Genomic DNA, 576,716 nt, shown 5'->3' with positions numbered 1-576,716 from the left:
TTCAGTCTTTTATGAGTTGCAAAGCCTACACGGGAAGAAAGAACAGACTAATCTTATTTATTTACTGGTTTCCATTCATTATATTATGCTGGAAATGTGTGATTTCCGGAAGAATTTTCATTCACATGAAGAAGACTAGCTATAATAGGCCTGTTTTTTTTATTTCTATTCTGTTTCCTTATAGATCAAGCAGTGTTCGTGGATTATTTACGTACACTTTAGATTTGACATGTCCCTAAAGAAAATGATCGCAGGATGTAGAATCGGGTGACCCGTCTGGCCAGTTATTGTTTCCGGTACTGATAAGTTTAATTCTCTCCCCAAAGTCTTTCCATTTCTTATTAGGGTCTATCCTCGACTCCACCCCTGTGGAGTAACGGCTAGCGCGTCTGGCCGCGAAACCAGATGGCCCGGGTTCGATTCCCGGTTGAGGTTTTTCCGGGGTTTTCCCTCAACCCAATATGAGCAAATGCTGAGTAACTTTCGGTGTTGGACCCCGGACTCATTTCACCGGCATTATCACCATCTCATTCAGACGCTAAATAACCTAGATGTTGATAAAGCGTCGTAAAATAACCTACTACTATCCTCGATATGAGCAGGTTATGAAACCAGGCGGAAAGAGTGTGAAAATCAAAGTACCCACTATATAGGAACGACTTGAAGGGAGATATGCAGGGATAACCAGTACGCTGCAGCTGAGAAGTGATGTTGCGGGTTGCATCAGCACACGTTTCTTCATTTGGTTCTTTTACGACCCTGTATCAATATATCAAGTTATTTAGCGTCTGAATGAAAAGAAGGTGATAATGCCGGTGAAATGAGTCCGGCACCGAAAGTTGCCCAGCATTTGCTAGTATTGGGTTGAGGGAAAACCCAGGAAGAAACCTCAACCAGATAACTTTCCCCGACCGGGATTCGAACCCGGGTCACCTGGTTTCGCGTCAGATGCGCTAATCGTTACTCCACAGGTATGGACATCAGCACACTTCTGCTAAGGAGCAAGGTGCGTATAGAGTATTACAGAAATGTAACGGACATTTTTCCCAAATAAGTTCTCATTTAAAATATTCCACATTAAATTTCTTACGAGATTATAGAATGAAAGCATTATCGATAAAATAATCTTGCAAGTGCCTTTATTTTCACATTAATTGTGGAGAAAGTAGAAATGTTGTAAACTTTTCTTTTCTTAGAACTCTCGAAATGTATTTTTTGTAGCACCACAGTAGGCTACTAACATGACATCAAACATAAAATCTTTCCTTCACTAACAAAATTCTTTGCACGGTTCTCAATCCCACACCACATGCTTCTGCAGTCGTTTCTTGCACGTTGGCAACGTTGCAGCCAGCATCAAGATGGCCGGCAGCGTTCTGCTCGTAAAGATTTTTAAAATAATTACGGACACCCCCAAGATACGGACACTCCTCACATACGGACAGATTTTTATGTCCCAACTGTAATAATATATAAATAATGATAAATTTAACTCTCGTTTACGGACACTCTCAAACACGGACACGGACAGCTGTTTCACAGTCCTAAAGCTTCCTTTACCTCCTGGCTGCGGACAGGACTTGAATTTCAAGACCTAATATGTTACAAAAATGGAAAATTTAGTACAGAAATGGCACCTGAACGTAAAGGTTAAGTTTAAAACTGTAAATTACAATACTGCATAACTGTAGACGTAGAATAAAATTGCATGGCACAGTACTGTATTTTTCTTTTTCGGTCTTATCTACTGCAGTTCGAAGTTGAAAAGAATTTACTGTAGTATACTGTATGTAGAATTAAACTACAGTAATACATTTCATTTAAAGCGTGAAGGGATACATAATGCATATTATAAATTTACTGTTAGATTGGGGAGCCTCCCTTCCAATAAAGAACACCTCCCAGATGCGGACAGATTGTTACGTCTCTTCGATGTCCGTAAATGAGAGGTTTCACTGTATACACCTTAAACAATATTTTCCGCGTCTGCCTGTGCAATATTTGTCATTTTACAGTCTCTTCTTCCATTTATTTATCTTACATACACGCAGTAAGTGTTAGTTTTACTTATTCAATGTATTGAAACACTCACACATAAACAAACGAACTCAGGAAGTACTTGTTATAGACTGATTCCGATTGGTTTTACTGTACAAGCTTGTGACGTCATATACTAGAAATGCTACGGCGCATATAGCAGCCGACCGCCTTCCGAACTGCCGTTTAGTCTAACAAGACAGTAAGGCACACACAGAAACATTTCGAGCTCACGGCACAGAAACGGCTATGGATTCCTTTCCAAAACCTCTTTCATTCTGACACTTTTACACGCTCTACAAGTCTGTAAAAAGTGTTCATTTACACTCTGTATAGCAATGTGTACATGATTTGATGCTGCTTCAAACAAAGAAAACAGGACCATGACCCATGACTTCCATCATAATATATAACTTTTCATTAAGAAGAGTGTTTTTGTATGTGAAAATCCATGTCATCATCGTTTTAAATGCCTCTGTTGGTTAAAGTGTAATTAATTTATTTAGTATCGCGAAGTCACTTAAGTTAATGAAGTTTTAGGAAAGTATTATTCTGTATACTTTTTATTTATTTTTTTTTTAACTTCTGCATGTGTGCAGTGACGGTTCATAGAGTTTAGTCATGATGGGATTCAGTTGCGGAGAATAAAATCGTAATTTTAAAATGGCATATTAAGTTATACGTAGTGAGAACATGCACTTCTTGAGGCGCTACATCATCTAGATGTTTTTGTCTTCTTATGGACTAACACCAGATATTCACATGGTGGACCTCTCAGACCGCATAGTCAGTGTGATGCAGAACCAACAGGGAGACGTCACAGCACAAGTACAAGAGAAGGGACAGACACACAGTTCTATAGAATGGAGATAAGTCTCCGCTCACATCGCAAATCGAAACATAATCTGCTTCATTGGGAAGCTTACACGCTACTTACTGAGCCATTGTTTCGGACGAAACATTCACTAACCTTAACTTATTTGATTGCGATTCTTTTCATTTCCGTCGAGTGATTACTAGGGAGTGGATTTTTATGTGCTAAAAAGTACGAAAATATTTGCTAAAAATAAAAAAATATTTTTTTTAATATGACAAAATTACCTTACTTAGCTTGAAAAAAAAATGTTACTAGGTACTCACCAACCACACTTGAGTGCTAGTAGTTGGCCGAGAATTGTGAACAACAAAGGTCATCTCCAAATTCTCCATCACAAATGCATGCCCATTAACTTTGAACAATGACTTATACTGTGAAAACGATCTTTCCACATCACAGGACGTCAGACGTGCATATTTAAAGAGATGAATGTCACAAACACATACACCATCAATTTCACCTACTGGCACATCCTCCAATTCTTGAGCAACTTTACACATTTTTTTTATATCCACTATTTTTCCCAAACACATTCTGGAATTTGTTCCTCAGTACTTGTACTTCTGAACCTGGTAGTGAGTCTAGTTTAATTTCCACGGCACGCACCTCCCTGTTTCAGACAACAGGTTTTTCGATGTTTCGAGTTTTTTTATGGTGTCACACAAAAGCTTAAATTTGCTAATAGCAAAGCCAAATCGTTTTTTAAATAACCATCTTTCAGTATATCTTGAAGGATATCGATTGACGAAGCCCGATAACAGGGAATCACAACAAGACGTATTGCCTTACTTGATGGACATGAGCGAGAGATTTGTTTAAATTAAATAATGTTCATACCCGAGCTCTTATCTGTTGTGTTTCACAAACAAAGCATGGAATGAAATCATCTTCAGCAACAATAAACATTCCTAATTATGTGTTGCAAGATCTCTCCTCCTTGTCCACGTTAATTTATTCTCTAATAATAACACTGATATGCTGCCTAGCAGTTCTCAGAACTTGAGGCGATACTATTACAAAAATGGATCACGGATACACCACACAGCGCTTAGAAACACGAAGAACCAAGAATTCTTAAAAAGATAATGTTCTTCTGAGTGACATAATTGATTTAGTTTTAAAATGTTTAAAAGTTCTTGTAAAAATTACTTAAGTAAAAAAAACTCCAATATTTATGTGTTTATAATAGATTTCCTGAAAATATGTATTTGCATAATTTTTTTGTGAAAATATGTGTTTTTATGTGAAATAAAATTCGGGTTTTAAACTTGAAACTTCATGTTCGGAATTTTTAACTTTGTTAATTGTGTTTTATCACACGCAAAAATAATATTTAATTACATGGAAATCCGCTCCTTAGTGATTAGAGTGATTACATATTCGCTCCCAAAGGAACTACATTCATACCCTTGAAACGGAGATTTCTATAGTGCACGTGTGCCTCTAGAGAAACCGTGAATATTTATTTGAATTGACATGCCATGCGTATCTATTGAGTGAATTCTAAACACCCACGTGCACGTGCAATATAGGTATACCACCACTACTATTGGAAGCTGAAGACAATAAATACATCATCATCATCATCATCATCATCATCATCATCATCATCATCATCATCATGTAGCTTCCAAGGAGTTGGGCCACGATTGGCCCGTTCCAGTCTCATTTACAGAGTGCGTAAAAAATATGGAACAATGCTTGTAACTTTCTTATTTATAATTTTATGAAGAAACTATTTATACTAAAGTTGTAGGGTATCAAAGAAGGAATATTTTGAACATGTTTTCAAATAGTATGCTTTTCATTTATAAATAGTGTGCCAATGAGTTTTTTTAAAAGCATCATGTACTTATTTTTGGATTCTTCAGGTCTCAGTTCGTATAAAATCATATTTTTTTGCCATTTATAAACTATTGTCTTGTAAAAATTATCTCTTTTGATGACAATGTATGTGTACTGAATAAAGGTTAATTTTAATGCTTCAGTATATCAATTTGACGAGGCCTTGGATTCAACAATTGCAGACAAAGCTAAATTAGTGTAATATGTAGCTAGTCAGCGATGTATGCAATGGAGGGGGAAAGAACTAGCCACCCTACCCCATTATCTCCTGGCCTAGTTGCCTCATAAGTGGTGCCTTCTTGGTATCACTTTAGAGGTTCAGACCTATATTCGGACAGTTGACTAACCAACAACAACAACTTATAATAATAATAATACTTACCGGTACTTACTTACTGGCTTTTAAGGAACCCGGAGGTTCATTGCCGCCCTCACATAAGCCCGCCATTGGTCCCTATCCTGAGCAAGATTTTAATCCAGTCTCTATCATCATATCCCACCTCCCTCAAATCCATTTTAATATTATCTTCCCATCTACGTCTCGGCCTCCCCAAAGGTCTTTTTCCCTCCGGCCTCCCAACTAACACTCTATATCATACCTGCACAAACAGCGCTCAACGAGCGCGCGCGCTCCTTCGGAGCGGGAGAGCCGTGTTTACCGCTCGCCGAAACGGAGAGGAAGATACGTCAGAATGACATAGACTTGCTATAGGTAGAGGAGAGGGAAACGACCACTCAGTTATCTAGTGGAGTGCAGTGTGTAAGCCTATTCTCAGTAACTGTTTCACTTTGCTTATCTACTGCTACAGTACAGTATGGAGGAATCTAAATGACGGAACATATCATTTAACATTTAACGATTTACAGCTCTAACTTATTGATCTTCAATGTGATCTAAGGGCTAAAGATCGTTTGAATAATACTACTAGCCTGGTTGAGTTTTACAAGACTAACCATTAGCAATAATATCCACGACTACACAGGCTGGCTGTGAAAATGATTGCTATGTTTGGCTCAACATTTATATTTGTGAGCAACTGTTTTCTATAATCAACTTTAATAAAGGCAGACATCGAACATCTGTAACTGATGTTTCATTACGATCAGTAGGCTACTGTTCCTTTCAGCTGCCAACAGCATAAAACCTCGTTTTGATGTACTGATAAATAAAAATATAACAAAATGATAATGTACATTTAAGTATCTATAGAATTTATATTATTTCTGTAAAATAAATATTTCTTTATTAATTAATAATAGTTAAAGATAGTTTTGCAAACACCGAATGGGAATTCATTTCATAAACACTCGTAACAGTACTTCCTTTTGTGTAAATTTTGTACGAGATCACCCCTTCTTCCAGTCCACCCTTATACAGAGCGCAGCTAATATCTGCATTCCGCTCATGAGCTGTGAGCCGGCTCGGAGAGCGCAAATCTTGTGCAGGCCTGCTCTATATGCATTTTTGGATTTGCCCATACGTGCTACATGCCCTGCCCATCTCAAACGTCTGGATTTAATGTTCCTAATTATGTCAGGTGAAGAATACAATGCGTGCAGTTCTGTATTGTGTAACTTTCTCCATTCTCCTGTAACTTCATCCCTTTTAGCCCCAAATAATAATAATAATAATAATAATAATAATAATAATAATAATAATAATAATAATAATAATAATAATGTATGAAAAGGATTTCGACGATCGATGGATATAATGTTCTTCTGGCTGACCCATACTCAGCCAAGCAATGCACTTCTTCGTAAACCGCCCACTTTGCCTTCCGAAGAAGCTTCTGTTTTAGGGCAATGATCCAAAACATACCCAAGAGTTTCTACTTCGCTGCATCCCGGATGGCGACAATATTGATTTTGGAAGAAAAGACCTGATACAAATAGTACTGCTGAGATGTCTATGGACATCTTCATGGCATGGTCCACTCTGAGGATGATAACCCTTTTTTATTATTAATCTCTGCCGTAACTCAGATCTTAAACTTCGTCCTGTCATCGAATGTGATTCTGAATTGTTGGGAATATTTTAATTGTGAGAGAGCATCTTGTTTTTCAGTTTCAAGATTCCTGCAGAAATGAAGATGTTCGTCATTTATTTATAGGAGATTTTTGACAATGTTATGTTGTAGATGTACTTCCCATTCAGCATTAAATAAACCAACGCCATGAAGATTCTTCGGAGCACATACTGTAGCATGTCATTCGGACAATCATGCGGTAGACCCACAATTTTCTTAGCTCCTGTTCGGATAATTTTGTCAATATCATGTAAGAAAGATTTTGGAATCTTATTCAATGGTGTACTTTGGAGTGAATAAATGATCTTACTGATTCATAATATTCCGTTTTTGATCAGGTTTGAATAAATTAGTGATTCCTGGGTTATTTCAGGTTCAGTTAATTCTTTAAGAATATTAGGAATAGTAAGTTAAAGAGAACTGGGGATGAAGGAGAACCCTGTGCTACTCCTTTTTAAAGGTGTATGTCATCACTTTTATTTAAGTCTGTTTCCATTTTGATAATGTTATATGATGTGTAACGAACATTTTTCTGAATAGATGTCTACTTAAACGTTACATGTTAATACAGAAAACTAAAATTACTGTATATGCCTAAATTTAATTAAGATATTAATAAGAAACATTAAGAATGCTTATTATGAAAATAATGAAAATATTATACTGCATTTAGATAACCCAGTAAAAAACTATATTTGTAACTTTTAAATTAAGGAATTTCATTTATACGTTTGGATGGATACTCTAATGGAAAAGCTATTTATTACTCGTACATAATAATTGAAAATAAAATACGTGTATTTAACGTTTAAACAAACCATTTAAAATAATACACAACATTATAAACGATAAGGTAAGACTGCTAGCAGAATATTAGGCCTATTTTATTTATTCAAACAGCTATGATTCTTAATTACAGACGTATAATTATAGCCTTACTTTTAATTAATTTTAAGAATAAATTATTATTATTAAATTAATCATGATTGCTTCCTCTGTTTCGGAAGTCACGCTACGCTACTGCATTTAGACGTCCTGTTACTGTCCAAGGACAGTTCAAAGTAACGACACAATGTCCTTGAACTAGGACACAATCATTTGTGAATGGGTTATGTTATGTATCACTCGGTGCCGTCTAGACAGATACGAACCGAATCAATGTATTCACGGAGCGCCTGCAATCTTGCGCCGTGTCGGTTCGGATCCTATCCTGTACCTGAGCCAGAAGCGGACAGCGCGTGCGCCTCGCACTCGTCAATGTGCAGGACGCTGATCATCTCGATATTCGAAAATGGACCGCAAGTGTAGGTGGAAGCTATATAAGTTGCATTGACTCCTGCAAGCGTCGGGAGTGGTGCGATGTGGGTGTCGAGGCTGGGACCCTGGGTGTCGGGCACTAGCCTTCAACTGTCATCCACCAAGTTGGCCCAGATAACCCGGGCCAGAGGACGGAAGAATGTGGCCGCCATACACACATCGCTGGTGAGTGTGTTGAACTACGTTAAGAAAAACACGTGTTGGGCTCGTAGATACATTTACAGTGCAACCGGCTAATCCTAATTTTGTAAATATATGCTAGCAAAGAAGTTTTTCGCGACTTCAGTAAGACAGTAAATGGAAATTCTCTTTGATAGTTGCTAGTCGGATAAATTCTATAAATAACAAGTGACCTACACAAATTTAGAGACCAAAATATACAATACGATTGACGCGTTTGAAATACAACGTAAAATATTCCGTTCTACAATTGGGTGCTTGAATGATATTACTACGTACTGGCGAAGTGAAGTCAGATGTGCCACACATGACACAGGACTGCCTATAGGAATTGTGCCCTCTCCCTTCACAAACATAATATTTTGTCAGGACCCTCCCCCACGCCAATATTTTAATGAATGTTGAAATTCTACAATTTAAAGATAATACTAAGACAACAAGTCATGGAAATTGTGTGTTTGGCAACCTTGTTTGTTACTTACTGAAATTGAAATATTAGTTGGGGAAAAGAAATAAAAAAAATCTCAGTTTATAAATTTGTTTAACAACTGGTCTTACAATTAGTAAAAAAAATGTAGGTAATCTTAAAAATAAATTCAGGTATACTTTAGTGAGAATATTAAGAAAAAGTAATAGTTATAATTAAGTCATTGTAGTGTAACCTAATTAATTGTTGTACAGTAGTGTCGCACATCAAGGATCAAGAATTTAAAGAATATAAAATAGGAAGCTCATAGTTTGGTCTCAGCAACCGATAGCGTCCTTAAATAAACATAGAACAAATCCATAATTTCTCATTCACTGAAACTGTCAAATACAAACACTTGTCTTCTGCTTTCTGTACCGGTATCACACTCGACTGTTATTGGCAGAGAAGTTGAGGATTTCCTCACAAGTATTCGTATACAAGACACCGACGTAGCTTATGGGTTAGCGAGCTCCGGGACCATCATCCGTCGCTCCATGCATTTCTCACTCGAAAACCGTGCAGCTGATGATCTGCCGTTCCCTCCGAGATCTGCCTAAAAGTGCATCTACACGGTTTAACTTTTCTTTCAACTTAGGCATTCAAGCAATGCATGCAAGATTGATATTTTATTTATTTTATTTTAGTAAGGTTCTTAGGAAAATATTTGGGGCTAAGAGAGATGAAGTTACAGGAGAATTGAGAAAGTTACACAACGCAGAGCTGCACGCATTGTATTCTTCACCTGACATAATTAGGAACGTTAAATCCAGACGCTTGAGATGGGCAGGGCATGTAGCACGTATGGGCGAATCCAGAAATGCATATAGAGTGTTAGTTGGGAGGCCGGCGGGAAAAAGCCCTTTGGGGAGGCCGAGACTTAGATAGGAAGATAATATTAAAATGGATTTGAGGGAGGTGGGATATGATGGTAGAGAATGGATTAATCTTGCTCAGGATAGGGATCAATGGCGGGCTTATGTGAGGGGGGCAATGAACCTCCGGGTTCCTTAAAAGCCAATAAGTAAGTAAGTAAAGTTATTTTACGATGCTTTATCAACAGCTTAGGTTACTTAGCGTCTGAATGAGATGAAGGTGATAATGCTGGTGAAATGAGTCCGGGGTCCAGCACCGAAAGTTACCCAGCATTTGCTCATATTGGGTTGAGGGAAAACCCCGGAAAAAACCACAACCAGGTAAATTGCCCCGACCGGGAATCGAACCCGGGCCACTTGGTTTCGCGGCCAGACACGCTGTTACTCCACAGGTGTGGAAAAGATTGATATTTAATAATAATAATAATAATAATAATAATAATAACAATAATAATAATAAAATATATACGTAGTGAAGATGATGGTCAAAAAGGCACACCATGTAGACACAAAATCTCCATGCATCTTAATTATACGAGCGTTTTAATCTTGATTCTTTCAATGTTCTTCCCAAATTGCATACGTACGCGCATGGAAAATTGAACCGTGTAGATGCAGCTTATGTCGTCTAGTTACCCGTTCTGTAAATTCTGAGTCGTTTAGAATTCACCATCACTGTCATCTACCAATGTTTAGACAAATCAGGAAAACACTTGTCATGGCGGACGGTAAATACGACATCAACCAAACATAAGCAGTTGCCCAGTTTTTCTAAACGGAGATGATAATGAAAGGGGAATTGTGGAGAGTGTTGATGGAATGGAGAATTTGGAGTAAAACCCTCTCAATGTTGGCTTTGTGCATTAGAAACTCAAGAATCGAGAAGTTAAAGAAATTCATTTAATATAGTATAGTGATTTTTCCCTTTGTACAAAATTTAAATTATGCCTGTCTGCACACTTTCAAAATTGAAAATTGGTATCAGAAGTGGTAGTTGCATACATTTATATCAGCATCGTATTATCAATAAAATTGAATTATGATATAATAATGCTGCTTTTCTCTAATAACATTTGCACTTTATCGAAAGTCAGAATATGGATGTGGAGTCAGAAATATTGCAGAGAACCATGTGATTAAGATTCCATTCCATCTTCATTTCACCAACATTTCTTCGATCACCGTTTGGCGATGTGCGGAGGGGTTGGTCCAAAGCGAATATGGAATTGTCTGCATAGAATCATGAATACACGACGAACCTTAGCGCAGTCGGCAGTTGCGAGTGAAGATATGCCTAGCTGGGGGTTAGCACAATAGATCCCCAATGGGCATAGTCCTGAACCATAATGACAATTCAATGACACATAATATATTAAATTACGTTTATTTTTAAAGTAATTCGTGTCGACATCTTTCAGCCCTAAAATAGTTATCGAAAAAGTTTACGATTTAAGACATAATTATTATGGAAATATTCATTAAAAACACTTTAGGAACAACATCTATAATATCATTTAATTTACCTTGTGATCTCATTTAAAAAACAAAACTGTATGCTATTTGGAATCTTTGGAACTGATTACAATATGAATATACGAATGAATCACCATTTTGTGTTTCTTTTATTAATGTTGTTTATAAAGTTATTGCATTTCAACTCCAAATAGCTTCAACACAAAACTGAACATTAATAGCAGCTTGTCGTGACTTCATTGTAAACTTTACAAACAAAACATACTACTCGTAATACTGTAGTTAAAATAATATTATATACCAAATTAAATATTTAAATCTCTCTACATTTCTCTGGCGACTTCTGTAATCTTTTAGTGAAAATAACCTCACATGAGTTGAGTGTAAACACGAGTAACAATCATCGTCTTGCGAAAACAAGTTAAAATTAGTGTGAAGACAGTCGCCGTGACTCATTATGTTATTAGTGTTATGACATTTCTCACCGCTTTCTTTGAGAAACGTCCGAATGTTATGGAAAAAAAAAACAGTCAACTTAAATTTATGGAAGTCTTGCTGCTGTCACTCCTTTCATGGGAATAGTCCTGAGCTTCATGAATTATAGGTCTAGGTCATAGGCGGAGTTATGAGGGGGGGGGGCAGTGCCCCCCCCCCAAACTTGGCCAAACTCTTTTTTTTTTTTCTATTAACGTTAGAAAATATTGAATTCAAAAGATTTTTCTTGCTTTTTTATGATTAAGTTTCTGTGCTTAAATTGACGAATTAATGTCCTGAGACCATGTGTCTGGACTATAATATTTATTTTAAATTTTTGAATGTATAAGAATTTCTATACCTCATTTAAGGAACACCGTAATGTTTTTGTAACAGCCTGTACTGATGTGTTAGAACTCTGCAGGTGTTCAAGCAGCCACTTGGAGAAATATGAATAACATAAGTCACTGCACAAAAATGCAGAAAAAAGAAATGTGATCCTGGTGTAATGTGTAAACTTAAAGACGAGATTAAATAAAATAATTAGAATTTACATTTCATATAATATCTTGCTGTTTTAAATAAACAGATAAAGTAAATGTAAAATTGGTCCACTGCTGTGGAGTAATGGTTAGCAGGTCTGGCCAGGAAATGAGCAGGCCCAGGTTCAAGTCCTGGTAGAGACAGCTTCCTTGGTTGGGGTTTTTCCTCAACCAATTGAAGCAGAATTGCTAAGTAATTTTCGGCGTTGAACCTCGGACTCATTTCACCATCATTAATTCACATATCATCCATACAATAGCCCGGGTTAAGTTCACGGTGCGGCGTGCTGTACTTGTACAAGAGCGCGGCCATTCGGCTACCCAATTATTCACAGAATAGGAGTGATAAGCACAATAAGCCTCAGGCTGCAGTGCAAGCCTTCAGATCCTTCCTTCGTACAAGAGGGAAAAAAAAGTAAAATTGTCTGTAACCTATATTTTGTTACAATTTTACTTTATTTTACAATACCTTTATTAAATTATCATATTCCGATATACTGTACCAAGGTCAAGCTGTAACGGGGGAGGAGATAAATGATGTTCCCTATAATCTCGTTATATCGGAATTCCATGGTTTTGCTTTGTCCCCCTTCCCAAGGAAACTGTTCTCTCTCCGCCTATGGTCTAGGTGTTGTAATATCAAGCTTTAAAACACATCAATTCATATAGGCAAAGTTTATTATTATTATTATTATTATTATTATTATTATTATTATTATTATTATTATTTCATGTAGGCATATGGTATAAATTTAACAACGAATATGTTTATTAAATTTACATGTCAAATTGGCAGTAGTTTTAACCATAGCGATAAGTCTCTAGTTTGTAAGAAGATAAAAGGGGTTATTTAAAAATCAGGAAACCTCTTAAACCGCATAAACTTTATTAAAAGTTAAAAAAAAAATAATGAATGAAAACACTGATTTAAAAACAACGAGGTTTGCTTGTGTAAAAATTATTAATATGACGATCATTTTGATGTGCAGTAATTGTCTTCCCCTACACTCTTTATGACATTCATAGAAAGACATGTGGAATAGCCTGTAGTTTTTTTAACAATTGATAGTTTTAATCTTTCAGTATTTTAGAAGTGCTATGACTTTTTTGTTTTTGAAAAATTGAGAAATCGGAGAGGCAAGGTCTGATGCTAGAAAAACGGTGGTTCATAACCCGAGTCCCATTGCATATTCCATAATTATTGGAATGTTTACAAATTTCCTGGATGTTTTGTTGAAACATTGCTGCATTTACATCTCGTTCTCCAGATTTCGGCCTAACAAAACATTTTTTTACGTCACGAATCTAGTATTTTTAGTATTTCTAATCTTCTGAAATGAATAGAATAATTTACAAGACATAGATTCATTTTACTCGTACTTTACAACTGAATTTATGTTACCTCCCACCGAAAGGAAAATGTCATCTACGCTATGTTGAAAGGCTCATTATAAATTCAAAATAATTAGTACCGGTATATATTTTAATTTTGATAACGTAGAGTGAAATGTTTATCTTCTATATAAATTTTCTACGCGAATTTTAATCAAATATATAAACAGCTGATATATTTTTAGAGAACTTACCTCAAAATCGATTACTGGATCACTAAATGAAAGAGATAAAAAATAAATATATACAACATAGCAGGTATATAAATGTATCTAAAAATAGAAAAGAATAGAAATATAAAGAATAGAAGAAACACTAAATTACAAATCAATTGGAAAGTGAAGCAGGTATTATCGAAAAATGATAAGAGAAGCGTGCTAATATAGCCATAGTGTATACTTCACAGAAACGAAACCTATAGTTCAAGAAGTTACGCTAAAATATGTTCAGTAATATTAAGAATATAGCTGTCGTTATGGATGTAATTACTCAGACTAATTACATTAATTTTCTAACATATTTTATTCATGGTGGCCACGAGCATATCCAATGTAATTATCTAGATTCATTACGTAATTCCCTCGGGCCAAATAGGCTTCCTCCGTAACAACAGTGTATGTATGTATGGTGAAAATATTCTATTCTCTTTCAACTTAAAATTGTGCTATATTTAGCCACAAAATACGATGTTAATCTCAGGCTAACTTTAGATCGATATACTAAACATGTTATTGACATCCAGTGCACTTTTTCGCGGAAAGTTCCTAATCTGCTAATATAGACGCAAATTGATGCAAGATGTTACCGAGATCAATAACAAACAAGTGACAATTGTAGGAACGTAAACAGCTGAACCTCACGTAAACAGTCACGAATGTGACTACGTGCTAAATATACCACAGCGCTTTCATTTGCTCTTTCAATTAGAACTCTTCCCTGTTGTTGTTCATTGAGACAGGAATGTTTTTGAGTACCACTTTCATCCATGCTCCGTTACAGACCACGTGGTGTATCAGTATGGTGACACAGATATTATAGTCTTAACAATTTTTATTCCGAAGTACTGTAATTTTTAATAAGGTTTATTTTCTCCCCTTTGTCCATTTCATACATGTAATTTTCCACCTCGTCACACTATTAAAGTTCAGTACGATTTTAGTGGACTATGTTTGGAAACAGACACACGAAGCCGATATTAAAACTTTAAAATTTGAAACATCTAAATTGAATCGATTTTGTTTCTTCGTTCTTGCTTGCCCTGTCATTTATGACAGTAAAAGCTTCCTGTATAAATAGACGATACATTAGCCTACTAGCCCTGTTTTTATTCTTCCTTACGAGATCGATACTGTGTACTCAGCATTAGAAGCGTGCCACAGTTAACTACAACTCACAACCCGAACCTTGAAATTGGCGTGAACGCTGCAGCCACAAATGCACCGGAGATTGATGCATTTATAGTAGTCTTGTCATATCATAATAAAAACAATTGTATTCTATTTAAACAAATTGAATTTCATTACAATAACCATGTCAACAGATGTTCATTCTTAAACCCTGAGTTTCATGTGATATCATTATCGTAATTACCGAATTTCATAGTTGTTTGAGAAAATTATTAAAGCATGAAGAAAAAATTTAAGATGAAAGAGTAATCAAAAAGGATTAAAAAATATGCTTACATTTGATCTGAATAGAATTTTAATTTATATTTAATTTGAGTTGCCAAAATATTTTTTTTTTTTAAGTTGTGCAACAGTGAGGCTGCTACATCTCAAAAAGTCGAAGCAATTTCCTAGAACCAATTTACTACTTTTGATAACTTCAAAATATAATGATAATGATGATGATAATAATAATAATAATAATAGTAGTTATTATTATTGCTATTATTATTTGTTCCACCTTGTTATAAAAATATTCGCTGTCCTGAACCCCTACCCCTTAATGTTCTGTGATTTTATCACAGATCTTGCGATTAGTTTTTGATATGAAATAAAACGAAGTTTGTTACGTCATGGTTGCTTATCTCATGTTTGAACATTGCAAGACACTAATAGGTACATCCAATTCTGTTTTCAGGGACAGATCTCCGAGACTTGAGTATGTAGTTACTTACATAACGCAGTGAGGATAGTGTGAACAAGAACTTCAAAATCAAAATATACAAATTCTAGTAGGGCTGTGTATACCTAACATGAAATTTTCAGGTCTCATATTTTCTTCCCAAAACATAAATCGTAAAAGAATTTAATAATGTTCTTTTTGTTACATCTAGCGTCAAGACCACCCCACTTTGTATGCGTGTGTGGCCTAACTCTGGAGAATACTTCTTAATGGATTCAATGGACAGGTTCCGATTTTCTTGTCTTATCTAATAATGAAGCTCGTACGTAGCTTCGAAACATGTCATGTGTTTTCAACTATTACACATACAAAAACAAAAAAATTGCGCACTTTAGTAGAAAATATGACGTAGAATTATGCATTAATATTAATAATTTTGTTATTTTACGCGAATCCAGTGTTAAAATCTATAGAAATGTTTTCATATATGGATTAAAACTAATATAATAAATTACTAAATAGTCTAACTATAACAGGTAGCTAAAATCAGATTTGATGGTAATATTTTGTGTTTGTGCATGTCCAGAAGTGTTTTGAATAGGACCGCCTTTGTGGCCACTGTAATCTATATACAACTGACGGGAGACATGTAGGTCTATGCAATTTTATTTTCAAGAACAGACTCCAGACAATGGGTCTGCAGTTACTTCCTTAACATCATGCTGGCAGTATGTACAAAAACTAAATATACATTTTAGAACATGAATAATAAATAATAGTTAATAAAGCGTCGTAAAATAATCGATAAAAAAGAAATAATTTAATATATAATCACCATTAAATCTGGAAAAATTCGTTCCGGCACCGGGAATCGAACCCGAGACCTCGCAGCTCTTCGCGCTGAAGGCGCTTTCCAACTGAGCTATGCCGGGACACGATCCACGGTGCCGGTCGAACTCCTCTTATTGTACTGTTTCAGTTGGAAAGAGCCCTCAACCCGCAGAGCTGAGAGGTCCCGGGTTCGATTCCCGGTGCCGGAACGAATTTTTCTCGATTTAATGGTGATAGTACACATTGACTACTTCATAGTAGTAGTGTAATATGCAATGAGGATGGCGAGACATAATGAATATGTGATGTATTAATATATAATGTACTTTCTCTCATTACAGCGAGGATCACGACCACCTCCCATCATCGCGAGGTTGTTTGCTCCATCAGACGAATACAGTAGAATACCCAGCGAAGTACTCAAAGGGCAAAGAAGGTATGAATATAATGACACAATTCCCATTAGACACAATTGTACAATATTTTAAAGCTATGCAATAGGTTACAAGCAGGTGTGTACCGGCCAAGACCATTGGTTCTCTCGGCAAACATGACGACGTAGAAAAGATTGTATTTTTTACATTAATACATTAATAACATTATTTACTTCATAGCAATTGTTGGTCATGTTTTCTCTCTACACAAGTCGTAACTGGTAGGCTACCTCAAAAAGTTAGAATTCACATGAAAAAACTTTGAAAACTTAAGAAGAAATTTATTTCTAATATTGTATTTTAGTTGTTTTGAATTGTGGGCATTGTTCTTCAACACCTGATTCTTTAGATTTCCTTATTGGTACAAATCAAGAATTGAGGGGTCGGAAGAGGGATTTTCAATTTCATCTAACTTGTCATCTATTGGCACATAGAGTAAATGTTTCCATTTTCTTGTTTAAAACAGGCCAGCTACTTTTTGTTTTATTTACAATTTTATATATGGTGGTGTTTGGAATTACAATACCAGAAGACTTCTTCTCAAATATTATTTCTCAATGATTTAATTTTCACGTAATTATTGTACTACTTAGAAGTGACTCAGAACATTCTCCTGAATTTGAAGTAGGCTAACTTAAAGTACGCACATTTTCATTTAGAAGTACTATTTCGATGCGTTTTACTACTGAAAAATATACCGCATGTTTACCGGGTGGAGAAATGGTCTAAACCGCTATGCAGCTTGCTATTCAGACAAAATTTTCTTCACATTTGATTAGAAGCGACAAGACATTGTATATCTGATTTGTGAATAGTGCCAAAAGGAATCTCTACTAGAATATATGCAATCGTTATATTTAGGCTACTCTTGGATATTTTTAACGCCTTATAACTCTAAAGCATTTTAAGTACCGTACTACAGCGCTGTGAATAGAAGCTTGGTCTTAGGAAGAGAATATAGACTATTCCGACTATTGTATTGTACTAAGTTTGTTCATGTAGGAAATGGGACACACAAATTTATTTCATGTTATGAAATGCTCGAGCTGGGGAAAAATACAACGAACTTGATTTATTAATGACCAAGTAATAATTTGCCGTATAAAATCCAAACAGAATTGACTTAAACAGAGGTTTATCATATTGTTATTATTATTATTATTATTATTATTATTATTATTATTATTATTATTATTATTATTATTATTATTTACTGTTTAACTTTGTAACACCTTTACTGTGTTAATATGAGGAATTTTACCTGGCAGGGCTTCGTACAATGAAGAATACCATTTCGAAACTAGTCAGTCAGGTAAAATTCCTCATATTAACACAATAAAGAAGTTACAAAGTTAAACAGTGATTATATGTGTTAAAAGTGTATATAGAACAATGAAGTATTATTATTTCCCAATATGAAAGTATCTGTTGAAATATTTAAGTTAAAATTTAAATGTCAAAGCCTTCACACAGTAATAAGAAGATAATACAAATAGAATAATGTACAAATTATCATGTTGTAAAATAATAATAATAATAATAATAATAATAATAATAATAATAATAATAATAATAATAATAATAACAGACCTGAATACAGTATGAAGCGACTAGTTGTTTTCAACATAAATAAAAAATATATGGTGGGGAAGTAATGAAGGCTTTGAAACCTGTTAGTAAAAATGATTAAATCTCGGATGAACAAGAGAAATACGAGTTTAATCGGAACAATAAATTTCCAAAGCAAACGGATGACATTATACGTATATGAAATTATTAAACAAGTAGGCCTATTCATTGTACTTCTATGTATATAATTTAAGCGTGATAAACAATATGTATAAATATTTCTAAGAAAATGAAGCAATGCAGAAGGATGTATGTTTAGCTGTTATTTCAACACTAAAAGTTCAAATTCTGCAATTTTGTGGCTAAATTTACAACGCAAACTTAAACGTGATTATAATAGTTCGATGTAATCTGAAATATCAAAGAGAAAATTTAAGCAATTAGGAATAAATCGTATAACTGATATTAAAGTTATTATCAATTGGTATTGTCAGTTTCATCCGTTGTGGTTATAGTAGTCTCGCTTATAGCTTTTTCATTTGCTTGCAAAAACGATGCCGCCACGATCATTGGGTCTTTGTTGAGGTATTGGCCGACTTCCATTAAATTTTATGTAATGTATTTTTCACACATCAAAGATTAATTTAAAAGGATTTTTTTTTTTTCAATTTACTGGTCTTTAACCAGATTTAACTATCTTCTCCCCTTAAGACAACAGTCGGAATTCAGTTCATAAATGTACCGTATGTAGTATGTGTGTATCAAATTCTCTCATTTAATAGTGAAATTATTTTTTTTTTCTTCCTAGTATCTTGATATTAGATCATATTGTGCTTAAGAGCTTCACAGATTTATATGTGATTCATAGAGTATCCATTATGAGTATACTGTAATCATTATGCTAAATGAACACCATATTTTTATGAATTGGCAATTATATTGAGTTAATTAATTGGAAAGTGTTTGTTTCTGTAACGTTTTAGAGATTGGAGATAATAGGATATCAATTCGTCTCGCCTGGAGGAAAACTTAAAATATTGTTATTTAAACGAAAATTGTATTTCTAAGAATGTATAGGGTGTCTACACCGAAATGCCCTATTCTTATTTTTCTCTCATTACCAAAGAAATAAAAACAAAGGAATTTTATTTCCAAATATAAGTCGTATGAGGTATTACGTTTGTAACAAAAAAAAACACTGCCATGTTAGCCCCTGCGTTGACGAAAAGGATATCTAAGGATAGTACCAATGACTTCACAATCCGGACACGGAGGAACATGATCAGAGAAGACTGTCCCAAGAACGACCTACTTGGATATGCTGCAGCTGTAAGCCTTTCCCCAGGTTGTAGTTTCAACAAGATGGTGCTCCACCCCACTGGTCGCTGGATGTGAGGAGCGCATTTCCAGGGCGTTGGATAGGACGAGATGGACTTCTGAATTGGACTCCATGTTCTCCTGACATCAGGCCGCTGGATTTTTGTTGGTGTTGTATGAAGGACAGGGTGTACACCACTGAAGTGAGGGACCTTCGAGACCTCCGTGCCCGGATTGTGGAAGCCATTGGTACCATCTCTCCGAGCATGTTGGAGCGGACCTGAACGGAAATCGAATACAGACTAGACATCCATCGTGCCATCAACGGAACTCAATGGAAGTTTGTGATTTTTTGTTACAAACTTAATCCCTCATACGACTTATTTTTGTGAATAATATTCCCTTATCTTCATTTCTTTGGTATTGGGAGCAAGATAAAAATAGGGAATTTCGGTGTAGACATTCTATATTTTTACTGTAAGATCAGTTACAGCGCTGTAATTTTTTTAATATGTCCTTTATTATCAAGTCTTTATGTGATGTCTGCGTGTTGATATTGATGCTTTGTAGTTTATACTCATCGTAATTTTATTTTCTCTCTCTACCTCTCAGAGGATATGCATTCGTGCACGATGCGAGCTACGCCTACGTGTAAGTGAAATTACTGTAATCCTGTGTGTTATATGTTAACTAAGTCTGTCCCTTAAAACTATGGCATGCAGAATAATTTTATACTTCACTATACCAAGACCACAGTTATCGAAGTACTCAATGGATAGACGACTGGTTACGCATTCATTTCTTTATTATCTTTTGGTATTGGAAGATTAGTACGACTCAGTCTCATCTGTGATTCAAGCTCTAGCGCGCTGGTCTTGCATCCAGGCGGTCAAGATTCGATTCCCGATCAGATCGTCACACAATTTGTGGTGGACAAAGCAGATGTTGCGTAGGGTTTTATGGGGTACTCCCGTTTCCCTCTATCTTTCCATCAGCATACTTTACCTTCTTCTACTTTCATCTGTCATCTGTAATAGTTAAAAATAGACTGAGGTGAAATCTTGGGGGTAGTATAAGTTTCCGCTGCTGATATAGGAAGGGCTTAGGGCTTCTGACCCTGGCCTATCAATACTGGTCTGGGATGGGACCTGAATTCTGTCAGAGCTGAGAAATAGTGATACACCTGTCAGCGTCGAATTCGCCAATGTCACCCAGGCACCTGTCAGACTTAGACAACCATTGCAAATATAGTGTGCACAGTGGGCTAAAGCAAGCCTAAATGCGTTGACCGTCTCAGGCTTACTCTCGAAAAGCCAAGTCAAAGACACAATGGTCTGTACGTTAAAGGAAACGTTCTACAAATGGTTTATAATACCTACAGTATGTGGTAAGAATGAATTTTGGATCCACCTTTTACATTATCGTAAAAATAATGATGTTGCATTTTTAAGTTGGTATTTAACTACGTTTTATCAAGTGCGAGATTATTTAGCATCTGTGGAATTGGTGATAGCGAGATGATATTTTGGCGAGACGTGCCCGAGAATTCACCATAGAACTTACAGTTATAGAAAACCTCGGAAAAACCAAACCCGGAGATCATCTCCATCGACAAATGAACCCAAGCCCGACTCACTTCCGATTCAGTTACGCCGCTGTCACGATGTTGTCGATGACAATGATGGTGGTGATCAAGACGACGATGATGATCATGTTGATGAACATGTTGATGATTATATTGTGGTCAATAATACGATGTTTTTCTTTGTTGTAAGTTAGTCGGTTAAAATGTAATTGAATCCTATAGATTTTGAGAATGACTAAAATATTTAGTATGACTTTAATCGGAAGAAAAAACGTCGGGTTTAGAAGATTTGTGACAATATAAGAATCCTGTATACTTAATGAAGCGTTCGGAGTTTAGAAAATACCATTAGATATATATACGTCTTTATAGCGGATGTCTCTTTGTAATATAATTAAAATCAGTTATTTACGTATTTTCTAACGTGTATAAAATGACATTCTGTTATTGGAAATACGAAAAACTAATATAAGCCTATAAATCTATTTATGAGCAATATAAAGCGTTTATATTTTAAACAATGCTTAGTTACAGTATTAAGATTTACTTCTGTTACTTTATATACCGTTACAAATATATAAATAATTTATATTATATTACAAAGAGGGAAGATATAAACTCCGAACGCTCTATAACAAAGACCGATAATTATTCCTTTTATATTTTTTTTATTTATGTCAGAACTCGCTTCCATTAACTTACTACTAGTAAAATACTTAATGTACAAGTCAACAGTCGCAGTTGAATCATGGCGATATTTACAAATATCAAACGAACCACACAGAATAAAATCGTGTCTTTTTTGTGTTCGTCATATAAGTTACTAAATTACGGCTGCTTTTTATGACATGAAGACCTAAACATCGTAGACTTACGTATGTTATTGTTCTTCTATGGTTTCCTAATTATTCAGATATCGGCGCCAATAACAAATTACTTTCTCTGAGAAATTACACGTCTAAAAATCCAATTGACGGGCATTTTCTCCTGGAAATGACGATATGGCAAAGTAGTTTTCCGTTGGTTTAATAAGACACTTGTAAAAACGGGAGCACCTCGATAAAACCTGCCGGATTGCTGCTCCCATGGAATGAAATTTCGGAAGGGAACACTATGACCCAGCACTGCGACCTTTTACGATCGATTGTGCTAACTCTTAAGCTAGGCGCATTCCCAAACCCACACCGGCTGACAACACTGCATACTCAGGTTTCGAGCAGGCAACCCCCCTCGACCCTAGGCCAACCTCCTTCGTGCTCGCCAGCCGGCGTTCGGGGAATGCTATGGAATTATGATGAAATTGAGAAATGCTGACGGAGTGATATGGATGCCTAATATGGGGAAACGGGAGAACTCAGAAAAACCCTAACTACGGCCTTGTCCGCCACAAGTATCATACGGGTTTTTCAATTAAAAATCCCAGGCCTGACCGGGACTCGAAACCGGATCATTTGCGTGACAGGTTGAATATCTGATCACTCAGCCACCGCAGGGGACTCCTGCACCCATTAATTGTGCTGTTTTTATTTTTATTTGTATGAAAGTGGTTTTACACTTTACGACTTGCTATGCAATGGCCGTGCAATGTGGTTTGAATAGAACGGGCTGCCGAACGGATGTATCATGATCACGTGGCGATGTACACAGTTTCTGACGTAAAATATAGAAGCAGAATGCCCTATGTACCTCACAATAGATAGCCACTGAAGAGAATCTGAATTCAACGTCGGCTATTTAATCGGTCTGAATTGTCTCGTAACAATCTTATAAACGAATTACGAACTACGAATCCAGATGGAGGTAAAAATTGAACTTCTTTGGATAATAGCAAATGTCGAAACGACGTTGTATCAACTACTAGATTAACTAGCGTCGATGGAATTTGTGATAGTGAGATGGTATTTGGCGAGATGAGGCGGAGGATCGCCATAGATTATCTAACATTCGCCTTACGGTTGGGAAAAACCTCGGGAAAAATCCACCAGTAACAGCCCAAGCGGATTAGTTCTGTTCAATAGTATGTTCTGAGGTTGTTAATATTTTGACGTGAATACGTCTTCATTCGAGGAACAATATTTTAGCGTAACAGAATCGTATTCTCGAAACCGAAGCTAGTGTAAACGCTGGTATGACAAAAAATCCCAAGAAGAGTCTTGAGGCGATTATCCGCAGAGCTGTGTCATACAGAATTTCTCAACGTTTTCTCAAACTTTATCTCTACCCCATCCCATGTTTTCAGACATTACACGATGTGTATCTTCAGAAACGAATCGCATTTTTTTATATCACAGCTGCAACAGGAAAACATGAACATGGTGTTCTCACTGATGGTGAGGACGGTGCATCGTCTCACTGAAGAAGTAAAGAAGTCTGTGAATAACATTCCATATAAAGTGGTGAAATCGTGGCGGCCAATTACATGGCGTCCAAATTCTCCAGACTTGACGTCACCCGTTGTTCTAGTTTGGGGTTTTGTGAAGATTTATATACAGGTATATACAGGGTGTAACGAAAATAGTGGGCAAAACTTCAGGTATGGATTCCTCATATATAGAGAAGGAAAAAAGGTTATATAAACATGGATCCGGAAATTCCTGGTTGCCGCGCTATAGGGGTTACAAGGAGGATCATTGTGCACTACAAAACTTAGGTATTAGTTGATTAATGTTTCAGTCTGTGTACATTTGTTTACAGGAACTGTTCAAAATGTCCACCTCCTGCCTGAATACAGGCCGCAGTTCGTCGCATTGATGTTCGGACCTGCTCCCAAATTTCTGGCATAGCACGTAGGCTATTATCCGACAATTTTGCTCAATTCGCAAACATTTCAGTCTGGATGTACGTAGACATCTTAATGCAACATTCCCTGGCCGATGGATAGGGCGAGGTGGAACAACTGCTTGGCCTCCACGCTCACCAGATCTCAACCCACTGGACTTCTACTTGTGGAAACACTTGAAGTCGCTTGTGTATTCGATTCCTGTGAACGATGTGGAAACTCTCCGCCTGCGAACTGAGCAACACTGTCGGACAATACGTGTTACGCCAGGAATTTGGGAGCAGGTCCGGACGTCAATGCGACGAACTGCGGCCTGTATTTAGGTAGGAGATGGACATTTTGTCATTTTGAAAGTTCCTGTAAACAAATATACACAGATTGAAACATTAATCAACTAATACCTAAGTTTTGTAGTGCACAATGATTCTCTTTGTAACCCCTATAGCGCGGCAACCAGGCATTTCCGGATCCATGTGCATATAAGCTTTTTTCCTTCTCTACATATGAGGAATCCATACCTGAAGTTTTGCTCATTATTTTCGTTACACCTTGTATATGCACAACTACCTCTGGGATGTTCCTTCACGATATGAATTGTGTTGTGTACGCATTGCACATTGAGGTGCAATGTGAGAAAAACTCCTACCCTTCTAGAATGTAGACTATTTATTGATTACTGATAAATAAACAACAGTTCTCATGTTACAGCGTTTTAATTTTACTTCTTTTCAAACGGATGATTCTGCATATAAAAGTAAAGTGATCTATAGTTTCGACATGTTATCCTAGAGAGGGATGATTGAATCAAGGAGGACAAAGAAAGAAAATTTAGCATACATTTTACAATGTGTGTGGACTCTTATTCATACGAAGTGTTCCGTATCTGCACTATACTGCATTGAGCTCCAGAACAGTTGCTTGCAATTCAATTACTGTTACATAGGCTATATATCGAAGATTTGAGGGGCTTGCAACTGTACTGTTACTCCGACCTTCAATTGTTAAGGAGACATTATTAATTGGACCACAACCACAAAGATGACCCCGACTCTGACATTACGTGAAACCAGTTATAAGCAACACACTTCTTAATTTAAAGGAGTCGTAAAAAAGTAATTTTTAACTATTATAAATTAGGCATGTTACGGTATTAATAGTGACATGAATGTTATACAGTATGTCCAAAGAACACTGCCAAATCATGACACATTCAGCCTTATTATCTGTTAGCTATAAATCTATTAGTCTCCTTTAGGGTAGGGCACGGACTGGAACTGTCCTTGCACGCAGGCCGCTCGGGTAGGCCCATTGTACTACCCGGGATGGATCCCCCGTGCTACACATCCCCCCACAGGCCACCTCCAAACTCCCTCCCTACAGTCTACATGGTCTCTTTACCTTTTCACATTGGCCTCACCGCGGTACCTCAGACTCGCCCAGCGGAGTGCCCACAGTGCATAGCACTACCACCAACAACGAATGTCCACATATCCACACGATCCAAGTTCGGCGACGGTCCGCTACATCGAAGCAAGCCCGAAACTTACAATTCGATAGTGTATTCACTTGATCCTAGTACAGGTATATCAATATGTTCATATTTACTTATCCAGTGAAAATGTAAGTCTATATAAACACACACACATAAAATATAAACATATATACACCCATACATACAGGAAAAATACATAGTGACAGTTGTGGCGGACAAGGTCGAAGTTTGGATTTTCCTCGGGATTTTCCCGTTTCCCCATATTAGGCATCCATATCATTCCGTCAAGATTCCTCCTAATCTCCCCATATGATCCATATACAGTAGGCCTACCTTAGTGTTGTTTATGATGTGATATCTTCTGCCCCGAACTCTACTCCCGTTCACCATTCCTTATATGTATATATATTATATTCCTATTCACTAATCCCCTACAAATATCGCAAATTAACAAATTAGGCCTACACCGAAATAAATGGAATCAATTCCTGTACTCACTGGCACTTATGCCAGAAATAGTAACGTGTGCATATACAGGGTGTTAAAAAAATTATCTAATATTTTAGGAGATGATAGTATGCATCAAAACAAAAAAAGTCTAATAAACATGGGTCCTAAAACACATACTTTCTGAAATCTGAACACTTGTTCATAGGAAGTGCTCAATGTGACGTCCATTCATGGCAATGAATTTTTTGCCCTACAATACAGCAGGCTACCAGATAATCATACCGTAGTTGACACCCCTGGCATAGAATACTGAAAACATAAGTTTGGTTGCGGATATAAGCGGGGTTCAGTAGAGACGGTGTTGTAAAGTTTTGTAATCAGCATGTGTGAGCTGATGAAAATTCCCATGCAGTTGAAGAAATAAGGCATCAGCACCGATTCTCAATCAACGTATGAGCAGGCGTTCTTGGCGATAGATTAAGGGCCATACGTGCTACCACAGAGATTAACTGGGGCTCGTTATCAGGACTTTCTTATTAACGTATTTTCTATCTTGCTGGAGTATGTGCCATGTCAGCAAAGACTACACATGTGGTTCATGCATGATGGCACACCAGCACATTTTTTTCCGCAATGAGCGTGAACACCTGACGCTGACATTTCAGGACCGCTGGATTGATTGGGGAGACCCCACACCTTGGCCTGCTCGTTCCTTAAACCTAAATTCCCTAGACGTTTGGTTATCAAGAACAACCAGATCAATTTCAAAGAGTGCGTGATTCCTTACGTCGAAGGGCAGAGGAATGTATTGCCATGAATGGACCTCACATTGACCACCTCCTATGAACAAGTGTTCAGATCTCAGAAAGTATGTATTGTATGACCCATGTTTATTAGACATTATTTTCTTGTTTCGATGCATACTAGCACCTCCTAGAATATTGGATACTTTTTAACACACTGTATATTTTTATTATTTATGTACAACGGCTGGAGAGGGCGACCTGAGCGTGTAAGATCCTAAAACGGCCTCTAACTCAAAGCCAGAAATATCAATAAACAATAATATTTCGTCATTATTCCATAGCATTCTCCGAACGCCGCGCCGGCTGGCAATGCACAAAACGGGCTGGCCAAGGGACGAGTGGGGTTGCCTGCTCGAAACTGGATATGCAGCGAACCTTAGTGTAGTCAGCCGGTGTGGGTTTGGGAATTCGCCTAGCTTGAGGGTTAAAAGCAATAGATCATGGGAGGTTGCAGTGTTGGTTGTAGTGTCCTCCTCTCGAAATTCCATTCCATTCGATTCCAACACAACACGACCAAGAAAATAGTCATCCGCCATTGTTTATTGAATTTAATTGCTGATGTTTGTGCTACAAGATAGCCTGCAAGCAATACTCCGAAACAACTTCCTCTAATAAAAAAAAAGCAGTCGGTTCTATCCATTGAGTTACTCAATATAATGAAATGGAATATTAGACCTGCCAACTACGGAACTTCTGTGACACTTGTTATTTTCCACATCAGAGGGTCAACACAGAGTGTGTTAGTTGATGTACGAAGTTTTGTTATACAATTGCCTTGTTAGTTGACACACGACATGCCAATAAATCTTATTGTCAATTATTAGAACCAATAAACTCGCTGTAGCGATCCCCGACAAGGACAATGCAGATTTTTAAAACAACTTGTAGCGTTATGAGTTAGACATTTGTCTCTCTTAGCTCTAATAGTTAACAGTTGACTGTAGTGCATGTTATGTTTCGAATGTAATTCATAAGGTAACAATGTTGGACTGGACAGAATACGAGACCTGGTTGTTTTTCTGGTAAATGTAACTGTGACCCGCCTGTAGTTTAGATCCCGATCTCTGTGCTACATGGAGCCGAGACGCGCGTCACATTTCTTTTTCAGCACTCGGGATCAGGAATCTTCCCAACAGCCCAGTAGCACGGAAGATGTCCTCTTCGATATGTTCAGGAACGAGGAGACGGACCTTCTGCCCATCGGCATGTTCTTGGCAGTAAGTATCGATTAAATGTAATGATTAGAGGCTTTAGAAATATGATAAATTCTAAGGAAATATTATAAAGAATAAAATTGTTGCGTCAGTTTCGTTAGAGTCAGAGACGTTAAAAAGGATCAAAAATAAAATTTTAAATTTGTATAATGTTACGTTAAACATTCGATTCTGAACGAATTTGTAGATAGCTTGTACAAATGTTATCATTTGGAAGATTCTGTTTAGCTTCTAAACGAACGCTTGCATACTTAAAAGGCTGCCAGTGCCATCATTTTCAGTTTGAGGGAGAGCATTTCTTATTTAATGTTTTACTTAAATACAATTACATTTGACCGCCTCCTTACTACAGCCAATACTAATGAACAATTGGCTTGGTCTCCTAAAAATAGACCACTCATCCTGCCTGTGGTTTTCCCTCTCATCTACATATCGGCCTCCCCAAAGGTCTTTTTCCCTCAGGTCTTCCAACTAACATTCGATATGCATTTCTGGATTCACCCATAACGTGCCGCATGCTCTGCCCATCTTAAACATCTGGATTTAATGTTTCTAATTATGTTAAGTGAAGAATACAATGCTACAGTTCTGCGTTGTTTAACTTTCTCCATTCTCTTTCATTCCTCCCAGCCCCTTATTCTCGAACACCCTGAACCTCTGTTCAAAGTGAGAGTCCAAGTTTCACAAATCTTTAATTTTTTTTTCAAATTTCAAATTTATTTATTTAATACACAAGGTTTACATTACATTAGGCATTGCAGCCCGAAAGAGCAGAAGCTCGTGTTCGGACTCAGTTCAGTCTACTTATATAAAATTGAAGTGTGTTAATTCAGCACAATAATATTAATATTTAGTAAAATACAGACCCTGTAATGACATATACAAATATAGAAAATACAAATTACACGTGTATTAGATTACAATTTTAAACTCAATAATTTCGTTTATTGTTTTTAGATTTATTTTATCTCGATGAAACTACATTTCGATAGGACCTGAAGTTAATTTCGAAGTTCTTGGAGGTAGCTACCACCATTGTATTGTACGAATTGTTATAATAAATTTTGCAGGCTCTGCGCAGCACGGGACTTAGAAAAACGGACCCACGCTTGGCGGAGATGATGGAAAACTTGCGGGATGTCCACAGGAAGAGTGGACACGAAGGAGGATCTCCCGAGACACAGAAGCTCGACAGGGAAACATTCAAAAGGTATATTAACTATGTCAATCTCTCTCCGAATTGAGTAGGCCTATATTTTGCTATTAAATTATTCATGAGATGTTACAATAGCCTATGCGTGTATTTAAAAAATGCGTATAAATAATCGATGAACAGCTAATAATCTTTTGTCCCGTGAGACAAGTATCTGGACAGAGATTGGGGCTGTTTAGTCCATTGTAATTCTATTTTTCGAAACTTAAATGTAATTATTTGACATCCAATATTAGGAAAATGCCAAACTTTCAATATGCAGGTAGGACCATATGTCACGTTACCCCTGTAATATTTTAATATTTTGCAGTTAATCAATGAGGAAAGTGAGTGCTGTGCAATTAATCGTGGTATTAAGGAATATAACAGAAATTTTCTTTGCTAAACTCTTCGTTGAACATGGCGTCGTATTCAGTTATGTGTTTTCTTATTGGGTTATTTTACGACGCTGTATCATCAACTCAGGTTATTTAGCGTCTGAATGAAATGAAGGTGATAATGCCGGTGAAATGAGTCCAGTGTCCAGCACCGAAAGTTGCCCAGCATTTCCTCATGTTGGGTTGAGAGAAAACCCTGGGAAAAATCTCAACCAGGTAACTTGCCACGACCGGAATTCGAACCCGGGCCACCTGGTTTCGCGGCCAGACGCGCTGACCGTTACTCCACAGGTGTGGACTTCAGTTATGTCATGATAACGATTGTGCATACACAGATTTTCTGGATTATGTGTATGTATATGAATCAGTCAGTTAGTTAGTTGTAAAATAAACAATTTTGGGGATAACGTGACTTATCCCGTACAAGAAGCAATCAATAAGTTTCCAGACTGCCCTGAATGTAGGCAACACACAGTACAAAGGAAACGGAGAAGTTATCTAGAACCAGTAAAACGCCTGGAATGTATACCAAATGCATCACTTGAAAGGCATAGAAGAAGACTAGCCATTAGGCGTACATGGAGATATTCCAGGAAAAATCGCCATAGATCCTTGACATATTTGCACAAAATCACGTGTAGAAGATCAGTTCTGACACTGTTTGATAGACTGTCTCAACAGACATGGAAGCAATGATTTTCAGTGACACACGCATGTATGTTTATCGGTACAATATACATACATGCATGTGTCACTGAAGATCATTGCTCCCATGCCAGTTGAGTCAGTCCATCAAACAGTGTCAGAACTGAGCACCTTGTATTTTATATTGTGTTCTTCGTATTCTTATTCTTTCATAGACTTATTGGGCTAGGTCCACTAGCAATTTATTTAATATTAAAATTAATTATTATTGTTAGGGTATTGCAAAATCAAATCTTCGCGGGTAGACAGAGGCTTTTGTAAGCTCATTTTTGCTCTCTTGTTTTCTTTTTTATATTAATGTCCTTTTATATTTTGACTCATTTATAATTCCTTTTATGCACACATTTATTAGTGTGTTAACATCCGATGTTCAGTAATTAGGTAAATAAATCTAAGTCTAATATTGAGCAGTAAAATTAAAGAAATACTTTACAGTATATTTTAATTTCGGTAAATCAATGTAAATTTTTATATTTTATTGCATATATATATATATATATATATATATATATATATATAATATATTATGTATATTATGTTTACAGCGTGGTGTCTGCTAATGTGGTTCTAATTTCTCGAGCATTCCGGCACCAGTTCGTAATTCCCGACTTTCAGGGATTCGCAAAACACATCGAGGATTTCTACTGGAAGTGCAAATCCAATACAGAGGGAAAGGTAAGAATTTCAGCAGGACATTAGTGCCTCCTATTTGGTTCATTGTTGTTACCAGCGAAGAATAGAGTTTCCATTCTCCCTTGAAATTTACGAACTGAACGGATCATAATAATTTTCTCCATTTAGTGAATAAGTGCTTGCAAAAATGTCCAATTTATTCAGTGATTATTTTAGCGGTTAAGCCAGACAGTCCAGACCCACTCAAAAATGTGAAGAAGAAGAAGAAGAAGAAGAAGAAGAAGAAGAAGAAGAAGAAGAAGAAGAAGAAGAAGAAGAAGAAGAAGCCCTCTTCCTGTGCTAAAAATAAATATTTGTAATGAGAAAACGAAAATTTAAGCCATGCTCGCATAATTTTTCATCCTTATTTATGACTTAAATTTCCAATCCGGCATTATTTTGCCTGTGTGACTGAGGAAAACCATGAAAACTCCAGTCAAAATGGTCGGCAACGGGGTTTAAACCCGGGACCTCGCGAATATGAGTCGCAAACACTACCGTCTGAGCCAACTCGCTCGGTTATGATAGTTTTGTAGTATTGATATTCTGTATGTTACAAAATAAGTACCGGTAGCCGAAAATACAAGACTTTTTCAACTTTCAGTCTGTCTGTAATATTTTCCCAGAACTATCATTGGGTTCAGCGCTCCTTTACCTTCGCCCTCTACAAGTCCTTTAATCTCTTTACATGTCTTCATTTTTCGTCTTCTTTCTTTTGCTTCTTTTTTACGTCTTTAATATTTTCTCCTATTTTTTATCTTCATTTCACCATTATCATCATCCCCTTCTTCTCTCAGTTTCTTCTTGTTCTTTTCCATATTTTAAACTACAGTGAATCTGTTATGGTACCTATATCAATTACAGTAATTACAAATGCCTTTTAGAAAACCCAGAGATTCATTGTTGCCCTCATATAAGCCCGCCATCAGTCCCTACACCGAGCAAGATTAATCCAGTCTCTACCATCATATCCCACCTCCCTGAAATCCATTTTAATATTATCCTCCCATCTACGTCTCGGCCTCCCCAAAGGCCTTCTTCCCTCAGATCTCCTAATTAACACTCTATACCCATTTCTGGATTCGCCCATACGTACTACATGCCCATTTCAAACATTTGGATTTAATGTTCCTAATTACATCAGGTGAAGGATACAATGCGTGCAGGTGTGCGTTGTGCAACTTCCTCCATTCTCCTGTAACTTCATCCCTCTTAGCCCCAAATATTTTCCTAAGCACCTTATTCTCGAACACTCTTAACCTCTGTTCCTCTCTCGAAGTGAGAGTCCAAGTTTCACAACAACCGGTAATATAACTGTTTTATAAATTCTAACTTTCATGTTTTTTTAAAGCAGACTAGATGACAAAAGCTTCTCAACCGAATAACCAAATAATAGCAGGCATTTCCCATATTTATTTTGTGTTTAATTTCCTCCCAAGTGTCATTCATATTGTACCAAGATATTTTAATTTTTTCACCTCTTCAAAGGATAAATTTCCAGATTTTATATTTCCATTTCGTACTTTGTTCCGGTCACGAGACATAATCATATACTTTGTTTTTTTTCAGGATTTACTTCAAAACCTATCTCCTTACTTGCTTCAAGTAAACTTCCCGTGTTTTTCCTAATAGTTTGTGAATTTTCTTCTAACATATTCACATCATCAGCATAAACAAGCAGCTGATGTAACCCATTCATTTCCAAACTCTCTCTGCTTTCCTGGATTTTCCTAATGGCATACTCTAGAGCAAAGTTACGGGAACTGGCCTATATGGACTCTGCTGTATGTTTCTGAGACATGTTTTAATTAATGGAACTAGTTTCTTCGGAATATCGAACTCAATAAGAATATTATTTAAAACTTCTCCCTTAACTGAGTCAAATGTCTTTTTGAATCTATGAATAACTGATGTACTGTGCCCTTATACTCCCATTTTTTTCTTCAATTTTGTCGAGTAAAAGAAAATCTTATCAATATTCGATCTATTACGCCTAAATCCAAATTGATGATCCTTGATCCCCAACAATTTCATCTACATGTATATACGGAGTTAATCTTCTCAAAAGAATATTGGACAATATGTTGTACAATGTCAATAAAAGTGATATTCCTCGAAAGCAGTGGCGAAACTCTTACTAGACTTTTGAGTCTTAGCCTACCTAAAAAATTTGAGTTATATCTAGTATCAGTTTACCATGACTCAAAAGATCTTGAGCCATGTATCGATACAGTATTTGTTTTCCACATGTACAAAGTAGGTTTGGATGCACCTGACTTGGACAACTTAGTGAAAAACTATGACTAATGAATATCGGACTACAATTTTCGGGAAGTTGTAACAAGATAAGCCTATGCATGTTTTACATTAATATATATATATATATATATATATATATATATATATATATATATCACATTTTCAGTTCATATAGCAATACTTGTATGTCAATAAACATTCTTAAAAATAATAAACAGAAGTAACAAAAAGTAAATAACATTTTTTCATGTTACTATTGTATCATTTATCATTCCTTGCTGCTTCCTTTAGTTCATTAAATTTTAAGCCAACTACTGGTACCCATCACAATGATAAGACTTGTTGCATTGAAAATTGCACATGACAAAATTCTTACTCTCTCACACAAATCACATTGTGCGCCTCTGCTGCTGCTGTTACTACTACTACTACTACTACTACTACTACTACTACTACTACTACTACTACTACTACTACTACTACTACTACTACTGCATACTATATACATAACAGTGGTGTGCGGTAGTGTGACGTGAAGGGAAGAGATGCCTGTATGTATGCCATTACTCGACTGGGCTTCGATGCCTGTTGCCTACATACAGTGTTTCTATGGAATTGCTTCCCCGAAAACGTCATCACTGCATGCCGCTGATACATAATGTTTACATCACATCTGTATGTTTAATCTTGGTTAATTGTGAATATTAGGCCTACATTGTTCTTTTGTTTCTAAATAAATAAATTATTTGGTACAGCATGTTTCTGCACCAAAATTATACTTTAACTTCTTTTCTTTACTTTTCTCAACCTTCATATCTTATTTCCTTCTGTTATGTTGCGATAATGTTTTGTATTACGTAGAATTTTAGCATTCACAGAGGAAAAGACGAAGTTATACCCACGTCCTACTTAATGCAGGTGGCAGCCTACATTCCTCAGCTGGCCCGCATGAACCCTGACTACTGGGGCATCAGTGTGTGCACAATCGATGGACAGAGGTTTTCAATAGGCGATGTCAACATTCCCTTTACTCTACAATCATGCAGGTAAGGGCAGGCTATTCTTGAAATAGGTACGGTACATGGAATTTCAATTCTATGCAAATAACCTTCAATTCTGTTGACATAACATACTCAATACCAGCCACAAGGATAAAATAACAGAATTTACATAGTGCTGCTTTTGGGATTTTGCAGCTCAAAGGCATAAGCCTAAATATATTTGTCGCCCCAGACCCCCCCCCCGCCATTTTCGCGAAATTTGTTTTTTGTTTCCTTCGTTCTCTGATTTTGTCTCATTCAACTTCGATTTTTCTTGCCATTAATTATGTCTTGTAAATTGATAGAAGTAAAAGAAAAACCCTTCATACACGAGATATGAACAGTTACCTTAACACAATAAATTACCGGTACGGTACTTACAATTAATTACTCTAATGTCATAATAAAGTTTATTTCACTTAACCCTAGCAATACCAAGTTATTTTAAATAACATGTTTTACCATTGAAGGGGGAGGGTTATTTTGTGACCACTACAAAAATGTTTAGGCCTAATTTTGAACAATTTTTTTATACTTGTAATCAGCAAATAATGTATACTATAATAAAAGGGAAAAATTGAAATGTCATTGAATATTTTCGAAAAATTACTTCAGCATAACAGTCTGGACAATATCAGGCATCACTTTCTTCACATCTGTCCTTACATATTGAACATACCACAGTTTTACTATAAAAATGTTTACCGTAATTTTGAAAAAAAAAATTAACATTATGTAATCAACAAACAGTATGTATTGTAATAAAATAGAAATCATTCCACAAACACCTCGTAAAATGGCAGTAGCAAAATTTAGACTAATTACGGAATATGATTATTTAGCAAAACATCTAAATAAAGTAGGTATCTATAGAAATCCAAATTGTCCTCTGTGCAACAAAGAAGAGGAAATGGCTGAAGAACATCTTCAAACCTGTGAAAAACTACAGTACCTGCTGGATCCATCACAGAGAGATACTGAAGAGTGAGAGAGCTAATGGCTTCATTGCCAGAGCCAAGCATTTGATAACAACAACAATATAATAAAAGAGAAAAATTGAAATGTCATTGTATATTTTCGAACAATTACTTCAACATAACAGTCTGGAAAATGTTACACATCACTATCTTCATATCCATCCTCACATATTCAACAGACCACAGTTTTACTACCGGTACAAAAATGTTTAATTTTGAAAAAAAAAAATTAACATTTGTAATCAGCAAATAATACCATAGTAATTTCTCCGACTCTGAATAATCTTTCTCCTTTCAGACAGTAAGTTACATAAAATCTGTCAATTCACTGATGTGTTACCTTGAGTATTTCGCACTGCATACAATTTCATATGTGTCATTTCTTTCAGTAAACCTCTCACATATGCAATAGCTTTGGATCAGCTAGGCAGTGATGTGGTCCATCAGTATGTGGGCCAAGAACCAAGTGGTCGAAACTTCAATGAGCTTGTCCTGGACTACAATAGTGAGTTTAATCTGTATTTTCTCTCGTATTCATCATATTGTAAAGAACAGTCGCTCGAGTGTTTGCATTATGTACTTGGACCTTTTTTATAATCTAGGAATTGCTGTAAAATTCCAAATGTTAACTCTAGCTTATGTAGGTTTACACATCAAAAAATAATAATTACACTTATTACTGTATAAAATATTCGTCATTTTAAGTGTCTATTTCTTGAAACAATAACATCTATAATAACAATATGTTATTATCTATATTCTCATGTACAGGAAATTAAAGAATAATCGAGGATTTGTTACTGGTGAGAGATTTTTTCTTCACTCATTTTCAACAACATTTCTAATGGTCGCTCACATTTATGTCCGATGAATATCAGGATTATTTGCAAGAAAGTAATATAACATAGAACATCTTTTACATTAATTTTCAGGTGATATAGCTTATGTATATAATTTACTTGGAGTTATAATAATTGTATCTGGAACATTTGCTTAAATTTACAGAGAAGCCGCACAACCCAATGATCAATGCAGGAGCCATTCTTATTTGCACTCTGCTTAAGACACTAGTTCTACCAGAGATGACTCTTGCAGAAAAATTTGACTTCACAATGAACTACTTCAAGGTATGAGGAAAATAACTCTCCCATAGAAGGATTTCAGAATTAATCAGAAAGCTTGAAGTTTATAATAACATGTGAAATAACTTTAAACAAATCTATATATCAAAATCAGACTTTGCGTACTCCACCATATCCTGGAACTTGATATTTTCAACGTTTCGGAACTACAGTACATATAGGTTCCATCACCAGGGCAAAAGATAAGACGTGTACTAGGGTGAGTGTATGTGTAAGTGTTCGTGAAAGAAATGGGTGAGGATGATGATGAAGGTGAGGAAGGGAGAAGGGGAAACCTGGTGCCGGCATGTAGCTTACTCCTGTCGAATAGCACCAATAGCTTAATGTCCCCATCCAACAGATGAACCACTGTCAACAGTGACATATGCCTTCTCTTCATATGCATTGCAGAGAGATTTGGGGTTTAACACAGGCATATTGGTGCACAATTAATGATTAGAAGTTGTGCCCCACCATCTCTTCCTAGTCCCGAGGTAGAAATTTCTGACTCCGCCAGGAATCAAACCCGGCTGGCTAGTTTGGAGACAGATGCGCTACCGCAGAGACAATTAAAAATTAAAGAAGTAATACATCTCAATTTTCATGTTCTCACTGGCCCCAAATATTTCGTCTCCAAGTGCTTCCAATAATTCTGTAAATATTATCTTCCCTTTAAGCTCGCATACTTGTGACCGTAATATATTTTACTTCTTTTTTTTTTCAGTAGTATATAATGTCTAAGAAGTTGAAAACTATTCACCCACATTATTAGTTGCATGTATTTCTATTCTATTTGTAGTACGAATCGATTATTCTTGAGAACCAGTACTAAGAATTCAATGCTCTTTCAGAGATTGGCTGGCGGAGAGCATTTGGGATTCAACAATTCTGTATTTCTGTCAGAGCGAGAGTCTGCAGACAGAAACTATGCACTAGGCTTCTTTATGCGCGAATACAAATGTTATCCTGATAAAACTAACCTTCGAGAGTGCATGGATTTTTATTTCCAGGTAAGATTTGTAAATATTGTACGAATTTCTTTTAAAGAGAAAAAGCAATAGTGATATATTACAGACATACATGTACTTCGAACATTGAAGTATACAGGCTTATTTTTCAAAGAAATGTTGTTGAATTATTGTTATTAGCTACGGAATTACTAACAACATAAGCATATTTTGGATAAGAGAAGAAGCAATAGTGGATTATTTGAAAAAGTTTGGGTTGGATTTTTTTCCATTACTGATGAAAGAAAGTAAAATTGTAAACAATAAAGTTCACATTTTGGAGGTTGGGCCTATTTTCGGCTGCAGGTGTAAAATGAAGGTGAGAGAAAAATTCGTATTGCTAGTAAGATATTTCACCTGATGATCAAGATAGCTCCGTCCTTCGAAATGTTGTAAGATGTTTCAATACATTTTTACACTGTTCACAAATTGTAAATATTACTAAAAGAAAACTCAGTTCTGAACTCTTCTTTGTTTTTATTCAGTGTTGCAGCATGGAGGCTACATGTGACACAATGTCTGTAATTGCAGCCACATTAGCAAATGGAGGAATATGTCCTATAACTGAAGAGAAAGTACTGAAACCAGAAGCCATCCGGGATGTGCTATCCCTCATGCATAGTTGTGGCATGTATGATTACTCTGGCCAGTTTGCCTTCAAGGTATAGTAGCCTAGATTACAATTCTTCTGTTTTTAGAGTGTTAACTATTTAGAGAACTTAACTATAGTACAGTATAAGCCCGTTAATACTCTCTTCAAGGAATTGTGGTCTTCGAGTGTAATAGGTGAGAAAGCACTATAGATGGGAAATGATTTATGAAATGGGGAAATAATTTAGACACCACTTCATAGGAAACATATTTTATTGTGAATTAGTTACAGTGCAAGATGCAAATAAGAGCTCATTTCACATGAAAAAAGTTTTTGATTGTTGTTTGCCTTGTGTTTGTATTGTTATTATAAATGATAACTTTTTCTATATGGTTCAAGAAACAACAGGTAATTTCACTACCTGCAACACTAATGCATTTCCGAAGCGTATTTACTGCTCCAAGGTCTTTGTTTGGTAAGGGGACACTTTCCTCTGCAGTCGCCCTCAGTAGTCCAGTTAGTATAGCATTGGCCTTCTATGCTCGAGCTTGCAGGTTCGATTCCGGCCGAGGTCGATGGCATTTAAATGTGTTTAAATGTGACAGGCTCATGTCAGTAGATTTACTGGCATGTAAAAGAACTCCTGTGGGACAAAAATTCCAACACACCGGCGATGCTGATATAACCTCTGCAGTTGCGAGCGTTGTTAAATAAACCATAATTTTTAACTTTCCTCTGCAGATTCAGTTTCCTCAACACTGTCGTCCACACCTGTGGAGTAACGGTCACCGCGTCTGGCTGCGAAACCAGGTGGCCTGGGTTCGAATCCCGGTCGGGACAAGTTACCTGGTTGAGGTTTTTTCTGGGGTTTTCCCTCAACCCAATACGACCAAATACTGGGTAACTTTCGGTGCTGGACCCCGGACTCATTTCACCGGCATTATCACCTTCATATCATTCAGATGCTAAATAACCTAGATGTTGATACAGCGTCGTAAAATAACCCAATTAAAAAAAAAATCAACACTGTCTTCATCTTGGGCGGTAGTGGCAGCATGATCTGCAATCATGTCATCAACACCGCGATTTCTGAGGTCACTAGACCATTGTCAACAGACACAAAATCCCCCATGTTAACTTCCACCGACTTCTCTTGACCAGGAGCCTAATCCTCATCATCATCGATTATGAAAGGGGCATTCGTTTCACAGGTTGTTATGCCAATTTGCACTGCAAACTTACTGTACACTCCATAGAATTCAAAGAATGACTAAATTTTACAGAAATGACAGGAATGTATTGACAGGGAGACTTTTGGATGTTAAAATCCTTTGTTACAAAGGAAAGTAATGGTAAGTGCAACTTCGACAGTGCTCACCAGAGGTTGCTGGTTTTTTTCAGGTAGAGGATGAAATTTCTTTCTTGCACTCGTGGTGCAGTGACCCTCAGTATAGTCACAGCAACATATTTTTTCACTATGCTTTTAAAACATTATAAGTTCTGCAATTTGTACGAAATTTTTTACTTATTTCCGATCCGAAAAAAAAAGTGCTACACGCGGGATTTGGAAGCATTACAAGAGGGTAAAATTATACAGGATTATATATTAAATGTCCAGGGGCCGTGTAAAAAGAGCGTAATGAACAGAAGGATAGCATTATAAGCAGGAGCGCATTAACGAGGTTTTACTGTAGAATGGTGGACAAAACAGTAGTGTACATATATATATATATATATATATATATATATATATATATATATATCAACCTCAAGAGTGGAGGTTAATACCTAAATATATTCTGTAGTAATCATTATGCTTAGAAATTGAGCTCTCAGACCTGCTGGAGTACCGGTATATTGAATGTAAACAATATAAACTGCCAAAATTATATACGCAGTAGGCCTACATATCAATCTACTGAACAACATATCTCACGAAATTTAATTATATCTTATAATTTTATTTTCAATTTGTAAAATACCAGTACCATGTTTTTAAGATTGATAGTAGTTTCATTATTTTGTTTACATTTCGACTGAACGTAAATCTTACTGCCAAATATCTTGCACCCAACAACCAACACATACCAATACACAACAGAGTGACAACAACTGCTTCAATGTACATACCTACATGCTAAATAAAGTAGCCTAAGTAATAACTGTCTATTCTCTTTTCAAAAAAGTTAGACTCACAAAACACTTCTCTTTTCTAGGAAAACCATGATAGTTTACAGAAAAAGATTTGACTTTTTTTCAGTTATTTATGCTCTACAAGCAATATTTTTTGGCAGTTTATATTGTTTACACTCTATATAAGTATCCTGTAAATCTTATTGCCAAGCTTTAGTAAAATATTCTTCGTTTCTGGATAAGGTTAAATTCTTTTTCGTCCTACACTCCTCTTTCTCTCCGTTTCTCACAGTGTTCTTGTTATTCGTCTTCTGCTGCTTCATTTATCCTTCAGTACCCCTACTTACAGTTTTCGTCTGAGGTATGTGATGCAGGTAATTTCTTGTTGCTTTCTGCGTAAGTGTTTTGATATGATAGTGAAATATGGAATAACTGGGGAATGATGCGAGAATGATAAAAAAGCTATCACACCGTCTTTGACCACTTCAAATTCTATCTACAATTATTAGGATTTACACGTGAGTATAAAGAAAAATAGAAATTCCAGAGAGAGAGAAAATTTACTTAAAAATATAAAATTAAAAAAGAAGTCCCTCTTCCTATTAAGTTGTAAGCGGTTCTATAAAAAAAATAGAAAGCTAAATGATATAATGAACATGGTTATTATCAGGTAATATTAAAAACTTGTCCTTTTTCTTTTTACTAATGGTGGGTACAGTACTTGACTTACGTCATTCACCTATGTGGAGCCAGTTATGTAGACCAATTTTTCAACATAGTCGTTGCTCAGGTTTGCAGAACTACAGAACTATAAAGTTAATTTTATTTATTTTAATATAGATGTCATGAATGTCATTTGGCATTAAATCTATTGTTACTTAAATTGTCTATCGACAATAATGACCACTATGTTTGTACTCGTACATTATACTGTTTTATGTTCATCCAACCATCAAATCTCTGTGCAGGTAGGCCTGCCTGCCAAATCAGGAGTGTGTGGTGGTATTGTGCTTGTTATTCCTAATGTAATGGGCATCTTCGCTTGGTCTCCACCACTTGACCCTCTTGGAAATAGTTGCAGAGGACTTCAGTTTTGCGAGGTAACATCCACAAACTTAAAGACATTGTTTTAATAAACATTTACTTTTACGAAGAATATATGAATCGAGCAAATCGATGTTTATTCAAATGTATAATATGTATCTTATTGAGTAATTTTAAACTTTGTCCAGACTTGGTGTTTAGTCAATATTTTATTTTTTTTAAAGAGCTGACTGTTACAATTTGTTGCAAGATGTGAACGCATTCGACTTACTCTTATTAAATATTGATACAAAAGTACTGTATTTAAAATAAAAACTGTAACTTAAATATTATATAACAAAAGTATATTTAAAATAAAAAATAAATGATATAGGGTATAGCTAAGTTTTGAAATCTATATGAAATAGCATCTCTTTTAGAGATGATGACACTATTTCAACATATACTGGTATGTAGATGTAGAGTTTACCATTTTGAGATTTTCATATCCAAATTCATGTTACAGGAATTAGTACGTGTATTCAACTTTCATCGTTATGACAATCTGAAGCATGCTTCAAACAAGAAAGACCCACGGCGGCATAAATACGAGACAAAGGGCCTTAGTATCGTGAACCTACTCTTTTCAGCAGCCAGTGGGGATGTTACAGCTATGAGGAGGTTAGTATTGCATTACATACACGCATACATGGTGAAATTTGTCCTTTATAGTAAATAGTAGATAGATTAAACTGAAATAATCAAAGTACAGATATGTAGGAGAGAGAATAGCTGACTCATCCTAGAAGATCTCTAGTCCTGAGAACTAAATAATGGCGGATCGTACATAATGCACTTTTCCACATTTTACTCTCACCAGATTACCATGAACACAGCCATAAATGTCAGATTGGATTTTCACTGTGTCCCTAAGTCAAATGTTCACGAAGGTACCTTGCAGTTAAAGTGATCATTTTTGAAGGCACTTTATTAGAGTATAATGTGAAACAAAATATAGGCCGAAGTAGAATTGTCCAGAGTAGAATACTAATAGGGGGTCAAGGGACTAGGACTCCCCAAACTTCGCATTCCATTTCATAGAGTATTTATTATCTTTAGCCCTGTATTTCTGCTCTTGTGGAACATTTCGAACATTTTATGTTAGTCCCCTTTTAGACCACTCTACCTTCCTGTATTCTTGCTTTCATCTTTCAGCTACATGTGAAATAGAAATGAAAAATGAATTTTTGTAGATAACAGCACATAATAAAATAGTACTTATGTGAAATATTTATGGTTTACAATAGGGTAATAGAGCTTCAGTTTGTGCCGAATATGACTTGCCTGTCATTGTCAGAAGATTTAATTTCTTCAAGCACACATTCAGTGGACTTCAACTGCATTGAACTGTGATAATATGACAAATACCAGTACCTAATTAAGGTATAATCTGCGTTCCATTCTCTTCCTTTCTCATAAAAGATAGAAGCAACTTTAAGATTGGCAGTATTCCCATGATTCATTTTACGCAATATTCTCATCATTAATTTTATAGATAATCTGAAAACACAATTTTTGCTCTTATTTTTGTTATTGTTGTATTCCATTGGTGTGCTTCCACTAACCAATAAAAAGGATCGAGAGCCAAAATAGCGTAAGTGGAATATTATTAGAGCAAATAGCAGTAAGTGGACCAGCTTTAACAGGTACAGCTTTAAAGTGGCTGTAATAAAAAAAAATCATTTTGCGAAATTATGCCAAAAATACATGGTAATGCAAGCAAAAGGAAGTGTGTTGTGAGAATGTAAAATGTACCTAATGGAAGAATATTAAACAACTAATTACAGATATACTTGTATCAAGTTTTAAAATATCAATCTTTATGACTTACCACACCGGTACAATAAACATAAAAAACAAGTTAATTATATTTTATAACATCTGTTCTAAATTTATTTATAGATATTTATTGTATCTATAAATAAATTTAGAACAAATGTTATAAAATATAACTTGTTTTTTTTTATATTTATTGTATGGTAAGTCATAAAGATTGATATTTTAAAACTTGACACAAGTATAGGCCTATATGTATATTGGCTTATCTGAAAATCATAAATAAATTTAGAACAAATGTTATGAAATATAACTTGTTTTTTATATTTATTGTACAGTAAGTCATAAAGATTGATATTTTTAAAACTTGATACAAGTACCGGTATATATACTGTATTTTCTCTTATCTGAAAATCACCATGAATTATGAACTACCGTAATTAAAGGGTTTTTAATAAAGTTGTATGTAATACACAAGGATTTATATGGAATTCTTGTTCATATATATTCTCAATAGGCACAAATTATCAGGCATGGACATGACATTGTGTGACTATGATGGTCGTACTGCACTTCATTTGGCAGCAGCAGAGGGTCACCTTGAGTGCGTCTCTTTCCTTCTGGAACACTGCAATGTGCCACACAATCCAAAGGACAGGTTAGTATTTCTATAGATCATAATGATTTCTTATTGTTTAATTGATACCTTGTTACAAAATATACAAGTACCTCTATAAAGAATGCATAAAAATTCCTAAAAGCATTTCAACAATTATAATAGTCACTGATAATAGGACATGTGATAAACCTTAGTTTAGAGCTGTGGGCCGAAGTTACCTGGCCATGAGGTTACTTTGACCCACCTATGTTTTCTCATGTGTAACCATAGTAAAATTAAACTGGGACAATGTAATACAGCATCTGGGAAATTAAACTACAAACTGGCGACAGTATTCTTAAAAATAAGTCTGTCTGAAGCATAAAAGGTACCGGTATTTATTTTGAGACAAATATTTAAACCTTTCCAATGTTTTATACTACAAATTCTTCTTTACAAGTAATGTTTATAATACAGTGTCTAAAATGGTATGGCACGAGATACACAAAGATAAATTATATTGATAAGTCTGCAAAACAAAATAAACAAAATAAAACTACAGATCTTTTACATTCAGTTGATGCCTTGAACACTGAAAAAACCCCTTTTCAGTTGTTTTGAGGGGGATTTATATTCTTTTCCACTGGTAAAATAAAATGTTTTTTTGTTGGGGCCATACCCAATACCAACAGCGAGCATAAATTCCATTTTCTTCCATTTTAGTGATAACAGCTGGATATAATTGGTTTTTCCAAGTTACACAAAGTTTCCAGCAGCCAATGATTGGGTATTTTAATTTCAATGGTCTGACATGGCCTGCAAACAGTTACGACGAAAGAAAATTTAGCACTAGAGATTACTTTGGCCTGGGCTAATGTAGTCCCCATCCACGTGAATAGATGCTATTTATTTTTAGATAGACAATACTGTCAAGGGATTTTACAATAATCAAATATTGTTTACATATCGTGTATCCCAATACTTTCAGCTTACAAAAAATACACTTACTTGATTTTTTCAATCATCAGTATCAACTGGAAAGAAGGAAGTTTACACAATATTAATTTACTACTTCTACAACAACAAATGCCATGAACAGCACAGGTGTCCAACAAAGACCATTATAGACAATCCTGATAGCGGGAGTTATTCTTAAAATATGTGATTATCGTATGGCATGTAGAAATGGATGATGTGGATAAAACTCGCAGTGCGAAAATTTTTTTAAACTTTTTATCATGTGTGGGCCAAAGTAACATGCACTGGGCCAATCTAACCCCAGTTTATCGTACGCGTTTTTTTTTCAAACTCCCATAAAAACGAATAAATGAAGTTTTACCACAGTATAGTATATACAGTCTCGAAGCTCAATACGTAGCAAATATGCAAACATTACATAGTTGCTCACCACTAGGATCGCTAATATCGCCTCATTACAGGCAATGCAAAATAGAACCGTCACAGTCTATTGTTTCTAGCACCCTCAAAACTCAAGCTTCGTGACTGTATATAGTAGACTGTGGTTTTACTGTGTAGGCCTATGTACTGTATGTAATATATTGTTTCTGCTTCATCATGCCATAGATACAGAAATGTTCATAATTTTTTTGTTCATCCAAACATGCATTTCCATCATATTCTAACTTACCATTTCAGTTCTTCGAATGATGATTTTGCTGCTACTGCTGTTATTTTTGTTGATTTAGTACATAAACTTTATTTGTAGGTGGGGTAACATGCCAATATCAGAAGCAAGAACCTTTGGACATCAAAAAGTAGTTGAATACTTGGATAATTGGGATGCCACTCATCAAGAAAAAGTCGTAGAAACTGAAGAACCTTTAATAAGAAAACCTCCTACTGAGGAGAGAGTGCCACTTCCACAATGAAAGGCGAACCTATGTTCTAAAGGCTGATGAAGTCCTTCCAAGGAAAAGATGACTTCTTGTTGTTTACAATGAAAACATGCACATTGACTGCTGCTATGCATGAAAGAATGTTAACAATATTTTTGAGATCGACAACAAAAATCACGGAAATTGTTTACTTTATATCTTCCTTGTGTCCAATATTCAAAAGTCTGTTATTTAAGAAAATAGTATCATGCATTCCATATCTTCCTATTTTCTGTGTTTTATGTGAAATTACATTACACAAACGCCATTACTATCATTAGGTGTTCATTATTTACTAATGAAAATGACAGGAAGATTGTCTTCGAGCAAATGTTTTGACTCCTGTATGTTATTTATTCTCAATAAACAATAATTTATTATCATCATTATTGGTCACTGATCTCATATGTAAATTTTGTTACATTACGTTCTTCATAAACTGCTTGGAAGTGTTGAACTATGAACTGTAAAGTACAGGATGAGAAACTAAGAGCCTTATTCAGGAAAGGGAATATTTGAGTATAGCTGTAGATTTTTATTAAGTTTCCTCAGTTTTGCTCTCTATCTCGATACACTCAAAATTATAAATTTTAATTTATGTTAACTTATCTTTTTGCAATTAACTCGTGTAAAGAGATTTACATAATAATAATTCTGAAGAAAAACTTTGAATTCTGTCACACATAATAATTTCAGAACGCAATTACTGTACACCATACCTACTTTTCCAAAAATTTCTTTCAGATTTAGTAAATGATCAGAACATTTCACACAATTCATATGAGAAAGATAAAATGTAGATATATAAATGTTGCTATTATAGAACAGAATTATTCCAGAGGAGATTTAAAAATAAAGTGGAATACAGAAAATGGAGTCAAATATTATATATTTTGATTATGTGTACTGTATTTGTATATATATGTGTCTGTACCTGTAAAATTTCAAGCATTTCCATCTGGTTCAATCAATACAGAGAATCTATGTAAAGTCATCCTTACAAGTTATCAAATGTAAGACATCCAGGCAATAACATTGTCAATTGGACTAATTGTTGAGAAGTATCACTTCAAGATGGACATTATTTTGTATGTATTAATATATTTAAATATACACATGTTTAAAATGTTTTAGATATTAAAATGAGGTGTTATGTAGTTAGTTACAGTACTTACGAGATAAAATCATAGTACTAGGCACAGTTCAGCTACACTTATGGATAAGAAAAGAATACCATAATTTATAGTGATGTAAGATTAATGTAATCATGTAACCAGGAGTAATCCATCTGCATTAGCTCTCTAATGATGGATTCTGCCTTAAACTATTATTTATTGGAAATAAGTACGTATTGTTATAACGTATTATAAGGCGTACATGAAGATACAATATGATCTCAAAAAATATTACCGTCAGAAATAATTTAATAATTGCTAGATACTGTTGAGTAACTACATATGTACTTGTGAAGTGTATAAATATGTATCTATTGCAGTTCTCTGCTTTCCTGAGCTTTGGTGAGGCCATATTGCTGCGACTATTCTGTCAACTCTCTTCTCTATAGCTTCTCTAGTAAACAAGAGCAGCACTTAGAAAGAATAAATTGGAAGTGTTATAATGCAATTGTATGAGGGGATTATAGAAGTCAGCAAAGTTGATTCTCCATGTTACAAAGAATCTCTATAACTGTTTAGGCCTATTGCTTCACAGAATATAACCAATTAAATATACTTATACAAACAAGCATAAAAATAACTGCCAATTTCAACATTGCAGTCATGCATTATCAGAATGCCTCTTCTGAACAAATTTGAATTAGGTATTGGACTGTCTTGTGCAATCGTTTTACTAACCTGCAAGTACTTTACTGATTGTAAGAGTCCTATAGTACGCAACTAATATCAACGTACGAAGGTAATATAGATTAATTTATACACACTGCACATAGACTGTGTTTGTGCTGACTCCATTAATTCATGTTGCAATATTGATTTTAGCAACTAAAAAATTTAACAAAATTCATTCAAGAAATACTTCTAGATTAATTAAATTTATTTCTAGGATAATTCGTCTGAAGACATTCTGATACCTAGTTATTCCGTTCAATTACATACCGGTACTCTATCTAATAATATGTTATTCTGAAATTATGTATCAATATTGATAAATCAGTTCAATTAATAGTTTATATAATTATCTCTTGTCAGCAGTATATTACCAAACAGACAGAATATAATGAAATGAGATACTCGTGTTAGGTTTGTTGAACAAATATAATAGGCCTATATATTCATGAAAATTGCACCTAAGACAAACTATATGGCTGGAAGATCTGCTGATAAAATGTCATTGAACAAAATATTACCAGTATGTTAAAAAATTGTACCATTAGTAACTTCTTCCTAATTTTGTAAATTATTTGAGTTTAATTTATTATTGCTTACTTTATTAAAGAATAGAGCTGACACAAACCTACGCTTGTCAGGAATAACAGCAACGAAAATAAAGAAATTTAAATATTAGAGACATTCGGAACGTATAGCAATGTGGAATGTAGAAAAGCAAGAAGACAAACTTATTCTTCATTTTTCTATATGCACTTTTAACACTTATATATCACTGATTAAATTTGTAACTTCTTTACCGTATTAATATTTAGGATTTACCTTAAGGTACCAAGCAAGATAAATCCTAAATATTAACACAGTAAAGAAGTTGCAAATTTAATCACAAAGTTATTCTTTCTTACAGTTAATGGAACATCTCTAAATAAGCATAATGTTGAAATGCACAGCAGTTATGTAATTATACAAATAATGTAATTTTAATTTGTGTTAAAAGGGGTGTGAAAAATGAATATATCGACCTATCAAATAATATGTACCGTATGTCTATCATAACAAACAAATATGCTATTTCATTTCCAAGCCCAATAAATTAAGTACCTGGCTTACAAATTGAAAAAAATGTTTTACATCAACAAATAAATTACACTGAAAGACACAAATAAAACTGAAAACACTGCATTTCGGAAAAGAAACAATTAATTTTATTTTCATTTTTATATTACATCTTTTAATTCCACATCGATAATATCATCGACTGAAGTAACTTCTATATCATGAATAACATTAATGATTATATATATTCTTTCCTGAAACCATTCTTGTTGCAAACGGTACTTTCAAAATGCAAAGCTATTCAGGAAGAGAAATATTAATTCACATTATACATAGCCTGCACATGTTGCATTTCATTATACAGTGCCCCACACAGCCTTCGATGGCCAGATTCTATTAGTAATAGTAGCAATAGCATTAGCAGTGATATTTTATTTAACAATGCTTTCGACTACAGAGATTATTCAGTGTCGAAATTCAAAGCTCAATGTTGAATTAAAATTACAGTCAAACAAGCATATGTCCTGAATGAAAATGACGTAAATATATATACGCAGTAAGACACATTTACCACCAAAATATTAAATCAATATTATTATATCAACTGTATAAATAATCGGCATTGGAAGGGAAAGCAAGAAAAAAAAATGTACTTCACTAACTAGAAAACAACTATTTTTTTAGCTTAGCAGTACAAAATATGCACCAATCACTCCATAACAGTTATTGACGAGAAGAGTAGGAGAAGTTCTACAGGCATATCATGTTCATACAATAGCTGAATCATAATTTAGAATGGTGCACTATACCCCTTCCTCCCCTATTGTTATCGGTATTAATTTATTCAGAAGAAAGTAATATGCTACATTTTAGTAAAAGTTTAATTTGATATATGAAAGAAACGCAGTACAGTATTAGATGATAGTAATTAGATATTCGGTATGAATTATAAGGTTCCTAAAATAACTCTCAGATAATGAGGGTTGTGGACTTTGTGTGGTGTCACGATGCTCACTCACAAGGTTTGTGTGCTTGAAAATTGCTGGTGTATATTTTGTAAGATATAGTGAATATGTAATTGCTTTTAATTTTCTTTGTGTAAAAGTAGATAATCTAATAATTTTTATAATTGTTGAGCTTGCTAGTTGTTCTCATAGTTATCGTCATTTTTGTAAACAAATAATCGAAATATATTGCTCTACAACACCAAGAATAGAGTAAAAGGGAGCGCCATCTCCAACTCTTACGATAAAATTACATCTTCAACTTGATGCTCACTGAAATTTTATTATATATATTTGAAAATCTGATTCATATTATAATTTGCAAATTTTACACAGAATAACAAAAATACACTCAGATTATACAATATATAAGTTATATAATATGAATATATGGATTCAGAAGAAAATTTCCGTAATAACATAAATTTCAATAATACCGGTACGTAAAAGAAATTATAAAATTATGCCATGCCTTGTAAATTAGTAATTTGCAAACAAAATTATAAAAAGAAATCGACAAAGAACAGTAATAACATAATATATTGATATACAATTAATTGTTGTGTTTATATGAAAATAATACTATACAAATGGTTTCTGAAAATTTCCACAGAGTATTTAAGAAATAACGCAACTAAAAATACATTAAGCCTAAATAAAAATGTGGTTTCGAATTTTGTATTTTATTTTCACCTTTTTGTTTTTTAGAAGGACTCAAGGTAGCATTTTGGTTATGGCGTTCTGTTACAAACTGGAAGGTCGCAGGTTTGATTCCCAATGGAATCATGGATACTCTTCATTGATCTAATCTTTCGACTGCACTATGGTCCTTAGTTCACTTAGCCTCTAAGGCTCTTTATTCACGAAGAGATCTGTATAAATATTTCTATTGGTTAAAATGTCGATAGAAATATAAGAAATTTGTGTCTAGTATCACTACACATTAAAACGAAATCATGACACTGCCATTTGATTTCAAAACGCGAAACTGCAATGCTTCTTCCGAAATATCATTTTTGTGATTCTTAAAGAAAGAAAGAAACGCAGAAAAAATACAGAGCAATGGTTATGATCTGGAGCATGGGAGGAACTTTAAGCAATGTGTCCCATGTCAGAGTTTTCCGGCACGTTAAAGACCCCTTAGTCTAAATTAAGACCCTCTGAATCAAATTTCGCCTCTCTTACGTCCTAATAATACCTTAATTGCATACTAGATGGCGTTTGAGATGATGAGCTTACAACTTGTCCCTGTCGGGAAATAAGTGTAACTAAATTCCTTGTAGGTGCTGAAACCTCCACCAGGGTATACCTATGTATGTTCCAGCATCAAAACGATGTGTTAAATACATAGGCCTACAATGGTTACATTATAGAAACAAGTATACTGTTTTACTTTTACTCCGAGAACTAAAAGCAAATGAATCATGAGACATAAAAAATTATTTATGAATAAATGGCACCCTTTTAAAGTATCTATTGGAAATAAAATCAAGAATTGAATACCCGAATACAGTCGTGAGAGAGGTAGACAGTTCATTACTAGAAATAGGTATGAAGATTTATCTATAGCCATTTCTCTACAATTAAAAGAAAGAAAACCACAAGCTTGGCATACATTATCTCTAATTTTCAATGATGTTACAACTTTAAGTTCTATTTGGAAATCACAACAGAAGCATTGTTTTTAATGGTCCGAATTGTATTTTTCCTTATACTTGACTTATCAACCAGATATGTTGTTGCCATTCCACGAAGTTCTCTATTTGAGTAATATTTCCACTTTGAATTGAATTGAATTTAAGGGAAGGGGTCACTGCGACCTATTGCACTGATCTTCGAACTAGGCGTATTCCCAACCCACACCATGGGATACCAGTAATTAATAGAAATGAGTACTAGAGGTATTTCCTTGGAGGTGAAGGCTGCAAGCATGTAGTACTGACATCCTTACTGCTAATAATGCCGATTATCTAGGAAAGGTAGAAGCCTTAAGCCCCCTTTACGTTGTGAGCCTCCATGGCCTATAATAGCAATATCATTACCTTTTACTCCTTTTGTATTGCGCCCTCTACTTTCTCTTGACATTTTTACAGTACCAGTATAAAAAGTTTCAAATCTACACGCTCCTTAGTTAATACCTATAGTTTCCTAACAAAAATATCTCACTGCTTACAAATGAAAACATATATCAGATTAAGTGTAAATCAAAATAAACGTTCTGTATCATTCATTCACCACTGTGGATAGCCAACCATAAGAATTGAGGATGAGATAAATAGAATAATATCCAACAATATGACAAAACAACATGCCGGTAACAATCTTGTACAGCTTGTCAAGCTTAATTCAACCATCACACATTTACAAATAAAATAGAAAGTTACTATTTTGATAGTACCGGTACTAATTTAACTCCTGTGTCATTTAAATTTTCAGGCAAGAGCAAGTTTAGCAACCTTTTTTGATTAGTCCCTTGTATGATATTTGTCTGCAGTTATAAGATAAGAGTGCTCTGTGCACACACCAGTGTTTGTAATATGTACCTTAACACACGATTTAAGGCCAAACTTTGTTGATAAATTTTTATCAATATAAAAATTGAAATTAATGTTCAATATAATGTGATCAAGTTTAGAAATATCTTAAATGTGATTAATGATGTGATGTTTTAAAACCCACGGAACTCCTAAATGGATCTATAATGTACCAGTTTTCCCTAGATACTGTAGTTAATATTAATAATAATGTTTTTGTATTGGGTAACAAATTGTTCCCAGACTTTGACTGTTTAAAAAATGTGTACCTATATAATAAGTAGAACAATTCAATGGTGTTCGGGTAAAGGGTAAGTCATTTTTTATGCAAATGAAGTGTTGTTCTCCTGGTGAAAACAAAAGTTAAATTTTACAAGTGGGTGTGCAAAAAAACAAAATAATACTTACATTTGATGTGTTTTATTTATGTAGAAAATTATTTACAATAAGGGTCCCAAGTTTAATTTTCATGCATATCAAAACTCATTTTTCATTTTTATGACTTATTTCCCTTTACCCAAACACCATCGAATTTAAAGACTGCGAATTTAAGGCAATGTTGTTTGTTCCATGGAGGCCTATATGTAATGTCAAAATCATAAAGAGATAGTACTTTGCAACAACATTCAACGGTAGGAAACTGTATTGTATTTAGGGACATTTTTATTTTACAATTCTTTTGACTGAAGCCTCAAAACTTTCTTAATTATATAACTCTTCGCAGTATTTACCTACACAAATAACCACCTTTTCTGGTTCATCTTTTCACTAACAATTACCAAGTTTCACGCAGCCTCTAGTGCCACTGGGTTTAAAGGGATGTTGTAACTAGGGAAAGAATATATTATACTTTGCGACATTTGAGTGTATCTAGGGAAAAACTCGACTATGTACAAATGTCGATATAAAAATTATTTTAAAATAAAAAGCAAAATATATGTAGTAGGCATACTAAATAAATGATAATGCGAAGGTAAGGGGGAAGTAGGCCTAATCATAGAAAGTGAAAATTTGTCAACTACCCTACTCTAGCAGATATCCTGCGAGTGGGAAGAAATTGATTTCTCTAAAACTAGAATCTTTAATTAGTTTAGATTGATATAGCTTCAGGATAATTTCTACTGCGTACAAACTAAAAATTGTGGAATTTTCATAATAAAGAAAAAGAAACATCACTAGAGTGCATTTTTATTCATTTAATATCAATTACTCTGAGTCAAAATTTTCAACCGTTATTTATTTAGTCAACAGTCCAAAGACTGGTTAGAACCTCATGACACCAATAAGGCATCACTCATGAGACAACTATCAGGAGATAATGGGTAGGATGACCAGTCCCTTTCCCCCCCTCCATTACATACAATGCCGACTAGTAACATAGTTCATTAATCAGACAATATTTCAACAGTTTTCGCAATAAATATTCTTTTAATTATAGTTTGATTCATAATTGAATTCTTCTCAGATTCATTAGGCCTACATTTATCACGAGTCACTGTAAGTAACATTTTTACACTTTTAACAATACTGTTTTTTGCAGCTTCTCTATTTGAATTTGATTTTTTATCTTATAAATACTTCTCAGCATATTTAAAATCTGAAGCAGTACCTAAAATTTGTAAGAACATGTTGTGCTCAGGAATACTATTGAATCTAAAAATACATTCACACATAGGCCTATACTGTCCTCACGCATCAACACAAAAACACAAGAAAAAACCGAAGAGGTTAGGCATTAAGAATTGTCAGCCACCACGGGTATAAAACTGATATATCCTCAATTAACTTCTAAATTTTTAACTATTAATGAGTTACTATGATGTACTGAAGTACATATGATATTTACGTGCAGGAATTCTCCATTACCATATGCTGAAGAATGGGTAGAACGGAGAAAAATTCTCTATGGCACCGGGACTCGAACCTGGGTTTTCAGCTCTATGTGCTGACGCTTTACTCACTAAGCCACACCAAATACAAGTTCCGATTCGGGTTGAATCCTTCTCAGTTTAAGTCCTACCGCTCTACTCCCCTTAGGTGGCCTACTCTCATGCATTGTGTCACAGAATATGTGACAGTGGTACAATGTCTAACATGATTCAAGATGGCACCTTCTTCTGTTGGACCCCGACCACTTAGTCACTCGTAACGAATGTGCTTCTGTACATAATGTTCGACATTGTACTATTGTCACATATTTTGTGACACAGTACACCAAAGGGGAACAGAGAGGTAGAACTAAACTGAGAAGGATTCAATCCAGCATCGGAACTCGAATCCATTATGGCTTAATGGATAAAGCATCAGCACGTAGAGCTGAAAAACTGGGTTCAAGTCCCAGTGCCAGAGAGAATTTTTCTCCGTTCTACCCATTCTTCACCATATTAATTAGTTGCTAATAAGATCCAAAAATCAATTGTTCCACATAAATGCTGATCAAAGAAAGATACACACATCGCTCAAGCTTTGTATTCAAATGGCAGACAGAGCACTATTATATGATATATCTCCACCAGTATACAAAAATAAATGGCATGTCCCTATGTTCAACACTTTCCAGTCCAGTACTTGTTAGATGTAGGCCTAGTGTTCTCGATAGAACATATTCCTACTTGTTGAATGTTTATTTATATATAAAAGTAAATACTTTCAGGTCCTAAAATGAAGATGGTAATCAAATTTGGATTTAATTCCAAATTTAACCACAAGAGTACTACTATCAGATTTAATAACAATTTAGTCATCTATTGAAACCTACGAAAACTTACTATTAGCAATATAAATCACATGTATGCAAGGTGCCTATTATCAGGCTGACCTTTAATAGGGTTTACTTTTTGTGAATAAAACTATCTGCTCCAATTACACAGTAATACAGAAAAAAAAAAAATTTATTATAATATGAATTACATACCGTACTGAATATTTCTAATCATTAATAAACATAAAATTAAAACTACATAATTATTCTAGTATATCAATGAGAGCACCAAAATAAAACATTGATAAAGAGTAAAATCAGTATATCCAGAATATAATTTAAAATCAATTGTCCCACTAAATATGTAACGATATATGGAAAAATTGCACAAATCGTGTAAAAAGAATTCGTTGTAAGCATATGGAAGGGTGAATAAATACTGCTACTATATCACGTCATGTACATTAAGTTCTGTATAAAGTATTTTAATGGACATAAAAGTTTCATTCAGAAACAAATATTGAATCAAAGCAATTATGCAAAGACTAGTGTTGCATTGCTTCTGTTTCATTAGCAAATGCTGAACATCATGTTCTTACTGCTGGCGAGGACTTAAAACTTTGGACAATAATTATTATCAGGTTGAAATGATTTTGATGTGTATTGTAAGCTATTATTGATAGTTTCATGAGAACATAAATGTCAGAATAATGTAGCCTATCTGTGTCAACAAATTGTATTGTAGTTGGCAGTTGTTTTGTTGCAATTGTAACAATAAAATCAAGCACCTCTGATCTGTTTTGGTTACCAGTACTCCTAATTTTCCTATAAATGTCATGAACATAATCTGCCTTCTAAATGCCTAACATAAAAATAACAACTTTTTAGCCATTTAAATGTGATTAAATATGTGTGTGCACGTGCTTGAGCTTGTATGTGTGTGTGCGTGCAGTTTGTGTGGGTGTATGTATACAATAATAATAATAATAATAATAATAATAATAATAATAATAATAATAATAACAATAATAATAATGATGATGATGATGATGATGATGATGATGATGATGATGGTTAAGTAACAATAGTGAACACCTAACTCTTATAAACTGTTAAGATATTAAAGCTCTTTCATAAAATCTTCGAAATATAAGGGGTATGGGGACATATTAGGCAGCTCATTTAATTTCTCTCTTTATCTTATGCTAAAAACAAATTTAAAAAATAGTCATAATCATTTCCTCATCTAGAATCGTTTCTATGGTCCTCATATTGTGTTTGTTGCAATAATAGTGACGTATTTGTAAGTATTTTGATATCCTGCTTAGGACTGCGCCACCCAATTTTGTGTTTATTTTAAATAAAGATCTATTTTACATTCCATTTTCATCAATCTCGGATAAATTGACTTGTATCGTACAGTACATGAAGATTAAGAACAAAGGTTAATTATACATGTAAGTGGACATTGATTTGATGATTTGTTTTTGCACTACATTCTAGCAGGTAACAGTGAGCAGAGTCATCAATTTACCCTTTTTCTGGCTAAATCTTCGGAACTGCTTCTAGGTTTGAAAAGCAAAAAACCTAGAGTTTGAAATCTAACATATTTCCGAGAAGACTAGACAATATCCAGCCTTTTTAAGATTCCCTACTTTTATATCGAAATACATAAAAACTGTTTAACTCAGTCTTGAATAAAGTATAGTATAGTATAGTACTTATTAGCTGTCGTTATAGCAAAAGCTAATGACATTGTAGTAGCCAGATAGACAGTACGAACATATTATTGAACTTATATGGAAAATACATTTACAGCCCTTCAATCTAATTACCAGTGTGTTCCTGCATCTTTTGCCAAATCCATGGTAACTGTTGAATGCCGTTAGTGAGGTTGTTTCTGTGATGGACTGCCCTACTGTATAAAGCACTTATGTCACATGTGCCATCTCATTCCAACCCATATGAAATGCAGAGACCCATCTTGCAACTGTCCGATACAGTAGTGCATCATTGCCACAAGTTTCAAGTAACCCTTGATGACATTGGCGTGCATTTCTACCATGGGCTACCTCAATGTTTATCCACGATCGCTGCTCAAATTTAGTAAACGTGCTTTAGAGCAGTTAAAAATAATGCTCTACATTTAACCACGCACAATAACGCTATCTGTTGTCATAACAACCGGTTTTATCATTCAATACATCAACAATATCTCCAACTACGATCACCAGTTGTCTCATATGGCATGTGAATGCATATGACCCATTCCTGGCAGTGTTGCCACTACTTTATTTACAACCTATGCATAAAGAGTGTTAGTTGGGAGACCAGAGGGAAAAACACCTTTGGGGAGGCCGAGACGTAGATGGGAGGATAATATTAAAATGGATTTGAGGGAGGTGGGATATGATGATAGAGAATGGATTAATCTTGCACAGGATATGGACTGATGGCGAGCTTATGTGACGGTGGCAATGGACCTTCGGGTTCTGGTTATACATTAAACATTTTATTCCAAGAGCTGCTGAAGAAAGCCTTGATTATTAATCTGTTTACTTACTTACGGCTTTTAATGAACCCAGAGGTTCATTGCTGCCCTCACATAAGCCTGCCATCGGTCCCTATCCTGAACAAGATTAATCCAGTCCCTACCATCATATCCCACCTCCCTCAAATCCATTTTAATATTATCCTCCCATCTACGTCTTGGCCTCCCCAAAGGTCTTTTTCCCTCCGGCCTCCCAACTAACACTCTATATGCATTTCTGAATTTGCCCATATGTGCTACATGCCCTGATTATTAATCTATTAAAAACAAGAAATGGTTAAGAACATGAAATGAAAATTTAAACAATCAAAGAAAAAACGGATTTATAAATTGTTTATTACAAACAAAAGATCAACATAAATACTACATACAACACAACAAATTGAGAGTCGAAGTCAGAAAATTAAGAAGAAATATCCGACAAAATGACTGGGATAAATTTGTAAAATTTCTAGAACATGTTATTACAGGTCCACAGAGAAGAGGTTTTAAAAATAATAAAAAAGCTACAGTTAGAAACAAATCATCAGATAACTACTGAAGCTTTCCTGGCGACGTGATAATTCGAAATTTTCTCGGGCTTCCAGCCAGGTCATAAGTTGGTGATCCACCGACGTTTCGAGGATGTTCATCTTCCTCATCTTCAGGGTTAAGTGATATCTGAGGGTACCTAGCTCCTCGGCTGACTCCCTCTGGCACTATTAATTAAGGAGCTAGGTACCCTCAGATATCACTTAACCCTGAAGATGAGGAAGATGAACATCCTCGAAACGTCGGTGAATCACCAACTTATGACCTGGCTGGAAGCCCGAGAAAATTTCGAAAATCATCAGATATAAACAATAGTAATTTATAGTGTAGGAGACTCAAATTAGATTTTATCTGTGAATGGAAAGTTTAGCATCCAAGGTGCAATACAGTATTTAATTCATTACTGATATCTAAATTTAATTTTAAATTAAAGGCCTTTCTTTGTACTGTGTTGCTTGTGAAGAAGTTACAAATGAATGAATGTATAGACTTCATTGTTGTTAAGGTGTTGGTTGTCATGGAGAGAGTGATTTAAAACATTTTACTTCAGTGCTTCAGTTACTTCACTACTGTGAATAGAGTCATTGTTTAGGTTGCTAAGGATGGTGAAATAAAGACAGTTTAGATATCAGTCACGCATAAATTTAATTTTACGAAACACTATGCTATAGTCCCAAAATTAAACATTAATAAACAATTGAATGATAATATACCAATGGCGTATGCAGAATTTTGTCAAGGGAGGGGTTCATTATTAAATGTTTACAATTCACAGTTTAAATTTTGTGTATTATTATTATTATTATTATTATTATTATTATTATTATTATCATCATCATCATCATCACCAGTCATCATCAGTTGAGTTTTCACAGGGGGATATGAAACTAGTTCCAGGAAGAACATTCACGACATCATCACGATGTGAAGAAACATTTGCCATTGTGAAATTTTGACTAACCTCGTGAGAATCACCATGCGACTTTTTGCTAAAAAAGATTGTAAAACTGAGCTTTGTGGTCGCTTAGACATAAATCATAGAATCCAGAGCGATAATGTGAAGTTTATATTAAAAATATGAACTGTCAAATGCACAAAACGTTAAACGAACATTTCACAATAAAGTCAGAACTAAAACTAATGAACAGGTGAATATCGCTCTTAAAATTAATTTAAAATAGGTAATGCACAATATTTAAAATCTGCACTGCAGAACTGTCAAAACAACCTTTTCAATATGTTTTGCAAGTTAAATTTCATATTGTGTCGGCTTCATTTTATTACAGGTCGGTACTAGGCGGTAGGTCTCTCTATAATAAAGATAGCATCAAGCACAGAAATTATATTGTAGAAGGACTACACCTTATGTCGATGTAGATTTTGTTACTCTGACAGTGAAAAATTAGAGAAGGGAAAACGATTATGGATAAAAAAAAAAAGATACTCAAATCTAAATATGTCATTTTTCAAAAAGTTCAAGGGGGAGTTCAAATTCGGTAACTCCCTCCCCTTTGCGTACGCCCCTGTAATATACAGCAACATCTCTTTTCGTCATTGCCTTTATACCGTGTTCCAGAAAACAATGTTTTCATGCTTAAAGTGTACATATTTGTTAAAATTACCAAGGAACACACCTAATTGTTTATAAACACCACATGTCTGTAATACTTATACCAGCTATAACCCACATTTTGTAACGTCATACAAGCCGAACCAATAACATAATTTTGTAAAGAGCGGAATGGAATCGGGTAGTTCGGTAGTTCAGCACCTCACCACAGCTGCTGTCACTCAAAAATCACTGTGTTGGCGCCTCTGTGTGTGATTGGCGCTGTCCCGGCTGAACGCGACCATTGAAGCCGAACTGTCAAAGAAATTAGGCCGGAACTTTACGAAACCCCACGGATCAACCCGAATCGTGTTTGATATGCTTCTGCGGTGAATGTATTATTCGTTGCTTACGGTATTATTTATAGGTTAAGTTGTAGTGTTGATGCCGGTTTTTGATGACAATCGTCCAACTTGTCCAAGCTGTTGCATGAACTGCACTCCCTACCAAAGCTGTGTTTTGCAATTATATGATTCGTAAAAAAAAAAAAAAAGAGATGAAACTAGTAAGTAACAGTCGTAAGTAAAAGTAAAAAGTAGGAATATAGAAGTGGAAATAGTTGTGCCAGTATATCGTTTTGCCAGATAATGGTCTTTTCTTATCTCAGTATTTGAACCATTTCACGTTAGAAGCATTTACAAATTGGTGATGATTACTTTGGTTTGTTTCAGTATTGCCTTAGCAGTGATCCGAACAGGCCATGTTACGTTCTTCGATTTAAAGAAATAACGTTAATGTTAGACTGTGGATTGTCAACACAAACAGTACTCAATTTTTTACCCCTGCCCTTAGTTCCAAGTGCCAGATTAAATAATCTACCAGGATGGATGCCACGTGACGTGTCTGACCCACAATTGGAAGGAGTAAGTACCTTTTGGAGAAACTAGCGTACTGAAGTTCAGGTGATTGTATTGTATTTGTGGTCCAGGGAAAATATTCTTCCATTACGAAAATGCTGCTGTACTGTGGCTCACTGAAGTAGGTATATCGCCTTAAGGGTCCACCGCCCTAAGTATTAAACTTCATTTCCTTAAAAGAAAAATAGGCCTACCTTATAAATTCAACGATTTTCAATTTCTTTTTTAATCTACTGTTATGATTGTTATGCATGTAGATTTCGGTTATGGTAAAACGGGAAACAAGTCAAAGCTAGAAGCAAGAAATTTGTTGCTATTGTGCTATTCCATTGAACTTAACTTCTTTTTCAGGGCATAAATGTAATTCTAGATATAATTAGTTTAAGTAGGCCTAAATAATAATCGGGAGCTACAAACGATGAGACCTGCCTGTCCTACAGGTCTCAGAGACAAATCTCACCATGTGTAGGCTTGCCTCTTTAAGTGTCTGATACTACGGAGACAGTCTCACTTGAGACAGCGCAGGTTGGGAGACAGAAACAGGCCTCTAATATTGGATGCGTTTAAAAATTAATTTTACTTTCTCTACAGGAGTTAAAGGAATGTTGTGGTCGGGTGTTTGTTGACTCTGCTCCTGAATTTTTCCCACCTCAACCCAAAATAATCGACTTCTCCGAAGTAGACGTCATCCTTATTTCCAATTACTTGTGTATGCTGGCTCTACCCTTCATCACAGAAGGAACTGGATTTGCTGGTGTTGTATATGCTACAGAACCGACACTTCAGATAGGAAGGTAGGCCTGTAATTAGTTTTTAATGCCTTTTACCAGTGTCATAGTCGTAGAAATTATGAAAGGAAAACAGAATTTGAGTACCTACTTTCTTCCATATCTGCTTTTATGCAGAAAGTGAAGAATAATGACAGAGAAGAACAGATTCAGAATACAGATTTTCATTCTATGGTATGTTGTTTTCATTTCATTTTTTGTATTCTATATAGGTCTTACATCAGCATTGTACCTTTGAGATGTGGAATAATAAAAAAAAAATTCACAGAATTCATTGAATATTCTAGCATATATAGTAAGCAATTAACTCAGCTTAGTCTAAAAACATAGATAGGCCTAGCCCTAATTCATCAGTTGATTAGGATAGGGACCACAGTAAAGTATGCGAACTAGCCATAACAGCGAATAGGGATTATAAAGAATGGACACTGAGCGAATTTTCCTGTGTTTTGTTTCTCTGTGCGCAGCGTTTAGTCCCACTTTCAAGTGCTAGAGGTTAGTGTAATCGAGCATACGCTAAGATAATAATTGAGAATAGAATTAAGACACAGGATCCAAACATCACCTACCTTATTGCATAATCCAGTAACGTTTTGCTTCAAATAAATTCAAGTTAACAGCTTTTCCTTATTTCTCAGTGACAAACTAGTTGTAATAATAATATTTTATATTTCAGATATCATAAATTATATTATAAAATAATATAATACATTATAAAATTAAGTATCGAATTCGTTTAATATTTGTATATAATGTAATATAGGTATATGGTTTTCCATTTTCAGCGCTTTCAAATCATTACATATTTTAATTGTTGTTGGAGTCAATGTCTCAACTCTCATTATAAAGGAACTCCAGAATCTAGACATTACAGTTAATGACGGATTTATTATTTTATGGAACCAATTCATTTTATTTGAGTACATAATGTACCTAGATGTATTCATTATGTGTGTTATATTTCCGCTGTGTCGAGTGCTAGCTGGTGTGATGTCAGCGCCAACTCTAGGGAGAAAGCAGAATCTCATGCTTTAGCTGGCTTGAAGGTCATTGAAATCAGCCCGGCTACATCAAAGGTACCGACGCGAAGTGTCCATTCTTTATAATCCCTATTCGCTGGCCATAACAGCCAACAATCTGTGAAGGTGAGATTCACAATCAGACAGCTATCTCTTGCAACTAAACACTAAAGATGTCTGTTCGACTGTTCTCACGAGTTCATCTCTCCTTATCTTCATGGCAGGTTATTCCCGTAATGCTTAGCTTATTTCATCACTCCTGACTGGTGTTTATGTTATCCTGCAGGCATCAGCTTTTTTTGAGTACATGCCAAGAGAGAGGGAATGAGGGAAAAAGAGATAGAGAACACAACAAAGCTGCATGGCTGGTGAATCCACTTCCCCACAATTATCTGTAACAATCTGTAGTCTGTCTTTCACAGCACACAGTGACTCAGCTAAGAATAAGTGCAATTTATTATGTTGTGTTGTTTTGCAATTGTTACATATAGTCATTGCGTGAACGTGTACACATTTTGAACATGTACCTACCTATGAAAAAACAAATCATATGGCAGAACAAAGAGAAACTTTAGATATAAATTAATATGAGTATGTAAGTTTTAATCTGGCGAAAGACCTCCCATGGCTATTATATTATATATATTGTGGCATCCGTCTGGAATATTCTGGTCGCGTCGGGGAGTTTCACTCGCGTCTGGCGAGAAGAAAGGCATGGGGAAGCAGAACTCGGGATTCTGTAGGCGCTGTAGCACGGTATGGGGCGAGGGGAAGGAAAACTGCGGTCGCGGAGCGGAGAGAGCAGAAGTAAGGAAGCACCTAGAAGTGGATTGTTGTGGAGGCCCAGAGGCTTTGCAACGCAGAACATTCTAGACGATCGTGGTAAATAAATAACACTGTGAGTTGCCAACGAAAGTCAGTCAGCTGCGAGAGAGTTAGTTAGTCTTCAGTCAGCCTTCAAGTCTTGGACAGCAGCGAGGTGGACTGAGTTCGATGTGCAGTGAACTTGAGTGAGTCTGTAACTGTGGCAGCATCCAGGCAAGTGCGACGTATCCGGAGGCTTGGGTTCGATGTGTAGTGAACTGTATCTGGAAGGTTGGGTTCGATGAACAGTGAACTTGAGTGAGTGAGCTAGAAGAACTAGCCAAGGCGAACGAACTGTGATCTGAAAACTGACAGTTTTGTTTTGCACATAGTGCTTGTGAACATTAGTTGAAATTAGGAGTACATTGTTGTTGTTCTCAATAACACACGTGTATTGTCATTGTCGCTGTGTGGAGTGCAATAACGACTACTGTGTTGAGTGGAATACACATTGTTGACAGGTGTGTGGTTAAAGGTAGAAATAAAAGTCACATTGTTGTATAAAAGTTACAATATTTAAATGATCTTCTAGTGCATCCAAAGATTCTTGTTTTTCTTTATCCGTACAGCCAATTTGTGGTGATTGATGTAATCTACTATGTATAACTTTCTGAAACACTTTTGAGAACAATGTTAATCATGATAATGGAGCTGTGATTTGCAATAGTAAGTTTATTTTCTTTTTTATGTTGGTTTTACTATTGAGTATTCGAGTCCTTTTGGGAAAATGCCATAATGAATTAACATAAATTACATAAGTAGCTTAAAGGTAGAGAAATTATTTCAGAACAGGCATTGAGAAATAAATACACTTTGTATTTCATAATGTCCAAATTAATTTTTCTGCTCCAGTAGTGAGAATAAAATTGAGACATGGGAATTCAGTATTAAATACATCTATTAAAATAGCCAATTGCAGTGTTTTTCGCACAATCTTAAATAAGTTGTTGTTTAGTCAACTGTCCGAAGACAGGTCTGAACCTCACAAGTGATACCAACAAGGCACCACTTATGAGACAACTAGGCCAGGAGATAGTGGGGTAGGATGGCCAGTTCCCTTCTCCCTCCATTGTATACATTGCTGATTAGCTACATATATACCTTATTTTATTTCAAGGAGTGCAGTTCGGTGGCTCCTTTGAACACCCACTTACAGATTTATGACTTCCTACACAAACAACTCTGACAATTCCATCCTGTCCCCTCGTTCCAACATTGCACAGTTGCCACAATCCTGGTGACCTTCGAAATTATGCAGTTAAACTGACGGGATTCTTGAAATTCGGAAAGGATGCGGCAACTCTGCCTCCACGTGGATTTGACGGGCACCTGTCAATTCTTCTGAACGAGGGTTGTGATTGGTTACTAACAAAAGAAGACAAGATTTCCGTCACAGTAAGGAAGACATTTATTTATGACAATCAATTAGTAGGGGGCAGTAGAAGGTCTGTCGGCAAAGTTCTTTCTATGAAACTGCACTCCATGAAAAAAAATAAAGTATACATTAATCAGACTTCATATGCATACAAACATTTGTTCTTCCTCTGACACATATCGACAACTAAGATATACTGCCTGATAATAGATGTACATACTGTACAGGACTGTAACTGTGTCCGCGGTCTTGTTGGTGAGGAAAAGGTTTTCTGAGGGAAGCGAAGAGGGAGGGGGGAGTTGAGCTTATTGGTAAACGTACTATTATGCGTGCAAGAAACATTTCCTCTTACCTTGTCTTCGCCTAGGCTTGCAGTGGGATGCAGACGGAGTCGCGTTTCACTCGGATTCTTCAGAAGATGAACTGCCATTTTCACTATCGCTGCCCCCGGCTTCACTATCACTATCAGTGTTCAAGTTGATTGATATTTGGTCAATTACATCTGGAACTACTCCGTCCTTTTCCCAGTATTCTGCTTCTAAATTGGCGACGTGGTGGCAGAAACGTGCCCAATCTTGTCGTGTTACCTCCTGTATTGCGTTCTTCGTAGTTTCGCGCAGCTTTGTTAAAGACAAATCTCCTGTAACATTCGTGTCCCTTACAATTCTCTTGATTTTCGACCATGCGAGTTCGATGGCATTTAGATCACACATATATGGAGGAAGACGTATCACAACATGTTATCTATTCTGTATGTCTTCTCCTTTGGTTTCAGTGGAAGAATCAGTTTATAAAGGTCGTTCTTACGCATTGTCTCATTGCACTCGACTCCTTTCTTTCTCAGCCACTCTATCATGTCCCCTTTGAGGGCATAGGGTGATGGCGCTTTATCAACCTGAATACAATGGTATGGTGCATTGTCTAAAACGACAACAGAATTTGGCTGAAGATTTGGCATAAGTTGATTAACTACCCACTTTTGAAAATTGCCGCTATTCATTTGCCCATGGTAGTCTCCTGTTGTAGAGCCAGCTTTGTATATTAGTTCTGCACCGGCAAGAAAACCACTTGCGCCTCCGGCATGTAGTATTATCAGTCTGTTCCCCGAATTCATATTGTCCTGAACTCCCATTACGTCATCACTTTGCCAACATCTTCGGTGAGTTAGATTGCTATCGACCCACGTCTCGTCTACGTACACAATTTCACGTCCTTCTTCTCGATACTTCTTCATTTTACGCAGATAGTTTGCCCTCCAATCTATAATATCCGGTCTTTCTACCAAGATTTTTCGTTTTGACTGGCATTTCCTCCATCTAAACCCCATGCTTTTCACGACTCTGTTTAGTGATTTTCTGCCCCAAGGAAAATTGATTTTTTCTTTAATTACCGTCAAAAGTTTAGGTATTGTCGGCACTCTCTTTTCTTGAATATAAAAGTCTTGTATTGTATTTCTTATAACACACTTGTCGAAGTCGTCTACATGCAGTATATTACGAGATATTATTCGTCTCTTCTTTCCTGGCGATTTCAGGAGTCTATCCGGACTGTTTTCTTTTCTTATCTTATGTTCCTTCCTAATCTTCTTTATTGTACTATACCCTACTCCAGTGTATTCGGCCGCTCTTTCAGTTGATTTATTTAAAGGAATCCTCAAATGTTTTTGCACTCTTTCCTCATCGCACTTCTCTATGATGTTAGCTATTATTTCTCTTGCTTCACTATGAATAGTTGTGTTTGCCTTTCTATTAGCCATACTAAACGAAAGTGTTTAAGACTATCGTTCTTGCTAATATCACTGCTCTATAATCTCGCACTATTATTCCTATACTATAGCTATACACATCCTATACTATTTTATCACTACACTACACTATACTAATCCTATACTAGATATACGCACTACACTGAATTACACAGATTTACTGTAATTACTGTATAAGGAAGTTCTGAATTGAACAATGTAAAGAATACTGTAAACTCAAGTTGACTGCACTCTCGCAATATATATTCAGAACTGGTAGTTGTCTGTCAATGTCATAGAAAGGCCACCCCCATCCCGAACCTTTAGTACCTACCCTCTTCCCCGCGGTTGCGGCAGACCCCTCTCACACGGACACAGTTACTAGTCCTCCACAGTATCAGCTAGAATCTCAATCAGAAGCAAATACTTAAGTTGTGATATTTATATAAGAGTTATTAAAGGAATTTGAATGTTCTATTTTATGAGATTGATTTTAATAAAATAAATATTTTCATTCTTTGTATATCTACTGGTTTAATTTTTAATATTATCCTAAATAGTTTTATTTTATTGTATGAATTTGTACTTTTTTCTATTTAAATGCATTCTTTTTGCAGACTTTTCTTAGAAGAGCTTGTCCAGCACATAGAACAGACTCCAAAGGCTACACTAGCGAGTCATTGGAAAGAACACCTTCATGTTCTGCCACCACCCTTGTGTGACAGTCAAAAACCTCGTAGTTGGAAGCATATATACAATATGAGAGCTGTAAACAGTAGTCTTTCCAGAATTCAGGTAATCTTACACAGTTTTAAATGGTACAACCTATTCATAACAGGACGTTTTGTCTGTAGCATACATTGCCCAGTGGGACATTTTGTCCAACTGGCTTCGTCCATAGCTCATATTATGAAGGATCGATGGAGCGAAGAAAAATTCTCTCTGGCACCGGGATTCGAACCCGATTTTTCAGCTCTGTGTGCTGATGCTCTATCCACCAAGCCACACCGGATTCCATTTCTGATGCCGGATTGAATCCTCTCAGTTTAAGCTCCACCTCTTAGTTTCCCTTTAGTGGCCAACCCTCATGCACTGTCTCACAGATGTGTGACAGTGGTACAATATCCAACACACTAATGTGCAGAGATGCACTCATTAGAAGTGACTAAGTGGCCGGGATCCGATGGAATGGGCGCCATCTTAAATCACTAAGTGATTATATACGCATATCATGTTATTGAGATATGCCGAAGTACGTATGATATTTCCGTGCAGGAATTCTGCGTTATCATATGAGCTGAAAACCTGGGTTCGAATCCCGGTGAAGATGAACAGAACATGAATGAACAAACCATTATTCAACTTCTTGGTGACCACATATAGGTGCGTCTATCTTGCAATAGAAAATATACTCAAAATAAAGGAATGTTTAGGTCTATCTGAGAGGTATATGCAACTCCATAACCTAAGAATTTATAAAACGAGAAAAGTGGACATATAATACCAGCACCTGCTCTATTTTGGTTGGACAGTAGGTATTCATAAAAAAAATATGAAGCCATTCTTTGTTCGGGAATCTGCTATGAATGCTTTCCAATTTTAGGATATCTTTTGGAGTGTTACTCTTCTTGTATCTTCAACCAGGTCCAAGTAAAGGTACGGTCACACATCGCTACTTTTGCAGTGCAAATTTTGTACTGCAGGTGCAAAAGTTGCATGTTGTGTTCACACGTAAGCCAAAAGTAGCGTGCTGCATGCTACTTTTCGTGCTGCGCAACCCGAGTGCTGCAAAAGTTGCAACTGGAGGTTGCGAGTCTGTTCACACACAAGGCACTACTTTTGCAGCCGCAGTCATGCTGCAGGTTTCCATCTCCGTGTTGACTTCTCAATATACATTTTGTGGTTATGTTTGCATTATTAAGAAACTCATGTGAAAGCTTCCTTATCTATTATTTGTTTTTCTGTCGTATCTAGTATTCAGAAATTGAAATTATTTTTACTATAAAGGTTTTAAAAACGCCTATATACTGAAACGATAACCAACAGTATATTCACGTAATCAATGTTGGCAACCCTCCTGTTTGGAACTACGCTACGGAAAATTTAAAAAATGAATTATATCGTCAGAAATTATGCTCAGACTGTGTTGTGTATTTAATAACTATTACAAATAATTTATTTTCATCACATTTAACATTAAAATATATCCAAACAATAAAAGTATCATTGCCACATTTGGGTGGCAACACTGGTTGCAACCGCAGCAAAAGTTTCAACAAAACCGATATCAAAAATGCTGCGGCTGCAACCCTGAGAACCCTGTTCACATGTCGCTACTTTTAAGCTGCGCGCAGCATGGAAAAGTAGCGGGCAGCAGGTTCGGCAGCCGCTACTTTTTGGGTTGCACCGTTGTTCACACGTCACAGTACAAGAGTTGTGCAGTTTTTTGTACTGCAGCACTGCAAAAGTAGCGACGTGTGACCGTACCTTAATACTCTATATTGCTATTGCTTGTGTAGGGTTAATTTTATGAAGCATAAAGCTTGTGCTAGGTATTGGCACATGGAATTTATTTCATGTTTCCAAGTGACTGTCATGTAGTACTTTATTAAGAACACACTCTAAGCTCCTCTCTCCCATCCTTTTAAATCTCACTTATATACATTAAGGTGTGCATTGTGTTGTGTCTGCAAGTTATTTTGTGCTCTGCTTCCAGATGGTCGGCTACAATGAGAAGCTGGATGTATATGGTGCTGTGGGTGTAATGGCAGTGAGCTCTGGCTACTGTTTGGGTTCCAGCAACTGGGTCATCTCTTCACACTATGAGAAGATCACCTATGTTAGTGGATCCTCCACACTGACAACACATCCTCGACCGATGGATCAAACTGCCCTCAAGAATGCCAATGTCTTAATTCTGACAGGTCTCACTCAAACTCCAACTGCAAATCCTGATTCAATGTTGGGAGAGTTATGTATGACAGTAGCCACAACACTGAGGTGTGGTGGTAGTGTTCTCATTCCGTGCTATCCCTCTGGAGTGGTATATGATTTATTTGAATGCCTCTCAAGTCATCTGGATAACTCAGGGATGACAACAGTCCCCATGTTCTTTATATCTCCTGTCGCAGACACTTCTCTGGCATATTCAAATATCCTGGCAGAGTGGTTGTCGACAGCAAAACAGAACAAAGTGTACTTGCCTGAAGAACCATTTCCTCATGCCTTTTTAGTACGCAATGGTCGTCTGAAACACTTCAAGCATATCTACACTGAAGGATTCAGCACAGACTATCGTCAGCCGTGTGTAGTTTTCTGTGGACATCCTAGTCTTCGGTTTGGAGATGCTGTCCATTTTGTAGAGCTCTGGGGTTCCAGTGCACTCAATACAGTTGTGTTCACAGGTGAGTGAAATGAAATTATACCAAATTACATATATTTATGAAATGATACACTTTTGTAAGCAGTTTTTAGTTAGGTTTCTTTTGACATATCGCCATATTGGTCACTTTTCCAGTTATTCCATTATCACAAACTGGAGTTCTGTATAGATGGAATAGAGCATTATTTTGTTTCTTAAGCTGTATACCATAAACTGGACTCTGTGATCAGTTCACGTCTTCTCTTCTTCCAATGATGATCTCAAAACTCAAGGGTGTTAGAATAGAGAAGTGTAGAGCAGTCATAGAATTTTTGTCAATTTAGAATGCAGAAAAAATGCCACGATGTTGTACATAATATGTATATTATATTACATGTTGTTGTTGTTTTCTAATGCCAGGCATTTGACAATAAAGTGATTTGACCTCTTGCACTCCAATATTTTTCAAAGATATTATCATGGGCAGCCACTGAAGCACAGATTTTGAGGTGTTCCGAATCCATTTCTTGGTTTGAGTTGCACAATGGGCAGTTAGGGGACTGATATATATTATATTATATGGATTTTATACAAAGCAAAGTTTCTGAAGAAAACACTGCTTCATTTCAATTGTAATTTTTTTAAATTATTTATATTATACCGGATGATTTAAGGGTAATAGAGGTGATCAAAATGAACAATTTCCATATAGAAACCCTCATCCAGAAATGATCCGTTTGATAGTTACAAGCCTTAATATATGTTGTCAGTGTAGCCAGCTAGCTTCGAACTCAAGACCATCTTTCCGAAGTTTGGTTACAGACTACCTTTTCCTGCAAATGTTGTTGAATTCTCATAAACATAGTATGGGGCTAGCTGACATTGTGTATTTTATTTTGACTTTTCAATTGCCCTTTCATAAATGAAATGCATATCAGCGAGTTCTGTGTGAATCTTCCCGTGACAACAAGAAACCAAAATAATTATTGTCTGTACCTAATGCTTGGAACACAGGCTCAGGGGATGCATCAATGTAGGAGGATGCCACTTTGAGCAATTGTTATAAGATTTTTTTTTTTTCAATAAGTTGCTTAATAGTATCACTTGTACTATGAGCTTGTTTGTTAGTAATAAAGTAGCGTAACTCTGAAACTAAGCAATTCCAGAATCTTGTTTATATGAAAGCTTTTTTAATGTTTTGTTAGGAATACATCCCCAAAATATTTGACACCAGTTTGCATACACCCTCTATATTACATCACCAGAAATGAAGAAATCCAATCTACACTTCTTCTGTATTGTTGCTATTACTTTTTCTATTGAATTTAGTATTTTATAAACAAGTTAGTACAAATTATACAGGTATTATTAATTTAATAACTATAAAGATCTGAATTCTGTATTTCGTTGTTTAAACTGAAAGTAGCTTAATCCTCGACACTTACCTGGGGTCTTTTCTGACCCCACACCATCTTTTATTTTGATATCTACATCCATATACTCCAAAACGTTCCAGTAACTAGATATGCTGTCCTTGGTTATTTTAGTTTTCTTTACAATTAAAATGATTATTTCATAATTATATATTGATTTTTTTTCGTGGATGGTCCCAGCTATAGAACACGTCTTTATTTTCTAGTTAGAATTATTTTGCAGTGTTAGTGTTTTGTTGTAAGCGAAGTAAACGTGTTCTTTGAAAAGTAACAAATGAAACAAATATAGCATAATCTGCCATGTAGGCTATGGGTAAAATGTTGTAGGTTCAAGAGTAATTATTTGTATTTGTAAAATTAGTTTCTTGTTCTTTCTACTGCAGCAAGCGATGAGATTTAATTAATTGTCTAAACATAATAATCAACACTTGATGCAATAACAATTTCCTTTTTATGTTTTATTTCAAGGAGACTGAATGTGTTCTCTGATGACTGAAAAAAATAAGAACACAGATACAGAATAGTTTGCCATTAAACTAATTAATTGTTTAAACATAGTGAGTAAATCTAGGTGCAATTTGCTTATACTGTATGTAAAAATCCAGAAAGCTGTAAAATATCATAATTATTAACAACAAATATTCCTAGGATCAAAAAAAAAAAACATAAGTAGCATGAAATTCTAGAGCAGCGAAGCTTCGAGGGTTAATGAAGACAATGACACAAGACATAATATGTATAATTGTAACAGCATATTTTTTTTTCAGAGCCAGATTTTCCTTATCTCGAAGCATTGGCCCCATTTCAACCTCTGGCGATGAAAGCAGTGCATTGCCCTATTGATACCAGTCTCAACTTCACACAAGCAAACAAGCTAATACGAGATCTCAAACCTGGAACACTGGTTTTGCCAGAGTCCTACACACAACCTCCTGTTACTGCTCCACATCGCATTGACTTGGTTGTGGAAACAGACAGACCTGTTATTTCATTCAAACGTGACGAAGTCCTAACATTGCCACTTAAGAGAAAGCAAGGAAGAGTGGAGCTGAGTCCAGAACTGGCAGAATTTCTGCTGCCTAATGAAGTGCGAACTGGTATCTCTCTGTCAACACTGACTGGAGGACTTCAAGTTAAAGACAACAAACACATTCTGAAGGTGAAGTTCTGTGTTTAACAAAAGTACATAGAACTTTATTTAAGTATTTTATTGAGTAAAAGTAATTATTGTATGTGTACTGACATTTACTGAATTAAGATAATATGTTTTGCTTTGAACTGACTTTCCACTGAAATAATTTTTCAAAGCTGTTAATGCAGTTTATGTTGGATCTGTTTAATTTCTTATAAATAAGTTAATGATATTTAGGAATAACAAACTCAAGAAAATGTAAAACGAGGGTTGCTCAAGAATAATACAACTTTTATTTGGTGCAGGTTTTGGAGGAAGGAGAATCAAAACCTATAACATCCGTGGGTAAGAAAAGAATTCGTGTTGTGGAAGATATCCTCAACAAGAAACCTACCAATTATACTTGGGGATCACTGGATATTGACGAATTTATTCAGAAAATAACTCAGGAAGGGATTACTGACGCCAAGGTGGAACAAGTTGCCAGTGGATACATCATTCATCTGGTAATTAGTGAAGAAATTTATAGGTTGAGCAAAAGTCACTTCTCATTATTTTCCAAATTGTTTTCCTTCTGTGTTGATACATTGTTGACGCCAACCTTGGACACTTAAACATACTTTTCTGCACAGTATCTGATTCGAATCTGTTTCAAGTTCTCAACTCTTTTTGGCTCCTCTTGTTTATCATTCATTTATCATCATCATCCACTCATGTTCTCTTCATGTAGAGAGTCAATGATTGATCTACCTCCATATATCGTCGGTGAAGAAACAATACCGCGTAACTGACTTTTTGACGATTTTTTGTTTTTTGGTGCATTGGCATCCCTGACACTGCGAGCACCATTTGACAGCGCGGGAAAGTGTAATTTCACCATGTAAATGTGAGAAAAAGGAGTTGAAACAATATCGCATATCTGAATTCCTGAAAATATTACTGAAATTCCGCGTAACTACACTGCATGCAATACCGCCTAACTGCATTCAGGGTACATTTGTTGGAAATACCGCGTAACTGAATAAGAAAAATTTCAACACGGAAGAATAAAAGAATGCTGTAGGCTATTTTATGGACAAAGTGTGCGAGCTGTGTACCTCCAATTAAATATCTTCTTACAGTAATGTGTACGGCGGAAAATAGTTTAATATAACCAAACTGAATTAAAGGAGTTTTACATTTCTTTCAGTAACAAATTGAAATGTAATACATGCTCATTTAATATGGATGAGTTGATATGGGTCATCGAAGGAAAAGACTGAATTTAATATTTCTCAACAATGCTACGGAAACACGCACGTCAATATGTGTGCTGCAAAGCATCGTTTTTCCCGACAATTCGAGCTGTATGCACTTATCTGACACATCAATACTTCTGTACTATTAGTTACTGAGTTTCGTTGTAATAAGTGTACACAATATTCTGTGAAAACTGCAAGAAAGGGAGAGCCTACGTTGGGTATAAAAGGCTGAAAACTGGAAAAGTAACGCATGACACATACAGGGATGCAAGGAAACTAGGGGCATCGTGTAATTCCAAAATGTGTCAAAAATAAAAATTCAGACAATGCAATGTAATTGGGAATGCTGAAAGAAAAGAGATTTTTTTATATATCTTGGAATAAAATGACCTGGGATCAGAAAAAACAATACGTGAACGGTCGTGTGGATGTAATCCCGACAAAACGTCCTGGAAAGAATACTAGTGAGTCAAGAAGAAAGGTACTTTGTTGTATCATTTCCATGTGGGCAATGAAAAGTTTCAAGTGTGCAAGAAACTGTTCTTGAATACTCTTGCAATAAAAGATTGGAGTATCAGGTATTGGTTAGAAAATTCAAAGCATGGGTTGTCCTCTTTTTCTACTGTTTTCCACACTCATGCCAAAAAGGACAAAAAGGAAGAATGTACATAATTTCTCTGGACATTTTTTGATAGTCTCCCTAAACTACCTTCCCATTATTGTCGACAGTCATCAAGCAAACTTTATTTAGAGCCCATAGTTCATTCCAAAATTCAGTACATGATTTGTATAAACAGAGATGTGCACATGAAAATACTGACTCTCTGAGCAGAGATATTTCAACCTGCTTTTCCAGGAAAGTAACATCAGCATTTATAGCCCGAAGAAAGATCAATGTGACATCTGTTGTAGTTACAAAACCGGGAAAAAAAAGTGAAGATGTATGGCTGCAACATGATGGAAAGAAGAAGGAACCTCGAAAAGAAAAAGAAAAGGATAAAGAGGATGCTGAAATGGAATTGGGCAATGTATTCACCATGGATCTCCAGGCAGTCAAAATAGTTCATACATGCAGGCAAGTTCTGTGTATTATAAGACTAAGTTATGTGTGCATAACTTTACAATTTACAACTTGAAAAATCATGATGTCGTATGTTACTGGTTCGACGAAATGCAGGCAGAACTGGTGGCATTGGTTTTCGCCTGTTGTGTCATAGATGCATTGACTGACTGCATAAAAGAAAATCCTCTGCCAGTAATTTTGTACTCTGATGGATGTACATACCAAAATAGAAATGCAGTCATGTTTAATGCCCTCCTTGGTCTAGCAATTTCTGTGTTGATTACCCAAAAATATCTAGAGAAGGGTCGCACTCAGATGGAGTGTGACTCAGTTCACAGTGCAATTGAATGCAAGTTAAAATGTTTCAATAACAAGAGAAGCAAGAAAGAAACCCACACCTTACTATGTTAAGCATTTAGATTATTCTTTCTTCAGAAATTATGCTGACAAAATATTTTGGATTTATTATTCAATTCGCCCAGGAAGAGGAACTAATGAACCCACTGTAACTGATCCGAGGGCAATACAATGTCGTCCTGATGGTACAATTTTTTTTTTTTTTTCAAGTTTCGTTTCACTTTAGACTGGAAAGTAATGCCAAGGCGTCCCAGAAAACAAAGTACCTAAGTGACTACAAAAAATTATATTCTCAACCACTGAGAATAAAAAAAGTCAAATTGAAATCACTTGCAGCAACTAAAAAGTGTTTTGCCAAAGTACTGTCATGCATTCTATGATAACATTGGTTATGTGTAATTTTGTTTATAAGTAAGGTGTATTTCCTTATGTCATAAATGACAATCTTAAAAGCAACACTATAATTCATTAACACGTCTCATAAAATAATAAACATAATTATAATTACATCATATTGATCTTTTTCAAGGTGATTGTTTTACAGGAAACCTCTCCAAATATTGTTTAACAATTACAATATTTTTCTGTAAAAAACTTAAGTAATATCAAAAATAAAATTAAGAGTACCAAAACATTGCTTACTTCTTTTAATTATAACACTTCTTCACTTTAAAAATGTTCTATCATTGAAAATTAAGTGAAAACTAATTTAGTGCAATACCACGTAACTAACATAAATAACTTAAAATTGGAATATAATTTCATTTTCGGATACCGTACACATTTCTAGCATTATTTACTAATGCCATGCCGAATTTCACATTGCGGAAGTGATTATTTTTTTTTAAATTACGTTTTTTGTTTGCCCTGTAAAATTTGCATTTTGTTACTTACACAGTATTGTTTCTTCACCGACGATATGTCTCTTCTCTCAATATTATCATTGTGATTGATTTTTAAACCAAATTCCTCTACTGTATGTTTCCAGTTTTTTTTTTTAATTTTGGTCTACATCATTCTTACTGGATCCCCATAACATTATATTATTTGCATAAGTGAAAGACTTTAGGCTTGGTTTATTTCTCTTGCCTACTACCGTATTTATAATCTCATTCATCATTTTATTTTAATTTTTTTTTTTACTGATGATAGGTAGGCCTACTTGACTGTTCGTCATTCACTCATATCAAGCCAGTTTAACTCGTCGTAACACGGAAACTAGTAAAGATTTTGAATAGCAACCACTTTTAAAACTAATTTTCATTCTTTCTAAATATTTCTCTCAACTTCGACTCCCTATCCAAAGTGAAAAATAAAAAAGTTTTCCGCTTACCAACTTTTGAGGATGTCAATTTCTATTTTGCACAGGTCACTTCGAAGTTAGTATTTTTATTTCTCACTTTCCAAAAAGAATTTTGATTTCGAATTTTTTTCTATGCTTTCCTTAGACATTTATTTATGAATCCTAAAAATTACAGCACAATTGATTGACTATCATAGGAGCTACGACGTAATTATGTTTAACGGTGTGGGAAATAGCAATCTCATCTACAGCTACTGACTACTCTCCACTGATAAGCTGCGGCAGCTTTCTTCCTCTTCTTTCTGCACCACATGCAATTCCGATACACTCCTTACCTGATACCCATTTCACCGAGTGCTCATGACCACTGAATTAAATGATTACATTCTCAGCACTAGTGACCTCTATGAGTCGTTCATAGTCAAGGTGTATAATGACAAGGTAAGGGCTCTTTCATTTGATAAAAAATATATATATGAATATTAATGTTTGAGAATTCTTTAAAAATTATAGGGATTCAGTGAATCCCCTATCACCATTTCACTAAAAATTATTATATTTGATTTGCGTAATTTTTGTACATTGACTTGTAGATATTGAATATTATCAAAATCTGACCAATTATTTAGGAGGAACACTGTATACAACAAACAAACAGGTGTAATGTCAATAACAATGTTGTCATTATCAGGGATGCTAAAAACGCGTATTTCCGTAAAAATTTCGAAATCGATTTTTTTTGTCTCACTACTATCTTATTATACTTACACTACATAGCCTATAAGGAGAGAGTAAAAATACGTAAAATTATTTATTATGTATACACATTTTTCTTTCAGCAAAATGAAGATACATTGATTCAAGTAGAAGACTCTTCAACACACATTTTCTGCGAAGGAGATGAACAACTGAGACTTCGACTGCGTAACATTCTTCTCCAGTGCCTCAATAAATTTTAAGATATTAATTTATTTGTATTTTTATCTCTTGTAAATAAATTATTTCTACTAACTTAAACCAGAAGTTATATATGACGTGTATGAGTAGGGTTTGCACTTATTTCCCATTATCCTACCTATATAATATCAAGCAATATAAATATACATTTTTAAAAACTCTTTCTTCATACACTTAAAATTAGGAAATGTCGACATATTTCAACTTCCTAAGAATTTCCAGTATGCCAAACAGCCTTCATGAGAGATTACTGTTACATTCAGTTTCCACAAATGACTAGACTCAGGTCCAGTAGGCATATGTGTTCTGACACTGTAATTACGATATTATCATTAGCCTAACTCTCATACTATCTTGGGGAAACTATAGGTTATATTTTTAATTAGTTGAGTAATGTCATTAATTTATTTCACTTGTTTTACTCATTTTGTTTATTGTAGTAATTGTACTTTATTTTATTCAGAATATGTAGAAAACCTACATAGTTATTTGATTTCAAAATAATCCAAGGTTTTACTGTATAAGTATTTTTCCACAAATAGTCAGTAAAATCACAATGAATTCATGAATTATTATGATATATCCCACAGTAAAGAAGCACCTACATTAAATATGAATGTGGCAGGTGACATTAAATTGTAAATTTAAAGAATAACAAATTTTGGCAACTGACACTTCGATATTAATTGCTATGTTATCGAGAGTCTGTTACATATTAATAATGTAGATAGCATAATATTTATTTGCTTATTAATTATTTATATGTAAATGGAACAGTAAGTTGAAATATTACATGATTATACAGGAAGTGGTTTACATAAGAAGTGTAAATAATGATCTGCTAAACGAGACAAAATCAAAAAAGATGATTAAAAACAGAAGAATAAAGGAAAAGAAGCTCTAGTTTCCCTCCATTGAACAACTGCGCCGACAGATGCCTTACTGGTTTGTCTTACATACTTTTCGAAAATATAGAAAGAAAGCATGTGTGTTACCGAAAGAAGTGTGTAAATAATCTTTCATTAACATTAAATTGAGAGAATGAAATTGTTAAAATTAATACCACTTTGCACTCTGGATTGTAACTGTTTTGCGTCTTTAACTTTTTACAGAGCCTACCTCTGTGGAGTAATGATTATCATGTCTCACTGTTAAACAAGTGGACTTTTGGTTCAAATCCTGGTTCTGATTTTTTCCTGGGTTTTCCCTCAACCAATTGAAGCGGAATTGCTGGATAACTTTCGCCATTGGACATTGGTTTCATTTCGTCATATTTTATTGACATATTATCATTACCATAGCCCGAGTTAAGTTTGTGATGCAGCGTGCTGTTTAAATACAAGAGTGTGACTGTTTGGCGACTCAGACTGCAGTGCTAGCCTTCGGGCCCCTCCTCCATATATATATATATATATATATATATATATATATAAATTTTGTATGGGTGACAAGAAATTGTTCCCTATTTCCTATGAAATTAGGTATTTTCCATACCGTAAATTGGGCTAAACTTGATCATAAAAAGAAAATTAAACCATGATATCAGATGCACCGAACATATTTTTAAAGTTAATTATTTTTTTCTTCATTTTTTTTTAGTATTTTCTGTCACTAACAGGGCTGATATAACTTTTTTCTTGTTTTATGAATTTATGGTAAAGTTTACTCCACTTTACAGACATACTTCCAGTTTCCACGCATAGGCCTAATTTTAACTTCTTATCCTATTTATACGATGTGTACCAGTAATTTACATACTCTTATTAATATGACGTAGGTGCGAACAAATGGACACACAATTTTACTGATAAAGAAATTTAAATTTCAGTTAAAATAAAATTGTACTTTATTTACTATAGGTAACAAACACTAATGTGTAGTAAAGGGATGCCTTGGTTTCATTTGGGTAAAGTCATTAATTAGCTCGTCTTTTATTCCACAAGCTTTTATAAAAGTTTATAACATTTTAATATTAATAGATAGCCTACAGTTCTCACATTTGATATTTATGTCGTAAGCACTGGACAGGCAAGAGAGATCAGAACACATATACTTCCCATTAGAATGTAAAGACGCTGACAATGTATGTCACTCAAGACAAAACGCTGAAAATGTGATTAAAATAAATGTGTTCATTCTTACTTTTATGCCCAAGATCATATCCTTCACTGCAAATCCAGCATTCTCCAATCTTTTCTATTTTCCGCCTTTCTCTTGGTCTCCCTACATGATCTATATATTTAGTCGTCTGGCATCCGATATCGTCTTCTGCCCCGAATTTTTCTCCCATTTACCATTTCTTCCGGTGGATATAGCCATTTGTTGTTTAGTCAACTGTCCAAAGCCAGGTCTGAACCTCACAAGTGATACCAACAAGGCACCACTTATGAGGCAACATAGCCCATGTATGTGCCCTGGACCTTCGTTGCGGGAAGAATACCTGGCCGTTGCTTGCTACATAATTAGGTACTACTTTTTCTCTTCAGTAGTAGTACTACTCAATTATTCTTTTTTTAAATCGAGGGGGAGGCATATCCCCCTCCCCTCCTAAATGACTCTTCTGATCAATCCGTGTCACAATATAAAAATCGAAAAAATCGAAAAATCGAAGGAGAATTGGGAGGAAAATTTAAAAGGTACGCAAAACGCGTCCTTGCAAGGGGTTGGGGGCTGTACAAAACTAAATATGTGAGCTCCAAGCCTGTTGGCCACTAGTCTCACTCCGGGTTACGCTGCTCCCCTGAAGGAGCTCTAGAAAATTTTGAAGGGGAAGCCGAAATTGGACGTAACCTCTTAGGTACCACATACTCGAGGGGGGCTGAGACTGATCAATTGATCACGGAACGGGGCGAGGAGGAGTTGGCTGGTGTGTGCCGTTAGGATGGCAAGACGCCGTCATCTGTTGTTCGATGACAAAGCAGGTGAAGGCTTTCGGAAGAAGCGCCGTGAAATCTAAACTGCAATTTGAGGGGTCCCTGTCCTTTCAATTTGCGTCTTATTGAGTGACCTCGTATGTTTAATATACTATTAATATTATCTGAAATAGGGCATACATAATTTATAAGGAAGGTGGAATATATATGGGGAAGGGCATATAGGTCCGTGGCCCATTTCTTATAGGGCTCATCCCGACATTTGTCTTACGCCTGAGGAAAACCACGGAATACCTTAGGCAGGATGAGTTGTCTCATATAAGAGACTAGCCAATTTGGCTATTCTGTTGGAGTCACAATATATGGCGGGTGGTTATTTAAATGCTACTCGAGATGATAACTTCTTTGTCCTTACAGTAGCCAATCAGGTGCTCTGTTGAGCACTGTAGCTTACGAATGTCAGAAAACATGTTGACCAATATAATATGCACATTTATGAAATGAACAATTGAAGAAAAATATGTAACTGTATTATTTAGTGACATATATATTTCACTGTGGTTATTAGATTTTATAAGTGTACTGTATGTGATCTTTAAATGGTACATTATTTTTATTAATATAAATGTGTAACTAGCTAATTTCAATTATAATATTGGTATCATTGAAGGCGCGTGTCCTATCACACGTGTTAGGAGAGAAGAGTTGCGAAGGAAGTGGTATAATTGTATGTGAAGGTATATTTCATTTATATCAGTATTACCGAAGTGTTTATTCATTCGAATGTTTTTCTGTGTTTTATATTGACTATTTGTAATATTTTTTATAACTTTTATATTTGAGAAGTGTGGAAATACGTATATTTGTGTGTTGTTGCTCAAGATGGCCGCCTGTCTGATTTCGTTGGCCGCGATCGCGGCTGTAGTAGCCGGCAACCATGTTCCGCTCATTGCGATGGCGTATTTTCCGATATTGACAAATATTCCTTTGACTTGCAGATTTGATAGATGTATTGTAATAATCCATGATCATTCGTTATTATTCTATTGTGCCTGTTTTGCCAAATTACTTTGTAATTATTAAAATAAAAGTGAAAGATGTGTTGCGTGTAGGTCGACTGAGTGGAAACGGAATGCGGGCGAGGCTTGCTCTCGATTCCGGCGGGTGATGGGGGGATCGCCGCCATGTCGTGAGGGACCGGTCTCGGTGACGTGCGAGGCAGGCCATCGGATGTGGGTCGGTAACTTCGGCTGGCCTCGGACTCTATACCCCGGGCTTCGCTAGCCTCCAAGACCGGGGATGATGCGGTTGCTTGGGCGGGTGGCACGGAGGCTGAGCGCCGGTCGTGAAAGCGTATGATTGCGATGGACAGTGGCGGCTTCGCTGCAAATATTATCTAAACCGAGGCTTTCAGTTCATACAGTTATGGATATGAATTTCACGCAGTGCATAGCATGAAAAATATTTATTTCATATACGATTTCCAAATATTGTTTGTATGTATACATTGGTGAACTACAACACTCATGTTTTAAACTGCGTTGCATAGAAGTGTGGGTTGTCTTATATTTTAAATTTGTGTAATATATAAAAACTAATTCCGGTAATAAGTTAAAATGATTTATTGAAGCCACCGGTAATATCTTCGTATTACCATACTCTTAACCATTATAGTCAGACGTCATATGGTTCATATCAGAGAAATAACTTACTGAGATTTGCTCTTACTTTTTCGATTTATTTGAATTCATTATTGTACACTTCGTTAAAGATAGACAAAATTTGTTTTTAGCTGAATACCAAATAGTTCATATTGTGGGGAAATGTCGAAACTATATTTGGAAGTGAAAAACTTGTGTGAACAGCAACTGGTGTAAATTATGTGAGAAAAAATGCATAACATAACTTAATTCTTTTCTTAATTTTCATCATTATTTTGAACATTACAACGAAAAAATTATTATACCTTTACATAATATTGAGATCTGTGGAAAGGGTTAAGTTAATATTTTAAGTCTGAAATATATGTTTCAAGTTTATCATAATTATGGTACCGACTTTCATCTAGTTAGGTTAATTCTCCTATGAAAGTAAGGTACCGTATGAGCGATTAATTAAATGATCGCATTAACTAAAAACTTATTGCCATAAATGTTTATAGTTGTTTTTTAGTTTGTATTCAAAATATGTCTTAGAAACTGCATGAACTGTCATATAGCATGGCTTACTGATATACAGTACGACAAGCCCACGATTGCTTAGGCACTAATGGGGTTTATTGTACTATCTCTATCAGTGACAGGGAATTTCCAGGTTTACTTTCCTTTCGACACCATCCAGAATTTTGATACCGGTAATTAATGTTTTGTTAATTTCACAGAATTTGACTCGTTTATTTTGAAGTCAACCTGTTAGTGGAATTCTAATACGTATATATTCTGACGTTTCATCATAATAAATTATTTTTATCATCTTGACCCACGAAACTACTACTATGATGCAAGATTTATTTTGTGTGTCTTATCAGGATATGTCATGAGTTGAGGAAATGTACTATATGGAATTATAATTGCTATATTTTGCTACAGTTTCCACTTCTGAACATTGTAACTTTAATTTCAAATTTGTCAGTTTGACTCCAACAACCAATACAACATGTTGCCAGAACTTGGATTCTTCTCACTAGTTAATAACTTCATTTCTTCAATGTAATTATCATATCACTTAAAATCACATATAAATATTAATAATTCCGACACGTTATTCAGTACATGTCTGGAAGGTTATGCAACAAGAAGACATATCATAGTACCAGTAGTAGCAAAATACTAAAAAGGAGTAATGCACAGCTTCTCTCCCTCTCTTCTCCTTGCTCCAAAAATCTGTAGTCCTACTCTGCCAAATAAGTAACACGGACGTAAGTGCTTAGATGCTATGTTGATATAAATACAGGGTTAATACAAAGAAATGACACTTGGTGTTGTATAAAACAAAACCATCTCTGGTATCACTATGCTTTTCGCTGACGCAAACATAATAGCTAATAGCTCAGATGATTGTCTGTGATATTGATATGCATTTTGCGCTGTTAAGTTGAACTGCCTCAGCTGCATGAGGACAGAGGGAACTTCATCATCCAACAGGATGACTGGCACCGGGGTGTTAGAAATTATCTGAACGAAACACTTCCACAGTGCTGATTTGCTGTGTATTGGACAACAACTGCACTCTTGCATGGTGGCCATCAAGGAGCCCCAATCTCACGCTGTGCGATTTTTTTTTCTTTGGGAATTTGTGAAAGACAAGGTTTACGCCCTCCCACTTTCTAATGATTTAGATGAACTGATTTTTATGTGAAATTTTTAGATTTATAGGTGAAATGATTTAGATTGGAATGAACTAAACTATCGTCTTGATGTGTGCCTTGTGACACGAACACATATCGAACATTTGTAAGTTACAAAAGTAAACTTGAAGAATTACTTTATAAATTAGTGTAAACTAATTTGGTATTTATAAACATTAAACATACCTGTTTCGTTATAGTAACCATGTATAGGTAAATTAAATAATTCTTAATACACTCAAATACGAAGTTATTGTACTCCAGTTATACATTTTGTGGCTTGAGTATGTGCGTGTAATTCATTTGTACTACATATATCTGGTTGTATATTATAATCACTTCTGATACTTTTTTTATTTATGAAAATCTGTATTTTTTAAATGAAATAAGCAGCTGTACTGTGAAATTACCCACCTGAGGGGGAAAATTATGAAACTAATGAAATTGCTTTTGTGTACGTTTGCCCACACACATTTCAGCTATGAATAGGTTTTGTCATTTATGTGTATTTAATGTTGAATTATTAATTTGCATGAGTCTGATTTTCCCTGCGTGGCATTTTTATTCGCTCTGTTGTTTCCTTATGCCATTACTACAGCAGCACTCCAGGATTAAATGAGAATGTCATAAGCATAAATTAGAATACAATATACAGCTTATTGCTTATTTAAGAGGACAACATAGTGTGGAATTTGACGCATCTGGTAACGAAGGATGAAATTTCTGAACATGGGTGTATCATTAAAAATAATTTTCCTTGACTCCATCTATTGTGACACGAAGTTTGTACAATTTTTCTATGCCGTGCATAAACACTCATTTTGATTTTGTGTGAGTACAGAGAGAGGGAGGGGGACACGCGCATATTCTCTCTCCCTCTCTCCCCCTCCCTCCCTCTCCCCTCACCATACACTCACTTTAGAGTGGGGATTTGTTGCATGTGTAGACGTACTGTAATATATTACAGGAGCAACTAGATCTAAAAAAAGTAGCACTTCATAGATTCATTGGCTTCACAAGTAAATACTAGCTATATTTAGAAAATTCCAAGTTAGCAACATTTTCATTAAAATATTTTTACACACATGTGAAATTTCTTTTAGGGTAATCTAAAATATATGCTTTGGAATACAGTCTCATTATAAAAGAAAAATATGTAAACATTAACGTAACACTCGTGAAAAAAATATGTATTATGTTTAGTTGCCTGACTTGTGAAATGTAATTTAAGACCTTATGAAAGACTTTAATGAACAGAATGAATCATACATTGAATTTATATTTATATTTACAGATATTGACTGAATAACAAATAATTACTTTGCTATGTACAGTACGATTATTTAGTCATGACAGTCACCGACAATGTGCGCCTGGGTCAGGCGAGTCCATTAAGTTATGCCAAGGAGTGTTCGGGTTAGTCGCATTCAGAACGATCGGATGTCACACATGAGGTAGAACTGTGTGTTTCCAGTACAGTTAAGCTGTACTGCATTTCTTTACTGACCACTCGACCTTATCTCTACTCCAAAACTCTCCCCACTACTCCTATTACTTTCTCTCTTTCGCGTCGCCGAGCTGTCAGGACTAAATAATTGGTCTGTAACATATTAACAACAGACAATCTAAATGATATATCAAATCATATTACAACTTGTAAATAGATTACAGTGTGTAATGTTGTTTTATTGTATTGTAATCTATTTTGTCCTATTGCACTCTGTTACCGAATTTTCATATTGGATCATAATCAGTAAGCTACATGACAAGCTCAAAATTTCGCAGTTTGAATGTTTTTATAACTTTCGAGCTGTTTATTAAATTCATTCATTCATAGTGTTCTGCCCAAGAGCAGGGCTTTCACTGCAAACCCAGCATTCTCCAGTCTTTCATATTTTCTGCCTTCCTCTTTTTCTCTGCATATGATTCACATATCTTAATGTCGTCCATCATCTGATATCTTCTTCTGCCCCGAACTCTTCTCCTGTTCACCATTCCTTCATCTGCTTTTTATAACTTTTAAACTAACCATACACTTGTTGAATTGGTTTTACAGGCGTGATTTACACAATAGTCTGACAATGGTGTCTAAGAAAAAGCGGCCTCCGCCCCTTGCTGTGGATGCCACCACAGAGTCCATAGCGAAGAAGATCCGCCCTAGTGATGGTGCTAGCACCAGTCATAGTTTTACCTCTGTAGCTAGCAAAGGAAATGGAGGGAGTTCTCGAAGCAAGAAGTCTAAAGAAGGAAAGAGTGTTCTAGTAAAAACTGAAGATGAGGAAGACATAGTTCCCCACCATAGCACACACCCATCCAATGATGGTGAGATAGTAGTTGCATACAGGTTGTTTTAAAAATTAGATACTTTAAGTTTGATTTATTACCTTAGTTCTATGTTAGGTATATACTTTAATTTATATTCTAAGTTCTATATTAGGTGTTAGGTGACCTACATATTTTAATTTATAATGTGAGTTCTGTGTTAGGTATTTTAAAAATTAAGCTTAAGATAAAATTATTGTAGATATGGAGGAGAAAAAGATAGTGAAAAAGTAATTCCTTATATTTGTTTCAGATTTATTTTCTTTGATATTGTTTAATAAGTTTTCTGTTACAGATATTCCTGACTGGCCAGAAGCTGACCTTATGGAACTGATGAGACGAATGGAAAAGGAAATTCCCCAGAAAGATAGTTTGCGGTTTGATTCACGTGCAGACAAGCTTAATTGGGAAAATGTGAGAATATTTCATAGTACACTGAATTATAAGTTTTGATGCTGATTCCTTGTTTGCATTGTCATATGCAGCAATAGGTTCCAATGTTTAATATTGCATTGTACTACAAACAGTAGGAAATGCAATATGTATGAAGTTGTGTAGCATGCTTGCGATATTTCGATACCTGTTTCTAGGAAATTTTAATGCAAGGTTAGATATGAAATATCTATACCTCCAGGGTGTGTAATTCTTTAACTGAGAATAAGCAAATCTGCATTTTATTTGGTTACCAAGGAAAGCTAGCACCAGTTGATATTAAGATACTTTCTCCATTTTAAAATGTTAATGAAGTAAGCACCTACGATAGGTTAGGTTCAACTGTACTGATGGCCTCGTTTTGCTCTACATTTACGACACTACTGGCATAGAATCGATGAGGAGAAATGTGTGGAATATTCCGGGGTTCCCACATTAAAACAAGAGCATTAATTAACATACATATACTTCGTTCCATAATGTCTGACAAGGGATGTAAACATTGCTGGCAGAGGAGGAGACAAGTGTAAAGTTTGGCATCTAAAGCATTCTATATCCGTCCAACTTAAAGACAAGCATGAAATGAGACCTCTGCCATTGGTTGAATAGCGATTATACTTCTCTCCTCTTCTGTCAGCAATGTTTACTTCTCATGTCAGACATTATGGAATGAAGTATAGTGTAAGACTGGAATCTGCAAACCATTAAGGTGCAGGTGATTCATCTGGTGTGTGTGTTTGTGCATGCACTTGCGAAAATAGTTGCTGAATTATTATTCTGTTATCTCATCAGTATTCCACAGCCTTTTAAATAAAAAAATTCCTAAAATAAAAGGCTGAATATATTGTCTTTTTTTTTTAATCATATTTCAAGAGGAGATATAGATTTATTTTGTTGCTTTCTTGGTGTTTATTTTCCAAATGTTCAATTTATACCAATGATGTCATGCTTAGACCAATAGGAGAAATTCGTTCTCTAGATATATGCACAAATTTGGAAATAATCCATTTTCATTATATCGTCCCTCCTCTGGCAAACTAGCGAAAGTGACAAATAAGCGCCCCTGCTCTTAAGGTCTTAAGATCTATATTGTACTTAGTACAATATAGACCTTAAGTGCAGGGGCGCTTATTTGTCACTTTCGCTATTTTGCCAGAGGAGGGACGATATTTTATATGATATTTAAAAATCACATTTTATTTCAGAAAGTAATACCGGTATTATGAACATTGCTCACATTTTGTTGTAAGAAATATATGAAATGGTTGCTTACAGATCAGCTTCAGTGACTATTCAGCAGAGCAATGCAGGGAGATGTGGGGAAAGATACAGAAAAGACTAAGAAGATTCAGATTGCTCAGAGAGGTTCTAGAAGATGCAAAGGCCTGGGTTTCTAAACCATGGACAAACTTCTATCGTAGCCAGAAACAGGTAAAATTTCATATTTCATTATCCATTGAATTTTATTTTTTCATAATCAGCATTGTGTAGTTTTGATGAGATTCCTAAGAGTATTTCGTAAGATACCTAGTGATATAATATTTTATATGAGTGTTTGCTTTTCTGGTACTACATGCAGAATCGACATCCTGATTTACCAAGGCGGCCCCTTTCAACATACATGCTGTTTTATTTAGAGAAGAAAGACAGGGTTGCTAGAGAAAATCCTGGATTGGAAATGGTGAGTGTTAATAACTTCGAAACAAGTCATGTAAATATTTTAAATTATGACAGTTCTGTGCAAAGAATTTAAGGATATGTCTCTTCAGTGTAAATACTATTTTATTGCTACTTTTATTACATCACATATGCGGCATATTTCTCTCAATCCTTCTTTCTGTGTTTATAGCCTAGGAATATATAATTGAGTTATTTCTTATTGTTCTCTGCATTATTTAAGAAATTGCAGTTGTGTAATGCCATGTAATTGGTCACATTATGGGTAGGTTGTAAAGGATCAACCAAGTAAGCTATTTATTTCTAGTAATTATAATGAGAAAATAACATTGAAGGGAAAATTAAAACATTTGGCTTAATTTTAAAGAATCACAAATAATGACATACTTTGCATTCCATGGGAATGAATGATTAATAGAAAACTGATATTAGGAACTGAAGTAAATATAATTACCTTCCTCATTAAACTCTCTCTAAACATCTCTATACTCAAGACTATTTAAGACCAATAATTATACCGGGGTGTTATTTGCCAGGTGGATGGTGTATTGGATGATTGGGATATGCGCAGTGGAAGACTTAATAAATAGTGTGAATTTTCAGTAACAAATATAAGTAACAAATAATGAATAACAAATACATGAACGATTGAATGGAAGTAACATCTAAGTATGAAGTTAAATGAATGAAAGGAAAAGATATTACAAATTAATCTCAAATATGCAATAAACAAATCACGAACCATCGAGACTTTAGGCAAACTGGGCCAATATAGCTGGCAGTCATGATACAATCTACTTAACAAATTCCAAATAGTAGGTTCCTGACCTATTAGATCATTTAGCCGCTGGAACATTCTCGCAATATATACTCAACAACATATGAGACTTTAACATCAATGCCCAACCGGTATCATAACTCTTAATACGTGTCCCATTAGATTACAATCACCATGAAAATGCAGCTAACAAGTTCAATATATATTGACTCAGTATTCGATAAAGAAATAACCCAATATAAAGCGGTCACACAGCTGATCAATGTACACATAACCAATTAAACATTAATCTTACATACCTCCTTCATAATAATAATAATCTCTGTACTACTATAAACAACCTGATGCCCAAAAGAGAGAGAGAGAGAGAGAGAGAGAGAGAAATGGTAAATGATATACAACCGACGATAACTTCGAATACGTGTACTCGTTTAAATACCAACTGAAGCTCAATACACTTGGATTCATAAATACCACCGTGTAGAAAGTAATGATAACCAATTTGGAATAGTAAGTACTAGAATAATCACAAGACCCATACGATTCTAGTTTCATTACACGCACTATTACGATGTAAGCAATAAAGATCTTTAATCATCGCGATTTCACCAAACTGTCTCGGAATCTCAATTTGAGGTAACTCATCACAACTATATAACCTCACACAATCCCAAATACATAAACCAAGACCTATCATCAGCGAGTGATTTCCATACACGATCCACCAATATATCGCAAACACATACAACCAAATATCAAAATAATATCACAAGTTTAATTTAACTATTCCGATGATAAATCTAATACAACCTCATCACACAGCACTGAATCCCAAGATAGATTCCAAACAACTTTTCATGACGCCCGTAGATTCCTAAGTATAGTTAATAACACACTATTCTCGGAACAACCTTACACATCGAACTTAAGTTGCAAAGTGTAGTTTCAAGACAGACGCAAATTCTAAGTGAAGTTTACTAGACAGTTCCTGAATGTACATGTCTATGCGAGTCCTGGTTCCTGAGTGAAGTCAAATATAACTGAGCGTAACCATGAAACCTCGCTTCCCTCTCTCTTTTGTTTAACAAAACCAACCGGCCAATGGGAAAATTAGGTACAAAAATGAAAGGATAATTGGCGCTATCTATAATATGCTGTCGGAGTGAACTCTGTTAGGCGAGATGGTATACTAGCTGGATGACTGACGCGTCAAGCTCAGCTCAGAACTTAATGTACAGTTTTTATTAAGAGGACTAATGAGGATACATTACGATGGAAAACTCTTCATTGCTTTTCATAATGTTGTTTGACAGACTGGTGTATCCAAGTGCATAGCAGAGATGTACAAAAACTTACCTGCCAAGAAGAAGCAAAAGTATGTTGACATGGCAGCTGCTCAAAGAAGGGAATATGAACTAAAACTCGAGGAATTCTAGTAAGTATTTTTATACTACTGTAAAAATATTTTCCTTTCCACATGTTTTCAGGTACAGCATTATTTAAAAGCTAAGGTTCCCTGTGAAATAATTTTATACCTGGCTTAGTAAAAATTAGTTTTACTGTATATACACATTGCTGGTAACTCATTGTGTTCTGATAGTATGAACAAAGTTGCTGACATGAGCCTGTCTACAGTTCTGGTGTAATGGGAGTGAACCTTCCGCCAAAATTTATGGGAAAATGACAGAGATAAATGGTGCAATAGATGAAATGCCAGTGGAGGAATCTATTCTGCTGTATGTGATACACTGAAATGTTGACCTTATCTGATTAAGGTCATGAATTCATGCATGTACAATACTCATGGCGGCCGGTAGCTCAGTTGGTAGAGCAGCTGGCTACGGACTGGAAGGTCTGGGGTTCGATCCTAGGTGGTGACAGGATTTTTTCTCGTTGCCGAACTTTCAGAACGGCCCCGAGGTTCACTCAGCCTCCTATAAAATTGAGTACCAGGTCTTTCCCGGGTGTAAAAGGCGGTCAGAGCGTGGTGCTGACCACACCACCTTGCTCTAGTGCCGAGGTCATGGAAAGCATGGGGCTCTACCTCCATGCCCCCCAAGTGCCTTCATGGCATGTTACGGAGATACATTTATATTTTACAATACTTATACAAAATATATTTGGCATACATCTTCACTGAAAGCAACTGAAATGTAGCAGAACCATTGTTCCCCCCCCCCCACATTTAAAGGTGCGGTCGTACATCACTACTTTAGCAGCACTGCAGTACAAAATACTGTGCAACTCAAATGTTTGTAATGGCTACAAAACCAGCTGTTATGCCCAAGCTGTGACGCAGTCCAGAGCTTCATATTATCTTGCATTTACTTTACCTATAAGTTGTAAAATTTGTTTGTTGTATAAGTTATCAATAACAGTTTACAGTTACTGCAGCATTTTCCTTCTCATTTAGGATAAAATTAGTTTAAAAAAAGAAGCCCAAAAGTCACGTTCAGGAGTATTCACTTCAAACAAATCTTTATATTTATTTGTTATTGTTTAGTCAACTGTTCGAGATCTGAGTCTCACATGTAATATCAAGACGGCATCACTTACGAGGCAACTAGGCCAAGAGATAATGGAGTAGGGTGGCCAGTTCCTTTCCCCCTCCATTGCATACATCACCGATTAGCTACATATGAGCCGTTCAAAGCAAAATTGGGTAATGAGGTTTAAAGTAAAAATTCTATAAAATACAGCGCAAAGTAGCAATTAATATGGCCTTCTTGCTATCCACTGACTACTAATAGTTTAAATAAATTGAATATTAATTGCTCCTTTGCGCTATATTTTACAGAATGTTTACTTTAACCCTCATTACCCATTTTTGACTTACACCACTTCTGCTCTGAATGGCTCATATTACACTAATCAGACTTCAAATGCATACAAACAATTGTTCTTCCTCTGACACATATCATCAAGTGAGATATTTTTGGGTCTAGTTGGTAACGATAAAGTTAAAGTTAGTTACCATGTGTGTGTGATGGGAATCTAGCATGTTCAGATTTCTCTCCCGTCACATATGCTTTGCTTGCAGCAACTGTGCAGGGGAAATAATGGCAAACCCACTGATAGATTGTTGTTTAGCCAACTGTCCGAAGACAGGTCTAAATCTTACAAGTGTTATGAGGCAACTAGGCCAGGAGATAATGGGGTGGGGTAGGGTAGACAGTTCCATTCCCCCTTCATTGCATGAATCACGGACTAGTTACATATTATACTAGTCAGACTTCAGATGCATATAAATTGTATTCATATTGTAAATAATGTAATTTCTTGTAATCATATTGAATAATTGTTTTCATTTACTTATTTTCATTTTTACTATTACAGTTTACCTCATTGTTAACTAAACAAACATGAGAATATGATCTGATCGTGACTTTTGGGACATTCTGTACAGAGAATTAAACATACACATGTTGGATCAGTAACAAATATTTTGTTAAATTATTTCTTTGCAGTCGTGAACATCCAGATTTAGTTCCAAAGCCAGTGCCTTCCAAGGATCATAAAGCAGGAACAGCTGTAGAAATGGGACCACGTAAGCCAACAACACCATTTAAGGTAATTTGTGTAAGAATTGCTTGCATTCATTCAAGAAATATTCGCTTTAATGAATTTCCAGCTTTATTGTCTTATCTCACACAAACCTTCATCTGAGTGTCCTTTTTCATCTTAAAAATGTTGATCTTACAGTGACGAAATGAACATGTGGCACTAAATATAAAATCACTCTGAATTCATTGGATAGCTCTGTGGCGTCAATGTCTCTATTTTATTGGTGGTATTAAAATTTTTATAATTTTTTTAAAAACATAAATTGTTGTCATAGGTTTTAATTTAGGGATATTGTATTAAAAAATTAATTAAAATGTGTCTCAGTGAAACATACTGCAGAGTCCGTATAGGTCAGTTTCTATCTGATGCTTTTCCAATTCACTGCGGGCTAAAGCAGGGAGATGCACTATCACCTTCACTTTTTAACTTCGCTCTGGAATATGCCATTAGGAAAGTTCAGGATAACGGGCAGGGTTTGGAATTGAACGGGTTACATCAGCTTCTTGTCTATGCAGATGACGTGAATATGTTAGGAGAAAATACACAAATGGTTAGGGAAAACACGGAAATTTTACTTGAAGCAAGTAAAGCGATCGGTTTGGAAGTAAATCCCGAAAAGACAAAGTTTATGATTATGTCTCATGACCAGAATATTGTACGAAATGGAAATATAAAAATTGGAGATTTATCCTTCGAAGAGGTGGAAAAATTCAAATATCTTGGAGCAACAGTAACAAATATAAATGACACTCGGGAGGAAATTAAACGCAGAATAAATATGGGAAATGCGTGTTATTATTCTGTTGAGAAGCTCTTATCATCCATCTGCTGTCCAAAAATCTGAAAGTTAGAATTTATAAAACAGTTCTATTACCGGTTCTTCTGTATGGGTGTGAAACTTGGACTCTCACTCTGAGAGAGGAACATAGGTTAAGGGTGTTTGAGAATAAGGTGCTTAGGAAAATATTTGGGGCTAAGCGGGATGAAGTTACAGGAGAATGGAGAAAGTTACACAACACAGAACTGCACGCATTGTATTCTTCACCTGACATAATTAGGAACTTAAAATCCAGACGTTTGAGATGGGCAGGGCATGTAGCACGTATGGGCGAATCCAGAAATGCATATAGAGTGTTAGTTGGGAGACCGGAGGGAAAAAGACCTTTAGGGAGGCCGAGACGTTGATGGGAGGATAATATTAAAATGGATTTGAGGGAGGTGGGGTATGATGATAGAGACTGGATTAATCTTGCACAGGATAGGGACCGATGGCGGGCTTATGTGAGGGCGGCAATGGACCTTCGGGTTCCTTAAAAGCCATTTGTAAGTAAGTAAGTATTAAAAAAACGTGATCTGTGACATTCCAATTGTTCAAGTCTTTCTTGATTGCAGCTGGTTGTGACATCAGTAATAACGAAAAGTCTACTGTATTTTAAGTTTTTTTTCTATTGAAAATGGCTTCAACCCATGTTTCATAGTCGTATTCTTTTTTTATTCAAATTTTGGTTCCAAATTAGGATCAGCTTAAACTTTCCAGCTAATATGTTGTTGTTGTTATCTAATGCCGGGCTTTCGCAACGAAGCCATTAGCGTTCTTGCTCTCCAATATTTCTCTGTGGTGGATCCATCAGGTAAAACTTCACAGATTATGAGATGATCTTCAGTCATTTCTTCTTCTTTGTTGCATAGAGGGCAATTTGGATTTGTGTAAATTCCTATTTTATTCAAGTGTTTGGCCAAATAATCATGTTCTGTAAGCAGTCTGAATTTTGCTACTGCAGATTTACGTGGGATTTCTGGAATAATTTCTGGTTTTTTTATTAAAATGCTCCATTTTTTATCTTTGGCTTTGGTACATAGTGCTTGGTTTTGCTTGATTTTATATTTATTTTTAATTAGTCTTTTGACGGATGTAAAAGGTAGGCTTGTATTTGTATTCTGAATTAAATTGGATCCTTTTTTGGCAAGAAAGTCAGCAGTTTCATTTCCAGCAATTCTGCAATGTGCAGGTATCCATTGCAATTGAATTCTTTTCTGTAGTTTTTGAAGTTGTTGGATCATTTTGTGACATTCTTTAATTTGGATTGACATCATCCAGCTAATATTACATCAACAAAAAAACATTTAAATGATTTAACTTTTCTGAGATTCGTAAAACTTTAAAAAACATTTCCGAAAGTTGATTTGGTAGCAGACAATCCCATTTTTGTTCTTTACAGTAGCTTACTAACAACATTAATATTTCATTTAAAAGATAATGTCACTTAGTTTATATCGTCGTTTATTTTATGAAACCTCCTATGTACAGAAGAATATTAGTTAATTCAGTAGAAAACGTTGGTGATTATGGTGACAATATCGAGGATTAGTGTAGGCCTATTGACATTTAATTAATTTTTTCTTTCTCCTGAAAAATTATGATCTGTACTGTCAAATAGGCGATTTCATAAAATCAATGATGATATGTTAAACATGACAAATATAATATCTATCCATTTTAAACTCAAAGAAACTGAATAGGAACACACACACACATTTTCCAAATTATTTCGTCTTCATTATTTTTTTTTTTTTTTTTGTATTGTAGTTTAGAAACACATACTGTGACAAAATTATTTGGGGGGACACATTTCACCTGTAAGCCCCTCCCCTCCAATGATGTCTGTTAACAGATTTATAGACTGTGTCTGAATGACGTGAACGAAAAATTACCTGTGTTAATATGTGTACTTCTCTTGTAGTTGTTCTACGCAGATAAGGAGAATAGACACAAAAATGATCCAGATTTTGATAGGACAGAATTGCTTGAAAGGTGTAGAGAACAATGGCGGAGCATGAGTGATAAGAAGAAAGTTGTTTGGATCAATTGGGCCTTGGAAGAGGAAGCAAAGTACCAAGTATGTATTTGTTCTCTTGGTATTGTCTCCCCCCCCCCCCCAAAGGCTTCATTCTGACTCTTTTTCATATTAAATTAAGCGGTATAATGCACCAAATGCAGACTTAATTATATATATATATATATATATATATATATATAAGTTAGTAGTTGGCCAGCCAGCTCTCTTGTGTGTTCTCTGTAAACACATGCACTTATCCATATTCGAAACATTTTGTGAAATAAGTGAATAAAAAGTGGTGCATTTAATACCATTCTGTATAGTATAATATAGATATAGTTTTGTCCTGTTATAAAGAAGGTACAGAATGGCAACTCTCAATACCGATGGGAAAAAAGGTGTTTGGATGTTATTATAAAGAGGATATAATAATACCTCAATATTTTTCCGCAGGTATACGAAAATTTAAGCAGACTGTCATTTGTAGATTTCACAATGTAGACATTAATAAATCCAGTTCATTTCGTTATTTTATCTATGTTGCTGTGACAATTTTATTCATCTACAAACTTTCAATCATGGTTTACAGGAAGAACTGAAAGCTTATATGTCAGAGAATCCTAACTTCGTACCATCAAATGTGAAGGCTATTCTCACCAAGGAAGAGAAGAACCTAAAGGAAAGGTGAGATGATTGTACATCGGTTTTTACATTACCTGCAATGTAGGTTGAATATTTTCAGTGCATATAAAATGTATGTTAACTTAATTGCCTGCATGTCTGTAATTCGAAAAATACAGAAGGAAATTATTTATTATACCCTACTTGATGTATATGCACTCTATTACTTGGGGATAGAATAATAGAGATCTTATTTACATGATATTGCACAGAACACATTTATATTTACTGTTATGAGCGAATCCAGAAATGCATATAGATTATTAGTTGGGAGACCAGAGGGAAAAAGACCTTTGGGGAGACCGAGACGTAGATGGGAGGATAATATTAAAAAGAATTTGAGGGAGGTGGGTATGATTATAGAGACTGGATTAATCTGGGTCAGGATAGTGACTGATGGTGGGCTTATGTGAGGGCGGCAGTGAACCTCTGGGTTCTTTAAAAGCCATAAGTAAGTTAAATTTAAAAACAGGTGTTAAGACTGCTTTCTATTCCATATTTAACAAATACTAGAATCATTCTTTTGCATAATTGAAGTTCATTGTGGTAGTCAGCCCATAAATATATCAGATATGAAATTTGGGTAATTATTGTACATTTAGTTTCTTCCAGTTTTTACTTTCTTGATTCTAGTATAAAAAGAAAACTAAGAAAATAGTAAGCTCTAGTTTGATCTAAATGAGAGGTTGGAAAGCAATGGTGGATCATTAATGTTTAGGTGAGAGGTTTGGACTTTTTCCATTGCTGGTTGTCACAATCAAAAAATTAAGACACAACGTTTCGAAGGGTGGTTCTCCCTTCGTCTTCAGGTGGAAGGAAGGAGAGAAAGGAAAAAACCTACTGTTGGGATCGTTATGTGGTTCAGGTTTTTCTTAATTAGAATCTCCACCGAAGCCAGGAATCAATCGATCAGTCATACAGAATAGCTGTACGTAACGATCCCAACAGTAGGTTTTTTCCTTTCTCTCCTTCCTTCCACCTGAAGACGAAGGAAGAACCACCCTTCGAAACGTTGTGTCTTAATTTTTTGATTGTGACAACCAGCAATAGAAAAAGTCCAAACCCCTCACCTAAACAAGCTCTAGTTTGACAGTAGTAATACATATTTTGAAGTTTCCTGAACCTATTTTCACAATGGTGTGTCTGCGTGCATGCATTTACATTTTGGAATTTACCAAAGCCTACTGTTTGGAGTAGTTGGCAGTTATACCAGGTGTTACAGAAATTTGTAGCAATGCAAAGTGATATTTTTTTTTTTAATGGGACATCCTATATTTCGTTGCATAAATTTTTGCGCTCTTCATCCTGATTCAAATCGTATAAGCATGAAATACCATACCTTTTATTAACAAAACAAAATATTATCTAAAAAAATATGTGTATCTTTTTAGTTATTTCGTGGGAAAGTAACTTTGAAAAGGTAAATTTCAGTATACATATTAAGTAGGCTATGATTTTTCTCTGGGCACAACATAATTGTTTTCATGGCATTTAATTGTTTGTTACTAAAAGACACTGCATCATGAAAATGTGGATATAATCCTTATTTATGAAAAGTGCAGGAAAAATTCTTGAGATATTTGCAGACTGTATCTTAAACGTCATCCAGAACGAAGACAGCCGTATTTTGTTCAAAGCCCACAGGTGTCCATAAGGGATATTACAAAAGAATCTGACATATCCAAAAGTTCGTTACAAAGTAATGGTTAAAATAGATGATGATCCCACTTTCCTATAGGAAATCTTGCTAACATGATATGGAACTGAACCATACATATGATCCCAATTTCCTTCAAGAAATTTTGCTAACCTGATATGGAACTGAGCTTTTAAGAAATATACTGTATATAGAGAAAATGACTTATGGTATCTTAATTATTTTGTTTATAGGGTGGCAGGAAAACCAGAGAAACCACCAAATTCAGGGTACAGTTTATTCTCACGCATAATGCTAGTGAGCCCTCAGATAAAACAGGTGGCACCAAAGGAACGAATGAGTCAGATCTCAAAACTATGGAAATCAATGAGTGAAAATGAAAAGAAAAAGTACCAGGAGCAAGTAAACCATGTAAGTTCATTGCCTCTTTTAAAACTTAAAAGGCAAATTATTATTTTTGGAGTCCTGTTACCCAGAGCGGTTTTTTATTCTGGATCCAGTAGTTAGATTCACCTTCTCTTCCCTTCCCTTCCCTGATGGAGTCAATACGTAGTTCTGAGACGTGAAATGTTTTTTCATCTATGACACTGTGCAGAATGTAAAAATTGTTTTTCCTCATCTGTAATCATATATAAATTTTTACCAGTAATAGCAGTATTTATAATGAAAGGACTAAGTTCTCTTAAGTCTTAAATATATTTATTTTTTCTCGTCTCTTCTACAGTTTAATGATTGGTGTAACAATATGAGGGTCCCCGCAAAAGTAAAAGTCTCCTTTAATTGTGCAACCTTGCTATCTTGACAGTGTATCTCTAAATCCTGTAAGAACAAACCATCATTTTCCCACATACTTTTGTTGTTTTTAGTACCCTTACACAACTGCAACCAGGACAATCAAACTCTGAGTCACTGTTTAGCAACTGTCGTAAGGGAGTTACCTTCTTCAGACTTTGTTCTGGAGGGAGCCTTTCAGTTATAAATCAGGTGATTGATCACATGCTTTCTGTGCTGACATGCAGCCATGTATTGTCATGCAGCAACAAAATATCTTTCTTCTATCAATATGGTTGAACACAATACACCTGGGAATGAAATTTTTTCAGGGTACTCACTGTGCATTGAAATTAATGGTAGTTGCTTTTGGAAAGATAATTTGACAAGTACCAGTAGTTGTACCAAGTCTCAGAAAATAGTGCCACAGTTTTTCTGTAAATTCACGTGAATCTCAGTCTGTTTGATTCCCGCTTGGTTTCTAGTTCAAAATGGTGAAGTCATGTTTCATCTCTTCATGATTCTTTCTTCTTTTCATATTGCTCCAACAGTTCGCCACAAATGGCTTTATAGCTTATGCTTGTGCGTATCTGTTAGCTGCCTCATGACTCACTTCAAACATACCTTTGAATACACACACAGCCACCGGCGTAGCTAGTCGGTTAAGGCGCTTGGGTGCGGGTTCGATCCCCACTTGGGCTGATTACCTGGTTGGGTTTTTTCCGAGGTTTTTCCCAACCATAAGATGAATGTCAGGTAATCTGTGGCGAATCCTGGGTCTCATTTCGCCATCTCACTATTACCAATCTCATCGACGCTAAATAACCTAGTAGTTGATACAGTGTCGTTAAATAACCAACAAAAAAAATACACACACACACACACTTGCTTTACCAATTGGAGAGACAATGCAGACTGCAGACTTTGCCAGATGTCCTCTTTGGTCAGTAATTGATTGTGCTGCAATTGATAGTATTATTTCTGTAGTTTACTATGGATGATTTCCACTCTCATTGTCATACACCAGGAATTTTATTTTTATAATCTTCCACTGGATGGAGGTTGCCTATAAGACAAAGAATACATTACAGCAATACATAGTTACATTTGGAATTTGGTTGAAAAATGTTGTTGTTTTCTAATGCCAGGTGTTTGACAATAAAGTCATTTGACCTCTTGCACTCCAATATTTTTCAAAGATATTGTCATGGTCAACCACTGAAGCACAGATTTTGAGGTGTTCCAAATCCATTTCTTGTAGTTGAAAAATGTATGTTGCTTCTAACATCGAGAACAGCAGCCATCTTGAATGAGTGATACAATTACATCACTTGTGGAAACTGAGCAAACTTAATTTGAATAGAGGTGGGAAGTTTAGGTCCTACCTCTGTGCATTGAGCATTAAGATGCATTGAAACAAAATGTGGTGCATTATTTTTTGATTGGTACTTGTACATTACATTTTTTTTAGTAGGTTGTTTTAAATACATTACATTTCATTAGCTACAAACATATAGAGTATTTTGTTTTTATTTGTTATTCATATTAACTGCTCATTAACCGTTCAAGACATTTCAGTTAATTTAATGAGAAATAATATTCTGGTCATATGCATCATTGAACTACAGCCATCATTAAAAAAAATTATCTCCATCATTACAAGTTAATACATTTGTGAATTCATGAAATGCATATTATATTGTAGGCATTAATTCTAGAACCTAGAAATCTTACATGATGAAATTGGTCTTTGTTTCAAGTTTTTTTTTTCTCAGGTCTAAAGAGAGAAGAATTGTGTACGAAAGGTTTTAATTTTACATATGTCAGGTGAAGTGCCATGGTTGTAATAATCAATGTTTCTTTCTAATTGCAAAGTTTATTGAGAATATGTGAGACGATGATAAGAAAAATTATAAAGAAAGTTGGTATGAGAATGTCGAAAGGAAATGAAACATACCTCACAACAATCTCATTCATCATAAACATCACAAGATCTACTAGAAATTAAACTGTTCTTGTTGTAAATATTCTTGATTTATGTTTCTTTATTAATTTGTTATTTTATTACTGACCAGATGCTTGATCAATATAAGCTGGAGTATGCAACATACCTCGAATCTCTACCAGAGGATAAACGCCAAGAAGAATTACAAAATAACCAGCCCAAACGCAAGGCAACCTCATCAAGGGTAATTACAAGCAAACCAGTAACAGATACTGTTAAGGTAAGAAATGCAACTGTGAGATATTACCTAAAACTCACCAGTTACCAAGTCCTTGTTTATTTAACACCTGTAGGAGAATTCTAGAGCATAGTTTTTTTTTTTTTTTTTGTGCTATACATGTAAACATAATGCTAAATGAATTCAGTTTTCGAAAATACATATCTTTTGAATACAGTGGCATAGGCAATGGAGGCTCTTCGGGCAGAAACCGCTACCCCTTTTTTCAAGACATATTTTAAAATTATATTAGATTTAGAGCATGAAGAAACAATCCACCATTGATGTTGCAAGTGCGACACTGAAAGAAAATTATCATTTGACTGTTCTGTTGAAAGTGACCAATATTTAGAATAACAAATCCTTTATATTTCTGCTGACAGGTTATTTTAAATTGACTGATGAGTTTCAAAGAAATTATGAAGCTACCTTTCTCAACACATAACTAGTTTAAGTAATTTATTTAGGATCAGTGTTTATTGATTCACTCTGCAATGATGGAAAATGGATTCAGTTTTATAACAACATTTGGGGAGTCTAAATTGATTTTAAATTTCGGGTATTAAAGAGTAATTGTATTTTAAATATGTTGCATGTAAGTTATGGATAAATTTGCCAAGTGATGTTTCCAAAACTTGGCCTCTCCATCTTAAATTCCTTGCTACGCTGCTGCTTGAATAATTTCACTTTAATGTCTGTAACATTTTAGTCGTGTCTCAGTATTAAACTGGTTTTATGTACCCTTGAGTTCAGATGATTTTTGCATAGCCAAGTCTTCATTCCCATATTTCGTGGTCTGTTTTGTATTTAATACCAATTTTATTGTTATTGAAATACCACGAATGCTCATCCAACCTGGTGTTTTATTACAATAAAATAATGAATGCAAAAGCACAAACTTATTTAGTTTTCTTTTTTATAGGAACCAAAGAAAAAGAATAGGGAAATAACTGAAGAGAAAACATTATATAAAGGGGAACCAGAGCCTCCACCTGTGTAAGTAATACTTTTACTACTGTTACAGCTGCTGCTATGTAATAACTATACTGCAGAAGTTTATGCAGTTAAACTTGCTTAAATATGCACTAAAGCATAATTTTACAAGCTGAACTAAAGGGAGGGGCTACTCATCAATTAGCACTGGTCAGCTTGATGAGTTAATGACTGAATTTGGTATAATTTTCCTCTAACCAATACCTAATTTCCTCTTTACCCTTTCCTATCCAGTCCTCTGACTGAACTCTTATTTTCTTCGACCCCGACGGCATTAGAGCATTCGAGGCCTAGGGGTTCATTTCCCTTTCCTTCCTCCTCTTTCTACTTTTCTGCTCCTAGTGCTGACCTGCTATGGCACTAAAATCGTCCTCCAGTGGCTTAAGGAGGGAAAGCTGGTGATCAACAAGATCTCCCAGCTAGGTCCAATGGACCCGTCGACCAACAGCAGGTGTGGTCCTCCAGACATTCTGGGGGTTGTGTGTGAATGAAGTAGCCACCAAAATGTTAAAATATGGTGTTCACTTAAATCGGCTACAACTTGCCATATTTTCCTCAAAATCTGTGCTTCAGTGGCTGGTCATGATAATATCTTTGAAAAATATTGGAGTGCAAGAGGTCAAATGACTTTATTGTCAAACGCCTGGTATTAGAAAACAACAACAACATATGCACTAAAAAGAAATCACAGGCAGTAAGAATTACTACTTAGTCGAGTATTTCTTGAGTCGGTGCTTTATTCTGGCCAAGTATAAAATAGTTTTATAATATCAATAAATAATATAATAATGGCAATAATGAAATAACAATAATAATAAGTGCTTTTCTTCTGGAGGAGAAGGTTGTGGAACTCTGTGTGGAATATACAGTGCTTTTCTTTCACACTGCGGCCAGCGCACGGCATCTTGCACTCCGACTGCAGCATCTCGGACTTCTGCTGAAACAGTTATAATGACCCCTGCAGCTGGGACTCCCACCACCCACGTGTAAGATTTGCGCGTGTTTGTGGCAACAGCAGGTTGTGTGAGTGAACAGCAGTCGCACTGAAGCCATTATCTAGTTTGTTTTGTTCCTGTTTCATGCATATAAATGTACGAGTTATAAGTGCTAATTAAGTTACGAGTGTTACATGTGCTTGCGCAGTTTTCCATATGCTTCGACACGATTACACATTATCACAAAGGATTTTTATCTGTGACACATATGTGGTAACAAACTCTTGTAGGGAAGTTAGAAGGCGATTTGAAACACAATTTCCTGGTTTACCTATCCCACACAGAGAAACTGTGCAAAGACTTGTGAATAAATTTAGGGAAACATGGTTGATTCACAATGGAAAGCGAAGAGTAACACTGTGCCCTGATTTAACTGTATGCGATTTTTATCTATGGGGGAACTTGAGAGATAAAGTGTATTCAAGAAACCCCCATACATTGGAAGAACTAAAAGAAAACATCAGGCGAGAAATTGACTCAATTTCGGATATTGAACTCTTGAGTGTAAATGAAAATTTCCTGAGAAGATTTTAAACATTCAGAAAATACGTTAGCATCATGTGATTGTCCCTAAATGGCGTCTATGACTTGGCATCGGATAAAGGAACTCAGCGTGCATGTACAAAATCGTGATCATAGCTCAGCAGCAGCAATATTTGCAATTGGAACTCTCGTTGTGAACATGCTTTGTATATTTACAGTTGTGTACAGGTGGGAGCGGAGACTGTGCAGTGAAAGAAAGTAACTAGTAGGTCAAAGCATTCAGTAGTGCTGTCAGGCTAACTACAGAACTAAAATTAGAGACTTACATTCCTTAATCTCATCATGGTCACTCTCCGCTGGTATTACTGCTGTTACTTGAACTTTATCTGTCTATATTTACTGTATATTTAAGTTTTACACGTAGAACAATGTTAAATGCTTTAAGTAGACATTAAATTATTAAGTATAATTTAATATGAATTTACCAGTAATGATTGGAATTCTATCTCTCACTTTGAAGATGCTGAACAAGTAAGGACTACATAGTGATATGAAATTTTGTATTTGTGTTTCAGAAATGCTTATCAACTATTTTTGAAGACTTTTATGACAGATGCATCACACATTGATCCAAAGAACAGAGAAAAGGAGGCTCCGAGATATTGGCAAATGCTTCCTGATGCAGACAAAGCAAAACATCGCAAACGTCTAAATGATATTAAGCAGAAATATATCAGGGATTATGAGAAGTTCTTGAAGGTAAACAATGAAGATCTGTATAACTAAAGAAGTTAGCCATAGGATTATTACCATATTTTATTGTGTAGTGCCTTCTCTTTTTTCTTCTTCTGAAATTTATATCTGAAAAGCACTATGGGAGCTGGAATTAAGAGAATGTTTCTTCTGAGATGAATTTATAAAACAGTCGTTAATGTTTAGATACTGTATTTGGCCATTGTGACTTAATTGTGACCATCAAACACGGTATGCTTAATAAAAAATGGAAATATTTTAGACAGAGCAGATAAGTATCTGTTGTTGAAAGTGATTTCACTGACTCTGGGCCTTTTTGCACGGGAAAACATAATGGGATACAAAACAAATAGGAAACTTGTCACCACAAAGTGCTTGAAGAGAAATTTCAGAGTTCTTTGAATGATATGTTACTAGGAGAGAGAATATGCACTATTTAATTTAATTATCTTTTTTTCAGAGAATTAAGCAAGAGAGTGGCTTATGTTATAAAATATGGTCTGTTTCATTTTAGTAAAATTTGCGTGTTTTTTCTTACTAATGACTTTTATCGTTTTCTTCAGTTTCTGAAAGAAAATATGGATTACTGTTTTCAAATATGCCAAATTTGAATCTTTCCAAAATCCTATCTCTTCACCAAGTTGCATTCAAATAGCTACTGTTCTTGTCTTATGTCTCTTATCTTTTCTCGAATTGAAATATGCTTTAGGCAAGTGCGACTTCAAAATCCGACATGAGAATATAATTTTATGCAGAAGTCATTTTGATTTATGTGATATGACGAAGTATTATCGCATATGTGAATGTACAGAAACACAGTGAAATCTCAGTATAACGTACATCAGAAAATAATATTATTTTATACGTTATTTTAAAAAGTATGTTATAATGAAAAAAAGAAGTTTTATCCAAACAAAGTTGTTTTGATTTTACATTAGATAATGCGTAATTATTCCACAACATCGAAATGTCGAAAAGACAACATAGTGGCATTGGATAAAAAAAAATATTACTTTTCATTTACTGCAGCTATGTTTAGAGTCCATGTAAGATTCAGCATACTGAAGAAATCCACAACGTCTAGATACAAAAATACCAATAATATTCAGATCTCTCAATTTTTAAATTACATAACACAAAGAAATTATTTAAGTTAAAAAAATACCACTTTCAAATAATTTATACATGGTACCACAGTACAGTCATCAAAATTTTAAATAGTTCTTAACTGTGGTTTGTTTGTCTCAATAATTCATCTTCTACAAACTATTAAGTTTCACCCAATGACATGAGAATCGAGTCACGTTTGCTAGGAACAATGTAGGACAAATATATCCATGCAGATGCTACACTTTATGTAGAACACTAGGTTTCCAGTCAACATGTTCAAATAAAAAGAGATAAACATAATACATAAAATCTGCAACCAACAATTGATAAAATACAGATGTTGTTATTGTTGTTGTTTAATCATTTGTCCGAAGACAGGTTTGAACCTCATAACTGGCATTAATAACACAAGTGACACACATTAGGCAATTAAGCCAGGAGATAATGGGGTTGGGTGGCCAGTTCCTTTCCTCCTCCATTGCATACATCGTTGACTAGTTAACATATTACACTTATCAGACTTTATATGTATACAACCAATAATAAGGATGTATGTGTGTGTATTTAATGCCTACCCACTTCACTTGCGTGATTCGGGTTCAGCATACTGCGATAGGTGGCAGGACTGTGACCCATTTTCAAGTTGCACACCACTTCGGTGGGCCATGCTATGCATGATGTGTATCTGTCAAGAATTATGTCGTGTACTAGGGTGAGTGTATGTGTAAGTATAGTGTAGGGAATGGGTGAGGATGATGATGAAGTTGAGGAAGGGAGAAGAGAAACCCGGTGCCGGCATGTAGCCTACTCCTGTCGAATAGCACCAGGGAGGCTGCCAGGCTTAACATCCCCATCTGACAGACGAATCACTATCAACAGTGGCATATGTCTTCCTTCATATACACTGCAGAGAGATTTGGGATTTAACCCAGGCATATTAATGCACAATTTAGTAATTAGAAGTTGTGCACCATCATCACCCTTAGTTTGAGGTATAAATTTTACATGAAAATCTCTGACCCTGCTGAGAATCGAACCCGAGCCAGCTAATCTGGAGGCAGACGCGCTACCACAGAGCTAACTTAGTGGACCTAATAAGTATGTAAGAGTTAAAAGAAAATTATCAACTTTCAAGTTTAACAATATTTGTCCATAATAATGAAATGATCAGAAGTAATGATGATGTAAAAATTAAATATCTCCGTATATATTATTTAAAATATGTACACAAAACTGAAAAGTGCGCTAAACTGAAGTCCGCTGCACTGAGATAATACTGTGTGTACATTGGAGATTATTTATTGCATTGAATGTATCTATAAAGTGTTTACTAAATGTTATTGCATATGCGGTCTTGTTTGTAGAGCTTATCCCAGGAGCAGCTCAAAGATTATTCTCTTCAGAAAGCTAGCTTGAAAAAGGAAGAAGAGGATAGTTCTGATGATTCAGATTCTGAAGATGATAATGAGGAAGATGACGACGATGATGATGATGAAGAAAGCAGTGCAGAAAGTAAAGAAGGCAACTCAGATAACCAGCAGGTGAAATTCTTTCTTTGGCTGAATTTAGACAAAGTCTTTACTGATTTTAATGGGAAGGATGCATGTGTAGACTTCCATGATTTATGTCCATTCTATGTGAATTTGTTTATCTACCTAAGTGTTTACAAATGCTGGATATGGCATTACAAGTTAATTGAAGTTGCAATTACAATAGGGTTACTTATGATAATAACTCTAAATACAGTTAGGTCAAACATGCAGGTTCATTATGTTACTACTACTATAATTTAATTTTTACGTGGATGAGAAATGACCTTTAAATTTTGCTTGGAGCCCTCATGTTGAAGAGTAGGATTCATTTACGTGCAGAAAATTTACGATATAGACCTCCCAGCTTTATTTTTCTTCTGAAGGAAACCATTTTTATTTGTCATAAAAAGCCATTGTCTTCATCCAAGTTTGAAACCATGAATCTCAGATCCTATGGTAAGTATGGTAGTCATGGACCACTTAGGGCAACATATTGACGTTCTCTCAGATCTTTAATTGTTCCTTTTTAATCTGAGTTTAATGCATTCTAATCACAGTTACATATCAAAAGTGGCCTTTATAATAATAATAATTGTGTGAATGTATGTTAAAGGAAAATTTGTTCTGTTCCTTACAGGAATCAGGTTCTGATGATGAATCGTCATCAGATAGTGGTAGTGACTCAAATGACTCCAGTGATTCAAGTGACTCAGAAGCAGACAACAATGAGAATAATTCGGGCGAATCATCCTCAAGTGGCTCTGATTCTGATTAAGTGCTTTGAGTGATGGAGGATAGATCGATTGAACAAATTTAATTTGCTTCAGTAGGGAAGACAAAAACACAATAATGATTATAATGTTGCATTTCTGAGAAAAAAAATGACTCAGTCACATGTTGGTTACTGTGCATCAGGTTTTACAGTGGTTATCGTAAAGTTCTGTTCATTTCATGGTCTTCAGTTGCCATTGTGATTTGGTTTGGGTAATCCTCATGAGGGGATAAACCAATCTGAAACAATACACAAACATACTATGGTTTGTGGTCAGTGATCTGGTTTGGTTTGAATCTTTGCTGCCTTTCAGTAACTTCCGAGTATGTACTGTTTTTAATATAGAAGGGTTCTGAAATGCACTTTTTGTAATATTTTATTATATTGTACATTTACATCTTGCTTTGTCTAAAAACAGAATGCAGCATGGGTTTGTTGAAACTATAAATTGAAATTCATTTCAATGTTTAGATCAATATGTGCCTAATGTTGACTATCCTCAACACTTCTGTTAACAATACAGTATGTCCTCAGTTATCATTGTTTCTTCACGATTTTTATTTTTATATACTCAACTCTAAGCTTCATTTCTGGTTCCCAAAAATCGTTATTGTGATACTGCCTGTTCCCATTTTCCAATACTTGTTAACATAATATGATACTTTCATAACTCAGGAATCACAAACGTGTTCCCCTTGTTGCATTGTTCTCTAACCATAGCATGCTCACTCATTTGGTAATATTATACCAATGCTGAACATTATTTAGTGTACATTTTACTTCAAATTATATTTAGTATTTAAATGTATGTAAATATGTTGTTATTAGTGAAATAAGGGAAATTTTGAGGTAACAGTTTAACTTAATTTCAGTTATTCTCAGTTTGAAAAATAATGTATGTTTATTACTTATTCATTCAACATCACAGTTTCTCATAATGTAGCTATAATGATAAGCTAGGACTTACTGTATGCATTTTTTTATGTAATTCTAATTTTACAGTTTTTCACATAGAACTTTAATTCTGTTAACTATTGAAATTGTATGGTATATTTTGACTCTGAAGATGAATTGGATTGAAAAGTCCAAGCCATGAAGTTAGCTGAGGTTATTGACGATAAGTTTCGAAAGAATTATACTCTTGGATTGCGTTGGTCATCGAGGATAGCAATGTAGTTTGCGCTTGCAACACAGTTTAAGAATGTAGAAAATATTTCTGAACTTGTAGGAATTTAAGTTACACATAATGTGTTACATTGCGAAATTTTAAGATCACTTTTTAAAACTGTTTCAGTTTACATAACGTTTGAGATAATGTTGTAAGAAAGATAAGATATTATTGATATTATGTTTAGTGTCAAATTTCTGATCTTTCTAAGATGATTAGATATGTAAAATTGAGTTTGAAGAGGAGAACATTGATTTACTGATGTCTCAGGCTTCACTTTGGAATGCTGTTTTGAGAAGTTTTTACAAGGTATTTAAGATCAAAATTTATTTTCAGAATGCTTGTTACCATAATGCTATTTGTAAATTTGTTTTGTAGAATGACATCTTTATATGGTTTTAAGTTACCTCAGAAATAATTTTATGAAGTCTTTGTTCTTTATCTGTTTTAATAATAAAACACTACTGTATTATGCTTCGAAAGAAAGATAGCCTATACTTTCACAGACACAAGTAAGTGAGAATAAGCAGAGGATTCCAACAAACATTTTTGTGGCTGCAAATTTCTTATAATCATATACAATAAGGAAAACTTATGCGAGATATTTTCAACACGAATAAAAGACTTAAATGGAAGAATATATTTGTATCGAATGCAAAAATGGAAGTAACAAGAGCTTGTAATGTGCTGTACTAGAAAAAGAATGAGTTAGAGACATCCTTTTAATCTACTCATGACATCTTTAAAATAAGTCATTGTTTCAGTTATCTTTACTGTATCTTGTTATTTTGTGTCAGAAGTAAAGTGTTTGGATTTTTGGTAGATGGTTCAGAATGGTTGTATTGTCTGCTGATTTGTATTCCAATTTGTTACTTCTTACAAAATGAAATCTATGAATATGAGTATTACGTGTCACTGCATTTATATTAAAGTAAAAATCCATTGCCAATATTTAAATATGATAACGTCAGAAGCAAAAGTATTTGCTCTACAAGAAGTAACTCAATGCAGAAGTCTTTTCTTCTTTATATAATATTGAGAATATCTCACGCAATAAATGCTATAATTTGAAAATTGAATGTTTGTTATTAAATTTCGTGAAATCCTAATTGAAGACTCCACCTGACAGTGATTTTACTGTGTTCTAGGTTCGATCAGAAGATTAATTTAAATATAGGTTACAGTTATTCAGAAACGAATTCACAAAATAGTACCATTGAAAAGAGCTTATGTAATGTTTTTACCAATATTTCATTGTTCAGCAATGACTGTTTGTAAGTACATTTAATTTAATCTTTTTTTCAATTGTTTCTAAATATTTTCTTCTCTATCTCCATGCATATATATATATCTGCAGTGCTCGGGAAAAGTGACACAAGTCAGTTTCCACAAACCTTTTTTGATAATTTATTGACAACTTACGGAACATCTGCTCGCTTGGAAAAAAATACATAAGTATTCCTCCCATTACAATAATTCATACAAAAAAAATCAAATCGACATAAACCAGTGTAAGTTGTCAATAAATTATCAAAAAAGGTTTGTGGAAACTGACCTATGTCACTTTTCCCGAGCACTGCAGGTATATAATTCTGAAGCTTTTATTTTCCGTCAAAAGAATATGTTCTTTTAGTGGAAAAATTATATCTCATAATAAATATTCGAAATCTTAAGAAATTTTGTCTTTCTTGATAAGAATGAAAATAAAATGCGTTAAAATGTAAATATCACATGATTCGAAAATGCCATTTCATTGTTGTGATGTTACAGCATGAGATTTAAGAACTGTTTCTGAGTTAGATGCAGCGACTTTATTTTGCACTTACTGGTAGTTTCTTCATTCCTTCCTGTTGTGTTTTCGTCATCTCTAGGAAAGATATTATATTAAGACATCTATCTATTATGGCTGAAAAGTTGCACATGAATTTTTGTGTAGTGTATTGTGCTACTGTGTGCACATCACATGAGTTTAGGACAGATTGACAGATTTTGCTCTTCAAATTGCACTTGTCATTTTTTGCCCTTGACTCGGACGTAATTTCCTGTACCAGCACTGATTACAATTAGGAGAAAAAAATATGTAAGTAAATGTCGTCGTGTTTATCAACAACGTAAATTTTCGGTTCAAGAGAATCCTAAACCAGAAATTAAATTGCAGCCTTAGCACCTTAAATTTCAGTGGACACAAAGCAGTCTCTTTCTTTCTTCTCCCCTTCCCCCCATTCCCAGAAAAATAGTGGGTATTTGACTCTACATCATTCACCAAAGCATCTTCTTCTAGGAACGATGTACTAAAGCTGTAGCTTTCTTGCCACTGGTTTTAGCATTGCCCTTGGTGCACCATGGGAGACAAACTACATAACACCACAGATGATGATTAACAGAGCAGTTGTAGAATGCTGGTAGGGGAAAAAGGGAATAATCTGAAAAAAGCTACCACCAAGAACTGTCTTTGTTCACAACAAATTCCACTTCGATCTGCTGAGTTTCCATTGCATGTTACCAGCAGCTGATACACTAGTTGTTCAGCTAACAATGCATCACTTTTATAAATATAGTTACTATAAATAAAGCTACACGTGAAAGATTATGAGATTGTTACATCCTGACGCCTTAACTCAACCATTGCTTTAGTTCCAAACCTTAAAAAGAATTAACAATCACCATCCAGCAACATTGCAATGATAAACTGAACCACGGCTAACTAGTAGCTATGCCTGCACACACACACACACACACACACACGTCTGCATACTATTGTGTTACGGTTTCAGATATCCCACAGAAAGAAGAATAAAATTAAAATACATAATTTTTGCAATAAAGACATTTTGATTGAACAATATATCCTACCTTCTTAATTAAGATCCTTTCCCCTTTCCCTCAATGTTACCAGGTTTTCTTTCGAAATTTCTGATCCTCTCTCCTGGTAGTGGCTTATGTGTAATCAACTTCTGAGGTTGGGGTGCCTAAAAGGTGGAATTATTTTGCCTGTTGATAGGATAGGATGACCGTGTATAATATGTAGCACCAGGAGAGTCTTAAATTTAGATTTAACCTAAATTCCAGACTATGGACGAACACAAGAACAGTTTTCGTTGAGGAAAAATCCTTGTGCTGTGAGACCATGAAGCTAGTCAATTAAGGTCATAGAATCTATTCAAAGAACAAAGAAATATATGGTGCTTATTCCCCCAATATAAAACTTTACAGGTAACTCCAGGTCTTTGAGATATTTACATATCTTATTTCAAGATCTGTAATTTTATAGAATTGAGCTGTATTTTAACATTAAACCTACATATCTTAAAATTGTATAGAATTCATAATGTTTTTAAATCCCCTGTAACACGTGCATTATCTTTTGAAACTACAATTCTTTCTTGACCAACTCTTAAAATAATATGTTTATAATTGAATGTCCTCCTCTGATGGCCTACATGTTACCACCATGCATGCATTTCGTTTCTTCAATATGTTCATTCTAAATTATATGACTTCATTATTTCAAAATAAAGACTGAAATTTGTAAGATTAACTTCCCATTGATCTAATGTGGAGATATGCTTGTCTAATTACCTATGTTTTTTAATGTGCACAAAATAAATATCCAAACAATTCCACTTATTTACTGTCTATACTACAACAGTATGGGTGCTTGTACGATTTTGAAAGATCTTCCAGAACAGTGGAAGCAGTTTCATGTGTATGATGTCAGGAAGAAGAGCATTCCAATAGCCTCTTCTGAAGTACCAGTAATTGATTTAACTGTGTTTTTCGTCTCGTATGAATACTGTTTAGCGTTAAAATGATATTATGGATATACTCATTTATAAAGTATTGAATGTCAAATCTTGCAAAATCGAATTTCTTCTTTTATATGAAAAATTTCCTCTCTTAAAATATGGTAGATCCATGAACACATTTTCCTGTAAGATTCGCATGCTTGAACACCATTAGCTCAACTGATAGAGGAATTGGACACGTATTTAAACAGTATAGCTTCAATCCGAGAAAAAAGCAAGCAAGGGATTTTTCTCTCTATCATAACATCCAGAATGGTTCTACATTCCATTCAGCCTCTTACGAATTCACTAGCAAAGCTTTTTTCTGAGTTGAAAGTGGTCATAGTATGTTGTTAACCATTTACTTTCTTCTTCTGCAAAGTTGAAGTTAGCATGGACTGACCTGCACACAACTTTATTACTTGTATGCAGGGAACTTTACCTATGGAAATACTGTTTTCAGGTAAATTATACATTCCACATGAATACCAAAACAGACTTGAAAGCACTTCAACTTGTTTCTTGTTAGTAATGTTGCTATATATCATAAGCTCATGTTACTTCCTTACCTCCATGTACACACACTGCTCCTGGTGCTGAACTCCTTCAGGATTAAAAAAAAAATAGAAAAACTTTCCAGATTTTCTTTCAAAAGTGAAATTATATTATATAAATGGTTTTTTATAGTGGGAAGGAACGCTTGGCAATCAAGAGCCAGCATTGGTACTGATAGGAGTTTCAGAATTCAGGAGAAATTTGGAATACAGTAACAATTATAGTAAACGATTAATGTAGATTTGAAATGTGAGAATTGCCACTTGAAAAATTAGAAATAAGGAGCAAGTGCTTCAAAGAAAGGAAAGGATGGGGATAAACTTGTTTAATTTCCTCCATACATTTTAAATTTAATTTGTATTTATTATACCAAGTGTGTCAAATTCATTTGGGCCATGAGCCACATTGTACCTCTCGTGGACTGCATTCAACCTATAGCTTTTGCCTTTACTAAGCATAAAAATGTTTCTTAATGGCTGAATTGTTATTGATTCATTCTTTTGTTTCTTCATGGATGCAGGATGGGCCACAAAATAAAACGTGAAGGGCTGCCAGTTTGACATACCTGAAATCTTTCAGATTAAGTGTACAGAAAAATCGCATGTTACTGAATAGACATGTATCAGAACTATCAGATTTTGGAATGTAATAATACTTGCACTTGAAGTGATTTTTGGATCCCAATGACATTTTTATTATGATTATCTTTGTACATTTTCGAAATGAAAACATCTTAGTTTAAAAATTAAGAATAACATAGAGACATGTGCTTTTTTAAAGATGGGTAGAGTTCCACACTTTAACCTATGTCTCAATTCAATGACTCTTCGGTTTATTGCTACTAGAAATCTCTTATATCTTAAAGCAAGAAACCAATATTTGATATAAAAATACTGAAAACATTACAACTAGTTCAGCAACTGATATGAATCCCAGACTCTTTTCCTCGTCTGTGGAGCACTTACTGAAGAATCAATGGCAGAAGAGTTGCTTGTAGAGTATGGTACTTAAAAACTTGCTTTCTTTTCAAGGATAATGACAAAAACAAGATTCTACTAAATATGGCAACAGACTATAGAGACCTAATTGCAGATATTTATGTAGTTTTCATGTGTTTCTATGTAAACTAAATAAAATTAATATTTCTAAAAAAAAAAATAGTTATGTGAACAGTCACAAATAATTATTTTGTTCTTCCTGAAATGATAATTTAATATCAATTAATTTTCATTATTTACAAACTTATACTATTTTGGTGCATTCATGATTATAGTAAAAAAAAAATGTTATTCTTTCTTCCACTTCATGCAATGTAGTTTTATGACTGTGATAGGTATATGTTGGGAAGGTATTGTAGCAAAGAAGACACACAGATATTCAAAATAAAGAGTGCGGCAAAACATCCTCCCTAATTTAACGTTTAAATAAAAAACGGACCAAAATAAGGAAACTGTATTAATATGAATGGTATATAAACAGTGGGAAATTTAGGTTTACATGCGTTGCCATAGCGATATCAACTGACATGCGCAAAACAACAAGAATTGAATAGGAAACTTTATTAATATGAATGGTATCTTAACAATGGGAATTTTTCATTTTTTGAATAACGTGTCTCTCAAGTGGTGTTCTTCACTATCAATTTATTGTTGAATGCGACTTCGGAAATACTGCATCACTCTAACTAGCATTTCTTGAGGAATAAGACCAATTTCTTCCTGTATTGCATTTCTTAGGTCTGGCAAAGACTTCGGCCGATGTTTGAACACCTCAGCCTTAAGATGTCCCCATAGAAAAAAATCGCAGGGTGCAAGATCTGGTAATCATGCTGGCCAGGAGGCGTCGCCACGTGAAGAAATTAAGCGTCCGGGAAACATCTGTCTCAGGACTTGGAGAGGAATCTGAGCTGTGTGAGAGGTGGCTCCGTCCTGCTGAAACCATACCTAGTCAATCTGCAGCGCATTGAGTCTTGGTGCCAAAGAATTGTTGATCATAAAAGAGTACCGCTGAGAGTTCACTGTCACAGTAGCACCAGCCTCTTCAAAAAAGTGACCAAGTTTCCTGACTCTTTCAACCGCGCACCATACAGTAACACGGTCATTATGTAGAGGTTTTTCATGAAGTTCACGAGGGTTCTGTCCACTCCAATATCGGAAATTTTGATGATTCACGCATGTAAACCTAAATTTCCCACTGTTTAGATACCATTCATATTAATACAGTTTCCTTATTTTGATCCATATGTTTTTTATTTAAATTTTAAATTAGGGAGGATGTTTTGCCGCATCCTTTATAATAGGTCAAATATTTGTTTACTATTGTAATATTGCACTATGCTCACGTATATCAGTTTAACCATTATGATTCTGATAATTATCTCAAGATTTTTACGGAATTACACGTTTCTTGGAGTGTTTATTTGAGAAAACTGCCAATGGTGGGATAACTCTGTTCATTTTGGAGGGAGCTCTATAGCATAGATTCAAAGATAGAGCTGCACAGAGTGTGAACTCTATACTTGGTCCAGCGAAAAAATAGTCATGTAAACCACAGAACATCAATAATACTTAACTTACATCCATACAAGTTTACAGTGGTTCATGAATTAAAAGAGTCTGATCATGAAAAGAGAGTGCTATTCTGTGGTGCTATATCAGAGATTCATCGATTGGCACAGACTTGAAGTTTTAAACAGAACTTTTTATAAGGGATGAGGTATGGTTTAAACGCTCTGGTTACATAGATTCTCAAAATTCATGTATTTTGTCATCAGACAATAAATTAATCGAGAAACATTAGGTTGCAAACCATAGAACACCAATCTGTTCACTTGACAACAAACAAAAGAGTCACTGCCAACCTTTCCCAAGGTAAGTACGTGGTCAGATCGTGGTGCTAACCATACTACCTCATTTTAGTAGTTTGCCCTCTCAACAAGCATGGGGATACAAAATATACACCGTAAGAAATAAGATATTTCGTGAATTCCATAAAAGATAGAACAGAATTATCATAACAGTTATCTAACACATTCTATATGCCATCCAGAATTTGATAACGAGTTTGGTGGTAGCAATGATGATAATTACTGATTACAGTCATTGCTATATTATCTCTTGTAAGCTGAGAGAAAATTTCTAAATTAAATATGTTAGACCTTTCATTTTTTTCTTTTCACTGCCTGTTGTGGTATAAAGAAATGGAATTATCATGTATAATGTTATTGTGATATTTGGTGACGACTTCCTCCCCTCCAGGAAAAGGTGGCGTCGAAGGACATACAAGAATATGCCTCTGCCGGGTTTAATTGTGTGTTCGATATGGACAGTTAAAATACAAAATAATACAGACAACATAGCTTTAAAATTGGATTATTAAATATTTATTATAGAAATAATTCAATACATGTAATGAAGGCTTTATTTTCAAGTTGTTTCGAAGAGAAATGTTACATTTTAGTAAATTTAAATTAATTGTCATATCTCAGTGTAATACGGAATTAATCTCATTTTCAAAAGTATGAAAATTTTAAGTAATATTAAGGAAAGGCATGTTGGCTTCACAGAATGCCTCTCACCAATTACATAGTATCCAAGCTTGTAATCGATTTAATTCACATTTCCACTTAGAAACTTGTGTGACCATATACAATATTCGTAACAAGACAACATACAATATCTACTCTATATACAATGAGTATACTAGAAGTATGGAAGCTGGCAATCACAATCGTATCACAATCGTGACCTCACAATGAAAATGTATTGTCGAGACTAAGTGCTACAGTAACGAATTAACTTCAAGTCTTGCCTCCCCCTCCCCCCACGCAGGATATGGTAACCAAGAATTTTTCACTTCCAGCACAAGTTGAAATATTAATCAAACTTAGAGTGACCAGATAACAAGACGAGTGGTAGCTTCCTTTTAAAAATTAAAAATTGCCATTGCATATGTGAATTAATAATAGATAATTTAAGAATATACGGCCCCAAGGTTCACTCAGCCTTCTATAAAATTGAGTACTGGGTCTTTCCCGGGGGTAAAAGTCGGTCAGAGCGTGGTGCCGACCACACCACCTCATTCTAGTGCCGAGGTCATGGAAAGCATGGGGCTCTACCTCCATGCCCCCCAAGTGCCTTCATGGCATGTTACGGGGATACCTTTACCTTTACCTTTTTTAAATCTTTAAATACAAAATACAGAAATTTTTATAATACAATTGCGTGAAGTACGCAAAGACAAAAACTGAATTAAAAATAGACATGAGAAGGACTATGGACACAAATTGGACATCTAATCCACTTAAAAACACACACACACACACATGCATGCACACACACAACACACAAATGCACATTTTAAGTGGATAAATATGGAATAAATTTACGTAGCAACAAACTGAAAATCAGTACTTAATCTAGGTTTGTTTGACTTTACACATACATCTTTACTTCGTATATTACAACATTATATTATCCGAATTTGGAATTATGTAAACAATACTTTTTTTTATTTAAACTTTGAAATATAATTACATTCATACGATTTTGAGATAATCTATAAATGTTTCAGATACTGGTACATAATTTCCTTTTCATACAGAATTGTTTGTGTTTAATATAGGATTTGATATCTCCATGCGACATTAATTTATACCCTTACTACATCTCATGTCAGTTCTCTCACTGGTTACATTAATAGGTACTATAAATGTTGAACATTACAGATGGAACTCGCCATATCTACTGGTATAAGTAAATATATTGTATTTAAAGAAGAGTTTTCGCTTGAACAGAATGCCAAGAACATTCGTATATTGCACCAGTTTCTCACTTGAATCAATCTGGTCACTTAAAGCTAATAAAAAAAACATACTTTCACAGTTGAAATTGTTACTGTCTCAATATGACAACCATTACATATGTGATCATTGCTATAAACACTTATCTCCCAAATTTGCTTCCATTAGACTAAAGTTACTACAGTTAAACTTAATGTATCAGTCTATAGGTATCCTTTGCCAACTAAGTGAAGACTACAACACAAATTTTCATACCCAATGATCTTAATAAATCAAATATATTAGTTTTAACTGTGATTCTGCAACTATAATTTTTACAATAGTTGCGTCACTCAATGTGCAGGTGATGGGTCTGAAAATGTATTTGTATTATCTCACTGACTAGCAGCAACCTACTAATTCTATAAGTTAAGAAGAAACTACATAAAGCTAAATTATCCTGCATTTAATTTGATGTAAGTTACCCATATAAGTAGCTAACAATGCCAATGGGTAATATGAGAAGTAGTTACATGGCATCTGTGCTTCATCTGCTTCAAAGCTTTTCACAGATAATTGTTTTCAATCAAGTTGCTGAATTTTAGCAATATCTCAGTTTTTTACAAAATTGTCATTCTGCTGGATTGGTGTGTAGTACATATCACTATTAGGTAAAAATGAATCATATAATTATAATATTAAATTTAATACAGAGTAGGTTTTATCGTAATCTATATTACCAGAAATAATGTTTCTTTTTATTTCTATATAAAGTTAGGTTATATTCCTCTTTATAAAATTGCACACAATGCAATTCTTAATCTTGTTTCTGACACTGCTACCTAATAGTGATGTGTGCGTGTATGTCAGTGCCTTTTAAGCATTCTTGCCGTAAATTAAATATTAATAGCTTACATGTTTCAGTCTTTTTTATTCCCACTGTTTTATTTAATTTGCTGAGACAGAGATGACATACTTTAATATAGCCTTAATTATTTCAGTATAGTTAACTATGTAATAAGGAAAAAGTTCCAAAATTTGGAAAATTACAAATAAACATTACATCCGATTTCCGTAACTGTTCTCATAACTGAACATTATATATATTTATAATCTCATGAGAGCAGTTTTCCTCTACAAGAGATGTATGATGTAAGCTTCGTGACAAGTGGAATAGATTTCAATAATAGTAAGGTAAAGTTTTTCCTTATTAGATACATAATAAACATCCCATTCACAACAATGACATAAGTAGGGAAATGACTATTAAATTCTCCTTCACTATACAAACATTAATTTAAAAATCTATATACAGCTAAATAATTAAGACAATATCTTAACAGCATCTTCACCTTCAGTCATTACAATAAGTGGTACGTCTCAAGTGTCTCTCACTAATGTGTATAATCTTGATTAGTTCTAGTTACTTTGTTAACAAATTAGAATGGGAATCACATATACTGAGATTCAGATGGGTACTACACTGGATGCTATATAATTCGCGGGTGGTTGGTTCATTGCCCAGAAATGATACCAATTGCCACTCCAGCAGCAAATGCCGCCAGAAAAATATGGATCTCTTTGATCTGGTAAGGTTCCTCGCCATTGATGAAAGTGTGATACCAGCGTCTTACATTGCGTTCTCGCCGTTTCAGGACATCTTCTGCTTTGTCCACCTTGCGGTCGACATAGCGCTCCACCTAAAAAAACATTTCAGTTAGAACATACTGTTGTAAATTTTTGTATCTATACCTACACTTCAATATAGCATAAGTGTAACAAATTTATTTTGTATCATACATTTCCATTCACTTACACTTTAAATATATTACCAATATATATCATTAAAATCAGTATTTAAATATCGTTACATGACGAAAAAATTTTCTCGAGATGTTCAGAATGAGTAAAAAATCAAAACATCTTCACAACTATTAATTTTGCTTCCGTTGTTACGACATGTTTATGGATGCACATGATAATAGTATATGTAATGTATCCAATTGTTGAGATTTTCCCTGATACAGACAGTATTCTTTAACTCCACAGTTTCTATTAATATTTCTGAAAGTACTGTGAATCTAACAAAGTTTTATATTACCGTACAGTTAAGTTTCTTCTTTTCAAAGAATTTCAGAATAACATTCTATACCTTGTTCTCCTGAATAACACTAAATTGGGGCCTGATCTTAGTTTTAATGTAGAGGTGTCTATTTGGACTTTCACTTTGAGAGAGGAACAGAGGTTAAGGCTGTTCGAGAATAAGGTGCTTAGGAAAATATGAGAGGGATGAAGTTACAAGAGAATGGAGAAAGTTACACAATGCAGAACTGCACGCATTGTATTCTTCACCTGACATAATTAGGAACATTAAAACCAGACGTTTGAGATGGGTTATTTTACGACGCTGTATCAACATCTCAGGTTATTTAGCGTCTGAATGAAATGAAGGTGATAATGCCGGTGAAATGAGTCCGGGGTCCAGCACCGAAAGTTACCCAGCATTTGCTCGTATTGGGTTGAGGGAAAACCCCGGAAAAAAACCCGTTTGAGATGGGCAGGGCATGTAGCACGTATGGGCGAATCCAGAAATGTATATAGTGTGTTAGTTGGGAGGCCGGAGGGAAAAAGACCTTTGGGGAGGCCGAGACGTAGATGGGAGGATAATAATAAAATGGATTTCAGGGAGGTGGGATGTGATTGTAGAGACTGGATTAATCTTGCTCAGGATAGGGATCGATGGCGGGCTTATGTGAGGGTGGCAATGAACCTTTGGGTTCCTTAAAAGCTGTAAGTAGGTTACAGAGGTACCTATCGGGCAAGTTATGAAGCATCCCTAAGCACTTCAGCCCAAAGAGACTTTTTGTGTATCCATGATGGAATGAGTTGCATGCCAACTGTGCTGCCTGGCTCAGCCGGCCCTACCATCCACCACACTATGCATTCCTCACCAGCCTTCAAATCTGTATACCATATCACTAGTGATGATCTGCCATTCCTCATGGATCTATGTATGTATAGAGAGTTCCTATGTAGACTGGTTCCACTCCAACCTCTATCTAACAAAAACTGTGGCGGGTGGCAAGTGGTCATATATACCAGATACAGACAAATTCATACATGCTTCCCTATGCAGACTGATCCCACTCCACTTCATTCTGCTTAGCTTCCTCGGGACAGGCGCTCTGCACTACCGTCATTAAGCTGATGAAACATTACTACTTGGGACCAGTCTGTATAGGAAAGTGAAATAACCTTGCAGATTGAAAAGGACAATAGGGTATGCTCAAATGAATAGAAAACCTATATTACGTTTTGTGATTAAATGCATGGTTAATTAGAAAATTGAGTTGAAAGTTCCAGCATTCTGGCAACCTCACTGCTAAAAGTCTCCCTTCATATCACAATGGATGTAAGAGGTCAACGAACTCAGCAACCTTCTCTAGCTAGTAGCTACAATGTTGCAATGTGGATTGCATCGTTCAATGGTTGAAATTAGTGGTTTTTAAATTAAATTTACACCAAAACCACCCATGTTATTGAAATACAACAGGAGGGTAAATGATTCTCTATTAGATTTTCTATCGATATGGACAAAAATCACAATCCAATTCACAATAGCTATCGAATAAGAGGGTGTTAAATATTTGGGAAAAAACTTTTTTTCTGAGAAAACTATGAACTTTCCACCAGTATGGTATTACAGTTTTTTGTTGCATACAACATGAGCTATTCGCTCTAAAAATCTGCAGGGTTATTTCACTTCCACCATATACATATACATATATATATATATATATATATATATATATATATATAGTCATATCCCCGTCAGGCAACCAAGTCTAGTTTGTGAAAGTCTAACACTTATATTAACTTATTTCAGAAAAATATAATTTTGTGTAAATTTACATTTGCCACAAATAAAGATTTTAAAAAATCTTTATATACTGACATAGTTTTCCCTCTCCCAATTTTCCAACTTAAATTACTTTTTAAAAGCATTCTGTTTTTTCTTGTAATCATTTTTAAAATATAGACTAAATTTATTTCATTTAACTTTGCTGGGATTATGTTAAATAATTTTATCGTTTTGTAATTTGTAAATAGCCTTTATTCTTTTACAAATAGCCAACACTGCATTTCCGATTTCGAAATAGGAACCAAAAATATGACATGGAAAATAGAATATTAAAAAGCTATCTTAAATGCATATCATAGTAGAATGTGATTTCGTTCGAATTCATAGGTATAGTTATCAAGATTTTACTTAAATTGTTTTATGTGTTTCCTTCATTTTCTTGCAGAGAAAACAGTCAGTGAATGAGATTTCGTAACTTCATAATCTGTAATAAACACTGGTTAAATAAATACTTACATAAAGATCTGGTATTAAAATGGATACTACATTGTTTTGCATTTTTATTAAAATCTAACCAATGATCTGTGTTGTGATAGAAAAAGTCAATTCAAATTCTATTTGACAAGCTAGAATAAATATTTAATTTAATTTTTCACCTTTCCATGAAGTATACACGTGAATCTCCTGAGAATACTCCATTCTTCCTGTACCACAGCAAGTTTTTCCACCATATTTGCTTTTCATTCTTTATTCTAAATGAATTTTAAGTGTTGTGTGATCTTTTAATAATAAATGTATTCCATACAAAACTCTCAGCACTTCTACAAATCTCACGAAATTCTAATGTGTTCTAACTAAAGCATAACCGAGTATCCAGATAGATGTATAATTAAAAATCAAATGTTCTGAATACACAATTTGCTCTTACCCTTTTCTTAGCCTTCTTTAACTGCAGCATCAACATATAGAGAACAGAAGTTAATATAAATAATTGATTAAATGGCGATCTTACTCGTGTTAATTGTGTAAGCATGTGCAGCTTACAGCTGTTCGGTGCTTCTTCACACCATCCTTAGAGCCTACTAGATCTCGGCGTCATCTCGAACTTCGCTGCCTGTTGTGTGGGTGCGTTCGATTGTTATTGAAATGTGGTGTCAAATAGTGTGTGTTCTGAAATTAATCTGTGTGTTGAGAATTTGATCAGGGTGTGTTTTAGTGTGTCTGTATATTTCATATTGTTCTAGTGTGTTGAGTTTTTGGTTTTTGGGTTGTATGTGTAGGATTTCCATGTCTGTATTTATGTTATTGTATGTGTGGTTTGCATTATTTATGTGTTCGGCATATGTGGATGTATTGTGTCCTCTGGTTATTGCTTTAATGTGTTCTTTGTATCGAGTTTAGAATGATCTGCCTGTCTGTCCAATGTAGAAACTGTCGCAACTATTGCATGTGAGTTTGTATACACCTATGTGGTTGTATTTATTTGTTTGTGTGTTGAGATGTCTTTGTAGTGTGTTTTCTGTTCTGTATGCTATGTTCTTGTAATGCTTACACAATTAACACGAGTAAGATCGCCATTTAATCAATTATTTATATTCAAGTGTTAAAAGCAGTGTACGAAAGATTCAACATGGAGAAGTTAATACTGTAATAGTTCGTAATTGTGAAGTTTAAAGGTTATTTTAATCCTTTTAACTTCACAAATTGAGATAACACCAATACAAATATAATTCTAATTCTACACTTCTGCTATATTTATTTACATACTGAAATATACTACTTCCTTTATCTTTACATAAAATATAAAACGAAAATTTTGATGCTGCAAAAATAGTTTTTTTTTTTTTTTTTTTGGCATGCTACCTGTGTACAACGATTTCTTTGAAACTAGTAACATATTTTGTTCATATTCAATATCTGCGAGTCAAATCTCTAGAAAAAAATGCACTTGAAATACTGGTGTCTTAGTCTCACGTGGGCTGTGCACAGGTTTCTCGGTACCAGCTGGTTCCTAATGCAAGAAGATTTTTTATTTTGCTAGGTTATTTTACGACGCTTTATCAACATCTCAGGTTATTTAGTGTCTGAATGAGATGAAGGTGATAATGCCAGTGAAATGAGTCCGGGGTCCAGCACCGAAAGTTACCAAGCATTTGCTCACATTGGGTTGAGGGAAAACCCCGGAAAAAACCTCAACCAGGTAACTTGCCCTGACCGGGAATCGAACCCAGGCCACCCGGTTTCGCGGCTAGACGCGCTAACTGTTACTCCACAGGTGTGGACTGCAAGAAGATCAAACTACATCACACACATGTGATATGTTCTCAGTCTGAGTCTCTCAACAGTTGTAACAAGACTTGTGTATATTCTGAGTGCAGTATTTCTTTAAAAAATGTATACTATGGCTGAGTTTAGTTTTTCTTATCATGTGTTCAAATACAATTTTTACATAATGATGTAAAGAATCCATCAGTCGAGTTCAAAGACATTAGCAAAAAGATTTCTTGATGTGAAGCTCAAACTCGTGAAACAATTACTAATAAATTAATATGTAAAATTCAGCAGACAAAAATCATTACATTACAGACGAGAAGCACAGGAAGATAAGACGGGTTTTAACAGAAGAAACGTTGTTGACATTGGTTATCACTTCAAAAAATTCCCTAAAAATACATTAGGCAGCTTTCTCAACAATCGGGAATTTCTCGCCTTTCACGCAGACAACTAAAAAGCTGTTGAAAATTAAACCGTATAAAATCCATGTGTGTTCAGAGCTGCAATCAGGTGATCCTAGACAAAGGAGTACACTTTGTGAGTTATGAATAACGTACATGATGGAGAAACAGGCCAGTAGTCCACCACTGTGGGGTAACGGTTAGCATGCCTGACCATGAAATGAGTGGGCCCGGGTTCAAATTCTGGTTGGGACAAGTTTCCTAGTTGAGGTTTTTCCGGGGTTTTCCATCAATCCATTAAGACCAAATGCTGAGTAACTTTTGGCGCTGAACCCTGTACTCATTTCACTGGCATTATCACCATCTCATTCAGATGCTAGATGAACATAGCAGTTGATAAAGCATCGTAAAATAACCGATTATGAAAAAATAGGCCAGTAGATTATTTTCTTTTCTGATGCTTTTTTTTAGTTGGTTATTTAATGACGCTATATCTACTAAATTATTTAGCGTCAATGGGTTTGGTGATAGTGAGATGAGGCCGAGGACTCGCCACGGAGTAACTGACAATCGCCTTAGGGTTGAGAAAACCCTCGGAAAAAACTCAACCAGGTAATCAGCCCATGTGGGAATAGAACCCACACCTGATGCAACTCTGGATCAGCAGACAAGCACCTTAGCCGACTGAGCTACTCTGGTGGTCTGATGAGGCTTAATTCCAACCCCACGGCTAAGTAAATTCACAAAATTACCAGTACTGATTCACCGAAAAATCTGACATAATCCAAGGGGTTCCTCTGCATGACCAGAAAGGTGGTGTATGGTGTGCAATGTGTGGAAAGAACTGTTGGACCACCTTTTTTGAAGAAAAAGTTGATGTTGATAGGTATTTGGATCTGATTTTACACCCCTTGTTGACTGAGATGGAAGAAATTACGCATTATTTAAAGAGGATTCCATCATCACTCATACATGAATTAATACATAGTTCCAGGTCAGAGTCATTAGAGTTAATCTGTAGCTTCCTTGATCCCCTGACCTGACACCCTGTGAGTTTTATCTTGGGTGTTCATTGAAAGATAAAGTGTACAGGACAAACTCAAGCATAATATCCATCAGGAGATTGCCTCTATTTCTCCACGGGAACTTGAAGAGTGACTGAGAACATGTTACCAGGTGCCAAAAATGTAGAGAAAAATTATGGTAGGCAGTTTCAGAATGTTTATGGTTAAATTGGGTGTATACATATTACTAACGTAACATCAGTAGTCCCTGTGGCTGATAGATATACTGTTGCTACACTTTAAAATCACCACTTAGGCAGACCACATTAGATTTAACACTTTAACTAAAACATGAATGGGGCTTTATTTTGAAATGAGAAACACAGAAGGTTGTTCACTAAAAATTGGTTTACATGATTTTTCTTCTTTTACGTGAAAATAATATGATTTAAACCATATATTGCTAAAAATTATTTTGCAGAAATTAAAAAAATGTTACCTATCTAGAAATTACAACAAGCAGAGGCATATTACAAATTCAGAAAGTGTTTTAATGGTTGCATTCGAGTATACATGCTATCAGTAAGAAGATAAGCTACAAATGTTATGAAGATCTTTTAAGATACAGCCTCTTTGCACTCACTCGTTAGGCACAATACTATTTTACAACTTTCTCTTCCACAATTTAAATGGAAAAATGTGTTTTTTTTTTCATAGATCTATTGTTGGTTACGGTACTTGTGAAAGAAGATATAAAAATGTCATTACAAATTACTAGGAATTTTATACCAATTTAGAACTGATCGCAATATACAAACAGCTATTTGTGAATTGTGTAAAATTAATTATATATACAGTATTTACTCAAACCAAATTATTTATAAATGTCTTTTGCTTTTTTATATTATAAAAAGGAATACACAAAGTGCAGCGAAAGAGACTTTACCCTGGTAATGTGCTCACTAGCTCCCTCACTCACTACTGGAAACTGATAAGTAGAGCCTGGATTCTTATGTAATTACATATTGCATTCCTTTACTTGTAGACTACTGAAAATGACAAATGTCGGCGATTTGTGGTTCTGATATGGTTATAGTTCAGTTTCATTTTACATATTCTTAGCAATATTACATATTTTAGATATTATGTAAAGAATGTAACATTTTTGTATATATCTAGGCAATTATTGAGTTTTCAATTTTTTATTATATTCGTTTTATTTTTCACAGTAAATTATTGATTTTTTTTCATATATATCTGGACATATATCTTAACATCCCTGTCCCATTACTCCGCCTGGAGGGTCGTCTTTTGTTCTCACTATAGAAAATACTTCAATTTCTAAAGATGGCTTAAGAGAATAGTTCTTTCATAAATAAAAAAACAAACATAAAACTAGGGATTCCGACTCTTTGTCTGTAAAACATAGTAGTTCGGAGTGCCTGAACTCCATACATTTGCACTAATGCTTTCTCAGAATCTGGGATGGTCAGGTGCGCCAGTCATTTAACTATGTTATAAATTGAAAGTAGGTTATTAGCAAGGGGTTTGGTCGGGTGTTAGGTAAATCAAAATACCATTATGTAAATCTCATCATCACATTGAACACCATAAAAATCTTAAATCGTAGTCCGAAATACAACTAATAATATGATAAAGAACTGAATTGTTACGAAATGCGTACAACATATGAGAAGGAGCCAGTACCTATGCACCTGTTTCATGACTCCATTTTATTTTTTGAAAGTCAAAGTATCCAAATACTAAACACTAAGAGATACTGATCCCTAATTTTACTTTCTCTCCACATTTTTATACATGCAGTAGTTTGTGTCCAAAAGAGAAGAACATTTGTTTAAATGTTTAATCTGTTTGTTTACAATGTTCATTTTATTTTGTTATTTTTTCTGTTCTTAATCTCATTTTTTTTTTGTTCATTTCCTATGTTTCTCTCTTTTGTGATCTTTCCTGTTCTCTTTCTTTAATTTCACTTTTTCTTTATGTTTGAGCTATGCTTTGTTTAAAAAGAGGCAGTCCCACAGTTGGGAAAGCTGAAAGTGTTCATTTCAGAATAAACTGCGAATACACGGAGGGCATTACATACAGCTGACATGAAGAGACATATCTCAAGAACTGAAACAAACTTCAAATATGTAACATATGTAACTCCATTTTTACTAAAGTCAATCAGTATATCTTTATAACGCATTCTGAAATGATGTGTAGTCAGTTACTTGATCCATTTATCCCCCATTTCCAACAACACAAAAACCTTTATCCATGTTGTATACATATTTAAAAAACTGAAAATGTTGCATACATGAAAGAACTATTAAAAATTCGTGTACAAAAATGTTATAAAACTAAATTGCAGGCCATTTATGTTTTATTTATTACTAATGATTTCTGGGACTATACTTTGTATTAAACTATGAATACAGCATACAGAAAAGACTTTGAATGATCCCTAGAAGTAAATCCAAACTGTGATTAAAATAGGAAAAGAAATGCTGTACTACTGATACTTCATTTTTAAAAGTTTGGGAATTACTTTTATAACAAATTCTCTATGTAAGACGACTGAAAATTAAGAAATTTAATGTACGAAAATTTCTTCCCAAGAGCTTTTCGAATGCAATACAGCAAGAACAAATATGTCTATTCATTAGCAACAATTATCAGAGCTTTCTAATTAAGTAATTGTGCAGACTATGTACTAATGAAATAATACATAAAAGCATAAAATTCAGCAAAGTAATAAAAAACAAACACGAAAGAACATCACAGATGTTCGATAATGCCATCTACTAAGACAATCTCATAATTCAGTTTAAAGATATAACATGGGTCAATTCACACAAGATAGAGCATTTCTATACAACTATACCCCTTTCATGCAACTTAGTTCATGAAGGTCGCTGCTTTTTTAGCTGCCCAGAACAACATGAGTCACTTAAACTTAAGCAACATTGTCTAGTTGTCATGTTACAACTCAGTCACTGTTAGTTATGGTAAGTTAAATATTATATGCACCCAGACAAATTATTGTAGCCATGAAGAAGGTCGCGTGAAAAGTATTATAAATATTTCAGTTTCAGGTTGAGCAATGGATAAGGGTGTAAGTGGACCATAATTGCAGCTAGAGACAACTGAAAGTGTCAAGTCCATAAGTCCATGTATAGAAAAAAACTAAAAGATACACCAACATGTCTCTTCATGATGAATTCTTTAAAGTTAAGATTAGTAATGAAATATACTGTATATGTCTTATAATAGCACCAGAGTCCGTGTAGTCATGTGATGTATCATAGAAATTGCTTTCTTCAGTCAGTATATGTTTAAAGACATTGTACACACATGTAACACATGCTTAGTTAAAAAAAAAATTATTAAACCACGACAAAAAGCACTTATAACTGGTATACTTCCCAGACTGCACTGTATTAAAGTAAACATCAAGCAAACAAAGGGAAACATTCAATAAACAAAACACAGCAAATAGATGTCTTTATTTGCATTCTTTACCACAATGCACTGTTAATTACTACACACCAAGCAAAGGAAATGTGATGGGAAGAAATAAATCAAAGGAACAAGTGGGGTGCATTACACCAATTGTTTTATTTGTACATTCTTTACCATATTTCTTATGCTTAAATGTTGGTGGGATTAAATTTGTGTAAAAACAAATTAATTTTTGCGATCTTCCAAACGATCATCAATCTAGTCTAACTAGAATACAGACTATTAATGTATAACTTTAGTGTACAAAGACTGCTTTCCATAGCCGGAAGCAATGCTTGAAATTACATATCTTTATTGGCTTAGTCTGGAAGACAATTTTAACGAGAGTCTTACCTAATCTAGGGATAAAAGGAAAACATCTAACAGAAGACCACTATTAGTAACGATTTAGGACGAGGCCAGGCCCAAGAAAAACCCCCCTACAAACCCAGCAGCGGCGTAAGTATTCTTGCGGGCAAAATCGCCCACCTGCAACAACCAAACAGAATGCAAGCAAAGGGAGTCAGAACCAGAAGACAACACCAGTGTGTTCATAAATTATCAATACCAGACCTGCTTATTCTGTATGAATGAATGTTAGTGTTCCCAAGACAAAGAATTTCCATTAGAAGTTTCTTTCATATGGAAAAACAGATAATTTCACTTGATATATTGTATATACTAAATCTCAATTTCTAGCAAAAGAAAAAAAAAATGGAAAGTGAAAATATTACGCCATTAAGCATTAGGTCTTGTATTGTTAATTTATAAGAGATCATTCAATAAAATTAAATTTAGATAATACAATATTTGTGACTACTGTAGCAGGAAATTCTAGAGTCTGAAGAGATAACATCCAATATTTTGTTTAATTTCAAGAGTGCTCTTTGGGAGAGATGATTAATTATAAGGAAATTACAATGCACAAAAAGCAAAAAGGAACAACAACAATCACTATCTCCATTGAAGCAACACACCAGACCGAAATTTTTATAATTACACATTTCATAAGATATTAGCATTCATGCAGTGTCCCCATTAATACGACTGCATTACACACATCCAGTTCTGTGTGATAAAATCTATGTCCGTAATATATGAAGAAATTCCAGATTCAACGACTGAACCACAAGTGTGTACACATTCTGGCCACTGTACAGTTTATGAATTTTGACATGAGATATGTTTTTAAAGTTTTTCTTAGATAAAAAGTTCTATCCGATTTGAATTGTTTAAAAGAAATTAAAATAAGCAAATATCACATTTCAAGCATCTAACATTGAAGTTGGACCAACTGTATAACCTTGTTCGTCTCACTTTATACCGTAAGGGTGAAATCTAATTATTTTCTCACCATTAGCCTACTACTTACATAATTATGCTAATGGATTATAGTGATTTTGTAGTTGTCAGATTGAATTTTCTTTTGCAAACTCTGTTTCGAATTTCGATACTGACAAATACTACAACTGGCAGTTACTTTTTAACTGTTATGTTGAGAGCATCATTTGTCTTGGTTGAGATCTACCATGACTGAGAACAGGCTAGATGATCTTTGTATACTGAATGTAGGCCTACACAGAGACCTAATCATCAATAATAAAACAGCTTACCATGAATTCTGTCAAAAAGTTGCAGAGTGATATAGATTGAAAAAGAGAAGTAGCTTAGTGAATTATAATGAATAATGATTTCTTATTAAAGTCACAGTTGTTTCAAAGTCTAGATTACATCAATAAAGTTCTTAGAGAAAAAGAGAGGACTGCATTTGTAACATAGCTAATTCATTTTTATTATATGTGAATACAATTACTATTAGTATATTGCCTAATGAACAATATGTTCAGCAACTTCTAATACATATTTCTTGTATTACCAATTCATAACCTGTTTGTATATAAATTAATAAAATTAATGTTCAGTAAATTTAGAATATGTTCCATGCCGTGGCATCGTGGTTTAATAAACCATGCCTGCATTTATTGAATGAGCACTGGTTCGAATCCTCATGGAAAGGAATTTTAGCCAGTGTATGGTATCGGTGACCACCCAGCATCATGATGAATTTGGAGAGCTATGCCAGGTAGCGAAATCCAGTTTGAAAAACCAGTAATAATGACTGGGAGGATCATCATGCTCACCACATGTTACCCCTGTACTTGTTGGATGATTGTTCACCTCTGCTGAGGCATTTGGACGTGAAGCCAGTAGTCGGCTAGTCATGGACTGCCATGACATAGATTACAAATTTAGAATACACATTTAGATTCTGTCTCATTTCGTGACATTAATAATTAAAAAACTATGCCCACAGGTTTTCCAGTTAATGGACAATGTTTAAACAATGGATAGTTATTGTTATATGCAATTTTGCAGTAATTGTTACTCTTTGTTGACTCTGTGTAATATCAGGAACGGTTATAATTTCATGTATAACATGAAAACAGTTAGGTTCAACCCAATGGGAAAATCCAGCAAGTATCTGCTTATCACACGTGAGGTTCAATATGCTATCCCAAGTCACCACACAGATATGATAACGCAGTTACATGTATGAACGAGATGAAATTTTTACATTTGGTGGCTTATCATGCACACAATTTAAATCCATGTTGAATCTTTCGTACATTACTTTTAACATTTGAATATAAATAATTGATTAAATGGCGATCTTACTCGTGTTAATTGTGTAAGCCGCACATGCTTACACAATTAACACGAGTAAGATCGCCATTTAATCAATTATTCACAATTTAAACTTTGTATAAAGCATTTTTCAACAAAGTTTAAAATCGTTTATTGCATAACAACTTCGAGTAGGATTAAGAAGGAAATAGCTATAAAAAAAGCAGTACGGCACTAAAATTAAACTCTCTCAAAACATGATTTATATTTAACTACATATTACATGCACGCAACATAATATGGGTTGTTCTCCTCAAAATATTACATTTTGAACTAGGCCTATGTCAAAAAAAGAAAATGACAAAATCTGCCTGTTTATATCGAACATTGTATATGTACGCTTCATGTCAACAATTACATTAGTGTACTGTGGACCTCACAATTTGTTTATATCAAACATTATTTTACTTCTACTATACTCACTACAATCTTGTGCTTTTGACGGATACTATTTAGCATACCATTAATTACTCTGTCTGTAATAGCGCACGCATGAAACATTAGACTTTTAGAGAATAAGAAAATATTATGGTGAATATTCATATTAATATTAACTATTAATTACCGTTTTAAATGTGGTATTTTAAATAATATAGATCAAATAGATTTAAAAATTTTAAACTCCCTCATTCTCGAACTTCGTATTCGATAGGTGGGCCTACGGTACATTGGATTATTAAATTCAATCAGCAATTATCTACGGAGAAGAGCTTCTCAAATAAAATGATATTAAAACAATCATTAAATGTTATGCACATCACCGCCACTTTGTAGTAATGCCAGATTGAATTTTTGGTGCAGGAAAAAAATAATTTTTTACAAAAACTCTTAAAAAAATGCAAGTAGTTCCCCTGAACCAAAATTACAATATATTGTTGCTACGAAATGGGTGGGGTGAATGTTCTCGTAAAAGAAGAGTTTTTCCTAGACCAAAAAATACCGGGCGATTCAGTAAAAGCTTGCAAAAATTAAACATGAAATAGATGCCCTACTGAACATTTTGAGATAAGAGAACTTGGGGTCTGGGAAGCCTGATTAAAGTGGTATTGCTCCACTGTACTGCACGTACTGTGATTAACTCTTCGAATAGTATGAAAAGTCTGTTGTTGACGGTTGACTCACACCATGTTTTGTCATGTGGCAATGTAAATACGACAGCTACACAGAACCACCTTGTGAACGATAGGTTAACAAAACATGGATTGCCAACATGCGAATAACAAATGTTGTAAATAAGAATTATGTTCATACGAATTTGCCTTTCTCTAGTAGCGCTCTTGTACAGAATTACCATGTAATAGAAATTAAATTGAATTTGAGTGTATGCTATGGCAAAAAGAAATTTCGAAGAGAAGGACCCATAATATCTGAAAATAAGATTAATGTCAAGTAAATTCCACACCTTTTCCATCCACTTTGGGCCTTGACCAGTAGCCTTTTCTTCCACTTTGTCTGCAACCTTATCAATCTTCTTGTAAACTTTGTCCCAGTTCACATTAATATATCCTTGGTGGTTTGCAACTTGTAAGAGAATGATGCCTCCTCCAACAGCAATTGCAGCAACTTTTCCAACTTTCATAGTAATGAAACCTGTGCACCTGGAGAAAGTAACAATTCAACGTCAAATTGTGGTCTTCTCCTCACAATCTCGTTACTAAATAATACTCATTATTTTACAAAAGCCAAAATCATAATATTTAGGTTATGTTGAATGACATTTACCATCCGGATATGCTTCCAATTACAAGCTGTTTCGTTGCAGAAGATTTCCCTACATCTCCCAGAACTCTGTCAATGAACCCCTTCGTTTCTTTCGCTACTTCATCTATACTTATTAATTCATTTTCTTCCTCTTCTTTGTTAGATTTTCTGACTGCTGGCGACGCCATTATTCTCGTCTCGTTGAAGTAACGTTCTGAAATAAATTTAGAAATTACATAAAGTGACTCCCATGTCACGTGCTTGAATACTGCACTACCTATTTTCAAAACGTACTAGAATGACACGCCCAAGTTCTAAAATTAACAACTGATGGATTGTTTTCGGCTTCTGTGACAGATTGACAACGTATTTTAATATCGTTGAATTCTAATGGAACTTGCCTTCTTAACGTGCTATAGATAATTCACAAATGCATCATTAAATCGAAGTAACTTCGTGTGCGTATTAACAGAAGTTTCTCTCACTACAAGCAAAAATAATATATACTTTTTTAACGGATATCACCTATACCTCGATTCCGCACCTATACAACAGCTGATTGTTCTACAATGCACTCGTACACTTCAACTTTGAAACTTCGTACTTCAATCTTGAACTGTGACGAGGGGTCATTTGAGACCTATAGGACTTCCGAAACCAACGTCGAATGACCTTCGAATTTCCATTGTTTTATGTTTTTAATGCGAAGAAATACAGTTCTTTCTCAGACATGTTCTTAAAGATGTTAATTTACAAAACTATTAAGAATTCTTGTGTAGTAATATTAATAAATGTGGCATTTGAAAGATTAATTAAATATCCAGAAGGCATTTAAAATCCTATTTCCGAACTCCCCTCTACACTTCTGTCTGGGAATAGTAGGCGCGTGGATATTCTTCTCAAATAGTTTGTGGTTATTGATGGTTATTAGTGAAAGTGTTTGTTATTTTGAGTGAAAGTGAAGTTTGAAGTTGTGTAAATAGTGTAGTGCCAATGATAAAACTGTAGAGAATTGATTCAGTGCCTTAAAAATGGCGCAAGAACAGGACGATATCAATTTAACAAATCAAGAATTGCAGGTGCTGTCGGAACTTGACAGGTAAACAACATGGCCACTAATCATCTGCTTCATTAGAAGTTGGCCTAAAATGTTGGTATGAATCATTGCCCTCATTTATAATAATGTTACGGATTCCTTGTGGTTGGTGGATATTGCCTAGTGGCTTTGTGACAACACGAATTACACACCCCCTTCCTTGGAAATCCGTAGTGTTATTCTAACCTAATTTCCTTCATACTTATTAAACATGACCCATTTCTGTTCCATTTATGTTTATAATCAAGACATTTCAATATGTATTACTTCTTAATATATATCAGGCTAGTATTTGATCATGTCTGATAGTTTTTTTTTTCTCTTGCAGGAGTGTTAGGTAGTTATATATGATAAACTTTGTAGGTTGATGACTTCATGTTTGTAATGACAGTATGATTGCCTGATTTTTTCTATATATGTTAAATATTAGACTATTAAGATGTCACTTGATATATTTGTGGTGAAAACTATGGAGTGGAAGTCTTTAGTTACATTTTATGACACTTTTCCTTCGAAAAACAGAATTATTGCATGAACAAATTTGTGATCTTTAGTTTCTTTGATTTTCAGCCGCCAGTTCGGATTTCTGAAATTAAACACTCCAGAACAAGCGAAAAAGAAGGAATTAGTGCTTAAGGTTTGTATTTTTATTTTGTATTGACTTATATATATCGGAAATATCACATGTTGTTGTGCTGATTGGTGTTTATACACAATTTCTAAATAAAGACCGCTCTCCCTCACCAAACCAAACATAACCTAGTTTAGTTTAGGTTTGATGAGAAAGGGAATGCGATCTTTCTTTACAAATTCTCCCCTAGAGTAATATATGTAACATTTCCCGTCTCTTTAATGTAATTGCAGTACTTATGACTTAATCTTAGATGTTGATGCGATTAATTTATTACTATACATTTTTTAAATGCGCCTATAATTTATCCAGAAAATATTTGTATATAATGGATATTAAGATAATCTGGATTATGTAGCTTGGTACAGTCGACGTATGGTTAATGATGTCAGGAATAATCGAGATTACATGGAATTGTTTAATAATACCGCGGTAATTAGCTTTGGTTTGTTTGTGTGTGCGTTTAAAATGGGTAGAACTCTGAAGATTTATTCTGTAAATTGATCTGCCATATTAAGCTACGCATTCTAAATAATTACTTCAGCTTTTGTAATTCTTCACAGTCTTTCAGGCAATTTCGTTTCATAATGGCCAAAACGTGAACTTTCTGACTCAACTTTGATAGTGAGGTCGTAAACGTCTTCATATTCCCGCTTCACTGTCTACATAAAATAGTGATTAAAGAATTATGTCGAAATTTGATATTTTAGTACCGGTAAATAAAAATATTTCGAACGTGACCAAATTATGTGAAATTTGTTTACTTTTATAGATCATTATCTAAAATAGAGTTATTTTAATATCGATAGTTTCCAAGAGAGTAAAACTTTTCTATATGCTGCAGCTTTGTTGTACACATGTTTTTTTTTTTTTACGTATGTTATTATTTACTTGATGTATAGGCTGTCAAATACCTGGAGCGAATGCTGGTGCAAGCTCAAAACCAGAAAGAGCGAAATAAACACCTTGCAACAGAAGAATCTGCAGTGTCAGCCGGTAAAGAGATCAGTATAGATCCCAAAACATACTGCAAACTTGGACACTTCCATCTCCTACTCGAAGATTATGCTAAAGGTATTAACATCTTTATAATATTATTGCTATGTAGTCTTTTTCGCAATGTTCTGATTATAAGGGAAGCATGTTATTTGCTTTTCAGATACAGGTTTTAAATTATAAGATTTCTTTGTATTTATGACCCTTTTTAAATTTATTCAGTAGACTACTTCCATATAGTTCAGCATATCATAACATTTTCATTAGCTTGTAAGTTTCATGACTGGGCAAAGTGAATGATAGCGTGAGCAATAATCTTACACATAGTTGACTATAGTATCAAGTTATATAGTGATGAATAAAAAAAAAATAGAAGTTCAGATTCTTTTAGATTCTAGTAATCAGTATTAAAATACATTATTGTCATAAAGCAATAGTAGATTTTGTCATGCTTAGATTTTGAAATGAAAGGCCTCTATTAAAGTGAGGAAATGTTTCAAAATTGTTATATCAAAAATAATTTATAGTCACTGTCTTCAAATTCCATGATCATTCACTTCATTTTAATCAGTGTTAAAAGAAAACATGTCCTTTAAGATATTAATAACTTCAGCCAATCCACTGCTGTGGAGTAACGGTTAGCATGTCTGGGCCTGGGTTTAGATCCTGGTTGAGACAAGTTACCTTGTTCAGTTTTTTTCTGGGGGTTTTCCTCAATCCATTAAGAGTAAATGCTGAGTAACTTTCGACTCTGGACTCATTTTGCTTGCTTTATTACCTTAATTTCACTCAAATGCTAGATAACGACCACAGTAGATAAAGCATCGTAAAATGAACCAATTTAAAAAATAATAGCTTAAGCCCTGAAGTTACAGAAACTTAACAGCATTATTATGAAATGTAATATAACAGTTTCTCAAAATAGTAAGCAGCAAACCATCTCCTTCTTGCCATTGCTACATTCAGTAGTAGGGGATGTAATAACAATAATTATTTTAAGATACCATATCAAGAATTGTTTAAGAATTTCATGACATTGCAACCAATTACATGTAACATTATTTTCAATGCAAAACATTGTCTAGCGCTATTCAATAAATAAATTTTAATTTTTGAACAAACTATTTGTTTTGTAAATTAACTATATAGCCTAGACATAAATTAAGACATGAAATATTCATATTGTAGTAACAATTAAGATATACACGGCATTAATATTATAATAATGCAATTGAAGACCTCTCTCAAATAAGGGTGTAGCCAACAAATCTGTAATACGCTTCTAAGGAAAAAAGAAAATAATTTCAGGGGCATATTTCGTTAGGCCTATATTTACTAGCAGAACCATTTGATTAATCAAGGATTCAAGTTTATTCAGTTATTTAATGGATTCATTTATTGTTATAAATAAATGCTTCAAAATTACTTTTTCCTCCGAAGTCGTATTATTTCATTAATTTTATGTTACACCCTTTTTCTAGGGAGGTCTTCAATTATATTCAGTTTTTGTTTTATTCTCGTAATGACGCTTAAGTTTATGGTTTAATTAAAATATATTGTTCTCCTTTTAGTGGAGTAAATCTCTGTGTTGGAATGTTTGAAAATCCTTCAATTATTTATAATTCCCAGCAATTATATCTGTCAGTTTAAAACTTAACCTGCAGTAACTATGACAAACTGTGACATAACTTCCTCTCATTGATCTTTATTACGCTTATAGAACTAAACCAAACAGCTTTTAATTATTATAATAAATTGATCACATTTTGTATATATTACCGGTATTTAGATTTTAAATTAAAAAAAAAGGACAGAAAAAAGTGTACCAGTAATCCACAGTTTAATTGAATCAATTAAATATAGGAAACATTTATTTTTGTTTGGTTTAATGGTTTAAAGGTGTATGAAATGAACTGAAGAATTTGCAAACGTATTGCATTTTTGCAGCAATGTCAGCATACCAGAAATTTTTTGGACTTAAATCAGACTATTGGAAGGATGCAAACTTCTTGTATGGACAAGGACTCGTCTACTTCCATTTCAACGCATTCCAGTGGTAAGTGCTTTGGTTGTAATATAATTTTAGATATACTTAGACTTTTTATCCACTTAAAACTTGGTAAAATTAAGGTTCAGTCGTTAATGTGAATGTTTTTATTTATTTGGTATATTTCAGATGTACTTGTTCATATTTCACTTCACTAATATTGTTGTTTTTCTTCTTAAAGCTAATTCGTTTGATATAATACTTCGTGGTTACTCATAGGCATACTGCTGTAACTAAACTTAGGCACATTTTCATCAGCAACTCTTTTGGTTAGCAGTCTCAAACGAAATGAATGTAGTGGATAAGGCAATTTGGCGTCTATTGACTGATGTGTTGTATTCTGATAGAATAATTGTATCAAATATATATTTGAAGCTGTTTGGCCAGTACAGTATTATTTTTGTTCAAATATTTTTATTTCATAATAGAATTAGAATATTGTGAGCAATATTTATAAGTTTTCTCAAATTATTTTTATTATTTATTTATTTAAGCTGTAGAGATAGGCCATCAGGCCTTCTCTTCCCCTCTACCAAGGGATTACAACTACAATATTAAGAATACAATTACAATTATAATTACATTATAGACTTAAAATAAATTGAGTAATATAGTCAACACAATCATAGTCGCAATTGCGATGCGTGACTGTCACGCAATGCATAAGTTTAAATTTAATCAGTATCTGTTCATTTCATGTTTGGCGAAATATTTTATGGATACTAAGTACAGTATGCACGTGCATGTGTGTGTGTGTACATGACCATGCATGTTCTTTCACTCTGTGTTGAAGCAATATTTTGTAACATGAAAGAGTAGCAAAATTATTGAAAGAATGAAGATGAAATTAATCGGTTACAAAAATGGTATAAATGTAATTAATTTATATATATATATATATAAAACATAAGGACGTAACTGAAAATTACACGTAAGCATTTCTTTTAATCCTTTGCAAACTCAATAAAATTCGTTGGTTGTGTAAATGATCGAATTATGTTAAAACATACTAATTTATTTCGATTTACTTCCTCTCCCCCCGCCATACTTTTGGTCATTACTAGAGCGCTGACGTGTTATAGATGCAAAAGTATATTATTGAAATGTTAAAAAGAATCATTATTCGTTCACATTTTCCACAGTGAATAATGTTGAATCTTTTTTTTTTGTTCATATTTCCTTACATTTTCGTGTTAAAAGTCATTGTCTAATTGAAATGTGTATTTTTCTTTCATGATTTTGTACTTTTATGTGGGAAGACTTATATTACGAACAGTAGACGAGTGAAAGAGATAGAGAGCAAAGCAATTGGATCACCTTCCCCTCCATTCCATAGATAACTATAGTGAAGAAGGTGTTATACATGCAAGGTGTAGGCTATTTAATTATTAAAGAGGTATTTATTTATTATGTGGAAGCGACCTTCGTTATTTCATTTCAGTTATTTAACAAATACTGAACTATTTTATTAAAGAAAGGAAAATAATAAAAAAAACAAGATTGCCTTGGAAAGGGGCGTACCAACACAAAAACCTGTCATTTCACCCTACCAGACAGGTCTATGACCCTTCCAGGTTGTTGGCACGTGTTGCTGTTGTACCCAGTGGTTGAGGTAATTGCCAGCAGATGGCATGTTTGTATCTCACTGTACTGCGGACGTTTCAATTTTCCACAAGAGATGGCAGTGTTGTATTCACTCATGAAGCGAAATGACTGGTAGCGCGAATTGTATTCGTCCAATTTCACGATAGATGTCACGAATACAATGTCAACTTCGCCAGAATGAACATGATGCGCGCTAAGTTGAAGTTCAGTTAGGAAATTACAATATAGTTTCTGGGTCATTCTGTTGTCTCAAAGAAAATATTCTAAGACATAAATATTGTTGAAATAAATTCTAAGATACTGCACCAGCAGATTTTTTCCCGGTCTATCCTTGTTGCCAAATGTATGTCGCGTAGGGGTCATTCACATGTTGGTCGAGGAGGCGTTGGAGAAGGTAGACGGACCCACCGACCAGAGCCAGACAGAATTGAAAATAAAACATGTTGAAAAACAAAACGGGGAACTGGAGCCAAGGTCGGCCAAAAACCTTCTTTCTGCAGTTCTCACTTTCATTCCATTCAAATCTCCAGTTACGGAAGCAAAGATTCATTTGTCATAGATGGAAAATAGTATTGGTCTCATGAGATCTGTCATTTTTCATTGGGAGAAAGTATATACAGTATAACATAGCATTAAATAAATAAATAAATAAATATATATATATATATATATATATATATATTGCACGCCCCCCCCCCACACACACACACGTTTTTGTCTTTATCGTATCAACCCGCGTGATATTAACTTTGCTTATTTCGGCAGATTTTTGCGAAATATTATGTTCAACGGTTTATAAAGCTTAAATTATATAGAACCATTTTGATTGAAATAATTTCGCATGCTTATCTTTGAGAAGATACAAGAAGTTTAAATTGAGTAGGTTTAGTGTTTATCTTCGTGTTTATTAGCCAGGTTAGCACATTTTTGCTTATTTAATAATGTTAGTAATCATGTCTCTTTAGACAGTAATCCTTCAGTTACGGATTTTCAGAACTTCGAAATCGTCATGAGTCATGGAAGTTTTGTTAAAAATTATTACTAATAAATAATCGTATTTTCTTATTTTATCTTTTTAAAAAATTATAACAATGAAGTTTCAACTACATTGTAAGAAATTGGCCTATGGGTTAACGGCCTGTAGTTTCAGAATTATTTTTCGAGTGTAAAGGAAGACTTCCATATCTTAGGTAAATGCATAGCATCTATGTTGGACGTTTTCATGTTCCTTTTACTTGCCTGACGTTTTCTTTTTAAACGATTTGAAATGCATCCTTATATCTCTTGAGATTTGTGATAGGAAAAGTGGTTGTAGAAGCAAAATTTGAGGAAGCAAAGAGTAAACAATGGTTAGTCCATTGTTTCAGAACAGCCAAATCAGCGTTTTTCAAACTTTATAAAAATAAGGGTCACTAAGGACGAGGCACGGACGAGGTATTAAAGAAGTAATTTCAGGCATGCCGTTTGTCTGCCTGCCTGCCCGCTCGTCTGTTAGACAGCGATTTCTCGTAAACAGTCGGATTCCTTTCATATTCAGTATCGACGTTTCAGTGTATCCCGAAATGATACACATAAAATGTTATAATTTTAGTAAACGAATTAAGAAAATGACGAACTCTAAATCTAACCAGATAATGCTATTTAATTTTGTTTCTTGCGTCAAATGAAGAAACAAATAATGAAATGAGTGGCCTGTTATGTCACCGGACGTCTATATTCCCGGAAATTAATTGTTATTACATAATTATATAATGATTTGTACTTGTGGTTGGGAATTATTTTAAAGTGAGCAGTGATCTATTCATCTACGGAAGACATAGACTCATTGTTAAGATAAATTTTCGCCCTATTGTGAAAGCATGCTATATGTTAGGTGGTGGTGATTTATTTAACGACGATTTAAACTGCAGAGGCTAGTCAGCGTGGAAATTCAATATGAACGAGAAATGGTGGACAAGTTTTACCAGGAGCCCTCTATCAGAGATATTTATTAACGTGTCGTAAATCTACAACACGTATCTCTCACCTTTACTTTCCTCTCGAAGCGAAGGAAACAATGCTATGGATTTTATCGCCATCTAATATCCATCTCGCTGGTGAGGTTTGACTCTGCAAACCTCGAATTCGCTGGCCAACATGGTAACTGTAGGACCACCGACGACGACATAGACGTCGATGAACCATTTGAAAGAACATCTGAAAGATTAGAATGGTTTGAATTTGTTCGGGATGTTATAATAAACCACTGATATGTTTCTGTAATTTAAATTCTATTTTTGCAAATAGAAATAAAGATAATTTGAAAAGATTACAGTATACAAATATGGCTTTCTTGTGTAAATTTATGAAAAATTAATTAGTTTTATCTACTGTGGGTCCTAGCGAGCATTCCTGATGTTTCTGTCAGCCGGCCAGCAGCTGGTTCCTTCACCACCACTACTGCTTGCATCCGTACTTCGCCAGTAAATCTTACTGTATGTAATATGTTATATTAATAAATTTAATAAATTCTTAAATTGGATATCCCTGTGTTATGTTATGATTAATCACTAAATATGCCGATTCGACTCTATTCTCAGGAGTTCGTCTCGATTTATTTGCATGGCTGGTGAATCTCTCAATGTTTAACATATTTTATCACTCGTGACTGTTGTTTATATTATCCTTTAGGTATCAGATTTATGTGTAGTACGAAAAAAAAAAAGAGGGAGTAGGGGAAAGGGAAGTAGACATTACCACGTGAAAGCTGCATAGTTGGTGAATCCCCGTTTCCCGAAATTAGCTGTATTAGTATTTACTCTATCCTTAACAAGAGGCAGTAAGCTCATACAGTGGCTGAGCGAAGAATAAGTGCAGTTTATTACGTTGTTTTGTGTTTTATAATAGTTAAACATTCAATCCGAGAACGTGTACACATTTTAAAAACGTACTGTACGTACGGAAAAAGAAATCATATGGCAGAACAAGATAAAAATTTAGACGCAAATTTCCTGCCCCCTCCCCACCCCTCCTCCAGTTTCGTTTAGAAGAGTAATAAGTTTAATGAGTAGATTTAATGAAACAGGTTCTGTGAATGATGTGATTTGAAGTAATTATTACAGAAGATGAGCAACATTTCCAGCAGCTACTGAGTGGAAGATAATACCGAACACACTGTAGTACGTAAATTTTAATCTGACAAAGTGCCGTGAGTTCGCGGGTGCAAGTATCTGTGGTGCCGCTGGTCGGCCGACAGAAACACGGGAACGTTGGCTGAGACTCACTGTATTAAATCATAAAATGTGCAGGGTCTTCCGTTAGGAACGCGACTGGACTCCCGCATCCCGTACGGCCTTTAGCGCGGCTTTCTTTCATCGGTAATTTGAGTCCAGTCGCGTTCGTAACAGAAAATATTGCTATAAATTAAGTCTAATATCTTCGGTGTTATAGAAAATGTATTTTATGTATAACCTAGAAATAAACGTCCATTTTCTAATATGAGTCCACATTAAATGATTTCGTTCAGGTTTATATGTGTTCTGCGTACACCTTTAAGATGGTGGTAAACTAAAAACAACTGTAATATAATTCGCAACATGCTAAAGAAAATGCTTGAAACTCATTTTATTTAGCGTTATTCTAGAGTCTGTCCAGTTCTAATGTTTCATCCAGTAGCTATCGTAAGAGTTGGCCAAAATTGCCTTGGTGCGAAATATAAGTAGTTATACAACTAATAATATATGAATTTTTAGATCTAGTAAAATAAATGACAGCTTTTGAAAATGTATCGTTCTATGTGTTATTTTCATATTTATATTTCTAATTACGTGTATTTTTTTATTTAAATGATAGGTTTGAAAAATACGTCAATTTATGTGTTAGTTTCATATTTATATTTCCACTAATTATGTGTACTTTTAGAGCTTTAAAATGCTTCGCATCCCACATTAACAGTACGATCACACAGTGGCATTCTGTGATATGATGTCACACATCTGCTTCAGGATACCCCTTAAGAACAGGGATCATCAGCTTGGAGCATTCAGAATTCGGAGCAAGCTTGCTCGACAGTTTGAAGTGGGAAGGAGAAGCGTTCAGAGCAGTGAAGGGGAAAGTGGCGACATACGCAGTTAACTTCAGTTGGAATAACGTTTCATGTGCATCCTACTCGGGAAAGTGTTTGCATTGGAGGACGACGTAATAAGATAAAAGCATATTCAATTATTGAATATAATAAAGCAAAATACATTAAATCTCGTTAAAATATTTAATTAACTTACAGCGACATTAATCGACTCTTTTATGCTAACTAGTACGCAAAATATTTCGCCAAAAAAAAAAAGAAAAGGATAGCGATACTTGAAGAGCTTAAAAAGTAATGTTTGAGGACATAAGTACCATCGTATCTAATTACTCCAAAAATATGTAATAAAATGTCATCAGCACTATAGTCTCGTCGCTCTAATTTCCGGCAGCCAACCACGTTGCAGGTCGGCTACATTTAAACGTGTGCGTCTTGTGATTCGCTGATGAAGATGCAAAGCATTTCCTAAGGGTGGATAAATACCTACAGTCTTACTAATAAACCGTGTATAGTTTTTATACGAGACTTATGCAGAGTTGAGACAGAAAACGTTACTAATAAACCGTGAATAAGCTATGGACGTATAAACAGGCTGTAACTATACAATGGGAATTGCTTTGCTGAAGTTATATACACGAAACCCCTTGTTTAAGCGTTGTATATAGGGAAAAAATGGCCGCCCCTTTAACAGCTATTCGTATCGACTGTCATTTTATGATGATGTTTACCTTGTAACCACAGAAGAACAAACCAAAGACCATAGAATTATTAGAATAATATTGCTGTAGCTTGTACTCTTTGACCAAAATGTAGTGGGGTAATCGATTAGAGCCAGTTGTACTATCGATATTTAACACGCCACACTAGAGCGCTCTACCGGATCCAGTAGAGAACCTCAGATATTCTATTACCTTTCGTAACGAAGTAATGACGAAACTGTGACGTAGCTGTGTAACAGTTATACTGTTATATACGATGTCATGTAGTGATTATTAGTAAGGAATTTACACACGACTTATAAACGAGCTACTCATTGTATAAGTATAAGACAGTTAAACGTATGTATATAGAGTTTTTATTAGTAAGACTGCTAATATATAATCGCCTGCCATTTTGGCTCTTTCGTTGGTGTTCGCAGAAAGCACACGAGGACGTTATTTGCCGCTCAATTATTTGTTGAATTACAGTGAGTTTGATTTATTATCATAGGAGGTACGACATGATAATGTTTAACGGTGTGGCAAATAGATCCCTCGTCTGGTAGCTCAAAAACAAAAATGGCGAACGATACTATCTACCTAGACTTTATAGAGCCTTGACTTCATAAGACGTAAGCAAAGAGGAGGAGTCACGCCGGAAATAACAGCGTCGCGACTATAGTACTACCACAGTCTACACTGTAGAGATGAGCTTAAACGATATTTTCAAGTATCTGTGACAACTGTGACTGTGACAATTAAATATCTGTGACTTTTACCTGTGATTTTGTCACACAGATATTTTATATCGATAAGTAAGCACAATATGCATGAATTATACCGATATTTTGTCACACAGATAAAAATTAACAGGAAATATGATATTAAAAATAATTTTTTATTTATGATTATTATTAATTGTTACTGTTTTGGCAGATAAGTGCAATACGATTTCTCTATACACGCCACACGTCAGTGATTTATATGGGAAAACCCAACAAATAAATTATGTACATGTACCATTAACAAATAAATACAAACTTAACTGAACAGTAACATGTCGAAAATTAACCTCATGTACCAAGCAAGATGTTCTATTGTAGATATTGAATCAGTTGATAATTATTAAATGTAGTTGGGTATGGAGAAATTGAGGTTATGTGATTATTCTAATCGTTTTAAAAATGGATCCTTTTTATTATATATAGGTAATATAATGGATAAATTATTTTAAGTCGTGCATTAACATCATAATATTGAGTCATAGAATAAAAATTAACGAATCATAGGCATTCGGAAAAACATTGGAAAATAATTACAAAACAAAACAGTTGTTCAGACAGGATTTTAAAACAAAATAAAGTACTGGTAACAATGGTGTTATTATTTAAATCGTGTAAACACTACATCATTTATAGAAAGATGGCGAAACTAGCGCTGAAGTAGTTTCGGCGATTTCGGAAGTGAAAATCGTTGAATTTATAAGGATAGGATTTTTTTTTTTTTTTTTTTTTTTTTTTTTTTTTTTGTGGAGAGTAGTTGATCGGGTTAAACTAGCGCTGAGGTAGTTTCGGTGATTTCGGAAGTGAAAATCGTTGAATTTGATTTCTTGTGGAGATGCAGTTGATCGTACGAGTATATGCAAGGCATAACAAAGCCTAAAGTAACCAAATCTAACCTGTCACAGATTCGTATATGCAAGATGTATACGCAGAGTAGGAAGATAACTACCTCAACGCTAGTTTAGTCGTTGATCGTGTATGTCTAGGCATAAAACCTTAAACTAACCAAACCTGACCTGTCGCAGATTCGTATATGCAAGGGGTATAAGAAGAAAACTACCTTAAGGTTAGTTTAGCCAAATAAATTGCCCACCATATTAGCCAGTTTTGTTTCGTTCGGTTTTAATACTATAGGTACTGTTGTCGGCTTGTGAGAAATGCTTCGAAAATTGAGAAGAGCATAACTTTCAGTGACACAGAGTGAATTAACATGATTTACGTTTGATACCCCTTATTTTCAAATGTAATTAATTATCCCGTTTATGTGTAAGTGTAGCCCTCTGGCCTATTTTAAAAGTGTGCAAGGGCAATGAGAATGATTTGATGGAGCAGCGTCTGCTAGATGTCAGATCTTTTTGTAATTTATAAAATTGCCAATTTTTGCTAACTACTCCATATTGTTATATTTAAAAGTTGAAAATTACTTACAAGTTGATGATTTTAACAATAACTAGACAAATATCACTAAATATCAAGTTTAGAACATTGATTAGGCCTATTAATTGGGCTGAAATAACACTCCACATGAGTACCAATGTTAGGAAGCACTGTGCTATTTTCTAAGAGTTAATAACCATAAACAACATAATGAACATATTACAAATAATTTTATTTTAAGTTTAATTATTTTAATTAATATTAAGATGCACTGTTCGTGTTAGAGCTATCCATTATTCGTGTTAGAGCTATACATTAAAACTGGATCATACATAAATGACAGAAGTACAGGTAAAGTTATTAAAATAATGTTGTAGGCTCATTTAACTATTCTGTTTGTAATTAAAAGTATAACTGAAAAAATATTGTTACTACGTAAAAATTGAGTTGGAAATACATATAAGTTAATAGAAATTCACAGTTATATGAAAATGTAAAGATCTAGTGAAATACATAAAACGTTTATAAAACATATATACAGACTATGAAAACAAAATGTCAGACTCATTATTATATCATTATAATGCCGCTAATAACTTTGCAACAAAGCATCACTTTGCAAAAAATAACATTGAACAAAATGTCACGAAAAAGTAATCATATCACCGCCAGATTGCTGTTATTGTATCATGCGCATGCGCAAACCCACGACGTAGAGGAGAAAAAATCAGTCACAGAGTACTGAATCAACACCATCTACTGAATACGGAGTAGATTTCGATAGCGATATTTTGTCACAGATATTTCGCGTCATCTGTCACAGGTTTATCTGTGACAAAAAAATACCTGTGACAAAATATCGGTTTGCGAAGTATCGGCCATCTCTAGTCTACAGTAGTATCTACAGTCACGAAGCTTGAGTTGTTGAGGGTGCTAGGAACAATAGAATGTGCCGGTACTATTTCGCATTGTCTGTGATGAGGCGATAGTAGCGATCCAAGGGGTTAGCAACTGTCTATGGATACATATTCCCTACGTATTGAACTTCGTGACTGTATATACTAGACCGTGGTACTGTTTTGATTACAACAATATTAACAATAAATCTGTATAATAATAATAATAATAATAATAATAATAATAATAATAATAATAATAATGATAATAATAATAATTTCTACAAAACAATTCGTGTTATAAAATATACGTTTGTACTGGTACTGGCACTGTAGAAATGATTGTGTAATTACATTAAAAATGTGTAATAAAATATCATCAAAACTAACACAAGTCTACTATAATGATAATAATAGGAATTTTAATAATATTATCAATAATAATAATAATAATAATAATAATAATAATAATAATAGGTATACAAAATCAGTTTGTGCTGCCATCGTCATATTTTATGAGTGTCAAATTACGACACGGCATTGGTGAAACCACTTCTCCGCTCTCTAAACCGCGCGGCAGCGAAGCAAGTAGTCCGCACCCCATAGAACTTCGAGCTGATGACCCCTGCCTTTGACAACAAATAAACATTTACGCTTTAGGCGGGATTTGAATCAACGAATTTCGCCTCCACGCATCGTTTAAAATGCGCCTTAGCCGTAGAGTACACTTTCTTTCATATAGGCGTATGCTGTTGGATGTTCTATTTAAATAAACAAAATAAAAGGAATGTTGAGTAAGTTACTTAGTGCTGTAATTTTGTAAGCGTGAGGAAATAATTCGTTGTAGCCCTATTATGTTTCTATACAGACAAACGGCACAACGCAGAACTTCAGCAAAGTCGTGCGTGCGCAACTGAAACGTTCATGTGGTATAAGAAGAATTATTTATATCACTTTTGTTCCGCCTCACAGGAATACATATTTAGATTCAAAAGGAACCAAATTCCTGTAAAAGCGCCTTGATGCAGTAGTATACGGCCCTCTGCTAATTTTACCCCCGGTTTATATTCTGCGAGGAATCTAGGTCACGCGCGCAAGTGTTTTCCTTCAGTTGGCTGGAACACAGAATTCTTCATCAGGCAAGTCAACATTGCCTGTCCGTTCATTTTCTCCCTACGTCGACTCTTGACTTCATTTCAACATAGACGCTTCTTTATGCTAGGAAGCAAGAGGAGTCCGGCCTCAAAAGATAACAGGAAGATCGGGGTGGACCTGTCGTACGAAACATTTGCTTATGTTGTAATATCCGACATGGAATGATGTTTGTTCCTTTTCTGCGACACTGTATCTCAAACATTTCTGTGAAACAGCTTCAGCGTTGTTAGGAATTTCATTCACTTACAAAGAGAGAACTTGCTTTTGGGATCATGATTTAATGGTACTGTTTCTGGTGGAAGTTAATGATTTAAAATGAAGTATACGTACTTACTTATTTACTTACTGGCTTTTAAGGAACCCGGAGGTTCATTGCCACCCTCACATAAGCCCGCCATTGGTCCCTGTCCTGATCAAGATTAATCCAGTCTCTATCATTATATCCCACCTCCCTCAAATCCATTTTAATATTATCTTCCCATCTACGTCTCGGCCTTCCCAAAGATCTTTTTCCCTCCAGCCTCCCAACTAACACACTGTATGCAGTTCTGGATTCGCCCATGCGTGCTACATGCCCTACCCACCTCAAACGTCCGGATTTAATGTTCCTAATTATGTCAGGTGAAGAATACAATGCGTGCAGTTCTGTGTTGTGTAACTTTCTCCATTCTCCTGTAACTTCATCCCTCTTAGCCTCAAATATTTTCCTAAGCACCTTATTCTCAAACACCCTTAACCTATGTTCCTCTCTCAAAGTGAGAGTCCAAGTTTCACAATCATAAAGAACAATCGGTAATATAACTGTTTTATAAATTCTAACTTTCAGATTTTTTGACAGCAGACTGGATGATAAAAGCTTCTCAACCGAATAATAACAGGCATTTTCCATATTTATTCTGTGTTTAATTTCCTCCCGATTATCATTTATATTTGTTACTGTTCCTCCCAGGTATTTGAATTTTTCCACCTCTTCAAAGGATAAATTTCTAATTTTTATATTTCCCTTTCGTACAATATTCTGGTCACGAGACATAATCATATAGTTTGTCTTTTCGGGATTTACTTCCAAACCTGCCTCTTTACTTGCTTCAAGTAAAATTCTCGTATTTTCCCTAATCGTTTGTGGAGTCTCTCCTAACATATTCATGTCATCTGCATAGACAAGCAACTGATGTAACCCGTTCAATTCCAAACCCTCTCTGTTATCCTGGATAAAATTAAGTATTGCAAAACCAAATTATTCAACTCTTGACAATCAAAGCTGAGGACTCCCGTCCCTTTCATTAAGCTCCGATTTCTTTACGTCGCTGATCGCTGTATGAAAATCGTGATTCCTATCGACGCAATTTCCGTTTTGACTTGTTTTAATTTTAACCGTATTCTCGATTATGAAAGCTGCTGGTATATTAGTCATTCGGCCATAACTGCGTCAACTATGTAACAAAGTAATTAAATACCCTTAATTCATATGCAAATATCCCTACTTCAAAAATAAAATACTGGACTTTCATTTCGTTTCATACATTTAATTTTACGCTGATTTATTACTTTTGTTTCGATGGTCTGGTGGTCGCATCTCTATTGCAGGATATGAAATTCACAAATACAAACAGAGCGGGAATGTAAGTCGTTTTATTATATATTATTTCCTCTTTTATTTAATAATTCCAGCAACTGCAAACGTTATTTCACGCTTGTAGTATGTTTAATGAATATATGGGAAATATTTTTGGCTAAAATCCGTTTCGAAGTAAATAAGAGGCAAGGTGCAGATATGACTAGTACGCGGTGATTGGCCATTGCTGTGGCCAGCTGGTTTTCTGTCATTCTTATGAAATTATACGACATACGAACACACCATTTTACGTAGGCTACGGTACGTTCTAATACTTTTGTAAGTCTTGAAAGTGACAATCGAATTTCCTCTTTTTTTTCTGTTGTATTTCGTATATTATATTTTTCTGTAATTATTAGTGTAAAAATCACCCATCACCCATTAACACAATGTTTTTTAAACATTGGCAATCCCAAAATTGATGTATATAGCAGCGAAACATGGATGTGTATATATTTATATATATATATATATATATATATAGATGAGAAGAAAATTCAAGCAGGGAAAATGAAATTCCTGAGAAGAACTTCAGGATAAACAAGACTAGATAAGAAAATATAGATATACGTAAGGAGTTGAATGGTCAAAAATTAATTGAAAAAAAAAGTAGAATGAAATGGAGTGAACATCTAGAAAGAATACCAGGCCAAAGACTACCAGTTCTGGCCAAGAAAAATTATTCAATAGGTAAAACAGAGGAAGATGGAAAAGAAAATGGGCATCGGAACAGGTTTAACCAAACGTAACATATCTCCAGTTGAACGTGTGCAGTGCCGTAGCTTCTTCGAACACCCAGCTGCACTCGAGGAAATTGAACAGACTCTTCAGGGACAGAGCTAAGCCGAGCACCTGCCCTCTAGTAGTAAACTGCTCAACTAACAGACAGTAGGTGAGCTGCGTTGTCAGTGCCAAAAGTCCCCACAGGTGTTATTTATTTATTGGCTTTCTTTGACAGTGCCGTTAGCACTGCTTTCTCTATATACGATGTGTTTAGATAGGATTCTTAGAAATCAATTTCTAGTCTAAGACTTAAATACATGTTTTCAGATGTTCCTCATATTATAGGTCTATGTCTCTACTATGCCTTTTTTCTATCCGGTAGATGTTTTTACGCAAGAATTGACTTTCCATAGGCCTAATGTAATGCAATGCGTTGTGTATTTGCCTTCGTGGCTCAGTGAATATGACTTGCGCTTTGCACCAAGCGGCTCGTAGTTCGATTCTCAAAGTAGACGGAGCTTTATCTCCATTCTTTGGGGCTGAGTGTTTGTCCTTTGTCTTGTGCTTGCCCCTGATCTATGACGTCTTTGCGGTGGCCGTGCATCGTGTTGACCACACAATCAGAGAGTGTGAGAGTGTCTAGTGCTGGTTCGATGAAAGGCGGCCAAAACATCTAAGATGCTGATGATATAGCGCTTTAAGAAGAATGCGTTATGTTCTCAAAATTTTTAATTAAGAGGACTAATTATTTTTAGGACAGTTATTTGTATTAAGTAGATTGTTTTTAAATAAAATTACATCTTGACAAATTTGATACAGTATTTTATTAAAGACAAATTTATAAAAAGTAAATTTTAAGAGACTCCTTTGCTTCTTTCAGTAAATACTTTGTAAATATTAATTAAGTCTCCATTATGTGCTGCAGACTTAACATAAGAATGGTGTAACAAAGTGTGTGTATATTACATTGCACCGTTTATTGTTTTAATAATGAACGGGCGCCAGTCTGACACGCCGGTGTACTGCCTTGCAGAATGACATGTTTGTTTTATTTGCAACTTGGCTCAGTTCCTGGCTTGGCGTGTGTGTCCTTTACGGTACAGCTCATTACATCATTTCGTTCATCCGTTTTTGCGGGTTGACAAGATCAGAGCGCAGGGGTCTCGCTACCTGAGCGGTTAGTGTAAGCTTATGCTCACCCATATTTTCCGCGGGATTAGGCTTTATTTAATTTCCGAGTCCTATGCCGTGCGTTAGCGTTTGAGGTAGTCCTCCTCCATCATTCCCCTCTTTCCGGCTGTTAGCTGTTAGGTTTTGCTCACGCAGGATTTGCTATACATACGAGTCTACATTGGCCGTGTGTGATCAGCAGAGCTAAGAACTTCGTACCTATGCAGGGTACGACAAGCCATGTGTGACGTCATCAACGCATCAAATCAGCTACTCATAGAAATAGGAAGTTACAGTGGAAAGGAGAACAAACTCGTCGTCAAGGCAATATTTCCATTTCCGGAAAAGAAAGACCTATGGAACATTTGTACCCTAAATGCACAGCTAGTTACATGATTATGTTTATGTACAACTATACAAATTGTTACACGTACATATAGATTGACATTGATGTAATACAATAAGATGTGAGTAAAATAATCTTGCATTTTCAATTGTACCAACAGTTGAAAAGCAGCAATATTAACACCTTGGATACATTGCGATTCGATTCGTTTTCAGTGATGGACAAATCGCAGTTCGTTGTGGATGTTACTATTGTGACTAGTTTTCCAAGGGGATATAATATTCCGAATTGAAGTATTTTGATAGTGCAGACTTGTAGAGGAGGCAGAAAACTATAGCAAACCACATAAAACTCATTTTGTACCGGAGATGGACATATTACGATTCGATTAGTTGCTCAACATATGTATTTATCATAAATATTAAAAACACTTAATTTAAAATTTATCGTATAATCACAGAATTATATACTTGTCATTCCATACTGTAGTGCAAAGCTGTCTGGAATAACTTATACCCAAAGTGATATCCGTTCTTCAGTCTGTTCAACCGTTCGTGAGTCCTGTGGTAGCACCACAGTCTAGTATATACAGTCACGAAGGTCAATACGTAGTAAATATGCATCCATAGATAGTTGCTAACCACTAGGATCGCTACTATCGCCTCATTACAGACAATGCGAAATAGTACCTGCACAGTCTATTGTTCCTAGTACCCTCATAAACTCAAGCTTCGTGACTGTGGTAGCACCATAGCTTTTAAGTACTATCTTCCACTGCTGGGATTTATTATCCCTCCACCGCTTTTTACAACCTATTCACAACGTCCGCTTCGCCCTCTCAAATCGCCGAAAACGTTATTGCTTCTTGAATTGTTAGACAAACTGCCTAACTTTGTATAGACCCAAGTTCTGTTGGTATGCAGGAGTGGACGAAGTTGACTGAAGCTGCTGTTATGTAAATGGAGACGGGAAGAAAGGAAACTTGTAGTTACACTCCTTATTGGGTCTCTCTATTTGTTGGGCGGACAGTATAATATATCCCATTAAGGTGCCAACATATTCACTGATAATGCCAGTAAAGTCAGTAATCCCAAGTTACGAGCAAGTCTGCTCGACATAATGTGAAATACTGGAATTAAAATGCTAGACCTTAAAAAATGATGTCAGTGTTAGTACTTAATTCATTATTCCAATTAGAACCAGATCTAAAATGAAATCCCTTAGGGCCGTATTCATAGACATTCTTAGCGCGGGCTTCTGGTGGATGATCAGCGAACTAACGTTTTTCGTATTCATAAACCAGTGTTAGCGATATGATATGATATGATATGATATGATATGATATGATATGATATGATATGATATGATATGATATGATATGATATGAATCCTGTACAAGTAACCAGTCGATAGCCGGGGCTAGTTTAGCACGCTCGTAGTACGGGCTAGCGAAATGTCTATGAATTAGTGAATAAGTTTACATGCAGTGTAACGTGTAAAAGTAATAAAACGAGAAGAGAATAAAGTTCTATTGAGAAATACTATCATCCTTTATTATAAAGTGTTCTAGTGGGAATTGGCGTGTGCTAGCTTTGTAAGATCGAACTACTTGCCATGGTCATGTGCGTAGAAAGTGAAGTGCACTTCATAGAGGGATGCACAAGAGCGGACAGATACCTCTCTGTTAGGGTGGCTAACTTAATTTAGTTATCCACGCTCGTGTGAGCTTTTTAGGCTCTGCATGAAGTAAAGCTATGATCGAGTATTTAACGGCGCATTATCAACAATTTTAAAGAAGAATATTTTTGAATGTCAGAAGGGAAGCAATCATACGAATTTTTGTGGTTGGAGAAAATAACGAGCAGTCCAGTTCTTGATTCTCGGGGGAGGGGGAGAGGATTCCGAGTTACGGTGATTTAGCATAATTAGACTTATTTCCATGTATTAAAATGGAGTGGTTGTCATACATGAAGCGCTTGTGTAACGAGAGAAATTATTTCATGGATGACACACAGTAGGCCTAACTTCCGTCAGAAGACAAAAAGAACTTAAGCGCCAAAACGTGGATTTTCAGGTTATGGTTGATTCATTTATAGTATCTTATGCTTGTTATGATGTTTTTTTTTAATTTTAGTTGGTTATTTAACGACGCTGTATCAACTACTAGGTTATTTAGCGTCGATGAAATTGGTGATAGTGTTGTTAAATAACCAATTGAAAATAATATTCTGTTACGAGTTTCTTTGTCAAGTATCGAATCACTTATCACTCATTATAAATATTAATGGGTAAGATTGTTTTTACTACTAGTTTCTTTGTAAAGCTTCGAGTCACTTACCATCTTGTAAATATTAATAAGTTATGTAATTAACTAATTATGCTACGATATGAGTTCTTTGTCAAGCACCGAATCACTTACAAGAATGATTATTTCACAATGCATATTCAATAAATTGTAATTTATAAACATAGGCTATTTATTGTTGATTAAAGCTGTAATGTTAATATCATAGTGCCCACATCTGTGGAGTAACGGTTAGCGCGTCTGGCCGCGAAACCAGATGTTCGATTCACGGTTAGGGCAAGTTATCTGGTTGAGGTTTTTTCCAGGGTTTTCCCTCAACCCAATATGAGCAAATGCTGGGTAACTTTCGGTGTTGGATCCCGGATTCATTTCACCGGCATTATCACCATCTCATTTAGACGCTAAATAACCTAAGATGTTGATAAAGCGTCGTAAAATAAACTACTAAAATAAAAAAAAATAGCGTAGTTTAAATATTTTGTACAAAACACACTTTTAAAAGTATTTTTATACGAACTACTTTTACTCTAGCATTTACATTGACAAAAATGTTTTATTCTACACGTTATATGATAAATAGAGTTTGATGTGAAGAAATAATAACACTAAATAAGCATAATACAATGATCTATTACTCTAAAAGAGCTTAGCGTTAAAGAATAGATGTTATTATATACGAAACACATATTATCTTGACTCGTGTAGACTGCCACAACTGTATCAGATACTGTACTTCGTAGTTAAACTGCAGTAGAGTGCAAGACTCTCTTACTTCCGCGTAAAAGAACTATACCGGCTGCATAACATGACCTCATGCTTATCTGCAATTCTAAAGACCATACTGTCACGTCTTCACTGTGGCCTTGCAGTAAGTCACAATGAATTCTTTTGTGGCATGACGTTTGCGAGTATTGTATCGATTCCGGATGCGCAGTAAGTCACTTGCTTATAATAATACGTAGGTACAATTTCCCGACTTGCGCATTTGTCACCGTTCATATTTAGCTTTCTGACTTTATTGAATCCTTACTATTGTAATGGAGATCACTGAGGACATTGACCCTAAATTTGAAGTGATATTGACTGTCAATAAATGCAATTCCGTACTGCTCACAAAGGAATATACTGTTCACGTGCATTTCTTTGTTTAACCTCTTTTTAACCACAAAACTTATATAGAGATGAGGTGTCGATAAGTGGTTAAATAATAATAATAATAATAATAATAATAATAATAATAATAATAATAATAATGATGATGATGATGATGATGATGATGATGATGATGATCATCATCATCATCCATTGAATGACAGCCCATGAAGGGCCAAGGCCGACCAGCCGGCTGTTCGCCTCATCTACATGCGTTAGCAGAGGTGAACGATCATCCAACGAGAACGGAGGTATCATGTGATTAGTACGATGAATCTCTCAGCCGTTATAGCTAGTTTTCATTACCGAATTTCGCAACCTATCGTATCTCTCCAAATTCTCCACGATGCTCGGTGTACATCGGTCCCATACACTGGCCGAAATTTTATGAGAAAAAACTTTCACCATGAGGACTCGAACCAACGCGCATTTCGTAACACGAGCCCTAAGCACGATACCTTGGACCACGACGCTACAGTGAACCGGTAAATGGTTAATGTACCAAATATAAAATTGTGGCCTACTAATTAATATCTACGTGAGAGGTATCCATTTATCATTATAAAGAGGCACATAGATAAAAGATTTTTTTACGCGTAATGTCAGTATTCCACCTACAGCTCACTAATAAAAAAAAAATGAAAGGATTTTGTGTAACTGAAGTTAGGGTGCACTTTCGTTGCCTTGGAAATGTTTCCGTCATATCTGATAAAATGACAGTGAGAACGAATCCGTCCATTCTTATACACAAGAGGAGTCCACACACACACACACACACACACACACACACACACACACTACTGTATACATAACGACTTACAAGAGTTTATTATAAGCTGTTGGGGGATTGCAATATATTAAAAAAATAATATCATTCAGTGGAAAATGGAAATATGACACAGTACATCGATTATTCATAGACTTCAAAAAGGCATATGACTCTGCTAAGAGATAAGTTTTATATAATATTCTTATTGAATTTGGTATTCCCAAGAAGCTACTTAGATTATTTAAAATTTGTCTCGGTGAAACATACAGCAGAGTCCGTATAGGCCAGTTTCTGTCTGATGCTTTTCCAATTCACTGCGGGATAAGCAAGGAGATGCACTATCACCTTTACTTTTTTAACTTTTCTCTATAATAATATGCCACCAGTTAAGACCAGGAAAACAAGAGTTTGGAATTGAACGGGTTACTTCAGATGCTTGTTTATGTAGATGACGTGAATATGTTAGGAGAAAAACCACAACTACAATATTAGGGAAAACACGGGAATTTTACTAGAAGCAAGTAATGTGATAGGTTTGAAAGTAAATTCCGAAAAGACAAAGTATATGATTATGTCTCGTGACCAGAACATAGTACCACCGGCGTAGCTCAGTCGCCTAAGACGCTTGCCTGCCGATCCGGAGTTGTGTTCGGGCGCGGGTTCTATTCCCACTTAGGCTGATTACCTGGTTAGGTTTTTTCCGAGGTTTTCCTCAACCGTAAGGCAAATGTTAGCTAATCTATGACGAATCCTCACCCTCATCTCGCTCTCACCAAACCTATCGAATGTAAATAATCTCACAGTTGATACAGCGTCGTTAAATAACCAAGTAAAAAAAAAACAGAACGTAGTACGAAATGAAAGGTAAAAATTTGAAATTTATCCTTTTTTTTAACTAATGACGGGTACTTGACTGACGTCATTCACCAGTAGTGTGAAATCAGTTATGTAGACCAATAATTTATTGACAGAGTCATTGCCCAGGGTGCGTCATAGAAGGCTGGTCTACGCTACACCCGCGATGAAATGAGATGGTTATGGAGATTTGTTGGGATGCCACAGAGGAACCGGAGCTTCCCGAAGAATACCCCAGTGTTACCTGGACCAGGGGCTTGTCCAACACAAGTTATAATCGGCGGTACAGCGGGGATCGGAGCCGGGTCCATAAGGATTATAAAGCCAACGCTCTAGTCACCAGACCACCGTGGCGGCAGAATTTATCCTTTAAAGAAGTGAACAATTTCAAATATCTTGGATAACAATTATAAATTACACTTGAGGGGAAATTAAACGCAGAATAAATATGGGAAATGCCTGCTATTATTCGGTTGATAAGCTTTTGTCATCTAGTCTGCCTTAAAAAAAAAAACTGAAAGAATTTATAAAACAGTTATATTACCGGTTGTTCTGTATGGTTGCGAAACTTGTACTCTCACTTTGAGCGAGAAACAGAGGTTAAGGCTGTTCGAAAATAAGGTGCTTAGAAAAATATTTGGGGCTAAGAGGGATGAAGTTATAGGAGAAAGTTAACGCAACGCAGAACTGCACACATTGTATTCTTCATCTAACATAATTAGGAAGATTAAATTCAAACTTTTGAGATGGGCAGGACATGTAGCACTTATTAATCTAGAAATACATATAGAGTGTTAGTTGGAAGATCTGAGGGAAAAAGATCTTTGGGGAGGCCGAAATGTAGATGGGAGGCTAATATTAAAATAGGTTTGAGGGAGATGGGATTGGATTAATCTTGCTCAGGCTAGGGTCTGATGACGAGCTTATGTGAGGGCGGCAATAAACCTCCGGGTTCTCCAAAAGCCATTTGTAAGTAAGTAAATATTATTCAGTGGGCCTAGTCTTCGACATGCATACGAAACAGACGCGAGGACAATAGCCTATTTTATGCGTAACTAGGAAAGTCAGCACATGCTTGGCATTACATACAGATAAATAATAACAATACTTACGGGGTCCACACCTGTGGAATAACGGTTAGCGCGTCTGGCCGCGAAACCGGATGGCCCGGGTTCGAATCCCGGTCGGGGCAAGTTAACCTGGTTGAGGTAAATAACTGAACAGCTTAAAGCAAGTAAAAGAACCACAAATGAAATAAATGACTAGAAACAACTAAATAGTGGCAGAAAGTTTGACCTAAAAACCGAATCCAAAATGACTGAAAGTAACGTATAAAATGTAATTAATTGTAGAACAGTGAACATAGTTCGTAATATGCAACGAGCGTTGTATAGGCCTACTAACAAAAATTAACATCAAAATGCGAGCTTGGGGATGAGGGTAACTGTTTACATAACTTCATGTGTATTATTAGGTTCTTACCAGTAATAACATTGTTAGAAAAGGAGCGTTCAAATGTAGATATTTCTTTGTTGTAAAATATAAATTAATTACATTTGCATTATTATTTAAAAATAATGACACTGTTAATTTTCTTACTTTCATTAACTGAACACATTTCCTATTACACGGATTGTCAATGCGCAAAATAAAAACAATTCATAAGTGTTATCAGAGTGTTGACGCTAACAAGTAGGCTATTTTTTAGGTTGCGTGGCGCCCGCTGCCCTCCGTTGTAGTCGGTACAACTACAAGCATTCGAGGCTTGATAAGAGAAACACCGAAGTTGCAGCAAGCGTCCTATACAGCCTTTGAATAAGGCTTTGTTTTCTTTGAGAACAAGCGTAACAGACCTAACATTGTCCTAGGAATAATGCAGAGCGTGAAGTTTCAATTCCTCCGTCCTTCTCACTTAGAAGCAAATGCCGTCATTTATTATATAACACACGCAGTTGTTAGTGTTGGTTACAACACAATGTCGTTCTTCTCAGTATAGAACTTAGTGCATACTTCCTTATTCCAAAATATGGCCCATCCAGTAAACAAGGTCCCTGGAATACTGCTGGCCTAGTTTTGGCCATCTGGCAACTCTGCGAACTCTAATCAATACAGCTGAGCTGCGACAATGTTGCCGAACTGATAACAGAAACAAGACGGATTTGTTTTAATATTTTTGACAAGTGAATTGCTATCAAATGCATAAAATTATCTATAATAGATATTGTTACAGCACTTCATGTAGGCCTATTAAATTGAAAGAGGTATGAACGTCAAGTTAAAAGAATTTACTCGTGACCATAAAGCTTAAGACTGGTAATACAGTGTACAAGTACGGGGAAAACTTTGACGTTTGCTTTTCTGTGAATAAAAATGTAGGTGCAGTGAGAAATACACATGCTGGAAAAATAATGTTCGACGAAAATGAACACAACAAAAAATGGGAATTTCTCGTATGCTAGAAAAATCAGAGTATTTCTTGAACTGTTGAGCTTTGTCATCTAAAAGGGTATGGTAAGGGTAAACCTTGTTTTGTATTTCAACAGTTTTAATGAAAATAAAATACCGTTATCGATAGTACATATTTTTCTTAGTAAAGACATGATTAAATTTCATTCATTGCTGGTGACTAACCGAAATTATTGAACAAAGCAATGATACTCCACTCGGTCTGCGGGCCATATGCGGTTCACTACATAATTTTCAGATGTCCATGAGTTAAACTTCTCTTCAGTAGAATAATGTTTAGAAATAAATGTGACTTATTTCGTAAAGCACGACCACGTTTGGTTCAGTTGTGTAATTTTGAGGATATATTGCTAGTCCACTGCAGGTGTATGAACAGTGGTGGAATGAAATTAACAAGGAGAATCGAAGTATTCTGAAAAAAAAAAAGTCCAAAAGTAGTTTTTTCACTAAAAGTATACTTCGCAGGATTAATGGTCGGTTCTTTTAAAGAAAGTCGTGATAAACTATTTTATTCTATTTTGATAGCGGTACATAAACTGTTTCATTATGTTAAGATAATTTCTTGTAAACTTCTGTTTTGTTTAAATCGGATGTCCGCCGATTAGATTGTTCGGAAACAGCTGAAACTGATCGAATTGTATAACCGGTTTCGTACCCATTCAGTTGAGTATGGTGCTAGTTGACATGTTTATTGCTGTGTGAGTGATTTGTGTGTAATATAATAAGACTTAGGTATAATTTAGAAAAAAAGAATATTCATTTATGACAGTTATATGAAAAAAATATTCTTACAAATTCTGAAATAGGAAATATGGTAACTATCCCGGGACACACTTTCCATCAATAGAAACAATTTTTAAGTTAGTGAAAAATGCGACACATTGCATTATTATAGACAAAAAGTATAGGCCTACGAGACACAGGGAAAAAACTTGACGATCGATCTAGGGTAGCGATTATAAAATGAACTTCACGCAGTTTCGCGCAATATTTTCAACAGGATTGACGCATGTTTAATAGCAGAAGGTAAACACTTTGATCATCTGATGTAATGGCGAGTATCACTTGATTATTTTTAATAACTAATTAAAGTAAGTGCATCAGTAGACTAAAGTAAGTTATTAAGAGCAGCGTAGCGCTTTGCTGACGGGAAAACAATGCCGGATCAACCTGATTGGTGACTCCCCCCCTCTTTTTTTTTACATATACCATTTGGTCATGTTTTTAAATCACTGATAAACTCCATTGATGACATCGTCAAAGAACCTATTGCGAACCATTCTAAAAACCGTAGAAGAAACTCATCGATGCTAATCGAACTTATCGATCAGTAACACTTGGAGTGTTCTGCATAATGATGTACGAGTAATATCGACATGTATGGACCATGCTGATGGATTGACAATATGGAAAATTCATACTGATGACTGATGAGGAAATCGAATGTCAAGCGTCAGTATTCTCGATACTGATGGCATTATTGATTATGCGGAGCGTACACGAGGTCTATTTTGTTACTGAGTGTGACAGCGAAACTGAAGTTCAGGCCGCGAAACTTCAGAAAGATTTATTGCCATATATTATAAAGAGCTGTAGGAATTGCGAGGTTTGGGGTACAAAGAGTACTTGAAAAAGATAAACGCAGTTTTGCATGTGACAAACCAATGGACGTTTTGTAAACATACCAGTTATCTCTATAGATTAAAAAAAAAATGCTTGAAATAATTTTTGAAATTAATTTAAAAAATAGGACTAAAAAGTAGCAGACTTCAAGTATGTAAATTAAATTATTCCCTTGCTAGAATAAATGTTTTTTTCAGTTACAATTATTTTACTTACTACTTTTATGTAAGTAAGCTTATACTGAAAATTTTAGATTGTCGAATATCTTTCGTATCACTAGCCTAAATATCGAAGTATAAAGGCTCGTCTTTCACTTTCTCGAAATTCATCCACTCATGAATGCGTATTATACAGTGTAGAATTAATATACCGTTAACTATGTAGATTTTAACAGTTTATTTCTTGGATATAATACAACAAAAAATTCTAATACGATATAAGTCCCAAATGAATACTTTTCTCAGAAAGAAATATTTTTTATCTAGATGTTAACACTGTTTTACTCGGTAAGTGCTATCCGTATGATTTTGATTTTTACTTTTATTATTAGAGAAACTGATGAGGCATGATTTATCCCTTTACAGTTTTTCAATTAAATGGACGCTTTTCTTGCAAATTAAATAAAAAGATTAACATGTATCGTTATTTCCTGTTATTAGGAAGTCTGGCAACCCTACTGCAGTGACTAAGGGACGGAATGCTGCTATTCAGACCGAGTTCGTGTATATTCGTAGGTGAGCCGGCGATACACTGTTGCCAAACTTCGCAGACTTTTAGCCTAATTTTCTAATTAACCATACACTTAATTACAAAACGCATAGTAGGTTTTTTATGTATTTTAATATATTCTATTGCCCCTTCAATCTGTACAGTTATATTACTTCTATTTCCTATTAAAATAGTGTCAGATATTATTCGTTTCAGCTTTATTTTTACAGTATCAAAAAAGTGATAAACATTTGAGTAACTTATACTGAGATCTTCTTTCTATACATTTCTTGACTCATCTCATCACTAAAATGATAGCAACACAAACTTATTGTCATAACCACAGTGCTTATAGATTCATGATCTTCTTATGTGCATATAGGCAACCAGCTTGCTTATTATCCATGGAAAGACGCAGATTGAGAGAAAATAGTGAAAGAGTGAGAGAAAAACTTTGGTGATGAAAATGTCTGTATAAAAATGCAGTTCCGACTTAACTATAATAAATGTTTACTATCTAGAGATTTATTTCGCGAACCTCTATAACCAAGGTTACGTTGATCAGATACAATGATGGGCAACCAACGCAACTCATGACTCGGAGCTGCTTTCGGGCGTGGGTTCGAGTCCGTTTGGGCCGATTATCTATTTGGGGTTTTCCGAGATTTTATCAAACTATATGGCGAATGTTAGGTAATCTCATGGCGAATCCTGTGCCTAATCTCGCTGTGATCAATTCCTGGAAAGGCAGGAACAGGCTGACAATAGTTGAAATGGCATTTTGAGTAAAGAACAGGCTACACATATTTTGATCAGAATAAAAATGAGCAAATTGTAGGACTAAACAATAGGCCCTATGGAAATGTAGTCTGTACTCTCATAAAGATAACAGATTGAAAACTGTTTTTCATAATACGAACAGGATATATATATACATTTGGACCAGAAGAAATATAAGACAATTTTATAGGCACTGGCAAAATCGAAAAAATACAGAAGTAATTGGTTTTGGCACGTTTTGAGAATTTACGGAAACAGAATAGCTGAATAATGAGAGATCACAGGAGATATGAGCAGGGCTTTTGAGTCCAGTTCCGACTACAAATCTCATGAAAGCTCAGTATATATTAATAATGCCAGACCTGTTGTAACTATAATTTACACCGTAAGACATTTAATCAAGTCCGTCGAGTTAGCTCTATGGTAGCGCGTCTGCCTCTAGACTAGCCGTTCCGGGTTCGATTCCCGGTGGGGTCAGAAATTTTCATGTAAAATTCCTACTTTTTCTAATCAGTATGCCTGGGTTAAATCCCAAATCTCTCCGCAGTGCATATGAAGAGAATACATATGTTACTGTTTAATGATTCGTCCGTTGGATGGGGACGTTAAGCCGGCGCGGCCCCCTTGGTGCCATTCGACAGGAGTAGGCTACGTGTCGGCGCCGGGTTTTCCCTTCTCCCTTCCTCACCATCATCATCCTCACCCATTCCCTACAGTACACTTACACATATTACCCTAGTACACGAGATCACTCGTCACAGATACACATCATGCATAACGTGGCCCGCCGAAGTGGTGTGCAATTTGAAAATGGGTCACAGTTCTGCCATCTATCCGCAGTATTCGGAACCCGAATCACGCAAGTCAAGTGGGTAGGCATTAGATACACATAAATACACATTTATTCAATGCTACTTAAATGATTAAATATATAACAGATATTTTAGAATAAATTTAATAGGCATTGTAGGGGAAGCATGAACCTTTAAATATTACGGGATACAAAGTTACTAATCATTATTTCCACACCATGTGGCTTAACGCGTAGACTGCCAGCGATTTAGAAGGTAGGGAAATGTGTGGTCGAAATATATATGTTTTTACCAATTCAGACCTCAACCGGAATTGCATCCAGCTTCATCGTGTTAAGATTTCTAGATGAGACTAGGACAGACCTACTTACTGATCTTGATGATTTACATCACACTTTTTTAAAACTAATTTTTGATTAGATAGGAAGACACAGTTATCGTGCATGGACGCTTGCAGAAGAGACTGGAATTAAATTGATTCTAAAGCAAGTATGCCAGCGGAAGTAACTCCGTACGCTGTAGAATATAAATGCATTAGCCACAGCAAAAGGAATGAAGTGTTGCAAGACAGGCATCTAGGCATCTACAGGGAAAGCCTCCTCATTTTCTTGCTCCCAATATCTTTTGTTCCACTTGATCAATATTAATTAAGCTTGGTGGGGAGATTCACCTATTTGATAGCTAACTCCAAGCCAAAGGCATCACAAAACTAAGCAGTGTATTTTTAGCATAACATCTTTATGCTGCAGTTCAAATTTTTGAAGCGTGTGCTCGAAGTTTATCAAATAATTCACTGTACAGTTTTCAGAACAGTTGTGGGTCTCCAACTTTATTCCCGCACAAGGACTTCAAAATGCTTCATCACTTCTATGTCTACCAACTGACATAAACCGCACCTTACGGTTAGATAGACATTTTTCCCTTTCCGTTGTGTCTTCATACATTTAAAAATACATGTTAAGTAGGATTTTTGTTGCCTTAAGGGGGAAGATACATCTTATAATTGTGACATCGAATCCTCTGTTGTAATATCCGGTCTATTGTGAAAATATTTGTCAAAATGAATTCTATTGTGCTTCGTCTGTGCTTCCGGGTAGAATGCACTTTGCCAGTTTTGTAATAATGATGATGATGATGATGATAATAATAATAATAATAATAATAATAATAATAATAATAATAATAATGATAATAATAATAATACCGTTTCATATTATAAAAAGAGATGTGTGGTATTCACATATTGAAGTTGTACTCGTATTTTGTAGAACATGTGCATTGTAAAGCGGAATTGATACGTCATTGTAGTATGAACAATGTGTCCGCAATAAAAATGACCCATTTCCTCGGTACACCCACACAGCGTAGTTGCCGGAATTTGCTCATCTCATGATATGTACAATAACACTCATTAACCACATTTGCACATCTCTATTTCCTGGGTCACATACTCACTGTAAAGATAGATGTATAACTTTTTTTTTTATTGAAGAAAGACAACTGCAATGATGTACAGTACGAAAGTCATACTATGTGCAGTTAGGTTCATAGGGAAATGAGTAATAAATGTTTGCTTAAAATCATATTGATAGATCGATCGTTTTCTCACAGTGTAATACAATACAGAGATGGCTACCAATGTAGCTTAGTCGGCAATCGCGTTTGCCTACTGATATAGAGTTGCACTCGGCCGTGGGTTCGATTCTCGCTTGGCGTGATTACTTGATTGAGATTTTTTGAGGTTGTCTTCAACCTCAAGGCGATTGTCACGTAATTTATGTCTCATTTCTCCAAATACTAGCTTGCTATCACAAATTCCATCGATACTAAATGAGTAGCTTAATATCAAAAGCGGACATCTGACCTTCAGATGAAATCTAGATAATGTGAATTCTTATACATTTTTTCATGCTTTTTTCAGTTATGGTGAAACTATATATAAATGCTAACACTACAATTTATAAAAATAAATTGTTTTAAAATACTACAAAGAACACTGTGAAACAAAAAAGTGCCTCTAGATCAAAACTATGGAGACGACAGATGTCCGTCTTTGATATTAAACTACTCAAATAGCCTAGTAGTTGATACAGAGTCATTAAATACCGGTAGCCAATTAAAAAAATAATAAAAAACACACATGACAAACACTAATTTCTGTTACTCATTGCCTTTGTTTTTAATATGTTATTTAACGATGCCGTACCAACTGCTGGATTGTCTAGCGTCGATGGAATTGCTGATATGAGATGGTACTCTAGCGAGAAGAGTTCCATCATTCATTAGTGCGATTAACTGTTACTCGCCTTACAGTTGGGAAACGTCTAAGAAAAAAACGCAAGTAATAACTCCAAGCGGCATTCGAACCCACGCCGAGCGAACAGAGCTCGGAGCACGATTCCCGTTCATTATCCCTACCATGCTGGTAGCCTACGGTAATGACGTGTGAATGGTATGTTGAGATTGTAGAGGATATAGGAACCAGAGTCTCGAAATTATTACAACTCAAGAATCCTGCTAAATTTTATTCTGAATAATTCGACGTCTTTTACTAAACATAGGACCTATAGAATACATAGCATATCGGTGAATTGGTGCCTTCAACGAACTTTAAATCATTCCGAATTATCAGTGCAGACAGACCTGCCTCATTCTAAAAGCCGGTTTGTGTTTCACTTACTATATATTGTCTAACCTTGGTTTGAACTGTCGCATGTGAACATTTGAGAATCGTAATTTTTCCTTAGTTGTGTCACTGTTATCTAATAGTCTAAGTTATGTAACTGTTACTTCACAGAAAATTACAACAAACGAATTCTGTAAAGGACATTCTGGGTTCTAAGAGCTACACGAACTGCTGTTTCTGTAAAACATCTGCTAACCTTTTTTAAGAGCGAAAGAAAGAAAATCTGCTAAAAATGGATATAATAATATAGGCTAAGTCTTATCCTGCTAAAGTCATAAACGGCTAACATTATCTTAATTTTGTGTCTATAATGTTTTAGATCCTGAAGTTTTGTTCATGAAAACTTTTGCTTTAGACTAATGTATTCTATATGTTAGCAGTTAATTGAGTTGCGTAGTAAGAACGCATCCTAAGGACATACAGTTAGCATTCAAGCAGAACAAATGGGGAAAAAGCTGGAATGAGATCAAGGCGTTGGCTAATAACAGAATTCGCTGGCGAGCTTTTATACAGGCTTCCCGGAGGAGGGAAAGGATGGTATTTTTTATACTACTGCAACTGCTACTGTTACTGCCACCGCCGCCGCCGCCGCCTTCACCAACAAATATTTATTAGTTATTTTTGTTCTTTTCGTCAGTTATAATCATGCATACAATTTATATCAAATCTGTCTTTGATTATTGAAATTTTCAGAGCCTTTTAGTTCCAGCACCAATTTTCTCAGATTTAATCGTAGTGAAGTTGACTTGGGAGTATCACAATTGAGTCTTCAGCCGGAAAAAAGTAATGTTTCGACAAAACAATGATTGAAAGATTTATTTTTATGTAATTGCGATTTGAATGCACTTTTATCAAAATAACAATTTGCATACTGTTACAATAATATTTATATACAAGTTTTTGTTAAATAGTGCATTCCAACTTTAATAATGGCATAAATATATACTGTACATATTTTATTGGAGCTTTTTATAGGCCCTTTTTCCAGAGAACAAGTTTATTTTATCAAAATACTTTCAATATGATTATATTATAGCAGAAATTAAATATCAGCTTTGAACAGCGCACATTACAGAGGTTTACAAGTTCATAATCATTGTAGGTAGTAAAATTATATTCTTACATATAATCTCATAGTTACGTCATAAATTGTAACGGATATGAAAAAATCAAGAATACCTGTTGGGTACAGAATACAGATTACAGGTTATTTAGTATTAATCTAGAATGGATTCACACTCACTTCAAAGTTTATCTTTAAAGCGCAGTTTACACTTTAGTGCACTTACTGGATGATTCTCACTCACTTTGAGGATCATCACTGATGTTCGTTCGCTAAATTCCACAACTACGCAGGGGTGCATGGGTTCATTCAATTTGCTACCCTGCCCTCTGTTTACAAGATGCTGGAACGAAACTATGTAAGAAAGTAGATTTTAAAACTGAGAATCGAACTAAACATTCTCCCGAAAAAGAGCCTATAGACCTCAATTATTACTCTGATATAAATGTGTTTGGAAATAAGAGGACCGATCCACTGGTGTGATCTAGGGTTAGCGAGCGAGACCTGTGTTCCGAACCCGTCTAGGGCGTTGGTTCGAATCTCGTCTGGGCTAATTACGTTGTTGGGTTTTTCCGAGATTTTTTCAATTGTAAGGCGAAGTCAGATAAGCCATCGACTCTAGGTAAACGCACAATTGATACACACCGTTGGATAACCGATAAAAATAGACGGTGTAACTTTATATCTAGTGTTAATTTTCTGTCTGAAAATTAGAACAGATTTTGAATGACTCAAATTTCGTGTGCCACATTTTACTAGGGATTAAAAGAAACTATCATTTATTTATTTTTATTTATTCATTAATTTATAAAGTGATTCATTGATTCATTCATTTGCAGATATACTGGTTCACGGAATGAGATGCGAACAGTCCGCTTTAAATCAGATATGTTGAAAATGCGTATTTGTCAGTTCGGGCGTACTCTTACTTTACAGTAGTACTGTCTCTGCATGTCCTGTAATAGAAAAGTAGACTTGCGTCAGAGTTATTGGTGTTGAAATTGGCTAGTGTCGAATAAGACTATTCTTTGCAAATTCAAAATAGATGGCATCGAGATTCGATGTGCTTACCTTCGCTCGGAGTTGGCAACTTGCCCGAGTTATGACGTCGTTACGGATGGGCATTAGTCACCGCATTGAAATGCTATTAGATCCTGACTCAGTGAAAGTCGCTTTTACAGTTACCCTTGGAGGAATTAACTGCCACGTCCATACTCTTCTGTGAATGTTTTCCATGTTCCTGAAAGTAATTTAGATTACAACGCTGCTCATCTGCTATCTCCCTTCTCGCATTGCAAGTCGTTAAACAGTTCTTATTATCTTTATAAAATTGCTCTTGGTCGTCCTCTGTGGTCGAGTGGGTACAGTGCTCACTGACAAATGTAAAGTCTGCAAATTCAGACTCAGCCGGTGACTATAGATTTTCAAGGGTAATAAACGTATGGAACGTAAAAGAACCTCTTCTCTGAATGAGAGAGCTCCAGACAGCGTAATAATTGTACAGGGAGGGCGAAAAATCCCAGTGCACCTGTTCATTTTTCCTGCAAAACAAATCTGTGCATGAACATTATGTCGGTGTTATTAGTATGACAATGGTAAACGTATTTCGAGGTGTGATTATGGTGGGAGACATCTGGCGTACTTGAGGGAAACTGAAACACAAGGAAATTCCCAGCCATTCCAAGAGTGCAAGATGGCGAGGTGAATACGAGAGTTTCTAGTGTGGAGAAGAGAATTGTGGCTTCTGTGTGGGTCCACGACGGCCACATATCGGAAAAGCTATGAGTGACAATATGCAGCCGTATATCATACGCAGCCACCGGCGTGGCTCATTCGGTTAAGGCGCTTGCCTGCCGTCTGAAGTTGCGCTCGGGCGCGGGTTCGATTCCTGCTTGGTTTTTTCCGAGGTTTTCCCCAACCGTAAGGTAAATGCCAAGTAATCTTTGGCGAATTCTCGGCCTCCTCTCTCCAAATACCATTTCGCTATCACCAATCTCATCGACGCTAAATAACCTCGTAGTTGATACAACGTCGTTAAATAACCAACTAATATATATATATATATATATATATATATATATATATCATACGCCTGTCCAATCCCTGCCTGTTAATTCATTGACAATCACAGGGCGAAAAGATTTCATTCTCTCCCACTTTAGTAAGTTACCTCTGCTCTGTGGAGCATTACCAGTACTAGCTCTGAAACCCTGCATGATGTTATTCATGTCTTAAAATTCTCCTGTAATTTAATTAATGTTTACTGCATTTATCATTGTAACTAACAAGCAAAAAATGTTAAGTAATGAATAAACGATGATTTATTACGAAGTTATGAAGGAGTAATAATATTCTGTAGTACAGAAATAATTCCTATATTGTAGAAAGGTAATGAAAATAAAATAAACGAGGGAGGTAGTTTGAACTATGGACGTTTAGTTAGCTTGAGCTACTATCACAAGTGTAACATTTAGTCTATTTTCAAATTACAGTATTGCCACATTGTGTACTTAAAAACTCTTCGGACGAAATTTTGTCATTGACATTTACATCGTCATTTTCATCCAGAATGCGGTCCGTTTGCGTGAATGTGGAACACTCTGTGTAATAGGTAATTTTAGATCTTCCTTGTGTTTAGACTTAATTGAATCGTGAATTTCAGAAACCTCACACATCCAGTGCTAGGTGTACATTTTACTGCGGCAATAACTTAATGAATTGCAGAATCACAAGTCCAGGACATGTGTAATTTTTTTTAGAAACTAAAGAAATGTTCAGTTTACTTTCCTTTGTTTTTTTTTTATTGGTTTAAAGGAATTTGGGGAATTAAATATACGATACCTATAATATAATTTTCCATTGTTTTATATTTTAACTGGGAACAGTACGTTAATGATGTGGTGAGGAGAAGAGGGAAGGAAATCCGGGAAATAAGAAGATTGGCATTGAACCGGGAGAGATATAAGAAATGGGTGGAGGACCCGACGCTGCAAGGCATAAGGGATAGATGAAGAAGAAGAAGAAGAAGAAGAAGAAGAAGTATATTTTTACCCTTTTTTCACTTTCTTGGCTGAAATATGCATGGAAAGTGATATAGAAAGTAACACAAATTGTTCTTCTCCTCCTTCAAGTAGACATCATTTTAAAGGAATGAAATAATTGTTACTAGTCATAAATTGCATAAACCCCACATGTCTAAGCAATTCAGATTTTTTCCAGAGAATACGAAAGATAAACATTCAAGTTCATGTATGTCAAACACTACATACTATTATGCTTTAATAATAAAAAAGTAGTAATTTTGAATATAATCATTTTTTTTGTCTTCTGAGAAATTTACTCAAATGGACTTAAGGGGTTTCTGCAATAAATTCACGATGCAGTTATTGTATAATGTAGTTTCAGTATTAAGGGGAAGCCGAATTGAAAAAATATATGGCCTAAAAATGCGATTTTTTTATTTTTACATTAAAAAATTCTAAATATTGTTTTGAATCATTTCACCAATTTTCATATGCATATTCCTCTTCCAACAAGGTGTTTCTGCCGTCATTTTTAAAGTCGTGCGCTACCTATTTAAATATCACGATGACGCCTATTCCCTCTGCAAGGTTTCTCCTCTCTTTATTTCAAAATTACTGTGGTTTACCTCACTTTTCTAAGTGATTGTTTGCACATTGAGACAGAGTCCGTTTCAGATAGTACATATGTGTCCAACTGATAGCAGAGTTTCAGGATTTATGTAGAATGTATTTAAACTTTGATGTCTATTTTCTCGGTTTAATTTTTTTTCTACACATTCACTTCTTCAAAAATCTATCTACTCCCACATTTATTGACGTATTGCTGTGAAATTTTTTCTCCTTTTCAGTGTATTCCAATATTTGATAATTGACATTCAAATTTGTGTAGTGTGAAGTATTATTAGGACTAACAAATTTTAATTCCCTAATATGCATGATTTTTTTTAATTTGAAATGATTAAATTTAATCATTTTTAATTAAAAACTTAATTAGAGCGTGAGCAAACTAAATGCCAGTTATGTTTTACCATGCCATAAGCTACCTTAAGAAAAATAATTATTAAAAAATTTGTGAAATTGTAGCACAAGACAGGAATTACATAGGTATCAAATTATTAACATAAAATTAATATGAATCAATAAGCTAATAATCATTACACTACAGCTTTGAAATTTTGCATTTATGTACCATGTAATGCCAGAACTAGTATGCAAAAAATAATTTATGTGTCTTTTATAGTTCAGAAATTACAAAAACTTCAGTTCTTTTTTCTTTTTTATAATTTACGGATCACTTCGAATTTTTGTGTTCCATTACGTCTCCATTATTCCACCGCAACTCTACGTAACAATACGAAAACACTTGAATATAAATATACGAAGAATCAACATTTTATATTTTAAAACATAGCTGCAGAAGACTGTAGTATTCAAAGCTAAATCTCACTACTGCCTCGGTCGGATTTGAACCCGCTAGCCTCAGACCACAACATCACCCAGAACACTATAAACAGAGACGTGAAAACAAATTTGCATTTACATCTTAATGTTTAATATATATGAAGCTTTTTGCCATGTAGTTAAAAACAAGTAGTGGATGTAATACATTTACATGATAATAAATTTCATAATAACAGAGGACAATAATATTATGATGACGATTAGGTTATAGTTTCTTTTACATGCATAAATATTAGATGTTAAAATCATAAATGTTGCTCAACATAATATAGTTCTTTCATTACATGTAGCTGGTGTATTCTCCAGTCTTGGTTACTGTTAAGTTTATTTGAACAACCATCATAATCATAGTCATTTGTTTGCGTAATGTCATTATTACACTTGCAGCGCGAAAAGACAGTAAAAGCCGGAGTTTTATGAAAGCGGGTATTAATTAGTTTATAGGGAGATGTCAATTACAGTATCTTCAAAATTGCTCATACAGTCCTTTGCCCTTTCTTTGTGAGTAAATCAGCTGTAGCATCAAGATGACCACTCACCTCTGTAATTCCTCTTTGTGTTTCCATGGTGTGGTTTCAGTGATCAAAGTCACTTTTACTCTTCATGAACATAACCTTCCCGTTTGAATTTTCTGTCTCACCTTTCACATGTTGTAACACTTTTGAAAGGCAGCATGATACACATTATAACAAAGGGTATTCACACTAGTGAACACATTTACAAAATACTGAACTTTCTCATATATTATATATATTTAATACTTACATCATTAAATGGCATATTTATTTAAGCATATAGCGTAGCGTAGTCGGTATGGCGCTGGCCTTCTGTGCTCGAGGTTGCGGGTTCGATCTCTGACCAGGTCAATGGCGTTTAAGTATGCTTAAATGCTACAGGCGCATGTCAGTAGATTTACTGGCATGTAAAAGAACTTCTGCGGAACAAAGTTCCGGCACATCGACGACGCTAATATAACCTCGGGAATTACGAGCGTCGTTAAATAAACCATAATTAAAAAAAATGTTTATAGCATGGTTCTACTTTCTGATTTTACGAAGTATGGAGATAAACTGAGCAATTATTGTGATGCAATAGGGAAATTATTAGGAGATTTTCATGTATTTACATGATTTCAGCACCCCTGGTACCAGAAAACTGACTGGACTTGCGCCTCAGTCTGTGTACAGCGATTTCTTCTCAACTGTTGGACGGTTTTTGTTACATTCAGTATGTGTGAATGAATTTAGTCGGAAATGATGCATATGAAATGTAATAATTTTAGTAGAGAAATATTTTTTAAACACAATGTAGCATATTTTACGTGTAACGTCTGTATTCGACTTACAGTAATAGAAGAAATGAAAGGATTTTATGGAACGGAAATTATACTGACATTGCCTTGGAAATACTTACGTCATGTCCGATAAAATGACAGAAGGGGAGTCCGCATATATAGGGTGTAACAAAACGATATATCAAAACTTTGGGGAAGTGTTTCTCACATCTATAGGATAGAAATATTGTATGCTATATGAATATAGGTCCGGAAACTTACTATTTCCTTGTTAGAGCACGTTTTCTGCTTTGTTTACATTGTATGATGCACAAGATAGGTTCTTTTGTGTGGACTGCCTCTTGAACTGTCACGTGCAAGTGCAAACAACCCCATATCAGAACAGAAGTATTATTTTCTTGCTGGGTCTCGTTTTCTACTGCTCTGTCACTTGTCTCCAATTTTAAGTGACAGACCTGAAGAAAACGAGCCCTAACAAGAAAATAATGCGCCCGACTGTTGTGGTCTGGGGTGGTTGTGCACTTACACACAACAGTTCTGGCGACACTTCACACAAAACAAACTAGCTTTCACATCATACGACTAAATAAAGTAGAAAAAGAGTTCTAACAAGGAAATAATGAGTTTTTTTAGTTGATTATTTTACGACGCTCTTATCAACCGCTATGGTTATCTAGCTTCTGAGTGAGATAGAGGTGATAATACTAGCGAGCTAAGTCCAGGGTCCAGCGCCGAAATTTACCCAGCATGTGCGCTTAATGGGTTGAGGGAAAATCCCGGAAAAAACCTCAATCAGGTAACTTGTCCCAACCAGGATTTGAACCCGGGCCCGCTCGTTTCACGGTCAGATGTGCTAACCGTTACTCCACAGCGCTGGACATAATGAGTTTCTGGACCTATATTCATATAACATATTTCCATTCTATGGATGTGAGGAACGTTTCCCCTTAAGTTCTGATGTAGTGCATATTTTTGTTACTCTCTGCATACATAATCTACTTGAAAGAGTTTATTATTATTCACACTATATTAAAAACAGATTGCAGTATATTTGCAGTGTATTAAAAAATGTTTTCAGTTGTGTTTTGACTTGGACGCGTGCACAATACATGCGTAAGTATAGAAAGTTAATACAATCGCAACCGATCAATAAAGCGGTTGAAACAATGTCAGGCCTACTTTGAAGAAAAATTGTTTTTGGTTATGAAACGTACACAAATTAAATACTCGTAAATTGCTTCAAGAATTAATTTTTTGATAACTGTGGTAGCCTATATGAAACAATTGAGAATTGAATCGAATAATTATACGAAAAAATACGACGCACACGGGCTTGAACAGGGGACTCACGGTTTGCAGTTCAATACTCTACCACTGAACTACACACTGCTTGCTTTTATTGTGATAAGGTTTGAGTATTAGAATTAGAGAGAATATAGAGAGAAAGTCGCGGAAATGTGTCTATACTAGCACGGATGAACGACTGTATAAAAAATACTAGTAGTGTACGACACGCACGTTAATAATTTTGTTTTGTTGTAGGATTTGTTCCACTCGGCCTGCGTCCTCATTTCGCAAACTTCCCTACTCGCAAAATAAAATGCCATTTTTAACACTTGTATTTCTACAGTTGTGGAGTAACGTTTAACGTGTCTCTGTGTAAATCCTGGTTGGAACAGGTTACCTGATTGGGTTTTTTTCAAAGGTTTTTTTCCCATCAACTAATTGGAGCACAATATTGCTGAATAACTTCCGGCGTTGGACCTCGGACTCATGTCGATCGAGGATGCAGCAGGATGTAATACAGTGACTTGCTTACATATGATCTGAAGAAGCTGCAGAAGTTCCAGGGGGACGGAGAGGCTTTCGTAGCGGACTCCGTCGGAACTGGATATGTAGCTGAATTAATAGATGACACCAAATTGTGAGTCACGATACCTACAGAAACACGGTCTTTAGGACAGTATAGGATGCAGCAGAATGTAGTACCGTCATTTATATATGCCGTCGTTTTGAGGAGGCTGCAGAACCCGAGGGGGAGTGGCCGGGGGGACGAAGGAGAGTTCGAGGGTTTTGTCGCGAATTCGTTGAAACTGAATGTTGTGTGGTTGAATTGATAGAATGATGATATAAATAACGCTACTTACAAAAAAAAAAAACGGTCATATGGATTTAAAGCAATTATCCCTATAGACTAAGCGCTGCAAGCCTTCAAGTCCTCCTCTGAAAAAAAAAAACACTTGTATTGTAAACAACTATTATATAAATTTGTGAAAAATCAATCACTTGTATTAATTTAAGGGGTTAAAAATTATTTACTTCCCCCCCCCCCCAAATTTAGTTCACTACACAGTGATGAAGCGTTTCCCACATAACTCAAAAACTATCCAACATTCTGTGATTAATTTTTTAATATGTATTTATGCATGTCATATCTACAATATGATGCAAGATCACTTCTCTACCTTTGATAGATTGTTTTATAAAAAATAAATTCATTTTAAAAATGGTCAGATATCAGTATTTTCTTCTAACACAAAATAAAAAAAATATTATTTATTAAGGAATGTAGTTGAAAGAGCATGATATTGTAAATATGAGTTTCAACAATAAAATAAAAGAGAGAGAACTTCAAAAAGTTAAGAAGTTTAAGAGTTATGTGGGAAACGCTTCATCACTGCACAGTGAACTGCCAACATTTTGAATTTTGGAACATATATATATATATATATATATATATATATATATATATTTTTTTTTTTTAATCGTAAAAATATATTTTTTTTTTCATATAGGAGAAGGACAGTATTTTACACTTACCAATTTTCATTATTGTAAGAGATACTGTAATGGAGGAAAAAAAAAAGTTGAATATTTCCAAAAATTTTACTGCTGTAAGCTGTACCTAACTCCTTAAATCGTACGGTTTATAAATAAAGTAAGATATTTTACTCTTTCGGATTATACAGAAGTTTTTTTATTCAAAAGACGAAAGTTCATCTTCTAATTTGGGTGCATATGAAATGATTTAATTTGTGATATATTTATCTTTCGAATAATAGTTCCACAAATGAAGTATAAACTGTAATGTCTTTGACGACACTGTCAAAGAACTGAATTGTTCCGAAAGTCGTGAAACGTATCTTGAGAAATATGTGCCAACTTCATGACACTATTTTTTTAGATTAAAAAGAGTTTCTTTCGTGTGTAGTTAAGAAAACTAAATTTTATTTTATATTATTATTTGTTCATGTATGCCTTTGAATGAGAGTTGAAAAAATAAACAATATTATTTTCGACATGATAAAGGAACTGAATGATCGCGAAACACACAAAACCTATAATGAGATGGTCTCTCTCTCTTCTTCACGGCATTTTTTTTTCTCTGACAAGTAGCCGGCGCAGGTTGAACAGCATTTGTGCAGGTGCGTGCCTTATTAACACATAATAATTTGTATTGTTGCTGTTTCCCTCCCCTTACTGCGAGTTTTTTTAATGCCCACTCAACAAGTACTGCACTATACTCGTTCCTGTTCCAGTTATTGCAGTTTTAGGGGTCATGTTGTTACCAGGCCACGAGAGGGGGGAGGGAGGTCAAGGCCGCAAGCAGCTGCTGGACCACTCTCCCCCTCTCTTTCACTATTCCCATGCATTTTTTAAACTTTATTTTATTAAAGACCCCAAGGCCGTGATAATTGCACGCAAACAATGTGCGTAGGAAGGCGAATGAACCTTACTTTGTGAAGTTCATTACGTGTATGTGAGGTGTAACGTAAATTATGGTAGGAATAAGTTATTTGGTTATTATATGACAGTGCTGCAAACTTGTGAAAAATTGTCTGCTTCCGCTGTGTGTGAGAGAATATTTCCGTACTCGAGGAACTATAGTTCATTTATGAGATGTCAAACATGAACAGATTGATTATGCTGTTTCTGTTATTAAAGATAATCTGGCTGTACGAAGACTTGAAATGTTATGCCATTTTAATAAATTAATGCGATAAACTGTGAGAAACACCTAACTAGAAAAATCGTGATTTGCTACAGATTTGTTTAAGTTGTGACTTTTTTGTTGTCTTTTTATTTTGCTGTTTTTAGAAAGAATCTGGCTATTCAAAGGCACTTGAAAGTTATGTTATTGTAACAAATGCGATAACCCCGCAGAAATACGCAGAAGAACACTGATTGGTTTGGAACAGATTTATTTATAATTTTTCTTCCTCATCTTCCGTTTATATTTTGATATATTTAGAAACAATTCATTCAAGGGCATAAAACACGATAAACGGCAACACATATAAAAGTTGCACTGATAATTATTTGGAAGAGATATATGTGAAGTGTTAAAAATGTAATTCTTTCTCCTTTCCTTTTCCATGTTTGTAAAAAGTTCTGGTGATGCTTTAACACAATGCGAAAAATCGTAGTAGGTATACCCTACAAAGCGTCGCCGCTAATTTTCTAAGATTTTACTGAAATTGTTAGAGTTTTTTCTTTTCTTCTTTTGCTATTTTTTTATAGAGATTTAGCTGTTATAACATTCGAAATTGTATGCTTGTATGTATTGTAATTTTAACAAATGAGACAAATGTATGTGTAGGAAGACACATCTAAATGTCTTAAGTTTGTTTATATCTTCCACGTCTTCTTCTAATCATCTTCATCTTGCTACCTTTAAATACAGATTCTGGTTATTTGAAAAAATAAATATTATAATGTTTTAGCAAATGTAAAGTAAAGTAAGGAGTGTAAAACTGTTGTGCTTAATTTGGTAGAAATTATTTTAATCATAATAGGCCTATTTTTCATCCCTAGTTAGAAATTTCAGTCCACATTTTAAAGGAAAGTGTAGTTTATTGTGGAAGATTAGAATGATTCTCTGTCAGCCTTGTTTATTTGGTATTTATTTATTTAACCTGGTAGAGATAAGGCCTTGTTCAATTATTACATTTATGACGCTGTAACAGCTTCTTATTAGAAGATTATAAATAGCAGAATATTTATTTCAAGGTTCATGAAGATTTATCATGTGAGCCGCAAGAAATGGGATTTGTGTTGTTAGAATTTTAATTCTTATACTGTGTCTCTTTATATTATTTTTAATAGCTGTTTCCTCGATTTATATTATGTAAGTTATATAGATAGAAGTTTGTTGTTTAGCCGGTTTTCATTCTCTCCCCAATGAAAATTTAATAAAAGTGAAATTATAATTGTTTACATTGAATTCTAACGTCTGTCTGGAGTCGTGAGCACCTGTTATGTAAAATAGATCTTAACCGGAACTCTCACCGCCATAATTTTCAAACTGAAAACTAGTTAATATTGTGTCTTGTGTACCATGTGTACACATAGAAGTAGAGAGTGCGGCAATTTAGTTGCTTTATTTGGGAAGATTGTTTAGAATATAAAAAGTGGCATTTTAATCACTACTATTAACAGTTTCATCATCTTTTTTTACTACCTGGCGTAATTTTATACCTTGCATTTATCTACAGGTTGTGTTATTTTGATTAATGTATGTGAGAACGATGATGAATTTCTGGTTCCATAAAAGCAGGAATTCCTTGATCTGTCGAAGTATTACCTGCGCCAATTAGTTACTCTGTAATTCTTTTACATATTATAATTTAAGAAATAGGTTTTAGTCGTACAATTTGATTTTTAGAGTACTTGATTATAAGATTAGTCCGTTGCACCGTAGATGTGTTCTGATGGGAAGGTATTCGTAATTTTGCGGTTTTTCCGCATCATGGAAACAACTTTGGTTCAATTAACTGCTGGTAGTGTTTTGTTTTTCAATTTAAAAGCTTACTTGTGCACACTGTGCGTGACGTCACATGTCGGTTATTGAACTCGAGTTCATGAACTGTTTGCCCGTGTGGCAACATTGCATTCATCAAATGATGACGCAATGCTTGCAGCGTGTACTCATTGGTTGCTGCTTTGTTGACGTTGTTGCCGCGGTCAATTTGTGTATGTATGTGTGTGATGGGAATTGATTTTGAGGGATTGCCTAGGCTCATGAAGAAAGTGGAGTCCCACACAACTGTCAGACACGCGAGGTCCCTGCACAAGAATAAAATTCTCTATAGCTATTCCGTCGCCACGTAGAGGACAATGACGCTGTGATTAAGGCAAGACATTCGTCGGTATGCATAGAAGATAAAAGAAAGAAATATAAACTTTAATACGTATTTTGCTGTTTCCATTTCGTAAAATTTTCTAAATTATCGCTCTTAATAAAATGATCACGTCCCATATTACGAAGAGTCTGATGTTAAATAATTTATATTTCATTATTTTAAAGATAATTTTTTTATTCAGTATTTCTTTCCTTTTCCGAATGTTTTAGGCGTTAAAATGAGTTTTATTTCGCTTATTAAAACTATTAGTTCAGAATGACGTGGATATTAAAATCAAGCTTTAGTGCTTCACAATTTAGCTGAAGAATAATGTCGATTGTTCATAGTTTTCCCCATGAAAATTTACGAGACCTTGGCTGAGTATTCTATTGGTAGGACTGCTTCCTTAAAATGTCTGTAGACAGACTCAAACACGTCAACTTTTAATTTTTTTTACAGGCATATTATATGGGTTCCGATAAGCTAAGATATATTAGATAATTTTGACTGACTGACAATTATAAATTTTACAGGCATATTATATGGGTTCCGATAAGCTAATTTTCAATTATGCTAATTTCGTTAATAAATTTCACTTAGCATTTGATAAGCTATCTTAGACAGCAAATACAAAATAATTTAATTCTGTACGCCAACTTTTAGTTCTTGTAATGTTTTTAAATTTCTCGTCTAGTACAAAATAAGCGAAATAGGGATAAAAGTATTCATTTCACTGAACTCTTTATATTGATGAAAATGAATCAGAATAGCGCGATATTTTTATTACAGACACAGTCAGGTCCCCAACTGTACGCAGATATTGAAAGTGCAGCTTAAAACATGTTTCATGACACTTTAAAGCCAATTTAATCATTAATTTAATTGTTGTTCGACTATGTTTTAGATGAGATTTGCACTGAAACATTTGCCCATGAAGACTTACGAGCTATGGCTATTGGTATGGTAGGGTAGGGTATACAGACTAAATAAACACTACGTTGAGAGTTTACAAAATTCTAGTTCGACTTGCCCTATCCAGTGGAATGAATTATCGACTCTAAAACAGTCGAAAGATGACTTACAATAACCGAAATAAGGTTTATGAGAAGGACCATCGTAAATATAAAAACGTAACTTGCTAGGGTAACTTAAGTTGAACCTATCTAGAAATATATCCATAATCACAGAAGTCAATGACAACTTCTAAACAGAATGAACCCAATAGAATGCCAAAACTTATATTATAGAGTAATATAACCCCAAAAATCATAGAAACTAGGGCAGATCCCCCTCCTCCAAAGGAATTAATAGAGACCGTAAGAGGTCACTAAAATTTAATACTTTGTCGGTTGATGATGATGATGATTATTATTATTAGTCTATTATTATTATTATTATTATTATTATTATTATTATTATTATTATTATTGTCTGTTTAGCCAACAGTCCGAAGACAGGTCTGAACCTCATAAATGTGATACCAACAAGGCACCACTTATGGAGTAACTAGGCCAGGAGATAATGGGGTAGGGTGGCCAGTTCCTTTCCCCTTCCGTTGTATAGGCGTGCATCGCCGATTAGCTACATATTACATTAATCAGTATTATTATTATTATTATTATTATTATTATTATTATTATTATTAGTGCTACTATTACAAGTCTATACTACTACTAAAATGTTACAGACCTATATTGTTTACAACGTTAGCATAACAATTCAGAGTTTTCGTTTATTTGTATAGCTGTAATACATAGGCCTACGATAATATGGTACTTATATCATAAGTTGTTTAATATTCATTTTATTCATTTTTATTTCGCTCTAGACGTGCGGAAAATTGAAAGTGACTCTATGCTAGTTAATATTAAAAGTTATTATTATTAAAAGCATTTGCGTTGATTAATAATTACTTCCACAACAATTTTATTTGAGTGGTATATTATACAAGGAAGAATGGTTGCTCCCGTTGATTTTTACCTAACCCCTCAAAAGTAGGCTACTAGCGCTGCCACAGGTACATTTCAAACTTAAGTTATCTTGCGCAGATAACATACTTTGTAACAAACAACATAATAATGAAGTTCTATTTCTTTTGTACCGAACTTTCAATAGGCATAGATTAGATGCAGTATGAATATCATGTTGTATTGTGGAAAAGTGTTAGATAATGATCAAACGTTAAATAACAATTATCTTTATTTTGTGGTGCTTAACGGCAGTGTTACTGCACATTGTCATGGAAGTGCTCAAAGAAATTGTTGTACCTGTATTGTTTTGTTGCAGACTTATTTATATATATATATATATATATATATATATATATATATATATGCTCAAAAATTGTTCCATATTGACTGTTGTAAACTTGCGAAGAAATGTGCACTATTTTTTTTGGACACAAAATTAAATTTATAAATTTTCCTTCCCCCCCCCCCCCCGCATAAGTGTTGAACCGGCCGAAAGAAGAATAATATTTAATTCGAACGTGGTTTCCGTTTTGGTTATTCATTTCGAGAAAACTTCTATTCTTTATCGACAGAAAAAAAAAGTTAGGCCTATGTTAGATTTTTTGGTGCGCCCGGGTTCACCCAGCCTCACCACAGTCGGAACTGTTCTAATTTTGAAACGACGCCCTATTTTACTGATTGGAGCTTATGACGTTATGAGCAGTTGACGTCTCTCGCTTCGTTTTTAATATACTGGTAATGCTGAAGATTGAAGATAATTTGGAACAGAATGCGATAGTGTTAATGACATAAGCAAAAGAGAATTATGTTAGTGTGCGTAGAACGCTTAAATGTAAAAGCTTCAACTGCATTGTCCGGTAGAGGCGAGTCCTTGGACCGGCCGGCGTTACTGTTTATGGGACCCCTTCCGGACATGCGTGAAACTGGCCCCGCAATAAATATCTCAAGTGTTGCGCGCAGGTACATACACCCATTGACTTTTCGAACGAGTCGCGCAAGTTTTCATTCTTTATGGGCGACTGTAAACACACGCAGACAGCAGAACTTTCGTACTCAATGGAACCATTTTTCTAAATGTGGTAGTTTGCACCATGTCATGGAGATAGCTTCTTTTCGCTGTGTTCGTAATTTAAGAAGAGGAGTTTGTTAAAATGACGGAATAATATTTAATCTAGTAAACAGCTTTATATTCATGCGTTAACTTCTATGTATAGGTCTTTATAATGAAAATTGTTGTAGGGTTAGTAATTTTTTAATTTCTTTTTAAATATTATTTCTAGTGGCGGGAGCTCATGAAATTTGGAGATCCCTTTAAATAAAGTTGTTGTTGGCGGTTTGAATGATTGTAATATTTACCATCAGATCCAAGTTTTGCTTTCAAAATCGGTAGTAATGCATTTTTAATTGTTGAAAATTCTTACTCTGTCGTTCTTCGGAAAAGAAATGAAACCAGGAAGCTCCATGTTGTAAATTTTACGGCGCGTGGAATAACCCCAACGCCTTTTCTCGTTATTGTTAAAATTCAACTCGTCTTATAGTGTTTCACTCGACGTTTGCAATTGAAAACAAACTAATAATAATAATAATAATAATAATAATAATAATAATAATAATAATAATAATAATAATATGAGTAATAATAATTAATACGAATAATAATAATCATCATCATAATATGAGTAATAATAATAATAATAATAATAATAATAATAATAATAATAATAATAATAATAATAATAATTTGATCAAACTCGTACTTAAAAGACATTACCATTTATAAATATGTTCAGATTTGTAACAGACCTAACAAGTTAATGTGATTTTGGTGTATTACTGATGAATGTTGTGCACTTGTGTTAAGCTTTGGCATGCGTACAATTAAATGCGCCATTAGCAATCACCTGCTTTAATTCAGGTAGAGAATTAGACTTAGGGAGGGAAATGACCAACACTTGTGACCTTACAAAATTCCAGCTTAAGAGTGTAATGCATAATAAATCCCTCTGGGGAAAATAATTTTTATCCGAGGGGGAATGTAGTTCCCCTCAAAGCTACCCTGTCAGTGACGATCATGGTTAATTCTTTAATAACAAAGAACGTAAAACAATTGTAAATTTCTTGTTCATGCCTAACGGGCTAGTTTTTTAGAGTGTAATATTATATCTACGCCCAAGACTCGTCGTAATTGAGTTAAAAAGGAGCATCGTGAAATTGCATTTCAGTTTTCTACAAACGAAGGGAAATCGTGCCATTCTTAAGTGGACAAATTTAATCTGTGGATTTTATGAAGTCCTGATGCGCAATATTTAAGATTCAAATTACGTAGCATGAATTAATTAGAAAGGACGCGTGTGAGTTAACTTGTGCATAGTTATCATTCCTGATTGTTGTACGCCAGTTTATTAATTATTAGAATATGCTGTTCTAATTCGTCTATGACGATTTTGCAGAAATATAGACTAATGTACTAAAATATGTCAATGTTCTGTAAATAAACTGTCTTCAAATAATTATATGGCAATATTTATTTTATAATAATTTTAGTTTAATTATTAGGCAGTACATCTCACTTGACGATATGTGTCAGAGGAAGAGCAATTACTTATATACATCTAAAGTTTGATTAGTGTCATAATATGTAGCTAGTCAGCGATGTATGGAGGGGGAGGGGGAAAGGAACTATCAACTCTACCCCAGTATCGCCTGGCTTAGTTGCCTCAAGTGGTGCCTTGTTACCATCACTTGTGAGGTTCAGACCTGTCTTCGGACAGTTGACCAAACAACCCATATTTCAAAAGTAAATGCACGTGTGCCGTAAGTTATTTATTTTTCTCCTTCACAAAACTAAATACAATGCAAGTTTTTCCTAAAAAGATAGACATAGAATGAAGAAAATAATTTTCTTTAATTTTCGTGAATGAGAACAGTAATTCTAACAATATATATTGTAACTTTTTATAATCTGATGTAAAATTTTGAAGTTAAGAGTAGTGTTTCTAGATGTATTTTTGTAGTTTTCCTCCTGAACGTCTACAACTGCTAGAATGATTATCTTTAGAGGTTTCCAGTTCTTTAATTTAATACGCTCATATTAAACATTTGTTTATTATTGCAATGCAACAATCTGATGTAAAATCCTGAAGTTAAGCGTAGTGTTTCTAGATGTATTTTTGTAGTTTTCCTCCTGAACGTCTACAACTTCTAGAATGATTATCTTTAAATGTTTCCAGTTCTTTAATTTAATACGCTCATATTAAACATTTGTTTATTATTGCAATGCAACAATCTGATATAAAATCCTGAAGTTAAGCGTAGTGTTTCTAGATGTATTTTTGTAGTTTTCCTCCTGAACGTCTACAACTGCTAGAATGATTATCTTTAGAGGTTTCCAGTTCTTTAATTTAATACGCTCATATTAAACATTTGTTTATTATTGCAATGCAACAATCTGATGTAAAATCCTGAAGTTAAGCGTAGTGTTTCTAGATGTATTTTTGTAGTTTTCCTCCTGAACGTCTACAACTGCTAGAATGATTATCTTTAGAGGTTTCAGTTATTTTATTTAATACGCTGATATTAAACATTTGTTTATTATTGCAGTGTTTATCATTAGCGTTATTTATTCCGCTGATAGCTTGTTTCCACTTACAAATCCAATGGACCCGCTTTTGATTCCCGGCGTGGAAAAATAAATGTATCTCCATCTCATTAGGCTTAACATGTCTTGTGTTTGTACTGTATTGTCTTGAGCTATGACTTATTTCCACGCTGAACCCATGACCAGCATGTTACACTACCATTTGTAAAAGTTTGATCATAGTCGTTGCAAAGTTAGAACGGAACAACTGATGGAATCTTCTATCGATGTTGTTGTTGATAAGATAGTCATATAGGCTGTTTGTTAGCACTGTGAAATGAGAAGTAACAAATGAAATTACTTCGTTTCTTGGATATACCGAAACTCCATTGCCGGGTATTTTTAGTGTAGCATTGCATTATTCTTCCGATCTGTGGACACTGTATGAGTATGGATAACTACTGTTTGTATATTGCATAGTGCAATGCTGTGGGAAGAAGAGGTGTGATACAGAAAGATAATTATAAAAGGCGTTTTGTTTTTTTCTTGACGCGTGCTGTTTTGTAATTTGCTTGGTTTATTTGTCTATGTTTTATGAACATGTCTTAGTTTGCTTATCTGCCTCTGTTTTACTATGCCTCTTAACCTCGGTCTCTATAAGGTACATATACACTACCCATGGTAGGAGTGTTTACACTTTTGTAATGACACTACCACATTGGCCTTGGTCAGTAGGGCAGGGATTAAAATAAACACAGACAGCAGAAATGATATACAATGCATATAGAATGTTGCGTATGTGTGACTACTGATTAGGATTACTTGGTGCGACTATCTAGGGATGTCGACGTGTACTATAGTATAGTATTAGCGGTATAATTTTTGTTTTAGAAGATACTTATGATGTAGGAATGATATAATGATGATCTTTCATCAGTCATCACTGTTAATGACTACTATGCCTGTTATTGAATCTGACGCTTGCGTGTTTACACCCGACTAACGACGGTCAATTTTTAATGGTAACATTACTTTTTTTGAAAGGCATGTACAGGGCGTAAGAGAACTTCGTTCCAGAATAAGAGAGCTCTCCAGGAAAAATTTATCGGCTGTATCTCGCCCATGTTAATATTTGGAGGTAGTATAATTGATCCGTATCAGTGGTCTAAATGCACACCTTCCTTCATGTGCAGTCCATACCATACCAATGCTTATACATGTACGTATGTATGTATGTATGTATGTATGTATGTATGTATGTATGTATGTATGTATGCATGCATGCATGCATGTATATATGTATGTATGTATGTATGTATGTATGTATGTATGTATGTATGTATGCATGCATGCATGCATGTATATATGTATGTATGTATGTATGTATGTATGTATGTATGTATGTATGTATGCATGCATGCATGCATGCATGCATGTATATATGTATGTATGTATGTATGTATGTATGTATGTATGTATGTATGTATGCATGCATGCATGCATGCATGTATGTATGTATGTATGTATGTATGTATGTATGTATGTATGTATAATTGCTTACTTATGGCTTTTAAGGAACCTAGAGGTTCATTGCCGCCCTCACATAAGCTCGCCATCTCTCCTTGTCCTGAGTAAGATTGATCTAGTCTCTAGAATTATATACCACCTCCCTCAAATCCATTTTAATGTTATTCTCCCATCTGCGTTTCGGCCTCCCCAAAGGTTTTTTTCCTTCCGGTCTCCCAACCAACACTCCATATGCATTTCTGGATTCGCCCATACGAGCTATAATCATGCCCTGCCCATCTCAACGTCTGAATTTGATGTTCCTAATTATGTTAGGTGAAGAATGCAATGTGTGCAGTTCTGTATTATGTAACTTTCTCCATTCGAGTGTAATTTCATCCCTCTTAGCCTCAAATATTTTCGTAAGCACCTTGTACTCAAACATCCTCCTTAGCCTCTGTTCCTTTCTAAGTGAGAGTCCAAGTTTCACAACCATAAAGAACAACCGGTAATATAACTGTTTTATAAATTCTAACTTTCAGCTTTTTTGAGAGCAGACTGGATGACAAAAGCTTCTGAACCGAATAGTAACAGGCGTTTTACATATTTATTCTGCGTGTAATTTCCTTCCGAGTGTCATTTATATTTGTTACTGTTGCTCCAAGATATTTTAATTTTTCCACCGTTAATTATATTGTTTTATTCATTTTCTATAAATAGAAATCGCTGATGACAGAATAGTTTTCGAGACCTGTGAAGTAATAAATAATTAGGCTATTATTTTCGCAAAATGATATTCGTTTGCAGAATCTTGTTGTGGAATCCTGTGGTCACTATAACTCATATGTATTATTTTTTAAATTTGTTATCAATATTTTTATTAAACCAAGTAGCCTATACTAAGCACCAAAAGTGAGAAGACGAGTAAGGCAGGGATGGCCCTTGTCGCATTATTACTTTATATGTACATGAAGATGCTATAAAAAGTTTTGAAAGAAAAACAAAGGGTAGTCATATACAAATTAATGGCAGGAGAATATTAGTATTAGATTTGCGGTTGAAATTTCGACTTTATCATGTTCTGAGAAGGACGTTAAAAGAATGTTACAGATAGGCCCCACTCTTACGAATTTTAAAGTAATATAACCTAAACATTAAATAAATCACAAGAAAACCAAATTACAAGTGGCGAGAGAAACTTCGGACCTTCCTGCCACCATTAAAACTGCTAGTATCAATATAAAATAAATCAGTTCTGTTACCTCGGAAGTTTCATCACAAATGCAAATAAAAGTATAGTCGAATTCTACATTTTTAGTTGAATATTGAAGGGAAAAATACTTTGCAAGAAAGGAAGAGAAAGACGAGAAGAAAATACATGGTAGACATGTTCAGTAGAGTGAAGTTCAACTGCTATAAAGAATTTAAAAGAACAGCAGAGGAAAGAGAAACATGGCTGAAGTGATAAGGCGAATGATTGATGATAGATATTTAAGGAGGAGACCGAAGTTTTTGTGGACACATTGATTTCAATACTAAATCTGCGATTTAATTCTGCAGTGCTCGGGAAAAGTGACATAAGTCAGTTTCCACAAACCTTTTTTGATATTTTATTGACAACTTACACTGGTTTATGTCGATTTGATTTTTTTCTGTATGAATTATTGTAATGGGAGGAATACTTATGTATTTTTTTCCAAGCGAGCAGATGTTCCGTAAGTTGTCAATAAATTATCAAAAACGGTTTGTGGAAACTGACTTGTGTCACTTTTCCCAAGCACTGCAGAATTGAAAATTGCAATTTTAGACTTTAATAACAATATTCAGAACTGATCAACTTTAGTGCATGTGTAGCCTACCTAATTACGATACTGTACTTAACTGATCAAGACGACGTTGGAGATTTAAGTTACAGAAACTGGTGGCCATGGTGATATTATTTATTTATTTATTTATTTATTTATTTATTTATTTATTTTGTTGTATAATAGTAGCAGTAGCAGCAGCAGCAATTTGCATCAGTACGTTAATTTCTGTTATGTAAAGTAAGCCTACGTTAAAAGTAAATAAGATTATTCGTTTTCGTTGCATTCATATGAATTTGTTGTTATTTTAGGAAGAGTTTACAGCAGTTGGTGGTGGTATGGGAGCGAGCTTAATGTGGAACGTGTGCTGTAATGTTTGTTTTGTTTGTTTACTCGATAAATACAGCCGTGCTATGGATACCGGGTTCGATGCGCAGGAGTGCGGTATACGACCGAAACGACTTAGGCGTGAGTCAGACATCTCATATGGCAGATTGTTTAACCTCCGTTTTTACTTCCTGACTGTGAATTCTGAGACTGTCAAAGTGTGTATAGGCTACTGTATTTGCGGTACATATGGCTTTATTACCATTAGAGTGTTGAATGTTGAGCGAAAACACTGTGTTGTGGACCGTTACCATTCAGTCTGAAGTAAAATATTTGTCTCAGATTAAGATGGAAATGAACTTCGGGATTCTTAAACAGCTCATATTTAATATTTTAACCGGTAATTAATTCACAGTCTCGTATGTTTATTATTATTATTATTATTATTATTATTATTATTATTATTATTATTATTATTATTATTATTATATTTGAACTTCGGCAAAATTTTTAACTAACAATCATTCACAAAATATAGTGCGATTCCTTGAACATAATAGTCAGCATTGCGTAAGACAGTTAAAATAATGCAAAGGACGAACACCGAATCCTTAATTAGTGAGGAGAGAGAGTTTTCCACTTCCTATCGGGAACCGAATCCAGACCTGCTGAACTCGTATCCTCCCACAGCGGAGGACTCTGTTTTATTAAATTAACATGAAATATATCTGCTGATAAACTTTTATTCAAGCGAACTTCACACAATAAGAGTTTGGTGTTGCTATTAATTAATTTGTATTCACGCTTCGCGGATTTTGATATGTCTGTAGCATGGTGGAAACATAGTAAAGGTGTGGGACTGCGCATGCTGTTGCGATAGCGGCCGAGGCGTGTGACGTCATCTTTACTGCAGACAGCGATCGCAGCTCATTGCGTTGAGTACATTTTCTTTAATAAACCTAACTAGACATTAATTACAATACATAATTTGAACTGATTGTTGCCAATGTTATTCATATCCTTTTCATTGTGCGTTTAAGTTCATGTACTCTTTAAAGAGTTATGAATAAAATTTAAAAAACATATAAAAAATTAACAATAATAGCTTAAAAGTCGCTCCCTCAAATCTGCCGTCCTAGACAGCTGCTTAGTCTGCCGAGGCCTAAATACGCCCCTGATTGCATGTAGGCTACTGTACCTATTAACTTTCTTTCACTTCAGCGCAACAGGAGCATCCAGCACTAATGTAACAATGGAAAATCGCGGAGCCACTGAGTCTACTGTCACAGAGGAATGCCAAATACTAAGAATTAGAAGAGAAGAATTAGAAGAGAAGAATTAGAAGAGAAGAATTAGAAGAGAAGAATTACTCTCTAGAAACGAGGATTAAGGAATTGACAGCTGCCAACAGGAAACATGAAGAAGAAAAAAGAAAATTACATGAGGATGTAATTTCATTGAAAAACATTAGACAAACAGAAGTTAAATCTAAAGTGGCTGAAATTTTGAAACCATTTTTCACTATTGGGCAAATTGATGCTCTTTTGAATAAAAAGCATAGGGTGAAATGGTCTGTAGAAGATTACGGTACTGCAATAACACTTCGAAACCTAAGTCTAAAAACATACCGATACTTAAGAACAAAATTAAATTACCCGTTACCTGATTTGTCAACTCTGAGAAAATGGGCAGTAAAACAATTATCGCTTGAGGAAGGGGTACTTCATGATGTCTTAAAATTAATGAAGGCGAGAGTTACAAATATGTCGGAGTTATATCGTGTAACAGTATTAGCATTTGATGAAATGTATTTAAATGAGGAGGTTTCTTTTGACAGTAGGGAAGAACAAATAATTGGACCTCATAAAGTAGTGCAGGTTGTTTTTGCACGTGGTTTGTTTGCAAGGTGGAAGCAGCCCGTATACTATAAATATGATCAGACAATGACAAAAGAAATCTTAACAGACATAATTTGCCAGTTAGAAGGCAGTGGTTTTCAAGTTGTGGCCACAGTTAGCGATTTAGGTGGAAGTAACAGAAAATTGTGGCGTGATTTGAAAATTTCTACCAAACTAAATTGCAGTTTTCCTAATCCAAATGATTCAACTCTAGAAATATTTGTTTTTTCAGACGCTCCACATTTATTGAAATTACACAGGAATCACTTTCTAGATCATGGTTTCAACTTGAACGGATTGAACATTTCATCAGAACCAATTTATGAACTTTTACGTGCATCCTCGTCCTCTGATACAAAATTAGCTTACAAGTTAACTCCGTTACACTTAAGTGTCCGTGGTACCCAAAGACAAAAAGTTAGTTTGGCAGCACAATTATTTTCCAACAGAGTTGCAAAGGCTTTGAAATGGTGTGGTGAAAACGAGCTGTTGAGATCAAATGAATGGAAAGAAACTTCAAAGGCAATAAAATTAACTAATGATTGGTTTGATTTATTTAATACCGTTTCTAAATTCGGTACCCACCGTGGGCTGCATAGTTACGGAATAAACCTTCAAGATCAGAATATTATACTCTCAGAAATGAATGACGTCATGACCACAGTTAAAGTAGGAGAAGCAAACAGGGAATTACCTTATCAGGAGGGGATTATAATAAATAATAAATCATTAACATTGTTGTATGAGGCAATGAGGTACAAGTACAAAATTGAATACATCATCACAAGAAAACTTAACCAAGATCTGGTAGAAAACTTTTTTTCGGAAATTAGAAGCATGGGTAGAACAAACGATCATCCCTCTGCTTTAGATTTTAAACATAGACTGAAGTGGTACATACTAGGTCGAAATCCATTATCTCAGTTTTGTGAGAACAAAAACACCTCCGATTTGCTTTCGGAAGAAGAGGCATTAATAGTGGGTCCTAGTACAAGCCAATCAGAAGTCAATGATAATCTGCAGAAAGAACTATGTGCAACGGCAGAATTTCTTAAAGGCATTCTGAAACCGGTTAAATTTACCAACGATCGAGATCCTGAAGAAAATATAGGCCTCCCAGAAAAAATATATGAAATCTCTGCAAGACAGCGGATATCCCAGGAAGGATTAAAATATATTGCAGGATATGCTGCATCAAACCATATGGAGCAATACCCGAATCTTGGAATTCCCACAAAATTGTCAACTTCTGCTAATCAAAAAGACTAGATTACTACAGTGTCCCGTGGAAACTTAATTCTCCCTTCTAAGGATCTACAATTGGTTGCCATGCTTATTGAAGTATATTCTCAGATGTGCACGGAGATTCTGTTTCTCATGAGAAATTTATAATAAAAAAGACTGTAAATTTGGTTAATTCTGCCATGAAAAACGAAGCAGAAATCAGTTCTCCTCTTCCGCCAGAAGTAATTACGACATTGGTTAGAACAAGAACATTTATTAGAATTAAAGAAATTAATAAAATAATAAAAATGTCTGGAATTTCAAAGAGAAATATTATAAAGAAAATGAAAAAGATTGCATAAGAATAAGTATTTACTTAACAGAGTGGGATTTATAATGGTGAAATTATATTATGTCGTGTGTGGAATAATAAGGTAAATAATGTAGTAGACTATATTATGTCTCCAATAGCCTGAATATATAAAAATATTTGTTTACTATAATGACAAATTATTCCAAGAAATTCATATACATATGTTAATGAAGGTTTCAAAAGTATTTGATTTCATATACAAAATAATGTACGTTATAAATAACTGTATAGATCTAAGTATGTATATATTTATTACACATTGTATTGTAATTATTATAAAACCACGTGTAGGCCTATATTACAGAAGTCAATATTATTAATGACACACTGCCATATCACATTGTTTCTTGAAACTTGAGTTTAATATGTAATAGATCATAATTTTATTACGTTATCATTTCAAGGTAGTTCCTATTGTACTTGAATTCATGTGTAATATAATTTGTGTGATATATGGGCCTAATTTTGTGCATATTTGTAGCATAATGTATTATAATTATTATAAAAGTACGTGTATATTACAGAAGGCAATTATTAACGTTGCACTACCATATTACATTATTCCTTGACTCTTGAATTTAATTTATTGTTCACTATTTTATAATGTTATCACTTCAAGATAGACCCTGTTATAGCCTATACTGTCAATATTTACTGAATACACAAACCGTGAGTTTTATTTATTCATTTAAATCTATGGACGCAGATCTAACCATCAACAATCTGTTATGTTGACTGTGTCATTCGAGTGGTGCCTGCAGTAAAGGTGACGTCATGCGCAGACTGAACGAAAACACGCACAGCTTGTCCCACACCTCTACTATGTTTCCACCATGGTCTGTAGGAGAGCTGGATGTTTATATCGTGTTCAGGGGACTGGGAACCCATCTCCCCTCCTTATCGGCTTCAACATGGACTCGTCCACTTCCATCCACCCCACTGCTGCTGTATTTGCGGGCAGACAAAGGAAACGCGACGCACGCAGGCAGGCAGGCACGCACCGGTCGGGTCGGGTTGGTTGGGGTCGAGACTTAGTTAAGTAAGGGGTTCGAGTTAGATTGGAATGAGGTGCAACAGTGGATGGTAGTGTCGATTGCGTGTGGTGTGCGTAAAAATGTTGGCCTAAGACGTTTTTCTATCAAATATATATACTAGTCCGTCAGGGATAAATGTTTGTCATTTTACACTCAACAATGTGAGATGTGTTTCTTTTTTTTATTTTTTTGTTATGTGATGAAACAAAGAAGTAGCATCACTAATCTGCGAAAATCACTGCCTTCTACAATGGAAACATAATACAATTAAAACAGACTCTAGTAACTCTTCACTGCCTTCAAAGTTACCTCAGTGTGTAGTTAAGATTTTTTATTGATGAGACTTGTGTGAACTGACAACATTGTGTTCATCTGCAACAATCACTGCCTTATTGTTGAGTTTTATCTAGTCCATATTGAAATATCTACCAACAATTTTGCTCAACAATCGAAAATATGTGTTCGTCGACCCTCCTGCCAGCCATTTAACTCTGACGTCACTGGTAAGTCAGTCACCTCGGCGATTGTGCTGTTTTTAGCGCGACTGGGCATTCTGCCAAAATCATCTTCTTTTTTTATGTTGTGTAGCGGAACTAGTATTCATGTAATTTTAAGAAGTGTTTAAATGATTATATTTATAATGTATGTTATGACAGTTTGCCTTCTGTGATGTAGATAGTGTTTTCGAACTGAATCGCATGTGACATTCTCAGTATTTTGATAGAACAAATGTATTGTTTTTTTTATAGCATTCTTAGATTAACATGTAGGAAACTCGTTTAGAATAATAATTTTCCAATTAAATAAGAAAATCTCTGGGATCATTATTTGAGAATAATATCTGGATAGTAGAATATGAGAGCTCCTGGACCACATGGTTAGTCCCCACCTTCATGTCTAGTTTACCAAAATGTTTTTCTCTTTATCTACAGGTAAAGAAGGAGTTATAAGGTCACGTAATCGATAATTTATTAGATTTCTTGGCTTCCCAATTTATTTTCTTTCAAACTTTTTGGTTTGTAGTATCTCATAGTGAGATTTACATGCCTTATTTTAGGATTTGGTCAGTATCCACTATCATTAACGCAAATTTTCTTTTGTCATGTTTCCGGTTAAGGGAGTACACGTACAAGCATTCAAAATGAGCGACAACGAAGGGTTTTAGTACTGTATATAATGGAAAGGTTCAGGTAGTCTGTTGCACATTGTTTCTTTATTCGTTTAAGTCGGGATGAAATGAACCCTCAACTTTGAAAAGAATTTTTTTTTCATAATGGAAGTATATACAATTAAAATTAGCTCATTACTCAAGCTGTGGTGTTTATTTTTAGTACATCCCGAACTGTGCAAAGCGCATGAAAGGAAGAGCCACTGCTCTGTCGTCGTGTCCGCCATCTTCCTAGTGACATATTGCACGTCAACCAGAACACCTAAACTTGCAATGTTGCCAATTGTAATGTATCTATTTCCCCTCCCCCTCATTCTCACATGCGATATTTCATGGTTTTTGCTTCAAGTGTATAACAGCCTTGTGATTTACACAACAGAGATTATTTTCAAACATACTAATTATGACCAAGGTTGTTATGTATCTGCAAATGGTGGTACAGGTATATTGTACGTACTAATGAAGTATAACAGTCTCTACTTGTTTAAATAATTTGGAGGTTGTGCATTTGTTACACTAAAAACAGCTGGAGCAACGAACCCAGTTTTCACATGGACATGCCACGATTTCTTACAAATATAGTAAAACAGGCAGGTGTGGTTTTATGAACTTAAAATAGAGATACAAATAGTTACAAGATTTGGGTTAAATAAAAATATATGATACAAAATCAACCGAAAATTTAATAATTTAAATATGAGGCTACCCATGCTAGGAGCTACCGATGCGCGGTGGCATAAATCAGCTGGGGAAAAAATTATTCTACTGTAAAAAGACGTGCCGATAAAAATTATCAATTGTATGATAACATTATCTACGTCGTTGATATTTCTTACTGCTAGAAGTTGTGCAAGACATTCTTTAAGCATTTGATCACTTTATGAATGCATTTTAGATGTATACTTAATTTGCAACCATACTAGCTCTTGAGATGTAGATATAGGCCTAAACGCGCATACTAATAATTTTCTTATAGGTGTAGGTCCTAAATCCAGCTTTGTTAATTGGATAGAACTAATGTATACTGATTGAGAATACTGTACGTAAGGAGAAGTGAATACAATTGCTTATTACTAGACTCCACAAGGATATCTCTGTGCACTGAACCATAATCGATATCATAGTAGTTCGCAGGTGCATGCTCAATTACTCCCTAATAGCGTCGAGAGTCATGATATTTAATTTTGATTAAAAGTTGTGTAATGAAAATACTACATTCTAACGTCACCACCTAGAACAGTAAGAGTGCTGTTTGCTGTTCTTGTTCATTTATTTGGTTTCTAAGTACTCTGTTTTTGTTAACGTTTAACCCGTTGAGATTTCTTTTCCTATTCCTGATCAGTTTCAGCATCATTCTCTTTTCACTCACCCTTTCCAACAAGTTTAATTTCTTATTCTATCTGTCCATTTCACACGTTCCATTCTTTCCATTTCCACATTTCAAATGCTTCTATTCGCTTCCCTTCACTTCGTCGTAAGTCCATGTTTCTGTCTCATACAATGCCACACTCCATACAAAGCACTTCACTAATATCTTCCTTAATTCTTTTTTCCAGAGGTTCACAGAAGATGCTCCTCTTTCTATTAAAAGCTTCCTTCTTTATTGCTATCCCTTTTTTGACTTCCTGGCAGCAACGCATGTTACTACTTATAGTACACCCAACTTCGGTAATACATGTAATGCATTGCTCATGAATAATAATTCATGTGAATGTGAAATTTGGGACTGTATGGTACAGTTTCTTTATTTCGCACACCATGAGTTAATAATATGGTGCTATAGCCTGATTAAGCAAATAAATAATTTAAATACAGTTTGTGTAACAAATAATTCAAATCATTCTGTGGAACTAATTCCTTTCATGCTAAACTTCACTCCGTGCTAACGCGAACGTTTCTACACAAGATAGTAAACACTTAAAATTATCTCTGCTGATGAGTGTTTGGTTGCGTAAATGTAATTTGTTTTTATACTGATAAATGTGTTTACAAATAAATCTTATTATATTTCTTTTGTTATGAAGTACAGTGGCATGCATAAATTGCGGAGCATATCAAATTTTTAATGACGAGGTGGAAATTTTCAGGGATTTTCCCATTGGTGACTTTGTAGTGAATTAGTAATGAAAGTAAATAACTATTCATTAGAAACACGTTTATTCATATGGAAATATACTGGCTTACAAGTTTTCAGAACTTGTTTACAATGAGCATGAATACGTACTATTTCTCTAATTTGTGTGCGAACGTGTTGCCGCTTGCTTACACGTTGTAGGGGAATGTGGCACACACGTAGGGGAGGCCTTGTTGTGAGGGGTGGCAGAACAGCTGACATGACTTGCATGCGAGGAGATATTGCTTGAAAGAATCTCATTTATGTCTTAATGTCGACATGTGTTTTGTTTTATAATGTGAAGGGTGAAAAGATACGTGAAAATCGCAGTATAAAAGTTGATGTAATCCGTTATCCTTTTCTGCAGTACATGTTTTTAGTTGTTTTGGTTCGTTTCCCTATTGTGATGGTAGTATGAGTGTGTAGTGTACATGCTTTATAGAGCAGCAATAAAACAATAATAGCCTCAGCAGTGCAGCATAAAACTCAACTGTGTTCGATTCGTAGCTGGAACAGGTGTTTTTATAGTAGACTAGAGGTCATGTCTTCTACTTAGAAGTGTATGATCAGTTCCGTGCTTTCATTTATTGGCGGTTTTCACTTTCCCGTATGCGAACAAAGACAAAATATAATAGCATAATTATAATTGTGTACTGATTTCGTGATGATTGTAAGAACTTTGTTATTTTGATCGATTATTTAACTATGCAGTATCGACTGCATTATTATTTAGCGACGGATAGCGAGATGAGGCCGAGAATTTGCAATGTATTACCTGATACTCACCTTACAATTGGAATAAATCTCGGGGAAGAAACCCAACCAGTCTAATCACCCCAACCGGAGTTCAAACCGAAGCAGCGCCGAATGAGACCATTTCCTTACTCCTGAGCTACTCCGATGGCTTGTAATGATGTCACTACACAGAAGTGATTTCTCCTGGGGATAGTTTTTCCGAACAAAGAAAATTACATGTTTTGAGAGGTATCCAGACTACAGTCTCTCGGATTAAAATCACAGTAAAGATATATTATTACATATTATGCTATTTTTAGATAAATAAGTCCACACCTGTGGAGTAACGGTCAGCGCGTCTGGCTGCGAAACCAGGTGGCTCGGGTTCGAATCCCGGTCGGGGCAAGTTACCTGGTTGAGGTTTTTCCCGGGATTTTCCCTCAACCCAATACGAGCAAATGCTGGGTAACTTTCGGTGCTGGACCCCGGACTCATTTCACCGGCATTATCACCTTCATCTCATTCAGACGCTAAATAACCTAGATGTTGATACAGCGTCGTAAAATAACCCAATAAAATAGATAAATAAAACTATTGGATCAACAGAAAATTCGTTGTTGATGAAATGGAGGAAAATCAAATTGCAATACAGCTTATTATAGAACTAGACAACTAGAGGAAGAGATCTTGTTGATAGTTTAAAGACGCGTAGACCATTTTTGAAATGTAAGATTTCGTCGTGTCTGTAAGTTAGTCACAATAAAAATTAAAATGTTGGCTATATTTTAAACAATTCCATAAAATAAAATAATCTTTAATATTATGTAAGTCATGATATTGGAAGAAGTATCTAGGGCCTAGGTTGACATGATTTTACTGTTAGTGGTATTCAGCAAGAAAGCTGGGAGAAGGCACAGCAAACTTCACCAAAGTTTGGGACCTGTGTCATATCTTGTAGAGCAGGAACGATGCGTGGTGGAACGACTTTGTTTACATAAGGGCTTGTTCGAGGAAGTTGCCGTATTTCCGCTCGTACAGGGGTTATCTTACTTAACCGGTAATAGTCTGGCAAGTTCCTGTGTCCTGTGTGGAAGTAAGTAGTTTTGACTCGCCTTTAAGGTGTCGAATATGACAGTTCTCTAGACAGTTAAGCTCTTATGTATAAGATGTTAAAATGTTATGTTTTATTTAACGACGCTCGCACTGCCGAGGTTATATCAGCATCGCCGGTGTGCCGGAATTTTGTCCCGCAGGAGTTCTTTTACATGCCAGTAAATTTACTGACATGACCCTATCGCATTTAAGCACACTTAAATACCATCGACCTGGCCCGGGATCGAACCCGCAACTTCGGGCATAGAAGGCCAGCGCTATACCAGCTGTGCCAATCATGTCGACTCTTATGTATAAATATAATGCGCATTTTATAGGCCTACCGCTATTCATAGGCTCACAGAAGAACCTTCCACAACGAAGTCGAAACTCGTCTTTAAAAGTTTGTACAGACGTAAATAATATAAAGGAAAAATGACCAACAAAATGTGGCCGAAATATAGTACAAATTGCAATACAAAAACAAAGGTTAGAAAGGCTTAAAATGTTCCGTTCTTCTAAGGCAAACACTTCAGAATTAATAACCATCCTCCATGTTGCTAGCGAAGCCAAGCCAGATGCGTCATATTCTACACCACAGAAGAGGGAGCTTGGTGTAACTTGCAAGTCTGTTTACCAGTACTAAGATTTGTGTTTGTCATAAACTGAAGGCAGCTAGCTAGCTGCTTATATCGGAGAAAATGGAAGAGCTGGTTCATTGACCAAGGATTTACCATTTCTTCCAACAAAAAAAATCACGAGTGTTGTGCTCTTGTTGAACATACGAGGAATTCTTCATCCTACCTATCGCTGTTTTCTATAAACCCAGTGCGATGCAGAAGGTCAAAGAGAGAATGTTTGTATTTGATCTATAGGCCCAGGCATTGCTGATTAGGAAAAATGCACCGTGTCAAGCACATGTTTAATTTGTGACAAAAGTCTACTCAGATGCAAGTTGTAAGCTGTTTTTAGAAATATTCATATGCCTTACTGTTCGCTTCATCTGTGGATCAAGCGCTGATTTTCCATCCAAGGTACCCGGGTTCGATCACCGTCCAAGTCTTGATGGCAGACGTTGCAGATGGCTTTTCTCGAGATACTCCCGTTTCTCTCTGTCATTCCCCCCAACACACTCCACCTTCCCCTCATTTCATCTGTCATTTGCAGTAGTTAATACCTTTTCATAATGATTTCTAATATTCTGTATTTCCATTAAAACTAGGCCTATTACCGATTTTAGCTAACCCGTCGATTTTGAACAAGGAAGTATAAGACATAATATTGGCAAATGAAAGCCACCCCATGCCATAGGTGATTATTCTTATTGACTACTACAGTGATTTTTAAACTGTTTGGGTGTATTTTGTTCCCTTGATTTCTGTATAAATGACTTTATCAAAGTTTCATAGCGGAATGTAATAGGCCTGTTTTACACTTTCATATGCCAATTTTTTTTAATTAACACTTGGTGGGCAAAAAAGTAAGAACATATGTCTTTGTATGCCTAAAATAAACTGAAAATAGCCTATCTACTGTAAACATTAATTAAAGGTCACTACCGCACAACTCGTCATGATTGTAAGCCTGCCAAAATTCTTGGACGGTACCCATTGACCGAAGGCCGTGTTGCACCAGGAAGTCGCGCCCACACACTTTCAAAACCATTGCCTTAGGCCGTGGTTTTGCACCGTGCTGACCACATTGTCAGTTGGAACGATTTGTAATGTCTATTGTTGCTTTTGTGATCGTCATAGAAATGAGAACAGAGGGACCAAAAGATCTGGGCCTTGAATGTGACAGATAGCTATTAATGATTTCGCTCAATTTTCATACGATTTAAAGGTGATACTGAAAGAATATAAAGAATCTTCTTAGATGTCTTTACTTCTCTATGTGGTCCTTCACCTTCTCTACCGACCTCTTCCATTCTTTCCCCCTATCTTTAAATCTTGCCTCCCAGTTAACAATATGATTCTGGATTTCCTTACATCTCTATACATGCATTGTGATGAATGTTAATAGTCTATTAATTTTTATGAACGAGAGAATATCTAAATATCCATATATAGACCTATGCATTGTTTCCTTGTTTCTTTTCTTCCAGTTATAGACTTTTATGGCACTCAATTTTTCCCTCAGTGCTAGCCGTTTACAAATTTCTGCACTAAAGTGCCATGTGTCTGCTCCGTATGTTTTCATATCCTAAGCATTATTACTAGCTCACCTTATGATGGTCAATGTTGATCTTTGTTCCGAAATCTTAAAATACTTAACTGTTATTATTCAGTAGGCCTATATACTAGTATAATTGTATGATATTTACGAAGATGAATTTAAGTAACTTTGATTTACAATGCATATTTTACTGCACTAAGTATAACTATTTAATAGTCACTCCTACTGTAAGGTCGACTAAAAGAATGCAACGGGTCAACGTTATTGCGATTGATATGTTTAATAGATGGCCGAGAGGTGTCCATTTTACTAACTTACTTGTTAGATTCAAAACTGTTTTAAAAAACGCCTAACATTGTGTTCTAATGTGTTATCTAGGCTATGTGTATTTTGACTTGGACTTTGTCTATGACTCCAGAAAACTGTAGTTTTTTTGACAATAAAATTGATTGATTAGCACTACTGTTGTCTTGTAGATTCTTATTTTACAATCTCTGTGTACTGATTGGCTTTTTGATTTTTGGATTAACTTAGACATACTTTATTTTACCTGCAAGAGATCTAATGTTTTCTGAATAGCAATTGTTTGAATAGACACAGCAATAAAATGTACATTACGTCAACGACAAGACTAACGATACATTCATTCATTTAAAAGTTTAGCGTTTCAACTGACGGACATGACCTCCCCTACGTGCTTTCACTTTGCGACTTGGGCACGCATTAGGCATGTAAGGCGGGGTTGAGCAATTATGTTGGTTGGCAGTTCACACGTTTACGCTTTGCGTTCACACGTCTTAATATTTGTAAAGCCATTTATTCTATACGAATAAACAACAGCTGTCTTAATATTGAATGGTTAGGTCAAGTGTAAATCAATTAAATTATACTTGAACTTTTAAAGTGCATATTGTAGACTTTGTATTTTGCAACATCTGAATCCATGAATTTGCCTTGCGTCTTCTCCGAAAGTCAACTAAACAGTGACACGGAGTTTTAAATTGGACAAACGTAAAATAGGTTGAGTTTCACTGACGGCTATCCGAGTAAGACTTCTGGGCCCGGTTTCATAAAAGCTAATAGGCCTAGTCTTGTAATAGACCTACTAGTGTTTGACTTATCTTGTCTAGTTTCACAAGGTGTGTTTCATAAAACTACTACTGGATGTTACAAGTAACAAGTTACATCAGCTAATGTTAGTCTACAAATATTTTCAGGCCAGTGTACAAGTGTCTTGTTTCATAAATAACGACTACTACGAGGCTGAGTCAGAAAGTAACCTTAATATATAAATAAAAAATCAGACTCACATAGTACATCGTAGTACTATACACACAGAGATACAACATCTGTGTAACAGGAACACTTGTATTGAATGTAGTGGGGACTATGTTGAGAAGTGAAGTGTTTGTAGTCTTATTGTACAGTAACGGCAAAAAAACCGGACCGACCCTTGTACCTGATTTCAGAGCCTTGTTCACTCCAGAGCACGATAGAGTAGTAACTGAGACTTTCGTGGTTCGAATCCTGTCTGGGAAGGAAACTTTTTTTTTTTTGTTCCTTATTCAAATTTATTCCCAATACTTTTCGATTGCTGGTAAAATTCATGTTCTGGAAATAATAAGTTAATCAAGTAGTAAAATATCGCTGCAATCGAAAAGTATTGGGAATAAATTTGAATAAGGAACAAAAAAAGTTTCCTTCCCAGGCAGGATTCGAACCACGAAAGTCTTAGTTACCAGTCTATCGTGCTCTGGAGTGAACAAGGCTCTGAAATCAGCTACAAGGGTCGTTCCGGTTATTTTGCCACTACTGTACATATTCAATTAATAAAACAATTATTAAGGTTACTTTTTTACTCTCCCTCGCAGTAAGAAGCAGTAATAATAGTGAAAGCGTACTGGTCCGAAGTTGGTTGTCATAGTAGATACAAGTTACTTTAAGTTTTCAGAACCTGGTCTAGTGATTCAGAAAATGATCATGAGTTTGATGTTATTCAAGTGCGACGTGTAAGAGTGTAGGTTAGACTAAGAATAAACTTTGAATTCGATACACATGAATTTAATGAACAAAAGATTTGTCGTGTTTTGTAATAAATTGTGACTTCAGGTGTTTTCTACAACTCATCTTCATTAATTTACTGACATTTGTTTATAAAATAATAATAGAATAATAATAATAATAATCATCATCATCATTGGCGCTACAGCCCTTGGTGGACCTGGGCCTCCCTTAGTAATTGTCGCCATCCGTCTCTATCTTGTGTAGCAGCCTTCCAATTCTTGCACCTCAACTTTCTGGTATCCTCTTCCACTCCAATAATAATAATAATAATAATAATAATGACTATAACAATACATTTACAACAAATCTCTCAATGTGATAATTATCGAAGCTTAAATGTAATATATTAATATATGTATATTAACCATAGCGTCTAATGTTGGTATAAAATTAATTTAGACGTATATAGAATAAAACGTAGCCTGCTGCTTGAGTGAGATATTGAAGTAACTTCTGTATCTTGAACGTCAACATTAGTTTTATCATCAGTAATTTCTTCCAAGCTACTAGGTATCTTCAACCCTTTGAATTGATGGTGAACCTTTCCCAAAAGTGTCCAAAACCAAATTTTAAATTTCATTCAACGCTGCAACAGTTTCTTACTTCGTTTATGTTCATACATTTCTTGTTGTAAGGTTATGTTTAACTAACACTGTACTTGAAGCCGGTTCATGGACTTCTTTCCACTTCTCGGCTTTAACTTGTTTCGCTTTGGCTATGGTAAAGGCCTAAAATAGAATGTCTTTATTTTCATTTATTTTTTGTAGTAATATGACATTTGCTTGCTCTTTTGCAGCCATGTTAATTCGCGTACTTTGAACTGCAGTTTACTTATCAAATTATGTCACGGAAGTTGTAAGGCGACTCTAGTCATACAAGTGTACGGTGAATTTTTATGAAACAGAAATTACAAGAACTTGTTGCTTGTATCCATTACACTATTAACTTGTTGCTTGTAGCTTTGTAACGTTTATGAAGCAGGCCCAAGATGGTTCAGACAGTTATTGACATTTTCCAGTACAGTGTTTCTCAAACTTTTAATAGCAACTTAATGGCCACTTAAAAAAAATGGAAGTTTAATAAGTTTTACAGATGATTAGAATGATGATTAACATGCTTCAGAATTTATTAAAAATACATTTCCTTTTCAAGGTTTCAGTTGTACGTAACTGCCTATCTTGTCAAACAAGATATATAGTTTATTTGCTGTAACGGAGGGGAAGCAGTAAGCTGTAAACTGTTCCGGTATCACCGAAATTGATTTACTGTTTTGTCTCTTGGCGTGGTGTGCTGAACTATTGTCCATCCCTTGTAAAACCCGGGCATGTGTATACTATATTGGTGGTGTTGGTGCCATAAATCAATGTCTGGATTTGTTCGTTGTTACAGGACTTCTCTCTCTATTTACAATTTTACAACCTCATCCTGATTGTGTCCAGCCGCTGAGTAGTTCCCAGCTTTTAAAACTTACCCCGGAAAAATGTGGTTCGCAAGCATATGGCGTAGCATGGCGAATTGAATTGTCTCTCAATCTTCCCACGCCGTCAGAGTAAATTTCCTTTAAATGAATCTTGAAATTTGTATGCATCCCGCAGTACAACCGTCTGCTTTCGTTCTCGTGTTCGCATCCGGTTCGCAATCTGATAAGGTTCATACAATCCTGTGTCAACTCTTAATTCAGTCCAGTTCTCTTCCCAGAAGACCGTGTGTTCCAGTTTCGACTAAGTCCTGTCCTGTATTTGTTTTATAGCTTTGGATACTTCATTTAAATTGAGGGAAATTGTTTGATAGTAGCATTTAACATAAATCTAAGATTTTCACACAAAATTGTGAAGAAAGATTTTCTTTCGAAGTTCGAAACTTTTCTTCAAAACTCGAGTTCATATTCATGGTTAAAAGTGAGGGACGGCTATAAAAATCGTCATGGAGAGGCAATTAACAGTGCACAGCATAAAGAGCAGCAGCGATGTTTATTTTATGTTCGTTGCAAAAAATTGTCATTCATAAAATACGGGATTTTGATCATAGAGAGATTTAGTAAGGATCAATCATGCCCATAATCGCTCTGCCGTGTCATTCCCACAAGTGAATGAATACATGTTGGTAAAGTATCACAAATTTAAAATTACAGGCAAGAATAAGAGAACAAACAGTACTATAGACTGCTTTAAATTTTTTCCTGCCTAAATCTGCATTGTACATTATTTTTATGATATGATGCTTTTGTTAATTGTGCGTTTAATAAAAGGATATTGTACAGGGCGATACCTATTTTTCTACATTTTTCACCAGTGCGTCTACATTCATTAAATTCCTTCCTAGATTCAGTTTGAAAGTTACTGGAATACTGTAAATGAAACATCCACAGTGTACGTGCTTTTCTGACATTGCAGAGTACTCAAGTTTCCTGTGTAAATCCTATATTTAGCGTGGACGTCAATCGTACTTTAAAACACTATTTTGCTGTTTCTCAGACTTAGCCTGCTGTTATTTTTATAATTATGTATACTCTAGGAAGCTTAAAATGTATTAGGTTACAGTTTCTTTAAAAATATCTCGGTATTCTTTAAATTGCGTATTTATTTTTTACTTTCACTTGTCGGATAGACTACGGTCTTGAAGGAATTACATTGAGAATTGTGAAAGATCATGGGGTTTCTGTTCTTTTCTCGGGCTGAACAGATAATAGGGTGAAATAACTTGGTGCGGAATTTTGTTGGAGAAGGATTGCTGCCACTGAGGGAAACGTTTCGATGATGGACTGGTTGGAGCTGTTCCAGTATTCGATTTGGATTTTTTTTTCGTGTTGAGCCCTCGGGTGGCTTTACAATGCAGAGCGCGGGAGAGGGGAGGAGCAGATTTACCTGTAGTAAAGTGAGAGAAAGAGAGAGACTTGGAGTCTGAAGTAATGGCTCGGCGTCGTCTTTTTGTCTTGGACTCGTGTAATCCTTATGAGAGAATACGGAAAGAGTATCTTCTCCCTCCAGTTCATCTCCGCTTTACGCCCAGTTTCGTTATTACGGGGTTTGAAGTAAGCAATTATTATTGTTGATGCTTCTAGCCCATCTAACTTCACCTGGCTCCTTCGAAATGAGGGGAATAAACTTGGCAACACGGGATCGCAGTCCCTCCTGTAGAATTATCAAGGTCCGAATAGTATTGTCTGAAGTGGGTTCCTAGAAAGGTCTTTTATATTCCCCAGAGGAAGGAATATATATGTGCAGGTTATCTGGGCTGCCTGCCTGCCTGCTCCTTTGTTACGAAGACTGAAGCCATCTGTACCCATATGCAGCCTACACGGCATCCGGAACACATTTCAGACTTGAACTCGAAGCACAAATTTAATGTGTTGATGACTTCTTCCTTTCAATTGGATGACCATAAGTTGCATTGTTACATTATAGAATAAATATTACAGGACTTGAACATCATCTTCGAAGAGCGTTGATGATTTTTGTCACTGTTCTTTTCCTAACAAAATTGTTTAAAAGCGCTTCATGATGTTTTAAATGTAATAGTCATTATTTTACAATTAATTTCTTTGTTTCGTTGAAATACGATTATAAAAGTTATAAGTAAGTGCATTGTGGCAACGAAATTTTTTCGGTAGATAGTTGTCAATAGCATTGACTTGATCTAATAATAAGACAATTGTGTTTCGCTTTTGTACCAAAGGAACTCGCATGTCAGTTTTTCTTGTATAGTATTCTTATTTTTTGATGCTGTCAATTTATATCTATTACTTTTAATGTACGTGGTAACGTTTTCTATTTTAAGCGTTCATTAACTGCAGTATTGAAAAGTTGCGTGGCTAGCTGTCGTTTTAATTTCCGTATAACTTGAGAAGAGCTGTCGTGTTTCCATGACAACGGATCTCATCTCCGGTTTTCTATAATCGACTGCACATTTGCTTCGGTTTTCAAGCCCTAGTTGTGATTGTGGGTTCTCTTCAATGGATTGATAGACCGGTCTCGACCCAATAATGAGCACTAAATTTGGTATGAGCAGTTTGATATTCATTCATTTAGATGAAAAATGTGAATAGTAAAATTGATACGTATTCTGCCAGTGGTTCATAGAGTTATAAACGTGCCTTCACGTTGGAATGATTGAGGTAAAATTTGTAATGGATTATAAATCTAGTAAGAGGATATAAATCTTTCGTCCACACCTGTGGAGCAACGGTCAGCGCGTCTGGCTGCGAAACCAGGTGGCCCGGGTTCGAATCTCGGTCGGGGCAAGTTAGCTGGTTGAGGTTTTTTCCGGGGTTTTCCCTCAACCCAATACGAGCAAATGCTAGGTAACTTTCGGTGTTGGAACCCGGACTCATTTCACCGGCATTATCACCTTCATTTCATGCAGACGCTGAATAACATAGATGTTGATACAGAATCGTAAAATAACCCATATATATATATATATATATATATATATATATATATATATATATATATAACACGTCCTGTTTCGTAAAGAAATGATATTGATTTTATGACACCCATAAGGAATACTGTCTTTATTCATATATTGGCTGTTAAGTTCTGGTTGCAGTATCATGCTAGAAGCTCAGAACAGTTGTAATGTTTAAAATGGCATTTGCTCAGATTGGTTTCCTTCATTCCCTCAGAATATCTACGTACAAGCAGTTTTTTACTTAAGAAGTCTGGATGAGTATCTCCATTTGAAGTGTCCCTTTTACATGTTTGGAAACTCATCTTTTCTTTTCTTTTCCATCACGCATATCTTGACGGTTGACAGATTTCGAAATTTTACCTGTTGGTAAACAGGTCTCCATTTGGTAGTTGAATGCTGTAGCTGATCCGACCTTCATCCGTCAATAGTCGTGAGGTGTTCCACCCCCCTGGTGGGTCCTGTATTCATTGTTGAAAATTTTGAAAGCTCTTACAAAAGATCCTGGAAGTAATTGTCTGTCTTCACGGTAGATTTCCTGTTCAGTCAGAAAGGGTCTTGTAGGTCCTAGAAGCTTTTGTTGTTTTATGAAAGAGGATCTGGTTTTTGTAGAAAATATTCTTTCTAAACCCTTAGATATTTTGTCCCCGCGGGTGATGTCCGATTCAAAGTAGAATAATGGGGTCTCGGTTATGTACGCTCTTTAACTTCAGAAATTATTGCACTCCTTGTTCTTTTTATACTAGCTTCGTGGTGCGCAAACCTTATGGTCCAGCCTCTGTACGTGGACCAGGTATTTCGAATACAAGATTTGTTCAATAATCTGTTGGCATTTGTGAAACAAAGTGGGATTTGGAATTATATTTGGAATAGTTGAAACTACTTCTGCACCATAAATTCTGAATGTTTTTTATCAGGCCATCTGTTTATAGACAAAATAGGCTTACCGTAAATTTATTTCGTTGCATTGTGTAAAATAGTAGATAATTTTCTTTGCTTTGTTAAAAACTAAAATTGTTCATGCTGTTTCGTCATACGTGATATGTATCCTAAACAAAATCAGCCTATGTTGTAATTTCGGGTATTGTTGATAATACTTTTATAGTAATTGAGGCGGTCAGAAGCAAAGGAGTGTAATGCACTTAAGTTACTTTCGAGAAAATGTGATTAAAAGTTACTAAGGTTTCGTAAATTCCGCGAAGCTCTAATTTTAAATGTTAATGTGTATGTGGTGGCCGGGTAGCTCAGTTGGTAGAGCAGCTGGCTACGGACTGGAAGGTCCGGGGTTCGATCCCAGGTGGTGACAGGATTTTTTCTCGTTGCCAAACTTTCAAAACGGCCCCGAGGTTCACTCAGCCTCCTATAAAATTGAGTACCGGGTCTTTCCCGGGGGTAAAAGGCGGTCAGAGCGTGGTGCCGACCACACCACCTCATTCTAGTGCCGAGGTCATGGAAAGCATGGGGCTCTACCTCCATGCCCCCAAATGCCTTCATGGCATGTTACGGGGATACCTTTACCTTTACCTTAATGTGTATCTGGTTAAAAGATGTAGGTTATCCCTTTACCACTTAAATTTTAAATGCTTCAGTTTACCCTATATGCATTTAAATCATTTTTTTAGAAATGTCACTTACACCCCTTTGCTTTTAACCGCCTCAGTTGAGATGACGTGTCAATTTTCATTTAGTCAGTTTCAACGTGATTTTAATTCTGCTTTTTTTGTACAAATCTATTTTTGTTGAATTTAGTATTCATTATTTCATGTAGTTCTAAATCTATAGGCATGTCATATGTTGATTCCAAGCCCGTCTTTTGTTTTGTTTATAATCTAATACTTGCTGCAATTATAGATCATTTGGGGTATTGAAATATTTCTCTTTTGGGATATATTTTCGTTATGAGTGGAAGTGGCATGCATCTAATTGGCTTTTAAATTTAACATTCTCTAGTTTCCAAAACATAGGCCTATTAATTGTTCACTTCAACTATGTTTTCCATTGAGGCATAACGAACGATTTTATTGACCCATGTGCTGAACGCTTATTTTGCGGTCTGACTTATTGAAGTCTATATCTATTGTCGCACAATTGCAGATTTGACCGTCATACAAGAAGACAGTACTATTTGTTAGTCGTAATGCATATTAATACGATAACATACATAATTTCGTAAGTAGAATATAAGTAACAAAAGGATTAGTAATACCAAAGATACAAGTTATGAGAAAGTTAAGTGCGTATTTTCCCTTTTATGACGGGGCTGTTACAACTCTACTAGTATATGGAGGGCATAAATATTCTTGGTTTTTGGGAAGTGAGAAATTCAGCCGTAGCTAATTCTTGAAGGATTTGTCGTAAACGTTCAGTCAATAGGAGGTGTTGGGGATGTAAAGACGTCGTAAATTTTGTATCCTGAGTGAACCATTTTGTGAGATTTTAGAGCAATAAAACTTGTCGTAAATTTAGAAAACAAACTACAAATAAAACTGTCAAAATTATTTCAGCTTTTTATTTATTATACCTGAAAATTATATAAGGCTTGTCGAGTGACCATGGCAGTTTGAAATATGAGGTCCTTTTGGTAGGTGCGTTTGTATGATGTAATTTCTGAGCGGAATTCCATTTTGAAGAGCAGATGACCCAGCCTTGAATTTTAGTCTAGACCCCGAATCCATTGTTCGAAAATACAGTACTGTATATATATTGGAACATAGGAGAGATGTAAATGTTGTAGGTTATTTGAACAAGTTTAAAATGTGTCTTACTCAGAATGCTCTTTGAGTGTTATTTAGGGCTACCGGAACTTACAGCAGAACTCTTTTACATAATAGATATTATTGTTTATTGAAAACATTTTAATATGAGTAGTTTATTTAGTTTTAAGGATAGAAGAAACGTTGAGTGGAAGTTCAGTGAGAGGAATTGATACAGTAGCGTTTATGTGACTTCAGGAGTTTGATGAAATAACAGTAAAATTTACCGTTGAACTTCTACGTGGAATTTGAAGTTGGAATAATATTGTATTCATGGGTCATTTGTAACACACTAAGATATTTGGTTTGTGTTTGATGTAATTATACGTAGATGCTAAAATGCTAAAAAAAAATTTATTCAAGTGTTGGTTTGTGTTTTGTAATATAGCGTGTATATTAGACTGTTAGTGTTGAGCTAACATGACAGAACACGTGTGCAGGACCCAAATATTCACAAACAGGCAGGGGACTTCATTTATAAAGAGCACACCTATTTCAAGCGGGTATCAGAAGCCAATCGACATTTCTGTGATGTTGCCAAAGCCTACAAATGCACAGCTAAAGCTTGCTTTGAGATAGGTGTGAGTAGATTACAATCTGAATAACATCACTAAGTATAACCTTCATCTCTTTCTTTAACTCTCCATATTATATGGCTATGGTGCATCGTTCGGACAACTGCTGTAGTTTGTCGCCAAGTGATTTTTGTCTTCTTTCACTGTAATATAGCCTACAACACAGCCTACATTGCAGGTAGCATGATGTAATTATCCTTTATAGAAAGCATTACAAGAAATTTTTATTGGATGGAATCTCAATATACAATATTTCATCTTGCAGCGACGAATAATTTTATTGTTCAATTTATAATTACTCATTTATTATGAAAAATCCTTTTCCTACTTCTTTAACGAATTTGGTCATTATCCTTCTACTTACATCATCTAGTAGGCCTGCTAAAGGAATGCCTTTGGTCCTTACCGTCCTTCCTTTGTGAGGATTATGAAATAGTTTGACATTCACTAGTGGACCTTTTCATGTCATCAACTTATCATAGCCTAACATCGCTGAAGGTAAAAGAGGACGTCACGGGCGTAGTTTTGGATTAGCGAGCAGTACTCGTGCTGCTCTAGAACTGCACTCTGGTGTGGGTTCGAATCCCGCTTGTTTTTTTTTTTCGAGGCATTCCCAAATTGTGAGACGAATGTCAGGTTATTATTATTATTATTATTATTATTATTATTATTATTATTATTGGAAGATTTATTGTTATTCATAGCTTATTTCATTCCGTTCATTAGACTCGCTTAAATCTTGTAGCAAATTGTATTTATTTATTTATTCTAATTTTATTATCCTAATTTCTGTAAAGACGTTATAGGCCTATGTAATTATAGGGATTTACTCAAATCCCCTGTCCTTTTCCTTCCTTCCTTCCTTCCTTTCTTTCTTTTTCCGTTGTAGACCTCGCGTAAAGGGTGTTGAATTCTCAAACTATGAAGTAATTTTATTAGGACTTGCAAATGGGAAAGGTTCACTATACTAACTAACCAAGGAGGTGTTACAAAAAATAATTGAAAACTTCGACACTAATAGATTTCATTATGCTTACTTTGCTTTCTGGAATTCCGAAAATGATAGAAGTTGATAGAAGAATAAACTAATAGAATAGAAAACTAATAACAGTAACAACTCTTGATATCACGTTGAATATATAACTTTGGGGTTACGTTATCGAATCCCGTAATCTATCGAATCTATCGTAAGAACGTCACATATGAAAGGTTAGAACTGTTAAACGAAAACCGGATTAAATTTTTGTACTTTCTACTCCGTCTGCACCAAGTGACCTCTCCACACATTGCTGCCAAGTATACCCAGTGTAACCAGTTCCTCTCGTAAGACTTTACTTCTATAATCTTTGTTTTTGAAGAGAATCTGTTGCATATTGTTATGAGTTTACCTTTAATAACAAGTAAACTGAGCTATTTACATAGTAATACAGTATTACTTAATATTTGTCTTGAGTTTCGAGTAGAATGTTAAGTTTTGTACTAATCAATTGAGATATACGTTTAATTTTGCTTGAAGACAATTGTTTGTGGGTTCATCCACCTCAGATATGTTTGTCCGTTCTGAATGTGATGTCTTGTTAGGTGGTGGCCTAACATCGTGCTGCTCCTACAAACTACATTACGAGTTACACCACACGCACGCACACATACATACATGTATATTTTGTAAGACCTATTTACGTTTATACTGAGCAGGGGCCCGATGGCTTGCACTGCGGTCTGAGGCTTAATTGTGCTTATAGGCTATTCAGTATCTCGTGAAACCTACCTGCGCGTGAGGGGAAGGAAAAAGTGAACTGAGAATCTTCCCTCCCTCTCTTAACCCCACCATAAATTCTTACTACGGGCCACGGCGCACGAATGCATTTGGTTTCACGAGATAACGAATGACCTATACCACTCCCGTTTTTGTGAATGGTATTTGTCGCCGGTCGCTCTCTTGTACGTATAGATTATAGCGCGCTGCGTCGTGAACTTAACTCGAGCTATGCTAATGATGATAATGGCATCTGAAGAAATAATGGCAAAATGAGTCCAAGGTTTACGCTAAAGGTTGCCCAGCAATTTTACTTCGGTTGGTTGAGGGGAAAATCTCGCAAAAAAAAATTCCAACCTGGGCTCGTTTGTTTCACAATCAGACATGCTAACCGTTACTTCACCACGTATTTGTCTAGATTGAAATAGGCCTAGAACATGTCACATCATGTTAGAATGAAGTAAACGACGGACGCATGTGTAGGTGACTGCTAAAATGGGTGTATGGGTAAGTTGTTAACTCAGGCAGAAGAAATTATATAAAAAGGAATAATGTTGCCCTCGTTTGATAAGTTTTCAGTCATATCACTTCACCCCGGCTTCGTGTTCATTCCACGACACAGGTCTAATTCCAGGTAAAAAAAAAAAAGACTAGATAAACCCTGACATGTGCCTGACAAACCCTCGATAGAAACATTATTTCTTCATATTGTATTAAAAATAATTGCATTCCTAAGATCTATGTTATTCCTTTAATGTAAATTGTGACGAAAATGATTCGTAGAAAGTGACGATCATGAACCCTTTGAAGTCCGAAACATCTCTGAGCGTTTGCGGCTGTCAGGAAGTTTCTGTACGAAGGAGTTGTCTCAAGTTTTGTGCGTGTGTCATGCTCCGGTGCTGCTGGATGAAGGTACTGTAACAAAGGTCAATCAAGTTCATGGCCAATTTGTGGTGGAATTGCACGGAAGTACGGACCGGAAGCCTCTCATCCTGCCAGAAATCCCAAGCAGTAGCGTGGCATAGTGCCATACTGTCACCTTCCCTGTCGGACCACCTGGGGGTCTCCTACCTCTGATTCGTAGGCTGTCGCGTAACTAAGTTCACAGCATGATGGTCCTCCACTCTGTCACTCTCTCTGGCTTGTTTAACCAGTCAAGATGCCTACGCTTGCTCCATAAAGTGCCTTCACTTTTACTTTCTCATGCAGCTTTGATGTTCTGTAATAGCGAATATTCCATCACGAATTACGTGATTCTTGTAGTGCAGTATGCATTTTTATAGCAAGTGTTGGCGCTATTAAGGAGGAAACAGAGCCATTTACGTTGTAATTTTAGCTGATTTCAGAGTTGTTCGTCAGATTTTGCTCCAGAAACATCAAATCAAAATTTATTGTCATTAGAATAATTAATGTTGCATCAACATCAATTAACAAATATAAGTCTGTCGCTGTGGAGTAACGGTTAGTCTGCCTGACCGTGAAACAAGCCGGCCCGGGTTCAAATTCTGGTTGGGGCAGTTATCTGGTTGAAGTTTTTTCGGGGTTTTCCCTCTACCCATTAAGGACAAATGCTGGTAACTTTCGGCGCTGGACCCTGGATTCATTTCGCCGGCATTATCACCTTCATATCATTCAGATGGTAAATAACCATAGCCGTTGATAAAGCGTCGTAAAATAACCCACTAAAAAAAAGACAAAGATTAGACGATCCATCAATTTGACTATACCCTAGACCGTACATTGAAATTAAAATTATAATTCACATTCAGAAGGAGCAAAGATTATACAGGTATTCCGTTGGTCAGTGATGTCTAATGAGTCACCGGCGTGGTGTAGGTGTTAGGTAGCGAGACTCGAACTCCAAGGCTGCCCTCGGGCGTGACTTGAATCGCGCTCGCTCTTATTGCCTGGTTGGGTTTTTTTTCTGTGAGCTTTTTCAACTGTAAAGTGAATGCGGGTAATCCCATATGGAATCCTTAACACTTCTCGTAAAAAATTCCATTTCATCACGGAATATTACCGCGCACAGTGTGCAAAAACACAAATCTAGATGGACAAAATTAATAACTTCTGGATTTCAACGGATTCTTATGAGACTTTGTACAGATCTTATAGGTAGCTCATATTTTTTTGTGTACAAAGTCTGATTACGTTCGAGTGAGAGGAACTACCCCTTTATAGGGGGTGAATTCGCGGGTAAATTTTGCCTGGAATTTTTTATTTAGGGTTTCTTTACTTACCGTAAATCTAAGACACAGACACCTAGCCAATTGCCCACCTTTAGCCTACTTACTTCATGAAGGAAGCTATGGGATGCATTATTATTGCCTTCAGAAATCCATCTTCCTCGGATAATGGCAAATGTGGACAATTTCACCGAAGAGGACAATTTCGCTTAATTAGTTTTTAATGGACCAGTTAATAATAATAATAATAATAATAATAATAATAATAATAATAATTTATTCAAATAAAAATATACACATTAAAATACAGTGGATTCCGAAAGAGCACTGCTCGTGTTCGGGAGTTAGTTCAAAAGATGCAAACATTTACGATGTCTACAAAAAATAACAATTTTTGCCTTAAAAACAAAAACGAAAATATAGTAACGACAAATGTAGAACCATTTAGTAAGTGTTGTTTAGTCAACTGTCCGAAGGCAGGTCTGAACCTCTCAAGTGATACCACCAATGCACCACTCATGAGGCAACTAAGCCAGGAGATAACGGGGTAGAATGACCAGTTCTTTTCCCCATCCATTGCATTCATCGCCTACTAGCTACATATTACACTAATCAGACTTCAGATGTATACCGTCAAGTGAGTTGTACTGTCTGATAATATAGTACGTATCAGCCAGAATCTCAATCAGAGGTAGGCTATATATAGTAATTATTACTTAGTTATAAATAGTAAAGAATAATAATAATAAAAAACAAGATGCAGTAAAAACAAATTGTGGAACCATTTAATTATTCATTGTAATTTGTAAAGACTAAAAATAAGAAACAAAATGCAATAAAAACAGTGGAACCCTTTGGTAATTATTAATAGGCTATTTATAATTAGTAAAGAATAAACATACAAATAAATTAGAAAACTATTCTATAAAAGACTATTATTTCTTTCAATAAACTTATATTGCAGTTGGCTACAAATAACTTGAAGATATGTGTAAGAGGAAGAACAGTTATTTTATTGTTTGCAATATCGGTAGGCCTACATCTGAAATCTGATTAGTGTAATATGTTACTAGTCAGCGATGTATGCAATGGAGTGGGAAAGGAACTGGCCACGCTATCCTATTATCTTTTGAATTAGTTGCCTCATGCGTGAATGCCTTATTGGTGTCACGAGGTTCCAACAGTTCGGACAGTTGACTAAACAACAAAAAGAAAAACCTATATTCAGTTTACAAATATCAGGAAATCTGTAGTAAAATTCTGTAACTATAGTCTTGTACCATCACAAAAACTATGATTTGACCGAGATGTATACCATTTTGTTTCTTGTAAAGGGGGAAGGCATTTCCTCTTGTTATAAAAGTGAGAATGACCTTTGTAAATAAGTTGGTGTTTTGTGAAAGAAAATAAGTAAATTTCTTTTAGCCTATACAATTGCGTAAGTTTTAATACATTAAAATCCGGGTGAGGGGGAAGTTAAGTTGGTTAATCCGTAGGTTTCTTTAAGCAAATCATAATACGTTTTTGAATTAAACATAATGAGTGAAATGAGGCTTTGAAATGTCTGCACAACTGAATTACATGTTGTATCAAGTTTTTGTAAACCTGCAAAATATTGTGTTGACCACGATGTAGGGATGTATATGGAAAATTAGATTTAGTTCATGCTCATGTCGGTTGATTTTAGGAAGTTTGTAGCGCAGAATTATGTATTTTTGAAGTTGATCAAGCATCATATTGTCCATGCTTGCAGTGCTAGCCTTTAATATTCGTATTGGCTTGTGTACTACTGTAGGGATTCTAGGAAGTCACGGGGGGAAGGGAACTACAAGGCTAAAGCGGACGTCACTTGGGCCATTACGCTCTTTTCGTTATGTGACTGCACTCTATAGGCTACATACTGCATCTCCTCTCCTACACGTGTAGCGTACAGCCTTGAAAAAATTCCGTAAGCTCGCCAACACAGCAACGAGGAGAAAATAAAATTATTGCCGTGTAGGTAAAAATGTGGTTTATGGATAAGTGGGTATAAATAAATTGATTGTACAATCTACGGACATGCACGCCTTGTAAAACAATCCTGTCACTAGCAGTTACTGAGAAATTAAAAGTAGTTCGTTAAAGATTATATGAATGTATACTGAAATACTGTGACAGGAACTGTTTCATATACAGTACAATCTTCGCATTAAAAATAAGTTAATAGTTACTTTTAGTGTACTGATACATTAATGTCTCTAACCTACAATAAAACTGTATTAAGGATAATTCTTCTGATATTGGAAATACTTGCAAGCAACCTCTGCTGCCCAGCTCCGCTCATTTCTTACCAATGCAATGTCGAGTTAGCTTTGTGTCTACAAAATTTGTTAGCTTTAGTACAGATAAGAATGAGAAATTTCTCAACTCATGGTCAAAGAGATGTCTTTTTATAACAAACCAGGTAAAAAAATACCTACCCATCATTCGTAATCATAATTTACTGCATTGTTGCTGATCAAGTTCTATAATAACTGGTTAACCACATGTAGACATAAGTGTTCAAGTTAACATTAATACTCTATAACAGTGGTTTGAACATTTATATACTGTAATGAATTAAATATAATTAATAGATTGACAGCGATATTACATTTCAGTTTTAGCTTTTGAGTATAATCTGAAAATACTTAAATACAAAGTGATTTTACGTTATAGACCTATAATATATTCTCTGAAAAATTAAACCATAAACTTACCGTAAGATTATCAGTGGAATTGTTGATATTACTTTGCGGAGTCTGGCTCAATTGTATAGAAAATCTACTCTCATAAAGTATGCTGATGCAAATGGCATTAAGAGATATATTGCAATTCGGGAAACATCAGTAGGTCCATATATGGGAGGTGCATGCAACCAAGACTGGAACAGGGACATTATAGAAAACGCTATTATCATGTATCAAGCTCGAATGAGAAGATAGTTTTAATAATAATCTAACAATCCCTCTTCTTTTTGACGAGCAAATTAATTATTTTCCGGCAAGAAGGGATTTTTCATACAATTGGTTTTTCCATTGCAGAAAAAGTAGGCTAGTATTCCCTTCATTTTATTGTCAGGCAGTGAAGATGTTTTATGTACTTCCAGAAATATTGAACAAGAATTCATAATCACGTGTTGCTAGAAAGTCACTTAGAGTGGGAATGAAATGGAATTCTCAGTTGATAACTCGGCGAGACTACAAGTTCAACTTTTTTATTGTTGCTTCAGTCTTCTGAACGGGGAGCACAGAGTTGAACCCTGAAGATTAGAATAAAAAGAAAACTAAAAATACCGGGTAGATACGCAAGACCTACAAGCCAAGAGAAGTCCCTCGAGCGAATTCATTTGTGTTAATTTCTTTCTCAGACGTCTGAGGTAGAGAAAGAATATTCCAACAAGCTGATAAAAATCAGAGAATGTGATAAAGTTACCGGTAAGCTTTCTTGAAATACCGTTTCAAACGCACCTTGGATCCGCGGACCTCAAATCCCTCGCGGACCACAGGTTTGGGAACAGTTTCGATTTTGTTTTCATAAATCTGTATTGACGCTCTCATAATTTCGAATATATTGGAGAGTCACGCATTAATAGCTAAATATCAGTGGGTCATATTTATTAAAGGATCTAACGACATGTGCAGTGCAGTATTCAAAGTAGGCCTATATTATGTCCTTCCAGCCTACATGACGCCTCTGTGCAGTATGCGGGAACCTGGGCTGTTAACTTCATTTGTGGCAAAGAAGTGCAGCCCACATATCAAAACTTAAGAGGATACAAAGAACACGTCCTGTACTGGGCATCAGTATTAATATGTCGAACAGGACGAGCTCACAAGTGGAACTATAGAACACTTGTTCAGTAGCGGAAGTAGATGGAGGATGTAGTATCTATCAGATCCTTCTGGCAAATCGTATAGCAAATGTTAAAGGTGCGGATCTGTATTTGCAATAATTTCCATATTCATATTAAATACGAATTGTCATCTGTATACATAATGAAACCAACATTATGTAAATTACGCAAGAAAATGGATGTTAAGTGCCATCAAAGAGAAAATTACCATAATGCTAATGTTTTTATCTGTTTAATTTTTACGGTTTTCAAACTTTCTTCATCGGAACGGCGAGACGTCAGTTGGAGGACAGTAGACCCTACGTATAAACAGCAATTTTGTAGACAGGCAACACAGACCATGTCTTTAGCATTAGCTCTTGTTATCGCCATTTTGCGCTTTAAGAATGCGGTCACGGCTTCTTGTTTAAATTTAATTGTCACACTACTCTTACCAGTATAAACGATCCACGATAATTTAATTTGCACTATTGAATCTTAATAAAATTGCATAACATCTACAATAAATTAAATTAATTATTTTGAAAATCAACGGAGATTTGCAAAATAATACTATGTCGACATTAAGCGTTGGAGCTATTTTATGAAATGAAAAAACAGGGGAATTCTCCCATGATAGCTAAAAAGGCCAATATAATCTCTCTTATAAATTGAATTAATTTTGCCGAGATTTTCGACGGGCCTCAGTGTCCCCCTCATTTATTTTTCCCGACGAACAGCCTCGTTATCTCGCCGTCGTTTTCGTTCACGTTCATGTATTGCCTACTCTAAACGCTTCCGCTGTAGACTTTCTTTTTGGTGGCCTACCTGGCATGATTGACTCGAGCACATTTCCAGCATCGAAATGTTCTTACACCTAGTATAAGATTCTGATAGGTTGGAATTTCACTTCAGTAATCAGAAAGAAGTTTCCAAAGGATAAAAACATGAACATTCGAGAAGATAATTAACACACAAACTTGTATCCAACTACTCAAGCAAATCACTGAAACGAAGATTATAGAAGATTGTTCAACTGTTCGTAATTGTAACATAAAAGAAATTCTATCCTCCTTATAGATTCTTGAGCAGCCGGATGTGAATTATACACAAAAACTGTTATAGTCATAGTGCCGGGTTCCATAATAATTTAGTCGGACTGCCCAGGGCCAATATAGGATGAACTTAGATAAGGCAAGTTCATGTAGGAGAGATAAAAATTAGGTCTTTTAGAAAATACGAAACTATTATACGAACATTTACTTCCGTTTTGTTGACAGGGTTGTACAAAGTAAATCCAGTAATGTCAGTCTTAGTTTTTTAATATCCTGAGAAAAGAGAACGCTAAAGTTGTTGCAGCCCCCATGGTTGTAAATGGATAGACTACTATAAAACATCACCGAAGAGCCGGCCGTGTTGTGTGGTTGCGAGACTGAATAGTTGCAATTTATTGGTGTATAAATATAAAATTCATTCAAGGTTCGGAACTGTTAAGGCAGATATTGTCGATGTTTATTTTTCTTGTTTTGTTGCATCCAGATTTAAAATCCCTCCTTGTTACGTAGTTTTTGCACCACGGTGTCACTTGCAAGTGCACAACCGACCTTGAGGCGTGACGTCATGCAACTTGTTTTTCTTGTCAGGCGACTCCGCTCGTGTCAGGGACACCGTGACGTCATAAGATTTAAGAAAAACTATGATCGTAAACACTGAAAACGGAATTCCACCATTGTTCAGCACCACGTTGCAGCATTTAACACTGCGTACGTATATGCTTAAGCAATATATTCTCGTATTGCGTTGCGAAAGCGATGACATTAAATCTGAACTTTATAAAATATTCATCAGACGAATCTGGAATTTCAATTTATTTTCCGAAATTATTTGTAGGTTTGTGAACAGTAATATGTTAGTATATCCTATATTCTTATGCTACAATAAATTTTTCTATATTTAATATTCCACCAACTCGCGTTTCGCTTTACCTTTCTCCTTATTTCATTCTCTCATAAAAAAATGTACAGCATGGCACACGAGCTGCTGTGATACTAAATGGAAATTGCAAGTCGATGTACTGCTCTCTTTAAGTGCTGTCTTTCTATTAAGGGAAAGCCTATACCCTATTGGTATCTTGATCTAACCCTTGAACCGAAAAACGCAGATTCACTTCGGAATAATTCTGAGAACGTGATACAATGTTCAGATTCTATTATCAAAAGGAGTGAAGCCGGATTGTTTCTTAAAAATTAACGGCGAACTTAGTGTACACAATTTCTTATATAAACTACTTTCTACAGACTTAAGGGGACACTCAATTTAAAAATTGGAGAAAAAGTGTCATAGAAATGAAAAATTAAATTTGTACACTAATTTACATGACAGAACTAAATCAATACGCAGAATTCTTCCCCTATTCATTGAGAAGTCACAGTCAAATGCACAAAGCCAAAAAATAAAAAATGATAATTAAAAGTGATATTTCAATTAATGATTGATTAGAAATTGAAATATTTTTTATTTTGAAAAGTATTGGATCTAATGAGCTGAGATTTTGCATGTTACTTTCCATGTGTATATTAAACTTTTTCTCCAAATTTGAAAAAAGATTGGTCAAATAGGAAAAAAGTTCCAAAATATAGTTGAGTGTCCCCTTAAGACTATTATAAATTTATATAAAGCTTATTGTTGTTGTTTAGTCAACTGTCCGAAGACAGGTTTGAACCTCATAAATATAAGTAACACCAATAAGGCATCACTCATGAGGCAACTAGGCCAGGAGATAATGAGATAGGGTGACCAGTTCCTTTCCCCCTGTAAAGCTTATAATAATATAAAATAACAATGAGAACATAAAAAATGCTCGTGGCCAAATTTGGTCATTTTCTTAATTTTTTAAATACGGTGCCAAAAAGTTGCAATTTCATTCATATACACTTATTATTATTACAAAAAAAACTGATTTTTATGCCTTAAAATGAAGTTGAAAAACAAAAAGTAAGTGAAGTGTTCAAAGTTAATTTATTTTTACTAATGTAGTGAGTTGACCAGGAAAAAACGATGAACTGCTTAAATCAAACTGATATAATATTTTCAAGAAGATAGGCTACATTGAAGGTGTAGACATTACAAAATCTCAATAGCGTTTCACCTTTAAAGCACTAAGTGAATATCATTTTGTAAAGAGTTTCTTTTCCTGCCAGTCGTGAAAAAATTACAAACTTACTAAAAATATGTTTTGTTTTGAAGTCTCTTGTAGGATATAGCGCTGTAATAGGCTTATTTGAAATTATTATTTTACCTTCAGGAGTCTTTGAAATCTAGGCTGCAGAAAACTTGTGTGATGTGAGCTAGTTCATCAGATTTATAATTAATTTTAATTTTGAGTCAGTTTAAATCTTCTTACAGATAGATAGTCTATCTATAAAAATGAAAACGGTTGGTGCTAAAAAATTTGAACAGTATTGAAATTTTTTCACATATGATAGCATTTTTGGGCCCACATATCGAAGGGGAAAACGGCGTCGTTAATAAAGTATCTATTGGATACTCCCAGAATTTGATTTTTTTTTTGTATGGCAGTTAATCGGGATGTTTATTTTACTGTTTTCTTATCAGAGGAGGTAGATCGTCTGAGACACGTCTTGTTAGGAAGGAATTCAGAGTTACCGTAGAGAAACACCTTGGGTCAATCTTTGTAGTATTTATGAGGCTGTATATTGACTAATCGAATTCTCTTACTTTATCTCATTCCTTCCTTTCTTTGATCACAATACTGAAGGATCTCCTTCCGTTTCCTCCATTAAGAGGAAATATTGTACCGCGTATTACAACGCCAAAATAAAAGGTAAAAGTAGCCCCTTCGCATGCCATGAAGGCACGTGGGGGGGGGGGGTATGGAGGTAGAGCTTCATGCTTTCTCGTTCTCGATACTAGAATGAGGTGGTGTGGTCGGCACCACGCTCCGATCGCCTTTTACACCCGGCACTCAATTTGATATGAAGCTGAGTGAACCTCGGGGCCGTTCTGGAAGCTTGGCAACGAAAAAATCGCGTCACCACCCGGGATCGAACCCCGTACGGACCTTCCAGTCCGTAGCTAGCTGCTCTACCAATTGAGCTACACGGCCGCCACAGCCAAATTACGTACGAACATTCACACCGTAGGCGAGATAGGAACCGACGACAGTGGCTTCCATGCAGCGGTTCGAGTTGCACCTTAATCATAGCATATGACGTGCAGCAGAATTCATGTGTTGTAGGAAGAAATAATATAATCAGCACTCATGATAGTGTACGAGGTCATTATGTTTTTAAATACATTCATGGCGCTGGTGCTCGATAATGGACCTTGGCCTGAAAGTCTATTTCTGAACCTTACATTTGTAGACTTGACTTTTGTTTAGATGGACATACGATTTTCCTTTATAACAGGGGCCAGTATGACACCAAGTCAGCAGAATGTAGGACAAGATATCTTACGACGGATAAGCATCCATGCCATAGGCGAGGTTCGAATCCATATCCATGAATTCCACTTACAGATGAAGCAGCATCTTCGTCATTGTAGTGTTGGAAATGTTATGGATGTGACCTGTAGTTACAATTACTGCACTAGACTTTTCTCTTTAATTCTATGGAAACTATGGGCTGTTAAATATACGGACGAGTTTATTACATTACACTTTCATTCATGCATTCATTTAGAGTCGGCCTGCGTAGAGTAGTCGGTGTAGCCCTGGCCTTCTGTGCTCGAGGTTGCGGGTTCGATCCCGGCCCAGGTCGATGGCGTTTAAGTGTGTTTAAATGCGACAGGCTCATGTCAGTAGATTTACTGGCATGTAAAAGAACTGCGGGACAGAATTCCGGCACACCGGCGACGCTGATATAACCTCTGCAGTTACGAGCGTCATTAAATAAACCATAATTTAATTTTTAAAAATTTTTAATTCATTTAATGTTCTGCTCAAAGGCAGGTCTTTCACTGCAAACCCAATTTTCTCCAATATTTTCTATTTTCTGCTTTTCTCTTAGTTTCCTCATATCCATTTAATGTCGTCTACCAACTGATACCTTCTACTCCGAACTCTTCCTCCGTTCATCATACCTTTCATTGCATCCTTCAGTAGACAGTTTCTTCTCAGCCAGTGACCCACCAATTCCTTTTTCTTTTCCTAATCAGTTTCAACATCATTGTTTCTTCACCATTTCTTTCCAACACAGCTTCGTTTCTTATTCTGTCTGTCCATTTCACACGCTCCATTCTTCTCCATATCCACATTCAAAATGCTTCTATTCGCTTCTCTTCACTTCGTCGTATTGTTAATGTTTCTGCCCCATACAATGCCACACTCCACACAAAGAACTTCACTAGTCTCTTCCTTAGTTCTTTTTCCAGAGGTCCGCAGAAGATGCTCCTTTTTCTGTTAAAAGCATCCTTGCCATTGCTATCCTTTTTTTTTTTGACTTCCTGGCTGCAGCTCATGTTACTGCTTACAGTACATCCCAGGAATATGAAGCTGTCCATTTGCTCTACTGCAGGGATTCTCAGCCATGAAATGGAATAGGTTTAATAGGCCTATATGAATACATAAAATAAAATAAATAAACAAAGAAATGAATTTTTGAAACACCAGGATAATGATATCCTTGAACTTGAATGTTACTCATAGTTTCAGTAATGTCCAAGGAGAAGTCGCTTATGGCTACATGTAAACACTCCTGCAGATGTGAATTGGTTAAATCGTAATATGGGTTTGTTCTTGAGATATTTCATAAGTGAGAAAGTTTTTTTTTTTTTTTTCCAAAGGTAGGTTGTCTCAAACATAGCGAAACATTTGAGAGAAACACTCCGCCTTTTTGTATCTTCTGTCTTCTGCTCCCCAAAGACTATGATTTCTCATTTTAAAACAAATATTTCTGAACTGAAAGAGACTGAAGATCTATCAATTCAAGTTCCTCACGTTCAGTCTTATTCTCTTGAATAATCTTGATTTCTCTGTTTTGAAAGGGATTATACACCAAGAAATACGAGACGCCATATCAGGTCTGTAAGATATTATAATGGATGCACAGGAACACTTTTGTTCCGGATTGTACATGGAGGATAAGTTAAAAACTTAAGTATTATATTATTAAGATTTTGTTCGTACAACAAAGTTTGAATTAAAAAAAAAAAGAACCTCAGGAATGTTAGTGCTCGCGAACACTTTTTTACTTGCGTGATGAGAGCACGAAATGTCATTAAAAGAGCACTATGGTGCTCGCGAGCACGAGGTTGAGAACTTCTGCTCTACTGTCTCATTTAGAATTCTTTAATTATCTTCCGACAACCATGGTCTCCGTTTTGTTTGCATTTATGTATCTTCATCCCATACTGCTCACAGCTAGCTGTCATTTAGCTCCAGTAGCATATCCCTTAGTATCGTTTCCTCTTCTGCGAACACCACATATATACGGAGAGTATTATTACATTATACACTTTAATGTGAAATATTTTGAACTTAGTTCAATTTTTTAACTTTAATTGATAAGGAAAAGCAGTTGCACGTACCATTTTGATTTATTCGTTGCATGCAGCAGTGAGACTCAAGAGTGAAATTATAAACGTAACTGGTTGGAGGTTCTTGACCTGCGGTCTACGAACGCCCCCGTGGACTTCTGAGGCAGTGAGAACGTGTGCAGATGCCAAGGAAAATTATATACCTGCATAAGTTGCAGGCGAAACTGTAGAAATGGACATTTCTGTTTTGAGTACGTGTATTTAAATGATGTGAGGTCAGCAGTCAATGTTTCTGAAGTTGAAAACAACCGTTGGTATCGTTTCTACTGTGCAAGGTTTGTATTTACTCATTAAAAAAACGAAAACAATAGAGTTGCAGAATTTACGTAAGCCTCAGTTATTAAAATGATTACCATACGTCTTGAAATGGGGAGCCCGAATACAAATGTATGGTTGCGACCTATGACTAAATAAGTGTTGTAGATACGAGAAAAATTCTTATCGGCACTGGGAATCGAACCCAGGACCTCTCAGCTCTGCTCGCTGAGCTCTTACCAACTGAGCCATGCCGGGACACGATTCACGGCGCCGGCCGAACCCCTCTCGTAATGTTATTTTACGGCCTTACTGCCTGCACTTGAGACGATACACGTCATATATGCAGGAGCGCATATTTTAAATGACTTTGTGGCCATATTGAACATCAGTTTCATGACATCTGCTAACCGTTTAATACATCAAATATTCATATGTATGAGGTCTCGCCCACCTCATTGAATATTACATGACTAATATGAATTAGTCTATTGTATTATTACTATTAAATACGAGAGCTGAGAAGTCCTGGGTTCGATTCCCGGTGTCGGTACGAATTTTTCTCGTATTTAATAGTAATAATACAATAGACTAATTCATATTAGTCATGTAATATTCAATGAGGTGGGCGAGACGTCATACATATGAATTTTTGATGTAAGTGCTGTAGAAATATATATCATATAGGTCTTGAAATAGCCATTATAATAAAACAGAAGTCTGCTTTCTTCATAAATCTTGACTTGAAAGGGGCACACGCTTGTTTAAAAAAAGAAAATACAGAGCGTTCAAAAAGTCACTATGCACTTGACTCTCTAGAGAAATTTTGTTACCACATTTTTCAACAATAGGCTAATTGTCGCAGTTGCTGCGTTCTATCGAGAAGACGCTTTGGTCCTTTCCTAATAAGAACGTGTTTTTCTTGTCCAATTTGTGTTTCGGGAAGGCGATAGTTAAATGGAATTAGTGCAGTAAAATTTGTCTTACAAATTCCCAGAAACACCAGTTGTATACAATTTCACTGGCCAACTTGAATAAAATGAAATCAAGTATGTATGGTTCCAACAAGACAGTGCCACTGTACACACGGCTGACATATCTCTACAATCTTTGCGATTTTTGGAGAAATCATTTCTAAAAATCTATGGCCCCTACGCTCCCCAGATCTGACACTACCAGCAAAATATGCATTGTATCATCATCGATCACGCACACTTGAACTGCAAGCTGGCAGTAATCGGGGTAGGGTGCAGTTCACAACAAGAATTGGTCAAAGTTTTCAAAATAAAATAAAACGAGTCTAGATCGTGGATGCTCGTGGACATCACTTTCAACATCTATTTTCATTCACAGTGACTTTCCGAACCCCTGTATACAGTATATGCAGAGTATTTCTAACATTGATTAACGCCGTTATTCGAGGGTTAGTATAATGAAACGGACACATTTTCGTGTAACAATGACGCAGTTTCGTCTTTGGTTAATAGCTTAATACCTATGGTGTATTTATAGGTATACGAAAGAATGAAGACTGATCTTTCAGAACTTATGTTTATTTTATTCTCAAAATAAAATTGTAAATTATTTAAGCAGTAAACCAAAAACATATACTTTCCTACCTAATTTTACAGACTTTCAACCGTGTTCTGCGGCTAAACCGTAAAAGATGGATCAGGTCGTGTTGCGATTGAAATAGGTTAACAAATGTGATCTTTCCAAAACACAATCCGTTTTAACTCATCTCTCACGGTTTAGAGGTTAGAGCCGCTTTTGTATGACTTACGTAACTGTTATGCTGAAAGCTTGACGCAATAGCCTTAGTATCTGCAAGCGTATGATGTTACGGAACTTAATATTATTCAACGTTAATCCTAGAACCAATGTCCCCTAGTAAATTTTTTTATCGAAATACGTAATTTATAATCCGTGATATGCATGTAAAATCTCTGACCGAGCCTTAATTATTATCAGAGGATATCAGTTTTCATAATGTTCCAGAATTTTAACGTGTAGAGAAATATTCTAAACACTTACTTAATATGCATGCCGTTACAACTTTATTTAGAAAAAATATGCCAATTAATATGTACAAATAATGCAACAAAATTACGTATCATGTAACAACACGAATACTTAGTAAGCGATGATTTGTAAGCCACGTCGCACCATCGCTTCACAGACACATAATAATTTTTTTAGTATCATTGAGGATGTGCCTTACAGAACGTTTCAAATCTGTAACATCCGTTGATATATTGTACAGTGTTGTACAAAGTGACTAACAAACTATCGATGGAAAACAGAGGCTAATTGCAGACTTCATTTTACGCGTGGTGTTCCGAGTGTTGGTTTCGTAATAAAATGAGGATTCACATTCTCCATCTTTCATCTGTGTAGTTGTTTACACTCACGTGATGATATAGAGCAGTGTTTCTCAATCTTTTGGTAATGAGGCCCCCGTTTTTTCTAATATTACTTCAGTGCAGTCCCCTGGCCTTATATGTAGAGTAGAATGTAGGCCTAGAACAGCGGTCGTCAGCACAGAGCACCATGGTGCACTCGTAGCTGCTAGCGTGTATGCTTTCTACCTCTTCCTGCTGCACGATGGGGCACACGGGACGGCTCCGCTTACCCTTTGCACATTTCAGCGAGTGCTGACGACCACTGGCCTAGAACATACAATTAAATGTGAAATTTGGTACCAGTTTAAAAAGAAAGCAATTTAGGCCTAATTACGTTTTTATTCAATGCAAAATAGTCTTATTTTCTAATTTTATAGATCAACTCTTAAAATAATAATAGTAATAAATAATAATAATAATAATAATAATAATAATAATAAAAATATAGTCAATGTACTTAATAGGCTCTTTAGGCATTAAGATATTGCAAATGTTAAAATAATTACTGTACATGAGATCAGATTAATAGAAAGTGGTAGTTCCATAGATAATTTGCTATCCATATGATGGAATGAAGTGTCAATGGCGCTGTGATGTGTTTACAGAGTTGATAATTGACGGAATACGGAACACATACACTTAAAAGTTCAATAAGTTCACCTGTTACCCTTTTCATTTTTGTTTTATTTGTGCCCTTCAAAATCTGACTTTGAATGACACAAGAGTTACAGAAGTCAGTTGCTTAATAAGAGTTTGTATATGGTCATTTACTCGTATTATATAGAGAGATTGATTTTATTTTTGTCCCACACTCAGTATTTATCTTGCTGTCGGAAGATCGAGCTACTACTTTCCAGAGAATGCTGGTCGGGAAAGGTAGACTTTTAGGGCTAGATAGTGTTAAATAGATCACTTCCAAGTTTGTTTTCGTAATTGGTATTCATAGGTTGATAAATTGCGCTTTGTTCAGCATCATTGTGTTTGTGACCCATATTTAGATATCATTGTACTCGTGTTAATTTGTTAAATGTTACTTTTGTAAAAATGATGAAGTAGCCTAGGTACACATTAGAGAAATGGAGAAATGACTGTGCTTGAAGATACAAATTATTTTGGGCTACAGTCATTGCCCTTTCCTTATTTAACCGCTTTCAACATTTATTTGTATTGAAACCTGAAAGACAGGATTTACGGGAGCCGTTCCTACACGTTGAAAATTTGAAATACATTGTCCAGAGGGAGATAGCATCACTTTTAAACTATGAACTTCGCCATGTGAACAACTTTTTACGAAGGTGTTAGGAATGTGTACGTGCAATTTGGTGGCATTGACAGCAGTATCTGGATAGTTAAGATACATAGGCTTAAGACAGACATCGTTGTCGATGTGAGACTATCCGCCACTCGGGAACTGTTGGCTGTGCTTAACTAAGATTGTCGTTATTGCTATTCTAATTCATAATATTGAAAGTTGCTGTTGAGTTGGAATAGGACATTGTATTGGCAATCAGGTAGCTTCTTTTGTAATAAGAATATCGCAGCCGTCTTTATCCATATTGTTATTGTCCTTGTCAGTCTTGCAACGTTATGTTATTTCAGTGTGGAAAGTAATTATAATAATAACAATTTATTGTTATTAGGATTTTTCTAAATACAGTAGTTATTCTTCACCCAAAGAAATGTTCCTCCTCCACAAATCTCTGTCCTCAGCATCTTCTTCAGTAAGATGTCTTCTAGTCATACTTCTTCTGTTGGAACGTATAAGGTATATCGAATAAAATTAACGTAATATCTTTAGCATTAGAAAAATACAAAATGAATATTAAAGTTCTGTCGGATACTAAGAAGAAAGGTTGTGGAGAAGAGCCTTTAGGGAAATGTGTACATTTCTGGAGCGATGTGGATAAAGGGACACAATAATAATAATAATAATAATAATAATAATAATAATAATAATAATAATAGTAATAATAATAATAATAATAAATATTTATTTACAAATGACTTTTAGAGAACTCGGAGGTTCATTGCCGACCTTACATAAGCTCGCTGTCAGTACCTATCCTGAGCAAGATTAATCCAGTCCCTATCGTCATATCCCACCTCCCTCAAATCCATTTTAATATCCTCCCATCTAGTCTAATAATTAATAGTAATAGGCATAATAGTAGTAATAGTAGTAATAATAATTTAAGTTTGAATGAAGGAAAACCATTATAACCATTATTTATGAAAAATTTGTTATAATAATAATAATAATAATAATACCAGTTATAGAGCCCTTAACAAAAAGAGAAAATTTTTATTTACTTACCTGTTGTTCCTTCATATAAGTGGAAAAATTCATCTAGTTTGAATGAACATTAAACGGGCAGAATTGAGAAATATTTTGTCTTGGTGTATCATTCCTAAAATTCTCATATGCTAAGGTTGTAGACACGTAATAGCGTGATATCATTGACATTATTATTTGGCCGCAGAGGTGAATGAAAGTAAAATTCATTGCGTTTGGGTAGAAGCACTCCCACTGTTATGGCACCACAGTTTTATTATTCGGGTAGTATTCGCTACTCTTTCCCCACACGTCAATAGAATTTGCAGAACAGAAATGGCTAGCTGCTTGCGGAACTGTAATGAAGGTTGCATGTTAGTGCAAACGTTTTCATGGCCACCTTTACAGCAAGATTGATTGAATTATGTAATGGCGGCTGTGCGGTTGTGTGACGTGGGTTGCGAGAGGTGAAGGGGATACAGCTGATAACATTAACAGCGTGTCACGACACTCGCAAATGCATTTAACACGAGGGAATTCTCTGCAGTGTTAGTGGACCATTGCATTATGCAGAATGGGTTAATTTTAGAACTCTACCAGTCACTGCAGGATTTTATTATCCATTGAAATGTCCTTTGTTTCTTTTGAAGAACAGCCACATTGCTCAGTATGTGTACCTTGTGCAGTTAAATTATCGTATTTAAACCTTCGTAAGAGGCGGATATGTTTTTAGATCCGTCTATTAAAAATATTTTCGAGGTTGAGTTCTTTCTTACCAGCGACTCCATCCGCAAAGTCTCTCTTTATTACAGATTGCTTACACGGGACAAGAAACAGAAGATTTTATAGAACGAAGGCTTCGCGTATGACAACACATTTACAAGACGAAAGGCACACTGAATTCTTATGTTATTATTACTGTTATATTACTCTTACAGCGCGTTGACGCGTATGGGTTACGGATTACGGGTGGGAGACTCCCACGTGCACCTAGGAGGATGTTAATAGCCCGTGTGCTACCTCCAAATTTTGACTTTGGCGAAAAATGGTCTGAAAATTTTACCTGGAGCCCTCCACGGGAACGGATTTATTTTTCATATTGTAAATCTATGACATTTCATCGCGAGCTTGGATGCCACGTTAAGGATTTGTATGGCCCATAATAATTGCCCTCGACCGGGTTCGAACCTGGGAACTTCAGATCCAGTGACAAGCATTAAAAATTTTAGACTAGTCGAGGATGAATTACTGCTCCTGCTGCTACTACTACGACTAACACTGATGAAATCTGTTGTCTTCAAACAAAGGACATAACTTGAGGAGTCGACCTGGTTGGCGAGTTGGTATAGCGCTGGCCTTCTATGCCCAAGATTGCGGGTTCGATCCCGGACCAGGTCGATGGCATTTAAGATGAGGGGTCTAGTATCAAAACCTACCACATCCACTTTGCTATATTTTGAGAAAAATGAGAAAAACGTGCAGTTACTTCGTTGAATGTGGTAGGTTTTGAAAATAACTTCAATTTTTACTATGCATTATATATGGGTTGTAGTTCAAATTTGAAAAAGCCAGCCAGTGCATGTGGTAGGTGTTAGAAAGTACTCAACAATAATGAGGAAACTCAATTTAAAAAAAAAGTGGATATGGCAGGTTTTGATACTAGACCCCTCAAGTGTGCTTAAATGCGACAGGCTCATGTCAGTAGATTTACTGGCATGTAAAAGAACTCCTGCGGGACAAAATTCCGGCACATCCGGCGACGCTGATATAACCTCTGCAGTTGCGAGCGTCGTTAAATAAAACATAACATTTTTAACACAACTTGAGGCAAGGCTCGAATCCGGTTCCTGAGAAAGGACTGTAGATTTCCAGTTTCGTGGTCGGAAATTGAACCGTGTCTGTCAAGGTTATATCAAAATCTGATGTTTTTTTTAGCCTTCAGTTCTGGAGTCTCGTCTGTTAGATAATTTTGACGGTGAAAAAAAAAAAATTTTTGTATCCGGGCATTGTCAGCTGTGGGACAGATAGACTGCATTAAGTCATGCCTTCATGCCCTGGCTCATAAGAAGCTGCCTTTGCCCTTTGTTAAGAGACCTGCTCTAATGGCATAATTTATCAGCTTCTCCGTGCAGCATATGCTTTCCCATCTGTTGTGATGCTTATTTTAGCGCTGTAGCCTTGGTGATGTGGACAGATGTGTAATATCGTGGCTCGCAAACCGGGGTTAGCGGTGAGAAGAAAATGTGAGTCGTTAACGATTTCGTTCAGGGATTTCTATTTCAGTACGTAATATATTATCGATTTCCATTGCAGATTGCAGCAGTTCTGAATTTACGCGCTCTTGGTTTATATGTTTCTAGCTTCATTTCGTAATTTATAACGATGCTAAGTCGTTATTTAGTCATAATTCATAAATATAGGACGCGATATGAAACATCTTTGCACTCGAATTGCTGCGAACAATGCATCCACGATATCGTTATTGCTGCGTGTAGTTTTTAGTACCGTCGCTTATAGCACGATAATCGTAATGCTTCCGAAGAAATGTATCAGACAGTAAATTCCGTAACTTACAATACATAATTATACTGTATTACTTAACTTATGACAACACATAATTACGCTCAGTTTAAGGCATAGTTGATAAAAGTACATGACTGAAGGGAAAAAAAAAATATTTTTGAGACCTAAAGACTTAACGGTTTTCTTTTTGGTACGAATGTAAAGTTTGCGAAACGAGACGAACCGGAGTTTCCACAAACACACGAGGGCCAAAAAGATGACTTTACGAATGTGTGTCATGCATTGGTTTTTTTTTTTACGATGGAACAAATTTACATTAAATAAGGTTATAAGATCACAATGTCATGGCCGTCTAAACTCAGAACCATGGAATGGCAGCCTGTTTTATTCATGTTCACGATTTCATGGCTGTCTAAACTGGCCATATTATCAACAAACCGGTTAGGAACAGTTAAATGATAAATCTTATTACAATGAGTATACCTTATTTTATTTCAAGGAGTGCAGTTCGGTATTCAAAGGAGCCACCGAACTGCACTTCTTGAAATAAAATAAGGTATACTACATGTAACTTCGGAATAATAAGGGATGGAGGTAATGCATTAATTTCTTACTGAATGAAGTTTGTACATTGAATATTACATTTTCTTTGGTAGTATGTAAAGTGATTAGCAATGCCTAAAGTGATTACGTACTTATTTTTTTTACGCACTACTGTTTTAAATACCCACTTTAGGCACTGATAACAGTGGGTAAATTACAACTTTCCGCACTATCGTAGAAAAAGTGTTTTGTCTCTCTTCCGAAGGTGACATCTTTTTGTTTCCGTTATAAGTTTTAAAATACTGATGTCAGTGGGATTTTTTTATTATTTAACGACGTTGTATCAACTACAGGATTATTTACATCGATGAAATTGGTGATAGCGAGATGGTATTTGACAAGATGAGGCCGAGAATTCGCCATAGATTACTTAACATTCGCCTTACGGTTGAGGAAATCCTCGGAAAAAACCTAACCAGATAATCAGCCCACGTCCGAGCGCAACTCTGGATCAGCAGGCAAACGCGCTACCGCCTGAGCTACGCAGGTGGCGACAATGGGATTAATGTGCGACATTTCGAAGACTACTTACTTGACCTCCCAATTCGCCCATGCAGAAATATAAAGTTAGTCGCCGTTGGTGATGAGCGCAACGGTTAAGGTGCAGCTCTGCCGTTGCATGGAGGTTACGGTCATTGGTTCGCATCCCTTCCAGGGCACGGATGTTTGTACATTGTCTTACTCCGTACTGTCTTTTACGGAGGCGTGGCGTCATGCTGATCGCACTTCACCAATTTTCTACAGAATTACCTTCACCCTTGCTTGCAAATTCACATCGCCGCCTCCGGCACAGAAGAATCATAACGAAAGACCATGCGATAGGGTCTAGTGCCATAAAGAGTCATCGTTATTAAAGGATTAGCTGTGACTAGTTCTAAGCTTACCTTGTTCTGCGGGGGCGAATATTCAGGGAATCAATATTGGTGTTATAATTTTCCCTTTAGCGATATGATTTAACAATAATCTACTGCTATTTAAAAAGGAAGCTGGTTTTTAAGATTAACATAACTTTTAAAAGAGAGTTGCCTAAAAAAATATAACAAACATTTTATATTAATTTGTGCAAATATAATTAGGTCTACATGCATCTATGTGTTATTTATTTGACATAAACAGAGTGTACTCGAGCTTGCTATGAACTTCATGCTGTTAAGTAATTATGACAAAGGAAACTTATGCAGGGAGGAATGTGTTAGCTAGTGCAGTTGGCTATAACAATCCTGTAACATTTATGCAGATAATTGCCGAGTACAGAGAAGTATTTATATCTGCTTATGGGTTTTCCGTTATTTTTCGTCCATGAGGGTTTAACTCGAGCCTTTTTTTATTTTACAGAATATTCACAGCGATAAAACTAGGCACTGACTTTTGTGATTGAGGTCAGGACAACGCATACTCTTCAGCTAAGATAGTCTATATTTCACTAATATCCTTGTTGTGAGCGGCGTTCGAAACTAGTAAATTAAATACCACAAGGCTACCGGTACTGTCCTATTTAATGACCGTGACCACAACAAGTCATCTTGCTTTCTTCCTTCCAAGCATTAGGCTCCGAACAAATTTATTTCATCTTTTATTATCTCTTAGTATAGTGTTTTTATCGTGTAGTGAATAAAACGGGGGGAACAATATGTTAGGAGCTGATATATAGGTTACATAACCAATGGTCCACACCTGTGGAGTAACGGTCAGCGCGTCTGGCCGCGAAACCAGGTGGCCCGGGTTCGAATCCCGGTCGGGGCAAGTTACCTGGTTCAGGTTTTTTCCGGGGTTTTCCCTCAACCCAATACGAGCAAATGCTGGGTAACTTTCGGTGCTGGACCCCGGACTCATTTCACCGGCATTATCACCTTCATTTCATTCAGACACTAAATAACCTAGATGTTGATACAGCGTCGTAAAATAACCATAACCAATGTAATCTAATTATTTTGTAGTGATGCGAATTATATTACTATACATACTTGTTCATAACCTATTATTCAATGTAAACTTAGGCTTACACATAATTTACTAAGAATCCAAATGAGAAGATACTTTTTTTCTGTGTAAAGTCTATATTAGACCTACACTAATAAAAAAAATGGAGAGTTTTGTGGAACGGAAATTACACTGACGTTGCCATGGAAATTCTTACGTCATCCGATAAGCATGAATATTGTGAATGAGTCCATTCCTATATACTAGGGGACTCCGCATATGTACATAGTCTACTTGGAAGAGTGTGTTATTCATGGGTGGGAGAAGGGGTCAATATATTTGAAAAAGGAATAATGTTATTCAGTTGTACTTTGATATAGACGCGAAGCAGAGGCGTGCACAATACATGCATAACTATAGAAAATTAATACAAGGTTATCATTATTCACATATAGATGGATAAATAAACTTGATACGTATTTACGGGATAGGCCGATTCTCATGTGCTTACGTAGGCTACTGCTAATTATTAATTATATGTGACTCGAAAACAGTTCACTGCTTGTTCTCTTAATAGTACATTCTGTTTTAATGTATTATTATTATTATTATTATTATTATTATTATCATTATCATTATCATCATCATCATCATCATCATCATTATTGGAGGATTCACTCTTATTGACGGTTCACTTCATTCCGCCATTCATTAGACACACCTAAATCTTACAGCAAATTGTATTTATTTATCCAATTTATTTACTTTAATTCCTGCATAGCCTATACGTTAGACCTACATGCAAACATGGAGACTTCCTCAGTTCCTCTGTTACTTTTTCTTCTGCGTAAAACGCACCAGAACACTTAACTTCTCAGTTTAATCTACTTGATACAGGAAATTACGAAAAAGAATGAATACGTTTTGACTTGATCATTGTGTGGTTTTGACTTCCAAATTAAGATCCATTACTCTCTTAAAATTATTTTACATGATGCGTATTATTCCTGGATAAATTGAGTCGTAGATACTGAATGTGAACACAATACGTCCATTAGTTAAAGAGAAATCGCTGCACATAGACAACCTGACCAATTTGCCTCTCCCCCGGTATCAGGGCTGTTAAAAAGCCTCGAAATATATTTTTGCAGAATCAGAATACTTTTTTTTACTAGACTATATAATGATTGAAGTTGCAGGAAGCAAGACATTTGGGTGTATATTGTAGTCGTAACGATTTTACAGCGGATGTTAAGTTCGCATGATAGTATTGCAACCGTTGTGTTGGCAGTCTAATCATGAGCGAAAACCAAGAATATTTCGACGTGCGGTGTTGTGGCGGTTCGACGGTTAGAAATCAGTCTTTGTGTACAGTGCAGAATGTTCATGCGATGTTTGAATGCACAGAATGTGTCGTTTCCAGACGTAGACAAGAATTGCCACTTACTGGACGTGGCAGTGATTGCTATGGGCGCGTGTCGGAAGTCATCAGACCAAATAGGGAGACCCGACGACGCTGCAAGGCGCAGATAACTTCGACTTGGCCTGTCCTTGAGTTCAAGTGAAGCTATTGTGGAGGACATGCTTATTATCTGAATTACACATACGGTATGTGAAACGAAGGGGCCAGCAGCGTTTTAAAACGTGTTCTCTGCTGCGTGTAATACTATCATTTAATGTTTTTGTGTTCCGCCGCTCCCGAAGGACCAAAACATGACTGGTCAGTTAACCCCTTAAGCGAATATTTTGTTGAGCTCGTACAGTAATCCAGGGGTGTGGCGTGTATCGGCCAACCCTCCCGAAGGCGGTAATAGGTACCGATATTACTGTATTCGGTTTCTCGTTTACGCTGAAATGTCGCAGGTGAAGCCTCCGGTAATCACAACATTTTTAAAACGCCATCTCGTTTCTCTCGTCTTGATTCGTTTCCTGTGAAGCTTGTGGGGAATAAATCTGGTTAAGTTTGGAGTAAGATCACTAACCTCTCTTGTGATCAGGAAGAGTTGGATTATGTTGTATGTTCATATGATTTAATATCGGAATGGTTTTAGATGATTGCCTTTTATTATCCATTAATTTAATTGGATAATGTATTGAGCTAAAAGAAACCTGATCAAATTAAACGATTTTGGAATTTAAATCTGTTAAAATATGCATACACTGTTAATTTATGTTCTACACCAGTGGTATTCATCTTTTTGGTAGCGTACCCCCAAAATACATTTCTTTTATGTCTGTAGGCTACCCCAAACTGCATTACAGTATAGTTTATAAGAAATAACAAGACTATGACTAATTCTGTATGGAAAATAAGTTATTATTATTATTATTATTATTATTATTATTATTATTATTATACATAAGTTTCTGATGCAATAATATTATTAATGAATTATGTAAAATATTACTGAAGCATGGAAAAACAAGAATTGATATTATAAAATAAAATATGTAAACTGCAATAATTATCAACAAGTGTAATAAAATAAATATGTCAGAATTTTTATATAGGCCTACCTAGTCAGTGGAAGGCGTGCCCCTTGAGACAAACTCGCGTACCATAGGTTGAATACCACTGTTCTACACAACTCCCTATGCCGACGTCGTAAGGAACTCGTATGTATGTTTAGTCAACAGTCCGAAAACTAATTGGAATATCATGACACCAATAAAGACACCGAAATGTAAGAATGAAAAATTTACTTAATACAGTGCGCATAAAAGTTCTGGATAAACTTTTTGGGGATAATAGATGGGGCCGTTACAAACATATTTTGTTCAGTAACTGTGGGTGGAAAGTGCTTCCTCACGAAGTTCCATGTTGTTATTTGGATCTGGGTTTTGGCCTCCAAAGCCACCGGATCTGACAATGTTGGATAGGATCTTGGGATTCATATTGCAGACGTAGCAACAGTTATCAGAAAACATGTCCGCATTTTTTAGCATACAGGACAATTCCTGCTACGTCGTTATGACTTTGTACATAATTGGTGATCGTGCTTCTCAACATTCCACGTCTGCCATAAAATAAGAGAAAACAATACTGGTAAGTGACATGTGTTTATCATAAACCATACTCTAACGTACCTACAAGCCTCTCCGTTCTCGTAAGAACGTGCTTCAGAGCCACGATTACTTACCAATACTCTTTTGATCGAGTCTATTAGCCACCGATGATAGACGACATTAAGATAGCCTATGTGGATCATATGCGGATACTAAGAGGAAGACAGAAAATAAGAAACTGGATTTGCAGTGAAAGACTTGCAGTTTGGCAGAACACTGTATGTATATTAGCCACCGGCGTAGCTCAGGCGGTAGCGCGTTTATCTGCGTTGAGACGTAGATTCGTTTTCCACTTGGGGTGGTTGAGTTTTTTTTTTTTTTTTTTTTTTGAGATGTTCCCCAACTTTACAGCAAAAATATCAGGTAATATATGGCGAATCTTCCGCCTCATCTCGCTGGCATCAATTCCATCAACGCTAAATAACGTATTAGTTGATACTGCGTCATCAAACACGTACTAAAGAAAAAACCGCCTGTTATCCCAATAAATTTGCCCAGATAAGTTCTCGGCATTCCATACATGAGGCATAAATTGTAATAGGAACGGAAATCGTTTTTGGCCCTCGAATCATGTTTGACTCATGAGGAGTTGGCGTTGTACATTAATCCTATGCGTGAAATGAAATTCAGGCTACAGCGTCCCGCGTATTGACTTACACCAAGAGGTTTGCGAGATGAGGCATACGGACAGACGGACGGAGCGACTGCTCTGCTGTCAGCTTCTCCCCTCGCAGTGGTGGTTTATTGCTCCCACATATCGATTTGCAATTTCAAGTTCTAGCTACTGAAGCCCTTCCGGTGCACCCACTGCACGATTGCCAACTTGATAACTTCGTGCTCGTACGTATTATTCCCCTGCAGTATCTGTTTGCGTTTTTGTCTTAACTCTACTGTCTTACGACTTATACTCCCTGTCCACGCATCCTTAGTTGGTATGGTAGACATCTGAACTACTGTATTTTTTCACTGTTTTATTGTAAGAACAAAATTTAAAATCAGAAAATTAGTGGTATAACAATGTACGTATGGACTGTTCCCTGCAAAAATTGGGAAACGTTTTAGTAAACTAGTCTCCTGGAGGCTAGAGCCCGCCTCCATTGAAGGTCTAGTGTTCTCGAAGTTTATAGAATTTAAGTGATTGATCATGTTGAAAATTTTGTAATAGGACTAATTAATTGCAGTAGTGTGAAATATATTGAAAAAGAAATACAAAAGTTAAGGCCTTCTGCCATTTTGAAACATGATTGCAGTGTTATTCGAAGTTCATCATCATCATCATCATCATCATCATCATCATCATCATCGAATATTGGGCCCATTTCCTTGTTCTGTCTTCACTCTGGTAATATTTATGAAACCAATGTCCAATAAGTGTTAGCAGGGCTCCTTGGTGATAATAGACAGTATGGTGCAATTTCACCGTGTAAAAAGCTCAAAGAGATGAGATTTTGTAATCTGCCGGGAAAGAACATGGATCCACTGGATTTGTAACTTAAAGAATTACCTTTCTAGTCACGACAGAAATTTTTTTTTATATTGAGTGTTATTAATCATAATCAGTTTTATAACTTACTATTTCCAAGGAACTAGTGAAACAATAACATGAATACAACTCTAGACAATGGTATCGTAAATTTTCTCAAAATCATTTGTGTGCTGTAAACTTGAAACGATCGATATACTGTATATACATGTGAGCTAAATTTAGTATTTATGTGCTTGTTAACTTACACCAAATCAATAAAACAATGCGTTCTTACGTGTTATTGACTATGACAATAACTGTTCTTGCCTTTTACGATTGTGAACCACTCTTGTGAAATCCTGCATACTCTGTTCAATAAACATGTTCTTATTTTCGTTTGAAACTGAAACTATACTTTCTTGCACGTTGTCGAGCCATTGTTGTAAGAATATATGTATTTCCCATGCTAGTGCCTTTCGCATTTCCGGTTAGCTAGAGGAAGAATCTGTATCTCGTTAAATTTGCGTGGACGTAGGAGTACAGGAAATTGGAAGAAAGTGGCTCTTTCTGATATTTGCCAGATTCGTTGTGTATGCACTTTTTGTTAAGTGTTACAGACATCCGGTGTATTTTGACCTAGATAACTTAATCCCTGCACTGTTAGTAATGTCGATTTTACCTTATGTGTTTTAAGAAAGTGAGAATTGGTATTTCCTTCTTTCACAGGAAAGAGCCTGGAACTGAGTTTTCCGGAGTTTGGTAAGAAAATAATAAAAACCTGCCTTCATCCGACGCGTCAAAATTTTCCATATGGGTTCGTAGGGATCAGATTCTACTATTAGACCTACTTTTCTGTTAGGAAAGTAGGAATCTAATGCTGATCATGTATCAGAGTACGAGGATTTCACATTTGGCAGTGGATCAAACTGATGCAGCGGGAGTCCAATTAAATTAACAGAGGACTTCTAATTAGAGTTTTAAGTACCGTACATTCATTCAGCTGAGGGCTTTCTAATTCTTTGCTGTGGATATTGCTGTTGTTTAATCAACTGTCCGAAGACAGGTTTGAACCTCTTAAGTAACACCAATAAGGCATCACTCATGCCAGGAGATAATGGGGTAGGGTGGTCAGTTTCTTTCCCCCTTCAATGCATATATCACCGATTAGCTACATATTCCACTAATCGGACTTCAGATGCATACAAACAATTGTTCTTCCTCTGATACATATCGTCAAGTGAGATATACTGCCTGTTAATAGATATACATAACAGCCAGAACCTCAATCAGAGATAGCTGTTGTATTAATAGGAAAAAGGTGAACATCATCTGGTTTATTTTCAACATTTCTAGCCCATTTTCCTGTTATTATGTTTCCAGATTCCACTGGATTCTCGAGCCCACGCATAAACAAGGCACGGAGAATGGCTTTACGAGGAGTATTACACCTTGAATTTAAATAAATTATGATCACTGAACGGGATATTATTACCCTGTTGTAGACGATACTTGTTCAAGTCGTGGATTTTAATACGCAGTCCAGTTGTTAAAATATTAATGCTTGTATCTGGGAATGGAATGCGGATAAAATATCTTTTTTTCTCTTTGGTCCATTACAGTAATGTCTGTCATTTTTTTTACTTGTTCTTGGACAAAGCATAAACGTTTACTTAGTGGACACATGTTGGCAAAGATATTGATTCGAATAGGAACGTAGGTGATAAGTTCGCCTTAGTGTTATTCTTTCCTTTATTTACCGACATAAGATTCCAGGGATCCTTACTGTGTATCACAATTATTATGTGTGTAACCGAGACAACAACAACAATAATAATAATAATAATAATAATAATAATAATAATAATAATCTGCCTATTCTCATAATGGTCAACATGATGTAAGAAGGCCACCAACACAAAACACGGGACAGGCACCCACTGTCTAAGATAAAGGAAGTTAATCCCTTTCGTGAAGGAAATCAAAATAGTGACCTCCTGAATTTGTAACTAGACGAAGAATAGCTGAGTTGTATAATAAATAACTGATTCAAATAGACGAATTGCTTTTCTATGGAATGTCAAATAGTCACGCCAAACGACGCTGCGGCAGCTGGAGAAGGGAGGTCAGCTAATCTTACTGCAAATGTTTATATTTATGTAGGTGGTACTGTATTAATGGCTGTAGAATTTTAAATACGATGTTGCCACAACTCTCTTATATAGTCTATTATGATACTGAGTCTTTAGGATCAGTGGAGGGAGAGGTCGAGGTCAATGCTCAGGTCTTATTTATTTATCTTCAAGTTAGAAAAGTGTGTCTCACATTGCCACATAAACAAAACAATCAGCCAGTGTTGAAAGGGAGATAAGCGCGTGTTTGTTTGCGGTGCAACTGACAGAACTCTTCGACTTGCCGATTTGAATGGGACGATACTGTCCGATGTGTTGTAATGTGATGATGTAATAACAATGACTGAAAAACACTCAGATTGCAAGAGAACTGCATAACTGCTGTAATAAAAAAGTGACAAAGCTGAAATGTACCGAATGATTTATTATGTTTTGGGTCAGGCACAAGTCTAAAGAGTGGGCCATGTAAGCTTGGTGAGAGTTTTGTTGAACAGCAAAGTCGTTATTTTACTGTAGACTATATAAATTAAATTACTACTTTAACTCGTTAAATGTATCACAGGGCACCATAGTGGTAATAATATTCCTATTCGTTACTGCTAAAGTAGCAGTGAATGTGATCATAAAATATAAAGGTGATGGTGGTGGCCGGTAATGTTGGTTGTATTTTGTTTATCGACACTTTAACCGTAGAACTTATTCAATTTCGTGATTCACCATGGCCATGGGCGAGAAATTGCTGAAGAATCTGCGTGGAGCCTTATATATCAGTGACAGGATTCTTCTCCGCTCCATTACTTTACCACTCGGGACCCATTATTTTCTTTTCGGAGGAAACCATGCTAAGGATTTTGTATCCTGTTGTATTTGGAAAGAGGGCACTGCGCCCCAGCACTGACCTAGTGGATATATTACGCTCTCTCTCTCTCTTTTGTACGGAGAAGACACCCGAAGACTTACACTGCAGCCTGAGGCTTATTGTGCTTATCACTCCTATTCTCTGAATGATTGGATAGCCGAACGGCCGCTCTCTTGTACAAGTACAGCATGCTGCACCGTGAACTTAACCCGGGCTATTGTACGGATGATGATATGTGAATTAATGATGGCGAAATGAGTCCGGAGTCCAACGCCGAAAGTTACCCAGCAATTCTGCTTCAATTGGTTGAGGGAAAACCCCGGAAAAACCCCAACTAGGTAACTTGTCCCAACCAGGATTTGAACCCGCGCCCGCTCGTTTCATAACGAGACGTACTGACCATTACTCCACAGCGGTGGACTTATACAGGGACATCATTTTATTTTTACTTCAATTTTTATTGTACCTGAGTTTTTGAATGTACTTCACTCCCACCCCTTCTACTAAGGAAGTTCCAACTCCACACAGAACCAAGACCGCAGATAGTAAGCAGTACTGAGTTACTGAGTATAGTACGTTCCAGAAATATGTTCGCGTTTTCCAGTGACGAAAGAGCTTTCAATATTTAATCATATTTTCGCACAGGTACTGTCCGTTTGCCTACGTCGCATCCCGATTTCCCCCACCTGCTTCTGCTCGCCCCTCTGTAATAGCTGGGCTGTCTTAGCTTTTTTCTGAAAACATTAATTTCTCTTAGGAATTGGAAGTTTACGTAATATTATACAGCTGTTTAATTTAACTTAAATAAAAGAGCCTCGTTAAGTAATTAACTGTCACGTGATTTCCTCCCTTTCTACAATCCTGCGGCATAACCACTTGGACGGACAGTAGATAGCATGTCTGAGTAATTTTATCTTTTCGGGTCGGGCAGAAGTGAAGATTGAATTTACGGTACGTAGAGTAGGTACAGAATTATTTCAACATGCGTTACTAGTACGAAGGACGAAACTGGCAATTGGAATTAGATGCAATAGTCTGTAGTGCGATAATATGCACAAAAGAACTGAAGCCTGTATCGAAATGAACGGCCACCATTTTCAAAATTGTGTTTAAATATTCATATTATGATTATTTTTCAATTTAACTTCTTTCTCTATATTGTACGCTAATGTGCTGTAGACAGTATAATATACACTGCATAATGAATACGTTCGCTTGGATAACTCACTTCGTGAGTAAAAAACTTATTCTTAATACAGTACTGTACTTTGATTAAAGAAAAACCTAATGAAAATTATCAAACTCAAAATCGCGATATTTCCTAGTTTACGTAAATGGATGAACTACTTTTCTGCCTTCCTATACCTAGTAGAGTGATTTGTGTTTTACGCCAGTATCATCGAACTCCAGTCTTGGAGGGGGGAGCAAGCGGTGTTTCCGGTTCTCTAAAGGTATAGACAGGTTAATATTAAAAATGTTAGTAAAAATAAAATGATGTCCCTGTATTACGCTTACTCTCGAGTAAGCCGCATTCCCAACCCACATCGGCTGACTGTACTAAAGTTTGCTGTATATCTAGGTTTCGAGCAGACAACCCCCCCATTCGTCCCCAGACCAACTCTCTCCGTGCGTCGCCAGCGGCGTTCGGTGAGTGTTATATGAAGGTAACGAAATATTATCTGCCATTCTAAGCAAAAAACACAGTATCTGCAGGAAAATTGAATATCGAGTTATGCATATCAAATTTCTCAGATCGGAGAGCTCTAACTGATTCGCTTGCTGAGAATGCAGAATTTTCTTTACAAAAAGGGAAAGCTCAGCTGTGAAATGCAGCATATAGGCCTACAAATATTTTCTTCCTATCCTTAGCATAAACGCATTATCTGCATGAAGGTAAGCAACTTCACTGAAGATATTGCACTCTTGCTAAGCATGAAGTATACTACTGCAATTTTGCTAAGGATTGCATTGTAAAGATTAACCCTTATAAATTAGATAGTTACTACATTTTTATGAGTATTTTAGCAATATATTTAATGTAATGCTTAACAAGAACCAGTATCTGATTTATTACCGATGGGAAATGAAATATACAAATGTTGAGGTACTGTATACAATATTTTTTAGAGCCTTCTAATTATACGGTATCTTAGATCAAAGACAATCAATATGATTTATTGTTGGCAATGCTTCAAAATTTGAACTCGTTTATCTCCATTCCACCATTTTTGTAGATACTGCGTTCCTGCTTAGGATTGTTATCTCATTTGGGGAAAAGGGAGAGCCCCTATAACACTGCTACTGCGACATTGTGTGCCATTTGTCAAATATGATTTTTATTAATTGAAATACCCCTGGCTTGCCGGAACTTGAATCCGAATCACCAGTGTGATAGATCGATGGTTTGAACACTTCGCCCTCGCAGGGGTTCATTAAAGATTTTATTATTATTATTATTATTATTATTATTATTATTATTATTATTATTATTATTATTATTCAAAATCCATCGCTCTAGATCGGGTTTCAATCTGCTAACCTTTAATCCAACGGCTGGCATGGTAACCGCTAGACTACTGTCACGAGTCTGATTTGCGACTGACCATAATGTTAACTGTTTTTTTTTTTATAATAATTAGACCTCTGCTAAATGTCTGTTTTTTTTATCTGTAGGGATGAACTAAATGTAGTAAAATACCGATGGTGTTTTGGTAAAGGGAGATAAGTCATAAGAACGAGTTTTAAGATAACTTAAAATTTGACTAGTACCCTTATTGCAGATAATTTTCTACATAAATAAAACATCAAATACTAATGTTCTTTTGTTTTTTGCACACCCACTTCTAGAATTTAATTTGTGTATTCACCTGGAGAACAAAACTCCATTTGCTCAAAAAATGACAACCCCTTTTACCCGAAGACCATCGATTTATTTCACGTTTTATCTAATATAAAATATGAAAGTTTGGAAGGAGTTTTATGGTGCTTAAAATTCCTATTTTGTCCATTGTGACCTATATTGTTTTAAAAAATGCCCATTTATATTTTGTTAATATAAGTTATAAAATTTTTAGTGTAACGGTGAAAGAGAAAGTTTTGAATATCATGAGGTCGATTTGGTTTAAAGATCTTGTAATAGTTTGGTTGTAGAAATGAAGAAATTCCTGGAAAGTGATTTTGTTGAGCAGACGTAGCAGTGTGAAGAATGGGGAGAATGTACTTCTCCCTAAAGAAAGAAGCGTGGCAAACGTTGCCAAATTTAAAATGTACCCGTTATCGGTATCACTGGAAAGATCTTTTTTCGTTATAAAATGTTTCTGTTTAAAGAAGTTTCACAATAGAAAATTTAGAGAACAATCTTGTTACGTATTGAAATGCCAATTAGGATATTGTGTAAATTATAATTTCATTAGTCATGCCATTAATTTAATAGTAATGTTGGCCTTAACTTCTCCAGAATAAATAAACAAATAAATAAACAAGTATTCCAGGCTAAAAAAAATTAGGTGTATAAAATTGCATTTTTAGCTGTCTCAAATTGTATTTTCAGTGCCTGAAACTGTATTTTAGCGCTATTTTGATCATTTTAGAGCCTGTTTTAGGTACGTGAAGGTTTATTTTTAACGGCCTAAAAATCCGAGGTGCCTATAGTTGTAATTACTTGCTTTGTTTGTAATTGTCTAGTAACTAGTACTGAAACATACGTCATTACAACAAAAACGGAAAATAATTTATTATTATTATTATTATTATTATTATTATTATTACTATTATTATTATTATTACAGGCAATATTTGCAGGGGATTTATTGCTTTGTAGTGAAACTGGAGCGTGCAGGCAGGCAGACAACAGAACCTGTTGAGTGGGGCGGGTAACTGGCCAGCAGGACTTGATATGCCTGACTGACTGTGTGGAGGAAGCGGATATGTGTATGGACTGGTCTTTGTATTGTCCCTCCCCTCTATGATTCATCTCAGCTACATAATATTATTGTTGTACATTTTAATAATATGTTTAAAATAACACAGGTGTATTTGCCATTCTGAATGAACAAGGTCAGTGGTGTGGCTTCCGTACAGCCCTGTAGCAACGGTGATAATTGTTTCCTCGCAATGTGCTGTAGGATTACTGTTTTTTTAAAGCTTACTGTATAAGAGCTTAAAATTTTCTTTTGGGCCGTTATAGTTTGAAGTACGTACTTCCATTTGCGTGATTGCACCTTAATAATGCATAAACATTCAGTTTCAAAATGCGGATTTATATGAGATGGACTTTTTCTTTCTTTTTTTTTTTTTCATGCTACGAGGAAAAAAACATGAAATGCATTATCATACCATGTTATTTGCTTTTGTCGTTACTAGGTTAAATGTTGCTAGTAAGCTAGGTATCTAAGCTTTAATCTTGAACTTACAAATGATTACGATCGGACTCAATGGGTTGACACGACGCTAATCCTACGCAAACTTAACACAGGGCATTACATTGACAAGAGATATATAATTTATTAGGCCTATCTATAAAAGTTCGAACTGATAGACGTCGAGTGTATGTTCTTTGCCTTTATCATTAGTGGTTTTATTAGTAGACTAATTATTATTCCTTGCTGTAGTTTTGGTAGTTTCAGAATGTTTTCTTTGGTAACGTTAAAACTAGTCATCCTCAGTGCCTAGTGGTTGCAAACTCGATTATCTGGAAGTCCTCTATAAAATAGTGAAAAGTCGCTCTATTGACATATCATCAATGTAAAAGGAGCTTATTTTGCCGCTCTGAGAGTTAAAAACCGCTAAAATGCTTACAGGCCCTATTAATACAAATATGATAAATTTTACCCGTTAAACTAACAAGAAAATAACTTACACCAATCTCTGTATTGGCACTGCTGTTATAGGTTGCTATGATTATTATCGTAGTGTTCGTTTTCAAAGCAGGCCGATAGTATTGACTTTTTTTTTTAAGAGTGAAAAAAATCTAAGTATGTGTTCGAAAGGGAAGTAAAAAGCTGAGAGCCTATGTCGTAAATTTGTTCACTTTAAAATTACGATTACCGCGTTTCTTTTTTACTTGTTTAACGACGCTGTATCAACTACAGGGTTATTTAGCGTCGAAGGAATTGATGATAGCGAGATGGTACTTGGCGAGATGAGGCCAAGGATTCGCAATAAATTACCCGATCTTTGCCTTACGGTTGGAGGAAACCTTGGGGAAAAAACCCAACCAGGTAATCATCTCAAGCGGGAATTGAACCCGCGCCCGAGCTCAACTCCTGATCGGCAGATAAGCGCCTTAGCCAACTGAGCCACGCCGGTGTCTGCCCCCGTTTTTCCCACGCCACATGTGATCCATACAATCTTTGGGGAACCTGAAATGTACACAGCAAGTATGTAACTAATGGATAATTACGTATCTATTGTTTTGTCTAGGCTATTTTACCCTTGCGGAGGCTGAGTGACTAGACCTCCGGCCTGTCATGCAGGCGGCCCGGGTTCGAGTCCCGGTGAGGTCTGGAATTTTTTATTGACACTTGTGGCAGTGAGGGTTTTTCTCGGGGTTATCCCGTTTTTCCCCATATTAGGAATCTACATCATTCCGTCACCATTTCTCCATTTCGTCATAATTCCATAGCATTCCCCGATCGCCGGCTGACGACGCACGGAGGGGGTTGGCCTAGGAACGAGGTCAGCTGTCTGTTCGAATCTAGATACAGGCAGGGAACATTAGTGTAGTCAGCCGGTGTGGGTTTGAGAATGCGCCTGTCTTTGAGAGTTAGTGCAATAGATCGTAACAGATCGCAGTGCTGGGCTATAGTGCACCCCTTCCGTAAATTCAATTCCATTTCATTCCAGACTATTTTAATCTGACGGTGGCGAGTCACTCGAATCGTGATTTCATATACTGTAATTCAATGCAATAAATATGTATATAAGTAATGCTGCGGATTATTTTAATAGCATTGCAACCTATTACATTTGTGAATTATTTTAATAAGCAGCAAGAGATTTAATAATTCAGTGCCTGTTTTAAGTACTATTTTGAAATGAAACATATAATTATATAGAGGAAATGATATGTGAGTAAGCTAGGGTACAAACATTTGCGCAGAACATTCCGTAAATTCTCGTGCCAGTCTTATTTAATAAAATTAACCTATGCGATAGCTTATCTTTGGGGAGTAAGAACCACTGGTAGGCCTACGGGCATTATTGTGAATGTTTCATGACGATATTCGAACTGTTCTTTACTTAAAGGTACCACTAAAATTATAATTTTTGCGATGCTTATATTTTTTTCTGTTTAAGCATAAAATTATAATTTGAAAATATACAGGTGTGGCCTTACTCGTAAAGAATATGTTTAACATTTCATAAAGAAAATGGTGATATATATATATATATATATATATATATATATATATATACACACAGAGTAGTTAATTCCACTACAAAGCATGAACTTCTTAATATCAGTATTTTGTATAATACAATCCTTGTAGTTAGTACAATAAATTATTTTTATAGCATATTGTCATTGAGAGTTTTGCATATATATATATATATATTTTTTTTTTGTTTAAGTATGGTTTCTCATATGGAAATTGTTCATATTGATTAACCTACCGTCTGTAAAAGTTTGTATCAGCCAGGGTATAATTCGTTACTATTTTAAAATATTAAACAATGTCAGTTTGCTGTTAGACCTTGAAGATTATTTGGTGTAGAATATTATAGTTAGAGTTAGTATTATCTACTTGTTAGTTTAGTCTTACTATGTTTTTATATTCATGTTTATATTGTTTACTATATTGCCTTAGTTATTCGGTTTGTATTGCTTCTTTAAAATAAGCTTATGCTCCTGGAAGTCTTGTTTAAATAAATAAATACATTTTTTCTTCTAAACATTCGGAACTAAGAACTTCTTCTTAAAAGAACATGTGAATTTAAGTAGAAGTCTCGAAGTCTTCCATTGTGGAACGTGGTGCAGTATCTAGATACAAGCGTAGCGGGTCTGGGTTCGAATTCAGACGATGCAGTAGAGATTTCTCATTCTTTAATAGATGTCAGATGAGTTTCTCAAGAATCCTCACAAGAAGATGGAACATTGTACAATGATGGTGACGGTTTATAAGTTTAACATATTAAAAAATGTAACTAAAATTATTGATAACCCTATTGATACTGTTTTACATTAGTGTACCAGTTAGACTTATACGTTAATTTGATACTAGTCGTATTAGGATAGCTTCATTTGGGTTCTGTCTGCGACGAAGAGGATTTCTGAAAGCTGTTTTTTAAAACAGAATTGACCAGAGATGCTTGAATATGGTCAAGTAAATGTTTTTTTTATTCCAGCCGTGAAGGCATGCGTGCTTAGGATGGGAGTGGTTTGCTTTGCTAGAGGATGAAGTGAAACAAACGACATGGAAAATCTCTTAAAGGCCAGGAAGGATATTGGTCTAAAGATAATAGTGTTTGGTTGAAAAAACACACAGTGCCCAGAAGAATATATGCATTAGAAGAGATGACCTGACGGATGAATGACGAAAATAAAATTACACTACAGAGGGGCTGTATGGGCTGTATTTTATTCACAAAAAATGTTATTAGGGACACTCAACCAGGGAGGGTTGAGATGATTCCAACATGAGCGACGGATGACTGAACTGATGCAGATAACGTATGGCTGTAAGAATGTACCAGGACATGGGATGTAAAGGCATAGTTGCTCACTAGGGGGCTAGAAATGTCATTTCCTTCCCCCTAAGTGCACGCACATAGTCAAGAGAGATGTAAGAGTATGGCATAGGAAGACTTTAAATAAGGAATATAGGGATTCATGTTCGTGTGAGTAATTTTGGATGCTTTACTTTTTATTCCCAATATTTTACGTTAAATACTTTACATTGGCTTGAGCGCATCGTTTCTGACTTGAAATTTGAGCAGCCTCGAGTTTGATTCACAGGAAGAAAGTGCAGGATAATCTTTCTCCTGAAAGTACTGAGTGTGTTCTCATGTCTTGTGCGATTTTTTTTATTGTGAGAATTGGAAAGAGTATTGTTTTGCGAAAAATCTGTGTCAAGATTTGCAGTACTCCTGATACCGAATGCTTTTTATTGTCTCTGTCCATGTGCAACGACTTTTTCTTAACTATCGGTCAGATTTTGTTCATGTTATTCGGGAATGTATGTTCATTTTAGCCTAATCATTTTAATAAAACTTCGCGTATTGGAAATGACACAGATGGTCGAATCAAAACCAATTTAGACTCAAGTCGTATACAGATTGTCTCATATACAGAGTAGTTAATTGGGTGATCTACCCATATTATTACAGGCTTATAAGTTTGTCTACGACTTACAGTATGCAGAATCACAGGGTAGCTGTTGTGAACATTTAAATTATATATCTTTTCCAGTGGTGCTTCTAGTAAATAACGAATACGTTATACTCTTAACAGCAGTAGAACGGAATTGGGACGCCAGCCTTGTGTGTGCAAATTTACATCAGGTGTCCACAATAGCTCCTTTCTGCTCTGGACACAATGTAACTCTTCTCATTAGCCATTTTCGCAACTTAGCAACATTTGAGGTGTTATATTGACATAACTCGCGGTAAACAGGATCTCGCAAGTACCCTATAGAAAATAGTCCATGGTAGTTACGTCCGGGGACCTTGTAGGCCATTCTTTCAGTGGGCTATGCAATCCTATCCATCTGCCGGATTATTGTCTACTCAATATAGCGCGGGTTGTTAATTCCATGTGAACGGGATGACAATTTTGTTGAAACAGCATGTCTCGAAAAATGGCCACTGGCACATCCTCTTAACAGATTATCCAACTGTCCCTCAAGAAATGCATAGTAGATTGCAGCATCGACATTCCCTTCGATTATATGGGGGCCAATGATCTGGTTGCCAAATGTCAGTTCTTTCTGGCAGTGAGGTTTGAAATCGATATAGGCTAGTGGTGTCCGTATGGCGGTTGATGCTGCCATCACTTCCAAACACACATTCATAGGTCCCTAAAATTCTCCTTAAAAGAACCCATCATTGCCAATATTTTCTACTTCAACCCAAACATGTTTGCGTGCAATAACCTGAATAGGCCACCCAAATAACTGCTGTGTACGTATCTGAGACTACCTGCAGGTACATCATGTCATTTAACAAGAGAGCTGCAAATATAATTTTATATGTGAAAAATTTAAATCGATTTTAAATGAAAGAGTTGTTGTTTTGTTTCAAATGCTGTTTACGTAATAAAATCTTCAGGTATAATCCAGTACTATCGTTAATGGTAACTTTAGTTTCTGTGTTACGGCCGAAAATCTGAGCCTGTTATTAACAATAGTTGTTTACTAACTGTCGCATTTTTCAAGATCATACCAATATAACGAAAGTTTAGATAAAGAGTAGATATTTTTAATGCAGATTTCAGAGCAGGAAACGTTTTGTAAGTAGAAAATGTTGAACTTGATTATCACGAGTGAGATAGAGCAGTACAATCTGTTGCTTTGTACTATAATGTCGCTGACCCTTCTCCGTCAGTGCTTCACTCTTGTCCGAGAAATCCCGTCACTGAATCACTACGACCGAGGATACGGCTCCGTGTCCGACGCTAGAAGTTAATGGCTCTGGGGTGGGATGTTTGGGAAGAAGCTCTGGTTTGTGGAACCAGATCACTTCTCCCCACATTGAAGATGCTACAGCCAGAACTGTTGCCACAACATTTCTTTGTTTAAAACAAGGAGTTCTTTGTGTCGAGGAGGTTGGCATTTCTGAGGTTCAGTAACCCCTACCTTGTGGCGGCGAGCAGATCTTGACCTTGAGTCCAGACAACAGCTGACACACACACGTTGGGACTCCATCTGCTGGGGAAGTGGAGATCATTGTCTGGCAACCCTGCACAGCTGGCGAGGGTGGAAGAGAAATTTCTGGGAACTAAGGCATCCTCTGTCTAGAGATACCCCGGGTGCATGCGGTGCGTAGTTTTTGTTCACCGGATATTCCTACTTTTTCTAACTCCAACATCCAAGCTCCTGGATATACGTATTGTCTGTCTTTCGTCTCACATTGGGCTTCTGAAAGGAACGGGACTTACCAGATAGTGCGTTACCGTCATCCCTGCCATCTCTGATTTCCAAACGGTTGCATCGATTTGAACTAATTTGTTTGTAACAAAGACACTTGTGTAAGAGAAAAGGAGTGTGTGTGTTCTTGATTTGTTTTCTAAAGCCCCATCAATGACCTTTTTGTTTCACATAAAATACAATTGAAATTTCCCTCTTGTTTTCAGCTTTGGATGTAGTGTGATTTCATAAACTATCGCAAGGCACAAGTTTTGTTCTCAGTTCTTTTCTCCATCCAATTGTCATATGTTGCAAATTGTACTGTGTTTCTGATGTAAGCGAAATCTTCCATGTACACTAACAGTGCTGTGTTAATTCTCAATCCACCTCTGTGAACAGTGATAAGAGACGTAGGCTATAAGCTATAATATGTGAAAAGCAAATGAAGTGCAGATTTAATCTTTTCCGTAAGCAGAATCTCTCCCCCCCCCCTTTTTTTCTTTCTTCATCTTTCTTCTTCATCACTGAGGGCATTAGGTTTGAACAGACACTGTTTGCTTCCCTGTACTTGAATAATCTGCTAGCTTTTCAAAATCTGCTTCTTAATTCATTGAACATCGTTAGAAAATTTTATATTTGTTGCCTAATTCGGAATCTCACTGCAGGAATACTCCTATTATAAACTGTAATAAATCCATTATGTTAAAGTTCCGGGGCCGGCCTATCTGATCAAGGCTATTAGTGTTTTTCTTCATCATAAAAGTAGGAATCTAGTTATTCTCATTTCCACTCCAAAGATACAGGTAATGTTTCGCAAGATCTCTCCATCACCATATTAATAAAATTGTACTTGGTGGACATATTTGTTGATATGGCCAATAGATGGCATTGGGGTAAGTGGACTGGCCGATAGATGGCAGCAGTTTAGTATGTTAGCAACGTTTCACTTCTGACAGCCGATAGCGGTGAAATGATGTTACAGCTAACACTATAAATGTAAAATTTAAACAAAAAAATCCATCAGGTGACGTTACGAAGTTGTAATAAATAAATAAATAAATAAATTTATTAATTCATTCGTTTTCTGCACAAGGGCAGGTCTTTCACTGCAAACCCAGCATTCTCCATTTGTTCCCTATTTTCCGCCTTCTTCTTAGTTACTTAGTTGTAAATAGAATATCAATTGTTAAATAAATTTTTATGAAAGTGTTCATATAGTGACGTATTTTTATAATTTTTTAAGTTGGTTATTTAACGGCGCTGTATCAACTACTAGATTATTTAGCGTCATTGGGATTGTTGATAGGGAGATGGTATTTGGCTAGATGAAGTTGACGATAGATTACATCGCATTTTCCTTACCGTTGGAAACCCAATCAGGTAATCAGCTCAACCGAGAATCTAACCCACGCCCGAGCGCAACTCCAGATCAGCGTCTCAGCCAACTGAACTATGCCAGTGACATTTATTTTCAAAATCTATAAACTAATGTAATGACCGCCTTATTCGTTCGTGATTAAAATTTTGACGGGAAAGCTTTGAAAGAGCTATCTTGCCATTCATTTTTTTGAAACTTACTTTAAATTTCTAGAAAAGTATGAGAGTTCAGTAAAGTTTTATAAACTTCTGTAGTGAGAAGTTTACTCGTATCTTCTACGATGACCGCATTATTGAGTTAACTCATCAGTAAAATATCAAGATAGTTTTAACCAAGTATTTCTGCAGTATCGGCACGTAACAAGAATACGGAACAATTTCATCAATTATTTCTAATACCTACTTTTTCATTTCTGTATATTTTGTTGGCAGGTATTGTTTTCTAATGTGCTACTTTTCGCCTCGTTTGCCCTGCTTTGAAAAATTTAGTAACGACAAATCTTTCTAATCGCTTGCAAAAAAAAGGTCCATGTGATTGTCCAGTAGGAGCGAAGAGAATTCAACAAACAGACTTTTCTTGAAGAGAAATAACATACTCATTAGCTTCTTACGCAAAGATGCAGTTAATGTGCCATCTCAACCCGAAGACTTTTGAAGAAATAGGATATCGAATCATTGCTACGACTGCATCCACAAACAGAGATATGCCTGTGTTGGAGAGACTGTGGTAAGAGTTCGACTGTCGTGTTGATATATGCGGTGAAACAAGAGGTTTTGACACTGAGTGTTCATAAGTGCCATTAAAAACTGTAAAAGTTTCTTAAACAAATTAAATGGACCAAGTTATTGTAGGTAGGCTATTTATTAATACGTAATATTGTCCACATCTGTGGAGTAACGGTCAGCGCGTCTGGCCTCGAAACCAGGTGGCCCGAGTTCGATTCCCGGTCGGGGCAAGTTGCCTGGTTGAGGTTTTTTCCGGGGTTTTCCCTCAACCCAATATGAGCAAATGCTGGGTAACTTTCGGTGCTGGACCCCGGACTCATTTCACCGGCATTATCACCTTCATCTCATTCAGACGCTAAATAACCTAAGATAAAGCGTCGTAAAATAACCTAAAAAAATAAGTAATATTCATCATGTTAAAGTGTTGCAATAATTTTGAAACACGGTATATAAGGACACTTTTCTTAATTGGTTATTTGGTAATTTCGTGATAGATTAGTTACAGGACTCGCTGGGTACCTAACATTCGCTTTATAATTGAGTAGCTCAGTGCCAGAGTTGCCTAATCCAGAAATGTTTAAGCCTCTGATTTCTGCTTAGAATGATTGTATGTGTGCCAAAGTGTGTGTGATAAATAGACTAACAGGGCCCTATTCATAGACATTCTTAGCGCGGGCTTTCGGTGGATGATCAGCGAACTAACGTTTTTCGTATTCATAAACCAGTGTTAGCGATATGATATGAATCCTGTTTAGCACGCTCGTAGCGCGGGCTAGCGAAATGTCTATGAATAGCACCCTTAGATTATAATGAAGGATTAATAACTTGCAATTGAGAGCATATAATTAAAAAAAAAGACTTGTAAGTTTAGATTTCAATAACTTTTTTCAGTGTAATTGTGGTTTAGGCAACTCTGGCACTGAGCCACTCATTTGGAGAAAAACTTTGAAAAACCCCAACTAGACAGTAAGCCCAAGCGGGTTTCAAACATATCTGAACGCAGTCTCGGAGCACGAAGTTCCTGTACCACATCGGTTTTGCAAGACCCTATTAGAAGCACAGACTTCGTGAAGGATAAAGATGATTTTATTTTGTCGGAAATAAAAAATCGAATCCGCTTCGTGGGTCATCAACAATCTTTGTCTACGTTGAGCATTAGCGGAGAACCCCAGTTGTTTAATGTACGATATAAACCGAAAGCCGGGACGTAAGGGAGTCGAGTAAAAAGAGACGTACCCACCTTCTTGACGTTGGGGCAAACAGAGGGAAAGTAATTGCCGCGAGAGGCGCAGCTGTGCGCAGACATCTGTCCCTCAGTGACAGTGTATGTGTGTATTGACCACATAGCACAACCATTAATTTTCTCTGTATACTTTGTATTAATTAGGATTTAATGCCTCAGCTGTCGGTGATTGTAGGCTTCCTAACCTCAAGCACGTCTCGTTCCCTCTCTCCGATTGCAGGAGGTGAACAGCGATAATCGTTGTCCTCTCTTCAAAGGGACCTGGACTGCTACCTTTCATTTGCAAATATCTCTGCCATTTTTAATCTATTTTAAATGCATACAATTCAAGGTTGTTAAATAAAATCTTTCATGTTCCATTCCAGCCAGTACTAGAGCCATTGTTTTAATTTGTAATGTAATATTTTATCTACCGAAGTGACACATTTCGGGAATATTTTAATTATTTTGTTATATTATCGTCTTCATGATTGACTACAGAATTGGTCACTCCAGTTTTTCGTAAGGCGTCCATTAGACTACATAAAATCTCTTATCAGCTCGAGTTCTAAACGTTAGCATTTATAACTATATATCAAGCGAAGCAGTGTTCGATCTTCGAAAGGGAAGTGTAATTTAATCTTTCTTTCAAACAGATTTCTGCTTATGGATGTCATAACTTGGGTCTGCAGTCAATAAGAGTGAAGATAGAACGGGGCTAAGGATCAGTTCTTGAGGCAAGACGATGATTATAAATCTGCTGTATAAGTTACGGCTTCTTCCACTGTCTCATATTTGATACTGTACAAAACCACACAAATTTCGTACCTTGTGTAACACTGTGAAAATGTTAAATTCTACTTGATGTTATTCTGAGACAATGGATTTTGGATCCCGATGCTGATCGTTAGGTGTACGTCAGCTGCAGAGAGGTCATTGAACTCATTGCTACGCTCCCCCCCCCCCCGTAAGCCAAGAGACGTGACGTTTTGTCGCTGTGTAGGGACCGAAAATCCGCTGTCTTGTTATTATAAACATAGGGTAATAGAGATTAGTTATGTCCAGTCTTGGTAGCGGATCCTACTTGCCTCTCTTGCCGATGGAATGAATACATAGTCCATAGGCGCCGATTTTTTTTTTTTTTTTTGCAAGGGCAGAAAGAGATGCATGAATTATTGGTGTATATGTATTCCTGCTCGTGTCACTGAGTTACTACACTTTGTTTTGAATTTGTATTAATTTTTACTCATTTCCGCTCATATTTATGTTAGCGCTGTCTCATAAAAGCATACATAATATTATTAAACTGAGCCCAAAGTCGTTATCATACACTTACCTAATAATTTATTCATCTCAGCTCACTTCCCAGTAATAATTAAGATGAAGATATGTTCTCTTCTCCTTCCGTGTATTTCACATAACGTGATCGGACATTGTTAAAAAATCACCGGGACAGAAGGACTTGTTCGCTCCCGTACCAAAATTAGGCAATACTCCCCGCTGCCGCCCCCTGGAGTCGGCGCCTGTGTTATGGACTGTGTAAGTTCCGAAATATAAATGTTTGTACAATTGTAACACGATGCAAAAACCCACAAATATCACACCATGAGAAACGTTGTAAAAGTCTTGCATAGTATTACAAAGTGCACGTATTTAAACGTTTGTCCTTTACAAATAAAGCGTTTTTTCTGCGTAATCTCTTTTTCTGGTACAAAAACCGGCATTAATAGTGTATAAAGTATTCTTCCTTGTTGGAGATAGTTCTGAAGAACCAAAAGCTAAGACCGGCCATAACCGGACTTTTTTTATATTTTTACATTTGACGGACTGGTAAGTATTACACTGTACTCCATTTAACAACAGAGGACATGGAAGGTACACTCCTGGCCTGAGTATAAACACGCTCCTTCAAACAAGTGTATTTGTGGTACCGAGTTGAAATAAAAAAAAAAACATCTGGAATAACCGAAACTTCGGCGTTATTGTAACATTAAATTAGTCTTTCTTCAATGGTTTCTTGTGGCGATCGAAATAAATTCAGCTGATATAAAATCTAATATCTTCAGGTTGAGATATTCTGTAAGATAAGGTATTATTAGTAAATTATACCGTGTAAGTTCCAATATTCTGCTGCATTGCTTAATTGATATTTCAAAACTCATAAATTGTGATCCCACCTAAGGCACTGACTATCTATCATTTTATAAAATTAGCATGCAGTTCATAGACATTATAATATGGTTTTACATCGGTTTTTATTTTTATTCATGTTGGTCGAGGTAGAGAAATTTGAAGTTCTCCGAAGCCAGGGTTTTGTGTGGAATTTTTATGAAGTCCGACTCCCAACTCCATCAATATAGGTTCTGACTATTATTATTACCGGGTGTTTTCTGAAGACGGATTGATTAACCCCATTCTCCCCTTCAGCGACAGGGGACCGTGAATTATGAGGGACCGATTTACACTGTTGCCGATGGTCTCTCTGGAAACCATCCCCCCTTCCTCCACTGAAAATAAGCTCTAGAGGGTAGCTGGCTGATTCATTCGAAGCCGTGCTTCATAATGAAATATTACATCATCTCGGGTGTGTATTGCAGGATGTACCAGCTTAATTGCTATGTGATTGAATTTAGGGCAGACTTCTACCCTTGTAAATTGTCACTTGTGGGGCACCGTTAATGTACTTGATGCATGACCTTGTTCCAAAAGGAAATAATGTTCTCGAATATCCCCTCGTTTTAACAAGCATTTGACTGATTTTTACATCTCGGCCGTTTTGCAGAGAGAAACTAATTTTCTTCTCCCCTTTTTAAATTAGGGGTCGACCTCAGTCTAAATGAAATCAGTTGATTGTCGACAGTCACATGAATGATTTTAATCCTTCGAAATTTAGGATACTTCAAAGAAATTTCTTGAATAAGCCCTTAAATGGTAATTTACAGTGATGGTTAATAATGTCGTTAAAGCAAGTAATTCTGTCATTTGTTTCCTAACTCCGGTATTCAAATATGACGAGATCTTATATTTCCATAGTTGACGGAATTACAGCCTGCTCTGTTCAGAAGATGCTCGTATACGTCCTGCACCTTGGGACGTGGTAGTGTGCGAAGTATTTTGACAGAATTAACTAAATTAATGTCTTTTTCAAACTTCAGAGTCTTCAATACATTTACATATAATGAATGCTATTTTTGTAGCATTTTAGGCCAACCAGTGCAAGAAATGTTCATTAAAATTCACACGCACAAATATAAAAAATAATTTTTCATTGTGAAATACTTTCCGGTACAGAGACGCCTCGAGAATGTAGGGGTTGAGAGACTTGTTGGTTAAAACATTTGGACAATCGCTGATATTGTTGGAATTGATTCCCTATTTCGTCCCCCGAGGATGGTTTTCTAAAAATAGGTACTATTTTATGCAGCTGAAATCTAATTTCTATCCACACAAACTACAGGAACTATAAAAATGCAATTAATTAGTAGGCATTAACATTACGGTATACAGTGATAAAAACAGTAGGCCTAAACAAATATTGCGGTTAGAAATTTTATTTTTCTTAAGTCCTAAATTATTATGAATATCGGTAGGCCTACATAATTTTTTGTGAATTGATCAGCCTCATTGCTGTAAGGTTGCTAATACATGAGTGCTCATATTAAAATTAAATTAATTACTTTACCAATGAATTTACAATTAACACATTATTCTTAATTGGCATTGCCATACAACGTTTTTTCTGTAATTTTCTATTGTGAAACTTTGCCTTTTCTTTAGACAGGACCATTTTATAATCGAAAAAAATTCTTCTCAATGATACCGAAGCAATGAATGCATATTTAAATCTAGCAATATTTGCCATGCTGATTTTTTTTAAGGAGAACTACTCCTCCCGATTCATCAAATTCCTACTGAAGTGCTCAACAAAACCATATACCTTCCAGAAATTTCTTTATTTCTATAACCAAACTATTACAGGATATTTGAACCAAACCCATCCTATGACATTCAAAACTTTCTCTTTCACTGCTACACGAAAATTTAAAAATATATACGTAACAAATAGGAATAGGCAATTTTGGACACTTAAAACCGCTTTGAAACTTTCATATTTTATATAAAATGTGAAGATATTTAATTAGTTTTAGTTTATCTCTACATTTTATCCCCTATCATTTAACTTAAAATCCAAGGTCTAGCTATTACATTGAGATAAGCAAAGTTTTATTTCAGGTATCTTTCTATTGACATGTTATGTTAATCATTCATTAGCCATCATAATGAAATGATTATTATGTACAACAATAATAAATTGGCAGATTCGACGTACAGGTCGCGTAGCTTAACTCTGAGCTAAAGCCTTAATGATCGTAATAATTAGACTTCGTGGAATTGCCACGAGAATCGCAAGGTTTACTACGCACGTGGTATAGACTGTATGACAAGGGAGCGTGCAACGGATGGAGTATGTCTCTGATGTAAACACTGAGCAGTATACTGCGGTTACAATACAACCTGTATCCTGCATTCAAGAAATATAATGAATGATCATTGAAGTAGGAAATGTCTAAACATGTAAATACACAATTATTTTGTAGTGAGATATATTAACTCTTAAAATTTAATGTAATATACTCACATCATTCTTAAATATGTGCATAGCAGTGAAGAGTTACGTCCATTTTGAGCGACTGCAAAGTAACCTCCTCCGATGGTCACTTAAACAGTTTTTATATTGGAAAAATGTACGTTCAACAATCACACGATGTAATACGTACATATTTGAAGAACGGAAAGTCACTACTTTTTAGTACACCAACTTCAGATGTCTTGTCGTGACCTGATAGTACATCATTTATAATACGAAGTTGTGAATAGGCAGAATTTTAGCAATAATGTTTCGCAACTTACATTACGCTTTTTCTGAAATTAGTGAATTGTTATTTTGGATAACGATTTGTGATACTTTATCCACTATATTAAGTGCTTCTGAGAGTTGTAGTTTAGACGATTCTAACAGGATGATGCTTTTGGACACGATTTTAAAATTAGAATCAATGGACAGAATATCTTCCAATAGCTGTTCAGAAGGCAATGATTTTACAGCTGCAACAGCGGAACTGTCTGTGCTATCCAATGCATCAATTACCTCCATTATTTTGCCGTAATGTTCTGCATAATAATTAACAGCATCCAACCACGTTCCCCAACGGGTTAAGACTGGCTGCGGGGGTAAGGGTATTCCAGGGGCAATTATTTGGAACTCTCATTGTAGTATGTTTGATTGAATTCTTGTCTGGACTGAACAAATGTTAAGCTTTGACTATTCCAACCACAGTAATGCAAAAACAAGTGCTTACATAGGTATACATTAGCTGTCGGTGCTCTATCTATTTGGACCGGTCACATCTCTTAACATGAATTGCTTATACTACGAAACTGGGCGGTCGCCCACCTCCTCTATATTACCGTACATCGGCAACCTGATTGCATGCTGCGTGTGGCAATTCAACGAAGTCTAGTAATAATACTACATACCTAATACTGCTAAATTTAGTTACTTTCAACAAAATTTAAAAACCCTTTAAAACATCCAGAACCTTCCAAATGAAAGGATAGGCTACGTACATGTACTTAATTTTTCCCGACGCATAGCTTGCAAGCAAATTTGTCCGCGAAGTATTGTAGTTTCCTGGGATGAGAGAAAGTCGGTTGGAACCCTCTCATTTGGAGAAAATTGTTTTATGTGGTGTAGATTTACATTACTTAACTTCCCTTACGGAGGACGCCATAGTAATGATTTTTATAGCCTTTAAAAATTCGTTGTCCTCGGTCTCGATCGGATTTTAATCAAAAAGGAACCAGAGTCAAGCATATTGGCTATTATATCGTCGAGAATAAAAATAATAGAAAATATTATTCTGAATTGCCGGTAAATATATGATATTTTAATATGTGTATGCAATGTTGAAATTACCACGGAAATACATAAGCGTACAGTTCTTGGGAATTCGGTGTTAGACTTCGCGCCTCACTGAAATTTGAGAGACATGCAATTTGAAATGTGAGTAGTGTAATTACAAGAAATGTTTCTATGGGATGATGGTAGTGATAATAATAATTATATAATACGCAAATCTAAAGAATAGAACAATTTAGAGGACGCACAATGAAGTTCATTGTCACGTTTCGTTGTGAATGACGTCTAGGATTACAATTGAGGAACTGCAAGCAACATGCGAGCAAGCAGCTGTTCTGGCCAGGATCGAGGTCAAGGTTGCCCATTAAAATTCAGTTTTCAGGTAATTTTAATAACACTTTCACCGACGAGTTCACTCGCGCGGGGACATTGTCGTCGGGCCATCTGTCGGGGCAGGAGATTATGCTGCGTCATCCCTCATAAACCCTACCCCAACACTTTTTCTTCCACCTCCCCTAGTCACTTCAACTCCGCGTTTAATTCGAGTCGCGTTCTCTTTATGATCCTTTGTTCGAATTCGCTTCCCATGTATTGGCCATTGTAGCGTGTGTTGTCAGCAAGTACGGCGTGTTCTTTCCATAATGAAACTCGGTCAGGCGGCGAAGCGAGTTGGGCAAGCCTGCTCCACCTCTTCACGTCCAAGTGGCTGATGAAGCACTTGGTCCAACATTCTTGTAAACAAAACACACTGTATTTGAGTTTGAAGAATAGCCTGAACGATGATGTATGACGAATATCAATAGCTCTTATTTGTTCTTCCATACGTAGTTTGGATTGCTCCCAGTGTGCCGATACTACGTTTAGCAGTGGTTTATTCATTTCCTGTATTGCCGGTGAGCAGCCTCTTTCACGTTATCAGTTCAGTGAACGAAAGTGCTTCTTTGGTCTTAACAAAGAGGTAATGGAATGTTTACTTGACATTTCGGACGAAAATAAACAGGAGAAATTACTCATTCTGCTCATTCAGATCTTAGTTCTCAGAGCTGTACGAGACGGCCGGGAGGAAGATGGAAAATCTGAGTGTCTTTTGTAGATATCTGTTATAAAAAAAATATTTCTTTTGATATGAGTATCCACGAACTCATCTCTTTTCTTTTTATTATTTTATGTAAACATTGTAAATTGTTTTATTTAACGATACTCGCGCCTGCCGAGATTATATCAGCGTCGCCGGTGTGCTGAAATTTTGTCCCGCAGGAGTTCTTCTACATGCCAGTAAATCTACTTACATGAGCGTCGATCTGGGCGGGATCGAACCCGCAACCTCGGACACAGAAGATCAGAACTCTACCGGCTGCGCCACCGACGAGTATTCTTATGTATTTATATTCTTACAAAGACTTTTATTATATGTACAAAGAAAGCAAAAAGTCACAGTGCTCCTAAGATATATGCCATGCAATTAATGTTCATTAAATACCTTGTGGCAAAGAGTGGCATTTGTGTGGGGAGAGGGTAAAAACGAAAGGGAGCTGTTGTTGACCTGTCTAGAGTCACATAGACCACGATTAGTAATATAAACACCAAGAAAAGGAAGTTCTATCTTGCGCGGTGTAGGTGCACAGTGTCATTTTGTTCTCTGTAGTTCTTTCAGGTTTCATTTTGGTAGTCATAAGGGGACACTAATTTGAGATCATCAATTTTGATGATTCTGTTTCGGATGGAGGTTGATGTGAAACTAAATGCAGCGAAACCAAATTATACAGCGCTCAATGGTTGCTAAGTTATTTATTTAAATCGAAAGCTGCGGAAAGCCGCATCATTAGTAAATAAGCCTATATTCTCTCCACTTCTGATTATTGTCAGCAGCACCTCCAAGAATTAAACGCCGGTATGATAATGTAAAGGTTCAGAGATTCGTCTAGTTTGTATTCTCCCCCACTTCTCCCTTTTTCCAGTGTTCTATCTTTAGAGCTACCATATTCGTGTAATTTATTTTTGGACGAATTTGTCGTGTATTTAAAATAATAAACGGAAGTGTTAATCGATTGATTAGTGCAGTGCCCTTTGTTTTGCATCCATAACGACCATATCACAAATACTATAACATTGTCTTTTTTTTTTCTAAACTTCATTTTTTTTTTCGTTTGAAAATATGTTTGTAAGCACTAATCTTATTTTTAAAGTAATTGTCAGAATTAAATATTTTCTGTATGAGTAACACAAGTGGTACAAAATGACGCTCAGGATCTCAGTTAAATCCTCTGGCAAAAGTGATTAATTTTCAGAGGTGAAAATGGGGCACAGTCTCCAGTTTATGGAAAAGTTACTATCAATGTTACAAAATTAAATTTAGAGCACCATTATAAACACACATTAGTCAGTATGAAAATGTTGGAGTGGATCGTGAAGCTCTTCTGAATGATCTTCGTACAGATAAGTTAATTCTGTTGTATACCAAGGTTATGTTGTGAATTATTAGAGATATTGTAGAAAAAGATATAAGATTCGTTTTTATTTTAATTTCTTTTTGAAATAAACATTTAATTACTAAGTGTTTTTTTAAGTCTGCTGACATTTTTAGGTTCAGTTGAGATTAAAATAAAAAAATACCTACAGTATAAATAAGTTCATTGTTTAAACTATTAAAGTTGCTTATTAATTTATTATACAGGGTGGCCCATTTAACTCTTTCACCTTCGATAGCGTGTGAAATATTTCAGATATACACAAACCTACAATTACAAGTTAAATTACATCGAAGGGGACATCTGATACACGTAGACTAATGCATTTTTTGTACATGAAATAATTTTCAAGATATTTGAGTCAACTTTCTGTTTTAAATGGGAACGAACTATGTTTTATGTTGCAAATGATGCATTAGGTCCGTCTAATAACAACTGACTACTTTACTGACTGTTTGAATGTCACTAGTAAGAGTAAACATAAGCAGTGTCTGACCAAGGATCGAACAGAGGGAGGACAATTCTGGTTAGATTTGTGCGTCAATTAAATCACAATCACAATGTACTCGTACTGTTAAGGGACATATTCCCGATGATACGTCCATGTCCTTAAGGAGCTATGCATAAAGAGGATTTTTTTTTGCACATATGAAATTTAATTTTCCATGCATGTTCTGTTAAAATATTTGTTCAAATTACATATCCTGTATCTGTACCTTATTAGTCATTACGTTTTTACACCTTCACAGCATTTATCGTCCACTCTGTCGAGTATGGCGGGGTTGTATTGGATTTGTGCCTACAGCAGTGTGACAGGGATGATAAGATAGACTGAAGGTGTACCACGATGCGAAATGAGCTTCTAAAAAGGACGCATAACTCACAAGGGCTCATCGAACATAAGAGGAAAAAGGAGTATCTTCTGCGGACCTCTGGAGAAAGAACTAAGGAAGAGACTAGTGAAAGTGCTTTGTGTGGAGTGTAGCATTGTATGGAACAGAAACATGAACATAAGTTACGACAAAATGAAGAGAAGCGACTATAAGCATTTGAAATGTGGATATGGAGAAGGATGGAGCATGTAAAATGGACAGACAGAATAAGAAACGGAGCTGTGTTAGAAAGAGTGGGTGAAGAAAGAATGATACTGAAACTGATCAGAAAGAGGAAAAAGAATTGGCTGGGTTACTGGTTGAGAAGAAACTGCCTCCTGAAGGATGCATTGGAAGGAATGGTAAACGAGAGAAGAGTTCGGGGCAGAAGAAGATATCAGATGATAGACATTAAGATATATGGATCATATGCAGAGATAAAGAGGAAGGCGAAAATAGGAAAGACTGGAGAATGCTGGGTTTGCAGTGAAAGACTTGTTCTTGGACAGAACACTATGAATTAATGAATGAATGAATGAATGAACAAAAAAAAAAAAAAAAAAAACAAATCTTCTTTATGTAATCAATCATTCCTCAAAGTTTGTCGAAGTCCTGTTATACTCTTTATTTTCCGTCCATTCATTATGAGAAAATTCAGACATGGGCCAGTTGTGTTTGCTTTCAAAATGAAATTGATACAGTCCTTTTATTTTTAATTAAGATATCAGACGTAACTTAAAGCATTGCTGTGGATTGTACAGCGGGATAATACGGGGTATTCCATATCAGGGTCGCAGAAAGCAGGGAAACTCAACATATGGGACCGTAAACCTAAAACGAATCAGTTTAGAATTTTACATGTGATGTAGAAAAACGATATATTAATCTTCATATAAACATTGTAGCAAACACCAACTGTCTATTATTGTCCGATCCCGCAAGTTCAATACGTTTACTTTTTTTTGCTAAGAAGTTGTTTCCCCAGTACCAAATGTCGCGAGGCCGCATGCGGCTCTCTTCAATTGCTTGATAAAAAAAGAAATGTACACGTAAGAAAATGAAAGCCGGTTAAGAAGCACCTGCTTTTTGTTCCATCGGTCCGTTTAGCAAACAACAGGTGACTCTTGCTGGCCAGCTGCTTCCCTTCATCCGTTGGGGCACATCCGGCAGGAGTCTGTCCGTTACTCTGCTCGTACGATTTATTAAGACTGAATTTATCTATTCCTTTGAATTAACGTGAAGGGCCAAGCTATTCCTTTGATCTGGGTCATTTTAAACGTTATTCCAAGACGAAGTGAAACTGAAATTCAAAATCTCTTGTTATTGCATTATACTGTACTTCTCCTACCCCTCTGTATAGTGTTCATAAAAATGCTGATCGTAGGATGTAACACTATAGTCTGTGTTTATTTCAAGACAATTTCGTGTGTGTATAACAGCGAGCAGGCGGTGTGTATTCTACATCCAAGCTCATCATCATCATCATCATCATCATCATCATCATCATCATGGTTGCATGAAGGTCACGGTCATTGTTTTGTCTCCTGTCAATGGGTGGAATCGCCTTATACCATGAGAAACCTGCAATGCTCAAGTCATAGATCGAGAAAAAGTCCAGACAACATCCCGATTTGTAGAGCCAGAGGAGTTTATTATTATTATTATTATTATTATTATTATTATTATTATTATTATTATTGAGAGGGAAAATAAAGTGAAATAATTTTGTCACTTACGAAATTAAATTGAAGTTAATGGTAGTTCAACATTTTTCAGGAAATTAACAAATTGACGTCTAAAATCTCTTACTATATCGCTAATATTGACTTCAACTTTTTATTTTGTAATTATCTATACGGAAATTAATTTGGACGGAAAAGCTTTCTATAGATTGATTCTTAATAGTATTTGTTTCTTAATGTGATTATATAAGCCTACTATAAATATAACCTATGAGTAGTCTACCCGCCGAAATACAAAAAGGGACAGGTGACGCTGTGGTTTTATCGAAAGATAAACAGTGTTTTTCTCTTTTCCTGGTGATACGAGATACGTCGTGAGTATTTCTATACACTCTGTGAACTAACATATGAGAACGTGTCGCTGGTTGCCGTGATACGCAACTCCTGCAAAGGAATCCGATACTTGAGAGTCTGATTTCACAGTAAAAAAAAAAAAAGAACTAAAATTCTCTTTCGTGCGTGTGATACATAGTTTCACTCGTGGAACTTGATACTTTAAGGGTCTGATTTCGGAGTTCAAAGAGTTGTTATAGAGTTTAGACGGATAAGGATTCTCGTGTGCAGTGTAAATTTAAAAAAATTCCTTCGCTGTGGGTTTACCAGACTAACTTTGCAATGTATAGTACGTCTTCGTTCTCTGCAGCATTTCATTGTTGTTTTGAGCATAAATTACTTTGCAGTCTATTCCACAGACCAAAAAGAAAATACAGGCACAGAAATTTTAATGATGGTGGAAATCGATAAGATAACTCTAAAGAGAAACTTGACGTTAGCTTTGCGTGCACCTGTATGGACTATGCCACTGTTAACGCGATTAAGCGGAAACAAAGAACCTTTGTAAATTAGTAGTTATGTTTTTGTATCACATTGCTGTGACAGCCATTATTCGTCGTTGGTGCTTGTGGAAAGTAAACTGTCAAGTGTATGGGAAATTGAAGCTGTTATTCGTAAATCGCACAAATTTTTTTAAGTAGACTTACTCGCAATTTTAAATTTTGCAAATTTTCTTTAAATTGTAATATACAGTAATAAGTCAGATGGTTTTAATAGTTTTTTTTATATTCCATGTATCCGCTCATTTTTGCATCTAGGCCCTACGTGTAGGTCTATATGTAACGTAGGCTATTTGTGGGAGTGAGTGTACGATGAAGGGCGGACGGATGTTATTCGGCATACACATCGTTCATCCAAATCCATTAGGCATGCATTCCTAGGGCGTAAAGTTGAGTTTAAATGGAAACCTTAAGGATGGTTTTTCAGCTGCTGAGATTACCTCAGAAAGGTCCCTAACGATCATTAGATTGGATGACTTTTGAGCTGAAGAGATAACCTCAAGCAGATCCTTAACGATTATAAGATATGTGGCTTTTCATCTATTGAGATAGCACCAGGCAGGTCCTTCACGATCACCAGATAGGATGGTTATTCAGCTTATGAGATAATCTCAGTTAGGTCCCTAACTATTATATAGTGACTTTTCAGCTGCTGAGGTAACATCAGGCAGGTCTCTAACGAACACCAGATAACAATAACCGTTCTCGAACACCAATAGGATGACACTTTGGGCAGCCGTAACTACTCGTATCATGGCCATCTCTCGGATAGTAGTGAGTCTCGACGCAAGTGTTCCTCGTCCAGTATGCCAGTGAGTAACATCTAATGAACGTCTTCATCTGGTACTGGTGGTGAACGTTTTACAGAGAACTGGCTATCATGGAAGTTTTGACATGACAATTTATAAAATGAAGAGAAGAGTAGAACGAAATGGAGAGTGCTAATGGAATTAAGTTTTTACTGCTGAGGGAAATGGGGTAATCTCGGAAAAAGTCTCATTCCATCTGGAGCTCTAGCTGAAGTTCGCGAAATAAGATGAACTCTCGCTGCGGCTGTAAGAACATTGTATTGACCTGGCCAAAATATCTGTCATTCAGATAAAACCTAAAGAATGACCATTTTCAGAGCCAGTGAGTAATGTTTATTTGTGAAAAACGAATAACAGCATCATTTTTCCACATTTGTCATGTAAACGATAAAGTCGAGCATAATTGGCTCAAATTCGCGTTAGATCATGACCATGGGTCACTTACATTCAGATGTAATGTTTACGTATTCGTATGCCTACTTCTTGTCTCATCTGTAAATGATTTCTGTATTCTTTGTTAATAATAATAATAATAATAATAATAATAATAATAATAATAATAATAATAATAATAATAATAATAATAATAATAATAAGGTAAGTAATACATAAAAGTAAAAACAATATTTTATTACCGGTATAATCTTTACTTCATAATCATTCCTCATCATTATAATAATTATCATCATCCTTTTCCTTTCACCTAGACCGGCTGGCCTGTTCTAGTCTCCTGCTAGAGTTTGTGGTTCGCTTTATCTCTAGTCCTCCTTACTTATTAAGGTCTAATATTAGTATAGGCCTATGTCGAGATAGAAGATAGTCGTACTGTATGCATACACGAAATGCATGTCCCAGTTGAGTGTTGACCGAAGTGTAATGTTACTGGTTTTATTTTCATTATTACATAGTATTCATATTATCTTTGTAGTTACACATGCTAAGTGACCGGTCCATGAAGTGTGAATTTCAACGGTCTTGGAGATGATGTAACATCAGTAACATTTTATCACCGGTAAAACGACTAATTATTCCGGAGAATGAGTGGGTGGTCTTATATTGGCCTGTGTTTGCATGCACTTCGTTGAGGAACACAAAATATTTGATCTGAGCACTACTGGCGGAGACGAGTGTCTGCTTGGAGCCCAGTTCCTGATTTCCGATACGCGGATCCGTGAGATAAGCAAACAATGCACCATTGTTTGACTGCCTGAATGGGACATTGGAAACGGAGACGGAAATTAAATACACTGGATTATGGGATATTATAATAAACTGAGTCGAGATATAATAGAGAGCACTAGTTATTCCGATGTTCATTTGTTTGTTTAGCGACGTTGTGTAAACGATGGTTGCTTGGAATGAGCGATGACAGGATAATGGGAGTTGTGAGGGATGTTCAAGGAAGGAATCGTTTGTCGAAAGGAAAGCAGCTATTCATATATTTACTAGAGCAAGTGGGGAAAGCAACATTCAGCTGGGCTTATTCAAATCTGCCTCTCAAATTTCTTGTCTACGGGAAAGGGAATCTTGTATTTATGTTTTAATATACTTTTCATTTTTGGATTGTAGAAACGAGCGGGCCGGGCTCAAATTCTGATTGGGACAAGTTACCTGGTTCCGCGGTTTCCCTTAACTTAACCCATTAAGAGCAAATCCTGGGTAATTTGGGAGTAGGTGCTGAAGAGACTGAGAGAGAGAAATGTAGCAGCATCACTTTCCCTTGCAGTTGGAAACCGTGTTACGAAGTTTGACTACTACGAAATTTTATCACGTAAGCAAAATATGGTTGTACTAACTAATTTTATCAAACACAGTTTAGGCGCCTTAAATAAATGTGAAATTTGTAGTTTCCTATTTATAAGTGTCAACATCTTCATAGGCATTGCATCAGAATGTAGTTTCAGTTATCTCACAACATAAAGTACGAAATTTCAGTAATAACGAAAGTCAAGGCTTGTATAATAATTAATCTTGCTATTTTCTAGTCGCAAGCTTTCGTGGAGGTACAATAACCGTGTTGTGTTGTACTGGAGTTAATTTACTATTGTGGCATCGATGAACATTGTTTCTACAATTTGTACTGCAAGCGGGCAGTTGCAGTCAGCTTCTTTCTCATGGCAATGAACTGTGGAGCTGTAAAAACTGGATATTGCATGTATCTTACATTTACCTGTTGGCGTTACGGGTACCAGCAGCTTGTCGGAACCATTCCGTACAAATTGCAAGTAACACTGCCCCCATATATTGTCGGGATGAGGCCGGAAACAGATCCTGCGAGATTATTTATCTTTACATTGGCTGACGATGACGATGATGATAAATTTAACATTTTGCTGCGAGCAGATATTAGTTCAAAAAGCGAGGTGACAGTACAGTGTAAATCGTTAATTAAATAATGTTCACTTTCTTTGTTTGATTAATCAACTGTCCGAAGACAGGTCTGGACCCCACAAGTGCCACCAACAAGAAGGCATCTCTCATGAGGCAACTAGGCCAGGAGATAATGGAATGGGGTGGCCAGTTCCTTTCCCCGTCCATTGCATACATCGCTGACTAGTTATTGTTATACTAATCAAACTTCAGATGTATAGTTTCCTCTGACACATATTGTCAAGTGAGATGTACTGTTTGATAATAGATGTAGGCTACATATCAACCAGATCTTCAATCAGAGGTGTCACTTTCTTTGTTAGGCATAATATCCATTAGCCTGTTTGTTGTAGGAGTAGCGTATCACAAAATATCACGATGTGACACAAGACACAGTTTGGAAACCATTGAATTATTTTATTATTATTATTATTATTATTATTATTATTATTATTATTATTATTATTATTATCATTATCATTATTTTCAATAGCGTGTACTTAACAGCATCATTTATCCAAGCGTTCCCATCGAGGAGTGAGTGTTGAAACTGTAGTTCTTTTTGTTGCCGCTTTAGCGTTGCCTCGGTGCACCATGGGAGGCGAATTATGTAGCACCGCATGATGATTGATTGAGAAGTTGTGAAATGTCGATGGGAAAAATGAGTATGTTATAGGGCTTATAACGCTTTGAGTTCCGAACGGGGAATGTGAAATATGCTATCAAGATTGTGCTAAATAATGTTTATTGACTTCACAGCAACTCAAGCTGAAGGCATTAGGAATTTTGTTGAAGATCTACATCTATGTCAGAAAATATTTCCGCACAACACGTAATTGATTTTTGTATTCATTCATTCATTTAGTGTTCTGCCCAGGGGCAGGTCTTTCACTGCAAACTCAGCTTTCTGCCTTCCTCTTTGTCTCCGCATATGATCCATATATCTTAATGTCCTCTATCATCTGATATCTTCTTCTGCCCCGAACTCTTCTCCCGTTCATCATTTCTTCCAGTGAATTCTTCAGTAGGCAGTTTCTTCCTGATCAGTTTCAGCATTATTCTTTCTTCACCCACTCTTCTAGCACAGCTTCACTTCTTATTCTGTCTGTCCACTTCGCACGTTCCATTCTTCTCAATATCCACATTCAAATGCTTCTATTCGCTTCTTCTCACTTTGTCGTAATCTCCACGTTTCTGCCTCATACAAAACATTTCACTAGTCTCTTCCTTAGTTCTTTTTCCAGAGGCCGCAGAAGATGCTCCTTTTTCTATTAAAAGCTTCCTTTGCCATTGCTATCCTCCTTTTGACTTCCTGACAGCAGCTCATGTTATTGCTTATAGTACATCCCAAGTATTTGTAGCTGTCGACATGCTCTACTGCCTCATTTAGAATTCGTAAGTTTACCTTCTTTATTTTTCTTCCTGTGACCATGGTCTTCGTATATTTGCATTTATCTTCATCCCATTCTGTTCACAGCTGTCATTTAGCTCCTGTAGCATATCCCTTAATAGATTTTTGTATGTTAGTAGCTAATATTTATGAAATAATTTTGAGATTTAGAAGAAACACTTCGAGGTATTACGCTTAGCAACAGGACCCGAAATAAACTTTTTGACTTTGAAATTGAACTGCGAAATAGACACTGCTCCGACTTTGTGTACAATAAATTAATAGCGGATGAAACAATTTTTGGTTACATAAAACTTGAGTTCCCCCGCACCGATCGAAAAGTTCAACGGCGGGTATCTCTAGTCTCATCATCTTTCTGAAGGGCCAATTAATTGATTATTGATAATTTGTTTCAGAACGTTAATTTATCTTTCGGAGTACCTATCGACAACGAGAACGTAGATGTGATATGGTGATGTGTGATATTTGAACATTTCGTCCTTCCAACATAACTCCAGCCCCATATAATTATGTAATTGTAATAGTTAAACGTTCGTAAGGTAAAAATTATGGCGGAATATAGTTCCATATGGTGACTTCTCAGAATTAGTCTTAAGATAAAAATGTAATGTCCGAGAAATGAAAGCCTGTAGTTCGAAGTACTCTTCATGAATATATTGTATTTCTCAAGTTTAGTCAGGCATACGTACGCCAAACAAAATCCGGAAAAGATACATATACAGTTACTTACAGTATATAAATCAGTACTAGCATTTTTAGAATAGAAATCACACGAAGTAATTAAATATCGTCTATAAATAACATAATAACTTGCATCCATATTTGGTCCTGGGATATAGGCCTATTAGAAATATACCATCAGCAAGGAAGTAATGTTTACAGATAAATAATTGCCTTATGAGTAATAGACTATGTCTTTGCAGAACATGACCATTTCGTACAGAGATAAGAAAAGCAAAATGCTTAACGAAGTACTCTGAGAAATAAATCAATTTTGAAATTTGCCAGAAACTGCTCCAATGCAGGGAATTGCTGACGAACCTGACAGTATACGAACCCTTGCTTGGATCCCAGGGGCCGGATATGCTGACGTTGGTGGGGGAGGAAGGAGCCAGTAAGGGCACGATGTTAACGTTGGATACATCGTGTAAATGTGAAGACAGTAGACAGTAACTTGGTTTATGCCACGATCGATAACTTCCACATCCTGTTGAGTTACCGTTCACTACTAGTTTCTTATACAGTGATTTCTTAACTATAGAGACTCGCTCAATTGATTAATATACAGTATATTATGTATTGACAATATCTTATCCATTTTAATTATTCAACTAGATGAAGTAGCTAATAAAACGTGTATGTAATGTTAGTTATTGTGTTATTTACTTTTTTAATTTCTTGCATCTGTTTCGCTGAAGTTGTGCCATCACTTTTGTTTATGACACTGTTTAAGATTAGTATTAATTGTTTTGTTCACTTGAGGTATTGTTTCGTTCTGATAAGCATTTAAACATATTATTATTATTATTATTATTATTATTATTATTATTATTATTATTATTATTATTAACATGTTTAATCCCAATTCCTACTAGACTGCAGTATACGGAAGATTGTCTTCCGTACTACTAGAAAGTTTTGGCCCACGTCATTGTATGTGGCCTATTATATGTATGTATCCAATGCCTACTCACTTCACACTACGTGATTGAATTATTATTATTATTATTATTATTATTATTATTATTATTATTATTATTATTATTATTATTACCCACTTTTGTGAGAGGAAATTTGATCTCAAAATATTGGCTTTACTGTGACCTTGATTGTCTGAAGATTTGGAGGTGTGTGTGTACGTGATACGAGACCTTCGCAACATGGCGGCGCATCCCGCGCACGTGCTGTTTGAAAACTAATCGATTGTTCGGCGCGCGGCGCCATTGCGGTTGCCTGGCAACCATTGAATCGCCGGGCTGTTACGTAACTCTGTATCCAATGTTGCCACATTTTAAACTTTTGTTTGTTTACCTCATTGGTTTTACGTGATGTATACTGTGTCCGGGGCAAACACTTCCGATAAAGTTTTATTACTCAATAACTAATAAATTTATCTAAATGCTGTTTGCTGCAGGGGACAGAGAAACTTACCAAGTTTTATGATGGCAACACAATAATTCTATTCCTCGTCATTTCTATTAGATGTTCAATTGTTGTTAAGTTTTTAATGTTAGCGACACTTTTTCCATTCATTATTGCTGATATTTCCGCGTCGATACGTTCATTTGTTTAATCAAAATGGCACTACGGAGATTTATTGACCATCATAAAACTTGGTGAGTTTCTTTTCTGTCTTTACGGCATTTTGACAATTTTGTTAATTGTTGAGTTATAAAACACTTTTATCGGTAGTGTTCGTTCCGGACACACTATACAGTATAATACTTCTTCTCAAGAGTTGGTCGATGCCATGCGTGCAAGTACGGGATGTTCTTATCTAAGATTGGAGCAGTTACCAATTAAACCAAATACTCTACTATAATGTATTATACATAGTAAGATATTTAATTAAACTGGTGCAAGAAATTGGTTCATATTCGTACAGATATCCATCAGATCAACAAGTCATGAAATCCTCTTGTAATGCAACGCAGCTCTCTCTTAATTTGGATATTCATTCCTTCAATAATGCTTCGTTGCCTTTGATATATTGTTCATTTTCTTTGTGTTTTTATTAGTAATCGAAAATATTGTTCATTTTCTTTGTGTTTTTATTAGTAATCGAAAGGTTAATTTACCTGAAGCTTAAAACTTGTCGTTTTTACACAAGTACTCTACGCCATTGTTTTTACATCGTTCAGTTTTAAATATCGTGTAACGCAAAACGTACCAAGGCCGCAGAAGTTGTGTAGGGTTTCCGAATGGGATTCTTGCTCCAAGACTGGGTTCGGGCGTGGTTCGAATCCTCCTTGGAATGAATGTGACTTTTTTTTCCGGAGGTTTTCCCAAACTGTAAAACAAATGTCGGGCAATCCCATTGGTTTTGTCTGGTTATCATCACCAATTCAATGTATCTGATACAGCGTCGTTAAATAATCGATAAAAAGGAATCTGCGAAGCGATGGATTGTCTATTAGGACACACATCTTCGGGAACCACACAAAATGACCATATTGTTGTTGATTTTATTAAACTTCCTGTGTGACAGCACACAACATAATTTTTCAGGAGGAAGAAAAAAATTAATCAATAATCTATATAATCTATATAAGAATATGAAGTAATTCGGTAAAGAAAAGCATTGGTGAATATGATGAACATAAATTACATCATCGAGGATCAGTGTATTGATATGCAATTTATGTTTTATTCCTCCAGAAAAATTATTTTCTGTGCTGTCACATATGTTTCATAAAATCAACGACGATATGCTAGTGTGATTCGCCTCATAAACATTTGTTGAGATGTATTAATTTTTTTTTCAGAAATGTGTATTTTAGGGCATTACTTTACAGTTGAAATTAAGCTTTTTCTTGTCTTTCCGCGTTAATGATCTCGGATTGTACTTTGAACATTTGGATAGAACTTGAATTTTTTGCAGTTGCGGTCACTGTAATGTCAGTGTCATAGGTTAACGTGGTAAAATGGGTGCATCATTTAATGTTCAAGCACAGTCATTCAGTGTAGAAAGATCGATCGAACAGCAACTGCATTGCGTCAGCGACTCACCTTCTTCTATCCTGTTCGATGATGTCCATTGTTATTTTATGTTAGCACTTAGCAATGAGTCAAACAAACTGTGCATGAGGCTCAAGCCCGTCTGTGCATTGTATCTCCAGTTACTCACCAGGAATTACATGTACTGTATCTGTCTGTTGTAAAAAGGATTGTGGCTTTATGATTCTTGTTTCCTAGAAGATTAATCACCCCACTATTGAGTTTCCTTACGATGCCGGCGATGTAACTTATTTCTTAGGACAGGCGTTCCTGTAATGATCGCTTGAAAGGTGTCTTAACGACTTGATGCAGATGGCGGGCACGTGCCCCTGACACCTGCAGCAAGGCACCTGCTAGCCAATTCAGTTTCCGAACCGGTGGACACTTGAGCCGTCGCGTGTGCTTTCTTTTGAATAAGAGAACCAAGCAAGTTTATAATTAATGAGAATGCAAACGAGGGATCTGTTTTTACACAGCGTTTTTGTTAATGAAACAAAAGTTTGCTTTGAGGATTGTGGACAGTGTTGCCAATCCGTGGGAATTTTCCCGTTTTGTGTGATTTTTTTAAGAAATTTAGAAAATGGGAAAAGAGAGAAAATACAAAGAAATGGCTTTTTTTTTTTTTTTTAGAAATTTTGATAGAAATGAAAGTAGAAAAGTTTTAGTTATTGGAAAAAACATAATAATGGCATTTTTTGAGTTACGACCTTATTACTCTAGGGGTGCGATATAAATTTATTACGGTTTTTAAAGGTAAATATTTAAGTTGTAGACAAAATAAAAACTGTGTACAATGATATTTAAAAATACAGTGTATTACATTTCGGAAAACGTGTTATTTCTATTTCTTGTGTTAAATATTATATTACCTCGTTAACACGTTTCAGCCTGCTATCACCATCTTCAGAACTGGTTGTTGCTGGTCTTGGCGCCTTCTATTGTTTGTGTTTCCTGTGGGGCTGTGTTTGTGTAGTGTAATGTGGAGTTAAAGAGTGTGTGTGTTCTGAAATTGAGTTGTGTGTTGAAAATTTAATTTGGATGTGTTTTTGTGTGTCTGTACAGTATATTTCGTATTGTTCTAGTGTGTTTAGTTTCTGGCTTTTTGGTTGGATGTGTAGAATTTCCATGTCTGCGTTGATGCCGCTGTAGGTGTGGTTAGCATTTGTGATGTGTTCTGCAAATGTGGAAGTGTTTTGTAATTTTGTTATGGGTATGATATGTTCTTTGTAACGTGTTTTGGAATGATCTGCCTGTCTGTCCTACGTAGGCTAGAAGTTGTTGCAAGTGTTGCATTTGAGTTTGTATACGCCTGTGTGGTTGTATTTGTTTGTTTGTATGTTGAGATGTTTTTGTAGAGTATTATTTATTCTGTATGCGATGTTGTAATTTAATTTCTTGAATGAAGTTGCTATCTTGTGTGTGCTTTTGTTTTCGTATGTTAGTGTGATGTATTTTTGTGTTCTTGTGTTTGTGTTGTATTCTTATGTTTTTTGTGATTATGTTTTATCTTTCTTATTATATTGTCTATTATGTTTGGGTTGTATCCGATTTCTTGTGCTATGTCTTTGATGGTGTGTTAGCTCTTCTTTGTAGTCATGTTGGTTCATTGGTATGTTGAGTGCAGTTTGTTTGTGTTGTGTTGGGTGGTTGGATGTGTTGTGCATGTGTGTTGTTGTTGTTGTGGGTTTTCTGTAAACTTTGAATGTATGTTTGTTGTCGACTTTTGTTATTGTGATGTCTAGAAAATTTATGGATTTGTTGTTTTCATTTTCTAATGTGTATTGTATCTTTGGGTATATTTTGTTTATGTGTTGATGCAGGTTTTGGATCTGTTCTTTTGTTTCCTTTGTATAGTATTAGTATGTCGTCTACGTATCTGTGCCAATATGATGTCTGCGTGTTTGTTGTCTTTGTTTAGTATGTATGTCTGTTCTATGTGGTGTATGAATATTTGTGCTAGTATGCTGGAGATGGGTGATCCCATGGTGTTGGCCTTCGGTTTGAGTGTAATATTTGTTATTGTATGTTAAGTAATTTTGTTTTGTGATAATGTCTGTGATGTGGATGATTTTTTAATGTGTTAAAAACTTGAAATTGTTTATTTGGCTTTTCAACATATCCACAGCACATACATTTCAGTTGATATTTTCTTTTAAAAAATGGGGTCCAAACTTAGCTCTCAAAATTAAAATATATATATATATATATATATATATATATATATCTTCGAAACGTTTCTTCATAGAAACTTCTCAATATATCCTAAACATATACTGAAATATTATTGAAATTGGCCCAATACGTAACAAGTTTTTTTAAACTCCCCCTGAAGTATTTTCGGGCTCTTTATTCGTATTTGTTTAAGCTTATAGTTATATTTCGTTGGGATTTTTTTTTTAAGTGTTTGAGATTTCCATTAGCACTTCATTTTCAACTTCACACTATACGGGCCATTGTTGTGGCAGTGATATGTATAGCGTTGAAAATTTCGAAACTTACTCCACGAGTAATATAGAGAAGTTTGGCAGAAACTTCAAAATGTGGACTGTTGTGCCACTGATGATGGTGATGATGATGACGACAACGATTACGATAGTTCTGGTGTAAGAATGGCTGTAAATCGTTATATTTCTACTAAACGCAATCATTGATTCACTTAGTAGTTTGAAAGACTGAGGTTTCATGCCTAATTATTTTTGGCGCATTCTTATGTTTGCTATATATAAAACACTGTAACTGTTTCTCAAACAGTACCGAAAACGTATTCATCTTGCATATCCTCTTCAAACATGAAGAGCAGGTTATCGTCTTCTCAAGTACAGCATTTTTGTTCACGATCTATATATTTCTTAGAAATTTGTCATTTTATCTCCCTGAGGTTTCAACCTCAGTTGTCATTTTCGTGGAATCTCTACACATGGAAGATTTAACTGTACATGGATGAGGCCACCCTGAGTAACGGGAACAGGTGGTGGCGGCGGGTTTTTGTTGCGTTGCATGCGAGAGAACATGTCACGAAACAATTACTGTCCAGCTGACTAATTATTTATGTTTGATTAACACCTTTCATTGTTTGTCAGTGACTTCTAAAGGTCACTCACCTATCTCACTATGTGTTTTATGGATGTCTAACAATATACAAAAATAGACGAATTCTGATATAGTGTTGATAGATATTCCGATTTTAGTCAGTACAGTAATAGACGGCGTGTGTGTTCGTGCGTATGCGTGCGTGCGTGCACTAGCTGTCATCATTGTTAGTGAAAATCTGACTTTCGTACTGCCACTGAATGTGTAACGACTATGCTAAAAACTGTGTTAAATTTCTGTGTGTTCAATAGTTAACGAGTCAATTCACCCGGTATACCCTCTTGAATCCTGAGAGTAGTATAATATACTATAGACTACTATACTTCATACATGATTATGACGTAAGATGTATATGCAGAGACTTGAAGTATAGTATAATATACCTGCATTTGTGCCCTAACTGTAACCTATAGAATTTTTTCAGTATTTTTCCTCATGTCAGTGACTTTTCTTTTTGAAATGTAGAATTACATTGAACTTTAAAAAAATAATACATGTATCTCAGGACTCAGAAGGATATGTGTAGATGAAATTTCAGAATGAACAACATACTTCGAAATTCTTAGGCACAAAATGAAAAGGCAAATAAAAATGAAGTTATGTATGCCTGCATCTATTATCAGGCAGTACATCTCACTTGACGATTTTGAGGAAGAATAATTTATTGTTTGTATGCATCTGAAGTCTGATTAGTGTAATATGTAGCTAATCGGCGATGTAGGTTATGCATGGAGGGGAAAAGGAACTGGCCACCCTACCCTATTATCTCCTAGACTAGTTGCCTCATAAGCGTTACCCTCTTGGTATTACTTTTGAGGTTCAGACTGTCTTCGAACAGTTGATGTTCTACTCAAATAATTAACTATCTCTGTACACCCAGCATTATCAGGACATGCATGAAATATTTCGATTTAAGTGTGTTTAATGTTAAATTTTTTATTATATTTCCAGCGTAGGAACTAATTAAATTGGAGTGAAATTAATGAAGTTACTAGATTCTTGGGAGTTAGAGCAATATTGTAGCGCTACTTTATTTAATTAATATAGTAGTTAAATGGAAAACACTCAAAAGTTTTAATGTATGTAGCCTGTGTAGTATATATTGTAGACGTTACACCACATTGGAAGAGCGGTCACTAACCAGTAACATTGAATTGTCAGCAAGTCTTACTGTTTTCTAAGGCCACCACAGTCTGTCGATGCTTCCATCAGTTTGGGGTTCTGTAAACGGCGACAGTAAGATCCGACGAATTGGCGAAAACCTGTGAGACGACACAGACTAGGTTAATACTGTTTGTTCAGCTACTACAACTATTACTACTGCTGCTACTACTACTTTCCATTGATCTTTATTGGTACAGGTCATTAACGAAGTAGGTCTATATCGAATTTTTTCCTTGTTCAAAGATTTCTTCTTACTACACTCAGTATTGAAAGACGCTACTTTCTATATTTCATACATATTTTCTCATTGGCATTTGAGTTCTCTTCACAAGTTTTAGTTTTGTTTTAGTTGGTTATTTAACAACGCTGTATCAACTACGAGGTTATTTAGCGTCGATGAGATTGGTGGTAGCGAGATGAGGCCAAGGATTCGCCATAGATTACCTTGCATTCACATTACGGTTGGGGAAAACCTTGGAAAAAACCCAACCAGATAATCAGCCCAAGCGGGGATCGAACCCAGACCGGCAGGCAAGGGCCTTAACCGACTGAGCCACGGTGGCTTACATATGCTTTTCATATGAACTAACAGTGACATTGACAACTGGATGTATATTTTACTGTTTTGAGATGATACTGGTCACGAATCCTATGTAGAAGGTCATATTTTCTTCCTTTTCTGAATGTTTTAAAGCGTTGAATTAATTGGAAGCAATTGCATCAGTTAGGCCTACTCCTTTTTAAAGTTTGGATAAAACATCTAGGGTGGTATTCATAGACATTTCGCAGCACGCGCTACGAGCGTACTAAGCTAGCCCCGGCTATCCATTGGTTACTAGTACAGAATTCAAGTCATATCCTATCGCTAACACTGGTTTATGAATACGAAAAACGCTGATAATCCACCGAAAACCCGCGCTAAAAATGTATATGAATACGGCCCATTGTTTCTTTAGTTTTCTTATGCTTTTCTTAGACTAATAATAAATGTCGAAAATTTTAGTGTGTGTATTTGCAATTTAAATGGAGTTAACTGTGGTGACTAATTCAAAATGGGTTTCTGTAGCTACAGAAATGGCAAGAGAACGACGTTTCGGAATATGAATCAGTCATCTTTCAGGTTAAGAAAACATAAGTTGAGTTTCATACTCGTTGCTATTAGAAGTGACTAACCAGGGTACAGTATTATTTTTGTAGATTAATTCACTTGTGTCTGCTTACTGTGTTCCGATTTTGAAACCCATAATTTCTCACGTTCTCCATGGGTGTATGCAAGAGTGATTTTGTCATATTTCTTGGCTTGTCTGTTTCTTCTCTGAAGCCATATTTCGATAATAGGTTTGATTGTTGTTCATTCCGCATTTCTTCTATTACATCTGTCGAACGTTTCATTATCCCTTTTAAAATGTTATTATGATTTTATAATTTTTGGAAATTCTACATGATCTTATAGAACATTCCTACTGAGAAAATCTTTATATACCTAGCATAGGTGCATAGGCCTACCAAAATGCTGATCCGTGAGTATAATTTTGCATTTTCTGACTACGTAAAATGGAGTTTTAATAATGTGTTCTCATGAGGCTCTTATATAGTTTTATTTTGTTTCAATATTTTATGTTCCATTTCCCGTTTATTTTAATAACCAAATATTTAGTGCGCATTTTCGATTAATGTACTCGTATAATCCCTAACTGATAAGCGATTTCATGTCATGTAAAACATTGATTATTTTAAAGGCGAGGGTTTTCTCTCATTGGTGTGTATTCTTACAAGTGTAGTGCGCAAATACTGGCGCGTGCTTTTGACAGCTAAAGAGACTGATGTCATTTCGCGTCATGTAGTCATGCACAGCCTGCACGTGAGTTGGATGATGTCGATAAGCAGATTGTCCAGAGATATATTTTAAATTATAGAATGGGCCTACTAGAACTAACATTTTTACTTTCTCTACTAGCGAAGTGTGATACTGCAAAGAAATCTATTTTACAGATACACGGTACACATCTATAGTCAGCTATGTCTCTAAGTCTATTGGAAAAGAAAAATAAATTAATAATAATAATAATAATAATAATAATAATAATAATAATAATAATAATGTAATAATAGAAGACTTGAAGTTGTGTTTTTTATTTTTGCTATAATAACAATCTATGTACTTAGCCCATATTATATAGGCCCTAAGAGTGAAAGTCCAGAATAATTTATTTATCGCGATTAAGTGTTTATATGTGGCGGGACGTGTATGTGCCAATAGCTTTAACGTATCGTTATATTCTGACTCGTTTTCCTCGAAAGTTTGAAAATGGCACTTAGATCCTTATTTGCTTCAAAATGGTGATGATGATAATAGTATTAGTAACAATAATAGTAATAATAATAATAGTAATAATAATAATATAGTATAATAATACATGAACTTAAACGGAATAATTTGCAAATAAAATCAAATGTTTTACTTTTTGGGATTATAGGCACACAGAATGTCTTTTTTTGTGTAGTCCAGAAAACAAAAAATTATCTTATCGATATGTGTAGAAAAAAAACTGTAAACGATTTTTTTCAGTAATTTGAACCAGCACGAAAGTGTAATATTAATGCATGAATGCTTACAAAAGGGTCCTTCAATTATTATCCATTCATATTTTAAAACTTGTAATTTACTCATGTTAAATCATCACACCTGCGCCTTTTCCTTCACAAAGGCTGTTTCCTAGAAACATAACTTTTAAATGTGTTTTACAGTAGTCCATACAATTTGAGCCTCTTTGTTGTTATTCTACTGTGAATATTTTGGCCGGGAATAACAAAACCACAGGTGATTTTCTTCGTACACCTCTTAATTCCTCTTTGGTTCAAGTACGTTTTGTTCGCAATCATTGTCAATCTGTGTTATTCACTCAAAATGAGAAGCTAAGGTAACAATTCCTGTACAGACATATGGTTCACGTAGCATTGTGCTGGAAGCGTATAGAATAGTGAATTTCAGAGAGCTCAAGTAATTAGCTTTACAATCAACACAACAGTTGCTGCCAGGTTACTATGGAAACACTTGTTAGAAAATAGCTATAGCTCGGTAGTAGTATGGACTGTCAGTTGTTTGATGTAGGGAAGGGGCATCTTTGTGGCACAACAAAAGAACCGGAGGACTGAACAAAACCACACTGGGGTACGCCCTGTACTCTTTTGGCGCCAATGTCTATACAGCATAACAATTAAGGAAATTATAGTGTTCGAAGCCGTACGTTATAGCGTGTATCATGCAAGTGGGATGAAGGGGAGAAAAGTATAATTGGTATCATCACATCTTGGAGAATCTACCTCCCTCTCCCTTTCCAATAACCCACTCTTCTTTGTCTTTGTAAGAGGATCATCCTTTGTGTCGTCATGCTTCCGTTTTCGTTTAGCGAAAATATGCTTTTGGGTATGGGGGGACCTGTATAACCCGTACAGGTACACCTGTTTGTTTTGGTGAACCTGTTTGCTTCGCTTGGTTGCTCTCTGCTGTACGTACAATAGTTTCTGTTCTTGTGGTTTGGGAACTTGTGTAGTGAATCATTTCAACCCTTTTAATGGTAAGTGTCGTGCATGAGAGTATCTTTTACAGGCTCCGTGCCTCATAAATTCGCTGAAAATGTGCTCATATTCAAGTAAGCTAGTTGCCGAAATAAATGTATAGTATTTTTTTTTTTCGTAGCCTATATTTCAAGACGCTTTGAACAACAATAGTTATACGTCTCTTAGAAGCTGATTGTAGTTTATTTTAAGGTGTTGCTGTGATCCTGTATTTGCCTGTAGATGTAGGGGTCAGCGAGCGAGAATGGCGTTTCGAGACTATGCTTGGATATGGGTTCGAATCCCGTTTGTACTAATTATCTGGTTAAGTCTGTTCCTTGAAGTTTCCTAATTGTAAGGTGAATGTTACATAACCCCATTGCGAGTACTTGGACACTTTTCTCCAAAATACTGTCTGGTTATTACAAATTCAAACGATGCCTAATAACAGCGCCGTTAGTACGGCGTTCTAAATTGACCCATTAAATATATATATATATATATATATATATATATATATATATATATATATATATATATGTGTGTGTGTGTGTGTGTGTGTGTGTGTGTGTGTGTGTCCTAGGGTATGTAGCCTATAAAAATAAGGGGAAACTTTTGTCAGGATTGCCGGCCCGCATTTCCAGAATACAGAGCCTTCATCTACTGGGTGAGTTCAAAATGCGTCATGGCTCGCTGTATTCCGTCATGTGGCTAGCCGATGAGCCTAGCAAATTCAATCTTCCTACACTTCCGCAGAGGCGTATTACCTATATGCGTAGCAAGTACGGCGTTCATTCTGAAGAGTACTTACCGATAAGTACGATAACGCTGGTAGTGGCAGGAATGTTGGAAACATGTTCTTACTGTCGGAATATGGGGAGAGGGTTAAGACGATTACTTACGTATTTGTTGACATTAACTTCGACGGTCAACATGGACACGGAGCATTTGATTTGTACTGTGGAATGTTGCCGTACGCAATCGATGATAACAAATACACTGCGACGACTTGCCCGCGCAAAATACAGTTCGAAAGAGGTTATGGTAGCACACAGACGGTACAGACCGCCATCTGTTGCTACGACGTTCAAGTTATACCGTACACGTTCTCAAGTTCAGATTGAACACCTTGATTAATAGGCAACTTCTCTGACATAAAAGCTGAAACTCGCTTCAAATCGCTGACTCACAACAGTGACGTCATGACACACTTTGAAATGAACACCCAATAATCCTCAAGCTTTGCTGTGCACTGTATTTCTTTTAAGTTGTCTCGGTAGTCTGATGTAATGGTTCCCGTACTTTTTACGGATTGCGATACACCTGACCGAACGTCGATATCGCTACTCACGACTTCCGGTTTAATTGCAATTAAACTCTGAACAGAATAGTACTGTATTAATTTCATCATGTATTAAACATATTTTAATGTTTAGGCTCACCCATTAATATTTTGTAATTAGTATTGTTTACATTATCTTGTAAATATATGTGACCTAATACAACGTTTTTTAACCGCCGGTCCGCGTACTGATCCATGAAATTATTTTGCCAGTCCGCAGAAAATTCGTATATTCCATTTCTGACTGTAATTGAGGGGTTGGGTGCAAGAAAGGCACTTCTCTCAAATGCAAGTTTTGAGAAAATTGATGTTGAAAATTTAAACCGTAATAATGTGATCTATGCACGCCTTTACATTTTGGGTACCCTTGACCTCTATGAGAACAGTATTGAACTACAATTTGGTGATCCTATACATATCAGGAAACACAATAAAGCGTTTTCCTCAAAATGGGCACATCCTTTAAAATCCCGTTCTTGCACCCAGCCCCTCAATTGCGTTGTTGTAGATTTTGAATAAAGCTAAAAATAAAATAAAATAAAATGTAATTCTCATCTCCAGGCTCAAAACCAAATCTCAAGTCTCTGAGAATCATTTCTGGATATCTGCGAATGAAGAATATCCAGATCTCAGCAAAAAAGCTTTAAAATTGATGGTAACTTTTTTCGACCACATACACATGCGAAACAACATTTTCGGCCGTATCTGTAATTGAAATAAAACACAGTAACCGAATGGATGTTGGTGCCGCAGTATCAACGTTGGAACCACGAATCTAAAAGATTTTTGCAAAAAAAAAAAAAAAAAAAAAAAACAGATGTTGCGTTGCGCAAATGCGAGCGATTTTGAGAAATTGCGTTTGCTGGTGTGAATTTAGAAGTCGTAAATTTTAATAATGAAGATTAAAAATAAACACTAAAAAACAACTTTGTTCAAAATTTTCCCTTATCTATTGTCCGTTCACGAGTATTAATAGGTTGCAAAACGCTGGCTGAAAGGATGTTATCAAAATGTAAAATTTGTGTTTAGATTTCACTGATTTAATGTAAGAAAGAAATTACTGATTGACACCACTATATTGTTGAAGGTTGGTGATTTTCAAACTCAGCTGTTCCTTTTTACTCCATTCGTGGTTTCGAATCCGACCATGACAGTGTTTTTTTTAATGGCGATTGGAATTTTACCACGGTTTCATCCACTATAAAAATAAAAGCTGTGGGTCCCATTTTGTAGATTTGCGGTAGTAAAAGAACCTTATTTCCAATATAGAGTCACTCAAAATGTATGAACTTCAGTAGTTAAAATTTTTAAAAATAAAATACCAAGTTATTACCACTGTATTACTACTAGTACCGGTAATTATGCGTCTGTTGTTGTGTTAAAATTAATTTTTTATTTCTGAAAAGATAGCAATACATTAATTTTTATATCAAATTCATAACATGATTATAATTTTAAAATAATCGTTGTGCAATATCATTTTTTCTTCAAAGATTAAATTACTTTATTGACAAGTGCTTAGGTAAATTTATTGTGATTCAAAGTCAAGTTTTATTGAAAAGTCACATCAATAAGATGAACATAACGATATTGGACCCATATTTATTTTATAATGCATAGCCGCTCAATAGAGGTTATTCTAATCCTTTTAATGCAGAACTTCGTCTTCTTGAAGTAGAGCAGAAGTTATCGGGTCAGATAAGATGATGCATCAGATGTAGCCCATAGGATTGAAGCATAGATTATCTACAGGATACACTTGTTAGAAAGTAATTTTTTTTAAGTGACGTCTTCAAGAGAGAAACAATTTTCAAGAAAAGTGTAGGCCTACGTAAGGGTTACAAATTTCGCGAGTAACAGTTGGAAATTCCTGATCTAGTGGTTAATATATGCCTGCTATTAGACCAGAAGTGCAAGGTTCAAATCCTGCCATGATCGTTGCATTTTTAAGAGGTAATAAAATTTCTGAATTGTTGCTTTACTTCAGAAGGGTAGTAAAGCTGTAAAATTGACTCTTAATAACACTATCCCTGCTAGGAGTTCCAGGAAAAGTTTATAAGCCAGCTGTTCTTGTTGCCACAAAATTCTCTGCTTTGCGGACAAATGGGTCTCTGGGTCAGTGTCTTAATTTACACAGCAGATGTCTGCAGAATAACGTCTCGACCTTGTATTTTTTATGACATGGAATACCATTACCTGAGAAATGTAGAAATACACTTGTTAATGTACTAACAATAGTAGCCCTGATCATAGGCCTATATATGTGGCCATTTTCATGTTATTAAGTGACAACATAAAATGAGAACAACCACCAAAGCCTCCATCGTCGAAAACGCATTTTTTGGTAACGACCCTACATGAAAGTACAGTTGTTCCATGCAATTATTATATAAGGATTATAACGTGACTTCGTTTGCAGTCACTAGATGGCAGCATAGTAATAATAATAATTTATTTTAGGTGGTAGAGTTAAGGCCGTAAGACCTTCTCTTCCACTCAGCAAGCAAAAAGTACACATACATATGTAATGAACTTACAAGCTACAAAGAATACAACAATTTGATTTCGATAAAAGTTACGTGTTTACAAGAGTTACTTATGAATTAACAGTAAAATACTATGAACTATTAATTAGACAATGAAATATAAACTGTGTAGCAGAATTAAACTAAAATACATGGAATGTTAATACAAAGTATCCCAAATTGATGTATACACTCTTTGAAATACTATGTCACAACAAAGAAATGAGATAGAAATACGATTTTAGCGGTTTATGATTCATAAGGCAGTGGGAAGCATGGAAACATGTTCATCTGTTTATAAACAAACATGGCGGTGCAATTATCGTTCAATGAACGTAAGTGGATACTGAAATGTTATTGGAAAGTGGAGAATGTTGTTGAGGTTCAACGACGTTGGAGGGTTGAATTTGGAACACAACCACCAACAAAGTTAACTATCACAAGAATCCGAGACAAGATTGAAGTGGAACGGTGCAAGATGTATTGAAAGGGCGGTGCGAAAGAAAGGGAAGTTCCACCGATAACGAGAGAGTTGATGCAGTCATGCAGGCTTTTGCACAATCCTCAAAGAAGTCAATGAGGCAATGTTCTCGTGAGATTGGTATCAGCAAATCCAAAGTTCATCGAAATTTGCGAGCTCAAAAATGAAAGCCTACTACATTCCGAGACTTGTCCAGACACTAAATGAGGATGACTCAGATTGGCGACTGTAATTTTGTGAGTGGTTCTTGAACATGTGTGATGGAAGGAAAGATTTTCAAGACTTAATTGTTTGGTCAGATGAAGCCACATTTAAATTTAATGGCGCAATTAACCGGCACAATGTACTGGGCTAACGAAAACCCAAATATCTTTCAAGAAAAGGCCGTCAATTTTCCAGGAGTAACAGTATGGTGTGGTCTGTCTTCCAGAGGAACAATTGGCCCGTACTTCTTCGAAGGGACTGTCACGGGTGAGAAATACCTGCAAATGTTGGAAACCACGATTCCACGTCTTAATAACGTCTTTGAGAATGAAAATGAGTTTTACTTTCAACAAGATGGGGCTCCAGCTCACTTGAATGTCAATGTGAGGAATTTTCTCGATCGCACTCTCAATCAGAGATGGATAAGACGAAGAGGAAGTGCTGCGGAATTTCCTCCTCGATCTCTGGATTTAACCACCCAGACTTCTGCCTAAGGGGAGCTCTAAAGGACACAGTGTACGCCACAAAACCACAAACACTGGAGGAACTGAGAGTTCAGATTGAACATGCCTGTAATGATATTCCATTAGCGACAGTCCAGTTGGTATGTCGCTCTGTTGTACGTCGTTGTTGAGAGTGTACTGTGGCGAAAGAGAGCCATTTTGAACATGTACGACTTATGGGATACTAAACCGCAAAAATCGTATTTCTGTCTCATCTCGTTGCTGATAAATAGTGTTTCAAAATGTGTATACATCAATTTGGGACACTCTGTATATTTCAAATAATGTTAGATAATAGGAAGAGACTTTTATGAGACAATTGTGAAAATATAGCGCTATCAGAATGTATGTCTAAAGGAAGAAATTACCATTTAGTCTGTGGCCGTTTAAGTCAGTATAGGTAATTAGAGCGAACTGCCAAGAAGGTTATCCTTTAAGCTATTTTTAAAAATGTTTATTCTCTTACAGCCCCCAGTACTTTGTGACATGGAATTCCATTGTCGCGAGGTGGATACTGTAAAAGATGAATAACAAGATGTTCTATGAAGAGGTTTGCTTAGCGTGTCACAGATAAGTGATCTGATATTTACGTCGTGGTTAAAATATAGATAAGAGAAACGAGACGAAAGGTAATTTGGTGTTGAGGTGTGCAGAATTCGAAAGAGTAAAGGCAAAGAGTGTACAGTTCTAAGTTCTTTAAGTCTGAGCCATGAAAGACTTGCGAAGAACGGTGGTATGTGATCATACTGATCATATCGTCAGATGTTGCACACGTATCTGATGCACATATTCTGAACTCGCTGTAACATGACTGACAGTTCAGAACTTAGATCACTTAATAGAACGTCACAATAATCGAAGTGCGATATCACTAGAGTTTGTACTAGGGTAAGTTTTAGTTATTGGGCAAGAAGTTTCTTAAGCTACTCAAACAGTGAATGGAGGAACAGATTTCTTTTATCGTTTCTTTAACTTGAAAATTCCAATTTAGATTATTATCAAAAAAGAAACCAAGATTTTTTTCGACAGATGAATAAGCATAGTGAAATTGATAAAAGTGGCTGTCTTGAAAGTCCAATTGTGAAGGACGTGTCACCCAAATACTTGCTGCTTACTAGCAAGAGGGCTATAATAGACTATCTAGCCCTCTTTTTACTAGTTGGGTTACATTAGCTTACACTCTGAAACCCTATTCAATCCTCGAATTCCTCACCTGTTACACGGGTTTTTAGGGTATCTGGATCACCAGGTTTCATGCAATGTGGAATTACATTATATGTATTAGGAAATGGCCACTCTACCCTATTATCTCCTGGCTTAGTTGCCTTAATGAGTCATGCCTTTTGGCGTCACAAAGCTCAAGCCTGTCTTCGGGCAGTTGACTAATATTAGGAAATGTAAATTTAAGGACGTGCCAAATAAAATCCAATAACAGCTATAATTCGCATTTTGCAACCCAAGACTGCAAGGTTAAGTAAGACATAGAAAGTCACAATAGGTATGCGGTATTTTGTACAGTTAAAATATTCGTATTAAGGCGGTTGTGTAAAAACTTGCCCTATCTCACCTGTGTCTCATTTATGTCGGCTCGTAATCATATGGTCACACGTTATAGTGAAAGCATTGCGCATGTCCGCCAGCGGAAGGCTCCGCTGAACGATCATACTTGAAGTACGTAACTCGCAAATATGGTTTTGTTTGTTTAAATTTAATGTTAATATGTTATGTGATGTGAGGAATATTATGTACGTAGGTTTCAATCAATTTCGATAGTTAATTACATTTTCACTCTGTGTACTTAGTTCATCTTCGTTAAGAATTATATGAACCGTAATGTACCGGTATTTGCAATGTTTTGTTTCAGAATAATATTGCGTATCTTGTTCCTTTTTTGCGATATATATATATATATATATATATATATATATATATATATATATATATATATTACATATTTAGGCCTAAATAATATTAATGTGTTCCTGGTATTTTCCCTTAGCACCATCAAATTACGTAATGTGTCATCAAAAGCCGTGATGTTTTCTCACGTAACACGTACCGTACGTGAAGCAGAATTTCTGTTTGTATCCGCAGTACAAATAAAATATGAACATATTCGTATAATTAATCTCTGTTGCCGTTTCGTAGAAAATTTATCTCTTGTCTATTAAGATACGAAGTCGCCTATGATTACTTTCAATCTTCTAAAATATGTTTTTTTTAATATTATTGTAATTTGTTTAATAAGAGCAATGGGCTTACACTTTGTAATAATTCTGTGCGATATTATATCTATCCTACCTATGATTTTGCCCCTTCATTTATTTCTTCTTCATTTCTTCTCTTACCTAAGGATCAACAGCCAACGGATTCATTCATGCAATTGCGAAGTATTAGGGATTAATGAGAAATCATCATCACCATCGTCGTCGTCTCCTGCAAATTGGTGTGTGTGCGTGTGTGTGATTGTCCTTGGTAACCTGTTGCTAAAAAAATACTCATCTGTTGTCCATGCTGTGTCCACTGTGTTCTTCGTTGTATTTTTACATTTAGTTCGTCTATTGCTCATTCTTTTCTTATATAATTTCTTGTCTAGCAATCTGTAGCCTCCCACGCCACTGCCCCTAGAAATTCTATTTCTGAAGACTGTATTCCCTGTATATGAAATTTTCCTCGTAGTCCAGGCCCCTGATGCACATAATAATTTTATGATTGCCATGATTTTATATAATTTGAGTTTGATAATAAAAGTAACTGCATTTTATTTCTGAAGTTTCCTTTTAATTTGCAAAACAAATGAAGGTGATCACTGATCAGCCCCCCCCCCACACACACACAACACTGAACATTGACAATGAAAATAATCACACGTAGTCATGTGAGAGAAAAATCTTCACTCTGCGCCAAATTCCGCAAAAATTGTAATAGAAAACTGCCGTTTGTTCCACAGCGCAAAACTGGTGTCTTGCTCAGTTATATAAATTTTTCTCCGTTTTATGTTGTCAAACTTTTCTTCCGTTTGTACTCTAATTAAAGATGCGGACATCCTGAAGTATTCTCAAGGTCCGCAACTAGATTTCGTGGATCAGTTTTAATAAAAGGAGTTCTGTTGTGGTTTTCTTTAGCCCCTTTTGAATATAATAGCTTTCTTCTGGCTATCGCTGCTTCTTTTTACATGATTACCAGTTTCTTATTCATGAACATTTCTATTAGGGCTAAAGAATAACTGCAGTTAATGTAGTATTGTTATGCAAATTATGCAGCAAATCCAAATAGCCATTGTGCTTGTCTTGCGAATACAGTGGCGGACCGGGAAGTGTGTGTGGAGGTCCGGCGAGGAACGGGAACTTGGGCTAGTAAGAGAATGAGGATGCCCGGTGGGTTCCGGCTTGCACTTGCCACTCCTTGTCGTGCGCGTGGAAACCTGTCCCTGGTCACGTAGGCACCTACACCTCCCCCCACAAGCAGCCCTCGGGAAGGGAGTTCGCTTATTGATTCTGGTAAAACTAAATCGTTTCGATTCACAGCTTTATAGAAACTTCTTGCAGCCTATCCTCAAAAGATCGTTGAAGATAAGTTTTTTTTTAGAATGACATGCTTTTTCTGTCTCTTTTTTTCCTTTTCATTGAAGAGTATTCAGTCGCAGTTCCTGTAAAAGTCACGACCAGAAGGTCTAGGTCTGGTCAATGTAGTTGATCTCCGAACTGTGGTGCAATAACAGTAGGAATTATTTTGAAGTCTTCAGTGAATTCCATTTATATGGAATGTGAAGTTTAATTTTATTTTGCAGACATAAGCAACATTGTGCAAATTTAAACAGTTCAACGCACCTTATCCAAACGACAAGCCAGGGATGTTACACCTTTTTTCAGGCTTGAGGTAATTTTAATCAAATGAATAAACTGACGATCAATTTGGTAACTTTTTGAGAGCCAATTTAATCTATTATAGATGTAACTATAATACTGTTGGAAGAACTATTATTTTGAATATGAATATTTAGCTGTTCGTATTAAATTCATAAAAGTGAATATTTAAAGAGCATAAATAGAACACGCTTTTCATTCACTTTACAGAAAGTGTACACTGCACAATATTAGTCGTCATAAACACTGCTTTCGACTCATCCTTCATGAACTCTTGTTAAATGACATCAATGGCTAAATTAGCATTACTTCTGAACGTTAGCAGGGATAGAATGAGATAGTCCAAAGCCACACTTTTAACAAAAGTAGATAATTTCTTACACATATGGGGGAAACTACTAGTAAAATATTATAGAATTTACTCAACAAATAACAGAATTATAGTCTACGCTTAAGAAATTATCATTCCGCACCTAATAGCATTGGACTCGTAAACATTTAATACGCTCTCCTGTGAAATTTTGTCTGTGTGGCTTGGGATTACATCATTTTCACCCCCTTCATTTGTTTTTGTTCATAAAAAAGATGCTCTTTCCAGTTAGTGTGAAAGTGATGACTGAGTTTTTTTGTTTGTACTTTTTGCACACGCATTAAACCACAGAATGGCAACTAGCCCAGAATTAAACAAAAAAGTTTCCTATGCCGCTTAGCTCTCTTCGAAACATTGCTACATGAGAGAAGGGAAATAATGCGATTTGCCATTGTTATTATAAATGTTTACTTTTAAAAGATGAAAGTAATTTCAGTGGACATTTTTAATTTGGTTCCGTCTTTAATGTAATCTCATTAATTATTTTCTTGTGTAATTTTATCAATTCAAGAACAAAAATTTTATCGTGTAATAATCGTACAGAATACAATGTTAGAAGAAATAAGTAGATTTAAATATATAGGATGTCTGTTATTATATGAAGGTGCAAAAGATTTACAAATAGAACTAATTAAACACCAACAAAAATTGCGCATATTTAATCAGACTTTCAAACCTAATTACTAATCAGGTTTAAAAAAAGAGTCTGAGTACACAACACCTTAACAGTCCCATCTTTGCTGTATGGTAGCGAAATTGAGACACTTCAAAACAAGATTTAACAAGATAACATTTTGTTATACTATGAAAGAAATTAAATCTTACAATTAGAAATTACAAGCACAACTGGATACAGCATATAAGCCTACTAAGAATAGACTATAAATTTTGGATTAACGACCCGAGGAAAGAGAAAACCAGAAAGATCTTTAACCTTGCATTAGTCGCGCTCTCGGAGTTACATATTTAGTCGCGTGCGGAAATTTGTTTCTGCGATCCGTTCCTGTCTCAGTCATCCAGAAGTCTCTTCAGAAGACTCCTTTGACCTTAAATTATATATTTAAATTGTGTAATTTTATTGCGCGTAAAGAAAAAAAGTAGTATTTAATTTGAATTGTAATTGACTAAAAAGTTAATGTGACCCTTGTCATTACTATTCAGTAAGACGTTCTTGCAATAACTGAATCATCTGAACGTGGATAGCTCTATATTCATTGTTAGATACAGCCTTATAGCGCGGATGGTAGATGGTCTAAAATTTTAATGGTCTAATTGTCTCGATACGAATATTTATTGTTTATCTAGACCTATATTAAAACTAGGCTTACTCAGTGTCGATATGAGAAGTTAACAGCGATCGCGATCTTTTAGACTATAGTGTCGTATTTTTACTGGCGATTTGTAGTGAAATGTGTTGTGGATAGAAGAGATGTTGGAATATGGTTACTCCGGACACTCATTTCTCCTGCTGTCGTTTACCATTTCTCCATAATCACAATTTTTCTTGTAATTCCTAACAAAAACAACGGAAAACTGCCTTACTACTTACAATCGTCTAGCTCTATCAGACCGACTTCATAGAATTAATTTGGCAGACAAGTTAAGGAAACAAATAACTATAGGCCTAGCAATTCCTATAGTTAGTGCCTACTCTTTAGTTATATTTAGACCCGTGGTATTTAGTTAATGTGCCAGGGGCTCTTAAATTTATCCATACTTAAAGTTGCATTAATAATAATAATAATAATAATAATAATAATAATAATACTGGAAAGTTATTATTTTGATAGTAATTCAGAACGTTCGGCGTAGCCTTTATCCCGTCAGATGATTCGACAATTAGTTGGCATAAATACTAGCAGGCTGTATGACAAAAACGTACTGTAGGCTTACTGAATACATTTGTGAAGTTACGACTAACTTAATAAAGCAATTTATTGTACTTCTGAATTTTCCAGTAAATAGGGGATTAATCCATTTTCATCATAAAGTATATTTTCGAAAACTAGCCTGAAATAGGCGATGTAAATTATTTTAGGGTTTCTATTTGTTTTCTCTCCTACTTAACTCTCGCAACACCGCCTGATTATCTAGAACAGAATAGAGCATAAAGTGTTCAAGTGGCCAGACAAAATAGGGCTTCTGTTTGCTTTTATTTGGAACGAAAACTATTTTGGAAGTACAGAACAAAATGACGTAGGATTTTGAAGTAGCTTCCTCACTCAGATTTTAAGGTAGTCGCAATTGACGTATGTTGAATGCGAAATATTTTGTGTTTCGCATTGTGTTGAACAAGAAGTTTCATTGCGTGTAACTTAAATGATACTTTTAAGGTTCAAAGTAAGAAGTATGAGAAGCCAAAAAAAAAAAAAAAAATTCAGCATAGAGTAGAAAATAGTGCAATTAGAAAAATTGATACGAAACACTTTTCCGGATATGTGAAATGTACAAGAAGGCGTATTATTTATTATATTTTTAGAAACATGAGTATATCTTCAGTCCGTTATTAATTATGTAGGCCTATTACTACCGTAATCACCACCACCACCACTACGATTACGAAAATCTGACCTCGCATCTGCTGTTAACTGTAAGTTGAATGAGTCGCAGAAACTTTAACATCCGAGAATTGAGAAGGATCGAATGGATTTAAGATTGATCTTGGTAACCTTTTCCGCATGTTCTCCCTGAATAAAGCTGAAAGTATGAAATCAGTAGGTACTCTTTTTATGTTTGTTTTCTCATCTTTTATTTATGTAGCTGATATGGCAAAAAATTAGCCTTGACATGTAGGGATCATGCGTTAAATACTAGATATGTCTAACTTCAGTCTTGGAATTTCGAAACTAGATCTGTGTAACAGTGCGAAGCTGGCTTACTACTGTGGTGATTCTGTATTCTTGGTATTAAGCACATCAACTTAAAGGGGAACTGTTAATGAGTTCATGTCGAAACCTGCCTTGAAATTGCTCGCATTGTTAGAACTCCCATACTAACTGTAAAGTTGCGAAATCAAGGCTTTTGAAAAATTGCGCACCCTCCGGCTGGGCCATGAGTGCTCAATCAGCTGGCATGGCATTTTAGTGAAGAATGTATCGTCGTTGATTTTATGAAACCTCCTATGTGACAGTACGAAGCATAATTTTTCAGCAGGAAGAAAAATTAAACATTGATAGGCCTACTCTGATCCCGATGATGTCACTGATGTTCATCATATTCACCAACGTTTTCTACCGAATTATCTAATATTTTTATGTAGGCCTATTGATAATTAATTACTTTTTTCTTCCTGAAAAATTATGCTATACACTGAGTCTGCAATAGTAAACGGTGCTTCTATATATTTCAGTATATCATATTTTTATAATCCTTACTTTTCCTACAACTGTAACCGGGTGAATATGTCGTATGGCATGTCACATGACAACGTAGGCATTCGCGGAGAATGACAACAGAACTATTCTCTCGTAGAACACGCCATTGTTTCTTAATGCAACTTTCCAAGTAAGTTTTCACAAGTTGGATGACACCGCATTAATAGGTTTATTTTTCCATGTGCTGTAGAGATCTGGAAGCAAGAGGGAATTGGTAGATAGGTACTTCATTGGTGCGAAAAAAATGTCCCCCCCCCCCTTGGCATTGAATTCTTGTCGCCGAGGGAATAAGATATGCCTTATAGCAGTTGCTGCTTGATGAATCGTTTTCATGCTTTTAACAGGTCATTTTACGATGCAGCATCAACAGCACAGATATTGCCGATGACGATATATTTTAGGGAGATGACCTTGAAAATTCACCATGGGATTACCGGTACATGACATTCGTCTTGCAGATGAAAAAACCAAGGAAAAGTACCAATTGGACAATAGTCCAAACGAGATAGGAATCCCTGCCCGAACGCTGTCTCGGAGAACGGATTCTTTTCATGTGGAACTTAAGTTTATCGTCTGCTCTATAGGAGTTTTTTTTAACATGTCATTAATACCAACTACATTTTAAGCAGGAAGTCTGTAGACAATTCAGGAAGGAAATGGGAGGATGTGTATGTAAGAAAACGAGAGAAAAAACAATGGTGGATTATTCAGAAAAGATTTGGATTTGACTTCTGTTAGTGATAGATATGTAGCGTTTCGAAGTTTTAATTTCGGTAACTTAGTCTTTTAGATGGTAACTGTGAAAAAGGTGTATTTGGTATTATTTACACCGCATCTATTTGTTTCAGTCCAAGTACGAAGTTCATTTCAAACTTCGAAACGTCGTGGTTGTTTTATTTCGCTAGCAATGAATACAATTTAATGCACGTCTCTTTTACGTAAAAAGAAAAGCGAGTTGAGAATTTATTAACTGTGTGATTAGCGATCAGCAATACAGATAGCCATTGTGGCGACAGCGAGTGAACATTCCCAGCATAATGCTTTCTTGAACACTTTATCTCCACTTCGCTTATAAGGAGAGTTAGTAAATCAATTTTAATCTCGTACAGTAGTTTGCACTCATTATCATCACAGCACTAGCGTGTGACGTCACGCGTTCGGCCTTGACCTGGAATCGTGCCAGAAGTTTTTTATTCTGTACTGGTGTTTGGAATGTTATCATATCGTGCCGCTAGATGGCTGGGGTTGAGGGCGTTTGTTGCGTGACGTCATAAGAAAAGCGTATTAGTAACGGAAGTGCGTGTGTGTGGGTGAGTGGCTGGGTGAGTTCATAAACTTGGGTTAACAGTTACACAGTTGTGATGTCTTGCTTATATTGACAGCCGTGTTTTTGTCTTGACAGGAAGAGAGAACGTTTTTCGTTAACGGGATTAACATTTTCGCAAAGATGAATGGGATGTTACAGTTGCGATGAGAGATTTATAAGGAAGTGACTGTTGCTCATTGATGTAGCTTCGTAGAATATGAAAGAAAAAACTAAGAAACTCCATTCGTGGCAATAAATGACTTTTCCGAGGTTCGATTTTAAACCAGGCCCCACATGCTACCATCATGTTAACACGCCAATGGACTTTTCGTGGAATTTTATTAAAAATGGCATAATAGATCCATAAAAAGACGAAAGAAATACAAGAATATATAACGATAAATAATGTATTAACGAAGGTGTGGATGAAACGCTTCACGAAACTGTATGGCGAACACAGATAAGCTATAGTCTTGGCAGGAAGCATGAAGAATATATGATTAGGTCTATTAGACTTCGTATTTTTAGGCACTAAAAATTGCAGTTTTGGGTGCCTAAAATAAGCTCAAAATTTAATAAATTAGGCTCTATTTTAGTAAAACTAGGCATTTTAGGCACTTATAATCAAAGTTAAATTGAGACGTTTGAGATGGGCAGGGCATGTAGCACGTATGGGCGAATCCAGGAACGCATATAGAGTGTTAGTTGGGAGGCCAGAGGGGAAAATACCTTTGGGGAGGCCGAAACGTAGATGGGAAGATAATATTAAAATGGATTTGAGGGAGGTGGGATATGATGGTAGAGACTGGATTAATCTTGCTCAGGATAGGGACCAATGGCGGGCTTATGTGAGGGCGGCAATGAACCTCCGGGTTCCTTAAAAGCCAGTAAGTAAGTAAGTATGATCAAAGTTTCAAACCTATTAATTTCACTGAAATTATACACAAAACATTTCATTAAAAAGGTATATTTAAGAAATGGAAACAGTCAACTGCATATTATAGGTAAACACAGCTGTACAAATGTAATATATTGAAAAAAAAATTAAATAATTATTACATTTTTAAGTTACTGAAATTCTGTTACATTCTCATTCGTTTTCACATTTATCTGCACAGTTACATCATCAGAATTTTTTTCTAAATTCTCCACAGTTAATTTTTGCCTTTTGTCAGTGAGAATAATTTTGAAAGGAGAAAAACTTTTTTCTACTGAAACAGGTGAGAGGAAAAAAAAAATAATTAGCTGCAATAGAAACATCAATACCTACTGGAACATCTACATTTTTCCCAATATCACTCTTGATACTTTTTCCAAGAATGAAAATACTGCATTCATATTTAGTACTTTTTCCCCAGTCTCACCCAAAGCACAATATGTTCACCTGGGCGGCTGGGTATCCTTTACTATTGCTATTTGGCTACAAATAGATTGTTTTATTGTTCATTGCTTGCAGGTAGGAATGAAAAGTTTGATGTTATGTAGGCAATGTATTTTTTCACTGACGGGTTATACAGACACACTTTCACTGCTTTCACATACGCTGCAGTATCGGATTTAGATAATTCTTCAATTTGTGACCACTTCTGCCGTGTTTCTATCACAAACTGCAATTACTTGGTTCGAACAACCAAAATCTCAATGACTCGTAAATATCGAAATTTAAAAGCTTGAAGTGTAGTTTTCTTTAAAACGATTTCACCGCGGCATAGCTCAGTCAATGTATAAATATTATAATAGGCCTACTCATTAAAATATATTTCAGCTATTATTACATAGGCCTACCTGTTTGCTACATATCTCGCAGAATATTATTTTTAATCGAAAGTGAATTGTATAAATTCTGTTGGCCATTGCCGAATCAGCATACTTTTTGCACTTTTATCTTTCGGCATTAAACGGAAAACGTCCTACTACTTAAAACTTCTCAACACAAATAAGAAGGAAAGAAGAACAGCTAAGGGTCCCTTCAGACGAGGCCACTTTAGTGGCGCTGCTAACGCGCGTTAGTGGCACTGCTTAATATACTACATTTTTGTAGAGAATTTTTCAGTCTTCCAGTGAACATGGACTTTTGGTAACTTTGCTTAGACGGAGAAAGAATAGACGTAAAAATAGAAGAAGAGTCTGGGTTCATCAATTAGTTTTGGAAAGACTGAATCGAGGATTATTCCATACCTTGTTTGACGATAAAACGTATTAATTTAAAATTATGCAAATTAGGGACAATATGCCATAAAACATTTTTGTTTACTATTTAAGAATTCAAAATTAAATATAATAGGCAGCAAACATGAAAGCATTCATAGCACGTAATTCAACCAATAGGCTATACTATAATAGGTGTCTGTAGTGTAATGGTAAAGTCAAAGGCCGTGGTGTAATTGAACCCAGGTTCGAACCTGAGATCAGCTAATTTTTTTTATCTCTTTGTTAATTTATTTACATTATTTTAGATGCGTTATTTTATTTTAACTTGAAATAAAGAAGATTTTAGTACATAAATAATATATCCGTAATTCCCACTAGTCCAGGTATTTAGTTGTCTAGTCTATGGTTTTATTATTATTATTATCGTCATTCTATATTATTCTGTCGTAACCTAGCCTGTATACTGTCGTGCCGGTGTAGGTGTAAGGAATTGGTGGCCCAACAGTCGTCCGTTAGCAGCGCCACGAAGCGCTACTCATGCGCCACTAAAATAGTGGCCTGGCTGTGGCCCCGTCGGAAACCTAACATTTAATTCTATGTATCGCGGCAAGAAGCGCTACTTTTAGTGGGCGCCACCAGCGGCGAAGCCAACCACTCAGAGCGTCTGCAGTACGACTGATTTTGTAGTTGTAGCTGTGTCTTAAAACCTCCATTTAAATACATTATTCACGAGCGGCAGCGCGTTAGCAGCGCTTCTAAAAGTGGCCTCGTCTAAAGGGACTCTTAACAGACATTCAAACTAACCGTTATACATCATTGTTGTTGAAATTCTATTTGACGAAAGTATGAGGTTCCATCCATTGTTGCAATTCCTAGTAGTATTAATCCATGAAAAATTGACCTTTAATATTACTTATATAATATATGTTTAATAATTATAGCTACTTAGGTTTCCTGAAAAGAAAGTTAAATAAAAATTAAGCAGCTCGGGATTTGAAAATGTCATCAGTCAGGCAATGTAAATAATTTATATGGAGAAGTATGGCGGTGATTTACTCCACACCGAATATACACTTCTGATTCAAGAAATTTAACACAACTCGCATGTCCCTGAAGAATCTTAAGTTGTAAATCCTGTTAACAATCCTCAAGATTATTTATTTACTTATTTATTATGAAGTGTTTTACACAGTATTCCCAGTATTTTCACTAGACATTCATGCAGCAATTGGAAACAAAGTTCTTAATCACTTATCTGAAATCTTTTTGCATTATTCTGCAAATGGAGAATACCGCTGTCTTCTGCATCTAATAGTCTATATTTATATAACACCTTAAGTTCAATTATTAGAGAGGATGTGTTGCTTTTCTGGAGATAACAATAGAGAGGATGCCAATCTCTCTTAAATTTCAGTTTATTTTTTGCTCTCTCGGGTTTGTATATTTCACTTTCTTTTTCTGTCATAGTTTTCAATAAAATATACTGCTATGTAAATTAATTTAACAACGTATTTTTTATTTGTATTCAATTTTCCATAAAAATAATATACCTACATAAATTAAATATGGCAGCAGTAGTCAGTATTACAGTATATTCCTAACTGTTCCCTCTCCAAGAAGTACTTGCCCAGATCTTATGTATGAAATGGAGTAAGAAAAATTGTTTTACGAAGTTCAACCCGCGACCTTGCAGCTTGTAACTTTCACGATCAGCCAAACTGACGTGACCCCTGTGGTGAGCGAGTAGAGTGCAAGTGTTTTCTGCTTGCAACCAGAAAGAGAGATCGTTCACCTCTTCCCTGATAAAATATTGCGGATGCCTCAAAGAATGTAGTGAACAAGTGCCCATGTTGCAGTGTGTCATTTGTGTGTTCACTGCCGCGAGGAGGCCCGCAGCGCAAATGTTTCTTCAGTCGGCTGCGTACTGGAAGGTCGAAGTTCAGGAACGAGGAATTGTTCCTATTATGTTCATTGTGCTAGAACATCTCTGGTACTGTACACACCCAACTTTATGAAACGTACTGGCGGCTCTACCTACTGCAGAAGACTCATTTCTCATTTCCATAACTTTGTTTGCGAATAACATTGTGTTTTGATGTGTTGTGAGCGTACAATTCGACCTACATTAATAGAAAAAAATGAAAGGATTTGATGAAACGGAAATTACACTGACGCCATTCTACTTCAGTCGCTATGAAAATGCTTATGTAATATCCGATAAACTCAACAATGTGGTCACAAGCGAAGTCCGCGTATACATATAACCTTTTTGAAAGAGTTTATTATAATCCATGAGAAAGCTGGTTTTGCAATACAGTATATTGAAAAAAAAATCATATTATTCAGTTGTGTTTTGACATAGACGCGAAACAGACGTGGGAAATGCATGCGTGAATATAGAAAGTTAATACAAGGTTGATATTATATTTATGGGATAGGCTATTCTTATGTGCTTATATACAGGGTATCATTTAATAAAATTATCATGGCTCAAAAACAGTTCTTTACTTGTCCTGTTAATAGTAAATTTTGTTTTAATGCATTATTACCGTTCATTATAAACACTTAAATCTTAAGCAAATTGTATTTATTTGTTCTAATTCCATTACACTGATTCCTGTATAGACGTTATACCCAATCACAGGAATTTGCTCAAGTCCTCTGTCAATTTTTTTAAGTTGGAACTGTTGGCAAAAGTGGGCATAGGTAAATCATCTCAAGGTAAATGAAAGAGTAAATGCCTTATCCAAGTTAAACACAAAATTTCATGAATAATTTCAAGGAAAAATTCTTCCGGGACCGGGTATCGATCCCGGGACCCTTCGCTTAGCGCGCGAACGCTCTACCGACTGAGCTATCCCAGGAACTATACACGACACAGCCAGATTTGTATAACAAAATTTCATGTTCACTTGCTGCTCTTTAAGGGTCATCTTATTACTCCGACAGATTAATACTCTTGAAAAAAAACTTCAAAACATCTTCGCCAACAAGCTATCAGCTGCACTATCTGGATATATGCTGATAGTCACAACACATCAGTAGGCCTATTCTCTCTACTCTGTCGCAGGGCAATCTGTCACAAACGCCTGAGGGCATATACTATTCGCCACAAAGGTAGGGCAGAGAAGTTGCCGAAATGGCACGGCAGCGGCAGGCAAAGTTCGATTCACTTTTGACTCTAAGGCCCAATTGTATAAATCTCCCTGACTAAAGATCAACTTTGATCGAAGATCGAAAAGTGAACCGAGTTCAGACACTTCTTCTATTGTATAAAACTTTCCTGCGATCAAATTACCTTGGTTCAAATGAAATCTAAGTTCACGTGAAAAGGATTTGGCAACATCGCATAAACAGGTGAAAAACGTGATGCGCGGACAGGTTTGTTCAGTGTTGCCAATCTAGCGACTTCAACTCTTTTTCAACAACAATTTCTTTTAACTTTTATATTGCTTAAATAGGAATTTAGCGACCTTTTTAGCACCCCATACTGACAAAATTTAATCTTTCTTTGTCGATAATGAGAAATCTAGCGACTTTACAACTACTTTTTGACGACTTTCCGTAAACTCTGTTGGAGACACTGGTTTTTTGTGCAATGTAAATAATGGCGGACAATAAGAAGAAGGTTACTGTTCTCCGAGTTGTTATCATGTTATGGTGTTTGATACTGCTAAACATAATAAAGCTTTATAAAACGACAATTTTCGTTAGTAATACAGTTAATTGAAAATTTATGAATGTACCTATCATATCCGTTAATAATTAATGGTTGTTATAAACATAATATAATTATAGGTTATGTTATTTGATACTGCTGAACACGATAGAGCCTTATAAAATATAAGATTGTTTGTGTATTAAGGCAAGAAATTGAAAGAAATATATATAAATGTACCTATCATATCTATTAATATTAATAATAATGGATATTTTATTTGCACAATCTGTCACTCGTATATTTCAAACAGAAAAGAAATAACTGAACTTGGATCATCTAACTTAATCGGAGAAATTTCTTCAGTCAAAGTTGACTTTAGTTTGAGACAAATTAATCTCAGATTAGACTTTATACAACACAAAATTCCAAGTTCAGCTGAAACAAGGATCAATTTAACCTCTGATCTAAGATTAAATGGTTTATACAATCGGGCCTAAGTATTGTAGTAAGTATGTATTGTCTGTACGTAATGTAATAGATGAAACTAAATCGATTCACTACATAAACACCGGTTTTAACTTATTTTTATGTATTTCTAAGAAAATGCTTCATAAGTCAGTAAAGTATATAAAGTCAGAGTAACTAATGTGATTGCAAAACATTACCATAGCAAATAGATATTAGTAGGCTACATGTTGTCAGTTTTGAACTATGCAAAACGTTGCATTTTCTTTATCGGTCATTGAACAGATTTTCTCTCTCTCTCTCTCTCTCTCTCTCTCTCTCTTTCTGTCCTTCCTTATTTCTTTCTTTCTTTTTCTTTTTTTTCTTTATAATGCAGTAATATTTTCTTCGTTTAAAAATGTAATGACACGACTACTCCTTACTTTTATAAACATATCAACCAATAGGTCTAATTAAGTGTAAATTATTGCTGCCATTCTCAGTCGATTAAAATTAAAGCAATTCTGAGACGTGTGCCACTTACACCTCTACCATAACCTTATCTAAACTGGTACTTCCGGTTTGTCCCGGGCGTATATTGTGTTTATATACATACAACAAAAAGATTGAGGTATTTTCTTTAATTGGCAAGATAATGCATGATACGCTTACCGTAATAGAGAAGGAGAAGAATAAAGAACGAAAATGATGCTTAAATTATCTTGGAAGCTGTATAATTAAACGATTTTGTATTCTATTTGAACTTTAAAAGTTGCGCCAAATGTAACAGGAGACGAAGTACAGGTTGCTTCGATTCGCATCTGTGAATATGCTGTTTTTACTGAAAAAAATTGCCTAATTGGCTTGAAAGAGCACTGCCGTTCCCACGTACTTAAATCTGCGACAATTGTCTTACCATTCTACTGCTCAGAATTGTTGGTCGTGTTGAAGGCTTCGTTAAATTGAGCATTAAGTAAATAAAATACGTATTGTCAATTAACTTTTTTTTCATTTTACATTTTACACAGTAATTAGAAGCTCTACGAAATATCGTGCAAAAGGAATGGGAAGTTCCTATTGAAAATTTGCAACTTTGTTCGAAAATGTTTCGTAATTGACGTAGGTAAATGATCTTTATAAATAATAAGACTTATTTTAAATAACTAAATAAATTTTCATTTATTTGTAACGTATGTGAAATACGTAATTAACTTCCGTTAGAGTAATTGTCCTATTTCAGAAATATTCATTATTACTATTTATTATTATTATTATTATTATTATTATTATTATTATTATTATTATTATTATTATTATTATTATTACTACTACTATTGTTGTTGATTGATTGGGTATTTGTGCCCCTCCTGTCTTCAATTGTGTGAGGCTAATGAACCAATATTAGATATTGATTAGTAGAAGAGTTCTCTGATCGTGTTATCAGTTTGGCGATTTGAAGGTGGATATATTGATCAATGTCGTAGGGTAGAAAATTTTCGCCTACGTGCACTTTTGTTACCATATCGACCCATTGTGTTAATTTCAAAATTTAATTTTTGAAGTGGGCAAAAAATGGCAGGTAAATCTTGTATAGGGCTAACTTAATTCAACATGCCGCAAATGTAATAATAGGTCTTCCAAGCTTTCGCGTCTCATTTAAATAAAATGAAAGCCATGTTTCAATGCTCTAGAAATTCTGTTTCCCTCGGCCAGGTTTTGAACCTAAAAATCTCGAATCCATTGAGATAGTTATCCCTATTACACACCATGGAGACCTACAAGGTAGCGGGGTATTAAGATTCCGATCATTGCAGATAATCGGCATTAGTAACAGTAGGATTGTCAGTCCTACATGCTACGAACATGGAATTAATCGTACCTTGGCACTTGGCAGTATTTATTGCAGAAGTGATGTTCTCAAGTTGTTCTGACATAAATTAAGGTGCCGCGCCGGTAAAAATGAAGTTTATACACACATTATATTATATTTTTTTTTTTTTTTGTTTTACACTATGCTTCTTGATGACAAAGGCTTGGAGGTGGAAGGGATATAGAAGGTACACTCCAGGTCTTTTTGTAAGCAGTAGTGCTGAGTAGTCTTTTATTTTTCTTTTATATACTTCATCCACAGAAGAACGAAATAAATAAAATTCCTTAAACTACTTAATAAGGATTCCATGTACACATATTGTACAAGCTGTTAACAATGGACGGTACCGTATATGATCAATTCCTTTTCTTATCTTTGCCTCTCTAGAAATTAAAATTCTTGACCTGACTACAAGAAAAATTATATAAAAAAAACTGAGACTCCATCAGTCTTTTACTAGCCATTAAATATTGTATTTTAGCTTTGATTTAAATATAATTGAAAAGGAAATAATAACAAACTAGTTCAGGTTATCCAATAATAATTCGAATTAATCAGTTTCCTCTGTAGTAGGGCTATATATTTCGTTTGATTTTCATTATTTTCTCCATATTCTGTCGATTTATTTACCTCACATCTCATTTATATCATATTTTAATCCCACTTTTCTTTCGTCTTCAAGTTTTTCTCTTTTCAAACGAACCTTTTCTACAATGAAGTTCTTATGCGTATTGTGCACCAACGTCAGCACACATTCAGAATTAGAAGTATTTCCTGGTTCTCTTAATTGCTTTTATTTAATTTTATTTTTCTTTGTCTCCTATCCGCCGTGCGTGCTGCATGCCCAGTTTATGTATAAGGCATTGGCACCTGCACCAGGGGAAAGTGTGTTGACCCATTGTGATAGCGCCCCTCTTCTCCACAAAACATCGTGACTGAAAGGCTTCGTGGGTATTTCAGGAATTGAACCTCAGTTCAGGGCTTCTGAGAAAGCAGGGCTGTAATTTTATAAGTGCCAAATAAAGGAAATTCCGAAGTTTCCACGAAACTGAAAATAATTACACGACAGCAGCGAGTGGGAGAAGTGGCGATTCGCTCCTGCAGCTTTCCCAACAGACTTGTCGCGCGCTGATCTTCTTTAAGTCTGTTCCCAAATTTTCACCGATGCAAACAGAGCATGAAAATTTCGATAACTCGTTTCCGTGGGAAGTGCGGGTAGATATAGTCTGACCAGTGGAGCTACCGCAACATAGCCTCGTGTCGTCCATTTGTGCTTCAGGTATGTTCTGCAGACCATTGGTTGACTTTAAGTTTTATTTCATTTTGCACTCGTTTTGATTAACGTATTGTCATTTCTTCTTGATAAAGTATCCTAAATATTTATTATGCATATTTGGCCTGTGTGACGGACTGTTGTCAAGGATTCATGATATGAACCAAGACTTTAATTTGGTTGTATAATGTTCCTTCTCATCTTAATATTTAAATATCACGAATCTTTGTAAATTTAGATATTATCTTTGTTATGTTGAGTTTTAACGTTCCATAATTTTATATAGACGTACTGTATTATATACAAACTACGCGATTCCGTGTTGTATGTAACTAGCATAATATTCTGATCTTCGACGTGTTAATTTTAAAAAGACATATTGTTAGTTTGGAACTGTCGTTATTGCTATATTTTGGGGATGAATGAAGAAAACACCCTCACGAAATTTATCATATAAGCTTGAAATGAAAAAAAGAAGATAATTGTCAAACCTCTAGAAGTAATTAATTTGGGGACCGACACATATTCAGGTCTTGAAGATCTAAATTCATGAAAGAGTTATGGTGGTGATAGACAGTGTTTCAAGAAATTATTTAAGTTGGATATGGCTAATTGCTGCAGGTATAAAAAAACACAGACTTAAATTATGTTGTTGTAGATAGATTTTGTGCAGATGCAGGTCTTTGTCATTTTCACTGATTAACAAGCTTGGTTATGAGGAAATTTTACAATTTACGAAGAAAAACAGTGAAAAATAGCTTACTGATAGGAAAACGTTTTCATTGTATTAGAAAGGATTTAGAATCTCCTGTATTCCAGTGGTAAAATAAAATGAAAATCAATTTTAATAACTATATTTAGTGATAACATTTCTGTTATGGCCAAAAGTCTCGATTTTTATACATGAATGTACGAGTAAAGATAGGAATTGGGAATATAATTTTATTATATATTATTTCCTTGCGGACTTAGTCATTGAATTCCCGTAGGTGGTCTTGTGTATTGGAAGTCTTGGTTTGTTTTTTTAGTTTCTTTCGTTTTTTAATTTTTAATGTAAGTTAATATATTCGATCAAAATATAACATGTAAATTTAGAATTATAACTACTCAATTTTATTAATCGGTGATTGTATTGTTGCTTATTTAGAATACTTTTCTATATATTAATGTATAGACTATTTTTCCCAGTTTTATATATACTTTGCTCCTAAATATGACTGCCTTCTCTCACACCCTTCATCACTTAATTGTGGGAACGTGCAAGGGATAAACACTTAACTGAGTCGCCAATTCTTGAAGTCATTGTCATATTGTATTTCTGCCACTCGCCTAAGGGTTGAGGGGAGGATAGTGTTTTACCATTTCCAGAAGGAGAGACGTCATGCAATGAACTGATGTTCAAAAGAAAATGAAGATACAGTATTAAAAAAAATGATTTCCTTTTAACTTCAAAACTGAGAGCATTGCAGTAGGATTAGTTACCGAGTTAGAAGTGGATTCTTATCGGAATGTCTTAACTTTCTTGCCTAGTTTTAAATCGTAAGAAAATATTTTCGTATTTGCTGTTGAAAATAGCAGGCGATATGTTTCAGTTTGCTGTTTCTGGACTGTTTGGTTGTCATCTCTGAGATTCAGTTCATCCGTCGGAGTAACCTGGAACTTTCATCACATTCCATAATAACAGATTAAGGCATTTCCAAGGTCAGTTCCCAGAAGAATACATAGCTCTTTCTCTATTGTGAGAGAGAGAGATGATGAGATCATGGCCAGGTATACTAGAGCGCGTGTGGGAGAATATCTGTTGCACGTAGCGAAGAACGACATTGCTTCTCGAACATTGGAATTACCACCGTCTATTGTGAATATATATAATGTCAAATTATGGTTGTTATTAATACGAACAGAAACAATTTTAAAATCAAAAGGCTCACAGAAATTGAGGTAGGGTAGGAATCGCTATATTCAAGTTTGTTAGTGGGGTTTAAAAAGGGCGCATCAACTACTATGGCTATTTGCGCCCTTATCTAAAATCCTTCACCGTCGTATATACAAATATCGTATATGTACCTATCTTGCACTGTAGCTATTATGTTACTTTCTGCTTACGGATGGTGCTAAAATCTACTCATAATACCTCTTACATTTCAATTTTGGCTGCCTTACGCCACCCTGAGTATAGTGCATGACTTGAAAGGCCCGCTATTTTCATTTATTTAAAATCTCCACAAGAGTGATCACTGAACGGGCCAGAGAATCCAACAGACGACGGTGATGATTGTGATGGTGATGATGACATAAGTTTTAAAGGCTATCGAGTCTTTTTGATGCTAAATATGGTCAATTAAGATTCTTAACTAAACGTACTGTAATCAACCCAAGCGGGATTTGAACTACGTCTGAGCTTAGCCCCATATTGAATCACTACTGTCCGAGATACGCTAGCGTCGTGTCCATGCGGTTAGCATGACGTATTACCGCTTACGATAACATGAAGGGAACATCCCATCTCAGTGAAAGGGAACTGCACTTCCGTGCCGAAAAAATAACCCGGACTTGGTTACAGCGAAGGACTTCAGATCGAACGCAGTTTTGAATTATCTGTTCTAATGTAGACTATGTTAAGTTTGAAGTACTGTACTTGTTTTTTTTTTTTAAGTATTTCGGCCTATTAGCATAGAAATTGCCCTCACAATTTTAACTTTCTAGCACCTTTATATACCTAGGTCTATAATCTGCGTTCGCTAACAAGAAGTCGCCAACGGAAAACACGGTATTTCATTGAAAACAAATTGTAGGGTTTGAGCAGTAGTCTCTCAAACACACCTCAGCTATATAGTATGTGTAGAGGGCCAGCTATTAAAATTAGCTTTTTTTATACCCATCAGTTGCAGTTTATATGCCATGTATCTGAATAACCGAACGGAAAACGATGCAGAGCTAATCAGAACCTCTGTTAGAATCTCCGAATTCCACATATGTTACCTTAATTTGTTTTATGGTATTTATTATTTTTTACATTATTGTCGTATCAATTTTCCTTTTTTTTAATATAATTCCGCGTATTGTTAAAAACATGTCTCTCTCTTGGATCAACCTGTAATGAGTCTCAGTACAGAGAGACAGAAGTTTAATTAAACATACAATAGGTGTGCTAGGATAGTTCGATACAGAGACAATTCAGGTATGCTAGGTGTTTATGAAATTCAACATGCTGCTATTAAAATACTGAATAATAGAAAATAATGAAATAAAAAATAAAGTGGAATTAGGGTGATTAGAACAGTAGCTAATCTTCGCACATGTACTTGTCATTGTCCGTTCAGCTGTCCCGAGTTGAGGCAACTGATGGGTAGTCAAAAAACCAATCCGAAAACAATACATTATTATTATTATTATTATTATTATTATTATTATTATTATTATTATTATTATTATTATTATTATTATTATTATTATTATTATCATCATCATCATCATCAGTGGCGACAACTTTTTTAAAAATATTTGGTTATCTCAAACACTTGATCATGATTTTCCAAAAGAATCTTATAAATCCTCCCTTTAATGATATTATTTTTCATAATATTGATGTGACTACGGATAGTATAGGTCTATACAATATACTATAAAATGCAAAAATAACAAAATGGAGATCTAAGAACGATTTTGTAATGTAGGCCTATGTAGTTAGTATAAGGTCCAGGGGCTATGTTCCATTTACTTGTAGGTAACATTCTTTTGGATTTTATGCTAATACCAATTTGTTCCTTCATACTAGTAACTATATACAAACAAATCTCCGCATTATCTTGTGCGTAGGTGTTCTGTACAATTATCGATTTTTAGTAAGTAAATAGAACGTTACAATTATATAAACATTATAACTTGGGGACTTGAATTCTTTCTAACTATAAATTGAAAATACGAAAGTCGACTCACTATTACGTAGCACGGAGTGATGCAAATGTGTTTCTCCATATAAATTAGTCACAGACATCCTTTAAATTTAACTTTTCAATACTATCCTTATGTAGTACTAGGAGAGATGAATAAAGTGCACACCAACAATGCATCCTTACTTATTGAAATTTTACTTACTCTAATTTATTGATTTCAATAAGCAACCATCACATATCATGTTCTTGTTTAGTCAACTGTCCGAAGACAGGTTTGTAGACTACCTCATAAATGACACCAATAAGACCACTCATGAGCTAACTAAGTCAGGAAAGAATAGAAAAGGAAATGATGATGATGATGATAATAATAATAATAATAATAATAATAATAATAATAATAATAATAATAATATCCCAGGTGGTGACAGGACTTTTTCTCGTTGCCAAACTTTCAGAACGGCGCCGAGGTTCACTCAGCCTCCTATAAAATTGAGTACCGGGTCTTTCCCGGGGGTAAAAGACAGTTAGAGCGTGGTGCCGACCATACCACCTCATTCTAGTGCCGAGGTCATGGAAAGCATGGGGCTCTACCTCCATGCCCCCCAAGTGCCTTCATGGCATGTTACGGGGATACCTTTACCTTTACCTATAATAATAATAATAATAATAATAATAATAATAATAATAATAATAATAATAATAATAATAATAAATTATTGAATGGGCCTATATAAGTTGGCGTCACTGATTATTATGATCACAATAATTACACAATAAATTTAAGAACATCTAATGTCCGTAATTACAGCTTCACGATCTGAAGCGTTGTCTTAGACTAGCACTGCGGAATGGTCATTGATTCGAGTCCTCGTGAGGGAAGAAATTCTCATGAAATTTTCATCCAATGTATGGGATCTTTGGCATGAATTTTGAACGTAGCGAAATTCGGTTCGAAAGCTAGCGTAACGGCTGCGGGCATCATCGTACTTAACCACATGTTACACCGTATTGGTCGGAAATCGTTACCCATGCTGAGGCATGTGGACGTGAAGCCAACAGTCGGACAGTTGGCCTTGTCCCGCCGCGGAAAAAAGAAAGATATTGTAATGCGAAATCTGGTACTAATGAGTGATCAAAGTTATACCAAATTGAGTCATGTTTCTTTGTTTCTCATGAGAACATGAAAGTCGAACCACTTGTGTACTGCATTACCGGCATGTCTCCTGAAATTTGACTGACCCGTTACTGTGTCTATATATTGTACCGAGCCGAGTCGAGACATGCAATTGCGTTACACGCCATGTTTCATGCGGTGCCATAGGCTTCCTGGAATGTTTCTGAATAATTTCCGTTTTCCTTGGATCGAATTGCACGACTAGATGGTTTCAAGTTGGGGATCGTTTCGTCGAAAAGCGAGCGAGGTTAACGCACTCCGGCTCTTCGATCCGGCAACACGGGGCGTTGTTCTCAGTTGATATTAGTGCGTGAGGACTATTGTGGAGGGATGACGGAGGTTTGTACCCCTTCACAGTTCACCTAGAATTATATACAAGTTACCTACATGTTCTAGAACTACTTTACCACGATCGAGGAAAGGAGTTTGTGCTACATATAAAGCCCCTCTTTATAGTAGTAGCAGCAGCGAAATAATAATATTATCATGTCAAATTAAGTATCGGATCTTTCCTGGGAGTAAAAGATGGTCGGAGTGTTGTATCGATCACACTTCATTCTAGAACCGAGGTCGTGGAAGCATGGAGTACTACCTCCACACACCCTATGCCCCTTCATGGCGTGCAAAAGGAACACCTTTAAGGTTATTATTATAAGGTTATTATTATTATTATTATTATTATTATTATTATTATTATTATTATTATTATTATTATTATTATTTAGATCTGTTGAAGAGTATTCTTTTTACCGAAATGTTCATCAGACGTACCTAATGTGAAAAATGACAACCAACAGAATTACAATTGAATCGGTCGGAGCTAAAAGGAATTAAGTCACTTTTGACAACTTTTCAGGAGAAGCAAAAACATTCCACTAATAACACAAGTATTATATTTTTATGTTATAGAAGACAAAAGAATATTTAAAAGTCTTAGTTCCCTCTTCCACCGTTCGATGCGCATGACATCAGTTGTTCAAATTGTTGCATAACCCAAAACTTCATATTTTGACTTAATTCCTTTTAGCTCCGACCGATTCAATTATTTTTATTCGTACTTATTACCAGAATAAATTTACATCCATCACAGACATATTTTCACACAACGATTATATTGTTTTTATATAGGTTAATTTCAGGATAATAGTAAATATTTTAGAAGGGGGGTAGTATGTAGGCCTACTGTTCTGAGTTGAGAAGTTCATATAAATATGTGTCCAATTTTCAATGGGTATGGGGATAACTATTTGAATGTTACGCATAACAAGCGTTACAAGGGGCAACAAGGAAAGACAAGTGACTTAATGGTTACATTTATTGCATATTTACAACATCAACATCAACATTTTCAACAGTTCAGTGCACTTTTTCGCTCTCTTGACAGCCGTAAGTGAATCTCGCTCTTGTGATGTCTTCTTTTTTTTAATGAGCGAGCGACCATTTCATCCATTCAGTTTATTTTGTTTTTGTATACTTCGTCTTTCATCCACCTCCACAAACATCGACAGGAGTAAGATGTGAGGACCTTGGTGGCCAATGCATGTGATCACCGCGGCCCATCCATCGTTTGGGAAATGTGAGATACCGATGCCACCTGTCGGTTAAAATGTACAGGGGCTCCGTCATGTTGGAAGAACAGCTGTTTCTGTACACCTATTATAAACAGTGCTGCCCTGAGGATAGTGACATGTACTATTTATTCCTTTGTACGCTGTCAATAGTACGTAGTCATTTGTCGTTTCTTCATACCATTTGTGAGACTTGTTATGCGTGACATTCAAACAGCTGTATCTCCAAACCCTTTGCACCAATTGAGGATTGGACACATTTATATGGAATTTATTACGCAGTACATTCTGCCATCCCCCAAAATTATTTACTATTCCTCCTGAATTACTCTGTAAATTGACAACAATAATAACTTCAAGGACTGAACACTTCGGCTCATGCACGCCTTACTCTTATCGTAAACCAGCATTATAACAATCCTCATTATGTTGTAACAATAGCGCAAGGCCACTGCTTCAAATAATACAGAATAAACATATCTAAGAAACAAGCTTATTATAATATTATGTGACAATATAATATTAGCTACTATTAACAGTATTATTATGTGGCTGAAACATTAGCGTTTCTAGCTAGAAGTCCAACAGACCCGGATTCTCGGCAGTAAAATGATTTATCTTTCCATAGGACATGAGTTCGTCTCTTAAGTCGTGTTTTTATGTTGTATTACCTTAAATGCTGACCTTGCGCTATTCTGGCCACATGACCAAGATTGCTAATGCTGGTTTACGATAAGAAAGAGGATCGCACGTGCAAAGTGTTCAGTCCTTGAAGAAGTTACGTTATTGCCTTCCTACATTGTTAAAATAGTCTATATAAAATGTTGAGGCCGTTGTGAACAGTTTGCGATGTGAAGTACTTTTGGTGTAAGCAAGAATAAACATATTGAATTTTGAAGGTTCTGTAGTTGGTTGTCATCAACACAGCACTTCTGAATAAAAACATTTCGTTATGAAGAATATTCTTTATAAGGAAACTTTCACATCAGATCTGAACTCCATTTAAAGGTTTGTACAGGATAAATACTACAAAGAACAAGTTATTTGGAAAATGTAGCTACAAATAAGAAAACGTAAGACAAAAAATATACCTTAAATATAGCGTAAATAGCGTCACTTTTCTATTTGTTCACGTAGGAAAGCTAAGATGCATAGGAAAATTGACAATTTAGAGGTCACATTTTAATTAGGTCTGTGTCTACTACTGTGTTGAACAGTGTGCGTCGAAGATTTGATTTGCAAGTGTAGTTCATGTCTCTGAGAAACGTTTTTAGGAACATGTGCTTCAGAAACCCCACAAAAGGGGTTAAGGTTTTAAGCTACTCGTATTTTGGAAGTTGTATTATATTTCATACTGACAGGCTAATAATATTTTCTACTCAAGCTTTTCTTTACAGTATCTTTTCGTGTATGACTTTTCAAGCGAGATTTCGACCTGATGATTTTGGAAGATTCCCTTATTAGAACTGAAACCTAGAAAATTCATTGAGAGCCAGATCTTATTACTTAAAAATCGAAGACGACGATGATGACGATCGCCGCCGTCTTTTTGTCAACATTATCATCATCATTACAGTCTAACTTAGATTTAAAGCAGAATAGTGCATTCGAAGAAAATTCAACATCGACATGGAGCATGGCAGACTAACCATTAGTCTATTAATTTTCCGTGTGCCTCAGACACTTTCGTTTCGAAACTGTTAATGCTTGCATTATAATATATGGAAGAGTTCAAGTTTGATTGTGCCAATTACGTTAAAATCGACTACTCACTTGGCCTTTAATGTGGCATTACTTTATGGTAATGTGAAATTGATAGGAGTAAATTGCAGACACAACCGGTATTGTAGAAATTCGGAGCGCGGAGTGGTTTTGAAAGCTCTTGACAAGTGACTGTCGGGGCTTGATGGTGGGAATGTGGCACTGGAATGCCGTCCCGCCCGCTTTATTAGTTTGTTGGCTTGATTTCGGAAGTCGTTGACCAGTCCACAGTCATCGTGTCTGGCTCGCTTGCGGCGCCCCTGTTGGCAGTAATGTGAATCAGGCGTGAGGAAGGTCATGTCATTCTTATTATCCTTCATAGAACTGGTTGCTGTGGCGATTATGATAATTGGGCTGAATGCAGGAACGCGGTACATAGTGAATCCGGACAAGTTGGTTTCTCAAACTGATCCTTACCGGGATTTTTAATGAAAAATGTATGAATTAAAGTGCGGTAATATACAGTATATTTAATAAATACATTGATAATGAACATATCATGAAAGTCTTAATGATCATGATGGTTGTGGATCCGTCGCCGGAATTTCCTCTGTGACCAAATTGTTCACATTGCCCGGAAATGAAGCTGCGTAACAAGCACAGTGTAACAGGTAGTTGTACAAAATTTGCGTGCAGTTGACTGCGGTTTTTAAAGACCTTGTTCGAAAACAAACACATTTAGGGCTAACGCCGCCGCCGCCGCCATCGTCGTCATCACCACCACCGCGTCACGAATTATGCTTGGGTGGGTCTCGAGTGGCCTTTTCAATGTTAGACATTATTTTTCTGCCCCTTTAAAAAATTTATCGAATCCAGTACTGTTTTTGTCTTTCTCGATTTTATTAGTTGAGCCGATTCTACTTCCTTCCTATACAATTTTCTTATTTCCTTTCTAGCACAAAAGTATGTGAGAGAGAGCTTAGACTATTTATTAAATAGAAGAAAGAAGTGGGTGGAGATAGTGGAAGTAATAATGGTGGTGATTGTGGTAGTAATAATGGTTGTGGGTAGTAATGCTGGTAGTAGTACCCTGTAGTATTAAAACGTAAGAAGAAGTTAAACAGGAGACAAAGAAGGACGGTGAAGAATGCGAAAAGAAAAGTACGAAAAATGGCATCGTTCAGCTTATTAATAGATGTTTTCATCAGTTTATTTTATCATCGCTGATTCAAGTTCGGAGTACTAGAAGACCTTTTCTTATTTTAGAGTAAGGCACATTTTTATGTAGGATTGAGTTGTCTCATTCGTCACAAGGAAATATTTCAGAGTACAGACCCAGAAACAAAATTTGGGTCATCTGATTTTTCCAAGTGCCAGTGCTTGCTGAGCATGCGCAGTAAGTTATAACTGGAACTTTAAAATTGACCCAAATTTTGTTTTTGGATCTGTCCAAAGATCTGACACAACCCCAACCAGAGAATTTTAAGATATCTTTTGGATTGTATTTCTATAACGGCTCTGAACCTGAACCCATCCATCCCCCAGTAAAATAATTCCTAAACTATTATTTTCGTAGAATGCCACTTTCATACTTCTAGTAACACGGAAGTTGCACTTTAATTTTTCCTAATGCTTCAATAAAGACAGGATGAACTTTTTTTTTTTACTCTTATAGAAGTGACATACAGTGAGTTTTCATCATGACGAGAAAAAAAGACAACTTTTGCTAATAGCTTTGACCCTGCACACAAAACATTACTGGTAACCATCTCCAGCATTAGTGTGCTGATGGTACGTGTCCAAGACGATGACTGGAGGCTGTGCTTCACACAGTAGGTGTTCATGTAGTACAGATTGCAACACGTGACCCGAGTGGATAATATGTGTGCCCTCGTTACCGATAGTGAAAAGATCCAGACGTCTAGTGAATGAGATGTTGGAGGATTTACGATGTCTGGTTCCGGGGAAAAGTTCTGTAATGCATGAATAATATTAGAATACTTAGAGCAAGCCAACTTTGGCGTACACAGTCTAAAGTATCGTTTTAGTACGAACATTCCAGAACTATAGCCAGTTATTATGTAAGAAATTTAGACTTTTAGAATGATCACAATTTGATCACATTTTGCAGTAAAGAACCAATCCACATGATACATAGTCTACACTGAGAAAATTGCACTTTAAAGTTAAACGTAAGTAATACATTCACAAGTAAATATAATTACATGCTTATTGCTTAACCAAAAGCATATTATAGCACGTATCTTTTATATAAATAGGGATACGATTATAGTTTTAGGCCTAACGCATCCTAAGCCTTAGACATGTGATAAGCCTAACTGTTCTATCGGCACATTTTTCGTTGGATTGAAAACTTCTCGTTTACAAATCAGCACTTGAATCTGTGTTATGCATATATTAAAGTTTTAATGCTTGATTCTACTAGTTAAGGGGTAAGGTACAGCTTAAGACTGAACAAAATCGAATTTTCGAAGTATTTGGTATTTGATGCACAAGTTATTTTACTGAAAAAATATGTCAATATCTGCAATAGTTTTTGAATTATGATTTAAAAGGCAGAATGCTGTAACCTCAGTCTCTCCTGACAGTAGATAGCGCCAGGTCACTCTAACATTTTTTTCGGAAGCAACATTTCTCATACCAGCTGACGAGAAAGAGTCTGGAGATTAAATTTCTCATACCAGTAACCATTGCTTATTTGTAAACACAAGAACGTTTTCTTTTACTTGGTTATTTAACGACGCTGTATCAACTACGAGGTTATTTAGCGTCGATGGAATTGGTGATAGTGATATGATATTTGGTGAGATGAGGCCGAGGATTCGCCATAGATTATCTGACATTTGCCTTACGGTTGGGGAAAACCTCGGAGAAAACCCAACCAGGTAATCAGCCCAAGCGGGAATCGAACCCGCGCTCGTGCGCAACTTCGGATCAGCAGGCAAGCGCCTTAACCGACCGAGCTACACCGGTGGCTCACAAGAACGTGATTTTTAGTATCAAGAAATTATAGCCTACATAAAAAATGCTTGACGCTCATTTCCCGTAAATTACATTTTCAAGAACCGTTTCCCTGATAACTCAAAAACTATCTGACATTCTGTGATGAAATTTTTGTGTGTATTTATGTAGGGTATGTTATATCTATTAAATGATGCCAAAATCATTTATCTTGGATAGATTTTCTAATAAAAAATAAAATCATTTAAAAATGATAAAATGAGTATATTGCTTTAATACAAAATAAAAAAAAACATTATTTATTGAATAATGTAGTTGAAAGAGCATGATATTGCAAACATGAGTTTCAACAATAAAATAAAAGAAAGAGAATATGAAAAAGTTGAAACGTGTCTGAATTATGAGGGAAACGCTTCATCACTGCACAGTGAGCTGCCACCATTTCGGATTTTGAAAAAATATATATAAATACAGAAGGATAGTGTTTACACCTACTAATTTTCATTATTGTACAAGTTACAGTAATTGAGGGAAAAAAATATTGATTATTTCCTAACTTTTACTGTCTTCAGCTGTACCTAACCCCTTAAACTGTATCATCAGTAAATAAAAATAGATTTTAGGTTACTGGATATAGATATCCAATAAAATTATATGTCCAATAAAATTGTGTTGTATTCTTCAGTTTGTATATCTATGTTTGTATTTTATAATGATGTAGAGACTTGTTTACGAGATACTTACGTAACAGTTTTCAGTTTAATGTCTCTATTCTTGTGTCATGTCAAGAGTCACGGCAGCACAATGTCGGGAAAACTAGGCAATTCCCAAAATTTTCTTACTGAGGGCAGCGTCTTTTCTTTACTTCAGTAGGTTTTAGACGCCACAACTGTTTTCTGGTTGTTTGAATTACTGTGCTGTTAATGTTATTAAAATGTATTTTCGACTAGGGACATCCGATTTTAGTGAATAATTTCTTCGCGAATTTCTGCTAATTGAGCGAGTAAAATATAAGGAAAAGATTGAAACACGCACGTTTTTCAGAATGCCATCAGAGTCCCCCAGAATAATACTAAATTGCAAATCCGGGGGACATCGAGATGTTCGGGAATCTGCGTTCGGATTGGAAGATGTTGAATTCTCTTGAAATTGGGAATAAACCATCAGGTCTTAATCCGTGAAATGGGCGTTGATGAAGTTATATACTTAAGACTTTTGTTAAAATTTACAAGTTAGCCTTCAGATTAACAAGTGCCGAATTGTAAGATACTGTAGATAGGTTTAAGTTGCTCGTGGTGGATAACAATTCATAATGTCCTCGAATGAGTATTCTTATCATCGTAAATAGTTTAGCCTAAGTAAATTCGTGCTATTTTTAAATATGATTATATTATCGACAATATATTTGCAATAACTGATAAGATACCAAAGGAATTCTTACGTACGGAACACCTGTACCCAGAATATTTGGCTGTGATAACAAATCCATAAACGAGTGTGTCGCCCATTTGGGACAACAAATCCTTCACTGTCAATTAACAACGTTTAATTCAACATCAGAGTCCCGAGATATGTTAATTGAGAGTGGGGATTATTTGGTCGCAAGAGGAGGGTGTGTAGTCAGAACAGGAAAAACAAATACAATTTAATTACACGGAAGCGCGTTATTAATTGATCCCTTTGAATATGAACCGAAATTAAACTCCTCTCAGAGGCCTTTCCTTCCTGTATCGAATGCTTATGTGAGACCTTTTTCGAATTATATTGGTTACGTGTTGGGGCCTCTGTCACATTACATCAACACGACCCCAGACTTGTCTTTGGAGAACACATTACATTAACAACAAAAAATAACCATGATACCGATCACCTGTTAACTCGCTGATGGCGTAGCTTCTGAAATAAATATTTAGTTTTTTTTTTCATACAAATTAACCATAAAAAATAGGAAAGTTCTCATTTTAAAATGGTTAGTCCAACGTAAGGATTTTAGTAGGATGCACCTGTTAGTAGTGACAGTTACGTGCAACATTTTGAGCAAGGGATCAAATTTGTCTTGCGCATCCAATGAATTTTAAATACTCCTATTGAAATCAATAAATTGAATAAGAATTCATAACTTGTCTTCACAGTAATTCTTCACCTTATTATTTTGTTAATATATTATAACGTTTGATTAGATTTCAGCGACAGTTACAAGAGTGTCTTCATCACCAGTTGAGTTTTACATTCCATTAAAATGATAATTATGTTTGATAAGTTTTTCGTTCCTACTGTAGCTACACATTGTTCGAACCCTCGCTACAATATTCCCTGCTCAGCGTCAAAGCGCAGAGTGAAAAGAATGTTTTGTTTATTTATTTAGAAATACTTAAGATAAGAGCGGCTATTCGCAATGGTAGCAATTAAATTTTTTTCGGTGAATGAATTATTCGCAGAAACTAATGTATAGCGGCTTTTGTACATCATGGTTTCCTGAGGACCAAAGAGTCTTTTGATGAACTGAGGAAGAATAATCATGCACATTAGCAAAATGTTTGTTTGGGATGTTGCTCTTTAATAACAGACGACTGACTAATGTTTCGAATGATTATTCCAACATGACAAATTCATAACCTGTTCTGTATGTTTGCGATGCGCTGTATTGCTTATAGGAGGCGGGAAATTCCCGTTGCGGCCGGAAGTAGTTTTACGCTTCTTTTCTTTTTTGTTTTGTTTCTTTACGCTCTTTGCCTCTCGGAAATCACGGCAACTTCCGCGTGGTGCAGTTTCTTGTAACTCATTCATACTCACTACTTACTACTCTGTGAGTCATTCATTCATTCATTCCTCGGCTGACTGGCCAGTGATACAGTCGTGTTCTCGCGGTTGCTGTGTTCCGAGATTTTTTTCCTTCAAATATAGTTTAGCGATTGTTATCAGTACAATTTTTGTTAAATCTTGTCATTCTGGTGTTGTGCGTGACGTGTGTGTGTACGCGTGTGTATTAAGCATACATTTGTGCGGAGGTAACTGTTGTCATCAAATTTATTGAAACAATTGAGGAAACTACATTCATCTCAAGTACGCGATAATCATGTGACCAATCCAGTGAAAGAAGAAAGCCGTAACGGGACATCTTTAGAAGGTAATTTATTAACTGCAACTGTCACCTTCCCTTTCGCCTCAATTTCCGAATCGCGAACTCCTGTTCTTGCGTTGGTACAAATCTACACATTTTCACGTGCACCGGTATCTCGTGTCCCGACTGAATTTTCTCATGTGGTGGGGGAAGGGGGCGGAGACATGTCTGCTCATGTCAGTGCCCCCGTTTTAATACTGTGTAGAAATTAAATACAAAATATTATGGCCTTTACGTTTTTATTACGTGTTTCAGCTTAGACTAGTGACGTCGACGAACGGGGATTGGATGTCTCTTGCACGTGACTCATCTTCCTCCTGCGCAAGTTCACGTCAGCCTCACGTTCCGGGAAATCACTGATTGAGAATGTTTCTTTCGTTTTGTTTTAGACTTCTCTCTGTATTCAGTTTAACCGGGTGCTCGTCCGGAATTCGAATCCCGTCAGATATGTACAATGCTCTTTCGCGTTTGAGTCTGAAGAGCAGTGTGAACTATTAGCATTCTTCTGGAGCTCCATTGTTGCTTTTCAGTGAGGGGAAGGGACGGTTATAGTCACACAGTGTTGTAATGTTAGGTAGGCAATTCCACTGAATTACACTTGGTCATTAAGATGACTGTACATAATTTTTGTTTTAGTGAGTCATTTATGAGAAAGATTTATAATTTATTGCACATACATGTGGAATTACAGATGAAAATATTACTAATATTGTTGAATCTGTTTATAAAATTCCTCTCTTTACTGTTAATCAGGGAAACAAGAAAATTTTATTTGTGTTATCTGTGATGAATTTTAACAAGCGACTTGGTTCAGTGAAAGCTTCTCACCGTGGGGACTGAAATTTTATCACCTTTAGATTGTTACTTTATTGTTTCAAGAGGACTTCAATTTTTTTCTGAGAATCCTGTAGAATTGTTATACATCAGTGCAGAATGCTGAATGGCATTTGTAGAGTAAAAGCGCTAAGACTTGGTTAATAATAACGTACAATCTAATTAATGTTATTTTTCGGTACACAGTATATTGAAAATTCCTTGCTAGTTCCGCAAAGTCTGAACACTGAAAAAGAAGGTGACTATATTTCGTCATTATTCGTAATAATCATTTTCCGTTTTATCCTTCTTCCTAGCTTATTTCTCTTTCTTTCTTTCCCGTCATTTTTCATTTCATTCTTCCTCTAATTCCACACCTAATTTTCTTCTTCTTTTTTTATCCTTTCTCTTGCTGCTCAAGCATTGGATCTTTTGGACCGATTCATCATCATAGTTATCTTGCACAAATGCTAAACATTTTCAATTACCGGGATTTCTTCAGCTGTGTTTTGTGTTCACTGAGTAGGTCGAACTATGTAAAGGCCATATTATTGACATATGAAAGCGAAATGGAAATTTGTTTCGTGCCGGGAAATTATTTTCCGACAATCTACCTTTTGTGTTACTCTGAGAAAATCACAAGGCGGAAACTGTAAGACTTTGGGGCATTTTTCTTAAGGATAATTGTTACAGTCATGTGAAATACAGTGTACTAAATAACAGAATATCTTGTTATTGTTGGGGATTCCTTCATCCAACACGATGTTATTAACTTTAAAAAAGTTTCAGATTGAAATATCATAAGTAGGATTATACTTTATTACCTACATACATCTTTTAAAATTAAAATATACGGTAGTTAAAATGTTGGAGCGAAACAAATTTGTAGATGTCCAATAGTAGTAATTATAATTAATCTTGGGTTTTAGTGGATTTTCGGTTGAACAAGGCTTCAGGATTTAAGCTTACACGTACATGTCTGCTCCAGTGAGTACTTCCTGATATTTTGTTTTAAAATCTGTGTAATTTCACTGCTCGTTGTGACCCAGCCCTAATACGTTTTCTCTTCAAATCATCCTTCCTTTCATATTTATACACATTACAGATTAGAATGTGCGTAGACAGTATACTTGTATTAGCTTGACATTAAAACATATGACATAAATTCTATTTAATCAATTTCCGATACATAAATAGAACTTTGAACTTTATACTCATGATGTTATCTTTCCTCTTTAGCTTTCTCTCTTTATTACTGTAAGTTACTTATTTTATTCGTTGTTTATTATTCATTTCACTACGGTGTTCCGGAATTTGTAGTTGTCAATACTTCTCTGCTACATTGATTTTTTTGTTTGCATTATTGTAGCAGGTAATCTTCTGTCAATCATAATAAATTATTAATAACTTTCTTTCGTCATCTCAATACTTACAGAAAGGTTCAACAATTAAACATGTATTGCAGTAGTCCTATGCAGTAGTTAAGGGATACCCGAAGGAAATTAATTTTGTAGAAACAAAAGATCCTTGGTGGCCGATTCATTGTACACGTCGCTGTGATCGGAATATTTCTTGTATGCGCTATTATTCTGAGGAGTACGTAATACTGTTGATGCTGAAAGTTCTATATTGTAGTGGAAAATATATATACTTATATATACACTGTAGAATGGTTGGTAAAATTACTGTTACATTCATTTTGAGATAATGAAGCACTGTAGCTAATAGACTTGAGGCGCGTTCCGTGTTTCATGAACGCCCAAGAATTATTTTACTTTACAATCTTTCGAGTTATTGCGTTGTCTGAGAGTTACTTGTTAACTAATTACGTAATTATTATTATTATTATTATTATTATTATTATTATTATTATTATTATTATTATTATTTATTTCAAATTCGAAAACAGAAAGTTAAAAAAGACAATACTTGTAACTCCAGGACCGTACTTCGTTTCGAAATTCGATATAGAGATTTGATACATTTTGTGGAAGATTTAGTAGCAAATTGACTATCATGTGGTGTTGCATAATTACTAATAATAGGCATCTCTATTGTTTCAGGGCAATAAAAGCATTTCAGCAAGTGCTTTATGTTGATCCTGGGTTCTCCCGTGCCAATGAAGTCCATCTGCGTCTTGGGTTGATGTTCAAAGTGAACAATGATTGGGAATCAGCATTGAAACACTTGCAACTGTCCCTTATTGACGCAAGCCCGAGCACATTCTCCAAGTTAGAAAGTAAGTGCTATTCACTAATTTGAGACCTTGTAAGTGGGATATTTTAATCACTTTACAAGAAATTTTAATATACTCTGCAATCCGCCAAATGTGCATGAAGTCCTCCTGTGACAGAAACGGTTTATTCGGTTGTAAAATTATTTCGTTATATTTATGCAAATTCCACTTTATAGAAAGAATATAAATGGTACGAATATAAACACTACTCAATACGAATTACAAGCAAATGAAATTAATGAGGTTGCGTCTCAATAAGAACCTAAAATATTTTTATAATTTGAGTAGACTATCTTTAATTAATTAAAGACGAGAAAATAAAAATATCGGAATTAGCCTTCACTTCTAGAGCTAGAACTAGATATCCGGTCACAGAACAGTACCTGCACATATTTGACCTAACATCTCCAATATGTAAAACAATGCAGTGCAAGACAAGAAACAATATTCTGCAAATCTTCTGAAATGCCCAACTCATGAACAGGAAAGAAAAACCACTAACAATAAGAAGAGACAAAGAAAAGATCAAGGACCCACTTAACCTGCAGACAGTCCTTGCACAGTCCATTCTCTGACCCTTTGCACACAAACTCTATTGTGATCACTGTGCTATCGACATAATAATATATAAGTTGAGCATGAATGAAAATGAATGGCTTAGATGCATTATAGGTACCGCCAGGCTATTTGATAATATCGAGTCATATTCTTATCTGGTAATAGTATATTATCGATTGTTATTCCAATATAGCCAAGTTAATAAAATTAATTCATTTTTTATATAGTTCAATAATACGTAACGTCACTGCCTTCTCCAAACTTTTTCATTATTCATTATAGTTTTTACGCTGATATTTTCCCTGGACCTTGTAGTGTTTAAATACCCGTCATGGTGATTTGTAAACAAACAAAGTTTGGTTCTCAATTATTCAAACAATAGGTATCGATAATTTCATTTATCGAACTGCTACTTCCGTTGACCTTTTTTTTAGGAGATATATTAACTGGCGGTACCTATAATGCATCTGCTCTACGATCTTAAACATGAATAGTATGTATAATATGTAAAAATATTTATTTCGAAATTAAAAGAGAACTTTTCCTGTGAATGAAAGTGTAGTGGTATTTGGAAGTTTTATAATCCTGCAATATGACATTTACGCATGGCTTATGAATTTCCCTGTTTTCTTGCAGTTCGATTCCATATTGCTCATTTATACGAAGTTCAAGGAAAATATAAGACTGCCAAGGAGAACTACGAGCAACTGCTGAAAGAAAAAGATCTGCCCACGCATCTGAAGGCTGACATATGCCGTCAGTTAGGTATATCAAGATGAATTTACAATATGCTGGCTGTTTTCAGACAAGATATTTAATGTAAACAACACACCTCATATTATGTGTAATTGAAGTTACTGCCATACTTTAGTTTTGTTGTCAAACATGTGGAGGTAATGCGTTTTTACAATCTGCAAATTTATTTCAGGTTGGATGTACCATTGTGTAGAATCATTGGGGGAGAAGAATCAGCGTGAGACCGTAGCCATACATTGCCTGCAGAAGTCAATTGAGGCAGATCCCAAATCAGGCCAGAGTCTTTATCTCCTAGGTCGCTGTTTTGCGAGCATAGGCAAGGTGCACGATGCCTTCATTGCTTATCGTAACTCGGTTGAAAAATCTGAAGGAAATGCGGACACCTGGTGTTCAATAGGGTACGTTCAGTTAATATTATGATGGAATTATGTTATAACAAGTTTCAAAATAAACTCTTATGTGGCTTATTGCGTCTTACAAAAATACAGTATGAAGTGTGCAAACTCTGACAACTGCACCTTCTGTAAGGAAGAGGATTTACTGTACTTAGCTATTAAAATGATATGGTCGTAACTATCTGCTTTCCATTGTTAAGGAAGAAGGTATACCTATCCAATTATATAAATTAAGTGTAATTGAATACTTACACATCACTGTATCTTTCAGTCCTGGTGGATTAAAATTTGACGCATTTACAATGCATTCCTTTTGCTATATTTCAAATTTTTAATATTTTCAAAGAATTTTCCTAGTTAACAGTAATTAATTTTAAAAAATTTAAATGAAAATTGTGCAGTCATCCTGTGTTTTTCTGTTGTTTTCCACAAATCTATGGATGTTTAAACAATTTTTACTTTAAAAATTATGTAATAACGACATGAACAAAATGAAATATTTTATTTATTTCCTAGTATTTGTTTCTTAAATTTTTATATAATACTTTATTATTTTACATTTTTGTGATCCGCATTATATTATTAAAACTGCAGAAACGGTACAGCAAAAATTTTAGTACATGTTAAAATTGGAAAAAAACACATAAGAATGCAAATTTACTTTAAAATATGTCAAAAACCTTGTGAGTTATTAGGGAAAATACACGTAAAATTAAAAGTTTCGGAAAATGAGTGAAAAAGAAGAAGTTTAAAGGGACAGATGAAGTGACATGTGCTAATATTAAAGTAAACTATTACAGTGATCTAAGACAATTCTTTCGTAACAAGGAGAGAAGTTTATTCTATAAAGAAAAAATACATTGGAAAATGTAAATTATTTTACACATAAAGATGTATCTCTCCCTTGAGCGGTAAAAATTCATCATAATTGCTACAACTGTTTCAGGATTCGATCTCTAAAATCGGTTACCTTGATCGAAATTGTATCCATACGTATGCCTGTATTCGTCTATGAATTATCTGTTACTCTTTCCTTCCTCCTCGTTCTCTCTCCTTCTCTTAAGAATTGCTTCATTTGAAGATATTATAAGAACATTAACTGATATTTCAGTATGTCGATGTCAGTTAATTTACGTTTACATGATTTGAAGTGTAACATGTCTTTAAATAATATCATTGAATGTAAAATATGGAATTCTACAGTTTCAGTTTGATATTATGTTATGGGATAGGACTAGAACCTTTAAATACTTCGCTTGAACCGTAGTGACATACAATATCTGCTATACTTGAGAAATCTTTGCTGTGCTCTGAAGCCACCATGTGAGCAGAAACCTCCATACCTGTTTCCAAGGTTATTATCCTCCACCCACACTGCAATACCTGCACCCACATCTGCTTCTGTGAAAAACGTGGTTTCTAAAAGAATGTATACAAGGCTGTACAGGTATATAATATTATAGAAGTCATTGACCTTATTTTTAAATTGAAAATCGCTCTGCCTGCATTCTCATTGTGCCAGTCACAAGTGTTTGTAAAGACAAGGAGGTAGGTATAGGAGATGATTTGCATTGTCAGTCTCGGTTGGAAGTGAAAATAATGATCAAATCTGGCAGTTCATCTCTTAAGGACAAAACTTCCCGTGCCTATTTGGTGTAATGCTTATTTATTGATGAAAAGAAAATCTCTTAGTCTGCATTTTTCCCATTATCACTACTGAATGAGCAGTGTCAATTCTACTTTAAGTATTCTGAAATATTTATTTTTGAAAATACAGTGTTTTATAGGAGGTGTTCGGTATTTCAGTGTCCTTTACCAGCAGCAGAATCAGCCTATGGATGCGCTGCAGGCCTACATCTGTGCCGTGCAGCTGGACAAGAGCCACACCGCAGCGTGGACTAACTTAGGTTAGTATTTTGATTCACACTTTACTTGCCTATTTGAAGGGGTCCGTAGTTGTTACACTAGGTTGTTTTAATATTTTCATTTTCTAAATTTAACAGAAGAAATATTGAAATCAGAAGTAAACACTGAAATACTGAAACAATTGTCTTTAGAGACAATTAATATTAGGTATCCTCCACAAAACTGGCTTCATTTATACACAGACGGATCCTTGATCTCCAGAGAACAAGGTGCCGGTTCAGGTGTTACGTGCTGTCTCTTCTCACTTTATAGATCTCTTAGGTATGGAACAACAAGTTTTGATGGTGAAATCATTGCAATAAGGGAAAGTTTCAGGAATCTTCTCTGCCACATCAATAAATTTAGGAATGCAGTTATATTGTCAGACTCCAAAGCAGCTATTCTATCAATAGTCTCTAAACACACACCTTCATCTCAAACAGCAGAAATAACTGAAATGCTCTCTCAATTAATATCACTCAATATAAAAGAATTGTATTCCAATGGATACCATCCCATTGTGGAATCCTGGGAAATGAGAATGCGGATGCTTTAGCAAAGAAGGGCAGCACTGCTACTTACAGACCTGTTACTAAATCTACGTATTACTCTGTGAAAAGATTTATTAAATCTACATACTTAGACTTTAACAAACAAAATTTAATAACACAATCCCAAGGGAAAAAATGAAACTCTCTGCATCAAAATCCACAGTTAATTCCCGATTTACCACGAAAATCGTCTGTAGCTGCATTTAGATTGGCAACAGGCGATGATTGTTTGGCCGAACACCTGCATAGAATTGGAATATATCAGTCCCCTAACTGTCCATTGTGCAACTCAAACCAAGAAATGGATTCGGAACATCTCAAAATCTGTGCTTCAGTGGCTGGTCATGATAATATCTTTGAAAAATATTGGAGTGCAAGAGGTCAAATGCCTTCATTGTCAAATGCCTGGCATTAGAAAACAACAACAATATTTTCGTGTGATTATTGAAAGTCCTTCATTGTACATACTTTTTTGACTGTATAGCTTTTCATTATTACCATTTAATTTCGTTGGCACAATTTCGTTATCCAAAATTTTTACTTCTAAGAACTTTGGTGATATTTTACAATAGTGATCTTTAATCTCCAGTCTTCCAAAAAGTATATAATGTATAATATATAACCGTTTCTCTTCAGTGCCATAGTCGCCTGGTCTAAAGCATAATGCCTTAGAGTAGTGATATGGAATGAGTTCTCGTTCAAGTCTCATGAGACAAGGAATTTTCTCATGAAATTTAGGCCAATGTATGGGACCAGTACCCACCCAGCATTACGATGAATTTGGGAAGCTACAGTGAACCGGTTTTTAAAAGCCAGCTATAATGGTGGAGGGGGATCATTGTGCTAACCACATGTTACTCTAGTACTAGTTGAATGATCTTTCACCTCTGCTGAGCTATGTGATTGTGAGGCCAGCAGCAGTCAGCTGGTCGGTCTTGGCCCTTTATAGGCTGTTGCACCAGAATTTTTTTTATATTATAGTTTCTTGTTTAGTTTACTTATTTTTCACTAATATAGTTGAATGGCACAGGAAGTATAAAATTAGTATTTTTTTTTATTTACATGCCATTAACCTAGTTGAAGCCCACACCTGTGGAGTAACGGTCAGCACGTCTGGCCACGAAACCAGGTGGCCCGGGTTCGAATCCCAGTCAGGGCAAGTTACCTGGTTGAGATTTTTTTCTGAGATTTTCCCGCAACCCAATATGAGCAAATGCTGGGTAACTATCGGTGCTGGACCCTGGACTCATTTCACTGGTGTTATCACCTTCATATCATTCAGACGCCAAATAACCTGAGATGTTGATACAGCGTCGTAAAAGAACCCAATAAAAATTAACCTAGTTGAATGATTCAATAAGTAGGAAGTACAGGCTAATCTTAATTTGCCTCTTCTTCCGCCATGTAAAAATATTTCACATATTTTTAGGATGCCTTCCACAAGAATTATGTATAGTAGAGGAGGCAAGATCTGTCCTGTGACCTTATCATGTGCCGTGACTATATCCTCACTGGGTATGGAGGAGGAAGATAGGTTTTAGTCTGAGATGAACTTCAGTGTCGGTAGATTTATATAATATTAACCATTATGAAACAAACATCCTTTCACATAGCACATACTTTCTCCTCTCGCACAGCTCACATGCCAGATCTCGCCTCTTCATCTGTAGTTTGATGTGGTTCAGTTTAATTTTATCCCTTGTCTACAAAATGTTGAAGACCACTGGTTTAAATTTTTGTTGAAAACCAGTGACTTAAAATATATTTTGCAAAATATTTTGACTCTGAAATATTTTTCTTGCTGTATTATCTACATTGTACATCAGGTATCCTGTATGAGAGCTGTAACCAACCACGTGACGCATATGCTTGTTACGTGAACGCAACACGTGGGGCAAATTCAAGTCCAGGAGGGCCTGTGAGCCCCAATAATAACAGTGCTAGCAGTAACGGAGGAGCAGCATCCACACTGGTTGCATCAACACCGGGTGGCCGAGTGCCTGGGGGTATGAATCCCAACCTGGGGCAGAGAATTAAGTTCCTACAGAGTCATCTTGCCAATGCACCCATGCCTAGCGTCACGAGCAAGTGAGTGTAGTAAAACTGTGTAATTTTGGAATTAAAATATTGTTTTCTATTGTTAAAATAGTTAATTTACTTTTGACATCAATTTTGTCATCATTAGGTTTTTCATAGTTATAGAAGAATTTGTTTCCCAGTATTTTAAAATAAAAATGAGATAGACCGAAGAACTGATAGTTCTCTTTGTGAACTGTTGGGTGTAGCGCTTTGTTTCGACGTTAATGTTAAACATTTACATGAAAGAGCAAAATTAAATATGATAAACTAATGAAACAGACATGTGTATATTGGGACATTTGGGTGAATGATCTGAAGTTAAATACTTGTCATGGAGGGGGAGGGGGATATCAAGTTTTGAAACTGTATCGACTGTGTTGACTATTTTACGGCATTTACATTGCTAAAATGAAAATTTTTATTGTATATTTAATAATATTTTGTACACAATTACTTCGAGTAGGTAGTTACAAAAAACTTGAAACATAATGCTAAAACAATTTTTAATGTCCACTGCTATTCAATTAATTTGAATTAAAATTTTAATTATATAATTACATTTATATGGTTATACAACGTTTAAATAGTATGACCGTAATAAATATTGATTTTTGTATGCAGAACTTTTAATATATACCTACTTCATAATAATTTGGTTTTTGGTAAATTCTTGAATTGTGTGTGACAACTTGACAGTCTCTTGCAGCGTCTTTTTCTCTTCAATCTACTTTGCTTGTGTTCATAGTTTGTTACCAACTGCTATACTTCTTCCAGACGTCGGCAATTGCCGTCAATAGAAGAGGCATGGAACCTTCCCATTTCTGCTGAAATGTCGTCTAGGCAACAGCAGCAGCAACAACAGCAGCAGCAACAACAACAGCAGCAGCAGCAGCAACAACAACAAAATCAACCTATCGTCCAACAAAGGGCAGGCACTGCTGCTTTCCAGAAGGGATATACACAGGTAAGGAACAATTTATCACTGATGGTAGAGATAAATTATATTGGTTAATCATGCGGTATACATTGCTTAGAAAATATCGTTTTGCACACAAATCAGCTGTACTGGCAAAATAATGAACCTAACATCATACATCCTTCTTGCTCATATAACAACAGATCAGCCACCCTACAAGAGATGAAATGTGGGAGATGGGTTTTAGTAGGGTATATCCTTAAATGATGATGATGATGATGATGATGATGATGATGATGATTATGATGAGAACAGTGAAGTGAAAAGAAACATTAAACACGAAAGTTACATGATCCTCTCTAAATCCTGGAGATTATCATGTCAATGCAAAAGAATGGAAATTGTGAGCAAATCGCAGGTGGCATTATGCATGGAAGTTGGTAGGTCTGTAATTTAAACCCAAACTGATGACAACAAACCTACAGCAGCTACCTGCTTTCAATATGACTTGTCGTTTGCTCACACTTAAAATTAAATACAGAATAAATTTTAAACGTATTTTATGTTTGAATATTGGAAGAATTAAGTATATTTTTTTTTACGTTATTTGTAAGCATATAATTTGCAAATATCTTACTTTTGATTATTGCTTTCGTTAAGAGTTTTAAAATTGCATTGGCTGCATTTTAACTTTTATTATACCGTACTAGAGGTAGTGTTCTTATTCAAAAGCTGCAGAATGGGGACGCAGTAACAGTGGCAGATAAAGACCCCTAAGTTTGTCTCTAAAATATTGTAAGTAATAAATGGTGAAAATGGAATTTGTATGGCACAACTCTATTAATTGAATCGACTGAATTGCGAAACTTGCTAGCTCTGGGTGACTTACATAGAGAAATGTTCCTTTGATTCTATACAAAGATTTGAAATTTGAAGCAAAGCATTACAATATCGAGAAAAAACATTTGGAGATAATTTAGCACTTTAAAATGATTCTTACTAACTTTTCACTATTGACAGCGTGACATTTACATTAATGTAATAATGTTGTAATAAAAGCTAGGCACTGTAGAATTTTTTATGCACGTCTGAACGATACTTTACGTGGAAATTAAGAAAATAGTTTATAATATTGGTAATATACGTGGGTTTTATTGAGCTGAATAGTTTTTATTTTTAATCTTGATAGTTTATGTGTGTTTTATTGAGATGTTTGTTGTTTAGAAGAATTGGAGCTTTTCCCTCAGAAAGGAAATATTATGAATTACCAGTGCCCACTTCATAACATTCCACTTGGATTTCTTTGATTTGCATTTCATCTTCATATATATGCTGATAATAAGGAATTTTTTAAATTTATCCCCATAATTTGTGATAAAAGGCACAAAGAAAGGGAGTTGCCATTTTTAATAAATTCTTCCCACCCTCATTCCTGCCCATGAAATAAAAAATTCTAATACTGCCTTTGATGACACGAATGTGTTGTAGGCTGGACAGCAGCAGCAGTATCACAATGGATTAAATGGCCATCACCAAATATCACCACAAGGGCCACCTCCTCCTTATCCAGTTCAGACTGGTAATCAGGTGGCCAAGAGGTTCAAGGTTAGTGCTCTGTATAAGTAACTTGAAAGTTGTGTCTGATATTTGTGTGAAGTACTGAAATGTGTAACTTGGTAAATTAATTAGGCTGGTGGAGAGGTGATAGAGACGAGCCCTCCTGGTAGTCGGGTGCCCCCACCAGGAGCTCAGCAGAGAGTGGCTCCACCTCCATTCTACCTGAATCAGCAGCAGTTACAGATGCTACAATATTTGCAGCAGAATGCTGCTAACCTTACACCCCAGCAACAGGTAGGTAATTACTTAGTCTGCATTAATTTGGAAACTGAGAAATACAGCGCACTGAGTTGGTGCAAATGATGGAAATTATTTTGTTATTATTAGTGTGAGAATAAGGTGCATAGGTCAGTGAAGTGTAACATAAAGTAGGGTGCTGTATTGGCCTGTAGAGAATCCATATTTTGATGTGAAATTTAAATAAGCTTAAAGAGATGTCCATTTAATTACGTTTATTTATTAAGTAAGAATGCTTCTCAATTCTGTAGTTTTTTCTCCAACCAAATATTGCATTCGTCTTACAATATACATTTCACATGAACATTTCAAAATATAACAAATATATGCAGTATTCAGATTCAATTACTGTATTATATCCTTTGTTTAGGCTTCTCCATCTTTGTCTTCAGCATCCTCATCCACAATCCCGACTTTCCACATTATAGTTTCACATAGTTATAGGTCGACCTCTTCTATTCCTTCCTTAAGAGACACTAGGACTGAGTTTTGAAATTTGTACAATTTTAGTTCGATTTATTTAATTTCTTAACTGTTTGTTAGAAGCATTAAGAAGAAGGTGTGTGTAAATTTTGAGCTGAATCGAACTGCTAGTTTCGAAGTTAATTTCATTTTAATGTTGCAAATTAATGATGTAATCAAAATGTTCCATACACATTACATTTAAATAAAGCAATCTCGTATATTTTTCGTACGGACCCAGATTCACGGAAAAGTCCACACCTGTGGAGTAACAGCGCGTCTGGCTGCGAAACCAGGTGGCCCGGGTTCGATTCCCGGTCGGGGCAAGTTACCTGGTTGAGGTTTTTTCCGGGTTTTTCCCTCAATCCAATATGAGCAAATGCTGGATAACTTTCGGTGTTGGACCCCGAACTCATTTCACTGGCATTATCACCTTCATCTCATTCAGACGCGAAATAACCTAAGCTGTTGATAAAGCGTCGTAAAATAACCCACTTCACGGGAAATATTTTAACATTGAGAAATTAATTATATCTAGTTTAGTTTGAGCACAATGCATTTTTGAAAATCAGATATTTATTTATTCACTTTTTTAATGTACATAATATTTTGTTGTGAAATTTTAATAAGCCTTAGAGAGATGTCCATTTAATTATGTTTATTCATTAATTAAGAATACTTCTCAATTCTGAAGTTTTCTCTCCAGTTTGGCCAATGACTCCAGTCAAATGTCACTTGCATTGAATAAATCAATCAATCTTCTTAATGTATCCAGCTGTTTGCTGACAACATAAGTCCACTATAGTCCACTGTAGTATATTCAGTTGTTGTTTTTCACGAGAAATGAGGGTTATTTTGATCGGTGTTCATTATAGATGCCTGTTGCTAGTAGCCAAAGTTGGGGTGTAGTCAATATATACTGCAGGGCTGTGTCTTCTGCAACTGGTACTGATGATTTTAATTTACTTCTTTTGTGGTTTATGGATGGACAGTATTGCATTGAATAAAAAAAAAAAATATATTTTTTTTTTAGCTCCCAATTTTCAAGATAGGCCTACTTAAAATGTCTCGGTGTTAGATCTTAGATAATATATATATATATATATATATATATATATATATATGTATATATATATATATATGGATAAGTATGAATATTTTCATTGAGTTTGGTGAGAACTGATGCGCATGGAACATTTTGAACATCAAAAACGTAGTTTCGAGAAAAAGGCAAATTTGTGAAAAGAAATACAATACTGACATATGGAGCAGCCCAAAATAAAAATCGCTTCTGGAAGTAAAAGAAGACATAGGGGCAGAAAACTGCTTACTATTAACTTTCTAAGTTCCCAAGGAATATTTTCGTACAAAAATCCGAAAAATGACTTTTGGCCACTTTTTTTTGTGTGTAAAAACTCAATCCTAGTGTGCCTTAAGTTGCGATTTGTGCACCTCTTTTGGAATTCTACTGTCCATTCTTACATGCTCATACATTTATTTTTATTTATTTATTTATTTGTGTTCATTTTACTGCTTACTCCATTTTGGTATGAAAGTTGAATTAACAAAGGATCATTATTTTGTTTTTTAAATGTTCAGACGTTGTTGCAACAGCTGCATAGTCAGTACAGGCACATGCAGCAACATCAGATGCGATTACAACAGCAGCAACAACAACAACAGCAACAGCAGCAACAACAACAGCAGCAGCAGCAGAGGGTGGGAGTTGTACGCCCTCAGCAGCCAGCAGCAGCTCAGTATCCAGGTTACCAGCAACAGCAGAATTCAGTGATCAAGACATACACCATGCCACAACAAACGGTGAGTTTGTCTCAGCAACATGAGTTTAATTCTGCAGTGTGCATTCCAGAGTCAGTCATATTTGTATTTGATTGCAGTGGAAAGAGAAATGCAGTGTCTTAAATTTGTTCCATTACAGATTTCATAATATTGTTTCACAAATTATTTCTCTTCCTAAGTTTTCTGTTATGAATAGTTGGGGATACAGTTCTATCATGTGTGTGAATATATGAACTCTTATTATTATAAAGAACTTGTGGAGAAAAGTAAAATTATGCAAGGAAAATTTTAGGACGATTATTATTTCTAAGTTATTTCAGCGAGAGCGGAGTAATTCGAGTGAGAGTAGTTAGCAGTCTGTTTAGCCTTCTTTGTTAAGTTTTTAAGTGATCGATCTGATATACTCATATAAATACTCCATTAACAATTTTAGCCAAATAAATCCAAGTTCAGATACTTGAGAATCAAAATAGAATTTTGGTAAGTGGAGACTGCAATGTTTGGGGCAAGTTTTCGGAAAGAGCTCCTATTTCTCCTGCTAATATTCACCATTCTTCATAAAATAATAATAATAATACCCAGTTATAATATAGTAATAATTATTATCCTGGTGTTCGTAGCAAGGAACAGTGGCACCTCAGACTGGATTTGCGGACACAAATGTTGGATACTCTGCAGCTGCAACAGCCAACACACAACAGTCACCTGGAATGCCTTACAAGTCTGCTACTGTGGATCATCAATTGGTGTATCAGCGTAGCACTACACAACTTCACCAACAATCACAGTATCAATATAGTGGACAAACAACTACCACTGGATTCACTCAGGTATGACAGCTGACATATATTGTATATTTTAGATACATAATATTGAATTGTAATTTTGGAAATACAACGTAAATCTGTGGTTTATGTCAGTGGTTCTCAGCCTGTGATCTGCAAGTGATTCGAAAGAGGTTTGTGGATCTAAGATATGTTTTCGAACAGTATTTTAACTAACCTTAATTTTATCACATCCTCTGATTTTTATCAGCTTGCTAGAATGTATAATTTTTTTTTATCTCAGACTTTTGAGACACATAGTTCAACAAGAATGAATACTTTTGAGAGACTTCTTTTGGCTTGCAAGTCTTGTGCACCTGTCCGATAATTTGAATTTTTTTATGTTCTTGAATTTTTTTATGTTCTTACCTTCAGTTTCCAACTTGAGCTGCGCTCATCTTCAATAGAGAATTTGATTCATTTCCCGCTCTCAGTGACTATTAGCAACACATGATGATGAAGTCTCGCCTGTTATCTTTGGAAATATAAAAAGACATCTTCATTGATTGACATTAAAATTAAGGGATTAATATCCTTTCTGCAATTAAAAGAAAACAATTTTAAGAAATATGCCTTTTTGATGGTTTGCCTATCAAAAAAGAAGAGGGTTGTTATAAATTATTAGAATTTTCTTCTGATACGAACATATAAATCGTGTTTCATATAATGTCCCTGGTTTTGACCACTACCCATATGTCTACCAGAATTGCAGTGCAGCACTTAATGTTATTTGCATCAGCATACTTGTGTGAGAGAACAGATATGGAATTAAAATTTGGAGCGAGTGTTGATGGGAGTCCCAGTTGTATGTAGGCAACATTTTCACACAACTCTCCACAAGTAGCATATATACAGGAGCTCTTATTTACTGCACATGCGTAGTGTGTTGTAAGAAAAACTTATACAATAAAGGGGCTCCAAATTTTATTTCTGTATCTGTAAATTTTCTGGTCTGGTGTTCTTGAACATTTTTATTGTAGAAGTAAACTTCATGTTGAGGTAGATTTGTGACTCAGAATATTTACTGTTGAGCCAGACTTCCCATAGCAGCATCAACGGTTCCACTGATAACTTTGTGACAAGTCTAAAAAACTGGTTTAATTTTTCACAGGAAAGACATGATATAACATAAAATAACTTTGTATTTATGTATTTTTAGATTAATTCAAAAGCTAAAACTAAAACTAAATTTAATATTGCTGTCAATTTATTAAAGATTTTTATTTCACTACATTATGCAAATGTTTAATGAGTGGAACATGATTAGCAACCTAAATTACACAAAATATTTTGACAGTCCGGCAAAATGAAATATGAGTTTCAAAGGTGTCCGTGACACTGAAAATGTTGTGAACCACAGGTTTATATCATTCACATCTGGAGTCGCTTCACTTGTGTGTGTTAAGAGAAATTCTTTGGTTGAAGTTTAGTCCTTTACTTGAAAGTGTGATTTACTTTTTTTTTATTGATTTTGTTCTTGAAAGATTGTAAATAACAAAAGTTTTAAGTGCACAAAATAAAATTTTTCAGGAGATTCATTTTTCTCCATCCAAATCATATACTACTGATGACAACTGTGATTGTATATATCAACTAGGGTCTACTTCCACTTCGAATTTCAAAATATGACTTTCGTAGGTTATCAGGCTTCACATGTGAAATCTGACACAACTTAAAAATGACAAAAATGGCTTTTACAATCGTTTTTGTTTTCATTCTTCAATTATAATGTACTTGAACTACATTGGTATATTTATGTATCGTCAGTATGCCACTGATTGTCCTGCTCTGTATTGTTATGCCACTGGAGCTGACAGGTGTGTTATAATTGCTACTACCATTTCAGTAACTTGGAGGTGCTTTTCCACTCAGCTTGCCTTTATCAAAGAAGCTGGCTATCAGTGATAAAGAACTTCAAGTTTTACTCTTTCAGAAAGACATTACTGCTTTTCCTGAAGATCTGCTGAAACACTTCTTCAGATCAAGCAGTGATGACTTACATTGAAGGAAGAGGAAATATTATAGTACAGCACTGTTACATAAATATGCATAGATAGGTAGTTTGAATACATGATAAAGAACCGAGCAATATTCACTTACTTTGCAAAATATTTTTACTATTTCTGTTGTAGTTTTCGAAAAAACTATTTATGTAAAGACATTTTCAGAAGTTGCAATTATTTCAGCTTAAGTTTCCTTTGTGTCTTAACCTGATTCTTCTACATGGTATAAAATGAATTAAAATGTAATGAAACTTTTTTTGAATGACTGTCTTTATTCAAGTGTATTTAAACTAATCCTCATTCCATACAAGAAGACTCCACGTGCAAACAAATGCACTGCAGAACAGGGAACCTCTTTATGCCACCTAGAACACGACGTTAATTAATTCCCAGTCTGAAAAGACAACTTGTTATATATTTTCGAAGACAATAGGAAACGTGCTGTGTTTCTAAACACGAAAAGAAAATAGATATGTGAATCAGTTTAAAAACTAATTAAGGAATCTGTCAAGAAAGAATGTGATTTGTAGATGGATTCGAGAAAAGACCCCTGTTGGTAATGAGACGTGATAAGATGTCAAGCAAGCTGTACAATTATCTATGGCTGTGTTACTGCTTACAACATAACCTAAACACAGGAGATAAGAATGGTGGTTGGTCAGTCAGTTTCTTTAAGCTCCTTGTGCTGTGTAGAATACAGTGTCTGTGTTGGTGCTGCGCTGTTTTAAAATTGCATGTTATTAACGTCCTGTGACATACATGATAGTATAGGTTATAATGTCTGAGTCATTTGCCAGTAGTTCTGAGCTCAAACATCATAAGGGGGAAACCCTTTAGAAGCAGTGGGTTACCTGATGTGGATGTTTGATAATGTAAGTAAATTCTTATGAAAATCCCGCATGCATTTGATTCTTTATGTTAAGTTGTTAGTTAGAATACTGATATGTCAAGTCATCTGACATTGCTCCACGTATGTTAATGCAAGCCTCGTTTTCCAGTGTGAAGATAGGAACCAATAAACAGTCAGGGCAGAGAAGGATTTTATGTTGTGTTTGTTGACATGCGGAGTCTTCTAGTGTAGAATGAAGGTTAATGCTCCTATGGTTCTAAATGTGCTTTTATTTTGTTAATTCATAAAATAAATGAAGAAGGAAATGATAATTGAAGAGCCTTTAGCAGAAAGAATATTTAGTAACAACATTTGTGCATTGCAAAACCTTTCTCGTCTTACCAACTTCTCACTTGTAAGTATTTTATTTTTGCAGATCTCGTCAACAAGCACACCACACACCACTCCTCCATCCAGCACACCACAACCTCAGGAACCCACGTCCTATCATCATGCCTTCCCACCCAGCTCGCCCTCATCAAAGGAGCTAGCTGTCAGTGATCAGGAACTTCAAGCTTTACTCTCTCAGAAAGACATCGCTACTTCACTAGCTGAAGATCTGTTGAAACACTTCGGGTCAAGCAGTGAAGACTTGGATGTGAAGGAAGAGGATACAGTCACAGCACCACAGAGTGTTATAAGTTCTGTTGCGAATCAGAATTCTAGCAGTACGTTAAGTTCCGGCCCATTCTCACCTTCAAATCTTCAGGACACATCCATAAATACCACTGCAAATAGTGTAATCACAAACTCTGCAATATCAACCACGTCAACAGTAGAAAATGTTCATATAAAGCAATCTCCATCACCTGCTCTCACTAGCTGTCTGACGAGTCCAAAAGCATCTGATCATCAAAGGATAGGAACGCCGACATCAGCGAACATGCTATCATCCAGTATTGCATCGTCATCCCCGGTACATGAGAGACGTGTAGATACCCCTAAGCTGGAAACATCACCTTCTGTGACATCGTTGTCGAACATCCACAGAACTACACCAATTCTGCAGCAGGATCTCAAAATGGAGGCATCAGTGCTCGAGGTTTGTGAGCCTCCACCAGAGATGGAGTACAGCATCGAGATGGATGCTAAGGCTGTCCTCGAGTCTTGCAAGTGAGTAATTAGCCACTTAATTTTTTTAATGAACCGCGCATGCATATTCATGGTTTTATATTGCCATTTGAAATTAATTAAACTTAAAAATCTAAAATCATATTGTGATAAATTTACCAGTTGCCTCAATTAGTGAAATAAATATTGTAGATTATTACAGTTGTAGAATAGAAAATAATCATCAGTTGGTTTAAAAATGAACCAAAATGAATGAATGCAGTGTGTTTGAAAAAAAATATTACTATCATTCTGAATCTTCAGTAATTGTCAGTATTGTAGTAGTGGAATTCATGTTTTAATTTGCAGCATGACAGTTATTGTAGGGCATAATAATTACTGAATTTTTTAATTAGCTTTTTGTGAAATGTAAAGATAAAGGACTTGTTGCTTGACAGTTACTGTTATAGCTCGCGCAAGAAACGATTACCGAAAACCAATGGTGGCATTGCTGTCTGTTTTGACGTGTGAATGTAGGCATGCTGAGGGGGGGGAGAGGTGAGAGCCGTTGGAAGTACTCTGTCTCTTCCAAGAAGATGAACAAGTGAGGACATCGCTGTGGAAATAACGTAGCAAGAGAAAAATTCGAAGCTAATTAAACGCACAACACATGCTTACAAATAAAATAATAATAATACCATGCAATACAAGACACACATTCACATGCAATGGAACAAACTAAAGTCGTAATGTAACTATCACACCTCAAGACTGATTGTATCGATGTCATTTCTCTTCCGACTGTACTCTTGAATATCATTCAAATTATCTCGTGACCTTTCCTCTTACCCACTCTTATCGCAGTGTTTGATTCGCATTCCTTCCGTCGGTAATCCGTACTTGCGAGACCTATAAGAGATAATACACTGTGTTTTGTAAAGATTTGAGGGATTACAAAAATTTATTGCAAGTAAAATACTGAACTTACGTTAACGAAACTAGTCCAGAACGAACGAAGAGCTCAAACAGTTTGTGTGTATATGTTTAGCTAAGACGAGAGTCCACATTCCTGCTGCTAGGTTGTTTCGTTTTGTTCAACTGCAGTTGAAGCTCGTATTCCGCTGCTACTAGGCAGTCACTCACATTGTTCTGTTAAGCTGCAGCTCGCATTCCTCAATGTTGTGCAATGGCTGCCATGCATTTGAAGAAATCGTTCTGCATTTTGGAATTTCACACTACTAGCTCTATGATTACTAGCCAACGTGAATTTCTTAGAAAATTCGAAAAGAACCCACACAGTGCTTCTAACGTGTTAGATAGGACGTGCATCTGAAAATGACTAGCACCTAATGCTGTAACCCCCAAGATCACCATATTTCACACCATGTGACTTCTTTTTGTGTGATTGCATCAAAGACAAGGAATTCGTCCCAATGCGTGATTTCACAGATCTAAGAGAGCGTATCATCGGAGCAATTAACACTATCGACAAATTCATGTTGATGCAAATGTGGCAAGAACTAGACCATCATGTGGATGTGTGTCGTGTTAGCTGTGATAGACACATTGAACATCCATGTCAGAAAAACTCTTTGAGTTCCTCATTCGTTCTGGACTGGTTTCATTAACGTAAGTTCAATAGTTTACTTGCAATAAAGTTTTATAGCCCTCAAATCTTTATGAAACACGGTGTATATACTGAATTTTTTAATAAGCTTTTGTGAAATGTAAAGGTGAAGGGCTTGTTGCACAGATTAAATTTACCGTAATATTTTACCCTTGTACTTGATACTGCACATGTTTTCTTCATGCTTCTTGTATTTTTCATTTATTATTATAGAGACATTTAAGATCACTTTTGCGTTGACATTGATATCTGAGTAATCTCTCTCAGCTCGATGTAACATTCCTTGCCCTTCTTAACAATCAATAGCAGTGGCACTATTTGATGTTTGTAGACCAAAAGACACGAGAAGAGCAGAATCCAGCAATTCAATCTCCAAAACCACATTTTTCTAATTGAATGTTTAATAATTTAATTGATTTGTTTACTTGTAGGGGTCACGGTTTAAATGGAGTTCCTAACTGTAGCATACTCTCGGATAAGGCTCCTCCTCCTCAGCCTCCAGAAGCACCCCAGCAGCGCCTCACAAGAGAACAACTTCTCCCTCCAACACCTTCAGTTTATCTGGAAAATAAAAAGGATGCATTCAGTCCACAGTTACAAGAATTTTGTCTAAAGCATCCAATAGCAGTAGTGAGAGGTCTTGCAGCAGCCCTGAAACTTGGTAAGTTAATTTTTTCTCTTTATTTAAAGTATAATAATATAATATAATATAATATAACTTATCAGTTAGTATTGGAATACTTCGGTGAGCAACACGAAGTAGCTATGTTATAACTGTTAATTGAAAGTATTCTGAGATACATAAAGCACTATAGAAAAGGACTAATAAATAAATTTCATGAATGTATCACAAGTACAATTTTCAAATTTCCCTTTAATAATACAGAAAAACCTCGATAATCCAAACCTCAATAATCCGAACATACTACTGAATGTACATACAATACCGGGGAAGCACAGAAAATGAAAGAATACTGGAAAAGTAATATCCAATGAAGCTCTCTCCTCTATCTGCATTGGTATGTAAATCACATAAACTGGGATGTTAAGCAGAATGAAAAAAGGACAACTTTTTTATATTTATAGTAGTGTACAATCTTTTTTTTTTGAGTTCAAATAATTTCATACATTTGAAAATCCGGACTACCCCCAGTCCCAATTGGTTCGGATTATCGAGGTTCTACTGTAATTACAATTAACATGGAAATTGTAAGCTTCGTAAAGTTGAAATATACAGAGTTGAGATTGATCTGGAAGTTCAGATACTTAATATGATGCAAAGTGTATTAAGGAAGAAGAAAATAATATACTGGTACTGTAATAATTTTACAGGGCATTTCTCGACCTGACAGAGGAATAGACTTTATTTCTTTTTCAGAGAAAGAAGGTATTGTCCTTGCAGTCAAATAGGCCATTAAGCTCTTGACAAATAAACTGTACCTAATATTGTACCACAATCACTTTCCATTATGTGAGTCAATAACTAGTCAGTTTTTTTTAGTGAAAGAATTCTCTTTATGGAACCTTATTGCTTTATATGAAATTGCTTTTTAATGTATATCTTATATTTTATAACGCAGTTTTCCTTCTGATTGTGTAATAACTAATAAGAGTTGACAAATCTAAAAAAATGGCAAAGGAGTGGGTAAGTATCGGACACTGATGACTTTCCAAGTGTGTAAGTTGAATTACCATTTTAATATTCTTCAGGAAATAGTGGAGACATTATTTTACATGGAATCAACTGAGAGTAATTTCATGAAGTTAAGTATAGCCATCAAGAAGTTTAAATACAGTGTACAATACTTAAAATGAGTTTGAGTTCGCAGATCCATATTACTGCCATATTGTCAAAATGACATTGAAACCCTCAAACACACTATTAAAAATATCAATACAATGCTTCCTCTGAAACAAAATAAATTTTAACCAATCCAAAACTCTGTAAGATTCCAGGAGAAATAAATGTACAGGCACATGTGAAATCTTTTCCAGCTCAGAATGTTGTTTATTATTATTATTATTATTATTATTATTATTATTATTATTATTATTATTATTATTATTATTATTATTATTATTTTACATTATAGATCTTGGCTTGTTTTCAACAAAGACCCTTGTTGAAGCAAATCCAGATCACAGTGTAGAGGTGAGAACGCAAATGCAGCAGACATCAGATGAGAACTGGGATCCACAATTGGGACGAAAAGTGTGGGCGTGCATCAGCCACAGATCTCATACCACAATTGCCAAATATGCGCAGTACCAAGCATCGTCCTTTCAAGAAAGTCTTAAGGTAATACAAATTTTATTTTTTATCTCTGATAATTTGTGGGAATGTAGTGGAGTTAAATATTGTATGTGGTATGTAGGATCTCAGTAAATTGTTTTGACGGAAGAAATTGGAAGCATGACAAAATCTCCATACGATTTCATCATTATGTTCACAAAGATCAGAGTCCTTAAAAAAGAATATCAAATATATTCCCTCGTGTTGTCAACTTGTACTATATATACTTTAGACAATCAATAATGATTAAAAACTCTTTATTGATATGATTTCACAGTAGCACTAAACAATAACAATGATAACATAGTATATATTTATGTGTGTTTTAATGGTTGCAGCATTTCCACGAATACTACATTCCTGTTAAACACCATGTTCCCTCTTTAGCAAGCATTAAATAAATTGTGTGTGTGTATCTAATGCTCCGGATTTAACAATGCAATCATCATCCTTCTTGCTTCCCAATATTTTGATGGAAGGTCCACAAGAGTTTCACAATTAGCCAGGTGCTCCATCTCCATGTCCTCTTCTCTGGTGCACAGTAAGCATTTAGGTGAATTCAGTACTCCAATACGATGGAGGTGATTACTGAGGCAATCATGACCAGTAATCAATCTAAACATGGCCACGGCAGATTTTCGAGGTAGATCAGGAATTAGTTTTGGATCTTTGAATAATTCTTTCTATTTTGAATTTTGATGTTTTGCCTGTTCACTGTTACTTATTCTTTTTATGACTCGTTTTATTGATTCATATGGGAACTTGAAATTTATTTTTAAGTTGATTTTAGTTCCTTTCTTTGCTAACATATCCGCTTTCTCGTTTCCGTTCAGTCCACAGTGGGGTGGGATCCATTGGAAGACCACTTTTTTATTTAGCATTTGAATTTGTTTTACCATGAAATAAATTTCTTTTACTTAAAAATGAATAAAATACAATACAATAAAATCCCGTTTATCTCAACTATATGTTGCTGAGGCACTTCAAATAACACGTTTTTTCGAATAATTTATGTGTACTATTTTCGGAAGTGAAAGAAAGATGGAACAGTATTAATATAACACTGAAAACAAAGGCATGCACTTTATTATAATACACATACTCCCTTCACTTAGATATAGCTGACGTACGCCATATTTATCTTTAAATCTATCCAACCAGCTAGAACTAGCATTGAAATTTTTTCCATCTTCCTCCAACATCTCTACTAATAATTAGCATTTTTTTAAATCATTGTTGGTCCGGATAATGGCATTTTTGCAGGTTGTTGGGTAAATCAGAGAAATACAGCTTTGTTAACTTTTCGATTGTTTGGCCAAACACCTGCATAGAATTGGAATATATCAGTCCCCTAACTGCCCATTGTGCAACTCAAACCAAGAAATGGATTCGGAACACCTCAAAATCTGTGCTTCAGTGGCTGGCCATGATAATATCTTTGAAAAATATTGGAGTGCAAGAGGTCAAATGACTTTATTGTCAAACGCCTGGCATTAGAAAACAGCAACAACAACTTTTCGAACTGAGCTTCTTTCATAGTTCTGCAGTTTGGTATTTTAGAGGAATGCTCTAGAAGCTTTGATTTGAATCTTAACTAATCTGAGCAGGTTGAGTTACCAATTCCATAATCTTCTGCGATATTCTGTAATCTGCGCCATTTTCTACTCATCACACATCTTAAATTTTTTGTTTGACAGTTATAAGCACACATTTACGTTTTGTAGACACAGTAAAAGTACAAACTTGATAAAATAATATAACACAATATACACTAACAAGTACCTACAGTTCCACATAAATTATACCAAGCTAAGGGTAATTTTAGTAATTGTGTTTTGGACACACAGTTTCATTCCATATTGCACTTTAATACACTTATGAAGGATCAGATACTTAATAAAGATGTTCACATTCTGATGAATAGGAGGAGCGAGAGAAAGCAGCTGGAATCCATAATAGTAATTTATCAGACTCGGATTCGAAGGATTCTACTGGTAATGTTGTCCGTCGGAAGAGCAAGGGTAATTCTGGTGGAGGCGGTGGTGCTGCTGGAACAGGAAAGTCAGGACCCAAGATGCTCAGATTTGGAACCAATGTGGATCTCTCTGATGAGCGCAAGTGGCGACCTCAACTGCAGGAACTTATGAAGCTTCCATCATTTGCCCGTGTTGTATCAGCATGCAACATGTTGTCTCATGTTGGACATGTCATCCTAGGCATGAATACAGTACAACTTTATATGAAGGTAATATAAGTTACTTAAGTGCCATTACTCACATACTGCCATGAAATGTTTTGAGCTTGAATTTTAATAAGACGATTCGATTGTGATCTCAAGTGGATTAAGTGTACTGATTTCAGTGTAAAACTATTTGGTAAGCTGTCTGGGCAGTAAATTTTCAACAAAGGTGTAGAGTGGGTTATGTTTAATGACCACAGATTTTCGCATTAGCGATAAAAGCGACAAATCGTTGATTAAAAAGCTAGTTGCATCTGGAACAGTAGCGAAAATGGCAATATGTTTATCGCTAATTTTCGTGATAGATGTATTTTAGAGCAAAATAAATTATTTTGGCGGAAAAAAAATGAAGTTTATTAAATGTTTGCATTTCATTACTTTTTTGAACGTTTGATGCACTGTTTAAACACCTTTAATTTGTGAACATAAGATCCACTCTTATTACAAGCTGAAAGCTAGAATTGAAAAGAGACACAGTCCAAAGGAGATTAAGAGATCACCCCTACTTCCAAATCCAGTCATTGACACTTGGCAGAGGGGAAAAGGGTACTGTCCATCTGAAAGGTTGTTTTTGTTTGCTGGTGTTATAGTAAGGTGTTGCTATTATCGGAAATTTTTCCAGTATTCAGTTGTAAAGATGAGTCGAACGTCCAGAGCTAAAGTATTTGCTAATGTCTTTATGTGTAAATTTTGTAATGTGCAAGTAGATTGGGAGAAACGAGACACAGTGTATAAACATTGTTTATAAAATAAAGAGCATGTGCGCCTTAAAGGAAAAAAGTGTAACTCCTAAAAGAAAAGCACCAATGAAACCTTTATTTTTCATTATTTTGACTCCAAATACGTAACACAGTCTACTATATACAGTCGCAAAGCTCAATATGTAGTAAAAATGCAAACATGGGTAGTTGCCCACTACTAGGATCGCTACTATCGCCTCATCATCGCAGATCTCTCTCCTAGCAGCCGACAAAATATGTTACACTTTCGTTGTCATGTTCTTTTGGAAAAATTAACACCTTCCTTCCATTATTTAAATATTAAATGCATAAAGTTAATTTATTATTTTAATGAAGTATATTAAATTCCACCATAAACTCGAAGATACCTGCAAGAAATAAGTTAATATAATTTTTGTTTGTGTAAAACGAACTGAAATTTGCTATAATAGCTTCACTCATTCAAGATTATAGCGATAATTAACTATGAAACCAATAAATATTAATTTGCATTTCTCTTTACAACAACAATAATAATGGAAATATGAATTAATGGAGTAACTTACGTGTACCGGTACTTGTAGTGTAGGCTTACATAGTTAACAAAGTGGGATGAGGTTAAGCAATAATAATCACACCAGAATTGGAAATAAAACGTGATCAATAAATGTTATTGTAACAGACTTTTTCTACGTCTCTAGTAAAGCAACAAATAAAAATAACAACAAAATTAACAGCTATAATTAAAAACATATCCTTTGAAGAAAAAAGTAGGCCTAAGCAATAATAATCCCACCAGAATTGAAAATAAAACGTGATCAATAAATTTCATTTAAACAAACTTAATTTTTCTACGTCTTTAGTAAAATAACACATAAAAATAATAACAAAATTAATAGCTACAATTAAAAATATATCCTCTGAAAAACAAAGGTAGACCTAACCTTTATTTCTCTGGAAATTTAGCAGCCTAAGTGACAGAACTTTAACTGGTATCTAATGTCCTTTCGGTTAGACTGAAATATTTCATTGTGAAATTTAAGGATATAATGCATTCTAACAGTCACAAAGAACTTCAAATTAACAGTTTTGTTTCTGCACAGCATTCTTGTGGAAACCCAGGAACCTTTCTGAATCTTTCGGAAATCGGACAAATGATAACTCTGGCCTCTTTCTCTTACTGTTGCTACAATTTATAGCACTACAAACGTCTCCTCCTTGTCCATATTATTATTCCAATTATTATATTTTAGCCATTAACATTTTCATTATAACCAATAACGAACATTTCACAAGCATCAGTGTGAAATACGCAATGAGCTAGCACTCGATAGAAATACGACACAGTCCAAAGTCGACCATGGACAGTCTATTGTTTCTAGTTGCTAACCGCTTGGAGCGCTTTATCACAAGATTTGCAAAAAAACACCTCAAGCTTCGCGACTGTATATAGTAGACTGTGTACGTAATATAACGTTATTTTTTCAAATAAAAATCCCTTTCCAATTTATACGAAATTATGAGATAATCTTGCAACTAATTAGCGATAAAACGCGAAATATATTTTTATCACGATTTCTTTTTTCGAAATTAATGCGAAATTCTGTGGTCTCTAGTTATGTTGTATAGATGGAAATGCTATTAATCTGGAAAATGAAAAGTTACTCACACTCTCCCTCTTTGTATCTTTTTCCCTCTCTCCCTCCCCTCCCTCTTCTTTCTCTACCTCCATTATTTTATTATCAGCAATCATACTTCAAAGTAAGCCTATGTGAAAGATCTGAAACAAATCTACAAAGGGAGAACACGAGGAACTTAATTATTATTGTTAAAATATACAGTTAGTGTCCATACACATAGTTGTTCATATGAGAACATGTAAAAACGCACTTATTTTTACTTACGGTTATATTTCATACAGTAACTCGACTTATCCGAAAATAATATATATATATATATATATTTTTTTGCATAGTGTTGGGTTACATATACTTTTGGCTGCCACTGCTTAACTGTAGTATTCCTGTGTTAGGTGCCTGGAAGCAGAACACCTGGTCATCAGGAAAACAACAATTTCTGCTCCATAAATATAAATATAGGACCAGGCGACTGTGAGTGGTTTGCAGTTCCAGATGCATATTGGGGTGTCGTTTACAGTCTATGCGAAAGGAACAACATAAATTATTTGCATGGGTCATGGTGGCCTTCACTAGAGGACCTCTACGAGGAGAACATCCCTGTATATAGGTTTCTTCAACGACCTGGTGATCTTGTGTGGGTGAATGCAGGTGTGTATATGTTTAGTATCATTTTCTACTCAGTGTAAAGAGGTTCTGTGGTGCTTGAATTATTGATAAAAGGGCATAGCTCTAATTCAGTTATTTAAGTGACTGAGAAAACTGAAGGGAAAGATTACTAGCAGAAGCAGCTGTAGATCAGGTATTGCCTAGTATTTCACTCAGTTGGACCTGAGATTTGCAGGTTCACAACTGGCTGAGGGCAATGATTTTAAAGCATGATAAAGTCCTTAACATAGCTTCATTTGGGGGAAAGTAAAGATGTGGGTCCCATGATGTAGATTTAAGGCACATATAAAAGAGCAGACTGCAGGCAAAATTTGTTTATTCCTCGCCAATGTTGAGTAGCCTCTGCATTTGAAAATGTCAAAACAGGACTGTTTCATCTGATGCATTGTTATCCTTCTGTCATCTCATCAACTCTGAATAAAATAATTAATAAATCCGTGGCATTATAGCCGATGGAGGGGCAATAACAACCAGCTTACTACTGATGCCTCAGCATAAGTGAACGATCATTTAGCCAGTATGGGGTAACATGTGGTTAGTAAGATGATCTCTCCAGCCTTCAAAGCTGGAGTACAAAACCGAGTTTTGCTATCGAGTGTAGTTCCAACTCGAGGTGGGTTACAACAATGACAAATTAATTCTGTCATTCCATACAGTTACTGAAATATGCGTTGTGAAACTCTTTTTACACGAGGTAGGACATATTGCAATTCATAAAATGCTGTTTTTCCTTCAGAGATTTGTATAAACAAATACACTTTTGTTACTTTTCTTTGCAGGGTGTGTACATTGGGTACAAGCAGTTGGTTGGTGTAACAATATCGCATGGAATGTGGGACCCCTGACTGCACGCCAGTATCAACTTGCAATTGAGCGCTATGAATGGAACAAGCTGCAGAGTTTCAAAAGCATAGTGCCCATGGTTCATCTTTCGTGGAATCTTGCTCGTAACATTAAAGTAGCAGACCCAAAGCTGTTTGAACTCATCAAGTGAGTATTTTTCTTAAAGTAACATCCACACCCTCTTACCTAGCATCTCGTTTTATTTACTTTCCACTACCTCGAACCCGGAACATGTACCTTCTCTCTATTCCTTTGCACAGAACATCGTTTTACTCATCATCTTTCAGCATATTGATTCCACACTTCTGGAATTCTCTCCCAGACCATGTTAGGGACTGTCAGACAATATCAAAATTCAAATTTAAATTAAAGAATCACATTCTCGTTCATGGAATTGATTTTTAAACACATCAACTTCGTATATATTATTTTAATGTACCGAAGTACATATGATATTTCCATGCAGATATTCTGCGCCATCATACTCTTTCATTGTACATCAACTTCGGCTTAACCCAAAATATATAATATTGTAACTATGCTGTTGTCAGTTTTACCCTTAATATGTAATGTATTTATTATCATCATCATCATCATCATCATCTTAATCTTTGCTACTACAGTTCTTTCAATTTCCTTTTCTTTTATTAGCTTAATAAGTGTTCTATAGTTTTCTTTGACCCTGTTGATCCTCTATTGGACTTCAATGTAATTTTGTACTATTTTTGTCACTGTTTGTATTTATACGTGCTATCTGGTAGATGGAAGAGAAAGCCTGTGGCTTTAATCCTGTCTGATTAAATAAATAAAAAAAATTATATAGGCATGAGTTTTATGCACTAAACTTTTGAGAAATGCAGACAGTTCTATAAAACATAGAGAATTCTGCTATCACACTACTCAAATGAAAATAAATCGAAAAATTGACAAGATGTCAGTTTTCAGGTCAGCTATTAGCTCCCTCCATTTTCAGAGTCTGTCTTCGTGAAATTACTGAACTATGTAGGTTAATAAAGTGCATACTCTGTGTAATTCAATTCTTAATGTTAAGATATTTTTTAGGAAGAACAGTCGTATTAAAAAAGGTATTCCGTTATGCCTTTATCCTGTTTTGTGCATTGGGATTTGAAAGTCATTTAGGATATGGGAATTGGTTATATAACATTTTTATAGGTAATTGATTATATACTACTTTGTTTAGAGAAGCCTCCCAATGTACTTTTTACTTTTCAGGAGATGATGTTTTAATTGGACTCCTTCCATTACTGATGAATTTTAGATAACATTACATTTCAGAGTTTGAAATTAAATTCTTCTTCCAGTCATAGCAGAAGATAGAGAGAGAAAGAAATCTTTCTAACTTATAAGATTGAATTCACTTCACAAACCTTCAACTATTAATATTTGTATGACCTTAGTGAGTGAGCTTAGTTTTCAATTTTCCCACTTTTTCATCTGAAGATGAATGCAGATTCTGTCTTTGAAATATCACATATCTTATTAATGCATTTATAATTGAAAAAATTCAATTTAAAATCTCCTTCGCTCTTTAATTGGATATTTTACTTTTCATAACTTATTACCATATTTTGTTATTATACACTTACGTTTTCAAGATATTTTGGGCCATTGAGCCAAGAAATACAGTAGTAGTAGAAATGTAGTACAGTAATAGATCACTTATGATGCTCCGGTTTATTAATAATTTTGTAATTTCTCTACTGAATTCTGCTTTTAAATTTTATACATTAGCAATACTGTGATAGAAATAACGAACAAGTTCATTAAGTATGGGTGTATGAAATATTACTTTTATCCTGTAGGAATTGCCTACTACGAACTTTACGTCAGTGTTCTCTCATTCTGGAGTTCGTCAAGTCAAAGGGAGTTGAAGTACGTTTCCACGGACGAGGAAAGAATGAAGCATCTCATTACTGCGGGCAGTGTGAGGTAAGGGTAATAATTTATATTTGGTGTAATATACTTATTAAGAGAATGAGCAAAAAGACAATTTATTCTAGGAACGGAAATAATTGGATATGGTAAGTATTTTGTGGTTACTTAATGTTTACATCATTAATAGCAGAAAAGACAACATTATTTACTTAGTCACTCTTCCTTTTATGAATGGCCATTTCACCATGTGTGTGCCTTGTCTTCCTGTCTGTGACATGCAGTGTTCTTAACGTTTATTCTGTTTCATCTCATACAGTTATACTCCAGTTAGTTAGCAATGGGTAATTGAAATCTTCCATTACCGGTACTTTACATCATTTAAAATAAGCTCGTTTTGTGTGATATTGTTCTGAAAATCCATACTGACATAGCATATTGTTGAATTTTTCACATTTTATGTGGATTCTGTATTTCTTATATTTTGTTGGGTATTAGAAAAAAAACAATTTGTGTTAATGGCAAACAGTGCATCATAACTGTTCCTCCATCATGAGAAGAATGTTAATGGATGACAATCATCTTTCCAATGGTAATATTGTTCACTTCTTTCTGATAAGCGTGATCTTCCACTCTTCTAAAAATAAGAGATCATCATATTTAGAATGTTAGTTACTTATGGCTTTTAAGGAACCTGGAGGTTCATTGCCGCCCTCACATAAGCCTACCATCAATCCCTATCCTGTGCAAGATTAATCCAGTCTCTATCATCATATGCCACCTCCCTCAAATACATTTTAGTATTATCCTCTCATCTACGTCTCGGACTCCCTAAAGGTCTTTTCCCTTCTGTCCTCCAAACTAACACACTATATGCATTTCTGGATTCGCCCATATGTGCTACATGCCCTGTCCATCTCAAACATCTGCATTTAATGTTCCTAATTATGTCATGTGAAGGATACTATGCATGCAGTTCTGCATTCACCTTTGTGAGGTCCAATAATGATCTGCGCATGTCTATGAATTCAGGAACACTAGTTATAATTTATTCAATGAACACAAAATAACGAGTAAAAGTAACTCACAGGAGTGGGAAGGAGGGGACTTACGCTCTCAGATACATATTTCGAAAGTCGGAGCATTATTTTTATTTATTTTTTTGGGTTGGTTAGTGACGTATCATGTTCATAGAACAATGGTAGTTTGAATTGCGTTTGAAATTAATTTCAAATTAAAATAAAACATGATTTTCGGACTAGCTTATGAATGGCGATAACAACATTGTCATTCCAAGCAGGATGTTTGGTCACCATGAATGCAGCAAAGGATGTACCGGTACATAAAGTAACCAGGGAGTGTGTTTTGATGAAGGATGATATACATATGTCTGGATCCAAATAATTATTCCAAATATGTGTAGATGTGGAATTAAATTGTCCTTGTTCATATGCCAATATATATACATGCACTCACACAAAACAAACAAACACACACACACACACACACACACACACACACACACACACACACACACACACACACAGAGTTGACTTTTGAAAGATATTCATAGGTTTATTGTATGTGAACAGAATCTCGATACACATCAGATTAAGCCTGTTAGATCATGTGAATGTTCTATTTCAAGAACAAGAAACGCCAAACCACATCTGAAAATTTTTCCAAATTTATTTTCGTTACCTACATTAATGAGCAAGACAACGGATACAATGCCTACTGTACTAATTACAAGAACTGAATTGAAGTGAGTGCAACAATTATTTAACACTATTTCACGTGCAATGAAGCTAAAAGTACAATAGATTTTTCTTTCACAATATACTATATACAGTGTGTATTATATTCTGTTCTTTATAATGATAAATAGGACTTTTTGTACTATCGACACACTAGGTACCACCATCAACAGCAGCATCAAAAGCAATATTAGGCATGATTGTTTCAGATTTTTAAGTTTTTTGATCAATCCATCTTGGGATCTCCCTTGGCTGTGCTTTCCTTTGAACTGTAAGTTAACATTTGCTTTGCTATATCCATAATGTACACTATATCGTGAAAGCATAATTTTGACATTTAGCATAATTTCGACTGGGATGGATTATACTATTGTTGGACTCCTCTTTCAAGTACGTTTCTAAAACCATGTGTTATTTATTTGAATTAACGGATATTTTTAAATGTGCCGTTGACAGATTTGTTCTTTCATAGTACAGTACTTGAAACTGAGATTCGATACCTGCAATTAAATTCCAGTATTCATCCCAATAAAGGAATGTTATTGATAAAATTGTAGGTCATTTGAGTAGTAACATAATAAGAAATATAACTGTTTGACTCTGATTAACTTGCAAACGAATTGGCTGTACTGTTATTTAAACTACTGGCAATGAGATAATTACGAGGAAATGTATCTATTGGAGATTAAATGCAGGACTTGATTATCTTCACTGAATTGTCAATATATTGGTAACAAATGTTATAAAAAACTGTATTTATTTTGCTGCACAAGAGGACAGGAATTTCAAGTGGAGAATCATGTTTGCAATGAAGACGTTTTATACTGAATTTACTTCTGGATTTATGCCTTATGGTTCGGAGCAACAGTTTATGGGAGGGGGGAAAAATACACATAATTGAACATTTTGATAGTAAAGGCATTGAGTGGAAACTTAGTGTTTAGCCAGATGCATATACTGACGAAGCCACTGGAGTAGGTACTGTTCTGTTCTATTCTAAATTATAAAAATATGTGATAAAACACGGAAAATTATCCAAAAGTGAATACAGTGTTTTTATTCATTGCAAAGGTGGGGTCGTGTGAAGAAAGCAGTAATTTCAGTACCTCATGTACCCTTGCAAGGAAATAATCTTGCATTGTGTTTGTGGTGTATTTGATCGATATCTGCAAGGGTTTAGATTTCTTCTGAAGAAAGTATAACAAGCCATACTTTCATACTGCTTCATTTTGAAATCTGAACCTGTTCACAAGATATCACAAAAGTGAGGTAAACACAATGGTAAGGAGGTAATACACTAAAGAGAAATCGAGAAGTTTGCCACTGGTGATGAGTGGTATTATTATAATCTCTTTCTCTGTCATATCCTTTATTTTTTAATTTGTTTTTTGCTTTCTTATACGAATTATAAAGATAGAATATTCTCTGATGCTGCAGGGGGGGGGGGGGGGGAAATCCAGGTTTTCACTTTTTGGGCAGCTATGCTAAAGGAAAAAAGTAGTTTTGGGCATACTTTCTGTCTGTGTGTACATAAATTTTTCTAAGTATTGGACTGATTTATAAGCAACAAATGCAGGGGCAAGAAATAGGAAGAATGACACGATAGCAAATAATAAGACAATAAATGAACAGTGGAATGATATTAAGAATGTAATCACTAAAACAGCTGTAGGAGAAATTGATAAACCAGAAAGAAATCACTGGTTTGATGAGGAATACGAATTGGTTACACAAGACAAGAATACAGCTTATACCGTAATGTTACACAGAGGATGTACAAGACAATCTAAAGAAGAATATAGAATTAAAAGGAGAGAGGAGAAAAGAGTTCATAGGACAAAGAAGAGGATATATGAAAATCAGCATATGGAAAACCTAGAAGACTTTAGAAGTACTAACAATAGTAAGCATTTTTATAAAATTGTCAACTCCGATAGGAAAAACTTTAAACCTAGAATTACTATGTGTAAGGATAATGAAAGGATGATTTTAACAAAAAGGAATGAAATTCTAAAACGATGGACCGAACATTTTAAGGAACTTTTAAACAAGGAAAATAATGACCTACAATGTATCATAAATAATATTGATTATAGGAATGATGATCACGATGCTATTGATGAAACCACCGAAGAAGAGAGAAGAGATATAATAAGTAGATTAAAGAAAAACAAAGCGCCAGGAATGGATAGTATCCAGTTAGAACTCCTTCAGAGTAGTATTAATGAATTAACACAAGATATACAGAAATTAATTAAGGACATATGGACACAAGAAATGATCCCTGATGATTGGAGAGTTGGAGTTATATGCCCATTACACAAGAAGGGAGACCAGATGATTTGCTCTAATTATAGAGGAATAACGTTATTAAACACCACTTATAAGATATTCTCCAGAATCTTACACAACAGGCTATTACCATACACAGAAAGGGCCATAGGAAATTATCAAGCTGGCTTCAGAAGCGGAAAATCGACAGTTGATCAAATTTTTATTTTAAGACAAATTATTGAGAAAACATATGAACAAAATATTAAAACCCTTGTTTGTTGATTTTTCAATGGCATATGACAGTGTCACTAGTCTATAATGCGATGGTAGAGCTGAACATTCCGAAGAAGCTGGTGAGACTAGTTAAAGCATGTATGGATGACAGTCAGTGTCAAATAAAGATCCAATCTGAACTATCAGATTTATTTCAAACAACTAAGGGTCTAAGACAGGGCGACTCACTAGCTTGTCTTTTATTTAATATTGCCCTTGAAAAAGTGATAAGAGATGCAGATATACAAACTAGAAGTACAATACTCTACAAATCATCCCAAATATTGGCTTATGCTGATGATATAGATGTCATTGGTCGATCTGAGGAGAATGTTAAGAGAACATTTACTGCTTTAGAAACAGCAGCCCAAAAAATGGGGCTGAAAATTAACGAACAGAAGATCAAGTACATGATTGTTGGATGCAAAAAACAAAAAAGAGACGTGATAACAACCCATCTAAAAATTAATCAATATAAATTTCAGAGGGTCTCTAGTTTTGTATATCTGGGCTCACCAATCAGTGACACCAATGATATTAGTGAAGAAATTGATAGAAGAATTCAAAGTGCTAATAAAGCATATTTTGGATTATTGAGGCACTTTAAGTCAAGACTCCTTACAAGGGAAACAAAATGCAATATTTATAACGTTCTGGTAAAACCTGTATTAACATATGGCAGTGAAACTTGGACCCTTTCAAAGACTAATATGTCAAGATTGAGATCCTTTGAAACTAAAATTTTAAGGAAGATATATGGCCCAATATGTGATAATGGAGAATGGCGAATAAGATACAACTTTGAACTTTACCAACTATATAAGTCCCCTGATGTGGTTACAGTTGTTAAAATATCAAGATTACGATGGGCAGGACATGTGCAAAGGATGGCAGATCATGAGATACCCAAGAAAGTTATGGGGAATAAATTTGAAGGAAAAAGGAGTGTAGGACGACCAAGACTGCGATGGATAGATGGAGTGTTGGAGGATTTAAAGAAAGTGGGAATTAAAGGATGGTGGTTGGTTGCCAGGGACAGAGATACATGGAAAAGAGTTCTAAGGGAGGCCGAGGCTCAAATTGAGCTGTAGCGCCGATGATGATGATGATTGGACTGATTTAATTTCTATTAATTATCTTGAAATGTTTTATAAGATATGCAGGGTATTTCAAAAGTGATGCTAAAACTGTAGGGATGAGAAGTAAAACGAAGAAAGCAAAAAAGTTCCAGTAAACATAGGTCCGCAAATGATCCGTTTATGAGATAATGCCATTTTGTTCTGGTTGGAGCCCCTGAATACCAAGTACTAATTCTAACAAAAGCAGTAACAATTTTTATAATTTATCAATCAAGAGACAGTAAAATTCATAATTTTGGCTGCAACATCACAGAAATATGATTGAACATACAAAAAAGAAACATTTTTGTTTAAATAGTGAAGTTTGTGGAAAAACAAGGTACAGTACACTATGAACATGTTAACTGAAGAATTTTACAGCAGGTGTTCAAAATGCTGACCATGCATTTGAATGCATCTAAGACCCAAGAATGCACTCAAGCAATCCTCGGTCATTCTTCATTTTCTGGAAGGTATCTACAATCCGATGCTGCAATTCTTCAGGTGTGGTGGTCTGCTGTGTAAACTAGGCTTTGTGCATAACCCCATACATAAAAGTTCAAAGGATTTAAATCCGGTGATCTAGGTACAGGTCCTCCTCTACCTATTCACCATTCACCATATCATCTGTTTAGATATCGTCTCACACTTAGAAGGAAATGGAATGGGGGGAGTGTGGCATACATACGAAGCATGAATGTTGCCGCTTTACTGTAGTATCCAGGCGCTTGGTTCACTGGCAGCCCCAACCAGAAAAAAAAAAAAAACATTATCTCGTAAATTGTTAATTTGCGGACCCTTGTTTACTGGAACTTTTTTGCTTCTTTTCGTTTTTACTTCTCATACCTAAATTTTTATATGACTTTTGAAACACTCTGTATATTTTTGTAAAATAATGAATGAGTCTATTTCTTTACATTATGGGAATAACTTCATGATTTAGGAGATTATTTTCTTCGTGATTTTTTGTATTGTGTAGAATAAAGTGACAAATGAGATGGTGAAATTAGTATTGATAGAAAACTATTCTGCTAAGAGAAATGTTAGGTACCAGTGTAATATATACACAGATCCTTAATATACTGTATATGGCTACCACAGGATGGGATATGACTCCTGGGAGACAAGTTAAGCATCAGCCGGTAAAATGCTGCCTGCAATGGGAAAAGTAGAAAAATAGATTATTGAAATCTACCTTACAGAAGATGTTGAAAGTGTCGTCTTTCCACTTGTATACAAGCTTGATATCGCGAGAATATGTTGTCACTTACTTGTCTAACTTCATTAACAGAAATTCTTATTTCATGCTCAGTATTAGCCTGGAGTTCCTCTAATTTGTGTGGATTCGTGCAAAAGACTTTGTCTTTCAACTATCCCATAAATAGAGAAATTAAGAAATGGAGAAAGAAAGGTAAAGTAAAAAGGCAGAAGCAGAAATAAAAAAATAAAATATGGAGGAAGAAAAGAAAAATGGAAAAATAATGCATAAATAAATGGAATAGAAATCAAGAAATGTAGAAAGAAAGCAAAAATGAAAAGAGGAAAGAAGAAGTAGGGTAATTAAGAAATGGAGAAAGAAAGGAATCTCCAAATAAGAAGGAAAACGCCAAAAAAGAAAAAAAGAAATAGAGAAATCAGGAAATGTAGATAGAAAGGAGAAATGAAAAAAGAGAAGTGAATAAATGCAGCAAGAAAGGAGAAATTAAAAAGAAAAGAAATAGAGAAAGGAAGAAGAATTAAAAAGAAAAGAAGAAAAGTAGAGAAATCAAGAAATTGAGAAAGAAAGGAAAATGAAAAGAGAAAGAAGAAATAGAACAATGAAGAAATGGAGAAGGAAAGGAAAGAGTAAAAAAGATATGAAGTGGAGAAAGAAGGAAAAGAGAAAAGAAGAAATAGAACAGTCAAGAGATCAAGAAAGGAAGGAAATACCAAAAAGGAAAAGAAGAAGTAGAGAAATTAAGAAATGAAGGGAGAAAGAAAAGAAGAAATAGTGAAATACAGAAATGGAGAAAGAACTCTGTTCTGACTGCTGCGTGTGTGCCGGTGTGTTCTTGGACGATCCTAAGATTATGGATTTTAATGTCAAGGTAGGATAGTAGGAAAGGATGTGGAACTCGACTATGGGCCAGTGCAGTGTCATTTTCCCAGGATGTATATCCTGTATATGCGGCAGCTATATATTTTAATGACTTTGCTTTCATTGCGAATTTTCTAAGTTTTGACCCACTTTAAGCAGGAAAGTTAGTGGAGAGCTCCTTATTATTCAAGGATTTTCTTCTATGTTTAAATCAATCTACTATGCATGAGTGAGCCATCGAAGCAAAGCATAATATATTTTAACATCCATATCAATTTTAAATATAGGTTTTCTTAAGTAGGAAAATATTAGGAATGATTAGAGTTTATGCATAATTGTTTCATGTAAATTTGTATATAATTAATTTTATTGCATACATATGTACAATTTATAAATAAACCCAGCCGTCCTTATTGTTGAGATTGTAAAGAATGCATTTCGTGTGCAATCGAGAGAAGAAAAGTTGATCTTATTTGGATGCTTATAAAATAAATTTTAAACAGTGCTGTCTTTCACTACTTGATAAAGAAACTGAATAGTCGTGAAATTGCATAAAAGTCCTAATTTTGTGCTTTTATTGCTTTAGATTCTTTGACCATTTATTTCACTGTGATTGTGCAACGTAACTTATTTTGTCCTTACAGTTTGCATATTTTACAACTTGCAAAACTTTCAGGTGTTACATTTCATAATGCTATTGCCACATAAGATAAAAATGTATTTATTTATTATTCAGATATGTAAGTAAAAGATGACTAGTCTGTCACACCACTATCAGCTTCTGTTTATCATTTCACAGAGAACTGCTTTGAAGTCATTTGTAATAATGGTTGAGATGTTGAAGTTCGTATGACGAAATTTCCAAATGTCTTCTTCAGAAACTTCTTTGTACCGGTAGCAATAATATCAGTGGAGTATTAGAAATTTCGATGTTTCCTCCGCAATCAAATTAGACAACAAGTAGACGCATCAAAGATGCCATTTCCATATGAATTTTAGAGCATAACAAAGTAAAATTAGGAAATAGAAAATGAAAGATAAGTCAGATTGTTGGGTATGTTTTATGAGTTTATCTCTGTTATGTCTAGTTTGAAGGAATTATCATACAGTAATATCACTGACTAATATTTCTGCTATTTATTATACAGTAGTTAATCTGCTTAGGCTTTTTTTTTCTTTTTCTTTTTTTTTTCTTTCCCACGTTTTATGGTAAAAATTTTCTCACTTATTGTCCATATGGTGTTGCATGACATCTTGTTCGTAATGAATGTATAACATCCAGTTCATTGTTACTATGCTATACTAGCAAGTGCTGATATGCAGTTTTGAGATGATATTTTCATTTTGCATATGAAAGTTAATTTTTTTGATGTTAAGAACTTGTTTTAAGCTTGATTGTAAAAAGACAATAAATTATAAGAATTCAGCTTTAAAGACAATGGGATTTGTTAAAGTTCGCTTAGAAAACCTGCCATTATTTTAATTTTCTCTTCTCTTCTTGTTAATTTTCATTCCATACATGGGCTTACAAGCTGGGAAATATGATTGTTTTTGCATATTGAAACAAGTCCCTATGTGTTGCAACTCTCCACCATTAGGAGCGCAGATTGATGACATACGTCTCCAGCAGACGATGTTACTAATTTTGATATTTAGAAAAAATATAATAGTTCTGACATAATTAAATTTTTATACAAAGTAATATGTACGTGAAATATTCAATCATACCTCTTTTTCTTATTAAACATCTTATATTTCCATGATGCAGTAATATTGTTTTACTTAGAATTTAATTAATTTGAAGCCCAAATGTAAGGTAATTTATATTACTGGCTTCAGCAATTGTCTGAAAGAAATGTCTCTTCCAAGATGTAATATTTCACAAAGACATTGAGTTCTGGCAAATGACATTGGAGAAATTTAAAAGTCATTAATTGTTCACATGGTTATTTTCTTTAAAAAAAAGTAGTTCATATTCCTTGAAATATCTTGTCATACTAGGTGTGGAGTATGTCAGATCTTAATGGGTTAATTACAATGTACTCCTATTCACAGAGGGAATAACTGTACAGCGCAGTCCCTAAATTTTTCCATACGTTTCTAGCTGCGATTATATAATTTTTATTTAGAAGTTTGGGATATGTGAATTCATTGTTATATACTATAATGGGCGGATCGTATTGCATTATTTTATATGTTTGTATTAAATTAGAGCTTTGGGTGGCAACATTCAAAGTTTATTTATAGAGAAGCATATATTATTATGTGGAAGAAAAAAAAAAAACATTATATGCATAATCTTTTCAGCAAAATGGTACATTCTATGTAGTGTTTTAATGTGATATCTGTTGAGTTCCATATGAAGTATAGTGTTTTGTGTGATGTCAGACATAAGGAAAAATGTTATTGTTTGCATGTATATTATAGGACTCTTCTTTGTTTGAGCTGTTGTTTGAATCAGAATAATGTTGTGTATTTTATTGTTTTTTTATGATGATGTGGAGTTGAAATCAGAAATAAGGTCGTATGGCATTACTAATAAGCTAAATATTTCTTGGAAAATAATTAGTTTGTTTTCTCTTCTACCAGTAGTATGACTTTCAAAAACTGTAATATCAAGTTAAAGAAGCAGTTTTAATTTGACAGGTTATTGAGTCATTAACATATTTTGTAAACAGATACCGTGAATATGTGAAATTTTTCCTGCTACTTTATATTTCTTAACAATTAAAAATGGTTTATGGATATTTTTGCATTCATTCTGAAATCTGTGAAATAAAATTAATAATGGTATTAATGAACTATATTAAAACATTCTAGATACATTATAAAGCACTCACTATTTTCGTACAGTTTTTTCTTTGTATTTTTTTCTTGACATGTTATGTGCATAACCGTTCTTTCCACTCTTTGGTTGAAGATTCTGCAGTTATATTGCTGAATAGAGGTCACAGTTATCTGTAAAACTTAACGAGTTGTAAAAATTTGAAAAGTGTTGGTGTTGAACTTTAGTGCTTTTATAAAGACCTACTTACGATAAATTAATCTTTCTGTTAAAGTTTGCGTCATTAAATTATCTGTGCATTTGAGCTTCCAGCAAGTTTTCTAACTTGGTACAACAAATTCTAAAAGCGAATTTCCTTCTATTTCTTTCTCTAATCTAATACAGTAGTATTTGATTTTTGTGTTTTATCTCCAACTCAGACCGCTTTATTATTACAATTATAAAATTTTCTCTCTTTGAATTGTGGAAACCGAAGGAGCTAATAATGTTGATCTTACTCGTATTATCATCTTGTCAAAATCTCTTTCTCTTTGTCACTGGAGCTAAAAAACTGTTTCTACACAAGAAAGAAAACCATTACTACGAGTACAATAAGTGTTCTCTCTGTTATGTTCATTCCAGATTCACAAAAATATTGTCCAACTTCATATACATTGTCTATCTTAGCATATATGCTGAGAGGAAAAAATGAGTTTTACTAATACATCAATGTTGTATTTTCAGATTGAAGTGTTCAACATTTTGTTCATCCGTGAGCAGGAAAAACGGCACGTTGTACATTGCATGGATTGTGCCCGCAAGCAAGCACCTGGTTTGGAAGGTTTTGTGTGTCTTGAGGAGTACCGCATGGAGGAGCTATGTGAAGTGTTCGATCACTTTATGCTTCAGCCAGTGGTAAGTTTTTTTTTTTTTTAAGAAAATGAGTTATGTTTCTCTGACACATGCTGTATTTAGCCACGTTATGGATGCACCCCAATTTTTTGCGTTAAAATAAAAAAAAATTCCAGAGTAATAGACGCATAGAGGAATGTGAATCTGTGACAAATGATAGCAGTGATGCTGAACCTGACAGTGAATGAGGTAAGGCTATGTTAATAATAATAGTGTCTTGTCTTATTGTCGCTGTATTCTCTCACCTCTGGTTGAGCAGAAGAGAAGGCCTTATGACCTTAACTCTGCCAGAAAAAAATAAAGCATTGTTATTATTATTATTATTATTATTATTATTATTATTCATTGTTACAAATTATCATCTGTTTATACAACTGCTGCTAACTATTGATTGTCTTAAGTGTGACACAATCAATATATAAATTAGTCACAGCCCATATATCGTTACGTATTCTTCAGCATTCGAGCTAGCACACTTTTAATACTTGTTTTTTTCCCCCCCTCGCATAAAGTACACACTCTGGTTTTTTTGTTATAAAAAAATAAAAGTGCATCTATAACGCAGGTAAATACAGTACATTCTGGATGTATAGTTAGTCTTCTTATTGTTTCCATCATTCTGATGTCCATAAAGAGTGCACAAACAGAAGTAATATTATGAGAGGATGATAAATGAAGGGTTCACAGAAAGAATATGCTAAGACACTTTCCTAAAATTTTTCAAGGGAGCATTTCTGAACTTTAATACACTCATATGACGTTATGAATTTACATCTCATTTAGTTTAATTTACCATGCTACAATGCAGGCATTTTGCCATTCTGATTTACTAGAAAGATAGTTCACTTTATGAGCTAGCAGATGTGACCAAAAAACAACAATCAACAAAAAGTGACTTAGCATGTTCTTTCCATGGACCTTTCAAATGTTACATTTGAATATAATAAGTATACTGTTGTTTGTTACAGCAAAGTCCTAGCAGCAGTCAGATTGGGAGTCTGGTATCGTGATGACTAGAGTCAGTAGCAGTTGACTGATACTTTTTGTCACAGCCTTTGTGCAACCAGGACAACACAATGATGCATAACACAAACACTTACAAGCGACACCGATCATAGTGGTGAAAGTAAATTAAATTAATATAGATATGATCTCAAAACCTTGATGGAAGGATGGAGCATAGCGACAAGATGGCCGGGATTGTTGTGACATGAATCGGTATAACAGTTTTAAGAGCTGAGTAGTATTTTGCCATCATGTACATAATGACTACTAGCACTGTATGCAAGACAGAAGCACAGAAATAATTTATAGGTTCATATATACTGAATGGATGTATAAATGAGTGAGTGTACAAACAAAAGTGGTAAAAATTTGTATATAGTGATATAAAACATTATTTAAGGGAGAACTTCAGTAACATCGAAGAGAAAGAAGAAACATTTTGAAACGGGTGATCTCATAGAATTTTTTCCCCCCACTCTGCCGCATTATACATTAATTCGTCAACTATGTATTATGCTCTCATTCACAAGAACATAAAAGAGAGCATGAAAAATGCTGGATATTTTTATGCACTGGAAAGGGAAAATTGTGAATGGAGATGAGTACATTGGAAGATATTTCCAGGGAAAAATCATATCCATTATATACATGAAACACATGGTTTGCATGTATTTTGTGTTTCAATTTCTGTTATTTGTGTTATATTTGTACGAGTTCAGATTATTGTTTCTTTTACTGGAGTTTTGACTCTTCTCTCTTAGTGGATCTGAATTATTCTACGTGTGCCTCGTAAATCACGTTTAGAGTCGAGCTGTCGTGGAGATGTATGTTTTGGAGAGACAGAGGGCATTATTATTATTGAAGCATAAATTTTAGAGTGGTGGCACATGTTGGACTTGTTTTCTATATATGCCATGGCATTCGTCTTATTTAAGAGAGTATCATTAAAAGAAGCATAACTGTCTACTCAAGTGATGCAATATATTTTAAAAATGTGATTTTTGTGATAAAAGACTGATGTTTCACTGCCAAAAACTTAACCTGACTTTTTTTAACATACAGAAACTGAATTGAAAGTTTTGGTTGTTTTAATCAACCATCATATTGTGTGCACACATGTAATACTTCTTAAGAACAGTACCACTGCCTATTTATTGATGTTATTCTCTATGAGAATATATCGTCCATGACAGAGAATGCACTGAAGATTACTTTGAGCTGTTTAATACATGAGGACATGTAGCTGTTAGCTCTGCTGGAATTGGTTGCTGTATCAAGAATATCTGGTACTCAATTTTGAACTTACACTTGAAAGCTTGGTAAAGAGAGATGAGTTACACCTAATTGATGGCTGTGAGTGTCCTTGCAGAACGTAGTAAATCCGCAAATTAAGAAGTTTTGAAGTTCATTCCAAAATATTTTTCATTTATTAGAAACTTCGTGTTCACTGTCTACTTAGTATAGAAAGAAGAAATCTATTTCTAAGTATAAAACATTCAGAAGCCGATTCAGTGATTAATAAATTATGTGTGACAGAAGGAATATTTCACACAGTTGTGCTAAACAGTATATGATTGCCCTAATGTTTGTGTAAATACCAGAGTTATACCTACAATATAGCTGTAACATCTTAGTCTCATATAAGTTAACATTGGCTTTGAGAATGTGTTCAGATTTTAAATTGAAGCCTGTCAGTACACGCTCAAGTCTTAGACTCCTGTATTTCTGTAGTGTCTTTTCGTTATTAATATCATGTAGATATTGAAATTGAAAAATTATATGGTGGTTGTTATAAAGAAATGTTTATTTTCGGAGCCTGACGAAATAAATCGTGATGAGTTTGTAATAAAAGTATATTATTTCTGTTCGTTATATTCTAGTATAAAATTAGAGCCATAAACTTTTCACCAAATGATCTGATATGGGGAAAATGCAACTTTTTTAGATAACAGTAACTCTGGTAACAATGAAGACGATTACATATGTTACACAATACATCACATAATTGCGAAGGACACCAGCACTAAGACTGTTTCCTCTCCTCATTTCGTTGAATTTGTACACATCCTTCTGATACCTGAAATACAGTATTTGTTTGACAAATTAAATACATAGTCATTACAATAGCAAGAAATTATACACCAGAGTGGGTCATATAGATTTATATCATATATTTGAAATGTAGTTTCAGTGCCAACTAAGCATTAATTTAAAGCCAAAACATGAAAATATGAATTTTTAAGTCAGAATTTGTTAAAAAATCAAATTACCGTATTTTCTCGAATACCCTGTGGCCTTGAATAAGCTGCACACCCCACTTTTGAAAGGAAAAAATAAATAAATAAAACAAACACAAATTACAAAAATGAAACTGTATTCATGACAAATTAAAAACAAACACAAATACAGCTCAGTTAACAATAAATCAATTGTATCCTGAAACAGGACACATTTCAAACCCGTCCTAACAATAAACAAATAAATAAATTTCATCCTGAAACAGGACGCATTTCAAACCTATCCTATGCGCATGCACTGCATGCATGTCAGTTGTGTTGCTTAATTGGCTGTTTACAGGATACTCTGCAACAATAATATTAAGTGTTATGATTTCCATGTTCCTCTGCATTTTTTTTATAATTTTAAGTTTTTCGTTGCAAGTAAAGGATGGCAATCTCATTTTCAGAATTGAAAATATGAGATGCACAAACTATACACTTATGACAATTGAACTTATGTCTGATACATGTACTGCTAATACAAGCGCCATTTAACAATGCTAACAATTGAAGTATCTGCTCGGGAAGATGATGGCATGTTTTACCACCTGAGAAATTGCGTGGGAGGAAAGTTAGGTTAGGCAATGTTACCCACTTCATTTCGAATAGTTTATGCACCCTTATTTCTTTTTACTATTATATTTTGGGAAGAAAGTGCGCGAAGTATTCGAGAAAATATGGTATCTTGTAATACAATAACTCTTGAGAGAAGTAAAGCTTTTTGTTATTTTTTTGTGATGGCAGACTTGACAAAATGTTAAAATTGTAGGAAGTGTATAAAGGCAGTTAGTTATACATGACACTGTGAGGCGTGAAGAGGGCATAAAATTTAAAATTTCATGCTTTCTTGCTTCCAGTTTTAGAGTTCAGTGATCAGTATTGTATCTTAACCAGTCTCATGTAAAGTGATTAGGTTCTCTTAATAGATTGACTGGTTTTAGAGGATAAAATTACATAAACCATTTGTTCATAAATCATATCCATAACTTCGATTTGTGACCAAATTAGTTGTGTTTGCTTCGTGTACATAATGAACACAAATTTATGTAGTGTTAAATAAGTTATGCTCTAATGTTGATGTAAGATATTTAGAAACCCTGCTTTTAAAAGTGATTAAGTTTTGCGTGTAGCTTGAGTTAATTGTGTAAATGATTGTAAAGGAACAAAATTTTGAACTATAAACTATACTCCTTTTTTGTTATTATTTAAGATTTATTTAGATGCAAATGCCTACTTCTTAAGATAGTTTGAAGTAAGCTTTGACTGACACAAAACAAAGTGGTGCTTGAGGAATAATAGCTGGTGTCCAAGGTGAAAAGTGGTTTATGTGAAGGAATGTGATAGCAGCCCAGAACTATAAATTATTTATTTATTTATTATTTTTTTTTTTTTTAGCTTTTTCTCACTATATTATCTCAAAGTAATAACACTACAGTCTTCAATTGTTTAATGTAAATTTTGCAAATTATTCTCCAAAATAGGTGGTTAATGCATTTTGCATATTTTATAATAAAAAACGGATGGTGTAGTACATGTTTATAAGTTGGTAAATTTACAGTCCTCTTCTCCAAGCTTTTAAGCTCTTCTCTTAGTTCCCTCACCCCCTTTTTATTTTGTTGTGCTATTTCCTAGTAAGCATTGAGTTATTGAATTGAGAGACATGTAAATAGAGGCAGACAGACATTGTGGACATGTGCAATACAAGTAGTATTCGTAAGTGAAGAGTTATACGAGATATTTAAGCAGATATGTGAAGTTTACAAACAACGTGTTTATAACATTTTAATTCTAAAGTTTCCATTTAAACAGCAACATTATTTCCTGTCTTAGGGGATTGGGAATTAAAAATGTTAAGAATAACTATGTTGGATAACAGAAGTATGAAAATCATAACAGATTTCTGGAATTCAATTATTTATCTAATGTAAGTTGTGCCTTTCAACAAATGGTAAGGGAAGCAGCATTCTTTCTCTTGCCAGCAAGTACTGTGATCACCTTACGACAGAATTAAAAAGAGTATTTGTTTTATTATTGTAATATTTTGAGAAAATAAATTACGATTAAATTATTCACCTGCTCAGGTGTTTCATGCAGGTACATAGGACATAACAAAATAATTTGATCGCGTTTATTTTTACACATTGTTACGCAGAGTTGGTGGCATGTAACAAGAGAAAGTGATGCTGATCCTTTGAGGATGAATCCTTTATAACAGGGGTTCTTAAAACTTCCATCTTTCTATCCAACTCTTTCCCAGTTAGTTTACATAGTCTTCAAATGACTATCTTTTATTTACTCCTATCAGTCTCTTACATTTCCATAAGGAAATGTACTCCACACTTTAAGAACCTCTGCTTTGTAAGATTAAAACTGTCAGTGACTTGAATCTTCCTTTGTTGTTCAGTGTGATCAATTTGTTGTTGTGATAGTGAATCTGTCCAACTCAGCTTTAATGCTAATGTTTTGACTCCCGCAAAAGGTAGGGTCAATAGAGATGGCTTGCTTTGTGTGCTTTTATTGTTCGTACATTTAATTTTATTAATTATTAGTCATGGAAGAATATATTCTGATGGAGAATAAACAGGAAGAGAGTTTTGCCACCGAGCTTGTTTGTTGAATTGTAATACACTGCCACTGCTTTGTAGAACTGTGGTGAAAAAAATAAGCTATCACTGCCATGAAGATACTGCAGCATCATCAAGTCGGAATGTGCATGCTACTTGTTACAATTTGAAACCGAGGAAGAAAAATACAAAAAAAAAAAAAAAAAAAAAGTAAAGAAAACGTAAAGTACATGATGTATGGTAATGTTCAGTGCAAGGCTACAGTAAGCTGAGATGGTTTATTGTATGATTTTTTAAACCTTAAAGCATAAACTTTTAAACCATTGGTAGGATTGTGTAAATAGTACATAGGATTGAACGAAAGCGATATAACGGACATTGTTTTGAGTAGGACATTCAGATACAGTTATTTGATGGACAAGTGAAAGTAAAATGTTTTTAATTAAGAAATCAAATCCTTATTTTCCTCATGTATAAAAGATGATAAAGTATGTTCTTTGTTTTATTTAGTATAAACTGTATTATTAATTTAATTTAGTGTTTTCATTTCCATGTGTGGAATGTTATTCATCATTACCAAGTGCCAGAATATTGTCATAAAACTAATATTGTACACCATTCACAACTCGATCAATCGATTCCTTTAACTGCTCCCACTGCCAGCACTCAGGACTTTTAAAAATGAAGTAGCATTACTTTGGTTTTAACTGGAGATTAGCCACAGTTTTGTCCACTTGTTAAAATTATTTCTGAATATAAAGGCAATAAATATAATTAACCAGTGAAGCAGTACCAAATATTTTAACACCTTAACATGTCCATATTTATATTCAGGGTCACATTATTCCAAACTATGGTAGCACAAGTACCATACTACCAAACAATTTTCTCTCTCTTGTATAAGAACGCCACCAGCTCAGTCCAATTCACATCGTCATAATCATAACCATTATCCTATGTCCATTACGTCCTAATCCATTTGAGAAGATGTGTCTCTTAAAATTATTAAATATTGGACGTTAACACGTGGTTGATAAATTACTCAGTACTCTTTCAACTTCATCTTTTTATAAACATTATAAATAGTGTATCTTCAAAACAGTTTTATTCTCTCTTAAAACAGATAGTGTTAGTATGTCATGTAAGTTGTGTTCTTAAGAGGACCATGTGTAATGAAATTGTTACTTAATAGTAATTCCCAATGAAAGTATTAGGATGAGCGAATTGGTTTTCAAATTGTAAATTTAGCAATTGAACCTTGTGTTGCAGTTCTATTAGTACATTATTTTTATGCTATTTCTAAAATCTGTGTAATTTACGTAAATAAATTTAAAAATGTGAAGGAATCTGAAACGGTATGCAAATAGGAATCTTCAGTACTATTTCATTGCACCTTGGTCATTTGTTATTTCACTAGATTTCAACATTGTATATAATGCATTACTTCGAGTAAAAGAGATTTATATTTGAGAATTTCTCTGTCTTTAAATGGCCAATTTGTCTGTTTTATTTGGTTTTCCCTGCACATCTGTAGTGTGTTAACGTAAAATTTTCAGGTGTAATATGATCTTCATGCAGCATTATAGGCGAGAAAATGGATTCGTACATATACTACTGAAGAGGAGTAAAGAAAGAATAAGGTTTGGCTAATGTTCAGGGACACACATGAAATGGGAGTTAGTGCTAATTCCGATATAATCTTTAGGAATGATTAGTTCCAGGTACTCGAATATTTATATGAAACTTTCACTATGATATTTGTAAGCAGCATATTTTTTCTCCATAATTTATGTATTACGTAGATATAATATTTAAAAAATGGAGTGGCGTTATGTTCTGATGACAGTAGGATTGAAATCTCTTAATATTTGGGACATACAGTATTCAGGTGAAGTAGCCAACCATTATTTTTCAGTGTTGCCCAGTTTGAATTTACCTTTCATACCACGGCAATAAGTTCGTATTCAGTCACTTGCCTTAGGAAATTGTCAATATTTGAAAGAATCTCCTGTTTTCTGAAAAGCGAAATATGTACTTTAATTCGAACAAAAAAGTCTCATTATTTTGGCACTCTTGCCATTGTTTTGTAACCTCATTTAGAAATTTGTCGATTGTTTCTGGAATTTGATTTCCAAGTTCATTTGCATTTTTTTTATGTAGCATAAGTCTTTCTCTGCACTTGTCCTGTGATCTGTGGTGAAATAAAGATTCAGAATTTTAAATGCTTAACAAGGTTATGCCACAATCGAATAATATCATTAGTTAGACCATGAACTAATGTAACTAGTGTGAAGTCAACATCTGTGAAGTAATGGTTAGTGTGTCTGACCGCGAAACCAGGTGCCCCAGGTTCGAATTCCGGTTGGGGTAAGTTACCTGGTAGAGGTTTTTTCTGGAGTTTTTCCCTCAACCCAATATGAGTAAAAGCAGGATAATTATCGGTGCTGGACTCCGAACTCATTTCACTGGCATTATCACCATTCCATTCAGACACTAAATAACCTGAGATGTTGATACAGCATTGTAAAATAATAATCGGTGGTGCTACAGCCCGTGAAGGGCCTAGACCGACCAGCCGTCTGCTGGCCCCATGCCCACAAGCCGAAGCAGAGGTGGACGATCATCCAACCAGAATGAAGGTATCGTGTGGTTAGCACGATCTTCCCAGACGTTATAGCTGGCTTTCGCAAACAGATTTTGCTATCTATCATAGCTCCCCAAGTGCATCAGCAGCGTAAAATAACCAACTAAAAAAACATGTGAACACACCCATTGACACCACCGCCTCTTCCTACCAGCATGAGAACGCCGAACTTGCGTATAAAATTAGCTGTGCTGTGCAGCCTCTCTTAGTAATATTTTCGGCACAACACAGACCTGTGCGACCATCACTTTGATTTTTAAACTGAGTGATGTATTCTACAGGGACATCATTTTAGTTTTACTAAAATTTATAATATTAACCTGGCTGTACCTTTGGATTAACAGTTGAGAACCAGGAACACCGTTTGCTACCCCCTTCCACAACTGGAGTTCGATGATACTGAGGTAAAATACAAACAAATCACTTTTTCTAGGTATAGCAGGGAAGAAAAGTAGTTAACTAGGAAATATCGCGATTTTGAGTTTGATAATTTTCATTAGGTTTCTGTATAATAAAAATACAGTACTGTGTTAACAATAAGTGTTTTTACTCACGAACTGAGCTATCCATTCGGACATATTCATTATGCAGTTTGTATTGTACTGTGTACAGCACATTAGCGTACAATATAGAGAATGAAGTTAAATTGAAAAATAATTATAATATGGATATTTAAACACATTTTTGAAAATGGTGGCATTCACTTTGATTACAGGCTTCAGTTCTTTTATACATATTATCGCACTATAGACTATTATACCTAATTCCAATTACCAATTTCGTCCTTTGTACAGTACTAGTAACTCATGTTGAAATAATTCTGTACCTACTCTATAAAAGAGTACCTTTCGTACTGTAAATTCAATTTTCACTTCTGCCCGGTCCGAAAAGATAAAATTACTCAGACATACTATCTACTTTCCGTCCAAGTGATTTTGTCACAGGGTCGTAGAAAGGGGTGAAATCACGTTACAGTTAATTACTTAACGAGACCCTTTTATTTAAGTTATTTTAAACTGTTGTATAATATTACGTAGACTTCCATTTTCTAACAGAAAATAGCTAAGACAGCGCAGCCACTAGTCTTTACAGAGGGGCGACCAGAAGCAGGTGGGGGAAACTGGAATGCGACATAGGAAAACGGACGACAGTACCTGTGCGAAAATATGATTCAATATTTAAAGCTCTTTCGTCACTGGAAAACGCGAACATATTTCTGGAATGTACTATACTCACTAACTCAGTATATGCGGCCTTGGTTCTGTGTGGAGGATGGTTGGAAGTTTACAAGTAGAGGGGGTAGGAGTGAAGTACATTCAAAAACTCAGGTACAATAAAAATTGAAGTAAAAATAAAATGATGTCCCTGTACATCACCAGTGTACCCTTTGTACTGTACAGATTTTTTTTAACTCACTGATATTAATCTTAAGATTTTTTCTTTATCTCATATTTATCGCCTACCCCCAACCTTTCCACCCTTTTTTTTTTCTTATAGATTTGTATTTTGACACAGAATATATCTTTCTCCACACTTGAGTATAGGCACCCATTCCGGGATCCATGGTGAAACAAAGGATGGCAGAATTTCAATGCTTAGTTTAACGTGACTATGAACCAGTGGCAGCTGATTGACTGAGGCAAGTGAGGCCTCAGTCACTTGGCTTAACTGAAATCAAATTTTGTGTTTTTATATAATAGCCTATATTAGTTATTTGAATGAAGCATAAATCGCTGTAGAAGCATTTGAAAACTTTGTGATGTATGTAGACCTGTTTTGCAGTAAAATTTGCTCCTGAGGCCAGGATCGCTTGTGCTGGGTCTGGTTTGTGCATTTCCTGTATTTTAGCAGGCTTTGAGCTTTCGCTTAAAACGCTGTAGCTGAGGCACAATTCGTCTGGCCTGGTCAGGTTTCACTCCTCCCATCCATGGGCCGGCCTCAAGGGTAGAGTGGGGTGGGAATAGCAATGGTGACTTGTCTTCCTAAATAGGCCATAAATAACAAAAATTCCAGCTCTTTAGCAGGCAGAGACCCACACTATTCCCTCCCCTTATGTCTTAGTTTATGACTTAAGCAGGGTGTTGTACTATTATACTTCGTATTACACTAGTGAATCTGGGCCAATGTTGTTATGTATTTCGGGAAAATATAAACAGAAACAAATGCGAGAAATAATGCTGGTGTAGTTAATTCATTGTTAGAGTGTCCTTTTCCGAGAAGAAATAATATTGAAAGAAAGGAAGTTTTAAATAGAGAGCCTACCGAGATACCTACGACATCACTGACAATTTTTCTGATAGATAATCTTAAAACGCGAGTTTCTATTGCATCCTGATATAGGCAACATAAATGGTTAAGTGGTAATGTGGTGCAAAATAAACTTCTCTGTTGGCCTTGCTGTCAAGGGAAAAAAATAAAAAGAAAAGAAAGAAAGGGGATTTTCAAAACGTAACACTGAAACTCACAGAATAATAGCTTATTTGGTGAGTGAAATTATTATTTTTCCATTAATAGTAATAATAATAGACCAATAATACAGTAATAATGATATTAATAATATAATAACAATAATAATTAATATAATAAATAAACATTTCCTATCGGAGGCCTTAAACTAGTTGCATCTTGCCTCACCGAGGATTTCGATCACCGGCCGCTACTGCTATGAACCACAGCCGAATACATGTTAACATGTTATTAGTAGTTAGACCATGAACTACTGTAACTTGTGTGACTATGCCCAATGATGCCACTTCTCCTTGCTACTGGCATGAGTACAATGAAGTTGCATATAAAATTAGCCATGCTGTGTAGCCTCTCTCAGTAATATCATAGTCTAGTATATACAGTCACGAAGCTTAATACGTAGTAAATATGTTTTGTTCTTGTTTTCTAATGCCAGGCATTTGACAATAAAGTCATTTGACCTCTTGCACTCCAATACTTTTCTTACATTTGACTACCAAATTTCCTTTCTACATCTTAAATCCTAATAGTTCAGCCTGTTAATATATTCACATCCATAACTAAGTCATCAGTTTCCTTTGCTCAATTAATAGATACCGGTCTATATGCATTTCTGTAATATTCTTGACTATATCTAGAATAGTTAGGCCTGTGTATGAAGGATATAACTGAATAAAATCTGTCACAACGGCAAATTAATATGGAGCCTATTACTAACATATAGTACAAAAGTGAACTATTACATAGTATCAAGTAAAACAACATGAATAAAATGGATGAATTTACTATTATTACATGTCAACCAACAATGGGGAGTAGGTAAGGATTTCAAAGATATGCTCTTACAGAACGATAATTTTTTCATTGCTAAACAGATTTGTGACACTGATCTTATTATGAACGAAAAGTTGGAAGATTCAATTTTTAATCTATTTTCGAGAACAGATGATGGATCCAAGTGACATTATGGTTCTTACCAACAGACAGCAGAAAACATTTCAATGTTCTTCCCCTTCCACCATTTCGTCAGATTTACACATTCAAGGTACACAGCGAATATGAGATGCCCAGCTTTTGTCCTGATACAGCAATCAAAATATACTAATAGGATTGTTCGATCATATTTGCAATTGACATTTCAATATACAAGATGAAATAACAACTTTCAAACATCACAACCAGGAATTAGATCTTAAAATTTAAACTCTGAAAGACATATTTAAGGACTATAGACAGATCAGAATAAAGTTTCTTTCAGAGCATCTGATCACAGTCAAATAGTAAGATCCGTTCACATCACATAATGAAAAATATAACAACAGTGTATCACAGATGCCAATTTCCTTAATTGTTGTTGTTGGGACTCCAAATTTATTGACAGAATGACATGAATTGTTTTGTTATGGTCCCTCTAGTGCCCACCATTAATTCGATGACTTCTATATCCCTGAGTTTATATGATATTTTGTAATAAGGGATAGTTGGTTCATAGATTGTCCTTCTCTCTAGATTAACCTCCTCGGGTTGATTCTGATGCATCTCGAATCTGATGGATCCAGAATATAACCTTTTGTCTCTCCAGGTTTAAATATTATAGTATTAATACGCCGATGACTTCCGGTATCTGCTATTCCATGGACTTAATTCATAGGTAGTGTAGCGATTGGACTTAAGGCATGTTGTGATTACAGATCTGATCTTGTGATGTCTGCTGTTACGAAGAGTTCTGCCAAATGTAAATGACCCAAGACATGAGCCAAAGTTTCAGTCTCATTGTCGCATCGCCTACAGTGGTTATCTACAGAATGTCTTATAATTTTAAAATTCCGAATACAGTGCACAAAATGTAGTTAAAAATTAATTATAATCTAATCTAAGTTTATTTAGATACTAATGTATGAGCCATTAAGGTCATTTTAACATTATTTGGTGAAATGAGATCAACTTTCTCTTCTGCGTGCTTATTTGTTGGTCAGGCAGCATCAGTCTTATGTATAGGATGTTTTAATGATTGAAGCGGTTTCAAAAAATAACTAGGTATATTATTTAACATACGATCACAAAACTGTACAGTTACAGCTGCTTGATATGTGCCCTTCTAATGACTGCACACATCAATTCGTCCTACACTCGATGTAGCATGTTTCAGTCAATTTCAGCAAAGGTGTTCATGATGTGAGCCAGAATTTTGGCAGATAAGTGGTAATGGTGGCACAAACATTGAATTCTTCACATAACCCTACTCAAAAAGGTCACAAGGGACTAAGTCGGGAGAGTGTGGAGGCCATGACAGCAGTTTGTGATCATCATTCCCAATACTACCAAACCATATGTTTCATACTCTGGTGTTTAAGAAGTCGTGAACGTGAACATAAAACTGGCCCATACACGCTTAACTGTTTCTTCAGGCACAGAAGGATTTCCTTTTACAGAGACATACAGTATTTTTGTCAAGAAATTTCTGATCACTCTAACTTCAATGATGTACAGTGTATCATTAATAACCTTAATCCACCAAAAAATTAACTAATAAAAAATGAGGATAGAACCTTATACTGGTAAGGTATCCAGTTACTGAACTATCAAAAGTTCGGTTACTGAATAGAGATAGATTTCTATTACATATCTACTTTTTTCTGGACAACTTGGAATACGTGTGAGATCAACAGGTGGAATGATTATGAAAAACAGATTTCATGGATGGTAGAATTCAGCAGCAATTTGAGTGGCGACTTACTAATTCGGATAAAGGAGCTCTGCTCCGTGACAATTAACTGTAAGTTAATACATTTTTCCTATTTACTTATGCTTTCATTTTAGTGAGTTTAATGTTATTTAAATATATAGGTTAGGTTAGGAGACTTAGAGACTTTTTTTTATTTGCAAAGTATTTGACAAGCAATATTGAAATCATGTTACAAGAAAAGAATAGAATGCAAGAATTATTAAATACATTAAAACAAAACTGAACATCTTAAATATTAAAACATAAAATTAAGTTAAATGTAGGCCTATTCACTCCCATATGAGCAATGCTTCGGGAGTTGAATATTGTATTATAGACTCAGAAATCAAGCAAATCAGCAATGATACAGACAAAAGTGAAGTTGTTGAAGTAGATGTGTGGAAAAATGACTGCCATTACAAAATCTATGCAGTGTACAGTCCCCAAACAACAAACCTGATTTCTCCATTCTAAGTTTCACAAACAAAAAATATCCCTTGGTGACTTTATTGGTCACACCCCTATATGGGACTGTGCTGACAGTAACGTATCAGGAAAAGAAATAGAAGAATACATTCCCACAGCTAGTATACGAGATACACACACACACTAAAATGATACACAAACATAAATATCCTTCATCACCTACCCTGTTCAAAAGCAACTTGGGAGGATTTAGTGAAGAATTGTTTTCAGAACATGAGAGAAGTGATAGTAGGAGGAAGAAGAATGAAGTGCATAAGATTTGCTGATGATATGGCATTGTTAGTAGAAGAGGAGACAATTCTGAGGGATATGCTACTGGAGCTAAATGACAGCTGTGAGCAGTATGGGATGAACATAAATGCAAACAAAACTAAGACCAGTCATAAGAAGAAACGCAAAGAAGGAGGTAAACTAGCGAATTCTAAATGAGGCAGTAGAGCAAGTGGACAGCTTCAAATACTTGGGATGTACTATAAGCAATAACCTGAGCTGCTGCCAGGAAGTCGAAAGGAAGATAGCAATGGCAAAGGAAGCTTTTAATAGAAAAAGGAGCATCTTCTACAGACCTCTGGAAAGAGAACTAAGGAAGAAACTAGTGAAGTGCTTTGTGTGGAGAATAGCACTATATGAGGCAGAAACATGAGCATTACGACGAAGTGAAGAGAAGTGACTAGAAGCACTTGAAATGTGGATATGGAGAAGAATGGAGGGTGTGAAATGGACAGACAGAATAAGAAGCGAAGCTGTGTTGAAAAAAGTGAAGAAAGAATGATGCTGAAACTGATCAGGAAGAGAAAAAGGAATTGGCTGGGTCAGTGGTTGAGAAGAAACTGCCTGCTGAAGAATGCACTGGAAGGAATGGTGAACGGGAGAAGAGTTCGAGGCAGAAGAAGATATCAAATAATAGACGACATTAAGATATATGGATTATATGTGGACACTAAGAGGAAGGCAGAAAATAGGGAAGACTGGAGAATGCTGGGTTTGCAGTAAAAGACCTGCCTTGGGCAGAACACTATGAATGAATGATACACAAACTAGCTCACATCTCCTTTTTCTTCTGATGTATAGTATACTTAAGTACGGAAATAATGATCACAGATAATCCCATATTAGGTGACAGACCTGTTACAGCTACTATAAAACTCTCTGGACAAAAAGGACAACCAAAAATTAATAAAGTGAGAGCCTCTTGGAGCTTGAAAAAGGCAGACTGGAGCAAATTTATACTTCATTAGTGAAATTGATTTCTCAGAACATTCTAGTATAATGGGCAAATACATTACAGACGGAATAATCACGTCTGCAAAGCTCTCTATCCAAAAAGGTCGAATTAGCAACTTTAAATGCTTCTGGAATAGCGATCTTGAAACTCTGAAACAAAAACGTAAAGCAATAGAAAAACAACTGAGAACATAAGAGCCAGGAAAATATAATGAAATGGAGACAAGCAGCACCCAAACTCAAAAGGCAAGCATTCCTTACATTTCTTACAAACGCCTACTTCCAAGACAGTAGTAGTATTCATAGATCATGAAAAAATTCAAAACGAGACAGCCATTGAATATAGCAATACAATCCTGATCTTTGACCGAGCCATAGCAAATGAGTTTGTGAAACTTTACTCTAAGAACCAAAAGAAAAGCAACTGCGCAAGAGAGATGTCAAAAGAAATCAAGAAACAAATAGCACAAGGCAAAAGGAATCTTAACCATTCGGAATGCTCAATCTATCTTTGAAGTTGACTTCTTCCCCCAAGAAGTTACTATCATCCACCATAAAGAACCTAAAAATAAAAAAAATCTCCTGGAAAAGACAGAATCCATAGCGAATTTATCAAACATTTGGGCAATGAAGCTAGGAAGACGATTCTCCTGTGGTTCAACAAAATTTGGAATACAGTCACCATTCCATCTCAGTGGAGGAAAGCAGTCATCATAACTATATTAAAGAAGGGCAAGGATGCAGAGCACATGCAGAATTATAGACTAGGCCTATATCCCTAATTAGTATAATGGCAAAAACCATGGAGAGAATGATGAACAGAAAAAGCTTAACAGGTTTCTTGATATAATAGCAAATCAACAAGCAGGGTTCAGAACAAATGAAATGGGAAAAAATCAAAGTCACAATACTCTTAAGGGTCATCTGTCTATCTATGGCTCTTTGGCCCATTTTCGGGCCATGGCCTCCCCAATTCTTCCTCTCCATTCTTCTCTAACCCTTGCTGCCACCTTCCAGTTCCACAATCGCAGCAAACTGGTAGTATCTTCTTGAACCATACTCGTATGCTCCCATCTATTCCGTGGTCTTCCAATAGGTCGTTTTCCTCCATATTGGCCCTCTAAAGTCCTTAACACTTTTCTTTCAAAGTTGTCAATTGCATTCTGTGATTTTTTGTGAAAGTCCAATTTTCACTTCCATATATAATTATACTACAGATCATTGTTTTATATAATTCAATTCGACTTCTGCAATTAGCTTCACGATACCTAATTAGAGGAATAAGTGAATAATATGCTTTATTAGTGACTTTAATTCGATTCTGGATTTCTATATTCTCTTCATTGTCATGCGTGATAAAAACACCCAAATATTTAAATTCATTTACTACTTCTATTTTTTGGTTGGAGATCTGTATATCTACATCCTGGTTCCTTCTTTTTCTATTTAGAATCATGACCTTTGTTTTTGCCTCATTTATTTTCAAAGCGACTTCAGCTCCAGTTCCTTTCCAATTTTTCTAATATTTTTATCATTGGTCTTTGTGCTCTTCCCATTATGTTTATATTGTGGCAACCGTGCTGGAAGATTCTAGTTGCCTCGGGAGTCTACGCTCACGTCCAGCGCGGCGTGGAGGGGACTGATGTAAGAAACATCTGGAGGCCGAGCGTTATGGAGGTCCAGAAAGCTCGCGAGGCAGAACAATCGAGAACGTGTGATTTAATAAATAAAAGCGCTGGGAGCCTTTGAGTCAGTAAGTCAGTTGAACCAGTAGCGAGAGAGCAAGCCAGCCTTGGGCAGCGAGCGAGGTGGATCTGAGTTCGAGTAAGTCAGTTAGTTTGTCAGCTGTGAGAGAGCTAGCTAGTCTTCAAGCCTTGGAGTGAGGTGAACTTGAGTTCGAAGTGCAGTGAACTTGAGTAGGTCTGCAACTGTGGCAGCATCCAGGCGAGTGCAGCGTATCTGGAAGTCTTAGGTTCAAAGTGCAGTGAACCTTATCTGGAATCCTTGGGTTCGAAGGCTTGGGGTTCGATGTATCGTGAACTTGAGTGAGCTAGAAGAACTAGCCAAGGTGAATGAACTGTGAACTGACAGTTTTGTTTTGTACATAGTGCTTTGTGAACATTAGTTGAAATTAGGAGTTAATTGTTGTTCTTCTCAATAATACACGTGAATTGTCATTGTCGTTCGATGGAGTGCAATAACGATTACTGTGTTGAGTGGAATACCCATTGTTGACGGGTGTGTGATTAAAGTTAGAAATAAAAATTACATTATTGTTGGATAAAAGTTACAATATTATCTGCATATCCGACTGTTTGTGTAGACTTGTATTCCAGAGTATTGTGTGCATCTATTTGTGCTTTCCTTATAGCATACTCTAATACTAAATTAAATAGTAATGGCGCCAGCCCATCACCTTGTTCCACATTGAAGAAATGCCTTAATTCTCCTTGTATCTTGATGCAGGACACTGTCTCCTTCATAGTTATCTCCACCAATCTGATGAGTTTACCAGGTATTTCAAATTCCTGTAGTATTTTTCGAATAACTGTCTGTCTAATAGAGCCATATGCCTGTTGAAAGTCTACGAATATCTGTATCAATTCCATGTTTCCTTCCCAAAATTTTTCTATTGTCTGCTTAACTATAAATATTGCATCATTTGTCGATATCTATTTCTTCTAAAACCATTTTGATACTCTCCACTTATATTTTATACATAGGGTTCTATTCTTGATTTTAAAATATTTGTGAAATATAATGAAATATGCATAATAAAAGCATGTAAAGAGCAAAGAACATAAAATTTCAGTAGGGATGTTATTTTAATGTATTATTTAACACGAATTCTAAACTGTGTTATAAGTGTCTCTAACAATGTCACAGATCGTTATCACCATCTCATTCTCCTCCTATCCAGAACCTTCATTCAGTTTGTCGACATTGCTGTCCTAGGTTCATTCTTTCCATTTGTCCATCCCATTTCCAACACACATCGTCAGTAGATACTGTGTGCCTGCAGTAGCTCTCTCAGTCACAGAAGAAATTCATTTGTGTGGCATTTAAAATATGTAAGATATACTTCTCCCAGAGCATTACTTTCACGGACAAAATTCTTTATTTTTGTATCGAAAATCTATAATATATTTTATAGAAAATTTAAGATTTTTGTGACAGTATAGTAATACTTTAATTAATAACGCGTTTTTCTGTGCTACTGATACGTTGTAAACAAACTTATCTTTGTTATAATTTTATGGAAATGACTTACCTTGTTTCCTTAGAGTAAAATGTGTCTCATTAGGATTCTCTGTACAAAGTTTTATGATTCTTTTAATAGAAATCGCACTCTTCCCCGTGTAGCAGTTTCTTCCATTCGATTGTTCAGATTTATTAATTAACTTCGTCTTTCTTTTTCTTGGTCACATGTTATTGTTTGGTTATTGTTTACGGTTCGTTCACCTCTATGAAAAATGGATGATTTCTTCCTTCTTGGAAATGTTCATAACATACGAGGGAGAGTCAAAAAGTTTTAATATTGTTTTATTAATTGAATAAGTATAATAAGACTACAAAAACTTCATCACTTTTCAACATAATCCCCACCACGTTCAATGCAAGTGTTAATGTTATACTATGTTGAAAAGTGATGAAGTGTTTGTAGTCTTATTGTACATATTCAATTAATAAAATAATTATTAAGGTTACTTTTTTACTCTCCCTCGTATATTCATGCGTTGATTGCTAATCTTCCTCATAGGTAATGAAAGAAATAATAAAAAGGCTCCATCTTGAATCTTGCGTACACTACTTTTAACACTTAAATACAAATGATTGATAAAATGGCAAATTTACTAGTGTTAATTATATAAGCACGTGTGGCTTACAGCTGTTTTGGTTATACTGTACACCATCATCAGAGCCTACTAGATCATGACGTCATCTTGATATTGCTGCCTGTTGTTGGGGGGGGGGGGCGTCCACATCTGTGGAGTAACGGCTAGTGCGTCTAGCCACAAAACCAGGTGGCCCGGGTTCGATTCCCGGCCGGGACAAGTTACCTGGTTGAGGTTTTTTCCAGGGTTTTCCCTCAACCCAATATGAGCAAATGCTGGGTAACTTTCGGTGTTGGACCCCGGACTCATTTCACCGGCATTATCACCTTCATCTCATTCAGACGCTAAATAACCTAAGATGTGGATAAAGCGTCGTAAAATAACCAAAAAAAAGTTGTAGGGGGTGTGTTTGTGTGTTGAAAAGTGGAGTCAAATAGTGTGTGTGTTCTGAAATTGATCTGTGTGTTGAAAATTTGATTAGGTTGTGTTTTAGTGTGTCTGTAAATTTCATATTGTTTTGGTTTTTGGGTTGTATGTGTAGGATTTCCATGTTTGTATTTATATATGTTGTATGTATGGTTAGTATTAGTTATGTGTTCGGCATGAAAAGGCTGATATGTTGAATGTACACTAATTACCACATGTGCAGATGTGCAGAAGTCTATTATAGGACCTCTCACTCTTCCCCTCTGATGTCACCCTACAAAGTAGCGGACCAAGAAAACAGACAACAGGAATACTAAAACTGTTACAAAAACCGTACTGTTTTGATGATACTAGGTCATACTTTTCTAAATAATGTATTAATCTTTTCTTGATACACTTTTCTAATATTTTGTAAATAATGGGCATAAGAAATATTGGTCTATAATTATTTAAATTTTTTTCTCTCTCCACCTTGAAATATTCATATAACAACTTGTTTGAATTCTTTTGGAACAACTTCTTTCAATAAGCAAAGATTAAATACACGAGAAAGAGATTGGTTGTATGAGTTTTTAATGCAATTGGTAATAGCGAGATGGTATTTGGCAAGACAGACCAAGACTTTGCCATGAATTATCTGATATTCGTCTTACAGTTGGAGAAAACCTTATAAAAACCCGATCAGGTAATCAGTCCAACCAGAAATCGAACCCATATCCCAGCATAGCTCTGGATCAGCAGGCAAATGTACCTACAGCCTGAGCTACGCCAGTGGCTCTTTCTTTCTTAATATCATTTTATACAAGCAATCTTAAGTAACTTACGATACTATATCCCAACTAGTAAAAAAAATGTTAAGACACGATACAATTTCCAGTGATGACATAATTATTATTAATGAGAAAAAATTAATTGCAACAGAATTTAATAATTTATTAAAAAAAACAGGGAATGAAATCGTATCTACCACATACAACAAATAATTTCTGATAAAAAATATAATATAGCATCATAACTATATAGTGCTGGTACTGTAAACAAAAAAAGAAATCCCATAAGTACTGTCATGGTAATTTTTTTCGTGACCATACACCCCCCTCCATATTTTTCTCTCTTGAAATATATTTTACTCTCCTCTCTTTACCCCTCCGACCGTAATTTAATTAATGTTTTTATGTTAATGAAGAAGTAAGGTAATTGCTTTGCTACAGGTTTTTTCAACCACAAATACTTTAAATATAAAAGTCGTTTAATACTCATCTGTATGGTATATTCTAATGCACTGTTGTAGTCAGTGCTGTCATGGTAATTCTTCCCTTGGCCATACACCCAACCCCTTGTTTTCTCCCTTGATATATATATATATATATATTTTACTTTCCTCTCTCTATCTCTCCGACTGTCATTTAATGATTTTTTTAATATTAAGGAAGAAGTAAAGAAATTGTTTTGCTTTACATTTTAATTGCACAACAAGCTTGATTTAAAGAATACACCATGTAGCACCACAGTAGATGCACACTTGTCTCGATGAATCTTGGAGTATTTGCAGCACTTCTTGTTTTTCAACCATTATTTTGTATAATTCTGGATTCCAGTCCTGCAGAGGTGAACAATTTTTGTTTATGAACATCAAACAAAATACATTAGGAACAGTAAGAGATGATCTAAGATCTGTACAGATCTCCACGTACAAAACTTAGGCACCCATATGCTGTATGGCTCCATATAGACAAAATTTTCTTTTCCCCATATGATTAATTAAAAAAATTGTAGGTTCCCTTACGATTTTTTTTTATTTTATTGGGTTATTTTACGACGCTGTATCAACATCTGAGGTTATTTAGCGTTTGAATGATATGAAGGTGATAATGCCAGTGAAATGAGTTCGGAGTCCAACACCGAAAGTTACCCAGCATTTGCTCGTATTGGGTTGAGGGAAAACCCCGGAAAAAACCTAAACCAAGTAACTTGCCCCAACCAGGATTCGAACCCAGGCCACCTGGTTTCGCGGCCAGACGCGCTGACCGTTACTCCACAGATGTGGACTTCCCATACGATGTATGACCCTGTATGGCCTCTATGACAGCACTCGTCCTGGACCTTTTGCAGGTTACGTTGGTAATTAGTAATAAGTGGGGAGAAAGGTGTTATGACAATGCATTAGAATAAACAGGTAAGTATCAAACAAGAATGTTCCTGTTTCCTAATGCTCATACAGAAGTATCATTATCACTCCACTAGTCATAGCATCTTGGATTTTATTCATATCCTTGCATGTGAGCTCATACTTACATATCACATTCCAAAACAACAAAGCTGTTCCGAACTTCAAAACACACCATAAGCAGCAATGAATACAAAAGCATGTCAATATCTCTAAAAAAGGGAAGTGTAATGTGTATTTGAAAGCATGATGACATGCATATTTTGAGGAAGGAATGGAACGATAAATATCAATTAGTGTCATGCATTACAGGTGCTAAGTTCAGTTCAAGTTTGTCGAGAATGGCAAGGTTTGATATTTGCTGATGTTCGTTCTATAGGAGGCCTGTCATTTTTGTTTCACCTTGTTATAAAAATATTTGTTGTCCTCCACTTCCACCCCTTCATGTTTTAACCGCTTAAGGAATTTAGCATAGATCTTGTGATTAGTTTTTCATATTAAATAAGATGTTTGTAATGTCTTGCTTGGCTCTCTCATGTTCGAACACTGCAGGCACTATTATCTATAGAAATAAATACGACTTTTGTTAACATCCATAATCAAGTTCTTTATTAATATAACAGTTATTTGCAAATGAAAGTATACATAACACTTCCAGATCCTGAACCACTGTTTCAAAAATAAAATGGCAATACTGATTGGCCATGTCTGGCACAAAATACTAACAAATTACAGTTACCAGCAGAAACATCTGAAAGAAAAAGTATTCATATTTCAATTAGTACTGTTCTTTTACTTCGTACTTTTATTATAAAATTAATATATATTAGATTATTTTGCTGGAAAAATAACAGGAAAAGTAATGAGTAACAATACAATAATTGTCTAAGTTATGTAATGGCACCTTATTACTATCTATACTGTGTGTGTTCTGCAATGAGTAACTCTATGTAGATACCATACTAAACACAGTCAAAACCATGTTGATGTAAGTGTGTACATGCATGTACTTCTTATATAGAGGGTCATATAGAGTTGAGGAAACCATGGGCATGTGCCAAGTATAATTTGAACTATAAAAAAAAATATGTAAACTGGCAGTGATATTTTTAAATGCTAAAATCTGATACATGTAATTTAACGTCAATAAGATTGCAGCCTATCTTAGAATCCAGAACAATCTATTCCTGCATACAACACAAGTACACTAAATATTAATATGTTTTAGAACAATACTGTTAACTTCATGTGGAAAATTAAATAAGAAAAAAAAAGCAAAAGCAATCAGATGTTTCTTCTGATTTGTTACATATTGTTACAGACTGGCCCTACAATGACACTACGCAAGTTAAATTAAGTGCCACAACTCTACTTCTTGTCAAGTCAGGGCAGCGTATATTAACCATCTACCTGCACTTTATTGATATATATTATATACAAATATCACTTGGTTGGTGATTCACACTTAAAAATATTATACTTATTTGACAATAAGACAGTAGCTATCTGTTGGAATAAACCCAATCAAAATCATTCCATATATTTCTGAATTTGAATTTCAAATGAGTACACAATACTATTTCCTTACCACAATATAAATATCTCGATACAGAACACAGTTTTTCTTTTTTTTTTTCTGGAACAGTGTAGGACAGTAGATAAAAGATGTTTAGATTTTGTAGTTAACTACAATGAAAGCCTGATGTGTATAGAGCTACTATTCGGAAGAATGCATTACCCAAAAGTTGGTAGTATATTTGATCTTAGTCATTATAAAAGCATTCTTCTGCCCACAATAAACTGGGACACACCATATATTTATGTAACACGTAGCATGAAGTTATGATACAGTTTCTCGTAACTACTGAACAAAAAATGTGTAAGATTTCTTAAAATTTAAATTAATGATAAAATTAAAGTGTAACACATAACAAGATTAAGTTCTAATAATTCTATATTTGTATGAACACGAGTTTATATATATATGTATATATAAACATTATAAGACTACTAATTTATTTAGATATACACACCTTTTCTAAAAACTTGACTATGAGCTATAAATATCTGAAAACAAAAAATTAACAGTCTGTAAATTTAAGGAAGGTCTTATGGAAAAGTAAAACATACAGCCATAATATAGCAACAATAAACATTCTAATGCAATAGAAGAAGAATGTAACACACAGCTTTAAAATAAATTATTCTTTCTGGTTATCATGTGCCTATAATGAGTAGTGGAACATTCTTAACACACAGGTGAGGGTCAAATTGGGAAGAATTACAGATGACAATTTCGGCTTTCTCTATCACAGAAGTGATATTATGACATAGTACTTTGTGTTAATAGCAAAGAGAAGTATTTAAAATATGAAACACACAGAGTTCTGTAAAGAAGAAGAGGCAAATATTGTTATAGAAATGTAGAGAATATTTGGAAACAATATAAAATAATGTTTTCAAGTACAAAATGACCCAAAAGTCCCACATCAATGGCGAGGTCTGTAACAGTATTTTTTTTCTTGCCATAGCTAAACCATATTGACCACTGACAAATGCGTGAAGTTCATTCTCCTCTATGGATGCGAAGGCTACACCCACAAACATTGCTACAGAATTTAATCAAAGATATCCGAAGCGGGATCAAGTATTGCATAGAACTGTGAGCAGATTGCTTTGAAAACTCAAGGCTACAGGGAGTGTAGCAGGTGCACCCTGATAAGGAAGATCCAGCACATCAGCTGAAGTGAGGAAACGCTCCTGGTGAAGGTGTATGTGAGCCTGAAGAAATCCGTATGCCAAACAAGCTTGGAACTGGATTTACTGCAATCTTAAGAAGCACAAATTTCATTTGTACAAGATGGAAGTGTTGCACCACATGACAGAAAATGAGAAATTCTTGTCCACAGTCATGTTCCCAGATGAAGCGAATTTTTATGTAAACAGAGAGCTAAATTGACAAAATATGTGGTACTGGTCCTCACAGAAATCTAGTTTACGGATGCAAGCAATAAGGAGCTGACTGCATCATGGTCTGTGGAAGGACTGATTCATCGGCCCCTGTTTTGATGGAACTGTCAATAGTGAAACATATCTGGAAATGTTGGGTGATTTGTTAATGCCTGAATTTGGAAAGCACTGGTTCCTGGCTGTAATTATTCTTGTAAGACAGGAAACCCACTCTCCTATTATGGCATATAGGTGCATGTCACTGGCTGGATGACAACATCCCACACTATTGGTTGCAGAGGAACAGTGACTCGACCATTTGACATAAATCCATTGGATTCTACTTTATGGCACTGTATGAAATCGAAAGTGTACTCCGTGAAGATTAGGCACAGGCACGTCTGCAGGGTGAATTGCTGCTGCATGTCACGAAATTTTGCCAGACATGGTGTCTCTCATTCTGCAGAACATGGATACACATCTATAGTTATGTTTTGACTACTGAAAACATATCGTAATTTACCCATTGATTTGGAACTTCTGGGCCAGTAGTGTGGTTAGTACTATTTTGCTCAACAAAAGTACGTCTTTAGGACATCTGCTAGTTTGATCAATCATGTCTATATGGTATCAGGCTTTCAGTGCATAAAACACATAATGATAGAGATATAAAATTTAAATGCTGAATTCAAAATTTGTAGAACATTATGAACAGCACAAGAAGAAAACAAAAATAAGTATCAATACCCAAGTTAATAATTTTCATTTAAACAGGACACAAGAACACATGATATAGTTTCCTTGAAAGAGTAGAATCATTATCCCTTTGTCATATCCTAAATTGAACAATACTCTGATACAAACAAATTTCACATTTTCAATTGTACACATTCCTTTTGCTACATATTTTTCTTTTTTCGAATGAGTGACATACGTTCCCTTTGTAAAAGAACTCAATTATTTGAAAAGTTCTTTTGTAATAGTCTGATATTTAATGTTGAGCATCATATTATGTCAGACATGACAAAGAGATAATGACGAAGTAGAAGTAGTTGTAAGCCACATCACATATGGCAGTCAACATGTTTATACAAAAATATACAACTATAAGCTACATAACCTTCCTTCCCTTTACTGGGAATACAACCTCAGATCAGATGTAGTTATATTTTTACTTGCACCCATACTAATATAAAACCAGAGCACTTACTACAGAATTTAAACACAGCTACAGAAATTCCAGAAACATGTTATCCTGTGCTTCCTAGTTGTAATACCAGATTGAAATAGTGATGGAATTCCTTGTACAAGTTGATGTTACCAAATCATTAATGCATTTGTCTACAACAGTTTGTGTAGGCTATATACCATGAATGCAGATATAAATCTTGCAAATAGGCTACTACACTGATTTATATACTAGCTTGCATATCGTTGTCTATGTTAACAAATCAGAAAAGCGTTTGTAAACACATTGCACCCCACTTTTTGAAAGCTCATATAATACCTATTTCTCGATTTTACTTAATTCCATCTATTGAAAAGAAGTGTTGTACTTTTATTTTTAGCAATAATATTTAAATTAGTTGCTAAAAAGTACCAGTACTATATACATTTTATCAAGAAGACAGTTTAGTTCCAAGCAGTATTTGGGATCAGTGTATTAGTGATTTTAAAATAAATTGCACTTCTGAATTAAAAGAATTTCTGAACACTTATTTTGATATTTTGTAACAAAGCTCTAATAAATTAATTTATTAGTATATATTCATAACAAGACAAATCTTTTCTATATCTGTACCCGAACTTGGGTATAATTTCCCAGCCACTTTATGACCCAATAAATTAATCAACTACAGTAGTTAAATAGTGCTGAAAATTAAGAATAATTTGAAGTGTGGAGACTGCAGTGACAAGGTATACTCACTCTTCCGAGGCAGCTGTTTGTAAGATAATGTAATACTGTGGTAACAATCAGAATGACAATGAAACAAAATCAACATTTTAGAAAAAAACATACTTGCCACTTTATTGGCATTCTGTAATCTAGAATGTTTATTAACTTCTCTACCGCTTTCAGTAATAATTACTTGGAAATTACTACAAAAAAGAATCTTGTCTTATTTTTTTAAGATTTTATGGCACTTTAATAAGATAGAAATAAAAAAAGACAACAAAAATCATATTTCAATCAATTATCAATTCTTTAATAACATAGTGATTTTTATATAATTATATAAAAAGACTTTTAACATTAAAACACTACACAAAATTAAAATCATAATTGATATGAATTATGTCTCTTTTGTATGTAAGAAATGTCAGTAATTAAATGTAAGTTGTCACAATTCTGATCATTTCTTCCGGTTTTTCAAGACTGACGAAGTAATTGCTTTCTTCCAGAATTCACTGAAACTGGACACTATTTAACTTCTGATGTTGACATTAAAGATCTTTACAGATCCACTTTAATACAAGGAGAAATGAAAGCTTCAGTAATTATAAAAAATACTGGCCTGATCAAATAATTAGCTTCAATCTGTTGACTTAAATATGTAACTGTTATGATACGGTGATAATTTGGTAGTGATGAAAATGTAGCTCTTACAATAAACTAAAATCACTATTTCTGTTGACTGCAGTAAAGTTCATAAAATACTCTCTTTTCACAACAGCTTGTTTTCTTAAACAGTTTCTCTTGCACCAGTGCCACTGCACACCACACTCATCGTAGAGTTTGAACAACTCTGATTTTATCACCATTTTCATTCAGTTCAAAGAACTAGAAACAAATGCAAAGCGTGCCATCATTTTACCAGCTTATATAAAAATTCTCTTACAGTCTAGCACAATCTCGAATTTGCATAACACAAATATACAATTTAAACATTCTTATGACAATATGGAAAGAAGAAAAGAGCATAGGGGGAAAAGAACAAACAATATTCATTCACACTGCAGATTATTATAAATGCTAATGACTCTGTTAAACCAATTTACACTATATAACTTTATTATCCAGCACGCACAGAAAATGGAAAGATTTAGCTAATTACATGTTATATGTATTTTATTATGTATAATACTGAATACTACGTGTAATCCTTCGAACAGTTCATAAATACACAGTTTATTTGCATTCAAATATTATTCTTTTGAATCTTTCAACTATGTATTAACAATTCAATGGATGTCAATGTTAGGAATTCAATGGCAAGCATGCAAAATCTTAATGCGAAATTATCACTTCATATAACACAAAATCAAATGTGAAGAAGGGGGCAGGCAGGGTGATGGATCTAGAAAAGTCATAACGAAGAGTGGTAGTCTCCTGTAACAAAATCTGGTGTAGCAGAACATCAGGATGAAGAGAATGATTAAACGACCTATATATTCAGGTATCTCTTCAATTATAAGTTTATAAGATACTTTGTGGAACAGCGTATCTTTTCATTCTTTAATCAGTGCTTCATACCATTATGTCAACTGTTACATTTATATGATGAACTGTCCTTTAGCCGTTATCCATCAAAGAGATGTGTGTGACGAAGCATGAAACTATTTACTATCACTGAAGTTAACAGGAGTGATCTCTAATCATCTATACTCATTTCAATCATAAAAGGAATGTTATATAAGAATTAAGAGAGGTGAGCTGGAGTGGGGAAAGGTAATGTTCAGTGTACACTGAATTGAAATTACAATTCTCTACATTGGAAGATGGAAGGCTTGTGACTAACAAATTGGTACTGTTACCAGAGCTGTAATTTATTATACATTAGATCAATTGTTTTTTTTTTCTAAAAAAAATATGCATTATCAAAGTTTCTCTTGATATTACCATAAAGCAAACATTGCAATTATGAACTCTAGACAGATTATGACTCACATTACTGAAATATTTCATCAATTTAAGAATTATCAATGAAAAAAATCTCTCATAGCTGAGATCATTATGTGGTGAGGTTTGTCATACTTTTGAGTCATGTCACAGACACAAAAACATCAAATGCTTTTGGAGCTACGTATTCGCTTCATCATTAAGGCAGGCGAAGAAAAGGGAACCTACCTGCTACCTAGAACTTTTTCCCAGAACTGGACGAAACTTATCTGCTGGAGATTTTTGCATCTACTATATGGGGTAAAAACCCAAAAATTCCACACCACATTAACACTGTGAAAGTCTGAAATAATATCATTGCTTAAAGTTGGGACACTATTGCCTTGCACGATCTTTAAAAGCAAAGAAAATTAAGTAATTGTAATATGACTGCAGTTAACAAGTTATACTAGAAGCTATCAAACTAGCAGATTCAACTTTACTTTAATGGGAAATGGGAAAGATTTTGCAAGCAGTACGACAAGCACCATTTACATCTTAATATATGAGAGTAGGTAAACATTACTAAAGACAGGATAATGTCTTCAACTTAAATAAGCTCTGCTTATTAAACTTACAAGTTGAAATGTTTTAAGAAATCACATATATTTACAATTTTATTCCTGCCTGTTATTTTTATAAAACTATTAAAAGAGAATTAACACATGTTTTGTATAGCTTTTATTGGACTGTAAATGACTGAATGAAAATGGTACACCAGACAATTTGATCACATTGGTATATATGCCTGTTTTGGTACCAATAGTAGGTTCATTGAAGTGAAATCAAATGACTACTTCTTAAAAAATAGAAAATATGGGTGATGAAATGCTGGATAATAAACCGTTTAGCTACTATGTTTAGGTGCAGAACCTTGAAAACTAATCCTAAGTCTGGGAGTGTGAAGGAATATATGTCAGTGCTTGTTATTTCTCAGCATATTTGTAATGTTGCCATGTTTTCTACTTGTACATTTTTTTTGCGTTTTTTTTTCAGTTCACAATTATACTTCACCAACATGAAGTTAACAACAATATAGAATATTTATTTGAGGATAACTATGTAGATGTAAAAACATCACCAGCACTAGCAAGCTGAGTATATATTATTATACTCCATTCATATGTTGAACAGTCAGTTTTTAAGTCACATAGCTGGTACAGACAATATATTAAAATAAGAAACCTTGTTTCCTAGCAATTTATAAATAAAAGTCAAACACCACGTTCTGTCTTTTATACAATATATCTCCCTCCTTTTAATGTTATGCTTGTTTACATACTCAACTGAACCTTATAACTTACTTACAAACATAAATATTAAACTAGCTATATTACTATAGAAGCCTTAGTTCTTTATTGGTTTAATGGCTGACTGTATAATAATGAGATACGGGTAATTAATCTTTTACTTCTGGAAGAAGACATCCAAAATTGCTGATATTATCCCTTTCTTTATAACAGCTGAATATAAGTTTAATTTATGCAGTTTACATTGAATTACAGCAATGTAAAGTTTCAACAAAAATGAATCACTAAGCAGTCAGGATTCATGAAGTATACTAATCTTTCATTAATATATAACTTAGTTATATGTATGAATTTTTATATGTAGTACAAAGTTAAACGCCTTAATGCAAAACTATGTACAAAGTCTACATGATCGCACTCTATGTAAAGTTTATTGAGATTTTCACAGTCCGAATTAAAATATTTTTAGGAGAAAAAATCTCCTACTAATCATTGCAAATATTAATTTCATTGGCAGAACTGCAACTATGATCTAACAAGGAACCCTTCCGCAACTTCAAGACGAACTTCTTGAAAATTTGCACACAGATAAATACTGTATTTTAAAGGAAAAGTGACCCACAAAAACCTAACTGTAAATATACAAAATATTGGTTTGAAAAATAGAGTAAAATGTTTCACTCTACTAGCAGTCTTGTAAACTTTATACTTGATACTGACAAAAACACACCTTATATTACAATAGTGACAGATTGGTATTAACTGAATGTGTGTGTATCCAATATCTTGAGTGATTTGGATTCTGCATATTCTGGATAGATGGCAAAACTGTGACCTATTTTCAAGTTGCACACCACTTCGGCAAGCCATGCTATGCATGATGTGTATCTGTGGGCAGTTATGTCGTGTACTAGGGTGAGTGTATGTGTAAGTGTAGTACAAAAATCGGTAGGGATGATTATGGTGAGGAAGGGAGAAGAAGAAATCCAGTGCCGGTACATAGTCTACTCCTTCTAAGTCACAATTTAACTTGATCAGTATTTACTATGAAATGTGTATTGTGCAGTGATTGAACATGTAGGAGGCATTCTCTATCCTATCTACCGGTTCCAATATAAATCCAGTATGATAAAGAAGGTTGATGGCACTGCTTAGGCTACATTTGGTTTGCAGGTCTGCCTCTAATAAGTCAGTAAAGCATACTGTATGTACCAACAATGTACCAAAAAGGCTTCTCCATTTTGGAATTTATTTTTGTGCATTGCAACTCACCCTGGCAGCTAAATGTATATATGAAAATGTTTAATTTACAGTACCTTTTCGTGTAGGACTTTGGATTTTGAAATGTTCCATTGTACGAGCAGTGAGAGAACTTTTTTTACTAAAGGAAAATGTCTTCTCTCCTATCTCTTGCTAATTCAAAGAGTAGTCATAATCAAATTCTCAATGTAACATCTTGTGATGGACTGACACAAACAAGTACGCAATAAAACTACAAATATTGTAGACTAAACATTTTAACAAGGCAGAAATGTACATTTTATGGATGCTCATAAAATATTTAATATACTGTCAAGACCAACAAATTTCTAGTCACAGACCTTCCATATGCAAATTAAAATAAGTTGCTAACTTGTCCTCGAAATTCTGCATTTACACAAGGAAGATATTAAACAGGAACCAACTGTTTACATCTATCAATACTTCCAGACAGCCATTTAAAGCTAAGGATCACTTCTCTTGCTGCGCCAAAGTGTTACACTAACAGACAAGTAGTACAATTGACATTATGGTATGCATTTGGATAGAATTTACTAACATTGTTTAGCCAAAAGCAAATTCTGGATTATTATTTATCACAGTTTACAGACATATTTTCAGCAAAACATTTTAATAATTAACAATTTCTTTTAGTTTTGATTTCTTAGCTATGTTAAAAATTATTTAAAACTCGAAACTACACTTATACTTGTTAGATATGAAATGAACATCTAAACATTTATTTAATATGTTTTTCTTAGTTACAGAAAGACAGACAATGGCATTTTAAGAGACAGAGAAAAAGAGAGAAATAGGCTACATGCATTCACAGTAACAGAATCTAAAGGCCGCAGCCTTCTTGGGTTACATACCTTTACGTCAGCATGATTAACAAAATAGGGTTATGGATCCCACCTACCCACGCAAGCTTACTTATAAAAACAAGACATGCCACTTACCGGACAAAACCTCACTGATAAGTCCAGTATTCAAATTAGGTATTCTTACTGTTGGCACCACTGGTTTTCATATGAAATGGGGAAAAAAAGGGTAATTCATTGTTGAGCATAATCAATTCCGTGGCCTGCAAGTCCTTGACACCATGAGTAACTCTTTAACTCGATCAGAAATGATGCGGAGAGCACAGCCTGCGTGGAAATGTTTCAACATCTTCAGTCTAGAGTCGCCTTCATGGACCATTTGCACGACACAATCCGATGCTCGAGAAGATGAAACATTTGAAGAGGTTCATACCTTGTATGCTATACAGAGGTTATATGGTTGTATTACACTACTTAACATCGGTTGCATTATTCACATTGCTCGATAAGGTCCTTGCATTTTCAGAAAGTGGATGACGAGAGAAGGCCCACCAGCAACTATCTCTGGTGGTATCTGTGACAAGGGGCTGTTCTCGATGCTCATTATCTGCAGATTCGTGCAGAGGGCAAGCTCAAATGGGAGGTTGTGTAGATTGGGGTTGTCATTGATGTAGAGTGACTCGAGGTTCTCCAGAGTGCCGATTTCTTCGGGGAGGTAACTGAGGTTGTTCTCCCCAACACTGAGATACACCAGGTTTGTAAGATGTCCAATTGCTCTGGGTAAAGTAGTGACTTGGTTGGACTGGACTATCAGTTTCTGCAGATCCCGTAAGAATCCAATCTCATTCGGAAGAGACTCTATCTTGTTCTCTTCGAGATCTAGAACTCGTAACTTGCGGAGGTTACCAATGCTAGCAGGAATCCTCTTCAACAGGTTATTGGAAAGGATGAGAACTTCCAAGCACTGCAGACACTGGATGTCATCGGGTATCTTGGTTAGCTGGTTTGTTCCGAGGTTCAGTTCTACCATGTTCAGCCATGTTCCGACATCCAACGGTAGAGATGTGAGCAGATTTTCTTTCATGTTGAGTTTTGTTAGGTTCTTGGCGCGTGAGAATATGCCGTATGGAATCTTGTCAATCTGATTGTGTTCCATGTTAATAGAATACACATTTGTAAATTGGGCTGGGCCACCAGACGGATATGATGTGAATCCATTTCTTGACAGAGTGATACTAGTTAGATCACATAAACTTGAAAGCAAGCCATCAGGAAGTTGAGAGATTGCATTTCCCTCGACATTAAATTCATCCATATGTACACAATTGCTAAGAGATTTTGGTATTGCACTCAAACGGTTGTATCTCAATCCCAGTCGTATCAACGCCTGCAGGTTACCAATTGATTCTGGGATATCCAACAGTTCATTGTGTTGAAGATCCAGAGTTGATAGCTGAACACAATAGCCTATCTCCACAGGCAAATGCTCTAGATGATTGTGTGACACATCAAACGTAATTAGATTCACTAATTTTCCTATTCCTGCAGGAAGCTCTTTTATTTTATTCTCTCGTAGACTCAACATTGTTAGATTGGTTAAATTTCTGATGTCCTCTCCTACAACCTTTATCCTGTTAAACCTAAGAAATAATGTTGTCAATGACGTTAACTTGTAAACTACATCGGGGATCTCATTCAATTTGTTGTGTCTGAGATCTAGAACTTTAAGAGACTTCAGATTTGCTAGTGCATCAGGCAGACTTGTAAGAGAGTTCTCACTAAGGGCCAATGTTTGTAGATTGACTAAACAACCTATCTCTGGGGGAAGAGTCACCAGTTTGTTGCCATACAGATAAAATTCAACAAGATGTGTTACTTCGCGCACAGTAGACGGCAGTTGTGTTATGCTGGACTTGCTTAGATCCAATCTTGTTCCACCATCTTCTTTACACCTTAAAAAGTCTTTCGCTACATCTAAATCTGCAGGTATAGGTTTATTTTTTTTGACAGTTGGCTTCGGTTTGTTTGATTCTGGATGCTTGACTGTGACAACCTTAGGTCTGGCGCCATCACCCCCGCCAAGTGAACCCGATGACAACTTTTTCTCCTTGATATCTTTTGTGTCCTTCGTTGTTGTTGCACTGATTGTGGTACCAGAAGCTTGTTCGGCCGATTCCGGCATGTCTGCTGGTAGTGGTTAACACCACCTCTTCCTTAAAATTATTTATATATTATATACTTCGGTGTTCTAGTTTTCTCATCACGAAATAGTTGCCATTTTCACAAAACCCTGTCACACTGTCTATTTGATACTAGCAATGCAGTAAGGCACGGCACATGAAACGGTATACAGATCGTACATGGCGAAATTGGTTCCCTTGCGGAGAAGAACCATGTTCATGTCATATAGACTGAGAATCGTCAACTTGTCATAACAAATACAAGGCGAGACAAAACGACGAAAGTAGTTAGGCTCTTTACTAGTAAAAAAAAGGTGTGCGAAGTCTGGTGAAGATTGTCGTAGAGGGGATCTGAACATAGGTTGATTAACTGCGTTGTAAAGTGTACGTAGAAAGGAATTAGGTCATTTGAATTCGATCAAGATAAGCAATTAATATTGTCGAGCTTGGCGACACAACGTGTTAAGAACTCTTTTATTATATTTTTGTACGTTTCTAGAAGGTTATTTGACATTGAGACTGTCTGTTGTAAATATGTTGCGAATTGGGCGTAATTTGAATCTACGGCTGAATTTGCCAGGAAAACTAATTGAATTTCAAGGAGTACATTCAAGGTGAGAATTGCATAATATAAATGGTTACAGAAAAGTTTTGTTACGGTATGTATAATGCAGAGCGATATAATCTAAGAATGTGTCGCGTATATAAAAACTATACCATATATATATTTTTGTACAATATGTTTTCTTTATGCTCAGTAATTTATTTACTTGGACAAGAATTGTGTATGCATTATTTAAAATTAATTTAATTCTTTGTGATGTATTTTGTATAATACCTCCTCATTTAAAATATTTTTTTAGTAAAGGCAGCTTGGCATTGTGTCTAACTGGTCGGTATTACTGACTGAATGAGCATAGGGCTACGATGTTTGCATTAGTACTGTACTGCAAATCATTTAATATTTTATACATATAAGATGCAAAATATGTGTTTATCTGTATCTTTAAGTTATTGATATCTAATTCTCCATACCCCCATCATCCTTTCGGCTGCTCCAAAATTTGCATCATCGATGATATACGAATTTAACTTTCACTAGCCTATATTGTCTAATTTTTGGGCCCAATTTTGAGATTTCAGTAAATTCTACTAATTTACAATTAGCTTGGCTTAAAATACAGTGAAGTATGTAAACGACGACATACGGTAAATTCGAAAATAAATAGAAACAAGTTTCCAGTTGTACTATTCTTGGTATTTCCACATAAACACGTTAGCTACTTATGGCTGCTGAGAAATCAGCTGAGGTGATTACTATGGAGGCTATCACATGCTAATAATTTCGCATATTTTTCGTTACATTCTTATGCACTTAAGTGTACATGATTTTTCCATTATACAGTACTTCTGGCTTAAGTGCACAATACCGGAGAAGGCGTATGGTAATTGCATAGAAGACGCCAGCTGTTCACATATGCCACTTTTGAACTACTCTTACATCTCGTGTTAACTCTGATACTTTTATCTATGTTTGTTGTGCATTATGTTGGTTTTTGACGGTTCAGGAATAATATAGAAGGATTATGGCGACGGTATCTTGGGGGGCAGATGGGGCTTGCCCTCGCTATAAGCCCCCGACTATATCGTAAATGCAATGAATATCGTCTTTGCGGGTAGAGGAAGCATTGACACACAAATATATATATATATATATATATATATATATATATATATATATATATATATATAATATGTCATTTTAGTGGTAGATCGTATGTGCTTTGTTTACTGTTTGTATGGACATTGTGAGACGGGTTAATTTCCGTTGTCTTCATGAGTCATGTTTTTGTTTAACTTAACTTAACCTCAGGTCAAAGGTTGAAGTGAATAATAATATGAATTTTCTAAGAATTTAGAAGTCAAAACAGTTTTTATGCAGCAGTAAATTCAAGTTTTATCATTTAGGCAAATTTTATTATTAGAAAACGAGTTAACTTATTGATATCTGTATTTGAAACGTATTTTACATAGGTATATTGCTGTGAATGCAGTCAGAATTACGGTAATAATATGAATAACGGGTTCTGTTGCATTTGCTACAATTGAGGTACAGTATATGATATTCTGAATGATATTTGCAGAAATTGCTGCTTATTCACGTGTACGTAGTAGGCCTATATACAGAGTGAACCAGCCAGGGCTAGACTTCTAACTACACTCACGGCGTCTGATTCATACCTAACGACACTACCATAATATGTGGAGGATTCATTCTGTGCTTTTGCGGTTAGTATTGCGCAATGATGTACTTACCGAATTCACAATTCATGTCCTTGTGATATCTGGCAGGCTGCGGATCTCCTGAAGACATGTCCAGCAACTCTTCGCAGTTCATTCTCCAAAATGCCTCGAATTTATGTTATGTAGCAGTTGTTCGTGAAAACGGTGTGGATTTTGCTGTCTCAGTAACGATTGTTTTGAGTGTTCACGTAACCTAAGTGTGCTCTGACTGTTGGGTTCCATTAATCTCTGAACTACAAGAATTTTGTAAGGTTTTAATTTTAATTGTTTGGTACCTCTTATCACTGGAGACTGTGACACTCCTACCTGCTGAGCTACATGACAGTATGATTCATAGACTTCTCTCTCTAGTTGGTGATCAGTTTCATCTAACATCTCCTCAGTGAGAACACGCTTTACACATGTTCGTTTCTTATCCAATACCAGGGACGGTTTGTGCCTAAAATGACAAGGGGTTCACTACTTTTATGATAGTACATAGTTTTCAAACAATTTAAACAATATCTCATTTCTGAAAAAAATAAATAAAATACTACAGTTCTTTAAAGTAGATAATTACATTAAAATGAGCCTGATGATGATAATCATCATCATCATCATCATCATCATCATCATCAATTATCTTAGAAAGAACATTAGCGATTTTTCCTTACTTTATCATTCTGTCTTTAATATTCTGCCTGAAAGCTGAGCTAAGCTTTGCCTAATTTCTGTTCTTCTAAGGATGATTATATTAAGACTAAAACACCAAGAACGACCATTCTTACGTTTCTCCCATAGCGTGTCGACTGTCTCACTATTACATCACTGGACAGCTGCGCTCTGTGCAGTGCATTGGTAAAAAGACCAGCGCATGCACAGATTTTCCCTGCAGCATTCCCCTCTTACCTTTTGCCCCGTACGCAAGTCCAGAAGCTGGTTTGGCAAGGTTCAGAGGAGAAATTGAACCTCATAGCATATATTCTATCTCTTTGGTTCATAGGTTTTCATATGAGCCACAAGTAAACTTATTAAAGATGAGGAAGAAAAAAAGAATGATAGTGTAAATTATAAATCAATTTATTTAAACAATTAAATTGTTTTTCCTGAAGGTTTTCTGAACCATTGAATGCATAGGACGCACTGCCACTGCCCCATACTGATTCAGTTGTACGAAATTTCTTCGTTAAATTGTAAATCATTGCTTTAGAAGGCTCTGGCGAATCAGGGAATGACTGACGGAAGTTTGTTACAACTGCTCTCCAAGATTAGTATTTCAGAAAGTTGTCGTAAATAAACACTAAGGGCTGTATTCACAGACATTCTTAGCACGGGCTTCCGGTGGATGATCAGCGAACTAACGTTTTTCGTATTCATAAACCAATGTTAGCAATATGATATGATATGAATCCTGTACAAATAACCAGTCAATAGCCGGGGGTAGTTTAGCATGCTCGTAGCGCGGGCTAGCGAAATGTCTATGAATAGCACCCTCATTGTTCAAGGCTATATTTCATAATGGACACACTATTACACTCTAAATGTACGTTATGCAGCTGCATCCTTACTGTCTGAACGTGTTTACATAAACGCGTTTACATAACTAAACACAAAACGTATGCGAGCAAGAGATCTGATCACTTCGATGGCACAGCTGTTACTACACATACGACTTTCCTCTGATGCCGGTCTAGCCCTGGCTAACTCACTCTGTATAAACTGATGTAAGAGTACAAGCACAGAAAATGTGTTTAAATCGACAGTGCATTATTTGCATTACAGATGTCTGGCCACTGCCCCCCAAGTAGCGAGAAAAGGCGAAGAGGTGGAGAAGAAGCCTTCAAGTGCATTGAAGGAATCCCATTCCTTTACCATGAATTTATTTCGAGGGACTCTGGATACATCTCAAGTTTTCCCATACCCTCAGGTTCTTAATGAAGACCAAACAGATACAGTGAAGATGTTCATTGATCCAACTTCAAAGTTCTTTGAGGTTTGTGTATATGTATGAGTAAATTCATTTTTACAGTCATATTAGGCCTACAGATTGAATGCATTTTACATTGTTTTTGTGAGCTACCTATTTAATATTACATGGCTGGGAACTCCACATTGAGACATTTACCCATATATTGCAGCTTCCAACTACTAGCAATGCTAATTATCGACACAGTTCTCTAGCTGACAACATTATTAATTTTTATAGGCTATTTGGAATATATAATAGTTATACATCTTGATTACACATCTTTTAAAACTGTATCACTTCGGTATATGTATGGTACGACTTTCCTGTGTTAAATTTCAACGTACCTCGTGACTCTACACTATACCACAGGAACACACCCTCACAGGAAACAGAACAAGTGGCGCCAAGACCTACAACGACCAGTTCTTAAGATGACCCATAAATAGGTCGAAACATGTAAACGAGGTATGTTGAAATTTAAAACAGGAAAGTCTTACCATACATATTCCGATATAATATTTATTCCATATTTAAATAAATAAGATAATTCTCAATAAAAGCTACACTGATGCCGCACATTCCCCACCCCACTAAGCATTTAGGCGATAGAGAAAGGGAGGGTTCTGTGGAGAGGGACAGAAGCCATCTGTGAGGAAATGAAAGAATGAGAGGGAAGATTAAGTTTCTTTCCTAGATGTCACATGCGTCTACAACTCCTGAACTGTCTTCCCTCTTCCCTTTTCTCCAATTCTGTCTCATCTCTTATCTTGGTTTCTCTCTCTTTTATCTCGGTTTATCTCTCTTTGTGATGTTCTTGTAATAAGAAGATACAATTAGGTCTACATACAATTCAAGTTTTTAATTATAAATTTCTTACCTGAGGTAGACTGGAACCCTGCAGCTGAAAAATCGTCATATCTTGTTGTTAACTGAAGACATGCTATTACTATTGGGCTCCTACTGCCACCATTTTTTTTGTCTATTTATCTGTCCTGTCTCAAATATCTAGTTTTCGTTCTCCTCTAATTTCTGTATTACCTTCAATAATAATTGCATTTTGGGATTTTTTTTTTTTGCCTCTGTCACCATTTCTGTGACTCAATTAAGCATTCTTCAAATTCTCATCATGCGAGGTTTACAGCAATTTGAAAGATTAATAATGAAAAAATATTTGCAAATCCGTTTGGGTCGAAGCTACATTCTTAGGAATCGCATAGTATTGTCTGTTTGTTGCAGGAAGTGAATGATCCTGCAAAGAATGATGCTATCGAGAAGGTGCCACCTGAAGCCATGGATGCTTTGTGGGAACTGGGAGCATTCAGCCTGCAGGTTCCAACAGATTTTGGTGGATTAGGGCTGAATAATACTCAGTATGCCCGTCTAGTGGAGATTGTGGGCTCCCATGACCTGGGAGTTGGCATTACACTTGGTGCTCATCAGTCTATTGGCTTCAAGGTAGCTTGAAGATTTTTACTTTTATGATTGCTTAACAGTTCGAAGAGGTTATTAGAAATATTTTGTTCATGACTTATTAGAAAATGACATTAAGTGCCTTTTCTTAGCAGTAGTATTCTTATGGCTTTGCAATTATGTGGAAAGTACTGGTGGAGAAAATATTAATTATTAGTATATATAAGTTATGTTTAGTTCTTTATAAGTAAATTGGCGGCTCTTTCTCAAATTAGTTGCAGATACTGGTAGCTCTGTTCCCATATGTTACAGATTCATTTGAAGTATTATGCTGTTTTGCCGAGAGTTCTCAAGCTCTCTTTCTCTCTGTCATCTCACACACACACACACACACACACACACACACACACACACACACAGGTGCTCACTTTAAAAACATGTCGTTGGAAGATTATTTGTGATAAGGAAACAGCCTTACACTGATAGTGAGTTATTAATGTCTTGGTTAAGGTTGTGGTATAAACAGATTTATCACTGTCTCTCAATTTAAATTTATGACTGTCTCTCAGTTTATTATGCTTGTATTACAGAAGAAGACACATGCCAGCTGTTACATTAGCAGGGTAGATTTGCAAGAAGGGATAGAATTGCAAAGAAAATTTTAACTTAAACATTGCTACAGCTATAGATGAAAAATAATAAATTTCGACGCAAAGTTATCATACAGCTTATAATTTTACACATTAATTATGCCAAAAAATCATTTGAGGCAGTTTGGAGCATTTTCTTATAATTAATCTGTTTTTGAATGCCATTGATTGACTCATATGATGATTCTGTTCATTGTTGTCTTTCTGTCTGTTCAGGTCTGTAGCATCATAATTCTGTGGTGCTCGGGAAAAGTGACACAAATCAAAAATGTTAATTTTACAGAAGAAGGGAAAAAACTGTCTTCACGCTGGTTTATGTCGATTTGATTTTCTTCTGTATGAATTATTGTAATACATATGTCTCTTTTCCCAAGTGAGTAGGTGTTCTGTAAGTTGTCAATAAATTAATAAAAAATGTTTGTGGAAACTGACTTATGTCACTTTTCCCAAGCACTGCAGAATAATTGTAGATTCCTCTCTGAGTTTCTTCTTTTTTTTTAATTGGTCCTGCAACTTGACCATCAACAGTATATTTCTTTGGTTCTATCTATGATTAACTTGGTAATTTTTCATTATAATGCAAACATGGTGGTAAGGCAAACTCAATATATTAAGACCTATAGAATATGATTGCACAATAATTACTGTTCACTGCATGGGAATTTTGTAGTTTTTAACCCCCCCCCCCCCCAACTAAGTCTTTCAAGGTCTAAGTGGAATTTAAAGAAAAATTAGTGTATTGAAAACATAGTTATTCACACATATTTGGGTTCCATGTTGAAAAATGCAACAAAAAGGTGCCGGAACTTTGTAACGCATTTAGGTGTTCTGCTGTTAACTTTTTCAGGCATTCTTTTTCATATTCAGCAAGTCGATTTTCAAAACTCTCAACTAAAGAAAAGGGCAATAATTTGCCTGCTATAACCGAAGACTTCCAAAACTTCAGTTTTTTTTTTTTTTTTGCAAAATTCTTGAATTTTGTTTGTGGCTGAAATAATAGTTTCTGTTTTGTGTTGCATGCTTGTATTTAAAGAGTTCAGTCCCTCGAAAATTTTGGCAAGATATGCTAGTTTTGCACACCAAAAATTATCTTCCAAAAGTTTAGCATATTCTGGCTTTTCGTCCTCAAAAAAGGAAAATAATAAAAAGAAGCTCATCTTGAAGCTCTATCACTCTCGTCACTGATGTACCCCTCGAAAGCTACATGAGAATGCTTACTTTCGAAATGTTTTTTCTTAGTTTATTTGGCACCATCGACTGTTTTGATAAAACATTTTTGCATATGAGACACTTGGGATTTTGTCTATTATTCATCTCTACGTCCTGTAAAACCATATTGGAAGTATTCATCACTTTACATTAACGAAATGCAGTACGTTTTTGTGAAGGGAATTTTCGATCACATTATTTGAATTAACACTGCTGTCATTTGACCCAGAACTTGATTCAGATTGTCTTTTTGGAATTAAAAATTTGACCACAATCAAATCTAAATAAAGAACTTTTAATAAAATAGTCGCACTATCATCCACTCACCCTATATACTGAAACTGACCAATATGTTCTGATGATTCTAAACTCTGTTTTTATAAGTGGGAAAAGTAAACGAATTGCTAAGCATTATTGCAGGTGTTCACTTTCATTCGAATTATTGCTATACTTGTTTTTTTGAAAGATGGGACATAACAGGAGCGTTGCGATCGGAAAAACAACTGAATGCCACATAGCGTGGTAGGCCTGTTGCTATGGTAACAACGATTGAGTTGCCAAACTTACAGTTCCCGCGTGGCGAGTGCTTAATAGCTCTCTTGGCGACATTTGTTGTGCACACAATGTGAGCATTTATACGTTTCGTCTTTGATTCTCTGACGATTTTTATATCGTTTTCTTACCTTCGCATCAATTGTCAATGAATGTTTTAACATCAGCCATCTTCACGACATTTGCTAGCTTCCATCGGCTGGCAGCTTGATAGTCCACATTGGCAACATGGCACTGTAGTTCCAAGCTCGGCCGCTTAGCTGTCATGTCCCATCTTTCAAAAGAACAAGTATAGATAGAAAAATCAAACTGAGCATTGTTGCAGGTGTTCACATTTCATTGGTAAAGTCTGTCTCAAAATAAAATGTACCATATCAAAGACTTCGTTGTAAATAAAAATGCGTTGTAAAGAGACTTTCTGGATGGCATAACATTTATTTTTCATTCCACACACTCCATGGGGTTGCACAACACACCGGTTGGGAACCCCTGCAGTAAAGAGCACTCAGATTTCTGCACTGCTGTGCTTCTTCATAAAAAAAGTAGAAAAAGAGAAAAATATTTATTATCATTTGTGTTTTGATTGCAGGGTATACTTCTTTTTGGAACACCAGAGCAGAAAGCAAAATACCTGCCTCGGGTTTCAACAGGGAAAGATGTTGCTGCATTTTGTCTCACAGAACCTTCGTCAGGCAGTGATGCTGGTTCCATCAGGTCAGTAAGTGAATAATCATGCAGAATATTATGTAAAATATAATATTTATATATAATATAATAAATTAATTCTCTTTATTGTTCTGTTACTGGTGAATATTTACATATACAAAGCAATCACAAGAAGTGACAAGCAGATTGGAAAATATGATAGAAACATCAGTAATTCTGTTTTATTTTGGAGATGAAATTGTTAAATTCTAAATATTTTGGAGGAAAATGATGAAATATATTTACAGGTTTTCATATTCATTCATTCATTCATAGTTTTCTTCCCAAGGGCAGGTCGTTCACTACAAACCCAGCATACTCCTTTCTTATTTTCTGCCTTCCTCTCAGTTTTTGCATATGATCCATATATCTTAATGTCGTCTATCACCTGATATCTTCTTCTGCCCCGAACTCTTCTCTCATGTGCCATTTCTTGCAGTGCATCCAGATTTTCATATGAAATGCTTAAGGTACGGTCACACGTCGCTACTTTTGCAGTGATGCAGTACAAAAAACTGTGCAACTCTCCAACTGCGATGTGTGAACAACGGTGCAACCTGAAAAGTAACGGCTGCCGAACCTGCTGCTCGCTACTTTTTCGTGCTGCATGCAGCTTAAAAGTAGCGACGTGTGAACAGGGTTCTCAGGGTTGCAGCCGCAGCATTTTTGATATTGGTTTTGTTGAAACTTTTGCTGCGGTTGCGACCAATGTTGCCACCCAAATGTGCCAATGATACTTTTATTGTTTGGATGTATTTTAATGTTAGATGTGATTAAATTAATTATTTGTAACAGTTATTAAGTGCACAACACAGTCAGGGCATATTTTCTGACGATATAATTCACTTTTTTAATTTTCTGTATCATGGTTTCAAACAGGAGGGTTGCCAACATTGATTACGTGAATATGCTGTTGGTTATCATTTAAATATATAGGCGTTTTTAAAAGCTTTATAGTAAAAATAATGCCAATTTCTGAATACTAGTTAGGACAGAAAAGCAAATAATAAGTAAGTAAGCTTTTGCATGAGTTTATTAATAATGCGAACATAACCACAAAATGTATATTGAGGAGTCAACATGGAGATGGAAACCTGCAGCATGACTGCGGCTGCAAAAGTAGTGCCTTGTGTGTGAACAGACTAGCAACCTCCAGTTGCAACTTTTGCTGCACTTGGGTTGCGCAGCACGAAAAGTAGTGTGCAGCGTGCTACTTTTGGCTTACGTGTGAACACGACACGCAACTTTTGCAGCTGCAGTACAAAAGTTGCACAGCAAAAGTAGCGACGTGTGACCGTACCTTTAGTTATTTGTTGATTATCCTCTTTCTCACTCTTTTATCATTAATAATGAAAAACTAATTACCTTACATTATAATGGGAAAATAATGGAGTCCTATATTGACTTACGCAGGTCGAGAGCTGTGCTGTCCCCTGATGGCAAGCATTACATTCTTAATGGAAGCAAGATTTGGATCAGCAATGGAGGAATAGCAGAAATTATGACAGTGTTTGCTCAGACACCCGTTTTAGATGAAAAAACTGGTACGATTTAATATTTTAGAAATGTTATATATGGTATATGAACTTATAGTCAAGTGTGTATTTGAGACTGCATTTTTAGGCACATGCATATAAACTTATGCCTTTCGCTAGTAATCTTCAGTGTCCTTATTTATGGCAGAAATGTACAGTTGATCAGGAGAAAATAGACAAGTATCGAGAATGTCTCACTCCCACTCTTGTTTTCGAAGCAGGTACAGTTGTCAAAAGAAAAAGTGGTCGCTCTCCAGAAGCAAAGTTCCTTCGGGTATCTTCGTTACAATTCGGAGACAGGCGATGTTACATGTTATTGGACCACGTTGCCTGATATCTACAGTTATAATTAAAGTATTCTGTGTGTTGCTTCATAGCGTAATGGTAGCGTTCCAACCTGGTATTCGTAATTTGACTAATTGGGCCCTCTGGACTTCACCGAAATTCACCGCAAGGGTTAAATATTACTTCTATCAGGATTTTTGACCCGATCAGAGACTGGGAAATCCCAATTAGCCTTTACCCCCCGCATCCTGGACTAGCTTCTACAAATCATCAGAAAATCTTGGAGCGGGATTGGGCCAGTTTTTCCGCAAATGTTTCTATACTTGTGCTCTCATAGCTCAGTCAGAAGAACGTTGGAATTTAGATGTCAGCGTCTCAGTTTCAATTTCTCGTCACTCCTTTTCATTTTGTGTTTCAAGATAGTATATTGTAATAATATAAAAAGAAAGAACTAACACCAGTATTATGCAACTGTATTGTTCCAAACCTAATATTAAATTTATGTTATTTATATCGCTAAAGAATGATAACAATATAAATGATAAATATCGGTTTGTTTAATTAATATAAGATATTACATAATATATAATTAATTATTGAAATAAAATAACCTATTTTACAAAGAAAAATGGTTATTTATATTATAATAATTATTTACATAAAATATAGATTATTTATGTCGCGAAAGAACAATAACAGAATATAAATAACTTGAATATTATTTATAATGTTAAAGAACGAAAACAGAATATAAATGATAACTTGAATGTTATTTATATCGCAAAAGAACGATAACAGAATATAAATAACGTGAATATTATTTATATCGTTAAAGAATGATAACAATACAAATGATGACTTGAATATTATTTATATCGCTAAAGAACGATAACAGAATACAAAAAATTATAACATGAATATTATTTATATCGCTAAAAGAACGATAACAAAATATAAATAACTTTATTATTATTTATATCGATAAAGAATGATAACAGAATATAAATGATAATTTGAATATTATTTATATCGCTAAGGAACGATTAAAAAATAAAATGAAAACTTGAACAAGGCCCGAACTCACAACCTTCGAATCATTAAGCAGGCACTCTACCACTGCTCTACGAGATGCACATACGGAATAATTCCATAGTTCCGGAACTGCTTCTACAAGCACATGCATCGTGTAACATTGCTGTGACCCTGAAGTGAACTTAGAAAATATTCGCTGTTCATGAAATATTCGCCACTTTTTTTTTTCTTTTTTGACAACTGTACATTGGTATTGGTATGTTTGATATGTATTTGTTCCGTGTAAAATAAACCTAATATTAATCGGGAGATTCAATAAAAAAATAATAGCAATGGAAGTGTTGGCGGTCATTGTGTAGCTTTCCGATCTCAAATCAGATGTCGAGGAGTCTCCTCAGTGGTATTCCTTGGTTTTTTGTGGCTGATGGGGTGTAATTTTTAAGTAATCGAGGCAGTCTATTGCGTGTAACTTTTAACTGTAGCAGATGGGAGAGGGTGAAGGCCCAGCCAAAAGTGCTGTTATTTTGGTATTGCCGGTTATTTGGGTGCCGGTTACGAGAGATTTTACTGTATGATTGAATTTGTTTTTCTTGAAGGAAGTTAGGCCAGCGAACTTCACATTATTGGTGATGAATTTCCACAGTGATATTTTTTGCACGAAAGAAGTAAATCTCAGTATGAACTTCACATTTGACAAGATTTTCAACTTATAGGTTTGTTTCAAATAATATTTGACAATGATAAATAATCATACCAGTTCACAAAGTGACATATCGATGGCTGAGAACCAGACTGTTCTTAGTCCAACTTTTTATAAGAAAGAAATCTGTGTTTCATTGTGTTCCAGTTCTTGTCTGCATATATGAATCGTACAAAATTGTAAATATTCCTCTCCATAAGGTTGCTATGAAGCTGTTGCAGATTGTTTAATGAAGACTTGAATATCAGGAGCTTAAAATAACTCTCCTGAAAAAAAAAAAATGGTAAAATGGACTTGGAACAGTCTGGTTCTAAGCCATCGATATATTATCAGTGATTCACTCTTAGCAGACTGCATGCTTGAACCTGTTCTAAAATTCTTGGTTGTTAATAGTATTCAATTGGCCTTTATCATTCAAATGCCTCTCGTACATCACTGTGGACTTGAAGTATTTCTCTCACTCTTTTAGTCTTATATGTAGGAGGAAGGCTGAGGAAAATATATCATTCTTTTGGTTTCGAAACAAGCAGTGGAGATGATAAATTCGGAAAATTTTTGTTTCTGGTTCAAGGTAAGGAACGTGACAAGGTAACTGGTTTCATTGTTGAACGTTCATTTGGTGGTGTAACATCAGGGCCACCTGAAAAGAAAATGGGAATTAAGGCCTCAAATACAGCTGAGATTTTCTATGAAGATGTGAAGATTCCTGTTGAAAATGTGCTCGGAGGTGTTGGCCAAGGCTTTAAGGTTTGTAATTTAAAAACATTATGTCCATTCTTTCATCATACTGGTATGTAACATAATTTGTTAGAAATATTAATTATTAGTGGTACATAGTTCGAATATATGTTTTAGATTTGCAGTTATTTGGAATATGATGTTTAAAGTTTTCGTGATGGTTGATTTGTAGTGCAGTTTTAAATTATGTAATTAAAAGACAGTTCCTAATATTTGGGAATTTGCATTTTGAATTATATCTTCAATCCCAATCAAGAGAAGAATCATGTTGGAATTTAGCATTCGTAGAGGAGTACCCAACTTGAGAAGGTACAGTGAAATGCTATACTCATGTTTCAGTTCCACATAATTGTGTGTACAGTAGAGCATCGATAACCTGAACCATTGAAAATCCAAACCCTAACCCTCAAATTTTTTTTTACATGCATTTGAAAAAGGATGGGCATGATTCAATGCTCTAGAGGCAGCTATAAATTGGCCGATAAAATGCCTGAGTATATGGTAACACAGTTTGCCTGTTTACAAGTTAGAGACTTGGCTGCAAAGAAATGAAGCTCAGTAAAAATAATAAAAAAAAATCAAAAACTGTTTTTAAAATCTGGCTAGTGTTGTTTGTAGTAAATATGTAGGCCTATTGAAATCTTTAAAGATAATACTGTATGTAGTTTAAATTATTTTTTGTGTTGTTTTTGCTCGATTTTCGAAAATCTGAACAAATCAATACTCTGAACAGGGCTGAACATCAATTAGTTCAGATTATTGATGCTCTACTGTATCTACGTTTTCTTATTTAAAATCACAACAAGTAAAGAACAATGTCGTCTAACACAATGTTTCTCAACCTTTTTGATGATCAGGTCCCTCCCCTGCCCTTTCCCTTTTCTCACATTACTTTAGTAGAGTAGAATTATAGAACATAGTAATGTGAAATTTCGTATCAATTTAAAAAGAAAACAATTTAATTGCGTTTTTAATTAATGTAAAATGGTCCTATGTTTAAATTTTCATAGAATAACTTTATTATTATTATTATTATTATTATTATTATTATTATTATTATTATTATTATTATTATTATTATTATTATTATTCTATTTGCTGCCCCCCAATAACCGTTATTTGGACCCTCTCAGGACTGCAACCCCCTCGGTTGTGAATTACCGGTCTAACAGACTGCCACAGTAAGATCCTCTGAGAAGGTTCTCACAGTACTTTCCTGAGTTTCAACATACACTGACTGAAGTGCAGACTCAGATGTCACATAAGTGACCATTGATGTATTTGTATTTTCAGATAGGTTCATTTGAAGTAATTTTTATAACATTTTTATTTCAATACTGTAACATTGTTTTGAATAGAGATAAACGTGGCAGCGAAGTATAAGATACAGACAGTTTGGACTTAAGAAAGTAGATTGCGATGTAAAGTTGACCAGGCCTAGAAGAAGAATGATAGTGCTAATGAAAGAGGTGGGGTATTTAAACTGATTCATAATGAATGTAACTTTCCTATACAGGTGGCAATGAACATCCTGAATAATGGTCGTTTTGGAATGGCTGCCTGTCTTGCTGGAACTATGCGTGCTGTAACAAAGAAGGCTGTGGACCATGCCACCACTCGCTTACAATTTGGTAGTCGTATTGACTCCTTTGGTACTATACAAGAAAAACTGGCACGGATGTCAACTTTGCAGTATGTTACAGAATCATTGGCATATATGATAAGTGGCAACATGGACAATGGCTGTACAGATTATCATCTTGAAGCCGCTATTTCGAAGGTAATGTACAAGAAGCTCTTCACATTGCAACATAGCTTTGTTTCGTGGCTTTTGTACTACATTTTTCTACTTTATTTTATGTAAACTACTTTTAAACATACTTTTAGATTGAAACTTAAAGAATAGTTTCTAAAATGTCCAGTACTTACTATTATACAGGGTTTTTCAAAAGTGATGGTAAAAAATTTAGGGTTGAGAAGTAAAAACGAAGAGAAGCAAAAAAGTTCGAGTAAACATGGGTCTGCAAATTAACTGTTTACGAGATAATGTCATTTTGTGCTGGTTAGGGCCACCAGTGACCCAAACATCTGGATGCAGTAAAGCAGCAACATTCATGCTTCGTATGCATGCCGCACTGTCCCCATCCTATTTCTTCTAAGTGGGAAATTATGATAGCTATACAGACAATATGGTGAATGGTGTTATAGGTAGAGGAGGACCTGTACTGAGATTATCGGATTTAAGTCCTTTGGATTTTTGTATATGGGGTTATGCAAAAAAGCCTAGTTTACACAATATACATCACTACACCTGAAGAATTGTCCGCCAAGTTAGCTCTGTGGTAGCATGTCTGTCTCCAGACTAGCTGGCCCAGGTTTGGTCTGGCGTGGTCAGAAATTTTCATGTAAAATTTCTACCTCGCGATTAGGAAAGATGGCGGTGCACAACTTCTGATCACTAGATTGTGCACCAATATGCCTGGGTTAAATCCCAAATCTCTCCGCAGTGTATATGAAGAGAAGGCATATGTTACTGTTGATAGTGATTCGTCTGTCGGATGGGGACGTTAAGTCTGGCGTCCCCCTTGGTGCTATTCGACAGGAGTTGGCTACGTGCCAGCACTGGGTTTCCCTTTTCCCCTTCCTCATCTTCATCATCATCACTCAGACACTACACTTAAACGAACACTTACACATACACTCACGCTAGTACACGACATAACTCTCCACAGATACACATCATGTACAGAGTGACCCGCTGAAGTGGTGTACAACTATAAAATGAGTCACAGTTCTGTCATCTATCTGCAGTATGCGGAACCCGAATCACGCAAGTGAAGTGGGTGGGCATTGGATACACACACACACACACACACACACACACACACACACACACACACACCTGAAGAATTACGACATCAGACTGTAGATTCCTTCCAGCAAATCAAATATGACTCAGGATTGCTCGAGCGCATTCTTGGGGCTTTGCACAGAAGGTTAGACAGGTGCATTCAAGTGCATGGTCAGCATTTTGAACACCTGCTGTAAAATACTTCAGTTAACATATGTTCATATTGTACTGTACATTGTTGATCCACAAACTTTACTGTTGTTCAAACAAAGTTTCTTTTGTGTATGTTCAATCATATTTCTGTAGTGTTGAAGCCAAGATTATGAATTTTACTGTTTCGTGATTGATAAATTAAATAAAATTACGATGATTACTTGTGTATGATGTTAAATTATAGTTAGTATATGGTTAGTAAATTATAATTAGTTTAGTAAAGAGTTTTTATTATTTTAAACAGGTATTTGCATCAGAGTCAGCCTGGACAGTGACAGACGAAGCCATTCAGATTCTTGGTGGAATGGGTTTTATGAAGGAATGTGGCTTGGAGAGAGTCATGCGTGATCTCAGAATCTTCAGGATCTTCGAAGGGACGAACGACATTTTGAGACTTTTTGTAGCTCTCACAGGTATATTATCTGCCAAAAAGTCTGATATGAGCACGTTAATGAACATCTATTATTTTTAGTGTGTGAAAAGAGCTAAATCATTGACATGGTGCATTGATTGAAATTTGTTGTATTGCTTGTAATCTATTACTTTAAGGGATTAAGATTTGAAAGTTCTGGGAAACCCTTCAAATTTTATCATGTGTTCTGAGTGTACTTTCAGATGTTCATCAACTTCATAATGTTGGCTACAATGAAAATCTGTAATTTTGCTCAATTTTTGGTAATACATTGTACTCTTACATTTTAGGAAATATGTCAATGTTTAGTTTCTTGTGTTGCATTGGCAGGGAAGGGAACATAATTTAAACTTCAGAACTGAATTATTACACATTTATTTAGTTCTTTAATAACTACATACTCCATTTTTTATGCTTTTGTTTATAGTTAAATACAATATAACTGAAATTTTGTTACAATTTGAAAGTAAGATTTGATATTATATTTAATCATTGGCAGGAATCCAATATGCTGGAGCCCATTTGAGAGAATTGCAGAAGGCCTTCAAGAACCCAACAGCAAATTTAGGCCTTATCTTTGGAGAAGCTACTAAAAGAGCCATTAGATCTGTTGGTTTTAGTAGCCCACCATCTTTGGCTGAGCATGTGCACCCCAATTTGGTGCCTTCAGCTGCACTTGCTGCAAAAGTAAGTGTCTGTAAAAGATTAATTCTTTTTTTAAATCAATTTACTAGAAGTTACTGCCATTAGTTCTGCTCTTCTCTTGCTTCTAGCTTTTGCACTAGGTGTAAAATAATACAATTTGTTTTGACAGAGTATCGAAGCTTTTGGACACACAATTGAGACGACTTTGATCAAGTATGGACGTGGTATTGTGGATGAACAGTTTGTTTTGAATAGACTTGCTAGTGCCGCAATTGACACATACACTATGATCGTGGTCTTATCGAGAGCAACCTTGTCTCTTCAGAGAGGCTTGCCCTCTGCTCATCAGGAAGAACTTATGACCAAACTTTGGTGCAGTGAGGTAAGAATTTGCTTCCTTGAACCTTACTCTGTTTAATTTATTAAACTATTATATATATGTCAGAACAAAGATTAATTTTTCATTTCCAGTATAGCTGAATGGTAGCACTTAGCTTATTCATTTAAACTTTACATAAATTTGGCTTAACTAACAGCGTTATAGACTAAAATTAAGTGACCTGTTGTAAAAAGAATATCATTACAATGCCACTATCTTGCATCATATATTAACTTTACTGCCTTTGAAATTTATTTGCCTTTTGATAAGCTGGAGAAATATATTCTTCTTGCTGTCAAGACTTAGCCTGTCAGACCTATTCCAAGGCTGAAAACTGATCACTCCACCTTCTTTGTGGTTGTCCATTATGTCCTACTCTCATTGCTTTGTACAGACCGATTATATAGTCCTGACAACTCGATGACGCGAAAGAGGAAAAGGAATAGGAGTAGTGGGGAGAGCTCTGGAGTAGAGATAAGGGCGAGCGGTCGGTAAAGGAATGCAGTACAGCTTAACTGTACTAGAAACATATCGCTCTACTGCACACATGACATCCGATTGCTCTGAAGGCAAGTGAGTGACTAACCGAAACACCCCTTGGTGTAACTAAATGGACTCGCCTGACCAAGGCGCACATTGCCGGTGACTGTCAGGACTAAATAATCGTACTGTACAGGAGATTTTGTCTTTGAAAATTTTACGGAGACATTTACAATACATGCTTCTCCTATGTCTCTTGATATTGTTGTATGTCTTCCACTATGTTCTTTGCTCATAACTGTGTTCATATACTGTTTCTGATTCGATCTCTCCTTGTAGCTCCAATCAGAAATCTGAGGAATCTCATTTGGGCTGCTTCTAATTTGGTATTTTGATCTTGATATCCATGTTTCACTTGCATATTTTTGAGCATGTATTTTCAGACAGTGTTATGTATTCAAGTTACTGTCTTTATTCATTTTTTTCTATTAATGCGTCCATTTAACTTATATTTATTAATATTCCCTTCTAAATCTAATAATTCTAAATTATACTAAATGTATTTTTGTTTTAAGCTTTGATTCCAACAATTTCAGTAAATAAAAATCTCCTCGTAAGTGTGTTTACGATATAATTATGTGGATGTACATTATTTCAGGCTTCTGAACGAGTAGCACAGAACCTTGGAGCAGTTCAATCCAGTCGTGTTCTCGAGAACTTCTCAAACCTTAGTGCCATTGCTAAAAATGTGTGTGAGAATGGAGGCCTAACTCATATTAACCCTCTAAACTTTTAAGTATATTGGGAGGTAAGAGACTGCTAAATGCTCTGGAGCAAGTCATGCACTGTACAATACTTAAATTAAAATTGTGTTGAAAAGTATTTCTGGATTGTGGTCTTACCTAACAGTGCTAGTGATGCAGAAGAATATATATCCTTCATCTGGTGCCACTTTTCGTCTTAGGTGCAGTTTAGGTTTTTGTTTATATTATGACCATTAAAATACTCTGCTATTAATATAAGCTGACCATTATGACAGTTCCAAATATCAGGTTGCTATCAGTTGCCACAGTAACCCAGTCTTCCCCTCTCTCTTCTTCCCCTTCAACACTCCTTATAACCAGTTAATTTTCAGGTACGTTCATTTTTTTATAGTAATTTGTTTATATGTTCCCAAATGGCTAAGAGATATGAAATTTAATTCATAGTCGACTGCTGGTGGTGATAAATGTGTGATACAGAAATAAGCACTTTTCCCAAACCGAGCCACATTATGTGGGAACACTGCTGTGTTAATTACTGTCATCATAGATTAATTGTAGTGTAATACATGATTTGGAAAGCATATCAAATCGCAGTTATTACTATGTTAACGTGTAATGTGTGGCAGGATAGGTAAATTTATTTCAAATCAATATTTGTGTAATGAATTATATCATTTGTTACAGAAGAGAAATGTTAAATACCTGAAATACTTGAATGTCTGCCAAATTGATTATGTATGTTAGTAACACGAATATTCCCCGTATTTTGTTATATATGGAATTGTTTGATTTCAACTAACATTGTCATAATTTAAGTACCAGTTCAGCAAAAAAAAAAGTCCATCATAATATGTCAATATAAAATCGTTATGTCAAAATACATAAATACAATATTATTAGAAAACGTAACATTTTATCAATTTCTTCATAAAATATTGATGTTAAGGAAAAAGAAAAGAAATATTCTGAGTTTTCCAAAGTCGAAGCATGTACTTCATTGAATTTTTTTAAAATTATTTCTTCTAATAATTAGTATTTTTGACTTTTCGTGTAATGCCTGAATTTAGTTTTCTTTGCATATTCATTAGAACAATAGATTTCTACCTTTTTCTTTCGCCTTGTATTAAGTGCGTATCATTTCTTTACTCTCATACACACTGCATCTGTCTTCAGTAGTTTTTCTTCTTTTCTGCTTTGTCCGTCAGAAGTTTCTGCAGTCTTACAAGGCATCCTATAGTGACATCTGCAGTCTCTTTTGCTGCTTAAATGTCCATCACTCTTGTTTGAGTACATATTTCTTAACTTCAGATTGGGTACATATCACACTTCGGAAAGAAGACTGCCACAAGTGCAAAAACAGTACTAATGAGATATTTGACGTTTAATATGCAATAGGTCAATTTCATTTACAGTAGTACCATAAGGACACAATTACGTTCTGCCTCCAAATTTTAACCTACCGCTTGTGGCCTTATAGAAACAGATAAAATTTTTATCTGTTAGGCAGCAGTGTTATCTCAATTCATGAATGCTTTGCACTTGTGGCCCTCTTCTTTCCTAAGGTGCGGTATTTCTTAACTTCAGATTTACTGTAATTGAAAACAAGGTAACCACTCCACCGATAGTGACAGAAAATTGTTCTAAGATAGACTTGCAACATTACTAATGAAAAACTGTACAATTTTATTTGATGTATTTCTGAGATAAACTGTGGGAGATATATGCTGCTCGTCCATTGATGTAATGAAAGTATACTACATGAACTGAAAACAGAATCTGTACTTCACAAAATTAAAAATTACAGAAAGAACTGCAAGAAACGTATCAGGGAATGGGTTCTAAATAAATTAAAAATGAGTTTTGTCATGTGCACCAAGTAGTCATAGATGGCATAGTTTGAGACTGCATAACATACCACTGATGCCTGTTTCTTGAAGAGATTATATGTCACAGAATGTGTGTTTACTCCATTCATTGGATGTCTGTATGAGAGTAGAATGAAAGGATGATACTGTTAATTCTTATATGCTGCAAAATTTAGTCTTAGTGTTGTACATTAAATATTTTTCTTTATATTAGTGCTCTTGCATATGTCATGTCACGTAATTATATCTTTTGTACTTAACCCATTGCAATATATCTGTACGCTTAGTGGCACAGTTATTTTTGTCTTCGTACATAATTCTGTAGACTACAATTAATTTTTATGAGAACAAAGAAAACCAAAGTGAAATGTATTGTCTATGTGGTTGAACTGAATGAAGTTTTGTGTACATGACTTGTTCCAGATTTTGAGGATGCTAATGTTTACTAATGATTTTTTTGCACAGTAAAGTAAGTGTACAGAAAATATGGTGAAGTGTGTAATTTTTTTTACATAGTACTCATTCACATTTATTGAGATATGTATTATATAAAGAACTGTATGTAAATATATTTTTTATCTTTTGAAAGCACAGTAATAACTGCATAGAAGTGAAAATACTCCTTTGTAAAATTGGGTATGGATATCAATTTTGTCTTGCACAGTGTTCTCTATTTATAAATTGCCCTGGTATCTCTGTCTGCTGTTTATTTCTGTTGATAGAAGGAAAGGTATTGTTTACCGGTTTATGAGCAATATGATAAACAGTGAATCATATCACAAGTAGGCATATAACGTGAACTTTACTCCAGTGAGACGTACTGGAATGGAAGTCATCAGTATCTGTAGTTATGCAATATGGTATAGTATGGTTTGCCACAATTTAGAACAGCATATATTTATCTATGACTATTATGTGAAGTGTAAAAACTCTAAAAGATTATAAGGAAGTTCAAAAGAAAGTTTCACTGGGCACCCAGTGCACTCCTTCACCCCAAAAAAATATAAAAATCTTTGTGAGGAAATGAGAAAAACGGGACCTTTTCTGAATGTGGGGGCTGGGCGGGGAAGAGGGAAGGGGAAAAGAACGCTGGTAAGCAGTTTCAGATGAAAAATTACATGGAAATTAGGATACATTTAGAACATTCTCCAAGAAAGTCATTGGAACATCTCTCGCCACAAATATTACTGATAGTTCTACTTGGTGTACTACATTTTTGAAACTTAAAGTATACAAACTAACCTCAGTGCACAAGATTTTTCCTAGACTAAAATTAATACTAAAATTAGTATGTGCTGTTTTCTGAAATAACACGAGCTTCCACTTTCAAAATTAAAAGCAATGGTTAATGTATAACAGCAGTTTGTTGTACGGTAAGTCTTTTGTCTTTTGATTTTGGACATTCTCTACATCGACCTTGTGCTTTTTTTTTTTTTTTTTTTTTTTTTTTTAGTACAGTCTGTTTCTGGAACAAAATGCTTCGTAGCTGTCCCTGAGTTCTTTGGGAAGACTTTTTATATACATGTCATATGTCCTTGCATAAGTTCCAAAGGAAAGTCTTTAATACCACTCTTACTATATTTATATCCATAATATTAAAACAAAATTAGGCCTATATAAAATAATTGATAATACTGTGAGAACCTGTGCAAAGTAAATGTAACACCACAGTGAATAAGTAATTGTTATTGTTAAACTTTACAACTAAGGGCGTAAATTTAAGTATAATATTATAGAAAATATATTGGGGAAGGTAAACAAATTGTCATAATGGTAGATAACACGTATATATGGAAGACAGTATTGAAAAATTATTGCTTGGTGCCATAATATATACCAAGCAAGTTCTGTCATGTTAAAAATATTGATGGAACCAAGTTTCTGGCAACTTTTATTTTTTCGTGTCATCTGTTATAGAATGTTCTGCCACGTCTTTATATCGAAATATCTTTCCTGTGTTTTTGACAAGACAGTTGAAGAGCTTTGTGATGGTGCTTTCGTCAGGATAGTGCAGTTACTGTGGGAAACGTGTTTACATTTCAAATGAGAGTTTCTGGTATTCTTGCTAAAACTATGAAGATAATTAATTTTAGGTGAAGTTTTATGCAATTTCAATAACTGGTATAATGCACAATTCATCGAAGTTATGTGTAAGAACTCACTCCTAAGAGATTAATTTTTCAGAATTTGATATAAGTTTCAAGAAAGAAAGGTCTTCGATTTTTGTGTTCAAATTCGTAGTTTCAAATACTTTCACACTTGATGTGGATCGTTCTATGTTGTTAGTATGAAGTCTTAGAATAATCTAAATATTTTTATAGTATTATACAGAGCAGGTCCAGTGTCTGGCACTTATGTGATAATGTACTATCCGAATTTATTTTTTGTAAATGTGTACAAACCAAGTCTGTTCTGCATATATGCAGAGTTGTAAGTAGAAGTGCTGAAGTGCTGTGCTCCATTTTGTGCTCATGTTTTAGTTTTTGATTCTTGATACGGTAAAGCTCTCTTGAACACTGAATAGGTCCATTTGTTACACTTTGAATCAAAATCAATACTTTTAAGAAAATCGAGAGATTATGGAAAACTTCTTTTACTCATGCCACATCATCTTTTTGCAGAATTATAATAATCATATTGAATTGTGTTGTACTTGATTTTTAATGTAATTTAAAGATATTCAAAGCATTGGCATTGGTATAAAGCTTATCCAAACGACAATGCAAGTAACTTTTTAAACTACTGTATATGAGTTTACAGATTTGCAAAATAGTTGAAGTGGTATTTTAATTTAAAAACTGTGTTATGTTGATTTATAAATTATTAAATTTGCTTTGTGAAAGTAGCCTGTTACATATGCTCACCAATTTTATGATCGTGTGATAGAACTCTCTTTTTTATGTACATGTTGTGTAAATGAAATTATTGTTACATATAGTGATAAATTACTTTAATAAAAGTAATAATTTTCGGCTGTTTTATTGAGACTTTCTGGTTTCCATGGCTGAGAAATGTTTGAATTTGTGTTCTCCCAGTTACATAACACAAATTAAATTGAATGTAATTGGTGGCTGAAATTCTTATCTCCTCCTGCATTCATGAAAAATATAATTTCATTGCAGTTTCATCGACGATCAATATAGGGTCATATTAATGTATTTTTATAGGTAAAGTCAACTCCACGACATGCCAAATCGGCACAAAACAGTGGCAAGAGGTTAAGGCTCCCACCTTTACAGACATTCGACATTTAATAGCAGTAGAGATATTAGTCCTACATGCCCGCCACCTTTACCCCTAACGAGATGCCCCTGGTACTCATTTCTGTTAGAGGCTGAATAGACTCCAGACCATAGTGCGGCTGGAAGGATTAGATCAAAGGAAAAATCTATGACCCCATCGGGAATCGAACCTGTGACCTTTCTGCTTGCAGCATTACAGCTTAACTGTATGCCCCACAATGTATTTTTGTTGTTCGAACAAAATTGTTTTACAGAAAACGAGAGTGAGGATCTCACTTGGCTCTATTTTCAAAGATGGAAATTAAGGACACATGAGATCGTCATACAGACTGTTTACTTTTATTTTAACTGATGTACATTTTTTTCCTAATGAAACTCGGTAGATACCGTATCAGTAGAACATGAATGATACATCACTAAGAATGCATAGTTGTTTTTACGCATGTGTACAATTTGTAATAGGTTTCATCCAATCTGGAATGAAGGTGTAGTGTTCTCAGGTGTGTGTTTATCTAAGGTTAATGGTTTTTCTTTTTCAGAATTTAAAAAATGCACAATTCAAAATTCATTAGAAAAAAATGCAGGTGTGTGTTTATCTAAGGTTAATGGGTTTTTTTTTTCAGTATTTAAAAAAATGCACAATTAAAAATTCATTAGAAAGAAATGCAGTGGGTGAAAGGTTTTGAGGTTCATTAAACAGTATCAGTATATGACGTTGTCTTTAAAAAAATAGCATACCATGTAGATTTTAAATGCAAAGTATACATTTTTCTGTGCCCAATTTTTATACAATTGAAATTTTCTTTCTCCATTTCTATCTTCCCAGTCACATCCTGTAATTCTCTCGCTTCCGTCATTTCAAAAACACCCTTCAGCCATGTTTTCCTAGGTCTTCCTCTTCATTTCTTTGCAGTTGGGATCCATTCCAAATTCCTCTTTGGCAACCTATTTGGCTCCATCCTTTTCACATGTTCAAACTATCGTAATTATTTAGTTTGGACAAGCTGTATAATAGGATCTTTAAATAATTTCAAGGGAAAAATTGTTCGGGGGCCGGGTATCGATCCCGGGACTTCTGGTTGAACGTACCAGCGCTCTGCCAAGTGAGCTACCCGGGAGCTCCACCTGACACCATCTCAACTTTTCCCCTTATATCCACACAACTCGCATGGGCTGATGAAATGCCAGAGACCCACATCGAGTGCACACAATCTCTGTGTGATTTGGAATTGTGGTTTTCTGTTAACGTACACAGTGACGTATATATTATGCAAATCTAGTCTTTCAGGTAAAGCTTCCTGTAAAGCAGATTTGAATAATTTCAAGTTTCTGTTAACGTACACAGTGATGTATATATTATGCAAATCTAGTCTTTCAGATAAAGCTTCCTGTAAAGCAGATTTGAATAATTTCAGGAATCTGCTTTACCTGAAAGACTAGATTTGCATAATATATATGTCACTGTGTACGTTAACACAAAACCACAATTCTAAGTCACACAGAGATTGTGTGCACTCGATGTGGGTCTCTGGCGTTTCGTCAGCCCACGCGAGTTGTGTGGTTATAAAGGGAAAAGTTGAGACGGTGTTGGGTGGAGTTCCCGGGTAGCTCAGTTGGTAGAGCACTGGTACATTCCACCAGAGGTCCCGGGATCGATACCCGGCCCCGAACAATTTTTTCCTTGAAATTATTCAAATCTGCTTTACAGGAAGCTTTACCTGAAAGACTAGATTTGCAGGATCTTTAAAGTTAATCTTTTCTCTTATCGTAGCATTTCCAATTCTATATACCAGGGCATTCGATAAGTAATGACAACAATACTGTAAATCAATGCTCCTAGCAGTGACCATTGAAATCTTGTAGTATGTAACAGAACAGCGATTCTTTCATAAATCCGCAATATTGAAAGCCTCGAAGTAACCATATTTTGTAAATAATCACTATTTCTGATTTATAGTAAGTAATAAAGCCCTAAAAACTGTAGGTACAAAGGTGCTTCATAAAATCCAAGTTGCAAGAGGAAAAAGTGCAATTCAGTGCTTTAGGGCATTTCAAGAAGCTTGTGGGAGAGAAGTCCTACCACACTGAACTACTGCGAGATGAGTGGAAATGAGGCATTCGCTTTCAATCAAGAGTTGGCATCCAAAGAGCTTTAGTTCAATCAGTGACAGGGATATCCAGAAATGCTGCTGCAGATGAAGTCCGCCATCTTCCAAGGATTTAGCAATATATTGTCGACATGGCAGAAGACTATGTTTAAATTATGTAATGTAAATAACTTTAGTGTGAAACAGTTTTCAGTTACTTTTCGAATACCCTAGTAATTTATAGCATCGTGCTGACCATCATAAAAATAGATTTCTGTTGACTGTAATTTTGATTTTAATTTTGCATTCATGTTCCATGTTTCTGCACCATTAGGCATTTCACTACTGATTTATAAATATGGACTTTTCTCATCTGATACAGCTTTACTGATTCATGGGAATTCTGTCTTGATTCCTCATAAAGTAAAAGCATATCTAGGTTCACAATTAGTCAATTTTAGCATTGTCCTTAATTGACTTCACCTTTAGAATTCTACGAACATAAGACTTGCTACTGCAGAGGTACAATGTAAGAACGCAGATAAACAGTGTAGTGGAGTAATGGTTAGCGAGTCTGGCCGTGAAACCAGGTGGCCCGGGTTCAATTCCCGGTCGGGGCAAGTACCTGGTTGAGGTTTTTCCGGGGTTTTCCCTCAACCCTATACGAGCAAATGCTGGACCCTGGACTCATTTCACCGGCATTATCACGTTCATCTCATTCAGATGCTAAATAACCTAAGATGTTGATAAAGCGTCGTAAAATAATCTACATAAAAAAAATAAATAAACAGTGTACACTTGCCAAACAACCCTTAAGTGCCAGATTTCCTAGAAGATTTCATCACACTGTAAATGCATTTTTAATCAGTTATTTTGTACGTTATTACACAAATGAAGTGTTTCTCGAAGAAATGACAAAGGAATATATTTTTTTGGCTTGTCCTTCGCATTATCTTGCCACTCATACGTCTCAATACCTTGCCATAAATGGGAGTCAAACTCAGACACAAATTACTTTTTTCTGCTTAACCATTATTCAAATACCAAGATGACATCTGACTTTTTGGTTACTTACAACCTAAAGATTCTGCTCTTAAAATTAATGCAGTTGTAACTCTTCACTCTGTGTCTGTTTACTAATTATTGCCATTAATTAAGATCTGTGATATAGGAAAATTGTTACTTTGAAGCATGTAGCCTACATGTGTAATTGTAACTCAATGAATAATTTTATCAAATGTGCTATTACAAAAGGTCACGCCAGCAAATGATTTACTAACGTAATTCTTTATTAGTGGAAATAGAAAATTTCAGTGATCATGAGTCATATTGCTACAAATTGATATTTTGATGAAATCACACAACTAAAGGGAACAGTGTTGTTATGGGAAAAATTAAATAAAATAAATATGGCATGTCACAGCCATGAATGATTACAACATTGTCACAACTGGTATATTTTATTTTATACAGAAATTTACAGCAATTGCATAACATAAAAAAGGATTATACATGTTACAATCTGGGAGAGAACATAATGGCAGCAAAAATTGAAAACTTTTACACAGTCCCAATATTATGTTCTCGTGCCAAGTTCAACACTTGTTAATACAATCATTGTAGGAAAATGACACAAGGAAATCAAAAGATTACAGCACATGTCTATTAAAACAGTCACAGTTATTGCTGCATTAGACATCAGTACAGTATCACAATATATCAACACAGAAATTGTAACTTATCCACATCAGGAGAAAACCAACTTTCCACCAAGGAGCTTTGACTAAACAATGAATTTCAGGTCATTTTTATTACTTTTTAGTCTTACCCATATGGTGTCTCTTTGTATTTAATTAGATTCCTTTCAAACAATGCAGAACCATAATATACAGTCAGTCTTATATTTTAATTTTTATATAATTGCTACATTACTATCAATAGCAAACGTAGTTGCTTAATTACTAAATTTAATTAATGTTGTAAGTGTTCAAATTTCGATTCTGTTCACAGATATTAAACTTCGTTTTTGATAATTAACACATATCTAAAATAACAGATGCCCCAAAAGTTACAGATCTCTGAAGTAAAGTTAATGTACACACTAAAATAAAGTTTGACAATACTGTAACAAATCCCTTATTATTTATTAAGTATGTATGTTTAAAAAGTTACGATTTACAAATATATATATGAATACTGGAGCCACATCATTTGGTCAGGATTACATTACATTTACATTAATTATCAGAAACTGTTACTGAATTTAACTCGAAAATATAATATGCGTGTTTCTAATTTATTCTACAACAATTCAGTAAATACAAACATTGATGTGTAAATTAAAAATTTAACCTTACACTGTAATTGGTGCTCAAAATTAAGATATTTCCTTACACAATTTGAATAACATTAATACAGATTTTACTATCAAATTTTACAAAAAATCCTTTTCTCAATTGCATAAATATTATTTGCAGACACAAACATGAAGACAAATTCCAAATCTTTTAGCTTTTTGCGAAGAGTTATTTTTGTGTAAATTTTGTAATTTCCATTCCACTATGGTCAAATCTATATTTTATAACATATATTTATTTACGGTTTAAGTATTAAAATAGTTTTGAGCACTACTAATATGTTATTTTTATATAAAATACATTAAAATCAGAGGCCTTGCCACCTCATCTTCAGTATTGTGTGGTCAAGGTTAGATTGAGAAGTGTACAGTACTCTTGTATTTTGTATAAAAAATTTAATACAACTGATATTGTGTTTAATATTTAAACTGTAAATAAATATACGTTATAAGTATTTCTGAACACTGTGTAAGAACCATACTTGACCTTTAACAAAATTGCAACATATATTAAGTTACTTGTTACCTGTAGGCTTTATCGATATAAATTGATCCCAAGTCTAAGAATTCCAGATTTTATATTATGCATAAAAAATTACATTTTTTGGCTGATTTTGGGATACTAAACAAGTGATTTAAATCAAAAGTACGGAATCTTTGTTTATTGCCATTATATACGACAAATTAGTTGCGAGCAAAATGTTCAATAATAGTATTTGCTACGAAATTTTCAATGAGGACTTTTAAATTTTCCAGTGTATTTTAGAGTAAGATAGAGGAAGCTGTTGACCATTACTGAACATTTTTAGAGCATTATCTAGTAGTTGTAGATACTATTTAGGTACTGTGACTTTAACAGGATAAAACAAGGCCACTGAGTGCAATTTCGTCCTCTAGCTCTGTAATGTTTACCTTATTATGATTAATTATCCATGAAATGTCACTAATCTTAATATCATTTTGTTTTCTACTAAGAATAGAATATTTATGCATGTATTAAGAACCAGTATTTCTACTGATAGATTTAAATTTCATATTTTCACATTTAAAAAGGACAGTTGTAAAAACGCATCTTTCCATAATTCCACTGAACTATATGTACTGTAATTCATACTGTCCATTTTCAGATTGACAAATATAATTTAAGTAGTTATATTTTTTAACAGTAAATTTTAACTTGCTACACAATTCAGTGAGTGTAAAAAGTATTCGAACACCTAATGATTCCTATAAAAGATAATTGTAATTTACTTACCAATTTTGCAATTTATAACAAAATATACTCCAGTGATTCCATACAATGTGTAGATGAGATTTTTCATGCAAATTACGAAAATAACTTTAGGATTACATATTATACTGAAGAGATTCACATATTAGCAAAATTGTATAAGCAAAATGTATTCAAATACACATTTCACACGAATTTGTTCTCTTAAAATAAATATAAATTTAGCTTCCCTTATGAAAAGGTTGCCAGATTTGACAAAGTGTATTACATATAATTTGGAAACACACCTAAAAGGTAAAATGATACACATTTGAAACGGTTAGGGAATCGAATATACAAACTTTCATCACAATCAGTATTAAGTAAGATAACTATTAGATTGTATTATGTTTGGAGTTTTCTATGCATAGAGTCCACCAAATTACAATCAGATTCATCTCCAGAGACTGAGGAGAGGTCTGCATATGTTTTGGGGTGTTGCGAATAATCCACATCAATGTCCTTTAGGAAAATATAGTTGTCTCCAATCCCCATTTTCTCAGCTCTAGGTTTCAGATGGCTTTTCAGAATATCAATATAAGAATGCTGATAAAGTACAGAAATCCCACGCTGGCTATGTTCATGCACTCCCAAACCAATATAGAGAACCACCACCATGTTTCACTGTAGGACACATTTTCTTTTTTAGGTTCCGTATTCTTTCTTCTGCAAATTGTACATTTTCCATCTGAAAAAAATATATTAAACTTACTCTCATTTTTTCGCGGATTATAATCTTTCCTTCTTGTTGATTTCATTCACAAAATATTTTGTCCTGGCTACTCTTCCATGACATCCGCCGTTTCTTAAATAATTACAAACTGTACTGTCACATTTAGTAGTTCTTCTGAAGTTCACTGGCAATTTTTGTTGCATTTAAGAGGATTTTTCTTAGAATTGCTCAATCATCTATTTCAGATATATTTTGGGCACCCAATTCTTCTCATGTTTTGTAATGTTTTCTTTTCTCTGTTTGTCACTGATACACAGGATTGTTGTTCGAGGTCTCTAAACAATAGTAGAAATTTTACGTAAAGATTTACATTGACTATGTAAACTGATAATGATGCTTCTTTCTTCCAATGTTGTTTCCTTACTCTTGCGACCCATTTCGTTTTTAATACATGGCACTGATCACCTACACACAATATACATTAAAAAATACCCAGAAAATGAACTCCATTGCAATAAGTTCCCACGGTTCAAGTGCTTGGGAGTCATAACTGTCACAGGCATTTGAACTGTTCAATTTACACATCTTAGGAGACTTAAAACAGTTTTATAAAATATTATACATTCTTTTTTTCTTTTATTCTCAATACTAAATATTCCCTGTGCAGACAAAAATGTTTCACATAAGAAAGTGCATTACTGTACTTTACAGCTATCATAGTTATTACAAGTTCATTGGTGTTCGAATACTTTGTACAATCACTGTGTGTGTCCCATAGCACGTGCACACGACACACAATGAAGAGTATTCAGGTTGTCTGCGAAATGGTATTTCAAGCAATGGCATTAAAATATGAGGCTTTCTGAAATAAAATTTCGTGTTCAAATATTTGCTACACAATATTGTTGTTGTTTAGTCAACTGTCCGAAGACATGTCTGAATCTCACAAGAGATACCAAGAAGACACCACTTATGAGGCAACTAGGCCAGGAGATAATGGGTTAGAGTGGCCAGTTCCTTTCCCCCTTGTTACACAATAAGAAATGAAAATACATATTATAAAGTAAGCATTTATCTCAATATATTAAAGTACTCTTCACTATCTCTGTTAGTATGAGGATACCTAAGTCTTAAAGTTTACATTTCTGTAATAAAGGTGTAGGGTGGGGGAACTGCATAAGTTTTCATTCAAGGTTAGATTAGTAATGACATTCGAGGATTTCTCTTGCATTTCATTACACAATAGCTCTTATGCCAAAAATGATGTTATTCATATGAAAAGTTATTTTGAACAAATTACAGAACTAATTGCTTGTTATCCTGTTCGTAAATTTCTTTGTTCACACATTACCAAAATAAAATGATATTTTAGCTTCGAAAATGTATTTCTTGTTTACTGTTGCTTTTGCGTGCAATCTTAAATGTGCGCATAAATTAATATTTTCTTTTCGAGCAGTTTGTTCCAAAATTACACGGATGAAGGAGCAGAAGTTCGTAGGAAAATATAAAAAGTATGGTATGAGATTTCCGTGTTTTTGCAGTTATGAAGTGGAACATTTGGTCTGGAGCTACATATAAGATCCATCATCAGGGAAGGCGAGAAAACAGAACCTATTTGTCAGATCCCTCACCAAGAGTCCTCAAGACGGACTGGATCCAACAGGTAAATTCCCAAGACCGAAATGGTTTGGTATCTATGGCACAGTGCAAAAACACAAAATCTCACACCATGTCGAACATTATGAAAGTCTTAAACCATACGTCACAAAAAATATGCTGAAAGAATATTTTCATTAGGGATGAGACCTCGATATGATACCTACGATACTCAGTAGTATCGAAGCATGTCTAATACATTGGAATAAGTCCTCAATACCTTTTCGATACTTTCAATTTTTGCATTTCAAATAATATTCAATCCTAAATCCAAGAATTTCAGCACGTAGTGATCATGTTAAGATCCTCTCTCCAAAAGGCAAGAATCATTGTACCCGGCATGCACAGTTCCCTCAATTAGTGACTAGAAAACAGAAATATACATGTTCTCTGTCCAATATAACGTATGTGTCGCCTCTACCCTTTTCCTATTATCAGTCAGTTTAATTAGTAAATACTGAATAACAAAAACTGATGGTGTCGGAAGAGTACCAACCTTTCAGCTTATAGCTGCCAATTTGTTAAAACAGCTTAAGTTATAAATAACTACATGAACAATACCATAAATATAAAAGAAGAATAAACCGTAGATTCGTAGAACAGGTTCGATTCCCGCTCGAGGTTGTGAAATTTTTCTTCCATACCATGGCATGATTGTGACTACAATAGTATTTAATTCATTAATAAGTCACATCAACGGACGTATATACGTCACCCAAACATCGTAAGATGAAGATTACATTTGTATAGTTACAATACTTGTAATTTAAAATAAAAGCAGTGATACGAGGGGGTGAAAATGATGGTGTGAGGAGTGACGTACTACGTAACTACAATAACCGTTCTTGGGAGACGAAGGAAAAAAGGGTGCTGTTCTTAATGTTTTCAAAATAATTAGAATTCACTACAAAAGACATCCCATAATATACTTTCCCCAACCCTTCCTTCTCAGTTTCGAGATTTCTTTTACCAGGTTAGAGTGTTACTGTCAATATTGTAGTGTGTAGTTCGTATCTAATTATTCAACAGCGTGCAGTACACTGTATATCATCTGGAAAATTTACAAAGATATTTTTAAGTGAATAGTGAATATTGGTTTCAAAAGTTTGGTATCAGTATCGAGAAAAAGTACTATTGTCTCATCCCTAATTTTCAGTTGTATATGATTATATTCGATGGCTGTTTTCACATTTCAAGAACTCTTAATTACATGTCTTAACTGTAATAAATTTTCACGTTTTTATTTGTACAAGTGTTGTCCTTTCATCTGCATATTGTTCTCTCACTCAGAACTTACATGTATCACCATATATCCACAGCTTTAATTTTTTTTTGTAAATTATAAAAAAATAACGTAAATGAAATATAAAAATAGAAATCAATTCTCAGAATATTCTTAAAATATTTTATTTGTCTTTTGTATGTAAACTACAACCTCAAAATACTAATACTTCTAAAACTTAAAATAAACTTAACCTTAATTCTTATTCTTTGCATTCTACTCTATGAAAATCTGATGCCTCAGATGAACCAATGGGTTAGTTAAGAGTTACTGGATCTCTATCTTGATTATGACTGACTAAAACTGTTTTCTTCTGACAAATGTAACTACCGAATATTATGCGGGGGGGGGGGGGGGAGAACTTAAACATGCTAATATTTGTGAGCACTATGATACCCATTTACCAGTATAATATGGGGGGAGAGGGGGAAAGTTTCAACACCACTCCAAATAAGATATTGCTCTTAATTTTACATTTCTTTAGTAAGATACGTAATATCTATACTTCACATTTATTTTACCATATATCTGAACTAATCCATATCTAATTGGATTTAATTTTGTTTCAATATATCTTAATGCACCAAAATTATGATTTATCCTTTTGAAAATCAATGTATCATTCACTGCTCACTGCTTCTATTTGATTCTGATAAGACCGTAATTCTTTCCTTGACAAATTAAAACATCTTAATTGGATTTTATACAAGAGAAAATAACAAGTCAGTGTATCTTACTTGCTCACTTAATTTTTACCCCTGTTTATACAGTTAAAGTTTTCTTCATCTTATCAGGAGTAAATTAATAACTGTAAGATGCTGCCAAGTAAAAGAAAGTCTTTAACAAAACTAACATACTTTTCGTTACAGCCAACTCGAAATGTATATAATGGTATTCTTATTTAATGTACAAGCATACTTGTCAGCCACAATAACGAAGCATTATACTCAAATCCAGTTAATGAAAAATTCAATTTATAAAATATATTGATATATAAGAAAATTCCAATGCTTCAAGCTTCTCTTCAATGTCCAATATTATGAAAGCATATAAACTGAATAAAGAGTTTCGTTAAACACACAAACAGTATTTCAGAAATGTAAAGGTCTACAAAGGGCAAAAATAATATGGAAGAAATTAATTACTATTTGTCACTTACATAGTTCCTCAAATTATATTGTTACTACTGAAAAGGAGTTTAAATTCGTCACGCCTAGTCTTATATGTGGTGCTGTTTCTGCTTGTAATTTTCTTATTTTCTTGTTGAACAAACATTTTCAGCATTCATAATCTTTACAAGTCAATTCTTTTCCCTCATGTTAATAAAATAATATTGTAGGCTCATCTCTACTTGCTCCATTACAGTCTCAGGTTAAATGATATTTTAATTCAGTTGCCTTACAGATTTGGTAGTGGATAAGTTACAACACTTTACATTCCATGCATATCAGTCTGTCAGAAGAATTAAGCTCTATCCTGTCACCTGTTAATTGCAGGCTGTGCTGCAGATAAGTTCAGGAAATGGGGACAAAACATATGGCAGCCCTATTAAGACAATAAAACAGTAAAGTAACAGTAAGATGTACGTGTGAACACTCTTCATTTATTGTATTATATTAGTGTCTTAGGTGATATCAATCTTAGAGAACATTTCTCCTTTCCATGCAATACAGATGCAGTAATGTTGAAACAGCTGGTACAACAGCACCTGTTCATCCAAAAATTCTATATTTTCAATGCGCTGCTTGTCGCTTCCTGGGAGAGCTGCATACACTTCCATCATATCCCAAGCCAGTGACCCATGCCACCCAGTAGCTAGAAACCTACAAGAATAAGTATTGTTTTTAAAATACTTATTTTTGTGATAAGAGAATACCAACACAGTTACACAAAAATCACCTACAAGAAAAAATGTTCACCGTGTAGATTATTAAAAAGTATTTCTGAAAATGTTGACTGCATAAATTATTACAAAGTATTTCTATTTACTACACTTTAAATTATATTACAAAGTATTTCTATCTCTTATTACATTTTAAATTATATTACAAAGTAGGCTATTTCTATCACTTACTACATTTTAAATTAACACCTAAGCCATTTTTAACAGTGACTCTTAACATATCAAGTTTCCTAATTAATAATCTCATAAACATTTTGCGTCATTTATTGTATTCCATAGATCTACATCAGCATTGCAGCTTTGAGATGTGGAACAAGTAAAAAGTTGTACAAAAATTATATAATACACAGTAAAGAGATTAATTACATTTACGAGTATAAACAATTCATTAAAATAATTTCGAGGGAAAAATTGTTCCGGGGCCGGGAACAATTCATTAGTTCAGCGGTAGATATGAGTATGGAGAAATTTTGTTAATTCTGTTCTAAACTACTACTCCTGGACCTTCACAGTTTTAATATAATTAGGCAGTGCATTAAAGACCACAATACATGAACAGTGAACTCTGTTTTACAATAGCAGAGACTAACATGGTAGATTGAGATCTGATTCGTGTCTTGTATTAAAATTATGAATGTTCTGATTAGATCTAAATGTATCTTGGTTTTTAACCTGAAACATCTTTAGGGAAATAATGTATTCACAAGATAAGAATATTTATAATTTTGGAAAATCTTTTTACACAATGTTCTTTTATGCACCTCTGTCATTATTCTTAGGACTTTCTTTTGTAAAAGAAAAATATATTTAGTTTCATATGAGTTGCCCCAGCTGGCAGAGTAACTGGCTAGTGAAGGAAACATTTTTAAATACGTCCAAATTTGTCATAAAAATTCCGATTATCAAACTTAATAATATGGAAAAGCACACAAAAATGTTACATTAATGTAGTCTTCTTGAGCATATTGTATGTATCTGTTATAATATATGGAAAATTAAGTAAAACATAATAAAATAAAATAACTTTTGCGCATATCTATATATTCAGGAACCCAATTATTCTGACTCAGAAGCTAACCAGATTCTTGTATCAAAATCTTTCGGTGTCCAATTAATTATTTATATAAGCGGAATACAAACCTCTGTCTCTGAGTTTCAAGGTTTTGACAGGCACTCACTCCTGCCAGTGGACAACCTCGTGCTCGCAAGTTGCTCAACATCACTTCACCAAACTTATCTCCCATATTCACCTGCAAGTTACAAAAAGATCATAGCTATATGTTATTAATCAATCTTCTTAATGTATCCAGCTGTTTGCTGACAACATAAAGTCCATTATAGTCCACTGTAGTCTATTCAGTTGTTGTTTTTCACGAGAAATGAGGGGTATTTTGATCGATGTTCATTATAGATGCCTGTTGCTAGTAGCCAGAGTTGGGGTGTAGTCAATATATACTGCAGGGCTATATGTTATTACAATGATAATAGTTTGGAGCACAAAGATTCTTCTTATATTCTCATTAATTTTTACTTTATCACTGTATTACGTACTGTATAAAGAGGTACACAGTAAAACTCAGCTTAACTGAACTTCAGTTAGCTAATCAAAACGGTGGAGTAAAAATGTACACTGTTACTTTTTGGATCATAACATGCACTTATTTCTTAAACAAATACTGGTAATGTCTAAAACATAACTGCGTTTTATATTCCCAACCAAGATGTCAATGCATGCCAATAAGACAGCTATTGCCTAGCAAGACTACAAATAAGGGTGAATGCCCTTTAAGGAATGTTTTCCACACCCTCAATTCAAATGTTTTATAATAGCCAGTGGGTGTACGTTGGTCCTGTCAAGTTTATGTAGCTATCTTTCATTCTATCACTCTCATCCTCGAAGGAGAAGTGACAACTAATCCCGAAGCTGTAGATGTCAAATAGTACAAAAAAAAAAAAACATCTTATCCGAAATGACTTTGCTCATCTAAACTACCGAATGCATTTCCCTCTTATTCAGACTTTACAAATCAAGTTATCAGAAAATAATATATACATACGAATTAGTCCACATCTTTTTTAGTATTATGTAGAATAAAGTGACGAATGAAATGGCATGTTCACATCTAGATGAAGTTAATTAATCTTACTGCGATTTTCTTTTGGTTGATTATGTAACGTGCTGTATCAACTACTGGATTATTTAGCGTCAATGGGATTGGTGATAGTGAAATGGTATTCGGAGAGATGAAGCCGAGGATTCGCCATATATTATCTGACATTCACGTTATGATTGGGAAAAAAGCTCGAAAAAAAACCCAACCAGGTAATAAGCCAAGCGGTAATCGAACCCACATCAGAGCCAACTCTGGATTGGTAGGCAAGCACCTCAATTGACTGACCTAAGCTGGTGGCTATATTGCGATTTTAGTCATGAGTTTACACCTCTTCTAGTCCCATGACTACCCAAGTAGGGATGAGTCCCTCTTTCTTCCCTTGTTATGAGTGGACGAACTTCCAATTAGTTTTTTTTACTTCATTATTTAACGACGCTGTATCATCTACTGGGTTATTTATAGTCGCTGGAATTAGTAATAGCCTAGATAATGTATGTAACAGATAACTCCTCGCTACGTTAAAATCGGCAGCACTTTGAAGAGAACAACCGCCAGGATCGCCACCCGTCCGCCGTAAACGAACACGAGATGGCAGCACAGTCGCTAATGCAATTCAAATGGGAATTATGACGTGACTCCTTATGTAACAACTAGATGGGGAGCGTTGTTAACCTCAAAGCCTATAAGCCCGACATATCTGTTACATATATGATCTAGGGTAATAGCAAGATGGTATTTGGCAAGATGAGACCGAGGATTCGCCATAGCATACCTGACATTCGCCTTATAGTTGAGGAAAACCTGGAAAAAAACTCAACCAAGCTAATGAGTCCAAGCGGGAATTGAACCCACACCTGAGCACAACTTCAGATCAGCAGGCAAAAGTGCTACTGCCTGAGCTACACCGGTGGTTTTCCAATTAGTGTTAGAAAGTTCTATAAGAATATCTTACTTTTTGGAATGATGAACGCCTTTTGTGTGCAACCTAGAACACGGAAGTGCATCTTATTTGGATATGTAGAAAATATTTATGTCTGTCTTTTAAGTGACAGTTCAAGGATATACGCTATAAACAGTAGCTTCATTTGCAACATGATATATGAACCGACTTGTTGTGAAATGTATAAGACATAATGATGAAGTATGTGCTAGCTTTCATCTGCACTCTTATCACCCACTAAAATTGTCATGTTGTATTATCCAAGAATGATATTTTATACGCACGGCAGTAAAATTATATATAGCTTAAACTTGGTTGTCAACACAATGTTAGAAGTATATCGGTAGTTATATATGCTGTACTTACGAACCTGTTCATAGTTGATAAAAAAAGCAGAATCAAATTTGTTGGCTATCCAGCTGAGAAGCTGCTCGACCTGAGGTGCATCAATGTAGACCAGGACACATTCTGCTAAAAAGAGTGTCGGAATGTTGAATTTCACTTCCGACTCATTCAATTTTCCTTCGACCTCATGTAAGTTACGAAGGTCAACACCAACAATATGGTAGTTTCCTGCATGCATGTCAGTAGCACTAAGCCGAACTTCGCCATCTGCAAATGTTAATACCAAGACAACATAATATCTGCTCAGTTCTGCAACACTAACTTAAAGAGTAAATGGTAAATACGGCCTTATCTTATCCTAGAAATGTTTCTATTATAATGTTTGATCACAGTCTACTATATACAGTCGCGAAGCTCAATATGTAGTAAAAATGCAAACATGGGTAGTTGCCCACCACTAGGATCGCTACTATCGCCTCATCATCACAGATCTCTCCTAGCAGATGACAAAATATGTTACACTTTCGTTGTCGTGTTCTTTTGGAAAAATTAGCACCTTCCTTCCATTATTGAAATTTTAAATGGATAAAGTTCATTTATTATTTTAACGAAGTATATTAAATTCCACCATAAACTCGAAGATACCTGCAAGAAATAGGTTAATATTATTTTTGTTTGTGCAAAACGAACTGAAATTTACTATAATCGCTTCACCCATTCAAGATTATAGCGATAATGAACTATGAAACCAATAAATATTAATTTGCATTTCCCTTTACAACAATAATATAATAACAATAATAATGGAAATATGAATTAATGGGAGTAACTTACGTGTACCGGTACTTGTAGTAGTTAACAAAGTGGGATGAGGTTAAGCAATAATAATCACACCAGAATTGGAAATAAAACGTGATCAATAAATTTTATTGTAACAGACTTACTTTTTCTACGTCTCTAGTAAAGTAACAAATAAAAATAACAACAAAATTAAGAGCTATAATTAAAAACATATCCTTTGAAAAAAAAAAAAAAGTAGGCCTAAGTTGTCTGAAAATGTACAATTATTCAAGGAATCAGCTGATACAGACGTAAAATTAGTGCAAAGCTTTTGTTTCTCAGCTGCAGGTAATAACAGAACAGGTTTATTTAAAACATCAAATAAAGTTGGAACTGCATTCCAGATTAATTTATTTTTGTTTTCATTCATAAATTGTGTGTTTTCGAAATGAAGAGAGCAAAACTTTATATTATTATAAAGATATCCTTCATTCTTTGTCATTTGATCTTCCCTCCTGCTGTTTACTAACCACTTTTTGTATCTATAAGTAAAATAAGAAATAGATGTTAGGATTTTTCTTCACGAGCATCAATGTGAAATACGCAACGACCTAGCACTCGATGGAAATGCGACTCAGTCCACTCTAAATCCAAAGTCGACCGTGGACAGTCTATTGTTTCTAGTTGCTAACCGCTTGGAGAGCTTTAACGCGAGATTTGCAAAAAAACACCTCAAGCTTCGCGACTGTATATAGTAGACTGTGGTTTGATTAAGTGTAAAGTGCACGTTCAGCCATGCTTACATCAAAATGCAATAATTAAAAATTAAGACTTCACCTTTTTTAAAGATATTAAGCAGAACACCAGTTTTAGAAGTGAATACTATTTAATATGATTGACTATGATGTACAGTTCCCCAAAAAAGGAATGAGACGACTCTTGGTCGTCGAAAGTTGAAGTTCTACAGCGTGGTTCACGCGATATTGACGTAGCCAGGAAGACATTTGGTCGTGCATGTGTAGGCCTATTTTCATCCTACTCCAAAGTACACAGCAGTGCAAAATGTTGTCAGTTGTCTATTTCTGGTGTAGATCTCTTTATATGTCCTTGATCGTTTACCTTTTATGAAAGTTTGAAATATACCATGTAACACGAAAGTCATTGCCAAAGTGGGAGAACAATATTAATTTTGAAATGACAAATGTAGATCCAGGCACAGACAGCAAGAAACACTGTAAGGACCACGACAAAGACAAAGATCAGGACCACAATAACATATTACAAGAAACACGACAAACACTACGACAATACGCAAAAGATTCAGCATCTGAGTTATTGAGACAACACGAAAGTTTTCATTTCTGAGCAGTGTCAATCTAGTCATGAAGGTTCAAATGTCGATTTAACTATATTATTTACGTCATATTACCACATTTTTTTTTGCAGTTTTTGAAGTGAATTTCGAAACGATGCTAGCAACAAACCAAACAGCCTGAATTTAAGTAACTCAAATATTCGTTATCTTGTGTATCAGTGCTCTGACCTCCGATCATCTTACATCTGATACTTAAGAATATTCCATTGTCTCATTCCTTTTTTTGGGGAACTGTACATACTACAGTGAACTATTGTTGCATACTATTATCTAGTCAATTTGTTTACGGGAGAGGGGAAATTATGACCCAGAACTGCGACCTAGCCCAAGCTGGCTGATTACACTAAGATTCGCTGTGTATTCTGGTTTCGAGCAGACAACCCCACTAGTCCCTTGACTAGCACCTCCGTGTGTCACCAGAAGCGTTCGGGGAATGCTATGAAATACGATGGAATGGACATCGGACAGAATGATGTAGATGCCTAATGCGGGGAAACGTGTGAATCCCGAGAAAAAATCCCAACAGTGACCTTGTCCACCACAGGTGTCACTATGGAAAGCCTGATATTACGAAATGAATTTAGTATAGAAACGTCAATATGGTCTAATTTATATGTCTTACACGCAAACATTAGATGGGCGGAAGTGTTACGAGATCACGCTTTAAGCTGAATCTCATTCTGTATAGTTTCTTTTGTCACACTGCTCTCAGAACTTATTTAAATTTTGATAACTTACCATGCAACATTATAACAATATAAAATTAATATAACAATTACCTTCATTGTGTATTTTGTCGAGCAGGATTTTATTTCTCTTTATTAAGTAACATTTTCTAGCTGTAACGTTGGGAAAATCAAGATCTACGAAATTTGTGACATTTTTATTTGCATCTTTCAATCTCCAGTACAACGTATCAAATCCTGATCCCAGGTTGACAATTTGACGTTCACTCCCACTTTTCTGAAACATGTAAAAAGTACATTCATTAAAAGCTAAGACTCGAGATTACTGTCGGGCGAATAATGAAACAAACTAATAAATATCGTACCCTTAAAAATTTGTCGATAAACATCTCAACCCCTTTGGTCCTAGCATAATAGCCACGATTTATTTCGGGAGTTTTTCTCTCTCCCGCTCGTATAAACAACGAAATATACCGATCTTCCCAATAACCCAACTGAACAGCACAGCGTTTGCATTCACTTGCATCGTCATTAGTTGCTTGTACACCTTCGTTGCTTGATATAGGATTCGTGGAAGTCATAACTGAATGATGTCAAGTATCTCACAATAAATAATGCAAAAATTCATCTATGACCATTGTATATGAAGCAAACTTCACTCTGCAATTGCGGCCATATTGGATACGGTTCGAACCACCATGGTTACCACTCAACGAAACTAAACTAAAGGAAAAATTCTGCTATGAAAGCATATTTTGAATTAAGCCGATTAATATAAACGTCTTAATGATACCTAAGTAATTGCGTAGTTTTATATGTTCGCTTAAACTTGTGAACTGATTAAGATGTGAAGTAATGTACAATTTATATTACAATAATATAATATATTATATATTTTTTAACTTTTGTAAAAATAAAGCATAGTTGGTAATTCTATACGACAGAAATGACAGTACTACGTACAATATTTAGAGACTTTTCTTTTGCATATGTCTTTAACAAGTACAAGATTTAGGTTATTAATTTTGATTACACAGTAAAATTAAATTATAATATTGTCCTACAATATTTTATTTTCAAAAGTTTTAGAGCACTTAAGTACCACATTGTCACTTACAGTCCTTCGTGACGTTCGTGACCAACAGAAACAGGCCAAACGGCATTTTAGAGCGGGAAATTAATACAACCTGAAAATATGGGGGCGATGGATGCAGATGAATTGAAAATGTATCTTCAAAACGTCGAAGAATATGTTATGGACGAGGATAAAATCGTGAGTAACCTGTATTTGATTCTCTTATGATAAATATATTTAATCTTAATTTCTTATCATATGTTCTAGGTGACACAAGATACGGTATACCCAAGACCCTTTCTTCTTTTCCTGTTAATGATTGTTACGTAGTTTTATGATCGCATTATCCCAAACTATATTGCAAATTTAGGTTATAAATTGACTGAAGACTTTTTATTACAGGTCACCTACAAGTGGCTGAGTAAAAATTTGGATATTCATGTGAATACAGCAAAGCAGTAAGTCTAGTAAAACCTAGTAGTATCCTACTAATCTTGTCACATATGTCGTCTCATGTCACTTAACTGTCCCCTCAACTGACCCATTAACCTTGTCACATAGTTCTGCCTATACTTAATTACCACCATAGTGTCAACAATTTACGTATCTTAAAAGACTAGAAAGAGCAGATTTGTCTGTTTGTTGAATGCACATCATCACGCATACGAAAAGACACTTTTCAGTACCAATAATTTATTTTATGTGCACAAGGTTGGAATTTTGGGGAAAGAGGGGAAGGATATGCAAGGCATATCAAAAACCTAAACTATACTATATATATGTAAGGTGTATAAGCTGAGTATGAAGGGAACTTACCTCAGCATTAGTTTAGTCCTTCACAGATATTCACATGAAATATATTGACCCTTAAGTACTGTGGACAGTTATTGTCACGTAAGTACTATAGAGGAGTCTATGAGACCTCTGTTTATTTTATATATTTATAAAATAAGAAGTGTGTGAAAAATCTGCAGCATACTGACCATTGATATATGAATACAGAATATTATAATATGTAAATTTAAGTCGTTTGGAAAATTTGTTGTTGTTTTCTAATAAAGTCATTTGACCTCTTGCACTCCAATATTTTTCAAAGATATTATCATGGTCAGCCACTGAAGCACAGTTTTTGAGGTGTTCCGAATCCATTTCTTAGTTTGGAAAATTTAAATAGTTTAAAACAGTTACAAGCAGTAGAAATAACAAAAATAGGCTATGCGATAATGACTTGATGGTTTTCCCAACGTTTTCAATTTTGAACTAATTAAACGATTATATCATGTTTTTATATTGTCAAAATAATAATTCAGAATATAGGCTAATTCTAATATTTACTACATTTCAACATGTTAGTAAAATTTTTTGTTCAATTATTGTTCAATTTTCTGGAACGAAAAATATGTAGGTACAGTACTTACTACATGTAAAACATACCGTACTTTTCATTCTCCAGTTAAAGAGCACAACACTTTATAACACTGCACTCCTTCATAGGCCACTCAATCTGAGTGCAAACACCTCACACAAATTTTTTTGGAGCACTCCACCAAGCAAATAGGAACTCCACATCGAGAGCATGGATATTTGTTTTTTCTTTTCAGACGTGGGAGCCACGTTGCCTAGAAGGTTCTGCTTTTCCGCCTTGTTTACATGTAGAGATGACAGTTATACAACACAAAATCCGAAAAATTAAAAGAAATAACGGAAACATGTATGTGAAATACACGCACGCAACTACTATAGTATGTCTGTGAGACCAATTCAAACAGACTGAACTGAATATCACTTGAGGAAAAATTGAGATAACCCGCATGCAGTGAGGGAAGTGGGAAAAAACCAGAGGTGATATTCTACCCAAAGATTTTTCTTTCGGCATACCTCGATTTAAAAAGGCATACCCCTCCCTTACAACATACGTGTACATTATAAGCTATATAGAATAAATTGTTCGTGCAGTCAGTAACGCAAATCTTTGAAGCTTACGCAACACATTAAATTTCTTAATAAAATAATTGCAAGTTACTTCAGTTGTTTACTAATTTATTTTCAATGTCCATTGAAATTTATAATTTAAGATAATGTTAAATTTTCAAAGTGTCTTACTTAATTATTAATAAAACTGCAACAACAAAAATGATGTTACAAAAGAATGCTGAAGCAGAAATTTACTTTCTGAGTTGAGGCCCAAACAATGTCAATACTGCTTTTACGGAAAATTGCTAAACAGTGGTGCAAAATTAATTTACTTCCTATAATGTTAATGACTAAAATTTAATTTCTGTCACTAACGAGTACTTAAATTTTGAGGTTATTTTCAATAATTCAAGTTCTTTTCTGCCATGTGTTGTGCATAGCGAGATTGAAGATTCGTCGAATATTCAGTGTTGATATATCATTAAATCTGTTTTCTGTTGCGATTTGTTTTTACAGTAAATCTCTAGTTTATGTACACCAGTTTCAGATGGTCCCTTTATCGAGGGAGGAGGTCCAGGGAAGATTTTGCAAAAATGCAGAATTACGCTGTCTTTGGGACTACAGTAGAGTTCTTCGTATCTGGCAACTGTGGGACAAAGCCAATGCCAGATAACTGATTTTGCCGGATAATTGGAAAATAAGTTCTTAAGTTATGTAAAGACACACTGTACTGCACGAACATTTTTTTTTTTTCCATGTTGAAATTTAGTAATTTTCATATAGATATTTAAAAATAAAGTTTTGAAATACATAGCCTACAATGTTTATTTTTAGTACTGAATATGGTAATGTACATTCATCAGTTCATAAGTATTATAATACAGTAATACATAATAGCGTAAAAAACACTAGAAGTTTTCGTAACCTTATGACAACTTATTTTAAATGGTGGTCATGTGAGTCACGTGACGTGAAGATCAGTGTAGCCAACGTTGCAACTATGAAGACGAAGTAGCGCTTGATGATTTGAGCGTAAGAACATTTCGCTTGCATTTCGTGGAATCTATTGTGCAACAGCAGTGCTTAGTGGAAATAGCCATGATACTATCTATTACTTGAATGAAACTTTTACATGCTGTAAGAATAGAGAATTTCACACTTTTTTTATTTAGACTCAGCCAACACCCCTTCGAAACGAGCGAGTTCAAGTGGTAAATTTTTTTGCAAAGTCCAAGTGACAGCTTACCAATGCTACCCGATCTACTCCAGAGACAAAACAGGGTTTTCTGTCTATGTTTTCACACGTGAACAATGTAAAGAGTAAACACAATATGTGACATGTGCGATCCACGAAAACCACTCTCATCTTTGTCTGACTCTTCCCTTTCGCATGAATGACTAATTTTTTTTTTTTGCCCTAACTAAAAGTGCCGGTGTCTTGGTTATTTGGATGCCAGATACAAGGGATTTTACTGTATATTCAGAAGAAGCTAAATAATCATGTCAAAGAACATTGTGCACTGAGATTGTATTACGACATAGCTTGTGATAAAGGGATCCCCACAAAATGTAGTAAGGACTTACTAGCATAAAAGAAGTCTAAGCTATAGTAATCCAAAGAAGTTCTGTAAATCAGTGAATAAGAAAGAGAGTGTTTTTGTAAAAGAAAAATATTTTCCCTGGACCAAAAATACAAATGGAGTAGCCTAATAATTAGGTTTTTTTTTTTTACCGTGGACAAAATTTGTGGTAAAACAGCTTAAGTACACATTACCGTGGATCCTATATTGGTAGCTGTTATGAAAATTTGAGTTCTGATGATGTATGTAAACTACACAATTATTACGGTTTTTACGTAGATAGGTAGCCTATAGTTTATCGACTTTATTATGAACTATTTTGTAGTTTTTTTGCCTATGATACGATCAGTCTAATTTACTTTAGCATGCCATGTATAAATCCACTTCTTTTTTTTTTTTTTAAGGTTACTGTATTATTTTGCATCTACGCAGAAGAACAATGTAAACACAACATATCTGATTGGAGGAGTGCTGAATGATGAAACAGGCTGTAAAATTTTGATTGTTCGTGAAGAAGATTTGGAAGTAATCAAGAAGCAATTTAAAGTGATAACTTCACAGCACGTGTATAGCATTCAGAAGGCTAAAGTACTTAGAGATTTGAACTTATTGTATGCTGTGGATAGCTACAGGAGGACTAAAGATGAAGGAAAAGAGAGGTGAGTTCAAAAAGGAAAAAAGAAAAAAAAAATAATAATGGTCTTCTTTAATTTTTTGAAAAAAATGTAACATTTGGTGGTGATGCATTGACTGATGAATAGTGACATTTTAATAGCACTTGTTTAATTTTGCATATTACTTGTGTTGATCCTATCTGTAGTCTCATTAAGTTTTCTTATGATTTAAATAAAATAAAATATAACATCTCTTTTAAAGAAAGTATTTTTAATGCCATGTGGCCTAAAATGTAAGTGGGAACGAACTTATTTTACGTACTAATTTTCAGCTATTATCGAGTGAAAAGGTAACAGACATACAAACAGAAATTTCAAAAATACTATTTCCGGTCTCAGGATAGTTAATTACACATGTTAACATTAATTATTTTTGCAAAAACGAAAATTACCAGAAAAATTTAGGTTACAGTTTTATTATTAGTATAGATTATTGTTATATTGCATTTAATTATCTGCGTTGTTTGCAGATTGGGAGCTATTACATACAGTCATCCAGTTCTCAGGTCAAAAGAGGAAGTTGAGAGATTACGAAAGAAGTCTAGAGCTGAATCTGCAAATGTGGATGGGAAGCAGTGGCCCTCTAGTGTCGCCAGCACAAATAAGAAACAGCCAGTATCCAGTGTCAAGAAAGAAGAGGTACAATCAACCAGTAATCTCGTATGCTTTATTTTGTGTTATTTATGTTGTAGTTGAACTGAGCTAATTTTGCTATTCTGTAGGGACTGTTGCTGGTAGATGTGTTTATTTTGAATTGAGCTCACATATTTTGAATGCTTTATGGTCGAATTACATTGACTGAACACAATTCATTGAAGATGATGTTGGTGCTGAAATGTGATGGGAAACAAACTATGGGCAGTGAAATGGCTGATAGATACCGAAGGAAGGATCAGAAAAATAATTTACTTGACCTGTGCTTATGTATGGTTTATCCCTTGAAGCATAGAATTTGTACATACTGGTTGTGATATGTGATGCAATGCAGGCAGCAATAGGTGACATTGCACCATAAAGCAATACATGTTATTCTTATGGATGTTCATTCTGAATAGGATTCGTCACTCCCTGCATCACAATAATATTACTTCCCTGCCAAGCATTGGAAGAAAGAAACCACAACAAAGCTGAATGATTACAATTAGGTTTGATTAAGCAAATTGTACACGTGATATAAATCTAGTAATTTTATGTGCTTAGTTTTCAGATTTCACTCAGACAAAATTCTGAATACAAAATCTAGGCATACAGACAATGAATTATGTCTAGTCACATTATTTTCTTGTAAAGCATATCATAGTTATTCTGGTAAGATACACTTCCAACGCTATTATATAATTAAATTAATAATTGAAGCATTTTCTGGAACAAGAACTTAACTACAAAATCTTGAATTTGAGGTCCAGAGCATAAAAAATTTTAGATCTTCAACAATTTTGTGCAGAACAATGTTCAAATGTTTCTAGAGGACACAGTGTTTATGGGAAATAATATTTTATCAGGAGAGATGTATTATTAAGGATCCAATTTTTTGTTTGTTTGTATGTGTGTGTGTGTGTGATTTTTTTTTTTTACTTAATTTGATGACATTATTATATTAATGTCATTGGAATGGAATCAGGTGACTGTAACTGATGGACCTGTGATAGATATTGCAAATTGCAGTGTATACGCAACTTCACTTAACCACTTATCCTTTACTTTATTCTCCACCTCTGCTTGTGTCGCATATCATGTCCATTATGTATATAACCACAGGTGTTTTTGTTCCAAATGGTTAGAAAAAACAAAGCATACTGGAAGGTTATTGAAGTGTTACAAGTACTTATAGTTTCTATTAAAAAAATGAGAGGTCTTGGAAACTATAAACACTTAAAATGGAAAGTGCATTGTTAGTCTGCTGACTGAACACTATAGAACGAGAAGTCATTGGAAAGGAAGTGAAATTATTTTGTTCTAGATGTTTAAAGATATATATGAAACTGTGAGGTATTATATAATAATATTTAATCTTCCTCAGCTTGGTGAGGTTGCCAAAGATAAAGAATGTTAAACGGTAATATTTAAGATGACATTAAAAATGTCTTACAAGAAATTTGTTTACAATAAACTAAGATAAGATAAGATAACTGCCTCCCATTGGAGGTAGCCCAGAAGGACTCAGTATACTCTCCTACATGAATTTTACAATATTAATTACAGTAGATAATATTTCATATAATGAAAATTTGCAGTAAAATAAAAAATACAGATAAAAAAAATATGAGAAAATTCAACTGTAATTTGAATTGAAGTACAAGTGTCGCCATAAAATATGCAGCTATCATAGAAATATCCTTAATTGTTGTTGTTGGGACTCCAAATTTGTGACACAATGACACGAATTATTTTGTTATGGTCCCTCTAGTGCCCACCATTAATCCAGTGACTTCTATATTCCTGAGTTTATATGATATTTTGTAATAAGGGATAAGTTGCTTCATAAATTGTCCTTTTCTCTAGATTAACCTCCTCGGGTTGATTCTGATGCGTCTCAAATCTGACGGTCAGATCAGAATATAACCTTTTGTCTCTCTAGGTTTAAATGTTATAATATCAATACGCCGATGACTTCTGATACCCGCTATTCCATGGACTTCTTCATAGGTAGTGTTAAGGCATGTTGCAATTACCAGACCTGATCTTGTGATGTCTGCTGTTACGAAGAGTTTCGCCAAATGGGTATGAACCCAAGACATGAGCCAAAGTTTCAACTTCACTGTGGCATCGCCTACAGTGGTTATTGTCTTGAGTTTTGCCTGGAACTGCGTGTACAGGAGAAACATTTAATCTTTAGCGCATTTGTCCACTTGGAGCTAGAAAGGCCTGTATGATGTCTGACCCAGCTGTTTGCGGAAGTGAAGTCTTGATATAAGCTGACCCCTTTACCTTTCTGTGGCAGTTGACACCATTTATTAAATTCTTCAAAGCGCAAAATTTTCCTGAGTTTCCTTGAGTCAATTAGACCTCTCTTGTTCTTATGACTGCAAAGTCTAAGCATAGTAAAGGGTTCTGATTTTTAGTAACTATTTCATGGAACTAAGTGCAAGAAGGCAACCCCAATCCCGAAGATTGTAATATGTATTAATTTGTGTTATATTAGGTGCAGACTAGTGCAGAGATATCTAAAGAGGAAAATAACGCTAAAAAAGATGTGAAAACTGGAGGAATAGCAGCCATGTTTGCAGCTCAGAGCAACAAAAGTAAACAGCATGATAGTGCGGAAGGAAAGGTATGCTGCTGTTTAGATCATGTTTTACCTGTTGTTTAGTGCCATACCTTTAATTTTTATCTGTAATTAGGAGAATATTTTCATGGCATTCAGACTCTTCAAAATGTTCATTTAATATTATTAATTCTAGATTTTAGTACAGTAGACTCTTGCTAATTTGACCATTCCTTCCACAGAGGGTGCTGGATTAGCGAGAGTATTGGATTATTGAGAATGCTTAAAAATGTCAATAAATTTACTGTATTTACTCGTGTGTTTTTTCGCACTTTTTTTGGAGGAAAACATCCATTCCGAAGTAGGGGTGCGTAAATTAAGCGAGGAAATAGAAAACGACAAGACATTATGAAGAACAGCATTTTATTTCAAAGAATTGCATCGGAATAGGAACAGATCCCATTCATCTGCTAATTCTTGCCCTTTAGGAGAACCAATCAGGTTGAGAAAAGGAACAAACGTGAATGCCAACTGGGTGTTTGGTGACCTTGGCAACAAATAAACCCTTTGTTACAACTGATCAAGAATGGCAAGCCATGGGGTGTGCCATACTTTCCCGTTTTAACTGGCCAGTTTAAAACGAAAGTAAAAAGAAAATTTAAATACGAATTTAATCATTTGAGTGCGAAAATTACACAGGGAAAAAAATAAAGTCCAAAATTGATGTTTAAAAATTGTGGTGCGAAAATTACCGAGTAAATATGGTAATGTTATAAGCTGCGCCAACTTCTGCACTTGCACTTCTAAATTGAAACTAGAACATTCCACATGTGGCCGGTGCATGTATGTACAGCTGTCAAAAGAAAAAGTGACCGCTCTCTAGAAGCCAAGTTCCCTTCAGGTATCTTTGCTACAATTCGGAGACAGACGATGTTATATGTTGTTGGACCATGTGGCCTGATATCTGCAGTTATAATTGAAGTGTTCTTGTCGCTATTGTAGAGTAGTGGTAGTGTAACAGGCAGGTATTCATGAGGTCGTGTGTTCGAACTCAACTTAGTGCTTCTTGTGTTTTGTTGTTTTTAAGAGAGAGAGAAAATATAATTGTTTGTGTCTCTTTTATGACTGTTTTAGTAATTAACATCAGATTCATGAATGTATTATGCCATGACTTTATCATTATTTACTATGACATTATGGCTGCAAATGGAAAGAAAGAAAGATTTTATTCTCAACGAAAATAAGTTTTGTGACATAAAGAAAATAAACTTACTGGGATCTGCTTTAGAAAAAAAAAAGCCACGATTCAATATTTAGTCCATCTTCCTCCCATCTCGATCACATCTTGCAATCGAGTGGGCATAGAATCGAGTGGGCATAGAATCGACTAGTATTTTCAAATAGCAACTGTTCTGCCACTGCATCCCAGGCATCCTGGATGAGCTTCCACAAATCATCAGGACATCTTGGATGAGATTGGGCCAGTTTCTCCACATATGCTTCTTTACTTGTGCCCCCCCATAGCTCAGTCGGAAGAACGTCGGATTTTAGATGTCAACGTCTCACGTTCAAGTCCTTGTCACTCCTTTTCATTTTGTTGTGTTACAGAATAATATAATGTAATTTAATATAAGAAGAAAAACTAACACTAGTATTATGTAGCTGTATTGTTCCAAACCTAACATTAAATTGATATTATTTATATCGCTAAAGAACGATAACAGAATATAAATAATAACTTGAATATTATTTATGTCGCTATTTATGATAACAGAATATAAATGATAACTTGAATATTATTTATGTCGCTAAAGAACGATAACAATATAAATGATAACTTAAATATTATTGATATCGCTAAATAACCATAACAGAATATAAATTTTAACTTGGATATTATTTATATTGCTAAAAAGTAATAACAGAATATAAATGATAACTTGAATATTATTTATATCGCTAAAGAATGATAACAGAATATAAAATAAATCATAACTTGAATACTATTAATATCACTAAAGAATGATAACAGAATATAAATGATAAGTTGAATACTATTAACATCACTAAAGAATGATAAGAAAATATAAATGAGAACTTTAATATTATTTATATCGCTAAAGAACGATAAGAAAATAAAATAACTTGAACTTATAACCTTCGAATCAGTGAGCCAGCACTCTACTGCTGCTCTACGAGATGCAGATATCAATTGACTCTGCGTGAACAGAATAGTTCTGAAACTGCTTCAGTGCGATTGTACTTGTGCATGCATCGTGTAACATCACCATGACCTGAAGTGCATTTAGAATATATTCGCTTTTCATGAGTGCAGCCACTTTTTTTTTGACAGCTGTACATATTTCCCTCTTTCTTGATGTGGTTGCTTTATACTGTATTATGTTTCCTTTATGTAGTGAAATTTAACAGAACTGTTGCAACTTTATATTACAGTAAATAAATCTTAGACTCAGCAAGATTGTATATTAATTTGCGTTAGAAATTTGCTTATTCTAAAATATCATTGTTTTTTGTATTAGTTGTTATTGTAACATGTCAGTACCTAATTTGTATTTTATTTCAGAGTAAAGTGATAGAAAAACCAGCAGCTAAATCCAAAGGTAATAGCCGCATTAGTATGTTCTTTAGTCGTCAGCCAGAAAAAACTGTGGAAAAAGTATCAGCCAATGATGATACGGCTTCAAATTCTCAAGACAAACAGAAAGAAAAAGAAGACGAAGGCTTTGCAACTGATGAGAACTTGAAGCCACAACAATCTGAAAATAAAGAAGTCAAAGTAACAAAGAAAAGTGAGAATACTAAGAAGGATGAAAATACAGTAATGAATAAAGTAGAAAAGAAGAATGCAAAACGAACTGGAAAAAAACAAGATAAGAGTAAGAAAAGGAAATTAAATGCAGAGAAAGATGTGTCATCAACAAAGAAGAGGAAAAGAATTGTTATAATGTCAGACTCAGAAGAAAGCAGTGATGATGGTGAGTAGAGCATTAGACTGTCAAGTAATGATTGTACTTACTGTATATACCATGTCAGTATTTACATTGTTAGTTCAAACATTTGGTCGTTCTCACTGGTTTAGAATTTGCCATGCTGTCAGAGCTGAGGTTCACATGTCCAAAATGGTGATGGATTTTTCAAAAATCTTTAGTGTAATTTTCTCTGGAAGCATAGTGAAACTGGGAGATCCATGTTGTAGATTTACGACAGATAAAAAAACTGTCCCTTATATTGCAGGGCTCCAGAAAATATTTTATAAATCACTGTTGTATTGTATTTATTTACATTTCATGGTATTCGTACATCGCTTCACAGCTAGAATATGGAACATATCATACGAAAAAAAAATCTTAATAGTACTGTAAAGTCTTAATTATAGTCACAGTCTAGTTGAAATATATACAGAAGAGTTTTTATTATATAGTCTACTAGTACAACACAAAGTTTTAGTATCAATATTTAATACGAGTAAACATAGAAATAATTTACAATTCATGTTGGGATATGTTCAGCTAAGCCTCGTGTCAATAACATGTATCAAAATATGATTAATTATTTATTCCGTCAATATGGCTTAAGCCTTGAATTACATATGAAAGAAAATATTGATGTATCAAGATTAAATAGGATGTAACACATCAATATTTTCTTTCATATGTAATTCAATGCTTAAGCCATATTGACGGAATAAATAATTAATCATATTTTGATATATGTTATAAACACAGAAATATTCATGAAGTGTTATTGAATGTCATGAATTCATCTACAGAATAGAAGGCATGAGAAATTAGGTACATCTTTAATTTGGTGCTAAATAATCGTATGTTTTGAGTTTAATTTTTTATATCCATAGGGAGGCTATTAAAAATTTTTATTGTCATATAACACACTCCTTTTTCATAGCATGATAGACTTACCGATGGAGTATGAATATCATTTTTTGACGCATATTTACGCTATGGGATGTTGTATTAGTTACAAAATTTTTACGAATACATATGAGGAAGTTTATTAATGAAAAAATATACTAACAAGCCATGGGCATTATTTGTAGTTTTTTTTATAATGGTCTTGCATGATTCCCTAGATTTGGCACCCACTATTCTAATTTTATTACTCTTTTTTTTGTAGTAGGAATATAATGTTACTGTCTGTTTAATTTCCCCAGAACATTATTCCAAAACTCGTTACCAAGTGGAAATATGCAAAGTATATTGTTTTTAAGGTATTACTAATCTTCAAGCATTTGCGTGGCTTCAATTTATGAAAATGTCAGGCTGTAAATAACATGCTAATGAACTTTGTCTTAAAGCTGGCAGTATACAGTGAGACATAAGGTTTGTTCCAGCAAGCAATTCAGAATGTGTTCCGAACTAATACCGAACTTCTTTTGATGCATGCAGCAGTTGTGTACAGTGTCAGAACTAGTTCAGGGTTTTAAGTTGTTGAAACATTTCTTGAACTCTCACATTTATGACAAATTACACATAAATGTGTAAAATTTTACATTTTTTACTCATCACATACAACATAATTTTTCCACATAGCTTTCCAACATTGAATTGTAATTGTAGCTGAACTCTTATTGTATGTGCATCTAACATAATATTGGGTTACAGATATATTTGACAAAGATGATGATGGTGATGATGAAGCTCCTGATTCTCCTCCACCACATGAAACAGCCCCACAACAGCCAGAGAGTGATCCAGAAGATATGATTCCACCCACTCCAGAGATTGAATACAAAAAAGGTCGCAAACGTGTGCGTAAGCTCAAGGACAAGACTTATCTGGATGAAGATGGATATCTATGTAAGTTGATCACGAATGTTAACCTGTGTCTTTATCTTAAAAGTAAGATACATGGAAACACAGTGCATGTCTTATTGATTTTTTTTTTTCAGCCAAATGGAGTTTGCACAACTAATCTTAATTCTGAGAAAACATGTTTTGGAACTTTAAATACTTAGATTGCTGTGCTTGAACGTATATTTAATATATACAATTTTGTCATCTAGTGTTGCTTGGTTTTTATTTCTAGCTAAGTTATCAAGAGGTAAGTTATCAAAGTCTATACTTACTTCCAATAGAAATAGATTTTTAAATAAATATTTGATACCTGGTCTTTGCCTTCATTTTGTCTAGAATTACACTGGATAAAGATATGTTTTTTCAAATTAAATTTGAAAAAAGTGTTCGATTGTCATTTAATGTGGTCTTTCACATGGAGAAAATTTCTTTTGATGTCTCATGATATATCAGAAATGAACTACTACAGTGGTCTAGTGGCTAGAGCTCTGACATAATCCTTTGGACCTGGGTTTGATCCCCGGCATACTCCTGATTTATAACTTGTGTTGGGAAAACCCGCGGTCCAGGTAACACAGGGGTTTTCTCTGGGAGCTCCGGTTCCCCTGTGGCTCCATCATCTCATTGCGGACGTAGCATAGACTAGCCTCCTATGGTACTCTGTTGGTAAATTGGTTTACACAACTGGCTTCATATGGATGAATGATGAACAGTCGAGTACTTGCCATTAGTTTATATATATATATATATATATATATATATATATATATATATATATATATATATATGTTGTTTTCTAATGCCAGGCGTTTGACAATAAAGTCATTTGACCTCTTACACTCCAATATTTTTCAAAGATATTATCATGGTCAGCCACTGAAGCACAGATTTTGGAGTGAAAATGGCAAGTTGTAGCCGATTTAAGTGAACACCATATTTTAACGTTTTGGTGGCTACGTCATTCACACACAACCCCCAGAATGTCTGGAGGACCACACCTGCTGTTGGTTGACGGGTCCATTGGACCTAGCTGAGAGATCTTGAGAACTTCTTAAGCCACTGGAGGACGATTTTAGTGCCATAGCAGGTCAGCACTAGGAACAGAAAGTAGAAAGAGGAGGAAGGAAAGTGAAATGAACCTCTAGGCCGTCGGGGTCGAAGAAAGTAAGAGTTCAGTCAGAGGACTGGATAGGAAAGGGTAAAGAGGGAATTAGGTATTGAATAGAGGAAAATTATACCAAATTCAGTCATTAACTCATCAAGCTGACCAGTACTAATTGATGAGTAGCCCCTCCCTTTAGTTCAACTCGTAAAATCATGCTTACTAACAGCTACACCACGGGAAGGTAGGGATGGGACATTGGGTATTTGTCCAGGTTGGTTCCTTAAAGCCTTCAATGGGAAGGATTAATGGTTCTCCCCCCTGTATCTGACAGATACCCTTTTGCAGCCAGAGTGATATGATAAACATACTTTCTCATTTCCTTTTTCACCTGCTTTTATTATGAGCACATTCCTGTCCAAAAGCATGAAAAATCTTAACCAGCCTATAGACGTGGGAAAATCCACAACCATTGACGAACCATTTGAACTAGTCTATTGGAAACATGGTACTTGTCTTAAAATTGATCTTGAACCACCTACGACATATTATGTCATAACATATGATGACATGCGTAATTTAGCTTAAACAATCCGAGCCCAAATTATAACGAGCATAATTTGCAATAAAATGAGAGTATGTATTAGCCTTATCTTCACTGTGTTTGCAAGAAATGATCGATATAATATTTTTAATTATGATTATTACAATAGCTGACTGGCATCTCTTGGGTTTTGAGGCATTGTCTTGCATTACTGTTGGAAATCCAACGAGCACACTATGAGGTTTCCATCTTGAAGAAGGACGAGGCATCTTGTTTTTGTATCTCTTATTTAATTGGGAAATTGTAAATGTACTCCTGTAGGTTGGTGATGGGCCTTGTCCTCACTGTTCCACTTGATTAACAACTTACTTATAGGAGTACATCCATTATTAAGATACTTTTTAAATAATATAAGACAGTACACCACCTTACTTTATATGGCATCATTTGGTGCAAAAGAAATACATGATGTAAATTTTATGCCAACATTTAAAGTTCAAGCATAGACTTATAATTTAAAAAAAAAGAAGACCATCTATGGCCCTACAATTCAATACTTTAGAGATTATTATCACATACAAGGACAGATTGAAGTATTTGGCCTGTTGTTTGGAGCAAGGGGAACAATTCAAAAATTCTCAGTTTAATGTTTTAAGTCTTTTGGAATTCCTTTAAATATTTTGAAAATTATTGCTTTAGACATAATGAAATATTCTGTTCAGATTTTTCGTAATCACCTGTACACCTAAATTTCCTCATATTCTATTTGATTACTAATAATTATTGAATAAAAGTACTTTCCCAAGAGTAGCTTCCATTTGAAAATAAAAATCGTAAATAGTGATAACGCAAATGTTTATTTTTATTTTATTTGTTTAGTATGCTGTGTCTTGGCAACCCTTACTGAAGGGCAGCTACCCTTGTGGGATTTATATATATATATATACATCCAACTGAGAGTAAAACCCCTTATCAGACACTGACCAATTGTCTGTTAGGCCAAATGTAGTACCAAGTTTAAAAGTAGAATTGATTGAACAACTGCAGAAAGTATTGTTTGATGATAATAGTTACATTCATAGATTTAAATAGAAGTTTGAAAATAATTCAGGAGAACATGACTTACAACGTATAATAAGCTATTATACACTAAGTAATTACAAAGCTGTATTTGAAAATATATAATAGATGTACAGTAAGTCAATTATATTTATTTCTAACAAGTGCAGCGAAGTGCACAGGTATGACTAGTCATAAATGTGAACAAACTTCTCCTTCACCATGGCAACACAAGGCCACACGCATGCGTACCTGATAGGAAATCACGAAACTTCGATGGACTGTCGTTCCCCACCCACTCTCCCTGCAGTTCAGATCTTGCACTGTCTGATTTTCATGTCATTGGTTCTCTGAGAGATGCAGTGAACGAACGGTAAGTGATATGACAATAACATCATAGCTGAGATAAGAAAGTATCTGACAGGCAAACAGAGTGGTAATGTGAGTAAATAGAGACTTCCACATTTAGATGGCGTAAGGCTATAGATTTGAAAGGAGACTGTATGGAAAAATAGGGTTTGGTAGCCAAAGTATTGGGGAGCAAAACATATATTTAGAACTGGAATAAAACAAAACTTGAATGAGGGAAGAGGAAGAATATGTTTCGTTAGGTACTTATTGAATGCCCTTCGTAGCTATAGATTTGAAAATGCATAAATATATTTATGACAACTGGGCTTTATTTAGTGAAATAAGTACTGGGGAAAATTTTTTAGAAAAATTAAACATTGGATGTGTTTTTATTGTTACAGTAACAAAAAAGGAATATGTATTTGAAAGTTGCACAGATAGTGAAGGTGAAGCAGAAAAGGAAAATGAAAGAAAGAAATTAAAAGAGATTGAAGTTGAAGAAACCACAAATACCAACTCTGCGGTTAAGCAGTTGCCAGCAAAGAAGAAAACTTCACCACAGAAGACTAAGCAAGCATCACTCATGAATTTCTTCAAGAAGAACAGTTAAATGTTGCATCTAACCACCACAGCAACAATAGACATTGACTTTTTTTTATAGTGATGAAAAACTCGCATGTGTGCACATTTTCAATTCTTTTTATATTAAAAAAATGTTATATGCAACTAATTTTTATTTTTGTATTGGTACACAAATGATACTGGTAAATTCATATAGCTGTCAATACAGTATGTATTCAGAATGTTCGTTATTTTTCGAAAACAACATGTTTAATAAGTCTTCTGTTAATTGTATGTCTTCGTTTTCAGAATCGAAATAAAATGAAAACACCAACTTGATGAAAGTATTTATTTCATTCCTTGCAGCATGATTAATAGTTATCAAGAAGTGTATTCTGTCTGATTTTTTTTAAAATACAAACTAGACTACAAATATGTTGGAAAGATAAATTCACAGCAATGCTCACCAACTCATGCAAGAGCACTCTCCGCTACACACAAGTAGTATGTGAAAACAGATCTTCCAAGTGCTTGCAATGCCAATGTTGCTCTTTTTTTTTGCTTTTGAGTTCACGAGTGCACACAGTGCTTCATAAGAGCAGCTGAGTTGGTAATCACTGATTTACAAGAATTGGAAGTAACAAAACTTTTTTTTTTTTTGTAAGTTAGGCTAAAGTATGTTGGAAAGATCAATTTACAGGACTCAGAACAGCTATGGTGGTGCACAATAATATGTACTCCAGCTGTTCTAACACATACAGGATGATTCAGGAGAAATAGTAAATATTTTAGGAGGTGGTAGTATGGACTGTTCTGAGTAAAAAGTTCGTATAAACATGTGTCCAATTTTCAGTGGGTGTGGAGATACAGATGTTTGAATGTTATGCATAAAAAGCCTTACAAATGATGTGAAGGAACGACAGATTATGACCATATGCTATTATCTGTGTACAAAGGAATAGTATGTGTTGCTCTTCTGAGATCGTCTGAGGGCAACACTGTTCATAATGGGTGTAGAGAAACAGCTGTTTGTAATAGGATGGGCATGTTCTTCCAGCATGACGGAGCCCCTTTATGTTCTAGCCATCAGGTTAACATATAATTCAAATTTCAGATTCCCCGATCAAATAGTGTTGTCATGTACATTGGTGATCATGGTCCCCAGACATTACTCCTGTCGATTTTTGTTGGTGGGATGGATGAAAGATGAAGTGTACAAAAACAAAGTAAACACAAGGGGACAAGTTGGTCACTTACATTATGAATAGGTCTGTTCTCAAAAGAACGATAAACAGTGTTGCCAACGAATAGAAAATTACTTTAAAAAGTTACTAAGGAAACAAAGATAAAGTGCCTGTACCATTACATATCTATCTGCTGTTAAAGAAGATACATCTTCTCCTCATCCTCCTCCTGCTTTCATTTTCATTCCAGAAGTCGATCCAGGTTTAGTTGACTTAGTGTCTGAGTAGTAGTGAATGGTTCAGCTGATGCCAAGGTACGTATTATCTTCAATACATTATTCAAAAGATCATATGAATAGCGTGATTCACGAAATAATTTCAATCCGAACTGTATAAACAGTATTGCAATCTCTCTTCTTTTGAAAGTCTGTCCCTCAATTTTGACTTTACTATGTTCATTTCACTTCTGCATTTGAATACAGAAGTGATAGAACTGAATCAGTTATATTACTGGTTCTGTATGGCTGTGAAACTTGGGGAGATTCACTTCGAGAGAGGAACAGAGGTTAAGGCTCTTCGAGAATAAGATGCTTAGGAAAATATTTTGGGCAAGAGGGATGAAGTTACAGAAGAATGGAAAAAGTTAACACTGCAGAACTGCATGCGTTGTATTCTTCACCTGACATAATTAGTAATGGGACCAGTAGATAGCAGAGGAACCTCCCATTCAAAAAGTAATATTAATTCTCTGCATTCAAAATAAAATAAATATTTATTTGGAAACTATAGTTGTTCTTTGACATGACAATCTTTTGTAAAAAATTATATCGTGTTGCAAAAAAAAAAAAAAAAAAAAAAAAAACCAACATACTAATGAGGAAAAACTTACATGATCGCCAGTAGATGGCACTTTACTTAAATCAGTACACCAGTAGATGATAGTTATGATGAACAACATTATGTACTCCCGCTTTGCATTATATAACAGAATAAACTATTAAAAATGATTATGTACCCATTCGTAGAATGTCTCACAAGTCATTTAACCACTGCTGAATCTACCAATAGTCTAAACTTCGGGAAAATCTGTAGAAATGTCTGCAGGTATCCTTTCATACGAATATAATCTCATTGGTGGTGCTACTTTCCCTTCTGCCTTTGCATTTATGTGTACTGTAAGACATCTTTTTCATCTGGGTTTACAATACTGTACATATTTTCCTCTCTAGGAAAAAGTACTTTTGAGCCCCTAGGGTTTGGAGAAAATTCTGCTTCATCAGCGTTGAACATTCTGCGAGGAGTCCACACCTGTGGAGTAACGGTTAGACCGTCTAGCCGCGAAACCAGGTGGCCCGGGTTCGATTCCTGGTTGGGGCAATTTACCTGGTTGAGGTTTTTTCCGGGGTTTTCCCTCAACCCAATATGAGCAAATGCTGGGTAACATTCGGTGTTGGACCCTGGACACATTTCACCGGCATTATCACCTTCATCTCATTCAGACGCTAAATAACCTAAGCTGTTGATAAAGCGTCGTAAAATAACCTACTAAAATAAAAATTCTGCGAGGATCATCGAGCACAGTCTCGTAGTTTGCTTTGACCAAAAATTGCTTTATTTCTGTAAAGCTATTTGCTGCTCGGTTACCTTCACTTAGGATGCAGTTAGTGCTGAGGAGTTCGAATACTTATTTCTTTGTGTCTGTTCATGATTGCTGTGTACCAGGATTTGCTAGGTTTGTCATCAGTAAAAGGATTGTCGCACTTTAATTCACAAACCAGTTTTTGCATGCTTACTATCAGTTCATTTTTAGTGATGAGGAAACCAGCTTCCCCCCTCTCCCCACACAGCATACTTTCTGCACTTTCATTGAAGACACTTGGGGGGGGGGGCATTTTCTCTTATATGTGGGAACATCATCTCTACTTTGCTTACAAGTATTCATTAATGTAGTTTGTGGGACATCAAACTCTTTAGCTGTTGTGGCATAAGGTATATCTTTTTTTTCAAGCATCAATTACATTCTACATAGCCTGAGATGTATAATTAAACAGGAAATCTTTTTCTCTAGTAGGTGATATGACGATTATAGATGCTCAGAAAATTTAAGAAGCTTTTATGTAACCTCTCAGCGTTTGCATTAAACTTCTCTGATATTAGTAACATAAAAAAAAAATTGTTAGAAACAGTTTGTCTCATAGCCACCTTGCATACTGTGTGTACTTTGAATTTATCCACTTCTCAACTTATAGATAAAATCTGCGTTTAATATCATGGTCATTTTTCGCATTTAGTTGTTCTTGACTCAATTTGAATATAAAGTACAGTAAAACCCCATTTTAATGTTCCCGCTTTTAAGAAATAATCTGTTTAAGTCCCAACCAAATTACTATAAGAATAATGTAATTAATTCCTTCTTTAAGAAAATTGGTTTATGGAAAATCCTGCTTTAAAGGAATACTTTTCAAATGATATTGTGATAATGAAGCTCGAAATATCGACTCAACTTTCAATAATCAATAATACCGACATATTTGATAGCGTATCTCAGTTGATAGTAATATGGCAGCATTATTCTTTATCGTTCTTATGGTCTAGCTTTACGTTGCTTTCACAGAGTGATTGCTTTGCTTGGTTTGTTCTCTCGAGTTGTGTGGATCCTATTTCCAGGTTCTTTTTTTGTTAGTTTATGCATTGTTATAATAGAAATTAACTATTGGAGACTCATTTCACCGGCATTATCACCTTGATATCATTCAGACGCTAAATAACCTAGATGTTGATACAGCGTCGTAAAATAACCCAATAAAAAAAAATAAAAAAAAAATAACTATTGGACAGAAAGAGAAAAAAGATGTCAAGCTAATCCTCAAACAACACTTATCATATATGGCAAAAAAACATGGTTTACCAAGTACTTCTTTAAGGGGAATAATGAAGAAGAAAGAAGAAATTTCAATGCCAAGTTTCAGTGTGGTTCGAGTTCAACCAAACAGAAAAACATTCGTGCCACACCTTTTACAAAGTTAGGAAATATTGTAATGAAATTTATTGTAAATAATAATTGTAGGTCTAATTAAATGATTATGTTAATAAAGTTTGGTACATAACACACATGTTAGTACTAGTTATTTTAGCCATTCCCTCCCATTTTATGTAAACCCCCTTTTAAGGGGAAAAAAAGTAATTCCCCAGAGGTTCGTTCAAAAGGGATTCTACTGTAGATGTAAAAAGTTTGCGAACAAAGTTACTGATAGTAAATATGTAAAAATTTTCAACACTGTAATTAGTACAAAACAAAAAGTTTTTTTTCTGAAGTATTTGAGTATTAAACTATTATTTCTGTCCTCTGTCCCATGTCTAAATACTGAAGATACTATGTAGTCCTTGAAGAAAAATAGTTGGTAACTGCTGTTATATGGTCTGGATTATGAAAGGTTATTAGCATGGTGTGGCATTGCCAAAAATCTGTTATCAGCAATCAGAACTGATAACTAGGACTTATGAGTCGAAATATGAAGCTCTCATCTTGCAACCTGTGTATTTCTGTGTTCCTGATTGAGATTATTGTTGAAGATGCATTGTAATATCTATGGCATATAGCATTGTTCAGTATGTTGTGTTACATTAGGTAGTGTTGACTTGAATTTATTTGCAAATTTCTTGGTGTTCACTTTTCTTACAAACCTAGGTATACAGACTGGTGAATAAATTTAATGCTACTGGATATCTTCTGGATTAATTAGAAACAACTGCTTTGATTGAAGAGAAGCTAGACGAGATCATTGCTTTTCTTGAAAGAAGTATAAGAAAATTATCAGAATGATACGTTACCTGAAATTATTAACCAATGCTGAATTCTTGGGAATAAAACCATTAACTCTCTTGCTGTCCAATATTTCTCATACACAGTGGACTTACAGGAAAGGGCGGGGGTTTGCTGGAGATGATTATTGATTGATTTCTTACTGAAGACTGCACAATGGATGAAGTTGTGCAGAAATTGTGAAATTGTTCAAGTGTTTGGCAGTCATGCATGCCCTGTTATAAAAACTGATTTGATAGTATATCTTAATATTTTGAGTTGATTAACCTTTCAGCTGTTGGGAATGTCAAAGTAGTTACGGGGTTTTGTAAGATAGTACTTCCCTTCTTAGCAGCTTCATCACCAGATAATCCACAGTGTGCCGGTACCCATTGAAAAACTATCCTTTTGTTACGCTTTATCAGGTGATGTATAATTTTCCACCAATCAGTTGTTTCAGCAGTAATAGCTGCTCTAGAATTACCTAATATAACAGCTTATTGAAAATAGATATGGTACAACAGATTTTGAAATGTCGAATAGATGGCTTCAACTTCATCAAAATTTGTAACTCCATAATCTAAGGATTTATAAAACGAGAAATTATATAAAGTGACCATATTTCCCAGATTATCAGAACCATTGTTCACAGACCTAGTCGTAATCTGTATATGATGATATTGCTCTAGAAATGCATTTTTTTTTCTGACAAGACTTAATTGCATTTACTGAGTTGTGAGTAGTTAAAATAATGATACAGGAGTTCGAAAATCCACATCATTTGCAACAAGAGCCCTACATGACGTGAAAGCAGGGGAGTTGTGCAAATTAAGTAAAAAGATAATAATATAGGTCTTTCCTTTTTTTTTTTTCCTCTCTCTTCATGAAACTATCAACTTAGACTGGTATGTAAATTTAATATGATATATTTTTTTCAAGAACTTACATTTGAAGAGAAAATGTGCAGTGACTTGCATTATTGTTTTTATGAAACCATATCTGCTGCATTAAGATTGTGTGTCTCAGCAGCAAAGGTTCCTCCACTACATAATCAAGAGTAAACTTCTGTCACTGTGTGTATACAAAACATTTCAATGGCATTTGAGCTGTTTTCTTCAACTTCCTTGTTTCTTCCCTTTCATTTTAAGCATTACAAATAAAGTCGAATAATCTTTGTACAGTTCACAAGTAGATAAACATGGGAGTAATAACTAACATTTGCTAAGTGAATATAGAGATGGTTGTAATGCTAATCAAATGAATATCCTAAGCAAATGGTTAAAAATAAATATCAAACACAAAAGAGGCCTATAATAATAAGGAAAATATTTTTATTTAAAAATTAAATAATAGTGAGAGTATGCCATTAGGAAAGTCCAGGTTAACAGAGAGGGTTTGGAATTGAACGGGTTACATCAGCTGCTTGTCTATGTGGATGACGTGAATATGTTAGGAGGAAATCAACAAACGATTAGGGAAAACACGGGAATTTTACTTGAAGCAAGTAAAGAGATAGGTTTGGGAGTAAATCCCGAAAACACAAAGTATATGATTATGTCTCGTGACGAGAATGTTGTACGAAATGGAAATATAAAAATTGGAAATTTATCCTTTGAAGAGGTGGAAAAATTCAAATACCTGGGAGCAACAGTAACAAATATAAATGATACTCAGGAAGAAATTAAACACAGAATAAATATGCAAATGCCTGTTATTATTCGGTTGAGAAGCTTTTATCATCCAGTCTGTTGTCAAAAAAATGTGAAAGTTAGAATTTATAAAACAGTTATATTACTGGTTGTTCTTTATGGTTGTAAAACTTGGACTCTCACTTTGAGAGAGGAACATAGGTTAAAGGTATTGCTTAGGAAAATATTTGGGGCTAAGAGGGATGAAGTTACAGGAGAATGGAGAAAGTTACACAACACAGAACTACACGGATTATATTCTTCACCAGACATAATTAGGAACATTAAATCCAGACGTTTGAGATGGGCAGGGCATGTAGCATATATGGGCGAATCCAGAAATGCATATAGAGTGTTAGTTGGGAGGCCGGAGGGAAAAGGACCTTTGGGGAGGCCGAGACGTAGATGGGAGGATAATATTAAAATGGATTTGAGGGAGGTGGGATATGATGATAGAGTGGATTGGTCTTGCACAGGATAGGGACCTATGGTGGGCTTATGTGAGTGCGGCAATGAACCTCCGGGTTCCTTAAAAGCCAGTAAGTAATTAAATAATAGTGAATGTATATGATATCCTCTGGTTGAAGTTCTGGCTGATCTGTACATCTATTATCAGGCAGTACATCTTGCTTGATGATATGTGTCAGAGGAAGAACAATTGTTTGTATGCATCTGAAGTCTGACTAGTGTAATATGTTGCTAGTCGGCGATGTATGCAATGGAAGGGGAAAGGAACTGGCCACCCTACCCCATTCTCCTGGCCTAGTTACCTCATAAATGGTGCCTTCTTGGTATCACTTGTGAGGTTCAGACCTGTCTTCGGACAGTTGACTAAACAACAACAATAATAATGTACCGGTATATGAAATCTGCACCAACTCAGTTTTAATTTGAACTAAACTTCATTGTGTTTCCTTAATTTAATAATACTTTTATAAAACAATAATAATAAAATAAATGCAGACTGATTGTTACAAATTACATTACAGAAGTTAACAATTAGTCCATTTTCCTTGCCTGTCAAAAACTTTGTCGAATATTGTTGGAAGACTAATCAAGTATTGGAAAAATTCACATGCTATTGTAAGGCTGTATGTCTTGTTAAAACTACTAGAGCATGCTTTATGATCATACTGCAATGACATTTCTTACTCTTGGTGTTAATTTCACATAGTTGAACAGGGACCATAAGAAAGAAAGTCGAACATAAAATGTAAACTGGACAGAACACCACTTCAATGAACAAAAAAAGTTTTTGTCTGCACGTTAGTTATCTATATGATAGTAGGGAGAGGATGGGTAAGTAAATTAATAGACATGAATAGCATTAATGCAAGTCACTGTACAGCTATTTTATGCAAGCAAAACTTTGTATGCAAGAAGTAAAAAGAGTTTTAAGTGACCATGTGATGGAAAGGTTTCTTTGCCCGTCAGACTTGAATACTTACAACCAAACCGATATTTATGCATGGGACACATGGGCCCAGGACCAAGGCAGAAATTTGTAGGGGCGACAAAATTTTGAGAAAAAAAAAATTGAGCTATCCTGAATTTTTAATACACTGCAACCATCATGGCACAGTCTTCCTACTGTGATTTCAAGGTTAGCAAACCTTAATGTTTCGTAACATCATGATGTAAATGGACAAATTATGGAACATCACAATTTGAGGGCATGATTTCGTTCTTAGAATCAAACAGTCCAAAATAAATGACATTTTTCTAAAATAATCACGTTATTAAAAGAAAGTCACATATTAAGAACAAGGTAAGTCGCTTTCATAACATTTTCTGTATTAGAGTTTGAAACGTAATAAATCAGCCAGCTTTGGCTCTTAAGCTGCTAAGATTTCCTACATATGAGCTTACATTGTTCAAGAATAGCACTAGGAACTAATTTATATAGAGATTAATTTTTGGTCCTACAGAATTATCTGTGATGGTTACCATATGTTATTAATGGAGAAAAAATATATGTCAAAATATATATAAATCGAACACGGAGTAAGGCCACTAAGGGAAAAAGAACTGAAGGAGAAAGATTCGATCTGGTGCGGCGAGTTGAACTTCGGCATAGATCAGTGTTTAGAGCACCTAGTGCGTAGAACTGGGAGGCCCAGGTTCGAGCGAATTTTTCTCCGTTAATAACATAATAGCTAGGAACTAGGCTAAGCCAACTTAACCTTTTCACTTGTACAAAAGATATCCCTTGCGAAACTTTCTAACCTTGTTGCTGAGCTAGGGACTTTGATAAGCCAGTAACCTAATCATTTGTACAGTGGATAACTATCACCTCTCTAAACCCTCTAATCTTGTCACTGAACTAGAGACTAAACTAAGCCAAGCTAACCTAATCGTTTTTACAAGGAATATCTGCTGTGTGCAACTGCAGGTCAGTGCCTGCAATAACAGTTCAAATCATTACAGAGATTCTAGATTTTATCCTTTGATATTCATAATCAGACAGCGGATTTTTGGTCCCTACACAGCAACAAGATGTCATGTCCCTTCGTAAGGAGGGAACATAGCAATGAATTCAGTGACCTCCCTGCAACTGACGTACACCTAATGTTCAGTATCAGAACTGAAAATCCGCTGTCTGTTCATAATTAAGTACTTTGCATACTGTCACACAATAGAAGGAAGATGTGGTCTGCATTTCTTACTGCTGAGAAGGTCGTATAAATGAACATTGTTGTTGAATATCCAGGGATCCAGTAGTATGATGTTAAGACCTAGTGTTAGTTAATACTTAGATGTCTCATGAATTCAATGATCCTATGTTAAGAGGGAAAATAAGTAAGTTACAAAATGAGTGACATATTTTTTAATAAGGTGCTTGAAGCTATAATCGTTAGATGGCAGTATTATCGGTGTGTGCACAAGCAAAAAGAAGCAGCAGTTGCAGATGACACCTCTACAGGAGTGTACCATTGGCGACTTGATCCGAGCAATGATGTACACCTTGTCTCGGACTGGTCATGATGCACCCAATACTTATAACCTGTGACTATCTGGGTTAGCATATCATTCCATTCATTCTGCCTGCCTGGATGAAGTCGCCAACTTTTGCACATTTGGCTCTGTAACAGTCTGTACTGGCTGATCAACTCGTGATACTTGTCCACCCATCAGCGGATTTCGGCATGCAATTTTGTAGACAGCTTGACATGACAGGCAATGTTCACCATACATGGGCAGCATTTCTTTATGAATATCCCTCATTGTCCAGAAAGATCGCACAACAGAGTGCTGACAATAGCACACTCGTGCAGATGTGCTTCATCTTGCAACTACTGCTTCTTTGTTTCGTTTGTGTGCACATCAATCACCTTGACACCTGGATAATCCTGCCATCTAGCAGTGATAGTTTCAGACATCAGTTGCTATTATTTGTAACTCTCTTACTGGCTCACCTATGTTCATAGTAGGCATGTTAATGTCTACTGGCCACTACACATCTAAGTAATAACTACATAATATTAGATAGGAAATGTTTTATGCATATTAAGTGTAAGTTGAATTATAAGATGTAACATTGTTTTGAAAATTATTTACATTTAATTGTAGATAAGTACAAATACATAAATGTTATTCTTACTAAAACTACTTGACTGCCTCATGACTCGTTGCCTCAGCATTGAGGCAGAACTCATTGTTTGGTCAAGTTCTGTTTTGTGCATGTTTGCATGGCTTGCTCTGCAATATTAAAAAAAACAACCTCTCAGTACGTGTGTAATAAAATCGATTTCTTATGTTTTGAGAGTAGAATCTGAAAATTATTGTTCAACTGTTACCAGTACCTCTGCAGGTTTAAACTTTATATTGTATGACAAGTCTTACAGTATATTATTCTGAAATAATAATCACGAGAGATCTTAGGTTATATACATAATGGATGAAATATACAATACAGGCAGTAGTGCGTGATAAAGTAAGCAGTGGGTGTGTTTATATAAACCGCAACTTGAATTATGTTTATGTGTATGATTGATATTATTTTCAGTGAGTTTTTTTTTTATTTGTGCTGGGTGAATTTTACAAGTCGAAAAAATCTATAATAGAAGAGAGTAAGTTTTATTCCATTAATTCGTTAAGATCTTGTTCAGTTTAAGACTTTAATGATGCTCGGACCAAACATAGTAATTTTAATTGGATTATAAAATAATCATTTGATATTTCTTTTAATATTTTTGAATAAGCAGAGAAACATTTGATTTCTTGACTAAATTAAAAGGAAGGCTGACAAAAACTACAATAAATTTAAATAACCCATTATCAAAGAACAGAGTTAGTTTCTCTGGAAAATTGTTACTCTCGTTTCATCATTAGACTTTTTTTTTCTGTTGCTGGTTAGGAATTTTGAGATTATATCCAGTGATTGAAATTATTGGCAGGAAAGTGTTAACACAGCATTGTGACAAATCATGTGCAGTATTTACATTGGGTGACAAGATTCTCCAACGTGAAAAAGAGGAGACAATAGGGTGGGAAAAAGAGGACATTGGGGAAAAAATTAGGACCAGCCTAAATTGAAGTAATGACGAAATAGATGTACCTAACAAAATAATATAATTTAACAATAAAAAAATGACAATAATAATGCAATGCATTTATGCACTTTCGACACTTTTACGAATATTACAAAACAAAATGCAATGAAGTCATTGATACTTTCTTAAGGATGACATTCTTTGCATGAGTTAGGTTTCTCTGTTATTTATAAAATTCTTGACAACAGTATGTTTTGTTTATAGCAATGTAACAATTTTCTGTCATACTGGTTGAGTGGAATATAAGGCTGAATGGCCTTAACTTTGCCAATTAAAATGAACCATTATTATTATTATTATTATTATTATTATTATTATTATTATTATTATTATTATTATTTTTTCATTATTCCTTAAAATTATATTTTACCAGTAATAGACATTTTACAGATTCTATTTTCAACACTACTGTTCAGGGGCGTATTTTGTGGGCTACCGGGGCTACCGGTGGTAGCCCAAGGAAATTACAAAAGAAAAAGTTTATAATATAACATAATGTAATAATTTTGTATTATTAGTTTTACCATAGTAATTAAAATTAAAGTAATTGTTAGATATATTTTGTGTAATAATAGGGTCAGCGGTAGCCCAAACCCTTTAACCAGTATACGCCACTGCTACTGTTGCTGTACATCGAAAAGAACTGAAATTATTGTTATGATGCCATTAAAAACTGCAAAAGCATCAATACAGAATACACTTATATTATGATGATTAATGGAACAAATAGGAGGACTTTTAGCAAAATTAAACATTTATTCATGGACAGAGGACCGAAACGTAAAAATGAGAGCATGTCTCCAAAAAAAGAGGACATCTGGTCACCTTATAAATAAAGTCACATAAGATAATGTTTTTTTTTTCGCTTTTATGATCCATTGACACTCCCAGCTGCCAACATTACATATCATATCCATTATGTGCTTTATGACAAGAAGCTTTCCGCCATTACTCGACATCTGCATTGTAATAATGCAAGAGCATTTCAATCCTGATTTTGTGAGAAAATAGTACAATGGCAAAGCTGAAATGTATATTAATATAATATATGATGGACTATATTATACTATTTTTATACCTACTCAAAGAATAATTATAAATTAAAATTTTAAGCATAAAAATATCTTAATTTTCAATAAAACTTATGCCGGTAATTTAGAGTGTCGTTAGTTAGAGTTTGTAAGAATAATAACTTGAAAAAACTATAAAATATGTTTATAAGTCAATATTGTTTCTGAGTCAGCCATGCAGCCGTGCACAATGTGATGCAAAAAGCAGTTGACCTCTGAAAATTCTCTACAGTTGCGACAGTGTAAAATTTTCTACTTTTGATAGCCAGTTATATCATTAGTCTCGTGACACCATCATTCTCGTATTTCTATTAATAACTATTTTATTTTGTCTGGATGGCTCCTGTTTTCAGACTTCCTATAGCTATGTAAAATTAGCTTGTTTGACTAGACAAATAGAACTGGAGTAGAGACGAACTCCACTGATTGAGCAGACGATGGAATGTCTTATGAGAAATGTTGCAAAACAGAATTACATACAAATAAGCAACGTCTAAATGAAGTGGCCATTTATGGAAAATCATACGGAACATGACAATTCTGTTGTAGGGACAGGTTGTTGAAGAAGTAGTTTTACTGAAAGCTAACAGAGAAAATGGAATGTGAGATCATGGAATGATGTTCCCTTGTCCACTTTAGAGATGTTAAGTGGATTGCTTTCATAGTCTTTGAGCCACTCGACAAGTTGTGTCCATTTAATTCATTGTTGTGACTTATAGCAGCACAAATGAAGTGCAAGACATCATTGAATGTGTCTGTTCACTGGTGTAAAATTCTATTTTTATTTATTGTGTTTGCCACAAATGATGATTTTTAAGAAACAACTATTTTCATTCTTGTATCTCATCAATAGATGTAAGATATTGAGACACACTCACAAAAAAATGGTTTTAAAGATCTAAAAATATTAAAAATTACCGTAGTAAAGACATTAAAATTATAAGAATGAAAATAAAAAGCATTAAAAGTATGAATACAGGAAATGGAAAATGAGAGAAATAAATAAATTATACTAGTAAATAAATAAATAAATAAATTTATATATATATATATATATATATATATATATATATATATATGAGGGGTTCACAACCAGAGTGGACCAAGTCCACCAGTGATCAGTTTGTGGATTAATACAATTTCAGATGAAGAAAACTTAGATTTATTCATTGCCATAACAAACAAAGTCCATAACTCATTTGTTACTCCACAGAGGGCAGCATTTTCTGTGGAAGGTGAAGGTTGTTAAGCGTGAGCCAGGAACTCAGTATCTCAGAATTATTCCAGATGGACTTGGTCCACTCTGGTTGTGAACTCCTCATATATATATATATATATATATATATATATATATATATATATATATATATATATAAAGCGGAATATAAAATGTGCTGTACATTATAACATTAACATTATGCATATTGCATTAATCTTTAGACACAAATTATGATACAACCCTACTGCTTTGTTACAAAAATGACACATTATGTACCTGTATATTATGGCCATCGATTGTACTAACAGAACTCTTGCTATAACCAAGAAGTGCCAACTTACTGGATTTGAATTTATTCATAATATTTCATTTATTTAACCGTGAGCCAGACAATGGAAAATGCTGAAGAATTCCATTTAACAGCATACCTGGCCTTCATAGACTATAGCAAAGCCTTCGACTCGGTTGAACACCGAAGTGTAATGCAAGCACTATATATGCAGAGAGTCGACAGCAAATACATCACAATACTAAACAAACTGTATAATCAATGCTATGCAAAAGTGAAAACCGAGATCGAAGGACGACCATTCAGGCTCAAAAGAGGAATGTGACAAGGAGATCCAATTTCTCCAAAATTATTTACAAGTGTATTGGAAAACATTTTTCGCAGACTGAACTGGAACAGGAATTGTGGAATAAACATCAATGATAGCAGACTAAATAATCTAAGATTCGCTGATGACGTCGTATTGTTCGTCAAATCACCCAGAAAACTGCAGTCAATGCTCCAAGAATTATGCGATGCCAGCAGATCAGCAGGCCTCCTGATAAGCAAGACCAAGATACAAGTAATGTTAAACGGGCCGGAATACAACTACAGAACTACAATACCTATCTGAATACGTATACCTAGGACAACTAGTCTCCTTTCACCAGAAGACAGAGAAGGAAATAAAACGAAGGATTTCTCTCAAGTGGAAGGCATTCTGGACTCTCAAGTTCATCATACTGGAGAAAATACTCTGCAAAAAACTCAGAATAGAAATATTGGAGGCCTGCGTAACTCTGTACTGTTGTATGGATTTCAGACATGGTCTCTCACTGCCAAATTTCGTAACAATCTCCAAATATGCCAAAGGAAAATGCTGAGAAAGATACTAGGCTTATCACTGAGGGACAGAGTTCCAAACGAAGTGCTCCAAAAGATGTCAGCAATTGAAGATCCAGCACTGCAAGCCACCAACACCAAATGGAAGTGGGGAGTCCATGTTGCAAGACTTAGAGATGAAAGATGGACGCAGAAAGTCACACTATGGGACCCTCGCTTTGGCAAGAGATCACGTGGAAGACCAAGAAGAAGATGGGCCGACCTCTTCAGAGAACATGTAGGAAGCCATTGATCAAGCAGAATAAGAAATAGGAAAGACTGGAAAAACCTAAGAAGACAAGTGAATAGTGACTAAAACCAGTGCGACAGAAACAAGTTAAGTGAACAATATCAAAATAGTGCAGAATGTGAACCAAGTGAACAATTCCAAGCATCCAAACATCTTATGCGGAGTAGCTCATCACGTGAGACAAACAGAGCTCTCCCTTTGTAGGAGGGGACCTTTGCCCTCAACGGGACATTTTTAGGCTAAATATTTCATTTAATATTTGGGACTCTAGAGTGGAATATCGTAATACTGAGGGAAAAGTTAAGAGGAAATTTTTGCAAGAACATTGATATTTTTAAATGCTTTCAGCGAAGAACTTATCAATGAATAACTGGTTCTTTGTAGTTATTTGAATAGGGAAGGAACAATAATTATATTCAAAATTTTACTATGTTGTAATTTTATCTTAAAATATCCAACAACCATTTATGTAGTTGTGCTTTAAGTACTCTTATGGCTATTATACATAACGTCACACCTAACTGCATTATTGTGTGATTTAACTTTTCTTTTATCAATACTGGTACTTGGAAAAATGAATTTCAAGCAAAATGTTAATTAAAAAAGTAAAATAATAGAAAACATATTTATACCAAGGAAGGGAAACGGGCTAAAATGGAGAAGTTTGAACTTCATTAAATTTTTAATTTTTCATTATTTGTATTTATTTACTTTATGATTCTCAAAATGTAGAAAATTGCCATTTTTCTAAACGTCTGATTTCTACTACTTCTATTAGTGTAATATTATTGTGCTGATACAAAATTTTCATTATGCAAATTTGCTCAGTAAATTTATAAAGAAAATTGAATAGAGATTTAAACAAGTCATAATAAAATGCATTATAATGGAGAAAATGACGTTTAAACAGTACAACATTCTGAGCGTGAGAAATGAAGTAATATTTTCTTTGTTCATCTTGTCACTGGATTGCATAACGAAGTTCATGCATAAGTTAAAATAATAACGCCGTCTAAAGTATGAAACTTCACTATTTTAATGTAGTTGTAATGTTTGACTAGAACAGGAAGTGAATTAAATGGACAACAATTTGTAAAAGAGCAAGCAATAACAGTTTATAGTTCTTGTAGAGTAGTTACACTCAGCTCCCAGATTGCTCTTGGACATATGAATGCGTATTGCTTTCTTTTATCATATTGATTCATTACCATTACTGATTCTATCATAGCATCTAGTTTAATTTTCGCATTAATTAACTGTTCAAATTATAATAATTGATATTGTACCAGAAATTTTAAAACTAATCCTGACTTGGGAGTAATTCAGCCACTGTGATCTATTCTAACACATTAATGGTAATCTTTACTATTCAACTAGCCTTTTAATTGGATGACTTATTATCACTGGCGTCGTTAGGTATTAATTATTAGGGTAGCTCATAAATAGAATGTTACATGCACACGTTATTGACATTAAAGCTTGTTTTTTAATTGTATGAAGCATGACTGTGGTTTTTTTATTAGTAAAAATATTTAAGGAATAGCAACTCTGTGTTGAAAGTAATATTATTTACTCTGTATCTACACGTAGTGATTTTAACTCGAAATTATGTTCATTGAAAAAAAATCATTACACATATTAATGCATGTCTCACATAATTTTATTAAAAACGAAATTAACTCATCAAAGATAACCTTCAATTTCTCAGACAGTTATCTAGTACACAAATCTTAATGACCAGCACTAAAAATTTCCTTGTGTCATTTTTAAAATGAAAATCAAGGCCTCTTTTTATTTAATGTCAACACTATCGTGATCTAGTTGGTTATACCAAATATTATATCTGACTAACTCATTGTAGGGTGTCACAGCACATTCAAGGAATTCAATATGAAAATATATTCTGTTGTCTGTGATTTCAAATTATTTGATACACAATGTTATTGTATTATTACATGTAATTAAAATTTAAAAAAAAATTGCTACACTCTTTTTTCACATTGTACATAGTAGAAATATACTGACAAGATACAAAAAATTATTGAATAAGTGACATTTACCACCCATCTTCCTTTCTAACGACGCCTGTGCTTATCGTACCTCCCAAGTTAAGATTGAGACATTTTGGTCATAATGTATTCCAATATCTCGCTTTTTACAATATGGTAACTATAAGTTTTACTAAATATTCCAATTACATTATCTTTATTATAAAATTTATAAAACAAGTTCCACATTCTTTTACCATTTGTCATTATTAGAAATACTTTTCTTTCTTGGTCCCTTAACATTTAAGAATTATAATTAACTCTTTGCCAACTTGATCGTAATATACCTCTTTTTTCCTAACCTACTAGAAATGTCGTTCATAACATAATGTGTGACTGCATTTTGAGTGTGGGCATAAACTATTGATTAGAAGCAGTTAATAAAATAACAAAGAAGGAGGGGAAGTAATATATATACATACCAGTATTAATTCAATAACACAGGTATGTATTGGAAGTAAAAATCATGGCAAAGAGTTAAATTTATTTGAGATAGCACATACTGAGAGAACTGATGTGTGGCTACTATACAAGCAACAACCCATCCCCATGTATGTGTATATAACATCCACATTAGCTGTACATGTATTTCTTACATAGTCATGAATTGGTGTGCTATGTACAACATTCCTCATACAGATGGCAGCTGCATTTCTGTACTGAGACACGTCTTGCGTAGTGCTATCTTGTTCATGTTCAGAGTTTCTTCCAAGCGTTGTACCTTAGAGCTGCAGTTTGTCTTGCATCGACGTTTCAGCTTCTTCTCACGCCTTCCAAACTTACTAACATGCTCTGAAATTGAGAGTAGATAAGAGGAAATTTGAATATATTATTCTGCAATGTAAGTTTACTTTCCTGTCCTCTTCCAGTTTTATCAAGATTTTGACTGAAATGTTTCTACCTTCTGTTATAACGTAGGGAACGGATTTATATGGACTAAAAATGTATGAAATATGTAGGTAAATATATAGATATCCAAACTTGCTTATTTTTATCAGAATATGGAATTAAATATGGACTTGGAATTATAAAAAATGACTATATACGTTAAATATTAGTACAGTTTAATCAAACTAAACAAAGAATATAATGGATGTATCGGTACCTTATCTTTCATTGTACTATTTTGTTATGTGAACTTCAAACAAAACACAATATTTTATTGCCTGTTACCAATGTCAACAGCGTTGCTTACGATATTATACAAGCTGGCGCATAGCACTTGAAATACGGGTCTGAAGTGGTTCCCTCATAATGCCAATTCCGCCACTCGGAGCGCTGTTCTATACTAAATATTCATAGCAGAACACTTAAATGATATTGACATTTGGAACATTTAAAGGACTCACCATTGCTTATTAAATGCTTCGTACAATATTTTATGGATAATAGACGTAATTTCCAAACTTCTACGTCTCAATTATATTACAATAAAAGGCTGTCATTCTTGATATTAAAATATATTACATATTATAAACTAAGGTACTACCTTTCTGTTGTTCAATTCATACACCGTACCTTTTCGGAAATAATGAAAGGAACTTAATATATTTTACATGAACACTGTAGTCTACCCTTTTCACGTATTCATTTATTATTATTATTATTATTATTATTATTATTATTATTATTATTATTATTATTATTATTATTATTATTTCAATGAATTAAGGTACTGCATTATCTTCCATTTCCCTGACTTCATAATTGAATCATTTGTAACTCATCACCTCATTCGGTTTGCATTCTTTCGATTTTTGTATTTTTTATTTCCCATCCATTGCATCTAAAACTTTGTAATTCTACATTCTTTCTTGCGTACTTTCAAATGACATCAGAAGCATCATAATCTTTGCTACAACGGTTGGTACTGTTTCCTTGTGAAGATCCGCATTTCGAGAAGTTCGTGTTAAAAGTGAAATAACTGCAGAGTAGAATTTATAAGCATTTTATTAGTTCTATTGGATTATTGAAGAATTATAAATTGATTATTATAACTATACCACAGAAATTATTGTAAGAATTGAAAGGTGAAGAATTTAATACAGTAAAACCCCTCTTAACCGAACTTCGGTTAATTGAAATCCAGCTTATCCTAAACAATGTCGCAAAAAAAAAGTCAATGTTTTGTTTATTCCTGCAATATTTTGTTCATCCCCTATCGCATGGCTACAAATCTAAGTGTCAATGCCCTCACAGCAATGCTACATCTGTTTTCCACCTCCATCCCCCAAATACTTGTAACCGAACCCAGCCAGTCCCCTTAAATGAGACATTCTTTTCGTCCCTCCCCCTCCTGCCCCTAACTGGGAATTACAGGATTATGGTGTATGGATTCGAGGTAAATTTCCAATTTCTCATTCGTTTTACTGTAGTTGTGTTGCAGTTATCGCGTTATCGATACAGTACGTCTTATTTTTTAGTTACACAAGTGCGATGTCAAGTAAAAGAAAACTCATATGTTTTACTCATCAAAGCGCTGGCGTGATATTGGAGCTCGCAAACAATGCAAGAGAAAGAGACAGAAGATGATAACTGATTATTGGATGTAAAATTGATGTGCAATTACAATATTAAATTCATTGAATTTTTGTTTATAATTTACATGCTTAATGATCTCTCTTCCTTCCCACTTTTACCGAAAATATTCTTCATCGATTATCCGAAATGGCTCTGTCCCCTTTATTTCGGATAAACGGAGTTCTACTGTATCTTTATTCCTATTGGGAAACTGCATCAGAAGTACAAGTAACAACAAAAAATTAAACTCCTGCAATGTGGAATGTATGAAGGAAGCGTGCCAGAGCAAAATTAGTGCTCAGAAACACAATAAATTGAATGCTGTATTGATCAATACTGTTGAGTGATTAATACTACAATGGGGAGGTGGTATTTTTTAAACTTCAATAGGATAAAGGTGAACATGATGTGAGAGCTACCTTAGAAATTGGTACTGGTTATCAGTAAAATAAGCTGGATTATTTGCTACGAAATTTTGCCTAGTTAAACTACTTGTCAATTAAAGATGAAAGCAGTCACAATCAAAAAGCTAATGAATTTACATACATACATCTTTATAAACACTTACTTGTGGATGAGGTACCAAGTGCAACAAAACGAAATTTGTGTCTGAGATCAACAAAATCACTTGCAGTAATTGTCTGCAACTGGAAGGAATGTACAGCTCCACTGCGAACTACCCATGAGTGCAGCTCTGCTTCACTTGCCCTAGCACCTGGCTGCTGGAAAGCATACTGAAAAGAAAGTGTTGTATGTGTGTCAGGACCTGGAGGTAGTGTCAGTAAGATGATATATTGTATTCTGAAATGATGTTAAGTGACGGTGAAAGATTAAATGCGAGGAATATTTCAAATAGAGATCCAATTATGTAGGTGTTCGTTGACTGATTGAGAATGAATAAGAATACAAAATTGTAAATAAAAAAAGTAAATATGTGTAAATCAGTAGCGTTAAAAATATTTGAAGTGTTCTGTCTGTTTTAGTAGGAATTTATTCATTAGGAAAATGATTTAGGCTATTGATATTCATGAAAAAAAAAAAAAAAAAAAAAAAAAAAAAAATTGAATTTTATAAATTTTAAAATGTGTAAAGTAACTCGTCTTGTTCTTTAAACATTTTCCAGTCACTCTTAATTAGATACACTACATCATTGTATAATTTGGTAATAATGATAAAAATTATTGTATTACACATTGAGAATCGGAAATATATGTTACAAATAAATAATTAACTCTTGCAGTTCGTAAACGTGTAATAATAAAATTGTATTCACAATTATAATAATAAATCAAAATGCTTTATACCGATATAAGTAATGTCTGTTGTTTTCCTTTATGTTTTATGTAGTGTGCCTAGTATAGAAATAAAATTACTTTAATTCATACTGTCAATTAAAACAGGTTCGATGGGAAGGATTTCACAGATACAAATTTATTATTTCACATTATCACTTTACATTTTTTATTACAATATGATTTTTAATATTCTGTTTTCTCCTATTATTTGTCCATTTAGAATCACCAATTGATGTTGGCCCTGTATTTTATTTTAGTGTGTATTTTTTATTATTAATCATAAGAGAACTCAAGCGTGAAGTTCCTTGTAGTCCTTATACTATCTGTACGTTGACTGCAAACCATTGTAGTACACAACCAGATTAAATTGAGTACTAAGACCAAACAACCAAGAAACCAGAATTTCCATTGCAGTTTAACTGCAAAATACATTCTTTACATGACCATTATTTTTATGTTGGATTGTATTGGCGTTGATTCTCATTTCACTGTGATGAAAAATAGTACCTGTAAAAACTCAGAAAGATTTCCCGCTCCTTGGGAACGATACACAACCAGTTCTGCTGTTTGGGGTATGCATTGGAGTGAACCAGTTTCTGGCACATCTCCATGTTGTACTGCTGACATAGCTGCAACATGTTAAAAGTTTTCTTTAAGGCACTTTCGACTGAACTCTTACTTTTCTTAATGGTACAGTTAATGTTTTAAACTTATGTGCAAGTTTGGGCAGTCATAATGGTATCAATATAAAACTGGACATAACGACAGTTTTTCAGCTGAAAACGGAACAGGTGCGACAGTTCATTTACCGGTATCCTTCCTCCTGAAAATGAGTTAATAAATCTTATCTTGTCTTAATGCTGCATATTTTATAACAACATTTAACAATATCATTCTCTTCTCTCGTCACAACCGAATTATTTGGAATAAACACAGAACTTCACCTCATGTTCTGTGGAATTTGGACATAATATAAAGGAAATAGTAAAAATAATTAATAAATAATATTCAGAGCTTGGCATAACATTTCTGCTCTTGCTGTCCATGCAGTGTTTACAATATCTGTTGATTAATTTAAAGAAATCGCCCTTTATCACAAACGGTCATTCAAAACATATATAAATTCGATAAACACTGAACAGTGACTGAAGTAAAGCCTATGGCCCACATCGTATGTACACTGTGTTAGAAAAGCCATATCGCTCAAACAAACATTCTTTTAAGATTTGTATTTAGCTGTCTCACATGCTAAACCAACTACATCGTGACTTTTCTAACACTGTATATACACTAAATATTGGAGCACTGTTTTTGATTTCACTAAACATTGTGATGCTAGGTGCAGTTGAACTTGGTTATAGTGTCCAAGGGACTAAAGAAATGATGTCATAATAAACAAGTGTCGTTATTAGAAAAAATAAATACGGTAAATCGAATTAAAAAAATACATTCACAATATTAAATACGATATTTTGTACATTTCTAATTTAATTTATGTATACCACCCTTGTTCTTCTTTATTATTAAAAATAGGTACTGTATTGCATTGTAGAAAATAATGAAATACGGAGTAAAATATTCTAATGTACAGTAATTAAGAAATACATACATTACTCACAATTATTTTTAAGAATGTTGGTTGAAGAAATCTGTAATTTTTTTCTGCTTCAGTTTTTGAAATTACTGCGTCTGTAAATTATTCTCAATTCTTCCTTAACCAAACCAAATTCACAGCACAAATCAGCTTTTTTTTCATCACACTCAATTTGTTTTATAACATTATCTTCCACACAGGGAACTTTTATTTATTTTGCACCTTGCTCCATTGTACTGTATGTAACTTCTGTTTGAAAATTGAATGTCTAAACTTACAGATTGAACTGAATGTCTGGATTACAAAATACAACTTGGCCTGCTATTGTTTGTAAAGGGTTGTTGGCACAAAGAAGAAAAAGTCTGATCTTTTGTCACAATAACTGAAAACGGTATTGGTTACTAATGGTTGGTACCTACAAATTCCTCTCAGCGAAAATTTCAGTTTAATGTATGTAGGACATGAATTTTCGAAGAATTTACGCTGTTACTAAATACCACTATAAACGAGTGCTTATTAAAAATGTGTCGTTATAAAAATAATAAACCACATTTGTTTAATACAGATAAAAACCATAGTTCTTAATCACGGTTGCTGTACCCGAGGTGTCTCATGAACTATTTCAGAATAATTTCAGACAAAGTGGGATTTTAGGTCAAGCTGACAGATTATCAGATCATCATACCGAGCAGAATGTGATATTCTAATTCAAAAGAGATATTTGGTCACTCTGTTGATAAATAAGTAGTATACATGGATACATAGATATTGCTCTATAGTTTTTTTTTTTATTTTAGTAGGTTATTTTACGATGCTTTATCAACAGCTTAGGTTATTTAGCGTCTGAATGAGATGAAGGTGATAATGCCAGTGAAATGAATCCGGGGTCCAACACCGAAAGTTACTCAGCATTTGCTCATATTTGGTTGAGGGAAAACCCCGGAAAAAACCTCAACCAAGTAACTTGTCCCGACCGGGAATCGAACCCGGGTCACCTGGTTTCGCAGTTAGACGCGCTAACCGTTACTCCACAGGTATGGACGCTCTATAGTTAACAGCTAAATAAAATTAATAGCAAGTTTGAATTAATTAAAGTGTAACAATGAAAAACTTATTATTATTACTATAAAACTTTCTAGAGGTAAAACGTTAGAAGTGTTACAATTAAAAAAAAAAGTAATGTACCTTTATGACCTTAAAAAAGAAATATATACGTACCGGTATGTAACACTTTCAACGTTTTAATTCTAGAAGGTTTTATAGTTTTAATCAAGTGTTAAAGTGAACGATAAAAAACAATTATTATTTTTTATGATGTATTTCTCTGAGCAAGAATACCACTTGTATTTAAAGAATGTTCTGAACGACAATAGTACAAACCTGTTATGGGGCATACAGGACAACATTGTCCAAACTGCTTCACAGGTTTTGAGCATGACAGTTCACTCCGACTGGGACATTTGAATCTGTTGCACTCAATGTTTCCAGCATTACATTTGCACATAACACAATCCATTGGACCAAATGGCCCTATGACAGGATGCCAAGAAGATCCATCTAAATAATATCTGGAATCAACACATAGCAAATGAAACTAATGTGTACGGTATTAAATAAAAGTTTATTATACAAAATTATTAACTTACTTACAAATGGCTTTTAAGGAACCCGCAGATTTATTGCTGCCCTCACATAAGCCCGCCATCGGTCCCTATCCTGTGCAAGATTAATGGACTTTTTGTCATCATATCCTACTCCCTTAAATCCATTTTAATATTATCCTCCCATCTACGTCTTGGCCTCCCCAAAGGTCTTTTTCCCCTCTGGTCTCCCAACTAACACTCTATATGCATTTCTGGATTCGCCTGTATGTGCTACATGCCCTGCCCATCTCAAACGTCTGGAGTTAATGTTCATAATTATGTCAGGTGAAGAATACAATGCGTGCAGTTCTGTGTTGTGTAACTTTCTCCATTCTCCTGTAACTTCATCCCTCTTGGCCCCAACGCAACATTATTTATTTTTGTTATATTAATGATGTATGTCGAATAGTGAATCATATTCTCGTACATAAATTCAAATTATGTGCTCTAAATGGCTTTATAATTAAGTTGTGTACGATTTTGAACTCTTTTGATCTCGTGTCAATTTTTTTCTGTTCTTTATACAGAAGTTAAGAGATCTAGTAAGCAGAAATGTACTATTTGGTATATCCTCACAAAATTTTATATGGAATAATCAGATCAAAATTTGAAAAAGGAGGCTGCTTTATTCTGAAGTTGGGCTGACACTGTATTAGTAGAGACGCAATACAAGACGTAGAGGACAGTTCAACTTTTCGAATAACAGATGTAAAACAGAAAATTAAAAGTTTACGAGTGACATATTCTATCAGCTGTTCTGTAAACAGGTCTGTGTACTTGTTTTGGACAAACATTTGCTAATCTACAAATTTATTTTCTTTCCTACCTAGTTTCTTTCCAAGCACTTCTAGCACTGCATAACAATAATCTTGGTACATTTTTAATATTGACTTCTTTGCTTTGCTGCCTTATTGTGACAGATTGAATAGACATTAACTAATGAAACTAAATAAATAATTAAATAAGATCCAACCTTTCAGAAAAAAATGGAAAAAATAGTATGTTGCCGATGATGTCACACCTTACACAATAATGGCAGAAAATTTTGTTTCTTTTTTGTAAAATTTTTCTTTCAAAATATTAAATTTGACGTATCCGAGCATTTAAAAAAAAGTTATTTTAGTTTTATTTGCATTATTCCTTACTTATGAAAAACCCTGTATACTGTCTACATGGATATAGTAATATGTCATCTTACTTTCCAGCTGAAATACAGTCTTTGTCACGTCTATCCCTGGGGGCTGTAGGGTCCTTGAATGTAACTGGTGATGACATTTCTCTGTTGCCAGCTACTTCTGCAGAATAAACATTACAATTAACTCTTAATTTGATTTACACATACATTTTACAGAAAATGCATCACATGAAGTATTTTCACCAAAACCTGATATAATAAATGTTACATACTGTAGTTTTTCTACGCGACGTAAATTAAGTGTAATTTATGTAATAATATATAGCAAGTAATTTACGCGGCCAACCCTGGAACAGAACGTTTATGTTGTACAGCAGGAAAAAAAAAAAAAAAAAAAAAAACCGGGCCGACCTTTGTAGCTGATTTCAGAGTCACAGATTCAAATTTTGCTAGTCACAAAACACATCCATCTTGTATAATTAATTGTAACAATGAAAGTTATTGCATTTGTTCGTTTCTTACCATCTTTTGTTTCCGTCTTTTGCCCCAAACTTACAGACGAAAAAACTTTCATTTTCATCTGATCAATATTACATTTCTACCTCCATTTGACAAAGATAACTGCGTATTTTTACATTAAATAGCAGTACATACCTCTGGCTTCACTATCCATGTTGAAATTACCACAGTTTGACACAATACACAGCACAGGATTCTTTTGTATCAACTACTGTACATGTGATCGAAAGACGTGCATATAGTCTAAACTGACAGGCGTTTCATAGTAACCTACGATCATTCATAAAATATACGACCGTAAAATACGTGACACATTTATGAAAAAATTATTAGAACAAAGGGAAAAGTAAATAGGACGTTGTTTTATATGCATTTTTCTTGAACATGTATCAAAATATTTGCACGTGTAACCTTTACACTCTCTATATTGCAACGAGACGTTCATAATTATTCACTCAAAAATACAATTATAAGACAATTTATAACAGTAAGAGTTTCATATCGACTGAGTAATAACGAAATCGCGATTTGATTCGGTTTGATTTGTGATGGATAAGATGACGTTGGAATTCCAGAATCCGAATAATGTTTTAGCTTTTGTAGCTGCAATTGGTCAGCGTGAAAATATGGTTATTGTTAATAAAAAAGTATAAATGTGACTAGCTTTGTCGCTGATTTTCTGTTTCCCCCTTTTCTCTTTCTTTTCATATCTGCAATTCTGTCTACCGTCATATAATAGTAATGCACCTAGACACTACTTTAAAATTTGCTTACGATTAGCGATGGATGGTTTCCAGTATGGTAATATATACTATGAATCAACAATGTTGAATATACAGTACGTCTAAGCTACGAAGTCAGTTGTAAGACTATGAACCAAATCTATCCCTTAAGACAGACGTGTCCAAAGCAATAGGTACCACCGAATCACTGCTGAATGCAGCCCGCAACACTTCAGTCTACGTTTGAGGAGTGGGGATGGAGAGGTAGCTGATACAAATCACATAGTGTGGCAGTGGTGGATTGCTTCATTTAGCTGTTACCAATGGCTGGTTATTCATCAAATTATCAACAGAAATAGTATATATTTACACAAAATTTCTCTACAGTTACTTTTTTTAATATAACACAAATGAATGTAATGCATGTTACTTTCTTCATTGAGCCAACGTGTGATGCTTCGTAATATATAGCATTTGATATATTAATGAACTGTTATTAACTAATAATTATTACCTCGTTCCTATATCAATTCAGTAAATGATTCACTGTGAAGAAATTGGTTTATATATATATATATATATTAATGGGTAAAAATTATGTTCAACCATTATTGTTCTCTTATCTTCTTCATCAACTCGAGCGAAAACAACTTCGTAATCTGGCATAATGTGCCAAAAGTTCTTGTCCAATATACATAATTATCCTGTACTTAGATTTCACACTGTTCATCTGTGAAAAAAATTGCTCACGCATATAGTTTGACACATAGATTATAATGGTACAAGCGAAAAAACTATAATAATAATAATAATAATAATAATAATAATAATAATAATAATAATAATAATAATAATAATAATTCACACCAGTTAACTAGTATATAACATTAGAACCATATATAAATATAATAATAATAATAATAATAATAATAATAATAATAATAATGATGATGATGATGACGATGACGATGACGATGACGATGATGATGTAGGTAGAGCTTATCCTTTAAATCAGAATGCTGGAACTAACATGTGACGTTTTATATTGGCTTTGAAAATCCACGTAAAACCTTGCGGAAAATGACGCATTCAATAATATTGTTTGATGCTTACAAACAAAAATTTCTCCTCCCATTGTGAATGGAAGTTTCTTTTCTTCACAATCTACAAGGAAGAATACGACTTCTATAGAGCGCCACTGATACCACCAATCCTGTCATGCACGGCGTAGTGAAAGGGGTTGAGAGAGGAAACATTTCTACATCTTACAGTACTGAATGCTCGCAACCATATTATTGTGCTCACTCTAGCTCGCAACTTACGTTTGCATCACAACTCACTAAATGGACACGTGTGTCTTGAGATGTGTGGTAGGTCACGTAATACCGCGGGAAGAAAGGATACATTGTGAAAATGTGATTGGTTAAGAGTTGAAGGAAGGAAAACAAATTGAAAAGGAAGTCGATAGAACTTCAGAATAAAACTGAAACTACTTGAAATGAGCAGAAGCACAGAATAACATAAAAATATCTAACGAATTAAAACTAACCTGAACAGACTATTCGTAGGATATAGGTACATCTGTGACAGCAGTGCGTAAGCGCATCTATTATGCGCAACTATACGTGAATGCAAGAAACGGCATAGGTTATGTGAATTGTATGGACTTCACCCTAAGATGATTATTATTTTGGTTCGTTCTGCGGAAATGATATCGCTATAGTTGTTAAAATATCGTTAAATAAAGAACAAACTAGCCGTAGTATGCGGTACCAGATGAAGTGAGATTTTAATTAGTGTAGACACGTGCACAAGACATCGTTTGATTAAAAGAATAGGATGTTATGGTTTCTTGTTAGTATAAGATTTATATTCTTTTTCTTTAAGAATCTATTTCTCTAAGCTATACTGACCTGGACATTGTGGACAGCAATTGTCTGGATTATGCATTGGCTCGTGGCAGCTCAATTCTTGACATGTTTGTACTTCGCACAACACTAATCCTTCCTGAACAAACAAATATGTGTAATGCCAACTTTCAACTGCTGAATTGATTGTTATTATGAGAAGTTCGTTTCCAAAAGGTACCAACTCCAAGAAGTTCAATTTTACAGGAAACGAAAAAAATTAGTTTGAGACTGTAATTTCTTTCAGAACTGAATTGAAGTTGAATCACTATGTTAACATCGTTAACTGGATTGATTCTACAAAGTATTTCTGTTATTGATTATGAAGTTCAGATTTTATTGCATACCGTATTTAAAAATGGAGATGGTACTTTTTGACATGAAAGTGATGAATATTAGGGTTTGGATGATCAAAAATATCAATTCATGTTATGAATTACAGTGTAGACAAAAAAATATTCTCAAGTTACGATTACATCTCTGTTGTAACATAGTTCTACTCATCAGCTATTTCATTATCACTTATGTCATTGTTCGTTTTAAGTGATCTTTCATTTACATCTTCACTATAGTAAGTCAATTGATGTAATGTATATCCCAATTCTTTTATAATGTGGATTACAACCTTTCAATATTATGACATGACACAACCAAATTGAAAAATTAGCGTCTGCTTGTCGAACCTGTGAAAAACTTTCTTATTAGAATGGAAGAATATTTTAAGTTGATCTGTTTCTTGATAAGTAATATGTACTTAAAATAGTATTTTAGATGTTTAAACAGCAGGAGCACTTTCTTAAGTATAAAGGGAAATTATCTATTATCTACATAAAACGGGAAAATGTACATCAATAACCTGCTTTTGTTCTTTATCTGTACAACACAACTATTGCTATCTCGTATTATTGCATAATCAAGATTTTGATGTCTGCTTACAACAGTGTTTTGTTATGTCATACTAGTTCTGGTTTTAACTATAGACAGTGGAAGTGAAATAACCCTACAGATTGAAAGGGGCGATAGGGTACACTTAAAGGAATAGAAAACTTATATTACGTTTCGTGATTAAATTCATGGTTAATTAAAAAATTAAGTTGGAAGTTTCAGCAGTCTGGCAGCATCGTCGCTAACAGTCGTCTTTCTTCTCGTAATACAAATGTAAGAGGTCAACGAACTCTATACGTGAGCTCCCTCTCTCGCTACGACGTTAAATCTGCTCGCATCGTTCAGTGGCTTGAAATTAGTGGTTTTAAAATTAAATTTACACGAAAAGAGTTCACGCTTTTGAAATACGCCAGAGGGATAAATGATTCTTTATTAGATTTTCTATCGATATGGACAGAATTCACGATCCTACTCGCAATAGTTACCGAATAAGATGGTGTTAAGCATTTGGGGAAAAAAAACATTTTTTTTTCTCAGAAAACTATGAACTTTCCACTAATGTGGTATTACACTTTTTTGTTACATACAACATGAGCTATTTGCTCTGAAAATCTGCAAGACTATTTCACTTCCACTCTGTATAGTCTACAAATCTTATTAGTTTTGTTTTAACTTACTTTAGTTTCATTTAGTTTATTTGAACTTATAACAGTTTGTGTTACTGACCTGACATTTACACTGGACACATTGATTTGGGCCATTTACTTTCATGCCCGTCGAATTTGATGGAAAGCTTTGTCCATCTTTGTAGATGCGCCCGTTGTGTATGCATGCCACAACGTCATGAGAAGACGGTTTTTGGCCAGACGACTTGGACTCTGCAATACAGAAACCATCAATTGGTAAGTTTGTCACCAATATATTGGACATAATATTGTGTGTGTATAGTGGTTTATAGGTTTCATAGAACATTACGCAGTTTCTCGTTTCATATTTATTGTAGGCTACTATGGAAGCATAAAAGGTGCTACAGTTGTTTAATAACATTTGCCTCTATTTTCTGTGCGAAACTGGTATGATCGTGTAAAATATTACCATATATTTAGATCGTTTGTAAGTTCATGAATAAAAAAATCGACACTTAGATTAAATGAACTATTTATCAAACTTTTAAGGGTATACTCAACTGAAATAGTGATATTTTTTCACGAAAAAAGTCCACACCTGTGGAGTAACGGTCAGCGCGTCTGGCCGTGAAACCAGGTGGCCCGGGTTCGAACCCCGGTCGGGGCAAGTTACCTGGTTGAGGTTTTTTCCGGGGTTTTCCCTCAACCCAATACGAGCAAATGCTGGGTAACTTTCGGTGCTGGACCCCGGATTCATTTCACCGGCATTATCACCTTCATTTCATTCAGACGATAAATAACCCGAGATGTTGATAAAGCGTCGTAAAATAACCCAAATAAAAACAAATTCACGAAAAAATACTTATTTTTTATACTTACTCTTGATAGCTGCATAATTTTTCCCCATGCCTCCCTTAATCTATAGGCTTACTGTATAAAATTTCGCATGGATATTTAAGAAGAATTTCAAGGCGTTTTTTTAATAATTTGTAGTCGTGACAATTTTTTTTTCGCATTTCATCTAAAGTAATGTTATTTTTTGGACAAAACTACTGCGCACAGTTAAACTTTTCATGCCAGTTATCATTAATGATAGTATGTTGAACATAATAATAAAGTTTCAGTTAAAAATAATGATAACTTTTACATAAGAAAATGAAAAAAAAAAAAAAACTTGCTGTGAAAAACTTTAAAAATGTATAAAATACATATTTACCAATTTAGCATATATACTGTTTATATGCCAAATAATGTATGTGCAGAAAAGGAAACTGTAGCTCCAATATTTTAAAACTTTCAAATTTCACTTCGGTGTGTCCAAACGGTACGTTTCGTAACATGGGTTCCTATGTGAAAACTGTTCATATTGATCATTTCTACCAACCCTAAAAGTTTGTAACAAAGTCACAGAATCACCGGTGTATTTGTGATTATTGTCCAAGTCCGACAGATGGGTTGGATGACATTCGTGAATCCGTGGCTGACCAGTGGATCATTCTGTCTGAGCCTTGACAGAGTCAGGTCACATCCTAAGATAAATCTTAGGCCCTTACTGTATTAACTTCGAAAATCTGTATCCATAGAACGCCAAGGCCGGTCTCAGGTCTACGTGTCTCAGTAGAGATGAACGATCATCCAACTATTACGGGGGTATCGTGTGGTTAGCATGATGATCCCTCCCAGCCGTTATAGCTGGTTCGCGGAACTGGAAACTGCCCAAATTCATCATGATGCTGGGTGAGTAGTAGTCCCATACACTGGCCAAAATTTCATGAGAAAATTCCTTCTCCCATGGAGACCTGAATCAGAACTCACTCATAACGCATGACGCCTTAGACCACGACGTTACGGTGAGGAACCTTCAAGATTCTACTGCATTCTTGACTATGCAAGAATAAAAGAAACCCTCTGCAATGTTTTCTTTGTACATCATAAATTCTGCCACGACCAGGCCGGAAATTGAACCCGGGTCGAGGCGTTGCAGTGAGCAGCGAGCGCTTATAGGTAAGGTAGAACCTTGTGGGATATGCATGAGTTTTATTTTTATTCGAAAGTAAATTTCTTTGGTGAGAATTACGGTATTATCTGAAAATACATTCGAAAACATATATCTTAGGGGAGAGTTGGGTAGTATCTGACATCGGGTAATATCGGACAGTGAGTCTCTTTCATCTACAACCAGATGATAGTACCTGAATGGAATGGTTACGTTTCTGTGATGTCGCATACACTTACGTAACCACGTCATTCAGGTACTACCATCTGTGGTAGATGAAAGAAACGCACTGTCCGATATTACCCGATGTCCGATACTACCCAACTCTCCCCTACTTCGAAATAATATATGAAAGGTCACGTGACTCGAGAATTAAAATTTCTTGATGTGACATCACCGATACGTTACTTATTCCATTTTACGCCGTGAAACTTTCCTGCTAGTCGTTTGTTCGTCAGCAGTAAAGTTGTAGAACTTTAGTACAGCATATATTTCTACTGAAAGAATTAACACAAAGAAAACTTACTTCGAGTTTATTGTTTTATTTTTGCTAGCGTCGGGCATATTTGCGTGCAGCTATTTGCGCCCTGTTCTGAGATTAGGGAACCCATTGTGATCCTTTTCGTCCTATACGATAGGATGACATGAGAATGGAAGTAGCCATGCCGGATCAAGGTTATAATGACGGCGAAATGGGCCCAAGATCCGGCGCCGAAAGTTACCGACATTTGCACTTCATGGAGTGAGGGAAAATCCCGGAAAAACATTAACCAGGCAATTTGTCCTACTACTCCAAAAACGGTAAAGTATCAATGTGCATAAACTCAAAGCTACCGCCATCTGTGATCAGGGCACATTTACACGTCACAATGCAGTTGTCAGTTTCGCTATGTACTCTGTATTTCTTAACAACATTCGCATAATAAGTTTCTGAATTGATTAAAGTTGCAACACTTGCTACCAAGCTGACAATATCTAACAGATGTTTCATTATATTTTTTCATTAATAACTAAAAACTAAGAACTTTCGGACATATGTTTATAGGAACTTTTTTTCTTGTTTTGGTGTGAGGAACATGCCTCCAAGGTTTGTCAAAGTATTTCTGAAACACCCTGTATATCTTTTACTTAAATTCGCTGCCAATAAATATCCGAGTTTATGCCTTTTCTTTGTTTTTTCCTGGAATGGGTTTAATTGGTTGGTGAATTTCCACTAGGAGTTTTGGAAGCTTCCTATGCGAACTGCAGCTGAAGAAATTTTGTTACGTTTAAGTATAAATTTACGATTGTGTTTGAAAGTAAACAAATTTATGTTCTATGCTCTTCATTATTTTGGGACTTACCCGCGCAAATTTTACAGCAATCTGATGAGTCCTCTTCGCTGCTGGAACAGGTGACGGGGCATTCTCTGCTCGAACAGTTCATTCTTCCTCCCTGAAATTAATTCAGTTAATGTGCATCTCATAGACAGTAACGAAAGCCTGTTCCAATGGGTTCGGCATTCGGATTGTTTTGTTATGCTTTCTACTGTAGCTGTTATCCAGCGCTAGTTGAAATAGAGAAGATGAAGAGGTGGCTTTGACTTGGTTTTTTTGAGGGCCGGATTCGGAACGAGTCTTTGCACTATGACTAGGCTGACCAGGAGACATCGGCAATTTCAAGAAAAACCACAGACACTTACCTAGTCACTCTCCGTTGAAATGTAGAAAATTCATGTCCTAACAGTAAATACAATGATAAAACTTTGCACACTAAATTTGTAGAGTATCTTAACTTTTTGAATGAAATACATAAACACACGTAACTCCTATATATAATTATAGCAACTAAGAATTCAATTTCAGTACTGACCCATGCATGGTAGTCTTTCACATAATATTGTACACACTGAACTCTAACACACATATTACAAGTACTTGTCTGAAGAATATAACTTTTTAAGGACCTATTCATTCCCATACAGCTTTACACTAAGTTCTTCACATGAGAAATGAAAGTTTGTTTTCACTTTAACAAGGCTTTAACCACAGTCTAGTATATACAGTCACGAAGCTCAATGCGTAGTAAATATGTATCCATAGATAGTTGCTAACCACTAGGTTCGCTACTATCGCCTCATTACAGACAATGCGAAATAGTACCTGCACAGTCTATTGTTCCTAGTATCCTCATAAACTCAAGCTTCGTGACTGTATATACTAGACTGTGCTTTAACTCTTTCAACTTTTGTTCTTGACTTTTCTTCAGTCCAATTGAGTTCACTGTGGAGAAAAGTCTTTCAATTGAAGAATTACTGCTTGGAAGACACATGATTAATGACACTATTTTGAGATTTTCAAATAGAATGGAATTTTTTTAATGTTGAAAAACATCATACCACTTTTCATCTGTTGGTTTGTTACAAAATTCCTCATTTTTTAAACTACTTAAAAAGGACGCTGCAACAGTTCTAACGCTTTCGCGGAACGCGAATGTTAAGATGACCAAAGACAAAAATGATATATGATGAATGATGGATAGAACAGAGAAAAATTCTCTCCGACACTGGGACCGGGACCCGGGTTTTCAGCTCTACGTGCTGACGCTTTATCCACTAAGCCACACCGGATTCCAGTTCCGATGTCGGACCAAGTCCCCTCAGTTTAAGTTCCATTTCTCAGTTTTCCCTTTTGTGACCTACCCTCATGTACTGTGTCACAGAATATGTGACAGTGACTCAATGTCCAATGCACTATGTACAGAGGTGCACTCATTACGAGTGACTAAGTGGCCGGGATCCGATGGGATGAGCGCCTCTTGAATCACTAATTGATTACTTATGCATATCATATTATTATAATGTACCGAAGTACATATGATATTTCCGTACAGGAATTCTGCGTTACATAGGATGGATAGAACAGAGAAAAATTCTCTCCAACACCGGGACCCGAACCCGGGTTTTCAGCTCTACGTGCTGATGGTATGTTCTTCTCAAAGATTGCAGAATATCTCACACTGTGCTCGCTGGTTCTTCTGTCTTATACTAAGGAACGTTCAGAAATGTGTATGAATCGCGATACTTAAATATTTGTATGTAAAATGTTATTGAAACAAAATCAAAGTTTCTGGGGTCAAAACTAATTTCCAGGAACAAAAACGGGGACATTTGCTCCTCAGAGACAGTAACTCAAAACTGGGGACTGTCCCCGGAAATCCGGGAATTCTGGTCAGCCTAACTATGACTTGCTTTGGCCCATTGTGCGCCCGACAGGTGGCCCGTGTTACATTTGTGAAATCTAGGTGATTCACCCTACCTCAGCCCTGACAGGACCAAGTCCCATCTACAGATGGGTACCTGATAAGCCCCAGGGATCCAGAGTTCCACCAAAACCTTCCTAATATCAGCATCGTAGACTACTACCTCCAAAGACTTTAACCCAATCTATTTTTAAGTATTGAAGATGTTAAATGAAATGCTGGAATGGTAGAAGGAAACGTGAGTACCCAGAAAACCCTCTGTAACATCTTTTTTCCACCATAAATTCCATCATGACATGTCCGGGGATTGAACCCGAGCCGCCTGGATGGAGGACCAGAACTCCAAAACCTTTGTGACTGTGTCTGAAACGCTAAACGGCATCTTCTATAAATATTAACGCTTCAAATGTCTTGAACGAAGCCAAAGAAGTATAAAACAATTAAACCGTAACTGTTAAATCCAAAGAGGTCGTTCATTGTAGTTTACAATGACATTTGAAATTAACAAACATGAACATTGTTTTGATGGATACCACCACCTCTCAGAATATTACTTCTCAGAATATTAAGTTCTTCTTTTTAGTACAAATCACAATGAGCGTCTTTTATGATGTTGATGAACAAGTACTCATATCAAGCAACAAGTAATTTTACGACCCATGTTTATTTTATTTTTTCTATTTTCTTAACATTCTGTATACTTAGGGACTCGAACTCAGACACACATTCATGTCAAAGGGGTTCAACGTCAAAGAAGTTTCTATTGCAAATAGGATTACCGTGAGAAAAGAAAGCTTTAAATCCGTTACCTTAGTAAAAGAGCTCACAATTGAATGGATTTAAGGAATAATTTTCCAAGCCTCGAGAGACACATCATGTTTTACTAACTGTACTATGAGCATGACAACTCATTAACACTTTTTAGAAATTTAGTCGAAGCTTTTCAAATTGTGCGATGTTTCCTGTAAACTTCCCTGATAGCGCAACCACGCAGTATCTAAATTTCTAGCATGCAGCTGGAATTTTATTTGGAAATGCTGTTGGAAACACCTATAAAACACTGTGTAGTTTTCAGGTCATGTAAAATTGTGTACTCAGAGCCTTAGCAGGTTTGCGTAGCTGTAAATACATAATATTTTGCTTCTGGTATTACTGTGTAAGTCGTACATAATTTGATTGACTCTTATTACTGTACAATAGCGTTAGTCTTGTTCAAGCCCACTGGACGAATATTGCGGGAAGTAGAGATATGAGGCTCACTGGCGGGGTTATGATAACAATAATAATAATAATAATAATAATAATAATAATAATAATAATAATAATAACAATGGGAAAGGAACTGGCCATCCTACCCCATTATCTCCTGATCTAGTAGCCTCATAAGTGATGCCTTCTTGGTATCACTCGTGAGGTTCAGACCTGTCTTCGGACAGTTGACTAAACAGCAACTACATAATAATAATAATAATAATAATAATAATAATAATAATAATAATAATAATAATAATAATGATGATAATAATAATATCAGTGTCATAAAACAAACAAATCCTGTAAATAATGGATATTCGTAATTAGAGGTAGGAATTTCGTACCAAAACAGATTTCAGGTTTGTGCAGCATATAGATAATCTCACTAGTTGTCTGCTGTGTATAATATACTCTGTTCACATAAACAACTCACAGTATATCCGCAACTGTGGATGGATGACTTTCGTAACTACATTACAGCAATATGCACAGTAGAGAAGCAGTTTCATTACGTGGTAACGTTTGCAGCGGAATTGTGTAGTTTAGTGAGAAGTTTTTAACATGGCAGAATTTAAATATTGTGACGTAGAACGAACATTTTCAGGGTATAATTATTTTTATGAACATACAAAATTATATTTTTGTTAAACTGAAAATGTAAGTTATTATTAATTGTAAAAAGGCTAGATACACATTATTACGTATTTTTTTTGTTATTCTTATATGTATGGGTAAATTATTTTATATTGAACATTACGAATAATGTAATTGCCAATTATTGTTTTTTTATACAATGTTAACAAATTATTCATTTTGTTTCTGATTGTAAGGCCATGGATCATTGGCACAAAGATAAGTCTGGTTACCACCCGACTGTACATGTTTGTCTTTTTGGTGTTGAGAGCTGCGTCACTACATTTCATTTAGTAGATATGTGGTCCAAGCTCACACAACTTAACAGTTTTGGTACGAACTTCTTAACTCTGTTCATAATATATTGTGTTTAGAATTGTCAGATTGGTAACAACCAATTTGTTCCCATTACCTACATCGGAAGACAGCTAACACATTTCGATCCCAATGCGGCAAACTAAGGAACGGCTATGAGGATACGACTTTCATCATATAAGAGTAAAAGCACTCCTGCTCTAAACCACGCGGCTTTGGAGCAGCGGAGCAGGTAAAGGCTGGTTCACAATAAACCGGGAACGGAAACGAGAACGAGAACGGAAATAATGTTAAAATAAGTGCATTTAAATGTGAGCATTCACAATAGTTAATTGTGAATGCTCACATTTAAATACATTTATTTTAACATTATTTCCGTTCTCGTTCTCGTTGTCGTTTCCGTTCCCGATTTATTGTGAACCAGCCTTAACCCGCGCTCCATAGTGCTTCAAGCTGATGACCCCTGCGTTAGAGAAATTCGTATCACGAAATTCGCGACACGCGCGCAGCGTAACAGATAACACGCCTTGACCGCAACCAAAACTTTAAGGGCTGATTACTCAGTACTGATAAGTAAGATGTGTATGTAATATATTCATAAATAAAAAGCTTTCACATTACGCTCTTTGTTTTATTGTGCTCTTTTTGCTTTATAGTTTTATACATTGTGGCAGATAAAGCAGGAAAAGTACGAAATCCTGAACGTCATGTAGTCCTATACTTTTACACACCCATTACTATAAACAAGCGTAACATTTAACGAGCTTCCAATGCTATAATCAAAATCAATATATCTCAAACAATTTTAGAGTTTTATTGAATTTACTAATAAAACAACTGCACTTACAGCGCTAAACATATTGTTGCGTGACACAGTTATGTGTGAATCAAAAGATGCAAAACAAAGTCGAACGGGTTATGTGACAGAACATAGAAAGCGAAAGAAGCAAGAATTGCAGTGTAAGTAGTAAGCATCACAAGCTCACAATCATGCATTCAAATAGTATTTGATCGCAATATAAAATCGTTAAAATGTTCAAATTACATTATGTACAGTAGTAGCAAAAAAAAAAAAAAAACCCCGGACCGACCCTTGTAGCTGATTTCAGAGCTTGTTCACTCCAGAGCACGATAGACTGGTAACTAAGACTTTCGTGATTCGAATCCTGCCTGGGAAGGAAACTTTTTTTGTTCCTTATTCAAATTTATTCCCAATACTTTTCGATTGCTGATAAAATTCATGTTTTTGGAATAATAAGTTACTTAAGTAGTAAAATATCGCTGCAATCGAAAAGAATTGGGAATAAATTTGAATAAGGAACAAAAAAAAGTTTCCTTCCCAGGCAGGATTCGAACCACTAAAGTCTTAGTTACCAGTCTATAGTGCTCTGGAGTGAACAAGGCTCTGAAATCAGCTACAAGGGTCGGTCCGGTTTTTTTTTTGCCACTACTGTACTTCAGATGTCATAGACCAGTCCTTAGCATTGTCATCATAAGGTGAATCCACAAGTCAGTAAATGTTAATAGATTGCTTTGTAATGTGATTGGGTAGAAATAGTCTATACAGATATACAGTATATGTAAATACAAATAGATTAAAATAAAGTACGAAACTAAATAAAAAGATTATTTTCAAGTATCAATTTATTACAATAAAATAACCTAATTTTCACCAAAATCTAAGGATCATATTTACGTATCGGAATAGTTATTTTTTGTGAATAACCGAAGTTCTGTGTTTAGTTTCAAGTTCATTAATTTGAATTGTCAATAAGATAGTTTTTTTAGTTGGTTATTTAACGACGCTGTATCAACTACTAGGTTATTTAGCGTCGAAATAAGATAGTAATATTGCTGTAATTCACAATGTGGAGCCCTCTTAATATTCATACAGTATGATTTTACCGAAATTAAAGTCAGTAACCTCTTGTTTATTCGTTTTGTTTGTGCTGTCACACTGTTTTTACATTCTTTGGTATTTAATGGCGCGCTGTGAGAGAGATCTGTTACTGTTTGTCATTCCAGTTGTCATTATAAACATTATCTTGCGATTACATTAAAGTCAACAACATGCGTATATTACATTGCGTTTTTTGCGGGGTCTGTGTGTGCAGTAAAGGGGGCAAGACAATTTGAGGTAATTATAAATGTTTTTTCACCTGTGTGAAAGCTTCCTAGTTCCGGGAAATTTCAGCAGAGGGCTTCAGGGGATTCATCAGCCAGATTGCGTGCATCTCTCTCAAATAAAAATGCGCATCGCCATTCCGTCGTCACGTCATATTTACATTCTCAGAAGCCTGTTTCCTGAAATGTTTTCATTTTATAGTATCAAAATATACAAGAGTAATGGCGTGGAAGACCTTGCTCTCTTCAGCGTTTCATCCCTTAACTGATTACAGTGATTAGATATACTTGATAATGGTTTACAGTGTTAAATATGACTTTATGAGTAATTGTTATAGAGTAATACCGCGTAAATGAACCTTCTTAAAAACGGGAACGAAAACAATCGCGCACCTCTAACACGACTAATTTTTAGTGAAGAAATAAACTCTACCATTTCGAGGATCCCCCTCTCCGTTCTTCGAAATCATTTTAACTGGAGGAGAAGGAGGAGGTATTTTTCCCAGAAAATCTTTGCAAGTATTTCACTTCACGATATCATTAAACGTTTGAAGTCATATGTGTAAATATTGTGTTTCACGGTAAAATGTTTTCTTTGTAAATAAACAAGTGTTAAATTCTTCCACTGGCGCAACGTTCCTTAAAGCATCAAAGTCTGCCATGCAAATTGAAGTCTAATCCTTTTATAATGTATATGCCTCCTCCAACCCGTAATTTCCAATTCCTTAGTGCCTTCTTCGATATCTTGTAATCATTTCTTTCTCAGTCTACCGTTACATCTCTTCCCACCTGGTTTTACTGTACGTTAACATTTTAATCACAGATGTTTCTTCATTTCAACATGTCCAATCCACTTAGAGCCTAAATCTACACTATCTACCAAAAAGTAATTGGGCACTGTTTTTGTCCCTTTAGAATCTCGTGGTACCACCTCTTGTTGCTATAACAGCATCCACCCTGTCAGGCATGCTCTCCACTAGTTTGTGTAGGATATCCACTGGAATGCGTCGCCATTCCTCTTGGAACATGGTACTCAGTTGGACAATGGAAGTTGGCCGCATCTCCCGAGATCTCAATCGCCGGTGAAATTTCCCCTAAAGGTGCTCGATGGGATTGAGATTAGGACTCTGTGCAGGCCAGTCCAACCGGTGAACATTATCGTCTTCATACCACTGTATAGTAGCCGCCGAAACATGGGGCCAATTCCATTGTCCAACTGAGTGCCATGTTGCACGAGGAATGGCGACGCCTTCCAGTGGATATCCTACACAAACTAGTGGAGAGCATGCCTGACAGGGTGGCTGCTGTTATAGCAACAAGAGGTGGTACCACGAGGTTCTAAAGGGGCAAAAACAGTGCCCAATTACTTTTCGGTAGATAGTGTATATCCATTGTGCGCCCTATATGCAATGACTGTTTCAGTTCGTGAATTTGATGTTGAGAGACGGTTGATCATGCCTCGGCTCTGAAAGGGCCAAGTTCCATCCCCAGACAAGTATCCGATAAACCTTAGGCTCCTGGGTCCCAAAGCTCTTAAATACATTACATTGTATTAAATCAGTTTCGGACATCCGAACGTGTTAATATTTTTATTTAATTTACAAGAAACTGTCAATTTTACTGTATTGAGAAACTGCAAAGGGATAAATCATCAATACCTTAAAAACAATATACTTTGCATACTTCCACTCGGTAATGAGTTTTGGAATAATATTCTGGGGAAATTCCACAGATAGTAACAATATATTTCTATTACAAAAAAGAGTAATTAGAATAATAGTAGGTGCCAAATCTAGGAAATCGTGTAGGGTTATTTAAAAAAAACTACAAATAATGCCCGTGGCTTGTCAGTATATCTTTTCATTAATAATCTTCCTCGTATGTAATCGTGAAAACTTTGTAACTAATTCAACAGTTCATAGCATAAATACACGTCAAAAAATGACTCTCATACTCCATCGGCAAGTCTATCGTGCTATCAAAAAGGAGTGCGTTATATGGCAGTAAAAATTTTTAATAGCCTCCCTATCGATATAAAAAATGAAACTCAAAACATAAAATTATTTAAGGCCAAATTAAAGAAGTACCTAATTTCTCACGCCTTCTATTCTGTAGGTGAATTCATAACATTCAATAACACTTCATGAAATTGATACTAAAACTTTGTGTTGTACTAGTAGACTATATTGTAAATCTCTTCTGTATATATTTCATCTAGACTGTGACTATAAATTAAGATTTTATAATAGTATTAAGTTTTTTGACTTGTTCCATATTCTAGCTGTAAGCATGTATGAATACCATGAATGTTAATAAATACAATACAAAACAATACATACCTTATGAGTAGGGGGCGGATGTTGATGACCTAAAAATCTACTTAAAATGATCATTAAAATGCCCTTAAACTAATGGAAAAATGACATACAATTAAAAGAAAATTACATTTTAATATTATTCACCGTACTCGCACCACAACTTCTTAAAAATTAGTTATCTTGTTTCAATGACTGCCCTGCAAATCTCGGAGAGAGGAGGCAACTTCCTGGAATTTGGCTAAGATAAAAGAAAAGAACATGCAACAAAATGAAAGTTTTAAGGAAAAACTATAGATTTTAATGAGGGTTTACAATGTATTTCAATCAGGGGTGGTCCATGTCAATGCCTTCATTCTCCGTCTCCTCCTCCTTTCGCGCTTCACTATTGTTACCAGGTTTTCCAGATGAGGCAGTGTGAATGACGAAACAAATTGTGGGCGCAGCGTGCATTCTTGCAATCTTTGTGTTAAAAATACTATCTACCACAGTATACATCCCTTCCGAACCATTTGAGGACACAACGTCCTGTCCAGGACATGGTGAAAGTTTTCTCCTTTCCAAACATAAATTCTAAAGACACCCTCGTACCGACAAAAGAACAGTAGCGATCGAAGTCCTCACTTAAATTAAGCTACTATCAAGCATTTTATACTACTTCCGTTATGTGAAGTGAAGCCTTCAGTAGAACGAGGGATGGACTTTAGAGTCTGTTCCAAACTGTAAAACTCAAACTTCACTATTATTCACTTATTCAGTAGGTAATTACTACTGACCTATTTGGTTAGAAAAGATTTAACAGACCTATCGGTAAAGAAGACAGTAAAATGCATTCCAAATGATCTAAAAGTTCTTCAAAGTATTAAAAATGACCAAAAAGTGCCGAAAAATATAAAAATGACTTATTAGTTTAAAAACGTCAAAAATGCAATATAATAAATTACTTTTTTTGCGTTGATATTAACATAGAAAGGATTTCTATAGGTCTATTAATAGGCATCGTCCTAATGTGAAAAATAAGAAGATGACTTTTCATCAATATCCGCCCCCTACTTATGAGCTTCTATAATGATAAGAGCAAAAATCGGAATCGTATGGACAGTACTTATCTAGTAAAAGAGTGTTAACATTTGAGAAAAAAGTATTTTCTAAGAAAAGTATTCATTTGGGACTAATAAGGTAGCAGAATTTTTTTTGTTGTACTCTATGCAAGGAATACGGGTAAGCTGTTAAAATCTGCACAGTTATGTGACTTCCACCCTATATTATCAGATATTATGATCATATAGCGATCTCGTACTGGTGGTAAAATGTTTTGAAGTACACTTTACCTTTTCATTAGACTTTGCATTGAATTGAATTGCTTTTCAGGAGGGGGTACTACGACCCAGAACTATGACCTAGAAGATTTATTGCGCTAACCCTCGAACTGGGCGCATTCCCACCCCACCGGTTGACTACACTAAGGTTTGCTGCGTACCCAGGTTTCGAGCAGCAACCCCACTCGTCCCTACGCCGGCTCCCGCCTTCCGTTGCCTGCCGGCGTTCGAGGAATGCTTATGAAATATATTTGTCGCCGAACGGTCGCTCTCTTGTGCGAATACAGCACGTTGTTCCACAGCGGTGGACTAGGCGTAGCATTAATAATGTCATTAAGAGTCGGGAGTTTTGTGTAACGACTCTGTAGCTCTGATCTGTGTAACGTTTTGTCCGTTACAAATTTTATTTTATTCGGACTCTGCGGGACTTGAACCTGGGTTTCCAATGTGATAAACTGGTACTCTAGACGTTCGGCCAGCTGTGTAACAGCAGAAAGTCGATAAGGCTGCACAAAAGAGAACAAATCTACAAGTAGGCCTCTGCCATAGCGAGCTGTCGAATAGTCTGTTCCAAGTCTGTCTCAGCGGTATTCACAGGGCAGGAAGAGGCTAGTATTGTAGAATCACTCTCCCGTAACTTTCCCCTCCGGTTTTCCGGACTAAACACAAACAGTAGGGAGTTGAGGCGTTGTGCAGTATACCACACAAAGTTATCTACAGAGAGCACAATACTGTACAACTAAGACAGAAACTCTTAAAAAACCAAATATACAGAGATACCAAGTTTGTTTTTGAAAGGTAGGCTTAGCATCAAAGGCCTCTTTAGATGTTTCGATTCTGATATATCGTGATAGGAAAATGCGAGAAGCTTCGGTCTGTAATACTAACATGAAAACGTGGCAAGAACACCCTGCTTTCTATATTAAGGCTATCTGAATTGTTGGCTGTGTAGACTTAAGTATTTTTACTACAAAGTAACATAGGCTATAAACAGTCTTTACAGTTACTAAAACTCGTGCACAATATGCCACATTATTGTTCCTGTGCCGAAAAATATTACCATGCCAATTAAAACGTCATGACATCTATCACGATGGCATAATTTGTGCTATAAAATTAATATTAAAAGATTTGCCCTGCAATAATATTTGATACATCTCTGCTGTCATAGCAACTCATTCTTCATAGGCATGATATCAAACTACACATCATTACAAATTTAATATGTTATTTCTTTATTAATTGTTTTATAATACTGTCGTACAAAAATAGCGTATGAAGCACATTTATAATGTTAGGCCCATACAAACGAGTGTCGCTCATTGACTTGTGCAATGAATATAACATTAAAAACTAGTTTCATAATAGGCCTATACCGTACAGTTATCAAACTAAAAATAATAATCTGTGGCGCTACATTCCTTGAAGGACCAGATCGACCAGTCGGCTGGTGGCCTCAAATTCACATGCCGAAGCAGAGGTGTACGATCATGCAACCAGAATGGAGGTATTGTGTGGTTAGCACGATGATCCCCCCAACCGTTATAGCTGGCTTTCGCAACCGTATTTCGCTACCTATCGTAGCTCCCCAAGTGCATCACGATGCTGGGTGGGCACCGGACCCACACACTGGCCGAAATTTCATGAGAAAATTTCTTCCCCCATGATGATACGAATCAGCGTGCATTCCGTAACGCGAGTCCTAAGCAGGATGCCTTAGAAGTGTGTTATCAAGAGGGACGGTAGAAATTGATCGGACGATCAGTACCTACCTGGTAGCACTGACAGGTCACACAGAATACGGTGCCCTGGGTTTCGAGGCGCGGGTGCCATGTCTGGCCCACGTCGTACTCGGCACCTCCGAATCGACACTTCACCGAGGGTTCCTCGCCCCGTGTGAGACCTGTAAGACACATACAGTTTTATCAGTGCAATTTCGGATCACCAGGACAGCCTCAAAGCGGCATGAGATGCGTGCGAAATATTAGTCAAGCAGAGGAGAGGAAGGAAGCTGGGACACATTTGACGAGAGAAGAGTGTTGTGAATATGTATTATATGGTTGTGAATTTTATGAATACAGAGAAATAATGTAAATATATCTAACATGACCGAGTGGGAAATGCATTGTATTTTCATGCTAGGGACTAGGATTCAAGTTCTGTAAATGATGAGACGGGATTTGTGAAAAATGTTGTGTAGGATTAAGAAAAAAAATCTGCGGCGCAACAGCCCATTAAGAGCCAGGACTGACCAGCCGACTGCTGGCCTCACGACCACATGCTTCCGTAGAGGTGGACGATCATCCAACCAGAAAGGAGCTATCGTATGGTTAGCACGATTATCTACCAGCTGTTATAACTGGTTGTCGTAACCGGACTTCGCTGTCTATCATAGCTCCCCAAATGCATCACGATGCTGGGTGGGCACCGGTCCCATACACTGGTCGAAATTTCATGAGAAAATTTGATAATATTTCAGTATACGTATATCTCATTGACAACAATTATCTTAAAATATTGAAAAGAGCAGATTTGTTTGTGTTCGTCGAATGTGCATCATGATGCTTACGGAAAGACACTTTTCAGTGCCAATTTATTTTGTGTGCACAAGGTTGGAATTTTGGGGTAATAGGGAAAGGAAGGTATCCGTGTTCTGAAGTTTATCCGAAAATTTCTTCCTTATGAGGACTAGAACCAGCGCGCATTCTGTAACACGAGTGCTAGGCATGGTGCCTTGGACCACGACGCTACGGCGCGGAACGTAGGATTAAGAATAGGCTTATTCCCATTTTACCGTCATTTTCTTGGCAATCCCAATGACAGTCTCTATTTCCATTATCTGTTGCTTTGCTTGATTTTAATTAACTGAAAAATAGTAGAAAATGGGAACTGTGTTTGTCAGCGAGGCCGTTCTGGGCAAAATTTTTATTTTATTTTAGTAGGTTATTTTACGACGCTTTATCAATATCTTAGGTTATTTAGCGTCTGAATGAGCTGAAGGTGATACTGCCGGTGAAATGAGTCCGGGGTCCAGCGTCGAAAGTTATCCAGGATTTGCTCATATTGGGTTGAGAGAAAACCCCGGAAAAAACCTCAACCAGGTAACTTGCCCCGACCGGGATTCGAACCCGGGCCACCTGGTTTCGCAGCTAGATGCGCTAACCGTTACTCCACAGGTGTGGACATTTTGTGGGCGAAATAGGCGAAAGAAATGTTTTCAATTTGTTTCTTTCATTGAATGAATGATTTACGGAATACGGAGTATGCTTACAGATTAAGGCGGATAGGCTATATGGTTTACAGAGTATGCTTACTGACTATTGTTTGTGCAGATATAGACGGCTGCAGTGACACGTCTCGCCATTCTACAGCCACAGAGTCCACGGAGATCTCGTGCTCCGCTGCTCCCTTACACACTCTCTTGACTCGGCAGCGGCCTTGAACTTATTTGATTCGTCTTAAGATGCCCTTTTCTCCTGTTGTGCTCTTCTCCACTTTTGCTTTCTTTCAATATTTGAATTTCGTAATTTTAAGAACTACTTTTTTGAAAGTTGAGGGTCCAAAATATCCAGTATTATTATTTTTCTTGTTTATGTAGTCGCCCTCAATCTATCGACAACTCAAACATTCGGGTCGGATCAGATGTCACGAAGTTATGAGCATTATACGGCCGCCGCACAGTGGTCTAGAATGCAAATTTAGCGGGACATATTAATAACTTTTCAGCTACCTAACAGATTTTTTATGAAATTTTACACAGTAGTTACAGGTAGCATATATGTTTTGTATGCAAGCTCTCGTTACGTTGGTATAAGGGGAACTACCCCTTATAGGGGGGCGCATTTAGACAAAATTAGAAACTTTTCTTCTATCTGACAGATTTTTATGAAATTTTACAAAATAGTTACAAGTAGCATATATGTTTTGTATACAAGCTCTGATTACGTTGGTATAAGGGGAACTACCCCTTATAGGGGGCGCAATTAGACAAAATTAGTAACTTTTCTCCTATTTAACAGATTTTATGAAATTTTACACAGCAGTTACAGGTAGCATGTATGTTTTGTATACAAGCTCTCGTTATGTTGGTATAAGGGGAACCACCCCTTATAGGGGGGCGCAATTAGACAAAATTAGTAACTTTTCTCCTATTTAACAGATTTTTATGAAATTTTGCAAAGCAGTAACAAGTAGCATATATGTTTTGTATACAAGCTCTGATTACGTTCGTATAAGGGTAACTACCCCTTATAGGGGGCGCAATTAGATAAAATTAGTAACTTTTCTCCTATTTAACAGATTTTTATGAAATTTTACAAAGTAGTTACAGGTAGCATGTATGTTTTGTATACAAGCTCTCGTTATGTTGGTATAAGGGGAACTACCCCTTATAGGGGGGCGCAATTAAACAAATTAGTAACTTTTCTCCTATTTGATAGATTTGAATGAAATTTTACAAAACAGTTACAAGGAACATATATGTTTTGTATACAAGCTCTGATTACGTTGGTATAAGGAGAACTACCCCTTATAGGGGGCACAATTAGACAAAATTAGTAACTTTTCTCCTATTTAACAGATCTTTATGAAATTTTACAAAGTAGTTACAGGTAGCATGTATGTTTTGTATACAAGCTCTCATTACGTTGGTCTAAGTGTAACTACCCCTTATAGGGGGGGCGCAATTAGACAAAATTAGTAACTTTTGTCCTATCTAACAGATTTTTATGAAATTGTATACAGTAGTTACACTTAGTACATTTGTTTTGTGTACAAACTCTGTTTACGTTGATATAAGCAGAAGTGCCCCTTACAGGGGGATGCATTTAGACAAAATCTTATGGAGGGGAAAATGTAACATTTTAGGTACTATTGCACCTTTTGGACACTCGGGAAGCTTATTTGGTGCATAATTAACAAGCTGTCATCTTGAATTCCCTGAATTATACTGCGGAAGCAGATTCGGTTCACAGATATTGAAATAACTGCAACCGAGAAAAATTGCACTACTGCACCTCGAAAGAATAGTGCTCATAAATTATTACTTCCGCAAATCTGCGCACCTTAAGACTAGATTTAAAATAGAGGTAAATAGAGGAGGAAGTGAAAAAAAAATCATTTTTGGACGAACCAAAGGGTTTTTTTTTTCTCTACCTTAGCAAAGTCTGCACTCATTGGTTATATTTAAATTTTGTCCCGTGTCAATTCATGCTAATTTTACATACTATAATAACATTAAATGTAACAAAAATAAACAGTGTTACATACCTAAAGAACTACTTGACATGTTGGTATCAAATATGAATGGAATCGACCACTTACAACAGAGTTACAGCACAAGGAAAACGGCAAACTCGCGGCGCTTGCTGAGTAAAAATGCTGGGTGGCGAAATGTGGCATGTTACCGGCTTCTTATCTCGCTATGCAGCCACCTCCGCTGATTAAGATAATCAATTGAGTGTTACTCAGTTATATAGGAAAAATAATTTAAGGGTTTAATTTCATTTTTTTACATGTCATTTTTCTGCATTTGTCCTCCTAAATATGGATTTTAGACCACTGTGCGCCGGACCGCAGTTTTAGAGGCATGTTTTCCCCAACCCGTCTCGACGGTCTGGAGCAGGGATAGGCATAACGTTCCCGCTTACACTGTAAACAGTGCCCACACGGGAACATTACGTCATCTCTGGCCTAGAGAGTCCAACCGATTTCGTACGGATGTCTACACGGTGGTATACTTTTCGTTTCGCTATGTTTGTGTGTTCAAATGTTATAACTTACAACTAGGGCTGAAAAAAAAGTTTTGATATCAGGGTAGTAAATAATTTCTATATACATTGTTTACAAAAAGCGTCGAGTTGTCGGGTGTCTCTACTCTACTGTCTGTAAGGAGCAGAGAGTGTGACCACTCGATTCTCAAAAGTTTTGTAGTAGGTTATTTTACGACGCTGTATCAACATCTCAGGTTATTTAGCGTCTGAATGAGATGAAGGTGATAATGCCAGTGAAATGGGTCCGGGGTCCAGCACCGAAAGTTGCTCAGCATTTGCTCAAATTGGGTTGAGGGAAAACCCCGGAAAAAACCTCAACCAGGTAACTTGCCCCGACCGGGATTCGAACCCGGGCCACTTGGTTTCGGGGGCAGACGCGCTAACCATTACACCACAGGTGTGGACTTTCTCCTTTATACTGTAGTGCTCGGGAAAAGTGGCACAGGAGATGAAAAAACTGTCTTCACACTGGTTTATGTCGATTTGATTTTCTTCTGTATGAATTATTGTAATGGGAGAAATACTTATGTCTCTTTTCCCAAGCGAGCAGATGTTGCGTAAGTTGTCAATAAATTAATAAAAAATGTTTGTGGAAACTGACTTATGTCACTTTTCCCAAACACTGCAGAATAGTAGCCCTGCTTGAGTGACGTGAGGTTGTATCAGAATGCCGAAACAAAAATCCAACAAAGAATGGATAATAAAGAGGACTGAATTCAGAACGCGGGAAAATTGTATTTGACTGAACTGATAATGGTATTTTTTTGTAAATTTAATAGTTGTTCCGAGTTAATTAATTTGAAACATAAGTAATCCTGTAAATATAAATTCTGTTATGAGTTCATTCATACGGAGCGGACTGTACAAGCAGAAGCTACTTTAACTAGTCGCGCGTACACACAAGCATTTTGTAAACACAGAGCTCTACGTACGATGCAGCGTAGTCTATAATGAATACTTTTTTTCAGCCCTAGTTATAATTTATAACACTTTTTTGGACGTCGTTACCGAACAGTTGGCGACCTACCGTGCAGGATACAAAGACGCAGTTCTACGTCAAAATAAGTATTGATAATGTCTTATGATTTTTTTTCCTGTGGTGAGCTAAAAACTCACTAACCCAAACTCGCCGCATAGGAAAAATGTGTCTGACTAATAACTTCGAATCCTGACACCAGCGCTAGGTCTATATGTGTACACAGGTTTCGTGAGTTCGTGGATTACTGTGACAACTGAACGATACCATTTACAGTGCTCAATCATTTCTTGTGTAACTGTAGTGTACGGTCTTAGAAAAAAGTTTTGTCGCACAGATAGGCCTACTTTATAAGTCCCAGAAAAGAGGCAGTGCGCATGATCAGACATACAACGAAACAAAACTAATTTTATTAAATCAACTAGTCGGCCTGGGTGCTTAAATGTGACAGGCTCATGTCAGTAGATTTACTGGCATATAGAAGAACTCCTGCGGGACAAAATTCCGTCACACCGGCGAAGCTGATATAACCTCGGCAGTTGCGAGCGTCGTTAAATAAGCCATGATTTTTTTTACTTCAACTAGTCGTTATCTTGTGAACCAGATCGCTTGTCCTCTAATCATGCGGACTGCCTCCTTTCTGGGACTTATAAAGTATCTGTGAGACAAAACTTTTTTTTCTAAGACTACGTTCGTGAGGTAGAAAAATTGAAACTTACATTATGCCGAGAACAATCGAAAAGATACAATTAATTACTTTGGATTAAAATGCCCGTTATTCAGTGAACAAAATTCCAACGAAATGAAAGAGAATGAAGGGAGAAGGCCTAAGAAATCAACGGAGAAATAATGTAGTTCGGTAGTTAAGAGTAGCATTGGTGTTACCCAGACATGAGAAGTAATAGGGAATCCCTCACTCTGTTTCATAAATTCGCGAAATTATGCTTCTTGAAGAAGGAGAAAACAATACTGAATCATTCAGGAAAGTTGTAATTGTGGGTCAGTCAGTTTGTAGTGACTCCAGTGGGCAGGAAGCCCGTCTCACTAACATCTTTTTTGTTCACCTGAAGATCAAAGTAGAGAGAACCTTCGAAACTGTGTCAGTTCCTGCAGTTATCACCAGCAATGGATAGAGTCCAAGCTATGCCGCTCCTAAAATTATAACAGACTGTGACCGAAAAGAGACCTATGTGAATAGGTGCCTACTGACATCTGTTAAAGCCATTTTATTATGGTTATGTCACCAGTAAGGCTGCAGTTTTGTCAGGTTGCCAAAGTAGCAATGTACAGTAGAATGTTAACCAGACACTATTATTGATAACACATTATAGGTTTGAAAGCCGGCCAGATCGGTTCCGGAAAGTGGGACAAAGCCTTACCCTATGAATTCATGCCAGGGATGAAGCTTGTATATTGCCGCTCTTGTTTTAATTTCGAAACTTCTGTGCTGCCGACGGAAGGATAGGTAGTCAAAGCGCACACCTTTTTATGATTTAATGAGAATGAAATCCGATAACTACAATACCAGTATGTAAAGGTACATTCGAATGTAAAAATTTAAGTAAATAAATAGAATAAATAAATAAAATAAATAGATAAATAAATACATACATAGATAATTAGTTAAATAAAATATAAATAAATAGAAATATAGATAAATATAAATATAGATAAATAGATAAAAGCATGAATAAATAAATAAGTAAATAAATAAATAAATAAATAAATAAATAAATAAATAAAAATAAAAACTTTTCTGCGCATGGGAAGGTCCTTCACTGCAAACCCAGCATTCACCAATCTTCCCCTTTTCCCACCTTTCTCTGCGTCTTTGCATACGTTCCATTTATGTTAATGTTGTCTATCATCTGAGATCCTCTTCTGTCCCGAATTTTTCTCCCGCTCACTATTCCTGAACAGTTTCGGCATTATTATTATATCGTCGTTGTTCCTGCAGTAACTCCTATGTGACATATTGATCGATTTTCAGATTTTTGCTGTATTAAATAACTTATAGTGATATAGCAAATAATAAAATCTCCTATATCCCATCAGGCGCATTTCCTCCATATTCTCTCCGGTAATTTCTTTGCACTTCTGCATACCAGAAAACAGTTTGTGCACGTTGCTGTGGAGTCGCCATTTTATTTTATGCCATTGTTGCCCAACATGTGACAGATGAATTAATTTCAAACAAATGAAATAACAAGTCTTCGAGTTTTTCTTTCTTTTAATACAAGTCTCATTTCACAATTCCGCATTATTTTGTTAGCAATGATTAATTAAAATGTGGGAGGTTTGAAAGGGACGCGGTGTATAATCATTTCTTTGTGCCTAGGAAATAAAAACTGCTCTTGAATTATTCTAATTAGGCTTCGTAATTCAGCTACCTATAAGCTGGAATGAAGTTGCTTGATTCGAAGTATATGTGACGTCACAGCGCAGGTACAGGTACGTTCGTATACAAAATAGTTTTGCACGCTCTGCCTTTTCGCTCTAATAAGTCGAAGCCGGGATGCAGTCATAGTGAGTAGTCTTATCGATCACTGCTCTTACTAGTCGTATTATTTAAATAACTACATATTTGTGGCTGATTGAAGGTTCATTGCAGAGGTAAAATGCCTTAGGTAAGACGCTGAAGCGTGTAATATTGCAGGGGATAGTTGAAGATATTTGAACTAATATTTTCACTTCAAATATAGACAACATTACATATACATTGTTTAAAATGAACTTAAAAGTGACAAAAACAGTGCACTGAAGGACATTGCAATACCAAAAGGCACAGAATGTGTGTTGAACTTAATCCAAAAGAACCAGTACCATAAAAATCTGAAAATGATGAAGATATTAACTCCACGTTTAGTATGTATTTGTGTAGCCTACCATAATGTTCAGTGCCAACATCCCAATAAATTACATAGTCTATATTTTAGGGAATTTTTAGAAAAGTACATAGAAAATTAGTGGGTTTTCAGTAATGAGCGACATATGCAATATTCTAATGAAACACGAAAAAATATCAGACAATAGGAATATCTTGTACTACATCATGCACCAATAACTTCATGTGCTATTGAAAGAATTTCTTGCAATATAAAATTATTTTAAGTGACATCCGCATATGTTCAAGTTCCGTAACTTACGAATGCACGTTATTATTCACTACAAAGATCACGACGAAAATGAACATCACGTCTCAAGCATGTGTTTACTAGTTTGCGAAGACCTGTTTGCTTATATCCTTATCCCTTCGCATTACCCGTGTTCGGCGTCCTCTATACCCAATGTGTCTTGATCTTCAGTCTTTCGGTAGCTGGAATACGAAGCCTAATTATCATGTTTAGACTATTTAACTCTTAGAGAGACTGTTATTACTTTGATTTGGCTTCAGGAGCGATCTGACAGTTATCAACTTTGCCTCACATCAGGATCGAACCCGCACTCTTTACTTTCGTAGTTAAAGTTCCGATTTTGTATAGCGTCCATTCTGACTATCTCGATTCCATTCATGATAAATGAACGTAACTACTTTTTGATCTTGTTTTTATGCGAGAAACTTCGACTATTGAATGTAAAGAAATGTCGGAAAGTTGGAGTTGTCTATAGATCAGAATGATTCAGCTATTTGGAATTTAGAGAGGCGGTGATGCAGGGTGGCGGGAAATACACGATGACCTGATAAGCTGCATTCCAGTAAAGAAAATAGGTTGATGCCCGTGAACCCTCGCATTCATGTAGATGTAGGCGTAGTGGTTATTGCCTCTCCATCATAAAGTGGTTCACTAAACGCCCTCGGCCTCGAATAAAGAAAGAAATGCTGATGTTTGACGTAACCGAGTCAAGTGGGAGTCACATAAAGCAACGGGGAAATAATGTTTTGAACTTCGAGCCCATAGAAAGATCTGCAATAGATCGCCCAGTGTGATTTTCTGTTTTCCGTTCAGGCTATATACAAGATGGGCATTTCTGCTGCTTTCTTTAGTTAAATGCCTCTTTGGCGTTAAGTGACTATTTATTGAGTTATGTTAAACACAGTTTATTTCGAGTACGGTGCAAGTCTGTATTATAAAGAAGTGTAAATTGTATTTAATTATTATTCAGCCGTGATATCAACTGGGACTAGCGTTGGAACTTGGGAAATAATTCCGCGGGAAGAAATTTATATGGGGATATTCATTAATGATTTTTAAGAATATTTCCAGACTGGGGTTTCTTCTTCTTCTTCTTCTTCTTCTTCTTCTGCCTTTCCAAGGATTCGGGTTTATCCCGTTCCGCACCAAAGCCATTTATTCTTGAAACTGGTGGGATTTCTTTTTTACTATTTTTAATTTTCTTTACTTTGGCAAATGTTCCAAGTCACAACCCAAGGAAAACATAGAATGTAGCGAGTATTGACAATAATCACACGATTATTGCCACATTCCACCAGGGGATTGTTGAACTGTTGACCCTGTTGGCTTGTGAAGTAATGAATGAGTCAGTTATCTGGAAAAGGCGGATTTACAGACTACACATTTGAAAACACAATGCAACCATTTATCAGATTCAGATTTATTTGAAACTAGCCGTACCCGTGCGCTCCGCTGCACCAGTTAGAAATAAATATAAAGTAATTACATAATTAAAATAGGGCATTTGACCCAGGGAACATCCGTGTTTGATAGAAGGATAAATCGTTTAATATGTTACTTAATTTAAATTGTATTTAAATAATTAAAATGCTATCATTTTGGTCCAGAGACCACTCATTTGGTGCAATGACAATTCCTTTAACATGTGTCTTATTTGTTATTACATGCAACCATAGTTTAATGAATGTACAAAATAGCCTATTAAGTTTTCTGTGCATAAGAAGCTATTTTAATCTTACCTGTCCTCAATTCACTCAGACGTTACTGTAATAACATTATAGCATTATATCCATCTAGAGAAACTACACTTTCCAATGGTAAAATAATAATTATACAAATCGGTTAATTTAGCATCCGATATTACTTCATACAAACACAGAAACATTCTCTTTAGGCTATGTTTAATATCTTTCTATTGTTGTTCATTTGTTCTTATTTCATTGCACCGCCTTAGATGGCGTTATTTTAATTTTAAAACTCATTTATCTCATTAAATATCAGTCCTATTAAAATTTTTCAAAGAATAAAACTTATCGGAAATCATTTTTAAAGAAATCTTTGCTATGTAACATTTTTTACAAAAATCAATAATAAGCGAGATATTTCGATTTATTTAATTCAGGCCCCCTTATAACTCCCCTTTCAAATAAAGTATTTTGAATGCCATACAGCCTAAAATCTAAGTTACAACGAACTTAATTTACATTCCAATTTTCATATAAATCGGATCAGCCATTATCGCGTGAAAAGGTAACAAACATCTAGACAGACAGACAGACAGACAGACAGACAGACAGACATACAAACAAACATTTCAAAAAAGCGATTTTCGGTTTCAGGGTGGTTAATTATATATGTTAGGACCAATTATTTTTGGAAAATCGAAAATTACCAGAAAAATTTCGGCTACAGATTTATTATTAGTATAGATAATACTTCCAAAAGCAAAATGTTCATCTCTTTAGTTACTTTATGCCAATATAGCAGCTGTGTTTGCATTTGAACAGTCTTTTTTTTTTTTTTTTTTTTTCAAAACTTGATACTTGCCGTTTTCAAAATGACAAATGTTTGAGGCACAATGAAAATTAAGATAAAATGAAATAATATTATTTTCCAACGTAAATACTCAGATTATGTAAATTATAAATAGTTTGGTAAAATCTGACAAATGTGACATTTTTGTACACCACCACTGAAAGATAAATACCTCTTCTTTTTATCTGATGCTTCCACGTTTAGCGGGTTGCATTCAATGACGTCTCAACGCTCGTCGTCATGATAACCATTTCGCAGACCTCTGAATGAGAGATCTTTTAGTCTTACTTACTTCCAAATGGCTTTTAAGGAACCCGGAGGTTCATTGCCACCCTCATTTAAGCCCGCCATCGGTCCCTATCCTGTGCAAGATTAATCCAGTCTCTGTCATCATATCCCACCTCCCTCAAATCCATTTTAATATTATCTTCCCATCTACGTCTCGGCCTTCCAAAAGGTCTTTTTCTCTCCGGCCTCCCAACTAACACTCTATATGCATTTCTGAATTCGCCCTTACGTGCTACAGGCCCTGCCCATCTCAAACGTCTGGATTTAATGTTACTAATTATGTCAGGTGGAGAATACAATGCGTGCAGTTCTACGTTGTGTAACTTTATCCATTCTCCTGTAACTTCATCCCTCTTAGCCCCAAATATTTCCCTAAGAACCTTATTCTCAAACACCCATAATCTCTGTTTCTCTAATCTTTGTTCCTTTTAGTTTTACTTGTATATTTTAAGTATTTTAACTCCAGTCTGAAATAGCAATAAAATTGTTGACCAATTGAAGTAAAAAATATATTTTTGTAAAGTTGTTCAATAGATAATTATTATTACAGAAAGATAAGACGGCTGTGTCCAGATTTAATGGTTTCTGTGTTTCATATACGAAAAAAGTCTGTAGTTATCATAACTTTCAATGTGATTTCAATAATACCACTTAATTTTACGTTTTGGTTACTGAGAATTTTTCGGGGAATGTCTACTCCCGGGAATATTCCTGATGGCAAGGTTCCCTGGAATTTACCCATCATTAATAAGAACCAGTAGGTAAAGGGGATCGTTTTGTACATATATTTTAACTTCTCCATGAAACGAAGTATAAAGAGCAAGGCCTGTGATACTGCAAAATACCTGTTTCCAGATTTTCGCCTTCTGTCATCTCGTTAATGCCAAATTGACCGTTGGATCTGAGATCCCCGGTTCCAAACCCGATCGAGGACACACATTTTTAAGAACGATAGAATACTTAGCGTGGCTTCCTCAACGGATAGGAAGTAAAGCTGTGAATTTCTGTCGTAGATTTACGGAACATAAAATAATCCCGGTTCTGATACAGGGCTTCAGGAGAAAGTCGTCGGTCATTTCTCGCGCAATTGAATTTCCAAGATGATTAACGTCTGCAGTTGAAAGTTGATTATAGTTCTTCCCTTTTACTCGGACAGCGGTAGCTGAGTGATCAAATCTTCAACCTGTCATGCAGGAGGTTCGGGTTCGAGTCCCAGTCAGACCTGGGGTTTTTAATGGAAAAATCCATAGTGACACTTGTGGCAGACAAGGTCGCAGTTGGGGGTTTTCTCGGGGTTCTTCCGTTTCCCCATATTAGGCATCTACATTATTCCATCAACATTTCCCCAGTTCATCATCATTCCATAGCATTCCCCGAACGCTTGGCTACGCACGAAGAGGGCTGGTCTAGAAACGAGTGGATTTGCCTGCTTGAAACCTGAGTTCGCAGTGAACCTTAGTGTAGTCAGCCGGTGTGGGTTTGGGGATGCGCAATAGAACGTAACAGGTCGCAGTGGTAGGTCATAGTGTCCTCATTCCATTCCAGGGCACGGTGATATACCCGAAGCTCAATTCTAGTCCTTGAAGTCCTTAACAAACCGGAAACACCACTTATGTAATTATTAGGGAAAGGAAGTTCATGCATTTGCATATTTGTTCTCTATCGTTGTGTGAATATGCTGAAAGATTATCTACATGAATCATGAATTTCTGAATACAATGATATTACTTTTATTCTGCATAAAAGTGCATATTTTGCCTTTATTTATAAAAGCATCATATTTTAACATTTATGCAGGGAAACTGCATATTACGTATGTTTATTTCTCTTTCCCTCATTTTTAAAAGTGTGTAACCTGTAAACACGACTAATTTATGTTTATGAATTTTGAACGTAACGATGACGCTCTCATAGGCAGCCTTTCAAGTTAGCAATTGGTATTCCTTTACTGCAGTCTTTAGCAGATTTCGATAGAACAATATCCAGTTTAACATCAGTTCCAGAAAATGTAGGAGATAAAGTGAACTAGAAAACGGCAAATATTCTTTCCAAAAACCCTGACTATTATCAAGTTAAAGAAATTCAAGATATTCTCGAAGGAAAAACACCCCAAAAACCAACAAAATTTTCTATAGAACAGCTCACAGCTTTCATGCAAGCCCCTCTTACTTTTTGCACTACAAAGCTATGCTGAGAGACAACAGGCGAAGAATGACAACAGAAAACATACGTCACTGCTGAGTTGTGAACTGTAACAGCATAAATAGAACATTCAGCAATGAGGCAAGCACTTCAAAATCCATAGACTAAACTTAAGTTATCTATATCTGATTATTCTGTTAAAATAATCTCAGACTGATAACGTATATTTTGTAGCATATTTATCTATTTTTACGGCATAAATGCATACATATTCTTCACGTTTTTAGGGTATGAACTTCCTTTCCCTGGTAATTATGTAGATGGATTTCGAATACTAAAATTAAGGAATTACTAATATTACTGATAAATAGAGACCAGAATCTTAGTCACTACTCTTTGAAGTTAAGTGAGTACGGAGTTCGTGTAACGAGCGAAATGACTGGACGAAGAGTAGTGGCGCGTGGTGCTGTACGATTCAAAAGAGACTACTTCCGCATCAAGGTCAACAACCACAGTACTCACATAAAAGAATGATTTCAAGAGTAGGGCTGTGTTATGTATTACAAAAGAATAAACACAGTCTTTGCTGTAAACTTTTAACTTAAAATGTTACTATTTCACAGACACTACTCTTAATGAAATGTTTAAGCTTGTATTAGGGCCTACAACAATCTTTGATGTAAATTTTAACTTAAAATGTTGCTGTTTCATAGGTACCGCTCTTAATACAATATTTAAGCCCATATTAAGGGGGCTGGCCTAGGGACGAGTGGATTTGCCTGCTTGAAACCTGAGTATGCAGCGAACTTTAGTGTAGTCAGCCGGTGTGAGTTTGGGAATACGCCTCTCTCGAGAGGTAGCGCAATAGATCTTGAAAGGTCGCAGTGCTGGGTCGTACTGCCCCCTCCCGAAATTCCAATTGCAGCCAGCTTGTGAGTTTTGTGGTTAGAAACAGATAAAACAAGGCTTCCAATATCGTCCTCCGAATGAATGGTCACAGCTATGTTGTTGAAAGCAATGTTCGTTGATTAATAATTACATGTGTGTAGTAGGCCTACACTTTTCCACTCTTATTAAGCACTGGTTGGGCAGTGTATGGTGTATCGATTACGGAGATGATCTCCCGCGTCTTGTTGACCGCCGCTTGATTGATGTGTGTGAAGTTAGATTGGAGTCTGCCGCCCCTACAGACAAACATGTGATGAGAGCGCAACCACGCCAATGAATGGAGGTTGCAATTATTGAAGAATTATAACTTTCATCTGGTCTATCGTAGCGATTTTATTTACACGGCTGCAGTTTCCCACCTCTCTGACGGCAGAAAGCGTACAATATCGACTGTCATATTTGACCGATGGCCTTTACCGTTTATACACGTGAAGTATAAAACGCTGTTGAATAAAAACATTTTGATGACTATTTATATTGGATTATTAGAGTATCGAATTGTTCAATAATTTTGAAGTAATTAGCCTAAATCAGCGGTGACCAAAGCAGATGTACTGATTACATCGTGTAATCACAGACATACAAACGGGTACGAGGAGTTTCCTTTACATTGCTGTGTGTTTCATTCACGTACTGAAGGCAAGCAGTGGCGGTATCATGTCTCTACAAATTCTGTCTCTTCAAGCAGTAAGAGGTGGTTTCGTAAAGAATGAGAAAGAGAACTTTTTTGTTGTTCTGTCGGACAAAATGTAATATGTTTACTTTGCTCAACGATTCAATTGGGAGTATATAGAAACATGAATTGCCACGCTGAATAATGTATTATTATTATTATTATTATTATTATTATTATTATTATTATTACACTAAGTATGTGTTTATATATAACTCTTCTGTACGTGCATGAATATTGATATTTTTAGATCTTCTCCCTAGAAGGCTAAAATTATTAAATTTTATCTCAATTTTAATCTTCTTAATCTTTAGATGAAGGCAACTATTTATTAGTTATCCATTTAATAATATTATTGTAGAAAAACTGATTCATTTATGATTATGTGTCAAGGAACTGTTAAACGCCAGCAATTTACATGTCTTAAATCATAGCCAGGAAGAGAAAGATGAGATAAATAAATGAAAGGAAGTCAGCTACCTAATGGAGTTTGAAATATCTCGTGCTCTAAAGCCTTTTAATAGAACAGAATTTTTCAAAAGAGTAATGATTAAAATAGCTTAAATAACTTGTCCATAAGAAGTTGTTAATTTTGAAAAACTACAGATTTCTTGACCAAGTATCGAGAGAAGAATTTAGAAAATTCCAGATTATATTGAAGAGGAAGGTTAAAAAAAGAAGCAAGAAAAATCGTATTTATTCACTGGCTCTTCGTGATAGCAGTGACATTACTGATACAGCAAAGCTTGAGATTTTTATCCGCGGGATTGATCAACATGTTAGTACAGGCACCACCACTGGTTGCAGTTTTCATGCCAACTACCTTTCCTCCATCTCCTTACTTCATAGGCTGTCTGTCGCATGTAATCACTGCAGCTCGAGTTTTGGTCACCGCTGGCCTAAATGAATTCATTCAGTTTATGAATCAGAATAATAAATTGTTAGCAACTTTTTTCCCACGATTAGCGTTGGCCGTCTTGGCGCGCTAGCACGAGTCACAGACACTGCAAATAAGTTACATTGTCGATTAAGAATAACTCACCTATTCACTGCTCCACGAGTAGCAGTAAACTAAGACTCTTGGCTAATGACGTCAATGTTATCGATATGCTCACCTCTATTAGTCCCACTCTCAGCTAAAGCTTCCAATTTCTTCTGCTTCTGAAAGCAGTCATAGCCCTCATCACATACGGGATATAACAGATTGATCAGCCTCATGCATTTTAAAGACAACTTTTTATCAGTTTCACTATGATGCAATCTAGCGACTGCAAAATAAGTCACGTTATAACACTTATGTAATTGCATTAATAGCTTGCAACTGTATTTCCACCTAGCGGTCGTTACCAAAAAATTCATTTTCGACAGTGGAGGCCCTGTATGGTTGTTCTCTTGTGATATTAGCATTTCATAAGATGGGAATGGCCAATCTGATATATATATATATACAGAGTGTTTAAAAATGTATTTCCCACATGTAGACAATCAAAATAGTTCATTACAACATGTGTCCGGAAATGCTTTATTTCCGAGTTATGGCCTTCACAACATTGAAATTCACCGGAACGTTTTTCTTTCCGCAGGTCGTTGCCGTCAAAGGAGACATTAAGAGGGCACTCTGACAGTTCATTCCGAGGCGAATGTTACATTCAGTATTGTGTAGGCGTTAGACTGTGCGACATGTATTCAAATCAAGAGCTGGCAGAGATGCACTTCATGTACGGTAAGGCGGACGGCAATGCTGCGCTGGCTCGTCGTTTGTACCAGGAGAGGTACCCACAGCGACAATGTCCAGATCGGAAGATATTTGTACGTCTCCATTACCGTCTGTGCGAGTATGGAAAATTTAACTCTCCTGGTTTGGGAAGGGAATGACCAAGATCTACAACTCCAGAAGTACAGGAGGAGATTCTGGAGGCTGTGAACATGACTCATTCTAGCAACACACGAAGGGTAGCGTTGCAAGTCAATGTTCCTCATACGACTGTCTGGAGACTGTTGAAAGAGTATCAATTGTATCCTTATCATTTGCAACGTGTACAGGCCCTGTCACCAGCAGATTACCCTGCACGAGTTAGGTTCTGTCAGTGGTTCTTGCAGCAATAAATCCGAACTTTCCTGCCTTAGTATTATTTACAGATGAAGCACAGTTCACACGAGATGGCATAACAAATTTCCACAATCAGCATGTATGGGCGTATGAAAACCCACGTGCAACTGATCCATCTCATCACCAGGTGCGGTTCTCCCTCAACATGTGGGCCGGTATCATTGGTGATCGATTAGTTGGACCCCATGTACTTGTAAACAGACTTACGGGGCAGGCGTACACAAACTTCCTAGAAAACACCATACCTCATTTTTTAGAAGACACTCCACTGATCAATCGTCAACACATACACTTGTTGCATGATGGCGCTCCTGCACACTTCAGTCGTACGGCTCGCCGGTACTTGGATCGAAGGTTTCCTGATCGATGGATAGGTAGAGGTGGCCCAATTGCTTGGCCTCCACGCTCACATGATCTGGACCCTCTCGATTTCTACTTGTGGGGCCATTTAAAATCATTGGTTTACTCGTCTCCGGTGCCTGATTTGGAATCCCTTCGGAATCGAATTGTGGCATGTTCTGAGGACATACGCAATACTCCTGGAGTTTGGGATCGTGTTCGCAGGTCAATGAGACATCGATGTGAGGTCTGTATTCAAGCAGGAGGTGGACATTTTGAACATCTGTAATGACAACGACCTGCGGAAAGGAAAACGTCCCGGCGAATTTCAATGTTGTGAAGGCCATAACTCGGAAATGAAGCATTTCCGGACACATGTTGTAATGAACTATTTTGATTGTCTACATGTGGGAAATACATATCTGAAATTATGCCCCGTATTTTTTAAACATTCTGTATATATAGATATATAAAATCCATGATACCTAGGTTTTTATTGACAAACACATCTGTAGGTGGAAAAATTGAATTTGCTTGCACTATATCGTTTTAACATTATTCCCACATCGATTTAAGTCTTTAAGACTGCTTACATAAATTTTAATGTTACCAAAATCAATATACGCGTGTTTTGGCATAAACGGAAACAGAAGATTTATTGATCATAGTCTACATTTGAAATAATATATTCAAAACTTCAAAATTGTGGTAGGCTCCTTATCTAAGCCCAGATGTCCTCCTGTGGTATTTACTCCCTTTCTTTCTGTAGTGTCTCCCGTAGTTCGGCTGGGGTGGTGAAAACTCGGGTTCGGATATGACGTATAAGATGTCTCACACACAGTGTTGCCAATTTAGCGATTTTAAACTGTTTTTCGGCGACAATTTTTTGTATCTTTTCTATTGCTCAAATAGGGTTTTAGCGACTTTGCAACACCCTCTAGCGACAACTATTGATAATAAGGAATCTAGCTACTTTTCAACTACTGTTTGGCGATTTTCCGGACCTTCAGTTGGCAACACTGCTCACATGTTTAATAGGGCTCAGGTCGGGATTCTTTGCTGGCCACTTCAAAGTTAGTTAGCTAGCGAGATAGTTATTTTATCGAATGAGTCCGAGGATTCGCTATGGGATTACCTAGTATTCGCCTTATAATTTGGGAAAACCTCGCACAAATATTCATTAGATAATCCGCCCTAGCAGGCTTCAAACTCACACTCTAGCGTTATTTTTTCTCTGTTTTCATTTACACATTAACAATAATTATTATAGGCGTCGTTAAATTGAGAATCGTTTTTCCAAAACTCAGCAACTTCAAAATTTTGAAAAATGAGTTATAGGCTATATAGTTTCGTATATTTTAAATGTAGACGAATCAATTGTACTGCACAGAATTTGTAAAATCTCAACATTTCATACATTAATAAGGCATTAAATGTTGAGGGTTTTTGCAAAAATCAACATATTTTGGGTTTTGAAAATCCGCGCTCTGACACTTGTTCTAAATGTGGAGAGCTTCATGTTAAAATAACACATTTTTCTTACCTAAATGAAAAAATGACCTGAGAACTGAATACAGATTATACAAAAAGAGGGCTGAAAACTTTTTGAAATTCTCAAGATCAAGGAAGATAACACTGTTACCGTATGCTTCGAATGTCAACAGAATCAGCCTCTACCGAAATTACCAGTAGGAGATATATTTTACTCCCGCCAACTGCACTGTATGGGAGTTAATGAGGTAGGTGATATCCACCATTAACATGGCTTGAAACAGAAATGGGACGAGGTGCTAATGAAGTTGATTCTGTAGTTCTGAGCTATATTAAGAGACTAGAAGAGAAATTGGATAAATCTACTGTGAAATATACATTGAGACTTTTTTTACATTCTTGCGGATCGCAAAACAAAAATTCAGTAATGATGAGTATGCTATTGAGATTTTGTGAGACTTCCGAGGTATTCACTAAAATAAAGTATCACTTTCCTGTTACATAGAAGGCACAGCTTCCTGCCACCCAATAGGGTATTTGGGGTCATTGAGAAGAAGTTGAGAAAATCAAGCGAATACGAAGAAAAGGAATGATATGAAAAAACTAATGAAATATTTAGATACAAAAACTGAAGAAGCAAAAACATTCTATTATTATGATGTACCGAAGTACATGATATTTCCGTGCAGGAATTCTGCATTACCATATGGTGAAGGATGGATAGAACATAGAAAAATTCTCTCTGGCACCGGGAATCGAACCCGGGTTTTCAGCTTTATCCACTAAGCCACACCGGATTCCAGTTCCGATGACGGATCGAATCCCCTCAGTTTAAGTTCCACCTCTCAGTTTTCCTTTCGGTGGCCTACCCTCATGTACTGTGTCACAGTTTCTGAAATGGAAAGCTGGCTAGCGGAATATGAAATGAAAAATTAATGTTTTGCGAGGTGCATTGACGCTAGTCAGAATGAAACTTCTTGGCAATTTAATGCAAAGATAGTTGTGTGAAGTCGGCCTGGTTGGCGCAGTTGGTATAGCGCTGGCCTTCTATGCCCGAGGTTGCGGGTTCGATTCCGGGACAGGTCGATGGCATTTAAGTGTGCTTAAATGCGACAGGCTCATTTCAGTAGATTTACTGGCATGTAAAAGAACTCCCGCGGGACAAAATTCCGGCACACCGGCGACGCTGACATAACCTGGGCAGTTGCGAGCGTCGTTAAATAAAACAACATTTAGTTGTGTGAATGAGAGTCAGTGATAGATATCTTGGGTTCATTGGACAAATGTCCTTTTTACTATACGGATTTCAGAGTACAATTATAGTCGTTGGTATAATGACCCGTTACGTATATGTAGACGTATTGTGAGTGATTCCTTCGCGAACATAAAATCAAGCTATTATGAGAGTGAATGACTTGACTGTTATGTGGTAACCCACGCTGAGACAGCTTTATGTTGCTGAGGTCAGTGTTAGCTCTGCATAAAAACACAGATGGGTCCGCGTAATGCATCAGTAACAGTAAAGATGCGCACCTCGCAGCCATAGGAACCACATCTCTCGTGCAGTCCGGATTTGTGCGCCTCGCACCCCGCACGTCGCATGCGTCGGTTCAGCTAAACCAAGCAAGGCTTTAGGAGGAACGAATTTGAACATTTATTGTACCGACTAATTTCATCAAAACACATCCACTTATTAAAATGGTACTAGAATGAGCGTAAAATGTATTCATGCACTTGAAAAGTTAAACAAAATAGACATATTAAACATTTTAATGATAATACTACTACTGCTGCTGCTGCTTCTACTACTATTACTACTACTACTACTACTACTACTACTGCTACTACTACTTACTTACTGGCTTTTAAGGAACCCGGAGGTTCATTGCCGCCCTCACATAAGCCCGCCATTGATCCCTATCCTGAGCAAGATTAATCCAGTCTCTACCATCATATCCCACCTCCCTCAAATCCATTTTAATATTATCTTCCCATCTACGTCTCGGCCTCCCCAAAGGTCTTTTTCCCTCCGGTCTCTCAACTAACACTCTATGTGCATTTCTGGATTCGCCCATATGTGCTACATGCCCTGCCCATCTCAAACGTCTGGATTTAATGTTCTTAATTATGTCAGATGAAGAATACAATGCGTGCAGTTCTGTGTTGTGTAACTTTCTCCATTCTCCTGTAACTTCATCTCTCTTAGCCCCAAATATTTTCCTAAGCACCTTATTCTCAAACACCCTTAACCTATGCTCTTCTCTCAAAGTGAGAGTCCAAGTTCCACAACCATACAGAACAACCGGTAATATAACTGTTTTATAAATTCTAACTTTCAGATTTTTTGGCAGCAGACTGGATGATAAAAGCTTCTCAACCGAATAATAAAAGGCATTTCCCATATTTATTCTATGTTTAATTTCCTCCCGAGTATCATTTATATTTGTTACTGTTGCTCCCAGGTATTTGAATTTTTCCACCTATTCAAAGAATAAATGTCCAATTTTTATATTTCCATTTCGTACAATATTCTGATCACGAGACATAATCATATACTTTGTCTTTTCGGGATTTACTTCCAAACTTATCTCTTTACTTGCTTCAAGTAAAATTCCCGTATTTTCCCTAATTGTTTGTGGATTTTCTCCTAACATATTCACGTCATCCGTATAGACAAGCAGCTGATGTAACTCGTTCAATTCCAATCCCTCTCTGTTATTCTGGACTTGCTACTACTACTACTACTACTACTACTACTACTACTACTACTACTACTACTACTACTACTACTACTACTACTACTACCTTGATTTGTCTTGATTTCATTACTAAAACTACTTTCATAACACAGAGACTAACAAAATATAATTATCAACTAAAAAATTGAATAATTTCGAGGGGAAAATTGTTCCGGAGCCGTACGTACGTTAACGTACGTTAAACCAAAGGTCCCGGGTTCGGTACCCGGCTCCGGAACAATTTTTCCCTCGAAATTATTCAAATCAACTTTACAGGGAGTTATACCTGAAATCTTGATTTGCAACTAAAAAATTGTTACCATAGTAATGTTAGCAATAATACCAAACAAACGCAATATTACATAAAAGATATGGAATGACATTTACTGGAGGAGGACACTATGGCTCAACACTGCGACCTCCTACAATCTATTGCGCTAACGCTCAAGCGAGGCGCATTCCCAAACCTATTCCGGCTGCGTACCCAGATTTCGAGCAGACAACCCCCTCGTCCCTAGACCAGCCCTCTCCGTGCATCGACAGCCGGCGATCGGGAAATACTGTGAAATAATGACGGAATGGAGAAATGGTCACGGAATGATGTAGATGCCTAATATGGGGAAAAGCAGGAGAACCCCGAGAAAAACCCCAACTGCGACCTTGTCCGCCACAAGTGTCACTATGGATTTTTCATCAGAACTGACCGGGACTCGAACCCGGGCACCTGCGTGACAGGCTGGAGGTCTGATCACTCAGGCAACGCAGGGTGTACATAAAAGATAATTATATATGTATGTGTATATATATATATATATATATATATATTTTTTTTTTTTATAGCCTTTCACATGATGTCAAGAAAGCTATAAGATGCCACTTAAAAATGTTCTCGATGACGTCATAGCTCGCACAACAATAGTCTCAAATAAAATATTTCTTTCTAAGTACAAGGTTGATTTGCCTGAGCTTTTGTCCACAATTTTCCTCATTTAATTTTAATTGCAATTATGAGTTACTTTTTAAACACTTTGTATGATTCTGTACGTGTATATGCAGTATAAAATCCAGGGGCGTAGCGTCTATGAATCTGATGAAAGCATTTCTTCTCTTTTCATTTTTAAAGAAAACATTTTTATGTAACGGATAAATGAATGATTATTCGTTTTTTCTTGTATTTCGTTATTTTGTGTTTATGCTGTGTAATGTTTATTTCGAGATGAATTAGAACTCGCGGGTCGATGTGAGATGTTAGCTTGCGACTACCTGCTTGTGGCAATGGATTGCTGAGAAGGAAAAGGGAGACAAAGAGATGCAGAAACATAATGTTTTCCTTTTTTCAAACCGTTTCTCCGCTGTACGTATTGACGACAAGCATCAGCAAACAGCATATGGTAGGGTTTACAACGGGATACTGTAGCGCAGTAGTGTCAGAGTTGTAAGCTCCAAAACCGGTTGTGGAGCTAGATCGGAGCGTGAACTTGCTTATAAGTCATTCCACGTCAAATCGCACAAAATTATACAAATTTTGACCTTCATATTTCTGATTGGATTTATATTTTTTTACCAACTCTATGGGTCTCAAAAACTAACAAGTGTGTTTTTATTTCCTCCTAAGTCCATATGTTTTTAAAATATTGCATGATAAAATTTGTTAAAATTGTCGCACAATGCAACATTAAAAGCGTCATATTTCTGAGGATATTGATGTTAAAATTTTTTTGAAAAATGCATTTAAAAGCTTAAAGTACTGTCTTTTGTTGAATATTTATCAACTAATTTTAATATAATTATTACAAATATTTTTTATGATTCAATTTTTAAAAGTTAGATATCAATGTGAAATAGCCGTATTACAAATCTAAAAAATTTCCTACTAGGTGCATTGAAGTATTCTTAATAATTCCAGAAAAAAATCAGAATGGGATCTCCAATAGTTTAATGGAAATTTAATTACTTATGAAACAATGCGTAGCGGTCGGTGCAGCAGCAGTGGACCGGAAGCGTTGAAGTGCGCTGGGAGGTTTATCGGCACTGGATGATCGAGTGAACGTTGCAACATTACACCCAGTATGGATCAAGTCACTCGAGAAAACACTGCTAATTTACTTGTTATATCTTCAAATATTTGTACATTATGCTTTTTAAACGTTTGTTTTCATTCACACTACACCTTAAATTGTCATTCGCCTACCTTCTTTCTTGAAAGAAAATTGTTTTACTAAATCTTCAGTTTTTGACAACGGAATGAAAGAATGTAATTTTAATGTAACAGTTATTGGTTTTAGATTGTGGTATCTGGCCTGCAAATTTTCAGTGTGGTTTTTGTGCTTATTCAATGGACAAAATATAAATGACACGTTAGAAATGTTTTTTGTGACCAATCAAACAGTTTTTTTGGTGTTGTTATAGGATCTTGTATAGGCTGGCTCTCGTGGCAAATCTTTTAACAGTTCCTCCAATGCCATCACATGGACCTTTTCCATGCGACGTTGCAAAGAAGTGTCATTTGGCGCTAATTCCGTAATCGTCTTCTTGTAAACAATTATTTTTAAAATTATTTTTGTTTTTGTATTGTGAACTTGATCCATTGGAAAAGTAGATGATTTTTTTCATATCGTTGAATTCTTGGTTTAAGAAATTGATTGCTTCGGATTGAAAAAAGTGAAAGGAATCGGTGTCATGTTTCATGCTTTCTGAGATGACAACAATACTTTTGTGACGAATTTCTGTATCTTCTTTGAAACATACTACGAAAGGATGTATTGTGGCTTGGCATTTGTTCCAATGCACACCTTGTACTGAATCTTGTATTACAAATGAATGATTTTCAGAAAAGTCTGCAATAACTATGTAATTTTCATGTTGTACATATTCTTTGCATTCCGTCAAAAATAAAATATGGCCGACTTTTGAAGGGATGACGATGCATCTTCTGCATGAAAAACTTTACTTGCTAGGGAACCTTTTACTTTTTTAAACTTTTCACGGGGGTATCGTTTTCGTTGTAGTTTTATTTTCTTAATAAGGGATTCTATTGACATCAAACTCTTGTTTAATTCCTCAATATTACTGATTTCTAGCGCTTTATTCATATAACTGCTAGAAGAAGAACTGGCATAATCACTTTCTCTGTCCGCATTTTCATTTGATTCATGTTTATTAATATCACAAGAACTACCGGCTTCACATATAATTTCACCTGACCTATCCGGAAGTTGATAAATTTTTTACGGAAAGAATCACATATTCGCACATTCAAAGACTCCTTTAAATTGAGCTTTATCAATAAATCACGACTTACGTGTCTTAGTGTGTTTTTCTTTTTAAAAGCGTGATTAGGAAGGTCAAATGGATTTAAACACTTCTTATATATTACACGATCTTTGCTGTCACTAATGTTGTATAAAAGTCACGCCACTCCATGAAATTCAAACCCCGACTGATTATTTTTCTCTTCTATATTTTGTCTCCTGCCATCTGTTTACTGTCATAAAGTTTACTGCCTTATCCAGCCTTGCTATCGTTATAACACTTGGCTATATACAGTATAAACATACAGCATTGTGAAGGGCTCCCCCTCTCAGCTGAGCTGACAATAATAAAATAACTTTAGATGAGATATTTACTGTTCCTTAAGGTATTGATTATTTGATGAATGAATGCATTTGTATTTTAGTGTGGCGTATATGCAATGGGGGATTTCGTAAAACTCTCCGTGGGCAGCCTTCTAGCCTACGGCCACAAGCAGTTCATTAGCTGGGGTTCGCGAGCGCTTGCATGCCTCCGGAAAATAAATTGTTACAAATGTATGTGTGCAGATCCCACATTTCTAAATGCAGTAGTTTACAGATAATACGTCAGGGAACAAGTCCATATTTTTTTCAGATGTTTAACTTGGCTATATAATATAGTAAATTTGCTTTGAAAAATAAATGATTAAAAAAATTAGGCCAAATTTTAAATTTATTAGTGATAAGCCTAAAGTAATAAAGAGTGTTGTATTTAGTCTTTCAAATGCGCCAAACCGCAAATCTCAATTATATGCAGATACAGAGTTCCAAGTGAGTTCTTGTAACAGTGAGTGCATAATTTGCGTAATTTCAAATAATCATAACTACACAAATAATTAATAATTGTGAAAATAAAACAATACGGGTCTCCTTGTTTGATGTCTGGAATTCATGAAAAAAAATTCGACCATTTACGGGAAGGTCGTGTTTTATTGCTTTGCGATTTGACGTGGAATGACTCTTATGTCTGTGGAAACACCGGAGCACGCAACCAGTCTAGTGGGGCGCTCCACTCCGTTTAATCTCTGTCTGACAACGCTGCTGTAGCGTTTCAAATGTTAAATTACTATAATATTATTAGTGGTCATATAAATTATGTTACTATTAAAACTATAAAATATAACATTACTACTACTACTACTACTACTACTACTACTACTACTACTACTACTACTACTACTACTACTACTACTAATAATAATAATAATAATAATAATAATAATAATAATAATAATAATAATAATAATCACTAGATACGAATTAGTGGTTTTTGTAATTCTGTCCGTCATCTACCCATTATAGCACCAAAGTTATTAAATCATTTTATTCATGTTTATGAGCATGCCTTGGATACTTTAACTTAAAAAAAAAAAACACGTTTAGAGACCTAAAGAAGATTTTAGAATGTTGAAATAGGCTCTAAGATACTCTTTTAGGCATTTTATAGATACATCAGAAGAGGATAGCAATGTTAGAATTATGATATGGGTACTAACTAATGTTATGTAGGCCTATCTAAATATAATTATGCACATTTGATTTCATTATAGGTACCGTAGAAGGGGACATCAGTGTTAGAATTAGAATATATAAACAGCTAAAATTATATACCCAAATTAAATTATATACATTTGATGTTGCATATAGGCCTACATATAAGGTATTTTAGAAGAGGATAGCAATCTTTGAATTAAAAGGGAAGGCAGGGGATTGTAGAATCCCTTTAATTGCGTACAACGTGGCTGCTCAAGCCATTAGTAATATCTTGAATATAATGCATATACGATGATATTCAAACTAAATATATTTTTGCAATAATGATATATTGTGGGTTTCATCAGCCCGCTGCCGCTAAGGAGCAATGATATACTCGTATTTCGGATTGTATCGATGTGCTTCCACTACGGAGCAAGAAGCACGCAGGCAGAATGGCAATGGACTTTTCCCCGAATAGGCTCACTTAAACATTCCACACCAATAAAGAAAACTAAAATTAAAATGATATCCCTCAATTTAATTAAAATATTAATGTATTTTAAAATAGGCTGCATGTATATTACAAAAATAATGAAAATATTAAAAATGTATTGATATTGTATTGCATTAAGGAACTACATTAACTACACTATTACATTGTAAGAAAACTCATTTATGCATTTCGATGGATATTGTAATGGATATTTATTACATAATATTTGAAAATAAAAGCGTCCAACTTTTAAAGAAAGCATTAAAAATGATACATTAATGTTTACGTATAATGCAGTGTAAGACTGATAGCAGAATATTGCTTTTACTCATTCAAATATGTATGATTCTTAATTATTGATGTAAAACTGTGTACTTACTTTAATTAATTTCAAGAATAACTATATTGTCTACCGCTTTGGAGTAATGGTTAGCACGCCTGACCATGAAACGAGCGGGACCGGGTTCAAATCCTGCTTGGAGCAAGTTTTTTTAGTTGGTTACTTAACGACGTTGTATCAACTACTAGGTTATTTAGCGTCGATGAGATTGGTGATAGCGAGATGGTATTTGGCGAGATGAGGCCGAGGATTCGCCATAGATTACCTGGTATTCACCTTAAGGTTGGGAAAAACCTCGGAAAAAACCAACTAGGTAATCAGCCCAAGCGAGGATCGAACCTGAGCCCGAGCGCAACTTCAGACCGGTAGGGAAGCACTTTAACCGACTGAGCCACGCCGGTGGCTGAATCAAGTTACCCGGTTGAGGTTTTTTCCGGGGTTTTCCCTAAACCCAATAAGAACAAATGCTGAGTAATTTTCGGCGTTGGATCCTGAACTCATTTCGCTGGAATTTTTATCATCTTCATCTCATTCAGACGCTATATAACCGTAGCAGTTGAAAAAGCGTCGTAAAATAACCAATAAAAATAAGTATTACTGACTTAATATTGATTGCTTCCCCTGCTTCGGAATATACGCTACGCCACTGATAAAATTCTATCTTTTGTTGCAAATGTCTTGAAACGAATTTCAATAATGGTTGGTTATTTTACGACGCTTTATCAACATCGTACGTTATTTAGCGTCTGAAAGAGATGAAGGCAATAATGCCGGTGAAATGAGTCCGGGGTCCAGCACTGAAAGTTACCCAGCATTTGCTCATATTGGATTGAGGAAAAACCCCGGAAAAAACCTCAACCAGGTAACTTGCCCCGACCGGGAACCGAACCCGGGCCATCTGGTTTCGCGGCCAGAAATGCTGACCGTTACTCCATAGGCGTGGACAATAATGGTAGCATATGACTTTGAACTAAGGAATAAAACATGCAAGTATGTTAAAATCCGCTCGCTAGTAATTACTTTAAGTTGAAACACTGCCTACAGTTTAGGTTAAAATTTCAGTAATTGTTATCTAGACGCCAGTGCCTATATGACACTTTGTAATATTAGAATTCCTCTTTGTTGGAAGCTGTTTCTCTCACTGGGCCGCCAGAGCTGCAGCTCATGACCACGATTTGTCTGCTGTCCTACCACATCCATCGTAGCACTCAAAGCAGACCACAGCCTGGAAGCTCCTCTTTTTCTGGTAACTGATGTTCATGCGATGTTAAAACATAAATAATTTCTTAATAAAAACGTTTAATTGTGTAGTTTAATTTTTCTCAAAATTAATAGACGAGCCGCCACTGGTCGAACGCAAGTCTGCTTTGAGAGGAGAAGTCATCTTACTGAACCCAACATTGGCTGAAGAAGGCACATGAATTTTCATTTGAGCATCGTAGCCCATCTCTTGGTTTTCTTGCTTGACGGAGAGGAATAATCGACGAGTTAGGTTGGGAGTGCGCCTGCGTTCCTCAGATCAGGCCCGGCCGGCTCTTGAGGATGAGTGTCTGCAGAGGGATGCGTGCTCGCCAGCGGGGCGCCACTCGTAGCAGGGATTGTGGGATGGGGCGCTGAAGCTGAACCCTCACCTTGTTCGGTTGAGAACCAAGTCGCTCAGACTTACTATGCTTAAGTAAACTGATGGCATTAATTATGTCCTATTTGCACTTCTGCAGCCGCAATGAGGCCTACACGTTTCACGAGAATCGCCGAGCTTATATTTAGCATTCCTCTCACATACATTCGATCGGAGACATTTCATATCATCTTACTTTTTAGTTTATCATTAGACAAAAGTAAGAGAGAACACGATGTACAGTAAAATGAATTTATAGGTTATTTTCGAAATTACGTTTTCAACATCCACTCGATCAGCCTTATTTCCTAAATTGCTGGAGAGTCTTAGCAAAAGTGTGGAGGGATACAAAAGAAAGAACACCCAGGGAGCAATATTTTTACTGCAAGACTATGTGGGTTCGAACCTCGCTTCGCCTTATTTTAACTTGAAACATGGTTTCAACTTGAAACTGAAGTGAAATTTGAATTTTTTTTTAAACCATTTGAGCTAGATCTTTGAAAACTTGTACATATATTATGCTGCAAATAAATTACCTATATACAAAGTTTCATCTCCTTAGTCCTAAATTATTAGAATTTATTTTTGTATTTTTATTGTATTTCGAAAAATCACTACTCTGCTTACAAATTTAAATATTTTTGCCCGAAATTTAGTCCACACACCTTTTTAAATTCCCTGACACATAACTTGCTTTTTACTTTCTTCAGATTGTTATTCAGGAACTATGAAAACATTATTTTATATAGCCAAATATAAAAATAGGCAAAATTGTGATGTCTAGCAGAAATAAGCATTTTCCTCCAAAATCTTGAGGTTTAAGGAAAACCATGATACCAAGTTTTGTTAAGCATACATTTAAGACGACCTACAAAAATCATGCACGTAGTATAAAACATCCAGTTGGTGATGCCCGCTCGCTATAGATAGTACCAATAATTCGTAGCGAAAGAAAACATGTCGCTGTAACCTGTACAATCGATATCGAGCAGCCTACAATGCCTATGCGAAAGCGAGACAGCGGAGACAACTATATGACTCTCCTCCCCGATAACCATGACAACAGCAGTTCAACCAATAAGATAGCTGCTTAGCGGAGTGTTTAAGCCAGACTAGAACCTACGAGAGGAGGCGTATTTGGAGAAATCCTACTCACCGCTGATAAATGTACCGCAAGTCTCAGCTGCTTTCGGCTGTGTTCGACTGTATTGGCAAGCTCTCTCTCTCTCTCTCTCTCTCTATATATATATATATATATATATATATATATATATATAGAAAATCGCGTCATATACTCGTATTGTTAGTTTTCTTTCCTTGCGTAAAAGTTTTTTTTTTTTTGGCAAATTTTTTTCTCTTGTTTGCGGTGTTCCTTTATTTTTTATTTTGTGCTACGATATATATTTATTTATACAGTATATTAAATATTAATAGTTTAGAAATAATTGCAGATATGTCTCTAGTTTCTTCTAGTAGTAGATGTTCAGTATGTTGTGACTTAATTGATCGGTTTGCGAAGGAAGAATATCGTCGAGTGAAATTGCTGTACACGTATGTAACAGTAATGAGGTACATGACAGATCCTACATTTTTAATACATAAAATATAACCTCTCATCAGTCACGTCTTGGCCTCCCCAACTTTCAAAACCACCGTTCGTCACTGCTCAAGTGGGCTGACAAGCAGTCAGAGATCCAACATTGAGTGCACACAAACTCTGTGTGACTTGAATTGTGGTTTTCTGTTAACGAACAGTGACGTGCATTTTGCAAATCTAGCTTTCAGGCATAGCTCCCTGTGAAGTTGATTTGAATAATTTCAAGAGAAAAATTATTCCGGGGACGGTTGTCGAACTTCAAGGGAAAAATTGTTCAAATCAACTTCACAGGGAGCTATACCTGAAAGCTAGATTTGCTTGACAGTTAATTGTTGCGATAGTAGGGCTGTATTGTAATGAAGCTCTTGATATTGGTGTGGATTTTAAGGGAAATGAATGAATGTATATATTTGTCTTTAGGCAATATACCTTTCGGTGAGGTGGCACTTCACATTATTAGTATACAGTGCCGACTCACCGTTTTACACGCCTCTCGTACAAGTCATTTAGGAAATTACTTATTTCTAATTTATTTTTGCAATTCTTCCACTAGTATTGTCTTGTCTGTCATCAATTCTTCCACAAGTTTACACCTAACCCATTATTATACCAAAAACACTATAACCCCCCTCCTGTATGACACATTTCTCATCACTCTACATCGTTAATTATTATTTGCACTTTTCACTACTCACTTTTGCACCTTGCTACTTTTTAGGTCTTAGTTTTCTTTTCTCACGATTTATTTCCCCTCCACACCATTTCCTTAAGTCATACTGTTTTTTCACCTTGTTTTCCCCTCTTCCTTCATCACTGCTCCCTGAACTATCTCCTACTTGTGTTACTCTACTTCTCGTCAGCCTCGATTTAGATCTTAGTTTTAAGGGAGATACTTTTTAAGTAAATCATGCTCAATACTGGCAGCTGCAGCAGTAGTGAAAATGTGTATGATTGTAGCAAATCACGTAGGTTTTTAAAGAAAAGATAAATCTAAATTATTATATTTTCAGCGATTCTGTGTTCATGGAAATATTTTGTATTAGCAAAACAACAGCTGAATATAAAACGACCAAAATAGAATGTCTTTGCTTTTTTTAATCAAATTTAGAACAGCGAGAAAATTACAATTCTAAATTTGATTTTAAAAAAGCAAAGACATTCTATTTTGGTCATTTTATATTCAGCTGTTGTTTTGCTAATACGGTAAGAGACAAGTCAATGCGTATAATGTATAATGCGCGTTAGTATTGAATTTGTTAAAATTAGTAACCACTTTGATGTCCAGGAAGAATAAAAAATTGTTGCACAGAATCATAAAGAAAACCTGCAGATAAATATCGCAATTATAGTCGGATTTTATTCACGTATATATTCGGAGCCCAATAGGAATGAATATGAATAATTTGGATAAAATCATAAGGCATCGGTTATAGAGCAGTTGTATTATTAATCCATATTTTTAAGGATATTAAAGCATACGATTACAACAAAAATAATAATAAAAATTTTCTTAAAAGCTGAAGTTTCTTGGATATTCTTCTTTTATTACAAACAATGAAAGATAGTGGTTACAACACCTCTGAGTAATGACCTATTCTTCAAACCTCTCAACAGGCACCATTTAAAACACAGCGCTTTCATGCATGACGTCATTGTTGTACAATTCTACATGCATTAATCCCTACTCCACTCTGACCGATAGGAGCATTTGGTTTCTGCACACTTTGAAATGTGTGTCTATTAATAGCTATAGTGTTAACACTATAACATTTACTTATTACTTACTTAACTGGCTTTTAAGGAACCCGGAGGTTCATTGCCGCCCTCACATAAGCCCGCCATTGGTCCCTATCCTGAGCAAGATTAATCCATTCTCTATTATCATATCCCACCTCCCTCAAATCCATTTTAATATTATCTTCCCATCTACGTCTCGGCTTCCCTAAAGGTCTTTTTCCCTCCGGTCTCCCAACTAACACTCTATATGCATTTCTTATTTGAAGGATTCGTAACAAGCTGTTTTTTTACGGTGATGGGTTGTTAGCCCATCGCCCAACCCCGAAGCTAGTGGGCCACCCCTCATCAGCTGTCCGCGATTATTACATTGATTAATTAGGTATTGCTAATTTCTCCTAAGTTGTACATATGAAAAAAAAAATATTATCAGAACATTCTATTGACATCAGTATACTCCAAAACATCATATAAACAACGTAGTAGAAGTGAGTATTTTTCCTGATATGGGTCATCAAATTTGGTTAATACTTAATAGAGTATTTTTGTTTCTTGAAAATCACAAAGGAAAAAGTCCAAGGAACTTTCTGTTTCACTTCAACGATCCGTCACTGTGACTTTATTTCTCAATATATTCGAGGTAATAGAAAGGAATCCTAGGCAATAGGAATATACCCTACAGAAAATACATTTTAAGTGTCCTTGCTATAAGTTTGTAGTAACAAATTCTAATTATGGATTATAAGGTAGAAAACCTGGTCCTGAAATATTTGAGACGTAGAATGATCTCCTACATACAGTAGTTGTATTTCACGCTTTATTGGTTAATTATAATAGCTCAGTTGATTGGGACAGTTAATGTGAAAGAAGATTCACAATGTTTAGAGCGGAGAATGTAATAATATAAATTGCTGTGCACTTCAATTTAATGCGCTGTTGTGACAATACGAGCGTCAGATTGTATTGCTTGATTTCATTATTGTGAAATTGGGTCATGTACTATATTTAGTTACTCTGCTAATGCTGTATATTGCGTTGACCAAACCGCAAACAGCAGTAATGAGGAGGACAATTTGTGTTCCTGAAGTGTACACATATTTTGAAAATGTCCCATCACTCAAACTCTAGTAAAACGCTAACATAATCTCTGCAGTGTACAGTTGCAAGAATTTAATGTTTCAATATTAAAATTATATGCAAAAATAGTTTGAATCATTTAAATTTACGAAATAAGCTGTTGTAATTGTTATTCTAATTTATCAAATTAATGGTCACGTGCATACGTCGGTTATTGTAACCATTGGTTACATTATTGTAACCGCTGTTTAAGCATTTTTATGGTGCATCGACTTCAGACATTTTCGAACAGTTTAAGGAGATACCCAGTGATTAGTAGGCCTGTGAAATAAGATGGCGGCCAGATCCACAGTGATTATTTCGAAGACAATAATTATTGTTACTTGGATTACTTGGACAGGGATGATGGTGAGCGTGAAGTTTTATTAGTGGAAAGAGAGAATTCTTATGAGGAATTAGGTGACAGAAAATTTCAGGAGGCATTTCGTTTAGCAAAATCTACCATGTCATTTCTGCTGCAACAAATGGATCACTTGGAATAACCCAAAATAGTCATATTTATCCTATGAATCTCCTATGATTCTATGCAACTGATATTTTCAGTATTTTAAGAGGAAACAATCGAGTATCTCTTTTCGTACGTCGCAGACTAAACAAAGGTTATGGATGGATCTTACATGGAATGTTCACCAAGTGATAATGGATTTTCGGAACGATTGTTCCCCAATACGTTCCATTTGAAATAAGAAACCTTCCTATAAATTTCTACATCCGGTCTAGTTTTCGAGATAAGTTATGATTTTTTCAAAATCTTCAATCCAGAGCTATAACAGCTAGTGCAAACAGTGTTATGTTCTAGACATATCAGGCAATAAATCTCATCTTTCTGCATACGATACTATCAGAATTTCCTTAAATAATATAAATTATGCAAATGACATATCAGATAGTACATAATATTCATGGAACTGTCTATAGAATAGTCTATGAAGAAATGATAAGAAAATGCAAGTGTACCTAAAATTACTCACTATACTGATCACAGCAGTGGAAATCGTTGTAAAAATGCTCAAAACGCAGTGAAATTTTGCACCTCGAGCACTTCAGAAAATCAATTTCTCACAGTCAGCTTTAGAGCAGTTCTGTACATCAACGTGAAAACAGAATTCTACAGGAGTGACGAATTTATCATGTTATACCAGCCTTATTTAAACATACAATATTTACATATCTAGGAGCTGGAAACTGATTAATGTGTTAAAGACTGTAATTTTATCACATTATGTCTCTGATGCAATACAATATTCGTGCCAAGTAACAAAACACTGTCAGAAATTTGTCCAAGGCCTAAAGCCATAAAAGTCAAGAGGCTGATCAGTTGGAGTTGGGGGTTTCGGAATTGTTAACACTTCCACCTTTTTGTCTTCTGGAGTTATTCTTTCTATAGCCTGATGGCTCATTTAGAAGTGTGCCTTCTGTTTCTTTCTCCGAAACTCTTCCATCATCACTTAACAGTTGTAAATCATGTTCAATATCGACATAAACTGAGTCTATTTGGACAAAATCATCAGATATTCCTGAAGGCGAATAATTATATTTTAAAGAATTCAGATCCGTTATAAAATATCATTCAATATCTGCAAATCAAGCTTCCTGGTATAACTCCTTGTAAAGTTGATTTGAATAATGTCGAGGGAAAAATTGTTCCGGGCCGGATATCGAACCCGGGACCTTTGGTTAAGAGTACCAACGCTCTACCAACTGAGTTACCCGGGACAGACACCGATTCAATTTTTCCCTCTATATCCACAGACCTCAAAGTGGGCAATCAACCGTCAAGCAATCAACATTGAGTGCACACTAACTTTGTGTGACTTAAATATTGTGGTTTTCTGTTGACGAATAGTGACATGTGTTATGCAAATCAAGCTTTCAGGTATAACTCCCTGTAAAGTTGATTTGAATAATTTCGAGGGAAAAATATCCCCATGAGTACTTGGAAGAGCTGTTGCATAATCTCAAGATTGGTGTTTGGTGCGCAATGTCCGGTGTCCGCATTGTAACACGATTCTTTGTCCGGGCCAGTTTTATTTTGCCCATCCTGTACATGTTTAACGCTAGCAAATAAAGTTGAACTGTTTTCTTCTAATGGTAAACACATTTTTGTGTGGATATGGATAAACTTGACAGCAGATAAGATGAAGTACACTATACTGTTTACGAGTGTAAAATTATTCCTTTATTAATATGCCTGAAGATTTTATGGAGACAGTGTTACTTCCAAGAAAAATAATGCCAAGAAATGTAAGGAATTCAGGACTATCGGCCTCATATCACACTCGGCGAAAATTTTTCTACAAATACTGAATCGACGTTTATATTCTCAGATGGAAGAACAGTTGTAAGAAGAGTAGTTTGGCTTCAGAAAGGGAAAAGGTACGAGAGATGCAAATTGAACTACGGCGAAAGATGCCTAGAGAAGAATAAAGAAGTGTATGTGGTATTTGTGAACCTAGAAGAGGCGTTTGACATAGTGGATTGGATTAAACTGATGGGGATTCTAAAGAAAATTGGCTTGGATTGGAAAGAGAAGAGGCTGTTCAGTAATCTTTATATGAAACAACGAGTCAAAGTCAGGATAGGAGAAGAAATGTCTAAAGGAAGTGAAATAGGAAGAGGAGTTCGACGAGGATATCCTTTATCACCTACCCTGTTCAACATCTACTTGGAGTAGGCTATTTAGTGAAGAACTGTTTTCAGAACATGGGAAGAATGATAGTAGGAGGAAGAAGAATTAAAGTGTATAAGATTTGCTCATGATATGGCGTTGTTAGCAAAAGAAGAGGTGATATTAAGGGATATGATACTGGAGCTAAATGACAACTGTGAGCAGTATGGAATGAAGATAAAGGACAACAAGACGAAGACCATGGTCATAGGAAGAAAATGAAGGTGAACTTGCGAATTTTAAATGAGGCAGTAGAGCAAGTGGACACCTTTAAATACTTGGGGTGTACTATAAGCTGCTGCCAAGAAGTCAAAAGGAGGATAGCAATGGCCAAGGAAGCTTTTAATAGAAAAAGGAGCATCTTCTGTAGACCTCTGGAGAAAAAAGTAGGGAAGAGACTAGGAAGTGCTTTGTGTGGAGTGTGGCATTGTATGAGGGCAGAAACATGGACATTACGACGAAGTGAAGAGAAGCGACTAGATGTGGATATGGAGAAGGATGGAGCGTGTGAAATTAACAGACAATAAGAAACGAAGCTGTGTTGGAAAGAGTGGATGAAGAAAGAATGATGCTGAAACTGATCAGAAAGAGGAAAAGGATTGGCAGGGTCGCTGGTTTGAGAAGAAACTGCCTTCTGAAGGATGCACTGGAAGGAGAGGTGAACGGGAGAAGAGTTCGGGGAAAAAGAAGATATTAGATTATAGACGACATGAGATATATGGATCATATGAAGAGACAAAGAGGAAGGCAGAAAATAGGGAAGACTGGAGAATGCTGGGTTTGCAGTGAAAGTCCTGCCCTTGGATAGAACACTATAAATTTTCTGAAAAATAATGTGCCGATTAATTTGAGTTTTGATATTTCGATTTTTTAAATTCCCCTTACAATTCGAATTCAAAACATTCCACTGTAGTAGGCCTACTCATTATAAACTTATAGGCGTACACATACAAATTAGGTTTTAATTTCATAAACCGAAATTGAAATCACAATTAAACCGCTACTATGCCTTTGCGGGCGCTTTAGTTCTTTTGTTGACATGAGGAGTGCACGAACTCATAGTTTCGAACGAATTAAAGGGGGGGGGGGAATCTATCCTCTCCTCACTTGCTTGAATTGGGAATAGGGATATCTTATGCGAAGTTTTACCGTTAGATGGCAGGACCGTTCCATGCGGCACAACTTGTTGTAGGGCTATATTATGTCATATGCTACAGTTGATTACGTTCTCCCGCTTGTTGGTTTTCTGTGCGTGTCAAAATTATATTTATAATTATTTTGTATAACCTAGTATAATTTAATATAATTCAGTATTTTCTTACCTCATAATTTAATTGAATTTAATTTACCATAAATAATAGCGTAAACTTTTATAATACTGAGCGATTCCCTTAAGGGATGGATGGAGAAATCTGCAGCATGCAGAATATAGATACGAGTAAATTGAATGTTTATGAACCTAAACGAAAACTTTGAGAACGAGGTGAACGAATAAAATAAATAAATAAAAATAGGAACTTTGTGCGTTTTGTAGGTTAAGGGCATGCAGTTTTGAATACTATGTAGGATGGTTTTGAAAATTGGAAGTAAAAACACGGTTTTAATAATTAGTCTACAGTACATTAAAAACATTATTTACGAAATGGATTTCACTATGGATCGTCCTGGATAATAAACATCCCAGTTAATCGAGAGTTTACTGCAGGCGTAAAATGCTGGCTTAAACTTCGGAGTCTCCTAGAAATATTGAATATAATCTAAGCTAACATAGCTTGCTGTCGAGGTTGCATATGATTGTATTAATTTTTCTTTTCCCTCTTCCAGAATTAAACTGTACCTAGCGGTTCCTTACTTGAAGTAGTTATTTTTGTTTAATAGCTAGCACTTTCGAGGCGCAATTTAATTAGTTAAATTTGTTTAAGGTTGAAAGTATGTATTCAGAATATTTCGGGATCGGAATGAAGACAAAAGGTTTTCCCTGGTTTTCACAAATAGGAATACAACAAATATTTGACATTTTGAGTTGTTTTTAAGAGCATTTAATGTACTAATACACTACGTAAATCCTCAATGTTTATATACCGGAAAACAAATGCACACGCAAAGCGCATCCCTCAAAGTACACATGCGCTATCTGTTGGTGCTAGTTCAGGATATCCCTGGAGACATTCACAAGAAGCGGAGCTTCCTCGCCATGTGGTCGGCGTGGTATAAGCGCACCACTTTAAACAGAAGAGAAGTACACATCTGCAGCATTTTCTGTGTAAGAAATTTAAGAACCCGAGTTCTTTGGAATAATTGGTATAGTGTTCCATGTGTTAATTTAAAGCAGATCACAATTAAACGGTATACTCTGTAGTTGGAATCCTAGATCCTGTGTGGAATTGTCGTTCTCCTCGGTACAGTATTCGGTTCCCGTGCGTGGCTATCTGATGAAGCTTTCTTTGTTTCTTCGAGAAATATTCAGCGATAGTGTGCTCCTTGTGTTTCTTGCCAAATCCCTTCTCTTTACGAGTTCATAATCTTATGATCTCATGGACACTGAACGCGTCGTTAACTTAAATGCAGAATAAAAGTAATGGAACCCCATGCGTGGTACATGGACGTTCCACCTGAACTGTGTTGTTTTGACGCTTTATGGGAATGGATTCTTGTGCCCTGACACTGACCCAGAAAAATTTATCCTTGGGGAACGGTGATGCATTTTGAACATAAAAGCGGTAGATATGGAAGAAGACCGCAGTCTGTAGTATAGAGGAAAATTACAACTCTGAGAAAACGCTTTGTCGCATCCCACCCCCTCTCACCCCTCTACTCCTCCCCCTATCATCCACGGGAGCGAGCGTCAATTCGACAGTAAAAGAAAACTTTGTTGGGACATAATTTTGATTCTCTACAGAAGTTAGTTTCCCTTGCCGCCGCCGGTGCCAAGAGTTTTATTGGCGATATTAGTCGAGATACGGCCGACAATGAGCGATAAAGATACCGGCCAAAACAAATAAACCTGTCAATTGAAAGAGCGAGCTAGTGGCGTCCTCATTAAGGGGATTAACCGAGCGGGGAGGGCCACCGACCGGCGTGACTGCCTGTCCGTCTGTCACATCTAAATGTCACAAAACACTTGTCACTGTCACAGTTGCTGAATTGATTTTATTGTTATGGCGACGTAATTGTACATTATGCTCACAAGCAAACATTCTCATGGGGTCATATAAAAAGTTATTTTTTTTCTTCCACCATGTAAATAATGTCAAAACAAGTGCTTATACAAGTTTTGGCCACTCGAACGCAATTACAAGGGCCGTAAAAAATTAAGTTTCCCTGGGGCCGTTTAAGAAAGAAAACACAATTTCATTGGAAAAATTATTGGAACAGATACAGAAATTTTTTTACTAAAGATGTTATTAATTGGTCCAACAGAATAATATCTGTTATAGTGACAATTAATTCAAGTTCGGCACATACGTTAACGTTTATATTTCAAGTCAACTGCCATTATACAGGGACATCATTTTATTTTTACTAACATTTCTAATATTAACCTGGCTATACGTTTGGATTAATGGTTCAGAACCGGAAACACCGTTTGCTACCCCCTTCCACGACTGAAGTTCAATGATTCTGGCGTAAAATACAAACAAATCACTTTACTAGGTATAGGAGGGAAGAAAAGTAGTTCATCCATTTACGTAAACTAGGAGATATCGTAATTTTCAATTTGATAATTTTCATTAGGTTTTTGTTTAATCAAAATGCAGTACAGATTAACAATAAGTGTTTTTACTCACGAACTGAGCTGTCCATGCGGACGTATTCATTATGCAGTGCATATTATACTGTTTACAGCACATTAGCGTACAATATAGAGAATGAAGTTAAATTGAAAAATAATCATAATATGGATATTTAAACACATTTTTGAAAATGGTGGCCGTTCATTTAGATACAGACTTCAATTCTTTTGTGCAAATTATCGCACAGTTTCGTCCTTCGTACTAGTAACTCATGTTGAAATAATTCTATACCTATTATATAAAAGAGTCCTTACGTACTGTAAATTCAGTCTTCACTTCTGCCCGACCCGCACAGATAACATTACTCAGACATGCTATCTACTGTCCATCCAAGTGGTTATGTCGCAGGATCGTAGAAAGGGGGGAAATCACGTGACAGTTAATTACTTTTATTTAAGTTATTTTAAACAGTTGCGGGTGAGGGAAATCGTGATGCGACGTAGGCAAACGGACGACAGTACCTGTGCGAAAATATGATTTCAATATTGAAAGCTTTTTCGTCACTGGAAAACGCGAACATATTTCTGGAACGTACTTATACTCACTAACTCAATACTGTTTGTGTTTACTACGACCTTAAGGCGACTTTGACTGTATACGCTTGGTTCTGTGAGGAGAACAGTTAGAAGTTTACTAGTAGAGGGGGTGGGAGTGAAGTACATTAAAAAACTCAGGTACATTAAAAATTGAAGTAAAAATAAAATGATGCCCCTGTACTAGGAGCGCACTCAGCTGAGTGACTACTGGCCGGGATTCCGCAGTAAAGTGCACAGCAATCTGTACAGAATCATGCACTGCTAGCTATATGAGTTTACTAAAGATGTTATTAATTGATCCAACAGAATAATATCTGTTATAGTGACAAAGCTAGCAGTGCATGATTCTGTACAGATTGCTGTGCACTTTACTGCGGAATCCCTGCCAGTAGTCACTCAGCTGAGTACGCTCCTAGTATAATGGCAGTTGACTTGAAATATAAACGTCAACGTATATGCCCAACTTGGAGTCAGGCCACAAAAAGGAAACACTGTAGGAGGAGAATTCGATCCGGTGCTGTGGATTGAATTCGGCGTAGCTGAGTGGTCAGAGCGCTTGGTACGTAGAACCAAAGAAATATTAAGATACAGAAATTGTTGAGCTATTTTTCAACATATTCCCCAACGGAACTGAGACATTTGTCATGCCATGGAATCAACGTTTGAACCTTGTGTCATAGAAGTCTGCCACCTGGGATCGGAACTACTATGTGACGACCGTCTACACCTCTCTGTAGCCTAGATCTCATAGTATGACAGATATCTCAATTCCGGTGGAGAATATGTTTAAAAATAGCTCAACAATTGCTGTATCTGTTCCAATAAATCCTTCCATGAAACTGTGTTTTCTTTCTCGTAATTGCGCTCGAGTGGTCCAATTTTGTATAAGCACTTGTTTTGACATTATTTATATGGTGGAAGAAAAAACTTAAGGTTAAACGAGCGCTGACCGACTTCCGCCGATTTAGGAATAGACACCGACTCACTTAGGTTAGGTTAGGTTAGTTTAGGCTTTTATTATCCCGTCAAGATGAAGGTGAAAGCGATTGAGTGTGATTTTTTTTTTTTGTTTTCTATGTTGCCAGTTCAAGTACGTCGATGTCTATTCCAAAATCGGCTGAAGTCGCTCAACGCTCGTTTCACCAAACTTAACTTTTTTATCTGCCCCTATGAGAATGTTTGCTTGTCAGTTATATGTTACTGTAGTCTTCCGCTGCTACTCAAGCGGTAGTGTTTCTACTTGCAAATCCGAGTTCGATTCCCCACAGAAAAGTATAAACTTACCACTCTTTCATACGGATTAGGTGTATCCCTTTACTTGTATTTGAGTTGTTTTGGACAGCAGCCTTGCGTTGCTATGACTACGTGACCAGGAGGATTGATACATGTAAATGATAATATTGTCTTTATTAGGCCTAAACACAAAGTTTACCTACTGATGATGTCTTTTTTAATCGATTATTTAACGACGCTGTATTAACAGCTAGGTTATCTAACGTCAATGGGATTGGTGATAGTGTGATGATATTTGGCGAGATGATGCCGAGGCTTCACCACGAATTACTTGATGTTCACCGTATGTATGGGAAAACCTAACCAGCTAATCGACCCAAGCGCGATTCGAACCTGCGCTCGAGCGCAGCAGTAGGCAAACGCTATAACGTCTGAGCTACACCAGTGGCAATAGTGATTTACAGGTAGATGGCGATGATGTTGATAATGTGGATGGTGATGTTGTTAATAGTAGCGGTAAGTTAATATATTAAGGACCGTTATTTCCTGCTTCAAAAATTACTTTTCTGAGAATGGAAGTTGCAAAAAGTAAAGGTGATTGACAGCTGGCAATGTAACATCAAAGAAAACAAAGTTCATTTCTTCGCATATTCTTCGAAATTTATGGGCGTTATTTAATGAGATGTCGCAGGAGACATTTCCTATCTTAACAAGTAATATCATACTAAATAAGTATGTATGAATGTATGTCTGATATTAATTTCGCCTTTTCGTTTTGTTACATATCTCAGAGTTTTCCTTATTTTCCGTATTCATTCTTTAATAGTATTCTGCCCAATGGCAGGTTCTTCACTGCAAACCCAGCATTTTTCAATTCAACGTGACCTTGAGTTGGAGAGGGTGACGTAATCTAGCGTTACGCATGAGGGTGAATTTGAGGCAGGAATTGACCGGTCGCACGGCAGTGTAACTCGAGAATGTGAAGTGATAGAATGTTCACAGTTGTGTCAAGCGATTCGTAATGAACCAGGCTACAATCTTAATTGAGCAACAATGAGCAGTCGACAAATTAAATTGAGAAAATTCGCGAGTGAACTTGCAGAGCAAATGGGAGCGGTTGTACAAGCAACGGATAGCAAAAAGAGCACGACGATTATTATAGTAACGGGCATGTTTACTCTCAGTGCATAAAAGTTGGCGACCGTTATAAAGATAAAATTATACTTGACAACTAAACGTGAGTGCATTTAGACATACAGAGGGTTGTACTGAAAGTCATGAGCAACACATTGCTATAATTTCAATTTCAACAATGTTACAAATACGATTATATGATCATAATCTGCAGACTTTACACTATGTATTGACATATTGTGACGTCATTAACTTCTATCATGTGACCTAAGACAATGTTTGCAAGCTGGTCGACAACGATGGTTCGTTTCGACAGCGTGCTGTCATTAAATTCCTTGTTAAAGAGGAAAAACCTGCTGCTAAAATTCACCTCAGCATTCAGCGTGCGTGGACGCCAGCAATGTTAGGAGATGAGTGAAACATTTCGAAGATGGGAACATGAGCATCCAAGATGAGTCTCGTAGCGGTCGCCCTCAAACTGCCTCCACGGAACGCAGCAAGGAAAGAGTTGATGAGTTCTGGGATGCATTTGGTTGAATTTCTTGAACCTGGACAGACCATAAATGTTGTCCGCTATATTCAGACAGTTTTGAAGTTCCGTCGTGCATTGCGCGAGAAACGCTCTAGAAAGAAGATCATCCTGCAACACGTTAACGCATCGCCTCACACTGATCGTGTCACCGTGGAGAAAATCAACATTTGGGTGGGAAACTTTTCCGCAATCTCTCTACAGTCCCGACTTGGCACCCTCCGACTACCATCTTTTCGGTTCTGTAAAGGAGCAGCTGCAAGGCCAACGCTACGAGACGCTGGAGGACATCCGGAAAGCAGTGGGTCAGTGTCTTCGGGAAGATGAAACGGACTTCTACAGCAAGAGAATTTTCAACTTACAGAACAGCGGGAAAACTGTGTGCAAAGAAATGGAGACTATGTTGAAAAGGTAAGAAAAGTCTGTAGATTAAGATGATGTACCTAGTTTGTAAAAAAAATAAATAAAATTAAGATTTATAACAATGGATTGCTCATGACTTTCATTATGACCTTCCTATATGAATATGTGTATATGTCAGTGTTAACAGTATTCATAAAGTCTTGTCGAAAATGGTAATAAAGGCACTTAAATATAGCCTACGCCCCTGCATACATGGCTTGAATGTCTTAAAAAAGTAGGCTATTGGTGATATTAAGGAGAAGAGTTCGGCCGGCACCGTGGATCATGTCCCAGTATTGCTCAGATGGAAAGAGCGCTCAGCGCGCAGAAGCTGAGAGGTCCCGGATTCGATTCCCGGTGCGGGAACGAACTTTTCTCAAATTAATAGTCAGCAAATTTCTTCATTCTTATACCTTATATTGAACATCCTATCCCGAAAGACATATTCACGAGCATAAAACTTGCGGCTGTCTCCGATACAGCTTACGCCGATTTTTTTTTTAATCCTGGGATGCATAACGGGGTTCCCCGAGACCCTTAGTACATTTAAATTAATGGTATGTCTTAAATTACATCAATCTGTTAGCAAGTTTTAGTATGCTCTCAGATGTCTTTTGGGTTTGTATCAACAGTACTGCCACCGGCGTGGCTCAGACGGTTAAGGCGCTTGCCTGCCGGTCTGAAGTTGCGTTCGGGCGCGGGTTCGATCCCCGCTTGGGCTGATTACCTGGTTGGGTTTTTTCCGAGGTTTTTCCCCAACCGTAATGTGAATGCAAGGTAATCTATGGCGAATCCTCGGCCTCATTTCGCCAAATATCATCTCGCCATCACCAATCTCATCGACGCTAAATAACCTAGTAGTTGATACGGCGTCGTTAAATAACCAACTAAAATAAATCAACGGTACTCAAATACGTTTTCTAAACAACTTAAATTAGTGTAGTGACAAGGGATTTTTATCATATAATATTAATTGATTAATACAGTTATCGTTTTATTTTGAACTAGACATTATTATTTAATAAATGTGTTGACTATTTAAAGTTTTTCATAATCCCAAGAGAAGAAAATTCATATTTACTCCATTAATTCACTAGGGATCTTAGGGACCCCCGTTATGGATTATTGTATATTCCAACTGTCGTGCATCCTAGGGTAATATATAAGACATGGTGTCACTAATGGTTTAATGTGTTCATAAGACTGCAGTGAGATATATTAATCTTTCTATTTTGTCAAGTAATTTGTTAATAATATGTCCCTCTTCCTCTATATAGACTCGTTTTAGTTGAAATATACTGCAATACTTTTACACGAATGAAGACGAAATGATAATCGAAATCATGAAATGGTGTAGAGAAAGAAATATAACGGAACAGTGAATAGAACAATGTAAAAATATTACATGAAAAAAGGAAATAGCGTACTCGTATATTTGAACGACGCCTAAAATATGCCTCAAAGTTACGACTCTCCGTAACAACGCCCATTATTGTGCTTGAGATGTGTGAAACTGAGAGATACCTACGTAAAACATTAACAAACAATAGCATACTGGCGATAAAACAAGGATGTTATCCCATGTTCCAAGATTTTCCATTTCTTTATTGACAATCTAGCGGAAGAATGAATAGTTTTCCGCTCCTTGCCGTTACAGATACCGCGACGGGTTCAATGAAATCTCGCAAGTTACTGCTTATGGTAGGGCATGGTCTCTGTTATGTCTGGAGTTCCAGACGCGTTTTATTGTCGATATGAAATGCGTAATGGGCGAGCAAGATCGATCTGCATGGTGGTGTTTGTATATGAAAGAAAGGAGTAAGTAGGGAGGGTACTGACATTACTAGACATATTGTCAGCATCATTAATACTCTGTTTCTTTATCTCTACATGTATTTATATCAGTTCATCACTCGCAATTAACTTGATAATATAAAAACGACGTAATATAGTGTGTGTGTCTAATGCCTACCCACTTGACTTGCGTGATTTTGGTTCCGCATATTGCGGATAGATGGCAGGACTGTGACCTATTTTAAAGTTGCACACCACTTCGGCGGGCCACATTATGCATGATGTGTATCTGTGAAGTTATATCGTGTGGTGTTATGGGTGAGGATGATGATGAAGGTGAGGAAGAGAGAAGGAGAAACCCGGTGTCGGCACGTAACCTGCTCCTGTCGAATAGCACCAAGGGGGTCGCCAGGCTTAACGTCCTCTACCGACGGACGAATCACTATCAACAGTGACATATGCCCTCTCTTCATATGCACTGCGGAGAGATTTGGAATTTAAGCCAGGCATATTGGTACCTGCACAAGTTAGTGATTAGAAGTTGTGTACCACCATCTCTCCTACTCCCGAGGTAGAAATTTTACATGAAAATTTACGATCCCGTCTGGAATCGAACCCGGGCTGGCTAGTCTGGTGACAGACACTCTAGCACAGAGCTAACTCGGCGGACACAACGACGTAATAGATCAAATGTGTAATTTATAGTAAAATATGTGGACAATTTTACTACTACTACTACTACTACTACTACTACTACTACTACTACTACTACTACTACTACTACTACTGCTACTACTACTGCAATGACTATTTATATTAACCAGAGGATTCGTTGTTTACTGTATAAACATAACTGGAAATAAACGTGATTAGACTTCTGTGACCCTCACAATAACTAATAAAGCGAATTAATATAATTTTATCATATTTGCTCTAAAGTGACCAGCACCATAGTCTTCGACGATGTACTGTACATGTTAATCACATCGAGGCAAAATATTCTACTCCATTTTTATTCTTTTGGTCCACGGTAAAATGCTACTTTTTACTCCTTTTGCATTGAATTTTTAGTTCAGGGGAAATACTCGTCAGCCACCAGCGTAGCATCTAAAGTCCACTTTTTGATTATACCTATGTTGAAAATCACAGCACAAGAAGAACCTAGTAGATAAACTGTGGGAAGAAGTTGCGAAAGAAATTCATTTCATTTCATTTAGTGTCCTGCCCAAGGGCAGGTCTTTCAATGCAAATCCAGCTTTCTTCAATCTTTTCTATTTTCTGCCTTCCTCTTTGTTTCCTCATATGATCCATATATCTCAATGTCGTCTATCATCTGATATCTTCTTCCACCCCGAACTCTTCTCCCGTTCACCATTCCTTCCAGTGCATCCTTCAGTGGGCAGTTTCTTCTCGGCCAGTGACCTAACCAATTCCTTTTACACTTCCTGATCAGTTTCAGCATCATTCTTTCTTTACCTACTCTTTCCAACACAGCTTCATTTCTTATTCTGTCTGTCCACTTAACACGTTCCATTCTTCTCCATATCCACATTTCAAATGTTTCTATTCGCTTCGCTTCACTTCGTTGTAATGTCCATGTTTCTACCCCATACAATGCCACACGCCATACAAAGCACTTCAGTAGTCTCTTCCTTAGTTCTATTTCGAGAGGTCCGCAGAATATGCCATTAAAAGCTTCCTTGGCCATTGCTGTTCTCTTTTTGACTTCTTGGCTGCAGCTCATGTTACTGCTTATAGTACACCCCAAGTATTTGAAGCTGTCCACTTGCTCTACTGCCTCATTTAAAATTCGCAAGTTCATCTTCTGTATTTTTCTTCCTATGACCGTGCTCTTCGTTTTATTTGCGTTTACCTTGATTCCATACTGTTCACAGCTGTCATTTAGCTCCCGTAGCATATCCCTTAGTACCATCTCCTCTTCTGCTAACAACGCCATATCATCAGCAAATCTTATGTACTTTATTCTTCTTCCTCCTACTATCACTCCTTCCATGTTCTGAGAACAGTTATTTACTAAATCCTCCAGATAGATGTTGAACGGAGTAGGTGATAAAAGACATCCTTGACGTACTCCTTTCCCAGTTTCACTTTCTTCTGACATTTCTTCTCCTATCCTCACTTTGACTTGTTGTTTCATATAAAGACTTCTCTCTTTCGAATCAACACCAATTTTCTTTAGAATCCCCATCAGTTTATTCCAAACCACTCTGTCAAAAGCCTTTTCTAAATCCACAAATACTACATACACTTTTTTATTCTTCTCTACGAAAGAAATTAATGCATTTATAAAACCAACGATATTAATTTTTTGGTTTAGAGGAAGAAAGGAATAACTTCTATTTACGTGATTTTCTTCTAAGCACATATTGAAGTAGATTTGCTACGATTTCGTCGTCGGTTGCCATCATGTCACAATTGAGAGTAGCAGTGCATGGGAAAACTAAGTACCTATAGTTCCTATATTGTGACGAAATTCTATTATTTTGATATTTCTAAACGTTACAGTCACTTTATAACAGCATGCTGAAATTCGTCAGAACCAACTGCCGGACCTTGCACGAAACATTGCTGAAACAGCGAAACTAAGAAGGCAAGGACAGAAGACTGAGGCCTTAGGAAAGTTTATGTCGAAGTATTGAACATTTGACATCTTAGCGAAAATAAGCCACTATTCAGTTGTTGCTAACATTATGTATGTTTTAAGGTTACGAGATCTTAGAAAATATAATTAGAAATACGTGTAAATTAAATAAAAACAATAACATATTCACAATGAATTATTTTGATCTTTACTGAGCACCAGAATCCGAATTGTAAGAGGAACAAGGACGCGAAAATCTTTTATTCTACCAAGGAAAAAATAAATATTACATGAGCCAGGGAAGAGGTGTCACGAAAGGGGAATTCCTCCTATTCTGTTATTAATTCACAAACTAACTAAAAGTCACCTTATTTTGATAACGATCAAAATGAACTATACAGATAATGCTGATGGATGTACATCTTTAATTCTCGATGCTTTACCCTTTCAGTGAAACTGAAAGATTATTGAAAGTGTCGAAAGGAATTGCAAGTGTTTTGACTTGCTGACATCGAGATAGTCTGTCTGAATGTGACGTTCTGAATATTGCTTCAATATGTCACTCGGCGAAGGGTAAACAAGTGATCAATTTCTTATGTTTGTGAGTGAAGAGTGTTTTTTAGGAGAGTTTGTTTTTCTGTCGACATTTCTATGCTTTCGTATTGTCTGACTCGAGTGTACGGATGCCACCCGCGTCAGCTCTTCTGTTCAAGTGACGAATGATGTATGTGCAGATATCGTTTTTACAAGACTTCCTATAACTCGTCTGTACCTAGGTAACTGACTAAACAAAGCACATCGAGATGATAGATCTTAATATCACAGTCTAGTATATACACTTATACAGTCACGAAGCTTGAGTTATTAAGGTTGCTAGGAACAACAGACTGTGCAGGTACTATTTCGCATTGTCTGTAATGAGGCGATAGTAGCGATCCTGGTGGTTAGCAACTATCTATGGATGCATATTTATTACATATTGAGCTTCGTGACTGTATATACTAGACTGTGATAATATCTTAAGGGTAATAAAGTTGAAATTAATTATTGAGTTATACAGGGACATCATTTTATTTTTACTAACATTTTTAATATTAACCTGTCTATACCTTTAGAGAACCGGAAACACCGCTTGCTCCCCCCTCCAAGACTGGAGTTCGATGATACTGGCGTAAAACACAAATCACTCTACTAGGTATAGGATGGAAGAAAAGTAGTTCATCCATTTACGTAAACTAGGAAATATCGCGATTTTGAGTTTGGTAATTTTCATTAGGTTTTTCTTTAATCAAAGTACAGTACTGTATTAAGAATAAGTGTTTTTACTCACGAAGTGAGTTATCCATGCGAACGTATTCATTATGCAGTGTATACTGTCTACAGCACATTAGCGTACAATATAGAGAAAGAAGTTAAATTGAAAAATAATCATAATATGAATATTTAAACACAACTTTGAAAATGGTGGCCGTTCATTTCGATACAGGCTTCAGTTCTTTTGTGCATATTATCGCACTATAGATTATTGCATCTAATTCCAATTGCCAGTTTCGTCCTTCGTACTAGTAACTCATGTTGAAATAATTCTGTACCTACTCTACGTAATGTGAATTCAATCTTCACTTCTGCCCGACCCTAAAATATAAAATTACTCAGACATGTTATCTACTGTCCGTCCAAGTGGTTATGCCGCAGGATTGTAGAAAGGGAGGAAATCACGTGACAGTTAATTACTTAACGAGGCCCTTTTATTTAAGTTAAATTAAACAGCTGTATAATATTACGTTAACTTCCAATTCCTAAGAGAAATTAATGTTTTCAGAAAAGAGCTAAGACAGCCCAGCTATTACAGAGGGGCGAGCAGAAGCAGGTGGGGGAAGTCGGGATGCGACGTAGGCAAACGGACAGTACCTGTGCGAAAATATGATTCAATATTGAAAGCTCTTTCGTCACTGGAAAACGCGAACATATTTCTGGAACGTACTATACTCAGTAACTCAGTACTGCTTACTATCTGCGGTCTTGGTTCTGTGTGGAGTTGGAACTTCCTTAGTAGAAGGGGTGGGAGTGAAGTACATTCAAAAACTCAGGTACAATAAAAATTGAAGTAAAAATAAACTGATGTCCCTGTATAAATGTGATGGGAAAGATTTGTTGTTGTTTAGTCAACTGTCCGGAGACAGGTTTGAACCTCATAAGTAGGGCTAAGAATTGTATGCCGTTACATTGCGCTTCATGCGCCTCTTACTTTAGGTACCAGTACGTAATTGCGTTGGGGTGGGGGATTTCAGTGTGTTTCGTTCAGCAGTGAACTTCATTTGATCGGTTACATTACGGCCGAATACTGCTGTTCGTAACAGGCATTATTCAACGTCCTGTAAAGAAGAATAATAGCAAGATGCCGAGAACGAAATTTGTGCCTTAATTTCAAATGAGGAAATTTGTAATAATGATACAGATTTTGAGATAAATAATGCTTGTGTAAAACATTTCAAATATTCCTCCATTGCTTCTGCAGAAGTGGAACGAAGTTTCTCTAGATATAAGGCTGTGTTCTTTAGCAACATGCAATGATTCTCCTTTGAAAATTTGAAAATGTGGTTTGTTATTCACTGCAACAATATTGAAATGAAAAATTATGTAAAACAAAAACGTAATACACTGTCATATACGAGTAATAAGGCTGACACTTGTCAATGTTATATTAGGTGTATTTTTTACAGATAGAAAATAGCATGTAGTCAACGATATTGTGACGAACCGAATAGTTGGAACACGAAATAAGAAGAAATGTAGCAAACAAGATGAAAAAGACAGGATAAACATTATGTAAAATTTGTGACAATTTCAAATGAGGAAATGTATAATAATGATACAGATTTTGAGATAGATAATGCTTGTATAAAATATTTCAATTATGTCCTCATTGTTTCTGCAGAAGTGGAACGAAGTTTTTCTAGAAGTAAGGCTGTTTTTTTAGCAACAGGTAATCATTCTCCTTTGAAAATGTGGTTTGTTATTCACTGCAACAATATATGAAATAAAAAATTATGTAAAACAAAAACGTAATACACTATCACATAGTGAAATAATAAGGCTGATACTTATCAATGTTATATTAGGTGTATTTTCTACAGAAAGAAAATAAAACGTCTTTAAAATAATTTTTCTTTCACAAAGAAAATAATGTCTTTAAATTTTTCTTTAGCAGAATGTTGTGTTTCGAATTCAAAGGAGTGACTTTCAACCACCCAAATCCTGAGGATTACTATAGGTGTCCTACAAGCAAAACTCAGCTCGGACTCCTCGCGGCGCGCATGCTATACCTCTCTTATTCGCCCGCAGTAGGCGTGAGAGCATGCTGGGAACGGGAGCATACGTCATATGCGCGAGACAGTCACGCCCGCTGGTTTCTGCGCACTGAGTTTTCCTTGTTGGATGCCTATAGTAACTTACCGTGATGATAAGCATGAGTTCAAACGAACGGAAGACACTGCGTTAAATCACCCCAACTCTGAGACGTACTCAAAGTTACAGGCGCACGAAACGCACTGGTAGTATAACGGCATATATTTCTCAGGCCTACTCATAAGTAATGCCAATAAGACAATACTCAAGAGGCGACTAGGCCAGGAGATAATGGGGTAAGGTGGTCAGTTCCTTTCCCCCTCCAATGCATACATCGCCAATTAGCTACATATTCCACTAATCAGACTTCAGATGCATACAAACAATTGATTTAATAAACGAAATTACATTTCAAGGCATCATAATTTTATTATAAAATTTCATTTATTAGGTTCTTAAACCTTGCCTACTTGAGTATTGACACCCAGGCCGACTGTATTAATCATGAATCATGATTATATATAAAATTTACTTTATAAACTGGCCTTAATTGAAATACGTCTCGTCAGAAAAGACAATAATAATAATAATAATAATAATAATAATAATAATAATAATAATAATAGTAGTGTGACATGTTTAATGATTTGAGCTGAATATTGAATGTGGGATTGTTCTAAACAAAGAAGCTGTAGATTGGATTGCCTTCGAGTAGTTCGGATAGTTCAGAATTAATCTATAAGAAGAATCCAATCATTACCATATTATCATATTACTGATTCAGTTTAATGAAGTAAATAAACCTTCTGGTACTTGCATCTTGCAAGAAAAAAGAAAAGAAAAAGGATTAAGGAGGGAAGTAGAATAGATTGTGAGGGTCACCTAGTCTCGCTCAAGTTTGATGACTGCATTGTTGCATCCAATTCGTCACAGTATAAATACCAAGTCTGTGTCGAGTTTATCACTTTATGAGGATACTGATCCGGAGTATAAAAATCGTCGAGACTGAGTTTACTACGCAGTCTAGACCTCTCTGTGCATAAGCAGGTGTGTTGAGAAGTCTACGAGTATTATAAATTCTTTTATCGACCCAGAAATGCAAAGGTCCAAGTCTCTATTCACTACGCAAGGCCATAAAATTGATAGTGGCTGACAGGATATTTTACAACTCTTGTGTAACAATGTGCATAATATAATGGTCTCTTTGCACTAACGGTTATCCAGCTCTTGATGAATCAAGCTTAGGATTTTAATTTTTTTTAACTCATGTCTCCTCCAAAATGATATAATAAAATTACTACGCAGTTTGCTTTATGTAGCCTATATTCCCTGTAAATTTACACCAATTATCTGATTCCTGCTAAATAATTAATGTAGCCAAAAATGTATGCCCAAATAGACAGTTATATTCATAATCATAATCTGTAGTTCATATATATGAATTGTATGAAAGGCTTTAAGAAAGAATAAACTAGTGAAATAAGAAGTCTGAATATACCGGGTGTTTTACAATTGAATCGTGCATTTGAGAAAGGAACTAACAAGCAAACATTCTGATGGGGGCAGATAGAAAAGTTATTTTTTTTCTTCCACCATGTTAATAATGTCAAAACAAGTGCTTATATTATAAATTTTGGCCATTCGAGCGCAATTACGAAAGCCGTAAAATAAGTTTCCCTGAGGCCGTTTACTGAAAGAAAACACAATTTCAGTGGAAAAATTTAGTGGAACATATACAGCAAGTGTTGAGCTATTTTTCAACATATTCTCCACCGGATTTAAGACATTTGTCATACCATGGGCTCTACATAGAGGTGCAGACGGTTGTCACAGGTAATTAAAGGATAATGTCCTGTTTGTATTTGTTGTGTGGGTTTTTTATATTTATTTTTATTGCGTGTGTATATGTTTTTTATGTCTTACATTTATATTTATTATTTAGATTATTTATTGCAATTTTAATAAGGGATTGAAGTGAATTGTTTATATATATATATATATATATATATATATATATATATATATATATATATATATGTGTGTGTGTGTGTGTGTGTTTGACTGTATTTTTTAACTCCTATCTCACATTCATTTTATTTTTATTATTTCTTTGTGAAATTTGGTATGAAATTAGATTAGTTGTAATCGTGATAATGATAATGGTAATTAATGACAACAGTAGTAATAATAACAAATGTTGTTTTACTATTTTATTATTAGTAGTAGGTGGGAAGATAATATAAAAATGAATTTGAGGGAGGTGGGATATGATGATAGAGACTGGAATAATCTTGCTTAGGATTGGGACCAATGGCGGGCTTACGTGAGGGCGGCAATGAACCTCCGGGTTCCTTAAAAGCCAGTAAGTAAGTAAGTAAGTAAGTAAGTAAGTAAGTAAGTAAGTAAGTAAGTATTCTTTTTGTTTTCTTTGAAAATGCAAACTGCGCATATTTATAGCACGAACTGCTGTACAGGCTCGTGCGAAGGATCTTGTGTACATGAGTTTTTATAATTGTGTATCAATAAATGCACTTCATTCATTCATTCATTCATTCATTCACTGGTTCCGATTCCAGACAGCAGACTTTTACGACACAGGGATACAAAAGTTGATCCCACGGTATGACAAATGTCTCAATTCCGATGGAGAATATGTTGAAAAAATAGCTCAAGAATTGCTGTATCTTTCCAATAAATTCTTCCATGAAATTGTGTTTTCTCTCTGTAAACGGCCACAGGGAAACTTATTTTTACGGCCCTTGTAATTGCGCTCGAGTGGCCAAAATTTGTGTAAGCACTTGTTTTGACCTTAGCAACATGTTGGAAGGAAAAAAGTAACTTTTTTATCTGCCCCCATTAGAATGTTTGCTTGTTAGTGCGTTTCTTTGAAACACACTTGGTAGTTACGTCTTATTTCTCCCGCAAAGAGAAAGATGTCTTAATGCCTTTCTATACCAAATCATCGGGTTTGGCCATACTAAGTAATTGAGATGGAGAACAAAAAATTACATTTTTTGACTTAGTTCTTTTCTCAAATACACAATGCAGTTGTTGTTGTTATTTAGTCAACTGTTGGAAGACAGGTCAGAGCCTCTCACGTGATACAATAATGCACTACTTATGAGGCAACTAGGCCAGGAGATAATTGGGTAGTGTGGCCAATTCCTTTCCCCTCACGATTCAATTATAGGTACAAAATGCAGGGGTGAAGCAAGGCATAAGCTTCTAATAAACATACGTCTGGAAACCAACCGTTTCTGAGATATGTCATCACTAAAAATCGAAAACACGTTAAGAAAATGTTGGGAAATTATGAAATTCATACACCAAGAATATGAAGAATATGAAATTTTCTTGAAAAAAAATATTAATATATCTTAATTAAAGCAATAACATTAAGATTTAACTGTGCATTTATTTATTACAGTACAATGTTACAGTACATTAATGTTATTTGTACTATACACTATTCTGACAGCAAATACACTATTCTCCATATTTTCAGGCAAGAGATTATGGCTAGGCTACTTAGAATGGTTTTGTGCTATGAAAAGCTGCGCTCTGCATCACGTGATGTGATAGGAGTGAACTTATATCGTGCTACATTCTGTAGCTTTATGTTTGCTAGAATAGACTTTGTCGTACCTTCTAGTGTGTTGTTTAGTCTACTTCATGTAATGTAGAATAAGAGAGGTTCTTTTCCAGCACATTTGCCACTTTGGATAAAACCTTCTCTTCTCTTAAAATACTCACATTCTCATATACTTCATGGACACAAGTTTTTCTTAAAGTTTTCTCAGACAGTAATGTTCTGTTGGCACATTTTCTAAAAAAGTTTCTGCAATTTACATTTTCCAACTTTTTAAGTGGTATATTTGCAGATGCCATAACATTACATAGCTCATTGGTAAATTTATTTCGATCTGCTCTTGGATGAAGAACTTGCAGCAGTAGTTAAGAACATCAGAGTAGATGTTCTTTCCTTCCTTCCATCCACCATCAGCATTTAAAACTTGAGACCAATCTCTTAAACTTTCTTTTTGATATCTTGATAAAGACAATGTTACATATGGCAACCACGAAGCGAAATGAACGTCTGTAGTCTGTGCAGTACAGTATACTGACTCTGGTATTATAATAGATTGCTTGTGATTCGATAATTTGAACATGGTATGATATTGGGCGTGACTCATGAAATTGATCCTTTAAGATCCTGTACGTGGAGGTTAAAGAAAATCGAAGATCGTCTCCAAAACTCTTCAGAAGGTCGGAGAAGTATCAAAGGAAGATTGGTATTACGAAATTTGAACACTCATGAAGAGTTGTTCATAATATCACAATTTTTATGAAATATTACGAAATATAAAAACAAGAAATACCCCCATTTCGATTTTTATGGTAAAAGATAAAAATTATGATTCGCAGTACTCTGTGATTAACGGTGTAAAATATGAAATTTCATATTTTTCCTCTCTCTAGTCATCACTGCGGCAACCAAGTGAACACGCCTAATACATTTGGAACATAATTTCTTACCCTGCAGACTTAATGTTCGTGCATACCTTCATTTTTTTCCAATGTAAGCTCGCGACCTTTTGTGCGATGTGCCTCTTCGGGAAAGACTGCTGCTGTGTACGCAATGGTTCACTTTCATTAGAACGTTTGGGAGTTCTTTCGCATAAGCTGTGATTTTGTAGCCTAAATATTTAATATCTCCAACCAACTCAAAGTTTGTCATACGACAATGGCGTTTTTTTAATTCAGGTAGCAGATATATTTTTAATATCACAGTCTATCACATTAATAGATTTAAGTTGACAAGGCTTTCAGGCTATGATTTTTTTATGAATTGGCCAACGACTTCATAAGCTTAATGTTTCTGAAGATGAAGTACTATCAGCAAGAACTGTGTACGATTGTATTGTGGAATTCAAACGCCACGATTTCTGCAAGGATCTACCTGCAAGCACATAGTTGCCTCATTCATTCGCCCCTCTGGTCCTGCTATCTCCGTTCCACAGGAGAGTGGTATACCGCCATTTGTTTACCGACAGTCTTGGAAAGTGTGCGTACAGAACGTCTTCGAAACTGTAACATTTTTACTTTACGGGCATCTCCACTTCTTCAGCGGTTGCCCTTTATTCCCATTCTTCAAGCTTGCCGGTCCTTCCAGTCTTCTTCCTCCAAATTACGGTTTCTCAGCATCGATATTTCGTTGCTTCAGATGCTTATGACGGCCACATTTCCTCCTTCGAAGTGGTGACCATTCCAGTATCCTCTTTGGATATCTCTCTACATTCATCAGTTTCACATGCCATAACATGGCGTTTTATTAACATTGTCCTTTGAAATTTCAAAATATTTGGTTTTCTCTGCATTGATACGGGAACCTACTTTACATGCTTAACCTTTTAAAATCATCAAAATATATCTACTTAAACTGTGGAATGATTGAATGAAGTTGAATATCTTAATTTTTCGATTATAGAAAATACGTATTGTGTGTAATTCAGAATATAAAGATTTTTTTTTCATCTTAACCAAGTGAGTTTATTTAGATATGTCTTCTAAAAAATGAATTACAAAAGATAATATAATTCCCAATGATAAAAGAGCTGAATTGTGAAGAAAAGCATAAATAGTTCTTTGAGAAAATACAGGGTGATTCAAGACATTTGCAACAAACTCTGGGGATCGATACATCTCGCAATGAGGATAATTTTCGTAAAAAAACCCATGTTCTCCGATGCCTCGTGTAGGAGTTACGCGACATCGTAAAAAGACCGGTTTTAATGACATTTACAGTTAATTATGAAATTCATTTATTTCTTCAAGTACCCTTGCGGACAGGTTACAAGTGTCCTGTCATTCTGGTGCCCCATTTGAATTGAGCGCTCTTCGGAACACGCTTCCGATGCTCACGTAGGATGTACCCTTCACGATGTGAGGGGACATGTGATTCAACATAACGTCCCAACGAACTTCAACCTGGCTGTACAAGCACATCTGAACAACATCTACGGGAACAATGGATAGGGAAAGCCAAATCTGTTGCGTGGCCAACGTGATCACCCGACTTCACGCACTTAATCTTTTTTTTTGGGACATGTGAAGTAATATACCACTTGAAGTTACACCAGAGAGGAGTATTAGCTGCTTTTCATCAAATTCGACACAGGCTTATAACCACTGCTACGACGCGACGGTGTAATGAATGTAATCAGATTCAGGGTAGACACTTTTAACACCTGTAACTTGTCAGCAAATATACTTGAAAAATATTTCATTTCATAATTATTGTTAATGTCACTAAAACCTGTCTTTGTTTCGATGTCGCTTAGCTCCTAAACGAGCCATCGGAGAACATGGGTTGTTTTACGAAAAATCCTCATTGCGAGATCTATCGATTTCCAGAGTTTGTTCCAGAGGTCATGAATCACTCTGTATACGTCCTACGTGACATTCATTTTCATAAACATCTCAAAGTTGTGAAATGTATCAGTTCAAAATTTGGAGTGAAACTGCACTATTGCTTATTTAACAACACTTTCAGATATGAAAGGAATTTCAAGCACAGACCAGTTCTGGAAGTCTAATTTAACCTCGACGATGCAGAGAATATAATTTTTTTTTAGCCAGTTCAGACCTCCAGCATTATTCTCACGAACGAACTCCCTAACGAGTGTTAAGTAATGCCGAAGGACATAAGCAGCACTAGCTGATATCAATTCAAGTAAAAGAATCCGTAAAAATGTGAAATATACTACTAATTCTTCTGTGTGAAATGAAAAAAACATTTCGTGTTCGCTCTTCGAACTATCGCCATACAAAGTTTTTCTTGTGCAGTTTCAACAGTTTAGGAGCCATGGACATCAAATCTTAAAGACTACGTTAAAGTTCCTACTTATGGTTAAATTTTTTTAATTCTATTGATCAAAAACTTGAGACAGCCGCCAAGTTTGGAGCCTTGAAGCTAAGAACTTGGAAAAGAAGACGTAAAGATGACATCTAATGGTAAGAGTTCCGTCACAATCGATAGTCAGTTTACTCCCAGGTTGTTGTACAGAGCAACCCACAAAAAATTGGGCCATTACGCAAAATACTTATGAAAAATTATGTCTTCTTTATCACCTACACTCTTCAGTTAAATTAAAATAGTGAGTAACGACAGACAAACAAAACTGGACTCAAAATATCGTATGAATGGAGAAATTTAAGACTCAGATAGCTATTTATGGTATTTGAAAAATGAACAGGAAGAAGTCGTCCTTCAACTGCTTCAGCATTTTGCACCACTGCTGAAGAAGTAAAGGTTGCATGTGTAAATACAGAAAGTTTCATGATTATAGGCCATCCAATGAAGTGTGAAGATGAACAGAAATAATAGATTGATGTGTGTTTGTATGTATACAGGGTGGTTTACGAAGTTCTCTCCCGGTTTATGGAGATGATTTCTGAGGTTATTTGGAACAAAAAAGGTAAAAGTCAAAGTCAGGATTGGAGAAGAAATGTCAGAAGGAAGTGAAATTGGGTGAGAAAATACGTCAAGGATATCCTTTATTACCTACCCTGTTCAACATCTACTGGAGGATGTAGTAAAGAAATGTCTTCAGAACATGGGAGGAGTGATAGTAGGAGGAAGAATAAAGTGTATGAGATTTGCTGATGATATGGCGTTGTTAGCAGAAGAGGAAGTGATATTAAAGCATATGCTACTGGAGCTAAATGACAGCTGTGAGCAGTATGGGATGAAGATAAATGCAAATAAGACGAGAGCATGGTCATAGGAAGAAAAATATGGAAGATAAACTTGCGAATTCTAAATGAGGCAGTAGAACAGGTTGACAGCTTTAAATACTTAGGGTGTAGTATAAGCAGTAACATGAGCTGCTGCCAGGAAGTCAAAAGGAGGATAGCAATGGGCAAGAAAGCTTTTAATAGACAAAGGAGCACCTTCTGCGGACCTCTGGAAAAAGAACTAAGGAAGAGACTGGTGAAGTGCTTTGTGTGGAGTGTGGCATTGTATGAGGGCAGAAACATGGAAATTACGACGAAGTGAAGAGAAGCGAATAGAAGCATTTGAAAAATGGATATGGAGAAGAATAGAACGTGTGGAGTGAACAGACAGAATCAGAAATGAAGCTGTGTTGGAAAGAGTGGGTGAAGAAAGAATGATGCTGAAAGTAATCAGGAAGAGGAAAAGGAATTGGTTGGGTCACTGGCTGAGAAGAAACTGCCTACTGAAGGATGCACTGGAAGGAATGGTGAACGGGAGAAGAGTTCGAGGTAGAAGAAGATATCAGATGATAGACGACATTAAGATATATGGATCATATGAGGAGACAAAGAGGAAGGCAGAAAATAGGAAAGATTGGAGAAAGCTGGGTTTACAGTGAAAGACCTCTTCTTGGGCAGAACACTAAATAAAAAATAAACAACTTTTTATTAAAAATTGTGTTTCGTTTGCATCATTGCCGAATAAATGATTTGTTAAAAATTGCATATGAACAAAATCTACCTCTATACCAGCGTCACTGATATCGAAAAAATAGTTTTCCACATGCTGACTCTCTGTATCAACATCACTGATACCGAAAAAGATAGTTTTTCATATGCCGACTCTGTACCAACATCACTGATACCGAAAGGAGTAGTTTTTCACATGTTGACTCTCTGTATCAGCATCACTGATACCGAGAAAAGTAATTTTTCGCATGGTGACTCTTTACCAGCATCACTGATCCCGAAAAGAGTAGTTTTTTACAATGCTCTGGTCGCATAAGCGATTTCTTCTAAACTATTAAAGTCGGCTTGTGGAAAATACTTTTCTCGGGATCAGTGATGCTGGTGCAGAGTCATAATGTGAATAACTACTTTTTTCGGAATCAGTGATGCTGGTATACAGTCAACACGTGAAGAAGTATTTTTTTCGGGACAAGTGATGTTGGTTCAGAGAGTCAGAATGTGAAAAATCAACTTTTACGGTATCAGCGATGCTGGCAGGCCTAATATGTATTTCCACGAAAATTTCGAAATATGTTTTGGGGCCTTGTAAGTTAAACACACTTGCGGTAAGTAAATAATGAAGAGTCCACTGCAAGAATGATGGATGTCACTTCCTTGTCGAAAATGAACCAAGACTGTCAATGCATAGCTTAAGACATGTAGAATGTACATACAGAGTTATATGGCATTAACACTGATAGTCATTGTCCAGTAATGATCGGAAAATCACAGTTAAGCTTTGAGCGCTAAGCATTTCAAACTTTCAATTGCTTCTCCTGCAAAATGTATTCCAGATGATATCCATCATTCTTGCAGTGGACTCTTCAATGAAATCAACTTTTATTCATTTACTTAAAAGTAACGAACTAACACAATGTACTATGAGGAAATAACTAAATGTGTTATTATACCTGTACCTAATGTTTCTAAATTAATTTATTGGAGTGGAGATGAAAGAAAATAGGAATTAATGTAGATAAGACGTAAGAGTGAAAACCATTTCTTACGACTTCCGGTTGTTGCTCTGAGTGCCATTCGTGGGGTCGTGGCTGAACGCGAAAACATCCATGGAGTAAAAGATGTATTCAAGCATTAACCTATATCGGTATGCAATTTATTTACATTGATGTCTATATAATTGTCACCTACAAACATTTTCTACACGCTGTTTATTTATATTGATGTATAATTAATGTGTCATCTACCTACTTTTTTGAAAACAAAACAAAACTAAACTTTCTATAATTTATTTTATTATAACATTTTCACAATCGCCGCCGAATAATAACAAATGAATAACACCTATCGAGAAATACGAATAACAACAAAATTAATGACACCTATCGACGATTAACAAACGGCGATCACACATGAAAATGTTAACGTCCTAAAACAAACTGTTTATCTAAAGTAAAAAGATTAATAATTATTATTTATTTTTTATTACGGTCGGCCAGAAAATAGTGTGCAATACATGTGTTAAGTGCATAACAGAATCTCGGAAATAGAGAAGATTCGACTTCGTCTCGTCTGTTATGCACTTTCCACGCTCGTATCGCAATATACCATTTTACAGCATCACAATATTTCCTCTGATGCAAAGTAGGAAGGAGGCGAAGGAGAAGAGCGAGTGGGAGGTAGGAAAATTACGGAGGTGGGAGAGGAGAGCAAGTAGAAGTGAACGAAGATGATGAGGAGAAAATGAGGAAGTAAAAAGAGAGAGCGAATGGAAAGAGAATGAAACGAAGAGAAGTGAATAATAAGAAGAGAAATTTGTCATTGCTAGCAGAATCATTGACTGAAGAAAATCTGTTCACAGCTCCATTGGAGCCTAGGATGTCAAGAAGAAATTTATGATGTTTAAAAAACGTTTAGGGAACGGTAGCAGGCAGTGTTGCTCCAGGAACAAGGAAGCGAGACTTCCGAGATTACGAAGTCGGCGCCTGTGACCTTCTCTGCCGACTGCGTATACAAATGTATACGAAGATTACTATAGCATAAGTTGGGCCATCACACGAAAACGTTTAAGACAAGGAGGTGTTGTTGCGTTGCGGACGGACTGGTGTTGCGCGGGTTGTCGACGTTGCGCCCGCCAGGAGAAGATTAATCTCCACTCTGCCTGCTTGTAAGTGCAGGGGGATGTTGAACAGCCATTAGGGGGGGCGGGTTCGGATTACTTTGGGGGTGTTGGTGAAGCTCATCTGTCACGGGGAACAAATGATTCTTCACCCCGTGGATCCCACTCTCTTCTACTCGTGGCTTCATGCCCTGCTGTGATTGTAAGAATTCGGCAAGTTGCGTGTACTCTGTCGAGTTAAAGAACCAATGCACATGTAGTGTATTAAAATACATCGTCATGTCTCGACATGCGCTGTGGTATGTTAGGCCAGGGGTAATGTTTCCAATACGAATTTTGAGATAAAGCCGGTTCGAACCCATAGCTATAAAGTACTATCTACTGCCCATTCACTTTAAAATAGTCCACACCCGTGGAGTAACGGTTAGCGTGTCTGGTCGCGAAACTAGGTGGCCCGGGTTCGACTTCCGGTGGGGCAAGTTACCTGGTTGAAGTTTTTTCCGAGGTTTTCCCTCAACCCAATATGAGCAAATACTGCTTGTTCAGTTCAAAGTGTGTCATGGCTCGCTGTATGCCGTCATGTCGCTAGTCGATCAGCCTAGAGAATTCAATCTTCCTACACTTCCGAAGAGGCGTATTACTTATGTGCCAAAGAACTTGCCTAGCAAGTACGGCGTTCATTCTAAAGAGTACTTACCGATACGTACGGTAACGCCTGTAGTGGCAGGAATGTGAACTGTTTGGAAACACTTACTGAGGTGAGGTTTTTTCTTACTGTCGGGATATGGGGAGAGGGTTAAGACGATTACTTACGTATTTGTTGACATTAACTTCGACGGTCAACATGGACATGGGGCATTTGATTTGTACTGTGGAATGTTGCCGTACGCAACCGATGATAACAAATACCCTGCGTACGACTTGCCCGCGCAAAACACAGTTCGAAAGAGGTTATGGTAGCACACAGACTTTACAGACCGGCATCTGTTACTACGACGTTCTAGTTATACCGTACACGTTCTCAAGTTCAGATTGAACGCCTTGATTAATAGGCAACTTCTCTGACATAAAAGCTGAAACTCGCTTCAAATCGCTGACTCACAACAGTGACGTTATGACACACTTTGAAATGAACACCCAGTACTGGGTAACTTTCGGTGCTGGACCCCAGAATTATTTCACAGGCATTATCACGTTCATCTCATTCAGACGCTAAATAACCTAAGATGTTGATAAAGCGTCGTAAAATAACCTACTTAAAAACTTTAAAATAAAAATTCCTTCTGCAAGCATACTAGCTTAGTGGATTACTACACGAACTGATGCATTCAATATGACTTCTAGTGTGCAAGAATATTTCCATGTGTATGAATATAATTATTATGTTTATACCTATTTAAATATCAAAATAATGCGTACAGCCTTAGACACAAAAATTACCAATCTCCTTAGCGCGAATTTGTCTAAGCCAACTTCGGGCAGCGCCTAGTTCGTACTGTTACGAAAAGAATGTTTAAGGCTGATCTACAATAAACCGGGAACGGAAACGACAACGATAACGAGAACGTAAATATTGTTAAAATAAATGTATTTAAATGTGAACATTTACAATTAACGAGAAGTTTGCCCGAGACTGGGAACGGGAACGTGAAAGTTGGCTAAGTTTTAAATTTGCCGTTCTCGTTTCCGATCACAGCCTACTAGATTCATTCTGCTACAATCAAAAAGCTATTTGGTCTACGTATATTTTGTAGCAAAGAGGCCGTGACATAATTTCTTATTCATCCATTGCTTGTAACTAACCCAGAAATATAGTAGAATCACTTTCAATATATGCTACGTATGCATGTGACCAGACTACGACGTGAATTGAATTATTAAATATTCCGTGCCGTAAATTTTGAAGTTGGTTAATCTGTGTTTGTTGGTTGGCTCGTACTCACGAGAAAACGCCATTGGTCAATTATATGCAAATAATAGGATAATGTTTAATATTCGACTTTACATATCGTTATTGACATGCATGTCGATATGCATAGCCGTTTGCGTTCTCGGTTTACTGTGAATAAAAAAATCTTCACGTTCACGTTCTCGTTCACGGTTCATTGTGGACCAACCTTTACTTTTCACCTAATTTATCTTTATTAGTGATTAGTTATAACACTGTCTTGATTTATAAGCAGACAGAGGAAGCAAATATCAAACAAACAAAACAAAGAAAAAAACAGAGCGGAATCATGCGTAAGAAATGCGTCCACTTGTAAACCTAAGCTCTCAGATGAAGTCTTCCGAAGAGGATCTAGCGTATGGCAGTCATGTTTCTTTACCTAAGATGGTAGATACATACATACATACATACATACATACATACATACACTGCTAATCTCACGTCCACATGCTCCAGCAGAGGTGAACGATCATCCAACTAGTATTGAGGTATTGTGTGATTAGCACGATTATCTCTCCCAATCGTTATAGGTGGCTTGCGAAACAGGATTTCGGTAGAGGAAGCGCAAAGAAAGCTTGCCCATTTGACTGATGCGCAGAGAACGATATTCGGTCCTCGTGCCGCCATGCTCGTTACAGGGCTGCTATGAATCACCTAATGCTGATTACAGGGCGCATTCGAAAGCGCGATCTTGAAGTGTTCGTATCGTGGAGTGTTGCTGTGCAGAGCGGGTAGAAGCTAGCGTTTGCGTTACATATTCTGCGTTTTATCCCTGATATCAGGAGTTTTATGTAGTTCAAAGTGTGTTTGTTAAATAACAAGAGTTCTATATAACATTCTATGTCATTAACAATGCCCCTCGTTCCGCTCTAAATTAGAAAGTGCTAATAAAACGTTACAAGTCAAACTAGGGAATTATTTATAACGTTCATAAAGTTATGAAAAACGAAACAGACTCCGCTCGTAACATAATGAGTATATACAGATTAAAATAAACCGACCATAGTACCCTAGTTATCGGAACATTTTAATAAAATCACATAGTATTAGTGTTTTATTACAACGTCAAATATCAATTATTACACGATTACATATTTCTTGTGTAAGTGAGACGCGCAATCATAGGGATTCCATTTCCCCTTGACTTTTTTCTGAACAAAATGATTGCTGTAGAATGTTCTCTCCTATTATCGCCGCGGCCTCGTGGTTGACATGTCGACATCATACAATAACGTGCGGTGTGCTTTTAAAACATAATTTTGCCGACCGATTGTTGCTCTGCAGGTTAAGCGTCACGTTGTCACGTCTACTTCCTCGATAAGAATAAGGACTAGTTTGTTATATTGTTAAATGGCTATTATTATTATTATTATTATTATTATTATTATTATTATTGTTATTATTATTATTTCATATACGAGTACGTTGACATTCTTAACTCTTAATAATAATCTTTAATCACCTACCTTAATGTTCGTCCTCAGCACAAGACATTGCAACGTCGGTTTTAGTCCACGTGGATTAGACAAGTAGATGTCATTTAATAATGGAAGCAGCTTATTGGTTGCAATATTGAAATTGAGGCGAGTGACTGGAGTGGCGACATAAGAAGTTGAAAACAATAATACAATTAAATTTCAAAGACCTGCCGAATGTTATGCACGAGGCCGCTCAAAGACTTGCCGAATGTTAACCATGAGAGCGCGGCGATAATATTTATTACACTGTATTTTTCTTATCTTGGAAGCAGGACTGTGTTTTGCAATGCATTTTTTCTATTTTATCCTTATTTTCCACCATCATCACAACCCCTTCTACAACTACTGTTGCAACTACTATCAAGGACGCCCACGGGGATAGCCAGTGTTAGCAATTGCTACCACTGAGATTTTTATTTTTTACACGTTTTTTTTTATTTTTCTCTCTCTATGTATCCGATACATGTTTTCTCAAACCCTCAGTCAACAATTCAACAAAATAGAGTGCTTTAAACTATGAATGCGTGCGCAGGGTAATTTAAATTTCGGAACTGTCTATTTTTCATGTTCAATTTTCTCTCTCTTCCATCAATTTCCTCTATTTCTAACCATCTTGCTACCACTGAGATTGGATCCTGCGGGCGCTCTTGACTACTATTACTACTACTAGGGTAAAGTTGCCTAATGCCGTGATACACCTAATTCCGTGATACTTTTTTTTTAAAACTGAATATCAGTCAAAGCTTTGCCGTTCGATCATAGCGCCAGACATCTTTCTCGAAAGAGTGCATCTTTCACCTACTTTTGAGACATCGGTGAACTTTCAAACAAGATACCCAATCCCGTGATAGTCAATGAAAAAAACATATCACGGAATTAGGGGTATCACGGCATTAGGCAACTTTACCCTACTACTACTACTACTACTACTACTACTACTACTACTACTATTACTACTACTACTACTACTATTACTACTACTACTACTACTACTATTACTACTACTACTACTACTATTATTATTACTACTACTACTACTACTATTATTATTACTACTACTACTACTACTACTATTACTACTACTACTACTATTACTACTACTACTACTATTATTATTATTACTACTACTATTACTACTACTACTACTACTACTACTACTACTACTACTACTACTACTACAGTACGTTCGTAGCTAAAACATTCAAATTTGAAAATTGTACTTTCAGTAATTGTTCCTTTTAAAATTATTTAAGTTTATTTCTTATTTCATCATCTTTAATTAAAAGTTTTCTTGTTTATTTCATCATCCCTAATTAAAACTTTTCGAACACTTGTTTATATTATTTAGGTTATGTTATAACGGTCCGGCCTTGCTACGAACTCACTGTACTATTACTACTACTACTACTACTACTACTACTACTACTACTACTACTACTAGTACTACTACTACTATTACTACTACTGTTGCTGCTACTACAAAATATTTTCACAAGTTTCTACGATTGTAGAAAAATTCTCAACTCACCCAAAAACTGTATCACAAGTAGAAGTCCAATAGCCGCCATAACTCCACACTTCTGATACATTCTGCGAAGCAAATAGAACGGACGTTATATGACGTTACATTTGTCTCTTGCTAAGTGTTTCCGTAGTCTGAAGCCAATTTTGTTCTAATGTTAATAAATTATAATTTAGTCTTCAGATGACGAGATACACACCAAAAGATGTTCGCTATTTATTTTCGCTAAAATGTCTGTAACAAAAGTTTGTAATATTCAGTGATTACTTAGCACGAAATTTATAGCTGCGGCGATAATTTTATTGAAGTAAGATCACCGTGATAAAAGAATGGTGTAGAGACGTTCACATTGAATGATCCCTTTTCATTCTCCGTTTTCCTGCTTATATCTTCATTAATCATTCTCATCCATATCAACGACGAGGGAGACTTACGAAGTCTATTGAAGCTATATGACGTAAAATATTTTATGTTAGAATTCTCTAGAATTGGTTTCAAATCGGCCATTAATTAGAAGCGATTTCCAATGATTCTCATCTCGTAACTACAGAATTCGTTGAACGCGATTTGTATAATTACTAAACTAAAATGTTAATGCGACTAGAACCAAATGAATGGAATGTCCATTCTTAGCACATTTTGTGAGATTATGTTAGTTCAAATGACTGTGAAGCAGGTTATTTGTTATGTAAACAGGTTTTCGTTGTCATTCTTAATCTACCATTGCATCCTTGTCGCCAAGTTGTCACGACGCTTATGATAGACTTCTGAGGTTCAAAAGGAACTGTAACTAAACAACTGTTCGGCCTATTTTATCAGTCAGCTGTTAATGTATCTATATGAATTCAAAACAATTACGAGGCGAAGCGTACATATAGACCCTTATCTTAAATCCTGAATAAATATATTTTTTATAATCTCCATTTTAAATATTTTCGTTAATCGCAATAATAATAATAATAATAATAATAATAATAATAATAATAATAATAATAATAATAACCCAGAATATGAACAGTGAAAATGGACAGGCATCATTAATTTGAAGTCGATCTGTAAATACTGGTAGAGCCGTGGTGTCTAATAGGCGTGACATAGTAATTTAAGGAATATATTGTAATTAATTCTGTATATTGTAATTCCGTCATATAGAAACATTGTAAGAAAAAGAGTTTGAAAAGATTTTGAAATGAATGACTAGACGATTGAAGTGTAATGCATGCGGAACAACAAAGCAAAAAAATGACTCTTATATGAGGCGCTCAGTTCTGAAGTGGATCAAGTCCATGAGACCTAGTTTTGAGATAATTTGACTCAAGTTAACTTGCTCTAGTGAATTATCTAATTTGGTTAGCGTAATTTTATTACTCAACACTTCTTTAGAGAGACCAACTTAAACATAGGAAATGACGTTTCAGCTGCTACAATGTTGGTTAACGCTCAATCACATTTTGAGAGAAAAAAATTGGACTTGATCTACTTTAGCTCTGAACGCCTTATATGTTGACACAACTGGAATTGAATCATACTCGCTATAAAGTGATATATAAGATATTTCCCAGAAATATGGCTTCATAGAATTACAATGAAGTGCTCTACTATGAACTGCTCATTTTATTACGAACATGTATATGTAAAATTTAATAATAAGTGTTAGTTATGTAGGAGTGTGGATAAGTTCTTTTTTTTTTAATAGATTTGGTCTCAAGAAGTATAATGCCTAGGAACCTTAAGGACAACGGTATGGTCATAGGTTAATGGAAATAATAGTCCTTTCAGTACTACTACTACTACTACTACTACTACTACTACTACTACTACTACTACTACTAATAATAATAATAATAATAATAATAATAATAATAACTGACAGCGGGAATTTTTTATAATAAGTTCGCCATGACATCGCTGACAACACGAAGAGTTCGTATAGAATTAAGATAAACTTCAACTTTTCTGTCGGCAATCGAAATTGTGTCAACTGAGATGTAGCTGAAAGCGCTCCCGTTTAAACCACAAATAATGTCTTAATTCCTTAATTTACTATTTTGCTTAGCAGGCGAAAAGGGAAATGGTGAAATATAATATACAGGCGTATGTGTATGGACACTTGGATTATGTATACGGCTATATAATATGCATAATATGTAAAATTATATTTCAAGGTTAGCTTTTATTTCCAAAAGCGAGAATTTAAAGAATGCAATTTTCATACCATATTTAACGAGAGTGGAAGATATGTGAAGCTATTTAAGGAGAAATTCATCACATACATTCTTTAAAGCAGCGTTTTGTTTTGGGAACACTGAATTAAATATTGATTAATCGATGCTGACCCACATACATGTCTACTTAATAGGTGTCCTAAGAAATTTCTATAAATTAATTGTGGAGAGCTTGTAGTCACCTTCATTCTCCTAAAGCACTAGAGTCATTGTCTTTAATATATCTCCTCATTGGTGATTGTGTCGTAATATCACTTACTTTGATGACGTAGTGCTCATGACGTAATTTATAATTATGTCACCCACGTGCGTCTTGTATAGTTTTCATAGACATAGTATAAGTAGGCCTAACCATAGAACATGCTACTGAAATAGTGTGAAAGATTCTTGGATATGTAATTTTTGTTGTTATTTTTACGATTAGGTTAAGAATTAAACTTAAAAGCTTGGATATCGGGTAAGATATCTAAAGGAATATTTATGTTAAGATGTTTGTCTAGAACTATGGATACAAACGTGCTGTTAACTGTATATTTTTCACATATTCATTGTCATCTTCAATATGGTGTTTTATGATGGGGGCATCATAGCTTATCTTTTAATATTTTTAAATTACAGAAGAAAGCAGTGAGAATTATTTGTGGTGTTGGACAAAAAGAACATTGTAAACCTTTATTTCAATCCTGTAAAATTCTCACTCTTCCATCGCTATATATATTGCAGTGTTAGTTATATACTAAATTGAATATTCATAATTTCCCACTGAACTTGCATTTTCACGAACACCATACGAGAAGTTGTAACGATATAATACTTGATTTATGCATATACAAGACTACACAAAATAATTTTATTATACGTCTCTGAAGTTCAACTAAAAATTTAAATTACGATTTATTCAAATTGTTAATTAAAAGAAAATTGTATGAACACAGTTTGTATAGCATTAAAGACTATTTTAACTTGGTAAATACTTTTGTATGATCTTGTTTATATTGACGTTGCTATGCATAATGTATTTATGTCCAAGCAATAAAGTGGCTATCTATCGGAAAATAAATGACAATTTTATAAATGTACCTTATTAATGATTTATGTATTTTTAATTATTTGTTAAAATTTGAATATGAAAATAGATTTAATAGTATTTTTTGAGATTTTAAAAATGATTTTAGCAGTAGAATATGTGCACATCACCCTTCGAAGTAAAGACTTTGGTAACGAGTGGTTGGAAATAAAGCACTCGTACCCCCTACCATAATGTCAGGTCGAAACTGTCTTTGAAAATTTGTATAGTGATAAATACCTATTTGCCGTTAAAATAAAATAAGCAAATATCTCAAACTATACACTATAATAGAAACGAATTGACAACTTAAGTCACAATTTAATGCACTCTGTGGAATGTGTTATGATATCTGGCAATAGTAGTCCAGTATGATAAAATGTTAACAGATGTAGGTGAGCAGACAGAGCCGTGTGAGCACGTGTCGCCAAAGTCTGTCAGAAAGGCGACGTAAATGCTGATTTTACGGAAGCTCGTTTTATGCCTCATAGTTTATGTTGGCAGCTAATTTCTTTCTGTTTTAGGCTTTTTATCATTATCCACCTGTGTATGAATTTTCAAGTGGGCTATTCATGATATGATTTTGTAAGGTTTGTCAGTTTATTTATTAAGAAGCCAAACGAAAAATTATTATATTTTTCATTAAGTTATTATTCGTTCCCGGCATTGTTCACTTTGAAGTTAATTTATTAATTGGAAAATACTTGTTATTATTTATACATTAACAATAGAAATAATGTAGTGTACGAAAGGGGTTCCTAAATAAAATCAAGTTATGTAATTATTATTATTATTATTATTATTATTATTATTATTATTATTATTATTATTAGATCATATGGATTATTAAAGATACAATGAAGTGAAATTTGAATTTTCTTAAACATTTGAGTTAGATTTTCGAAAATTTATAGAAAATCATGTGCATACAAATAGCCTCTGTATAAATTTTCATTTCATTTGGTCCAAAATTATATGCGTTATTAAAACTTCTGTACATTGAAAATTGTATTTTGAAAAATCACTACTCCTACAAATTTCAAAATTTTTGTGTGAATTTTTCTCCACATATCTTTCAAACCTCTTGAAACATAACTTGTTATTTACTTTTTTTCATACTATTCTTCAATAGCCAATAAAAATTATTGTGTACCACGAGAAAGTCTTAGCGGAATGAGACGCAGCGGGTGATGCTATGAATGAATGTTGATGTCATAAGATGTCATAAGGTCACACACGTGGGTACACGCATCTCCATTGGCTATCTCTCAAAGCACAAACGGTAACACTGATACACACATATTTATACTACCCTAGTTACAAAATTAGATCACGGTTAATTTCCTGGTCTTTTAATCCTTCCATACAGGAAATAACATAGGCTATACAGGAGAGCACATGTTTTTTAAACTAACGTTATAACGGTAATATTATCTATCTACTTCGCTCCAATAGATGACGAAATAGTAAGCACATTCCTTTCACGGTTAATCTCCTGGTTGAAGAACAGTATAATGAAATGTAAGAACAGGTAAAATTGTAATGCCCAGCAGAAAAAATAAAATCTCCTCAAAATATTGAGATTTAAGGAAAATTCTGATAGCAAGTTTTGTTAAGCACAACATTAAGAAGACCTACAAAAATATGAACATAGTACAAAATTTGGAGAATGAGTAGCATTTTTAATAAAGCAATATATAAGAAAAGTGCAAAAGGAGGAAATTGAGTTTAAAAGTTTAAAGCGCCAACCAGTGCGTGCAACCTTTTTTTTTTTATTTTGGCGGTCGAAACAGCTGATTGAAGGGACCTATCTGCATGAAAATTTGTGGAGAGATTCTCTGATTTGTTTGCAGTTTTTTAATGTTAAGAAAACGAAAGATCGGATTTTTTTTGGAACAAAATAGACAAAATTTCACCTCAGCTTAAAGAACCTGTATTTTTAAATTAACAAGATCTTTTAAACGTGTTTTTATACTTCTTTTCACGTGCGTGCCTTTGCCAACTGATAATGACATTTAACATAAAAAAGTTGTGAAATTTAATTCAGAGATTTTGCAGTCGGACTTGCTTCCCAGGGCAACGTGTTGACAAGGCGGTTGTACTACAAGTTAAGTGTAACGTGGAGGCGCTTACCTGGTTGCGTGTGGTGCAGGCGCCGCGGTGCGTACGTATATGCTGAGCGCGGGCGAAGCGCCGCATTTATACACAGAACCTGTTGCGCGGCGCATGAGCGTCACGACGCCGCCGTCGCTGCTCAACACATACTTCCACTAATTCTGGGAATTGATTAAATTTTACACGTAGTGGATTGGTTCGTGTTTCTGGCAGTCTCGAGTTCGGTTACTGAGTTTTCAAACTAATTCCATAATCATGAATTCCTCCGGTTCGGAGCATCCCCCCTCCCAACCCAACTTATAAAACAGAGGTGCTACTCCGCGCGGGATGAGGTGTCACATTTATTTGTTTTTATTCCATATTCAGGACACATATGTCACGATAATCCTGTTAGCGAATTTCCAGAGACGGCTGAAATTAAAGTTCCCGTAATTGTTGCAGCAGTAACAGCCGTCGGCCATCACGTTATTAGGTGTTTTAATTATTGAAATTGATTTGGTAAGCATGCATACTGATAGTTTTTAATTTAGCTCTGTATTGAAGGAACCGCACACGAAAAGAAAATATTCACCCAGAAAAAAAGTTACGCGTTTTGTTCAAAGTGAACTGAAAGAGTTTCGGACATTTCAAAATTTCATAAATTTAAATATTAACTTTCTGAATTTGTCTACTGTTACCATGCACATCTTTTTCACCAGTTTCACCAGTTTTTTTAAAATAAGAGTTCTTCTTCTTCTTCTTCTTCTTCTTCAGTCCCTTCTGCTGCTAAGCGTCGGATTCGCCTCTCTCTGTCCATTTCATCCATTTTTCCCGGTCTCTACACATTCTCTTCATCTCTACCATTGTTATTCCTTTCTGTTGGCCTATTCTTTCTTTAAATAAGAGTTAATGTTGAATATAAGAATGAGGGAGAGGGACATTGATGAAAATGTATAGTTTCAGACAAGATTTGAGGAGATTTATTAAACATACATAAAATTGAACAGTGCGATCCCAAAATGCGTGAAGTCCACTTTTATGAAAGGACTGGACTAGTTTCTTTATCCACCGGTCTACGAACTGAGCGAGTTTGCAAGTGACATGCAATAACACAAACTTTTAGACAAGGATTGGCGTTGTTTTGGAAGAAAATAAACTTAAAATAGAGGTCCCAAACAAAACCATACATAATATGTAGGTACATAACATTCTTCAATTGCAGTCACTGTAATCATGGGCTCCGGAAAAATGAAAAATGTACTAACATTGTAAAACTGTTTTTTAAAAACAAAATTATATATATATATATATATATATATATATATATATGAATTATGTATGTACGTATTCTTTTTAATTGGTTATTTAACGACGCTTTATCAACTACTAGGTTATTTAGCGTCGATGAGATTGGTGATAGCGAGATGAGGCCGAGGATTTGCCATAGATTACCTGGCATTCCCCTTATGGTTGGGGAAAACTCAGAAAAAATCCAACCAGGTAATCAGCCCAAGCGGGGATCGAACCCGCGCCTGAGCGCAACTTCAGACCGGCAGGCAAGCGCCTTAACCGACTGAGCCACGCCGGTGGTTGTATGTATGTATGTATGTATGTATGTATGTATGTATGTATGTATGTATGTATGTATGTATGTGTATGTGTGTGAATGTGTTATTTGTATGTGTGTATGTATGTATGTATGCATGTATGTATGTATGTATGTATGTATGTATGTATGTATGTATGTATGTATGTATGTATGTATGTATGCATGTATATATGTATGTATGTAATGTATGTATTGTATGTATTATATGTAATGTATGTATGTAATATATGTAATGTATGTGTGTAATGTATGTGTGTAATATATGTGTGTAATGTATGTGTGTAATGCATGTATGTATGTAATGTAATGTATGTATGTATGTATGTATGTATGTATGTATGTATGTATGTATGTATGTATGTATGTACAGGATGATTCACGAGGATTTACCGTCCCTTACGGAGCTTATTTCCGAAAACATTCTGAGCAAAAAATGTCATATAAACATTTGTCCCAATCTCAATATTTTCAGAATTACACTAATTTGGAATTGTTTGTAAAATACCATTATTCTTGAGTTTTAATGGTAAAAGAATATTACAGATGAAGAATGAACATTGAGGAGTATCATTTCTTTAATTAGCTAGTATTCTAAAGCTAAAAATGCGTTGTGAATTCCATAGTTGCTTCGTACAGATTTTTTTTTTTTTCGATTTTTAACTGCAAAATTACATTTTCTTACGCATTTATCACAATTGTTGCAATCACGCCACTCTTGTAAATTATTTAAGACTGTACATTAGGATGCATAATTAAGCTGTAAAGAATCAAGTTCCTAAAGTCGTATGAATTGTAACTATTTTTGTGATCAGTGCGTAAGAATGATGTCATTTTTAGTTAAAAATTGAAAAATAAAATCAAAAAGCAATTAATAACACATGTTTAGCTTCAGAACACTAGCCAATTAAAGAAATGACATTTGTGAATAGTTAATTCTATATTTGTAATATTTTTTACCCTTAAATCTAAAGAAAAAAGGTATTTTACTAACAACTTCAAATTAATGTAATTTTAAAAATATTGTGTTTAGGACAAATGTTTATATGACTTTTTTGCTCAGAATGTCTTCGGAAATAAGCTCTATAAGTGACGGTGAATTACTCTGTATATAGGCATATAAGAGGTAAATGGAATTCCTCATAATTTCTTCATTTCCTACAGAATCTTAAAAATCCCGACACTGTCATATTATGCAAGAAATGGGATTTTTTTTGCATCACCACTCATTGCCATATCTTCATCTAGATGCACGTTTTTGTACAAGTAACAGCCTCTCTCCAATGCTATATACAGAGCTCTGAGTTCGTGTTCTAGAATATCTGTCATAGTGTATGCGATGGAGTCCTTCGGCTCATCAATAATTATCTTAAGTTTGTTCAAGAACACCCTTTCCCTCAGATAGCCCCATAACCAAATCTGCTGGATTAGTGTCTGGCGATCTTGGAGGCCAAGTTACAGGAAAGTGCTTACTGATAAAACGACTACCAGAACGAGCAGAAACAAACTCGTTATCATGGTTATGCAAAAAATTCCATTTCTTGCGTAATATGCCACTGCCAGAATTTCAAATATGTATAGAAAATGAAGAAAATATGACCAATTAAATTTACCTCTTAATTTTAAAAAAATCCCATACATTTGAAACTGGTGGAAAATATTTTTTGTCTTAATGGTTAACCATTTATTTCCTTGACATTAAAATTCTTATATTTTTGTAACATGCCGACTCGGCCCGGGTAGCGTAGTCGGTATAGCTCTGGCCTTCTGTGCTCGAGGTTGCGGGTTCTATCCCAACCTAGGTCGATGACATTTAAGTGTCCTTAAACGCGACAGGCTCATCTCAGTAGCTTTACTGGCATGTAAAGGAATTCCTGCGGGACAAAATTCCTTCACACCGGCGACGCTGACATAATCTCGGCAGTTGCGAGCGTCATTAAATAAACCATAATTTTTTTACATGCCGATAAACATTTGAAAAACAAAGTACTTCAGCGATATATTCTTTTGAAATACAAAATCGGTTTCTTAGTTCGTATTTACGGAAAGACGAAAAGTTATTAAAACTATAAATAAGTAAATATCACAGACCACTTCATATGAAACTGGATAAAATTTAATATACTTACTTACAAATGATTATTAAGGAACCCAGAGGTTCATTTCCGCCCTCACATAATCCCGCCATCAGTCCCTGTCCTGAGCAAGAATAATCCAGTCCTTACCATCATATCCCACCTCTCTCAAAACTATTTTAAGATTATCCTCTCATCTAAATCTAGAAATGCATATAGAGTGTTAGTTGGAAGACCTGAGGGGAAAAGACCTCTCAGAAAATTTAGTGTTCTGAAAACGGAGAGAAAGGAACCAACAATGAGAAATATACACGTACATCTTATGAAGTAAACCTGTTTAAAATGTAAAATGAAAACAAGATTAATTTAACATGTGTAGAGAGACTAATGTTTCTCAACTTATTAAGTTAGGTGTTTGCCTATCTGGATCTACCGAGTGTCCGCCGGTAAGGTTGATAGGAAACAGCCGAACTAATGAACTGCATTCCCAGCGTAGTCAAAGTCGGTTGCCGTGAGATAGGGTAAAGGTTGGTAATACTGTGATACGAGTAATATTGTGATAAGTGCTGCTTATGATTAGGTTTTTCTCCGGAGCGGTTGTTTGCGCGCTTTCAATCGGAGACCTCCGGTTACCTTCGATTGATGCCGCGCAGGTTGTATATGTGCTGTGGCGCAGACATACACTTTCCGCTGAGCATTCCTTTAATCGGATCAGGTAGTGATTGGATTCCGCTGACGTCCGCGTATCTTTTAGAATAAGTGTGTAATTTTTTGTTGTTTATTTTCTCTTTTTTATTTACCTCTCTCTCTTTCTTCGGCTCTTCTTTTTTTCTTGTTTTGCTTGAAGTACTTATGTACTATGTTAGCTGACGATTTTTTTCTAGTTTTGAAATTCATAGTGTATGTGGAAAGGCATATTAGTTTTATGTCATTGATCAAATTAATAACATTAAAATTAACTGAAAACTAACGCAGAAGTAAAGCTTTTCAGTAGCTAATGTAAACATATATAATTTTCCTGGAAACACTCGTTTATGTACAAACAATTTTTGTCAATTATTATTCTAATCGGTTTAGATTAACGTAAAATATATTAACGGAGCTTCAGAATGGAACAAAAGAAACGTGTGGTATCAATGGGTTGAAGTT

At 35.3% G+C, this 576,716-nt stretch overlaps 10 protein-coding genes and 1 non-coding gene across 27 annotated transcripts; 6 read left to right on the top strand and 5 right to left on the bottom strand.

The window, feature by feature from the left end:
- The first annotated feature begins 8,025 nt into the window (after nucleotides 1-8,025).
- Nucleotides 8,026-45,886, top strand: GLS (glutaminase). Of its 4 annotated transcripts, none has more exons than XM_069822010.1 (15): nucleotides 8,026-8,271; nucleotides 16,748-16,842; nucleotides 20,339-20,377; nucleotides 27,947-28,055; nucleotides 29,123-29,262; nucleotides 30,893-31,022; nucleotides 34,140-34,324; nucleotides 35,685-35,800; nucleotides 36,301-36,422; nucleotides 37,268-37,426; nucleotides 37,909-38,085; nucleotides 41,117-41,248; nucleotides 41,698-41,852; nucleotides 43,525-43,665; nucleotides 45,332-45,886. In XM_069822010.1, the coding sequence occupies exons 1-15, from the start codon at nucleotides 8,149-8,151 to the stop codon at nucleotides 45,492-45,494; spliced, it is 1,986 nt and encodes a 661-aa protein (XP_069678111.1). In that variant the 5' UTR covers nucleotides 8,026-8,148; the 3' UTR covers nucleotides 45,495-45,886. The 4 variants fall into 4 exon arrangements, with proteins under 4 accessions (XP_069678111.1, XP_069678113.1, XP_069678114.1 ...); XM_069822013.1 differs by having other exon boundaries at nucleotides 8,030-8,271; nucleotides 34,197-34,324; XM_069822012.1 differs by lacking the exon at nucleotides 20,339-20,377 and having other exon boundaries at nucleotides 8,029-8,271.
- Nucleotides 45,887-59,649: 13,763 nt separating this feature from the next.
- Nucleotides 59,650-76,884, top strand: IntS9 (integrator complex subunit 9). Its single transcript, XM_069822009.1, has 8 exons — nucleotides 59,650-59,835; nucleotides 60,002-60,193; nucleotides 60,779-60,981; nucleotides 66,595-66,772; nucleotides 68,694-69,381; nucleotides 71,539-71,930; nucleotides 72,209-72,409; nucleotides 76,707-76,884. Exons 1-8 carry the CDS (start codon nucleotides 59,800-59,802, stop codon nucleotides 76,824-76,826), a joined length of 2,010 nt encoding a protein of 669 aa, XP_069678110.1. The 5' UTR covers nucleotides 59,650-59,799; the 3' UTR covers nucleotides 76,827-76,884.
- Nucleotides 76,885-80,337: 3,453 nt separating this feature from the next.
- On the top strand, nucleotides 80,338-108,869 carry LOC138696701 (nucleolar transcription factor 1-A-like). 4 transcript variants are annotated; one of them, XM_069822006.1, is made up of 15 exons: nucleotides 80,338-80,434; nucleotides 85,100-85,365; nucleotides 85,661-85,779; nucleotides 87,073-87,228; nucleotides 87,377-87,478; nucleotides 89,566-89,687; nucleotides 91,720-91,822; nucleotides 94,558-94,713; nucleotides 95,243-95,337; nucleotides 97,225-97,402; nucleotides 99,838-99,987; nucleotides 100,907-100,980; nucleotides 103,031-103,214; nucleotides 105,683-105,859; nucleotides 106,488-108,869. In XM_069822006.1, exons 2-15 carry the CDS (start codon nucleotides 85,125-85,127, stop codon nucleotides 106,623-106,625), a joined length of 1,995 nt encoding a protein of 664 aa, XP_069678107.1. In that variant the 5' UTR covers nucleotides 80,338-80,434; nucleotides 85,100-85,124; the 3' UTR covers nucleotides 106,626-108,869. The 4 variants fall into 4 exon arrangements, with proteins under 4 accessions (XP_069678107.1, XP_069678108.1, XP_069678109.1 ...); XM_069822007.1 differs by having other exon boundaries at nucleotides 80,357-80,424; XM_069822008.1 differs by lacking the exon at nucleotides 80,338-80,434 and adding an exon at nucleotides 80,669-81,193.
- A 7,737-nt stretch (nucleotides 108,870-116,606) lies between these two features.
- Nucleotides 116,607-133,057, bottom strand: LOC138696700 (FUN14 domain-containing protein 1). Of its 5 annotated transcripts, XR_011331445.1 has the most exons (5): nucleotides 132,743-133,057; nucleotides 132,363-132,555; nucleotides 132,043-132,238; nucleotides 128,310-128,444; nucleotides 118,473-118,610 (listed from the first exon to the last, which is right to left on the bottom strand). XR_011331445.1 is itself a non-coding variant. In XM_069822001.1 (4 exons), the coding sequence occupies exons 2-4, from the start codon at nucleotides 132,527-132,529 to the stop codon at nucleotides 118,425-118,427; spliced, it is 549 nt and encodes a 182-aa protein (XP_069678102.1). In that variant the 5' UTR covers nucleotides 132,530-132,555; nucleotides 132,743-133,057; the 3' UTR covers nucleotides 116,607-118,424. The 5 variants fall into 5 exon arrangements, 4 of the variants coding, with proteins under 4 accessions (XP_069678102.1, XP_069678104.1, XP_069678103.1 ...); XM_069822001.1 differs by lacking the exon at nucleotides 128,310-128,444 and having other exon boundaries at nucleotides 116,607-118,610; XM_069822003.1 differs by lacking the exon at nucleotides 128,310-128,444 and having other exon boundaries at nucleotides 116,607-118,610; nucleotides 132,873-132,990.
- Nucleotides 133,058-133,206: 149 nt separating this feature from the next.
- On the top strand, nucleotides 133,207-368,718 carry Utx (Utx histone demethylase). 4 transcript variants are annotated; one of them, XM_069821997.1, is made up of 24 exons: nucleotides 133,207-133,440; nucleotides 134,008-134,074; nucleotides 134,971-135,142; nucleotides 137,012-137,120; nucleotides 161,371-161,445; nucleotides 323,341-323,516; nucleotides 324,708-324,836; nucleotides 325,000-325,225; nucleotides 327,029-327,129; nucleotides 329,505-329,766; nucleotides 330,532-330,721; nucleotides 332,162-332,278; nucleotides 332,363-332,524; nucleotides 334,589-334,810; nucleotides 335,410-335,619; nucleotides 338,882-339,618; nucleotides 341,614-341,843; nucleotides 343,276-343,481; nucleotides 345,400-345,720; nucleotides 348,466-348,721; nucleotides 349,519-349,729; nucleotides 351,406-351,532; nucleotides 362,483-362,653; nucleotides 363,619-368,718. In XM_069821997.1, the coding sequence occupies exons 1-24, from the start codon at nucleotides 133,373-133,375 to the stop codon at nucleotides 363,658-363,660; spliced, it is 4,587 nt and encodes a 1,528-aa protein (XP_069678098.1). In that variant the 5' UTR covers nucleotides 133,207-133,372; the 3' UTR covers nucleotides 363,661-368,718. The 4 variants fall into 4 exon arrangements, with proteins under 4 accessions (XP_069678098.1, XP_069678099.1, XP_069678100.1 ...); XM_069821998.1 differs by lacking the exon at nucleotides 161,371-161,445; XM_069821999.1 differs by lacking the exons at nucleotides 133,207-133,440; nucleotides 134,008-134,074; nucleotides 134,971-135,142; nucleotides 137,012-137,120; nucleotides 161,371-161,445 and adding an exon at nucleotides 192,297-192,877.
- On the bottom strand, nucleotides 301,563-301,636 carry TRNAS-GCU (transfer RNA serine (anticodon GCU)). Its single transcript has one exon. It is a non-coding gene; the product is annotated as a tRNA-Ser (tRNA).
- Nucleotides 368,719-391,751: 23,033 nt separating the features above from the next.
- Nucleotides 391,752-396,950, bottom strand: Sur-8 (leucine-rich repeat protein shoc-2). Its single transcript, XM_069821995.1, has one exon. It carries the CDS (start codon nucleotides 396,812-396,814, stop codon nucleotides 395,126-395,128), a length of 1,689 nt encoding a protein of 562 aa, XP_069678096.1. The 5' UTR covers nucleotides 396,815-396,950; the 3' UTR covers nucleotides 391,752-395,125.
- Nucleotides 396,951-397,208: 258 nt separating this feature from the next.
- Acadvl (Acyl-CoA dehydrogenase very long chain) lies at nucleotides 397,209-428,786 on the top strand. 2 transcript variants are annotated; one of them, XM_069821993.1, is made up of 12 exons: nucleotides 397,209-397,426; nucleotides 400,878-401,088; nucleotides 402,301-402,519; nucleotides 405,475-405,599; nucleotides 407,004-407,134; nucleotides 409,714-409,889; nucleotides 411,397-411,660; nucleotides 413,189-413,357; nucleotides 413,856-414,043; nucleotides 414,171-414,383; nucleotides 415,519-415,668; nucleotides 428,659-428,786. In XM_069821993.1, the coding sequence occupies exons 1-11, from the start codon at nucleotides 397,347-397,349 to the stop codon at nucleotides 415,654-415,656; spliced, it is 1,914 nt and encodes a 637-aa protein (XP_069678094.1). In that variant the 5' UTR covers nucleotides 397,209-397,346; the 3' UTR covers nucleotides 415,657-415,668; nucleotides 428,659-428,786. The 2 variants fall into 2 exon arrangements, with proteins under 2 accessions (XP_069678094.1, XP_069678095.1); XM_069821994.1 differs by lacking the exons at nucleotides 400,878-401,088; nucleotides 428,659-428,786 and having other exon boundaries at nucleotides 397,290-397,426; nucleotides 415,519-415,800.
- Nucleotides 428,787-430,404: 1,618 nt separating this feature from the next.
- Nucleotides 430,405-438,948, bottom strand: LOC138696697 (leucine carboxyl methyltransferase 1). Its single transcript, XM_069821996.1, has 5 exons — nucleotides 438,564-438,948; nucleotides 438,292-438,475; nucleotides 435,383-435,624; nucleotides 433,099-433,208; nucleotides 430,405-431,878 (listed from the first exon to the last, which is right to left on the bottom strand). The coding sequence occupies exons 1-5, from the start codon at nucleotides 438,777-438,779 to the stop codon at nucleotides 431,680-431,682; spliced, it is 951 nt and encodes a 316-aa protein (XP_069678097.1). The 5' UTR covers nucleotides 438,780-438,948; the 3' UTR covers nucleotides 430,405-431,679.
- Nucleotides 438,949-439,313: 365 nt separating this feature from the next.
- On the top strand, nucleotides 439,314-455,440 carry LOC138696694 (DNA polymerase delta subunit 3-like). Of its 3 annotated transcripts, none has more exons than XM_069821992.1 (8): nucleotides 439,314-439,471; nucleotides 439,676-439,731; nucleotides 443,172-443,426; nucleotides 443,912-444,101; nucleotides 446,584-446,712; nucleotides 449,231-449,642; nucleotides 451,287-451,481; nucleotides 451,574-451,725. In XM_069821992.1, exons 1-8 carry the CDS (start codon nucleotides 439,394-439,396, stop codon nucleotides 451,594-451,596), a joined length of 1,338 nt encoding a protein of 445 aa, XP_069678093.1. In that variant the 5' UTR covers nucleotides 439,314-439,393; the 3' UTR covers nucleotides 451,597-451,725. The 3 variants fall into 3 exon arrangements, with proteins under 3 accessions (XP_069678093.1, XP_069678091.1, XP_069678092.1); XM_069821990.1 differs by lacking the exon at nucleotides 451,574-451,725 and adding an exon at nucleotides 454,936-455,440 and having other exon boundaries at nucleotides 439,315-439,471; XM_069821991.1 differs by lacking the exon at nucleotides 451,574-451,725 and adding an exon at nucleotides 454,936-455,433 and having other exon boundaries at nucleotides 439,315-439,471; nucleotides 443,912-444,080.
- Nucleotides 455,441-468,775: 13,335 nt separating this feature from the next.
- Nucleotides 468,776-566,566, bottom strand: LOC138696693 (chordin-like protein 2). Its single transcript, XM_069821988.1, has 10 exons — nucleotides 566,508-566,566; nucleotides 499,874-500,004; nucleotides 488,245-488,335; nucleotides 485,006-485,157; nucleotides 483,401-483,494; nucleotides 480,310-480,406; nucleotides 478,849-479,036; nucleotides 476,382-476,503; nucleotides 475,148-475,313; nucleotides 468,776-472,851 (listed from the first exon to the last, which is right to left on the bottom strand). The coding sequence occupies exons 1-10, from the start codon at nucleotides 566,545-566,547 to the stop codon at nucleotides 472,691-472,693; spliced, it is 1,242 nt and encodes a 413-aa protein (XP_069678089.1). The 5' UTR covers nucleotides 566,548-566,566; the 3' UTR covers nucleotides 468,776-472,690.
- Between the last annotated feature and the right edge of the window lie 10,150 nt (nucleotides 566,567-576,716).

The sequence above is a fragment of the Periplaneta americana genome, chromosome 3 (assembly GCF_040183065.1).
Source record: "Periplaneta americana isolate PAMFEO1 chromosome 3, P.americana_PAMFEO1_priV1, whole genome shotgun sequence".
Classification (NCBI taxonomy): Eukaryota; Metazoa; Arthropoda; class Insecta; order Blattodea; family Blattidae; genus Periplaneta; species Periplaneta americana.
The sequence above is the reverse complement of the archived record's forward strand: the minus strand, read 5'-3'. Positions and strand labels throughout refer to the sequence as shown.

Coding starts and splice junctions, on each gene's coding strand:
- GLS (XM_069822010.1), top strand. CDS start 8,149: ATGTGGGTGTCGAGGCTGGGACCCTGGGTGTCGGGCACTAGCCTTCAA. Junction 20,378..27,946: donor GATGCGAGCTACGCCTACGT/GTAAGTGAAATT, acceptor TTTCTTTTTCAG/CACTCGGGATCAGGAATCTT. Junction 38,086..41,116: donor CTGGCCAGTTTGCCTTCAAG/GTATAGTAGCCT, acceptor ATCTCTGTGCAG/GTAGGCCTGCCTGCCAAATC.
- IntS9 (XM_069822009.1), top strand. CDS start 59,800: ATGATTCGTAAAAAAAAAAAAAAAGAGATGAAACTA. Junction 59,836..60,001: donor AAAAAAAAGAGATGAAACTA/GTAAGTAACAGT, acceptor GGTTTGTTTCAG/TATTGCCTTAGCAGTGATCC. Junction 66,773..68,693: donor GTAGTCTTTCCAGAATTCAG/GTAATCTTACAC, acceptor CTCTGCTTCCAG/ATGGTCGGCTACAATGAGAA.
- LOC138696701 (XM_069822005.1), top strand. Junction 89,688..91,719: donor CTAAAACTCGAGGAATTCTA/GTAAGTATTTTT, acceptor ATTTCTTTGCAG/TCGTGAACATCCAGATTTAG. Junction 103,215..105,682: donor ATTATGAGAAGTTCTTGAAG/GTAAACAATGAA, acceptor TCTTGTTTGTAG/AGCTTATCCCAGGAGCAGCT.
- LOC138696700 (XM_069822001.1), bottom strand. CDS start 132,529: ATGGCGTCGCCAGCAGTCAGAAAATCTAACAAAGAAGAGGAAGAAAAT. Junction 132,239..132,362: donor ATTGGAAGCATATCCGGATG/GTAAATGTCATT, acceptor TACTTTCTCCAG/GTGCACAGGTTTCATTACTA. Junction 118,611..132,042: donor GCCCAAAGTGGATGGAAAAG/GTGTGGAATTTA, acceptor ATGTTTTTTTAG/GTGGAGCGCTATGTCGACCG.
- Utx (XM_069821997.1), top strand. CDS start 133,373: ATGGCGCAAGAACAGGACGATATCAATTTAACAAATCAAGAATTGCAG. Junction 345,721..348,465: donor CAGTACAACTTTATATGAAG/GTAATATAAGTT, acceptor TTCCTGTGTTAG/GTGCCTGGAAGCAGAACACC. Junction 349,730..351,405: donor AAGCTGTTTGAACTCATCAA/GTGAGTATTTTT, acceptor TTTATCCTGTAG/GAATTGCCTACTACGAACTT.
- Sur-8 (XM_069821995.1), bottom strand. CDS start 396,814: ATGCCGGAATCGGCCGAACAAGCTTCTGGTACCACAATCAGTGCAACA.
- Acadvl (XM_069821993.1), top strand. CDS start 397,347: ATGTTGCGAATTGGGCGTAATTTGAATCTACGGCTGAATTTGCCAGGA. Junction 407,135..409,713: donor CGTTTTAGATGAAAAAACTG/GTACGATTTAAT, acceptor TTCTGGTTCAAG/GTAAGGAACGTGACAAGGTA. Junction 414,044..414,170: donor CAGCTGCACTTGCTGCAAAA/GTAAGTGTCTGT, acceptor TTGTTTTGACAG/AGTATCGAAGCTTTTGGACA.
- LOC138696697 (XM_069821996.1), bottom strand. CDS start 438,779: ATGACTTCCACGAATCCTATATCAAGCAACGAAGGTGTACAAGCAACT. Junction 433,209..435,382: donor TTTTTATCAACTATGAACAG/GTTCGTAAGTAC, acceptor TGTAACTTGCAG/GTGAATATGGGAGATAAGTT. Junction 431,879..433,098: donor CTTGAAACTCAGAGACAGAG/GTTTGTATTCCG, acceptor TTATTCTTGTAG/GTTTCTAGCTACTGGGTGGC.
- LOC138696694 (XM_069821990.1), top strand. CDS start 439,394: ATGGGGGCGATGGATGCAGATGAATTGAAAATGTATCTTCAAAACGTC. Junction 439,472..439,675: donor TTATGGACGAGGATAAAATC/GTGAGTAACCTG, acceptor TTTTTATTACAG/GTCACCTACAAGTGGCTGAG. Junction 446,713..449,230: donor ATGATAGTGCGGAAGGAAAG/GTATGCTGCTGT, acceptor ATTTTATTTCAG/AGTAAAGTGATAGAAAAACC.
- LOC138696693 (XM_069821988.1), bottom strand. CDS start 566,547: ATGGCGGCTATTGGACTTCTACTTGTGATACAGTTTTTGG. Junction 488,336..499,873: donor TGACCTGTCAGTGCTACCAG/GTAGGTACTGAT, acceptor AATTAATTTCAG/GGAGGAAGAATGAACTGTTC. Junction 476,504..478,848: donor TCCTGTATGCCCCATAACAG/GTTTGTACTATT, acceptor AACATGTTGCAG/CTATGTCAGCAGTACAACAT.